Source organism: Emys orbicularis, chromosome 1 (genome assembly GCF_028017835.1).
Source record: "Emys orbicularis isolate rEmyOrb1 chromosome 1, rEmyOrb1.hap1, whole genome shotgun sequence".
In the NCBI taxonomy this organism is placed as follows: domain Eukaryota; kingdom Metazoa; phylum Chordata; order Testudines; family Emydidae; genus Emys; species Emys orbicularis.
Genome location: NC_088683.1, coordinates 254,325,237 through 254,869,283, shown reverse-complemented (window position 1 = coordinate 254,869,283; position 544,047 = coordinate 254,325,237). Strand labels below are relative to the sequence as shown.

The following is a 544,047-nucleotide window of genomic DNA, read 5'->3' as shown; positions in this document are numbered from 1 at the left end:
GCTGCTTGCGGGGAGCCGCCCAAGGTGAGCGCAACCCGGATCCAGCACCCCGAAAGCCCTCCCATGCCCCAACTCCCTGCCCCGAGCCCTCTCCCACACCCAAACACCCTCCCTCCATTGTTAACTCTTAGTTAACTGGAATTTTTGATTAACCAGCACCAACCCTGCCATCCCCCCCAACATGCCAGATAACAAAGCTTTTACTGTATATGTCACACTGGACTAGCTCACTGCGAGTGCCACGCTGTCAGAATTCCACCAAGCCAACAACAAATGTGAACTCCTGGATCACTATACCAGTCTTACCATGGAGTCATAGACAGTCCCCTTAGACTCTCCAGCCTATCTTGCCACCCAGACAAACTGGACTTAGTGATAATGGTTGCAATAACCAAAAATCACACCATATCAGTTTTCTCCCAGTCCCAAAGGACCAGTCCCTTACCCCCAGATCAATTGATACTCCAGATTTTACATCAAAGACAATTCTATAGAAAACTAACTATAAGTTTAACTGCTAAGAAAAAAGAATGAGAGTTATTGAGAGGTTAAAGCAGATAAAATATAACAACAAGTGAGTCCAAGTTTGTAAGTACAAAATAATAGCAGAGATGTAGTAATCTGCCAGTTTCCCAAAAGTCTCTTCAGGGCTACCCAGAATAACTGGGGATCTCCACCTTCTTGTTCAGTTATTCTACCCTGTTAGAATCCAAACAGTCCAGAGATAATGCATCTTTCTTTGAATCCATATTTATAGCTCCTCAGAAAAGACAAGCTGACAGTCTTTCTAACCACGTGGGTTTTCTCTTTGATGACAGATAGTGAGGAATGCACTCAATGTTCTTGATTAGCATTTCACAAGATTTCTTTGATGGGTAATTTAGTTGCAAGGGTATTTACCATGTAAATGTTTATAATAGCAAACAATAGGGTATGTCACTAGTTTTCATGAACTGAATGCCTGAATACATTCTCAAACTAGCACACACTTTAACCTAGGGTTATCTAATTACCGGGGTATATATAATGTAAACGTAATTACAGAGGTACATGCAATGTAAATATAATGCAATAGTAAACAACAGGATATAGATGGGCAAAAACAATACAATTAACATCTCCTTTGATCTCTATTAACACACAAGTGAACTGGCCTATGGCTCTGGCCTGAGCAGGTCTCAGTATATACTATTAGGTGTGTATTATGGCTCTAAAAGCCAAAGCAACTCTTGTGGGAGGTGCGGAAAGGTGCACCACCCAAGTAGCAATAACTGGTGACATTATATATGTGGAGGCCCCTCTGCCTCTGGAGGTGATGAAGAGAACATATTCAACAGGAGCCATTGTGAAAAACTTTTATCATGTGTATTATGGGCTTCCGCAGTGCAGGTCCGCAGATGCTTGCCAGTGCATGGGGGAATCATACCAAGACACATGCCTCCTGGAATAGTGAGCATAAATGAGCTGCAAGAGGTCATCTTTTGCACTAGGTCACTACTGTCTTTTGTGCCTTTTTTCCCCACTAGCACACCAGTACATGGACAAACCTGTGCAATTACATTACTGAGTGTTTCCCTCAGTTTGAGAAGATGATTTAAAACCATGCTAGGTAGATGCATGCCAAAGGATTTCAAGGACATAGAAAGTCCTCCAACCATGGGCGTTCCGTGACTGACCTTCCAGTAGATAGAATCATTTGGGACATTTCTACCAAGCGTAAAGGGTTCCGAAAAGTTTGAACGAATTTGTGTGTTTAAATTTCCCTGAGTAGAGGAACATCTTCATTGGTACTGTTTGTTGCACTAAATAATCAGGATCAGGCTTGGTAACCGGACATGGGCTCTGGGCTACTTGTTCCTGCATCAAGGTAGCAGTGTATTAACTATTTGCATTGGTTTTAGTTACTTTTTATCATGTGGGCAGGGAAGGTTTTGGTTGAAAGAAATACAAGAGCTTAGTTCCGCTAAAACTGGGCAAGTTATTTAGGTTTTAAGGAAATTTGCCATGACTGTTGGGACTGTTTGGTGTTTTGTACCTCTGTTCACCATTATTATAAAGCTGAAACATGAGTGTACAGTTGCTGTCTGTTGTATGTGTATCAGTGTCTGTATGTTGAAATAATATAGATTAAGTTACAGGATAACAGGCACCTGTTATTTCTTGAAGCGTAAAGAACAAAAACAAAAATATAACAGGCTATTTTAGAATTTTGATTAATAGTTTCAGCGATAATTTCTGAATGTGAATGTTTTCAGAAAAAAGTCACAGGTGCATACATGGACAGAATAAAGCAGAATTCAGAACTTATGCAGGGTCAAGTATATACTGGATACTGAGATACCACAATGAAAAATATAGAACAAATGCATAATGAGACACAACATATATGTTCAGTAGTAGTTATTAGACCCATGTATTAAAAATAGTTATGTAAAGCATAGGAATGTCATTTATTGACAAAAAAATTAAGACTGTTTACTCATCAGCTCATCTATGAATACAACAAGGAGTCTGGTGGCACCTTAAAGTGTTGTTTTTGTAGATACAGACTAACACGGCTACCCCCTGATACTTGTCATCTATGAATGAAATTCTTACATACATACCACCCAGTTACCATGTTCCGAGACAAACTCTGAGGAAAATGGAAGTTTAAAACATGAAAATCTTTTCTTCGCCAAGAGGGACCTAATACAGACCATAACTCTTACGTTACATCTAAACATAAACCATCCCCAGCAAGGAGCTGTTTGAAATACTATAAACTGTAATCTGGCTTTCTCTCAATCGTGATGGTTTTTCTAGTCATGATTGGTGGCCTGCTCAAATTTGGCTTTTTCCTCCTTAGTTAAGGAGATTATTCTTGTGTTGTGTATACAGAAGACTAAATAAATCCAGCTGGTGGTCTTGTCTGGAAAATTACTACTTGAAAAGAAATATTGTCCTTGTTTAGAAAGTCTCATTTCAGGGCATGCTGTAAATTGCAGCAAGAACTCAGTAGGCAGAATAATGTTGTTTTAGGCAATGTTGCTGCTTCATGTCATGTTTGGTTAATGGTGGATTAGCTGCCTTTATGAGGGAAGGGAAGATGAGAAAGGCTGTCTCAAATCAGGCAGTAAGAAATGATAATGTCATCAAAATGGTTATAAAAAAGTTTTAAAAAGTGATTTTATCTTAGGGTAATTGCTTTCTGCTCAACCGTACTCAACTGTGATGGATGCACTTATATTGTTTTGCCTTGTCTTGCCCTTTATTGCAGTTACTACATGTTGGAAAACAGACCCAGGAACATCTATGGCATGGTTTGCTACTCATGCTTGTTGGCACCTCCTAACACCAAGGAATGTAAGTGTTCCTTAGTTTCTATGTATTTCATTCAGTTTTGACTTGGATTCAGCTGGAAGTTTCATATGCAGCTCAGTGTTATGTTGATGCATATGCCAGTCAAAAATCAGAGTCATCCCTCAGGAAAGCTAGATCTGCTTCCAGCAAGATCACACTGAAAATTAAGCAAACAATTCAGGGAAATTAGAACTTTTGATTTTAGGTCCTATTATTCTGTCATGTGATGTTTTTCCCATCTCCCAAAATACTCATATGTGATCAATTACCCTTCTTTAACTGGCTGCTCTCTAGATGTTCAATGTCTTAAGGACTAGCTAGTTTCCAGGTTTCTCTGAGGCTGCTGTACTGGGAGATAAGCAACACTGGAATTCTAATTACTTGAAAGTTCCAATTAGCCACTTCTCTGCTATGCTGGGTCCCTGTCCCTCCATTAAGATAGGAAGAAGCAGGGAGACAGGGGTCTGCAAAAAAGACTGGGGTGAGAGAAAGAATGACATACAGCTGGCGAGGTGTTTCAGCAGGGAGAGCAAGGCTGGCAGCTGAAAAAAAGTGGATGAGGATGGGACTCTTGGAGTTCAAACTAGGAAGGAGAAAAGGTCTTATTTAATAAGAGCAGAAAGGGTGGGTTCAGGAGGAAGGAGGAAGGAAACTAGGGAAGGGATGGAAGCCAAGAGTACTTGTCTCCTGTTCCTAAGTTTATACATTCCTGGCAAGAACAACTACTTTTTAGGTTAAAGGTTACGGTTAAAACTGGAAAGAAAGATATCCCTAACCATCATCTCATTAGTTTGCTATAAAGCAGCGGTTGTCTTCTAAGCACACAGCCTCACACTATGGTCACTGTGAGACAACCAAAATATGGAACATCTTCCTCTAGATCCAGGTAAAAGAGCATCTTGCCTTTTCACGCTCTTTTTCAGTCACAAGGTGGGAGGGCTGACGGTAGAATTTGAAGTTGTTTAAGAAGCTGCTGAACTTTCATTTGTTAATTGCAAAAAGAGAGACTATACTCCAATGGCACTTGCTAATCATCATGTTGAACTGGGCCAGTGGTTGATTCATCCCTGCCCATGGGAAGAAGAGAGAGAGACAGTCGCCAACAACACCCCACTGTAGTTAAAGCTTCTGGGAGACTGATCTCCTCTTTCTGTGGGGGATGAAGAAGGAGGTGGTGAGATTAGAAATCCTCTGTGGATGGGAGTAAAGGGTGTGGAACTTCTCTCAACTAATCCAGGAAAGAGGAGATGTGGGGAGGAACAGAGGAGAGCCCCAGCCCAGCCAGCAGCCAAGGGGGTGGGTAGAGAGTTTTTTTCCCTACAAGCAGATAAGAATGAGGCCTGCTCGTACATCCTTCTATTTTTTAAAAGTCCATCAAATTCATAAGTATAGCGATATTTGATCTGTATGATATAAGGCCTGGGATCATCACACAGCTACCGAACTGTTCAGATGGCTATGTAGCAATTGGCTAACAGATGATCACTGATACACAGCAAACAAAACAAGCTGCAGGTTTACAATACTTTTTGGTCTTTGTTTCAAGAGGTGGGGTTACTGCAAGGAACTGTACACCTGTGACTACTAGTCCCAGCCATTTCCTCTTTCCACCACCGGTCACTGCAGCTGCACTCCCATCTTCTGCTTGCGTTTGTCCCATCTCTACATAAACCATGGAGAAGGGATCAGGTTGATCTAGTAGACATGACATCCTGAATTGTGATGGGTGTGAGCACATGCTTAAGAGTTTTGTAAATTGGAGCCTGAATCATGCCAAACATGTAAGATATGGAATGTCTGGCAAGGAGCCATGAGAGGGGCTTATGACTATTGCCTACTTCAAAAAGGCAACTTCTGTTTTTTATAGGGTATTTGGCAGGTACAATATAAGCGTGTCTAATTCTTTGAGAAAAGTACATTACACAACTTACTGACCACATTCGTTCTGAATTTGCCGAAGGCACCAATAAATGGGTAGAATACACATTATCTTTGGGAGTAGTTTAGGCAAGCACATTAATCTACTAAGCAATCAAATGGGCTGTAGGAGAAAATAGCAATCTAAATCAGAGTGCACATCATCACTTCAATCAATTCCAGTAAAACCAATAATTTGACTACCCATTGAAAAGTATTTAACAATTTCTGAAAAAAAATCAAATCCAGGTTGCTTGCAGCGGATCCCTCTTGGCATTAACACCAGGCTATTTGTTTTATTAGGTACAGAACTCTAGATACTGTTGTGATATTGGTGCTTTACAATAAATAATAATTTGCAATTAAAATGTAAAATCCCTTTCCTGTGGGATCTCTTGAAGAGCTCACAGTCACTGGGGCAAGCAGCATAAAATCCAATAACAGCAAATGATCAGAAAGAAAACATCTTTATCATAAATTACAGTGAAATCAAATCAACAGTGAAATCTCACCCCGTGTGCAAGGATACTATACAGTTATTGATGCATAATTGTATAATTTTTCCAATCATACAATTTCCTGCTCTGATTGGTTGTGGGTCCAAGTTGCATAACTACAGTACCTTACTATGAGTATGCACTCTCTTCATTCTGATTTACTACTATGATACTTCTGCTATGATTGGCTCCTGTATTCTGATGTTTCATGTTGTGTGCCAGCAACAGTAATGGTGCCTCCATTTCTCGCTCCCTTCTGATAACAAACTGGAGAACTGGTCTGAGTTCAACAGGGTGAAATTCAATAAAGACAAGTGCAAAGTACTTTACTTAGGAAAGAAAAAATTAAATGCACAACTACAAAATGGGGAATAACCAGGTAGGTGGTAGTACGGCTGAAAAGGATCAGGGGATTATAGGAGATCACAAATTGAATACGAGTCAACAATGTGATGCAGTTGGAAAAAAGGATAATATCAATCTGGGGTGTATTAACAGGAGAGCTGTATATGAGACACGGGACGTAACTGTCCCTCTCTACTCGGCACTGGGAAGGCCTCAGCTGGAGTACTGTGTTCAGTTGTGGGCACCGCACTTAAGGAAAGATGTGGACAAATTGGAGAGAGTCCAGAGGGGAGCAACAAAAATGATAAATTGTTTAGAAAACCTGAGCTCAGAGGAAAGGTTTAAAAAAAAAAAAAAAACTGGGCATGTTTAGTCTTGAGAAAAGGAGAGAGAGGAAAGACCTGATAACAGTCTTCAAATATTTAAGGGCTGCTATAAAGAGGACTGTGATCAATTGTTCTCCATGTCCACTGCAGGTAGGACAAGTAGTAATGGGCTTAATCTGCAGCAAGGGAGATTTATGTTAGATATTAGGAAAAACTTTCTAACTATAAGGGCAGTTAAGCTCTTGAATAGGCTGCCAAGGGAGGTTGTGGAATCACCATCACTGGAGGTTTTTAAGAATAGGTTGGACAAACAGCAGTCAGCGATGGTCTAGGTTTACTTGGTCCTGCCTCAGCACAGGGGGCTGGACTTAATGACTTCTCAAGGTCTCTTCCAGCCCTACATTTCTATGATTCTAGGACATAAAAAAAGGCTATGGTTTACATGAAGAAAGGAACAAGATAATGTAAAAACTCTACAGTAAATGGGTCAGTGAAATTGCCAGAATATTTTAAATTTTTACTTATTTCCCTTTGTCCTCTCAACTGTCTCCCATCTTTTCCTCTCAGAAAGGTTTGTGTTCTCAGAATAGCTGCCATATGTCAAACAGTAGGAAAATTCCAGCACTTCCCTCCAGATTCAGTGTTTAAACACACACACACACACACACACACACACACACACACAACATATATATTTACATTGATGGAAAAAAGACTTGCTGATCTTTAGAGAAAGAAAGGGCTGGGGAAAGTAGAAGAATGGAGTGAGCAAAAAAAAAAAAAAGGTGGGGGAGAAAAAGCCAAAACAATTGATTTTTTTAGAAATTTCACTTTCAGGAGCTTGGCAGCCCATTTTACCTAGGTTTTTTCCCCACATAAAATAATAAATCAGTAATGTAATAAAGAGGTTACATACCAGTGTTGTTCTTCCAGAGTGTCATCTCTGCCTTGTCACTCTTGTGGGATAAGCGACTCCTGGTGTTGAACTGTGGAATCTTTTTGCCAGCAGTGAATGTTAGAGCTGCTCATTTCTCCCTCCCCCACGCCTCATGGAGGATTCTGAGGATAACAAGAGGGGAAATGTGCCCAGCAGCCTTCAGTTCCTTCCCTAATGTCAGAATTCTTTTCCTGAGACTCCAAAGAAGCAGGGAAGATGAGTGGGGTGTGTGACTGTGTAGAGATGACACTCTCAGAGAAGAGCTACTTAAAAGTAACCTCTCTTCCTTCTTCAAGTGGCCTCTGCTTATTCGTATTTGAGAGAGATTAGCGAGCAGTACAACCCACTAGGAAGGTGGGCTGAGACATGGTAGGTGAACAAGGACTGCAAAACTTCCAAAATGAGCATTAGCTCTGGATGGCAGTCAAGAAAGTGCTGGAAGTGACCTCACTTCTGCTCTCCCCGATCAGACCTCAATGAGGGATAAACGTTTGATTCAAGTACATACAGATCTTCAAGTAAGAACATTACAAATCCTATGAAGACAGAAGGCCTACAATGGATGCTGCCTTCAGATTAGTTGCATGTCTTTTGTTATATCCAGGTGAATGAACACCTGGCAAAACATAAAAGGTGTAAAAGAGATTTGGTAAAATACAGAGAAATTATTGGCCTGTATTAGATAAAAACAGAGATACTATGGAAACGGAGATGAAGACACTGACTAAATCACAGTTCTTATATGGACTACAGTTTGTAGAATATTGGCCAATTGGCCAATATCTCATTAAGTCCATGGACTGTAGCTATGGCTATAAGCCGTGCTCTCTTCCCAGCTATATGTTACAGATAATAAATAGCCGACCAGAGGTCACAAGAACTTTGTGAAACAAGACTCTGACCCAAAGCAACTGAGATACACATATAAGAAAGAATATCCCAGGGGCAGCTAAATAAATACATCCACTTGCAGTACTCACACCATAATCAAGTGCATTGTGCCAAAAATGTGGATTTTTTTTATAGCAACCATGACAGCAGATCAGTCAAAAAATCATTCCTTCTAATCTTTCCCCCCTCCCCACTCACATGCTGAAAGAAGTGGTATTAATCAACCTATCTAGGTTTTTAACCTAACACACATTAGGGTGACCAGACATCCCGATAAAATCGGGACCGTCCCGATTTTGAGCTGTTTGTCCCGCGTCCCAACCGATCTGTGATCGGGACGCAATTTTTGTCCCGATAATTTGCGCCGCCGGGCTTTTTTTTTTTTTGCCCCCCTTGGTGTCCCGATATTTTCTTCATCTCATCTGGTCACCCTAACACACATAGACTAATGGTCTGACAAGTTAATTTTTTAAAAGAGCTACTAAAGTAATTTTTAATTACCAGAGTGAGACTAACATCTGGAAACATCCCTTTTGTTGTTGTTGCATTCTTAGAACTTCAAAACAACCAAACAGATGAGAATTGTTATGTTGTACAGAATAATTTATTAAATGGCCGAGGGCTTCGTATATCATGTTCCAATCAGAAGATCACTTTTATATCTATATTTTAAAGACCCTGAATTCTGGGCCTTTAGCTGAAATGCTTAAAACACTTAACACAGAAAAACTCCTTACAGTACTAGTAATACTATATACAAATAATTTTAATATTTTTTTCTTTTTAACTCTCCATTCTTTGTAATATCACCATTTTCTTTCCTTGCCAGTTCTGTCCTTTCGCATTTGATCATTCCCTCCCTCGTCCCCCCCGCCATTTCTTCCTTGTGTCCAGTGATGCTTACAAATGAATAGCCTTGTTAGCTGGAACTGACAAACTTATTTTCTTCACTTCTTTGACCTTAGAGCACCCAATTCCTCTTACCACACAGAATGGAGGAAATGCTAGGTTGTTGACTAGGTGGTACAGCTCAGCTCTGATTCCCTTGAGGTTTGGCGACATTAAGACAAGAGTTGAGGTTAGGTCAAGGTTAATTAGCCTCAACCCCATTTCTTATTCTAGACAAAACCTCAGAGGGAGGGATTTGAGGGCCAACAAAAAAGAATGCCTGGTCAATCACCTGGAGCCTGAGGATATATGGGAAAACTTTGTTCCAATTGTGTAGATCTTGTGTCATCCTTTGAGAGGGCCTGCCTCTCCATGCTGCCCATGGAACACCAGCTCCTAGTCTCATAGCTCATTCAGAAGCCATGATGCCATTGTTTTTTCAAGTGAGCGACAGTGGGAAATTCTAGGGGGTTGCCACAGCTTTGCCCGTTTCAGTAGAAGGGCTTCCAAGGTCTCATAGCAAGACTAGGAGATTAATGTCATTTTGGGTCCATTCTCCTCCACCTCACACTTTTGGAACCATTATACTAGAATTTCAGCTCTTTTTATCCCCTTCATTTTGCACAGCAAAAGAGATGTTAGACCCCATATACAGAGTTTAATTCACAGGACAGATACCTATAAATTATAGGTGCCACATAATAATTACAACAGTTATAAAATCCAAAATCAAAATACAACACATGCAAATGAAGTGCCAAACCAAGGCCACATAGCCTAGATTCACAGTGGTTCTCAAACTTTTGCACTGGTGACCCCTTTCACATAGCAAGCCTCTGAGTGCGACCCCCCCCCCATATATTAAAAATATATAAAAATGTGTTTAATACCATTATAAATGCTGGAGGAAGAGCGAGGTTTGGGGTGGCAGCTGACAGCTCGTGATCCCCTACGTAATAACCTCATGACCTCCTGAGGGGTCCTGACCCCCAGTTTGACCCCTGGTCTAGAATAATCACCACCTCTGCTCCCTCAAGAGAGCACTGTCACAGGGAGCACTCATCGCTCATAGCGCCTCTTGCCAGCCGTCCTGGGGATTAGCTCTGCCAGATGTTGTGCCCTCCTCAGGTGGTCTCTCTTCTGTCATCCTCTCACCCTACGAACTCCTCTTGCTCCAGGAACCGCAGCCTCCCCTTCCTGCCCCCTCGACATGGCTCCCACTTCCAGGGGGGCGTAACAAAACCTTTCCAGAATAAATCATCCCAGGCAGTCCACTGTCCTCAACCTAGCCTGTGCCATGTCCCCAGTGATTGGTAAGGGAACCCAGGCCCACCCTCTACTCCAGGTTCCAGCTCAGGGTCCCTCCAGTCAGTAGCCAAGGTCTGCACTCCTATTCCTTGATGCTTTCCCCCAAGCCTTCTCGTACCTTCCTGGATTCCCCCCGGTTTGGGTTTGCCAGCCTCCCAACTCCCTCCTCCCAAGGAGTAACTGTGGAATACCCTTTACAGTACCAACACACCTCCCTTCACCAAGGGAGTGACTGCAGACTACCTCCCTGCAGCCCCTTTCTGCTCTCAGCTCCTGGGCTTTATACAGGCCCCTCTTTTTCCTGCCCAGCTAAGCCTCATTTAATCAACCCATGCTCCCTGACTTCTCCTCCAGGTGCAGCCTGAGTTAATTGGCCCAGCTTGCCTCCTTCACTCCTCCTGGGCTTGTGTAGGAGGGACACCCCCATCACAGCCACCTAATCAAAAACACAAGAGAAAAGTTACATTGCTACTTGAAGGGGTAGCAGAGAGAACACAACAGCACAAAAAGTTTCCTTTTGTGTGTCTTAACACCAGTGGCTACTTACAAGTTTGGCAAGAGCTAATGTAAAAGTTTGGATGTATATTGCCAAATTATTACAGGTTTAAAAGGCTCAAATTTGGGAGCTAAATTATTTCACAATGGGCCTGATCTCATGACCACTGAAGACAACGGGAGCTCTTACACGGATTTTAATAAGCACTAGGTTGGGCCCACAGTATCTCTTTGACAGTATTTCTGCAAATGATACTATTATCACACACCTCACAAATGCCATTTTTGCTATTCAGCAATCTTCTCCAATTTAAGGTGAAATTCTATTGCCTGGGAGATTCTTCCTCTTAGTTAGTGATTTTTAGTTAATCTCAGTGTGTGGTTAGGCAACATTTCCAAATTTGACAGGCTAATATTAGGCACCTAAATAAATGGACTAATTTCAACAGATGCTGCAGCTCCCATTTGGGAACTGCACCTCTTACAGACCACGCATGTAGGTGCCTAAATATAAAGTCACACTTTGAAAATTCTGGCCTGTGTTTACCAGATAGCTAATCCTATACATAGGACTAGATTTACACTTGTAGTCTTGGTTCAAGGTGCCTTGCTCAGGGCCAGTTACAGATTTCACACCTTCGTTGCCTTTCACCAGACTAGATTTCCGTCCAACCCATATTCTGGGTTACCATTGTTTTTTCCATTTTATTTTACTTCTGCTCCCCTCACAGCCCCTACACTAGCAGTTCAGAAGGCAGTATGTTTCTAATGAGTATACATTGCCATTCATTCCACTAACAGATAGTTTTACAAAGACAATTTTAAATACACACTATTTACAGAGTTGCTGTGACACTGTCAGGTACTGTAAATGCATGTATTTTTACACTGTGTATTACGTATACTGTGAAGAAGCTGTGGCAACCTTGTTGGTGTTCGCCTAGAGCAGTATGCTTCAAGAACACCCAAGAAGTTACATACCAACTTGGTGTCCTGCCAGCTTTGCTCTATCTCAGTAGTAGAGCTCCCTTGCACTGGCCAGCAGGAGGAGCTGCTGTTCTCTCACCACCACTCCAAATAGCTACACTGAGGAGTAAAAGGGTCATCTGATCTTTGCTGCTGGCCTGGGTACCACCATGCCCAGCCCATATATTGCATGGATCCTCTTGACTGGCCAATAGAGGAGTGTTTCTCAAACTGGGATCGCTGCTTGTGTAGGGTAAGTCCCTCGGCCCGTGCCGCTTCCAGCAGCTCCCATTGGCCTGGAGCAGCGAACTGCGGCCAGTGGGAGCCACGATCAGGCCGGACCTGTGGACGGGGCAGGTAAACAAACCGGCCCAGCCTGCCAGGGGCTTTCCCTACACAAGCGGCGACCCCAGTTTGAGAAACACTGCTATAGAGGCACAGATCTTGGTTGGCATTACAAGGGGAAATCTTTGGAAGGGAGGGGAGACAAGATGATGATGAAAAGGGAAGAGAAGCTGAGTGGAACTTAGGAAAGGAAAGTGAAGTAGCGGGAGAAAATATTAGAGTAACAGATAGGAGGGAAGCAGGTAGGACTAGGGAGCCAGAGGATAACAAATAGGGAGACGGAAAACTGGAGGAAGAAATATATGGCATGAATGGATAGTGTGGAGATCTGAGGAAAAGCAATGAGGAGAGAGAGACACACAGAGAAAAGGAGAAAATTTGAAGGAGGTGGTCACTAGATACAGAAAAAGAAGGAATTAGATGGGGAGGGAATACGAGAGGCAGAACACAGAAAGGGGAGCGAAGGAAAAGGAAGTGGGAGACAGAAAAGAGAAGGAAAACAAACAGATAAACCCACATAACTTCAAAACTGGTCACTGGCATTGATGTTTTATTCATGTTCATCCGAGTTTGTGTTTTAGGGGTGATATTCAGAATGTGCCTTATTATACATTTTAAATATCGTCCAACTTTTTTCTTTTCAATCTGCACATCCATGAGGACTTCCAAAATCAGACTGTGTTCAGTTCAAATACATGTAATAACTTTTAAAATCCATGCAGGATATTCCTCCTTGTACGGTTCATTTCAGTATCCACTGCTTCACTAAACAAAGAAAAATAATAATAAATGTGCTTTTCCATTTGTACATCACATTATCAAAAGCCATAAATATTATCTGAGCAACATGTCCACAAACCTCCCCCCTGTGCCTGCCACCCAACGAGTGCAGTAGTGTTCTTTATTGTGAATTGGGCTTGCTAAGAACAAATAATTGTAATAGTCCTGCTGCACACAGAAGAACTTTTCTTTAAAAGGAAAGAAAGCAAAAAAGTTACTTTAAAACACAGCACCTAATCTGTGTTATGGACAAATGACTGGCTACATAGCGATTTAAAAGTGAAAGCTTCTTTTTGAGTTACAAAAGCAAATTCAAATGTGAAAACAAATGCAATTATTCTCAAAACAATCCAAATTATTTTTAATACATTTTTGAAAAATAAGGCTGAAGGCAGAGTCTGAGTCCAGAGAAAACTTTGATGGCCAAATTATAACCTCCCTAAATAACAAGGTTTATAATGGGAAAGCCGACAAACCCTTAACGATATAGCACTGCTAGCGGGTGTCTTTATTACATTCCAATGGTATTACATACAGGTGCCTAAGAATGTAAAATACTCTGCCATACAACTGGATTTCAGCCTTTTTTTCATGGCCAGCATACAGTGATTTCCGCATGTGGTGCAGCATGCACTTAGAATTGCTCAGCCTGAACTATGTCTAAATCTTTAGAGATAATGTAAGTGACATCATCTGCATTGGAACCAGAATTAGGAATATGGTCTGGGTACAAACTAGACTTTCATAGTCTTGATGTATTGTTGGATGGGAAAAGAGTGAAAACTAATAAAAGTTATTTTTTCCCTTTTATCCATCGAAAGCTGACATAAGCTGGCAGCATAATGAAGAAAAGACCTTCAAAACCTGGCAGTTTTCAGTTCACCTTTTAATGCAGGTGCATTATTTGGCATGGTCTTCAAAACCACATCCAAAGTAAAATCTTAGCTCATAATAAAATCTGCCAAATTATTAATTTTGATAGGCTTAAAATGTGTGTGATTACTAACACTTACATAAGTATATTTGAAAGACAACTCTGTTGTAGCATCAGGGTAGACATTTACGACAAAAAAAAAACCCCAATCAGTCCCATTCCTAGGTAACCATAAGAAAATTCTTGTTCAAGCATTCTGATCCTACATGTACTGAACTTTGAGCCTGAGAACAGACTCCGAGAGTGAACGGAGGACTCCGACATGCTGATGTAGGACAGGGTAGGATCTCTCTCTCAGTTTGAAGTAGGAAAGTAATAGTGTGAAATGGCTCTCTCTAATAGCATCTCTTGGTCTTTCAGTTGGGCAATCATGTTCTACACCCTGACTGCTCCTCCTGTTCATGGAGGAATGACAAACTGTTAACAATATAAGAGTGCCTGAAAGCCTGCTCAAGCAAAACCGAAACAGTTGAATAAACACATGCTTGAACTCAACTAAAAAAAGAGGGACGAGCTAGAGCTTGTTGGATTATCTAAAAGCAGACAAAGCAGCATATTATTTGCCTGTGTTAATTAAACTGCTGGGTAAGAATAGCTATTGTTGACTTGGTGCAGCCTGCAAGAATTGTATGGCATCACAATTGTTTTCAGCCCATTCCATAGGCTGAACATTGACTTAAGTCTCCCACTATCAAACTGTGATGAAGAAATAAATAGATAAAGATCACAGAGGGTAAAATTCAGTTCTGTGCAAAGAACTAGCACAACAGTAGAGAAATTAAGGGATTATTTATCCTTAATCTCCATTTCATATAGAAACTAACTTCATTTTTATATTTAGAATGGTCTAACAGCAAAGCGTGTTTTAATGGCTTATACCTAACTTCTCTTTGGACCAGGTCTGTCACAGAGAAGTGACCAGAGGTCAAAGTAGAAATGGGTGCTCATTCTGCAGCTTTAGAAATTAAGGGGAGCGGGGAACTAAAAAAGAAAAAGAAAAATGTAGGCTAAATAACAAATAAAAACTTACTTTTGGGGAGCTATTTCATACTATGAATATAGTTTTCCAAGAAACATGGTAAAAGATCCTCATCTGAGATATTTAAATGTAGACTCGATAAAGCACTACAACATAAAGGGACCAATCCTGCACTGGTAGACAGATAGATTAGATCACCTACTATGCAGTGTTGTTGTAGCTGTGTTGGTCCCAGGATATCAGACAGACATTGGACCAATGTCTGTTGGTGAGAGAGACAACCTTGAAGAAGAACTCTGTGTAAGCTCGAAAGCTTGTCTCTCTCACCAATAGACACTGGTTCAATAAAAGATATTACCTCCCCCGCCTTGTCTCTCTAGGTGACCTAGTGGGTCTTTTCCATCTGTAACTTCTATGAGTCAAACCCTAAAGTCCTTTTTCAGGCAAAACTCATATTTAAACAAATGGGAAACTGAGTCAATGAAAGTTTTGCCTAAGTAAGGACTGATAAGGACTGGACTATAGGACTTAGTTCTATTATTTATTCACCGTAATTCACAAGCATCCCTTGAACAGAACGGGGTTCTTAGGCATCAGTCTGGTTGCTAAGGCTTCTGCAAACTAAGGGCTGTCTTCCAATATACACATTTTAAAGATTAAACAGATGTAATTATTTTACCTACATAGCATTGAAAGTGCCTGAGTTAACATACCAGTATATTTAAAATTCTATAGAAATAAGTGCTGTTTCAATTTAAAAAATGAAAGTGTAATAAATAATATTTATTTCCTTCCATACCAACAAATGAGGTTTGGAAGGTGTTTTGCCATTGTTATAGGGGGGAAAAAATCTTTTAAAGTCATCTGCACTGTATTCTTTGTGCCAAGTTAAGAGTATGCGTTTATCATTCCAAACACACAGTAACATTTTATATTGGGTAATATTTTTTCATTTTCTAAAAAACATTTTTTTTATTTAAAGATCATGTATATGTCTTTACTTCATAGACCATGAGACATTTTTCATACCCTACCAGACAGCTTAATTTCCTGTTGACCTTAAGTGATGGGCCAAGACCCTGAAATTCCTTACCACATTTCCCAGAACAGCAGAATAGCATTAGTCATTTTTCAGTTGTGGTGTGAATTTGCCAGAGTAGGTCTTTGATGATTATACTATCCCCATGCTCCCGCAAACACAGACTAGCTGTACAGAACTTTTAGTTTTAGAAGAATTAACTCACTAATACTTGCCTTTTGCTCCACAAGGTAAATGTGAAGAATTAGTGATTTTTATCATTTTGTTTGACGCTGACGACATCGCACCTTAAAATAGTTCAAAAACTTTTCAGTGTTTGCATTTGCAGACTTCTTCAAAAGTTCTTGCAGGAGTGATGAAAATGGTCTTTTCTAACCCTAATTTCTAATTCCTGTTTTGGAATCTTATTACAGTGAGATACTCAGAGTATTCCTAGCTTCAGGCTTAGTTCCCACTGTTTCTGTCTTTGCCTAGAGTCAAAAGAAGCTCGCAGGATTGGTATTTTGCCCCAGTTTGTGACCTGATTTTCCATTCTGAAAACATAGCACATGTATTGCCTCACAGCTGAATTAAAAAAAAAAATTACTATTTTTTTTTTGTAATCAATCATAGAAACCTGGTAGGGAAAAGAACCTATTAAGTTATCCATCTCACTGTCATTGCTAATTGTTTTCTACAATAGATTTAAGGGCTCTGTCTTGTAACAATGGTGATTTACAGTTTTTTCCAGATGATGGATTCTAGCTGGCAGAATCATCTGAAGCATTTTGTCCTACCAGGCTGCAAAAAATATGCATACTCCCTATGCAGTTTCACCAAGGGGAAGGCATTCTGCAGTACTGTTTGCCATCTTCCCTAGAGTCTCCACTGGGACAATATAGCTTTAAATACTAATCAAGGCTCTATGGAAATCTCACTGATGGAGGCTGCCTAAGAGAGGCACTCATCTGATGAATCTCCTAGATGACCTTCCTACGTTGGGGCTTGCACTGGCCAGCTCCAGACTCCATAATGGAGAAGGGGTTGTGAGTGACTTGTGTCACTTTGACTCACTCCTGGAAGACATTCTGCTCCCAGTTCACACAAGGGGAACCTATTGAGCAAATCTGACCCTGTGTATATCATAGAACATTTTGTCTTTATACAGGTTAATAAACCAGTCAGTGGGGCTTTGAAAATTCCTCCAAGTCCTATGCAAAAATATATACTAAATACATTTTTCAAAATGCCAGAAATGTACTTGGGGATTGTTGACATTGCAGAAAATAAAAGTGGCTCTGTGAATTATTTTTTAATGAATGGGAAATTCAATGAAACTAAGTGAGTGCTCTGCTTACTACGACTAGGTCAAGACATGGCTGAAACTTCACAAGGTAAGCAGGGAAATTTATGGCAATTTTGTTACTATTGCAGGTGCTGGCATGACCTCTGGTGTTTCAGCCATTTTCCCAAGTACCTCTGGCACAAACACGCTCTCGCCTTTTCAGCATGCACACAAAGGTAAGAAAAGCTTCCCCAGGTTTATTCAGCAGCTATTTCTTCAGAATACAGTATCAGCTGGTATAACATACTGTTGAACTGAAAACACCTCCTGTAAAATTACTTTGCACTATTTCCCATATTTGAAGAATCACTAAAAATAATAATAATTTACAATGATTTCTTATTCCTGGATTAATCAATACTATTACTTCAGTGGAGATGGACTTAAAATGGACTTCAACTGAGTTGTACTGATTTATGCCAGCAATTAATTTAGCTCATTATTCTAGCAACAAGGAAATGTCATTATGCCCCAGCAGAGACGGGCCAGAAATGTGAAAATAATTTAATATAACTATATGGCCAGTCTCTTTTTGGACTAAACAAACAGTTCTACAATATGTATTTTTGACAAACCAAAAATAATGAAAATAAGAACACTGCATACATAGTGGGGGGAAAAACAACTAATAAAAAATTATCAAAGCTGACCATTGTGTGTCTGGTTTTGTGATGTTGGAAGCAATGTTTCCAGACATTTTATTATCTCATTTTTAATTCAGCTTCCCACACGCTTTGAAGTATTTATCATTTTCTATAATCCTACATGGCTTTTTAGATCCTAGCTTACTGCCTCTGATTTTCATCTCTGATCTTACCTACCTTATTTTAAATTCATCTTCTGTCAATGCTACGTGTGAAATCTGTGTTAGAAAAGCAAGTATAACAATTCTTTTGCAGATTGTGGCTTGAACTTCTCCCTTTTCTTACCTCTCTTTTGAGGGCATTAAAAACACCCTGAAGCAAAATGACATCAACATGATCAAACAGTCCTTCTGAAGCATGGAACCTATATGTTAAAATATTCAGATACTCTTTCTGAAGTAAGGACAGATGTAGTTACCCCTATGATGAATTTATTTCATGAATGAGCTCCAGACATTGAGAGAAAGCATATATTAAGTCAGCTTTTAAGTTATTTATTATCATTATTGACTCTGACTTTGGCTTTCAGTTCTTCTCTCTGATATTACACACACGATATTTTGGCTTGAGCGCAAGATCATTTGTCTTTGGATCCCATTCCCACTTCACTGCTGAGGGAGCATTTACTTTTCATGGCACTGATTATCTGAGGAATAATGAATCTCTTTGACGTTGGTTCTTTAAAAATTCTTTGCTGATGCCTAATCTTCATCCTGATTTTATTAACTTATTTCTATTCTGATATAAACGTTAATTTGACTTGTTTGAGAATTCCAATCAGGCTATCGAGTGTACCATACCACAGAGGATGATCTGGTGAACGCGAATTACGCATTATTCAGTTCTGCTAATTCAGTTCACTTTCAGTTTTGTTTCATTTTTCAGCATTCAGTAGCATTGATCATAGTATTCTTTTGATGTGCTTACTGTCTTGTTGGGCTGTCAGAAACTGCTTTGGCTTGAATCCTACTGAAGAAAGCAGTCAGCCACAGTTACCATGGGTCAATTTAGACCTCAGTCTGCTTCTCTGTGTCTTGCCTGAGGGATTAGTGGTAGGACCAATGCTCTTCTGAATGTATACGTTACTATTGGGTGTTATTTTTTAGGGACTATACTGTATATTTTCATTGTTGGGCAGACACTGTCCAGACCTACCTCATGCTTCCAGCCAGTTGTCAGGCTGCTAACATGATATCCAGTTACAGATGTCACATTATTTTATAAAATTATCCAACTAAAGCTGATTGCTAGCGGGTTTTAGGTGGTTGTTATGTTAAGCACTTAGCCTAACAGTTCATTTTGGCAATATTTACTGAGCCTATCTCTTTAGCATAAAGACACTAGGTGCTAGAATGACATATTTGTCAATGGCCTTATACTCAGATTTCATAACTAGAACAGCCTTGTACTTTCTTCCGGATATTGCTCTGATAAGAAACAATTAGAATCATTTATCAGTTATTCAATTTTTCAAAACTTACTACTGTAATTCCTTCTTCATGGGCGCTCCAAAGATATATTGTCTAGACAACAGCAGCTCCTATTCTGATGATTGACTTTTTCCTTGTTTTAAGATCCTTTTTTTGGCTTCCCATCACATTTTTAATAATTTAAAAGTTTTATAATTTATTTTTAAGCAGTGGTTTCATCCCAGAGAAGCATCTGTAAAAATGGCATCAGACAGGTTTTATAATCCATACAAACCAACACAAATCGAACTAAACATATTAGATTTTTCACCTGCACTTTTGATAAATCTTTCAACGGAAGAATTTTAAACATGTTCACACTGATGGAACATTACCAGCAGTACACCCACTTTGTATGTTAGTGTAGGTCTATGAAAAGAAATTACACATTTTGTTGTTTTACTGACTTGTTTCATTGTTCTATAAAGGAAAGCTAAATAACTGATTTTACAATTAAGAGAATGTCCAATTTTCACTCAGGGTTGAGAGCTAGCAGCTGTTCACAGTTACACACAATTAGCTGCAATACCACATTAGGATACAGAGGAACACCACTTTCTGTCTTAGAAAAAGCCAAATCCTATCTTCAGATGTGCACACACAAAGAGCCCACTGAAGCCAGTTGTGAGTGCAACCATGGGCAAAACTGGGCCTACAAGCCTGTTATATTTTTCAGCCAACATAAATTTCAGCGTACTATTTTCACCTGTTAGTAACGACAAACCTCATTCTCTCAGGAGCAGAATGACAGTGGGAGAAAAGAAAATTACCAAAGAAATTACATCCGCATATTTTATTTTCATAATTTTTCTTTTTACAATAAGCAAAGCATAAAGAAAATGTAATGAAATAGTTTGTGTATATAATTTAAAAAAACTGAAATATGAAAAGAGGTCAAATTTTGGTAGCTCACATTTCTTCTTATTGAAACATTGAAAATTTCACAAGGTATTTGGAAGAGCATAGTATATTTTCCTCTTCATACATAATTTCTTCTAATATTAGAGGACATAATAGCTTCCTTCATCTCTGCAGGACTATATGGTCTAGCATTTGTTGTCATTATTATTAACTAGCGTAGAACAAACTACACTGATTTATAAAATTCTGTATATTGGTTGGCTTTTGAAGCGTAAGAGCTAAGTTCTGCAGTGCTTCATCCGGCAAAGCTCCAGTTCAAATAAATTAATCAAGTTTTAAGTAAATAAAGAAATGAACTAGGGATTAAGTTTAGTGCGGACCTCAAACTGATAAACATTCTTTGTTTTCAATAATGGCTCCTTTACAATAAACTATTTCTTTGTGTCTCCAGCAGATCTTTCAGGACAAGGGCATCTGGCTACTGCTCTAATAATTGCCATGTCTACTATATTCATAATGGCTATTGCCATTGTCTTGATCATCATGTTTTACATTGTGAAAACAAAACCTTCTGGTCAAGGTAATTGTGTGGCATAAGAAATTCCAGTTGCAAAATGCTATCTCCAGACAACTGCTGAGAATGACTAGTAATAAGTTACATTCTTTATATTCTAGCCTGTTGCACCAGCCATTCAGTAAAAACAGTCGAAGCTCAAGCCAATATGCAAGAAGAGAAGACAGACGTACAAGGTTTGAGTTGTTTTATAGTTTCCATTTTCTCCATACCAGATAACACAGGTCTTAAACTCCCTTAATCCATCTTCCTGTGCAATCCCCCTTTTTAATTGTTTAAACTCCAATTCCATTTAGTAAAGGAATATGCCAAAAAAGTTTCTGTACCACCAAAATTGCACTTAATCCTGTGCTAGAAATTAAAAGTGTAGAAGAATTCAGGGAGATTTAAGTTTGTAGTAAGACTGCCAGCTGACGAAGCTAGTGAGGCAAAACACATTTGCAATCTCTCTGCCAATTAAATAATATCTTTATTTTTTGATCTGTAGAAAATGTTGTGATTTTCTCAGAGAAAGAGGAGTTTGAAAAACTGACAGCAACTCCAGCTAAGACTGTTAAAAGGTATGTGAAAAATAAACATTATTTTAGCTTGGTTAAGGTAGAAAAGGAACATAACCATTTCCAGATACTTGAGGCAAAGGAATTATTTAGCCTGGTACAAGGGAATACAACAAGAAAAAAGGAGATGCAATTAAGACAAGGGGAAAATAGGCTAAAAGCTTCCTGATGGTGAGATCTAATAGAATGAGGAACATTCTGCCAAGGGAAGCGCCAGAAGCCCCGTTGCTTGAGTTTTTTAAAGCTAGACCTGGGAGTTGAAAATGCACTAACAATCTTTCAGCAGCAGGGGAAAGACTAGATGACTTAAGTATTTTCAATCTCTAACTTCTACAATAGGATGGCAGATGCTAGTGGGGGGGAGGGCTGATCATTCCCTCATCCCATCTCCCTCCTCAGCCCTACGGGGCTCTGTCGTCTTTCCTGACAGCTTCATTTTGGTAGTGTGTGCCAGAAGTGTGGTTTTCAGGTACGTGCTCTTCATTAATCTTCTCCCTGCTGCCTATCAGCCAGCACAGGAGAACACATTTCCTGCTCCATACATCAAAAAAGCACTTTATCCCTAAGTTTATTGCTCAGCTTCTAGATGGCACAAAGTCACACAGGTCAGTAGCCTTTACATTATTGATGGGTTGATATTATCAATGGTCTCTTAAACCATAGTAACCTGGGTCAAATTTTTGTGCTCCCTAAGGGCTGCTACAGTATTATAATTAGCAGAGCGAGAATCACCATTAGAAATGTCATTTGGTCTGGAGGCTCTCAGAGCACACAAGGAATGACAGCAGGGACCACAACAGCATTCACACGTTATTAAGCTTCCCGGTATTAAAAACCTTACTACACAGATAATCAATGCCACAGTTACAGATATATAAATGAACATGTACCAATACCAAAAGGTGTCCAGCATAAATGCTCTCATACTCACATCTCCAAGGGTTCCACCAAGATAGGTGGCTCTCTGAGTAGATGGTCATCTGTGAAGGGTCTCTTGATGGATCTTCCTCCCTGTTCATGCTGATGAACCCCTTTTATGCTGAGTTACACTCACACCCATAACCCTTATACATATGACGAAAGTTCCAACCCCTTTGTCCTTATCAGGACTTCCAAACCCCATAAAATTTGGTGTCCCACTTTTCAAAGGCTACTCTCTTAGTTCCCCTTATTTACATTAGCATGTATATCAACAAGGCCCCATGGCAACCTGTAGTTGCTGCAGAATTGTCTGTGCTGTTACAATTGGGTGCCTTGCAGTCCTGACAGGTACGTTGCGGCATATTTCCCCAAACATCACTCATTGTCACATTCTTTATAGTAATCTTGTAACGTTACTGGTACAGGATTATTCCTGGGTCACCTGCTTATGTCAACCCTTCTTTTAGGCCTGAGGCCTAATCCGGCTAACCTAAAATCGTACCAGCCGCAGCCTGTAGGGCTTGCATTACAGCCTCATTTTGCTTACATACCTAATACACACTGTTCTCTCATAAATGTTTGTCAACCTTATACCCTTATAATACTATCCTTCTTATTCCTATACTATACCTAAATCTATTCATCATGCATTGATTACATCTCTATTGCTGTGGTTAATTCATAACACAATTAAATGATTATATGAAATAATTGGCTACAGCTCCATTCGCCTTTAGGATTCTCTGAGCTCTCCCTTGCTGCTGAGCCCCGCTAGATGACACAATGAGCTTTGTACCACACCACAAAGACTACGTCTACACTACAAAGCTAGGGAATGATTCCCAGCTTGCCAACACATAGTCGTGCTAGGTCAATGAGGAGAGAGTATAAATAGTAGTGTAGCCACAATAGCATGGGCAGCCTGAACTACCTGGGTACGTGCTGCCACTGCCCATGCTACCACGGCTACGCTACTAGTTATATTCATGCTAGCTGTCATCAAACTAGCACAAGAACATGAATGCAAGCTTGGAATCACACCCCTAGCTCAAAGTGTAGACAAAGATAAAGTCAGGAAGAGCTAGAATTTGGCCCTGAGTAAAGAAACATATTTTAAAAAAATCCTTTATAAGGTCTCCCTCTTGCTCTCACACAGGTATTCATGACTGTGTAACTTAAATAGAGACCGTTGCACATACATCTTCAATAGCAGGATCAAGCTTTAATTACATGATCCCTCAGGACAGACATTTTTTAAATAAAAAAATTATTCCATTGCCTCTAAGATAGAAGAAAAGACAGAATTGGACTCATACTATCAAAGGCTGCATTGCCGTAATCTTACCCTTAATTTTTCAGTGAAAATGATGCATCTTCTGAGAATGAACGACTTTTAAGCCGAAGCATGGACAGTGATGAAGAAGCTGCTGTTGATAAACAAGGGACCCCAGACCTGTGCTTGTTATCTTTAGTTCATCTCACCAGGGACAAATCTTCTACAAATAACAAATCAACTGGGGTAAGGCTTTTTTCAAAACTGAAAATGGAGAAGTATTTTGATAGTTTTTTAAAAAAAATACATGCACAAATCATCACCACAATAAAACAATGAATCACAATGCAGATCAAACTAATCTACAGGAAAGTTTTGCAAGGTAATAAGAAATTGTCTGACAATCTCATCTATAGAGTCAGCATATAGTATTCCTTCAATATGCCAAAAATGCTGTGTGCGCATATAAAATGCACTGTTAAGGGCTGAGAAATTAAGCACCCAAAAGTCAGGAAATTCAAAAGAAAGTTTCCTACAGCAGTATTAACTCTGCTCTTTTGAACACTGTACATTTTATGGTATACATTTTAACAAAGAAATCAATAATACAGCAAGGCATGCATTTAAACCGGCAAATCAAGAAAAATTTAGTCTTGGTTTTTCTGTTTAAATGCATTCCTTGCTGTATTATTGACTTTTTGTTAAAATGTATACCATAAAATGTAAAGTGTTCAAAAGAGCACCATTAATGTTGCTGTAGGAACATGACTATATGGACAATGGGCTAGCCTAGTGTTATAGTGGGAACCTTAACTTCTGAATTTCCTGACTTGTGTGCTTAAGAACAACATGCTCATTTCTACACCTTCATGTTTCATTAATATTAATTTTCATACTTAGTTTTCCTGTTTATTTTTCAAAGAGACAAGAGTCACATTGAAGGTGGCTCCAATATTCCAAAGAATCACACCTGCGCCATCTCACTGTTTGGTTTCTCTACTTGTGGCATACATTCTTTCCGGCTGGCTCCCTCACAGTGTATTTAAAGGCAGCTAAGGGCATATAAACACATGCGTAAGGTGCTTCAGCACATACCAAACTTTCTAACCCGTGTTAACATTAAAGCATACTTAAAAAGAAAATGCACATATTCATATGGATATGTTTTATACTTTCATAGCTTTAAAAATACTATACCAACCACAATGAAGTCAGTCAGGTCAAGATAGAAGTTTGTAGCATCAACCATTTTTGGTTATCCAAGACTGAAAAAGAAACTTTGAGAAGTATCTTTTCACAGTTGCGTAGTTTAACTGGCTGAGATGATTTAGCTCAAAACTTTCCAAAATAGCTCATCTTTCCACTAAGACCAGACATGGAAAGTTTCAGCCCCACGGGAGATGCTTTTAGCTTTGCTTTTAGAAAGTTATGAACAGCTGAAAATTATCATTAACCCTATGTATGAGTTTTTGTTATCTGCCCTTAGGTATTTCTAATGCACACATCATCATAGACTCTAGGCACCATTGTCTAGCTATACTTCACATTGGGTTGAAATCTGGTACACAGGTTCTCCGACCAAGTGGCAATGTCATAAGAAAAGGCTCTAAAGACTGTATAACACAGTAGATACAGCCTCAGAAGCTTTTCTTTGGCTTGTAATCTTGTCTAAAGCATAGATAGATCCTAGACCTCTCCCCTGGAATATGGTTATGATGACTTGAGACCTCTTAACAAGTATAAAACAAGGTCTTTGATGGAAATACAGATTGTGCTGAGACACTCAGCTTCCGTGCCTCGGATTTTAGGACCAAACTAGGTTCCATGCACTAAAGTACTTGGGGGGGTGCAGATGAAATAGTGTTTATAAGATAGACCATAGAGCTCAACGGGTGTTGAGTGAGGCTAAGGACAGCTAGAGAGAAAGGTAGAAAAATATAGAGAATTTCAAAGCTAGATTTGGCAGGCTCTTCGCCCTACCCTAGACTGCTCCTTCCTGTTTTAAAAAAATATTATGCAATGAGTTACCACACAGAGGATCCAAGATCAAAACACAAACGTGGCCATTTGCTTGTGGGCTAAGCACAGTGCAGAATCAGCAACCTCAGCCTTTGGAAAAGAAGACAGCCTCTGGCATCTCTCTCGCTGGACTTGGGAGGGAGGTGTTAGTTAGTCTCTCTCTGCCCCAGAGACAATCAGCACAGAAGGGAGGCTCCCGAATGGAGAGAGAAAATGTGGGATCCAAGATGCTTTAAGAGGAACTCTAAAAACCCCTTATGGAAAAAAAATGTGAGCTCCTGACATGTTTATAAAGTGGCTACTCCAAATGCACAACAGTTACTGCACTTAGAAAACCCCAAACTTGCAAGTTTTTATTATGAAATAAATAACACCAAGAAAATGTAAAATCCATTTAATAGCTGTATTCCCATCTCATTATGTTCAAAATACCTGCAGACCTAATGTGTCTACATGACAGGTCAAGTGAGCAGCAGTCAATTGGGGGTCCACAACCACAGGCCTAGAAATCCAACTGATTGATGTACCTGGGCTTTTATAGGCCAGTGAAAACAAACCAGACAAGATCGTCCCAGAAACCCAGAAGCTCAAGCAGGCTTTTTTCAGGGTGTTTTCTAAATACATTTGTGACAACTGGTGAGTTTGTGAAACAAGTGTTTGAGTCCCATGATAAAGAGAATTTTTCCAATAGCTTGCTCCTAGCTAGAGCTGGCTGGAAGGCAACAATTCTGTATTCTGACAACTTTCAAGGTTTTAAAATTGTTTTCATTTGGCATTGGAACAAAAACAAAACCTTTTCACTGTTTTTGCAAAATAGAACTGTATTAAAACATCTGGTTTCAGATTGAAAAGGTCAGGTCAATTCATGTGTCTCTCATCAGAAGTGATCAGAGAGCCCTGGACCTCAGAAACCCTTCTTGTCTAAATCAAGATGTTTCTGCTTCAGCTTTGACAAAAGAGCATATTTTGGCACAAAAAAAATAATAATAATACATTTAATTGAAAATGTTCCAATTGGCATAATCGACCCCTAATGCCAACCAGCAACAACTCCAGCAAGTACAACCCTCTTGCAGTGTGCTGGGAGAATTAATTCATCACAGCTGGTCCAATCCTGTGTACCTAACAATTTGGGGCACGCAGCTATAGTATTTAGTTTACTCTCTCCCTTGGGCAGGGTCTATAAAGGGAAATTAAATACTAAAACACTTAAAGCAGAAAGTTCATTAATCCAAATGAGATGACCCTGGGATACAGGAAAAGTGAGATCTCAGACAGTGGAAAGTGAAAGCCGAAAAATATTTTTACTCTTAACTCATTTACACTTATCCTACTCGTCCATGAATCTTCAGAAGAGATCCTTGGAGGCTTTCTGTGCTAATCCAGTGTGTTCAGAGTCTTGGAAGAGGAGCCTCTAGAGAGCACCTCAAGAGGTTGCATTGTGTATCTGGTGCCTCTGTTTGCCTAGTAATTATCTCCTCATGTGACTGAAGAAATAACAAGATGCTAGTCTTTAAAATATGTTTGGTTGCTGCTCCCTTTAGATTCAAAGTCGAAGGAAAAAGATACTTGATGTGTATGCCAACGTATGTGGTGTTGCCGAAGGTGAGTGTGAACAAAATATATACAAACTGACTGTATAGAATTAGATCCTAACTATTGGCTGTGGAATGTATTTCCTTTTGCCTTCATAACTGTCAAAAAATGGTCCACAAAGAGATAATCCAAATTTGGGGTAAATTATAAATTGTATAATTTGTATTAGTTATTTATTTTAAGTAAATTGGATGAACACAAACTGATTAAAATATGTTCTGATAAGTTTAAAATTAAGATTTGGGAAGGATCAGATTTGTATTTCAGCTCTCAACTCCCTCAAGCCCTATTCCGCTCTGCCACCACATCCTGAAAACAGTAATTTCCAAGTTGGGCAGTTTTTAAGGGTTTAATTCGATTTAGCACCTGATTACCTGTATTACCTAGGCACAGTGGACATGGATTCATTTGACTACATCAAAGAGTACATAATCTTATTTAATTCTCTCTTTTTCTGTGTGTTCTATGGCTCAGTGCGATCTCAGCTCCCACCAGACCACTGGTATTGAATTTGAAATGGAAAAAGCTCTATTAGCCTCCAAATCAATCAAAGAGGGGTAAATACAAAAGTCAGAATCATAGAAGTGTAGGACTGGAAGGGACCTCGACAGGTCATCTAGTCCAGTGCCCTGCACTCGTGGCAGGACTATGTAATAACTAAACCATTTCTGATAAGTGTTTGCCTAACCACCTTTCAGGAATGACGGAGATTCCACAATCTCCCAAGGCAGTTTGTTCCAGTGCTTAACCACCCTGACAGGTGGGACATTTTTCCTAATGTCCAACCTAAACCTCCCTTGCTGCCATTTAACCCCATTGCCTCTTGTCCTAGCCTCAGAGGTTAAGGAGAACAATTTTGCTCCCTCCTCCTTGTAACAACTTTTATGTACTTGAAAACTGTTATGTCCCTCCTCAGGCCTCTCTTCTCCAGACTAAACAAATCCAATTTTTTCAATCTTCCCTCATAGGTCATGTTTTCTAGATCTTTAATCATTTTTATTGCTCTTCTCTGGACTTTCTCCAATTTGTCCACATCTTTCCTGAAATGTGGCACCCAGAACTGGACACAATACTCCAGCTGAGGTCTTGTCAAGCACAGAGTAGAGTGGAAGAATTACTTCTCATGTCTTGCTTACAACACTCCTGCTAATACATCCCAGAATGATGTTCGCTTTTTTTTTTTTTTTTGTAGTGTTACACTGCTGTCTCATATTTAGCTTGTGATCCACTATAACCCCCAGATCCCTTTCTGCAGTACTCTTTCCTATGCAGACATTTCCCATTTTGTATATGTACAACTGATTGTTCCTTCCTAAATGGAGTACTTTGCATTTGTCCTTATTGAAGTTCATCCTATTTATTTCAGACCATTTCTCCAGTTTGTCCAGATCATTTTGAATTATAATCCTATCATGCAAAGCACTTCCAATTCCTTCCAGCATGATATCGTCCGCAAACTTTATAAGTGTATTCTCTATGTCATTATCTAAATAATTGATTAAGATATTGAACAGAACCGGACCCAGGACTGATCCCTGCGGGACCCCAATTGATATGCCCTTCCAGCTGTGAACCACTGATAACTACTCTCTGGGAATGGTTTTCCAACCAGTTCTGCACCACCTTCTAGTAGCTCCATCTAGGTTGCATTTCCCTAGTTTGTTTATGAGATGCTCATGCAAGACAGTATCAAAAACCTTACTACAGTGAAGATATATCACATCTACCACTTCCCCCCATCCACAAGGCTGGTTACCCTGTCTAAAAAAGCTATTAGATTGGTTTGACACAATTTGTTCTTGACAAATCCATGCTGTTACTTATCACCTTATTATCTTCTAGGTGTTCAGAAATTGATGCTTAATTATTTGTTGCTGATACTGTCTCCTGTACTACATCTAGTATTATGGAGAAACTGTCTAGCAAAGAGCATCCATTCAACCACATGATCAGTGCTAATATTGACTAAGCTCTCCTATGGAGGTACTTCAACAATAAAACTCTTGCAGGAATTTATATGCATGGAGGTAGTAGGCATCATGGTACCACCTGTGCTCATCTCATCCCTGCAAGACCACCTTCCAATTACGGAGACAGAGAGAGTCAGAGTCAGGGGACAGTCAAACACTGAGCCATCTGTGGGAGATGATTATTGTCTGCAAAGTACTCTCTGTGCCATTATATAACTGAATTTTGTACCATTAGAAAACTGGTGGCTGCTGGCCAGTTTGCAAAGCCAAAATGAAACTCTTGTACTAAACATGCTTAGCTACATCGATTGAAGTGCTCACTAGGGATACATCTACAATATATTCCCTGGGACAGCTACTTCAGGATTAGCTGAGAAAGGGATACAGTAGTAAGACAATACACAACTCAGTTAAGAATCCATAAAAGGAGAGATTAATAAGACTGGGATTTTTCAGCTTAGAAAAGAGATGACTAAGGGGGTATATGACACAGATCTATAAAATCATGACTGGTATGAAGAAAGTAAATAAGGAAGTGTTATTTACTCTTCATAACACAAGAACTAGGGGTCACCAAATGAAATTAATAGACAGCAGGTTTAAAACAAACAAAAGGAAGTATTTCTTCACACAACGCACAGTAAACCTGTGGAACTCTTTGCCAAAGGATGTTCTGAAGGCCAAGACTATAACAGAGTTCAAAGAAGAACTGGATAAGTTCACGGAGGATAGGTCCATCAATGGCTATTAGTCTGGATGGGCAGGGATGCAAAACCATGCTTTGAAGTGTCCCAAGCCTCTGTTTGCTGGGATCTGGGAATGAGCACCAGGGAATGGATCACTTGATGATTACCGGTGCTATTCATTCCCTCTGAAGCCCCTGGCATTGGCCACTGTCAGAAGACAGGATACTGGGCTAGATGGATGATTGGTCTGACCCAATGTGGCCGTTCTATGTTCTTATCTTATTTCCCACCCAAATTCACACATGCATTCTTCTCTTATCCTCTCTCCTGTTTCAGTTTTTTCTCTCTTTCAAGACTTTTCCAATTTGATACTGTCATTTGGGGCTATTAATTTAGGCCTATCCATATCAAAATACTCCTGTGAGAGTAACCCAAAGAGTTGAGTACCAGGCAAAGTGTGTTACTCTCATGATTTTTTGGGGTGTACTTATTATTTAATATTTTAAGATTATGCTAATAATATTATAGTACTGAACAAGGGAACATTTCTAGTAGTCATCAAGATCTGTATATAGAACTTCTGACTCTAAGAATTTTTACCTCATAGGTCTCAGTCCCACAGAGCTGCCATTTGATTGCCTGGAGAAGACCAGCAGGATGCTCAGCTCAACGTACAACTCAGAAAAAGCTATTGTGAAAACATGGCGCCACCTTGCTGAGAGCTTTGGACTAAAGAGGGATGAAATAGGTGGTATGACAGATGGCATGCAACTCTTCGACCGCATCAGCACAGCCGGCTACAGTATCCCAGAACTTCTAACCAAACTAGTGCAAATTGAGCGGTTAGATGCTGTTGAGTCTTTGTGCGCAGATATTTTGGAGTGGGCACAAGTGATGCCTTCACCTGAACCAGTGGTTACATCCTGATGTGAGCACCATTTCCAAAGGATGTGCAAGAACATTGATCCCAAGAACAATTGTTCAAAGACACGGGGCAGAGACTTAAAAGAATCGGTGGTTTTCTCATACACTACTCACATTCACTCCAAAGAGTAAAGCAAGGCAAGATTTGCAACTGAATTTATCACCAACAAAATAAACAAGGGCAAAAATTCTTCTGAGAAGCTCAACATGAAATATTTAATTAAACAGAATGGCTTTTGTTGAACAGTTACTGATAGTAAGTGGACACTAATATCCATTTTCCACAAAATTTACAAGTATAGGTACAGGTCAATCTGCTGATAGCCTGTCTGGCTTTGAAGAAAGCCCATTTAATTATTGTCTGAAGATAGTTCTATCACCTGGGGCTCTGTTCAATAATTTAAAATCTACAGTTAGATACAGTACCATGGAATACAGATAAAGCATACATATTGCTATCAACTCTAACACATGTAATTGTTACCAATTTCATTCCTTATACATACTATGGATTTGTTGAATCAAGAAGTGCTTAGATTAACTAATTATACTGTATGAAAAAAGTTACTAATGGAGTCTACATGATCCAAGTGCTTCAAATGACTGTATATACTGGTAAGAAAGATGGCAGTGATTGCTCTTAAGTTAAAAGGACAATATTTTTCTATTCTCTGTATTTATAAACAAACACTTGTCTATTGCATTACAAGACATTTTGCTTTTTCGGTATTAATGATGTCAGTGCTTCTTAAGTTATATTCCAAACAGAGGAATTCCAAACAAAAATGGTGCGTACGCTAGAACTGCAGAGGACAAAGAACAAAAAAGGTAGATTTAGTAAAACACTTGAAAAAGAAGAAAATGTAGCAAATCAAGTGGTGTTTGAAAAGCTGTGCTCTTGTAAAAATATGATATGAACATGAACACAGAGATCACAGGATTAAACAAACCATGGAAGCTTTATTTTGAGGTTGTCCACAGCAGCAACCTATCAACTTATTTGTTTAAAAAGTTAACAAATCTCTATTTTTCTTGAGATAGTGGGTTTTTAAACCTATAATTGCAGAGGCCAGATGCCAGTAGCTGTTAACAATCCAGTTGGTTAATCTACAGTTCAGTTCATTGCTCAATGGTGACAGATTTCAGTGAGAGTTATTACTAAATTAAAACAAATTCCATGACTTACAAAGCAATACTTTTTTAATTACAAATTGCATGACTGAGCTAATGTGTTATAAAAATATCAGTCATATCCTTGAAACTAACAACCAGTTTTCCACCAGTGAGCATACAGAATTTATCTATGACAGGGCTATAATTATGTGCTGAATGTTTAATATCACCATTTAGCAGTTAATTTGCTGATCTTTTCAGTACTTATTTCGTGTGGTCTGGGAGCTACATAATTTAATTATCCTTTGAGTTTCTCTTTGAAATCTTCTTTTCCTACTTGTTCTATGGAAATTATAAGAATACTTCCCTTAATTAGTTTGCAAATGCCAAATTTGATCATAATTCTGTCCTTAAAGGAAGTTTGCTGCTTCCTTAAAAAAAATACTTTTACATTTAAAAAACAGAGATAACAAAACCCCAATTGACTTCAGTGGAGACAGGATTTCAGGCAAGATCTGAATTTTGCAGTTTGAGCCCATCTCTAATAAAAAGGAAAGTTGCTATTTTTCTTATGCCAGTATATAACTGCAGTGTTGTCCTACAACTATAGGACTGGTCTGACATTTATTGTTTCATTTAATATTAACATATTGTGTACTTATGTAAAGACAAACAGTGATCATTTGTTTATTGACCCTTGAGGAACATTAGGCTCTTGAAATTAATGGTGCCAATGTGCACACACACTATTTAACATTACACCTCTACCCCGATATAACGCGACCCGATATAACACAAATTCGGATATAACGTGGTAAAGCAGTGCTCCGGGGAGGCAGGGCTGCACACTCCTGCGGATCAAAGCAAGTTCGATATAACGCGGTTTCACCTATAACGCGGTAAGATTTTTTGGCTCCCGAGGACAGCATTATATCGGGGTAGAGGTGTAATTTATTTGATATATAGAGAAAATTTTATTGTGTTACACAAAAGATGTACAGGAATAAAACAGAATACTTCTATATATCTTGCCTAAAGGCATCATTTCTAATAATTTTGTTTAATGCTGTACATATAACTTATTATATTGTATAATACGAATAAACATATATACTAATAAAATGAAGATATTGAACATAATATTAGTCATGTCTTCATTTAAATTGTTTATTGATCCAGAAATCTGTAATTAAATAAATCACTCAAGGGCTAGCAGGCACTTTATATTCCTGTGGAACAGACTGCCTACACAACATACACGAACGATTTGAAGTAGGAAAGGAAAGGCATTTGGGAGCCTAAATTCAGGCTTTTTTATATATATATATCTTGGTTTTGGTGTACACTTTGTGTACCAGACATAAGGAATGGTGTGAAAAAAGCATGAAGTCACACATGGGAGGAAACAAAGGAAGTAATACACTATTATCTAACTTGTGTGTCTGGAAAAATCAGGGATCCCAGACATTCCATTTAGCCAAGTTTTAAAAATAAATAGTTTTTTAATCCACATTTTAGACAGAATTTTGTTTCCACCGGATGACAAAAATCAAACCCAAATACTCGACCAACCCATTGATAATTAGCCAACGCCTTTCCAAAATAGAGAAGAAGGGAGCACCAGAGGCCATCCTGGAAAGCTGATATATTCTAATTTTTTCAATCAGAAGGCTCAACTATGATTGTTTTAGAAGTATTTCTATCATTGGATGAGTGACAGATTCTAGTGCATTCTCTGACTTATATTTTAGGGAGGCAAATTGCCCAAGGCAAGATATTGATATTGTCCCTGCCTGTGTTTTAAACGCACTCTGGATCAAGGCTCCCACATTTCCCTGTGAATGAACTCTAGCCAGATGCTATTTTATCTATGAAGCCAATATATACAGATTCATTAATATCACTGAGAACAAATGTCACAGAATTGAGATATAGGCAACAGAACTACAATAAATACCTGTACAGACAGTGAAAGAGCAGTAAAATTATTTCTTAAAAATTAAATGGTATCTAGAAAAAGATCATGTTTATGTATATCTATAGTTTTAAAAAAGTAATTCATTTAAAAACAATATTTAAAATATTTAAACAGTATTTACGGTATTTAAACAATGTAAATTAATGTTTTTTTTTATTTTAGATTCCTGTTTCATTTCTCTCTCCCTTTTTCTCTGTAGTCACAAACCCGTGTATTGAGGCTACCATGTCCTGGGGCTGAAGGTGGTGTTTGTGTGACATTTTTAAAAGCATCCAAGTGACTAAGCGCCTGTCCCATTTTCAAAAGAATGAGACTTAGGCTTCTAACTGCCCAACTCACTTTTCAGAGTGGGACTTAGGAGCCTAAGTTACTTAGACATTTCAAAATTTTGCCCTAAGTCTCTTTGAAAGTCAGTGAGATTTAGGCTTCTAAGTTACTTGGGAATTTTTGAAATTTTTACCTATTGGTTTATCCTCATTAATTACAATAGAATCTGCTTTCACACCGTATCCTTACACTCTCTCAGAACACACATTTTGGGAAAAATTCAGGACTGGGAGTGTGTTGGGGTCACTCTGAAAGCAGTAACCGAAGCAGCTGGAAGCCACGTGTGACTGGTGTGTAGCTGGCAGGTTGCAGCTATATACACAGACACTCAGGTCAAGACCTGTATTCTGTTTGGCTGTTTGTGAGCAGCCCAGGTGGAAGCTACAGCACCACAGCATTATGAGGCACCCATGGTTGCACGGCAGGTGATGACAACCCCTCACTAGTCTGGATTGCACCCCAGAATGTGGTGACCAGGGCACGAGACAAAGACAGTACCACCAACAATGAAAGTGCTGCTTCGGGCCCCAGACTCAACAGTGCCTGCCCCAGCACCACTGTCAACAGTGCCATCTTAACCAAAAAGCGAATGGAGGAATGCTTTGATACATTACTCAACGCTTTGTTCCCTTTCTTGGCAGATTTAGGGACCAGAGATCTGCCTCTCCCAGCAACATCCTTGGAAGCCTTCTGTTTCTTCCTGGGCACTGACAAGGGTGAGCAATGCTGGGACTCATGAGCATTGGAGGCCCACTTCTCACAGATGCCAAAGACCTTGGCACCCTCTTCAACCAACAAGGCTCTGAAGGTGATCTCCATCAAAAGAAACTTCAGGTTGGCCACTCAATCTTTTTTGGTCCTCAGTTTGAAGTCCTTGCAAATCTGGCATTGATCCCTAATGTGAGACTCACCCAAATACTTTAAACAGCTAGAGTGCAGGTCACTCATTGGCATCCGCTTCAACCATGAAAGACAGGGCTCAAAGCCCAATGACCAAGGCATTCCTGGGTACCAACAAACGGAACCCCAAAAATGGAGAACCAAGAAAAAACTGTCATTAAACAAACTTTTCACTAACACTAAGAAATATACAGCTATGTAACTATATACAAGAAATACACCCTGAGAAATCTTGCTAAAGCAAGACCAATAGATTCCAATAACTGTCATGGGCAGTAAGAAGGAACTGACAGGGATCGGGGGAAGCTCCATCTTTTATACCTGCACATGGCAGCAGAGGACACTTGAATTGTCCCAATGGGTACTGCTGAGTGAAAAATTTCCAACAATTGTGCTCGGGGCATGCACACAGCAAGAGTGGAATGCACATGTGCAATCACTCAAAGAACCAAAATATTTAATCAGCTTTCATTGGACTGAATGCACAGGGCCAGTTAGACAGGCAGATCTGCAGGTCTCAATGCGTGGATGAAACAATAGTGTAGGGAGGAGAGGTTTAGATTTATTAGGAACTGGGGAAACTTTAGGGAAAAGGGGAGCCTATACAGGAAGGACGGGCTCCACCTAAACCAAAATGGAACCAGGTTGCTGGCACTTAACATTAAAAAGGTCATAGAGCAGTTTTTAAACTAAGGGCTGGGGGAAAGCCAACAGGTGCGGAGGATCACATGGTTCGGACAGAGACATCTCTTAGGGGAGGACCTAATAATGGAGATTCTCTATGTCCTAGTAAGGAGGAGAGTATGGAAGATGATAAAATACAGGTAGGATTTGATGAGAAACAGTCAAATGAAACAGAGTCCCATTCAATTACATCATGTAATGAGAGACAGCTAAAAAGTGACAAGTTTTTAAAGTGCTTATACACCAATGCTAGAAGTCTAAATAATAAGATGGGTGAACTAGAGTGCCTCGTATTAAATGAGGATATTGATATAATAGGCAAGGGCATCACAGAAACTTGGTGGAATGAGGCTAATCAATGGGACACAGTAATACCAGGGTACAAAATATATTGGAAGGACAGAATAGGTCATGCTGGTGGGGGAGTGGCACTATATGTGAAAGAAAGCACAGAATCAAATGAAGCAAAAATCTTAAATGAACCAAACTGTACCATAGAATCTTTATGGATAGTAATTCCATGGTCGAATAATAAGAATATAGCAGTAGGGATATATTACCGACCACCTGACCAGGATGGCGATAGTGACTGTGAAATGCTCAGGGATATTAGAGAGGCCATTAAAATAAAAAACTCAATAATAATGGGGGATTTCAACTATCCCCATATTGACTGGGTACATGTCACCTCAGGATGGGATGCAGAGATAAAAGTTTCTTGACACCTCAAATGACTGCTTTTTGGAGCAGCTGGTCCTGGAACCCACAAAAGGAGAGGGAATTCTTGATTTAGTCCTAAGTGCAGCACAGGATCTGGTCCAAGAGGTGAATATAGCTGGACCGCTTGGTAATAGTTACCATAATATAATTAAATTTAACATCCCTGTGGTGGGGAAAACACCACAGCAACTCAACGCTGTAGCATTTAATTTCAGAAAGGGGAACTACACAAAAATGAGGAGATTAGTTAAACAGAAATTAAAAGGTACAGCACCAAAAGTAAAATCCCAACAAGCTGCATGGAAACTTTGTAAAGACACCATAATAGAGGCTCAACTTAAATGTATATCCCAAATTAAAAAACATAGTAAGAGAACCAAAAAAGAGCCACTGTGGCTAAACAACAAAGTAAGCAGTGAGAGGCAAAAAGGCATCCTTTAAAAAGTGGAAGTTAAATCCCAGTGAGGAAAATAGAAAGGAGCACAAACTCTGGTAAATTAAGTGTAAAAATATAATTAGGAAGGCCAAAAAAGAATTTGAAGAACAGCTAGCCAAAGACTAATAGCAAAAAACATTTTAAGTACATAAGAAGCAGGAAGCCTGCTAAACATCTAGTGGGGCACTGGACAATCAAGATGCTAAAGGAGCTCTCAAGGATGGTAAGGCCAATGCGGAGAAACTAAATGAATTTTTGCATCGGTCTTCACGGTTGAGGATGTGAGGGAGATTCCCAAACCTGAGCCATTTTTTTTTAGGTGACAAATCTGAGGAACTGTCCCAGATTGAGGTGTCACTACAGGAGGTTTTGGAACAAATTGATAATCTAAACAGTAATAAGTCACCAGGACCAGATGGTATTCACCCAAGATTTCTGAACGAACTCAAATGTGAAACTGCAGGACTACTAACTGTCATCTGTAACCTATCATTTAAATCAGCTTCTGTACCAAATGACTGGAGGATAGCTAATATGACGTCAATTTTTAAAAAGGGCTCCAGAGGTGACCCCGGCAATTACAGGCTGGTAAGCCTGACTTCAGTATTGGGCAAAGTGGTTGAAACTATAGTAAAGAACAAAATGGTCAGACACATAGAGGAACATAATTTGTTGGAGAAGAGTCAACATGGTTTTTGTAAAGGGAAATAATGCCTCACCACTCTACTAGAATTCTTTGAGGGGGTCCAGTGTGTACTTAGATTTTCAGAAAGCCTTTGACAAGGTCCCTCACCAAAGGCTCTTAAGCAAAGTAAGCTGCCATGGGATAAGAGGGAAGGTCCTCTTATGGATTGGTAACTGGTTAAAAGGGTAGAAATAAATGGCCAGTTTTCAGAATGGAGAGAGGTAAATAGTGGTGTCCCCCCAGGGTCTGTACTGGGCCCAGTCCTATTCAACATATTCATAAATGGTCTGGAAAAAGGGGTAAACAGTGAGGTGGCAAAATTTGCAGATAATACAAAACTACTCAAGATAGTTAATCCCAGGCAGACTGCAAAGAGCTACAAAAGGATCTCTCAAAACTGGGTGACTTGGCAACAAAATGTCAGATTAAATTCAATGTTGATAAATGCAAAGTAATGCACATTGGAGAACATAATCCCAACTATACATATAAAATGATGGGGTCTAAATTAGCTGTTACCACTCAAGAAAGAGATCTTGGAGTCATTGTGGATAGTTCTCTGAAAACATCCACTCAATGTGCAGTGGCAGTCAAAAAAGTGAACAGAATGTTAGGAATCATTAAGAAAGGGATAGATAATAAGACAGAAAATATCATATTGCCTCTATATAAATCCGTGGTACGCCCACATCTTGAATACTGGGTGCAGAGGTGGTCGCCTCATCTCAAAAAAGATATATAGGAATTAGAAAAGGGCAACAAAAATTATTAGGGGTATAGAATGGCTTCCGTATGAGGAGAGATTAATAAGACTGGGACTTTTCAGCTTGAAAAGAGGCGACTAAGGGTGGATATGACAGAAGTCTATAAAATCATGAGTGGTATTGAGAAAGTAAATAAGGAAGTGTTTTTTACTCCTTCTCATAATACAAGAACAAGAGGCCACCAAATGAAATTAATAGGCAGCTAGTTTAAAACAAACAAAAGGATGATTACTGGAATTGGAAAAGGTTCAGAAAAGGGCAACAAAAATTATTAGGGGTATGGAACGGCTGCCGTATGAGGAGAGATTAATAAAACTGGGACTTTTCAGCTTGGAAAAGAGATGACTAAGGGGGGATGTGATAGAGGTTTATAAAATCATGACTGGTGTGGAGAAAGTAAATAAGGAAGTGCTATTTACCCCTTCTCATAACACAAGAAGGGGTAAATAGCACCCCTAGGGGCCACCAAATGAAATTAATAGGCAGCTAGTTTAAAACAAACAAAAGGAAGTATTTTGTCACACAATGCACAGTCAACCTGTGGAACTCCTTGCCAGAGGATGTTGTGAAGGCCAAGACTATAACAGGATTCAAAAAAGAACTAGATAAATTCATGGAGAATAGGTCCATCAATAGCTATTAGCCAGGATGGGCAGGGATGGTGTCCTTAGCCTCTGTTTGCCAGAAGCTGTGAATGGGCGACAGAGGATGGATCACTTGATGATTACACTGGTCTACAATTTTTGAGAAGTCGTCTGCTTCAGAGATAAAATGTGCTATTTATTATGTATTTTGATGTGCTGAATTCAAATATGACAATTAAAACAACTGATTGGCTACTGTTTCTAAGATATTTAAGTTTTTACATTTTATATCTATGTATATTGTGTAGATAGTAGAGTTTTAATCATAAATTGTAAACCTAGGTCTTTTCATGTGTTTATGGTTGCTTTACATGATAATATTTCACCTGTCCTGTTTATGTAACACTTTAAAAATCAGCAAAAGGGTTATAGAAATAAAATGTATTATGAAACAAAAGGCAAAAAACTATTATGTACATAGTTTAGTCCCATTCAGTGTCTACTCGGCGCTTCTTGGCTTGTCTCTTGTATTCCTTAAATGGAGCATCTCTTGTCACTGTCCAGCAATAGTCTGCAAGCATTGATGGGCTCCATTTGCCCTGATAGCGTTTCTCCATTGTTGCAATGTCCTGGTGAAATCGCTCGCCGTGCTCGTCGCTCACTGCTCCGCAGTTCGGTGGGAAAAAATCTAGATGAGAGTGCAAAAAATGTATCTTTAGTGACATGTTGCAACCAAGGCTTTTGTATGCCTTGAGGAGGTTTTCCACCAACAACCTGTAGTTGTCTGCCTTGTTGTTTCCGAGAAAATTTATTGCCACTAACTGGAAGGCTTTCCATGCTGTCTTTTCCTTGCCACGCAGTGCATGGTCAACTGCATCATCTCGAAGAAGTTCACGAATCTGAGGACCAACAAAGACACCTTCCTTTATCTTAGCTTCACTTAACCTTGGAAATTTTCCACAGAGGTACTTGAAAGCTGCTTGTGTTTTGTCAATGGCCTTGACAAAGTTCTTCATCAGACCCAGCTTGATGTGTAAGGGTGGTAACAAAATCTTCCTTGATTCAACAAGTGGTGGATGCTGAACACTTTTCCTCCCAGGCTCCAATGACTGTCGGAGTGGCCAATCTTTCTTGATGTAGTGGGAATCTCTTGCACGACTATCCCATTCGCAGAGAAAACAGCAGTACTTTGTGTATCCAGTCTTTAGACCAAGCAAGAGAGCAACAACCTTCAAATCACCACAAAGCTGCCACTGATGTTGGTCATAGTTTATGCACCTCAAAAGTTGTTTCATGTTGTCATAGGTTTCCTTCATATGGACTGCATGACCAACTGGAATTGATGGCAAAACATTGCCATTATGCAGTAAAACAGCTTTAAGACTCGTCTTGGATGAATCAATGAACAGTCTCCACTCATTTGGATCGTGAACGATGTTGAGGGCTGCCATCACACCATCGATGTTGTTGCAGGCTACAAGATCACCTTCCATGAAGAAGAATGGGACAAGATCCTTTTGACGGTCACGGAACATGGAAACCCTAACATCACCTGCCAGGAGATTCCACTGCTGTAGTCTGGAGCCCAACAGCTCTGCCTTATTCTTGGGTAGTTCCAAATCCCTGACAAGGTCATTCAGTTCACCTTGTGTTATGAGGTGTGGTTCAGAGGAGGAGGATGGGAGAAAATGTGGGTCCTGTGACATTGATGGTTCAGGACCAGAAGTTTCATCCTCTTCCTCGTCTGACTCAAGTGAGAATGATTTTGGTGCATCAGGAACCGGCAGTCCTTCTCCATGGGGTACTGGGCGTATAGCTGATGGAATGTTTGGATAATACACAGTCCACTTTTTCTTCTTTGACACACCTTTCCCAACTGGAGGCACCATGCAGAAGTAACAATTGCTGGTATGATCTGTTGGCTCTCTCCAAATCATTGGCACTGCAAAAGGCATAGATTTCCTTTTCCTGTTCAACCACTGGCGAAGCTTTGTTGCACAAGTGTTGCAGCATATGTGTGGGGCCCACCTCTTGTCCTGATCTCCAATTTTGCAGCCAAAATAAAGGTGATAGGCTTTCTTAACCATAGTGGTTATACTGCGCTTTTGTGATGCAAAAGTCACTTCACCACAAACATAGCAGAAGTTATCTGCACTGTTCACACAAGTACGAGGCATCTCTGCTCACTTTGGCTAAACAGAAATGTGTCCCTTTGCAAAATCAAACACTGACAAATAAGAGAGCACAACACTGTATGATTTCTAGAGCTGATATAGGGTAATTTGTTCAGCAGAGTGATGTAAGCTTCGTTATGATTGCATCATCCATGACTTCTAGGAATAACATGATGCAATTCATATCATGTATGACGCAATACCAGCTTCAGATTGCATCATTCATTGTTTTGCCTAAAAAGCAAGTACTGTCCAAACCCAGTCATAGATTTATTCATAGATCCAGTCAAAGATGTATTTTAGACATTTCTGGTTTAAATTGAGATCCCTTCCCTTTATAACTCACTTATCCTCCGCCATTCCCAAGTCAAGGGTCGTATATACTGACCCAATAGCATATCTTGAAAACTAGAGCCAATCAACAATTTTAAGCATCATTTTCGTTCTCAGTGACCCAGAATTAGTAAAGTTTGACTACATTTATTTCAGAAGCATTTTGGCTGTAGAGCAGTGTTACCTGCTCTGTTCATTCCCTCTGGGGCACCTGGCATTAGCCACTGTCAGAAGACAGGATACTGGGCTAGATGGACCTTTGGTCTGACCCAGTATGGACCTTCTTATGTTCTTATGAATCAACCATAGCTTACTTTAAATAACTTACATATAATTCCTTGAATCCCATCTATAGTTCATTAAAGTAATGGGTTCTCTCCCATGCCCACCTGGTTATTATTTTGACCCACAGAAATTGGGGTCAGAACTTCTCATAAAAGCTAAATGCAAAATTCAGGAGCATCCATTCAGCAAAGGGAGCTATAAGTCTAACAATAAGTAGCTTTGTCCGAAGTTACCTCTCCTATGAGTCATGAGATAATCATAGTCGTGCACAGTATTTCCTCTCCATGTTTCCTCTGTGGAACACTATCAGTCTCATAAAAAGGAATATACTCCTATAATTGGGCACAAGACTGTGGATTGAAGACCTGTACCAAACCAAGTTGTTTTGGGCTGCACTGTTAGAGACACCATACTTCACATGAGAAGACACCTTTCCCATCAATGGCAGTTGTCCAGGTAGAAGTTAAAGATCATATGATACATTTCAGAAAGGGAAGAGACAACACTGATGTGCCAGCCTACTTCTCCTTTCTTAATAATAATTGTAGAAAGTTATAGAAATGTGTGAGCATTAAACTCTAGCTGAGAAAATAATGGCTCCCACAGTTACTGCACTATCATAGCCCAACTTCTGGCCACCAAGAAATAGGAGATCAAATTATTTGACATAAACCACTGAGCTTTCAGAAGCTACCAATCTGGGCCAGATTTGAATGGGTTATCTAGACCTAAAAGGCTCTGTATCAGATTATCAACCCCCACCCAAGCATTTCAGTTCTATGGAAGAAAAACCTCAGCCTATAATTAAAGGATGCAATGTCACAGCTGTGAATTATGAATTTTGCTCACAGCTCTCTTTTAATTTGATGTGATAAATTAAACTATACATAGTAGACACTGATGCTTATTGTGAATGAAAGCTCTTAAGGAAAAAATATTGCTATAGGCATATCTTTTAGCTTTCAGTTTAATTTATCTGCTTAAAAATCTTTTTCCTTTAATTTATTGTTAAATCCATTTATTTAAAACTTAAAAATAGAAAACTGACTCATATACAGTGAAGTTGGTAGGTAACTATGAATTACATGCCATTATGAAAGGGAGACATTTGATTGGCTGGCAACAGTTAAAACTATGTAGGTATACGATACAATTGTTCAGGCCAGGACTTGTTAGCCAATTTATTTCCCTGAATCCACTGTGTTTATGAAAAAGCAACAAACCCCATGCATCCCAAACAGCAGCAACATCTCTTTAAAATGTTCACTTACTTTGTTTATATTTTTATCAAAGTTTGTAGCTCAAACACAAAATATCTATTTGCCCACTTGTTAATGGGAAGTGGGAAGCTTTCCATGGTGAGCATGGTGTAGTTCTATGGAAACTCTGCAAAAAGTAACAAATTTTTTAAACAAAGTTTCTAGCCTTTGTTGTGAAGTAAACTTTCCAAGTTACCAAATGCAGTGCCTCTTCTGACATGGCCTCTGTAGTGGCTCACAGCTTCGCCAAACAGCAGCAGAGTGAAATTAATCCAACTGTGGTCAGTTTCACAGCTTCCAAATCTGGTGGGTGCCACAAAAGAGACAGGAAACTTACCAGCTTCGTGCTAGCGATGCTGATAGCTCACAACGCTATGAGGTGCAGCCAAGGCAGGCTAGTGGTGGAGCTATTCACAGAGGACAAACAAAAACAAATCGCAGGAGGAGGAGGGAGGCTAGAGCTGCAGCCACTTCTTTTCAACCCCTTCTTGCTGCAGACAGAGTGATGTGGGAGAAGGGTAGAATAGTAGAAACTCTCCCGCTTTCTCACAGCACTCAACATGCTGTGGAACGAACTGAGAGAGGAAGCTCCCTCTCCCCTCCAGCAGCTAGAAGTCGATGGAGATTTAAGCTTAAGGGTATCTTGAAGGAAGGACAAGGCAGGTACCCTAGTGCCTAGTGCCATCTATCTATTCCTGACCTGACACTAGTTTCCTCTCGGACATGGGATGTATCTTGACGTGTGCTGCCGTTACCCCATCTGTAACGTGGGCTCGATAATTAAAGTTGTTTGAAAATTTATCAGAATGATTTTCCAATTAAAAAAATGCCCTTTTTGCAAAAACCAAAATTTTTCACAAGATTTTTTTTTCCAGTTTTGTCCACCTGGAAGGCTTGTCTCAGTTTCACTGTCTGCCAGTCTCCCTCACAGCTCTGGGAGACAAAGGAGCACAGCGCCCAGGTGCTCAGCCTGCCCTGCAACTCCAGGAGCCCCAGGGGCAAAGAGCCCCAGTGCTCTGCCTCCCCACCTCTCGGAGCCTAAGAGCCAGCCAGCCAAGGCGCTTTACCTCCCTGCCTCCCTCTCAGCCTGGGAACTGTGTGTGCCGACTGCCATCAGGCCCATAAACCTCGGTCTTCCGGGGTCTGCAGCTCTAGGCCTCCCTGCTGTGGAACTAGGAGCTTGAAAGCCCTAGGATCCTTGGCTCTGTGGGAGGGAGCCTGGAAGCTGAGGCTCTCAGGGCTTCCACGCTCCCTGCCACAGAGCTGGAAAGTCCTGCAACAGATTTCCAGGATCCGATGCAGTCTGCATGGGGGGTGCTGTCGGCAGCTACCCAGTGAAACTGACAAGAATGTGAATTTGATTTAACAGCAATGGGTCCTAGGGAGCAGATTTTGTTTTGGAAACAATATATGTCAGTGTTTCCTAAACTAATTTTGGGGGATTTCCAGTTTGCATGACATTTAAAAAACTGGTTTCATTCCAATTCGGAAAAGCAACAATCCCCAAACCAAATTTTGAAACAGCAAAATTTCTTCTGAACCAGAAATCCCAAGTTTCAGCCAGCTTTACTGATACTTTCTTACCTGCCCCCCAAAGGCTGCTATGAAATTAGCTGATGTGTGTGAAGCACTTTAAAGATGAAAAAGTAGGTATTATGCTGGATCACATTTCCATAGAAACAGATATCAAAAATTGAAAATGGGAGTGAAAGACTTAAAAACAATCAAAATGGTTATTATTTTAACAGCATCTTACTGTTTTCAGTGACATAGCATCCATAACTAGATAAAAAGGAATAACACATAGCTATTGAAAACAAATCTAATTATACTTCAAATAATTCCCTTTTTGTCTTGAATTTGGCTGCAGTGTGTTTTCCTTCTTTTCTTAATATATTTTTAATTTGAAATTTCTATAAAGGAAAATAAGATCATTGTCTCAGCCCTTTCCCCTCCTCTTCTCCCTCCCCCCGCACAGCCAAATTCCCAAGGTTTTACCATTTTGTTTTGAGATATTTTGTTCTTATTAATTCTAATTTCTTCCATATGCTGGCTAATTCTATACATTGTTCATTGTTGACTCCTGTCAATTTACAGCATTCACTTACGGAAACTAGTAAATGCATGTAATGAAGTGTCCACCCCACACAAGACAGGAAGGGGTTAAGATGTCCAGGTGGGACAATTAACTCCACAGGCTGCAGGTGGAGGATGAGCCAGGGAGCAGACAATTGATTCCAAACAGGTTCCGCTGTGCAGGAATAGGTGGGGCCTATAAAACCAGGAAGCTGACAACAGATGAAGGTGACTGCCAGGAAGGAGGAGTATTTGTAGGCTGCAGTCACTCACTGGGAAGAGGGTTTGGAGCTGGTACACCCAGAGCATGGAGGGGAACCAGTTGTGGGAAGCAGTCCAGGGAAGGAGTAGGAAGGGCTGGGAGAGGAAAGCCCAGAAGTGCTGGACTGGAACCCAGAGTAAACGGCAGGCCCGGTTACCCCTACTAGCTACTGAAGGAGTGGCACCTGAGGCAGTGAATGGGAAGATGGGCTAGGACTGTTTCGGCTTTGATATACCCGGAAGGGAGGAACACTAAGTGACCTGGCCAGAGGGCTGAGTCAGGAAGAAGACATTGCAGTTCCTGGAGTGAAAGAGCAGCTGCAGATCAGAGAGATGGAGTGACAGCATGCAATCACAGGAATGGGCATTGCCCTGATAAACTAATCCCCAGAGTGGCCAGGAGGAGGTGCCAGACAAGTGGTGAGTGGTGTGCCCGGTCACAATGCAATATAAGAGTTTTATTGGAGAAGTGTATATTTATATACACTGATAGAATCTCACCTTTCTTGCTCATTTTTTATATTGTGCTCTTACCCATGTTCCCTGTTAAACAGAGAAGATGATGCCTCTGTTATTGTAAATCATCTTTAGTGGAACTTTGGTCCTCCCTGAATAAAATATTGAAATGTGTATATGTATTGTAGATGAACAGTTAAGAGTGTCTTACACTTTCCTCTATAAACCTCTGTTTCAGATAGTTAAAATACTGACAAATCTTACCCATTTGGGCATGCTACATTCTTACTATCTGTCTCAGATTTAAAGTTTTGGAAAGCTTGAGCAATAATAGTGTTTCAAGAATGAGGCTAGTGAAAAAGAGTATCAGCACTGTAAAAAAAATCCTATATATTTTTGAACTGCTCTAGTGCCTAAGGGTTTTCTACTAGAAACTTGAGGCTTGGCAGCAGGAAAGTACATAGGTCGGAGAAGTGTCTTTCAAAAACTTTTCGGCTTTGACAGAGTTACAAGATGTGGGGGGGAAATCACCATTTGTACATGCTCTGTAGAAGTTGCTAGGCGCTTGCTTTTAATTTTCTGAATGTTCCAACTCCACTGAGCATGCTCTTAGTCCCTAATGAGCCTCTATAGTGTTTTCAAACAAACAGCTCTAGGCTGGACATAAGCAAAACATATAATCCTGCTCCTTCTCTCCTCCATAAAGCTAGCATTTGGCATAGGGTGGGGGAAATCAGGCACAAAACACAAGCAAAGAGATCAGGATGATAAACACATGACTTGCTGCTTACATATTTGATTCCCCTCTCATCCTCTCTCCACCGTTAAATCTGCACACAGCAATCCTCTGCTTCAATTGCAGCATTCTTTTGCCTCTCCCTTCCAACAATGATGCCTTTCCTCAGGGAAAAATAAGTAGTACACTCCATTTTTTAAAAAAAGACCCATAATTTAAGAGCCTAAATGACTTTGGAACCTAAGTCTCATTTTCAAAAGTGATTTAGCACTTAAGCTCCTAAATCCCATTGATTTAGTGTTTCAACTCTACATATGCTCCCCCTGCTGGCTCACCTGGTTGCTGTACTGGACCCAAACCTTGGGTCTCATGTGCTCTTGGCTTGCTGGTGATGGACAGCGCTTAGGTTCTGTCTGTACCTCAAGGCACATACTTCAGGGGCAGATCCAGTTTCTGATACCCCTCTTGGCAGTGAAGATCTCACAGTCCAATTACCTGGGCCCTGAAACTAGTGCCGGCTTGCCCAAGCCTCCCTGGTAGCTGCTGCACACTCCCAGAGTTGCACCGAAGCCGGGGCCCTCTGGTTTAATTTCCCTTTTCAAGGGCTGTGACTGTGTAAGCAAGTAACATACAGACTCTGCAAATGAATTTCGAAACACACACCCCCTTTAGTCACAAAGAAAGCACAAGAGACATACCGATCTATAGAAAAATAAACCCCTGCACACAAGACCCAGACTCCGTTTCCTCATCCATCCTGACCCCATCCTCTGGGTCTTAATCAGCATCTTCCAGGGCATCTAGAATTCTTCTTCACCCACCCCGCCCCCCTTCCCAACCAGTCTCGTCTTCTGGTTCTGATCTCTCTCTGTTTGAACACGCACCTAGAAGCCCTCCCACTTATACGCAGTTTTTGATCATGAGTCCCAGCTTAAGACCTCATGCCCTAGCCTTGCTGCATTCATATGCATTACCCCCTTAGTCACAGAGAGGGTGGTAGAGCTGATGGGAGACATTAGCAAATTAACACGGTTCTTTCAGAGAGTTCCTATTGTCGTGCTAGGGCAAGTTTATTCAGTGGTTGATGGTCTTTAAGCTGTGTGATTAAGGGGCAGACGCCTAGCTGCCAACCCCATCCATTCAACACACAAGAGCTATGATGCTGTGTAGTGGTTTAGCGGTTGGTTCCTCCCTCTCTGGCTCAGTGGGAGGCTCCTCCGCCTCACTACGTCACGAGGCCACCGACAATCAGGGAATTAGCAGGGGAATAAATAGTCTGTGGCTCTAGCCCTTAGGTGGGGCAGAACAAATAGTTAGGGGACTAGCAGTCTAGGAACCCCTGGGACCTTAGGCAGAGCTGGACACCAACAGTTGAGGGAGCTCTGGCCTACAGTTAGGGCAGTTGTCAGCCTAGGCCTCAGGCAGGAGGGGGAGTACTACCATCCCAGGGGTTGGGTGGCAGGAGTTGGGGGACACAGGCCCACCCAACTCCACTGCGTCCCAGCCCAAGGCCACCCCGCCATTGAGTCAGCAGGGATTCTGACCGCAACATGCTAACCTAGTCTCTATTGGCATGCGCTGCAGCCAGACTGGAGTCGGCTGCCCCTGGGACACTTCCTACCCTCCCCTTGGGGTGTACCTGACTCTGTGGTGTCCTCTGACTCCTTGGGGTAGATATCTGGCAACAGCCCCAGCCACTCTTCCATGCACAGGTCCGTCGGCAACAGCAGCAACTCTGGCCAATCTTCGGCGTGGCCAGGGTTCTCCTCAGGCTCTAACTCCCGGAGCAGGCGGGAGGCATCTGTCTCCTCCAGCTGCTTGGCATCAACTGAGCTAGTATAAGTATAGTATAGTAAAGGTTCAGCCTTTATACTTCCTGTCCCGACCATTGACTTCTGGGGGGGCGGGGTGAGACCACTCTGGCTCTGCCCACCCTGGGTTAGCATTTGGCTCCTCCCCCTCTGGCTCAGTGGGAGGCCACTCTGCCTCATCACGTGAAGGAAGACAGTAAAAGACAACCACAAGGGTATAAACATACACACATTCATAAAATCAAACTGAAATTCATGTTCAGACAGATTTCCAAATTGTCACACTTAGTCTCCAAAGTGACTTTTGAAAATGAAATTTGGCTCCTAAATCAAGTAAGCACTTTTAAAAATTGTACATGAGATAAATAGATGATGTAGCTAATTTCTTGTAGATGTAGCAGAAGAAGTGGGTTTTCAGGGAGAATCTCATCAAGATGTCTAGTGTCTATTAACTAAAATAGGAGGGATTTCTTTCCATCTTGTAAATATAATCTAGTCAATATGAATGTCTATGCATTTTTTAACTTGCAGCCATTTCTTCCTCCTTAATAGATGTAATTTCTTGCATTGCTTGATTCATGCTTTCACTGCAATAGGGTATGCTCATGAATCCCTCTCTCATTTATATATATATATATATATATATATATACATACACACACACACACGATTTCAGACACATACTACAGGTTAAGAGTATCGCTTTGAAAAGTACCTTGTGCAGTGTGGTTCTTCAGGTGAGCACCCCACCCCAGAAAAGAAGGATCTGTTATGATGGTGGCACTGGGGGTGGGAGTGTTGAAGGGAATGCCCACTCATGTTCTCTGAGCTTGACCACCAAGCAAGGGAGGCAATCACTCTGGCAGGAACAGTCACTCTTGAATTGATGTGATCTTTGTCTGCTGAGTAGATCGACCAGAGCCAGACCTGTGGACATGGTAGATAAAGCCTGGCAAATGCCATATGGTCTAAAAGTGAGAGGCACATTCTGATCATAGTTCTTGGTCTGCAAGTAATCTGTACTATCAGGCTGCTTGTTAAATGAAATCTTTCTGTGGTGCAAATAGTCCAGTGTTGCTCTGATAAACGTCATCATCTGTTTGGGTGATAAAATGGATTCTTCTTTTGTTTATGCAGACACCCACGGCTGCTAGAAGATGGAACAGAGGCTCCATTGTTGACTTGACCTCTTGGCAGGTGAGACCTATCCATTCATCCAGATATGGATAACTCAAACACTGACATATCACTTGTGCTGCCACATCACTTGTGCTGCCACCACAGAGACAACTTTTGTAAAAACTCTGGGTGCTGTTTCTAGCCCAAAGGGAAGGACTGTGAACTGGAAATGTTCTTGGCCCATCATAAACTGCAGGAACCTTCTGTGGGAGGGATGATTGTCTACATGAAAGTATGCATCATCCTTCATGTCGAAAGCTGCGAACCACATCCACTCCTGTAGGGAGGGGATTACTGATACTAACGTAACCATGCTGAATTTTGACTTTCAAATAAAGATGCATAGTTGCCAAAGGTCAGAATGGGTCTCCACAATCTGCCTTTTTTGGGGACTAGGAAATAGGGGGAATAGAACCCGCTTCCTTGATACTGAGGTGAAACGCGCTCTATTGCCAGTCGTTGTAGGAGGGAGTCCGCTTCTTGATGAAGAATCCCCTCATGAGAGCTGTCCCTGAAAGGGGTTTGTGAGGGAAAAGGGAGAGAAACTCAATGGAATACCTTTGATGGATAATTTCCAAGACCCAACAGTCTGTCATGATCAAGTCCAATTGTCGGTGACAATTGTGAGATGCCCCTCCCCCCCCAACATAATGGGGGAAGCATGGGTGGCATCAATGGTGGTAGGTTGAGATGTCAAAAGTAGCCCTTTGCAGGAGGCTGGGAACAGGTAGAGGTCATGGTGATAGAGGGTGCAAAGAAGCAAGGCCTCTGAACCCTCTGACTTTCTGCGAAGGCTTGGCTGGATGCTGGTGGTAGAACACTTGAGGAGGGGGTGGCCTTGCCCTATAGGCTTGTCTTTGGTGTTTTCTACTTGGGGACAGAGTGTAAATCCCCAGGAGGCGTAGGGTCAATCTCGAGTAATTTAATGAGTGTAGGCATATCTGGTTTTCTCATTGAAGAGATTCAACTTTTCGAAGGGAAGGTCCTGTACAGTATTCTGGACCTCCCTGGGGAAACCAAGACTGTAATCAGGAATCCCTCCTCATGACCATGCCAGTGGCCAGGCCTCTGGCTGCCATTTCTGCTGCATCCACTTTCACCTGAAGGTATGTTCTTGCCACTAACTTGCCCTCCTCTATGAAGTACTGAAATTGGCCTCTGGCCACAGAGGAAGCTTGTCCTTACAATAGTTGTTCAAATCATATTTTGCTAACAAAGCCTGATAGTTAGCAATATGGAATTGCAGGCCTGTAGATGAAAAGACCTTTCTCCCCAATCTCTTTGAGCACTTGTCAGTTGGGGTGGTACTTTCATGTTGCAAACTATCCCTTTCTGTAGCTGCGGTACCACCAGTGTGTTGCGGGGCAGGTGGGAGAAAAAAAATTCAACTTCCTTGATGAGAATATAATAGCACCTCTTGACTCTTTTAGGTGTGGGGACGCAGGATGCTGGAGTGTGCCAGACCAAGCTAGCCTGCTCCAGGATGGCCTCATTAATTGGAAGCACCACCTTACTTGGGCTTACAGGTTGCAAAATATTTAAGAGCTAGTGGTGTGGGTCCTGGACCTCCTCCAGTGTTATCTGGAGGTTACTAGCAATCCTGTACAATAGCTCCTGATACTGCCTCTGATTGTCCAGTGGGGAGAGAAAAAAAGGAGTGACTGCTTTGTCCCAAGACAAGGATGAGATTTCCCATCGGTATCAGAGGATCTGATCATCATCCTCCTCCTCATACTCCAACGGATCTGGTTGGTGCCAAGAAGACGTGTTTAAATTTCTGGACAGGTCCTTGGCATCTGCCATAGGGATCCCCTGGGCCCCAATAAGGCCAAAAAAAAAGGTGCTATTGGGTACCAGCAGTCCCTGGAGAAGTCCTATTTGGTGGGGGTAGCATCCAGATCTCCTTGACTAACTGCTGTTTAGTGCTCAGCTCACTCTGAGGAGGTGGCAGAGAGGTCAGAACATGACTCATTCAAGTCTGAAAACTGCTCCCTTTCCAATGGTGGGACCATCAGTTCTGGGACACTTCTAACCGATGGTCAGAGATGAGACATTGAAGCAGTTTCATTCTCTGGTATAGTAACGTCCCTTAGGAGGGCCAGACCAGAGAGTATGGGAGACTGCGGATATGGGAGGAAGACATTCACCAGTATTGTATATGTCCCCGTATATCCTAATGTCCAAAGAGTTCTGACACATCTCAGGAGGTAGACAAGCAAGTTGATACAGATGACAAGTCTGGATCTGCACTCTTAGATGGAATCAGTAGATGATGGTCCTTGTGTTTTGGAGTTGGAGTCACTAACAGACCTGGCAGATCTTTCCTCTTGCACGCTTTACCCTCCAGCCTGGGGAGTTTCAGTGGTGCTGTTGTCCTTTAGGATCTGCACGCGAAAGTTCACCCAACTTCAATGGTCTCGAGGAGAGACTGCATCTCTTGTGAACAGTACTGGACTGGAATCTGTCCTTTCAACCATGGGCTTGGAGAGCTGCAAACTCAGCTACGAAGTTTGTGCTTGGAGAGGCACCACTCGTATGTTGGGGTTGATGTACAGGGTGGTCTCTCTGGCCCAAAACAGAGTGGGGCCTCAGCCTTCTACATAAGGTGTTTCCTTAGATGAAGCTCACAAGCTTCATGAGTTCTTAGTGGAAACGAGTGAAATACTGCACTTCGCAGAGATCTGCAACTCGTCCAAGCAGTAGAGGCAGCATTGGTGATTGTCACTCACAGAGAAGGAGTAAGGGCAGAAGACACAATTGTTGAACTCTGGGCATAGAATCATAGAATATCAGGGTTGGAAGGGACCTCAGGAGGTCATCTAGTCCAACCCCCTGCTCAAAGCAGGACCAATTCCCAACTAAATCATCCCAGCCAGGGCTTTGTCAAGCCGGGCCTTAAAAACCTCCAAGGAAGGAGACTCCACCACCTCCCTAGGTAACGCATTCCAGTGCTTCACCACCCTCCTAGTGAAATAGTATTTCCTAATATCCAACCTAGACCTCCCCCACTGCAACTTGAGACCATTGCTCCTTGTTCTGTCATCTGCCACCACTGAGAACAGCTGAGCTCCATCCTCTCTAGTCCCCAGTATGGGGAAAAAACAATCCATAGTAACTATACTACTATGAAATCTATGAAATATAAAAACTATTTACACATCTATTTACAAGAGTTCTATCAAGTTCTATCAAGAGTTCTATCAAGAGAAAAAAGCTGGAGAAATCGGTGAATACAGGGATTCTGACTCAGGCCATGCAGCAGTAAGAAGGAACTGAAGAGGCATTAGCCTACATTGACTCTTATGCCCTCGCTAGGGAGCACAAGATCTACTGTGCAAATGCAGGCCAATGGACACTGCTTGTTAGAATTTCCAGACGCAGGTTCATGGCGCGTATGCATAACCACATGTGGAATACACATAGGGAGCAGCACTTTATTTTAAAAATGTAGGACAACTAAATGGAAAAGGAGGGAAAGACATTAGAACACAACTTGTAGCCCATAGAGTTAGCTTAGTATTTTATTTTACTTATCAGTAACATAAGGAACCTACAGGTTTATTTCCTGGCTTCAGCAGGTTAGCATTAAGCTAATGGAGATTCATTAGAATAAGGAAGGATGAGGGGATTTACAAAAAAAGAACCTCATTATGACTCTGAACTACATCAAGTCCAGTTCATTATGGGCATTTAGACAATGTACAATTTCATTTTAGTTCTTGACCAAATGGGTGATGAGTAAGGTAGCATAAATTAGGCCCTCTGAAATTAGATTAACTTTTGCCTTACATCTGTTCTAACAATGTGTAAAGGAATCTAAATGGGTGTTTGTTTATATACAGAGGAGCCAACAGAATGAACAAGTTAAAGCAGTACCTAGCCTACTTTAATTTACACTTTTTTCTGGCTTCTCTCTGTGTACATTACACAAATTTAGATTCCCTAACACAGGGGTCGGCAACGTTGGCACGCGGCTCGCCAGGGTAAGCACCCTGGCGGGCCGGGCCAGTTTTATTTACCGGCTGACGCGGCAGGTTCGGCCGATCGCGGCCCCCACTGGCCGCGGTTCGCCGTCCCGGGCCAATGGGGGCGGCGAGAAGCCGCGGCCAGCACATCGCTCGCCCGCGCCGCTTCTCGCCGCCCCCATTGGCCCGGGACGGCGAACCGCGGCCAGTGGGGGCCGCGATCGGCCGAACCTCCCACGTCAGCAGGTAAATAAAACTGGCCCGGCCCGCCAGAGTGCTTACCCTGGCGAGCCGCGTGCCAACGTTGCCGACCCCTGCCCTAACACATTGTGAGAGGAGTAATTAGGTCGAAGTGAGAGTCGAAAATACCATACACATCACCTACAAATTTGGTCCATAGTATAGATCTAATTTTGCTAAGTCTCATGATTTTAGCTCAAGTTTGTGAATCTTGGTGCTTTTCTGAAAGCTGCAGAAGAAAAAAAAAATTTTTTGGAAGACGCTAATCCTCTTAGCTGCAAATAAAAGCTTGAACATGTGAAACTTAAGGACTCAAAAATTAAAAGGCAAACAAAAAGAACCCCATATTTATTATTTTTTAAATACAAAGGTTACTTACCTATAACTAGGGCTCTTCTGGATGGACTCTGCATATTCACCCTCCTAGAATGATCTGGCTGGTGCAGCTTAGATGGTGGAACCTTAACTAGCAGTGCCCCCCAGGTTTGAAAGGGAGTTGCATCACATGAGTAAATCCTAAAATGGTACAGAATCCTCACCTGGTGCATATCAATTAATCCCATTTTAAAAATCTTTTAACCATGTAATGAACTAACACAGATTTATTATCAGGAACATGGTATGCTGAAACTGCTGAGATGGACCCTAAAAGATAACAACAAGACCTGACATTTTAAGATGTAGCAAATACTCTAAATAAACAGACTAGATATTAAGTATCAGGGGGTAAAGGATCTCTATTACTGATTATCCATAATAAAAAGCCTTTCTATTCATATGCACAACATCTACATGTGGATCCTTTCCCTGCATTAATCAAGACATTTTGTACTTCTGAAGAAAAGACTGCCTAAGAGTCTCAAAGTCCTATTGTCCATGCCGTTAGATGAAGCAACTGAGGATCTGAGTGATATGCTTTCCCTTACTGTTGTGACAAGTCAAGTCTACATATCCCCTTGGACAGATGAATCTGGTACAGATACCACTGCTGCCTGGGTCAAGCTGGTATTATCAAAATCATTTTGGCTTTGTTCTGTTTTATCATGCTCTGAACGAAAGGGACGGGTGGAAATGCACATAGGAGATCCTGTTCTCAGTCCACCAGAAATGCATCCAAAATAGATTCCTTGTCTCCTCCTGCCCTTGCATAAAGCTTTCAACACTTCATGTTATATTTGAATGCAAAGAGGTCTATTTTTGGTCAATCCCACAATTTGAAGATTTCATTTGCCATAGGAGCCTTCAAGGACCACTTATGTATATGTGATTTTTTTTTTTTTTTTTTTGCATAAGTAATCCACGAGATTGTTGCTTTTCCCAGTTACATGAACGGTCACTGGGTAAATTTCTTGTTCTATACATCATCCCCAAAGATGGATTGCTTCCCTGCACAACTGAGGGGACTATGCACTCTTCTTATTTGTTCAGAGAGTATATTACTATTGTATTGTCAGTTGCTACCTGAACAACCTTGTGACTGATTTGAGAAAATAATGATTTAAAAGCCCATTGGATGGTTCACAATTCCAGTATAGTGATGTGCATCTTCCTTTCTGCTGAGGACCAATCACCTTAGTGTCACAATGTTGTTAAAATGAGTCCCCTACCCTAGAATGGAAGTGTAAAAAGTAACTAATATTGATGGTATCAGAGAACTGAAGGGAATCCCTTTCATGACACTCAAATCCTGTGCCCAAATTAGTGATACATTCTAGGAGACCATCAATTTTTGATGCATGCATGGTTTGTAACTGCTTGCCAAGCAACGTTGTAAGCTTGTCATTCAAAGACATGCACATGGGGTCACAAACATGGTTGACATTATGAGACTCATCAGTTTGAAGAAGAAATTTTCTGCTCCAAAGAATGTAGAAGCAGGGCTATATCTCATTTTATCTTTGCATTACTTTCTTCTGGGAAACAAGCTCTGCCAACCAGTGCCCAGTGCAGTCCCTGTGAAAAGAATCTTCTGAGCAGGCCTATAAGTGACTTCGCTCAATTTACTCACAATTTCAGATTGGCAAAAAGGAAACAAATCTGCATTATATCCAACTTCTCTCTCTTTGACAAGCCAATTGTCTAGGTAAAGATAGAGAAAAATCCCTTGCTTCCTGAGATATATAGCCACTATGGAATGGCACTTTGTAACGACCCTTGGGCAATGGAAAGGCCAAAGGGAAGACCTTGAACTAGCAGTGGTCTCTTCCTACTATAAAACATTGATATTCCTGATGGGATAGTCAGACTGAAATGTGAAAATAAACCTCCTTTAGAGCAAGAATCATACAAATGTAGGGCTGGAAGGGACCTCAAGAGATCATCTAGTCTAGTCCACTGTGCTTAAGCAGGCTCAAGTAAACTAGACCATCTCCGACAGGTGTTTGTATGACCGGATACCTCCTGTCAAATGCATTAAGCTTCCCAAGATCTAAAATGGGTTGAAGGCTCTCACCCATTTTTGGATATAGGAAGCATCTTGAATAAAAACCCTTTCCCCTGTACTATTGTGGTACCTCTTGTATACTCCAGCTCTGTTCACAACAGGGTCTCATGAGATAGGGGGGAGCACTGGGGAGGAGGAGGAGGCTTGGAAGGAGGAAGGGTTTAGAACTGGTTAGCTGAGCCACTGAGAATAATCTCTAGAATCCATCGGTCTGATGTTATAGACTGCCAATGTTGGTGGAATTGTGACAGGCAGTTCCCCAAATGGGGTAGGAAAGGTATTGGATAGGACTGGTTTAGTTCTTCTGTCCTCATGTCAAACTTGACGTTGAAACTGAATCCCAAAGGAAGATGTAGCTGATAGAATGAGGCTTAAACAGTTCCCTCCTCTGTTGCTGAGGACACTTCTGGGGTTGATAATTCCTCCTTTGATAAAAACTGGACAAAGATTAGCACGGAGGGTACCTAAACAAAGATACAGTAGAGCTCCTCATCAGCTGGAAGACCCCTAAGGATCTGGCCGTAGATTTAATAATCAAGAGTTAGCACAGATCCGTCTCGAGCTGGGAATCACTACCCTAGCTCAAAGTGTAGATATAGCCTTAGTCTTCTTGGAGCTAGCTGACTATGTGCTCAGGCAGCTAGCCTGAGCTTCCACCTAGCCTGAGCCATGGCCCAGCTATTCCCAGCTACACTGCCATTTTCAGAGCACTACCTCTAGCACAGCTAGCACAGCTGTCTAACCTTGCTGGGAAGCACACTCACAGCTGCACGTAGACATACCCTTAGTAGCATATGCCCTCTTCTTCTCCACCCACAGGCACATCCCCTTAACATTACTGTAACTACAATACACCATAGACCAGGCATGGCAACCTTAGTTCAGTCCTTCTCAATCCCCCCTTCTGCACACACCTCTTTATGAAACTATCACCTACTGCTATTATTAGTTATGGATGTTTAGTGCAGTACTTGTTTGTATTGGGAGGGAGTAGCAGCTTAGTAAATGGAGTGATGGAAGGCCGACAACCCTGCAGGAGCAGAATTAACAATGAGGTGTGTGTAGCAACTGTAACAGCTTCACAAATCAATTTTTTGTACATTAATTTCTTAGCATTTTTAATGCTTAAGCAGGGGTAGAAGATTATGTTGGGCAGGGTGGAACAGATCATGAGGAGCAGAAATGCGGCTGCCAACAGAGAAAATTGGCACGTAAAACCTCTGTTGTGAAATAAAATTTGACAAAAATATATCTGCTGCGGGAGAAGTTTTTATTCAAAGATTTAATCCATCAGCAATCATTGGCACAAACTTTCAGCTATGATGAATAATAGCTAAAAGCTATCTGAAATCTCCCCTCCCCCCCCTTTTTTTTAAATATGTTGCACTAGATACACTCAGGATTTCCCATCTACCATATTTGGTGTAGAATGATGTCTTAAAAAAACATTGTCAACAAAAGGTCAGACTGCAATGGAAATATTTCTGTCAGAGCCCTAATTCAAAGACTTTGTAGTAAGAAACCAAACAAAAACTGCACAGAAAACTCAAAGGGCATTAAAACTAATCTTGTATGAAGTTTCACATGGACTGGTCACAGAGTTAACCAAACACAGACTTATTATAAAGCAGGTTCTTAAATTATAATCACAGCTTCAATTATATAATTACAAGGAGTTGAGAAGAATATATCTTGTAGTTCCACAGAATCGCATAATCAAACACAAACATTAGAAATGAAAGACTTGTTGGGCCAAGTGACTCATTTTCTGTACATATGCATTTTTTTGAGTACCGATACCTATCCATATAAATGACAAAATTAATTGGCTGTTAGTGTTTGAAAAGTACGTATGGAAAAGTGCGTGCATAAGTAGGAGACTGGACTACGGCCCTTTTGGAAATTAATAAAATAGAAAATGGATTCATTTTATTAAAAGATTATGTCTTTTAACTGAAGTAATATTATTCCAAAAAATTTAAGGAATACTTTATATTTTCAGAAATATTACAATCAAAATCCATAAAAAATACAAAACCAGTATCATGAGTTAATAAAGCACAGCGATGTACAGCAAATACATATAAGTAAAGAGAAAACAGTGAACAGCGATTCCTGTAAATACTGGATATCGCAGACCAGAGAAAATTTCTCATTCAACATATACCTAATATACATCAAGTTCAATTGCATCACAATTTGACTTCAGTACATTAAAACAATCATTTTCCTGAAATACATTTGCAAAAAGACTAATGTTTCCATGTTATGTGCCACCTGTACAACAAAAAAACAATAATAAATGTTGGTAAAACACTGAAGAATTTTAATTTTTAATATTTTTAAGGTTAACTCATATTTCACAACTTTGTGAGGGAAGTAGGTACTAGTGGTGTGTCTAGCAAGCAGGTGCCAGTTGTGTTGAACAGGTCAGTTTTCTAGAACAGCACAGCACTAACCCCGTAGTATATTTCAGCTAAATTTAAAATTTAAAAACAAAGAAGGCCTCTTGAAGATTGTGCAATTTCCCACCTTCTCTTTCAATGAATACACTGATTACAAGGGAGGGTAACATGACAAATTCTAACCCATGCTGTAATAAATGAGCTATTGATGTTCTTGTTAGCTAGTTTGCACTATCTTTTGCTAGTTTTTATAAATAAATATAATCTTGTTTGTACAAATTATACAGAACATAAACCATAATAAAATACAGTTCGTTAGTGACTTGTGCTTAGACTGGAGATAAGAGAGTTGGTCTTTGTTAAGCCCAAATTAAAGAGAATTGAATTGAGGTTAATACAGAGAAAAGCATGATTTGGATGTGTTGTCCTCTGCAGCTCTTGGATCATTAGATGAATAGTAAACAATTCAAACATCTTCTTATTACTTCTGCAAAAGATTTTCATATAAAATTAGTCAGTGACAAAAATTCATTGGATTACTTTCAAGTATGGGAAGAGAATTTCAAAATCACTATTCTGGAGAGACTGACTTTTTTATGGAACCAAAATTTGTGTTGTATTTTATATTCCATGAATGTGATTCTTTACACTGTCAGTGATAATGGCAATCTCTCTAAACTGCTATGGTTTTGCTGCAGTGTGACAAAAAAAAGAAACATGGCCCCATGCAGAAGTATCCTTTCCCACAGATAAATGGCTTTTAAATGTAGCCCAAGGAAACCTTAAGGAAGAGATGAAGCAAGTTTTTATAGCTGTGAAAGAGGGATTGGGTAGTAGACCAAGTGGTGGGGGGAGTGCAGGGGGAGAGACACAGCCCTGGAAATACAGACAGAAAGAAATGATATTTAAAAATACTGTAGACAGATCCAACACTGGAAGATCCAACAGCTGATAGGGATGTGAGAGGTTTTATTTTCAGTCTACAAATTTTTAAGCAATTTTGTTTGAAAAAAATCACAATTTATTAAATTCTAACTTATCTCCAATGAAAAATTGTTTGTTTTTTTCTTTCAACTTAGAAACTTATCTTGTTTTCCCCACCTAGAGTTATAGGGTTTGTTTGTTATCCTCAAGAAGATCAAAACTAATCTATATATCCCTAATTTTCTGGGGGGAAAAAGTGTTCAGTACCTAATGTGAATAAAAGACTTTAATTTAGGTCTCCGTTGTTTTATAAGAGAAGTAATCAAATCAAGTAATGCACTGGCATAATTCAGTACAAGATGTGATATCATTAGGCAGGTGAGAATTTCTGTTGCAATAAATTTGTAAAGCAACAAGCACAGAGAAAGATCCTTAGAAAGGGTCAAATTTAAGAGTCTAAATTCCCTTTTCAAAAATGACTTCTGGGCACTTAGAAGCTTAACTGTCACAGCAAGTGGATAAGACTTAAGGCTTCTAAGTGCCTAAATCACTTCTGAATATAGGATCTAGATTCCTATGTCACATCGGCCCTTTTGTAAATTTCAACCCAGAAAAACTATGTTACAAAGTAACTCAGCAAAACTTTGGGTCAAGGAGAGAAAATGAAGTCAGAAAGCTTATGAGGAGGAATACAAAACAGCAATTTTTGATAACTAGGACTACAAAATGAAAAATATTTACTTGATTCTGGAGAGTTTTTGCAGTATAATGCTGAGTTTTTCCACTATCAGTAGATCGAGTTTAGGATTTCGAAGCAACACAGAACAAGTACGGAAAAAGGTCTCATTGCTGCAGGCTTCTAGGAAAGGCTGCAAAAAACCTGTAAAGTAATAATGTAATGTTCTCATCAATTAATTTGGTAGAAAAAATCCAATAATATAGTTAATAAAAGAAGAAGTAGTGCACTTTATACTTGCAATGTAACAAGACAAACTACATAACTTTTTGGCTTCTACTGCACTTTTGACATAAAACTCTAGCAGAATCAGAAACTACAGAACCTGAGCTACAATGCTGTGCTGACATTACCAATAACACTTGAATATAAAAACAAGGTAGTAAACACAGTAAAATCATTTTGCTTTCTCAACAATAAAAAATGGCAGGAGGGAGGGAGGGCTACTTTTAACTAAAGTGATAATTCTGCATCTTTGACACACCTATCTGAAACTCACATATCAGCAGTGCACATCATGTGATCAGCAGGCAGAAGCACTAAGCAGTGCCAAAGGTGGTTCACCAAGGAGTATTGCTTTAAGAAGCTGCAAAAGTACATGTCAGCAGATGATACTGAAATACTTATAGAAGCTAATGTGAAACTAAGAAATCTGTCATCAAAATGTTTGTTTAGTAGTACTCAGCTTCAAGACAGGTGCAATAAAAACTGAGCAAAAAAAAATAAGATTGATCCATATGAATATTAATATAACTCCCTTAATGCTGCTTACCTAAAGCTTTTGGTCAAGTCATGCTGCATTTCTATTCACTTTTGTTCTCTTCTCCACAATCTTATTGCTCATATATACACAATGAAATCTGTCCACATTTTATCACATTTTCGTACCTAACAAATTAGTTTATAATTACAAACCATCAAATTCTGTGTTTAAGAGTTCAAAAAACTAATATGGACACCAAGGGTGAACAATTCATTTTTTTGGCCTGACAGGGCAAAGAGAATACAAATACACCGCTACCTTGATATAACGCGACCCGATATAACACGAATTCGGATATAACGCGGTAAAGCAGCGCTCCGGGGCGGCGGGACTGCGCACTCCGGTGGATCAAAGCAAGTTCAATATAACGCGGTTTCACCTATAACGCGGTAAGCTTTTTTGGCTCCCGAGGACAGCGTTGTATCGAGGTAGAGGTGTACAAATACATGCATCATATTGCTAAGTCCCCCCCCTTTGAAATGGGCATGAATGTGCATTTGTTCCACCCAAAGGTAGATGATGTTTTTTAAAAATTAAAAACTCAGATTAGTTTTTATTTAAATCAATTTTTATTTAAATTAAATATTTTTCTTTTTTAAAATAAACCTATTTCAAATTACATTTGAAATTATGTCAATTTACATTAAGGCCTAAGCCTACTTTAGTCCATTAAAATAATTTAAATAAAAAAAAAATACAGCAGCATCAATAAGCCCTCCTCAAATTACAACGAGATAAAGGGTGCCTATTTTTAAATTGTATAACTGGGGTAAATAGCTAACTTTTTAGGTCAACTCAAGGTTTATAAATTATCAAAATGTTGTGTACTACATTAAGTAGCCTCCCCCCCCAAGTCTTTACAAGGGAGCAAATATTGGTATTTACATTTTTCCAAATGTAAGTACTACAGTTTCTGTTCTGCATTTTTAGGGCTTTGTCTATATGGTGGGGTAAGGTGCTCTACAGACGTATGGCTTCTACAGTGCACTAACACGTTGTGCATTAATTGGTCAATGTAGACCCGGCTGATGCACACTAAAGGTTCCCTAATGAGCTTTAACATAGTGCTGTTTCTAACACGTGCTGTTTCTAACAGCACTATGTTAAAGACCAGCAGGGTCTACATGGATCAAGTAATGTGCAACATGTTAGTGCGCTTTAGAAATCACCCCATCTCCCACCCACCCACCGTAGAATACATTACCCACCCCACCATGTAGACAAGCCCTTAAGCACCTAAATACTTTCAAATATCTGTCAATTCACTAACTCCAGGTAATACTTCCTTTGTTTAATAAATTTTAAATGCAAAATAGGCTCTGATAAACTTGTTTTCTTTCCTATGTTTCTTGCATATATAAGGTAACTTTATGCATCTAATAAAAAACAAATGTAAAATGTTGCTTTTGTACACTTTTAATTCCAATTTCCATCTAAATGCAACTTGGCACAAATCCTGGGTAAAAATAATATCAAATGTTTACCATTCACCATTTTCTAACATAAAAAAATGTTAAAATTGAGAATTCAAATAAATGTAGGTTAACCTATATAATTGTTTAAATACATATGTACATATACAGTATATTCTTCCAGTTAGCAAAAGGAAGTACCAAATTGAGCGTAAAGGCTATATTTGGTTGCAAATCAACATGTTCCAATGGTTATAACAGCCAATGAGAATGAACTTTTCTTTAGGACAATAACCAAAAAGTACAAATGCAAAACCAGACTAAAACCAATTATTTAAATCAAGGTTTCCTGCTTGCTGATTTAAACCATGATTAAAATAAGTGCGGCTCCGGTGTGGGCGGGCAGCCCAAGCAGGGTCCTTTACCCAGTGACCCTTGATCCGGCTTGCTCAGTGCCGGGTCCCTCTTCTTAGGCACCGGCGAAGGGGACCAGTGCCGGTAGGAGCCTGGTGCACTGCACAGAGGCCGAAGTGCTGGGCATTGCATCAGGCCGGGCTGGCTCCGAGGCTGGATAAAGAGCGGCCTCCATAAGGAGGGCCCTCAAGCAAATGTCGCATTCTTTCTGTGTCCTGGGACGAAAGAGCTTACAGATACGACACTTCTCTTTAACGTGGGATTCCCCAAGGCATTTCAAACAGCTACCATGCGGGTCACTAACAGGCATAGGCCTGTTGCAATCAAAGCAGGGCTTTAAACCCGGAGACCAGGGCATGCCTCGCTTGGGGCAAAGTCCACACAGTCACCCTAACTGACTAACTACAGGACTTAACAGCTACTTACTAACTAATCTATTACAAACAAAACTATTTACAGCTGGCACACAAGGTTCAGGAGTAGGAGAAAACCGCTGACCACCGAGAAGCAAGGGAAGGAGGCACTCCGACCAACCACCACGGGTGGTAAGAAGGAACTGAGAGGGTGTAGGGCCAGCGGTGCCTGATATACCGACGCATGAGCGTGGCACTCAAGGGGGCACCACGGCCGATCCTACGGATACCACCAAGGCAAGTCTCCAACAATTGTGCACGTGGGCGCACGCACACCTAGAATGGAATCGATGTGCACAAGCACTCAAAGAAGAAAGTGTATTTCTTTTGAAAGTTCCTTTGCATGTGTGTTGAGCAAAGTACTTTATAAATGAAACGTCAAGGTGCTGCTATCAATTTAGTGAAGATGGATGCATCTTTGTTTAAAAAAAACAAGGACATATATATTTTTATTAGTCATAATAGATAGCCTGGGAGTGAATACAAGGTTGTAATTTATTTCAGGAGCTTTACTGAACCCAGTATAAACTAATCCCAGAAAGCACAACTCACGCAACCTAACACCATTTCGAACAATGGCTGAAAAAAAATCTACTTGGCAGTGACAAGTGGGAGTCTTTCCCTTGTCGGCATGAAGGTCTAACTCATCAATTTCTGCAGAATTTAAGCTTTCGTTTATTTATAGTTTCTAGCCCATATGATTGTGAAGATACCCTTCCAAAAGTAACCTCTATGCAAAGCAATGCAATGTTGCCTTCCTGAGTACACAAACAGATGACTCCAGTGCCTTTTTCTGCTTCTTATAGCTTTATTTAACAGCACCAAGTGAAATTAACAAGATTTGCCAGTTTCATGCTGCTACTCTGTGGACAGTAGTGATACTAACAAGGACTGTCAGTTTCATGCTGTTGGATGGGAATGCTGAGGAATAGCAAAGGCAGACCATGGAGTTACTCATGATAGAAGGCTGACAAAACATAGGCTAATAGAGTGGAAGAGTAACAGAAACCCTCCTCGTTTACAGGACCCATGAAGAGGTAGATGAAAGGATTAATTCATGTAATTCTGCTTTGAAAGTATCATTTCACTGGATTCCTACCCTTGGGTTTCCCTACAGTGAAACAGGCTGACATCCTTTAGCTGTCAATGAATTTTGGCTCTTTAAGACTCCCCTTTAGGTCAGACATTTTTAATTCCCTTGATGAGCCTGACACAGAGAAGTTCCTAAATTGCAAAAGTAATGTGTACAAATATTTATGATAGGATCATCAGAAAAAATCAACAATTGAAAGGACAGTGAAAAGGTGAGTAGAAATCAAAGGTATCTTCAGAGAAGCAAAATTACAAGCGGGTAATTCTCTCTCTCTCTCAAGTTACCATTATTATGTTATGGTAGTGCTTAGGGTCCCCAGTCAAGAATCAGGGCCCTAGTGATTGAGACATTGCACAAAGTTCCCCTGCCTCAGAGAGCTCACAATCTAGGTTTGTGACAAGACATAACAGAAGAATAAAACAGGCAAATGTGGAGCAGAGGAATAGGGCTGGGTTTCTATTAAAGAGTAGATAAACTCTCAGATTCTCCAATCACACAGGAGGAAAAAATACTGTATGAGGCAGGTTCACATCCCAGGAGAATCATGGAGTCATCCAAAATTCCCATCCACAACAGGAGATGGGAGGGCTAGAGGGGAATTTTGAATAGGAGATGAACAGAGGTAAGAATGTATATTCCTCTATATGAAGATAATATGGTTTGTAATACAAGGCAAAATTTAAAAAAAAGGAAATTCAGGCTCTGGAACATACACTTGTAAAGTGTCTGAAGACTTTACTATACCGGACATCATAACAAGACAGCAGAAAGCCAGTTTCATAAAGATCTACAAAAACACCTCCTGGAGGAAAATATATAGTTCAGGAAAGGAATATCATTCCAGCACACAATTCAACACCCAACACAATCTGACAAAGGTAACCTGGGTTCCAACGTGAAAACAATTTTCATTTTCTAAGGTAATTGTGTCCAGAGAGGAACAGCTATAGACCATTTCTGTCAGGTATCGAGCAATGTCACTATCCATCTGATTCTGTCCTTAATGTGACTGTCCAGGTCGACCATATACCCAAGGTGTACCTCTAGTCTTTCTACAGGTACTTTACTTTTGAGACAATAGGGATCATTGTGGAAAAAAAATTGAAATCAAGATCTCAGGGCCATGTAATTTGAGGCAGACAGATCCTGAGTAGATCTACGCAGGAAATTCTTTTTCCATCCTGCTAAAGTGTTCACGATTTTAAAAAGTTTTCCTATTGAGCACTGAGACAAAACCAAAACAATGTGCATTTTCTGAAAAAACAGAGGAAGAGAACCCCAGAACAATCAGCAGCCTAGAGATTAGCGCTCTCATCTCAAGTGGGAGACCCAAGTCCCAGCTCTGAATCTCCCATATCCTAGGTGAGTACCCTGAGCACCAGAAGGTTGGCTATTCTGGGGTCTCAGTTTCTCCTGTTAGAAGTGTTCCACTTTGAATAAATAATTAAATACCCATTTGGCCAGAGAGAGAAATTGACTCTACAGCCTGTGGGTTATGGCACTCGCCTGGGATGTGGGAGAGCCAGGTTCAAGTCCCTAACCACCAGGCTATTAGCTATTCTGGGATGGGGGGGAAAGCGTGTCTCTTTGACCAGAAATTTCATCCTGGACCCGATAAACCCTTCCTGCTGAAAGTTCAGTTGAAACTGTTACAGTCCCATGAAAAATTTTGATTGTAACAAATTGGCACTTTTCAACAAAAATATTCTGTCAAAAAATTCATGACCAGCTCTATTCCTGAGGACTGCTCATGGATGTATATGCTACTCTTAAAATTAGTAATATGGGATTACAGAGACAAGGTGGGTGAAGTAATATCTTATATTGGACCAACTTCTGTTGGTGAGAGAGACAAGCTTTCAAGCTACAGAGGGAGCTCTGTGGGACCGACAATAGCTACAACACTGCATATAATATGGAACTGACATATAGAATTATACCGAAGGTCCTTAATCTAGCCAAGAAAAATATTTAGTTGAAACATTGCAGTTGTTATAGAGATATGGCAAAATATTAAATCTGGAAAGAAAGATCATCTATCCCAGAAATCCTAGTAACACTGTAAAGATCATGGCTAAGGTGAGTCTAACTTGTTAAATTCTTAAAGATGGGCCCCAAGATTACAGATGTAGCCTCATTCTCAGACAGATGTGTGCAATCGATGTACACTGCTAGCATATTTGCAAGGAGCTTAAAGTGAGCAAAGGAAAGGGAAGCTCACCTAGCATACTGAAAGAACTAATCTCCCAGAGGATTTCAGTTCAACTACTGTACTCTTGTCACATAAGCCACTTCTAGGAATTTTGACCTAGAAAGGTACTAACTTTTCTCTTGAGCAAAAATGCTTAACAGATTGTGTTAGTTACTAGGCAGCAATTGAAGCAAGACCAATTGAAATTCTTATAGTGTCCCAGGGACGCAAGAAATGAGTACACATTTTCAAGTTATGATAAGGAAAGCAGCCCTCCCAGTCTACGTTACACCAATGAAGAAGTGATGTGAATTATTTTATAATAATGGGAAGCTGAAGAATACCTTGTTTACCAAGGGAGTTACTCCTAAGAACAGGTAACAGGAAGGTGCGGCAGGAAAGCTAGTGAAAACACAGTAAGTATTATCAAATATAGATGAATAAGACCACTAGCATCCACAAACTAATTTATAAACAAAGTTTGTTTAAATAAATATGTCTTCAGACAAGAGAAAATAAAGTGAGTATAAAGACATTTGTGAGATGACATATGCCTTCAAGCTCAGATTGAATGCATTTTGTGCAGATGATGGTGGCAAGCTCTCCCCACTGACCTGAAGATAATCGGAGTCACCTCTAAATACATTATTATTAGTAGTAGTAGTATTGCTGTAGCACCAGAAAGCCCTAGTTACGGATCAGAGCCCTATTGTGCTAGGCGCCATACAGAAAGACATTCCTTGCCTCAAACTGCTTACAAACAAAAAGTAATTGATCCCCAATTTGAGACACCAAGGAAGCACACCTCTGCAGACACACACAGTACCCTACTTAACCGGCTCTGTACTCACAGGATATAAAGCCAGGGAAATCTTCTTACGACCTCCCTATGTTATTCCTTTTGAAATAAAATTTAATTTTAAAGAAAAAAAGAGTTAATATTTTGATAAAGTTTATAACACAGAATATAAGGCATAAGTTAAAAATACTATAGAAAAGATTGACTACTTTAATAAAATAGAACCACCATCAAAGTGGAAAGAATTGCTCGGTTTCACAGAATATAATTAGCTGGAAGTAGAGCAATCAAAAATAGTTTATAAAAAAAATTCTCTTAAAATACATAAACTAAGTTTACAAAATCTCTTAGTAACTTCTTCTGGAAGGATACTACTGTAAATTGTTAGAAAGCCCATGTTAATGTAATACATTTAAATGCACATTTATCTGAAAAATAATTGTGGAGGTGAACAAGTGCTTCTAAAAATATTTGAAAAAATTCTATTTTGGTGGTCTGTGGTTGTAGTAATTATATTTAATTTTTCTTGTAAATTTTTGGTGATTATGAAGTCTACATCTGTCATGTCAGGAATTTTGTACAAGTTATAATATTCTGTACAAGCCTGCACAGGCATCCTTAGAAATTTGTACCAACTTGCATTAGTAGTTCAGTTTCAAAAGTACACTGCAATAGACAATAAGCAATTAATTATTGTGATCAGTCACCAACAGTCATCAAATCTCACAGGCTGTTATTGTCTTTAAAAAAAACTCCCTTTTAAAAACTTAGGTATACGTCATTTTCGAAAATGAACACAGACAGAAAGCATATTTGTGAGAGTCTCATGCTGAATAATTAAACAGTAGGGGTTTTGCCTCCACTTCATGTGGAGATGTAACGTTTACTAGCATCAGTGGCTAATGTACATACACACCAACGGGAGGGAGAAGAGATGGCAGCAATGCAAGTGAGTGACAGAGTACTGACAACATGACTGACCATTTGGAGAAGTCCCTCACTATGATTATGGAACAGCAAAGAACTTAGGAGGAAATGAAATTGTTTCCCTGTTGCATACAGTCACCTGCAGTAATTTATTTATAAAAGAGAGGGGAACAACTTGCTAAGTTAAGTTCCTGTATCTTATTGATGAATGACAACAGTTGTTTGGAACCAGTATTTAAAATGTATCTGATGTAGTATTGCTTAATTATTATTTTTATTGTTGTAGTGCCCAAACTTTGCTAGGTGGTTTCCACACCTGAGAAAAGTAGTTCCTGCATGATAGAGCAAACAATCAAAAAAGCCAGAGACAGATGCCTATTTGATGAAAACAAAGAAGCAGGAGCTCGAAGCCTCCATCTCTGTGATCTTTGCCTCCTAAATACCACCCTGTACCGGAAACCTACTGACCGCTACACTTACCTACATGCCTCCAGCTTCCATCCAGGACACACCACACGATCCATTGTCTACAGCCAAGCTCTAAGATATAACCGCATTTGCTCCAATCCCTCAGATAGAGACAAGCACCTACAAGATCTCTATCAAGCATTCTTAAAACTACAATACCCACCTGCTGAAGTGAAAAAACAGATTGACAGAGCCAGACGAGTACCCAGAAGTCACCTCCTACAAGACAGGGCCAACAAAGAAAATAACAGAACACCACTAGCTGTCACCTTCAGCCCCCAACTAAAACCTCTCCAGCGCATCATCAGAGATCTACAACCTATCCTGAAAGATGATCCTTTACTCTCACAGATCTTGGGAGACAGACCTGTCCTCGCTTACAGACAACCCCCCAACCTAAAGCAAATACTCACCAGCAACCACACATCACTGAACAAAAACACTGACCCAGGAACCTATCCTTGTAACAAAGCCCGATGCCAACTCTGTCCACATATCTATTCAAGTGACACCATCATAGGGCCTAATCACATCAGCCATACCATCAGGGGCTCGTTCACCTGCACATCTACCAATGTGATATATGCCATCATGTGCCAGCAATGCCCCTCTGCCATGTACATTGGCCAAACCGGACAGTCTCTACGCAAAAGAATTAATGGACACAAATCTGACATCAGGAATCATAATACTCAAAAACCAGTGGGAGAACACTTTAACCTGTCTGGCCATTCTTTGACAGACCTGCGGGTGGCTATCTTAAAACAGAAAAACTTCAAAAACAGACTCCAACGAGAGACTGCTGAGCTGGAATTGATATGCAAACTAGACACAATCAACTCAGGGCTAAATAGGGATTGGGAATGGCTGAGCCATTACAAACATTGAATCTATCTCCCCTTGTAAGTATTCTCACACTTGCTTCTTATCAAACTGTCTGTACTGGGCTATCTTGATTATCACTTCAAAAGTTTTTTTCTCTTATTTAATTGGCCTCTCAGACTTGGTAAGACAACTCCCACCTGTTCATGCTCTCTGTATGTGTGTATATATATATATCTCCTCAATATATGTTTCACTCTATATGCATCCGAAGAAGTGGGTTGTAGCCCACGAAAGCTTATGCTCTAATAAATTTGTTAGTCTCTAAGGTGCCACAAGTACTCCTGTTATTTTTGCGGATACAGACTAACACGGCTGCTACTCTGAAACCTGTCATTAGACTGGTCTGGCTGTCAAAAAAAGAAATACTACCGCTTGGTTGTGGCTGAGCATGATATTTGGTCCTTCTTGTAGATGGTGCAAAGAGAGCCCTAAGAATTTCAAAACAGTTTTAGAATCCTGTCAGGTGTAAAGTGCTTTATCTGTCTTGTATGAAAATAAATCAGGTACCTCGAAAGTGGGGTCTTCATTTGTTTGTTGTACTGTACCTCCAGAGGCCTGCCGCCAAGAAGAACCGTTCATGGTGACAGCTGTCACCATGGATCTGGCTGCCAAATCTGCCACATCCAGTGATGTCTGCAGTGCTGAACAAGCAACCAATTGGTGGTCTATAACCAAGGCTCAGAACTGCTCTTTAGAGCTCCCCAGAAGTTTGTCTGTAAACTAAGAGATTGCCCACCAGTTGATACAGTTGTATCTGGACAGTAAGACCTGATAGTTAGCTATGAAGTTGTAATCCTAATGTGAAAAAATTCTTCTTCCCAAACAGATACAGTTTCTTTGCATGTTTTCCTTTGGAGGTGGCTTTAGACTGTCCCTGGAGACCCCTCTCATTCACAGTGCCCCTACCTGTGACCCTAGCATGGGACACATATAGAAATGTTCAACCCTCCCCCGGACAGAACTTGGTATTTCTGTTCAATGAGTTTGGCCACTGGTGGAATGGATGAGGGGGTCTGGCACGGAGTCTTAATAGGCTGCATGATACCCATGTCCATCAACAATGCTATCTTTCCTGTTGTAGCTAGGTGGAGAATATCAATAACCTTATGGCTGCTCTCTTCTACAAGCTTAACTTGTTTTTCAAGCGAAGCTGCCATCCATCTAAGGAGCTTTTGGTATACTTTGAAATCATCCAGTACCAGGGATGACGTCTCCAGTAGCAGGGCCTCATCCAGTGATGAGGACAAAGCATTAAGAGGGGGCACTGGAGAGACTTTCTAAGGCTGATCCTGCAGTACTGAGACAGCGTGCTGTTCCACCAACTGTTGGGGTAGACTTGGTGATGCCAATCTCCAAGGTCGGTCAGTACCACCACCACTACCTGTCTCTAGGTATCAGTGGGAGAGACTTCCCTCCTGGCTTTTGTGACTTTACAAGGGGGTGGAGAAGGTGACCTGGAAGCTAGAGGTGCCCCTCATGGCATCCAATATGACCACTGAGGGGGTCAGAATGGTACTGGACCCCAGGAATGCCAGGTCCAAGTCTCCCAGTTCTGTGCTCTGCCCCTGTCTGAGATCACTTGTGGAACTGAAAGCATGATCTAGAGGATGCCCCACTGTGTCTGTAACATGTAATCAGCAAGCCATCTTTAGACTCCAAGACAGACCTGGGGTAGTCTGAAGCCCACAGCAGTGTGGTACTGGGGGTTGTCTTTGGAGACTGGGATCTGGATCAGTGCTGGGTTCGAAGCATCAAAGGAAGCATGGATGACTTCCTGACTGCTGGTACCGTACAACAAATCAGCACTGGTGCCGAGGTCAAGTGTGGTATAGAGCTGGACAGTGGTGGAGCCACTGTGAAATGTACCATAGCTAAGACATGTAGTACCTGCGGCGGTGCCAAATGAGAGTCCTTACCCTGAACAAGAGGTGACAAACCGTGTTATTGAGAGATTCTAAAGGTCTCTGCTGCAGCATAAGCTTCTAGTGTTGTCAGTAAAGAGAGACACGGTTGCTCCACCAAGATCAGAGAAGACTGACCCAATGTCTCTGCTAGAGCAAGAGCTAGTCTCGATGGCCCCTGAAAGGACACCAGAGTCAACAGCTCAACGTCAAGAGACACAGCATGAGCTAGTATTTGAGAACAGTAAACTGAAGGGCGCACTTTACTGTCGGTACCGGAGGAGCTTTCTGAGGAGGAATGTCTCCTTTGAGACTCTGACGAATCTGATACTGACTTCTTATGCTTCTGAAGCTGAGAAAGCTCAGAAGCTCTGAGCCTCCCAAAAGGCAGCTCTGGCAACAATGAACTCCTGCATCCATCAATGCGTAAAGCAGGGGAAGTACTTCTGGAAGAAGTCTTTGACGAGGCCCCTTTTGGAGAATTAGGGCAGCCTCCATGAGAAAATACCAGGATCATTCGTCTATAAAGGGGAAGGAGAGTGGGTCGTGAAATGGACAAGTGCAACATCTCGAAGGTCAGTAACTGTTTTTTTCTTCTCTGAGCGATTGCACATGTCCATTCTACTTCAAGTGACTCGCAAGCAGTCTGGGGGTGGATTTTCTAATCTACTCGAAGAGTGACTGAAGGACTACTCATCCGAACTTGGCATTATCTCTGGAATGCTGAGGTATAGCATAAATTGTAAAAGTATGTACCGACAACCAAATTGCTGCTCTACAAATACCTGTTATAGGTACTTAAGGCAGAAGCTTAAGGAAGCTGCTTGAGATCTTGTAGTGTGCCCTACTACTCTACCCGGAGGGGTTACATTAACAATGTCATAGCACAGATACATTTAGGAGGAAATCCAGGATGAGATTCTCTGAGTCAAGACAAGAACGCTTTGCACCCTGTCTGCAATTGCCATGAATGGCTGGGAGGATGACCTAAACAATCTAGTTCTGTTCAAATAAAAAGTTACTGCTCTTCTAACATCCACGGTATGAAGTCTCCTTCCTTATGAGAATGGGGCTTAGGAAAAAGTTGATAAGTATATCACTTGATTGAGGTGGAATCCCAACACTACTTTAGTCAAAAAAATTTGATGCAGATGTAAGTACTTTGTCCTTATAAAAGATTGTATAGGGAGCATGAGCTACCAACGCTCATAATTCTGCCTCTCTTTCTTGCAGAGGTAATGGCTACCAAAAAATGCTACTTTCACGAGTCGATGGAGTCAAGAGCAGGTAGCCATCAGTTTAAAGAGTGGACCCATCAAACTTTGTTAGCAGTTTCCCCCCTTTTTTCTAGGGTGGTCAGACTGCTTAAGCATGAAATGCAGGTATCGTTGGTACGACTGAGGGCAGAATTGTTTCTTTTTACGGAATAGAGTGTAAAATCCCAGTGTTTTCAATGTAGCCTTCAAGTCTTTTGAGACTGTGAAACTTCTCATCAGTCTGCTGAGAGAATAGGATTGAACCTTCCCAGGGGAAATCCTGAATAGTCTGCTGGACCTCCCATGGAAGACTCAAGGCTTGACCCATGAACAACTACACATCATTACTGCAGCTCTGGTTGCTGAATCTACCTCATCGAATGCATCTTGAGGGGCGGGGGGACAGAGAGAGAGGTCCTACCCACGAGTTTGCCCTCTTCCAAGATGGCCCAGGATGCTTTCCTGGCATCCTCTGGTAACTTGTCAATTAACTTGAGAACACTGCCCTACAGAGAAAAATCATATCTGGCCAGCAAGGCTTGCTGATCAGATATATGAAACTGCAGGCTAGCAGTAGAATATATCTTACCAAAAAGGTTGAGTCTTTTTGCATCTTTATCCTTTGGGGTAGACGATGGCCGTCCCTGACATGCTCTTTCATTTACTGTCGAATCAACCAAAGAACCTGGCAAGGGATGAGTGTAGAAAGGTTCAGAGCCCTGAGAAGGGGCATGGTACCTGCACTTAGTTCTCGTGGCTGTCAGCAGCAGAGACAATGGCATTTGCCACAGTAATCTTGTGGGCTCTGGTATGACTTCATTTATAGGTAGAGTCACACTGGAAGGTCTAGCTGACCCCAGTATGTCTCCCAGTCTGTGAGAACTCTCTTGAACTACCTCAACCTGGATGTCAAGCTCATTAGGAGCTCTTGGTAGGCCTGGTAGTCATCCTGAAGAGAGGAGGAATTCCGAGACACCACTACCTCATCAATCAGGTGATGAGGAGGAGGTGTGCAAAGAAGGTTGAGCAGGAGCTTTCTATACCTCCCCAGATGGAAATTGTGGTATGTAATGTTCCTGCTTGCTACTGACATTGGTACCACAGGTAACCTTGAAATTCCACATGTGAACTATCCTGACGTCTGCTTGGGGATCTGGAGGGCAGAGGAACTGGGGAGAATCTGGTGGTGGGGAGGAACCCCAACTGTTTCAATACGGCCATTGGTAGGATACAGGACCCCTATCTCTATCAGCCCAAGGATGTGTGTCCCTGGACCACCACGGGAGCTCTTCTGGATACCAGGAGTGGAATCTTCACAATGAAGTTGAATGATGCCTTCTATCCTGGAAGCGAGAGCCAAAGGAACCTACATCAGGCACCAAAGAAGAGTCACGTAGCCAGGGAGGTGTGGTACCATGTGGTATCGTGGACAGGTGCCATGCCTCTGGAGACACTGATACCAGGGACAACATACTGAGTTTGCATCTGGATGGCACCAGGCAAGGCACCAAGGATTGGACCTTACTGATAGGTAAGCCAGATGAAGTCTGAAGATCAATCGGTACAGGATGTATCTTGCATATAGCATGGTAGGTCCTCAAGGAGAGTCACATTGGGGACCACTGTCAAATCTGTAGGGACTTCAAGCCCCAGACAGGACAGAATCATACAACTATAGGACTGGAAGGGACCTCATGAAGTCCTCAAATACAGCCGTCTGCTCTGAGGCAGGACCAGTAAACCTAGAACATCCCTGACAGGTGTTTTGTCTAACCTGTTCTTAAAAATCTCCAATGACGGGCACTCCACATCCTCCCTTTGAAGCCTATTCCGGAGCTTAACTATCCTTATCGTTAGAAAGTTTTTCCTCATATCTAACCTAAATCTCCCTTGCTGCAGATTAAGCCCCCCCGTTACTACTTGTCCTACATTCAGTGGAGTTCAATGGAGAACAATTGATCACTTTCCTCTTTATAACAGCCCTTAACATATATGAAGACTTATCAGTTCCCCCCAGTTTTCTTTTCTCAAGACTAAACATGACCAATTTTTTTAACCTTTCCTCCTTGGTCAGGTTTTCTAAACCTTTTACCACTTTTGTTGCTCTCCTCTGGACTCTCCAATTTGCTCATATCTTTTCTAAGGGCTGGTCTACACGGGGGGGGGGGGGGGGGGGGAATCGATCTAAGATACGCAACTTCAGCTACGTGAATAGCGTAGCTGAAGTCGAAGTATCTTAGATCAATTTAACTCAGGTCCTCACGGCGCGGGATCGATGGCCGCGGCTCCCCCGTTGACTCTGCTACCGCCTCTCGCTCTGGTGGAGTTCCGGAGTCGACGGGGAGCGCGTTTGGGGATCGATTTATCGCGTCTAAGACGAAACGTGATAGATCGATTACTACCTGCCGATCCGGCGGGTAGTGAAGACATACCCTAAAGGTTGGTGCCCACAATTGGGCACAGCACTCCAGCTGAGGCCTCTCCAGTGGTGAGTGAGTGAGACAGTTACCTCCTGTGTCTTACATTTGTGTTAATATATCCCAGATTGATATTATCCTTTTTTCCAACTGCACCACATTGTTGACTCTGATTCAATTTGTGATCCACTATAACTTCTAGATTCTTTTCCCAGAACAGGTGGAAACCAACACTCTAAATAAAAGTTAAGTAAAATAACAAATGAAATTTACTCCAAAATTCTAACTAACTAGAGACAAGTACACTAACTACATACAAAAAAAAATAGATTTTCTGAAAGGGAGAACACTTGCAGAGCAAAGCAACATGCTCTGACTACCAGTCACGAGCAGTAAGAAGCAACTGAGGGAGGCTGAGGATGGGTCATGCAACAGCACGAGACAGCAAAGGGTGCATGCACTGCCATGACAGATATCATTAAGGGAAATATCTCTGGCTCTGGTGCACTGGGCATATACATACCTGAAATGTGCAATCACTCAAAGAAGAACCTTAACTCTTCCCCCACAAACACTACCAGCTGTCAAAATCTTTAACCACTCTTCTGAATACAACTCCTTATCAAACTATCCTCTCCCAACACAACCAACAACTACTTCACCGAACATCTACAACTATTAGTGTTGGGGAAAATAATTTAGTAAAGGGTGTAGGCCTTACTGGAGCCCTAGTAGGCCTGGTTAAAAGTATGAACCAAGGCTGTGAGCCAAAGTAGGCCTTATCAGAACAGCAAGGCTAGGTATCAGCTAATCAAGTACATTCCTAAAGGGATGATACAGGAAGTCACAGATCCCTTGTGAGATAAGGAGGGAATGACAGGATAATGGAGGAGGATGTTTTGTTCAAACTATCAGATACAAGGTACAAGAATGGTAGCTAACAACATCTGGAGTGTAATAAGTAACTTGTTTGTACCAATGTGTAAAAGAAAAAGTCATAGGAGGGGCAGTTTTTGTATTGGCCTATCAAACAATATTATGTTGATTGAGCCGAAAACCTTGTCACAGACATACATATGTTAGTGAACCTGCTTGGTATGAGGGGCCCTAGTACCGTGCTTTGAAGACAATAAACCTGGCCAGTCCTTTGTCACTGAACGGAGCTTGTGGTCTTTCTTTATGAGTAATGTCAAGGTCTGCTGAATCAACATTAGCTGCAAGCTATACTGGTGCAGCAAACACCGGAGCTTCAGAAATAACACTGCAACACTAGCAGCACAGGGGTGTGAAGAAGGGAAGGATGGGAGGGTTGAAGAGAGAGGGGTAGAGTTAAAATCAGGTGAACACATGTGACATTCATCTCATTAGGCTATTTGATGCTGTTCAGCCTTCCACCAGTAATATTTTTAAGAGTATCTTTTTTAAGGCAGAGCAAACAGTCCCGTTTCCACCAGCACAAACAAAGATACAATGGGGAGTTTGGTTTGAAATTTAAGTTCTTGGAGAAACCAAAACAGTTAAGTATGTAAAAATGCCCAGCTGACTACCTTCAATATTTCTAACCCAGTGGCATTCCCCTCTTGGTCTAAAAACCCAGACATTTTTACAAATCAAAAAGGGTTTATGTACCAGGGATCCCCCGATACAGCATCTGACCCATCCTCTGCCTCAGTTTCCCCTTCCTGAACCCACCAATAACTGCTCATAAGCTCTCGTTTGTTGAGAAACACCCTTTCTTGGGGTCAGTTTTATTAAAATAATATCACAGTTCAATGTCAACTTAAATTAAAAACAGACTTTCTCCAACTATACATTTCCTTAGTCCCTTGTTCAATAGTTCTTTTCCAAAACCCAGGTCCTGCTGTTTGGTGCTTCCTAAAGCCTCTTTCACTTAAGGGTTCTGCCCTTGTCCCACACATGCCTGGCACAGAAGGCCTCTTTCTCCAGGTCCTCTCTAACCCTTGGTCTCCTGCAGAAGCCTTCCTGCAGGTTTCTCATCCTCTGAGTAACCTTTCATATAGGGAAGCAGTGCCTCTTATCTGAGCATCAGGGGATCATCTGATCGCTAACCTCAACACCAATCACTTGGGGATGCAGTTTAAAAGTGGCACAGGTAAGGCTGAGCCCCACCCCCCCTTAAAGGGCCAGGTCATCCAGTAACAGTAAACAAAAACAAAACGTCACCAAGCCATCTAGAAAAGTCACTTTTACTTATTAGAAATGGAAAAACTGAGCAGCATCAGCTACTCACTCAAATTATAAAGAGAGTTCATACAAGAGCCTGGCTATTTTCATGTCTCCACCTGATGGCAGAAGGACTTGCATCCAATGTCTGTTCTAGCATAGACTGACTTCAGAGAAACTAGAAATGTGCCCATCACCTACAGGAGCAATGGAAAAACCTTAAAATGAGTTGCAAAATGTAACAGGGATAAATCAGAAAACAGATCTGACAATATGCTGCATATATTTAAGAAATAAAAAAAAATCCCAAAAGAATTGACTTATACATAAAGAATGAGAAACAGCTAACTCATGCAGCTAGGGAACAGCTTCACAACTGCTGTATTTATATGACAAAAAGATAAGTACTACTTGCTACTACATATTACATCAGAAAGAAAGTACAGATTGTTTTTCACTTGGGATTTAAGTTTCATTGCATTTGTTTTTCATTTAATAATCCTATATTTTTATTGTTTAAAATTAAGCGAATTTACCAGATTCCATTGTCATCTGAAGTAAACCATCAATGGCATTGGAAAGCAGACCTCTACTGGATAGTCTTAAGTGACTTAATATAACAGGCAGAGATTGGTACTCCAAAAACAAGGCCTTCCCTTCATCTGTCTTCAAATCCACGCAAAGGGAATCAAATGCCTGAGCCAGATAATCAGCTGAAAGAGACATTAAAATGCAAACAATTTTATAATCACAGTTCTAATGTCTGATCTATAAAGTTTAGTATAAATAGTTACTTTGAGATTAATAATTATACAGCTATAAAAAATGTAACAAAATTAGAAGATTAAATGGATCAAGATATTAAGGTTTAAATTGTTAGACCTTTATTTTAATATTTCCTATATTTCTAATTGACGATTTACTGTGCTTTGGTTTAAAGTAGGGAACAGGGAAGTTGGGGGCAGCCCACATTTTTTAAAAGTATGACTTATAAAGGTTAGATTTAAGTATTTTGCTCAAGAGATGAAGTGAGCCCTCTCCTGCACTCAATAAAGCTTTATAATCCAGGTTAAAATGAACAGAAATGCTTATTTCTATACTGCATGAATGATGAATGCAGAAATTCAATTTTATTCTCAATATCATATTATTCCCAATATTAACAAGAAACAGATCTACAGAATCAGTGAAATCCCAATCCCTATTGCTATGAACATTATTTTTTTTCACATCACTGAATACTTCAAGGTGTAACACTGTTTGCTTTATGGCTTTGAAACATAGAAACATGCTGCACTGGTTTTGAATTCTGAGTTAGTCTATCTCCCCAGCTTTGTTTCCTCTCCTCCTACAAGTTTCTCAGCAAGTGCTACATAAATTCCAATAAATACAAATTTTAACTAGTTTCATGATCCAACTTCAATTTTTTTTTATACAAATTAAACCATGAAAGGGAAGGACAAGGCTAGGATAACTTTAAAGCCTGCTTATGTACAAATCTATTGTTTACTTTTCTTCAAATTTTACATGTATGATACATAAAATATTTAAGACATACTGCGCCAATTTCCTAAAAATACACATGAATGTTGAAGATAAAAATAGTCAGAAAGTGACACAATTGTGACTTTTGTTCTTGTATTGTATTCTAGTTCCAGCAGTAATTAAATGGACAACCTGAACTTCTCTCATACCTATTAGGGCCTTTATTCAGGACAGTACTTATGCACACGCAACTTTAATACACAAAGTAGTCCACTGACTTCAAAGGGATGACTCATGTGCTTGAAGTTAGTCACATGCTTTTGTATCTTACTAAATTACGGCTGTAGATACATTAGAGGGTTTTTTCCTCTGAAGTGTGGTATAATGAATAAACCTGCCTAGCCTGAGACTATGTGTTCCTCAACATTTGGGAGACATCTACTAATGTGCTCAGAGATGAAGGAGAAAAGAGTAAATGGGAATGCAGTAGTTGGATAAAGACAAAGATCGCAACTACTGCATTCCCATTTACTTTCACGAGGATTTGCTCGGAGGAGAAGTTTAATCTTTCAGTTTATATGCTGATTACCACTCTACAGTATATTAAAATATACAGGGACTTGAGACTCACAGTTAAATAATAAACTCATTTAAGTGCCTTAAATAACCACAGGTCCTATATTTCAGATCTCCCTATTTCAAATTCCTATTTAGGAATAAAAACACACTACTCAGTTACAGGATGAAATAATTAAATATAATGGAGCCATTCTGTAGTAAGAAAAGTTTAGTTACAGTGCCACCTCCTGGATTTACGACACTTTAGATGAAAAAAGTAATCTTACTGAAGCTCTTGCATTATGAATAGAAGAAAATCAGTGCTTTACTTTCAATGTGTGATCAAAATTCGTATGCAGTAATTTCACGAATGTGCTTTTTATTATTGCAGATCATACTTAACCATAGCATATAAACTAACAGTAAAAATCAATAATGAGAAGCTAAAAAGTTTTACCATTGTAAGTATTGGCTTTAGCTGTTTAGCTTGATTAATGAGTCTTAGTATGGCAACTATTCATGTTGGGGTTTGTTTGTTTTTTTAATATCAGGAGGGACCTCTTATCAATGTGATTCTCATTTTAAGAATATATTTCACATTAGTCTATTAGATAGAATAACATTCTTCTAATTATTAGAACCTGTATCTGTTTTAAAAACTTCAAAAACCAAACCTAAGACACACCTTTATCAGGAATTTTAGTCTTAAAACAAATATAATAGCACAAGCAGTGACAGGGTAAACTTCCACATGATGTCACACTAATGTGATTCCTACCTTGTCTGGAGAGATTGCATCTGTAAATACGAAAGCACAGTTCAATCTCCAGAGTTATTTAATCCTTAGCCTCCCTGATTAGGCTGCCAATGATAAAAGTGGTAGTAGTCTTGTGATGTGGACATCTGCCTACTGAGAACTGGCCTGAAATCACTAACACATTTCACGGAAGCCACTGAATAGCCACCCAATAGATCTCAGGGTAGATGGTGAACAAAAGTTGACATTGGGGATGGATTTATATTGGCAGCCGAAAGGTGAAAATCTCTATAGCGCATTACCAGTTCTCCAAAATACATAGTCCCCCTGTCCCTCTATTCTCTATAACAGATGTTTTAAAATTTGGAAACATTCTACAAAACAAAGAATGGGTTTTATTTGCACAATCCACATTTAAAATCAGGAGTCAAAGAATAGGTGGTAGTACTCTCTCAAGCTCTATCAACTAATCCTTTTCTCCAGATGCTCAGATAATGATGAACACCATCTCAACGCATAGATGAAACAGAACAAGGATAAATTTAAACAATTAGCAATTTAACAGTAAATTAAATTACCCCAATGGTGTAAACCTGCAAGGGATGTCAATAGCAGAAACATGGCATACCCTCCATCTAGGGATGAATGTCCCCATAGGGGACCTCAAATTCACTGAACTGGGTGTCTCAGATTCAAGTGCTCTGTCTCTCTCTTGCCCCAATACTGGATACGCTGGGCGGCTCAGGTCCCCTTGTGTGGAAGGGCAGGAGGAAGGAAGGTGTATTAATTTAGATGGAATATATGGGCCAAAAGTGTTAACATAACCCAGTGATTGTCCAACATTAAACGGTGTTAAACAAGGTTTGGGGTTTGGTGTACAGAGATCTCAGCTTGCTTAGTACCATGGCAAACACACCATTAAAAATCCTTTTAACATTTTATTAAAGATACAGAAAAAGAAGGAAAAACAATTAAAGCATTTTAAATGTAAAATATTAAATTAGGTTTTCATTATAACAACATCCCTTGTTCCCCTTAGCTGAAGAGAATTTTTAGGAGGAAAAATCCTCATTTGACAGTCTCTTAGATGGTATCAAAGATGGTAATAACTGTCTTTTTTGGGGAAAAGAAAGTAAGTTAGTTGAGATGAGCTGGAGTGAAGCCACATGCAAAAAGTGGGGAGAAAAGAACAGCAGAGATTGAAATTCAGCTTTGGTCTCCGATATTGACTCTCACTTTGAATCTCACTACTGCAAAAACACTGTCTTATTAGCCACTCCGAGACCAACTTAAACCAGCATTGGGGTGTTTAGGGCATTGCTTTTAGCTACCTCTTTCTGGTCAGAGGCTTACAGAGCTGTAGTAATGAATACAGTCTTGGCTGGCTAAACCAGACTCCTAGTAAAGAGAAGGAAAAAGCCGAGGGATAGGAAAGGTAAGAAATAAGGTAGGGAAGGAAAAGGATGCACGGGGAATGGGGAGGTCACAAAGTCTCACATCCCACGGTGTTTGGGATTCAGCTGGAGCCAGCAGAGGTGCCGATGTCATCTGGGTCCCTCTCTCTGGCCCAGTCTGGTCAGGATATCTCTCAGGATTAGGACAAAGAAGGTCTGTGGTCCCAGGAAATGGTGGGGGTGGCAGCCATGATGGTGAAGCTCCCTCTGATAGCCCATTTTTCTCCGAAAGTCTCTTTCTTTAAGGACCCTACAAACGAGTGGTGGGTGGAACAGGGTAAATTTGTAGGCCCAGTTATCACAACATGGGGTGTGTGTCCTGCCCAGGGGTAGATTATCCTTTCCTTGGCTGTTGCGAGGGCTAGGTTGATCCCGGACAGGATTCTCCCTTCCATGAGCAGCGGCTCCTTCTTCCTGGTCACAGAGGGCATTGTGGTGCTCCAGAGCAGCTACAGGAAGGTAGCAACCACTCTCAATACTTCCTCCTAATGATATATGCCTGGAAACTCCTCTGGCTTCCCACTTAGAGGAAAAGGACTCTGGCAATGGCGCCTCCTCCTGCTCTCTTTCAATAGTGGTGCTGCTCCCCCTGCTAACAGCTGCTTGAAAGTACAGTTACTTAACCTATAGTAATTGGTTCTTCAAGATGTGTGGTCCACAGAGATTCCACTCTTAGCACTCATGCAACCTATGCACGCGAGACTGGATTCCTGTTGGCTACGAGTGTTCATTGGAGCTGTGCCCTAAGCTGCCAGAGCTCTAGTAGAATGAGCTCTCTTGTGGCTAGAAAGATCTCTTCTAACTAACTCATAAGTTCTTGTGTAGTCAGAAACCCACCTGGATAGCCTCTGAGTGGATACAGGTTGGCTCCTGACCTTGTAAACAAAAGTCATGAATAGCCTAGGTGTGCTCCTGGATGATTTTGTTCTATCTAAATAAATTGAATTCTGATACCACCTTAGGCAGGAATTTAGGGGAAAATCTAAGAGTAACCCTGTACTTCTGAAACGCTATAGAGGGTGCCAGATACGAGAGCCATGAATCTCTTCTACCCTCCTAGCTGACAAAATGGCCACCAGGAAAGGAATTTTCATGGACAGGTGGCAAAGGGAACAAGATGTTATGGTCTCAAAAGGGGAACCTGTCGACGCTGCTTATACTATACTTGGGTTCCAAGAGGGAGGTGGGCTTCTGAATGGAGGGGGGGGGGGGGGAAATGAGACCCTTCAGGAAATGTATTACTGTTTGGTGGGAATAGGAGTTTAATTCACATATTGCTGCCAGATGGACTCTTATATTGATGGAAAACCCAGATTGCTTCAGGGCTAACAAAAAGTCCAGTATTGATTAAACTGGTACTATCAGGGAGAAATTGGGTGCTGAGATGCCAAAATAGAAAAGCTCTTCCATTTAGCTCTATAAGTCAGTCTGGTTGAAGGTTTCTTTATCCAGAGTAGAACGTTCTGAACCTCTGCAGATGTCATCCAGCCCACACCCAGGCCGTCAGGTGTAAAGATTTTGGACCAGATAGAGGAGCTGACCACTGTTCTGAGAGACTGTCAGGCAAATGGGTAAGATGGCTATGTTGGTAGGTTTAGAAGATCTGAATACCAGAACCGCCATGTCCATGCGGGGGCTACAATGCTCATTTGCTCTATATCTTGCTTCAGTTTCCTCGGGACGCTAGGAATCATGAGGATCAATGGAAACATGAACATCAAACACACTGTCCAAAGGATGAGGAAGATGTCTATTAGTGAGCTGAGCTTGTGCTCCTCTTGGAGCAGAATGTCTGATATTTGTTGTAGTTTGCTGTGAGCAGGTCTAAATTTGGGAACCCCCATTTGAAGAAAATGTTCTGTACGACTGTGTCTTTGAGAGACCACTTGTGGTTTTCAAAAGTCTCTTCTGAAATGATATCCCAGTATGTTCTGAAGACCAGGAGGATGTAGGACTATTGGTGTGACAATGTAGAATGCACCACTCCTATAGATGTATGGCCTTCTGACAGAGGTAGTGATGACCTTGCTTCCCCCCTTGCCTATTGATATAGTGCACTGCTGTGGTGTGGTCTGCCAGCACCTGAATTATTGTTCCCGAAGAGTAGACCAAAAGCCTTGCATGCCAGGTGGATGGCTCTGAGCTCTAAAATATGCGTGTGTGTGCGCGGACCATCATACCTGAATAGTCAAATGATCCAGATGAGATCCCTACCCAAGTAGGGGCATCTGTTATCACAATCTTTACAGGCAGGGGTATGGAAAAGGGAACTCTAACTCTGCTGCACAGATGAAGTGGTCTCTATATGAGTTTAACAAGGAGAGGACTTTTTGCAGGACTGCTATCATCATGGATTCATAGAAATGTAGAGCTGGAGAGGTCATCTAGTTTAACACCCTGTGCTGAGACATGACCAAGTACGCCTAGACCATCCTTGACAGGTGTTTGTCTAACCTGATCTTAAACACCTCCAATGGATGAAGATTCTACAAATTTTCTTGGTAACTTAGTCCAGTGCTTAACTATCCCTATAGTTAGAAAGCTTTTACTAGTATCCAACCTAAATCTCCCTTGCTGCAGATTAAGTCCATTATTTCTTGCCCTACTTTCAGTGGACATGGAGAGCAACGGATTACCGTCTTCTTTGTAACAGTCCTTAACATATCTGCAGACTTATCAGGTCCCCACTCAGTCTTATTTTCTCAAGACTAAACATGCCCATTTTGTATTTGTTCATTTGATTTTTCCTTCCTAAATGTAGTACTTTATATCTGGCTTTACTGTTGATTTAAGACCAATACTCCTATTTATCAAGGTAATTTTAATTTCTAATCCTATGCTCCAAAGTGCTTACCACTTCTTCCAGCATGGTGTTATCCACATATTTTATAAGCTCCACTTCATTATCCCAGTCATTAATGAAAATTCTGACTAGTGCCAGACGCAGGACAGATCCCTGCAGAACTTCACTGATATGTCCTCCCAATTTGATAGCAAACCATTGATAGCTACTCTGAATAGTTTTTCAATCGTTTGTGCACCAACCTTACAATAATTACAGCTAGACCACATTTCTCTAGTTTGCTTATAAGAATGTCATGTGGAACTGTGTCAAAAGCCTTACTAAAATCAGGTCCACTGCTTCCCTCATCCACTAGGCCAAATACATACACTGTCTGCTGGGTCGATACACTGATCTCCATCATCTTTGCATGGATCAAAGGTGAAGTCTGTCATGCTGTGTGACAAACTCACATGACAACGTATCCTAGAAGTCTGAGACACGTTCTTGGGTGGGGCTGAAGTTGACTGATGAGGTCCAATATTGCCTGAAACCTTCTCTGTGGAAAGCTCGAGCTGTTTTGGAGTCTGAACATTACTCCCAATAACTCTATTTTCTGCTTCAAAATCAGTGTGGATTTTGTCTCTGTTGACCTTGAGACCTAACGAGATGAAGAGTTTTAGGATTGTCTGTACTGGGTTGGTCGCCTGTTGTGGTGATCTTCCTCACATTAGCCAGACATCGAAGGTAACAATATACCTGGATTCCTTTTGTTTTTAGGTGAGTTTTCACTACCAACAGATACTTGGTGAAAATCCTTGGAGCTGTACAAAAGCCAAAGGGCTGGGACTCTGTACCAGTAGTGTGATGTTCCTACCAGATATCTCAGGTATTTCCAGTGGAGATGTGAAAATAGACATCTTGTGGGTCAAGAGCCATGAACCAGTCCATAGGATCTAATGAAGGGATTAAAGAACCTAGGGTTACCATTCTGAACTTAAAACAATGGATGAAAGTGTTGAGACATCAAACATCAAGGAGGGGTCTCCAGCACCCTTTCTTCTTTGGAATTAAGAAGGAGTGGGAGCAAAAGCCCTGGTGCCTGAACTCCAAGGACACAAGTAGGAACAATAGAAGTTGTAAAAGGGACTCCACCTCCTGCTTCAGTTGTCTCTCATGAGAAGGGTCTCTGAAAAGGGATGGGAAATGGGAGAGGGGATTGAAAGGAATTGAGGCAAATGTGCCGCCAGATCAGGCATGCTGCAGCAACTCACCTGCAATGACTCATCCCTCCAACAGAGCCTGCAGTGACTCAGCCCTCAGGCATGCTGCAGCAACCTATCCCTGAGCAGGGCTTGGGTCAGATGACCCCTAGGTACAGGTGTTTCACTGACCCCGCCAGAGCTGCAAGTTAGTAGTACTGTTGCACAGACCCAGCCTGGAAACCTCCTCCTGCCTCACAGTGTAGCAGACTCCCTAGGCTTCCAGCCTGCCTTTGATGCAGTTCCTGTTCCTGTCCCAGCCTGCCCAAGCCTTACTCTAGCTCTGTTACTGACCTGCTCCAGCCCTGCATCCACCTCCTGACCCCCAGACTCACAACTAGGCTTCAACCCTTAGCCTGCACCTGGACTCCAACTACAATACTAATTTGGCTTGTCTATGGACTCTGACCTCAGCTCTGACCCATGGCCTGTCCCTAGACCCCGGTTTCACCATTGCTCTTGGCCTGGCAGCCAACTTTGACCATCTCTCTTAACCACCAGCCTGACTGCCTGGAACTAGAGCCTGATAGGGACTGAAAGTGAATGGGATACCCGTTGGTCACAATCTCAAGAACCCACCAGATTGAGGTAATGCCAAAGATGTTGGGGGGAGAGAGAGACTAGAGCAGAAAAGATCCTGTAGAAATCCAAGCAGACTGACATTCGTGTCAAACCTGCTGCCCATTTGAAACACCTTACTATGGGCAGCCAAGGACAAAAGAAAGGGTCACCTCCGGTGAAGTCTCTGCCTCTTCTTCAGTGGCTCAGAAGACCTTGCTGGATGAACATAGTCTTGTGTCAAGTAGTGCTGCCTTAAACATGTTTGGTGTCATGGTTGCTTCCCTTTCTGAGTTGGGATACAAAATCCCAAGCAGCATAGGATAGTTCTGGAATCTTTTAAAGTATGGATGGCTTCATCAGTTCCCCTACTGAAGAAGTCAATTCCCTCAAAATGGGAGGTCCTAAATTGTCACCTTGCCTCCCTAGAAATACTGAATGACTGGGGAGCCATGGCAACCTTCTCATGGGTATTGTAGAGGCCTCTGTTCGCACCAGTCAGACATGTTCAACAGTCTGTAGTGCTGTCCAAGCTGTCAGTTGGCTCTCCGACATAAGAGATTTAAGCTCTGCTTGGTGCTCCTATCAACAAAACTAGATTTGTCCTATTTTAAGAAATCCTACCTTGAGAGCGCGCACAGTAATATGCTAGCCTCATTTGCACTTCTGAATGAGTAGATCTTCCAGCCAAAAAGATTCAATGTTTTTTTTCTTTTTCAGTGGGGACAGATTTCAGAGGACTTTGCTGCTTTGTCCTCTCCCGTATACAGCTTGCACAAGTAGAGAGACAGGTGCAGGATGTGAGGAAAAAAAAAATATTCCAATCCTTTTGCAGGGACTTGAAGTCTTCTGTCTCTTCTCAGAACCAGGCTAAGACAGAAGCAGGCAAATGACAGATGGAAATGACAAGCTCCTGCAGGGCATCAATTATTGCCATGGTTAACCTCCCTGGTGTTGCAAAGCATAATATGTTCAAGAACTTGTGTTGTTTCTCTAGCATAATCTTAAGGGGAATATCGTCATGCATTTTATTAAGTCTTGGAGAACCCTGAATACATCTAGAGAGGCCAGTGTAGGTGGGATCATGGCCTCACTGGGACAAGGAGGAAAATTCAGCCCGAACTTGATGCTCTTCCTCTAGAGAATGTTTTGGTTTTTTTACGTTCTCCTCCTCTGGTCTTTTCAGCAGCTGTGGTTGGAGCAACAGAGTTGCCAAAGGGAGACCTAGCCCTGGACACAGTGGAGGAGGCAGGTTTCCTGAAACAGTGTTGAACATCTGAAGGGGGTGGTCCAGTATGGTCAAGAAATGAATTAATATGGGTAGGATTAGTGCAGTGGAGGGCACATTGGGGGGATACCTAATTGGGTGACCCCTCTGAGATCCTGACCTCTTTCTAGCTCCTTTGAAATTCTTCCCTGGAATCTGTCTCAGATTCTCACTGAGCTATCCTGGGGGAAGATAAAAGGCAAGCGGATGATGATTCTCTGCTGTGCTCAACAGTAGAGGAGAAAAAAAGGGTTTGCCTCTTCTAGGAGAAAGGCAGTCCTATCAGGTATAACCTGTATATAGATTACGTTGGTATAGGAGATACCTCTCTGGCCAAGCATGGTGGCTGTACTTCAGGGAACTATGTACTGACCTTCCTAAGTATCTCCAGCAGAGTTGACTTGGATACTGGGCCCACTGAGAGGTTGCTTAGTACCATCTGTTGTTTTGGTGCTAAGGTAGCCGGGACCAATGTATCAGGTACTGTAGAGTTAGTCAATACTAAGAAATGGAAAACTGCTACTTCTGAGGATGTAGTTAGTGCAGAGGCACTAGATATCAAAGTGCTCTGTACCATATTCGGTACCATAGGCAGCTCTGCCCTTAGATTTAGATGGTATCATATGAGCTGCCTTAGAAATTGGTATTGGAATGGGCCTTCTTGCTCTTATGACCCTTTGCCAACTGAGCCCAGGGTAAGTCATAATGACTTTTCCGCCTCTTGCTAAGTGCCAGGAAAGTTGACCTAGGCTCATCTTTGCAGTGGTGCTCCTTACTGCACATGAAAGATGTCAACGCTAATGTACCAGCAGATGAAGGAGGCCTCTACAAGGAAGCCACCCAAAATCGAGTCGCAGCTCATGGAGGTCAGAGATGGACTGACACTGACATTGAGGATTCTCTGAAGATCTCCTTAAGTCTGAGGAGACCTGCATCGACTTCTCCAGCAGGAATAATTTCAGCCTCACCTCCATTGCTCTCTCTGTGCTTGGAGAAAGAGCAACACAAGGAACAATGTTCCAGAATGTGTCCTTCACCAAGACATATCGAGCATTGAGCGTGACCATCGTTGATGGGTATCACAGTGTCACATGAAAGACAGGTCTTAAACCTTAGTGACTTAACTTCTGCCATGATCCTCGTACTCCTGTATGTGGGTGTAGGGCTAGATTATCAGAAACTTACTGATTGACTATGCTAAATATAATACAGTCTTGTTTTTTAATAGACCAACAGACAAAAGAAAACAATTACTCTAACACTAATACTAAAACAATCTAAACTAGCTAAGCTAATTCTCACAGTGCGCAAGAGAAGCAGACATTGCCACGGGTTCCATCCTGCAACCATGGAGATAAGAAACTGGAAAGGGCCCACTCTGCCCTTTATGCCCTCAGATGGGGATTGTGATGCAAGGGTACTTAATGTGGAATATGTGGATGATCACTTGAAGAACTGATGCTTTCCTGCCCCAGCCTCAGGCAGTATGGTTCTGATTGGCTTTTGGCAGTGGAGAGAGGATGGGAGTAAAGCAAGATAGCAGGCAGCTAAGATAAGGGCTGCATGGTGTACGGGTGTGTACCAGCCCCAATTTCAGCACAGCTAAAAATGACCCAGCAATTTAGAACATATCTTCTGCCCCAATTCTATCTCACTATCATTTGTCCTTCAGTTAGGGAAGTCACCTACAAAATTACCACCATGCCTACTTAATAGATATGTCAGCAACAAGGACAATGCAGCTCACCATGCACTCAGAGGACATGCAAATGACTACCAGAGCATGTTTGATACTACTAGCCTGAACATGAAACGTGGTCTCCCTAAAAAGCAGTGCAAAAACAACTGCTTATTTATTTCAGCTATAAAAAATCCCCAGCTATCTGAATCAGCCATAACATCACCCAAAAAACAAAATTCAACTGTTGAACTTTGAATAAAACTTCATTTATTCCTGTATCATTTTTATCCTTTTGAATAGCTAAACATGTGAAATATACAATCACCAACATGTCTATTTTCCACTTCCCTTTTTGCTGTGGATCCACCTTGACAATGTCAATTTATATCATACTCTACATATGAACATCTTAATATAATTCAAACTATAACTTTAGAAAGCCTTCTGTTTGCTGCAGCATACTTTGTTTCTTAATAAAGTAAAACTTCAAGAACATATTCCTCACTTTACAATTACAAGGTACTTCAGACACAGATATAATACAATCCATTTGATGGACTTTGTGTATTTGGTTTTTGCCCAGACAAAGGCTATTTACTAAATGCAATAAAAACATTTAAGAACTTACCTTGTGTTACTGTTTTGAGTACAATTAAAGTTGATACAAATCTCAAAGGTAAAATGGAACTCTTAAAGAAAGCTGCTATCTTTGGTTTACTTTCAGCAGATTGCTCAGAAGAGCCATGTTGGTTTCCCTTAGTTACTATGCCTTTGAATATGTCTTCACCAAGCCTCCTCATAGTTGATGTCATAGTTGAATGCTGTTGTAAACATTGTATCCATTTTATAAGAGTAGTAAATGTAATCACACAACTTAAAGCAGTCTATTTTAAAATACTATATTTATAGAACTGTACGTTCTGAGGGATGTTATATAAACAAGTGGCAGTAAATTAAAAATATTACAATTAAACTTAGCCAGTATTAAAACAACATTGAGAGACAAATAAATCTAGTAAACCCAGACTGTAACAGAATCAGCCTTTAAATTATCCTGTTTTGCCTAGATACTATGGGATAGCAACCTAAAAGCAGTTACTGTTCTGTTAAATCTAGTAGAATACAATATTTGCAATGTACCCATAAAGACAATTTAAAGACACAATTTAAATTAAAAAAAAAAAATAAATTACTAAACTATCAACCTGCACTTACTCTCCCACATTGAGTGACAACATAAAATTAGTAGAGAAGGAAGCATTGAATACGAGATTAATTTCTTTATGAACATTGTAAATGACGTCAATTTCAAGATTCAGACATTCACATGTCAATTTTCTGTAACGAACCAGGCCATGTGAGATTGAAGTAAATTAGGTAATGAATGCAAAAAGAGTGATGTAGTTTAAGATCATTTATTGGTGAAAAGTAAAATTATAAATGAAAACAAATTTTAAGAAAAATATTGGCTGTGGGATGACATTCTATACCCAATGTTTCAGCACAATAACATTTAAAAGTGACAAGCGAATTCTCTTTTCATCCACAGCTATCAAATATATTCCCATATGGAAAATGTTCAAAATTAAAGCTAAGCTTAAAGGAGGGGATTTTCAAAGTTGCCTAAGGCAATTAGATGCTCAAGTCCCATTGAAACTCAATAGCAGTAGACACCTAATTCTTTTAAGAGCCTTTGAAAATCCCAACCAAAAGCGGGATGGATTTTGGAAACACTAAACCACTTAGTTATGGTATAGTGTTGCAATAAAATGCCTCCAAAGTTTAAGGAAATGATCACTCATGTATATAATGCTATGTTACTCTTTTGCTAGGGGACACTCTTAAAACCCTAGTAGCCTTTATAACAGTTCATATTCATTTTTTTTCTAGGACTGACCCACTATATGTTTCTGTATTAAAGAAAATCAATATATTAAGTAATTACAATTATGTAAAATTAAATAAGGAGAATTTATGCATAATACACTGACATATTATACAAGTGTTCACCAGCAAAGGAAAAAGTATTTTATTATTGGAGTTCATGTCACTGAATTGGAAAGGTAAAACTGGGGGGCAGAATATATTCTTCACACTGTTAATGTAATGGATCTTTAATGTGATCCAAATTAAAAAAAAAATACAGATGCTCATGTAAAAACAATCTGCTTTGTAACTTCAGCATCATTTATTAGAATCTAAGGCTCCAGTCCTGCAAAGATTTAGACACGTGCCTAGCTTTGCAATCAAAGGGACTACTCAGAGTATACAAGTTAGGCATGTGCATAAAATTTTGCAGGATTGGACCCTAAGGTATGACACCATTTATGCTGCTACAATACGGTTCTGTAAGAACTTCCATTACATACTGGATGAAAACATTTACTTCAGGATTAAACAATACAAGGTTTCACTTAGGTAGCATCTTTTGTTTAACATCCATAAAATGGGGATTTCCTTCTCTAGCTAAGAAGGATGTTGTGAAGATAAATTCAAGGTTTGTGAGGTTCTCAGATGATATTACAATGGGGGCTACATAAGCATGGATCAGATCTATAATATAAAACTAAATATAGAGTTGATAAAAACAATTGTGACATAAAGAAGTTTTAAATGACTATCTTAATTTTTTTCCCTTTGCCTCATATCTGCAGCAAATTATTTGAATTTGAATGTTGTGAAGGCTGATGGGTTTTTTAAAACTATACTCAGTACATCGAAAAGCATCTATTTATCTTATATAATAGTATATATATGAGCATCTTCTGAGAATGAGCATTCTGAACATGAAATATTAAAGAATTATTCTGTAAGTAGAATACATGTTTTACCTGTGTCCCACAGTCTAGCTGCCTTATAGCCCAGTAAGTAAATTTAATTACAGGCATATGTAGTTTAGGGTTCACAAATGGCATCCACTGGAGTTGTTCAGCAACGATAGGTAAAAGCTGGAAAAATGTACAGTGGTATAGTTTTATACAGCATCTGTCACTGAGTAAACAATTTAAATTCCTGGATGATAATGGATTGCACATGCAAATACTTATCTGGCAGATCCAGTGCATTGAATACGTTTAGGACACGCACAGCAAGTACATAAAAATTACATAATTATAGGTTAATAGCATGTAACTCAGATGATTATTATTTTTAAAAAGGCTGACTTCTAAAATGGGGCATAAATTCCTGTTTTTCTCAAAAAGTATGCGCCCAATCCATGTGAAATTTCACACAGGGTTAGGATTTATGCCCTATGAATTCTCTGTGTAGTTTGTTTGATTTCTCTTTGTAAAATGCACTGACACCTTAACTCTGCCTCCAAAGGAAAAAAATGGTTACTGATCTCTACGGTAAATGTTGTTTGTCAAGATGCGTTGTGCACATATACATTCCACTGTATGTGTGCATGTGCACCCAATGCACTTGAATCAAAGACTTTTGCCAGCAGTACTTGGACGTCTTTGTGCACGCAACTGAGTGTATAGAAGGCGGAGTCACCCTGATTCCCTCTCAGTTCCTTTGCAGCAGAAAAACAATGACACTTCCAAATTACAATAAAGGAAGGCCTGTATTTTTGGAGCTATAAGTGTCAAAACGCCCACTAAATATTACTGTCTGAATGAATTCTGAACTGTTAACTATGCACAATTATTTCTGTTTTGAGAATAGTATTCAAACTATATAAATAAATAATTCAAACTATATAAATTAAACTGGCACACACTGGCCACAAGGTTTAAAAAACCCAATCCAAACCCGTTTACCTTTGCACACTTTTCTTGTGTGTAATTTTTGTGGGAGTACGTTTGTGTTTGATTGTCTCTTCCTTCTTCCTCTATTTTCGTTTTGAGGAATTGATCTGAGATCCAATCCATAAGAACAGTTAAAAGCTCATAAACATGTGAATTAAGTGGTACCTGTAACAACCATAACATTAAATAAGATTATGAAACTTTTCCAAAACATATGGTATAGTATTAGAGCCACTCAAAGAAAACAGATTGGTATGTCAGAATATGAAAACAGTTTTAACATTATATGTACACCTCTAACTCGATATAACGCTGTCCTCGGGAGCCAAAAAATCTTACTGCGTTATAGGTGAAACCGTGTTATATCGAACTTGCTTTGATCCACCAGAGTGCGCAGCCCTGCCCCCCCGGAGCACTGCTTTACCACGTTATATCCGAATTTGTGTTATATCGGGTCGCGTTATATCGGGGTAGAGGTATATTTGGAGTAGGATGGCGGAATGCCTGAGAAAAATTAGGAGTTTAGACCATTATTTGTGGTGATTATTGGTTGGCAGAAAACACACAGGTACGAAATTTATATAAAGTCCTAGAAAAACATCTTCATGCAAAGAATGGGTCCGTTTTACAACTTTGGTCGTAAGAATGTGAGAACGTGAAAGACAACTGCATAGTTCACAGGTATTATCAACATGTGGTAATTTTTATGTGGGAAATGTTAGATGCACTAAACAATTCATGTCACTTTCTTGTATGTAGCCCACTGCTATTAAAATTTACCTCATTAACTACAACTGAATAATGTTCATTCCAATAATGAATAAGTTAAAAAAATTAAGAACAAGACTTCAGAAGAACAACCCCCCACCCCCCCATCTCCTAATTTGCCTTCTCCAATACATTAACTAAGAATCCCAAAGTGGACCAAATTTTTTTAGGCTTGTCAGGAAAAAAAAAAAGCAGATGCATTCAAGGAAGTTTCTAGGGTAAGCCCTCAGAGGGAAAAATCTAGTTCCCTTAAAGCAAAGAGAAAGTTGTGTATAATATTTCAAACCATATTCCAAGTAATTTTGTTAGATGTCATAATTACCAGAAGGGATATAATGGTAGAAAACTGACAGAAGGCACACTATTAAATAAGATAAAACTGCAATAAGAAATATTATTTACAAAAGCAAAAGAGAATGCTTCAAGACAGAAGGAAGGAAGGAAGGTGACCATATTGCAATCATGTATGAAACATGTCAGCATTTACTCTGTTTTTGCCTCACTAGAGGCTTTTTCTACTATAAGCACTAAGAGCATAATTACCTACTGCTTACAAGCTAATCTTCCTATATCTGACATCACTTACCAGTTTTTCTTTTCAGTTAACTATAGAAAGCTGTACATAGAGATATTATTTACATTGTGGAGTAATCAAAATGTGCTAAGAACTTTCCAAACAGTGGAAGAAACAGACATACAGTTTAAAAAGATGGACAGATTAAAAGAGGGGTGATGAGATGCAACATAAAAGCAAAGTGATCAGGATGACAATAAGTGCACTTCTTTTTAGTGACATATTTAAATGTAATTCTTTTTCCAGTTAAACACACTAAATTTTTCCCAATGCAATCCCACTGCTTACAATTCCACTGTTCTTATTCCCTGAACACTTTAAGCCCTTTCCTAGTATAACTGAGTAGTTCACTCATATCATAAATAAATGACATGAGTAAATGACTTCACTAGTTTCCTGAAGGCATAGGAAAAGTGGGTCTTCTAGAAAGATATTCCAATATCTAATATTCTTTAATTAAGACAGAAGTTTCCTTTCCTCCTTGCTTATGCCTTACCTTACAAATTTTTGATGTTGCTGCCATTTTTTCCTGCTTCACAGATTTAATTTCTTGCATTGCTTGAGAAACATCTTTAGATTTCTGTATTGTTAAAAATTCATGCTTCCTCTGCAACAGGATATATTAAATAAATTAGATTTGACTTGTTTCTTACAAGGGAAGAAGTAATAAGGAAAATAAGTCTCACTTGTAAATTCTCTAAACGTGCTTGTACTTTTCTTGCTTGAACTTCCATCTTCTTGTTCTGCTCACTTACATCACTTAACTAAAAGAATTGGAAAATATGTTTAAAATATTTGTGGATTCAAAACAGGTTTAAACTCATTCTTTACTTCATATAAAGGTTGTTCAAAAATCATTAGTTATAGGCAGCTAGATTTATTAAAGTGCAAGTTTATCTGCTCTTCGTATGAACAAAGCAATGATCATTCACCTCTTTATAAAGACAGTCAGCTAGTAAGAGCTCTGCTAACTGTTCAGTGTAATGTATAATAAGCTATGTCCTGTGAATTGACAATTCAACTTGCAAGCCAAACACTGGGCTCACATTACATACAGACACACCCAAATTCAGAAACCACACCTTCAAGAAGAGTGAGATTTTCTGAAGAAGACATATACAATTAATTTGAAATTATCTGTGTGCATAGCTCTATGCATTATATTAATGAGTGTACAGTGACAGTTATAGGTATCTTTACTGCTTCAAAGCACTATCCGCATAACTAATTTCTCTAGAGCAGTCTCTCTGGACAAGCGTCTATATGGTGGAATAAAGTCAGACTGCAGTGACTATGTAGAACTACAGAAGTGTACACTACACACAAACTTACACTGGTGCTCTGAAATGGAACTGTGAATTTCATTTTCAGATGCTTGACTGGTTGGTTCTTGCTCACATGCTCAGAGTCTAACTGATCACTATATGTGGAGTCTGGAAGGCATTTTCCCCTCACACCAGACCGGCAGGGAGCTTGGGGTTTTTTGCCTTCCTCTGCAGCATGGAGCACAAATCACTTGCTAGGATCCTCAGGGTCTCTCTCATTTAATCAATCCCCTGCTATGGCAGGGACTTCAGGCATGGTCTCACATTGATCCCTCCTGTTCTCTATCTAAGGGCTTGGCTACACTTGCGAGTTACAGCGCAATAAAGGAGCCCCGGGCACACTAGCTCACTACCCATCCAGACTGGCAAGGCACGTAGAGCGCTCTGACTCCGCGGGCTACAGCGCTGCTGGTACTCCACCTCGGCAACTGCTTATCTGCCCCAAGACAAAGCAATCATTAGTGTGGAATGCTGTGAGTGAGAGAGAGAGAGAGAGAGAGAGAGAGGTGGGGGCGGGGGGAAGGTAGGGGGTCTGCTGCTGTCTGAACTTACAAGACAGCATGCTGACATGATCTCAGCCCCCCCAAAAACCCACTCTCTCCCCCCACATACACACAACACACTCCCTGTCACACTCTACCCCACCCCCACCCCCCCATTTGAAAAGCACGTTGCAGTCACTTGCATGCTGGGATAGCTGCCCATAATGCACCGCTCCCAATGCCGCTGCAAATGCTGTAAATGTGGCCATGCCAGTGCGCTTGAAGCTGTCAGTGTGGACAGACTGCAGCGCTTTCCCTACTGCGCTCTACGAAGGCTGGTTTAACTCAGAGTGCTCTACATCTGCAAGTGTAGCCATGCCCTAAGACACACAACAGTTTAGTCTTCTGAGGGCAGTAATGCTTTTGTTAATTCTGTTTTTTGGGTTTAGCTAGCAGTAGCTAGGGGGTTTTAGTGGCCTGAGATATACAGGAGATAAGACTAGATGATCTGGTAGTCCCTTCTGGTCTTAAACTTTAAAAATTTGACTAACATTTGTCAACTGCCTTAACTTTCTCACCACACTGGCATAAAGTAGAAGGACATCACAAAAATGCTCCATAATCAATCATGAAAAGGTGAAAAGGTAAAATAGCATATGTACTCTCGCTTTCCCTCCCCAGAAGCTGAAATAATTCACTACAAAGCATTCATAGCAAAGCCAGCCCGAGGTAACCAATTGAATCTCCCACTTGGTAACTATCACTGCCTCTATCATTTTGTATTTCAGAATAAACTGAACCTAAATTCTGCAGCAAGGTCACTAGATTTTTCTTCAGCACACCGGTACAACAAATTGAAAATTGTGCATCATCTCCAATTAAACTTTACAAAAATGATTTAACTGAATCTGAAAATGAGCAATATAAATCAGTATGGTACCCCTTGGGTTATTTAATTTTATCCTGCCCCCACATTTTGAATATGCCACAGATTTTTGTACTGCAAACATATACAACTGCATTGCAGAAGCTGTCCTAAGGAAAAACAAAGGATTTGGCAGTTGGGAAGGAAACAGATTTTTAGCACCTGATGAGCATAAGAGGTAGTTTAAGATTATGGGGTAAACATGTTAGCTGGAAGATCCACAGTGAAATATAGTTTAGAGATAACAATTATAACAACATTTTAGGCTTGAAAATTAACAGCTCAGTGAGATGAACAGAACATTTGACACCATTCTGAATAGTTGTTTCCGGTTGTCTTTCTGGGTCTAAAGACAACACTGTTATTGTTTACACTTGGCTTATATTTTCAAAGTTATATTTACAATTATATATTGTATTTAAAAGCTTAAATTCAGTAGCACAATTCAGCAGCAACGAATAGATTCCACAACATTATGGAATACACGAAGATTTGCCCATGCTATTAACTAGATCAGGGCTGCATTCTGAATTTTAGAAGGCTATCTATCCCTGGCGTCTCAACTTCCTTGGCAGGATATTGAAATGTTTCTTTTCTTATGAGTGACCTGTTGCCTGCTATTTAGAAGAGTAATTCAAACTTTACCAGTATTTGAGATTATAAAAAAAGACACCAACCAGTTAAAAGAAAAACCAAGTTGTAGGAAAGGAACAAGAGTCATTTCTTGTTTAACAGGACTGCAAATACAATCAGTCAACTTGCCAAAAATAATTTAAATTGATTCTAATATTTACAATTTTTCTTGAATAGGTATGAAAATGGATCTTGCCTGTTTTTTTAAAGAGTCATTCATTTCCTTCAAGGTGTCAAATGATGATTTGAGCCTCTTGCTTTCTTTAGTCTTCTCTCTCAAGGTTTCTGACAGCTGTTTAACTTCTGCCTCGTGTTGCTATAGAAAAATATGATTAATGATATACCAACTAGAAACAACTTCTGCAATCAGTATATTAAAACACAGAGTCTAATTTTCAGAGGGTCAGGTGTGCAATTTTGCATGCCCAAGTGTGCCTGCACTTTTTGCCCATGATCTTTTGAAAATCAGGACTGTGACAAATGTGGGTAGGAGAGAGAAGGGAAAATTTGCCTTAATCTGAGAATTACCATCTTTTGTACTAGTCTTCAAATAGCATTCAAGTGTTTGGTAAAATTTCAGTGTCTACTAAATTTTTCTAGCCCTGCTTTCATGCTCCTATAAAGCCAAGCTGAAAAATGTGTCTTATACAGCATCTTAAAAGCTGAAATCTCTGAATGTGACCTATAGGCATAGAAAACAAACACGAGCGCCAAAAGCCTTTAGCGGGAATGTTCTGACACCTACCCTCAGAAGTTCAATCCTGGAGACGGTATAAAAAAAAAAAATTCCAACTGATCATAACAACAAAGAGCTAGTCTCAAAAAATATAACTCACCTTCTTAACTGAAAAGGAACCAGTTGCCTGCAAGACACTGTTAAGTAGAGTAGCCATGCTGGCAGAGAACCATAGAACTTCAAAGAAAATCATGAACTTCTCCAAGCTACTGTGTTTTACAGGTTGGCTAGACCATATAACATACTAAGAAAATTTACTAGGAGCTTTTAGTTTTGTGACATGCCTGCCAGAACTTCTCAGGAAACCAGACTTCAAAAGGGAAATGCTAAATCCTTAAAAATATTTCCTCCTTCTTGGCTCTACAGCACTTCAGAGGCAGTCAAAAGAGCTGTGGAAATGCTGAATTTTAGAGTTTTGTTGGTTTTTAAAAAAAAAAAGTATTTCAAAAGATAGATCAAGAGCTTATTAAACCGCTGCTGAAAGTATATCTGGGTTCAGGGGGACAGGAAAAAGTTTAAGAGTCCAGGAATCTTAGGAAAGTAATTTAAAAATAAGTTAAAACAACATAAATTATTTTTCCTTACTATTTTCTCTCATCCTTACACTGCAAAATTATTTTTATAGTAAAAAGATATATTGCATATAATAAACAAAAGAAGTCATACTAAAAATTACTGCAGGAAATGAATTTTAAATGGCATATTTTAAAATAAAATAGCATTAAAACACTCCAGACTGTTGTTTGATGATTCATTAATACATATCTCAAATGGCTGAAGATATATTACCTCACTACCTTCAGCTTTCTGTCTCACAATCAATGTTCTCATCTCTTTTCCTTAAATACAGAACAAATTACTACCTAAGGTTAAGTTTAAACTTTTTCAGAGCAGTTTTTCCTAATTCCATTCCATCCTGCTCTTACCCTATCCCATTCCTCATTAGAAGGCTTCATCCAAAGCCCATTGAAGCCATTGGAAAGACTCTAGTGGACTTCAATGAGCTTTGGATCAGGCTCTTAGTCTCTTTCTTCATTCACTTATTACTATAGCTGTTCAGGGGACAATTCTGTTTTGAAGAAACTTTCAAGGTTTCAAAATTTCAGAGCAGAGTTTTTCATCCCAGATCTCTCCGAAACAGGCAGAGCAGGAACTCGAACCTAGGTCTCCCATAACTCAGGTGACAGAGTGTGTGCGTCTCTTTCTTTCTCCCCTCACCCCAGACCCCCAACCTTCTGACAACGTTTTTGTCAAAATCAATATAGCGCAACAAAATATTTCGGCTTCGATGAAACAACATATTAACAAAATTTCATTTAGTTGAAAATGTTCCGACCAACTATTTCCTAATGTATCACAAAATTTTAGACAAGTTATCTCCAACCATTCTTTTTGATATACAGAACAAAGTCACACACATGTGGTTACATTTAATTATTCTTTTAGAAATGGATAATATTGTTCTCCAAATTATAAAAGCAAAAGGCAACCCCTGAACCAGACTGTTAAACTCATCTTTCTGAGAAAGCAACTACTAATAACCAAAATACATAGCAATATTACTTTACCCTTATATATCAACCTTTCATCTGAGGATCTCAAAGCTCTTTACAAAAATGAGAATTATCTCCATTGTGATGTCCAGGTGACGAAATTGAGGAACTGAAGAAATAAGTGAAATGGCTTGCCCGAGATAACGACGCTTGCCCAAGAAAATAATTCTAATACAAATTACTGTACCTCCTTTATAATTTGAAATTTTGCATGAACTTCCTCTTCCACACCTCTTATCTTAGTCAAAGCAGCTTCATGTTTGAAAAGCAATGCTTCTCTTTCAGCTAAAAAATGTTCTCGTTTCTGAAGTTGCAGAGCATACTCCTGCTGTGCTGAATTTTCTTGCTGTGTCAGAAAAAATGGAGAATTTTAAAAGTTATAAAAATGAAATTATTATAACTTATATTGAAATACAGTCATTTTATCAGGGATACTTTCAGTTTTATGGAAATGTATATAACAGATTGCATGTATGGTTCACTAAGTATAAGCACCACTTTGGTGTACTGGGACACAAATGCTGAAAGCAGACTACTTTCAGCACCTCAACATAGTGATCCAACTGACTCCCATCAGGGATGGGATTGTTTGGCCTCTGAAAATCAGGCCACTTCTACTTGGGTAACCAGGGTTTAGAACTGGGGTAGGCAACCTATTGCACGCGAGCTAATTTTCAGTGGCACTCACACTGCCTGGGTCCTGGCCACCGGTCCGGGGGGGTGGGGGGGAAAAAGGTGGCTCTACATTTTAATTTAATTTTAAATGACGCTTTTTAAACATTTTAAAAACCTTATTTACATACAACAATAGTTTAGTTATATATTAAAGACTTATAGAAAGAGGCCTTCTAAAAACGTTAAAATGTATTACTGGCACGCGAAACCTTAAATTAGAGTGAATAAATCAGTGTTTCTCAAACTGGGGTCGCCGCTTGTGTAGGGAAAGCCCCTGGCGGGCCGGGCCGGTTTGTTTACCTGCCCCGTCCGCAGGTCCGGCCGATCGCGGCTCCCACTGGCCGCGGTTCGCCGCTGCAGGCAATGGGGGCTGCTGGAAGCAGCGGCCATTAAGTCCCTCGGCCCGTGCCGCTTCCAGCAGCCCCCATTGCCTGCAGCGGCGAACCGCGGCCAGTGGGAGCCGCGATCGGCCGGACCTGCGGACGGGGCAGGTAAACAAACCGGCCTGGCCCGCCAGGGGCTTTCCCTACACAAGCGGCGACCCCAGTTTGAGAAACACTGGAATAAATGAAGACTCGGCACACCACTTCTGAAAGGTTGCCAACCCCTGGTTTAGAAGCTTGACTTTAGGCACCTAGATCTGAAATTTTTGGTTAATACTAGTTATTGTAATACATTGCCTTTTATCTGAAGATCTCAAGCCCCCTCCTCTATCCATAAGACAACACTGCCTCATTAGACAAGTTGTTAAAGCCTCTCGCAATACAACAGCTGACATTATGCTGTAGAATGATACGAAGAGCAGCTTTTTTTTAAAAAAAATACTCTAAATATTCTGAAGTCATTTCCAGTTCCTACCTGCAGTTTCTGATGTATGACATATAGCTCATCATAAATCTGGTTGATGTGAGATGGTATTAATCTTTGACCACTCAATACCTGAGTTTCAGGCTTGCTCACAATCTTCCTAACCAGACCACTACTGATATCATGGTCACTACATGTTACTGTGTTTGCAGCCAAATTGGATGGTAGGGTGACATCTAAGAAATGAAAAGAACACATTTTATAAAAATTATTCTTGCAGTTTAGATTAATAAATCAGATGACCAGTTATTGTTACATAAAAGTAGGAACACGTTAGGCTTTTGTGATTAAATAGCAGTATACCGGGTACTAAAGTGAAAAGTTAGTCTGAGTATCTCCTGAGATACTATGAGTATTTGTTCAAAACCTTTATCATCTATTTCCTGTGATATTAGTTTTCTGATCAGTGCAGTTTTATACATAAATTATATCCTAAGCCTACACGCAGAAGTCCAACAGACATCACTAGAAGATCTGTGCGCAGACTGAAAGCACAATATAGCTATTAAGCAGTAACTATTTCTCAGTGTTTTGACTGGTTCTTTTGGTGATGGTGGGAGAACATGAAGGAACATTATGAGAGATGTTTTTATGTGGAAGTCAAATAATGTCTTGGAACAGTGTTATTTAATCAGACCACCTATTCTTAACATTGAAAATGTTTCATTTTATAAACTGAAAATACTGTGTTAATAATGGCTGGCTTTTTCTTTTTCTCTATTTCTTGATCCATAACATACAATAATCAGAACGGCATTGCCGGAGTCTTAAAAAGGCCAATCTTTTAGAAAAGAATTTGTCTTGTTTATATATAATACAATTATGACTAGATCTACTAAAACATTACATTTCAAAACTAAAATATAGTTTACTCAATTAATTTTATTAATTGGATTATGAAAAAGATTCAGTTGAAACCTGAATAAAGGTTTTATTTTTCATACATATAAGTCAAAAGTTATGTGATAAATTGAAGGTGAATTTAATATTTTTCTGATTACCTGTTTCTGTATATGTGTACGTGACTGTATTTGGAATTGCATCAGTTGCAGAGACATTTACAATGACCTCTTCCTCTAGTTCTAGCTGACTTGAATCATAGAGCGAATCCAGCTCATCATCAAAGCTAAAAAATACAAATGGATGACATGAATCTGAAATTATTCAGTGCCATTCTAAAATGTTATGCATATAATGTAAAGAAGATTTGCATATTAATACAACTGTTTCTCATTCCAGCATATTTACATTTGACTGAATGCAAAGAGACAACACTAAGTAATTTGAAAAGCACTTTGAGACCCCTTCAGAATGAAAAGCACTTATAAAATAAGATATTAACTACAATCAAACAATGAAATTGATGACTTCGCAAAACCCGTGGAACAAGTAAACGATCTAATTTTCATAAATTATATGCATGCAACAACTAAACCACTTTTATAACAGATCAAAGCACAACTTTTTTTTCTTCCAAACAAGATATCCAGAGAAGAAAATAAAAGGTGTGATATATGTTCTCTTTCAGCTTGGTGCATTAAGATTATCTCTCTGGAGTCTTCTAAATAGATTTAAGACTATCTTGTCAACTCTGGCTGTCTCCCTTTCTCCTCACTTGTTTAGTCCCTTATATATCTTAATCCCTGCATCCCACTAGCTGAGCCCTACACATATAGTTATCTCAAGTAAGTGGATGAACTGCCCTACCCAAAATCAGTGTTCACATTTAAGGCTGTTGATTAATTGCAATTAACTCACGCGATTAACTCAAAAAATTTAATCGCGATTAAAAAATTTAATCGTGATGAATTGCACTGTTAAACAATAGAATACCAATTGAAATTTACTAAATATTTTTGGATGTTTTTCTACATTTTCAAATATATTGATTTATATTACAACACAGAATACAAAGTGTACAGTGCTCACTTTCTATTATTTTTATTACAAATATTTGCACTGTAAAAATGATAAACAAAAGAAATAGTATTTTTCAATTCACATCATACAAGTGCTGTAGTGCAATCGCTTTATCGTGGAAGTGTAACTTACAAATGTAGATTTTTTTTTGTTACATAACTGCACTCAGAAACAAAACAATGTAAAACTTTAGAGCCTTCAAGTCTGCTCAGTCCTACTTCTTGTTCAGCCAATCGCTAAAACAAACAAGTTTGTTTACATTTATGGGAAATACTGCTGACTACTTCTTATTTATAATGTCACCTGAAAGTGAGAACAGGCATTCGCATGGCACTTTTGTAGCCGGTGTTGCAAGGTATTCACGTGCCAGATATGCTAAACATTTGTATGCCCCTTCATGCTTCGGCCACCATTCCAGAGAACATGCTTCCATGCTGACGATGCTCATTAAAAAATAATGCGTTAATTACATTTGTGACTGAACTCCTTGGGGGAGAACTGTATGCCTTTGGCTCTTTTTTATCCACATTCTGCCATATATTTCATGTTATAGCAGTCTCAGATGATGACCCAGCACATGTTCATTTTAAGAACACTTTATCTGCAGATTTGACAAAACGCAAAGAAGGTACCAATGTGAGATTTTTAAAAATAGCTATAGCACTAGACCCAAGGTTTAAGAATCTGAAGTGCCATCCAAAAATCTGAGAGGGACAAGGTGTGAGCATACTTTCAGAAGTCTTAAACGAGCAACACTCAGATGCGGAAACTACAGAACCCAAACCACCAAAATAATAATAATAATAATCAACCTTCTGATGGTAGAATCTGACTTAGATGATGAAAATGAACATGCGTTGGTCTGCACTGCTTTGGATTGTTATTGAGCAGAACACATCATCAGCAAGGACGCATGTCCTCTGGAATGGTGGTTGAAGCATCAAGGGACATATGAATCTTTAGTGTATCTGGCACGTAAATATTGTGCCATGCCAATGCCTGTTCTCACTTTCAGGTGACTGGCTGAAGTAGGACTGAGTGGACTTGTAGGCTCTAAAGTTTTACATTGTTTTATTTTGAATGCAGTTATATTTTGTATACAATTCTACATTTGTAAGTTCAACTTTCATGATAAAGAGATTGCACTACAGTACTGTATTAGGTGAACTGAAAAATACGTTTTTTTTTAAATTGAAAAATTTTACAGTGCTAATATTTGTAATAAAAAATAAATATAAAGTAAGCACTGTATTTTGTATTCTTGTTGTAATTGAAATCAATATATTTGAAAATGTAGAAAACATCCAAAAATATTTTTTTAAATGTTATTCTATTATTGTTTAACACCACGATTAATTTTTTTAATCGCTTAACAGCCCTATTCACTTTATTACATTAGTTAGACAGAAGCTGATCCTTACTGACCACGAAAGTATGAGTATACAAAAACTGTGAAAGCTAAGCCTTGCACATGGCAACCTGCTACTGGATCCGTCTGAAAATCCTACATAATGTATTAAGGGTTAACTCATGATTTGTTTGGATTTTGGGTTTAAGGGGAGGATGGGAGGAAGAAAAAGGGGTCTAAGGACAGATGAGGGAATGAGGGTTCATCTCTTACCAATCCAAGTTTTTGAAACTCTTGAACAAGTCACTAAGAGGTTTGCTATAGTGCTTTCTTCCATTGTGGGTACTTTTTGATTGTGAAAAATTTATGGACAAAGGCATAATTGTATTATCTGATGAACTGTCCAAGTTACCTATAAAATAATTCAAATATTAAATATTTCATTTTGCAGTTGAAAAGCACACATTAAAAAAATCCAGAATTATTTAATTAATATAGTTTGTACTCTGTAAGGGTTATTGCTTAAGAGAACAAAACACAGAATCAGAATATATTAGAACAAGCTCTGACAAGTTAGGAATTAAATTTAGAGAAATACAAAATACTAGCTAAATTGTATTTTAATAATAATTTAAAACTGAAAAGTTTTATAGATGACTAAAAAAATTAAGTCCTAAAAAAGTCCTAACAAAATTAAACCTGAAGAAAAGTTCTATGTAAGCTCAAAAGTTTGTCTCTCTAATCAACAAAAGTTGTTCCAATAAAAGATATTACCTTATCCACCTTGCGTTTCTAAAACCATTAAGTCAATTTTAAAGAACATTCAAACTTATTACATTTTTGAGAATCTTTTTAAAAGCTTAGTTCTGTTACTAAAAACATTTTAGAAACCTCAACTTTGTTTTCAAGTCACATCTGTCTTCCTGAAGTTTTACCATTTGCATTCATATGCTAATTGCTGTGCAAATTTGAAGTTTGAACAACATAGCCTGTTACTTGCTTATCATGAGCATCAGCATGGCAACATGCATTTCTCTGGAACCCCACCTGCATAGTAACCATTAAGTTCATATCTGTACATTTAAAAAGTGAATGTATATAAATGTCTTAGATTATATAACCTAAAACTTTTTTAAAGATTTTAAGTTTCCTGTTTTAATTTTATTTTTTATAATTTGCGTCATGCAATGTTTAACTGTGTCCCCTCCAGTCAGCAATCCTAGGCACCTGCATGTACTGTACACGCAAGGCCAACCTTAGGGAAACTGGTGCCCTAGAGGAACTTGTATTTTGGAACCCTGGCCCCCATGGGTGTCCCCCCATTGTCCCTGTCCCCCATGGGTGCCCCCTTGTAACCCAGCCCCTAACCCCTGCAATCCCTCCTGCACCCACATGGGGAAGCTGCCACACGGAGCGTCCTTGACCACCGGGCACCCTGAGCGGCTGCCCGGGTGACCCACCCCTAAGGACAGCCCTGTGTACGTGGCTATAAAAGCAACATATTGCCACATAGGGAGCTACCCAATACCACCCACCTCAAAGAATTTCCCACAAACCGACCCCCTCTCAACAAGACACTTACTCCATCCCACACAATCCAACTGATGGCAGCCAGTTCTCATATATGGGCCAATGATAACCAAATGCTTCTCTCTGCCACATCCCAATAATAGCCAATCCTCACCTTCTCAAACATATATAATAAGATTGTCATACATATACTAGAACCTTACTTACCGTGAGTGGGGTGTGCATGTAGCTGATTTTCATTCTATGGATGAAAGTAAGGGTACGTCTCCACTAGCCATGTTACAGCACGTCCGCAGCAGCACTGTGACGTGGGCAGCGTAGACACGCGTTATCGCCAGGGGAGAAATCGCCCGGTGATAAAAAAAAAAAAAAAAAAAAAACCACCCCAAACAAGCGGTGTAGCTTTATCGCCAGGAGATAAAGCACTGTCTTACTGGCGCTTTTCAGCGCTAAAACTTTAGTCACTCAGGGGTGTGTTTTTTCACACCCCTGAAGGACAAAAGTTTTAGCGCTGAAAGTGGCAGTGTAGACACAGCCTAAGACTCTATTGCAGTAGTGCGCCATTATAGTCACCTTCCCCCTCCCCCAAAAGGTTATTGGTACTAGTTTTTGGTTTAATGCCCAGCTAGTGGAGCTTTCTTTTTAGACACTGTGGGAGCAATACTCTTTTTTACCCATATCTTCCTTACCAGCAGCCCTCCTTCTCACAGGGAAGATACATAAGCATTAGCAATTCCTCTCCTGCCAACCCACCCGCAACTGCAACGCAAGGAGATTTCCTAGAGTACTCCTGTAGAATCCATACGTATGTATACACTTCCAGGCTGGTGCCCGAGTTTCACAAACACAAACCAATGTCTGCCTACTTAAAATACACTTGGAGAGAATATAAAACTACTCCCCCAAAGCACAGGAATTCTTAAGATAAATTTAAAGAATAGTGAATTTGAATTGATGTTCCTTTTAACTAAGATATCCAAAACATCCTTTTCGTTGTATTACCTGTGTATGTTAGGGAGTTTCCTTTTTTACATTTGGTCTGTAATGAACCTGAAAGACAATCCTAAGAGAAAACAGAAAAAAAGTCCCTACTATTTTTAATTCCATTATAATGTATATTACAATGTATTTGTTTACAGTTTATAGTGCCTTTACTAAGGAATTGCTGTTAAAAGATGTTTGCTTTGAGCAGAGAATGATTTTTCCTAAACAAAAATGTAAGTGAAACCTCACACGAACATAAGCGAAGAAACAAAAAAACCCTATAAACTAATCAAGCTATTTCCCCATAAGCTACAAATGAAAGATTGCTAACATTATTTCTATTTTTGAAAACTTGAGACCCTCTCAAATACCTCAGTGATAAGGGCCATTCAAGTAAATAGGTGTAAGTAGATTAGGTAGCCATAGAAACAGCTCCATCCAGTCCTACATTTCAGCCTATCACTCCAACATTTCCTACCTTATGTCTTGCCATCAACCTATAATTATACACTTTTAAAAAATTACATTAAAGTATCATTAGGTTGCAAATTCAAGCACTTGAATGTTAAGAAATGCTAGATTTAAGGTGGCTCCTGCAACCCTCATTCTACCCTTCTGTGCATCCAGTCTGTGCTCTTGTGGAAAAAATAGTACATAATCGTGTAATAAAAGACTGTATCATAACTACAGATACGATTCTGCCACAGAGGTCACAGATTCCGTGACTTTCCGGGACTTCTTCTGGAGAAGGAGCTGCCAGCTGCGGGGCTGTAAGAGCAGAGGCCCCCATCCCACTGGAGCAGTGGCTTGGGCTGGGTCAGCCCCTCTGGGGCTGGAGCAGCAGCGGTGGGGCTGGAGCAGCTACAAGTCCAAGCAGTGCTCTGTCTACCCCTGTCCTGCCCCAGGGTATTTTTAGTAAAAGTCAGGAACAAGTCACGAGCTTCCATGAATTTTTGTTTATTGCCCACGACCTGTCCGTGACTTTTACTAAAAATACCCGTGACAGAATCTTAATCTTAATCATAACACATATGCACAAAGGGGCAGAACTGAGGTTTCACAGACAACTGTAAATCTAGCATTTCCCAACTTCAATAATGTTCTTTTAAGGTAATTTTTGCATGCAACTCTGTGTGTTATTTTTTAAGGAAAAAAAGTAAAAACGAATTATATCATGTAACTGTAACATTTCCCCCCCTTTCCAACAGGCATCATCAACAGAGGTTGAACTCTGAACCTTCAACATTGCAGCATGGATTGGTACTACTTGAGCTACAGAACTACCTCACCAGGCAGCAGAAGGTTGTTATCCCAGAGGGAGGATGGACTAGTACAATCAGGAGATTGTTAGTGGGGAGCCAAACTCTGGGAGTTGGAAGGGCTCCAGTCCCATGTAGTACCCCAGGGGCTGGGGAGGGAGACCGGGGAAGTGGATCCAGGTGGATTTATGGGATGGAGAAACCCAGCCTGATTACTGCCCCCCTCTGATGCTCCAAGGAGGCAGAATGGGCCACTGGGGCCATCCATTTGTCTTTAGTCTGGAGAGCCCTCCTCTCCACCTGGCTGCTCCCAGCTAGTACAGCTTGCTATTGTCGCTTTGGCATGATCTTGGACTTAGAATGTATGTGTGTTCAATTACTTGGGCAAACTGCCAATGTTTTTCCTGGGGCATGCAAGTGAGAGAAGGGATGTCAATTTTTAATAGTTCATATCTTGGCAAAAGATTAACTGAATTTCATGGGACAAAGAAAAGGTAAATGGGTAGCCTGAAGGTGTTCTCTCGGTCAAATATCAAAGGCTTTTGGCAAACAATAAAGGTGTGTGAGCTCCTCAAAGAAAAGGTCCCAAGAATGGAAAGCATTAAGCATTCTTAATATAGGGATCACTAACAGCTCTTCCCACCTCTATAATATGGCCCTAGCTCAACAGCAACCCTCTCCACTGCCCCTTTATTGTCAACTGTTGATAACATCACTATCCTTTCCATCAATTAGACTTTTAACTTCACAGACATCTTCAACCCTTCCTGCTCTCTTGCTCCCAGGTTCTCTCCAAATTGTCAGTTTCTTACATATCATTTCTAATATCTGACCTTTCTTTCTGTCCAGATAACTAGAACTCTCATCCAGGCCCTAATCTCTTCTCTTGATTACTGCAGTTTCCTCCTCTCTGGCCTTTCTGACAACCATATCTTTCCACCTTACCCTCAATCAATACAAACTGCAGCTGCTATAATCATCTATTACTGCCCATTACTCTAGCCCACATTGTTCATCTCTTTCAATCTCTCCATCCCACCTATTCCATAATTAGAGCCCTGTGTGGAGACAAAATTTATATTCACGGATGTGAATATCAGCTGATATAAATCGGTATCCGCGGAACTGCAGGGCTCTACTGGGAACCGTGGAGGCAAAAGCAGCAGCCTGGTGGGCCGCCGCTCCTAGGAGCCAGTGCCCCGCGCTGACAGCTCCTCCAGCGTGGCTGTACTGCCCCCAGCCCAGCCCACAGCACTAGCACAATTAGGGACAGCTACTGGAGAGCGGGACTGGGGGTGATACAGCCATGCTGGAGGAGCTGCCAGCACGGGCACTAGCTCCTGGGAGCAGCGGCCCACCAGGCTGCTGCTTTCATTGCTGAGGTTCCCGATAGAGCTCTGCAGCTCCGTGGATACCGATTTGCATCCGCGGATATAAGTGTACAGGGCTCTATCCAGAATATCAAGTTCTTGTTCTAATCTTCTAGGCCCTTCATCCTTATCCATGCTCTCTCATCCTTATCCATGTTCTTCCTACCACTTTCCATCCCCCACCCAGCCACCACATATGTTCTTTTGCTTTCTTCAACACTGTCCTTATGCATGAAATAACCTGCCTGAACTGATCCTCCTCCAAATCCCTCCCCAAAACCCACTTATGTTGCTGTGTCACAAGTCAACCAACTAGCGGTCACTTCCCATTTTATTGTTACACAGGTTTGAATATTTATTTAGTAAGTCCTTAGGTAATATGATGATAGGTGCTACAGAGTACCCTAAAATAGACTAATATAGAATACGCCTCATGTCCCACAGCCATTAGGGCTCACTCATTGCCCAAAGTGTTGAGCAGATTCTGGCGCTCCATACACTCCCTCACACGCTATTATTTTAACCGGCTGCCTGTGAAGAGGGAAAGAAAACACAAAGGGGTGTACATTTCCAATGCCACACCACTCAATCATGCCAAAGCCTGAAGGTGAGACACAACACGTGACAAAAACCTAAAAGGAGGGTAACACAAAACCTCCACAGGATTAATTCCCTTAATGTGAATGGCCCCCCATAACCCTCACGTCGCGATTCTTTCTTTCTGAAGTAACTAATGTTCAGCAGTAAGAGACGGAGGACGCTCCCTCCCGGTGCAACGCTGAGAACTTCGGGGCAACACCCCTCCCCACAGGGGGCACCAGGGAGCCTGCCCAATGCCACAGGCTGGGGGCGGGACCCCTCCTCATGCCTCACAGATAGGGTGACCAGATGTCCCGATTTTAGAGGGACAGTCCCGATTTTGGGTCTTTTTCTTATATAGGCTCCTATTACCCGCCACTCCCTGTCCTGATTTTTCACACTTGCTGTCTGGTCACCCTACCCACAGATGAGGCTGGTACATCGGGGGCTATTACAGAGACCCTCACCAAGGAGACCAGGAGCCTCCGCCTGGGAGGAGGGGACACGCTGCTGCCAGGGAGCCTGGATCTTCAGAGGGGCCCAAGGACCGACCCAGCAGCTCACGACCTGACCCCACGTTTTCCTACACGCGCCATCCCTCCGGGCGGCCCCCACCACTCCTGCTCCCCCGCTCCATCCACGCCCCCTCCTCCCCTGGCCGCCTCAGCGCCTCTCACCCCCGCGGGCCTCGGCTCCCCGCGCAGATAGCGCCGCTTCAGACGCTCCACGGAGCCGCTCAGAGCCGGGCTCGCCATGAGCCGCCCCGCTCGCGCCTCCACCACTGGCCACAAGCGCCCCGCACTAAGCCGCTGCGGCGCGGCAGTTGGCCGCCGCCGCCGCGGCACTGAGCATGCGCTGGCCGACGGAGCCAGCTCCGTGACGCCTGCTGACGCCGCTGCCCGTAGTGGAGGGGCGGGGGGCAGCGCGCCCCCTACTGGCCGCGGGCTCACAGGGCGCAGCTCGGCGGGCGGAACGCTCGGGGTGTGGGGGCAACCAGCTGGCGCCAGGGGGAAGAGCGGAGCCAAAATCAGGGCCGGGGGTTGGAGCCGGGGTTGAGGCGCTGCTAGACGGTGGCAGAGGCGGGGAACAGTTACCCTAGGCGGGGTCAGCTGCCTGCAGCGGCTGCACAAAGGGGGGGGGGGAGAGAAAAGGGGCTCTTCCCCCCCCCCTTGCAGGACGGGGCATCTCAGCACCCGCTTCCCAGGGCTCCGCTCTTATGCCTAAGGCTGCAGGCAGCGTTGCCCTGGCTGAAGCCAGGTCCTGAGCTGCTAGCGGAGACTTGGGTCAGTGAAATAGTTTATAAACACCCCCCCCCCAATAATAATTCAGTGTTTAAAAGAAGCCCGGGTCAGTTTGTATAAAGCCCCACAAATGTATCTTCTCTGCTGTTCGCATTAACTGGCCTGACTTTTCCTTGCTAGCCACTGTAAATGGAGCTTCCTGTCTGTACATTACTTACTTTTTAAAATGTTATTTTTGTTACTCTTGGCACTTCATCATTCACCTTCCTTAACACTGTGCAGGTGGATGGCACTGTGCTGTTTAACTGATGTATTAATAGCAATAATCATTTAAAATAGTAATAGCTGCTGGTAGCTTCAGCAATCACATCTCAGTGTTTCGAATATAGCACATCCTGTTTGTATTGCAACATTAGTTTTTAATTCTAAATTTTTCTTTTTTCATACACAAATTTATTCTTTGGGATCATATGATATCAAGACTGACTGACTTCCCCGATTGATGTCAAATCTTCATTTTCCTTTAATCTGACCAGCTGGGCTAATAGCCACAGATAGACCTATCCTCTATGAACTTATCTAGACCTAGGTATCTACAAAGTTTGGATCAGATCATCTGTGAGGAAGTAGAACACCATGCAAGAATGCTAGCATCTGCCATACGGCTCTGGGAGCGGAAGGAAGTACTGGAAGGCAAGGCACAGGAATGCTATCACACTGCTACTTTCTGCCCCAATCTCTTCGTTTCTTATCTGTGCCGATGCTGCCTGTGACTATGCGCAGCTGAAAAGCAGCAGCTTCTTTGTGAGCCGAGTGCGGCCTGCAGACTGCTGGCATACAGCAGAGTGAATAACTGCACTATTCCTTTCAGTTCTCTTCGTCAGAAGAGGATCTAGCCTACTCTAATACGTGGTAACTCCCTCAAGTTACAGATAAGGAGCATCTGTTTGTGAACCAAGTGGCTTGATGAAGAGCTCACATGATATTTTGCAAAACAGAGCAACTGTATACAAGGGGAACTTGGTGTACTTACATTCCCATCACGTTAACCATCCCACATCTCTCAGAATTTGGCCCCACCACAAATGATGAAAAGAGAGAAGATGTGATGAATATTCAAGCCACCCTCTGTAGAATAGGAAAATCAAGGTTTCCTTTAAAGAAATTAACCTGTCAGCCTCCCTGAAAAATGTAACAATCCACCTGATCCTCAAAAAGCCAACACTTGATGCAGAATACATTTTCTCCATCTCTAACCTTTCATTCCTAGGCTAAATAATTGCAAAATAGTGACAAAAAAACTGTAACATGGGACATATGCCAGCATCCTCGATGCCTTGCCAGTGAACTTCATTTTGGGACACAACATGAGACAAACCTTAGTGGGGCTAAGAGATCACCTCCCCATGGCAATATCAAAGGAGATCAGTACCTGGTGAAGAACTTAAAATCAACCTGGGCAAGATTAAAATGATACTTCAGGGAGGCAGAAATGCTTTGAAAAATAGCTACATCACTGCCCTCCCCTTCCATCACAGAGATTTCCTACTGTTCATCAAAGTAGCATGAAACCTCAAGGCTGTCGTCAACTCAATATTTAACCTACTAGATCCGGTTCTCCCATCACCAGCTTGCAAAGAAACTTCACCTCTTCCTCCCAGATGAGGATCCTGTCTGTCACATCTATCCATGGATTTGTAACCTCCAGCCAGGATTACTGTTACTCACCATATCTGGGTTTGCAGGTAGCAGCAATGTGGAGGCTCCAACTTGTGCAGAATGTGGCACCCTGCCTGCTCAACAGAAAGGTATGCCAAAAGCCTGTTACTTCTGTTCCAATCCCTCTGCTGATTTCCAGACTACTTCTGTGACCAGTTCAAAGCCAAGAACCATCTACTGTAATGACTTATGACCTGTCAAATCAGTGACACTGGGACAAGGCAGCTCACGAAACTTAGGACAAAGTAGGAGAGCCAGAGATAAATAATTCTGGTGAAAGGATGTCAGCTGTGCAACAAACATCATGATCAGATGAAACCAGAGTCTAATGACTTTTCAGGCTGTGCTGCCAAACTCTCATCATGGACAAGAGTTTCCCAACATAATGAAATTAAACTTTTGAATGTTCACAAAAAGCAAACACGGAAGGCGGCAAATACATTCAAATCAACATTTGCTTTTGAATTTGATAATTTGCATGCATTTTTTCCATTATTCACTTCACTCTAGTCATAATGTACTAGCACATTTATATTAGTGTAGCCTTACCACTACTGATGATTTTTTTTTAACAAAGTGAAGTCCTTTGGATAGGGCCTGCCTTTTCCCCCCTATACATGGGAACATAGTCATGCACATTTACTTACTTCACTAGGTAGTATTTACAGCGGTCTCTCCTCATTTCTATTGAGATGTTTTAGAAATCAACACAGGAAATGTTCCATAAATCAAGTGACTTAATTGACAAAGCAAAAGCCTACATGTGGGGCTAGTATAAAAGCAAACAAACAGAAACGCTGTAATGGACATTGCAGTGCTACAGCAGGTAGATATGTTGATTCATGTTCTTTGGAGACCAAAACATACAAATGAAATTTTTAAAAAGGAAGATAAGGTTCATTTAAAGTAATTTATGTATTTATCTCAGTCTACATTTTTAATTCTTCCAAAACTTTTTTAAAATGGAGAATTTTTTCATCAGTTATGTCTAATATTAAAATGACTTCAATTGGAAGTGTAAACAGTACATTCCCTGCCTTGAGTTTGGTACTTTGAGTAGGGAGAGTGCAGGTGCTGTATCCACTTTCTTAAAACTTCAAGGCCGCAGCCTGTTTGATAAGTGCATGTTCCATGCGCTAGTAAAGGGGAAAAGTAGAGAGGAGTTGGAGCAGGGTGCCAGGGGCCTCATTACACAAAATAGTAAAGATTTAGAGTTTTTCTAAATCAAGATGCTAAGCGCATAATAAACTTTTGAGCATGTCATGAATGCACAAATAGCACTGTTTTATATGTATTCTATGCCTTGATTCTACATCTACAAAGAATACAAATTAACCAATTCAGAATTTTTGTAAAAGATGGAATAAATGCAGTTTATTAGTCACAGTGCATCTGGCAAACTCTGCTCATACAGCAAATGAGAATTTCTCTTATTTTCCGAATGCTGATTTCCACCGCCCCTAAATTCTGTACAAAACCAAATTTATGAATCGCCTCCAGTGGAGTGAACCATCCATAATTATGGCATGGGCAGTAATTTCAGGAATGCTCCAGCATGAGAAGTGCAGTCCTTTGGTGGTAGTTTCATGGCATTAGGGGTAATAATTAGAGGTGGTCAAGAATTTTTCAACTAAACTTTGTGGGAAAAGGCCAATTCATCAAAACCAAAATTCTTCACAATAACCTAACACTTCCGATTAAACTTCAGTGATTAGAGGTTTCTCAGGTCCAGAATAGCATTCCTTGTCAAGATGAAAGAGACACCCCCCAGAACAGCCTAGGATTCAGATGTGAAAGACCCAACTTCAAGTCCCTACTCTGCCACTTGCCCACATCCTAGGTGACTGGCTTAACCACCAGCCTATTAGCTATTCTAGAATGGGTTTCTCAATTTCTCCTGATGGAGCGGTTCCACTTTAATTGGAGCAGGGACTGGAACGTAGGTCTCCCACTTTTCAAGTGAGTGCCCTGGCCACCGGACTATGCAGGGGTGGGTCTCGAGCTTTTTGCAAATGACATCAGAAGGTTCACAGTTCATCCTGATGCAGGAAAACTGTTCCCTGCCTCACTCTAGTTGCTACTTCAGTTTCATGCTCCAGCATTCCTAGTGCCTCAAACATGCAAATTGGGGTTGATAATTTTCAGCTATGAGTGTATGCAGTAGTTGCAAGTACTGAGGGTTAGTTTTGTTCGCACATGCTCACCTTCATTCTCATTTCTGTATCGTATGCTTCAGATTTTTATCTATGTCCAGAGTCCATATGTACATCATATTACGGAGGAATGTTGCAGGTTCTGTGGAATTTAAGTTTAAACAATCAATAGGGTGCCCCTGCCGTTCTTGCGCCTCTCCAAACTTACACTCCATGTTCTGATAGCTTTTCAGTGGTGAGAGACTAATGAAAAAAAGTTACATTGCCCTTTGAAGTCTCATCACATGATTGTTAGAGTAATAACTTGCTTAAACTTATATCAAGCCAATGCTGACCTTGAAAATATACATAAAATATCTTCTCATTGCCCTTGTATTACCAGGCTTAATGCTTCAAAGCTGGGCATAGTGGCCAGTTGTTCAGCTGATCAGCTTTGAGCCTGCGGATAAGGAATTCCTCAAAACAGACTGAAGTCTTCAAATAGAATGCTTGTAGTAGGTTACTGAATTGCTTGTTACCATGCCCCACTTGTCATGCGTGACTACAACCATGTAGGATGCAGAATCAGGCTAAAGCTTTCAGAAAACTAAACTGTAACTGGGGGGGGGGGGGGGAGAGGGAAATCGATCCAAGATACGCAACTTCGCGTAGCTGAAGTCGAAGTATCTTGGATCGAATTACCTGGGGTCCACACGGCACGGGATCGACGGCCGCGGCTCCCCCGTCGACTGCACTATCGCCGCTCGCTCTGGTGGAGGTCCGGAGTAGACAGTGAGCACGTTCGGGGATCGATATATCGCATCTTAACGAGATGCGATATATCGATCCCAGATAAATCGATTGCTACCCGTCGATACGGCAGGTAGTGAAGACGTACCCTGAGTTTGAGAAAGACTGTCTAAATAACTGAATAAATGCAAATTAGGACATTCTCCAGCCAAAATGAGTGCAAAAAGGTTTATGGATAGTTACCGTGCCATTGATACCTTTTTCAGTTCCAGTCTGCTCCACTCTAACTAAACCAAAGATAAGCAAAAAAGGAGAATACGAATCAAGGGTTGAAGGAACATAGCATTAGCTGAAGTATTTTCAATTCTTTACAGGGCTAGCCCCAGCCCCACTGGGATCAGAAGTATGCTAGCAACAACTGTGTTTAAAAGATGGTTGCTGGTAGTAGGGTTGCAGCATAGTTTCCATGACTAGTACAGATGGGATTTTTTTGTTTTTGCCTGTATACTCCTATTGACTAGCAGAGAGAGACATACGATAACAGACCTTCAGCGATTGTTTTGGTACTCTGCAAAGCTGAAGTGGCATATGTACAGCCAATTAGTAGACAGTATAGCTTTGTTTTTATTCCATAAATCAGAAAAAGCCACCACCTCCTGATCAGATTTTGTTAATTTTTGTAAAGTGAAATATAAGACAAGATGTTTAGTTTCAGCAGTTTCCTCATACGATTTTATAAACTAAATCTATTGATAAGTTATAAACCATGCTCATGACTCCTGCTGCTAATATAGTTATTTCATAAATGTGTATAGATTGAATGTTTGGCCAGACCACTTTATTTAAGCTCTCATGTTTTAAGTGACGATACCATGGCAGCAGGGCCGGTGGAAGGATGTTTCACACCCTAGGCGAAACTTCCACCTTGCGCCCCCCCCCCCCCGAGCCCCTGCCCTGAGGCACCCCCCCACAGCAGCTCCTGCCCTCAGGCGCCCCCCCCCCCCCGCGGCAGCTTAGGTGCCACAAGCCTGGGAGGCGGGAGAAGTGAAGCAGCCACCGCGTGCTCAGGAAGGAGGCGGGGCAGGGGTGAGCTGGGGCAGGGAGTTCCCCTGCGTGCCGCCCCCACCCCGCCTTACTGCAGGCGGCCCTCCCCGCGCTCCACTGCCCCAGCTCCCTCCACCTAAATGCCGGTGGCAACCGGGGCGGCCGAAGATCCGGCCGCCGCAGTTGCTGCCGAAGAAAATGGCGCCCCCCAAATCCTAGTGCCCTAGGCAACCGCCTAGGTCACCTAAATGGTTGCACTGGCCCTGCATGGCAGCCATACCCTTCTTAGTTTACTTTTAACCATCGCAAAGCAAGATTGAGATATCAAACATTTGTGCAACAGCACAACTTGATTCATACTGTAAAGGTGGTGATTTCGCCAAACTGACGTTTTAAGAACTAAAAAAGCTTTGCAAAAGTGACAAAATTTGCTTTTCAGGTATTTAAGATTATCTACTTAGTTCACAGCAAGTTTAATGATTAAACTATTAATTTTATTATACACAGAGAGAGCAATTGCATGTGGACAATACAAGCAATGAAAGGTTTCGGGAAAATAGCCTTGAGTCAGCTAGATGTCTACACAGCAATTAAAAGCCCGCAGCTGGCCTGTGCCAGCTGACTCAAGATCATGGGGTTGTTTATTGCAGTGTAGACATTTGGGCTTGGACTGCAGCCACAGCTATGAGACCTTCCCACCTTGCAGCTCCTAGAGCTTGGCTCCAGCATGAGTCTGAATGTCTACAGTACAATTAAACAGCCCCACAGCCTGTGCACCATGAGCCCAAGTCAGCAAACATGGTCCATCTGCCAGTTTTTAATGGAAGTTTCTTGGCTGCATTCTGATGCCAGATGGTTGGTTAAAGAAAATTGGCTAAGGCTGATAACCAAACCAGTTTTGTTGGTTGCAGGGTGCTTGTAATAATTCTCTTGGTGTGAGTAAGTATGTCCAGTAGTCAAGAGTGGGCAGAGTTTAACCAAACTGGGGCACTGTGTTCCAACTGAGCAGCAGAGGAGGAGCCCCGAACAACGCCCTGTTTGCACACGGGCTCTCAATGCGGACACTACCAGTTTGTTCAGAAGAGTGTTTCTGCTCTTTATCTTTTGAGCTACTTTAGTGAAATGGTATTTGTATGCAAGTGTGATATCTAGATCAGTAGTTCTCAACCTTTATGGGATCAGGACCCATTTGTAAATGTTTATGACCTCTCATGAACCAGTAACTAGTCTGGGGGTGGAGACTCTGGGATAGTTTTAGTCAGGTCTTGCCTGGCACTCACCCCGCAGTGGCAGTTCCTGTGCTGTGGGGCTGGCAGGGCTTAGCTGTCAGCCCTGGGCATTGCAACCTCCCAGGTTACAGCACTGCTTTAGTTTGGCCCCACCCCTGACTGGAACAAATTTGTGAGTGTGAAGTTGTGACCTGGCTCATGGGACTGCAGTGCCACCACTCAAATTTGGCTGACGTGGACTCCCGTCATCATGATGGCTGGGCCAAACCTGAGTGGTTCTGGGACCCTGGACCAGGGAGGCAAGCCCAGTCAGCCCTATGGGACAGAAGCAAGAGGAGCTGCCATGTGATCCTTTGAAAAATTCTGGCGACCTAATTTTCAGTCCATTCCCCATATTGAGAAACCCTGTTCTAGGGGGACTTTTAGATATCCTGGCTTTGAATTGTGTGCCGATCACTGAAAATACTACATGCAGTGTTGTAACTATGCTGGTCCCAGGATATTAGAGAGAAGATGGGTGAGGTAATACCTTTTCTTAGACCAACTTCTGTTGGTGCAAGACAAGTTTTCGAGCTTACACAGAGCTCTTCTTCAGCTTGAAAGCTTGTCTCTCTCACCAACAGAAGTTGGTCCAGTGAAAGATTGTTTTTCTCACCTTACCACTCAAAATACTGTTAAGCTTGCATTGGATCTGAACATAATATTGCTATTTATAAGACATGCTTTAAGTTTGCAGAATTCTATTTAATATAGTGAAAAATCTTCTCCTTGGTGTACATGTAGTTACTCAGTTCTGAATTTAGCAGACATTTACCACAGCTGAAAAAACAGGGTATCATAAAAAGCAACAAAAAACTAACAGCATTTGGACCAAAAAGGTCACTAACAGTAGATGCAAAAATACAATACGTTATTTTTCATTTAAGATCCAGAGTTTACCAGTTTTTTTTTCCCCACCCAATAAGCTTTACAAGTTCTTTAATTTATCCAATTGCCCTTACAAGTATTTTTGCAATCACTCTCCTATATACAAAGCACTGATACAAGCAGCGGCTCTCAAAGCATATTAATTTATACCACAGGAAGATCACAAGTTCTCAGTCGGATTTTTACAAGAACTTCTGTTAAGATAGTATACAGGCAATAGTTCAATAACTTCAGGGTTCAGGTACCCAAAGACTGTTTCACAAACAAACCACCCAGTAGAAAACACACGTTTTCTTCAACTTAGGAAAGATAACTTCCATCTAGGAGAGAAAGATGGTAACTTATATTTGCAGCTGAATGCTCTTAAGAAGGGTAAGGAGAATGAATTGCCACTTTGCTTTTTGTTTTTCTGTGCATCAGTGGGAAGAAGAGGAAATAGTTCTCACATAGAGCTACTTTAGTTTGGAAGCATGATAGCTAATTCTGTATTCAAAATACTGATACATCAGAGTAGCAAATCAAAATAACTGAAAATAGATTATGCATGTAATATTCCTTGTACAAACCAAAGTGAAGAAAAGACAATTGCTTTAACAAGACTAGGATTTAATTTTAAATTTTTCACATTTAAAACAAATGTCAGGATAACATATGCCAGTGTTTGAACTTTTATTTCACAACATGCAAAGTCAATTAACACATAAAAAAAGTACTTTTCTATAAGTTGTAATTTTACATTTATACATCAGAAATGTCAATTTTAAAAAAGCTGAACATAATTAGTCTACAACAGCCCAACTTTGATTTATGCTGTTAGTGCACATATCTGTAGAATCACTACTTAGACATTATATTTGCCCACAGTCTGTGATGACAATTCTATTCACCAACCCTTTGGGAGAACCAAAAGATTCCATTTTTTTCACAACATCCATGCCATCCTTCACAAACCCAAATACCACATGTTTAAAGTCCAGGTGTTCTGCTTTTTTAAGAGTGATAAAAAACTGAGAATTATTGGTGTCCCGGCCACGATTTGCCATCGACAGTAATCCAGGACCAGTGTGTTTCACTTCAAAGTTCTCATCCTCAAATGCATCTCCATAAATGGACCGTCCACCTGTTCCATCATGCCTAGTGATATCTCCTCCCTGAAAATATTAATCATTTATAGAATTAACTCTTTACTAGCCCATAAATATCTACCAAGCAGAAAACTTGCTGTATGTTTTCCTCTAAGAATAACTGAATTAGAAAAATATTAAGAGCTCAGATGTCTGGATATTGACAAAATAAGACAGAATGGTCTCTCATTCTTAGTTTTAGCCATAAATGTGATCATCATAACAAGCGAACAGAAAACTGAAAATATTAAGCGCTCATGGCAAGGATAAAGTTTTCATATGTGCTAATTTGTGGCCTAACTGTGAAAGGTACAGTGTCTCCTCTGAGAATTACTAGTGTCCTTTCTGTTTTCTAGTTGAATCTACTCAAATTTGAGGTCGGCACCTTACAAAATTGTGCAGGTAAGAAGTTCTTTGGGCTTGTCACAGGGACATCCAGGAAAATTAATCCCAATTAACTAGAGGTGTGAATCTGAAGTGAACCCCACTAAATCCCTGTGTGGACACGGCTTTTGAAATTCAAGTGGCCTTAGTTCAGTTTAAAGTGAATTAAACTAAGCCAAATTAAAGGCTACTTCAGTTCTGAATGAGGGTGTTCACACTAGGGTTTAATATGATTTAACTAATCCACTTCAAATTCACAACTTTAGTCAATTTGGATTAACCTTCCGGGATGTCTATGTAGACAAGCCATTCATATGTTGGCCATGTGTTCTTAACAAGCAAAGAAAAATGAAAATATTTACTGCTAAGGGCACCCTGCAGCTAATATGAGCCACTCTAATGCCCTTCAGAATCAGGCAACTAGTTTTTCTAGTCCACAGCTATACTAGCCTGGGCCAGTGTTTGGGTATTAACAAGCAAATGGGTCATTACTAGCACTACGGAGTATACCAGTTGAGATCACAACATACAGGAGTAAAACCAAAGTGAAACGAATTCAAATAAAAATCAGTGTAAAGAATGGAATTAACAAGTACATATTAAAGTCAAGTATGAAGTATATGGAGACTTCAAGCATGCTTATTAAACTGGGAAATGGGAGCGCCATACTCCAATGCAATAGGATCGGATGACAACCTGAATTCTTTGACTCTGAGTGTTATACAAAGATAGCCTCTTTACCCGCCAGTTTAGGTTCTCAGTCTGAGAACTGAAATAGCTGTACTAATTACCAACCACCACATTGGCTGGGCATCCAGATAAAAAACAGTACTCATTAGTATACTGTCACTGTTTGCCAAAGATTGAGTCTGCAGAAGTTGCTGCATCAAGTCTGCACAGATGAGAAAAGTGTGCAAATCAGTTTGAGAAAAGTGAAATTATCCATGGCAAGTGCATCTGGCCTAGAGAATCTTTATTACTGGCGATACACTGAGCCAGAAAGAACACAGCCTGACTTTTAGATGCAGGTTATATTTGAAGACCTAGTATTTAGAGAAAAAAAAATTACTTGTAAATGAGCAAATTTGATATGGAAATCATTGAGGTACAATAAGAGGAATCCTACAACTTTTTAAAATAAAACAACCACTTTTCAGACAAGAAGTACACTCAAACTAGGGAGTAAAAGCCAGTCCACTGAATCAAAATCTTTGGTAACCTCTTCACTCCATGTAACAAATGGTCTTTGCTGTAAGAAATGAAAATAGGTTTTATTCTAAGAAAAAAATCTTCAACTTGCACTTACCTGACACACAAAGTCAGGAACTATTCTGTGAAATATAGAGTTCTTGAATCCAAATCCTTTTTCCCCTGTGCACAGGGCCCTGAAATTTTCAGCAGTTCGAGGAACAATATTTGAAAATAGTTCCATGGTTATGTGTCCTAAAGGTTCATCGTCAGCAGAAACCTCAAAATACACTACAGGGTTGGTTTCCTTTGACAGTTCTGCTGCCAAGGATACATGTGCTCTCTGAAGTTCTGACAAATTTTGTTGGCATTCTTCAAATCTCCTCTTGAAGGAATCGGCCATTTCTTGGCTTTTAAATCGAACTGCAAGTTGTTCTACTTTTGCTTCGCCATCTGAAATTAAATTCCCAAACAGATTATCATAGCCTATTCAGCATCAGTTACAGTTTTATTTGTCATATACATGAAGAAAAAATTTTCAAGTAACCTACACAAAACACGGTATCTTTTCAAACTCACCAGCATAATCTGTGGCAGTCCATACTAACGCATTGTTTGATGTATTCAAGGGCTTTAAATTCATTGTTTTTGTGATTACATGATTTGCACACACTTTGAGAACTTGGTCCCTTCTCATTAAAATTCTGTAATATTTCTTCTGTGTATGGAAGAGAATTTTTATCTCTCCAACTCCACGCTCTTTCCACTGATTGACTTCTCTGTCCCATCGATAGAGTTTTGCCCTCTCTTTGAAGAGAATTTCTTCATCCTCTTCTCCAGATTTCACCTCCACCTAGAAAGCAGCAAAAACAGCATATTCATGCATTTCCTAGACAGTCACCAGGAATCTACTAATGCATTAGAGAGAATGGGTAATAGCTTTCTATTATCCTGATTTTACACCCTTCTCTCCCTTTAAAAACTTCCTCCAAAACACACTTTCTATTTGAAATTCTGCATGGGCAGGTCTGTAGCCAGAGGAGATATATTCCCGACTTTGTGGTGAGGTGAGTAAGTTTTTGAGATAGGGAGCTGAAAAGTGAGGTTTATTTCACAGTTTAGAAAGTTAACTTTTTATAAAGTCAACTCTCAAATACTGCTTCGCCTAGAAAATTAAAATTTGCTCTAAGAGTCCTTGACATGTTCTGGGGCATAGTTTCTGGCACAGAAGTTCTTTTCTACATGTTTGTAGACCTGAATGCTTTGGAAGTGGTCCCACCCAAATGTATAAGCTTTGCTGGGATACAAGTGTGCTGGAGGAGTTTGCATTATTTTTTATATAGCATTACATAGCGCTGTGTGTTATTTTTAGTAGTGTGCTATGCTTTCTGCAGACAAGAGAATGATCTCAAAGTACTTGCTTTCTATAACTAGACCACAAACAAGTAGAAGGTGCAGGATTAGACATGTGCATGAAGGATAGGTATTTGCTTTGTTTGGCTGTGCATATTTCAAGTTTCTGATCTCTTTACAAATGTTAAAAACTACAATTGTTAGAGTTCTCTTTTGGAACAAATGAAAGCTTGAGAAGATCAGGCATTACAAACAAGCGAGATGGTGAATGGAGGAAAGGTTGTTTGTGGGAGGACATGTTTAAAAAAAAGGAAGGGGGAATAGAAGGGGCAAGGGAGATTAAAAGGAGACACAAGGTGAAAGATGAGTGAGGCTGTGCAGGATTTTAGAGAAATGTTACCATGGATACTGTTACACCACGTCTATAATTAAAGCAAAATCAAGTTTGTCTTTAGAAAAGATTTTAAATACAACCCAAATAGACACCTCATTAACATTTCTAATATGGTTTAAACAAAAAAATTGGTGCTAGGATAATCTGAATAATAGTTTTCTCCACTATTCTACCCACCTTCCACTATAGGACTACTACGTCCTGCCAGCTCTTGAACATCTTTCTTTTGCCTACTGTGCTCTTCATCTTCAGATTAATTTAGCTCTGATTGTGCTATTAATTCCTTATTGCTCAGTGGTCTTGTCAAGTTTTCACCCAGATTTAGAGGAGAGAGAACAGAATACATGGTGTGATATAACAGTTCTGTTATTAGCAAGAGTTTTGGATGGCTGCATCACTAATAAGTGGTAAAGCCATAAGCGAGTTCTACAGGTCAAAGCAGCATTCTAACCAGTGTATTCCAATCATTTATTTTGAATACGCCACATATTTCACAGAATAATCTTTAACCATCTGAGCTCTTAAAAGAATTACTGGTAGTATTGTGCATTTTTGCACACAAACTCTAGGTCCCTTGTATAAGTCAAGCTGTACAGGCTTCAAAGTAGTCAAAGTAATTTCAGAAGCTTTAAAAATATATGCCTAAGGCAGCTTTTCCATACAATGTTGCAATTTGAACCATGTGTTTCATGCTAGTGGAAACCAGGGAGACTCCCTAAAAATGTTTAGCCCTGATAGTATCTAATACCGTGTAGCCTATTTTTTCCTCTGGTGGAGAATTGATTTTTGTCCATCCGGGGCCTAAGAAAAGCAAAAATTGTTATTTTTTAGAAGCAGCAGATGTTGGCATCCAAGTTGGTTGAATGAAATGCAAAGCCTGCTAAAGTGGGGATAATTTAGTTATAGAATACTTTCAGTTTTACTAATCAAATGTGGTGTTAGTTTCATGGACATGCTTGTTTTAACAGAGTCTCTAAAGGATGACCAAAAACATCTCACCTCTGGTAAGGATACTATAGGTTCGAAGTGGATATCATCACTATGTACAACTTCTTCATCACTACCATCTTCATCTTCATCTCCTTTACTGGCTGGCTGGACTCCAAATACAGCTGCTCCTGTATTTTCCCATTTGAAGTTTTTATCTAGTTATGAAAAGAGTTTAAAGTTTCAGATATCTTTCCAGACACTCCAATATACACACACTCATGTGTATTGTACACAAAGTTTCTTAATTTTCATAAACAATACCATTTCTAGAAAAAGACATTTAGTTTACATGTATTCTGTCACTTACAATTTAGTACCTTATGAACTAGGGTGACCAGATCGCAAGAGTGAAATATCAGGACACATTGGGGGGGGGGGGGGGGGGGCAGGAGAAAGGGGGGGAGGAAAGAGGAGGAGAGGACGACAACGACAGACACAGGTGCACAGAGCCATGACAGGGGGCCCTAGGAAGCTGCGAGAGGGGTTGTACGGCCCCTGCTGCAGCCCGCACCACAAACCACAGGGAAAGGACACCTATTGAATTCAATGAGAATTTTGCATGTGAATTGATGTACCTAGTTCTGAGATTATAAAGCCAGAAGGGATCTGGGGATCACCTGGTCTCACCGCCTGTATAGCACAGACATAGAACTTTCCCAAAATAATTCCTAGAGGATAGCTTTTAGAAAAAGCTTTTAGAAAAACACCATGACCCTTAGTACATTGTTAATTACTCTCACCATTGAAAAGGTATGCCTTATATCCAGTCTGAATTTGTCTAGCTGCAACTTCCAATCGTTGGCTCATGCTCTACCTTTCTCTGCTAGACTGAAGTGCCCATTAACAACTATTTGTTCCCCATGTAGATACTTACAGTCTATAACCAAGTCACTTCTTAACCTTCTTTTTGTTAAGCTAAATAGATTGAGGTCCTTGAGTCGATCACTATAAGGCATGTTTTATAATCCTTTAATCAGTCTTGTGACTCTTCTCTGAACACTCTCCAATTTATCAATATCCTTCTTAAATTGTGCACACCAGAACTGGACACAGTATTCCAGCAGTGGTTGCACCAGTGCCAAATACAGAGATAAAATAACCTCTCTACTCCTGCTTGAGATTCCACTATTTAGGCATCTGATCACCCTATTTCTGTATGCATTTCCCCAGGTTTTTTTGTAAAAATCAAAACTGAACTTCCCCAGAAATTCTGTCTTGTGGAATCATCGTGAAACTCGCATGGCTCCAACCCTGCCGATGAACCTTTAGATCCACTGCACAGACTTCTGCCACTTGAGCTAATGGAGTAAATGATGGCAGAGGCAGTAGGTTGTCATCCTATATGTGATAGATCAGTTCTATAGGGGGATGAGACACTGTTTGCCACTGGGTTTCACAGATATCTGCTGACAGAAGAGGAATTGTGAAACTCAGGAATCCTGGGTCTATTCCAGGCTCCTGAACGGAGTGGTCTCTAGTAGTCAAAGACCCTTCTTCCCCATCCCCTCCAGTCTATGTCTATCCTATTGCTGTCTAACCCGCCCCAGCTCATCTGATTTCAACTGCCCCCCACTTCCGCTCTGGATTCCTTGTCCCAGTTTCCTGGTCCTGTCTCACTCTCCTCTCTCCCTGCCCCCATCCCTCAGATGGGATGTTCGTTCCAGACTGGCAAAATTATAAGGCTTCCCAACATTTCAACACTTCCCATTCTAAATTTTCGGTTGCTTAACTGTAGGCTAGCTCTGCCTACAACAAAGCATATTCAGAACCTCTGATTAAAAGGATTATAAGTGTAGCAACCTCCATCATAGCTAGTCACCAAAGATTGAACCCGAGCCATCCAGACTTAAAAGCATGAGCTTCTACTACTTGAGTTCAAGATATAACTCCCTTAGCTGGTAGCTATACGGCTATCCTCTAAAAATCCACCAGAGGAGGGCACAAAACACATGTTGGACAGTGAATTACAAAAGTGCCAAATATTATTATTAGACCTGCAATACTTTTCACAATGAACATCAGCGGGGGATAAACTGGGAGTTTAAGAATATCTGGAAAACAATTTTAGAATAACATTCAGTGCTGTGGTTTAAAAGAAAAAAAACCTGTTAAAACTCATAACTTAGTAGCATTCAGTGTTTGAAAAAAACAACTTCTAGGAGCTATGGGATACAAGTTAAGAATGTTGAAACAGGAAGATGTTATGCTTAGTTACCACTTGGGCAAGGCGGCGTGCTATGTAATACTTGCAAGATTTCACTGTAATGTTTTACAATATATAGCAGCGCAATGCTGATTCCATTGATATTGTTGAGCAATTCATGCTGATTTTATTTCAGCCCACATCTTAATAGTTTTGAATACTGTAGATCACAATTTTCAGCTCAGCTGGTCTGAACATGCAGAGCTTTAAAATTGCTATGCTCTAAACTGTATATTAACTACAAATTTTATAAACCTGCATGTCAGAGAACTGTGTGCCACTACTACTAGACAGTGGCACAAGGCAATTCAGTGTGAATCACAGAAATGTAGGACTGGAAGGGACATCAACAGGTCATCTAGTCAAACCCCTGCACTGAGGCAGGACCGAGTAATAACAACTAGACCATCCTTGACAGGTATTTGTCTAACCTCTTAAAAAACTCCAATGACTGCTATTCCATAACCTCTCTAGGTAATTTGTCCAGTGCTTAACTACCTTTACAGTTACGAAGTTTTTCCTAATGTCTAACCTAAATCTCCCTTGCTACAATTTAAGCCCATTGCTTCTTTTTCCTGCATGTCCTGAGTGGGACAGGGGTGGGTCTAGGCAGTGGGATTGGGGGAAGGGAGGTCGAGGGAGTCGTTGGGTGTGTGGGGATGGACCGGGGGAAGCAGGGTGGAGGAACTGAGGGGGACAGGACTGGGACTGGGGGAGTCGGGGGGGGGGCTGAGGGGAGCATGAATGGGACAGGGTAGAGAGCTGTGTAGAGTGGGGCGGGGGAGACAATGGGGCTGAGTTGGGGAGGGTCGGGGGGTTGGGAAGAGGGACAGGGTCTGGAGGGGATGAGACAGAGGGGAGCAGGACTGGAATGGGGGGAAGTTGAGGGGGTGGGACAGTAGGGGGAGCGATAGGGGTGGGATGACGGGGGAGGCTGGAGATTTGGGGTAGGGCAAGGCTGAGGGCAGTGGGTTGGGGGAAGCAGGGGAACTGTGGGGAAGGCTGTTGGAACAGGGGCAGGGACTGAGGGCAGTGGGTTCGGGGTGGGAGGTACAGGGGGGGGACTGCGGGGGAGGCTGAGGGAACAAGGTCAGGGTGGGGGCTGAGGGCAGTGGGTCGGGTCTACACCGGCACCTCTCAGCATTGCTGTGCCGGGCGGCAGACCTGCACCAGCGCTATCCTGGCGATGGAAGAGTCCTCAGTGGAAATGCAGACGTCATGACACAGACCCTCCTCGTCACTTCAAACCTGGCACTGCTCTGGTCAGTCGCTAGGCTCTTGTCACTTTCAAACCCATGCAGGGTATCTGGCTCTTTTTCAGTTCTCAGGTTAAGAAAAGCCTCTGCATTTTGTGAGGGCTTCAGCATTCACATTCCTACTTGACAAACTGTCTGCCTGACACATTGCTCCCAGGGCATTCATCTTTATTCATTATCGGCAGGTCCATTAGATTAACGAGCAACACAGGGGGAAGCAACACAATGGTGTCATGGATTTTTAATTTTTCAAACCACTTTGGCCTCAACAGGGATAACAGCAAATCTGGACAGAGCAGATGGATGTCAGGATGGGTTAGGGTATTTATTTATTTATTTATTTTAAGTGAAAATGTTTGGGTCTGAGCAAAGGCTGCAAACTTCCCTTTGGAAACCTCTGCTGATCTTTTGCCCCAGGGGCTAACAACAGCCTGGAATCCGGGACAGATTTCCACATCCATGCAGGGTGAGATGGTTGTGGGGAGGAGAGGGGAGGGACTGTGGGGAAGGCTGTTGGAACGGGGGCAGGGACTGAGGGCAGTGGGTTCGGGGTGGGAGGTACGGGGGGGACACTGCGGGGGAGGCTGAGGGAACAGGGTCAGGGTGGGGGCGGAGGACAGTGGGTCTGAGGGGAGCCCTCCCCAGAGGGACCTGCCAGGGGGCCAGGTGAGCCCAGCAGTGCTTATCTGGAGCGGCTCCCAGGAAGCATCCAGCACGCAGGTCCCTCCCAGTCTCTCTGGCTCCTTCCTAGGGTAGGGTCAGGTCAAGGGGAGGGGGCAGGGGCGGGGGGCTCTCTGCCCGGCGCCCGCTGCCTGCTGCTGGAGTCTACAAGCCCCGCCCCGCTGCAGCACACAGCGGAGCGAGACCTCCTCGCTGCCTCTCTGTGTGCCCAGGGCAGGGGCAGGGCTGTGCTCTGCAGGCTCCTGCCGGCCGGGCGGCAGGCCCCGTGGGCTGGTGCCGCCGCGCCGGGAGCTTAGCTGCGCGCTGCCCCAGGGAGGAAAGGTGAGTAGCGCCGGCAGCGCCGGCTTGCCGCGGTCCCCCTCATATAGGGTGACCAGACGTCCCGACCAATGTAAGGTCGGGACGCGGGACAAGTCCCCTAAAATCGGGACTGTCCCGATAATATCGGGACATCTGGTCACCCTATTATGAACTAGTAGAGATTCAATGCACATAAATACTTGGCATAAAGTTACATCAAAAGTAATTCCAATGTGAGTTTATCATCAAGTTTGTATCTGACCTTTAGAACCAAAAGCAAAATCCCCAGAATTTGAAGCCAGATCTGCAAATGACAAGCCAGAAGTAGTGTCAAATCCAAATGCGACTGTTCTGCTTCCTATCACAATGAGAGAAAGGTGTAAGAGAAAAGAGCGTAGCAAGGATGACTTTCCCCACTGCATACTCATAACTTTGTAACTGTACATAACACCAAGATCCAGAAAGTGGCTAATATAGCTATAAATCCAGGGATTACAGCAAATTTATATCTCCTCCTCTTTTTCACATGAATGCCAATGTATAGGGACACTCCAAAGTGACTAGTGGCTCCTTAAACATTTATCCTAATAAAAGAATAATCTATGGGGGCCCAAAAGCACCAATATAACAATTTACGTGACAAATTACCACCCTTTCTTTGCAAAACTGCAGAGCCTTAATTACTACTAACTTTGCCACACCCCCTAATTTGTACACAATGGACAATTAGTCAATATTTAATAGCAGCATGCAGTAGTGTTGGCTCTCATAATAGTAGAATTACCTTTGATGCACATGTTCATTTTTCATTTATTCCTTTGATCAGTACAATGATTACAAGTAGCTAAGCAGAATTAGTACCATTCTAAATCAATCTTGGTTACATACACTTCTACAGAGAGATGTGACTTTAAGCCCCAAAAGTACATTACCTTGGTTTGTGGACTCTGTTAAATTTGGATCATTTTCTTTTTTAGTTGACAAATCAACAGGTTTGTCATCAGTTCCTGACAAAGTCTGTGATGTGGGGGGGGATTCTGTGGTTGAATCTGGCTCTTCACATTTAGTGGTTGATGGAAGAGATACTTCAGCCTCACTGGTTGATGGAAGAGATACTTCAGCCTCACTGGTTAATGGAACAGAAACTTCCGCCTCACTGGTACAGACTATATCAGTTGAACTGGTAACTTCATTTTCCAAAAACTCCTAAAAAAGAAAACGTGTTTCCAATAAATACTTTAAAAGAGCCAAGTATTCAGAACATTTAGAAAACACCTGCTTAAATTCTTTTGAAAGCTGCCAGAACAGCAGCATTAGATAATGGATTCTCCCCTCCCCTACCCCCGAACAGGAACACTGCAGAAAGGTGGGAGTGTTGGAAAACTATATAAAAGCTAGCACACTGATGTTCAAAGCTAAAGCACCTGTAGCTCCTACTGACTTCAATGGGGTTTGTGGGTAATCAACATCTTTGGGAAAAAATAAGGCCATAAATGCTCATGGGATTAGAAGGAAGAGGGGCAAGGAACAAGACTGCAACCCAACATCTCTGCTGCTTATAAAATGTTTTTTTTCCCCCCCAAGTCGAAAAGTTTTTGGGATCCAGGGCCCACCCTTTGACACCGTAACAAATATACCAAGTAACAATATTAACAACAATTAATAGCCAAGGTGTTTGAACAAGGTTACAGACTTCTAAAGATTTCAGAAGGAATTTTTTGTTAATGTAATGAACTTAACATCATTTAAATCACTTAACACTACTGATTAACTTGGCAAAGTGTCCTTATGTTCACATTCTTCTTAAAAAAATACTGTTAGATCATTTACTTTTTCTGAATCTTTGAAATTAGTTCTTGCACACTCAAAAGGTATGAAGTGCTTAGGATTTGACCCTATTGGGGACAGAGAATGGGGAAAAGAGTAGTCTGGACAGAAGATTGAACATGAGGCTAGGAGACACAAGGTCTAAGTTCTAGTTCCAGGTCTGCCAGAGACCTGCTTCATAGCCATGGACAAATCAAACAGTTCTTCCTGTGAAATCCTCAGTTCTATAAAATGTCAACCACACTAAGTTTACAGGGAGTTTGAGGATTAGTGATTTTGTGACTTTGAAAATATGAAGTGGTAGAGTGCTTAGAAATCCTCTCTCTCTCATATTTTATATATATATATATATATATATATATATATATATATATATATATATATATATATATATATATATATATATATATATTTTAAATACATCTTATTGTGCACAAATTAATTTTTTAATTCTGCAATTTAAGCTTTTTAAAAAATGGTCTCTACAAACAGCTTCAAAAATTGTCTGAGATTAGATTTGTTATTTGCTTTAAAAAAAAAATCTCAAGGGAAACCTGAGGATACTAACCCACTGGGACTGAAATCGAAAGGAAATGTTTCATAAATGGTCCCAAAATTTCAGATGGCTCTACCACAGATTTGATTGGCACCCTACTTAGCTTATTTCAGTACAGGGGAAACTATTTTGCTCTTACTTCTTAGCGTACACCAGACATTTGATTTTAAAAAGCTAAAATTACTTCAATAAATGTACAGGGTATTCATAATGCTATTTCAGTGTTAAGAGTTAGTGCCACCAAAATGAATTAGAAAAGTCATGCTTTGAGTTTTAGTTCCTACTTTGGCTTCTTGAACTTTTTTAAGTTCTGTCTGAAAGTCTTCCAGATTGTCATTGTCCTCATCAGTATCACTACCAACACCACAGAAAAACGTAGAAGGAAGCTTTAGAGTCTCTGCTTTAGCCTTTTCTTCAGGAGTTGGTTTCTTTTCCCAAACAATAACACACTCTCTCTCATTCGCTGGTTCAGTTTCTCCCATGATACCTAGAGAGACAGCACATCAGAAGTTACTGAAAAGTAGCAAACAGAGCAGAGTTCTGAAGCAAAGTGTCTAGGACACAGAGTATGAGTAATCGGTCAATTCCTACTTTAAGTATCACAAAAAGGAGGTTTGGATAAATAATTTTTTAACTTCTATGCTAACTTTTACAAATTGCACATTAGATTTTCTTGCTTTATTTAACTCTAGTAACTTGATCCAATTGAAAATAATACTCCACCGATTTTAGAGCCCTCCATTGGTAGTAGAAGCTTTTCATTTAATTGGAACATAAAAGATGGTAAATTTGCAATTACTTTGCCAGCAGCCAATTTGAGTAGTTTGGCTCGGGAAGAATCTTCACAAAAAGGCTTGTCTGATATACCTTCTCTTCCTAATGCCCAAACCCCTTCCACCTCCTACCTCAAGAAAAAAAAACTCATACACCTAGATGTTATAATGGGTTTTAAAAACAAGTTTCCAAATTATACTGCCAGAACCAAGTAATAGGCAGGGCAAAATAAATCCAAACAAGATGTGTGCCAATTGGATGCTGAAGTTTTCTACAAAAATGACATTTTTTGCCCTTACTTTTGGTACCACTAACTTTCAGATCATTAATTTACACACTCATTTGTGCCTACAGATCAAGTCTATTCATGAAAGATGCCACAACTTTGGAACTGAAGCTAATAACTTCAAGGCTATGATTTCTCTGTTCTGATTGAATCCCTCAAAGTTCGGTTGTAAAAATTTGGCGGAGAGATGGAAGCCTCGAGATGGGAAGGGACATGATGGTATGTCCTGTCAGCTTGTTTTGATATAGCTGAAATGGATGCTGGTGTGTGCCTCAGGTCCTTCGTGAGTTCCAGTTGTTCATTATTTAGTGATGGGGGGCCTGCAGGGTGTGGAAGGGTGTAAGATGTCCAGGAGTTTGTGGTTTCTCCTTTTACCGCTTTCTGTGGTATGTCCTGGATCTTCTTTGCCATGCACCTAATGATATCTTAGAACACTTTGAAGTCATCCACCAAGGTAGGCAAAGGGGAGTCACTGCCTCATCAAGGGAGAATGAGATCATCACACCAAGGACCAGTTCTTCAGCAGGCAGCTGATACTCTTCTTCACTTTCCTCCTCTTGCCTCTCCTGTAACTGAGTCTGCACTAGCTGGTTTTACTAAGATGCCCTACAGTCTCTCTTTGGGTAAGGGTATTTAGCCCCGGAGACAGTAGAGGATGTAGGCTTTCTAGAGTATAGCTGCACATCCCAGGGTGTCCAGTAGGGTCATGGTTGGAAGGGATATTAATATTGAGATGGGGGACACATGAGGGTCAGGGGGAAAGTTCCAGGAGGGGTATTCCGTATGAGTCCCAAGTATCTTCCCGCTACCTCTCATGGTGTTTTGTCTAGAATCCCTATCCAAGGAGAGGAAGGTGGAAGTGTGCATGATGAGTTGCTACTGCGTTTACATGATGACAAAAAGGAATACGCTTCCTCTAATGGAGGGCTCATTCTATCCAGAGTGCCCTGCCTTTGAAGGGGGAGAGGTGGGTACTGGGGATACCTCTTTAATCTGATGTAATGATAACTCTGGAGATGTGCTTGGATATCACCATCCTCAAGGAGAGGCGACTTGGTACCAGACCCACAGATCAGTCACTTGGTAGTACAGTGATTGCTTTGGGTATCAACTTAGCTGGTATTGAGGAAAATTGTTCAGAGGTGCCTCTTAGAAGTGGTAGGAACAAGTCTTCAGGAACTGAGGCATTGGGTACCGAGATACCCGGTGCTGAGAGAAATGCGGTCCACAGACTTGGTGGATAAAAACTGCTCTCCTGTTATGGAGGCACCTGAAGAGGGCGTGTCAGGTTTTTGGCCTGTAGGAAGTTGAGTTCAAAATGTCATAAGTTTGGTGGCTCTTGTGTATTAGCTTATTAGGCATCAGAGAAGGTAATTTGTGCCTTGTTCCTCACTGGAGCAGCACTCCTTTCTGCCCATTAGTGACGTCAATGCCAGAATGGTGGCAGTTGACTGGAGCCTCTTAGATGAGGCCAAAGAGCTAGGGGTGGAATCTCGGCTCACGGGAAATCGAGAGGGACAGACTTGATGGATAGTTCTCAACCTTGTAGGGCTCAGGACCCATCTGTAAACCTTGATGGCCTGTCATGACCCACAGGAGTCCATCGGGGAGGGGGAGGACATGCAGGATGCTCAGAGCGAAGATTCCAGATGCTCTAGCCAGATATGGACAGGTGTGGAACACCGTCTTCCCCCCCACCCCGCACCAGCAGCTGGGGGAGGGGAAGTGAGCGGAGACATCCTCCAAAAATACACAGCTATGCCATGAGACAGAAGGTAAAGTGTGGAGGGGATCAGGGGCCTGGAGACAAGGTGGGGAGATTAGGGAACCAGAGGGTGTAGTGAGGAAGGAGATCGGAATTCAGGGGGGAGGCAGGGGAAAGAATTGGGGGCACAGGAGCCTGGGGGAGGGGTAGCAAGCCAATAGATCCCAAAATATCACAACCCACCCCCATGTCCATTGGGGGGGGGGGCAGAGGGTAAAGGGGATTTGAAATTCTGCAGGCAAAATGAGGAGTCTGGGGGACAGAATGGCCTAGAGGTGCAGTGGGGAAACATCTGGGGACCAGGACTGATGGTATGATGGGGGAGTACCTGGCTGTGGGCTGGGGAATTGATGTCAGGGAGGGGGTTCCTTAGAGAACATGACACCAACTACATCCTCTTGGCTCCTGTCCTGCGGGGCAGGCTGGGCTCACCTCCCACTGAGGTCGCAATACTCAGTGATGGTTGCATCTCAGTGGCTCACCAGACCAAATTTGAGAGAGTTGTTGCTGCAACGTGATGCATGGGGTTACTGCGTGACACTCAAATGTTGCCCAGCTGGCCCCCCATTGTCATGGTGGAAGGGTAGCTGGGTCAAACTTGAGCAGCACTATGACTCAGTGCATCGTTGCAGCACCTAGAATGGGGAGCTGAGCCCAGCCAGCATTGTGGCCCTTTGACGCATTCTGGCAACCCAATTTTGGGTCGCGATCCACAGGTCGAGAAACTCTGGACTAGATATGGAGATATACCTATCTAATAGAACTGGAAGGGACCCTGAAAGGTCATCGAGTTCAGCCCCCTGCCTTCACTAGACGGACCAAGTACTGATTTTGCCCCAGATCCCTAAATGGTCTCAAGGATTGAACTCACAACCTTGGGTTTAGCAGGCCAATGCTCAAACCACTGAGCTATCCCTCCCCCGCCACTGCTCTAGTGCCCTCTATTAGAGTGTCCTCTCCAAGAAAGCTTGCATTGAGCTCTCAAGGAGGAAGAGCTTCAGATGGTCTTCTCTAGCTTTCTGAGTGCACCTGGAGAATGAGCGACCACTTAGGAATATGTCCTTCTAGTTTGAGAAGACATCAGGAGTCGTCATCCTCAACAGGTGTCACACCTTCACATGAAGAACGGGTCTTGAATTTCAAATTTAGCTTCTGCTATGGTGCTAGGCCCCTGTATAGGGGAGGAAGACGTGTCTATTGTAACAAACTTAAGTGCAAATTATTTTGGGGGGCTTTTCTGCCAGTGGGCAGATACTAACGAACCCCAAACCAACTAATTAGGTAACACTAGCACAGTGTGCAGAGAAGAAGGTTGCCACTGCAGGGTTTCCATCCCACTGCCACAGATGTTAAGGAATGGATGGTGAGTTGGACCTGCTTCAACCTTTATGTCCTCAGGTGGCGCTGGGGTAGGGCAAGACGACATCTACGGCACAGGTGCAGCCCAAATACACACCGCTGGCCACACACACGAAGAATGGAATCCATGTGGACAGTCACTGGAAGACTAGGGAGAATTTACTTAGCTTACCTTCCTTACTTTATAACCCTAAGGATGAAAATATTACTGCTGAGATTGCAAAGTTTAAAATTTATTCAGAGAAGTTATTGAGATTTACAGGAAGAAACTTCTGCTGGTTTCTGATAGATAGTACCGTTAAGACAACATGGAGAAAAAAATGCTCCACCAGCTTTATAGTGTGTAGTTCTAAAGCCTCAAGGGCTTCGTGTTCATTTTTATTACATTCCAGAGAACAGCTGTTTCTATTAGAAACAGGAAGCCTATGCAATTCTAAATAGAATAACTTCTTTAATGTTTCAATCATTATGGAATTTTGAGTATGTCAGTGTATTCCATCCTGCCATAAATTTAGTAAGTCCAATGTAGGTCCTGACAAGTTATTCCTGTGTACAAATTTGCCTAAATATACATATACATATCAATTACATACCATAGTTGGCATAAAAAGTTCAATACCAGGATAATTAAAGAAACTGCTATAACTTGTGCCCAATTTTAGGTTGCTCTTCTAGACTTTGTATCTTAAATTATTTTTGGAAGTGAAGTGCATGTTGTATCTATCTATCACCTTCCACAAAGGTGCAACACTGATGGAATACAAGGTATGGCAGCTTTTAAGATTTGATTACTCTAATATTTAGACATGAAAAAGCAGTGTTAAGAGGTTGTAAGTTAAGCAGCAGTTTAGAGTCAAATCAGAGGGTGTAGCTGAAAATTCTGTTACCTTGCACAGGATCTTTTGATGTTTTATGCTCTTTAGGATCATCAGGATATAGCTTTCCATTAAGTTTCTTAACAGCCATTTCATAGTCTTCATCTTAAAGATACAAAATTGAAGAGTCAGTGATTTCACACCACATAGCCTCTGGGAACCATCAATTCTAGTTACCCTATCCAGACTTGCAAGTCACTCAGGTTAGGGAATCATGAGCTGCGTATTCACGTTAGCTTCTAATTTTTAAGAAGGGAACAGCCAAACAGGAAAAATTTAATCTAAATATTTCTTGTTGTGCATGTATTTGTTGATATAGTTAAATGTTGAAACCCTCCTTCAATATAGACAGTTCTGATTTTGGGGCAAATTCAGTCTATGTTTCATGATGCCCAAAATAATTTCATATCAAGTAGTTTCACAGCAGGATTAAGAGATGAACAAGGAAAAATTTACACATACACAGCTGTTAATTAGCAAAATTGGATAAGGAATCAGAAAGGAAATGGATATTTAAATGTGTTGATTTATAAATATGCTACAAAGTCTTTATGAAGTATTTATTTCTCAGGGCAAACTTTTGTTAAGTTAGACAATCACAGTCCTCAACAGCAACCAGATTCATAAATGAATTGAAACATTTAGCATCTTAACATTCGGATTTTCAGAAAATTAGTTATTTTTAAAAAGCCATTTACTTTAAGAGGATGTTGGGGGACCCCTTCTGTTACTTTTCCATAACATTTTTTAAAGTTTTGGGATACAAAAGGCATGTGTTCATAATTTAATGTTTTCCCAGAACTGCCTCCCAAATAGGGAGGTCAGAAGAAGAGCAGAACACATTTAATTTGTGGTTCCATTAGTCTATCCAGCCAATTGAGATTCAGCAAGATAGGGGCCATTCTTGGTACTTCTGGCGTCAGACCCATGAGGTCCTGAGCATACTCCACTGAATCCCCTTTTATCGTTCCAAGAGTTAGATTAATTGTATGGCTGAGTTGAGCTACACTACAGTAATGTGACGATCTCATTACACAATCTCTGGCCACAAGAGATGGGAGCACTGTGTCTTCAGAACAGGGCAGTGTTTCTCAAACAGCGGTTCGCCGCTGCAGGCCAATGGGAGCTGCTGGAAGCAGCACGGGCCGAGGGACGTACTGGCCACCGCTTCCAGCGGCTCCCATTGGCCTGCAGCAGCGAACCGCGCCAGTGGGAGCCATGATCGGCTGGACCTGCGGACGGGGCAGGTAAACAAACCGGCCCGGCCCGCCAGGGGCTTTCCCTACACAAGCAGCGACCCCAGTGTGAGAAACACTGGAATAGGGATAATGCTTCCTCAGAGAACAAGAGACCTGCCCTGCCCCCACCCCCAAAAGGTAAATTTCTATTAGTCGGGCCCAAGTATACTACTGTTGCTCCACAGTTAACCCAGAGTGGATGAACAAATTTCCAGCCCCTTACCATCATCCTCTTCACTTAAGTAGCCAGGCTTATTCTTGTAGCAGAAGAATGTTGAAGGTAGTTTAAGAGAGTCAGCAAGAGCTCTTTGTCCAGGGGTAGGTGTTAGCTCATAAACAATGAGTACATCAGAGAGAAGTTCTACATCAGTTTCCTTTTTCCTCTCAACTGTTACAAAACCAAAAAGATTAACAGGATCAAAATGAAGATGCTTGAGAACAAATCTGAAAATAGCCTCTACAGCTAAAGTCATTCTGAAGACAAAGTTAGACAACACATGTAAGCTGCAAATATACATAGCCACAAGAAACTAAGCATTAAAATTATGACAGAACACTAAGAGAAAGGGATTTAGTATGAAGAAAGAAATGTGTCCTTCCAACATCAACACACACTAGTAAATACTTAGGTGTCACACCATGCTTTTCACTAGGCATAAAGCTAGGGTTGCCAACTTTCTAACAGCAGAAAACCAAACACCCTTGCCCCGTCCCCTGCCCATTCTCCAAGGTCCCACCCCCCGTCACTTCATCCCCCTCCCTCCCTCGCTCTCCCCCCACCCTCACTCACTAGCTCATTTTCACTGGGAAGGAAGATGGGGTGCAGGAGGGGGTGAGGGGTTAGGCTGGGGTGTAGGCTCTGGGGTGCGGCCAGGGATGAGGGGTTTGGGGTGCAGGAGGGGGCTCCGGGCCAGAGGTGTGGGAGGAGGTATAGGTTCTGGGCTGGGGGTATGGGCTCTGGGCCTGGATGAGGAGTTTGGAGTTCAGGATGGGGCCGAAGGGTTTGGAGTGCGTAAGGGCCTCCGGGCTGGGGTGCGGGAGGAAGCACAAGTTCCAGCTGGGGGTGCAGGCTCTGTGCTGGGGGGTTCAGAGTGCAGGAGGAGGCTCCAGACTGGGGCAGGTGTTGAGGTGTGGTAGGAGGTGCGGGCTCCAGGAGAGAGTTCAGGTGCGGGAGGGGGCTCAGGGCTGGGGCAGAGGGTTGGGGTACGGGCTCCGGGAGGGAGTTCGGGTGCGGAAGGGGGCTCAGGGCTGGGGCAGAGGGTTGGGGTACGGGCTCCGGGAGGGAGTTCGGGTGCGGAAGGGGGCTCAGGGCTGGGGCAGAGGGTTGGGGTGCGGGCTCCGGGAGGGAGTTCGGGTGCGGAAGGGGGCTCAGGGCTGGGGTGCAGGAGGGAGCTCAGGGCACTTACCTTGGGCGGCTCCCCAGAAGCTCCCTCTGACTCCTAGATGGAGGCGTGGCCAGGCCAATGGGAGCTGCGGGGACAGTGCACGGAGCCCCCATGGCCGCCCCTAGGCCTAGGAGCCGAACATGCCGGCAGCTTCCCAGGAGCCGCACAGAGCTGGGTAGGGAGCCTGCCTGCGCTGCCAACTGGACTTTTAACAGCAGTGCTGACCAGAGCCACCAAGGTCCCTTTTCGAGCGGGTGTTCCAGTCGAAAACCGGACACCTGGCAAGCCTATATAAAGCATGCTTCAGTCTTCACAGTCCTTACTTCTGTTTATTTTCATCACACAACTTAAGTTAGACCCAACTGCTGCATGCATTTTAATTTTTAAATTTAGAAAGTTATTTAAATAGTAAAGTGTAGGTACTTTTGGCATGCTGAGTACTATGAATTAGAGCAATGGAGCATAATTTTATTAAAATTCACTTTTAAAGATGCAATGTAGAGACTGAGAACTAAATTGAATGCCAAATTTTATCTACTATTCTCTTGCACTTTTGCAAGTGTAACTACCCAACTGATTTTTCTCTTGCGCCGGAAGCACATTAAAGTAACAATCCTGCAACCGGAATTGCACAGGTGGGCCCACAGGCACATTCAGAGCCCCACCAGATTCCGTTCACACAGATCCAATTATATGATTGAGACCTAAATTTACGGACAAAAACTTGAACTTGTCTACAAGGAAGTGTTGCCAGATGAATTAAAAGTCTCTCCAAATGGGATTTAATTCCTGAAAAATCTCAAGCAGGAGCTCAATATTTCACATATTAGACTTTCTATATTAAAAAACTGGGCTTCTTGTTAGCTACTCCATCGATAGATTTGATGGAGTAATAAGGCGGGCAATGCAACCAATACGTTCAAATTTCAAGTTAAAATTATTCTTACTCCCCTTCTCTGTTTGGAAGAACAGGATCATATTAAGCATACAAAACTTTAATTAGTACTGATTTTCAGCCCATTTTAATTAACTACTTTCTCCAGCTACGACTGCCACATCTACCTTCGCCCACTCCCATCTTTTCTGCACATCCCTTTGATTTTACTTCCACCCCCTCCCCAACATTTGTACTACCAAACCTGCCCATTCTGCTTTTACTAAGAAAGCACTGGTTAAGAGAATGTGGCAGCTGACTGTCAGCTACTCATTGTTGCAACTTTTATTGCTTTAGGAATCAGAAAATCTGCTACCACGCTACAACACAGACAAACTTGAATCAAGATTGTTGGCAGTGAACACTTTCCTTAAGAAAGGGTTTAAGCCCAGCTTGTGTGTACTTTTGCCTAGGTAAATAAAAATGGCTAAAACCCAGGCCTGAAGTAAGTAAGTGGGAGTTCTGATGTTGACTTGAGAGCCAGAATTTCATCTAACATCTTTAAAGAAGTTTAGAAGCTTCTTCCTGGTCCTTTAACTTTTAGAATTACTTTTTTCACCAATTCTTCTTTTCCTGCTTGTGCAGTTTAAGGTCTACTGTTCGTAAAAGAAATTGGGTCACATTGGGAAATACATCTAAGTCTATATAATGTGCCACACCCATGGCTTTTGGCCCCTTGATATGTATGTTGAAGCAACACCGAATTAGTAAGTAAAGCTCCACCAGTACATTGAAATAGAACAATGTCAAATTCATAGAAGTAAACAGATTGAGCCAGCCAAGCTTTATTGGACTTCCAAAAATCTATTTAAATCTTAAAACCAAAACCACACAACATCAAGCAGTCAGCAAAAATCTCATTAAAAACACTCCCTTGTTCTCAATCACAATTATATCCTTTCAGGCTTTTAGATGCTACAGAGATGATGACACCTCAATCCTGAACTGCAACAGTCACTGCTCATCACTGGAACTTGGGCATTCGAGGAATTATCCTGTTTGTCCAGATCTTACTCTACTTCCACTATACTATTAGCACTAGTTTAACACAGCTTCCGAAGAGCAGTGCAGATGAAATCTAAAGAGTAGCTGCTGCTAGACAGTTAAGTTTCCATGTGCTTTATGACAGGTTTCAGAGTAGCAGCCGTGTTAGTCTGTATCCGCAAAAATAACAGGAGTACTTGTGGCACCTTAGAGACTAACAAATTTATTAGAGCAAAGCTTATGCTCTAATAAATTTGTTAGTCTCTAAGGTGCCACAAGTACTCCTGTTATTTTCATGTGCTTTATGTGTTCTAAAAAAGGAGAACAGTTTGCATAGCACATCTTTTGAAGATTCCACTCCCTCCCCTCCAAAAAGAGTAATTAGTTCAAGAATTAAACATCAAGGCTGGGTTTAAAGCCATAGCTGTTGAGATCCAAGTACCAAAAACATCCTACTTTTTAGTTCATGCTCCAACTACTCAAATAGAGCTACACCAAGTTTCATACTTGACATGAAAGTTTCCTCTGAGCAAGCTCACCTCAGGATGTTTCAGCACAAGTGCTCATCAATCATATCTGGTTAAAACCATGGTTTGTTGTAGGGTTATACTGCGATTAACTCTCAAAAGAGAGAATAGAGAATTTGGTATGGATAGCCTTAGAGGTGTGTCCTCAGGAACAAAGCTGAGGTAGAGTGGTAAAGTTCATGCTGCTACTGGCCATGCTGCACCCATTCAATGGCTAGCTATAGGATTTTAGTTCCAATGTTGCCAATCCAGCATCTTTCATGAGCACCAAGCTTCCAGTAAACCATCATTAAATCCAACATGCAGAAAACATACATTACTTCCATGCAATAAAGCAAGTAATGAAATAAGTTCAAGGTACACAGTAGTGTACTAAACAGAAAAGTCTTTCAGATTAAGCAAGGTGGTGGCCAAAATCATCCAAGAATGAGTCTAATATTTGTTTGGCATCATTGCAACATCCTAGTATTCCAATCCCCACTTCACAAAATGCATGGTTCAGAAGACAAGTTACAAAACGGGTACACCTCTACCCCGATATAATGCTGTCCTCGGGAGCCAAAAAATCTTACCGTGTTATAGGTGAAACCGCGTTATATGGAACTTGCTTTGATCCGCCGGAGTGCGCAGTCCCCTGGAGCACTGCTTTACCGCGTTATAACACGAATTCGGATATATCGGGTCGCGTTATATCAGGGTAGAGGTGTATTGCAGACAACTGACCTAAAATCTAGCCAGATTTGGTTGTTTTAGAAGGGTCAATTTGTCCTTGTTTCATGTTTTGCTATTAACATTCCAAAATCTGATTTTCCCATTAATTATATGAATAGACATGGCTGAGCCATTTATAACATTTCCAACATAGCTATAAAACAAATGCGAGAAATTTTATACGCCAATGTTTAATTAACTACCACAAAACCAAAGTTAGATTCTGCAGACTGAGCAGATCCAAGGAAAATAATTATGATCCATCAATAGTGTTCATTCCATAACATTAGAAAAGAGGCATTACTCATCCAAAGCAGCTCTCCATTGCTGTCCTAGCATTTTGCTTTTCTTTTAACTTACTGATGTCAAGACTAGTTAGAACTAAGTATCTGCTGGTGTGGACTGCTAGTGTTTGATAGCTGTGAACTGATTTTTGTTCAATGATATTGAAGATTTTGTAGACCTGAAGATTAATTAAGTTTTCTTTATAAATACTTTGATATCATTAGGACACGTTACTGAAAGACTCAGAGGCTGGTTTCCAGATGGCTTATATTAACAAATATCCCTGCTTTGCTCTAAGGGTGATCATTTTGGCAGGGGGGTTAGAACTACTATGTTCTGTTAATAGTTAAATTTTTCTAGAGGGTTGCCTTTTTCCGAGGCTGGAAGGAAAGAGCTAGAGTTTCTAACTTGTTTCTAAAAAGAAATATCACCATCAGTAATCCTTGACTACATTTTTAATGGGTTGGATTTGAAAGGCAGATTTTAGACGTGTCCTCTATTAATCTCTCTTCCCCCCCCCCCCCCAATCACATCAGTACATCCGAAGGCTCAGCTGTAGTCAAATGTGGATTTTGATATTTTTTATTATCAATTTTTAAAAAAGAATAAAATTCACACCATATTTCCAAGGTCTGTAATGCAGAAGATTGAACTAGATCTTGTAGAGTGGTATAGTCTCTACCTGTGGAAGTTAAGAACAGTTTGAAACTTCCAAAAATATATGGGTTCTTTGTGTTTTCCATGTAACAATACACCTTAATGGAGCATCACAAAAGTAAATTTTGAGGTAGAAGCTTCATTTTAAGATCAGAGAATATTTTGTGCAACTTAATCCTGTGAATGTGAAATCAGAAAGTGTTTTCTATTTTAGTTTTTCCTCTTTTACAAACTAATCATATCAAGTTATGGGTACTCAACATTTTAAAATATCAACTGCACTATATATTCATCACTTTTTCCTCTGTAAAGGAAGAAGACTAAGATAAAGAACAAATTTAGCCTTAGCCGGGGGAAAGAATCAAGGATATTTACTTTATTTCACAAACAACAAATGAGACTAACTGAAGGTTTTAAATTTAGAATCTGATTAAATTTGGAAGTAGCAATATTGTTCTTTTAACAAATAAAGAGTTAGTATTGGTGGAAGCATGTAATATACCTTTTCAGATTATAATGATGGAAAACACTTTTTGGATGCTATAGGAACTAATATTGTTAGAACAATGAGCAGTATTTGTTTTATGGAGAGAACATTTGACCAAGTTATTCTTAATCTAGGTAGAACTGCATGTATTTAGGTTATACCATGTGTTTGTTGTAAGATCTGGTTATATATATTTCATACTGAGGACTGTTGCAGCACTCAAGTAATAGACATTCTGTGTATCTTTGTATTTTTTTTAAAAAAAAGTGGACAATGTATACAGATTATCATCAATAGTTATATTATTATTTTAAAGGAAAAAAATAAAAATAAAGGTTCCAAAAGTTCTCACCAACCTGGTTTATTCAGCAAGTAGTCAGCCACCCAACAAAAGTCTATTTTTAAAAGAAGTTAGGTGCAGAGCAACTCCTTATGCAGCCACACACTGGGTGAGTAGAGAGCACTGGCCCCCTAATCTGAGAATGTGACTTAATTATGAAAAGGGCGAGAAGTAAAAAATTAGGGGAGCAGTGAGTGAACTTTTGAACAATTCCAGTAGCAGACAGGTGGATTCAATTCAGACACTAGCTGGAAAAACTCAAGAGTTCAGGAGATCTGTCTCTGCCCTCCATTTCACAGATGCTTATTTTTAAGGATATACAGTTCTTACTGGTTAGACCAGAGGTGGGCAAACTACGGCCCGCGGGACCGTCCTGCCCGGCCCTTGAGCTCCTGGCTGGGGAGGCTTGCCCCCAGCCCCTCCCCTGCTGACCTCCCTCCCCCGCAGCCTCAGCGCGACGGGATGCCAGCGTGGGAGGGGGCTGCACTGCAGGGGCAGGGGAGAGCAGGAAGGGAGGCTCACCTGCAGGCTCAGGGAAGCCGGTGGGTGGATGGCGTGAGCAAGGCCGGAGGACTCAGGAGGAGCACCAGGCGGCTGTGCAGCCAGCCGGAGAGAAGTGGTGCTTTGAAGGGGAACCCGCCGCTTCTCTCTGGCTGCGCGGCTGCGCCTGCTCCTCCTGCGTCATCCACCCATGTTCGCAGGGCCGCATTCTGAAAGGGGTTGGGGGGGGGGGGGGTTGGATAGGCGGTGGGGATCCAGGGGGGCTGTCAGGGGGCAAGGGTGTGGATAGGGGTCACGGCCGTCAGGGAGCTTGGGGGGGGTTGGATGGGGGGGGGGTCCCAGGAGGGGGCGGTCAGGGGACAAGGAGCAGGGAGGGTTGGATGGGTCGGGGGTTCTGAGGGGGGCAGTCAGGGGGCCGGAAGTGGGACGGGGCGGATAGGGTTAGGGTTTGGGGAGGCACAGCCTTCCCTACCTGGCCCTCTATACAGTTTTGGAACCCCGATGTGGCCCTCAGGCCAAAAAGTTTGCCCACCCCTGGGTTAGACACTGGGAATGGAACTGAGCCAGTTTGAAACCCTCTTCATAAGGAATTCCAACATCCTGAGCATACTCAGTGAAGATTTTAGCAAGCAGATCTGGAGTCCCTATGGTAAATCTGAAGCACTACAAAAGCCAAAAGTCTACAAAGTTGAGCACGTCAAGACCACCAGTTGTGTGAATTAAAAAAAACCTAAACTAACAGAGGGCAGGGAGACATTCTTTTGCTATGAGAGGTACAAAGTCAAAGACACACTAATTCTAACTACTGCTCTTCAGCATGCATATTAAATTTGTTTAAATTTTCATACCATTATATAGCCAACTGCTTTGCCACAACTGGGCAATTGTCAGTACCAGCTAAAGAGTGATTTCATCACACATTCAGTGCAGTGTGTAAATACCTTTACTATCGGGTTGGAAGGAAGGTGTGCTGGTCCAAAAGGCCATTGGATTAGATTTAAAAAGACTAAAATTAAATCCTAGAAAATAAATTGTGGGTTTAAGTGTTTATTTGGACTTTTAGAGGGGCATAAACATATCTATGTTCTTAGGTGTATGTCTCCAATATCTAGAGAGATCACAATCAGCTAATAAATATTTGCATTGCCTGCTGTACCTGTTTATCAATCTATCCAATACATGTAAACAAGCACCAGCTACCAAGTTTTTCCTACCAGAATTCTTTACTACATAGATCAGCATACTTTTCACAATTCTGAAATCCACTTTTAGTCCAAAATTCTGCATTGTCCAATTTTGACTGCAATTTAGTCAAAGTATTTCTATTTAACAAAACTGATTTGACTGCCCCCCCATCCCTTTTTTAAATGCCAATACAATCATATGCTTCATATAGTATGTAGGGCCCTACCAAATTCATGGCCATGAAAACCGCGTCACGGACCGTGAAATCTGGTCTTTTGTGTGCTTTTACCCTATACTATACAGATTTCACAGGGGAGACCAGCGTTTCTCAAATTGGGGGTCCTGACCCAAAAGGGAGTTGCAGGGGGAATCACAAGGTTATTTTAGGGGGGTCACAGTATTGCCACCCTTACTTCTGTGCTGCCTTCAGAGCTGGGCAGCCAGTGAGTGGTGGCTGTTGGCCAGGTGCCCAGCTCTGAAGACAGCGCCCCGCCAGCAGCAGCACAGAAGTAAGGGTGGCAATACCATACCATGCTACCCTTACTTCTGCGCTGCTGCTGGCGGCGGATCTGCCTTCAGAGCTGGGTTCCTGACCAGCAGCCACTGCTCTCCAGTTGCCCACCTCTGAAGGCAGCACCACCACCAGGAGTAGCGCAGAAGTAAGAGTAGCAGTACTGCAAAGCCCTCCCCCCCGACAACCTTGCAACTACCCCACAACTCCTGTTTGGGTCAGGATCCCTAAAATTAGAACACTGAAATTTCAGATTTAAATAGCTGAAATCATGAAATTTATTATTTTTAAAATCTGATGACTGTGAAATTGACCAAAATGGACCGTGAATTTGATAAGGCCCTAATATGTTAAACATTACTAGCTATATAATACAATGAAATATTCAGTTTCTACTGTAAAGTTGTAGGTGGCTATTTGAAGGTGAAGCTCAAGAGTTTTCCCAGCAGAAGATACAAATAAATCACAAAGTTACATCATTCATTCTCTGTCTGCTAAGACAACAGACCAATATCAGGATTTGTGCAGCCTCTTCAAGCCAGACCTCTGAAGTGACTGGCTGTGGGCTGCACTTTGATCACGCAAGAAACTGGAGTCAAATTTCATATACCATACAATTGTCTTCAAGCAGGATATTTCCCTGACTTAAATATTTCACTCTGCTGCTGAAAAATGTAGGAATCAGATAAGAAAAAGCAGTAAGACAAAAATCTAGTTTACACCATTCTAGTAATACCACCTCATCAAAATACATCAGCAGCACTCAAGTTCTTATGTTATGGCAGATTTCAGCTAAACCACTGTGCCTCTTCATAAAGAAATGGAAGCCAAAGTTTTCAAACATGATTGTCTAAAGACAGGTCCCTGCATCTGTACTCAAGTACCAAAATAAAAGCCATAATTTCAGAAGTGTTGACAAGACTACCTACTTAGGTACAAGTCCAACTTATGGATTCCAGTTCCAAACTTTAGGCAACCACATTTGAAAATTTTGGCCCGAATGCATAGGTAATTACTAGCTTGTCTGATTTCCGAGATATGGGCAGAGTTATGCTGACATATCACAGTAGTTCAGACATCCCCTGCCCCCTCACCATGCACAAAGAGAACAATTGTAAGCGAAGGACAAAACCGTAAGATTTTAAGCTAAAGAGGTATTTGCAAGAAACATGAAGTTTGCATTCAACTACTGAAGAGAACAGTTTACTCTTATTACTGGAACACAATATACAGTATTTTCATTGAATTGCAACAAAAAGCCACTAACTGCTTTCCATGACAAATTTTTCAATAATCTTCTCAAAGTAAAATTTCTACTTAGTATAAATAGTTGCCAATTCAGGCAATGCTTACCTTTTTCTAGTGTTTTAAATGTGTAATTTGAGGATCCTGCTGCTGATGTAACCAAGTAATTTTCTCCCTTGCTGTCTGTAGGCTTCTGATTGGCAGTGTAGCTTTCCTGAGGCTCAGTTACTGTAAGCTCTAGTTCTCTCTGCATTATGTTTTGAGACACTGAACTATCCTCTTCACTTCTGCTTTTTGAAGGAGAGTTAAAGCTGAAACCGAATAGAGATCCTGTAGCTGAAGTATTTCCAAATGTGAATGGCTTTGACTTTTCACTACTGAAAATGCTCTTGACCGATTCTGAACCAAATACAAACTTTGGAGGAGAAACCACCGTTTTTGTTGGCGTTTCAGAAGTGCTTGACACCTCTGAAACTTCTACAGTCACATCAGAGGTATCGCCATCCTGGTTCAGATCAGTTCTCTCCCTGGTAGTTTCCTCCAGTACAGCTACAGCAATTCTGCCACATGGAGACTCTCTTGGTGTACTGGCACGTGAAGAAAGAGGTGTAATCAAGGTGTCTTTTTCTTGGGCATGCTTTGCTTCATCAAAAATTTGCTTAAATGACTCTGCAACATCTTGTAGTTTAAATCGCACAGCTAAGAGCTCTACCTTTCTTTCCCCATCTGCAAAGTCACATGCAGTCCATACCCAGGCTCTTTCAGTTCCTTTCATCTGTTGCATGTTCATGTCTGGTGTTATTCTATGATTGGCACAGAGTTTTAATACCTGGTCTCTTCTCATTACGATACGAACTTGTTTATTGTCATAATTCTGCAAGATCTTTATATCCCCAATGCCCCTTTCTTTCCACTGATTAGCATCTTTATCATATCTGTAGAGTTTAGCTCTATGACTGAAGACAACTTGCTCATTTTCTTCACCACTTGCCACTTCTACAAGGTCAGGTAAAGGTACCACAGGTTCAAAGTACTGTCCATCTCTTTCTTCTTCTTGAGTAAGATCAGACTCTTCATCTGTTCCCACAGACAACCTGCTCTGATTCTGTTTGGCAGGAGATTTTGATGGGCTCAAGGCAGATTTGAAACTAAAATTAAATCCTGTTGTAGACTCCCCAAATCTAAATAGGTTTTTTCTCACAGGGCTACTTGCCAGAGGTGAGGCATACACAGAGCTACTTACACTATCATCCAATGCTTCTTCACGTAAATCATAGTTATCCCACTCCAGAGTAGGCCCAGTGCTTTCAGCATGTGGCTTTATAATTAAATCAGAGGTACTACTGGCTGAAGCTGAGTTTTTATTCTCTTCTTCTGTCAATTTAGTTTTATCATCTGTCAAGAAGGTTTTGAGATCTTTCAACCCACTTTTCATTTCTTCTGCTTTCTGTATGAGTTGAGCTGTTCTACCAGTATCCACAAGTTTATGTGGGGTCTGCAGTGGTATATCCAACAGCAGCCTCTGACACTCTTCAAACTTCTGTTTGAATTCCTCAGCCTGCTCTGTCGTCTTGAATTTAGCTGCCAGCTGCTCCAATTTTGCATCTCCATCAGAAAAGTCACTGGCTAACCACATCCATGCTTTGTCTGAACCAGACAGAGATTTCAAGTTCATGGTAGTTGTTATCCAATGGTTTGCACATACTTTCAGTACCTGTTCACGTCGCATTAACATTCTTAGTTTCCCATTAACTTCATTTTTAAGAATTTTCAAGTTGCCAACACCACGTTCTTTCCACTGGCTTGTTTCTGGATCAAACCTAAATAGTTTTATTCTTTGTGAATAGAGCACTGTCTCATCCTCTTCCCCTGTCACTAGTTCCACTTTTTCAGGCATCTGGACTACAGGTTCAAAATGGATATCATCATTGTCCTCTGTCTTATATGCATCATCCTCCTTCTCAAGATCAACAGAAGTATTAGCCTTTTGAGCCACTTTAGAACTCTGTGAGGAAAATAACTTTTCGCCTGCACCTGAAAAACCCTTGAAGTTTGGATCTTTTTTACCAAACTGAAATTCTTCTCCAGAAGTAGTTTTTGCAAGGTCAGCAAAAGTGAAAGTGCTGCTATTCTGGCCAAAAACTAAATCACTGTTCTGTTTGTTAGAGACGTTAGGAGACTGGATACCAGTTACACCCTTTGTGGAATTCTCCTTTTTCTCTTTTTCATCACCACTGTTTAAGAAGCCATTGGTACTTTCTTTGGGTGGCTCATCCTTTTTTGTGATATTTTTACTAGGCTCCTGTATGCCAAATTTAAATCCACCTGCAGGAACAGGCATTGAAAAGCTAAATCCTTCTTTTGCAGATTTAACTCCAGTATCTGAAGGAATCTGAAAGGTGAAGGAAGAAGGTGCTTTTCCTTGTTCTGTATGGCCAAATTTAAAACCTTTTTCAGAAAAGTCACACTTAAAACCTGTCCCCAGTTGTCCTCCAGCCGGTTCAGATAATTTGCTTTTCAGGCCAAATGTAAGAGTTGATGGGGCGTCAACAACAGGCTTATTACATGGATTTGGTGCTTGACAAGCTGCACAGGTTACTGAAGAGCCTTCATTTCGTACCAAGCAAACATTGCAATCCCATTGCCCTTCCTTTCTAGTGAAAAGTCCCTCAAATCCACTTTTCTGGGGTTTACTTGCATCAGTGGCAGAACCAAATCTGGGAGCAGATGCTTGAATAGTAGATGTAGACATATTAGGCTGACTTGGTGAATTGGGATTCTGACAAGCAACACAATTTACAGCTCTTGCTTCATTTCTGACTAGGCACACACTGCAATCCCACTGACCTTCTTTTTTAGAGAACGCAGCTCCAAAATCGTTTTGTGTAGCCTTCAGGATGTCTCCTTGGCCAATTTTAAATGTAGCTTGCTGATCAAATACTGGCATGTTAGTTCTATTTGGATTCTGGCAGGCAACACATTTAGACGCAGTGGGCTCATTTCGTACTAAGCAAACATTGCAATCCCACTGCGCTTCCTTTCTAGTGAAGAGTCCCTCAAATCCACTTTTCTGGGGTTTACTTGCATCAGTGGTAGAACCAACTCCAGGAGTAGGAGATGCTTGAATAGTAGATGTAGACACATCAGGCTGACTTGGTGAATTGGGATTCTGACAAGCAACACAATTTACAGCTCTTGCTTCATTTCTGACTAGGCACACACTGCAATCCCACTGACCTTCTTTTTTAGAGAACGCAGCTCCAAAATCGTTTTGTGTAGCCTTCGGAACATCTCCTTGGCCAATTTTAAATGAAGTTTGCTGACCAAATACTGGCATGTTAGTTCTATTTGGATTCTGGCAGGCAACACATTTAGATGCAGTGGGCTCGTTTCTTACTAAGCATACATTGCAATCCCAGTGACCTCCTTTTTTCGCAAAAAATGATCCAAATTTCTCGTGTGTGTCATCAGTGTTGGGTTTGAAAGCTGCAAAAGTTTCAGGTAATGGTACAGCATGCATTTCCTTGTTTCTTGGATTCGGACTTTGGCATGCTGAGCAGTTCTTATCAGTAGCTTCATTTCGAACCAGACACACATTACAAGCCCACTGATCTTTCTTCAACATAAACTGCTCCCCAAATCCACTAGTAGTACATGTGGATGGGATTTCCCTACCAAAGGAAAAGGATATTGGTGTAGATGCAGCTGATGTAACTGTAAAACTGCTTTTGCCTTCAGGTCCCTTTACAGAACTGCTTGTATTTTGGATGGGAGCCTGGCAAGCACTACACTGGGAAGCAGTTAAACTGTTTTTCACTAAGCAGACATTACACTGCCACATCTCCTCTTTCTTAAACTGAAATCCAAAATTCAGGGTTCCAGGAGTAGTTTTGCAAGGCTCCTTGCTATCCTGATTTGCTATTTCTCTTGTAGTCCCAACACTCTGCATGGCTGATGTACCAACATTTGATCCTGAGGTTCTCAAAATATTCTGCACCTCTTCAAACTTATGCTTGAAAAGCATTGCTTCCTCTAGTGTTTTGAATCTAATGGCAAGCTGCTCAGGTTTTGGAAACTCATCTGCATAATCTAAAGCATGCCATACAAATGACTTGTCTGAACCTGCATTTAGTTGCAGTTTCATATCTGTATTTATATAGTGATTTGCACAGATTTTCAAAATCTGCTCCCGCCTCATAAGGAGCCGAATCTTCCCAGATATTTTATGCCTCAATATTTTCACATTCCCAATGCCCCTTTCTTTCCATTCTTTAGACTCTGTGTCAAAACGGAACAGCTTTGCTCTGTTGCAAAAGAATTCCTCTTCATCTTCCTCGCCTGTCTTTACTTCAACCTTGTCAGGGAGTGGCACTACAGGCTCAAAGTGTGGACCATCGTCATCATCATCGGCACCATGGATGCTTCCTCCATCAGTTTCATGACTTCTATTGGCCAGATCTGAACTTGGGGTTCCAAACACTGATTTTCCAGGATCTTGGAAATTGAACATGTCACCCTTGCCAAAACCTGAGGTTTTAGGTTGGTTTTGTCCCATGTTTTCTGTAAATGAAATGCCTGAAATATTTTTGTTACCAAAATTGAAAGCATTTCTCTGGCCAGTTGTATGATCTTGAACTGTTTTTTGCCCCATGTATCTATCATCTTGTAAAGGTTTATCTGATGTCAGAAGACCCAAGAGGCTTTCACTGCTATTAAAAGCTGCACTGGGGGGCTGGGCTACAATCTGAGGTGATGAAAATGTAAAGTCTCCATCATTAGATTTGAAATTAGAGTTAAATTTAAAAGTGGTTGGTTGAGTTAATTGCGCAGGCGTTGTGAAAGAGGATTTTGTTCCTTCTGCTGGTACAGGCTGCCCAAAGGTAGATTTCCCAAATTCTATCACCTTTGATTCTGCAGACTTTGGAATCAGAGGACCAATTGAAGGTTTTGTGAAATAGCCTGGCTCAGGCAATGGTGGATTTGTGCTTGCTTGTGGAACACTGTAATTGTAATACTCATCACCACCACGTGGAGACAGAATTCCAGTAGCAGGAGAATCAAAACGCAAAGGAGCGCCATACATTTCTTGGGAAAATATGCAGGCAGAGGTGTTCTGCAGTGGTGGTGTATGCATTGGCTGTTGATAAGCATATATATGTTGCTGAGGTGTAAGCCTGTTCATGCCATAGACAGGAGCCTAAAAACAGAAAGATTATTATTTTCTATTTGTACTATGATAGTGCCTGTACAAACATAAGACAATCCCTGCCCTGAAAAGTTTGTTGATGTTTTCGTTTTTATATCTTAAAGATGTATAGACCTTAATAGTAAGTGAAGCAGAACAGCTACAAAGATTTCCTTTTTATAGAAACACCTAGCTGCTTGAGAAGATACTGCTTGTTTCTTCGCTATTCCTTCCTACTACTCCCAAAACTTCTTCCCATCCTACAGAGAAACGGATCTTAGGTATTGTCAAAGATTTTCTCAATAGAAGATAACTTATAGTGAGCATGTATACTTCAAATATGAATGTAAGAGGTTGCTCTTGATGGTTCTCTCCCCTCCCGCACCATCAGAATCTGAGACGACTCACTCAGTATGTCATCCACATTTGGGCATTGAGCATAATCCACATAAGTGTGAATATCACACAAAGTTATCCCTAAAAGTCTTCATTGGAAGATTCAGTTTCACATATAGAAGCTGAAAATTGTTAAAGACTATAGTTCAAAGCAGTAAATTAACAGATCTCTCCTCACCTTTGTTGGCGTTACATTGGTTGCAGCTGTTCTGAGAAGATACTGAGAGTTATACGCAGGCGATTGACTGTAGTAAACTGATGGGCCAGTGGTAGCAACTAAAGGAGAACACAAAAGAGTGTAATTCTATTTTGCCATTACCCAAAAGAGAACCATCTTCAAAAGGTAATGCTTTTCAACAGAAAGGTATTTTTAAACTCATTTGCACTGTTTAAACCTTAAATGCCTAATTTATAGCCATTTAAAAAGCTGACCAAGGTCTTCTGAAAACAAGATACAGTAACTTATTAAACTCTCAACACCAGTTTACCTGTTAGTGGAGCTCCATGAAAGTTCTGTGTTCCCTGATAGCCATCTGACATTGTGTCTGTGCCATAGCCTTCAGCAGGCCACCGATGAGATGACAAGTTGGAGTTGGAATTATTGAGTTTCATTTCATGCATCTCATTCTATCAGGAGAGAGTATTTAGATAGTGTTACATTAAAATTAAAGACAGGTATTGTTGCATATTAAAGCAGATGTTTACTTTGAGGTAAGTACTATCTATGCAAAGCCTTAAAAATTCTCAGTTTTCCTTTGGTATTTAACAAACTCTGATTTTTATCCAGATACCCTTGGCACCCAAGCCTCAGTTTTGAAGGAAGAGATTACTATAGCTGGTTTTGTTTATCATATACAGCAATTTATACTGAAGAGGTCTCTTTGTATGAATTAATATAGTCTACTACTGAGCCAGTACACAAAACCAATTATGTAAGTTAAAAAAAAAAAAAAAAAAAAGAAGTACTAGCAAAAAATGAACTGAACACATCCGAAGTGCCATATTCAACATTATATAAATATCTAAATCCTCCAGTCACAGGAAAAACACACATTAGTAGACTAAAAAGAACAGTTCTGAAACAAGAACAGCTAGAGACAAATTTTTCGTCTAAAGTCGTCCTTAGAGGGGAGCCGAATGATGAACTTTTACTTGGATAGCTGCCCTTGATTTTTTAGCAAATATTGGTAGAGGATGCTCAGGTACACTGAAATATTTTTAGTTATATACTAGCTGAGTTAATTTTTTTGAAATCTTGAAGCGATGCAAAGACAGGGAGCCAATATATGCTCTCTAACAGAGAAAATTTACTAATGTTGCAGAATAACTTATTTGCCTTATAGTAACAATGTTGTCGTCCGTGTGGATCCCACGTTAGACAAACAATGACTAATACTGCCCAACCAAATCTGGCATCTGTTCTTGCAGCCAGGTCAAAGACAATGTTTAATGAAAGTACTCTATGTAGCTGTCTGGCAAGTTTCAGATTTGGGAATGTTCCAGAAGTGTGCAAAGGACTAGACCCTGTGCTTTAGTCGAGTGGAATGCATTTTAATATTTGGAGGAAGAGGTTTATTATATACACTACATAATCATTTGACATTCTCTGGGACCATTAGAAGCACTAGAGATGGCAATAAAAAGACAGCGAGACAATCTGAAAGATTGTGTCCTATTTTAACAAAGGCCCTTTAAAAGGGAGAAACAATTGCTTGCCTGGCAAGTGTAATTTTACAAGGCTAACATAGGAAATAGAGAATGAATAAGAATTTTCTATCAGGTCAGCAGCAGTGTGATTGTTAGGGAAATTATTAAAATATGGAGAAAGGTCAGTGATAATTTAATCACCATTAACTATATTTCAGACAACAAAAATTAATTTCTTGTTTTTACTTTTGGACTTTCATAACTTTACTGCTTATGTGCAAGATAAAATAAACTGGTAAAAGAACCAATCTGGCACAGAATAGGCTGAACAAATTAAACCCATTTTTAGATGTCAGTACTAGCTACCCCATTCAATGTTAAGTACATTTGAAACTAATACCTTACATAGTGCTTCTGTCCTGCCTCTATAACCATCCAACAAAAGCCATCTTTCTCTTATAATTTTTGGCTTGAGCGGTGCGAGAAGAAAAGTCTTATTTTAGAAATACAAGAGTCTTCTCTTAAGTCAACAGAATTCACATGCTCAGTGTATGGTCCCACAGAAGGATGCCTTTATCTGCTTATGCACTAATTTCATAGATTCTGAAATTAAATTTCTATACAGTGACACTTGCCCCCATACTCTTCAAATTATACAGAGATTTAACCACTTTAATTCCATTGATATAACTGGAAATCTCATCACACACTGGAAGTTTAACTTAAATTTTTAACAGCCTGAGCTTTGTAATCTAATGTTAACTTTAGTACCAAATCCAATGCTAGAAGTACTCTTCACTACATATTTGTTGATACAATAACTCAATTAGGATTTATTTACCTTAATGGCTTCTACTTGCTGACAGATCATCTGAAGTAAAGATTTCTGATCCTCTGCCCAACGAGGGGGAGTTTTGGGAGAGAACTGAAAGAACAATGATTGACTCTTATCACATTAATTAAAAACAATACATTTCAGAAGAATTTTGTGTGTTATTTGATATACCTTGTAGCTTTTACTTGGTGATAAAGAAAATTTTGTTGGCGATGGAGTGGAGTGTTTAAATTCTGAATCTACAGTTCGGGATAGGCCATTCTTGAAGACAGGACTTCCTTCTTCGCCATAATCCCCAAGTTCTTGAATTACTGTATCCAGCATCTCCTTAACAGTTTCTATTGACACTGGTAACTGGGAGAGAATTGCAGTGCAAAAAGAGGTTTAGGGATATACTCTCATTTTGAGTTCAAGTGCAACTGGAGTAATAAAGCACTATTAGCAAATCAGAATTTCATGTAAAAATACCACGTATCAAGATGACTATTCCTCTATCTGAACAAATAGATTCCAAATATTTTTACTAATGCAAAACCTGAACTTCCTAGCTTTTAATATGCTTATCTTTCTTGTCAGTTTCCCACAACTTTTGCCATTGTCAACTACTATTGTTTACATGACACATGACTTATTGTCTCTTCCAAAACTCAATGCCCACTCTGCATGCATGTCATTACTATATATAGGACAAAAATATTAAATGATATAATTCTGCATGAACTTCAGTAGAAAGACTCATCTAACCAGAAGTAGTATATAAATGTGGCTTTTCCTGATTCATCAGCCCCACTTGAGTATTTGTAAGCAATGACCGATTAGGATTAAGTCAAAGATATAGAGTTAAATGCAGTCAAATATTTAATCTCCACTCTAACCTTGGCCTAATGTTTGTCCAAAAATAAAAGTTCCTTTTATTTTAGTTCAATTTCAGAATCTTGACTACAGTATTGATTCACAATTTTTTTTAAATAAAGCTTTTTAAAAAGTGTGCATAACAAAATATTTCCAAAATAGAAAAGAACTGTTGCCACCTGCATTTTAGGAACAAACTACGCAGAGTCCGTTTGAATGCATAGTTCATTCTTAAATACTGAATTTGGTTTGTAAAGAAAAACACTTCACCGAAGAAAATGTTAATGCCCTATCAAATTTTGAAAGGATAATTTAAAACATGAGATTTCCTGCTGACGCAAAGGATTCCATCAGTAATGAACGATAAAGCAAACCAAATTACATACCTTCTCAATTACTGAAGTGTCTGTAAAACTTTCATCAATGATCTTTAATAGATAGTCTTTGCTCTTCTGCAAGTGACTTTTGCACTCTTCTTGTTCTTGTGGTGAGAGTGCATCAGTCTCAATTTCTTCAGCCTTTCTCTGGAAAATCTATCCAACAAAGTAGTGATTTTTACCGTACAGTATTAAGAACATAAAAATTAAAATAAAAGAGTTACACCTACTAGTGCAAGATTCCAATAAGAAACAACGTTTTTAATAGCTTCAAGTGCTAGCAAAGCATCCTCGGTTTTTCCATCAACTGCATCCAACATAGCAAATGCTATATATGCCTCCTCTTCGTATTCTGCAACCTGAGAAACCTACAAAGAGAAGTTTTGTCAAAAACTAAAAGTAAAGCTTACATCCTCTAGGCAACTGCTTGATACAAAGTACATTTAACCTCAGGCTCTTGGAAGTGCTTTAAAAAAAGCATTCCTACTGGAAGTTTATTTCCCCTTACTTAAAAAAAAAAAAAAAAAAAAAAAAGACGCCAATGTGTCCTTTTTGTATTTTTGAGAGCAATTTGATAGTCACAATAATATTTCTAAAACACATTTATTGCTGCACAGGGAATACAAAAAACAACAACAACAACAACAACAAAAACACGTTTGAGTCACATGAAATTAACCGGAAAAAAGTTAAGAATGGAAATCCAATTGAATTGTCCCCACTGTGTAACATTTTGAAAAGATGTTATCAACTTTAAAAATATCTAAACATTTAAGCTTTCTATAGGACTATTACCATTTAAGATTACTGAAACTGAAAGAAAAATTGTTTGGCTTGTTTACTTTGTGCAGCTGACAGCAATCTGAGTCTACTCAATTTCAGTTTCTATATGAATCTGGGGATAAAAAAGTTATAAGGGGAGCTGGCAGCACTACCAATAACTAAGGGGAATGTCAGGCAACCATAAGACCCTGTTTTCAGTTGCTTATAAATTTTGTCAAACTAATTGTTGAGGCTGAAATTTTACATGCTCGTGTCTGCCTCAGGCAGAATTTGTTGGAAAATTTCAACACAAATGTTCCAGCCATTTCCAAGAACAAGGTTAGGAAACATACATTGTTTTGCCCATGATAAAGAATTCCTTACAACTTTTTAATCCAACAGTTCTACGCCTCCATGCTTTTGAGCAGAAACTTGAAATTTGGCAGACAGTTGGCCTGTGTGTCAGAGATGTGCTTTTTTAAGATACCGGTGAAAAACAGCCCAAATTTGGCCAAATTATAAGCCATTAAGAACAGTAGTTTGCATGTGCTCAATGGAGACTTGCTGCAACTTTGCTGCCACATTTCTTGACAATTCCACCTGTTCTGAACAAGCGGAGGTTCAGTGCCACAGGAGCTAAGCAGAATTTACCTTGCAGTTTGCCTTTTTAAAAGCTAGGAAATTACATACACAACCCTACATTAAAAACATTAAGGTTGCAAATTCAGGCACTAAATTTAGGAAATGCCTTTGCAACCTTAGTTCAGCCCCGCCCCTTGAGCATATGTATTAGGACACAGTCTTTATTTTCATGACCACATAATATTTTTTCCACACAATCCCTGCCTTGTTCTGTGCTCAGGATGAACAGTGCACAATGAATGAGTAGCTATTCCATATTGTTTTTTCCTTATACCTTCTTTACTAGACACTACTCAAACTCTGCACTTAATATGGAATTATTTCTTCATGGGCTTTTCCATACCCACCATAGTATGAGAGTGCTTCACAAACACTAAAGAATTTATTTTCACAACATCCCAGTGATGAGGGGGCTTTATCCCTATTTTACAGATGGGGAAATAAGAGAAATCGAAGTCAAAAGTCCATTAACTTTAGGTGTCTAACCTGATATGCTTAGAGCATCTCTGGCATTTCTTAACATCTGAATTTTCAACTTTGGTATCTTAATAATGTTCCTTAAATGTAGTTTGTGTGTAATTTTTTACATAAATAGAAAATTCACTAATGACAAGGGGACTAAGGGATGAGTAGTACCTGAAACTATCTTTAACTTTGAAAGAGACTAGATTTCAAGCTGATGTCCCTTTAAAATGAAGCCTAAAGTTTAGGCTTAAAGAGCTTGACAGCACTCCCTTTCGGTCAGATTTCACATACCTTCATGTTTTCAAAGGTGGATATTTATGTTGCTCAACCACCACTTAATATTTCTCAATTTTTGACTTTCGCTATTATGTGGCTAACATGGCCCACAGCAAAGTAAACTTAAGCTTGGTGCAATATTGTTTCTTCAACTGATGGAACTCAGTCATTACAGCATTTCCGATTCTGCATGCCTCAGCTAAACTATTTATGAAGCATACAGAAATGAGAAGCATTGTGATACGGAAGAGGTACAGAATTAAAAAGCAACTAGAGTAGTAGCCAAGAGATCTGTACTCTATTTCCAGCTTGATTATTAGCTCCCTAAGTGACTAGACTGTGTGCTTCAGTCTCCTTATCTTTAAAATAGGGCAAATGCTGTTTATCTACCTGTAGTAAGGTGGTGTTACCTCCCTCAGAGAATGACAGGGAGGGACCACAACACGCCCCCTCGTGTGCCAAACCAGGAGAGCCAGTCCGCCCCAACAGGAGCAGAAGGGTGGGATAGGAAGGGGAAGTACAAAAGGTGGGCCTTGCAACTTAGTTGTGGTGGAGCCACCACAAGGGACAGATGCATCCCGCCTGCTGCTGGAGCCTGCAGGGGAGCTGCCTCCTGAGGACTGACTGGATCTCCCCAGGCTGCCAGCAGACCAAGACGCTGGGGAGCTGCTGGGGCTGACGCCTGCCGACTGGCCAGAGCTCCCCAAGACAACAGACACAAGTACACCCGAGGGGGAGAGTAGGAAGCAGCCCAGGGAAACCAGGCAACAGTCTGGTTGGGACCTGGCCTGATACAGAGTCACCGTGTTGCAGGTGGATCCCCGCTGACCCAGTGGCAGACCACTCCGCCACTGTTCAGGTCCTGGGCTGGCATGTGGTGAAGTTGGGCAGGCCTGCGTCCCCCTTGCCACTCCATCCCTGGGGGCAGTACTCTCCCTCCTTAGGCCAGGAGGCCTGTGCTCCTCACACAACCCTACCTGAGCCCCATAGACTCTCTTGGTGCTCACTCTTACCTAAGCCTCTAGACTTTATGGTGCTCAACCCCACTGGGACTCAGACTGCTTAGCTGCTCTGCCGATTGCAGACCAGAGCTTACCCACTGCTTTGCTGCCCAGCCCTGACTGGGCCTAGGGCTCAAAGGCTGCCGTACTGTTCTGTCCAGCTGGAGGATCAGAGCACTACGTGAAGCTAATTCCCCCCTTTGAACACCTTTACAGGTACACGACAGTGAGGAGGCGTGGCCTCCCTCAGAGACTGTCAGAGGGATGGCCACCCAGCCTACACTATCTTTGTAAAACACTGAATTCTATGGATGAAGAGCATTAAGTTATATTACTACACATGCTACACATTTTGAAAAAAATTCAAATAAAATGGCAAATATCTTGTTCTAACACCAAGGGAAAAGCAACTTTTGTTATCCCACACATCTGAGTGTGCCATTATACTGAGATCAAGTACAGAATAGTTGTCCGGCCAGTTTGCAAGACATATCCTTCTGCTCATTTTTCTGGATGTGTTGAAATGTCACCTAACTTAATTATGAATATGAAGTTCTATAAGTAGTAAGTCATGAAAAACAACAATTTTGTACAGACTAAATTGGATTTTGTATCTTTGTGTTAGTCCTCTATTCTCATCTGCTCTTTTTTTTTGTAAGGGGGGGGGGGTCTATGAAAATGTGCATTCACACAAAGCAGTTTAAATCTTAGTCAGTCAAAACCCTTCCTCCAAAAGTGTACTCTCAATACCAGCGGTTTCCATACATGATGTCATCACATTCTATATCATTTGTTACTTCAATCTCTAAATACTTACCCAGGGCCCTGAACAGTACTGCATAAGACCCTAAACAACTAAATCAAACAAAAAAGTCTTCAATTGAATATGCAAATACAAACATCTTCACTGTGTTAGTCCCTTCAACTTTACCAATTTTCCAGAAAAAGCTCAGCCAAAACCAGAGTAGTGTCTAAAAAAGTCTGAACAGTTTCATTTTCTACTCAACCATATCTCAAACTATCCTGGTAGTCAGAACAGAATTTTCTGTTTAATATCAGCATTGGCAACTAAATCACAGAAAAATAGGGTTGGAAGAGACCCTGAGAGGTCTTCTAGTCCATCCCCCTGCGCTGAGACAGGACCGAGTAAACAAACCATTCTTGACAGGTGTTTGTCTAACCTGTTCTTAAAAACCTCCAATGATGGGGATTCCACAATCTCCCTTGGAAGCCTATTGTAGAGTTTATCCTTATAATTAGAAAGTTTCCCTTAATATCTAAACTTAGTCTTCTTTGTTGTAGATTGAACTCATTACTACTTGTTCTACCTTCAATGGACATGGAGAACAATTGATCAGTCCTCTTTAACAGCCCTTAATATATGTGAAGACTTATCAGGTTCCCATCTTTTTCTTTAGACTACATATACCCAGCTTTTTTGTTTGTTTGTTTTAAACCTATCCTCACAGCTCAGATTTTCTAAATCTTTGTAATTTTCGCTGCTATCCTCTGGACTCTCTCCAGTTTGTCCATGACCTTTCCTAAAGCATGGTGCTCAGACCTGGACACAGTATTCCAGCTGAGGCCTCTCCAGTGCCACACAGAGCGGGACGATTACCTCCCATATCTTATAAACAACACTACTGTTAGTACATCCCAGAACAATATTAGCTTTTTATGTAACTGTATCACATTGCTGGCCCATATTCAATTTGTGACCCACTATAACCTCCAGCTTCTTTCCAGCGGTAATACTGCCTAGCCAGTAATTCCCAATTTTGTATTTGGGCATTTCATTTTTCCTTTTTAAGTGAAGTACTTTGCACTTATCTTTACTGAATTTCATCTTGTTGAATTCAGACCAATTCTCCAATCTGTTCAATACCTTTTGAATTCTGATCCTGTCCTCCAATGTGCTAGCAACCCCTCCCAGCTTGGTGTCATTTGCAAGTTTTATAAACATACTCTTCCACTCCATTAACCCAATCATTAATGAAAATAGTGACTAGTGCCAGAACCAGGACAGACCCCTGGGACCCCACTAGACATACCCTCTTAGTTTGTCAGTGAACCATTGATACTATTCTGAGTAGCCTTTCAACCAGTTGTGCACTCACCTTATACTAATTTCATCTAATCACATTTCCCTAGTTTGCTTATGAAAATGTCATATGGGATGGTGTCACAAGCCTTACTAAAAAAATCAAGGTGCATCATATCTACTGCTTCCCTGCTATCCACTAGACCAGTAACCCTATCAAAGAAGTTATGTTGGTTTGGGATGATTTGTTCTTGCCAAACCCATGTTGGGTATTCCTTATTGTCTTATCATCTAGGGGATTGCAAACTGATTGTTTAATAATTTGTTCCAGAATCTTTCCAGGTACTGAAGTTCGGCTGATTGGTCTATAATTCCCTGGGTCCTCTTTATTCTCCCTTTTAAAGATAGGTACTAGGTTTGCCCTTCTCCAGTTCTCTGGGACTTCACCCATCCTCCATGCGTTCTCAAAGATAATTACGACCTGTTCCAAGATTGCTTCAGCTCGTTCCTTAAGTACCCTAGGATGAATTTCATCAGGATCTGATGACTTTAATACACCTAACTTACCTACATATTTTTTAACCCGTTTTTTCCTATTCTGGAATATGTTCCTTCCCCCTTGTTAATATTAACTGTGTCAATTAACTGGTTATAATTAACTTTTTTAGTGAAGATTGAAGCAAAGAATGCTTTAAACATTTCAGCCCTCTTGATGTCATCCCTTATTAGCCCTGCATCACAGCTAAGTGGCAGAGCTACACTTTCCTTCATCTTTCTTTCGCTCCAAACTCATTTATAGAACCTCTTATTGCCTTATTTCTCTTGCTAAGTGTAACTCAATTGTGCCGGCCTGATTTTTCCCCCTACATGCTTATGCTATTCTTTTGAGCTCATCCTTCGATTTGTACATGTTTCCACTTTTTTGTAGGATTCGTTTTTGATGTTCAGGTCATTAAAAAGCTCCTGATGAGATAGTGTTGGCCTATTACTATTCTTCCTATCTTTCTTTCCCAGAAAAAAAGTCAGATGCCTTCTAGTTCCTTCCCCAATCTCCATTAGGAGAAATCCTTATATACTTCATGCACACATACAAAAAAAAGATCCAAAAGTATGCTTCATGTGCCCCAAACAGACTCATCCATCACAAAATATTTAACTAATCCTTGACACTCACGTAGACAATTTTGAATACAAATAAGCCTTTATCCCAGAATCAATGTTGACTGCACAGATGTTGGCCACATCTTAAACTGAATCAAAAGGGTTTTCCTCCCACACCTAGATTCTATTCAGGTTCTCATATCATGGCATCTCTATACCTGACTGTAAGAGAGTCAATGCCCTAAACTGTTTTAAGGCAATAGCTTAACCTCTAGCAAACTGACTTCACATCTCACTGAGTTTTACTAGCAGACAATTTGGCCCAAGTGTTGAATTGCTGACACTTGGGAGCTCACATGAAGTTACTTACATGCTCTAGAAAGGGGAGAATCAAGAATATTCCTTGCAAAGAGTTGGCTGAACTCTGTATGCCATAAATTCAAGCAACAATGTATCCAGGAGCCTTATGTCATCCAACACAATACAGTACAGAAATGGAAGACAAGAAAATAAGGAAAGAAAGAGGGAAAAAGCCTACTAACAGAGTTATATGGAACAAAATCTAGAGTAATAAGAAATTATAAACATGGCAAACAGTGAAGATTCAGTACTCATACTACAGTGATGGGCGGCAGCATAAATCCTTAAGGTACATCTATCTACTACTTTTTCCTAAGGTCTGAAGGTCTCTAATAAGAACAGTGATGTAATCATTTCTTTTTACAAAGCCTTTGGAAGACTAACTAGACTGCTGTAAGCTCTGGGCTTTTCAGTAAAAAAATGGATTAAACTAGAATCCAAACAAAAACAAAAAAAGTCACAGAAAGATAATAGATTATGCCTTATGCATAGGGCCCTACCAAATTCATGGTCCATTTTGGTCAATTTCATGGTCATAGGATTTTAAAAATCATAAATCTCATGATTTCAGTTATTTAAAACTTGAAATTTCACAGTGTTGTAATTGTAGGAGTCCTGACACAGAGGAGTTGGGGGGGAGGGGGGTCGCTAGGTTATTGTAGGGAGGGTTGCTACCCTTACTTCTGCGCTGCTGCTGGCGGAGGCGCCACCTTCATAGCTAGGCGCCCAACCAACAGCTGCCACTCTCTGGCCACCCAGCTCTGAAGGCAGTGCAGAAGTAAGGCTGGCAATACCGCAATCCCCCTAAAATAACCTTGTGACACCCTCCCCCCCCCTTCCTTTAACTCCCTTTTGGGTCAGGGCCCCCAATTTAAGAAATACTGGTCTCCTCGGTGAAATCTGTATAGTATAGGATAAAAGCACACGAGAGACCAGATTTCATGGTCCGTGACGCATTTTTCATGGCCGTGAATTTGGTAGGGCCCTACTCATGCAACATGTAGGATCAAATTATTTTACTTATCACAAGAGAGGACACAGTATAAAGGCATAAAAATTTGTAATTTTTCAAAAATAAAGAAAGGAAGGCACTACTCTAATAGCACAGTTTATGTACACAAGACAATGAGCAACAGCTTGACATTGGAAGATCAAGCTTAAACCAGGCGTTAGGAAAAATTTCTGGCAAGGTTATTAAAGATGCTAAGAAATTAAGGCAGTAACCAAGTCATGGAAATGTACAAAACCCTACCAGAAATCAGAACTCTGCACTTATCTGAAGTGCTAAAGTAAAGCTGGGTCAAGTTTTTCAATCAAAATTTTTTTTTAGCTGAAAAATGCAGATTCAAGTTGAGGGAAACATTTTGTGAATTCGTGTCTATTTCAACTAATTGTTTCAGTCAAAAAACAGTTTTGGAAGTGGGGGAGGTAATATCTTTTATTAGACCAAGTTCTGTTGGTGTGAGAGACAAGCTTTTGAGCTTACACAGGTCTTGAACTCTGGGTGAACTAGAAAGCTTGTCTCTCTCACCAACAGAACTTGGTCCAATAAAAGATATTACCTGACCCACCCTCTCTAATATCCTGGGACCAATCTGGCTACAGCTACACTGCATACATAGTTTTGGAAGTGTCAAGCTAGAGTAACAAAACCCCTTTTACTCAACAGCCCAGGGGTTAGGGCACTCACCCAGGATGTGGGAGACCCAGATCCCTGTTGGAGCTGTTCTACTTAGTATAAATCAATAGTCACTAAGCCAGAGAGAGACTGAGAATGACACTATGGCCTGATGGTTATGGCACTCGCCAAGGAGGGAGAATACCTGGGTTCCAATCCCCACTTTGGGGAGGTGATTCAAATCTGGGTCTCCCACATCCCAGGTGAGTACCTAACCATTAGGCTATTAGGTAAATGTGGCCACCAGTACTACTTCCTCTGGGATTTTGCTTTTATTTAAAAAGTTAACAGTGCCCAAAATCAAAACAAAACATTTTGGTTGACCCAAAATGAAGTCTCTTCCAACTTTAGTTCACAAAATATTGTGTTTTGGATTGACACAAAACAAGATTTCAGAACTGCCAGTGAATCAACTCTCTCCCTTCCTCAACAACAGTTATTTACACAGCTCTACAACAGAGTAGGTTTCAGGTTGCTTCCAGCCCCTCAATCTAATCCAGCTAGTTATGTTAGTACCTGAATATCTGCACTATGGAAGTGTTTGAACAAAGGATCAATAGGTTCAGGAACACTTTTCTTCTTTTTGATGATTTCCAGCATAGGCAAAACTTTTTTCCAATAATAAACACTTCGTCCAATGTATTCCCTTTGGTCATAGAAAGAATTTAGACTACTGCCCTGTGAAGGAAGCAGAATAGAAAAGTGTTTATTTTAAGGAATTTCAGCTATTATTAGATATTATTCAAACTGTTAACTTGCTTCAACTACAGACAGTCTTCAAAAGCTCTGGTATTGTCTTATGCACCTCTGACTCCTCAGGTGAGTCTCATCCAGTCTCTGTACAAGCCTACATAATGCATGCAACACATGTAGCTAGAAAAAAAGTGAGATTTTAAAAGAAGGGTACCAAATGACTATTGGAAAAAGGAATGCAAAAAGTTATTTCGTTTAGCATAACATGATCAAGTGAATATTTACTACATTCAGTTTATTTCTACTAATTGCTAAATTGTGCTAAGAATGATAAAATATTTTACAACACGTCAAACAGAAATATGTAAGTCATAAAGATTAAGTAAGTTACAGCGTTAATTATTTAAGTTCTAATAAAGGTAAAAATATTTTTGCCAACTTACTGTTTTATGAAGACGTTTTGCCCAGTGAACAATTAGGGCAGGTTGAAGTCCATGTTTCCCCAGTGCTCTGAGAGTGTTTATTTCATGCTGGACTAGAAGTCTTAATTTTGCTGCTGTTCCTGGTCTGAAAAGTAATGGACACATTGCCTAATTAGCCTGCTCTGTTTTATGGAAAACTTTTGCTTGTCAATCCATTACAATAATGCAGATAAATTATTAATATCATGCAGATTATTGGTTTTAATCCCTTTTTTGCCTCCCATTTGCCATATATCTGCAGAACTATCCTGATCAAGGTGTGCACCCCACACAGGCCCTGAAGAATTTAGATAGGCCTGTGAGGCCAATTAACATACTGGCAGTACCTCAGAGAAAGAGAAAGCCAGGTATAATTGATAATGAAGCCCTATAGGAGCGGGACTGGGTGGTAATTATAAAGCCAGTAAGTTTGCAGCAGAAAAGGGCTTCAGGGAAAGAGTCTGCAAGCACTGTCTGGGGAATAGAAGATGTAGGAAGCAGTCCAGGGAGGCAGGAAGGAGTCTGAGGGAGTAGACCTTGGTTGCCAGCTACAGGGTCTGTAGAGGATGGGTCTGGGTTCCCCCTACCAGCCACCGAGGAAGGTGAAGTGAAACCTCCTGAGGTAAGGGGTGTAAGAACAGAGCCCAGTGACAGACGGAAGATCTGCTATAACATCATCGGACTCTTACACAGGAAGGGGTGGACTAAAATGTAACCTGGTTGAAGGGCCACGTTGCGGGAAGAGAGACCACTGAAGCGACAATGGGCAGGGATCACCACACAGGGAGTCAGCTGCTATGCCACGCCCAGCCACAAGGAGATGCTCCTGCATTGAGTGAATCCCTTTACATACACCAATCCATTTCTAAAGGTATGTTGCCACTGCAACTACAGCTGTGATTGTACCACAGGAGGTATACTGTACTAGCTTTAATCATGGGTAACAACAATTGTGAAGAGGCATGGACTTGTATTTGGGCTGGCTGCCCAAGTGTACTTGTGTTGCTATCCTGAGCTGGAGTCCGTGACACCACATTTTCAGTACTATTGTTACCCTTACTGGTTAGTTTAAAGATAGCCTACCCATGGTACAACGACACCTTCACTTGCAGCATAGAAATACCATAGAAGTCTCTTTCAAAACTCTCAGAAATTTTTACTATCAAAATTCGAGTGTCTAAGATTGAAGGTGTTGAAATAATGAAGTACATGCTACAAGAGTCTACAGTCACCTGATTAGCAGTGCTAAGATTCTCATGCTGGAAGTGACTTAGATTTAGTAAAATGTTAAAAAAATAAATAAATAAGACCACCACTTACATTGTTTTTTTGTGAATAAGGTTATTAACAGCATCCCACCAGGATCTCTGCCTTTCACTACAGAGCTGTTTGCTCACTGGCAGAGGTAAAAATTGAGGCTGATGTGAACTGTAGTGAGTATTAAATGTCTCTTGTAATTGTAAGTGGCTAGTAAATATCACTCCAAGTAGAAATACCTGTTTTCATAAAATAAATACATGTTATACTGTGCAATTCTCCATAGCGTAGTAAATTTCAGTGCTTAAACTGTTTCCTTACTTCAAGGTCCAATATACAGATTGTTTCAGGAGCATTGGTCTCAAGTCTTGATGTTTCCTGGGGCAAGTGGAAAAGTTGTTTTAACCATTTGCGTATTTCAGGTAAGATTGACATGGAGTTCCACTGTAAACCAAGCCACGTAAGGTGCTGGAGGCAACCATTGTGCACTCGAATTGCGCCTAAACAGAAACAAATGATTGTTTACTTCTAAAGTCTGTATCAGCAGTATCCGCGCAAATGGTAAACTTATCAAAACTGCATTTTATTCCATTAAAAAATTCTTAAGTTATGAAATCTTTAAAAAATGATAATCCAGCCAAACATTTTGGTTTCCTGCCTTTGAATCCACTTCTCTTTCTATGACTAAGCCCCCAAGTCCATTCCTCAGAAGCAAATAGATCCCATGTGTCATCTCTGGAGGATAATTTTATTTTAAATATAAAAATGCCATCACCATCTTATGTATGCAGTATTGTTGTAGCCGTGTCGGTCCCAGGTTATTAGAGAGACAAGGTAAGTGAAGTAATATCTTTTATTGGACCAACTTCTGTTAGGCCTTGGCTACACTCGGGAATTCACAGCGCTGCCGCAGCAGCGATGTGAAGCGCGAGTGTAGTCGCGCCGCCAGCGCTGTGAGAGAGCTCTCGCAACGCTGTATGTACTCCACCTCTCCGAGTGAGCGTGCAGCGCTGCAGGCTCTGATCACACTGGCGCTTTACAGCGCTGCACTCGCTGCGGTCGGGGTGTGTGTGTGTGTGTGTGTGTGTGTGTGTGTGTGTGTGTGTTTTCACACCCCTGAGCGCAGCAAGTTGCAGCGCTGTACAGCGCCAGTGTAGCCAAGGCCTTAGTGAGACACAAGCTTTCGAGCTCACACAGAGTTCTTCTTCAGGTCTCGGAAATGTACTCAGAGCATCACAGCTAAATACAAGGTGGAAGAGATTGCTTAGCATAAGTAGTTAACATATTTCCAGGGACCATTCAAGGTAAAGTGGCCCATTAATATCCCTCCAGTCATAAGGTAGAAAGGAAGGAGGGGGAGGCAGCTGCGGACATTGCTAGTGGGTTACAGGATGGGTGAATGCTTTTCATAAAGCAATCACTCTATATTTGACCTATCAATCCCCATCTGCAAAGGAAACCTGCACAACACTTTCAAAAGACGAGACTGGGAGTGTAAATTCATAACTTTGTTAGACACTAAAAATCACAGACTGAACTGAGACTCACTTTATGGTTTACAACCCCCCCAAGCTGCTCCCCCTGCCCTGTGACTGGAGGGGTGTTAACAGGCCACTTCACCTTGAAAGGGGTTAACTACTTATGCCAAACAAACCATCTGTTCCACCTTGTATTTAGCTGTAACACTCTGGGTAAGTCTACACTGCAATTAAACTCAAGTGGCTGGCCAGTACCACCTCACTCGGGTTTGCGGGGCTCAGGCTGCAGGGCTGTTTCACTGCAGTATAGATTCCCAGGCATGGGCTGGAACCTGGGCTCTAGGATCCTGCAAGGTGGAAGGATCCCAGAGCTTGGGCTCCAGCCTAAGCCTGAAAGTCTGCACTGCAGTGAAACAGCCCCATAGCCTGAGCCCCACAAGCCCAAGTCATGTCACGGGAGTTTAACGGCAGCGTAGACATTCACTCAGAGTACATTTCCCAAAACTGAAGCAGAGCTCTAAGTAAGCTCGAAAGCTTGCCTCTCTCACCAACAGAAGTTGGTCCAATAAAAGATCTTACCCACCTTGTCTCTCTAATCAGCATCTTAAATGTTTTTGTCTCTGTTTGCATTTCTAAGCACTCAAACAATTACCTATGCTTTGAGGAAGGTAAGTTTGGCAGAAGGGGGCCATGAGCAGGTGACAGACAGCATGAAAACTCCAAACTTCACTGCAAATGAAGTCTTATTACCGCCATGATTTTGCTCTAAAAGTTCTGATATTGTAGAATTAGATGGAGTGTTTCAGACGTCACTTCAGGCATCATAAGTGTACATGCTGCATCAGCCTTAGAGGTTAACAACAGTCACTTGGCAGCATCCTAACATTTATTTCGTTTTAACCACCCCTCATTCCCAATCTCCACTTTTTTGCACTATATAAAATGAATGTAAAAAGAGTAAGTGTGCTTATTTTAGCTATCAGGTGAATAATGTATGTTTATACTGGGGCAAATAAGTTTATAATTTAAGACCAACAGTTGCATTATACATTTCATAAATAGACTAAATGTGAGCTAGTTGGAAGCTGTCAACGCAGTTTAATCAACTGGTTTTTTTTTTTTTTTTTTTTTTAATTAAGACAGTGCTTAAACACAGACAGGTATAAAGGATTTACCGAAATCACCAAATTTTCCGAAGCTGGACAGACTCCACAAGCAGAAGTGTTGGTTTGTAGCTAACAGTGCTATCTTAACTGTAAGTTTTTAATTTAGAAGCAAACAATTAAAAAGATATCTATTTAGGTGAGCTTTTTATTTTTTCAATTCCCTTTTTTGAAGCAAGATTTGTGTAAGTACATATTCTGGCAGAATAAAGCTGCTTGACCAACTCTCCAAAGTAACTACCATTTCAAACTGACCATCCAGCGAGGACAGGCCAGTAAGTCTGCACAACACACACTGTTAAGATGAAAGTAGGGATGCTAGAGAATGGTATTTAGAACTGCAAACTCACTTGCCTATGGAATACCTTTCCTCTAGATCTAGATGTCATTTCTGTAATACTGCATACACTGCCACCATCAGAAGTTCCTGAGTTAGCAGTCCTTTATTTTAACAAAGGGGTTGCTAATAGATTATCCTCTTCAAAGAGCTATGGCTCTTGAACTTACTTCCTCTCTTTTTTGTCTCACAGCCAGGTTTAATGATCTTCTACAGATACTCCAAGGCTAATATATTTCCCCTCTGACATTTCTGTGAGAAATGGGTTGCTTGCCTGAGGCATCTGTTTTAATATTTGATAAAGTCTATGTTATAGCCATGTTGTAGATTGTCAAAGTTGCTATTTGTATAAAGGCCATTTATACTTGGTTGCAGTCTGTATTATGTGCAGGATTTTTCTTCAAATCAGAAGAAACATCACATCAAGATATAGAAAGTAAGTGTAAAGTGTTCTTAAGCGATGCTTCTTACCAATATCATATCTGCCTAGCTCCACACGGTCTGGTCCCTGTATACAGACATTTCTGATATTATCAGTGCCAAGGAAAGTTCTCTCTCTGGGAGCTCCATTCTCAAAGAGTGCATCAAATAAAGTAGATTGCCCACTTTCGTTTGCGAAAGACTCCACAATCTCTTTGTAGAAGTCTTGCTTGCCATGGCTTAAGTTTAGCAGCATGTGACCTGTAAAGCAAAACATATTCAAGCAGAATTATTTTAAATTCGAGTAGTGCAGTGAATTAAGATTGTTTAGTAGCAAGCATGTCTCATCAGATCATTAATCCAACATGTCAAGGATTAAAGATTATGGGTGAAATCCATGCCCCAATGAAGTCCATGGAAAAACTCCAACAGACATCAACTGGGCCAGGATTTAACCCCCACACGTTTTCAAGTCTTTTTCATGCTACCCTTTGTGAGGCAGTCAGACCAAAGAATTCTTAAATTCAATCATCTAAACACAAAGATGTGGAAATCTTTGTAGGATTAGTATAGCAAATAGGAAAGCCATAATTCTTGGTATTCCGGGGGCCCTGGAATTACCTTCAATATGAATAGCTATGGCTTAAGTAGAATGGTCCCTTCCAGAGCAAGGAAATTTCTGAAAAGCACCTCATCCTAAAGTCGTTTAACCACAATGCATTCCTACAGCACAGTCCCTAGCCTAGAATTCACAATTTAGATTAATGACAAAGAAAAAGGTGGTTCAGAAACAATAGATGGTGTGATGGGGAAGGAAGACATGGTAATAAAAATAGGAGCAGGGCATAACAGGTAGTGTCTGTAGGGGCTACGGCAGAAAGGATTTTAAGGAGACCGAGGTAGCAACTTCAAAAGTTTTATAATCTATTCAAAAATGTGAAGAAGAGTTTCTGTAGTTTAAGAACGTTGAAACAGTTCAAAAATGAGTGCTAAGTTAAGAGGAAGATATGGGAACTTAAGTGTATCATGATCAGACTTGCTTTTTATACAAACCTACTTGAAGCTTTGAACATTTTTCATGAATTTAAACAGCAAAATGTTTAATTATGTATAAATTTCAAATTACTAAAAAACCCATCTCTTGTATACACCATTTGGGAAAGAACATATTACTAGTTTTGTTTTAAACAGTTGAAATTAATATTCTTGTTACCAGACTGGCTCTGTCGATCACAGGCTAACATTTCCAGCATATCTTGTCCAGCTTGATCTGCCTTTAGTAGTTTTGTCTTTGGTCTAGGGACCTGGTGGGAATTACACAAGAGTCAGGAACCAAGAAGTTACTGCTTCAAAAGTTAAACTCCCCTCTAGCTTTTTGTTAGTAAAATAAAAAATCCAAAATTTATAATTTATTGAACATGAAGAAAGTTTAATATCATCATGGCAAGTTACTATTTTTCAGTTACCAGACACCACCTTCCAGCCCCCCAAAAAGTTCTTCTTAATTAGCATTTAAGTATGTATTTTTGCTAGACATCTCTGGGAAGTGTAAATTAATAGCAAGATTAAGCTGGCATGAATACAGACTATTCCCAGATTACAGGTGCCAAGGTGGAAGGAGATATTTTGATTTAATAAGGTGAAGGATTGAGGCCCAAATTCTCTGCTGTGTCCACAACACACTGGGTGTGGGGCAAACACATAAAAGGATCTGTACCTCCTCAAGGCTGGGGCCAATTTTACACTGGCAGGTACATGGCTGTAGTCAGAGCAAAGGTGATACATCCAAGGTGATAAAAATGCTAACCCATTAGAGCCTTACTTCTGATAAGAGCAAGAGATAAAACATGCACTCACCTACTCCAGATTTTCTACAACAAACTGAAAGGTGGTAAAATATTGTTTAACAGCTGTAAGACATGTACATAGAAGTGCTGCTCATCTGAGAACTACAGTTCAAAATAAAATAAAAATGAGTTCTATATCAACTAATGCATAATAATACAAAAACTGAAAACAGCTTACTTGAAAAGCTATAAGGTAACACAAAGCTGCCAGTTCAGATACAGCTCTCCATTGCTTCTCACTGTGCTGGGCCATTTTCAACAAGAGAGTTCCAGCATACATGTAAAAGTGACCTCTCATTTCCAGGAATGTAATAGACAGCTCATCATTCCCATTCACATATGGTTTCACAGACTGAAGAGCGTGATCAAAACTATAGTACAAACAAAAAGTCATTAAAACTAGGGACAACTGTATACCAGTGGTTTCAGACTTGTCGTTATGTCAGTAAGATTATTGAACTAGTATGTTTGCATGATAATGAATCAAATGGCTCGATGCACCAGAATCTCAAGTTTCCAATGCTCTAAAGTTGTTTTTTTAAGTACATTCTACTCCCATGAGTGAATCTTATGCTTTGATATCTTGTCCCCCCACTCTCAAAACCACTTCTTTAGCAAGGACACAATCCCCCAACGCACCCCTTGAGTCATTTCTCCCACTGGCATTGCCTCAAAAATAAAAGGAATTCTTCAAGAGACATGGCTGCACCTCGTAAGCGGGTGTTGAGATGGGGAGAGAAGAGTGAATCATTTGGGGCAAGATTAGAATGAAACAAACAGTAAGTGGTGGTAAAAGGGACATGCAGAAGGTGATTGGAACCAAGTGAGCATATGATCCGAATTAACCAAAGCCAGGAAAAATCTGAGCATTAGACTTTTAAATGTAGGAGGTGGTTCTGCAGGAACTTGAGTAGCAGCTACAGTCTGGTACCTGAAGCACATGTTGCACAAGCTCCATTCCTGGAAGGTTTCCCAAATGCTAATTAGGGCAAAACATTCTTTAAGTCATCTGACAAGATCATAGTCCATTTTGGAAATGTTTCAGATGTATTCATTCAAGCCCCATGGGATAAGATGGCAGGGAAAAAAAAAACCCAACAAACCAAATGGGTCTACAGATAATACTGCCAAGAAATACTATTAGATGAGAGGCTATGTAGTAATAGAGAGTATCACAGCAGCAAAAAGCACAGGACACTATGTATTTCTCAGCTGGCCACCCATTCGACTGCTAACCAACCCAAACCTGTTTTGCTTCATAAAGTTAGAGGAGATAACGCAGTCCAAAAGATATGGCCTACCCCTTGTCAAGCAATATTTTCCAATCCTATAGTTTGTGTGTCCTAGCAGGCACTAAGTAATCAACTACATGCTTTTCTTAAAAGTAACTTCCTTTCAAATTTTTAACTACTGCACAGGTAATAAAGGAGCTAAGGAAAAAGATGACTGAGTATGGGCAAGCACAGTTCTCACCCAAGCAGAAATACCTGACTATTCACAAGTTCCTTAAGCCTAATGCTTTTCCCAAAAAAGTCTCCAGCTACAGTGTCCTTACCCATCTACTGAACAATTACAGATAAAGATCTACTTGGCTGCTCTTGGGAGTTAAATTTTTCAGATGCCTGAGCCAAAAGCATGAGACATTTCAGACCATAGGGAAAATTTGTTTGACAAGTCTAGTTAACACATCACAGGAGTTCGGAAGGAAAAAGTGTCATCTCAACAATGGTTGCAATTTTGCTACTGGGATACTGTATGAATTGAGAGGTTCAAATACAAATATTCACACACTGAAGTAAGTGCAATTTAGTTCTAAAGAACTTTTACACCAGACACTGAGACAACACTGTATGCAAGCTGATAAGTGCTTCCTTTCTTGTCTTTTTTGATGATGAAATGTCCTCCTATGCTTAGGGCCCTACCAAATGTTCACTTTGGTCAATTTCACAGCCACAGGGTCTTAAAATTGGTCAATTTCAGGATTTCAGATGTTTACATCTGAAATTTCATGGTGTTGTAACTGTGGGGGTCCCGATCCAAGCGGGGGGGGGGAGGGGTACAAGCTGTTGTCGGGGGGTTGCAGGATTGCCCTAGTCACTTCTGTGCTGCCTTCAGAGCCCAGCTCTGAAGGTAGCAGCTGCGGAGTTTCCTGCAGCTGGAGGAGGCTCCTGGAGGTGGAGGTAGGTCCAATCTTCCAGTGCTGCTGGGAGTGCCCCAACCAGGGGCTCCTAGCTGCTAGTCAGGGCCAGTGGTGGATTAACGCGTGGGACCATGGGGCCCGTGCCCAGGGGCCCTGGACATTTTGAAAAATGGGTACCCCAGCCCTGGCAGGAGCCATAGGGTGGAAGCCCCGAGCCCCTGCAGATGTTGCAGGGGCTGAATCCCCAAGCCCAGGCAGGAGCCAGGATCGGGGGTAGCAGCCCTGAGTCTGGGCAGGAGCCATTGGGGGCAGCGGGGGAGGAGAAGCCTGGAGCTCAGGCAGGAGTTGTGGGGGGCGAAAGCCCCAAGTCCCGGCTTGAGCTGCAGGAGTGGCAGCCCCCAGCCCAGGTCCCTAAGCCGGGCAGGAGCCGCTGTGGGGGGGAGCAGCCTCGAGCCCAGGGGGGCAGGCCCAGGCCAGGCCCTTGAGCCCAGGCAGGAGCTGCAAGGTGGAAGCCCCGAATCCCAGCTGGAGCCGCTGTGGGGGGGATGCAGCAGCCCCAAGTCCAGGTGCCCGGAGCTGGGGAGGGGGCAGAAGCCCTGGAGCTCGAGCATCCGGAGCCTGGGCAGAAGCCAGGGGTGGAGGGAAGGGAGCAGAAGCCCCAGAGCTGGAGCGTGGCCTGGGCAGGAGCTGGTGCTGCAGCGGATGGCAGTCCCGAGCCCCAGCTGGAGCCCATGCATCCCCCAGCCCTGGCAATACTTGGGGGTGGGGGGGGGAGGGAGAGAGAGCGCGAACAGCAGCCCAGAGCTGCGGCAGGAGCGGCAGCCCAGAGCCCAACTCTGGGGCTGCTGCAGCGTAGAAGTGAGGATGGTACACCCTCTTCTGCTCTGCCTGTGGAGGTGGGTCTGATCTCCCTCCGATAACAGCCATGCAGGGGAAGGACAAGTCCTGTCCCTCCCCAGCCTGCCTGATTTCGTGGAGATCAGATTTCATGGGGAAAGGCCTATTTCACGGCCGTGAAATTGGTAGGGCCCTACCTATGCTGCTTGAGCAATATGAAGACACACATTGGTTACTGTACAGTTATGAAGTGTTCTTTCTTACTAGATAAGAGACAAGCAAGGGACCATGTATAAGCAGGGCCGGCTCTAACTTTTTTGCTGCCCCAAGCAGCAAAAAAAAAGCGCCACCCCGCCGGAACCCCCGCCCCCCGAGCGCCGTGCTGAGCGCCGCCGGAGGCCGCCCCCCCCACGGAATGCCGCGCTGCGCCGCGCTGCCCCCTGCCACCCCAAGAGTGGCCGCCCCTTACCAAGTGCCGCCCCAAGCATGTGCTTGGTTGCCTGGTGCCTGGAGCCGGCCCTGTGTATAAGCTTATGGGAAAAATATTGCTCTGGGTCTTCAAGCCTAGACTAAAGTGAAGAGATACGCATCAGTTCCAGCCTAGCAGCCAGCAGACTGAAGGCAGATGCACAGCACCAGTCAGGATAACACAGGACAGAGGTACCAGCCTCAGTGACTACTACAGAGTTGTTTTTAAAGTTAGTCATTTCCCTCAACCACCTGTACACTGAAAGAAAAGTCTGTTTGATGCTCCATGGCACAGAATGACACCCCTTGACAAGAGATTACTCAGAAGTCTTTTACAGTAGGAATGTGATGAAGATAGTACCTTGCAAGTGATTCTCTGCTTTCTTGAACATCTCTAGTAGAAAGTGTCATTATCACAAGGTTGGAGTAGGCCAGCAGCAGATCTCTGTTGGTGTTTCTCCAAATACTTTTTTCAGACTCTGAGTCCTGTGCAGATTCCAGATATTCCTAGAAAAGATTTATTAGAAGACATAATTTAGTCACCTTTCTTGGGTGGTAATAGTACCACCCCTAGAGCATGCTAGTTACATTCACAGAATATTCCGGTTTGCAAGGTGGGATCTTAACATCCAGTTCTCCCCCAGATTCTCCAGCAACAAAGCCTCTCTACCAAAGATTGAAGTGCTACGCCAAATCTGTTCAAGAGACAAACCCAACCGTCTTATGTATAAACACTAAGATCAAATGTAATAAAGTATGGAGAGTAAACTGAAGTGTGTTGTACCTCCTTTTGTTTTGGTGGAGTTTAGTTTTTAAAAAAAAGAGAACTCTTCCATAGTCCCTGTGCTGTCCCGTAGTCCCCAACTACTTGGAGGATAGACACTAGTTCCACTAAAGAACCAGCCTAGTATAGAAAACACAAGAGATTTTCCCAAAACCACAGTATGGATTTAACAAACCTTAAGTGTCTGTACAACACACGAACACCATTGCAAGCTTGATCGCATAGTAATCTTCTTTTCTGCCTCTCGACAGTGAGCCACAGCATCCTTCAATCTTTTATTTGAACGGTAGAGCTCTACTAGCCTGATGTTTACATAGACATCATCTGGTCTTGCATAGAGTTCCGATTGTATCAGATCAAAAAGCTGATTCCATCCATCTTCACCTTTACAATCCAATAACTGTTCCTATTAAAAACAAAGGCAGTGTGTTTTTAGTATCTCATTTTCCATTTCAACTTTTTTTTTAATCACTGACCACATGACAGGACAGTTTCCTTTGTTATCCCTACTCTTAGCAACCTGATTATGCATAGACCAAATGGTTGAGAGTATGTCAGGTTTTATTTATATTGACATTTATATATGAAATGAGAGTTTGTATAATTTGCTAAGACTTAATATTAATTAAGATTTAATGTTTCCCCACTGCACCCATAGGCCCTTGTCCTCCAAACTCCCCACTTTGCCCCAGGACTCCAAATCCCCTCACCACTTTACCCTCTGCTCACCAAGGGGCATGTATGGGGGCTGTGGTATTTTGGGAACTATCAGCTTGCTGCCCTTCCCCTAGGCTCCTATGCCCCCATATCCTTCCCCCAACCCTCCCACTGCACCCCCCCACACTCCTGCCCCCCCCGCTTCCCCCCTGAACCCCCAACTCTTTCCTCACTCCACTCCCAGACCTCCTAATCTCCCCACCTCACCTCCAGGCCCCCTGATCCCCTCCACACTTTACCTTCCGCGCCCCCCTGCCCCCAGGCCATGTGAGAGGGCTGTGTGTTTCTGGAGGATGGCTCAACTCACTTGCCCTCCCCCAGGTGCCAGTGGGGTGTTCCCCATCTGTTCACATCTGGCTGGATTATCTGGAAACTTAGCTCCAAGAATCCTGCCCCCATCCCGTGATGGACCCCTGTGGGAAAGAGAAGCATTGGCCTGTCATGACCCACTGACCCATCAAGGTATACAAATGGGTTCCTGAGCCACAAAGATTAAGAACCACTGATTTAGACTAACCAAAAAAGCTAGAGGTGAGATGGAATGGACAGGCCAATCTGTCTTGGCCCTAGCTTAAAATAACTGCATGCAAGTTAGAACTTAGTGATTATAGCACACCTCAAAATTTCAGTTTACCTTCAGTCTGTAAACAGCAGGGCTTCCGGGGAAGAGTTTAGAAGCTCTCTCAACCCAGTATTTTGTTCTTCCATCTGTAACATCATTGTCACACAATAATTCCGCAATCTTCAGTACAAGATCTTTTTGTGTTGGGTTCAACTCCACTGAACGCTAATATTTCACCACCACCACAAAAAAACCAAACAGCTGTTATTTTTTGTAGTTAATATGAAATATTTCAGCATATAACTAGATAAACAGAACAAAAAAACTACTCAGATTACTCAGCAATACTCATCAGTACATACTTTTACAGTTTTAAGTGTTCAATGAAAGCAGCTTCAAAAATCTGTTATAGTACTACACTATGCAAGATGTTTTGGACATGTTTGTAATAAGCTTATTTTTCAAAAAGTTATTAGGTGAAGAAACGTATGCTGGTAGTTTTACACTTTTATATGCTTATGGAACAAGTCAGACCAACAAGTTTTGGTCCTGATTCTGCAATGCAGTTTACTAGCAATTGGAATTCACACCATAAAGTTATAGGGAACCCTGTTAGGGAATCCCAGGGCAAACTTGATGCCTTATTTTGAAAAGTATTCTACCAGCCTAAACTCCCTATTAATCAATTTTCAGTGTGGGAAGAAGTTAATGGTAGGGTTTCTTAAACATCAGCTCTAGGACAGATACAGTATACAGTTACTTCTGTTTGAATTTTCTTTACACTTATAGATATTGCATCAATAGTAAGATCGGGTGAAGAATTTCCTCTATTTCTTTCAATGTTTTTAATTTGTGCATTTGACAGTACTGACCATAGTCAATTTTGTTTTCCCAGGGATAGCAAGTTAGTTTCCTTCTTTGGTTTTGCTGGTCTTTAACACAGCACCAGGGAAGAGAATACACATTTTGAGAGAGAGAAAGAGAGGAAAATATAACAAGAATCACAAAAAGCTGTCTCACAAACTCAGTGCTGCAAGAAACTGAGCTAAAAGTCTTATTACAATTCATTAAAGGGCTAGATATTTATATGAATATCCAGTTACATTAGATAGGATAAAGTTCATAAGGACTAAATCCTCATGCTTTAGAACACAAGCCAGTCAATCACCCAAGGTTAGAAGTAAATATTCCCCCATAGGCATGTTACTTCTTAACTGTTCATTTGAGGGAGGGTGAGCAGAGAGTTATACCTGTCCCTGAAATAATAGCCATTGTCCAGAACCAGAGCAATCACTGGTATGATTCATGACAATTATTTTTATAATGCACATTAGGTGAACTAATTTCAGACCTAAGCCTGCTTTTCTACAGATATGCCAGAATGTTTTCCAATTCGTAGAAGATTTTTTTCCAGAGTTAACTTAGCATGTGCTGAGGTTCATGGGTTATAAAATTGAGGCTTTCTAGTAACTTAAGCTGGGAAAGAGAAATAAGAAGTGACAAGAAACCCTTCTGGGATTCATCCATAATTCAAGAATCACTTGATTTGATCACTTTTACTTCCTACCTTATAGCAACCCACAGCTTTTTCTATGTTATCTTCAGCTTCATAGAGCTGGCCCAGAAATTTGTGTGCCTTGGGATCTCTCTCTTGAACATTAAGATAAGTAGATATGTACCTGTAAGAAAGCAGTTACCATGTCAGTATGTAATGAATAATTCTGAAACAAAACCTGAAACAGACGGTCAAACAACGTAACATAGTTCACTGGTGCTCTGCACTACGAGGGTAAAGAGCAAGCAGAGTGTTTAGTTCCAGGTATCTGTTCTGGGGCCTCAAAAAATAAAAATAAAAAAATTAACCAACATTATTCTGATATGGGCCATCATTACCTGTTTGCCAGCAAATGTGTGTCTAAAATACGGGAGACTTGTGTCTGTGAATCACTTAGGGCAGGTCTTCACTACGGGGGGGGGGGGGGGGGGGGGTCAATTTAAGATACGCAAATTCAGCTACGCGAATAGCGTAGCTGAATTCGACGTATCAGAGCCGACTTACCCCGCTGTGAGGACGGCGGCAAAATCGACCTCCGCGGCTCCCCGTCGACGGCTCTTACTCCCACCTCCGCTGGTGGAGTAATAGCGTCGATTCGGGGATTGATTGTCGCGTCCCGACGAGACACGATAATTCGATCCCCGAGAGATCGATTTCTACCCGCCGATTCAGGCGGGTAGTGTAGACCTAGCCTTAGAAACAGTAACTTACGGAAACTAAAAGATAAAGTTCCGCTATGCTGTTTGAATGACAGCTGTCTGAATAAAGAACACTTTTCAGTCCCCCATTTCCAATTTTTCTTCAGGTTTCCCCATTAGTGATTCAATGGATCTGTATCAAGTACGTGCTATCAGCACTGTCTGGAAATAACAGTTTTGATCATTCAGTAGTAGGCATCAGAAATTGCTTTGTAACAATTCCAGTATCCATTTAATTTCTATAGCAGTAAAGCTCTTTGGAAAACAGAACAACACATACTTTACCTTTTAGCAAGTTCATACTCTTTCGCTTCATAATAGAGTTTAGCAAAAAAGAATCCTTTCATTGATTTCTGGAGGGGAAAAAACACTTATGATAAATATGCTTAAAATATATAATACATCTATATTTTTGACCCAAAATGGCTTAGACAAAGTTCCCAGTTAACCTATACTGTACTAAGTGACTAAACTTCAGACACATTAGTTATCAACCCTAGTCCAGTTTTTCATTATGGTCTGTAATATTCTCCCCCATAACATCTTTGTAGAGAAAGACCTAATACCATACAGATAGCATACAGTTGGGAAATTAAGGCTACCTAGTGAACCAGAGAAATTCACTACTTGGTTGTAATAGGAGCACCACAATATAATACCCTTGCTGCTAGAAAAGCTTGTTATGCATCCATCCACCAGTAGGGAGAGGATTATTTTTTTTAATTATACACTGCAACAGGTCTGTCATCAAACACTGATGTTTAAATATGGCATAGGAATCCCATAGTATTCCCAAACTACACTACTCTTGATTACTCCCTGATAGTTCTCCCCAAAGGGGAAATTTCTGCTTGTGCCACAAAGATATAGTTGTGAGCTAATATTAATACAGATGTTCTGCAAGGGAAGGGAGAAGCAACCAAAAGTACTTTCTCTCCATTCTACCACCCACTGTATCTCTAACAGTGGAAGATCATCCTTGTGCCTCAGTTGCTCCTATACAGTATTGCTGGAGCAGGAACATGAGTGAAACTGACTAGCTCCTGTGGAACAGAGAAACAGGCACTTCTTGAGAAAAGAAAGAAGAAAACAGAGATGAAGGGTAACAAAAAGGATGAGAGATGAGAAAAAGCAGTCAGGCTACATCTTTTTATTTAATGGCAGAGCATCAGCTTGTGACTCTCAAGATCCTTTCTCCCTGGACCAATAGAGGTGACATGCACCTGCAGATACTACAAAATCAGGCATTAAGGGGGATGAGGGAGCACCTTATCATTTCTGTAGCAACCCATTTTGGTTAAGTGGAGGATCAACACTGATGGGATAATGAAAAAAAATCCACCTCTAGACCTTCTAGTGAGAGCGAGTATCACTTCAAAAAAAGGGTTGTTGGTAAATGAATAAGATAAAAAGATAAAATGGAAGTCTCTGAAAAGTCTCAAAGAAAAAAGTAAAACCAGAAGAGGTGAAAGATGCAGAGAAGCAAGGAGGAAATAAATAAATGACACTGGTGAAATCATTCCAAAAAGAAGGGGGTAAAAAATGACAAAATAAATGAATTGCTAATTAACACTAAGTTTGATTTTTGTATTTTTTGCTACAAACTTAATTTTACTTGGAACTGTAGCAAAAAAACAAACAAACCAAACATACACCCTTTTCATCTGTAAGACCCTGCAGGAGAATGGTTCAGAACATACAGCCAGAAGCAGCAGATGGGGCCAAAGTCACAGCGAAAATCCACAATAGATACCAATCTCTGTTTAAAAGGATATTTAGTGCAAAAGCTTATCCCCTCTTAAGTTTGCCCTGGGATTTATTTTGTTTTTGTTTGACTGTAAGCTCCTTGGAGCACAGACCAAAAAAAATCTGTGTGCTCAAACAACAATGTGCCTATAGGGTATGGAAACAACTGATAATTGCTCTTTTTTTCCTCACCAATTAATTCAGCCAACATTAATTTCTACTCCTCTATCAAGGAAGACAGAAGTAGAAATAAATGTTTTAGATATAATGAAGTTTTGGACTTTTACATGCAAATTGGGTCCAGCCATCAGCTACTGGCAAGCCTCTAACATGGCACCAACTGGAAAGGGCCAAGTACTTCTCCTTCCAAAAGCATATCCATCAATGCTAACAAAACCAAGCTAAGATCCTATCATATTTCTACTGGAAGTCCAAGTAACTTATTTCTGAAATACTGGCATCAGCTCTGGAATCTTTACATTTTCGCAAATGTATTAATAGTTCACAAAAAGATTGCATTATGGATCACTTCCCATATTCACAATTGGGAAACATCCCTGTGTCAGCTACAGAAATTGCTTACGAGAGTGCGCGACACTAGAAAGATTCAATGTATTTTTAAATTTTCTTTAATGCAATTTAGGAACTGGAAACAAGGAGAGTCAAAAATCACGTGACCAGCCAGATCTCTGCAAGCCACCAGCAAATGCTCTGAGGAACACTGGTGGTCCACAGACCACAGCTCGAGAACCACTGCATTTGCAGCAAATAAAGACAACCCAAAAAATTATCTATAAAGCGTGTAGGGACAAGGTTTTATTGGACACTGAGTGCTTCTGTGAAAAGTGGATGAACTATGAAGGCAGAACATAAGAACGGCCATACTGGGTCAGATCAAAGGTCCATCCAGCCCAGTATCCTGTCTACCCGACAGTGGCTAATGCCTGGTACCCCAGAGGGAGTGAACCTAACAGGTAATGATCAAATTAAGAACGGTTAGAATTTCTTGGTTTGTTTGTATTATTAAGTTCTCAACCACAATTATTTTTTTTTTTTTTAAGAAAGAAAAAATACAACTTTAATCACATTTAAGATCTGGGGCAAATGTAAGATGACCCATTACATTCTAAGCACTACAGCAGGCCCTAGCTAGAACGTGCGCCTATATAGTGCGAATTCTTTTAGAACGCGGTCGCAGCCATGGCGCCCAAATGTAATTATTTACATTGGTAGTCATGATAACGCGGTCCTCACGTTAACAGGTACCGCGCATGGATCCCGAATCCTGCGTTCTAGTGGGGGTCCGGTGTATTTCCAATCCCTCAACTCTCTCACATCACACACTAGATATTAAGTTTCTCTCTTGGTGTTTCAGCACAAAGATTATTTATTTTTGAACAAAAGCATGCATTTTTTTTTTTTACCCTTTAATAAGAAACGTTTAGTTTTTAATCTTCTCCATAAATACTATGTTATTGGACAAATGTGTTTGATAAGTTTGAAAAGGTCTGGTGAGCCACATTTCTTTACAATTTCAAGGGATAGTTAATTTCAGTCCCTTCTTAATTTTACAATACAGAAGATCAGGACAAAGGAAGAATGAGAAGTATCTATTTTCCATTATTTACTTTGTGTACATACTGTACAATCAGCTACAACGTTACCCACGTAAAGTCAGCATTCCCTGTTTATGTGTGGGTCTTTCACACAGTGAACAGGAGCAAACATTTAAAAAAGTGTGATGTAACAACAAATAGGTGGTAGGTGTAACTTTTAAATTGAGTAGATTTGTTGACATTGTCTCGGTTGTAAAAGGCATCTGAATCCTATGACTTCCACGATCAACAAAATCTCTGCATGCGTATTTCAATGAGATAGTACCTATGTTTTGGGCACAAATCCTGCCTAAAAAGCTTATTATATATTAAACGTACAGATATGCCTATGAAGTAGTATATAACACTGTTAAATTTCCTGCCACTGCAACATAGAGCAATTACTGATCAGACTAAAACTACAGAACAAATGTTAACAGTTAGGTTTTAAGCATTAGACTGACCTCTAGCTCTTCATAATTAAATGCCTATGTTAAACTATATCAGTTTAGACCACTGGTGATCTGGAGAGCATCTTCTGGGGTCTGCAGAGAGATAACTGGTGACATAGAACTAGCTATAATTTTCATTTCCAAAGTGCATTACCAGATAAGAACGTAATGCATTCTTAGCTAATTCCATGTAAACAATTGTGGTAGTAGCAATGGGGATGTTACAAGCCCATGATCAAGCAGGGAGATAAGTCAGCCACTTTTTATTAAAATGTGATCCAAGTTTTGTGAAAAAAAAGTTTGAGCCCTTGAATTACTGCCCTACAAATTAATAACCCTGAAAGCTAAATTGCATGGGTTTTTTTCTTTGATAGCAATACCAGTGTTTATCAGACAAATCAAATCTGCAGCATTGCATTAGCGACTTAAATCCTTTGCTTAGCAGAAGCAGCAGGACGAGCTTCCCTGCACGATCCCATCGCTCTCCCTCAACTCAACCGCGAAGGGAAGGTCTAAGGGCTGAAGGAAAAGCGCTCACATCCAAGAGGATGGCTCAGACCCGTCTCCATTAGAGTCAGGGGGACCCGGCTGCTACGCTCGTCTCCCAGCCTTGGCTACAGCCCCGCCCCCACAGCCAGGGGCCCGGCGTTTGCAACCGGCCCACATAGGGAGGGAGGCAGGCGGGCCCCGCCCACACCGAATGAGACCAGGCCGAGGCAGCGGCGTTGAACGCCGGGCTCCTGTCAGACACGGCCCGTGACTCGCTGCCCCTCCAGCCTCCCTGGCGCGGGCGGGGCCTACTCCGTGGGGCCCCGCCGGTGCCGGATCGGGACAGCCACCCTGCCCCGGCCGCCCCTCGCAGGCACCAAGTCCCTTCACCCCAGCTCCATCGCCAAGGGGCACCAGTAGCAGAACGCGCCCAGCAGCGACCCAGGCACCCCCCCTCCCATGCGATGGACTCGCCCCGCTCCGCGGCCCTCGCTACTGGGGAACAAGCCACCACCCCAGCCCCAGAATCACCCGGGGACACCGGCGGGCCGCTCACCTCTTTGGGGGAGGGGGCCGCGGCCTGCACCGAGGCGATGTACCGCTCCACCTCGGCCTTGCTGCGCCTCATGGTTGTGGCGCGCGCTGGGCTCTGCGCGCCGCTCACTCACTGAGCGAAACCGAAACGCCGCCTCGAGCCCCCTGCTCGCCAGCTTCGCTCGCGCTGCGCCTACAGGCGTAAGATTGGGGCGGGGGACGGCTCGCGCGGCGCGCTACGTATGTGTGCGTCGTCACCGCTTGCGGAAGTGGAAATTGCGTATGTCAGCTTGCCCCCCCCCTTCCTGGCTTGTCTCTGGCCCTTCCCCTTCGCCTGTCCCGGCGGCGGCGCTCTCCCGGCGCCTTCTTTGTCTAGTCACAGTCACCGGGAGCCAATCGCAGCGAGCGTTGGGGGGGGGAGGAGTGGGTGCGCGTGCCCAGAACCCACCTGTGCAACTGCCAACCGCCATTGCTACTGGACATCTTCAGGGATAATGGGGTGGGGGAGGGGAAGGCCTGTCACCTCTGGCTGCAGGGCTGGCTTTAGGCCAATTCAACCAATTCCACTGAATCCAGCCCCGCGCCCAAGCCCCGGTACAGCGTACCGACGTGGCCCGGCTTCCCCAGGGGGCAATTTAAAGGGCCTGGGGCTCCCAGCTGCCTCTGCTGCACCCTGTGCCCTGCCCACAGCCAGCCCGTGTCCAGCCAGCCCTGCACCCCCTGCCCGCAGCCAGCCCCTGCTGCACCCCCTGCCCTACCTCCAGCCCTGCACCCCTTGTCCTGCCTGCACCAGCCCCGCCCCCCTGTCCTGCCTGCACCAGCCCTGCACCCCCTGCCCACAGCCAACCCTTGCCGCACCCTCTGCCCTGTCTCCAGCCAACCCCTGCGGCCCTGCCCGAGGCCAGCCAGCCCCCCCACCCCTGCCCGCGCCAGCTCTGCACCCCCTGCCCAGTCTCCAGCCAACCCCTGCCGCACCCCCCTGCCTGAAGCCAGCCAGTCCTGCACTCCTCTGTCTCCAGCCCTGCCAACCCCTGCCACACGCTCCTGCGGCCCTGTCTGAAGGCAGCCAGCCCGCCCCACACACCCCTGTCTCCAGCCAGCCCCGCACCCCTTGCCCTGCCTGCAGCCAGCCCCTACCTCTTGTCAGCCCCTGCCCTGCCTCCAGCCAGCCCCATGTCCACTGGTGCCCTGCAATTCCCAGGGCAGTAACCCTTCACACCTGCTTCAATGAGGGGGGCAGGGAGCAGCTGGGACCCACACATCTGCACACACCCCCAGGGAGTGGCGGGAACCCACACATGTGAAACAGAGCTCATTAATAACCAATCAACAGCATACATGATGCAATGTACATAATATATAATTTTATTTATATAGTTATGGAAAGTAAATAATACATGGAAGAAAGGAAAAGGGTTTTTTTGTTAGTCTTCCCTGCCGGGACCCTGCCAAAAATGTTCAAATTGGGCCCCGCACTTCCTAAAGCCGGCCCTGCCTGGCTGGCCTGGTAACAGTGTAAATGGGGGAGGGGGCTAGTACGAAGAGGAGGGTGATCAGTTGTCCATGGCCACTGGTGGCAGGACAAGAAGTAACGGGGGCTTAATCTGCAGCCAGGGGGAGGGGGGGAATTGGGTTAGATCTAAGATAAAACTTTTTTTAACTTTAAGGGAAGTTGAACTGTGCAACAGGCGTCCAAGGGCGGTCCTGGCGTCCCTGCCATTGGAGGTTTTTAAGACTAGGTTGCACAAGCACCTGTCAGGGGTGGCCTAGGGTAACTCAGTCCTGCCTCAGCGTTAAGGGGCTGGACTTGAGGACGTCTCAAGGTCCCCTAAAGCCCTGCATTTCCGTGATACAAAAGGGATGACGAGAGGCTGGGTAGGGCTCATGTGAACTCTGTGTCACAGAACCGTGTTTGTGCATGAGATCAGCATGCCCCCCAGTAGAGGTTTATGTCTGTGACATCATTTGTTTTCCACTATGGCCAGCTTCATCTTCAGTTAATATTCTTCTGAGATTAGAATTTATACAGAATAGGATTAATCCTCAGACCAAGCCTGTGATTGACTACCTGGAGCCATTATGATGTGTTTATCATGAGTCCAAGTTACTTCAACAACTGTATAACTCTGTTTCCTTCAGCTCTCTCTGTACAGCACCCTGACCAGCAAAATTATCCAGGAAGAAATAGGAGTCAATTTCCTTCTTCCTTAAAGCCATTGTTAATACATGATCAAGTAAGACAATGGTTCTCAATCAGGCGTACATGTCTCCCTGGGGTACACAGAGATTTTCCAGGGGGTACATCAACTCATCTAGATATTTGCCTAGTTTTACAACAGGCTACATAAAAAGCACTGGCAAAATCAGTACAAACTAAAATTTCATTCAGACAATGACTTATTTATACTGCTGTATATACTGTACACTGAAATATAAGTACAATATGTACATTCCATGGTAAAATGAGAAAGTAAGCAATTTTTTCAGTAATATTGTGCTGTGACACGTTTGTATTTTTATGTCTGATTTTGTAAGAAAGTACTTTTCAAGTGAGGTGAAACTTGTGGGTACACAAGACAAATCTGACTCCTGAAAGGGGGACAGTAGTTTGGAAAGGTTGAGACCCTGGGAGTATATGTCAGATCAAATAATAATCAGAATTTGGGGTGGGGGATACAACCTACCATCTATATGTAACTGGGAATATTGAAAGTATGCCTCCTTTAGGAACTTGTTTAGATGTTTCAGATGGAGCCCTGTTTGTTCCTGGTCCTGGAAATAGAATGAGGACCAACTGTTGATGTGGAATTGGTTGTAGTGCTCTGAAGTACTACCAAATTCCTGGCCATGAAAAACGCGTCACGCACCGTGAAAGCTGGTCTTTTATGTGATTTTACCCTCTACTATACAGATTTCATGGGGGAGACCAGCATTTCTCAAATTGGGGGTCCTGACCCAAAAGGGAGTTGCAAGATTATTTTAGGGGGGTCACAGTATTGCCACCCTTACTTCTGTATTGCCTTCAGAGCTGGGTGGTCGGAGAGCGGCGGCTGTTGGCCGGGCACCCAGCTCTAAAGGCAGCACCCCACCAGCAGCAGCGCAGAAGTAAGGATGGCATGGTATGGTATTGCTACCCTTACTTCAGTGCTGCTGCCTTCAGAACTGGGCAGCCAGAGAGTGGTGGCTGCTGACTGAGGGCCCAGCTCTGCAGGTAGCAACCTAGAAGTAAGGGTGACAATACCATACCATGCTACCCTTACTTCTGGCAGTGGTTCTGCCTTTAGAACTGGGCTCCCAGCCAGCAGCCGCTGCTCTCCAGGTGTCCAGTTCTGAAGGCAGCGCCACCAGCAGCAGCAGCACAGAAGTGGAGGTAGCAGTACCGCAACCCCCCTACAACAACTTTGTGACCCCCCCCCCACAAATCCTTTTTGGGTCAGGACCTCTACAATTACAACACTGTGAAATTTCAGATTTAAATAGGTGAAATCATGAAATTTATGATTTTTAAAATCCTATGACCATAGAATTGACCAAAATGGCCCGTGAAATTGGTAGGGATCTATAGATGATGGATGGTTTCATTCATGTCCACACATTTCTATGGCCTGCTTGAGATAAGAAGCAAAACTGTGGCTTTGATTCTTGCACCACTACAGAGTATGTCCAGTGTCCTCATTTTGACCAAAGCCATAAGAAGCCATTTGCTTCCAAACTGAAAAAGTGTGGCACAAATTTGGGGGGGGCAGGTCTAACTTGAGACAGGGCTTGTTGGGAGTCATGCAGATTGGTCTGAGACAACTGAGGACAACTGTTGACTTTGCCTCAGCACCTTGGATTTGTTCCAGCTATGACTTGCAAAGTGGTATTCTCTTTCATACTGCAGAGGCTGTTTCAACTTGCCAAATGACCTGCATTCCTTTCTGTAGCATCTGGCAGGAGCCAGGATTGTACATCTGGTTTTGTGATGATTCTGAATAGCTCCACTTTCCATAAAGTTTCCCAGTGTAGCGCTAAGACAGTTTAGGAACTGATTTGCCTGAGTTGTCTGATCTCAGTAACTAGAGCCTGTATATCTGCATTAAAGAGATAGGACCCCATATATGTTTCAGGGAGAAGCTGTTTGGCTATGGGATTTTTTAAAATGTAGACAACCTTGTGATACTGTTCACCCATGTTAGCAATTCTTGTGACTGCACATTGTGTGTCAAATAACATTTAATACTTTTATTTGTTTTTATTGATTGTCATTATTGCAGGGCTCATGCTGACAGATTTCATACACAGGGGAGGGAGATGAGGTGACACCTGCTTCAATGTGGCTGCCTGTAAAAGGCCTGTTTAGTGAAGAGGCCACTCTTTCAGGTAAAAAAGAAAATCCTGTTTGAAACACTGAGTCCCTCACAACCAGGGAAGATAGCCATGTTTATCTTTAGTCGTGTGACACCGCTGGGGCAGCAGATAAAACCAGAAGGAACTTCAAGGACAGCCAGTGACAGACAGGTCAGGTTCTGCCGCCAAGCTGCCCCCCATGCTAAAATACCTGTTGTAATTGATCTGTGGATCTTAGCATGATAAAGAGGAGTGACTAGGACTAAATGGCAGGTCAGGGTATGCTACCAATTATGTACATATATTATAACATTTACACAGTACCGCTGCCACACAATGATGTCCTCAGTGATGCCCAGGTCTTTTTCCTGAATTGTTACAGTTAACTTAGAACTCAATAAGTGTATGGATTTAACTTCTTTTTATTGAAAAGTAACGAGTACTTGTGGCACCTTAGAGTCTAACAAATTTATTAGAGCATAAGCTTTCGTGGGCTACAGCCGAAGAAGTGGGCTGTAGCCCACGAAAGCTTATGCTCTAATAAATTTGTTAGTCTCTAAGGTGCCACAAGTACTCCTGTTCTTTTTGCGGATACAGACTAACACGGCTGCTACTCTGAAACCTGTCATTACTTGTCAATGTTTATTACCTTGCATTTGTCATCAGTGAATTTCATATGGGATCATGCATCCTACGAAGTGGGTATTCACCCACGAAAGGTTATGCTCCAATACGTCTGTTAGTCTATAAGGTGCCACAGGACTCTTTGTCGCTTTTTGCAGATTCAGACTAACATGGTTACCCCTCTGATATGGGATCATGTTAGCCACTCACTAGCTAGAGTTGGGCCCTCTGAAGTTCCTTGGTCTTTTCTAGTTTTGATTATAATGAGTAAGATAGATAAATTTATTCTGCATAGTTTTTAAATATCAAATGTGACCCGTGTGAGAATGTGTGGTGACGGATTGTCTGTGTTGGATGGGGGTGGGCGACGTTCAGGGGTAAATTTCAAAACTAGCCTATTTTAAATTATTTTATTCTAGGAAAAGTTAGCAAGTATTTTATTCGAAACATTTCCTAGACAATTCAACTATCCACTGAGCGGTATTTGAAATTTAAAAGCTAAATTTAATTTATTAAAGTGGGAAATAGACAGACTGTAGTTCTGCTTTAAGGGAAAAATACAGTAAGGGAAATACAGCCTTAACTATGGAGTCACTTCTGACAGTTCAATAATACAACAGAAAACTGGGCTGTATTCCGTGTAGCACTAATAAGGCTACATATTAGAGAACATATACGGGGTCTCTCACCTTCACCACCAAACATCCCTTTAAGAAAAAGTCAGACATGTTATATTCTATAGCCTTTATTAATCACACTGGGAAGCTTAGCATTTAAACCAACTAAGGGATATTTTTTCTTCAAGATATGAAATGAGACTTTAGTTGGTAGAATATAATCCTATACAATCTGTTTAGGTTGCTATAGTAAAGGAAAAAAAGATTTATTAATTTTGTTAAACAAGTTTGTCATACAACTGCACTTTTATAAAGGAAGGGAAAAAACCCCTAGATTCTTTATGAATATAAATGAATAGCATAAGACTTAAAAGTATGTTATAGGGAATTCTAATCAGGTTGGACCCAGTCCTTCAAGGCTGACATGGAAGCTGAAGGTGCTCAGCACCTTCCAGGATAGACCATTTATATATACACTCACTGGTGTAAAAGTAACAGTCAGAGATGAAAGAGAATTATTTCATGTACTATTAAAAAATTAATTCAGCCTAGAAGCAACATGATGTATTTTTTAAAATTCAGGTGTTCTCAATATTTGGAAAACAAACAAACTTCATACGTCCTATAGAGTTGAAGTAGTTAAAGCATATTATCTCTTATAATACCTGGTATACATTTTCTGCATAAAAATATAAAATAAAAATAAAACTGTATATATATTTAATGCATCAATTTTTTTGAATACTATTGTGAAAGATACAGAAGAATAAGGCACAAAAAGTAAGTAAAATACAAAAACACTCATGAATGTTATTGGATTATTTTAAACGGAACATAGCAAAATTCAGGTAGCTCTGAATATGCATATTTCTTGCAACAGGAATATGTTTTCTATATTTCCATTACAACTTTTAAGTCTGATATACAAGATTAATTATGTAAGAATTATCTATTAAAGGCACTACACTTTTGCAGTGGTTGTACTTAGAAGTTTGACTTTCTTCAGAGACATTTAAAATAAGGCTTCATAATGACTACTTGGATCTGAATCTACAAATAAGTAGTTCCATAAAAAGTGATGCTACAGTCATTTAAAGACTTACAAACATGCTTAATTCTCTGCACGAGTATTACCATTAACTTCAACGGCACTATTTGTGTACAGAAAGCTAGGCTTGTCTGTTAAGTCCTTGCAGGATATGCACAAGCAGATCTTATGTCTGCACAGAATCCCACTGATATCAGTGGGCACAAGGCAGATCCAACTGCAGTACTAGAGCCATAAGAGTTTAACATGAATTTGTATCTGCAATTTACTATGCAAGTACAATCTACATATCAACAAATATGTATACATGTAAATATCAAATACAGAATTGAAGATATATTTTGTTTTTGCTAGTAATGAGGTTTATATAAAATGTAGAGGGTTTTTAGATGCATGTTTTGTGGGAGATAAGAGGAAAGTACTTTAGTATGAAGCTAGTCATGCATCAAGGAAACTCATTTTCTTTGCTTATGTATTGCTGATTGCAGCCTCAAAGAAAAATAAAATAAAAGTCAAGTAATATCTGTAATATTTTCTCTTTTTGCACAGGAAGATGAGATTAGAAGGAGGCTTTACTTCCTCCCTAAAGTTTCAGCTAGTTTCTTCAATCTTTTCTTCAGCTCCAAAGGAAACTTCTCATAGCATTTCTTGCAGACAGGCTTCATATCAAATTCAACAAATTTGTTCCTACAAATGATATAAAAGGAAAAATATCTTTAGTGAAAGAGATTTCAAAGAGTATTTGAAGCATGCCATATTGACATAGTACAGGCAGCAAAATAATGCTTTTTCAGTATTTTGCTCAATATATACATGGAGCTAAGATTATAAATGATATAGCAAGACAGCAAATGTAGATGTATACTTGAATCTATTTTTTTAGGATACATACAATTATATTTGTTATTCGCAATGCCCAGCTTTGTCACTGGGTGCCAACATTCAGGAAGGAAAACCCAAATTCAGGAGAGACTTTTTATTTTTATTTTTTTAACCCTGGCAGGTTAAGTACAGGTGAATTTGCTAAAGGTGACAGATTTGAGTTTTGAAAGATTGAGATGGCCAGTCATTGCACATATAGTCAATATTTATGTGAAAGAGACATGAAAGTAAATAGCGGAAGTGAAAGAAACAACTGTACAGGAAAACAGAAAAAAAAATAGAGAACTTTTGGATACTGAGGAAGATTGTTTTATGCAATACTGTATGTTGTGCAACCACTGAATTGTAAACCTAACAGTAAAGATACACACTATATTTTCAGAAGTCTGTGGACACCAGCATTATGGACGTACAGATATCTGATGTGGGTATAGGCAAGGACTTTTATTTAGAAGATGCTATGAATTTCCATACTGGATCAGAGCAGTGGCCATATATAATTATACTGTCTCTGACAGTTGCGAGTACTAGCTGCTTCAGAGGAAAATGGAAAAATCCCTACAGACGGCAGTTATGAGCCAGTTTGCCCACGAGACAGGAAGTGCCACTGTATCTACAAAACACAAACTGCTATCAAATGCACAATAATCAAACAAAAACCAGAAAAATAAAATGCTATTTAATTTCTTTCAATTGTAGTAATCTCGAGTTACTTAAAACAATACATACTAAATTTTCAGATGGAAATGTAATCTTCAAGTTGACTGTGTCTGATATTTTAACAAGTCTTTTCAATAACTAAACAGTAAAAAACTCTTCTGTTTATCAATCCATATTGGACATGATTTTCTGATCTCCAATGGGATTCCCTGAGCTGTTAATTTAAATGTCACTTTGCAGCAATATGATGGATTGTAACAGGAGACTCAGTCCAATGTGAATTATAAATTTTATTTTAAAAAAATCAAAAACCTTCTCACTATAAAGAACTTTTGGAGAACTCCAAAAAACAAAATATAAACTCTTTATAAACTGTAAGAAACAAGTCAATTACTATTCAAAGGGCATCTTGACAGAGTTTGCAAAAAACGGTTACCCACCTTTTCGTAACAGTTGTTCTTCGAGATGCGTTGCTCATGTCCATTCCATTGTAGGTGTGCACATGCACACGTGTGCAGCCGTCGGAAACTTTTGCTTTAGTGGTACCCGTAGGGCCGGCTGTGGCACCCTCTAGAGTGCCGCACTCATGGCATGGTATATCAGGTGCCTCCAGTTCCTTCTTGCCGACAACTCCAACAGAGGGGCAGGAGGGCGGGTAATGGAATGGACATGAGCAACACATCTTGAAGAACCACCGTTACAAAAAGGTGGAGGTAACCATTTTTTCTTTGTTGAGTGCTTGCTCATGTCGATTCCATTGTAGGTGACTTATAGGCAGAATCCCAGGAGGTGGGCTTGAAGTTCACAATCTTGCAGATTGTAGTACTGCTCTGCCAAAACGAGCATCAGCCTGAGCCTGCTGGATCAGCGCATAGTGCGAGGCAAATGTGTGGACGGACGACCAGGTTGCGGCATGGCAAATTTCCTGGATCGGCACCTGAGTGAGGAAGGCCGTCGCCGCCGCCTGCGCCCGAGTGGAGTGGAGTGGGCCATCACCAGCTCATAGCAGTAGCAGATACAAGCTGTGATCCAGGACAAGATCCTCTGGGTGGACACTGGAAAACCCTTCATCTGGTCTGCGACAGCAACAAACAGCTGCGGAGACTTACGGAATGGCTTCATTCTATGTAGAAGGCCAGAGCTCCCCTAATGTCCACGGTGTGCAGCCTGCGTTCCTCATCCCTCGCATGAGGCTTAGGGCAAAGGACTGGAAGATATATGTCCTGACTCGCGTGGAACTGAGAGACAACCTTGGGCAGAAAGGCCAGGAGCAGACGCAGCTGGACTTGTCCTTATAGAAGATCATATATGTAGAAGCTTGGACGTGAGCGCCCTGATCTCAGACACTCTTCGGGATGAAGTTATAGCGACCAAAAAGGAGACATTCCAGGATAACAGCAGAAGGGAGCAGGAAGCCAGGAGCTCAAAGGGGGGCCCTGTGAGCCTGGAGAGCACAAGGTTCGGGTCCCAAGGAGGGACCGGGTCTCGGACATGCGGGTAAAGGCACTCCAGACCTTTCAGAAACCGGGCTGTCATGGGATGGGCAAAGACCGACCTGCCTTGAAACGGAGGGTGGAAAGTCGAAATGGCCGCCAGGTGCACTTTGATCGAGGACAGCAACAGGTCCTGGAGCTTCAGGTGTAGTAAATAGTCCAGGACATCCTGCAGGTAGGCCTCCTCCAACCCAGATATGGCAATCCGTGGCTCAACACGTGAACTGATTCCATTTCAATACATAGGTAGCCCTGGTGGGGGGCTTCCTGCTACTCAGCAAGACCTGCTGGACACTGGCAGAACACTGCCGCTCCTCCCTGCAGAAACCACGCCGTCAGGTGCAGCAACGCCATGTTCGGGTGTAGCAGATTACCATGGTTGTGGGACAGTAGATCTGGCCGAAGTGGCAGCTGTAACAGGGTGGCTGCTGAAAGGCTCAGGAGCATGGCAAACCAGTGCTGAGAGGTCATGCCGGGGCTATGAGGATGACTGAAGCTTTGTCTTGCTTCACCTTGAGCAGGACCTTGTGGATCAGCGGCACCGGCAGGAAGGCGTACATGAGTGCTCCCGACCATGGGATCAGGAAGGCGTCTGACAGGGAGCCCTTGTCCCTGCCCGGCAGAGAACAGAACATGTGGCACTTCCTGTTCTGTCTGGACGTGAAAAGGTGCACCTGGGGCGTCCCCCACCGTCGGAAGATCAGGTTGACCACCTCCGGATTGAGCGGCCATTCATGGTGAGACGAGAAACTCCTGCTTAGGCGATCCGCCAGGATGTTCTTGGTAGCGGGCAGGTGGGCGGCCACCAAATGAATGTCCTGCTGCTCACAAAAGTCACAAAGGCTGAGCGCTTCCTGAAAGAGTGCTGAAGACCTGGCGCCACTTTGCCTGTTCATGTAGTACGTTGCGGCAGTATTGTCTGTCAGGACCTGCACCACCTTGCCTTCCAGGTGGGGCAGGAAAGCCTGGCATGCCAGGTGAACCGCTCTGAGTTCCCTGACATTGATATGAAGGGCTAGGTCGTGTTGCAGCCAACAGCCCCCCACCCCAGACCAGGTCTGACGCATCTGAGACCAAGGTGAGCAAGGGTGACGGGGTTACGAAAGGGACTCCCCGCAGCGCCAACTTGGGATCCTGCCACCAGTTGAGCTGTGAGAGGACATGACTCGGCACTGTGACCACTCGGTCCAGGGGATGCCTGCTGGGAATGTAGATTGAGGCCAGCTACATTTGTAGGGGCCTCAGATGAAGCCAGGCGTGGCTTACGATGTAGGTGCATGTGGCCCATCAGTTGCAGGCACGTGTGGGCCGTGGTGAGTGGTTGGCTCTGTATGTGGGCGATCAGGTTTGACATGGCTTGAAAACGTGCTTCTGGCAGGAATGCCCTGGCCCTCCTGGAGTCGAGAACCGCACAGATGAACTGTATGCGTTGAACCGGTGCTAATGTGGATTTTTCTGTGTTTATTAGGAGACCCAAGTCGCTGCAGGTGGAGCGCACAAGATCGAGGCTCCTCTGGACCTCCTCTGAAGACCTGCGCTTGTTGAGCCGGTTGTCGAGATATGGGACGATCTGAACCCCTCGACACCTCAGGTAAGCCACCACCAACGCCATGCATTTCGTGAAGACCCTGGGGGCTGAGGACAGGCCAAAGGGCAGCGCCATAAACTGGAAGTGGCGCCCTGCCACTATAAAGTGCAGGAAACGTCTGTGCCCCGGGAAGATAGAGACATGAAAGTAAGCATCTTTTAAGTCGAGAGCAGCGTACCAGACCCCCGGACCCAGAGAAGGGATGATGGAAGCCAGGGATACCATGTGGAACTTCAACAAAGACTTGTTGAGGCCCCGTAGGTCCAGGATGGATCTGAACCTCCCATTTGCCTTTCAGGAGGTTCTCAACCTCCTGAACGAGGGGAGAGAGGGAGAGGGAGAGAGAGAGAGAGAGAGAGAGAGAGAGAGAGAGAGAGAGAGTGAGTGTGTATATATATATGTGTATATATATATATATATATATATATAACATGGGGCGGCCAAAAATTGTGTATGTGTGTATATATATGTGTGTATATATATATATATATATATATATATATATATATAACATGGGGCGGCCAAAAATTGCAGGGTGTAGCCCCAAGCCACTATGTCCAGGACCCAACGGTCTGAGATAACCCGCGACCAGGCCAAGTGGTCAGAGAAAAGGGCAGGAAGGATCCGGGCAGTTGGCTAGTGCGTCGCTCCCAAGCGCACCCTCAAAATGAACTCTTCTGGCCCCCTGGTGTTTTGCCAGACCAGGCCGCGCAGGAGATTGGGATGATGAAGGGCAGCAGCAGTTGAACCCAGTGTCCCTTTTCCTTCTAGGTCCCTGCTGAGGCTGCCACTGCCTAGGAGGTGGGGAGGCCGGAATGGCTGCCTAGACGACTGAGGCGTGTGCATCCCCAGGAGCGGAGGGTCACCTTTGTGTCCTGTAAGTCATGCAGACGCGCATCCGTTTGATCAGAAAACAGGCTGACACCGTCAAATGGAAGGTCCTGGAGCTGCGCTGCATGATCACCGCTGAGGTGACCACTCGGGCAGCTGAATCGGCAGCATCCTAGGCCATCTGGAGAGAGGACCGAGCAGCCGCGGTCCCTTCCTTGACCAGGGTGGCGAATTCCTGGGCTGCTTCCTGGGACATGAACTTTAGGAGAGAGCCCCACAAGTTAAAATTGTAGCGGCCCAAGAGGGCATGGTGATTTGCCACCCGAAACTGGAGCCTAGCCATAGAAAAAAATCTTTCGGCCAAATAAGTCCAGTCTTTTCGCCTCTTTATTCTTAGGGGTAGAACTGGAGTCAGTGGCGGGTCCTTTCTGGGGGGAGGAACCCCCCCATGGCCGAACCCTTCAACGGGTCTGGAGTGGGCGTAAGGTGCGAACAGAGTCCCTTGCCCGGAGCCTCTTAGTCGGTCTTGGCTGGTGCCGTCTTCTTAGGCTTCTTTTTTGGCACTGGTGACGGGGATCGGTGCTGGGAGGACCCCGGTGTTGGAGGTGTGCTACACACCGAAGTTGAAGCGCTGGATGCCAGTTCGGGCCACACTGGCTCCGAAGCTGGACACAGGGCAGCCTGCATCTAGAGGGCCCTGAGGCAGATGTCGTGCTCCTTCTGACTCTGTGGATGAAAGTACTGGCACATATGATAGTGCTCCTTTATATGGGTTTCCCAGAGGCACTGTAAACAGCTCTTCTGTGGGTCACTAACAGGCATAGGCCTGTTACAGCATGAGCAGGGCTTGAAACCTGCATGCCCTCCGGGGGTGAAGTTCCCGCTTGGACACTATCTAACTAAACACTTAACGGGTACTTAACTACTAACTAACAACGCTTAAAACTATTTACAGAGAAGCACAAGGCTAAACAGATGAAGAAAAAACACTGACCACTTGCGAAGCAAGGGACAGAGGCACTCCGATTAACCACCATGGGCGGTAAGAAGGAACTGAGAAGGCGCAGGGCTGGCGGCACTCCAGAGGGCACCACAGCTGGCCCTACAGGTACCGCTAAGGCAAAAGTCTCCAATGGCTGCGCACATGGGCGCGCGCACACCTACCATGGAATGGACATTAGCAAGCACTCAAAGAAGAATATGTGGATTTGCATACACCCATCCCTGCTACTGAATTATGGTTATATGTCTAATTGAGTGCTGTTGTGATACAGTAATTTAAAAATGGAGCAAAATGTTAATGTTAGTGAAAAACTAACTAATTAATGTTAATGTTAGTAAAACAAGAAAATGTACTCTGCATACAATATTGTTTTCAGGGACTGACATTTTATATTAGCTTAAAAACTATTTTGTGGGATGTTAAAATGGAAGCACAAAGCATTTACTAAAAGTGGAATTTCAAAACTATCAGGTTTTCACAGCTAGCTTCTAAATCTGCATTCCCCAAGTTTTCTAAGCATAATCCTGCATTTGAGCATGCAGATAGGCAGGTGGACAGCTAACTATTAAGCCTGCATGCACACAAATGCCTACTGGCATATGTAATTAACTATATGCACAAAAGATATGAAATTTGGGAATCTGGAATGAAATCATAGCTATACGGTAGTCTAAAACAGTCTGTTCAGCAAGGTACGAATTTTTCTCTGAGAAGTCCAAAATTTATGAGTTTTGCTGTTTAAGAAACCTTGCAAGCTCAATTTCAGAGCACAATGGCCTAAACTTAACATATTAAAATGTAGCGTTCAAAATTTCAAATCATAGATATGTGGAAATTAATAGTTGTTCTGTCTTTGATTATCACAAACACATGCAGAAAACCAAAAGAAAAATACATGTCCTAAACACTGACCAAAGAAGAAAGGAGCAGAGATGGTGATAGGAGGAAAAGAAAAGTTTACAAACAGACTGGCTTTTTCTTTTTCAGCTTGTCTTTATCCTTTGCGTCTCGCTCCCGTTTGGCAAGTCGACGTTTAAATTCTTCTGGCATTTTCTCATAACAGTGTTTGCAGACAGGTTTTAGATCAATTTCAACAAACTTATCCCTTTAGATAAGACACAGAGGAAACAGTGGAAAGAACAGGAAAAGATTTAAGAATAAGTCATAGCTGAAAGAAGAATTGAACACAAAGCAAAAATAGATTTTAAAGTAGTAAATGGAGCAACAGGAACGAATACATATATCATTTACAAGAAGTTGTCTATAAAGGTTATATACCATTACAGTTAAACTATAACAATAACAGCTGTGCTTGAAAGGTGACTATTGATCTGTTCTGAAGAGATCACAACTGTTTTTCATCTTCTTAAACTATCTGATAAACTTACTTGAGTGTTAACTTAGTGTTGCAAGTGGAACAAGCGAAACAGTTCACACACCATGCCTTATTCAGAGCAGAGACAACTAGGGGGAGGGGGAAAAAGACAATATTAGCAGTTTAATAAACAAAGGCATTTGTTGAAAACTTCTGAAATTTACACATTCATAAGACATACAGGAAAAGGTGATTATTTTTAAACTTATTTCTCAATTAGGGATAAAATTAGGCACCATAATAATGAAAATGAAGTGAGGGTAAGGAGACACACATACACATATACTGTAGGTAAGTGCTGTGTAGGAGGCATAGATGCCTCTAAATTACTTCAGTGTTTAACATTTAGATGCTTAACATTTAGTTCTACTCTTTGTTTTGTGATAGCTCTGCTCTGGAAGAGCTCCATTTTGATCTTGAATCAAAGTTGCCTTTCTTTCCCCCTTTGTTTATGTCAATCTCTACTTCCTCTTCCTTTGTATCTCTTTCCATCCTGCTTTCTTTACATAGGGTTGCTGAGAATTAAGAAATGAAACCTCCTAAAGCATGCTTTATTAGGAAAAAACTAAACTAAACTTAGAGAAATGAAACATAGAGCCTTTGTTAGCAAGGAATGATTCATGGGAGGAGAAGTTCCTCTAACATTTGCAGATATGATAGAGATGAGTGAAATATTGTGAGGGAAGTCCTTCAAGTCCCGGGGCATTTGCCAGCAAACTGGTCAAGCACTGTTCTAACCAGTTTTGACAAAGGTGAATACCTAAAACTCAGTGATGTCAGATATGTAGGCCTGTTTATTGTAAGATATAAAAGAGGGAAGGGAATAGGTGGGACCACATGCTAGTGCCTGCTTGTTTAGCTGAAGCCAGCCAATATGGGTTTGAGCATCCCGGGCCTAATCCTGTTGTAAGTATCCGATCAATACTTATGATTGATAGCTGTTATACGGGTACATGCTTAAAGTAACCATATAAAAGCCAATTTGGTCTTTGGATTAATAAAGAAATCTTTGGCTGAATTCTGGTGTTGGTCCATTTGAACATTCAAATAAAGATCCTAACACTTTCCACCTCTTCCCTTGCCAAAAAATGGTCTATTTCCTCTTCTTAGTTCAGGTCAACAAGTGCAGCTCCACTATAAAAATGCACCCAAGGTTGCCTACTAGGATTGCCAACTGTTTAATCACACAAACCCCAACACCTTTGCCTCGCCCCTTTCTCGAGGCCCCTCCCCACTCACTCCATTCCCCCCTCCCTCTTTCGCTTGCTCTCCCCCACCTCACTCACTTTCACTGGACTGGGGCAAGGGGTTGGGGTATGGACTCTGGGCTGGGGCAGAGGGGTTTGGCTGAGCCTGGGGCTGGGGTGTAGGAGGGGGTGCGGGGTGCAGGCTCTGGGAGGGAGTTTGGGTGCAGGAGGGGGCTCAGGGCTGGGGTGCAGGAGGGGGTGAGGGGTGCAGGCTCTGGCCAGGTAGCACAGCGGGGCTAAGGCAGGCTCCCTGCCTGCCCTGGCCCCGTGCCGCTCCCAGAAGCAGCCGGCACGTCCCCTGCAGCTGCGGGGGAGGGAGGCAGAGAGCTCCAAGTGCTGCTCGTGCCAGCAAATGCCACCCCCACAGCTCCCATTGGCCGCAGTTCTCAGCCAATGGGAGCTGCAGAGTCAGCGCTTGGGGCGGGGACAGCGCACAGAGACCTCAGGGCCCTCCCCCCCTAGGGGGTCGCAGGAACATGATGGCCACTTTTAGGAGCGACGCAGGGCCAGGTCAGGCAGGGAGCCCGCCTTAGCCCCACTGCACCGCTGGACTTTTAGCGCCAAAATCTCCCAGTTTGGCTGCAGTAGCCTCTGGGAGATAGCGTCTGATTCCAGGAGACTCCCGGCGAAACCGGGAAGGTTGGCAACCCAACTGCCTACTATGAATGAAACTGACTATTGCCAGACAGCTGTAGTCATGTTCAATTATAGTAGCTGTCACCCTTGGTCAAGCACTTCTCTCTGCAACTTCTGGGTGCTAGTTGTCCAATAAGTGTCATTTTGGAGAAAGGTACTCTGCTGTTTGTCAGAACCATCCTAATCAGATAGATAATTTACGTATTGCTCCATAGATCAGGGGTTCTCGCAACAAATTTTTTGATGGCCTCAGAGTGCGGCCACCAACTCTTGCTGGTGGCCGCACTGACACTTTTCCCTAAAATTATTTATTTTTCCTAAAGTTAATAAAGTAATATGCACATATATACATCCAAATCATTGTAATTTATTTATGTAAGGTTTTGGGGTTTTTTTGCAGACTCAATAATAAAAATCATGCACAGTTATCTCTATTCTTTACTGGACCTAACGGAATAAAAACACAAATAATGTGCTTTGCACATTCTTGTCTTTTTTATTATTTCTTTTGCTTTTTTGGTAAAAGCGGCTGTCTGTATAACAATTCTGAAGTAAATTTAAAAATGCTTTGACATAATAGAAGTCCAACAATGAAAAACACATCTGGGTGGCTTGGGTCTGGGGAGGGGAGGCACGGCTGTGGCTGGCCCGGGGCTCCTCCGGGCAGGTGGGGGGGGGCTTGGGGCTTCAGCCAGCCCTGGGCTCCTCCGGGAAAGTGTGTGTGTGTGTGTGTGGGGGGGGGGTGTTTCGTTTTGGAGGATTTTAATGAAGGTGAGCAGAATATTTCCTTCAAGAAGACTCCTAAATTGTAGTTTTATAGGTAGAGTGTAGTCTTGAAACTATATGGAAAGCACATCATTTGAATCTAGAACTCATCCTTTAGTGTCATGATTATAATCCATGATGTCCTTTTAAAGTGTCTGGGCCTTATCCCACTTGATTACTGGTTTTGGTTTAGCTGGTGCTATTACTGGTACATGGTATTGGTTCAGATAGGTGTTGTAAGGTAGGTATAACTTTTGTGTTGCCTCATATTAAATTATCTGCTTTCTCTACCATCCTGTCCCACTTGGTTGTCAACAGCCACACTCCAGATTAATGGTCACCTGGATTGTCTTTATAGATGCTAATCCTTTGGCAGTGTTTGTGACAGCCTCACTTCTACAGACTTAAGGCCAGATTTTTTTTTAAAAAGATATGTAGGTTCCTAGAGATGCAGATAGCAACCTAGTGGGATTTCAAAGCTCCTAGCTGCCTAATTTGCATTAAAATCATGGAAATTAGGTGTCTATGAGCTTTTAAAAATCCCACTAGGCACCTGCCTCTTTAGGCACCTAAATACCTTTAAAATCAGGCCCTTAGGCCCTAATTCTGTAATGAGGTGCATGCATGTGGATTATTGCACTTGCATTGAGATCTATTAAAGTCAGTGGGGCTCCACACAGGTGAAGGAAGCTGCCTGTGTAAAACTCACTAAGGGATTGGGGCCTTGCCATTTTACACTCTTATTTCACTCACAGAAACTCTGAAGAATTTAGAAAAAGGCATTATGGGAATCAGCATTTCGAAAGGGATTCAACACCAGTCTTCCCTTTCCCTGGTGCCTCTTTTAGTAAGTGCTTCCTACTGAAGTGACATAAAAAAAATGCAATTTAAGAAATGCTTACCATCTCCTTCAATCACACGATTACAGTGGAAACAAACATCACCAAACAGCTGTGGATAGGGGGAAAATATGAATTTTAATTTTAAAAATTTATCGTGGATAGAATTTTAGAAACAAAATAATTGAAGCTCAGCATATGGACATAGCAACTTTTCTAACAAACTCAGTAAGATTAAAGGAATGCATACTGTCAAATTACTTAATTCTTTTTTTTAAAGTCACCTTTCCATTCCCATTACAAATAAGACCCTTCATTATTAAAGATGAAAAATAATGTTTAATTTTTTTTCTCTACTAATTATGTTTTGTTTCCTTTTTGCATTTCTTTCATCTTGGAAAATTAAGCTAGAAAGTTTCACTTTTGTATATCACTTGTTTCTAGTCAATTTGAACTTTCAGGTTCTAGAACAATGCCTTGCTGTTTCTGTTGCATAGTTTCAATTTTTATGTACACACCCATCCACCCTCCCATTCTACTTTTGGCCCAAATTTTACCTAACATCTGTAGTGCTTTGGCATTTATCATTTACAGCTATACTATCAATATTTCAAACATCAAACCTTCAAAACTGAATATTCAGGAATCTGTAATTAATACATGCCATAGAACTATGGAGCTTATTACCCACTTTTTATGTGCCAAAAGGTGTGTGCATGTGATACTTTGCAGTTTGCTCATGTTTAAAATAGTTGCAACAAGTTTATTTTAACAGTTAACAGAATACACACACAAAAATCTTTTGTTTATTTATTCATCCAGATGTTTCAACTATGCTCCTCACTGTGGTATCTGAGTGACTATAAAAAAGGGATCTGTAGGGAAAAGGAACATTGACTATAATCCATGTATGAAAATAAAAGTAGTCACTAGGTGGTGTTCTCTGACAAATGCATTTGGTGTTTGTAGTCTTAGATGGAGAAAAAGTGAGTCAAGCTGGGTTACACAGTCTATCTTCATGTAGAGTCATATTATCATGCGGTAGCAGCTGTAAGGAAAGCCACTCTATTAACTAAGGCCTAGTGTTAAACCCTAGACAGTGAGTGACAAATTTTCCTTAGATTCTTGGAAAAGTTGGGTGTCATTAGTAGCATTGAACAGGTGCACTGACCTTGCAGTTCACAGCCAATAGTCCTACAGTCATTAGTAATTATGGATTTGAAGGCCGAGTATATACTGAATGTTTTGTTAAGTCCTTAACAGTTTTGTATTGAAATACTTGAACCATTTGCAGAAAAATGTTAAAATGTTTAAGGAATTACAATACTTCAGACACTACTTTTCAAGCCATAGATGGTTGTCAGAAGGCAAAACTAGTCCCTTAGTGTTAATATTTTTCTCTCTGACAGATATAAGTGAGTTGATGAATCATGAATTTATTAATGGCTAAGATACAAAATTCAACCTTACCTGATTGTAATGGGTTTCACAATATGCCAAGCCCTTCCTCTCATAGTGACGATGACCAAGAAATGGCTTTTCACACTTTGCACAAACAAAATGCTGCAAAGAAAATGATATGAATTGTCTCTGGATTGGTTGAGTTAATGGCATTTCTTTGGAAACAGATACACAAACCTCAGGACTGAGCATTATTGAAGGATAGTCTGCTGGTAATGCCTTCTTTAAAATTAAAAACAACACTTTTATTATTTTTAGATTTAAAACATAAAAAAACAAAATATTGCTCATTTTAAAGTCTTATATTTTAAAGAAAATAGACTAAAGAAAAAAATAAACTGAAGAAAAGGTTTTGGATTCATTATTAGTTGATAAATTGCATTGATATCGTGGAAAATTCTTAAACTAACTTAAAGAAACTTTATTGCTACGCTTCTTGTTTGGCAGTCACAATAACCTGGTCAATGGTGATGTGTTTTTTATTTATTTATTTAAAGATATCTGAGGAGGAAGGATGATCTTGTGATTAAGGGAGCGAGACTAAGCAGGTTTGGGTTCCATTTATGACCCTGCCCCTTTGGGAGTCACTTAATTTCTTTTTGCCTCAATTCTCCCATCCATAAGATGGGCATAATAATACTTGCCTGCCTCACCGGAATGTGGAGTAAGGATACATTTATTGATTGAGATTTTCAAAGCAGTTTAAAGGATTTAGATACATATATTCCATTAAATTTAATGAAAGCTGTATGGCTAAATCTCCTGCACTTTGAAACGCTCAACAGTTGTTTGTGAAATGCTTTATGATTTTCAAATAGAAGGTGTCATAAATGGCAAAGTAGTATTATGGAACTCTGTAACAGAATCATAGAAATGTAGGACTGGAAGGGACCTCAATAGGTTATCTGGTCTAGTCCCTTGCACTAAGACAGATCTAATTATCTTTAGACCATCCCTAACAGGTGTTTGTCTAATCTGTTCTTAAAAACCTTCAATGATAGAGATTCCACAACCTCCCTAGGTAATTTGTTCCAGTGCTTAACTACTCTTACAGTTAGGAAGATTTTCCAAATGTCTAAACCAATGGTCTTCAACCTTTTTTCATTTGCAGACCCCTAAAAAATTTCAAATGAAGGTGCGGCCCCCTTTCGAAATACAACCTGTTGTCTGCAGACCCCTACCAAAGAAGTCTTAGACTGAAAACTGACTGAACAGAATTCAAATATAAATGTTGCATGTGCTCGGCACAGCATTTGACGCAGCGTGAGAAAGGGTTTGCTAAACTGTGGGTTTCTATGGTAATGACAATACTTCTGGGTTTTGACCTGTAGGTGGGGGTAGTCACATATTTTTGATTGATCAGAAAAATTGAATGCTTTTTCTGGGATCTAAAACTTTATTTTCATAGTCCTTTCACGGACCCTTTAGACCAGGGGGTTCACAAACTGGGGGTCATGATCCCTCAGAGGGTTGCAAGGTTATTATGTGGAGTCACGAGCTGTCAGCCTCCACCCCCATATCCCACTTCGCCTCCAGCATTTATAATAGTGTTAAATATAAAAAAGGTTTTCAATTTATAAGGGGAGGTCACACTCAGAGGGATCACCAAAACAAAAGGTTGAGAACCACTGCCTTACATGTAGTGGGTGGACACACAGGGTGAAAAATCACTGAGCTAACCTAAATCTCCCTTGCTGTAATTTAAGACCATTACTTCTTGTCCTGTCCTCAGTGGATAAGGAGAAAAAATTATCCCCCTTCCCCCCTCCCACACACTTTACAGCAACCTTTTATGTACTTGAAGACTTATCACGTTGCCTCTCAGTCGTCTCTTCTCTAGACTAAACCAACCCAATTTTTTCAATCTTTCCTCATAGGTCATAGTTTCTAGATCTTTAATCGTTTTTGTTGCTCTCCTCTGGACTTGCCCCAATCTATCCACATCTTTCCTGAAGTGTGGTTTCCTGAAGTTTCCAGAACTGGACCCAGTACTTCTACTGAGGCCTTATCAGTAGAGTGAAATAATTATTTCTCATGTCTTGCTTACAACATTCTTGCTAATACATCCCAGAATGCTGTTTGCTTTTTTGCAGCAGTATTACATTGTTGACTCATATTTAGTTTGTGATCTACTATAACCCCAGATCCTTTTCTGCAGTACTCCTTTGTAGGCAGTCATTTCCCATTTTGTAATTGTACAATTGATTATTCCTTCCTATGTGTAGCACTTTGCATTTGTCATTACTGAATTTCATCCTATTTATTTCAAACCAATTCTCCAGTTTGTAATGAATAGTATTTATGCAAAATATTACTACATTTCTGTATAATACTTTGCACTTCTATAGCGCTTTCCAAGGATCTCAAAGCAGCTTTTTGAACAGTGAACTTAACTTCATACACAGCCTGTAAAGTAGGCAATGTCATTATTATCCCCATTTTACAGATGGCGATGCAGACACAGAGAGATTAAATAATTTGCCCAAGACCACACAGGAAATTTGTGGCAGCTAAACCATACTTTCATGCCAGTGTCCTCGTGTATATAGACATTTTAAAAGTTTCTGTTGACTTAAGAGATATTTTGAGTTCTACAACTATTTCTCATCTGAAATATAGGGAATCTCTCTCAAAATGCAGAATTTTTCAAAATGGAATGAACTGTGTGTGTGATTACAACTGAAGACATGCTCTACAATTTACTTTACCAACCATTTCTATAGAATTTTCTAATCCTTTCTATTGAAACTGACTCATAAAATTCCAGACCTAGTATATTCATGCCAATATTTATAAAATACAATACACTCTTCGACATTTACCTCCACATGCCACTGTTTCCCCATAGCATTCACCACTCGTCCTTCAATTGGTCTCCTACATGCGCCACAAATGGGGACACCCATTTTATCATGGCATGGTAAACAATATAATTCTCCCTTCAACTCACGAGCATCAGCAGTAAGTTCCTTCCTGTTCAAAAATTAATGAATCAAACATGAACACACAGAATCTGAGAATACAGAGAATGATTTTAGTTAATGGGACGTTTTGAAGGCATGACTTTATTGTTATGAATTTATTTCAAAAGTTTTATTTACACTCCATTATGGGATTTGTATATTAGTGTTCAAAACAGCCTGGTTCAGTGGATTTTATCTTGACGATTGAATGTTTGCATTGTATAATGCATGAAGTTTTTTACTTTCTCTAAATATCTGATTTACAATAGTTTCATCATTTTCTTACATGCCATTGACAATGAACACAAAATCATTTGTAAGATCTAGGGCTTGTCTTCACTATGGGCTAAATCGGTGCTGCTACGATCGATACAGCGGCATTGATTTAGCGAGTCTGGTAAAGACGCGGATACATTGATGGGAGAGTGCATCCCGCCAACATAGCATGGTGTAGACACCGCTGTAAATCGATCTAAGCTACCTCGATTTCAGCTACATAACTTATGTAACTTAACTAGCGTAACTTAGATTGACTAACCTCGTTAGTGTAGACAAGGTCCTAGATACACTGGGCTAACTTCTGTTCTCAGTGACACTAGTATAATCCACTATAGTCATATGATTTCCTCTGGATTAACATCAGTATAACTGATACTGGAATTTAGTGCTCTAAGGCCAAGTCAATCATGCATGCCTTTATAGGGTTCAGGGATAAAGAAAAATATGCACCTATATGTGACAGTCATGTATATTCTTACTATCTCAGAATCTCTGTACGCTACTTTGTTTTAACCACTAAATTGGATGATCTGAATCCAATCTGAATAATTATGTTATTAAGAACAGTTAAATGACATTGTCAGAATTAAGCTTTAAAACGGACTACAGGTTGAACCTCTCTAGTCCGGCACCCTACGAACCTGACCGGTGCCAAACCAGAGAATTTGCTGAACCACGGGAGGTCCATATTGTAGCGAGCGGGTCTCTTTTTATTTTTACCTTGCCGAGGTGAATAATGAAACAACGCTTGCAATGCTGCATAGCCAAGACTTACCAGCTCTCTTCATAACAAAGTGTTAGTGTTGTTACACAATGTTACTGTATTGGCACAAGGAAATAAGTAAATAAAGCATAAAAAACATAAAATAAAATCATGCTGGGTCATGGATGTTGCCGGACCAGAGAGTGCCGGACTAGAGAGGTTCAACCTGTATAATCAATGGTGGTCTCATTTGGTTGCTCTTGCTTTAGGATTACAGATTCTTTTTAAACTGATCTTTGCTGTGGCACTAAATATCTAAAGTGAAAACTTCCCTACTACCAAATTACTGGATGGTCAGCTACAAACTAGTGCACCTGTGTTATCTCCCATAAAACGTCCAATCCAGCATCTCTGTGCAGGACATGGAAAATTGGGGGGAAATCTGTGTTTACCCACTGCTAATACCCATGCAAGCTTTAGTCCCTCCAGGGGATGGGAAATTGCCTTTTCCAGCTGCTGCAGAGGCCACTTTGAAAATCCACAGATTCTCTGCAGAGCTGTTTGAAGCAGAAATACTCTCTCCTCAGAATTGCCCCAAGAGCTATAGGGTTTCTGCTGTGTAGTGTTGACACAGCTGCCATCGCAGCCTGTAAAAATTGGGGAAGTGGCTCAGCCCTGAAGACAAGGACCAGCTGCCACAGCTGAAGACACATTGTTTCAAAGAAAAAGGAGGGAAGAATTTACAATTTCCTTTTAAAAACCAGAGGAGGCAGAGGAATAAGTTAAGCAGCAAATGATGGAAGCAAGTGGAGGAGGTGAAGGGGCTGCACTTTTTATTTTTTTTTAAACAAGTGAAGAAAAATAGAAAAGTCACTGGGATTTCTTAGTTTATCATTAAGATTACTGCTAAGTAGCAGTTCATTCAGCCTACGGTTTGGGGCATTTTGACTTTTTTATTCCTTCAGGCCACAGTGCTTATAATCTTAAATCCTAGTTAATATTATGTGCCACACAAACTTGAGTGTCTGTTAATCAGATCACTGATAAGTCTGATAACATTTCAAGTGAACCAGAACCTACCACTGTTCCAGTGGTTTATTACCCTCACTGTTACAAATGGTTCGATTATTTTAAAGGATTGCATGGGGTGAGGTTCTGTCCAGTCTCACATCTTCTATCACCATTTCAAACTCAATCTCTTTCCAAATGAAATTCTCATCTTTCATCTTAATTCCTCTTCACTATCCTCCAAGGAATGCAACCTTAGTGTCATCTTCAACTCCTGTCTCCTGTTCTCCCCTGCATCCAATCTCTCAGTAGGTCACTTCTGAAACCCTCATCTGTGCCCAGAGCTAGAATTGGGGATACACACAGTGATACTACAACCTCTCCCAAGATACCATCTTGTTCTACAGAACCTCAGCTTTCATTTAAGCTTGTCTGAGAGAGGACTGCACCCCAGATTTCTGTAATCTATGAGCCTCTATTGTTTGAGCTAAAGGATCAAGTCCATGAGCCCAGAGGTAATGGCGGACTCAAACCTCCATACATGGTCTAGCTATTAGAGGGGACAAAGAATCAGGCCTGGTCTACACTAACCCCCCAATTCGAACTAAGGTACGCAACTTCAGCTACGTGAATAACGTAGCTGAAGTTGACGTACCTTAGTTCGAACCTACCGCGGTCCAGACGCGGCAGGCAGGTTCCCCCGTCGACTCCGCGTACTCCTCGCGCCGAGCAGGATTACCGGAGTCGACGGAGAGCACTTCTGGGTTCGATTTATCGCGTCCAGACAAGACGCGATAAATCGAACCCAGAAGTTCGACTGCCTGCCGCCAAACCAGCGCGGTAAGTATAGACAAGCCCTCACACTCTGATAACATGGATTACATCAATACAGCTGACTTTAAATTTAAACAGACAAAACAAATGAAAATCAGCATTTTCTTAAAGTTTTTTTCTTCTATAAAATACAATTACCCGCAATTGGCACAGTTGAAATGATCAGGATGATAGGGATCATTCTTGAATATAAGCGGTTGTTCATCAATAATGGCATGGCACTTCTGGCAGATGTATTTCCCCAGACCCCTGGCTTTCTCCCGGTTGTGACAAGGACGGCAAAGATGCCTAAAAACAGAGAAAAAAGAAAAACAGTAACAGTAATAAATACTTTTTGGAATCTTACCACACAATAAAAACACAAACAAAATCTATTAGGATCTCAATTCAATCTGTTATTTGAATAAATCATATGAGCAGTACCCTTAAGGGAAACCCAAGCTCAAGAGAAGGGAAAAAATAGTCAATTTACTTCCATCCAGCCCAGGGGCTCATTCTTCTGTTCTCTTGCATTTAATGTACGTGTAAAAGTAAAAAAGTAATTAGAATTTTCTATAGATTTTTGTTGCCAAGTGTTTTACTCTGTGAATCTTAGATGTTTAGATGGGAAGCTAAATGCTCACTTAGGCCCTGATTCTGCAAATACTTATGCATGAACGTCACTTTTACCATATGAAGTCACATGCTTAAAGTTAAGCATGTATCTGTTTGCAAGATAGTGGCCATAGGGCTGTAGTACCTTTACTCACATTGAAAAATATTTTACTCTAGGAATAGTCCCACTGAAGTTAAGGGGACTACTCCAGGAGTAAGGTGCTGCTAATAAGTCAGAGTAAGCCCACAATGGCCTCGAAAGAGCTTGCAAATGAGAGGAACATTTTTACGTATGAACCAAACTACTACTTTTTCCAGGCTCCCTAATATAAAATCATCTCAGTCAGGTAAAATTCACACACAAAAAAGCATTAAAAACAGAAAATAAACAGCACTGACTGTAGCAATGCACTTTATTCTAGAGAGGTGCCATCAGAATTCCAAAGTGGTGCAAGGTAGGTGTGTGCACTTTTATCTAAATTTTTAGTACCTCAGCACCACTGGTTGTGATGCATGAGTTGCTGGAATCACACCAGAAAAAATCTGATCTTTCATGTGAAAGAATTAATGGGGTACATTTATCTACCTCTGGTAAACTACTTTCAAAATGTTCTCCCTCTATTATATTTCAAAGTACCACTGGCACTGAGCGATATAAGGTAACAGATATACCCAGAAGGTGACCCTGATGGAAAGTCTGAAGGTATAGTGGAACGTTCGTTAAATGCTTTTGTAAGTATTAAAAAAAATATTATTATTTAATGTTTACATTTCATTTTTGAGCTGTGTTCTCTGCAGATGAGAGACTTGCTTGAACCCTGCCCCATAAAGGTACCTTACATGTAAACAGAGATACTTCAGGTTTCAGAGTGGTAGCCGTGTTAGTCTGTAGCAGCAAAAACAACGAGGAGTCCTTGTGGCACCTTTGAGACTAACAAATTTATTTGGGCATAAGCTTTCATGGGCTAAAACCCACTTCATCAGATGCATGGAGTGAAAAATACAGTAAAAAGAATACATATTCTAGCACATGAAAAGATGGGAGTTGCCTTACGAAGTGGGGGGGTCAGTGCTAACGAGCCAATTCAATTAAGGTGGAAGTGGCCTATTCTCAATAGTTGACAAGAAGGGGTGAATACCAAGGGAGGGAAAATTACTTTTGTAGTGCTAATGAGGCCAATGCAATCAAGGTGGCCCATTTCCAACAGTTGACAAGAAGTTGTCACTTCCACCTTAACTGAATTGTATTTTTCACTCCGTGCATCTGATGAAGTGGGTTTTAGCCCACAAAAGCTTATGCCCAAATAAATTTATTAGTCTCTAAGGTGCCACAAGGACTCCTCATTTTTTTGAGAGATACTTCAGTTACTCCTTTAACTGTGTTTTATTAAAAAGGTTACATCATGTCAGCTAAAGATTTTTAGAAGCCTTAATAAACTGTAAACCCCATCATCACCACTTTGCTTATGATCAATACAGAAGGGGGTGAAGATCTACCTGCCAGCGTTCTTGACAAATCCAATATCTGCCAGTACTTGTTGGCAGAGGTCACAACAGAAGCATTCTGGATGCCAGCTATTATTCATAGCTTTAATAACACGACCGATAATGAACTCACCTGTAAGTAAATAAAATATCTGGATGTTAAAAAATAAAATAAAGTTGTTTTAAATACCAAAGTGATTTAAGTAACACCGTATCAGACAAAGTAAAATAAACCAAAAACTCCCAGCTTGCGGGTTCAGGTATATGGCTCCTGGGGCTCTGGTTCTCAACCTTATTCTTGGTTACAAATCCAAAGCAAATTCCCTTACTAACAAAGCACTTCCCCTTCTAGCTAACACTTTATTTACTCACCCTCCTTCATACACTTCATTTTCTGTATATCTGTGTTTTTCTTTTACCATCCCTCACCTTTTCCAGTCATCTGATCTCTTATGCCGTTTTGGTATTCATGCAGTTCTTTATTCTGCATGACTTTTTCCTAATTACTTTCTCCTTTCTGCTTTGAGTAAACCAGCAGATTAGCAGGATTTTTGTTTTTATTTATACTCTAGTAGTTCCCAAAAGGCTCTAGGCACTTTACAAATGCAGAGAAAGACTCAGTCCCAGCTCTGAAGAGCATACCATCTACTAAAGGATGGGGGAATGGGATACAACACAAATCAGGTGATGATAGATGCAATTTTTGCTGGCCAAGCAAAATGAGGCTTCACACTCAACTTGAGGTCATTTCTCTATTGATCTGTCTAACATGGTAACTTTTGAAGACCATGTCCAATTTTGCTGACACTCAGAAAAACTGGAAAAAAGAAAGTTACTTATATTTAGTAACTGGAGGTTCCTCAAGATGTGCGGTCCCTATCTGTAGTCCACTGTGGGGTATGCATGTGCTCCTTGTGCCCAGAGCTGGAAAATTTTGAAAGCAGTGTCTGTAGGTCTTCACGTGCACCCAGGCTCACCTTATGCCTCCAACCGAGGAGCTCAAGGGCAGGACCACCTCTCCAGTTCCTTCTCCACGGCGAATCAGAGAAGATCTAAAGCAGAGGGGAAGGACGGCAGGTAGTGGAATATAGATAGGGACCACAGATCTCAAAGAACCTTCAGTTACTATAAGGTAAGTAACTTTCTGTTCTTCTGAGCGCTGGTTCCTATGTGTATTCCACTGTGGGTGATTGACAAGAAGTACTCAAATAGGAGGGTGAGAGGTTGTAGATGGCAGAGCCGAACAAAGGACTGCTGTTCCAAAAGATGCATCAGCAGAGGAGTCCTGTACCACGGCATACTGTCTAATAAACGTGTGGACTGAGCGCCATATAGCTGCCTTACAATTATCAAGTAGAGGCACCTACTGAAAAGAAGCCATAGATGTTGCTTGCGTTCTTGCAGAATGAGCTCTTACCCCATGAGGAGGGGGAAGATTTGCTCTGATATCAGTTATCTAAGTACAGGCCAACATCCATTTTGAGATTCTTTGAGAGAATATAACCTGACCCTTGGCCCTGTCCATTATGGTGACAAATAGTCCAGGGGATTTCCTGATTGTCTTCATTCTCTGCGGGTTATGAAAGGCTAAGGCTTGCCAAACATTGAGGGAATGGAGCCTCCTTTCTTCTGAGGATGTGTGACGTTTTGGGAAGAATGCAGGTAAGCGAATAGGCTGGTTCAGGTGAAACTCAGACTGGGGGTGAATTTACGGTATAAACGTAATGGAAGCTTGTCCTTATGCAATATAGCGTAAGGAGGATCTGCCATCAATGCTGCAAACTCACCAACCCACCTGGCTGAGGTGATGGCTACCAGGAATGTGACCTTCATGGATAGGAGAGACACGAAGCAAGAAGCTAATATTTCAAAGGAGACTTAGTGAGCACTGAGAGAACAAGGTTCAAGTCCCATTGAGGAATAGGCTTTTTGATAGGCCAAAAGGTTCTGATTAGGCCTTTCCAGAATCTGCTAGTTGGAGAGTGTGCAAAGATTGAGTAGCCCGTGAAGGCAGATGGTTGCCAAGTGGACCCGTGAGGAACTGACAATCTTGCTGTCTGCAGGGAAAGAAAATAGTCCATAACGAGAGGAATATCTGTGGGTTCCAGAGAAATACATCTTTGATACGCCTAGATAGCGAAATGCTTCCACTTGGTTAGGTAATATTTTCTAGTGGAATCCTTCCTACTATTAGAAAGGAGATTCTGTACAGCTTCAGAACACGATTGCTCTAAAGACAATGCCCTTCCACAAACCAAGCTCTGGGAGGAAGCAGATGTGGGTTGGGATGCCTGATTTTGCCATTCATCTGAGTCAGAAGATTGGGAAACATAGGAATAATGATCAGTACCCAAAAACAACATGCGTAGGAGGTTCGGGAATCAAAAATTCTGGGCAGTTGGGGGCAATGAGAATAATAATTCATGGGAGGCATAGTTCAGATGGTCTGACCATGGAAGGAGTAGAGCATTGCCCTGTGAGTGGTGACCAAAGGCTCCTTTGGAGCAGTATATGTAGCACTTCCTCTTTGTTGGGGAGGTAAATAAGTCCCTGGTGGAGGTCCCCCCACAGAATGAAAATATTGTTCATTACAGAGTTGTGTAGCTCCCACTTGTGATCGACTTGCAAAGTGTTTGCTGAGACACACATTCGATTCCTTCAGAGTTAGACTGCTGACAGGGTAATCTGACTGCCGATGCACCAGTTCCACAGATTGACCACTTCTGCACACATAGGGGCAGATCTCATGCCTCCCTGATTGTTGATCTAAAAGACGCTTGTGATGTTGTCGGCATTATGAGGGCATGGTGAAACTGAATGAATGGGAGAAAGGTTTTGCAAGCCTGTCGAATTGCTCGTAGCTCTAGAACACTGACGTGAACTGAATGTGATTCTTGAGATGTCCAGGTGTCTTGTGCTGTACAGTTGTCCACGTAAGCTCCCCAACTCAGGGCCAGTGCAAGGAAGTTTCGCGCCCTAGGCGAAACTTCCACCCCGCCAGCCCTGCGGCAGCTCCCCGCCCCCCCCCCTCAGGCGCTCCCCCCCACGGCAGCTCCCCATCCCCGGGGAGACATGCGGCAGCTCCCCACCCCAGCTCACCTCTGCTCCGCCTCCTCCCCGAGCACACCGCCCCCGCTCTAATTCTCTTCCCCTCCCAGGCTTGCGGTGCCAAACAGGTGATTGGCGCCGCAAGCCTGGGAGGCGGGAGAAGTGGAGCAGCGACGGCGTGCTTGGGGAGGGGGCACAGCAGAGGTGAGCTGGGGTGGGGAGCCCTGCGGCAGCTCCCCCCCCCTGCCCTGAGGCACCCCCCCGTAGCAGCTTTCCCCCCCCCCCTCCCGGCCCGGCGGACCGTGTGGCAGCTCCCCACCCCAGCTCACCTCTGCTCCGCCTCCTCCCCGAGCACGCCGCCCCCGCTCTAATTCTCCTCCCCTCCCAGGCTTGCGATGCCAAATAGCTGATTGGCGCCACAAGCCTGGGAGGCGGGAGAAGTGGAGCGGCCCTGCACTGGGAGAGGGAGTCTGAGCCGCACGTGTCAGCGCGCCACCGGCAGCCCAGCCCAGGAACGCTGTAAAAAAAAAAATTGGGGGCACCGCTTTTTGGTGCCCCCAAATCTTGGCGCCCTAGGCAACCGCCTAGTTTGCCTTAATGGTAGCACCGGCCCTGCCCCAACTCAACAGGAATGCGTCAGTAATCATCATCCTTTCTGGTGTGAAGGCGAGGAAAGGAACACCAACACAAACCTGATGGGGATTTTTCCACCATGACAGGAACAATATCACTTTGGTGATAATAGTCACTATGGTGCTCACGTGCCGTAGGTTTGGTAAGTTCAAAGTCAGAAACCACGCTTGTGGGCAATAAGATGGAGTCTTGCAAAAGGCGAGACATGTGCATGAGGCCATATGACCTAGGAGAGAAAGACAGATCTTGACAGGCACCCTGGGTTGGTTATGAACTGATCCATGATAACATTCATAGCCTGAAACCTGTCTCTCGGAAAGTAAGCCCTTGCATGATTGAACTTAAGGATGCCCTGATGAAATCCAAAGTTTAGGGGTGAGAACGAATTTTTCGGCATTTATGCTAACCCCCAGAGAGGAGAGGAGTTGTAGCAACTGTCACAGTAGACGTCTGGGCCTCTTGGCGTGACCTGGTGACAAGGAGCCACTCATCGAGGTAGGGGAAGATGGTGAAATCACGGCATCTGCTATGACAGAGAACACCTTGGTAAAGACCCTGGGGAAGGTAGCAATGCTAAAAGGGAGTACTCTGTAATGAAAGTGAGTGGAGGTGACTATGAATCTGAGAAAGCACTGGCGAGTGGGGTGGCTGTCCATGTGAAAGTAGGCATCCTTCATGTCAAGAGCTGTAAACCACTTGTCTTTTTCCAGAGATTGAACTATAAATGCCAACATGACCATGCAAATAAAGCAGTTGAGATGGCAGTGACCGAGAATAGGTCTGCCTTTCTTTCTGGAAACTGGGAAATATGTCAAGTAAAAACTCCTTATTTGGTACTGAAGAGGAACCTGCTTTATTGCTCTTCGCTGTAAGAGAGATTCCACCTCTTGTTTGAGAATGTTCTCGTGAAAGTGGTCTCCGAGAGGGAGGAGAGAAAGGGGGTTTTGGAGGAGGGCACAAACTCTATTATATAGCCAGAATGGATAATGCTGAGCACCCATTTGTTCATTGTTATTGCACTCCAAGTGTTGAAAAGGAGTACTAGATGACCCCCCCGAAAGAGTGTGTTGGCAGTCAGGACATGTTGGACTCAGTGGTTTACAGCTCCCATCTAAAATAATGTTTCAACGGGGGCTGGGATTGGAATGAGGAATCTGCTGCAGAAAGATGAAGCAGGTCCTTTGAACTGTCTGCTCTTAGGGGTTGCTCATAAGGTCTCAGGTGGAAGAACTGTTGAGCCATCAATCTAAACTTGTATTATTGAAGGTGGAATTTTCTCTTCAGGGTATGTGCATATATTCCTAGGGAGCAGAGGATGCCCCTGGAGTCCTTTAAAGTGTGTAAGGACTCATCCATCTTCTGATTAAACAGATGAGTCTCACTGAAGGGAAGATCCTCTGTGGTGTACTGGACTTCCCTGGGATGCGCTAAAGTATGGAACCATGACTCCCTGTGCATCACAATGACAGTAGCCATTGCCCTGGAAGATGTATCAGGTCTATCTACTGCTGATTGGAGAGTGGTCATGGCAACCATTTAAGAGCCTGGAAATGAGCTATGTCCTGCTGTGGGAGACTGTCAAAGTCTGCAAATTTTGAATAGTTCAGGAAGACGTACTTAGCCAGTAGTGGTTGGTAGTTGGCTATCCTGAACTGGAGACTAGAAGAAGAAAAGATCTTCCTTCCCAATAAGTTGAAACACTTGTTGTCCTTTTAAGTCAGGGTCGATCTGGGGTGTTGCAGCCTACATTTCTCTGCAGTGGCTTGGACCACTACAGAATTGGGAGCAGGGTGAGAGAACAGAAATTTCGCACCTTTGGCTGAGACATAGTACCATTTCTCTGCCCTCTTAGAGGTAGGGGTGCAGGTAGCTTGGGTATGCCAGACTACTCTAGCTGACTCCAGGCTTTGTTAACCAAGAGCACTATTCTACTGGAGCTGGAGGACTGAAGGATGTCCAGGAGCTTGTGTTGAAGATCCTGAGCCTCCTCAAGAGGAATCTTCAGCTCCCGTGCAATTCTGCAAAGGAGTTCCTGGAACAGCTTATAGTCTTTGGGGAGCAGGGTGGGGCAGGATGGAGACATCAGAGTCAGCTCCTCATCTGGCAATAAAAACACCAATCTTATCAGATCCACCGGAACCACCGGATCCGGAGCATACTCTTCCGCAGCAGGATCTGAGGACAGCTCCTGTTGTCTCCTCAAAGGGGAGGAAAGGGGTGACTCCCTAGCAGACTGGTCCAACTACAAGATGGTACTGGTCCCATGGCCCAGAGTATGGCCAATAGGATGGATTGAACGGGGCTTGAGGTGGTCCCCATGGCATGGGGTACCAACAGTTCTGAGGCGGATGAGGAGGCAGGGGTTGGTCCCAAGCTGGGGAAAGTCTTCTGACTGGGAAGGTGTGTCTTGGAGGAAGAAGGCATAATGGTTCAGTGTGATTCAGAATCTCCCGATGAGAAGAAAGCCAATTCCAGTTCCAACGGTGGTACCAACAGTGCCACTGGAGGGAAATCACAGCCTGAAGATGGAATAGGAGACAGATTCCTACCAAAGCCAGCTCCCCTGGTGGAGTTATAACCTTTCTCAAAACAGGGGGAGCCGATGGAGTGAGAGACTCCGGGTCTGGGAGAGCGAAGCTGTCCTCAGAAGTGTAGATCTTGGTTCTTCCTGGAGAGAGAGGTGTCCTGTCCACCCAAAGCCCGAGAGCTGCAATAGAGAAAGTCTGTGCCAAAGCCACTGAAGGCAGAGATGGTATCATGAGTAACTGATGCTCTTGGCAACTCGTATTTGTCAGTGCTGGCAGATCCCGGGATTTGTGCTTGGGAGGTACTGGAGGGCCCAGTATGTCATGCCTCTGAGACTTAGGACATTCTAAGTTCTCTTGGGCTGAGCTAGTGGTCAGTTTAGGCAGGACTGAATTCAACTTTTTCAAAGTGGATTTGGAGGAAGACTCAGACTCATGCTTATGCTCTCTTCTTCCCTGACAAGATCCTGACAAGGGATTTGTGGGGGTAAACTTCTTTGCTCCTGAGTTGGACCGCATGGCAGGGGGTAGGCTCCTTGCTATATCAGTTCAATGTACAGGGAGGGGTACCTGGCCTGGGTCCAATTGCAGCTTTGTGGCCTTTTCTATTAGATGCTTTCTGCGTATGGCTGGGGAACAAACTGCAGATACTGCACCTTACTACTGCACCTTACTGTGATGGGGGCTTCCCTGAAGCAGTATAAGCACTGTTGGTGGTCATCACTGACTGAAAAGGATTACAGGCAGGAAGCAGAAATTTTGAAGCCCAAAGTCCTGGACATAGTCCAGTACCCAAATGGGGTATTGGCATGGGGGCATGCTCCCCAGGTCAGGGAAGACTAACTATAAAACGCTAAAACTAGATAAAAACTAGAATACAAAAAAGCTGTTTACAGATATCTAAATATATTTTCACAGATAAAGAAGCTAATGCTTCGGATACTGGAGGTTCCAATCTGGACCACGCGGCAGTGAGAAGGAACTGAAGAGGCAATTGGTCAGCTCCACCCTTTATTTCCTAAGTGGGAGGCACAAGGTGAGCCAGGATGCATGAGTGGACCAACAGATGCTGCTTTCACAATTCTCTGGCTCTGGATGCATGGAGTGCATGCAAACCCACAGTGGAATACAGACAGGGACCAGCACTCGAAGAAGAAGCTGAGTTGCACACAATGCCCATACAGTGCTCCAGGCAGAGAAGCATTGTGAGATTAGAGGTAACTCAGCCAGTCATTACTCGCTCTGTCCATTGCATTTTCTTACTTCAATCCGGGGCTTAAATTCAGCCGGAGCCATCCAGAGTGGAGCTCCAGTAAATATTTTAAAACCTGCAGAAGCCCCGGTGTGCCCTGTGGGGCAGAAGCCTCATGCCCCAGTGCCTCCCGTGGGGCTGAAGTTCAAGGCTCCAGGAAATACTGGGAGGGAATTTAAGCCCTGCTTCAATTCCATTGGTGAAATGAATCAGCAAATGGAACTGTTGGTCAGGACTGAGGTGCTTTGCTAGACTGCTGGGGGCGTGAAGGTTTAGGACCGGAAGAGTGGGGGCTCCTTCAGATCAGTAGCTATACTGGGTGAGTAGGAGTGAGTTTCAAGAGTTGCACTGTGGCTCCGTCCACACTGTGCCTAGCTCAGGCAAGATCATTTACCTTTGCCTAGTCACAAGTGTTTTAGTTCATCTAAACGGTATCCATTTGATATTGCAGGCAGAGAGATTTGTTAAGGGGAGAGATGACCAAGAAGGCAGCAGAATTAGGGCAGGGGAACGGCACACCAGGCACTTGTGGGGAGAATGGAGGAATGCATTGAGCCCCTCATCTGTGCAATGTGCTTGGCCTACAGAAACACTGAACTCCATCATCCGCCTAGTTAGTCATATGTTTGTGTTTTTGTTTGAGTTATACACACTAAACTCCTTCCCGCATCTTCCCTCCACCATTCAACCCACTCTGCCCACAGTAATCCCTAGCTTTAGATCTAGTGTCCATAAGCCCCTCTTTGCCAGCATTCAACCGCTTCCCTTCATACAAATAAGCAGGTCACACAAGATAAATAAGTGAAATAATTAGCTTCCTGTGGATGTCAAGGAAACAATGGGACTTCAGGAGAGATTTAAATGAGGGGAGGGGAGTGACTTTTCAGACCAGCTCAGGAAAGGCATTCCATGCACAGGACAGTGTTGAAGAAAGCTGAGAAATGATTATGGGAGGAGCAGGCAATAAGGGTGTGACGTGTCATTCTTTATGAAAATATGCTTATGATATGAATATGACATAACTGAGATATACTTTATGCAAGATGGCTCGTGAGATATAATTGGAAAGGTTATATTTACTGAATGTGATTATCCTATTTATATGCCTGTATCATTTCTGTATCTGAAATTAGGAATATTGACTGTGTATTTGTATTTCAACTATGCTACTTTGGGTGACGCCCACTGCCAACCCTTCAGGTACAACAATGGAAAAGCCAGACAGGACGGATGGCCCATCAACAAGAACAATGGACAGTAAAATAGCTTAGTCTTCCTGTGACCATGTGGGTCAGTGTGGCAAACCCAGGACAAACAGCTACAAAGGGGGTAGTAACCAGTCCCAGGGGGTTAAAAAGGCCTCTCCCAAGCCACTGAAGAGAGAGAACCATGGGGAAATAAGGTTCAGCTGGGCAAGGGGTTACTAGGGAACTAATTAGGTTCAGCTGGCTCCAACTGCTTGGGACCTTTTTAAACCCTCCCCGGCGTGGAAGGGGGGAGAGAGAGTGAGAGAACCAGGGAAGCTGCCAGTAAGCTAGGAGCAGCAAGGCTCTGAACCCTTCCTGCAAGGAAGGCTGCACTCTGTCCCCAGAAGGGAAGATAAACAAGCACAAGGGGCTGACTGAGAAAAGGACTAGCCAAACCCTGTGCTACCTGCAAGGATTTGCCTTGCCCAAGCCTATGTCTCCAAGGCTAAAAAGGACTGAGCCTGCTGAGGAGAAGGTACTTTGCCACAGTCAGCCTGTGAAGAATGGCTATAAGGGCCCCACAGAATCAGGCGCTCTTGTCACCTGATACTAAAACATTACCTGGGACTTCTTTGTCACTTTCCACTGTAAAGGAAGAGGGGGTCAAACTAGGAAACAAAGGACTCCCACCTTATGCAAATCCTATTTAAGGGTAGGGAGTGAGGTAATCTGGGTCCTCAGTTCTCCCCTGCTACCCCACCCAAGATGACTGCTGGGAACAACTAAGACTGAACTGGGGGAAAGAACCCAGGCTGGAAGGGCTTCTGGTCTGTGAAGAAGATTATTAGAACCACATTTAGGGTGACAACTTGCATGTAATCAGTTTCTTTCGTGTATTAAGCTTAGTTTGCGTGCTGTTTTATTTTCTTAGTAATCTGCCCTGTTCTGTCTGCTACCTCCTTAACTACTTAAAATACACCTGTTATAGTTAATAAATTTATTTCTGGTTTATAATATAACCCAGTTTATATGATTTCTAACTGGGGGCTGGGAGGGGGCGAGAAGTTGTGTACACCCTCCTCCACATTGAGAAAAGAGGCGAATTTCATATAATTTTGGGTTTGTACTCCAAGGGGGGTGGGCGGGCGGGGGGGGGGGGTGGGGGTGGACATCTGGGTGCTGTGGCAAGTCCCCTAAGCTGAGCCTTCCCAGAGCGGATCTCTGGCTCTCTGTGCAGCTGGGTGTGGCCCTGCCTGTGTGCTTGGCTGGAAAAGGCTGGGGAGCCTAGCCCAGCAAGGCCAGGTAAAGAGGACTCAGGCTGGCAGAATAGTCTGACTCAGTGGTGCCCCAACACACCAGGTGATATCCCAGGGGTCCAACCCGTCACAAAGGGTATTTTCATTGAAATGGAGATGAAACAAATGCACTGGGTGAGTCAGTGCTACATAAGGCCTTAGAAGTGGCTTGAAGCTTAAAAGGGTTGAATTTGATGCAGTAGAGAAGGGGGAGCCAGTGTTTTCATGAGATGGGCAAGGAAGATTATCTTACTTTGTACAGACTGGAGTAGGACAATGTAGGTCTTGAGGAGACAAATTATGAAGTGGTTACAGTAATTGAAACAGGAGCTGATGGGAGCTTGTCTGAGAGTTTTAGCTGCACGAGAACTTTTTTTCTTTTTTTGTTACATCATATCAAAAGCTCATGAAGGCCTTAAAGTGTTAACTGAATCAAATGCTAAATCACTAATCATTCTGAATTAATTCATCCATCTTTTAAGCCCTACTGCCTGCTTCTCTTTATTTGAATAAATCCTTTGGTTATTTCCAAAATGTTGTGAAGTCTATTTCACTCTGGATTATCATGTGCCCAATTGCATGAGGCTGCATACCTAGCATCACAGGGAATGTTCACAAGAATTACATTCTTTACAAGGTTATATGTTGAATTTACACTGGATGATCAGTATGAAATACTACCCCTGCTATAAAACTTACCACACTGATGACAGCAAGGGGCAAAAAGCATCTGAAAATCATGTTCACAATACTTCCTTCCTTCGAACTATAAATGGGAAACAAACTGGAAGTTAGAGGAATAAAAAGTGTACTTCACATTTCACAACAATAATATACATACCATCACAATACTGTATTATTCCCAGATGCAATTAAATTGTAAAAGATGACTCGGCTATAACAAAAATGAGACCTTACTGTAACAGGGTGCTGGCCAAAAGGCACTGACTCAGTCCCTGTTAGCTCTGAGCTTGCTAGCTCAGCTCCCAGTAAGGGGAAAAGATTGGAGCTGATAGGCTGTGGCTGATTAAAGCCCTAAAGGAGAGACACCTGTGAGCTTGATGGGGGAAGGCCTATAAAGCTAGCAGGAAGGAAGTAGGAGGGGAGGAACAGGAAAGTGAGGACCTATTGCTCCCAGCTAGCTGTAAGAGCAAGCTGTTCCCCAAGGGGCTACCTGCCTGATAGCGAACTGTATAAAGCTGTATATATGTGGTGGTGGGAAAATATAAGGAAATAAAAGATCACTGGTGTTTGAAAGAGTAGTCTCCCACTCTAAGGATCAGAGAATTTTTATCTTTATGAATCATTATACAGCAGGGTGAGTCACACTGAACTGTCTAGCAGGGTGGCAATTTTATGATGCAGATTGCTCTCCGCTATCAACATGAGATCCCAAGCTTAGTTCTCATGCTGAACTTCATTGGGGTCACTAGGAATGAAGAGCCAGTGTTCTACAGTGAGTCGTCCAATCTGTCTGATGTTAGCACAAATCAAATGTGCCAGACACTCTGTAATGACATACAGCATAATGCTATAAAACAGATTACATATAAGAGTTGGAAAGGATTTGGACATGAATATATGAGAGTATGAAATCTGAACGCTTCCTGTTTTGTGTTATTGAGTGATACAATGGAGCTCTATCTATACATGTTAACTCTGTTTGGGGATCAGTGCCACTGCACGCAAATCTATGTAGGCTGAACAGGTTTTCCTTCTCTTTTGATTGTGTCAAGCAGGCATATTGTTTGTTTTAATCTATTTTTAGCTCACTTCTGCGGTACCCTGTGGCTGATTCTACTGTTTACCTAGCAGCAAAAACCCTCAATCCCTGGTAACTAATCCCACAATACACAGTTTTAAGACATATACAGGAGTTCCAAGAATCAAAAGTTTCCAGGTAGAAAATCTTATCTCAAAATAATCACTAACTAGTTGCAAATCTCCAGGTCTTTAACAACTTACTAAAAAGATATACAGTAAAAAGTCTTCCTTCAAGGACCCTCTCCTTAAGACTGTTTCTGCTAAACACCACCCATACTGAGAGAGGCCTCCAGGTACTACTCTAATATAAATAATAATAAAGTTTGTAATGTTAATTGCAGCAGCATCCTCTGGCCCTGCCATAGGCTGCTAAATATTAAAAAAAAAAAAAAAAACCCCACACCTCAGAAGCAAAATTCTCCAATGCTTGTGCCTGATTTAGCAAAATCATGAATTGTTATCCAAGCAACACTCATAATCTTCTTAAAATGCAGGTCCTCCTCCTTGAGCACCTACAAGGGATTTTTCTCTACTTCTTCTGCAGGGGGACAGAACTTCCCTATGTCCTTTCCCCACAACTCCGCACCATCTGTACTAGCCCCATGTCCTACAGGAGCAGACATGAAAAGGAGCCATGTGACAAAATAGTTTTTCTGATTACAGTGTTACCACACTAAAGGGAAGAGTAATGACTGACGTGACAGGCATCACTAAGCATGTGTGTTCATGTTCACTTGAACTTACTGAATAAAGACTGGGAGTGGCTGGGTCATTAGAAAACCTAAACTTAATTTTCCCAATTCTAATTTCTCCCTACTCACATCTTCTTGTCAACTGTCTGTAATGGGCCTCTCTCTTACCACTTCAAAAGTTATTTTTCCTCCCTTGGTATCCTGCTGTTAATTGATTTATCTCATTAGACTGACCTCACACTTGGTAAAGCAACCCCCATCCTTTCATGTATTTATACCTGCTCCTGTATTTTTCACTTTATGCATCTGATGAAGTGGGTTTTAGCCCACGAAAGCTTATGCCCAAATAAATTTGTTAGTCTCTAAGGTGCCACAAGTACTCCTCGTTGTTTTTGCTGATACAGACTAACACGGCTACCACTCTCAATTCTGCAGATGGATATCAGTGTTTTAGGGTTATGTTTCATTGTCCTTTGGTTATATTGGCACCAAAACTCTTAGTATAGGTTGATTGTTATGATGTTATTAGTACATGGCTATGCATTGATACATGCTATAAAACTCCTTGCAGTGTGTATACAGAACATACTGTTGTCGGATTATGGTATAAAACTGGAGGTGCACTGGAACTGCAAAGTGTAGATCTGAATCCAAAGCAAAAAATGTCTGGATCTGGGGTTTCCATTTGGACTAATTTTTATTCAGATTAGTTAGATCAGGAAAACTGCTAAGCTGATGAGGCCAAACATAATGGAAAACAAGTGTATCAAGTACTCCTGGGGGAATTCTGTGCCAAAAAATTAAAAATTCTACAAATTGTATTTGTCAAAACAACACTATATAATCACACCAGTTTCAATTATTTTGGTAATTTATTTCAAAATACTTGTCAGCAAGTATGTCTGTAACAATATAGAGACACACAAAAATTCCCCCAGGAGTGGAGAGCTAAAGAAACCCCTATAACAACCCAGTTCTTGTTTCTCTGCCCCCTCCCCCCCCCCCCAGAGCTCAGCCCGGAAGTCAGAGACTCACACCCCTCTCCCCCAGAGCCCACCCATGCCCCCTCCCAAGCCAGACACTCACACCCCCTAGCCCCTCCGAGCCCAGCCACCAGGGCCGGCTTTAGGAAGTGCGGGGCCCAATTTGAACATTTCTGGTGGGGCCCCGGCAGGGATGACTAAAAAAAAAAAAAACACATATTAAAAAAAGCCTTTCATTTCTTAGCAACCGGTTCCCTATAAAAAGTTCTGATTTAAGGGATGTGCCACAGTATGTATTTTTTGTACCAATAGGGTTACCATACGTCCGTATTTTCCCGGGAGGAATTTTTAAATTTAAAATTATCCCGGACGGTGATTTAAGAACCAAAAAGCCTGACATATCCGGGAAAATACGGATGTATGTTAACCCTACCTAAAGTTCTTTTTTAAAAAGATGGGCCTGAACTAGAAATGAGCTCCGTTTCACATGTGTGGGTCCCCGCCACTCCCGGGGGGTGATGTGCACATGTGTAGGTCCCAGCTGCTCCCTGCCCCCCTCATTGAAGCAGGTGTGCAGGGTTCCTGCCCTGGGAACTGCAGGGCACCAGTGGACATGGGGCTGGCTGGAGGCAGGGCAGGAGCTGACTGGAGGTAGAGTCTGGCTGCAGGCAGGGCAAGGGGTGCGGGGCTGGCTGGAGACAGGGGGGTGTGGGGTGGGCTGGCTGGCTTCAGGCAGGGCCGCAGAGGGGTGCAACAGGGGTTGCAGGGCTGGAGACAGAGGAGTGCGGGACTGGCTGGCTTCAGGCAGGGGGGTGCGGCAGGGGTTGGCTGCAGGCAGGGCAGGGGGTGCAGGGCTGGTGCGAGCAGGGGTGTGTGTGGGGCTGGCTGGCTTCAGGCAGGGCCGCAGAGGGGTGCAACAGGGGTTGCAGGGCTGGAGACAGAGGAGTGCGGGACTGGCTGGCTTCAGGCAGGGGGGTGCGGCAGGGGTTGGCTGCGGGCAGGGCAGGGGGTGCGGGGCTGGTGCGAGCAGGGATGTGTGTGTGGGGCTGGCTGGCTTTGGGCAGGGCCGCAGGGGCTGGCTGTGGGCAGGGGGTGCAGGGCTGGCTGCAGGCAGCGGCAGGGCAGGGGGGGCAGGACTCGTGTGGGCAGGACAGGGGGTGCAGGGCTGGCGTGGGCAGGGGGTGCGGCAGGGGCTGGCTGCAGGCAGGAGGTGCGGGGCTGGCTGGAGACGGGGGCTGGCTGCGGGCAGGGCACGGGGTGTGGGGCTGGCTGGAGACAGGGCAGGTGGTGCGGGGCTGGCTGGAGACGGGCTGGCTGTGGGTAGGGGGTGCGAGGCTGGCTGCGGGCAGGGCAGGGGGTGCGGGGCTGGTGCGGGCAGGGGGTGAGGGTACAGGGGGTACAGCCCACCCTGTACGGTAAGTGCCCCCTCCTCCTCCCTCCCCCACTGGGGTAGCAGCAGCAGCCCGGGGCTCGGGGGCTATTTAAAGGGCCTGGGGCTCCCCTGCTTCCATCGCCCCGGCCCTGTAAATAGCTGCCAGAGCCCTGGGGACGCGGCGGGGCTCCAGTGGCAATTTAAAGGGCCTGGGGCTCCAGCACCTGCTGGGAGCCCCAGGCCCTTTTAATTGCCCCCTGGAGAAGCCGGGCCACCCCAGTATGGCGCACCGGCTCTTGCCGGTACGCCATACCGGGGCTTGGGCGCGGGGCCCTCTTAGGGGCGGGGCCCGATTCAGGGGAATTGGTGGAATTGGCCTAAAGCTGGCCCTGCCAGCCACCCCCACCCCCACCCCAGATGATGTATTCTTGGAATCTGGATTGGGTAAGAATCTTTGCTCCTGTACTTTGCAGGAGTTGCTGTAATCTTACAGAAAATGTGAATAAACCTGGGGAAAATGCTCTGGAAGGCCTTTTTTGTACAGGATTTTTTGCATTGGTAGCGCTAACCAATACTGCAACACCGGTGTAAATATCCAGTTGTAAGAGTGCTACATTGGTGTAGTACAGGGTGTGCACCAGTGTGTCTCATCCTGGATTCAAGCCAGGGTGAGCTGCACCCACACAAGCCCCCCACACATCAGTGAAATGCATCCACCTACACTGGAGGTTTGCCCAGGCATAGCTATATCAGTACACTCAGTGCCTAAGAATCTATCTCCTGAGCATATAAATGTATTGATAAGCATCCTGGTGACAAGTTGAGAAAACTGCAGTCTTTGAGGCCAAGAGAGGCAGAGGTGGGAGACTTCTCAACTGTTAGTAATTGGAGACATTCCACGAGAACTCTCATTCATAATCATAAAAATGTAGGTCTAGAAGGGACCTCAATAGACCATCTAGTCCAGTCCCCTGCACTGAGACAGGACTAAGTATCATCTGGACACCTGACAGGTGTTTGTCTAACCTGTTCTTAAAAACCTCCAATGATGAAGATTCCACAACCCCCCTTGGTAATTTGCTCCAGTACTTAACTACCCTGACAGTTAGGAAGTTTTTCCTAATATCAAACCTAAATTTCCCTTGCTGCAATTTAAGCCCATTAATACTTGTCCTGTCCTCAGCAGATAAGGAGAACAATTTATCACCCTCCTCTTTATAAGAACCTTTTACATACTTGAAGACTGTTATCCTGTTCCCTCTCAGTCTTCTCTTCTCCATTCTAAACCAACCCATTTATTTCAATCTTTCCTAGACCTTTAATCATTTTTTGTTGCTTTCTTCTGAACTTTCTCCAATTTGTCCATATCTTTTCTAAAGTGTGGAGTCCAGAACTGGACCTAGTACTCCAGGTGAGGCCTTATCAGTGCTGAGTAGAGTGGAAGAATTACTTCTTGTGTCATGCTTACAACATTCCTGCTAATACATCCCAGAATGATGTTCACTTTTTTTGCAACAGCATTGCACTGTTGATTCATATTTAGTTTATAATCCATTATAACCCCCAGAGCCATTTCTTATCTAGGCAGTCATTTCCCATTTTGTAGTTGTACAGTTGATTATTCCTTCTTAAGTGGAGTACTTTACATTTGTCCTTTTATTTCAGATCATTTCTCCAGTTTGTCCAGATCATTTTGAATTCTAATCCTCTCCTCCAAGCTCTGGAGGATAGGGGTAGCACTTGCAACCCCTCCCAGCTTGGTATCGTCCGCAAATTTTGTAAGTGTACTCTCTAGGCCATTATCCAAATCACTTATGAAGACACTGAATAGAACCAGATCCAGGACAGATCCCTAAGGAATCCCACTCGATATGCTCTTCCAGCTTGACTGTAAACCTTTGATAACTACTCTCTGATGATGGTTTTCCAACTAGTTGGGCACCCACCTCACAATAGGTTTGTCTAGGCTATATATCCCTAATTTTCTTATGAGAAGGTCATGTGAGACGGTATCAAAAGTCTTACTAAAGTTGAGATCTATCACCTCTACTGCCTCCCCCGATCCACAAGGCTTGTTACCCTGTCAAAGAAGCATATTAGGTTGGTTTGACATGATTCATTCTTGACAAATCCATGTTGGCTGTCACTTATCACCTTATCGTCTAGTTCCTTACAAACTGATTGATTGATTATTTGCTACATTATCTTTCCAGGTACCAAAGTTAAGCTGACTGGTCTGTAATTCCCTGGGATGTCCTTATTCTTCTTTTTATAGATAGGTACTATATTCGCCCTTCCCCAGTCCTCTGGGATTTTTCCCATCCTTCACAAATTCTCAAGGATAATCGCTAATGGCTCAGAGATCTCTTCATCCAGTTCTGTAAGTTTTCTGGGAAGTATTTCATTAGGCCCTGCTGACTTGAAGACATCTAAGTTGTCTAACGGCTTGTCTACACTTAAAATGCTGTAGTGTTCAGCACAGACACTACCTACGCCAATGGGAGGGATTGTTCTGTTAGCATAGGTAATCCGCCCCCCTGAGAGGCAGTAGCTAGGAAGGAAGAATTCTTCCATCAACCTAGCGCTGTCTATTCAGGGACTTAGGTCAGCTTAACTATGCTGCTCAGATGTGGATTTTTCACACCCCTGACTGACATAGTTACACTGACCTAATTTTCTAGTGTAGACCAGGATCGAGTAATTCTTAATTTGTTGTTTCCTTATTTTAGCCTCAGATCCTACCCTATTTACCCTGATGTTCACTAAGGCTATGTCTACACTACACAGCTTTTAGTGACATGGCTGTCTTGCCACAGTCATGCCGCTAAAAGTCGTGCAGTGTAGCTGCTGTTTGTCAGCTCTCCTGACGACAAAAATCTTCTACCCCCAACGAGCAGCGTTTGCATTCTCAGCAGGAGAGCGCTCCTGCTGACAACACGTTGTTCACGCTGGCGCTTGTTGCAGCAAAACTTTTGTCGGGGGGGGGGGAGGGAGTGGGGTTTAACACCTCTGAAAGACAAGTTTTGTCGTTCAATTGCCAGTATAGACATAGCCTACGTTAGACATCTGATCGCCCCTAACCTTATTGGTGAAAACTGGAGGGGAAAAAAGGCATTTAACACTTTGGCCATTGCTGTGTTTTCTTTTATTGTCTTTCCCTCCTCATTGAGTACTGGGCCTACTCAGTCCTTGGTCTTTCTCTTGATTATAATGTATTTGTAAAATGTTCCCCTTACCTTTTCTGTCCCTCACTAATTTAATCTCATTTTGTGCCTTGGGCTTTCTAATTTTGTCCCTACATGCTTGTGTTGTTTTTTTAAATTCATCCTTTGTAATTTCATCTGGCTTCCACTTTTTGAATGACTCTTTATTCCACTCTCCTGAACTCTGTTTCCCCATTTAGTTAAACATCAATGCAGAAAATGAGCAAAAACTAATGCAGAGCCCCCAGCAATATCACCATAGGTGAGAGACAAACCAGTTCAGAAAAATAAAATGTCCCATTTCTCAAACTGAATTTTTTTGAAAGATGGGGTAATTCAGATAAGAGATAGATGAGGGAGGAACAATCCATTCCTTCACCTTCTCCAATCACTTTCATTGCTTTGATGTGGCAGAACATCTTGGGAGAGGCAAGGCGTTTTACAGGGGACAGCTATGAATGGCTGGCTGTGCTTTTCCTGCCACAGAGCTGTGCAGCCCCTCTTCGGGGGGGAGGACAGTGAAGACAGGGTGGCTGGTGGGGCAGGAAGGAGAATAGGGGAAGTACAGGGACATTCCCAGTGTTTGGAATCTCTTTCCTGGGATTCCCCAGGTCCTAGAATCCGAACATTAAGGGGTGGGCAAGCAACCCCACTAGCACTCTGCAGGCAATGTAGAGGTGTGGGATGGGGGACAGGCAGCATCCTGCAGAGTGTGGATTTTCCTAGCAGGCAGAATGTTACAGCTCAAACACCGTTGAGCCAACTCAGAGACAGTAATAGGGACAGGGTCCAAAGGCCATCAAGAGAGATCCACTGTGGGGGGTGGAGGGGCAGCATGTGGTATGGTGAGCACCTCTGCACATAACAGCAACTGGGGAAACTGAGGCACAAACTGACAATACTTGTGGCCTATACACCAGCTGTAATTAATTAGTAACCAAAATGGGGAAAGTGAGGCATACGCTTAGGCTTGCTGAGGTCAAGATAGCAGCCAAAATCGGGGACCTCCTTTGGGGAAACTGAGGCATGGCTCAGCATGGTGGGGGACCCAGCAACAGGATGGGTGGAACCAAGTTTGGGCTTGTGTGGAAATGAGTAAGGAAAGGATGATGAACCTGCCCTGTACAATTTATTGACAGATACTCCCAGATATTTTAGGTGAATAAAGTTGCAGCCTAATTAAACTGGGTGCAAGCAAACAATGTGTGTTTTAATATGTCCAAATGTAAATGTATACTTCTCGGAACAAAGAATGTAGGCCATACTTATAGAATGGGGGACGCTAACCTGGGAAGCAATGACTCTGAAAAAGATTTGGGGGTCATAGTGGATAATGAGCTGAACACGAGCTCCCAGTGTGATGCTGTGGCCAAAACAGCTAACGTGATCCTGGGAGGCATAAACAAAGAAGTCTCAAGTAGGAGTAGAGAGGTTATTTTACTTCTTCATTTGGCACTGGTGTAATCACTGCTGGAATACTGTGTCCAGTTCTGGTGCCCAAAATTCAGGAAGGATGTTGATAAATTTGAGAGAGGTCAGAGAAGAGCTATGAGAATGATTAAAGAATTAGAAAAAACAGTTACCTACCTTTCGTAACTGTTGTTCTTCGAGATGTGTTGCTCAACTCCATTCCATCCCACAGGGCCGCGCTCATGCCGCAGTATATCAGGTGCTGCCAGCCCACACCCTCTCAGTTCCTTCTTGCTGACAACTCCGAGAGAGGGGCAGGAGGGTGGGTAATGGAATGGACATGAGCAACACATCTCGAAGAACAGTTACGAAAGGTAGGTAACCATTTTTTCTTCTTCGAGTGCTTGCTCATGTCGATTCCATTCTAGGTGACTCACAAGCAGTATCAATGGAGGTGGGCTCGGAGTTCACCGTCGTGTAGCTTGTAGTACAGCTCTGCAAAAGGGGGGAGGGATAGCTCAGTGGTTTGAGCATTGGCCTGCTAAACCCAGGGTTGTGAGTTCAATCCTTGAGGGGGCCACTTAGGGATCTAGGGCAAAAATCAGTACTTGGTCCTGCTAGTGAAGGCAGAGGGCTGGACTCGATGACCTTTCAGGGTCCCTTCCAGCTCCATATATTTTTTTTTTTTTATTAAAAGCCAGCGTCGTCTCATGCCTGCTGAGTCAGTGCGTAGTGCGACGTGAAAGTATGAACGGATGACCCGGAGGCAGCCCAACAGATCTCTTGGATTGGCACCTGCGCCAGGAAGGCTGCTGAAGACGCCTGCACGCTAGTGGAATGAGCCATCACAATTGCTGGCAGGTGCACTTTCGCCAGGTCGTAGCAGTAGTATATGCACGCTGTGATCCAAGATGAAATTCTCCGGGCAGCCCTTGATCCTGTCCGTGACAGCAACAAACAACTGTGTTGACTTACGGAACAGCCATGTTCTATCCACGTAGAAGGCCAGTGCCCGTCTGACGTCCATTGTATGCAACCTGTGCTCCTTATCTGATGCATGAGGCTTTGGACAGAGGACGGGCAAGTAAATGTCCTGGCCTGTGTGGAACCAGGAAACAACCTTGGGCAGAAAAGCTGGATGCGGATGTAGCTGGACCATGTCCTTGTAGAAAACCGTATAGGGCGGCTCCGACGTGAGTGCCCTGATCTCGGACACCCGCCATGCCACTGTCATAGCGACCAAGGAGGACACCTTCCAAGAAAGGAGCAGGAAGTTAGGGGTTCAAAAGGAGGGCCAATGAGCTTCAAGAGCACCAGATTCAGGTCCCATAGGGGAACCGGGTCTCGGACATGCAGGTAAAGGCACTCTAGACCTTTCAGGAATCGCACCGTCATGGGATGGCCGAAGACAGACCTGCCCTGAAGCAGAAGGTGGAATGCAGAAATGGCCGCCAGGTGCACCTTGACCAAAGATAGCGACAAGCCCTGGAGCTTTAGATGCAGCAAATAGTCCAGGATGTTCTGAAACGAGGCCACCTCAGGATGAACGCGTTTGTCGAAGGTCCAACATGCGAAGCGCTTCCACTTGGCCACATAAGTAGTCCTGGTGGAAAGCTTCCTGCTGCACAGCAGGACCTGTTGGACCGCGGTGGAGTACTCTCGCTTGTCTGTGCTTAACCACAGAGCAGCCACACTGTCAGGTGCAGTGACACCAGGTTCGGGTGCAGCAGATTGCCATGGTCCTGGGATAGCAGATCCGGACGGGGAAGTAACTGCAACGGGTCAGCCACCAAAAGACTCAGCAGCATGCCGAACCAATGCTGGCGAGGCCACACCAGGGCAATGAGAATGACCCAATTCTGTCTTGCTTCACCTTTACCAGGACTCTGTGGATAAGCAGCACCGGAGGAAAGGCGTACATCAGCGCTCCCGACCATGGGATCAGGAAGGCATCTGACAGGGAACCCTTGTCTCCGCCATATAGGGAGCACAACACGTGGCACTTCCTGTTCTGCCTGGACACAAACAGGTCCACCTGGGGAATCCTCCACCGTCGGAAGATCAGGTTGACTACCTCCGGATGGAGGGACCAATCATGGCGAGAGGAGAAGGTCCTGCTGAGGCAATCTGCCAGGATGTTCCTGGTTCCAAGTAAATGAGCGGCCACCAGGTGGATGGTGTTCTGCACACAACGGTCCCAGAGTCTGAACGTCTCTTGACACAGGGCCGAGGACCTGATGCCGCCCTGCCTGTTGACGTAATAACATTGCGGCCGTGTTGTTTGTGAGGACCTGCACCACCTTGCCTTTCAGGTGGGGCAAAAATGCCTGACAGGCCAGGCACACCGCTTTGAACTCCCTGACGTTGGTACAAAGAGCTAAGTCGTGCTGCATCCAGCGACCTTGGGTGCTGAGCTCGCCTACGTGGGCTTCCCAGCCCAGATCTGATGCATCCAAGACCAGGGTGAGCGACGGTGATGGGGACACAAAGGGAACTCCCCGCAGCACTGACTTTGGGTCTAGCCACCAGTTTAAGGACGAGAGGATACGGTCTGGGAACGTAGACCGTTGCTAGCCACGTCTGCAGGGGTCACAGATGAAGCCGAGAGTGCCTGACCATGTGTGTGCATGCTGCCATGTGGCCCAGCCACCGCAGGAATGTGTGTGTCCTGGTGATCGGATATCTCCTCATGTGGGCAATGAGATCCACCATGGCCTGAAAGCGTGCTTCTGGAAGGAAGGCCCTGGCCTGCGTGGAATCGAGAACTGCTATGATAAACTCTATGCACTGGACCGGCGTTAATGTGGACTTTTCTGTATTTATTAACGGACCCAGGTCATTGCAGGTGGAGCGTACCAGATTGAGCCTTTTCACACCTGTTCCAGAGACCTGCCCTTGATGAGCCAGTCGTCGAGGTATGGAAAGATCAGGACCCCCCGATGTCTGAGGTAAGCCTCTACTGGCACCACACATTTCGTGAACACCCTGGAGGCTAGAACAGGCCAAAGGGTGGTACCATGAACTGGAAGTGGCGCCCTGCCACTATGAAATGCAGGAACCGTCTATGTCCTGGGAATATGGAGACATGGAAGTAAGCTGTTTGGGTATGTAAGGGTTAAGTAAAGACCTGGATAACCGCTAGCATGGTATTAGGGAGGAAGGCGTGGGCAGGCACCATCTCTTCGCTTGATAAAGTGCTACCCCTCTCCCCTCCCTTCTCCTTGTTAAGGATTGATAAGCCTTGCAGCTGCATAAGGAAGGTGGGGATCTAAAGGATACCTTTTTGTGTAAAGCAGTGTTATCTCCCACTCCCTTCCTTTCCCAGATCTACAAAGGAGCTCGGGGTCATGGCCCCTTCCTCCCTTCCCTGTGAATTGCTGATCAAGGGAATTTGTGGCTGCAATTATAGCAAATAAATGTATCTTCAAAGTAAAAATTGTCTGTAGAATATGCTAATACTGTAAGCAGTAATCAGGGGCAGGGATAATTATATTCAGTATATAGCTATTAATATTCATTGTATGGGCGTTCATATTACTCAATAAGGGTTTTTGTAGTAAATGTGGGTATTTACATACTAACTTAGATGAAAGAGTGTGAGGTAATTAACTCAGTGCTTACTCGACCATTGGGTCAAGGGGAACAAGTATCGCAATAAAGAAGCCCATCTACTCAAATCCGCCTCTGGGTCAGCTTGTTCTCTTCTAACATAAGCGTCCTTCAAGTCAAGAGCGGCGTACCAGTTCCCCAGATCCAGGGAAGGGATAATGGGAGCCAGGGAGACCATGCGGAATTTCAACCTGAGAGACTTGTTGAGGCCATGCAGGTCCAGGATGGGTCTGAGGCCTCCCTTGGCCTTTGGGATTAGGAAGTATTGAGAGTAGAATCCTCTTCCTTCCATGTCCCGAGGAACCGCCTCCACCATCCCCAAATGCAGGAGCTTGTCGACCTCCTGAACCAGGAGTTGCTCGTGATGGACAGGGAAGCAGGGGGGCGGGAAGGAGGGATATCCACAAACTGCAGGGTGTAGCCCCGGGCTACTATGTCCAGGACCAGCTTTCTGGCAGACTGCGGGGCATGCATGCTCAACGAGCGAAGGGTAGCCTTAGTGTCCTTCTACCTGTGTAGCCTGGCGTCTGTTTGATCGGAGAAGAGTCCAACTCCATCCAAGGGGAGATCCTGAATTGAGGCCTGCATCTCCTGGGAGAGGCCCACCGTTTGGAGCCAAGAGCTGCGTCACATAACCACCGCCGACGCGATCAGCCTCGTTGCTGAATCCCATGCCATTTGCAGGGAGCATCTGGCTGCCGCAGTCCCTTCCTCTACCAGGGTGCCAAACTCCTGAGTCTGACCTTGAGGAAGGGAGTCCTGGAACTTCTGGAGGCTGTCCCAGAGGTTAAAATTGTATCAGCCCAGCAGGGCTTGATGGTTCGCCACCCGGAATTGTAAGCTGGCTGTTGAATAAATTTTTCTGCCAAACAAATCAAGTTTCTTGGCTTCTTTGTTCTTGGGGATAGAGGCGGAGAAGACCTGCTTGTCCTTTTCGCTGGGCACCAACACCACCAGTGAGCCTGGGGGAGGGTGGGTATACAAGTACTCAAAACCTTTGGCTGGCACAAAGTACTTTTTCTCGGCCCGTTTAGAGGTGGGTGGTCTGCCACAGAGTCTTAGCAATCTTGAGGACCCCACTGTGTACAGGTAGGGCGATCCAGGCATACGTGGAGGCCGAGAGGACATTGAAAAGGGTGTCCTCCTGCTCCGCCATCTCCTGCACTTCCAGCCCCAAGTTCTCGGCCACCCACCTGACAGGGGCTTGGTGTTCTTTAAAGTCGTCTGGGGGGCTGGCCCTGGAAGGTCCCGCAACCTCCTCGTCCAGGGAAGAGGAGGCAGCCCTGGCCGCCGGTGGAGACTCTGAGGGCTCGGCAGATACTGGAGAGGGAGGTTTGGGGGTGGGCACCAGATCCTCCACCCCGACCTCAGAGCAAGCTTCCGGTACCGGGCCCGGTGCTGTCGATCTCTGCTCCGACGTGGCCACTGAAGCACTCTGCAAAGGGGGCATCATCATCACCGGAATGCCCCATGCTCCCCAATATGGCCACTGTGTTGGCCACTGGCCTTGCTGCCACTGCAGTGCTGTGGAGTTGTGGTAGAGCAGTTTCCGGTGCCCAATCCCGTCGCAGAGACCGGGGCGATGGGCTGAACTGGGCCTCCGCACCAGAGGAACCACTTTCCGGCGACAAGGAAGGAGCCGTCGACGCCTGGGTCTGTTTGCTGGTCGTGGCTACCGGTGAGCGCTGACCAGGTGTAAGCGACCGATGGTTATAACAGGGAGAATGGTCCAGGTGCTAGGGAGATCAGCATCACGGGGAACGGTGCCGCGGAGACCGGTAACACGAGGGGGAGCGGTCCCATGGTGCCAGCGACTAAGACCGACATATAGACACAGATCGGCGAGAGGGCAAACAGCGTCAGTCATAATATGGGGAGCATCAACCCTGCACTGGGAAATAACGTCTTGGCGACTGGGGGGAGAGTCTGGGCGATTGGCAGCGCACCTGTGACCTGCCACGGGATTGCTTGTCTGGCGACCTACGGTGCTCCCCTGCCCCCGGCAGGGTCTTAACGGCTGGCTTGCCCTCTCGGGGAGCCTTAGCCTGGTCCTGCGGCACCAGAGACGTTATAGGAGCAGGTGGAGACCTATGCTCTCTCTCTGTGCCTGGGCTTGGGATGATGACAGTGCAGGCAGGGTTGTGGGTCCCATACTGCTCACCAGAGTCAGTGACAGACCTTTAAGAGGGCTAAGAGCCCCAGCCGCAGAGGCACGCTCATGCTGCTCCGGAGAAGGCTGGCAGACAGGCACGGTCCCTTTACCGGATGACCATTGGGCCTTCTTGCTTGGTGCTGGTGAGCGCTTCTTTGCCTCCTTCTTCGGCACCGGCGCTGAGAGGAGTCGGGCGCTGATGGCACACTGCGCACGGAGGCCGAAGTACTCGGTGCGGCCTGCGTAGAGGGCTCGGAAGCCGGGTGGCAAGCAGACTCCATCAGGAGGGCCCTGTGGCGAATGACCCTCTCCTTCTGGGTGCAAGGCCGAAGTTCTTACAGATCCGGCAACTCTCCTTGATGTGTGATTCCCCCAAGCACTTAAGGCGGCTGTCTTGGGGGCACAGGCGACTAGTAACTGCTGATAGTAAAGGGGCACAATTTAAAGGTTATGGTGGTACTGCATTGCCCCATACATGGTGCTTGCAGCATGGCCCAAATTTAGCCCTAACAGACCTTACAGGGACACTGTGAAACTGACTATACACAAATACAATATATATTCAGTACATAAAATAAACAAACTGAAAAAAAAAAATAGAGGAGACTCTTCCCCCCCCCCAATCTCTTTTGGTTTTCGTAATCTTACTTGTTGTAGTAAGAGGAGGCCCTGAGCCATAAACCCTTGTATCAGAGGCCCGGTATGAGGCCTAAGGCCTGAACTAAAGTAATGGTCAAGACTTTGCTAACATAAAGCAAAGTTAAGCTGTGAGCCAGAGGCAGGCCCTGCTCACAGAAGCTGGCAAGGAAAGGGCTGATGCTGCAAAAAGATACATACCTAAAAGGTACTGGACACTAGACATCAGAACATTCGGATACTTGCACATTCCACACAGATAACAAGGAACAGGCTGACCCATCCCAATGACAGGGCCAAAAGAGTAATATGATGGATAGAGTTGTTCTGTTCAAACCAATATGTACAAGGTGAAAGGTGGCACCTTACTACATAAAGGGGTTGTACCTTGCTACGTAGAGGGGTTGCACCTCAATACGTCAGGAGTGATATGTAATCTGTTTGTACCTGTGTATAAGAATGCATCTCTGAGTGGATATCTTTGTCCAGCCTAGGGGGCAGTGGAAAGCCCCGCCACTGACTGAGCTGAGTCCATTGTCAAGGGAGCACATATGTACTGGCTAGCTGCACCCTAGCAGCACCCTGGACTTCGTTTGCCACGGAAAGCTGGAGACTGTGTATCTCTAAAGGCAATAAACGTGGCCGACGTGCCTTCGTACCATACTAGAGTCTGTGGTCATTGGGGGTCCTTTTGGGACCTGCTGGGTCAGCTATCTGCGCAGAGCTGGGGCAGCACACAGAGGGAACACAGGCACGCAGCCGATTGATATCAACATTGAACAGAGCAGAGCACCACACCGGGAGCATCTGACAACACTTGTTAGCTTGTCACTATAGTAGGTACACAGTTTTCAGACAGAAATGTGATTTTCAAGTTGACATTGTGCCTTTAGCCGTGATCCTACATTTCTGCCCACCTGGAGAGGAATGCAGGACTCCTAGACCTGTAGGGAATTCCAGACTGACTGTCACAGGCCTGGTGTAAAGCAGAACTTGGATGGTGGCCATCTTAATAAAAAATGTAAGCACTTTTGCAACCCTGCTTTCAGGAAATATTACTCTACAGCCAACCTTAGCTCTTTCAAATACACTGGAAACTTGACAAATCATTATCGATCAAGCAGTTTGTGCTCCAGAAAGACCGCAAGAGAAAGTATGTTTCCAGAATCACTGCAAGTGGTCTGGTCCATACACAAGCCGGGGACAAAAAAGTAATTTATTCCTGTCTCTCCCTATTTGGGAAATTGTGTTCTCCCTGAGATATAGAAACACCTAAAAAGAGCATCTGGTGGAAAAATGTCTGCAGAGATACTCCCTGCTGTTAATAGGAGGAGGAATTTGTATGGTTTATTTTTAAGTTGGACCAATTACCACATATTTGTACCCCTATAACAGATGCTTTGACAAAAGCAAAATAAAGCTGACAGGCATTCATGGAACACCACCCTGGACTGGAAAATTATTCTTTAGAGCTCCTGAGATCAAACAAGACACTCGGAGGTTCTGCTGAGCTCAGGCCTGAAGGAACTCTCATGTTCAGTCTATCCTCCTGTTAATTGGAAGGGATAGCTAGATGCACAAGGGAACTCAAGTGCATGGAACTGTTCCGTGTAGCCTAAGGAAGCTCAATGGCTCTGTCATACACTGAACACAAGAGTGCATCAAACCATAGTTAAACATTATAGGGCCTCTATTTCTTCACACTGGTGGGGTGAGTCTATAATAATGAGGTTGAGGACCCATACCTTAAAAGGCTCAAAGTCAGCAACACGCTTGAACTATATAGAAAGATGTAGCCTGCTGTTAACCAGGAATATCCCATTAACTCCTAAGTTTTTGACTTGTAATAAAAGGAATATTTCATTTGCAGAAAAAGTAAAAATAAACTGAATAATGAGGCAGCTGGTAACACACAATTAAATGCAGCACTATAGTGCACTATTAGTAATCCACAAAATAAAGGCATATTTACCCACCTTTTCTGACCCTGCATCCAGCATTCAGTAATATAAACTGTGCAACTCAGGATTTATTGTGAAGACGGCAGTTTAACAAGATGAACAACAGATGCTGCTTAGTTTACTAAGATTTTTTTTTTTAATTTTGTTTTGCTTTATTTTTAATACATAATTTGGTTAGAGAATTCATATTGCATAGGGTTAATTTAATGGCTATTTTAATGGTTATATATAACTGAACACCCTCAATTTTAAATCTACATGAATCAAAAAATCTGTCATACTTGTTTCTAATAACAGGAACACCGAGATATAGGAATTGCCAAATTACAAGACTGGATCAGACTAGCGGTCAACCTAGTCCAGTATTCTGTCATCAACAGGAACCAGTACCAGATGCTTCAGAACAAGGTTCAAGAAACCCTGCAGTAGTTAGCTATGGTCTAAGGTGCCCCAGGGAAAGTTTACTCCTATTCCCCAATAGTAGAGGTTAGTTTATGCCCTACAGCATGTTAAGGGTTTATATCCCTTCCAAAATTCCTCAGGGTATTTCTTTTACCGTATAATTACTATTATAACTTGGATATTCTTACTATCCATAAATGTCTAATCGTTTTTGGACTCCTTCTCAGCTTCTGGCCTCAATGAGATTGCAGTGAGTTCCACACGCTAGTTTTGCATTGTGTGAAAATATAATTCCCTTTACAAGATTTGAATTTGCCTTTCTATTTAATTTAATATCCCCTTGTTCTCACAATATCAGACAGGGTCAACAGAAGTTCCCAATCTATCTTCTCTGTACCAGTCATTGTTTTCTACACATTTATCGGTCCCCTCTCATTCATCTCAGCTAGGATTTTCAAAGGAGCCTAGGAAAGTTAGACACTGAAATCCCATTGAAATTCAATGGGAGTTGGGCACCTAACTCCTGGGGCTCTTCTGAAAATCCTAGCACGTCTCTCTGGTAAACATGCCAGTCTTTTCAGTATCTTTACATATGACAGCTTATCCATGCCTCGGATCAATCTCAGCACCCATGCCTGAACTCCCTCTATTTCTGCTTTATCCTCCGATCCGATCGGCGCATAGTATTCCAGGTGAGGGCGTACCATTGGTTTATACATTGGCATTATTTTACTCTCCAGTTAGTCTCCATTCCATATGTATCCTAACATTTTGTTTGCTTTTTAACCCATGTGGCTGCACAGTGCGTGGAGGTCTTCCTTGAGCTAGCTGCAGTAATGTTCTGCTCTTTTTCTTGTTGATACAGAATACACTTAGGTATATGACTAGATGAAATTACTTCATGAATTATTAAAAAAAATCTTTGGTATAAAGCTTGGTTAAAATATGGGTGTTTAAATACAAATTAGATCAAAATGTGATCGTTAGTGTACCTACTTTATACAATTTAATTGAGTTGTGGTAAGGGCACTTAAGTGTAGTTATGAACTAGCAGGCAAAGCAGCTACTTCTCTCAGAAAGAAACCTTGGTGTGCCGCAGTGAAAGAGGAATACAGCAGAGTCTTCTTCATGGCTTCTCCTAAAGTTTTTACTCATAAGAACATAAGAACGGCCATACTGGGTCAGACCAAAGATCCATTAAGCCCAGTATCCTGTCCTCTGACAGTGGCCAATGGCAGGTGCCCCAAAGGGAATGAACAGACAGGTTATCATCAAGTGATCCATCTCCTGTCACCCAATCCCAGCTTCTGGCAAACAGAGGCTAGGACACCATTCCTGCCCATCCTGGCTAATAGCCATTGATGGACCTACCTTCCATGAATCCATCTAGCTCCCTTTTGAACCCCGTTATAGTATTGGCCTTCACACCACCCTCTGGCAAGGAGTTCCAGAGGTTTGACAGTGCGTTGCGTGAAAAAATATTTTCTTGTGTTTGTTTTAAACCTGCTACCTATTAATTTCATTTGGTGGCCTCTTGTTCTTGTATTATGAGAAGGAGTAAAAAACACTTCCTTATTTACTTTCTCAATACCACTCATGATTTTATAGACCTCTGTCATATCCACCCTTAGTCGCCTCTTTTCAAGCTGAAAAGTCCCAGTCTTATTAATCTCTCCTCATACGGAAGCCATTCTATACCCCTAATAATTTTTATTGCCCTTTTCTAATTCCTATAAATCTTTTTTGAGATGAGGCGACCACATCTGCACGCAGAGTTAAAGGTGTGGGCGTCACATGGATTTATACAGAGGCAATATGATATTTTCAGTCTTATTATCTATCCCTTTCTTGATGATTCCCAACATTCTGTTCGCTTTTTTGACTGCTGCTGCACATTGAGTGGATGATTTCAGAGAACTATCCAAAATGACTCCAAGATCTCTCTCTTGAGTGGTAACAGCTAATTTAGACCCCATTATTGTATATGTATAGTTAGAATTATATTTTCCAATGTGCATTACTTTGCATTTTTCAACATTAAAATTTCATCTGCCATTTTGTTGCCCAGTCACCCAGTTTTGTGAGATCCTTTTGTAGCTCTTCGCAGTCTGCCTGGGACGTAACTATCTTGAGTAGTTTTGTATCATCTGCAAATTTTGCAACCTCACTGTTTAACAAATTCATAAACTATCTGGAAAAAGGAGTAGATAGGACTGGGTCCAGTACAGATCCCTGGGGGACACCACTATTTACCTCTCTTCATTCTGAAAACTGACCATTTATTCCTATCCTTTGCTTCCTATCTTTTAACCAGTTACCAATCCATGAGAGAACCTTCCCTCTTATCCCATGACTGCTTATTTTGCTTAAGAGCCTTTGGTGAGGGACCTTGTCAAAGGCTTTCTGAAAATCTAAATACACTATATCCACTGGATCTCCTTTGTCTGCATGCTTGTTGACCCCCTCAAAAAATTCTAGTAGATTGGTGAGGCATGTTTTCCCTTTACAAACACCATGCTGACTATTTCCCAACCAATTATGTTTATCTATGTGTCTGACAGTTTTGTTCTTTACGATAGTTTCAACCAATTTGTCCAGTACTGAAGTGAGGCTTACTGGCCTGTAGTTGCCAGGGTCACCTCTGGAGCCCTTTTTAAAAATTGGCATCACATTAGCTATCCTCCATTTATTTGGTACAGAAGCTGATTTAAATGATAGGCTACAGATGACAGTTATTAGTCCTGCAATTTCACATTTGAGTTCCTTTAGAACTCTTGGGTGAATACCATCGGGTCCTGGAGACTTACTATTGTTCAGTTTAGCAATTTGTTCCAAAAACTCCTCTAATGACACCTCAATTTGGGACAGTTCCTCAGATCTGTCACCCAAAAAGAATGGCTCAGGTTTGGGAATCTCCCTCACATCCTCAACAGTGAAGACCGATGCAAAGAATTCATTTCGTTTCTCCGCAATGGCCTTATCATCTTTGAGTGCTCCTTTAGCATCTCGATCGTCCAGTGGTCCCACTGGTTGTTTAGCAGGCTTTCTGCTTCTGATGTATTTAAAAAAAAATTTGCTATTACTTTTGGAGTCTTTGGCTAGTTGTTCTTCAAATTCTTTTTTCTTCTTTCTAATTATATTTTTAGACTTCATTTGCCAGAGTTTATGTTCTTTTCTATTTTCCTCATTTTGGTTTAGGTGGAGCACATCCTGCCTGTATAGGCTCCCCCTCTCCCAAAAGCTTCCCCAGTTCCTAATAAATCTAAACCCCTCCTCCCTACACCATCGTCTCATCCACGCATTGAGACCCTGCAGTTCTGCCTGTCTAATCTACTCCTCCATTACGTGCAGAATTGGGTCCTCTGATTGAAACCATAATGTACAAACACTGCAAATAGTACTCACACAAGTAATCAATGTACCAACAATAGCTGCATTCCACATCACTACTCTACACCGCTACCTCGATATAACGCGACCCAATAGAACACGAATTCGAATATAATGCGTAAAGCAGTGCTCTGGGGGGGTGGGGCTCCGCACTCCGGTGGATCAAAGCAAGTTCAATATAACGCGGTTTCACCTATAACGTGGTAAGATTTTTTGGCTCCTGAGGACAGCGTTATATCGAGGTAGAGGTGTACTTGATTTAAATAAGACTACTTGTGCAAATAACGTTGCACCTTTGTGGAAATGTTTGAAGGATTGGGCCCTAATCTGCTAATTTGGGGAGTGCCACATTATCAGTCACAAAACTCTGGAACTGCTAACTTAATCAGCACTCATTCCTGAAGCATTTCCCATAGTCTGACTTGATTCTGCCTTGCAAAACTCCACACCTGCATGGTAAATAAATTCGGGGGGGGAAACAAGCAAGTAAAATATTGCTTTCATTAAAATATTGTAAATTTAGGTTAGTAGAATTTGTGTCTCCGCTGGTAAATTTTCATAACAATTTTGCAAGCATGACTCAAATGCAAAATGTATTCATAGTCAAGGAAGAATGAGTAACTTGCACCAAGTTATCTTGATATCACTGAGATGTCAGTTACTCAGTTCCATACCCTTGCATGACAATTGCTCCTAAATGTTCTACAAGTGTTGGTTGCAGATTTTTTTAAAATGCCCGAAGAGCAATAATTGTTGCCTCAAAAAAGGCAATAACCTCCAGACACACAGACCAAGACTTTATTTTCCCTTTAAATATGTGCCCCAGTTAGGCTCCGAAATACATGACCCAATTTTTCAAAAATGAAACTGATGGGTGCTTTGAAAAACTGGGCCACTTACTCCGGAACCTCAATAAGGATTTAGGGCTTTGATCCTGTTCCCATTGAGATCAACGGCAATGGTATCCTTGAGTTCAGCGATGCAAGACAATGCCATATGTGCCTGACTTAAGCACCCATTCTTTAAAGTCTCATCCCTAATATTTTAATAAATACTTTGTCCTTCTATAGCACATTCTTATAAAGTTTCACAGACAAGTTCATCATCATATGCCCTTCCTAGCTAAGAATTATCCCCATTTTACAGATAGGGAAACTAAGGCAGAGAGAAATTAAGTGACTTGCATAAAGGAAGTCTGTGGCAAAATTATAATATTTAGGTCTTATAAAGAGAAGTCAGTGTTTTAACCATAAGACCATCCTCACCCTCCTTTGAATTTCATATCAACACACAACAAACATTTGGAGGATGCACTGTTTAAAGTGCTCACCAGCTACTAGTAGGCTGGCCCAGATCATATGAGAAGTTTGGTTTTCTTTCATGAAATCTGAGTCTGATTCTGCACTCATGCAATATTTTGAACTCAGGCCGGGCCGTATTTAAAGTAAAATACCTGCTTCCTACCCTTATGGCTTTAAAGGAATCCCGTGCATTGCTAAAAGCACATCAGGGATTTCCGTCTAGCTTATTGTGTGGCCGGAGGAACCCAGGCCAAGAAACCTCTCTCCCACAGAAATCCCCCATGGGTTTTGCAGCCCCCAAACACGCCCCCCATGGCTAGCCCCTGGCCCTGCTGCTCCCTCCCCCAGATGCCCATCCAGGCCGGCCACATGGCTCCTTCCTTGCCCCTCCCCCGCACCAGACTCCCAGCCCTGGCCTATGCTGCCTCCCCATCCCCCCCATGATCATCCCCAGTGTCCCCAGCGGCCCCCTGTTCCTCCCCTGAGCCCTCCCATTTTGCCCCGTCACTGCAAGAAAGATGCTCTCCTGCTTCTCTGCTCACTGGGTAGGCAGCGGCAGGCACATCGACTTCAGCAAGCTTAGGCAGGCAGGCTACTCTGGTCCAGGCACGTACCAGAGCACAGCTGGTGGGCAGGACAGGACAGCTTCCCCCCTCTGGAATGTGCCCCCCCCGGGCGTCTGGAGAGGGGCATGTGACCATTCATGCCCCTCCCTAGCGTTGCCCTTGCATGGGGGTCACTCACAGGCATAGGCCTGCCACAAACCAAGCAGGGCTTAAACCCGGGAACTCGGGGCATGCCCCACTTGGGGGGGGGGGGGGAAGAGGAGGTCTCCACTGGGACCTTAACTATCACAACTATGCACTTAATAACTACTTAACACTAACCAACAAAGGCCCAAAGGCATGAAGTCCAATGGAAGAATCTGCTTGCTCTTGACAAGCAAGAGAGGCACTCTGACTGACCACCAGGGGCGTTGAGGAACTGAGAGGGCGTGGGCCGGCAGCACCTGATATACCACGGCATGAGCGCAGCACTCTAGGGCAGGGGTGGGCAAACGTTTTGGCCTAAGGGCCGCATCGTGTTTCGTAAATTGTATGGAGGGTCGGTTAGGGGAGGGGGTCGTGGCCCGGCCCCCACCTCCTACCTGCCCCCCGCCCGGGACTCCTGCCTCATCCAACCCCCGCCCCTTCTCTGATGGCCCCTCTGAGACCCCTGCCCCATCCACACACCCCCGCTCCCTGTCCCCTGACTGCCCCCGGAACCCCTGCCTGCTCCCTTCTGCCCCATCAAACCCCCCCTCCTTCCTGACTGCCCCTCGGGACCCCTGCCCCCATTCAACTCCCTGTCCCGTCCCCCCACCCCGCCCCCTATCCACACCCCCGCCCCCTGACCACCACCCCGAACTCCCCTGCCCTCTATCCAACTCCCCCCCTCCCCCCGGTCCCTGCCCCCTTACCGCAGTGCCTGGAGCACCGGTGGCTGGTGGCGCTACAGCCATGCTGCCCCCACCACAACGCAGCACAGAGACCAGATCAGGCCGGGCTCTGCAGCTGCGCTGCCCAAGGAGCTCACAGCCCTGCCGCCCAGAGCATTGCGCCGCCGGCGGAGCGAGCGAGCTGAGGCTGCGGGGGAGGGGGGACAGCAGGGGAGGGGCCAGGGGCTAGCCTCCTGGGCCAGGAGCTTGGGGGCCGGGCCGTGGGCCAGATGTGGCCCGTGGGCCGTAGTTTGCCCACCCCTGCTCTAGAGGGAGCTACAGGCAGCCCTACGGGTACTGCTAAGGCAAAAATCTCCAACGGCCGCGCATGTGGGCGCACACACACCTAGAATGGAATCGACATGAGCATGCCTTATACTGACAGACTCAAAGAGCTCAATCTACTTAGCTTAACAAAGAGAAACTTAAGGGGTTACTTGATTACAGTCTGTAAGTATCTACAAAGGGAACAAATATTCAATAATGGGCTCTTCAAACTAGCAGAGAAAGGTATAACACGATCTAATGGCAGGAAGTTGAAGCTAGATAAATTCAGATTGGAAATGAGGTATACATTTTTGATAGTGAGGGACATTAACCACTGGAACAATTTACCAAGGGTTATGGTGGGTTCTCCATCACTGACAAGTTTTAAATCAAGCTTGGATGTTTTTCTAAAAGTTCTGCTCTAGGAATTATTTTTGGGAAGTTCTATGGCCTGTGTTATACAGAAGGTCAGACTAGATGATCAGAATCGTCCCTTCTGGTCTTGGAATCCATGAATAAACCACATCCATTGGCTCCTGTCTTTCTTCCAGCTTGGCCGGACAATAGATGCTTTCACACCATAGACAAGAATGTTAAGGGAGACATTAAATAGATAATGGGGAAGGGGAGAGGCATTTGCTTCATTGTTGATGCAAAGACCCTAGATACATCCAAACAACACAGGGGCACTTGCTTATGCTCTTTGAGACTATTCACATATGGCTACAAAAACAACAAAGAGTCTGGTGGCACCTTAAAGACTAACAGATTTATTTGGGCATAAGCTTTCCTGGGTAAAAACCTCACTTCTTCATATGGCTGTGTGTGAGCACTAAAGGGATTTTAATCTTTTTGGGTTAGGTGCGAAAATAGGCTGAGCTGTGATTTAAGCCCTTCCTTCTACTGTGCCACTACAATGGTACCCAAGAACTGCTCCAACATCTGAGGATTTGGAGAATTCCTGCAGGACTGGGATCCTCAAGCCAGCCAAAGAATAGCAAATTCTCAGCAAGCTCACAGCAATCAGCCTGCCCCACTCTCCTCTCCTACCAGCAGTATGCTACACACTCTCCTTCCAGATGTCTTCTGGCACCCACTACAGCAGTGTTTCTCAAACTGGGGTCACCGCTTGTGTAGGGAAATCCCCTGGCGGGCCGGGCCGGTTTGTTTACCTGCCCCGTCCGTAGGTCCGGCCAATCGCGGCTCCCACTGGCCGCGGTTCGCTGCTCCAGGCCAATGGGAGCTGCTGGAAGCAGCGCGGGCCAAGGGACTTACTGGCCGCCGCTTCCAGCAGCCCCCATTGGCCTGCAGCGGCGAACCGCGGCCAGTGGGAGTCGCGATCAGCCGGACCTGCGGACAGGGAGGTAAACAAACCGGCCCGGCCCACCAGGGGCTTTCCCTACACAAGCGGCAACCCCAGTTTGAGAAACACTGCACTACAGCATGTCCCAGATATAGATCTCCTCCTGATCAGGTCCCAGTTAATAGCTTCTACCCAACTACCTCTTCAAACCTATCCTTCTTCCCTTCTCCCAGTAGCCTTGCCTCACCCTGTTATTTATTTCTCTGTGCTTGACTGTCTCTTCCCCACTATTCCTCTCCCACCCACTTCTCCACCTCTGCCCAGGCTTGCCCCTCCCTACCTCTGCTTTTGCAGCCCTGCAGTTCTCAGTACTCTTTTCCCCCCTCACAGCCAGGCAACCTCCTGCTTCCGGATGCTCTTCCCCTTCTTACCCAGCTGTTTGCACTGCTCTGAAACCAAGCTCCTGCTCCCAAACCAAGCTCCTGCTCCCACTACCCCACCTCTAGTTGTATCTCCTTCATTCCTGAATTAGAAATAGCACCAGTGAAAATAAAGACACAAGAGATGCATTTGGTGGAGAGAAAGTCCGAAGATTCTGACTGTACAGGAAAATAGGAAGGGCCTGGGGACTTGGCGAGAGTATTAACTGAAATAATAATACTGCTTCTTTTCACACTGCATCGTGTCTGAAGCACCTTAGAAGCCTAGACAATGTGAATAGGTTAGTAAGAGCTGGTTTACTCCATTCTGAGATTGTAATGTAACATAAATCTTTCCATGGACAATACTTGCCTATCTCACAGGCTTTAGTCTGTCCTATATAAATCACTCAATATTTTATAGACTGGTCAAAAGCTCTCTCTAAGGTCACTTTGTACTAGGTGAAAATAGCCCACCCACAGCCTGAATCCCCATGAAAGAGAAAAGAGGGGGGAGAAACTGGATTAAAATTAAAATACATATTTGACCTGAGAGAACACAAATTTTAGAAAAATATGCTAAAGGGCCCTTAAATTCAATGTTTAACAATTGATTTAGAATATCCTCAGATTGCTATGCCAAGGAACAGCACAACAAAAGTGATACAAGTTCTGACAGTATAATACAATGTAATGAGCAAAGCATTAACTCAGAATTGTTTTAGTTTTGTTAGTTTAAAATGCTATACCTTACTAGAGATGGTCCTGAAGTAGAATACCTGATCCAAATCCCATCATACTCTGGGTACGTTCAAATCTGAATCTGAACATCACATCATGGGCTCATCTCTAATAGAAACACTCTGGGTGAAATCCTGGCCACAGCAAAGTCAGTGGGGTCAGGATTTCACTCTCTACGTTACATTTCTTTTTAGTAGCTGTGTTTTCTGAGTGCTTCCAGTACAACATACATAATGTGTCTTTATAGGCAAAGCTCCTGCACTCCCACATTATGTAGATGTGTCATAGAAATGTCCCATAATGTGTCTTTACAGGCAAAACTAGAAATGTCTCTACTTCCTTCTGTCTCTGCTGGATATTTCTTTTCAAAGAATGCTCCTGCCATTCTGTGATAATATTTTATAAACAAATGCACTGTCAGTATTTATCATTTGTACGTTATAAACAATAAAAGCCAAGGAACTCAGGGGAGAAAAACATTTTAACCAACTTACCTCGTAAAAGAGCCCTTCAGGGAACTGCTGAAAGCACTGGGCACACACAAAACACTGTTCATGGTACAGTTCACCATTGCTGTTAACAATCTTCTCAGCAGGTGCAAAGCCTCCTTTGCAGCGCTCACATATGGCATTTGCAAGAGCATTTGCCATATTACTGTAACAAAAAACAAACCAAAAAGAGATTGTTGATCTTCTCTAAAATGAGGGGATAAAGAAAAAGGAAACACTCAGTTCCACTGATTTTATTTCATTTCTCTTTTGAAAAGCCAACTGTCCCAATCAAACTCCCACTGAAGTCATGGAAATCTTTCCACTGACTATAATGGGAGTTGCAGCAGTCCCTTAATGAGGAAAAAGTTGTGAGATGTTTCCATTTTTTTTTTTTTTTTTTTTTGGTCAAAGCAGCACCCTATTCTAAGAACTTTTGGTCAAAAATGTATGTTCAGGCTTGTATGAGGGGAAAAAACAGGTTATATTTTCATTCAATCAAGTACTACAAGAAAGAAAAGGAAATAAACAATTACAATGATTATGGAAGACAAGAGCCAATTTCATCAGTAATTAAAGATGTTTCCCCATCTGAGATCAAAGCAAGAATATTGTTCTGAAAGTGAATATCAATTCAAAACCAATTCAAAAGATCTGAGGCATCAATAAAAAGGACAAAATATATTTAACATAACTTCTATGGCAGAAATAATCAAGAGGTAAGGAATGGTAAATGGTAAAAAGTGTTCTTTAGATTTTTCAATTTTGCAAAATGACTTGAAGATACATGGAATTTGAATCAGAGATTAGGAAAACTTCCAAATAACAATGCTTGGGTGTGCTTCTTAAAGGCATGTAGTAATAACATTATAATGCAATATTTGCAAATATCAGAGGGACTAAACTCTATCTTTAAGGACAAATCCTCATCTGCAATAAATCAACACAGCTCCTTTGCAATCAAATGAGGAACTGCTCTAAAATTTCAAAGTCTATGCTTGATTTTTCACACTGCAAGAGGCTTTCTTGCTTAAATCTAAATTCACAAAACTTAAGTCTTTGAGACTAAGTTTTCTATTAAATACTTATCTGTAACATGGAGAATGCACAGGACAACTCTTAATTTTCACAACATCTGACAAATGTTAGCAGAACATGTTCTAGAGTGTATACAAGAACAATTTCAGGTATTTGAATTTGCTGGTAATCTGATTTGATCCAAACATTTAATCAGAAGTTTATAAACAATCTGTTTTATTCTTCAAAAATAAACAGATTTTATTGTTCAGAAAAAATCATGCTGTATCTATAGATATAAAAGGCTCAATCCCACACAAGGTGCTGAGTGCCTGTGACTCCCATTGATTTCAATAGGAGTTGGAGGATGCTCAGCACCTTGTGCAGGAACAATCTCATACAAAGTACTAGCAAGCATACATTTTATTAAATACACCGCTACCTCGATATAACGCGACCCGATATAACATGAATTCGGATATAACGCGGTAAAGCAGTGCTCCCGGGGGGGGCTGCACACTCCGGTGGATCAAAGCAAGTTCAATATAACCCGGTTTCACCTATAACACGGTAAGATTTTTTGGCTCCCGAGGACAGTGTTATATCGAGGTAGAGGTGTAGTTGAAAGCTGGTCTATTCCTTATCCTGTTGTACCACATAAAAAGGCTAACCCCTGATTAAAGAAACACTTGACTGGTTATTATTAATCTGCTGCTTTTTTCTATTCTACAGCATTTTACAGAAAAAGGTGTCTTCCAGAGATACCTTCATGAGCAAAATCCCTGACAAAGAGTATCAGACCAAGAACATTTTATTCCACAGGGGTTTCAGTCAAACACATACAAAAAGAAATGTTAAGCGCCAACAGTTGTGTTTAAGCTCTATAGCTAACTGCCTTTCTCCACAATCTATCTCCATCAAAACTATTGTGCTTTATGGAAGAGAATTGAATCGCTTCATTTGTCATACCCAATAACAGAATAAACTGGATGTGACGCCAATATTGATCACAATATAAATTGTGACCTTTCTTTAGAGCTCAACAGCTCTTGAATACTAAGAATGATAAACGAAGACTATAGCTTAGAATTCAACTTTCAGCATTAATTTAGGCAACCGCATAAAATAAAGAAACTTGGAAAATGACAGCTTCTATCAAAACAAAGCCTTATAACCCTCCTTTCTCCCAAAAATGCAAATATTTCTTCACTTTTCTTTGAGAAATATGTATTACTATAGCACTACTGATTAATATTAAATGTAGAATGGTTTTCTTTTGTTACCAATGGGATAGTTTACACATTTCCCCCATAATTTACAGAACCTAATATCAGAAGTCTCACAGAGCACATAGTCTATTCAACAAATCCAATCTAATACATGTAATTGAAATAAAACCTACTGAAATTAAAGTCTGTTTTTGTTTACAGCAACTGTTGCAAGTTTTAGAAGAAATCAAAACTAGAAATTTATCGTAGGAATAGTAAGCTTTATGTTAGAGAGTGATTCAAACACATTCTACATGAAATTTCATTGGAAAAAAACAACTGCAGATTTTAAAATTATTTTACCACAGTAACATCCCAACTTGAAAAAGTGAACTTACAATCTTGCATAAAAGTCACAAAATTCTTTGTATACTTTTATGTCACTGTGCCTACGTTGCAATTTTGACACTGCTTTCTCGCCTTCATTTCCATTGATATTATGCAGATCATGAATACCCCTGTGTGGAACTTCTTCATTCTCTGGAATCATATAGGAGTGAGCTCTGCTTTGGAATTCCATATTTTCCATAATTGGAAATTCAATTAATTTAATCCTTATTTTAAAAAAATCAACTGCTATTGTGCAAAGAAGCTGCAGACAATAAAGTTGGGAGACACAATGTGCAGGACTTCCCCTTGTTCCCAGCAAAGTGATTTACTTCCACAGTTTCACATCAGTTAGAAGGCTTGCCGAGCCCTCTGCTAGAGTTTCAAGTTAAAAGTTCACCAGCAGAGGAGTTAGAATGATATGCTGTGATTTGCTAAGATCCATTGGAACACATTCCATTACAAGGTTGTAATACAAACTTGGGCAGTACATACAGTCTTCACTATCTATTGCTGATAATAAGAATTCCATTCCGACACAGAAGAGCTATTTTATGATAAGCATATATGACAACATATTCACTGTCAAACTCATTAATAGTTACTATTTACTGGGGGAAATGATTCCAATAATACTGTATCATGAACACACCAAGAAAAGTATTCTGTATTATTAGATACAGATTGCTTTAAAGTTCTGTTAGCCTAGATTGTAAAATTAGTCTTTTACAATGTGTGCTCCTTATGTATCTTCTCGGTCAAATGTGCTGAGTTTATTGGTAAACATTTTTCTTTCTGCCAGCATTGCAAAGAAGATATAGCTACAAGTGGATCGGTTATTTTCTATTTTGTCTCACACATCATTAGCTGAACTGCCAAATAAGTTCTAGTTGCTGATGTAAGAAGCAGAAACAAATAATCTTGATTTTAAGTTACCAGGTTGTGTTTACAGCACTGCACTGACAGATAAATCCCATATAGATCTGAAAGCTGAATGAATTTAATATGGCTATTAGGGAAGGGGGGGGGGGGGAGCAGATTATAAGGATGTCAATTGTCCTATCATCACAATGATGATGACTTCTGATGCTGACTATATACCATTTGTTCATATGGGTTTTATTATACAGTAATTATTTTAATGCAACATTCAATTTGATACGAGTCCCCGCACTCCAACTGCAGATTTCTTAGTAGTAGAAGTTGTCCTATCCCAGGAGATTAAGTACCTTTACTCTTTCTGGAAGGAAAAAAAGTCTGGATTTGCAGGCAATAGTTATACTCCTTTGTCACATTTTAGTCAGCTACGATAGGCCCAGCCTCTGACAGCTTAGGACTTCAAACCAAAATGGATTTTTGAAAGTTCTTTCAAGTAACTGACACCTCATGTTCAACTCAGTCTTAGTAGCAAATGATTACAAAAATGAATAGTAAACCATATGTATTTTGCCTTTTCTGCAAGAGGGTTTCAGTATCCAGAGAATTTGCTTGTTAGAGGGAAGTCTGAGAAAGTGAGGAAGGAGAATAGGGGGAAGGAAGTGCAAACAAATATACAGTTTAGGAACAGCAAGCAACACAGGGGTCTTACAAAAACCCCTGACAAAAATCAAGGGAATTCCATTCAAATCTTTCATTTTTAATAAACACCAGTGTCTTTGAAAAGAAAAAGAAGAATCCATTCCAAAGGACCTGTTTGCATTACAATTTTTAAACAAATTTGAAAGTGTTTTCTGGCATGGTTGGCTCTAAACATGATTTGAATCCACACACAATATGATTAAAAAGTCTGTCACCCTTGGCAGAGGCCTAGGCTAGCACATTGTACCCAGTTCAGCAGGTTACGCTATTTTGCAGATTTGCACAGAAAACTCTCTTAGCACATGGTTAGGTAGCATGGGAGGTTCAGATGCACAAACATAGCTATGATATCAGAGAAGATGCTGTGTGGACACAAACTGAATCATGTCACTTGTACCCGGTTAAGCTGACTGTGCATCTAACCAATCACAAAAATCACACTTAAAAATGTAGTGTGGACAGGGCTATTGTCCCATCACCTTAAACTTTGTTTACTGATATTTGACAAGCAAACATTTTTTTCCTCCTTTTTTTCACTGTAATTTTGAAGTAGAATATGTAGCATGTGTATGAGAGGAGATAAAATTTGTAATTGTTTCTTTGGAGCTATTGTGATATAAAAGAATACTTAAAAAATATGTTTTAGAGTCATGGTACTCTGGTTCAACTAACAGTGCTGCTATCACAGTAATATTAATGTGTTCAGTATCCCTCCTACCCTGATACTGGTGCTCAGTGCTAGTATCGGAGGCTGCGTACATACTAGAATACCATGTACCTGCTGACAGCAATGCTGTGTCTGTCACAGTGAACGTTCTAGCATAGATAGGGCTGCGGCTGTAGCACTATGCCCTGGTCAGAGGATAGATTCAGAACATGGTGCTGGAAAAATTGGGAGCCCTGACTACGTAGCACTTGCACTGCTCCTGCGTAATCTCTATCATTGGAGATTTTTAACAGCAGGTTAGACAAACACCTGTCTGGGATGGTCTAGAGAATACTAGTCCTGCCATGAGTGCAGTGGACTGGACAAGATGACCTCTCAAGGTCCCTTCCAATCCTACGATTCTATGATTCTACTGCTGCACCAGTGATGAACAACAGGCACTGTAGGTATAGCAGTGGAGATGTAGCCACTGTGATGTTCCTTGTCCTCTTCCATATTAGCTCTATTGGAAATGCAGGATCAAAACGAATACAGTTCTATAGTAATATTACAACAGCAGTTTACATAGAGAGGTGATCTGGTTCTCACTTGGGGCTCTTTTCTTAGTTTAAGGTTTATATTTTAGATTGGCAGAGTTAAAAGAGCATAAATGCAACCTCCTTTAAAAAAATGTTCCCCTAAAACCTTAAAACAAAAACCTGTTTGAATTTGAAACCCGCTCTCTACATGTAATGTGCTGCGGCTCTCTACCCTAGTATCACTATTCTTTTATTAATCTTCTCCCATATACCTGTGAGCGCTCTTCTCAAGGTGGAATTGTCATGTGACTTCCCAATGACACCTTAGTTGACCCAAAAAAGGTCAATGTAAACTCAAAAATAGATACATATGTCCAATGTTTGTGCTGGTACTCAGCGAGTGCAGCACCTTCTGTTTAAATGATTTAAATGTTGCTCCAATTTAGAGAAATGTATTTAGGAGTTTTGATAGATGTATTAATTACTATTTTGTAAAAACACAAAATACTTTTTTGTATTCTAGATGCTTTTACAGTTCCTGTCCTCTTCATTCAATGACAGAGTGCTGTTTTGGCATTTAAAAACATTGGGCTGGTCCACACTAACCCCCCCACTTCGGACTAAGGTACGCAAATTCAGCTACGTTAACAACGTAGCTGAATTCGAAGTACCTTAGTCCGAAGTTACCGCGGTCCAGACGCGGCAGGAAGGCTCCCCCGTCGATGCTGCGTACTCCGCTCGCCGAGCTGGAGTACCAGCGTCGAAGGCGAGCACTTCCGGGATCGATCCGGGGCACTTCCGGGATCGATCCGGGATCGATTTATCGCGTCTTAACCAGACGCGATAAATCGAACTCAGAAAATCGATTGCTTACATCCGGACCCGGATGTAAGTGAAGACGTACCCATTGTGTTGATGGTTGTCAAAGCTCTAGCCCCATAGCTGCAGTCTAATCATGTCAATTCATCCAGCTGTTGCAGGATGAACTAAGGAGTTCAAGAGGAGCACTAAGTCAACATGCCAAAAATCCTAATGAAACAATAAAGTTACCATACATTTTTGATGGCCAATTTTTGAGTCTTAATATCTCAGTAAGTCATTATTTTGAAAGCAGCAAAAAAAGAAAAATGACAGGCTGTTGTGGATTAATCACTTGCTAGAACAGTTCAGTGGTTTGAGCATTGGCCTGCTAAACCCAGGGTGGTGAGTTCAATCCTTGAGGGGGCTATTTAGGGATATGGGGCAAAAATCTGTTGGATGATTTAATTGGGGATTGGTCCTGCTTTGAGCGGGGGGTTGGACTAGATGATCTCCAAGGTCCCTTCCAACCCTGATATTCTATGAACTAGTTTTTGTGTCTTAAATGGGCAAAACCTCTTGGGCCAGATTCTGTTCTTACATATACCAGTGTCACTCCATTTCAATGCAACTCCCCTGTACATCTATGCTCTCATTTCCCTGCTCCCCTTCCTGATGCCTAAGCTTTTCCCAATCTTTTTACCTTACTGTTTCCTTCATCCCTTTCCCCAGTCTTAGATTTGTGACTTCTAATTTGCTCCACCCAAGCCTCCTCTTCTTGCAAGTCCTTCTTCAAAAATACCACTTCCGGGGGGGGGGGGGGGAATTATCAACTCTTTACCCATTTTCTTCAGTTGTCCTGTGTATTCTTATTTGTCTTTTCTTGTTTAGATAGCTAGCAGTGCCAAGCATCCTCTAGGTTGCTCTCAGGGGGCTGCCATAAATTGAGGACCCCAGAGGCTCCTCTAATTTATGCTGTGGCACTTTTCAGCTCTTGCAGCAGTCTAGAATCCCAAGAGAGCAAAGGTGGCTTTCTCGCCTTTTGTGCTGTGCCAAGAGGCGCAGTACAGAATCTCAACCCGCCTCTTCTTATCTGTGGTGTAAAACACTGTGCAAACTTCTGATGCCACAGAAACGTTTTGTAATAATAATGAAAGGGCACCCTGAGTTGCATATCAAAAGTTTTCATGGCACATTAGCCATGTGGCTCCTGTTGTCCTCATTAGGAGTGGTACAGCTACAAAAAGTTGTGTTTACCTCAAGATCTGAGTCCACAAAGGCTGTTTTAATCTTGTTGGCTGGTTTGAGGGCCAGATTCCTTAAAGTGACATGACTACAAATGTTAAATAAATACAAGGAGCCTGATTCTGAACTTCTACTAGTTTACACTGCTATGAGTCAGAAGTGACACTGGTTACAATGGAGAGAGACTGATATAAGTAAGAATCTTACTTGGGAATCTGGCCCCAAAAGATTTTGACCATTTACAAGGATTTTTGTGCTTTTAAAACACAAACGCTAGGCAAGGGATTAATCCACAACAGATGAGGGACCTGCATTCGATATGGCACGAGACAGGACCCCAATCGTGGGATTCTAAGATGAACCTTCTGAAAAATCAGATTCATAATGAGGATAGAGATACAACCCCAACTGTAATGTCACAGAAGGTGGATGATACCATATAAGATGTTTTAATTAACAGAAGCTGTAATGTTTGTCTTTTGTCTAGTGAGTATTAAAACCAGGCTGAATATTTTGGGTATCTGTCTTAGATCAAAGGGGGGGACTTTTATAGAGAAAGTTCAGCAGGACTTGCTGCTCATAGAACATTTTACTTCATTCCACAAATAGATGTGCAGAACAGTCACAACTCCAAACTAGGTGCTTGGCAATAACAGCTGCCATTGGTGACTTAATTGCACTACAGTGAAATAATGTTGTCTGCCTCATCTGAAAGGCTGCTGTGTCACTGCTGACCTCCTGAAAGCAAAGCAGCTACATTCCCTGTAAAAGGTCAAGTTATTGCAGAGCAGGATAAAAACTCACAGCACAATCCTCCCCCTCCATAACCGCGACACACAAAAGGATGATTTAATTTTAAATAAATTAATCAGCAGCCTTTGTGCAAGGTTATACAACAGCAGCCTTTGTGCAATGGAACACACACAAATATACAGTCAGTAGTTAGAAGAAAGTCTTTCAGTTTCCTCTTGCTATTAAATATACATGGCTTTCCAGGACCCTGCATAAAATTCTACACTGACTTTTTTTTAAAGTGCTGAATTGGCTCCTCCTCATCATCATTAAACTTAAAATTTAATATGGTCTTAAGTGACCAAAATATTAGTTTTTGTAATTGTTGGGTAAGTGTTCCCTAAATCAAATGGTTCTTACAAATTAATTTGAAGAAAGGAGTAATTCTTCTTTTTCTAGTTTTTTAATTGTAAATTATGGATGGGATTTTCAAAAGTCCTCAACACTGGCCTAACTCTGCTCCCATTTAAGATGATGAGAAAATACCCACTGACTTCAACATGATCAGAATTAGGTCAAAGTTGAGTGTTTCTGAAAACTGTAGTGATGTTTTCACACAGAATTATCTATAGGGTAGATGACAGACAGCCTTTATAACATAATTCGGTATAAACTTATGCCAGTGTAAACAAATGTGCTTGGTATCGGCTACTACAGAGAATTCATTTTCCATTTCTTTACTGGAAAGCGAATATTACAGGAATTTGATAAGAGGCATCTTCCCACAAGGATCTTTATAGATCATAATAATCAGTGAAAGTAATCTTAAAGTAGAATTTGTGGGAGAGAAAAGAGATATTTCAACAATACTTTTTTAGAAGATGTTTCAGAAAGTGTTGTATTTTCTTTTGCTGATGAAAAAAGTTTTCCAGCGAATCCCTGCTTTGTGTGAAATATATAGAACATGGGTAATTTTTCTCTTTACACCCTTCTTTAAGTTACCTTCGATTACATTCCTTTTCCTCCCACCACTGCCCCCCATCCAGCTATTCCTGAATACCTTTAGGCCAGCACTCCAAAAATATACCACAACATAACAGAAGTACTTTAGCACCTTTGCAGTGAGACATTGCATGAAATAGCTTATCCATAAAATAGGCACCCTACACTTACTTGGCTGTGCTGCAAGAACTCATGCTATATTCAACTCTTGTATGTCAGTAAATTTTTAAGCAGTTATATATACACTAGTGCTTTTTATAGAAAAACATTAGAATCCATTTGTAATTTAATTTTACAGTGTGAACTATAAAAAGTGTCAGGTATTGGACACCTATTGCTAGACACATATGTATTATTGACTCAGAGAAGAAGCGAGGTCCTACAGTTGACTGGATAGCATTTTCTCTTTGTGTGTGCCTGTTTGTAACAACGTTTGAGCACCGCATCTGATCAAAACCAACATTTCAGGAAACGCTCAAGGCAATAATAGGCAGATCCCTATTGATTTTGGGTAAAAGTGGAAAACTGGAAGCAGGAAATGGGAAACATATAGGGTAAGTCTACAATTAAAAACCCGGGACTGGCCAGTGCCAGCTGATTTGGGCTCACAGGGCTCGGGCTAAGGGGCTGTTTAACTGAGGTGTAGATATTCTGGCTCAGGCTAGAGCCTGGGCTCTAAGAGCCTGCAAGGTGAGCCCCAGAGCTGAGGCTGCAGCCCAAGCCTGAGCATCTACACCACAATTAAACAGCCCCATAGCCTGAGTCAGCTGACACAGGCCAGCTGTGGGTGTCTAACTGCAGTGTAGACATAGCCCTAGAGCTCCCTGCATCTAATTAGCAGACTCAGCAGCTTCAACCAGGCCTGTAAAGGTATGTTTACACAGCAAATAAAAACCCACGGCTGGCGGCCCATGCCAGCCAACTCAGGCTCATGGGGCTCAGGCTGTGGGGCTGTTTCACAGCTGTGTAGACATCCAGGCTTGGGCTGGAGGTGCCCGAGCTCCCACCTCACTGGGTCCTAGAGCCTGGACTCCAGCCCAAGCCCCATGAACCCAAGTTAGCTGACATGGACCAGCCCTGGGTGTCTAGTTGCATGTAGACACACCCTAATTGTCTATAGATTAAAGAACTGGTTGATGTCAGCCATTAACACTTTCCAGCCCAATTCCTCCCATCTCAGTTCTGCCCATCCTCCCAAGAAGAGCTCTGTGTAGCTCAAAAGCTTGAATGCCTGTCCTCTCCCTCACCAACAGAAGTGGTCCAATAAAAGATATTACCTCACCCACCTTGTCTCTCAAATATCCTGGAATTGACATGGCTACAAGTACATTGCACACATCCTCCCAGAAGTTTAACATGTTGACATCATGAATGACTTATCTCCCAGACAGAAAAAAAAGCAGTAAGAATTGGAGGGCATGGGGGAAGACGGGCACACACAGAGCCCCTGGCATGGGGGGCAGAATGAGAGCCTCGAATGAAAAGAGTGGAGAAGTCGGGGGGCACGCAGGCCCTGACATGACGGAAGGGGTGGGAGGATTGCAGTGAGTCCCCAAAATAGAGGGCGATGGGAGTGTGCCACACAGGGAGCTTGTGCGGGGAATGGAGGGATGTAAGGAGCTCCTCATGTGTGCAATGAGCTCCATCTGCAGAAGCTACAAAGCATTTGACCCCACCAGTAAATAATATTTTGATCATCATTTCTCATAACTATAAACACAAATCTGCAATATTGATCTTTATATTTTCTATGAAACTTCATGTCCTAGCGAAATTTGGTAATGCTGGGTTACAGTACTTCCCTTTGAAAATAGCAGTTTCCTTTCCCAATACCAGGTATTTAATAAATATAATCTATCATTACATATTGTCACAGATGCTGTTCCAAACAATAAGCTTGTAAATTTAAAGGAGAAATTATATTAAATGTTAGTCCTGCATTAACCATCTTCTTACAGTAGCTACAACTGATGTTTTTATAAGCTGAATGCCATGACCTGAACAGTTCATCCAGCAGCTATAATTAATATCTTGACTAAACTGAACACCCGGCCTTCCATGAAAGCCTTCTTGTATGTCCATGTAGTTCCTTATATGGTTGGGATAACTGTCAACACCAGACGTTCTGGCTCTAAACTACATTCTTATTATAGCAACAACTCCATTGGAGACTCCACACTGAAGGACTGACCTTCAGCTACGGTGGTGGAGGAGAGTGTTTATTTCTTTACTGAGACAGTCAGTCTTATATAGATCTCTTCTTAAGTAAACAAAGATATTAGCATTGATAGGAGAATCTACTTTATTTCACCTTTCACCTTACTGTAAGCTTTTCTTTTCTAAAATATTCTATAACTTCTATTAGTGACTTTAGAAGTCTGTTAAGTTTTTAGCTGTTTGAACTAAACAAGCTGTGTTGGGGAGAGAAGGAAGATGAGCTTGATGAAGAAAGCAGATCTATTGACACAACACTGTTTTTTCCTCCCATAAAGATTAAGTCACATCCGTTAACCACTTTGGTTTTAAGCATTGCATTTGATTTCTCAAATGTTCATCACTGCATTATCAAGTTCCAACATCAGAAAGGAGAGAATGGAAAATAGCTAAACAACCCGTATTTAGCTTCCCCCTTAAATATTCTGGTTAACACATTCTAACAGCCAGCAACAGAGTAAGTATTAATTGTAATTGGACCATGAGACAAATGTCAATAATATACACCTCTACCCCGATATAACGCGACCCAATATAACACGAATTCAGATATAATGCGGTAAAGCAGGGCGCCGGGGGGGGCAGGGCTGCGCACTGCGGTGGATCAAAGCAAGTTTGATATAACGCGGTTTCACCTATAACGCGGTAAGATTTTTTGGCTCCCGAGGACAGCGTTATATCGAGGTAGAGGTGTACTAGCAAAAAAAGCTAGCACAAAATGTCTGCTTTCATAGATTTTAAGATCCAAACAGACCATTACGATCATCTAGTCTGATCTCTTCTATAACACAGGCCAAAACCCCTCACTTTATACTGTGTATTTAGGGCTTACTCCCTCAGAAACAAGTATGTGAATTTCAGTACCACCAACTGTAAAATAAGAGATGCCAAACACTTTCTAAACCCAGGGCTATGGGTTTGTGGTTGGTTTTTTTAGACATTTCTAAAGTGACAGGCACCAGGGTAAGTCCCCATTGTCTAATGTTAAATGAATGGAGTATGAATGAACAATTGAAATACATACTCGAGAACAATAGGGACAGATTGGGTGAGGAAAGATGAGGAAGGAAAGATGAAGAAAGTGGTTACAATTTGAGAGTTAGTTTAAATAAAGAATTCAGTTTAATCCTAATGACTGCTTTGCATACTTCAGTCAAAATTCATCACAACCAACATGGCAATTTACTTAGCTGTCCCAAGGCGACAATGTATTTGCTATTTAAAAAAGCAAACTTAGCCCAGCATAACGTGCACACACTTCCTTGTGAACTGAATGTATGCTGTTAGAGGTTAGTACAGAGCCCACTAAAACATTGATTTTGCTACTGGTTTAATAATCAAAGTCTCAAAAGGAGAAACGTACATAAACATTTCTCTTTGAAAATGCCTAAATAAAGTAAAGTCAACAGCAGGAAAATACAAACACTGTTTACTAAAACAAAAGCAAACAGACCAGCTCAGGTAATTTGATTCTTATCCACAGCATGGATGATAACAGTTTTCAATAGCTGCCTAGGCCAGGGAACATGGAGTAACCAGATTTACTAAACAAACTTTCTGCCAAGGACATTATCAATCATTACGAGTGTGACATGCACAGGTTTAATATACAGAAATACAAAATTACATTTCACACTTTCTTCACCTTCATTCATTCTTTTTTTGGTACAAAAGCCTTTTGAACCTTTTATAAAAGCATAGTTGGAAAAAACAGGGGGAGGGACAATTGTAGCAGGGTTGGATATAGATGGAAAAAGCATAACAGTTTAACAATCTGGAGATTTAAGGTATAGCAAGAAGCATGCAACAAAGCTCTAAGGAATGCACACTTAAAAAAAAAAAGTTAAAAGCAGTTTATTTTAGAAACAAATTGCCAATACAAACATTTTTGTTACAGTGTGCAAAACTCTTCAGTTTTGGTTCAGAGGTTTATGATAATTTTTATTTTATGTATTCATTTTATTTTACCACTTCTGTCTGTATGAGTTCACAGCTGTGATTTTTGCTGTGTGTGTCAGGTTCCTCCCAAAACAAAAACCTCAGCCAAAATTACCAAGCTTTGCCTAGCTGATACCTAAAAGCAGAAAAGGAACAGGCTTGCAGAAAGAACTGCAAACCTTTTGCCAAATGTGGGCAGTTTCCCCTCATTAATAAACCCCAAAACATTATGAAAAGCTCATGGAGCTTTTCTAATGAAATTATTGGTTCACGCGAGTACTTTAAAGAAAAATCGAACTGCTACTAAGTTGACAGCTCTGAATATAAAAAGAAGGAATTTGAATTCCTAAGTCCCACAACTCATGAATTCTTATGGAAGAGACCAAGCGAAATGAAGGGGCCTCATAAAACCACGTGCATTAAGACATCAGATGGCATGCATGACCATTCAGAGTGTTATTTAGGTTTGGGACGTACACTAAAATAATCACAATCTGGCATCCCCCACTCAGTTCGTGGTACTCAAGAGAACACTGTGTGGGCTAGATTCACATTTTAACACACAACTTATTATATACAGGGACAGAAAAATCATGAACCCAGACCTCCTCTACTATCTAAAAGACTGGGGTTCACAGTTCTTTCCTGCCGTCTGTGAATCAGTGGGTTTTAACCAAGACTAAGTTTTATCTCTGCTACAGAGTATTTCTGTGTGGAAATTAATCATTTTATGGCAAATATTGTATTCAAAATCTAGTTTAAAATACTCACATATACATTAAAAATTAAAAGGTATTACATTAAATGTTATTTATAGAATGCTTTTGATGCAGGTGTTATTTAATTGTTAGACACACTAAGTCCGCATATCAAAAACAGGTTTTAAAATACGATCTATTTATGAAATGTAACCGACTAGCATTGAAAGAAAGAATTCTCACTCCTCTATCTATTTGTTGATATCTACTATAACCATTGTATTTACCACCATTTTATAAAACCAACAGACACAAAATTTTATGCTTGGATCATTACAGTAATTTAAGAGGAATGATTGCTCAATTTTCACCTACACAAGTACTGTTTATCACCACTTAGTCATTTGGACTCAAAGGATATTGTCTGATGGTGATTCAATGAAAAGAAATTGTTTAGGAATGATTATGCCACATAAAAAAGCAGGAGGGTGAGAACAAGAGAGAGGGTGTTCTCATCAAGAATCAGGGGGTAGCCGTGTTAGTCTGTATCTACAAAAACAACAAGGAGTCTGGTGGCACCTTAAAGACTAACAGATACAAAAACAACAAGGAGTCTGGTGGCACCTTAAAGACTAACAGATCTGCTAGTCTTTAAGGTGCCACCAGACTCCTTGTTGTTCTCATCAAGAGTTACTTTTCATTGCTTAGGGTTAAAGTAAGTGTGAATATACACTGTGTGCCTCTAATCCTTTGGAAGTGTCAAACTCTCTGGAATTTGCCATAAGAGGTGTCAATATTTCCTCTAATGGTGAGCATACATTGATGAACCCTCTCTTCACTTAAAACCTCAAACAGTCCAAGGATCAAAAATGTTTCTGATTCAGGGCAAAAGTTTTCTGGTCCAAAATACAGATTGCTCTGGTAGTATTTCTAGTCATAGCCGTGTACAAAATGTTGGACTTTAAACTTATTTCAATATTTTTATTATTGAATATTTACTGTGTAAAACCTCAATATCTGTACTTCTGCTTTGGTACTGATTACTGTTGCCACTGCTGTTGAGCCTCTACTGATATTTGCACCTTAAAGAAGCTGACTGGAGACCCTGCGGAGCTGAAGAAACTATGTATAAATATTAACTTTATTTTAAGTTTTGTGAGACAATTGTGAAATGTTACACATTAATATTCAACAGCCAAAGTTTAGGAATTCTGCAAATTAACCTTGCTTCCTCTGCCTTCCCTCGGCTCTCAGTATCCTGCAGAGTTCAGAAGCTCTGCAGGGTCCCTATTGCCTCATCTCACTCCTCCAAGTCAGCTCCTCACTGTTTCTCCTATGAGCACTAATAGGTCTGTAGGGAGGCAACGTCCATAGGCATCTTATGAGAGCTATCTAGGGGTCTGTCTGATGAGAGCTTTTTAGATTTTACATTGGGGATGCTTGGGACGCTGCATAACTTTTAAATGCTAAGGGACACTACGAAATGGATTGCCCAGGACACGGCTGAACTGCTTCAGGCTTTACAAACTAGGGCTCCAATTCAGCAAAGCATTTAAACACATGCTTAACTTTAAGCATATGCTTACATCCCAAATCCCTTAAGTATGTGCTTAACTGGAGTCTAAAGCAATTTGTCTGCAAAACGGCTTAGTACTTCAGTGCAGAAAATTAAGAGTTTGCGTTCACCAGGCGAATACAAAACTGATCCAGTAGTTTTCAACTGTCAATGTCTCTCAATACGGAGAAAGCTTTATAAGATATCTTCTGTGACAAGAGAATAGAGTGACAAACTACTCGAATAACTGATGAAAACTAAATGAAGAAAGCTAGTACCTCATAATTTTGCTAAGCAGCAGCATAGTGAAATTAACAAGACTCCTGTCAGTTTGCTTATGATATTCAGAACTTTGCAGAGAGCAGTGAGACTACCAGGAATCATGTCACTTTCACACTGATGCTGATTCCTTGGAAAGCTAGAAGCAGAAACAGAAAACATGGGAGTTACTCACCTAGGGCTTGATTCAGTGCACAGTGGCCAAACTCCCACTGACTCCAATTGTGCAGGATTGGGTCTTTGACCAAAAAAACAAGTGCTGTGGAGAGGTAGTGAATGAGAGAGAGAGAAACTCTCTGGATTGCACTTACAGAACTCTGCACCAACAAAGAATTTTAAAACATTTAACTACCACCAATCTGTAACTCCTAGAGCTGGGGAAACTGAGGCACTGAGTGCTTAAGTGATTCATCCAACATCATACAGACTGTGGCAGATACCGAAACTGAAGGCAAATTTTCCAATTCACAGGATTCTACTGCAGACTGAGAATGACAAATTTTAGAATTTAATTGTCAAACCCTGCGGTAGGTGGAAAAAAATGCTTCTGGGCTGATTCACTGAAAATTGCACAGCAGAATTATAAACCTCTGGAAGACAATGATGGAAATAGACTATACCAGCATCAATGGGTACAGCTTCAAAAGTTAAAGATCTGTTTCCTGTTATGGACCCTCAAAGCCGGCAGTGGATGATCTCTCTCAAAAGTTATGTTAACACAGGAAATTACTCTATTTTCCTACTCTACTTCACATATCTTTAAGGGATTTTTTTTTTTTTTTTTAGGGAAAGTCAATGGTATTTTCTTACTTTGTAAACCTTTAGGAATTTAAACCTACATACATATTCTGAATATATTGTTCAATGGTGTAATGCAGCATTACAATGTCCTAATTATTAATTATTTGTATTTTAATACTTCAGATTAAGTCACATTACACTTCATTTCAAATTAAAAGTTAAAAAAAAAAAAAACACCAAAAATTCAGCAGCAAATATCCATTTAAAGCTCTTTGGCATCGGCAATATTGATGCTTCTGCAGCAGTCTGTGAAGACTGTGCCAGAAAAATATGATTTCCAGAAGATGAGGATTAAAACAGGTATCTGGTTTTGCAGAATATATGGAATTATACATACATCTGAGTTCAAGACAGAAGTTATTATCGTACTGGGGTTCTCATACTTTGTGTTCCCGTGGTGCTACTCAGTTTTAACACTGATCCATAAAGTAAATTAAATCCAAACTGGACTCAAGCTCCCACTGTGATCACTAAAGCATTCTATAACAGTCCCTCTCTCAGGAAAATCCCAGCAGTTAAGACTAGAAAGAACCTTTGCTGCACCCACTCACCCAACACACCAGCTACATGCAGAAACTCAGGGAAGAATATATGCTTAGTAGATACATTCTATCAAGATGTTCATCACTCTATATGCTTAGTAGATACATTCTATCAAGATGATGTTCATCACTCCACCTAACAGCCAATAATTGGGCTGTAAGAGAGAGAGAGTGTGTGTGTGTGTCTCTCTCTCTCTCTCTCCCAGGGATATTAAATCAATTCCCTTACCAAGGACAATGAGTGGGGTAACTGTGCTATTCCCTATACAAACACATATGATTACCCTGTGCTTGCTCCCCCAAAAAATAATAATCTAGGAAGACAAGTAACAAAAGAAGGGTAAGGGAGAGGGACACTATAAGGGAGAGAGGCAACAAAGTGCTGGAAAAAGGAGAACTGGTAGAGGACATTTACCTGGGCTTCATCTAAGGCTTCTTCAGAATGCCCCATAAGAGGCCACTAAGGGTACATCTCCACTGCAAAAAAACCCAAACAAACAAAAAACCACCCCTCCAACCCCCCACCCCCACTGCCGTGAGTCTCAGAACCTGCGTGAACTGATTCAAGCTCATGCTATGGGGAAAAAAATATCAGTATACATGTTCTCACTCAGGTGGAAGCCTGGGCTCTCCGAACGACCCCAACTTGCCAGGTTTTAGAGCCCAGGCTCCAGCTCAAGTGGGAACATCTATACTGCTAGCTTTAGTCTCATAGCACAAGCCCTGCAAACCCCAGTCAGTTGACCTGGCTCTGAGACTCGCTGCTGTGGTGGGTTTTTTGGGTGTGTGGCCGAGCCCTAAGAAAACTAAGTAGTCATACACAAATTTTGGTGCTGGATTAGAAAACAAAGAACAGGGATGAATGGCCAGTTTCTAATATGGCAAAAGGTTTACAGTGAATTGACCCAAGTACTGGTACTATTTAATATTTAATTAAATAACTATGGAAAAGAGGGGTTAGCCACAACTATGAAAAATTAATGAAGTGGAGAACTTCAGGGGGATGTTACAAAGCTATACAATAGGGCAACATGATGATGGCATATTAAATTTAGTATACACAAGTAATGCACACTGCAAGGAACATTTTATCCTATTGATAGAGTCTAAAGTAAATGTAACCACTAAGGACAGATCCTAAGGTGTAACTGTGGAGAACTCAATGAAAAAAGAGAATGTTCTGCAGTGTTCCATTTAATATTCATGAAAATTAAGGGCTTCCTCCTCCTGAGTCCTCATTCTTCTTCATCTCGTAGTTAAGTCATAATCCTATATTTATAACATTGCAATCTTTTGCCATAGAAATGATTGCAAAATCACAAATAAGGCAGCATGGCAACTACAGGATGAAATAAGAAAATGGGTTAGGAAGGAGCAAAATCCAGTTTAAGCAGAAATAACTTCAACAATTAGCAAATCTGATAAGAACAATTATGAAAAGAGCAAAAGGACTGAATTTATGTTATAATTTTCATCTATTTAAAACATTTTTTTAAACATAATCAAGTCCCCTCTTAGACATTAACCTTCAAGGCACTTTACAACTCTGGCCCTTCCCTAGTGATCCACTTTTGATATAGGTTGCCTACTGTTTACCTGCTTGCCCTTTTGTCCCATGAACATCTTTGGACTTTCTTCCATTTCACCTCTTATGCTTGGAACGCCTTCCATTAAATTAACCGAAAGGCTACTTACTGACCTCTCCTTCAAAATATTTCTCAGGAGCCACTTCTGCTCACATGTTGCTGATCTTCATAAATTGTAAGCTACTGAAGGCAGGAATCACGTGCACCTTTATGAAGTGGGTTCTAGCCCACAAAAGCTTATGCCCAAATAAATTTGTTAGTCTCTAAGGTGCCACAAGGACTCCTTGTTGTTTTTGCTGATACAGACTAACACAGCTACCACTCTGAAACCTGTCTTTATGCTTGTGTAGCATCCCACACAATCCAAATCAGGGCTGCTAGGAGCTACCAAGATATCCACGTTAAACAAGAATAATGACAATATTACAGCTATAAAGTATGGATCTCGTTTATTTGCTTTCAACAGATCTATTTGCAGGTTCTGTTTATGAAAGCAGATTCTGATCCCATAAGGACTTTGACACATTATTTAAAAGTAGTAAAAAGAGACAAAAAGTAGATAAAATGCATTGAATATATTAAAAACAATATATACAAAGGAAAGGAAATGTTGAGTGGAGAATGAACCTCTGAACATACCCCATTCGACTGAGCTTAATTACTAAGTGATTTTTCAGTCATATGTTATTAACTGAGGGCTGGTCTACACTAAGTTACATCGGCACAGCGACATCTCTGAGGGGTGTGAAAAAGCCATACCCATGAGAAATGTAGCTATACCAACCTAACCTCCAGTGTGGACAGCACTAGGCTGATGAAATAATTCTTCTGTTGACCTAGCTATCGCCTCTTGAGGAAGTGGATTACCTATGCCAGTGGGAAAACCCCTCCTGTTGGCATAGGTAGTGTCTACACTGAAGTGCAACTGTGGTGCAACTACAGCGTGGCAACTGTGTCACTGTAGTGTTTCAAGTGTAGACAAGCGTTTAGTGTAACTGTTTGTTTTTGTGTACATAAAGCACTACAGTAAAGAACATTCAACTGGTTATGAGGAAAACAAGGACATTTGCCATTAAGAATGACGTGATATAAGACACGCTCTCCAACATTAATGCACAATGGAGTGCTTAAAGGAGCAGATAAAGAGGTATCCCGAATGAGTATAGGTTTTTAAAGAAAAATGCATCTTTTCATTCCACTTAACTTCTTTGCTGCTATTGGTTTGTTAAAACATTAACATTCTGTTAATGACTTTGGATTGGAAAAAATATGTGTTATATATTATACAGATACATAAATGCCCTCAAAAATCTACATAGGCAGAGATTTTAGAATAGAATCTAAGTATACATAGCAGGTTCATTATATGATTTAAGTAAATCTGATTATTAATTGTCATGATAATTAAAAATCTCAGTAAATTATTCTAATATTTAGTAAAAAAATTTAAGATGAAATTAAGTTCTTAATCTTAACACAAAGGGGCATCTTAAAAATGTAAACTTCCATTCTTCTGAAATCAAGTAACATAAATAACAAAACCGCAATTTAAGAAGTAAACTTCTATGAAAAGTTTCAGCACAAAGTGAATTCTGATGGCCTGAAAAAGCAGAGTTTATAAGAAAAAAAGGATGGCATTATAACCCCCATATGAAACCGAAGCACAAAATTGTATGAAGCATTCCAATTATGGAGTTGAAACACTCAAATCAAAACACAGTTTAAAAATAAAAGCAAAGTAAAAGTAATTAGGGGATAGGAAGTACTTCCTCTCCATTGATGCTTTTACACAAGAATCCATTACTGAATAACATGAAATGTGAACAGACTGTTTCCCTATCTAGGAGATAAAAAGTTAGCATTTTCACTGGACTGAATCTGCATTTACTGAGGCTACAAACTATTATTCTTTCAGGTTCTAAATGTAGGCCACTGAAAATCTCATGTAAGATTTTAAAAGGAACTTCATATCGGGAAAATAACCTTAGTCGTTAAATGGCTTTCAGATTTTTGGTCACCCTTCCTTCATAAGGTCATGTCAAGTGGTTCTACTGCATTCTTTTGTCTAAAGCCATTTCACAAAGAATCCCTAGGAAAAGAAGCATGATCCAACAAGCTGCACTAGACCATCTTAAACAAAGAAAAGCCCTACAGAATGACACCAGGAAGATCCCAGAGAAACCAGGCAACTTTCCTTGGTTTCAATTAGAGTGCTTTGGTGATTAACATTGTATTTTAATCTACACTGCAATAACATGTACGGGGAAGTTATTTACTAGTAAATTACCAGCTGTCAAAAGTATACTAGAAAGTTATAGACAGATTGCATTTGCCAAATTTAGGAAACGATTCATGCCATTGCCAAAAACTACACTATGACTGGTGCAAACACAGGACATCTGCTTCTTATTAGTCCCTCCTAGATTTATTCTGGTATTTTGGGGCTACTTTTAAACTACACGTTTTACAATGACATTATTAGAACCTCGGTTTGTATTTAGTTTGCTGTAATCATTTAAACAAACGCCTGTTAACTAAAAAGGTACCCTGAGCCTTTGTTAACCATTAATTTGCACTCACCTTAGCTTCTCTTCATGTAACCCATGAAGTCCCAAACTATCAGGGCGATCCCGTCTCCTCCTGTACAGACCAGAATATGATAACTCTTTCAGCTGCAATGCAGTCATATTTCTCTACCCACAGGGTTTTTTTAAGTTTCTGTTGAGTAGTGTGGCTGCCAAGATGCCTGGAGAGAATATGCTCAGCAGCGGGTCTGCACACCTGCACTCGTCAGAGTTACAAATCTCTCAGCACAGGCAGTTGCTGTACTGCTTCCTGTTTCTCAAAGGTACACACCCTTCAGAAGGGCACTACATTTCCTTTATCACACCTAAGGGATGCCTGTGGCAAGCCTACCAGGTTCCATGAAGGTTTGTTGGAAATTAAAGCTTAAGTGCCCAGTCATCATGAACAAATTTACAATTTATTATGCAAACTAGTCAACTGTCCTTATGCCTCTTGGAATTAGCTAAAAATCTCATGAGCAATTATCTCTTCCATACCATTATTTATAACAAAAGGAGACCCATTAGCACTATAAAATCCAAAGTTACTCAAGCATGTAAGCAAACCAAAATATTGGAGGTTAATCCAATAAACTGAGCGGCAAGAGGACCTACAAGAACTTCCACATCCAGCATTCAAACATTCTCTTATAAACCCAGGTGACTAATGCTACCAATACAAAAACACTTTTCCTCCAAAACTCTAAAAATGAAAACAATATTCATCAATAATTTTCTGCTCTTAACTATCAAAAGGACTGCCACTCTGGCATTTGTCTATTTTTCAATGGTGCAAGGTCCTGTGGAGACTATAAAACATGAATGATAAAGTTAAAAGTTTCCTGTAACACAGGAAGGTGACCAAGCTGCATGTCTCGTTTGAACTGGTAATGAAAACTATACACTTGAATTTTAAAATAGGTTTAAACAGAACTGAATGTTTTTCAAAAAATAATTTTAAGCTTGGCACATGTATACAGACTCTTATCCAGGTTTATTTCTAGGGAGAAATTATATATGAACCTAATTCAGTTTTTATTTTGTTAAATGTAAGTTTGATAAAATGAAATGAGGAAGCTAAAAAACCCAAACCTCATTTGATTACTTGCAAGAAACTTGTAAGACACTCTTTGACCTAGACAGGAAACACATGTCTATGTGGTATGAATTATACATTCAACTATCAGAGTGTTTGAATTGTAGTGGAACACACATAAAGGTTAAGTTCAAATTCTTACAATAATGAAATGTGCAAAGAATGCAAATTTTGGTTTTAAATATGTAGTATTGGATCTGTAGCTTCATACTAGTGAATTCTGTCAAGTTTATTAGATTATAAACAAGCATGGGAGCTTTATACAAGAATATTCTAAGAACAATTCAGTATAGAATGCCATATGGAGGATTTTAAAGAAAGGCATTATATGATAGACCTAAAAAAACTTAACATTTTCTTAGCAACCACACCACATAAACTTTAGTATATCCTGTAAGACTGAAAAAATCACGTATAAAACAAAATTATACATATTTGATTTTAAAGGACTGTACTGATTTAAAGATAGAAAAAGGCTGTACATCTCCACTCACCTAGAAATCACACCTGGAAAAATAAGAAAAGGAAAACAGTTTATGGTATTTGCCTAAACATGCTGCATTCCAGTTTCAAGTGCAATATTCAAGTAAACCCCCAATGCACAGCAGGATAAACTTAAACAGAATTAAGCAACACCTCCCTAAAGTCAGACATTAGTAGTTTCTAATGACTAGTTAATGCTCTTACAAATACCTGTTAAGTATGGTGATGACTGATACCCATAAAAGGGTAGTTTTTATAAACCATCACCAACGTCTTATAGCCCTTTAATTATTAAAGGACATCATCAGTACATGTCCAAACAAACAACTACAATGTACAAAGTGAACCGACGGATAGATATTATGTTATATAAAAACCTGTTTTGAATTAATAGCAATAAACTGAGCTATGGTAGTGACTGGAGAAGTAAGTAACAGAGGTTTTTTCAAAATACAGTAGTATCTGTTCAATTTAACCTTGCATTTTTCTTTTAAATGAGTGGCTCAAAATCTCATGGAGAAAATGCCATGCCCCTTTTTGATACATATAGTTTCTATTTAATTATGAAGAAAGACTGCTCCAAAACGCATAATGTCAACTCATGATTGTTTGCATAACAACTGCCAAGCAGTGTGAGCTTGCCAGGCAACAACTCAAGCCACAATGTTACGTGCCCACATCTGCCCCAAAGTGAAGTGGTTCCAAGATCAAATCGGTCACAGGACAGCACGCATAACAATTTAACAGATCCACACATGAACTTTGGAGAGATCATTCTTTTAATAAAGATTCTCTCATCACTGTAGGTAATCCACTGTTGGAATTATTAATATTTTAAATTATTAAGAACATAAGAACGGCCACACTGGGTCAGAGCAAAGGTCCATCTAGCCCAGTATCCTGTCTTCCAACAGTGGCCAATGCCAGGTGCCCCAGAGGGAATGAACAGAACAGGTATTCATCAAGTGATCCATCCCCTATTGCCCATTCCCCAGCTTCTGGCAAACAGAGGCTAGGGATGTCATCCCTGCCCATCCTGGCTAATAGCCAATTAATATTAATATGGGAAATCACCAAACACCATACATTCCTTTATTAAATCCAAAAACCAAATGGAATTTATACAATTGCTCTAAACATGCCTAAAAAGCCTAATAAGCAATTTACTACATCCAAACAGTAACAAAACATTTAAAAGCATTTGATCAAGATACTTACAAACAGGCTAAACCCAGACATGCTTAGACCCAGGTAGGTATTAGCAATGAACCCTTTAAGAGTTTACTTTTTATACCCTTTAACAAACAAGTGATGTCACTGCCATTTATTGACTTCAGCTAAAAAACAATTGGAGACAGTTCACACTTATTTCCAGTCTTAATCCAGAAAAGATTTACAACGTCCTTTCTCCCCAAGGCCTTTCCTCCTCTCCTTGCTGTCCAACTGTTTTCCTGTTGCACCTGAGTTCACACAGGCTTTAACACTGGTGTGTGGGTTGGGGAAGGGCTATGTTGCCTCATTTTAAGACAGATTTTTGTGTGTGATTTCAAACCATCTGCAGTCAGCCCTTTCAGTCAGAGGCCTTCTTTTTAGAAACTTCCCCTTATTTCATTATTCTTTTCACCGGACATCCTCTCTACTTCATTTCTTTTGGCATATAACATTATTTCCAAGGCCTTCCTTCTACTTGCTAGTCAGGGCCTTTCTTCACAACACACATATATTTCCTTAACCAAACAAACTCATTTAGTTCTTTAATTTTATACTAATCCTACATGCACCTCCCCAGAAGGCAGTAGAAAGGTCGATGGAAGAATTCTTCCATCTACCTAGCACTGTCTACACCTGGGATTTAGGTCGTCTTAACTATGCTGCTCAGGGATATGGATTTTTCACACCCCTGACCGACTTAGTTAAACCAACCTAATTTTCTAGTGTAGACCAGGCCCAGGATACTTCTTGTTTGGTACGGTTCTTGAAATCACTTCCACCCCATCAGATTGTTTACTGGCTTCTTTTAGCACTTGAACTTGGGGAGGATCTAAGCCAGGGGTCGGCAACCTTCAGCGCGCAGCCCATCAGAGTAATCCACTGGCAGGCCGCGAGACGTTTTGTTTACATTGACCGTCCGCAGGCACAGCCCCCCGCAGCTCCCCTGATCTAAGTTGATCTGATTTCAATGGGAAAAGACATTTCATTAATAGAGTATATTTGGGGATGTGCCAGAAACTTTCTAAACAGAAAACTGAAACAAATTTCTTCCTTTTCTCCTAACACCTGGTTTAAGATCATATAAAAGTTGAGTGGTTCAATTTGAAATCTGCTCATCATACCACTGGATCTGTGCTATGTACAACTCAAAAACTGAAACACTGCAGATAACATGTGGAACAGTACCTTGCAGGAGGCACTACAGGAAATGCAGACACTCCTCTCCTGAGTTGCGCAGATGTTTCTAGACATTCCTCTAGTTCTGTAGGAGACTCAATATGCTCACTTGGTACTACCCAGCCTCATTTTAATGTCTAGTCTCCATAGCTATTGTTTGTTTTACTCTTTTCTAAATAGGTTACCATTCTCTTTGCACTGGATTGGGCTACTTAGATTTTTCACATTCCATGAGAATTTTTCAGGATCAGATAACAGCCACTGTTGCTTGTCTTGTTACCATTGTCTTCTCGGCTCTCTATGAGCTGAGGGGTGAAAACTTTAACCTACCTTTAATCCCTTAGAATTTAGACTCCTCCTTCAGCATTCAATGCATTTCTCCCTAACCACAAAAAATAATAAGCACTGGTACTACAGCTGGACTGACCATCATAACAGTCTTAATATTGTCAACATATATCAGATCAAAATATTCAACTGAGCCTTTACTAACAGAAAATCGAACCCTAATGATTCAGAAAAGAGAACCTATGTAATCCTTTATTTTGTCCCAAATCAAAATCCATTACAACTATACTACAAGATATAAAGACCATATTAGACAACTTATGAGCTAAAAGTTCAGCACACAATTAAGTATTTACAGGATCGGTGTCCTGTCTCAACTAATGCTGTGAAGGTGACTGTAACAGTTCTATATATTTTGCAAGACATAGGTTGTTTCTAAAACAGGGGATAAGAAACACTTTCAGTATGCTTAAAGGAGCTTGAGTTGCAGTAAGAGAAGCTAAAAGAGCTGAAATTTAACTCAGGTTGAGAGTTTGGAATACTAAAAACCCTAAATATTCGTAGATTTAAAGTTTTCCATGAGTTCTAATTTATGGTGAATAAGTATGTCATCATTGATAAGAGCTACAGCTAAAGCTTTGGTGCTATCATTCTGCACAGAGAAAACTCTTAATCTTATCAGTCGCACTATTTTTCCTTCTACTCATATAGCACATTTAAATAAAATTATAAATTTAGAGCAAACAGTCTATTCTGTTTGAAAATTATTTTTTACCATCCCCAATGAGACATTAAGAGTGGAATGTGTTGAAGAATCAGAATCACATTACTGCCTTTATCATTCAACTGCTTCTAAAGGAGATAAAGCTAAAGGTGATCATGGAGGGAACAAAGGAAAATAACATAACCTCAGCTTGCTTGCAGTCTGATCAGTGAATGGAGAGAAATGCATACAAACTTTACCCTCTCTTCCCTTTCAGACCCTTCTTTAAAGGGGGGAGGGGGGAGTACGCAGAGAGATAGAAGGCTTTCCTTAAAGCCAAGAAAATTACAAGATTAGAGCCAATTAATCTCTCTCAAAAAAGAGAAGCACTTATCTAGAAAATGGTAATCATGGCACAAGGTTCTGAAAGAATAACAAGAGAAATCTCTACAACTGAAAAATCAAGAAGAGGGAAAGATACAACTCCCCTCCCAAATTATATATATATAGTTCAAACTCTGCTGCCCTTCACCCGGGTAAACAAGCATCTGCCCCTTCCTCTTTAAAGGCCAAGGAATTTTTGACATTCCAGTTCCTGTTTGCTCGGTGTGGATACCTCACATCGCATCTTCCCAGCTGACCATGATGGCTCCACGTGGCAAACGCTCTCCTGCTTGGACCACTGCAGTGCTGTTGGATCTGCTGAGTATATGGGGAGAGGAGACTGTCCAGGCTCAGCTTCGCTCCAGCCATAGGAACTTCGATACCCACGGGCAGATTTCTCTTGCTTTGTGTGATAAGGGCTATGAATGAGACATGGTGCAGGTGCAGGTGCAGAGTGAAGATAAAGGAGCTGAGGCAGGCATACCAGAAGGCCATGGAGGCAAACCATCGCTCCAGCACTGCACCCAAAAGCTGCTGCTTCTATAAGGAGCTGGACGCCATCCTTGACGGTGACCCCACCTCCACGGCCAAGAGCCCCACGGATACCTCAGCAGGGCTGGAGGCAGCAGACAGCGGACTTAACCCCAAGGACAAAGTCATGGACAGGGAGGTGCCCTGGTGCACAATGCATCCTTATGGCTTAACCCCTTCCTGTCTGCGCTGTAGCTGGGGGACAGGAGACAGCTCGGTTATGTTGGTGGCCAGCAGCAGCCTGGAGATATTAGCTGTGTTTCGGCACTGTGCGGGCAGGAAGGGACAAGCTGTTTCCAGCCACAGGAGAGTGGGCAGGCGGGGAGGAAGGAAAGAGATGAGCTCTGCAAAGACACGGGCCAAGTCATCCATCTCCACCCACTCCTCTGCGGCTGGAAGCAGCTCCCATCCCTTCCAAAAGGCTGCTGCTGGCCACATTCTGGTGTGAACCCTGGCATAAATTGGGGGGGTGGGGGGATGTGACCCTGCGTGCCCCCCCGTGTGTTGCCTTGGGAAGATGTGGCACCAGGTACCAGGAGAGGCGGGTCCATCCCAGGGGCCCAGCCAGGCATGGAAGGTGGAGAGCGCCGGGTGGGAGGGTTGGTCGGTCAGTCCCTCCCACCCCTGTGTGAGAGATGTGTACCGGAGTGTGTGTGTGTGTCACCTCTCCCTGTGTGTGTGTGGAGGGGGGTGGGGGGCCGTCACCCCTCCCCGTGTGAACCCTAAAGCCTTAAAGATAAGAAGGTAAATAAAAAGAATCCAATTACACAGTATTTCTTTTTACAGGGACTCAATCAACTTGATGTTAATTTGAACATTTGTACTGCATAGTTCTGATTGACTGCCGCTTGAATACAAGTAATTTTACCAGATGTCCCGTATTCAGCATAGGGAAATATAGTCACCCTACATATTAGTATACTTAACATGGGCTTTACAGCATCTCCCCCTACTGGCTAAGTATCACCTTGGTTCTCCTTCACCATTTCTTATTACACACCCGAGTTGAATAAAGTTCAACTCATATTTTTACAATTCAGAAGATGCTGATATTCACCCTCTTCCCCCATGCAAAGACAGAGTCTGTGAGAATATCATTTGCTTTCAGGGTGTAGATGGGGACAAAAGACAGAGAGGCAGGGAAGGGTAAACCAGTGGTTAAACATGCAGGGTGGGGCCTGACTAAAGGGTAACAATGGTAGTCAGTCAATGAAAAATGTCTAGTAGATGGACAAAATCTGTGTGATAAGTGGAAAAGTGCCACGTGCCATGGAATTAGTCAGTTTTATCTTGCCATTTATAATGAGATTTCTTATGAGGGTAATTTGCCCAGAAAACCAAGACTAGAAAGTCTTTGTAGGTGACAGTTATGCAGAGTGGCCGCTCTTACCCTGACCAGGATTTTAATTATAAGTATTGTAGCATTTGCTGTAAATATTCTGTCAAAACTCCATCCTCACATCCCTGAGCAGAGCAAGTACTAGCAATATTGGAAAGGGCTCATCAAGCAAGTATTTTTTGAATTTGAATAATACAATATTTCCCATGGGGAGTTTTAGGATGTGCCTATTCTCTCCTAGTGATCATTGATTTTAATGTTGTTTTTACTATTATATTCCATTGTTCCTGGTTTGTTTGTGTAAGGAGGTCCGCCCTCCCCCTTTTTTTTTGTTATATCTTTCTTTTTGAGCAGCCAATTCAAGACCCGGTCACTATATTTTTGCATTTTTTGGTTGCACTTGTCTTGGTAACCTTTGAATATTTTAGCACACATTTTTTATTCCAGATAAAAAGACCCTTGCACTTGGAAGGTACCATACCATCTTTCACTTTTTTGGCTCCTCGGAAACACATGTTTTAACCTAGTTCATATTAGGGTCTCTTTCAGTTGCTCAATTTTTACACTGTTGACCCTTCTGATTTTATTTCACTAATCCCCCGGCCTCTTGGGGTACTGTTACTATGGTAAAAAGAAGAAGAAAAAGAAGAGACCTGAAGAAGAGCTCTGTGTAAGCTCAAAAGCTTGTCTCTTTCCCCAGTAGAAGTTGGTCCAATAAAACATATTATTTCAGCCACCTGGTATCTAGAAAAAGAAAAACCTTTTAGGCCTTCTTTAATCCGTAAATCAAAGAAAAAGAAAAAAGGGAAATAAGCCTAATTACATTTTTCCTTTCCAGATCACCTTTAAAAAGTATGAAATTTATAGTTTAAGGCTTCTTGAATTTGGAAAAGCCAGTGTACTGTCTATTGAAGATTATGCACAGCGTACGTGCTTATGTAGTTTGCATGTGCACACAGCACATTCTTTTTATTTTGCTACGTGTTAATTTTCAGTCACTCAACATTTCGTCATTTGTTTTTAAAATTCAAACTTAACAAAAGCGATAATACTAATTGAAAACAATATACATGACAAACTGGAAGTTTTAGAAATGAGCTATCACATGTTCTTTTTCTGCAATAACTAGATAATTAACAAACAAAAAATCCCAGATTTTTACGCAACTATGTAAAAGAAGTCACCTTAGGAGTAAGAACAAACAAAAATGTTATCAAAATTCTTCCTGAGGTGACATATTTCAAGCACCTGAAAAATAGATTACTAAAAACAATGGAACAGAATGGCCATCTCAATGGTAAAAAACCACCCTTTTCTAAAGATTCATCTGCACTAGGAAAATGACCCATTTTGAACAATGACTGTTAGCAACTGGCTTTCAAATCATGTTGAAATGCTTCTACAAAGGGGAGACAAAATCCTTGTCAGCCCCACAGAAATTATGATTCCAGGTCTCAGTTATGCTTTCTGGAATGGTTCTAAAAACGCCCCTCTTCCCCCTATGCCCAACCTACACTAGCAGTTACACCATTCTTATACCAGTTAAGAAGGAATCATTGTCAGTAACAGGTCATTTTCCTTGGTGTATGTGAATCCTTAGTTCCACAAGACAGAACAAAGACAAAATATTTCTCCTAAAAACACTTACACAAAATAGCAGCAACAAGAACACAGGGACCATCACATCAATTTTAAGATGACTGAAAATGGAATAAATGACTAAATTCAAAGCTATATGATCTGTGCCATTAGGTTTTAACCACAGTAAAAGCCAGCAAGCTGACATTAATTTTTCAATTCCAAAATCCCCATAGCAATGTTTATGTTAGTTCCCATATATGGTTGCTGTTTATAAGAAACACTTAAACTGACTATAAGACAGTATATCTGTATAAGGTATCAAGCTTGTAGCCTTGAAGATAATTTAACGCATATGGATACAGACGCCAAAGCCAGCCCCTGAAGGATCAAAGCCTGAAGAAGCTAGTACTTACAGTGTGTAGACTTGCCAACAGAAGAATTGCCCAAGTAATCTTTCCCATATATAGCTTTACCCTGAACATTCAGCATTTGCGTATTTCTCTCGTGGTTATTACTGGTGGTAATGATAAAAAACAATGTGACTTAGCAAACCACTTCCTACTTTTGGCCATTAAAGCATCTCACACAGCAAACCAATAGAAGGAGTTCACTAAACTCCACACTCCAGCTCCTGCCATGGCAAACCGCAACCCTAAGGCCATCACGGCAGAGCAGAAAGAAAAAACTTGCCCCCTCAGAAAAGGGGACTAAATTCAAGTGCCCTCCCAATATTTTAAAACAATGTAAGCAAAAAGGCCTGCTCTTGGAAGGGGAATTACACAATAGAGGGAGGGAATGAAGAGCAGAAAAATAGATGGTAAGTGTTGTGTGTGTCAGCCAAACACTATACACTTAAATATATACATTTATTTTAACATAATTACATGACATGAAAGACTAACCGCTTTAGTCACCATAAGTAGTAAACAACAATAAGCAGGCACCCAACCTTTGGCAGCTAACAGGCCTGGTGAATACAGAGCTTCCCCTCCTTATCCATGTGCCAGAGCTAGGAAGCCCCTTTACACTGTTCTCCTGGTTGTTGACAAAGGAAGCAGCAGATCCTTTACCTTACCTTAATGGAGGGAGTCAGCTTCACTTTTCTGCCCCATCTCCTAGAAAACTGCCCCTTTTGCTGGCAAAACTGCCCCTTTTGCTGGCAAAACTGCCCCTCTTGCTGGCAGCCTCATCAGAGACAAAGAATACAGTGGGTACAGAGACTGAACTACGTTCTAATTCCTGGGCAGGAAGGAAGGGCATTGGCAGGACATCGTGGGGGATCTGGCATGAAAAAGGGTTGTGCTGCACCTGTTCTATGGACAAACAGGGCACTCAATTTGCCTTTTTGAAAGATGTCTGAAAATGCGGCATGTGACTTTAAAGTGATTGAGCGGTTCTCTATTAACAAGCGAAAGAACTAATACTCTCTCTCAGGATTCAGAACATTTGCTTGCCTTTAGCATGCAATCAAAGTAGCATTGCTCTCATTAGCAGCATTGGAGCAGTGTACTCTTAGGCCTGGTCTACACTAGGCTTTTATGTCGAATTTAGCGCCGTTACATCGAATTAACCCTGCACCCGTCCACACCATGAAGCTATTTAGTTCGACATAGAGCTCTCTTAAATTCGACTTCTGTACTCCTCCAAAACGAGAGGAGTAGCGCTAAATTTGAAATGGCCATATCGAATTAGGCTAGGTGTGGATGGAAATCGACGGTAATAGCTCCGGGAGCTATCCCACAGTGCACCACTCTGTTGACGCTCTGGACAGCAGTCCGAGCTCGGATGCTCTGACCAGCCACACAGGAAAAGCCCCGGGAAAATTTGAATTCCTTTTCCTCTCTGGGCAGTTTGAATCTCAGTTCCTGTTTGGACATCGTGGCGAGCTCAGCAGCACTGGCAACGATGCAGAGCTCTCCAGCAGAGATGGCCGTGCAATCTAATAGAAGGAGGGCCGCAGCATGGACTGATAGGGAAGTCTTGGATCTTATCGCTGTGTGGGGTGATGAGTCCGTGCTTTCAGAGCTGCGCTCCAAAAGACGGAATGCAAAGATCTACGAGAAGATCTCTAAAGCCATGGCAGAGAGAGGATACAGCCGGGATGCAACGCAGTGCCGCGTGAAAATCAAGGAGCTGAGACAAGGCTACCAAAAAACCAAAGAGGCAAACGGACGCTCCGGATCCCATCCCCACACATCCCGTTTCTACGAGGCACTGCATTCCATCCTAGGTGCGGCCGCCACCACTACCCCACCACTGACCGTGGACTCTGAGGATGGGATATTGTCCGCGGCAGGTTCCTCGTCGGACATGTTAGCGGACGGGGAAGATGAAGAAGGAGATGAGGAGGACGAGGCAGTCGACAGCGCTGGCACCGCTGATTTCCCCGACAGCCAGGAGCTCTTCATCACCCTTACCGAGATCCCCTACCAACCGTCCCCATCCCTTACCCCGGAGACAGAATCAGGGGAAGGATCAAGCAGTAAGTGCTTTAAATATCTAAACATTTATTTTTACAAGAACTGAAATATTTATAATATTAACAATGGCTTTTTCCTAAAGTGCTTAAACATGTAAACAATTATCTGCAAAAAAACTGGAATATTTACAATAGTAACAAAGGGTTTTTCATGATTTGTCTGCCTTAGGCTCTTCACAATTTAATCCCAAGTATTTAAAATTTTTTTTACAATGTCCGGTAAGTCATGATTATGCTGCCCAAGACGCTCCACTCTTTAGTCCCAGTGCACCTACGCGAAAATCCGGTCAATATGGCCGGGGATAGAGGCGAAATCCTCATAGGAGAACTCCTCGTAGGTCTCATGAAGGTACATTTCCAGCCTGTTCATCAGGTTCCTGGGTAGGGCGATCTTATTGGGCCCTCCGTGGTAGGACACGTTTCCGCGCCACGACACCATCAGGTACTCTGGTATCATTGCCCTGCAGAGCATGGCGGCAAACGGCCCTGGTTTCTGAAGGCTTTCTCGAAGCATCCTTTCCCTCTGGGACTCCGAGATCCTCAGCAGGGTGATGTCGCTCATGACGCCCTGCTTTGAATTAGGGAGGGGAATGTTAGTATTGGGACTGCTTTACAGCCACGCGGTGGAGGGAGAGGGGCAGCATACAGGGATCTTTCCCTGGGACAGCCGCGAGGGGGTGGGACAGGGGTATAGTTCATGCTGTCCTGATTGCTGGCAGCAGAGACTGGCATTGCTTTCAATGTGAAAGGAGGCCAGTGCTACTAGTACAGTGTTAAGCAGCCAGAAGTCTACGGCTTACCATGATTGCACGCTACAGAAGTTCAGGTGTCCTGCCACGCTTCTCAGATAACTGCAAGACCACTGCAAGACCCCAGGCACTGAAGGCGAGGGCGGAAAATTCGACCTTGTCCTGAGTGCGCATGTGAGAGGTGCAGTGCATGGTCTTGTTCACAGAGAAAGACTAGGTTCTTTGTACACAACTTCATTTATCTGTCTCAGGAATTCACTCCATTTTTCCCATTCACACAGACACATCTGCGACTGTCTCCCAACCCAGCCTGTCAGCTAGCGCGGATTAGGAGGAGGAAGAAGAAGACGCGGGAGGACATGTTCTCAGAACTAATGAGCTGCTCCCGAGCCCAGGCAGCCCAGCAGACACAGTGGAGGGAGAACTTGTCACAAATGCACCGAGCAGTCATGGAACGGGAGGAGAGGTGGCGTCAGGAGGACCAGCAGGCTACTGAAAAGCTGCTTGGACTACTGAGGGAGCAAACGGACACGCTCCGGCGCCTTGTGGATGTTCTGCAAGACCGGAGGCAGGAGGACAGAGCCCCGCTGCAGTCTATCTCTAACCGCCCTCCCCCGCCACCAAGTCCCACACCCCCCTCACCCAAAGTACAAAGAAGGAGGGGCGGCAAGGGCCGTTAAAACTTTCAGTCAACCCCTGCAGACTGCTCTAGCACTAGAAGGCTCTCATTCCCCACAATTTTAAAAGTCCTTTCCTACACACCTCACAGAAGCCCCCGTGCAAGTTTCAACCCCCACGTTTCATGTGTGGTTCATAATAAAATATTCGTTTCTGTTAATTACTGTTTCCATGATTTTCTTTTGGAGGACAGTCTGTCTGAAGGAGGGGAAGGGGCTTGGTAATTGGACAGGACAGTCACCTTTACCAGGGTACAGAGGCGGGGTCAGGTCCAGCATCAGGACACATACCCAGTGCAGTGACTAGTGACCCTGGTCAATCTGGGAGGTGGTTTTCATGTTCTGGGGGGGGGGGGGGGGTTGCTCTGTGACTTTGTGGCGGGGGAGGGCAGTTACAGATCTAATGCATCACAGAGCCGCGCAGCAGGGGAGCTGTAACCCTCCTCCCCCTGCCAGACAGTCACATAGCCGACACATACACGCTGTCCCGCCCAGGAGGGCTGGCAGGCTCTGTTGAAACAACCAGTCCACCACTGCGGAACCTGTCATTCCTGGAGTTTAGAAGCATCATTTGCATCACAACACTAAACCCACACTCCGCCACAGTCTGCATCCCAGGTTTAAAACATTCCCGCGAAAACAGTAATAAAGACAACGGTGTTCATTAACAAAACAGAACAGATTTTATTTTTTGGGAAGGGGGTGAAGGGGGTATGTAACTGGAGAGGATAGTCAACGGTAACTGGGTAAAGAAACGGTGGCAAGTTCAGCTTCTGTGTCCACAAACTTAAAATTCACTGGTGACCCTGCTCAGTCTGGAAACTGTCTTTCAAAGCCTCCCGGATGCACAGTGCGTCCCGCTGGGCTCTTCTAATCTCCCGGCTGTCTGGCTGGGAGTAATCAGCAGCCAGGCGATTTGCCTCAACCTCCCACCCCGCCATAAAGGTCTCCCCCTTGCTCTCACAGAGATTGTGGAGCACACAGCAAGCTGCTATAACAATGGGGCTATTGGTTTCGCTGAGATCACAGCGAGTCAGTAAGCTTCTCCATCTCCCCTTGAGACGGCCAAAAGCACACTCCACCACCATTCTGCACTTGCTCAGCCGGTAGTTGAACAGTTCTTTTTCTGTGTCCAGGGCGCCAGTATAGGGCTTCATGAGCCAGGGCATTAGCGGGTATGCTGGGTCCCCGAGGATCACTGTAGGCATCTCCACATCCCCAAGAGTTATTTTGTGGTCCGGGAAGTAAATACCTTCCTGCAGCCGTCTAAACAGACCAGAGTTCCTGAACACGCGAGCGTCATGAACCTTGCCCGGCCATCCAACGTTGATGTTAGTAAAACGTCCCTTATGGTCCACCAGTGCTTGCAGCACCATTGAAAAGTAGCCCTTTCGGTTGATGTACTGGCTGGCCTGGTGGTCCGGTCCCAGGATAGGGATGTGAGTCCCATCTATAGCCCCACCGCAGTTTGGGAATCCCATCGCGGCGAAGCCATCTATGATGGCCTGCGCGTTTCCCAGGGTCACTACCTTTGACAGCAGTACCTTCACGATTGCCTTGGCTACTTGCATCACAACAACCCCCACGGTAGATTTGCCCACGCCAAACTGGTTCGAGACTGACCGGTAGCTGTCCGGCGTTGCAAGCTTCCAGAGGGCTATGGCCACTCGCTTCTGGACAGTCAGGGCTGCTCGCATCCGGGTGTCCTTGCGCTTCAGGGCAGGGGACAGCAACTCACAAAGTTCGAGGAAAGTCCCCTTCCGCATGCGAAAGTTTCGCAGCCACTGGGATTCATCCCAGACCTGAAGCACTATGCGGTCCCACCAGTCCGTGCTTGTTTCACGGGCCCAGAATCGCCGTTCCACAGTATCCACAAGACCCATTGCCACCGTGATGTCCTCGGCACTGGGTGTCGTTGTTTCAGACAGGCGTGTGCTACTCTCGGAGTTCAGGTCCTCACCCCGCTGCCGTAGCCTCCTCGCCTCATTTCTCTCTATCTGCCTCTGGGAAAGGTCGATGATGAGCTGCGATGCGTTGACAACGGCCACAACTGCAGCGATGGTCGCAGCGGGATCCATGCTCGCAGTGCTGTGGCGTCCGCGCTGTCACTGAACAGAAAAGTGCGCGAACTGATTTCCCGCCGGCGCTTTCAGGGAGGGAGGGAGGGCGGTAGTGACGGACGGATGAGGACAGTTACCCAGAAGCACCCTCGACAATTTTTTTTACCCAGAAGGCAATGGCGGCTCGACCCAGAATTCCAATGGGCAGCGGGGACTGCGGGAACTGTGGGGTAGCTGCCCACAGTGCACCGCTTCCAATGTCGACGCTTGCCCCGTTAGTGTGGACTCACAAAGTCTCACAAAGTCGAATTACTGTCCTTAGTATGGACACACACGTTCGACTTTGTAATATCGATTCCACATATTCGATTTAACTAAAATCGAACTACTCTCGTAGTGTAGACATACCCTTAGACTAAGTCTACTCTGCACACCTCTTGTGGCAGCGTGTAGGGTACGTGTAGCTACATGCTGCACTGCAAAGCAAGCTGCATCCACACTGCAATGTGGAGCTACTCAGGTCAGTGAAAGGCTCTGGCATGGGGGAGAAGCAGTGGGGAAAAGTTTGGAACTTGCCAGAACTTTTCCCCACTTCCAGATCCTTTCCCCGCAGTAGGGAAAGACTCCAGTAGCAGGGAGGCAGAATACACTACATGCTAAAAACAGCAATGTAAATGGGGAGGCATGGCATGGGCAGGCAGAGAGCTCTGTAGAGTACATAACCACAGGGTTTAGGGGTGTCTTTAACTCTACTCATGTGACCCTAAGGGGCTCAGGGGTGCAGGCTCTGGGCGGCACTTACCTCAAGCAGCTCCCGGAAGCGGCGGTATGTCCTCCCTCCAGCTCCTACGCGGAGGCACGGCCAGGTGGTTCTGCGCGCTGCCCTGTCCACAGGCACCGCCCCCGCAGTTCCCATTGGCCACGGTTCCCAGCCAATGGGAGCTGCAGGGGCGGCACTTGGGGTGGGGGCCGTGTGTGGAGCCCCTGGCTGCCCTTACGTGTCGGAGCCAGAGGGTGGACTTCCCAGGAACCATGTGGCGCGGAGGCTAGCAGGGAGCCTGTCTTAGCCCCGCTGCACAGCGCCGCCAACCGGACAGTCAACGGCCCAATCAGCAGTGCTGACCGGAGCCACAAGGATCCCTTTTCGACCAGATGTTCCGGTTGAAAGCCGGTCTGTCTGTCTTAAAGCACTGTAAGCCCAATCAATGGAAGCTCCATTAGCATACTGGGTCAACAAAGAAGGAACACATGGGAGAATGAACCACAGGAGTGTCCCTGTCTCTAGGGAGAGACAATGAACTTTGGGGCATATTAGGCAAGGCAAGAAGATACTAGGGACGTAAATAGCGCTTGAAAACAGTAAACATTTCAACAATTAAAATTGTACTGGTTAAATGTTTAACCATTAGGCTCTGCTGCTGCCCCGCTCCCCCGGGGTCCCGGCTGCCGCCGCATGATCAGGGCTCTGCTGCTACCCCATGCAGAGCCCTGGGCATGGGGCCAGCAGCCGGGATCCTGGGGGCAGGGCCAGCAGCGAGCGGAGTCCCCCGCGTTGGGGGCCGGCAACCAGAACCCCAGGGGCGGGGGGCCTGCAGCAGATTTTAAACGTTAACCTGAATACCTTACCGATAAGACTGATGCTTATCGGTTAACCGGTAAACATTTTACATCCCTAGAAGAAACCCCTTTATCCTGTACCTGTGGAAGTAAAAGGGCTGTGCGATTACATTCATGAAAACAGGATCCCAACCTGGTTGGAAGCACTATAAAGGACATTTGGGTGAGAGAGACTTCCTTAGACTGGTTAGTCTGTTAAGTTTAATCTCTAGAAAGCCAGTTATGATTTTGTTTTATATGTAACCTTTCTGTTTCCATTATCCTTTCTCACTAGCTCTTAAATCTTAATCTTTGATAATAAACTTATGATTGTTTTCATTATAAATATAACTCAGTGCTGTGGTGTTCTACAAGAACAAATCCTGGATTGAACCATTCAAGTTGGTGTGTACGCTGTTCCTTTGGGGACAGCAAAGCTGGTATAACTGTGAGCATTCAGTGGAGAAGGGGCTGGACACTACAGGGAAACGCTTCAAAGGGGTTTGGGGTGCACCTATTGTTAAACTGCAAGGCAAAGTAAGGGCTGGCATAGCCCAGAGGAGAATGCTTGAGTGGCTAACAGGCTGGTGGTGTCAGGGCGCTGACAACCAATTAAGCACAAGCAATTCTCACTCTAGCTGGAGACAGAGGGATAACAAGGTGACTCTCAGTCTTGAGCACCCCAATAACTGTCACAACTTGCCTAAGCAGTGCCTCCCCGTTTACACTGCTATTCATACCTGTGCTGGGGGGCTAGCTATGTATGTACTCCACACACTACCAAAAGGAGTGTGCAGGTACACCCTTAGGCTACATCAGGGGTCAGCAATCTCTGGCACGCGGCTCGCCAGGGTAAGCACCCTGGCAGGCCGAGCTGGTTTGTTTACCTGCGGCGTACGCAGGTTCAGCCGATCGCGGCTCCCACTGGCTGTGGTTCACCGTTCCAGGCCAATGGGGGCGGCGGGAAGCGGCGCGGGCCGAGGGATGTGCTGGCCGCGGCTTCCCACCGCCCCCATTGGCCTGGAGCAGCGAACCGCGGCCAGTGGGAGTCGCGATCGGCTGAACCTGTGGATGCGGCAGGTATACAAACTGGCCTGGCCCGCCAGGGGGCTTACTCTGGCGGGCCAGAGGTTGCCGACCCCTGGGCTACATCTACACTTACAGCAGCGTGTAGAGTACAGACGCTGCAAGCCCAGCTAGCACAGGTATAAACAGCAGTGTAGACCATGAGGCACTTCTTAGGCAAATAAAGACATGTCAGGACCTTAGGGTATGTATCCTACCTCATGGCTCTTTATACACCAAAGCAGTGCCTATTTTTAGCAGTGTAGTGTCCCGCTGTCTTCCTGCTGCTGGAGCCTGTTACTGCCACATGTATATGACCCTACCAAATTCACAGTGCATTTTGGTCAATTTCAGTGTCATAGAATTTTTAAAAACATAAATTTAATGGTTTCAGATATTTAAATCTGAAATTTCACGGTGTTGTAACTGTAGGGGTCCTGATGCAAAGGGGGTAGTGGCAGGGAGGGGAGGTTGCAAGGTTATTGTAGGGGGGGTTGCGGTATTGCCACCCTTACTTCTGCACTGCTGCTGGTGGTAGCGCTGCCTTCAGAGCTGGGCCCTCAGCAAGCAGCTGCCACTCTCTGACTACCTGCTGTGAAGGTAGTGCAGAAGTAAGGGTGGCAATACCACGATCCCCCTATGTGATGGGGCGTCTGCCCCTCACTGGTATGTAAGGGGTTAAAACCACTCTGGTGACGTGCGGGAGGCAGCCAATAAGGAAAAGGATTGTAGTGCCAGCCAATTAGGGGAAGGTTCATTGGAAGAGCCAATCAGGGCCAGGCTGGCCCATATAAGAAGGGGCTGCTGAGCAAAGCAAGAGGACAGAGGAGTCACTCCCTGGCGTTCAAAGGAGGAGGACTAGTGGCTTAGAGGGCTGAAGCCCCATGGACAGAGCAGTGCTGGGCAGGGTCAGCAGAATATGAGAACGCTCCAAGCTGACGGCTGCCAAAGTGAGGCCCTGATACAAGGCAGAGGAGGTGCTGGGGCTGCGGGGAAGTGACCCAGAGAAGGAGACAGTGGAGTTGGAGGAGGGGTAGTATGTGGCTGCCAGCTATAGGGTTCCTGGGTGGGGGCCCAGAGTAGTGGGCGGGCCTGGACTGCCCCCACTGGTCACTGAGGGAAGTGGCCAGTACATGGGCTGCAGTCTGCCACTCAGACGAGTGGCTATAACCTGGACAGCAGATTGCCATTGAGGCAAGTGGTTGGACTGAGGACTGTCGGTCCCCCCGGAAGGGGGGAAAAGAACCAAGTGGGGCACAGCTGGAGGGCTGTGTCCAGAAGAGGATGACACGATCCGGGGAGCGACGCAGGTCCTGGACGCGGAGACAGGAGACACCACCTGAGGAGGGCGCACTAGCAACCCCAAGCTAATTCCCAAGACGGCCAGCAGGAGGCACCGCGGGGGAGAGTCACACTCCGTCACACCCTACAATAACCTTGCAACCCCCTTTTGGGTCAGGGCCCCCAGTTTGAGAAACGCTGGTCTCCCCCGTGAAATCTCTATAGTATAGGGTAAAAGTACACAAAAGACCAGATTTCACAACAGAGACAAGATTTCACGGTCCGTGATGTGTTTTTCACAGCTGTAATATGGTAGGGCCCTGCACATGTAGCTGTACACTGCAGTGTGGATGCAGTCTGCTTTTCACTGCGGTGTGTAGCTACAGGTACCCTATGCACAGCCACAAATGTAGACAAGGCCTTATTTTTGGGAATGGCTACAATTAGCAGATTAGGGTGAAAGCCATGGAGTTGTGGAGGTGAAAGGCTCTTAGGGATACTGGGCCAAATTCTGCCCTGACTTCCACAAGGTTGCACAAGGTGTAAATCAGAGCAGAATCTGGTTCCCAGCTCAGATTTTAATGGTAAGAGTATGGCTAAAATCCATGCAACTCTGCAAATGTCCCCAACAATACATCTTACTGGAAGCCTTTAAAAACAAGATTTTTATCTGTGGCTTTGCCAAAGAAATGAGGAAGCAGATACCGTTTTCACATTGCACAGCATCTGTGCATAAGTAGCTTGCCTCTTTTTAAATAGAGATTTATTCTTTTTCCTTGCAGAAGTATCTGTGCCCCTTGAAATATTTTTAAAAGACATATTCTCTTAGGCTATGTCTACACTACAGACCTTACAGCAGCACAGTTTTACCGCTTCAGCTACGCTGCTGTAAATTCTCCCATGTAGCCGCTCTGTGCTGTCGCCAGCATAATTAAACCACCCTCAACAAGCAGCAGTAGCTATGTCGGCAGGAGAGCATCTCTTTGCCAACATAGCGCTGTCCACTTTTGTTGGTGAAACTTATGCCAGTCAGGGGGGTGTTTCTTTTTCACACCCCTGACCAACAAAAGTTTTGCCGACAAAAGTGCTAGTGTAGACAAATCCTTAGTTGTGAATATTCAACTCCCATTAATGTTCATTAGCTACTCCAAAGCAATGAGGTAGTAAAAAACTCTGTAGAGTTTTTAAAAGAATCAGGAAGCTTTTTTTTTTAATCTGATAGTGCTTTGAAAATACTGAGTAACACACCAGCTTGCAATCCTACATTAGATTTTCCGAATTATTTTAAAGCCTTTTATAAGTACCCATTATAACATAACTAGTTTGATCAATTAAAAAAGAAGTTTAAAGGTAAGATTTTTTTTCCTGGAACACTTTTAATGACAACTTTGAATTTTCAAGATACCTTCTGAGTAATCTATTTATGGAAAAATGACTAACAATCTGCCTCTCCATTTTATTAGAGGTGAAACAGCTTTCCTAAAAGGAAGTTTTCTTTCTGCTAGGGAAAGAACATCTACAAAGTTAATGAACACGGTATTTATAGGGCCAAATTTAGATCAGCCAAAACAGTCAGACTTTAACGGGACACTGCCAAAGAGTGACATTCAGTTCTATGCAGAGGACCATCCAGGGCCTATGGCAACACTTCAGTCCCATTCAGCCCTGTTTTGAGGCACAGGCCTTGGGCTGGCCCCCTGCACAGAGTTGAATTTCACCCTGAAATATCACAAAAGGCACTGCTAGGCTGACATTTAACAAACAAACCTATTAAGCAATAACAGAAATGTTGTATTTATAGGATCTATGATACTCCCTCTGTGAGTAAGGGATTCAGTCAAGCCTATTACACAACTCTGTGTACCTCAAGGGCTTCCTTACAAAAGATTTTCAGTACAAAATGCATGCCCCACTCTTCATATTTATATCTTGATTACTTTAATCACACATTCCACTGCTTAATGTTAACAAACTCTTACTTTAGGTACTTGACATATTTTGCTCTCTCCTCCCCAGTCTCGCCATATCACGTACAGAACTGTTTCCTCAGTATCTCTGTTTCTGTCTTCATGCCACTTTAATTCACATATCAGTGTCATTTTATTATGGACAAGTTAACCATATAATTATCTTTACAAGCTGTTGCTTCCGGTACTGCACAATACTTCCTCATATGAACTTTTTATCTCTTGCCTGCAACTATACTTTAATTCTATCTAAGCTTGTGAAATAGTCAAATGAAGTTTACCCAGATGACAAAATATGTTATAGCTTTACTTCTCAGAAGGATCATGACTACATCCAAGAAAGAAGTGTTTTTTCTGATCATGGAGAAAGCAAATTCCTATAATCAAGATACAGGTTAAAAGACAAGAGGCATTTAGAATTTTGATGTGTTTAAATTTCACATATTGGCAGCACTCCAGTGGTTTCAACATATATAGGAAGTCAAATACAGTTTGTTGATTCATGGGGACAGTAAAAGTTTTGTCATTTCAAGGAAAACACAAATAAATTGCCATTAAAAAGGAACAAAGACACCAAACATTAGCCTTTAAATTAGCCCCATCTGAATAAACTTAGACCCACTTAGTTATATAGAATTTGACACTGGCAAACCAATGTAACTGCATTTGGTAGTTTTGTCTGCATCAACACCTTCTCCAGAGATTTGTGCCAAAACTAAAACAATTGAGAAATGCAATGAAGAGGAAGAGCAATGACATCAGGGCCTTTTGGTCAGTATATATTAATTGATTAAATCCCTTCAGCCTGAGGCTTTGTGCGTTGCTATCCCTTCCTTACAGAGCCCTCTCCATTTCTCTTTCCCTCATCCCACTCCCAACATCAGGACTGGGGATGTGCTAGGCTTTCCACAAGAAAATAGAAGCATCTTCCCAAGAAGGTGTCAGATCCTAGGTCTTCCATTGAGTGACTGTGCTCACTGTCAGATACAGGAAGAAATTCTGAATGTGATTTTTCTTTTTCTACCTCCAACCTGTTACTCTTTATCTTACAGTCTGACTACCTGAATAACAACATCCATTTGCATAAGTAGTGCAGACTAGGGTTGGGATTTTCAAAGATATGTAAGGGAGACAGGTGCCAAATTCCCATTGAAAATACCAGCCCAGGTATAGTTCATATATTGTATATTATCGTTTAATCGTCTTAGCAGCTCTCCTTTCGACTCACTCCTGTTTATTAATATCATTTGGATCTTCAGAATAGAAGAACAATTTCCTAGCTGAAGCATTACCAAGACTGGGTAAAGAACTAGCATTTATTACAAAGAGAAACCTTGGTAAAAGCACTTTAAATTGGCATGGCTCTTTTCTTAACTCATCAGTGACCATTTATATACTGTCTCTGCCAGTCTGCCTACCCCTGCTAGTTCTCAGTATGAACTCGGAGAAGTGGGCTAGTCATTCTGTGTAAGAGACCCAATCTCCTAGAATGTTTCCTAGAGCCAGAACTCTTAGCCTCGCTACTTCCTCCACCACCACTTATTCCCAAGCCAACATTTACTTTGTGAGCTAGCCAATCCTTTAGGTGATGAATACCTTAGGATTGGTCAAAGTCCTAAGAAGGAAAGCAGAGACAACTGTTTAGTAGTGTTGCTAGCACAGAATGGCTGCCATGTTCCACCCCAGAAAATGCATTTCTATTACAGGTGAAGTGATATTTTGTAACTACACTTTGCTATGGAAGATGTTAAGATTATCTATCCACCATCACTCTGATTAATACTCAAGGAGACTTGGGCTCCTAAGTGCAGTCACTTTTGAAAACCAGACTTAGACACTTGCGGAATTTTATCCATCATAATTTCAGGATCTTTTGATCCCAGTCATCTGCAGGAATTTAGCATTGTGTTTCTCAGCAAATACAGGTTATTTAAAATCCACAACGAGTAACAAATCATGAGACTCTGACAGTGGGATTTCTTCATTTTGTTGCCAGGGTCTGCAGTAGATCCCAACCATAATTTGCCTGCCTTGATTTGTGTCTTTTAAAAAAATTAAACAAACTCTAACTTTCATCCTTTCCTTCAGCATCTGTACACATCAGCTTGTGTAAATCACAGAACATGAGATGTAAGGCATTTAAGGGCACCTTAAACCCTCCGTTCGTAGTGACCAGAGCTCTGGGTCAGTCTAGTTTTAAAATCTAAAGTGATTGAACTTCCACCATTTTCCAGGGAAGACTGCAGCACAGCTTAACTGGCATCTTATTGTCTATGTTTTCTTCCCAGTTTTCAAATGAAATTCTTCTTTTCCCAATTATATTTCTACTAGCCCCAGTTATATCCCCTGGTGCTACCCTAAATAAGTATTCCTCCTTCTTTGCACCAGCACTCTCAAAATACTTGCAGTTGGCTGAGATATCCACCACTACTGCTGAGGCAAGTTATACACACAGTTTTAAAAATTACTCCTGTCAAGTTAATCCTGTCAACCCAATTACAACAATTTTCAATCCTCTGCTCTGAACTCTCTCCAACAGGTTACCTTATCTCTGGCCTGTAGGTACTCAAAACTCAATTATCTAACAGTGATCTCACAAAAGAGAGAGAGAGAGACTATAACCTCCCTAATCCATGCCAAGAATAGGGTGACCAGACAGCAAGTGTGAAAAATCGGGACAGGGGGTGGGGGGCAATAGGAGCCTATATAAGAAAAAGACCCTAAAATCGGGACTGTCCCTTTAAAATTGGGACATCTGGTCACCCTAGCCAAGAATGATGCAGACAGAGAAAAACTGGAAGTATACAAGCACTTGAATTCTCTCTGCTTGCTGCTAAGTACTTCCTTTTTCTTTACAAAAATTTCTCTTCACACCCAACTTCCTTATGAAAGAAGCTGTACCTCACTGCAAATTGTATCTCCTCCTTGGCCTGGTCTACCCTACGAGTTTATCTTGAATTTAGCAGCGTTAAACCGAATTAACCCTGCATCCGTACACACAACGAAGCCCTTTATTTCGATATAAAGGGGTCTTAATATCTATATCTGTACTCCTCCCCGACAAGGGGAGTAGCGCTGAAATCGATATTGCCATTTCAAATTAGGTTTAGTGTGGCCGCAATTCGACGGCATTGGCCTCCGGGACCTACCCCACAGTGCACCATTGTGACCGCTCTAGACAGCAATCTGAACTCGGATGCACTGGCCAGGTAGACAGGAAAACCCCCGCGAACTTTTGAATTTCATTTCCTGTTTGCCCAGCGTGGAGAGCTGATCAGCACAGGTGACCATGCAGAACTCATCAGCGCAGGTAACCATAACCATGCAGTCTGAGAATCGAAAAAGAGCACCAGCATGGACTGTACGGGAGGTACTGGATCTGATCGCTATATGGGGAGAGGATTCAGTGCTAGCAGAACTACGTTCCAAAAGATGAAATGCCAAAACATTTGAAAAAATCTCCAAGGGCATGATGGAGAGAGGCCACAATAGGGACTCACTACAGTGCCGCGTGAAAGTTAAGGAGCTCAGACAAGCCTACCAGAAAACCAAAGAAGCAAACGGAAGGTCCAGGGCAGGGCCGCAGACATGCCGCTTCTACGCTGAGCTGCATGCAATTCTAGGGGGGGCCGCCACCACTGCCCCACCCCTGACCGTGGATTCCGAGGCGGGGGTAACCTCAGCCATGCCTGAGGATTCTGTGGACGGGGAAGATGAGGAGGAGGACGACGACGACGAGCTTGCGGAGAGCACACAGCACTCTGTTCTCCCCAACAGCCAGGATCTTTTTCTCAGCCTGACTGAGGCACCCTCCCAACCCCCAGACCATGAAGCCATGGAAGGGACATCTGGTGAGTGTACCTTTGTAAATATAAAACATGGTTTAAAAGCAAGCGTTTTTTAATGATTAATTTGCTCTGAGGACTTGGGATGCATTCGCGGCCAGTACAACTACTGGAAAAGTCTGTTAACGTGTCTGGGGATGGAGCGGAAATCCTCCAAGGACATCTCCATGAAGCTCTCCTGGAGGTACTCCAAAAGCCTTTGCAGAAGGTTTCTGGGCAGAGCAGCCTTATTCCGTCCTCCATGGTAGGACACTTGACCACGCCATGCTAGTAGAAAGTAATCTGGTATCATTGCATGACAAAGCCTGGCAGCGTATGGTCCCGGTGTTTGCTGGCATTCAAGCAACATCCGTTCTTTATCTCGCTGTGTTATCCTCAGGAGAGTGATATAGTTCATGGTAACCTGGTTGAAATACGGAAATTTAATTAAGGGGCAGAGGTGGCCGTTCCTACTGGGCTGTTTGCCTGTGGCTGAAAAGAAATCCTTCCCTGCAGTTAGCCAAGCCGGGGGGAGGGGGGAGGAGGGAATCATTGGCGCTGGGCTTTTCGCGTCTGGCTAGCAGGGATCTTCCCTGATACCAGTCACGCAGTGGGGGGAGAGGTAAAGCGATCATCCCAGAGAATTGGGGGGGGGGGGTTTAGTTTGGTTTCTGCTGCTGCACGTTAACAGGAAAACTGCAGCACTCAACGGGCTTTGCTTGGTATGTGGGAAAGGAGGGCACTGGATATATGAAGGCTGCAGAAGCCTAAAAACAATGGCTTACCATGGCCGCATGCAAGCCGAATTCTGTTGCCCGGACCTGCGTCTGTGATCTCTAACACCAAAGCCACAGACACTCAATATTAAGATGCAAAATGCGACCTTGTACTGAAATCACATGTGCTACGTAACGTGAATAGTGTTGTTCACCGTGAAAGAGTATAACCATTGTTCTATAAAATGTATCTTTTTAAATACTTCTCTCCCTTTTTTCCCTCCCTCCCGCAGCTGCAAATTTTTCAAGCCTCCCTCCTCCGTCCCAAAGGCTATCTCAGATAGGGCGGTGAAAAAAAAGGACGCGAGACGAAATGTTCTCGGAAATCATGGAATCAACCCACAATGAAAGAGCTCATCTGAATGAGTGGAAGGTCACCCTATCCCAGTACAGGAAAGCTGACAGTGAACGTGAGGCCATGAGGGATGAACGTGAGGAGAGGAGAGACGCTCGAGATGAGAGGTGGTGGGATGCAACGCTGGAGCTGTTGCGTGATCAAACTGACATGCTCCGGCGTCTGGTGGAGCTTCAGGAACGGCAGCAGGATCACAGAGTGCCACTACAGCCCCTGTATAACCACCCTCCCCCCTCACCATGTTCCATAGCCTCCTCACCCAGACGTGTAAGAACGCAGGGGGGAAGGCTCCGTGCACCCTCCCACTCCACCCCAGTGGACAGCCCAACCAAAAGGCTGTAATTACTTTGAACTTTTTTAGTGGCCTTTTCCTTCCCTCCTATCCTCCTCCCAAACCCCACCCGGGCTACCTTGTCACTTCTCTCCCTCTTTTTATAATCAATTAATAAAGAATAAATTATTTTTAAACAATAGTGACTTTATTTCCTTAGAAAGCAAGCTGTGATCGAAGGGGGAGGGTGGGTTGCTTACAGGGAATGAGTCAATCAAGGAGGCGGGTTTTCATCAAGGAGAAACAAGCAGAACTTTCACACTGTAGCCTGGCCAGTCATGAAACTGGTTTTCAAAGCTTCTCTGATGCGCAGCGCTTCCTGGTGTGCTCTTCTAATCGCCCTGGTGTCTGGCTGCGCATAATCAGCGGCCAGGCGATTTGCCTCAGCCTCCCACCCCGCCATAAAGGTCTCCCCCTTACTCTCACAGAGATTGTGGAGCACACAGCAAGCAGCAATAACAATGGATATATTGGTTTGGCTGAGGTCTGAGCGAGTCAGTAATGTGCGCCAGCGTCCCTTTAAACGTCCAAATGCACATTCTACCACCATTCTACACTTGCTCAGCCTGAAGTTGAACAGCTCCTGACTACTGTCCAGGCTGCCTGTGTATGGCTTCATGAGCCATGGCAATAAGGGGTAGGCTGGGTCCCCAAGGATCACGATAGGCATTTCAACATCCCCAACTGTTATTTTCTGGTCTGGGAAGTAAATCCCTTGCTGCAGCCGTTTAAACAGAGTAGTGTTCCTGAAGACGCGAGCGTCATGAACCCTTCCCGGCCATCTCACGTTGATGTTGATGAAACGTCCCTTGTGATCCACCAGTGCTTGTAGCACCATTGAAAAGTACCCCTTGCGGTTTACGTACTGGGTGCCCTGGTGCTCCGGTGCCAAGATAGGGATATGGGTTCTGTCTATCGCCCCACCACAGTTAGGGAATCCCATTGCAGCAAAGCCATCCACTATGACCTGCACATTTCCCAGAGTCACTACCTTTGGTTGCAGCAGCTCAGTGATTGCTTTGGCTACTTGCATCACAGCAACCCCCACAGTAGATTTGCCCACTCCAAATTGATTCCCGACTGACCGGTAGCTGTCTGGCATTTCAAGCTTACACAGGGCTATCGCCACTCGCTTGTGAACTGTGAGGGCTGCTCTCATCTTGGTATTCTGGCGCATCAGGGCAGGGGAAAGCAAGTCACAAAGTTCCATGAAAGTGCCCTTACGCATGCAAATGTTTCGCAACCACTGGGAATCATCCCACACCTGCAACACTATGCGGTCCCACCAGTCTGTGCTTGTTTCCCGGGCCCAAAATCAGCGTTCCACGGCTAAAACCTGCCCCATTAACAGCATGATCTCCAAAGCGCCGGGGCCGTGGTTTGAGATAATTCTTTGTCCATGTCCTCATCGCTCTCGTCGCTGCGCTGCCGTAGCCGCCTCCTCCTCGCCTGGTTTTCCAGGTCCTGGTTCAGCATAAACTGCACGATAATGCGCGAGGTGTTGACAATGTTCATGACTGCTGTCTTGAGCTGAGTGGGCTCCATGCTTGCTGTGGTATGGCGTCTGCACAGTTCACCCAGGAAAAAAGGCGCGAAACGGTTGTCTGCCGTTGCTTTCACGGAGGGAGGAGGAGGGAGGGGGAGGATGTACCCAGAACCACCAGTGACAATGTTTTTTGCCCCATCAGGCACTGGGATCTCAACCCAGAATTCCAATGGGCGGGGGAGACTGCGGGAACTATGGGATAGCTATGGGATAGCTACTGTGACAGACCCAGACCAGTGGCGTACAGGAGTCTGGTAGAGGGCAAATACACTGGTCACTGGATGAGTAGTTTTCTGTTCCCTGAGTGACCAGAGCAGGGGCTGCACTAGAGTAATCAGGAACCTGCTAGAACCAGTTAAGGCAGGCAGGCTAATTAGGACACCTGGAGCCAATTAAGAAGAAGCTGCTAGAATCAATTAAGGCAGGCTAATCAGGGCACCTGGGTTTTAAAAGGAGCTCACTTCAGTTTGTGGTGCGAGTGTGAGGAGCTGGGAGCAAGAGGAGCAAGGAGCTGAGAGTGAGAGGGTGTACTGCTGGAGGACTGAGGAGCACAAGTGTTATCAGACACCAGGAGGAAGGTCCTGTGGTGAGAATAAGGAAGGTGTTTGGAGGAGGCCATGGGCAAGTAGCCCAGGGAGCTGTAGCTGTCATGCAGCTGTTACAGGAGGCACTATAGACAGCTGCAGTCCACAGGGCCCTGGGCTGGAACCCGGAGTAGAGGGCGGGCCCGGGTTCCCCCCAAACCTCCCAATTGACCTGGACTGTGGGTTCTTCCAGAGGGGAAGGTCTCTGGGCTGTTCCCCAACCCACATGGTGAATCTCTGAGGCAAGAAAATCCGCCAATAAGCGCAGGACCCACCAAGATAGAGGAGGAACTTTGTCACACTACCCACAGTGCAACGCTCCGGAAATCGACGCTAGCCTTGGTACATGGACGCACACCGCCGAATTAATGTGCTTAGTGTGGCCGCGTGCACTCGACTTTATACAATCTGTTTCCAAAAACCGTTTTCTGCAAAATCGGAATAATCCCGTAGTGTAGACATACCCCTTCACCTGCTATTGCAAAGCCCTCCTCACAAGCCTGGCCTAGCAACATTTTGTGTTTCAGCATGCTAGCAGGAATCTTTTTGTCCAGCAGATGGAGCCAGAGATCTATCAGATTTGAAAATAAAAATGCCCTCTCACCTCCAATAGTACATGAAAACGGAAGTGAAAATATTTTCCATTTGCAAATTGTAACGTGGGCTGGATCTTCAAAACAAGTGTCTGCATTCCCTGAGATGATGTCGTTAATAGAAAATACCAATTTAAATAACTATTTGTTCTACTCAGTTTTTAGCTACTATCTCTTCACACATATAAACGAGCTTGCCCCTAATTATTCCCAAGTTCCATTATCACACATACACACCTCCCCGGCCCCTTTGAAAATCCATTTCCATCCTTGTTCTTTAGCTATCAGTCATATTCAAGATTTTGTACAAATTCCTCTCTTCAATCCCACTGCAACACTGTTCTTTCCTTTTACAAAACCAACTCATGTTCACTGCTTGCTTGGCAAGCAGCGGAGAATTCTACCGAAAGATGTAGCTCCTTTTCTTTCTCTACCAACACAGGAAAATTAAGCTCAAAGTTTGCCTAGGGAGGTGACCTTTCAGTCTTTAATTTAACTCTGCATGGCTGTTAACCCATCCTGGAACATCTGTTCAAGCCAACTGCCACCCAGTGTCAAACCTCCCATTCCTGAGTAAGCTCACAGAGAAATTAGCCAAAGGCAAACTTCAAGCTCACCTGATATAAACTAATATCCTAGACTGAGCACAATTTGGATTCAGATCAGGACATGGAACACATAGAATCATTTTAGTGGCACAGATGGACAATCTCCTCATATCAATTGTGGAAGCAGAAAAAGAACTGTCAGAAAAGAACTGCAATGCATGACAGTTTGTTAGCAAGAGTCAGGCTAACTGTAGCCCTGATAACGCGAGATTTGTAGAAGCGAGGATTGTGTGAGGCGGGTGAGAAAGTACTGTGTGAGAAGTTATTGTGACCTTGTATAGATAAGGTGTAGAAGACCTTGTGTAGATAAGGTATAGGAAATATTGTATGTTGGCAAGAGTCAAAACAATTAAGAAATAAGATATCAAGATGGCTTATGTATAACAAAATGCAGCTGTCCCTCATTATTTTCTGTAATGAAAGGTATAAATGCTTGTTGTAATTAGGTATCAGAGAGAGAGACCTGCTTGGCTCTCTCCCTCTGCACAATTGTGAGAGTTAATAAAGCTTCTGACTTGCTGTACCCAAACAAAAGAGTGAGAACTCAGTTTTTCTCCGACACAATGGATAGAGGACAGGCATCCAATTCTCATCCTCCTGGACTAGGATTAGGGAGGTTATAGTCTCTTTTATGTGATATTGCAACATTTAACACAGTTGACCATGAGAGAGGCCCTTGCTGGAGGGATGTATCCAATGAGTAATGTTGAGAAACAGCACCTCCACGACTAAATAAATTTTAATTGACTCAATCCACGTCGCTAGGTGTATGTGTATATATAGGGCTGGGGTTTGTTTGTTTTTTAAGAGGTGTCACAACCCCTTATTAGCCATTTACCTAGTTCTTTATCAGTTAAACTGCTTACCTTTTGATCCATTCTGTTTGTTACTGTCACACCAGTGGCATTGCCAGGACTACGTCAGTAAGGAAAAACGCAAACATGGTGAATATTTCTCTCAACAACAGTACTACTATATTTACTATATTTTCAGCCTGGCAAGTCTTCATCCTTTTAAGGCTTCAGGAACTTCATCTTCCAGATTAGTTAACTCAAGCTTGGGGATAGGCTGGAAAATTCTTTAATTAGCAAGAGCCAATGATGGTTAACTTGAAAAATACAACTACCCACTTATTTCTGTACTCAAGGTTTTTTGAAAGGGGGGCGGGGGAGAGACAGATGGGGAAAGTGAAGCACAAAGCTTAAGGCCCAGATTTGTAAACGTATTTAGGTGTTGCTGAGCTCAGTGTTGCAATGGCTGGCTGATTTAGGAGCAGTACTATGCTATAGTCTCTACTGTGCGCACTCCACATTTGTGGCATGAACGTTACCCAGGATAACTTACAATTCACCATGAATTCATGTAATAGAAGAAGTCATTCTTTTACACACGTTCTTTTACACACCAGAAGTGGTGGGAATTAGACTCACATGCTGCATTAGACAATTATGCTGATCTCAAAAGAAGGAAGACACAATTTCTAAATCCTCCACTTGCTGGAGGCATGAGAAACTGTCTATCTTGAAAGTCAAATTTCAGTTGTTCGTATGTTTTATAGTGTTTCCACCTTGGGTAAACTGCGACAGCAAAATAAAAACTGATTTAAGCTCATAAGTGCATACTAAATGCCTCCACTAACCAGAATGTGGTACACAAATAAAGGTATAATAATGTCACAGAATAAGAAAATGTAAATGTGCTTCCATGAAAACTTTTCTTCAATTAGTAAGTTCCACAAGTCTGTTACAATGGGTACTTCAGTCTGCTAGCATCTTGGAGGCAGAACCAGTACCCGCCAGTTCCTGGCTGCAGGGGAATGCCCTACTCCCTGAAGTTCCTTCCAATTAAGACAACTTCCCTATACAAAAATAATTCAATTCTACTTTCCTACATTACTGATTGGTTTATACTCTGAGGAAAATGCACTGTAATTTCTCCCAATGCAGAGCATGGGACACCCCATAATGAAAAAAAACCCCAAATCTTTGGATGTCAATTTCCATCTCTATTCTGAATGATCTGCTTTTACCCAGGGTGGGCCAGGTCTTATTCCTCAAAGAAAGGATATTGTCAGGTAAGCATGGATACATTTTACTATTCCTCATTGTGCTGAGGTCCACAAATCCATTACAATGGGATTTTCACAGCAGTGTGCCTCCTGGGCTGGAAAAAGGATCATCCTTTAAATATGGACATTCAAAACAGGATATATTTTATATACTTCATCTTCCCCAGGCAGTAAGGCATACAGAAAGCTTCTGCCAAAAACAAAAAAACAAAAAGACACTGGCGAAACACTGTATGACCAATAAGCAGAACAAGCAGAATTCCTAGACCATGGTGCCTTCTAGCAGATCTCAGTACAGAAGAAATCATTTCTCTGTCCTGATAGTATCAGTGCTCCTAACGTCTGGACTTTGATGCTTAACTGAAGGAGGAATGCCACGACAACAGTGAGGACTATTTGTCAAAGAACAATCCTGGGTGGTCTCATAAGAGAAAACTCCCAACTTCAAAAACTCTTCGGACTGGAGATGGTAGCTATCGGAAGATCTACTTTAAATCGATAAGAAGCACACCACCACCTCCTGCAAGGGTTCACTCTAGGCTAGTTCTCTAAGGAGGTTCCCAGGTCTTGCTCTATGACCCTGTGGGGCTGGAAAAAGGGTTGCTTCCCTCAGGAAAGTTAAATCCCAACATGAAATATTAAGTGTGCTTAAAATTATGCATGTGCTTAAGTGTTTTGCTGAATGGGAATGGACCACCGAACTGGTGCATAAGAATGTACACAAAAAGGAATTAACCCCTCTTCCCTCCTCTCCCCATATCTGCCATAAAATGTGAGCAGACTGCTTCAAGAGTTCTGTGATCAAATCCCAGACAAAAAGCAATATTTACTGGAAAATATGTTTCATTGAAAGGCTTGTTTTCAACTACAGTTACAAGACAGAATGAATTCTATGTATATGGTAGTAGCACTGAAGGAGGAAAAAACAAGTTGTTACACATCAAGCTGGGATAGATGAGCTCAGTAAAAGAGTTTAATTGTTTGGAAGAAAAAAATGCAGTGAGTCATACTTAAGTGTCTTGTTAAAGATTTATCAAGAATTCCTACTACAGGATCCAGAAGCACTTTAAAGGGTTTGGAAAGAGAAGTATGTAAGCTACTTGTGTAAGTTACCTACAAAAATAAGTATTTTTTGAGTTTGGGGCCTCATTCAAACTATACGGTATTAAATTTCTGAGTTTATATAGTTCTTGCAATTCAGTATGAAAAATGCCTTGAAGTTTTTGCATTCTAAGCAATATACATCAGCTTTTACCCATCAAACATTTATAGGCTGGTAGAACTGTTAGTCTAAGGCCTGGTCTACACTAGGAGGTTATGTCGAATTTAGCAGCGTTAACTCGAATTAACCCTGCACCCGTCCACACAACGAAGCTATCCCACAGTGCACCACTCTGTTGACGCTCTGGACAGCAGTCCGAGCTCGGATGCTCTGACCAGCCACACAGGAAAAGCCCCAGGAAAATTTGAATTCCTTTTCCTGTCTGGCCAGTTTGAATCTCATTTCCTGTTTGGTTTCAGAGTAGCAGCCGTGTTAGTCTGTATCCGCAAAAATAACAGGAGTACTTGTGGCACCTTAGAGACTAACAAATTTATTAGAGCATAAGCTTTCGTGGGCTACAACCCACTTCTTCGGATGCATATAGAGTGAACCATATATTGAGGAGATCTATATACACACACATACAGAGAGCATGAACAGGTGGGAGTTGTCTTACCAACTCTGAGAGGCCAATTAAGTAAGAGAAAAAAAACTTTTGAAGTGATAATCAAGATGGCTCAGTACAGACAGTTTGATAAGAAGCAAGTGTGAAAATACTTACAAGGGGAGATAGATTCAATGTTTGTAATGGCTCAGCCATTCCCAATCCCTATTTAGCCCTGAGTTGATTGTGTCTAGTTTGCATATCAATTCCAGCTCAGCAGTCTCTCCTTGGAGTCTGTTTTTGAAGTTTTTCTGTTTTAAGATAGCCACCCGCAGGTCTGTCAAAGAATGGCCAGACAGGTTAAAGTGTTCTCCCACTGGTTTTTGAGTATTATGATTCCTGATGTCAGATTTGTGTCCATTAATTCTTTTGCGTAGAGACTGTCCGGTTTGGCCAATGTACATGGCAGAGGGGCATTGCTGGCACATGATGGCATATATCACATTGGTAGATGTGCAGGTGAACGAGCCACCGATGGTATGGCTGATGTGATTAGGCCCTATGATGGTGTCACTTGTGACACATATCTATTCAAGTGACATCATAGGGCCTAATCACATCAGCCATACCATCGGTGGCTCGTTCACCTGCACATCTACCAATGTGATATATGCCATCATGTGCCAGCAATGCCCCTCTGCCATGTACATTGGCCAAACCGGACAGTCTCTACGCAAAAGAATTAATGGACACAAATCTGACATCAGGAATCATAATACTCAAAAACCAGTGGGAGAACACTTTAACCTGTCTGGCCATTCTTTGACAGACCTGCGGGGTGGCTATCTTAAAACAGAAAAACTTCAAAAACAGACTCCAAGGAGAGACTGCTGAGCTGGAATTGATATGCAAACTAGACACAATCAACTCAGGGCTAAATAGGGATTGGGAATGGCTGAGCCATTACAAACATTGAATCTATCTCCCCTTGTAAGTATTTTCACACTTGCTTCTTATCAAACTGTCTGTACTGAGCCATCTTGATTATCACTTCAAAAGTTTTTTTTCTCTTACTTAATTGGCCTCTCAGAGTTGGTAAGACAACTCCCACCTGTTCATGCTCTCTGTATGTGTGTGTATATATATCTCCTCAATATATGGTTCACTCTATATGCATCCGAAGAAGTGGGTTGTACCCCACGAAAGCTTATGCTCTAATAAATTTGTTAGTCTCTAAGGTGCCACAAGTACTCCTGTTATTTCCTGTTTGGACATCGTGGCGAGCTCAGCAGCACTGGCAACGATGCAGAGCTCTCCAGCAGAGGTGACCATGCAATCGCACAATAGAAAGAGGGCCCCAGCATGGACTGATCGGATCTGATCTTGGATCTGATCGCTGTGTGGGGCGATGAGTCCGTGCTTTCGGAGCTGCGATTGAAAAAACGGAATGCGAAGATCTAGGGGAAGATCTCCAAAGCCATGACGGAGAGAGGATACAGCCGGGAAAATTAAGGAGCTGAGACAAGGCTACCAGAAGACCAAAGAGTCAAACAGACGCTCCGGATCCCAGCCCCACACATCACGTTTCTACGAGGCACTGCATTCCATTCTAGGTGCGGCCGCCACCACTACCCCACCACTGTCCGTGGACTCTGACGATGGGGTATTGTCGACGGCCGCTTCCTCGGAGATGTTCGCGGACGGGGAAGATGAGGAAGGAGATGAGGAGGACGAGGCAGTCGACAGCGCTTTCAACGCTGATTTCCCCGACAGCCAGGATCTCTTCATCACCCTCACGGAGATCCCCTACCAACCCTCCCAAGGCGGTAACCCGGACCGTGAATCAGGGGAAACATCAGTAGGTAAGTGTTTTAAACATTTATTTTGAACAGAATAGGAATGGTATCTTAACAATGGGTTTTTCATGATTAGTTTGCCCTAGGCGCTTTAGTTTCTAGTCCTTGCCAGTGCAGCTACTGGAAAAGTTTGTCAACATGTCCGGTTTTTCATGATTAGTTTGACCTAGGCGCTTTAGTTTTTAGTCCTTTCCAGTGCAGCTACTGGAAAATTCTGTCAATATGTCCGGGGATAGAGAAGAAATCCTCCTGGGACATCTCCACGAAGGTCTCCTGGAGGTAATGTGAAAGCCTTTGCATCAGGTTCCTGGGGAGAGCGGCCTTATTGTATCCTCCATGATAGGAAACTTTTCCGCGCCAGGCTAGCAGCAAATACTCCGGGATCATTGCCTCGCAAGCATGGCGGCATACGGCCCTGCTGCTTGCTGGCATTCACGCAGCATGCGGTCTTTCTCCGTCTCCGAAATCCTCATCAGAGTGATATCACTCATGGTGACCTGCTTTGAATTAGGGGAATGTTAGTATTGGGACTGATTGCCTGTTCCTTTACATAACTGTAACCGTCCGTTTACAGCCACGCGGTGGAGGCGTGACAGGGGCAGCATGCAGGGATCTTTCCCTGGGACAGCCGCGAGGGGGGTGGGACAGGGGCAGAGTTCATGCTGGCCGGATTGCTGGCAGCAGGAACTGGCCAACGCTAGGAGCATTGCTTGGAACGTGAAAGGAGGGCACTGCTATAAATTAAGCTTTAAGCAGCCAAAAGTCTATGGCTTACCATGTCCGCCTGCTAGCCGAATTCCGCTGTCCGGCCCCGCTTGTGTGATCTGTACAGCAAGACCCCAGGCACTCAATGGGAAGGCCGAAAATTCGACCTTGTACTGAGTGTGCATGTGATAGGTGCTGTGCATGGTCTTGTTCACAGAGAAAGACTATATTCATTGTTCGCAAAACTGTATCTTTCTGAGGAATTCACTCCCTTTTTCCCATCCCACAGCTGCGAGTGTCTCCCGAGCTACCCCGGCATCCCCCTCCCAGAGGCTGGCGCAGATCAGGCGACGAAAGAGAAGGACACGGGACGAGATGTTCTCAGAACTTATGGGCTGCTCCCGAGCCGAGGCGGCACAGCAGACCCAGTGGAGGGAGAACATATCGCAATACCAGCGATCACACAGTGAACGGGAGGACAGGTGGCGGCAGGAAGACCAGCAGGCGACTCAAACGCTGCTTGGACTAATGAGGGAGCAAACGGACACGCTCCGGCGCCTTGTAGATGTTCTGCAGGACCGGAGGCAGGAGGACAGAGCCCCGCTGCATTCTCTCTCTATCCTCCCTCCCCCGCCACAAAGTCCCACCCCCCCCTCACCCAAAGTCCCAAGGAGGGGCGGCAGGGGCCGTGAAAACAGTCACTCCACCCCTGCAGACTGCTCAAGTAACAGAAGGATCTCATTCCCAAAGATTTGATAAGTCCTTTCCTTCACTCCAAAAGCACCTCACCCAAGCCCCCGTCCCAGTTTCATCCCCTGTGTAGTTGTTAATAAAAAATACGTTTCTGTTAATTACTGTTTCCGTCATGTTCTTTTAGAGGAGAGTGTGTTTGAAGGGGGGGAAGGGGGTTGGTAATTGGAGAGGACAGTCACCTTTACCAGGGTACAGACACGGGGGCAGGTTCAGCAGAAGGTCACACACACATTGCAGTCACTAGGCACCCTGGTCAGTCTGGGAGGTGGTTTTCATGTTCGGGGGGGGGGGGGGGGGCTATGTGAGTTTGTGGCGGGGGAGGGCGGTTACAGATCTTATGCAGCGGTCCTTAGCCTGGATGACAGAGCCACGCAGCAGGGGATCTGTAACCGCCCTCCCCCGCCACAAAGTCACATAGCCCCCACACACAGAGTCCCGAAAAGGAGGGGTGGCAGGCTCCGTTGAAACAACCAGTCCACCACTGCGGACCGCTCTAGGAGCAGGAGCCTGTCATTCCTCGAGTTTAGAAGCGTCCTTTCCATCACTACACCCGCTCCCCACCACAGTCTGCGTCCCAGTTTCAACACTTTACCACGAAATCCTTAATAAAGAAAACGGTGTTAATGAACAAAGTTTCATTTATTTTATTTTTAGAGGTGTGTTGGAAGGAGGGGAAGGGGGTTGGTAACTGGAGAGGATAGTCAACATTAACTGGGTAAAGAAATGGGGGCAGGTTCAGCTTCTGTTTAAACAAACTTAATAGTCACAGGTTACCCTGCTCACTCTGGAACCTAGCTTTCAAAGCTTCCCGGATGCACAGCGCGTCCCGCTGGGCTCTTCTAATCGCCCGGCTGTCTGGCTGGGCGTAATCAGCAGCCAGGCGATTTGCCTCAACCTCCCACCCCGCCATAAACGTCTCCCCCTTGCTCTCACAGAGATTGTGGAGCACACAGCAAGCTGCAATAACAATGGGGATATTGGTTTCGCTGAGATCAGAGCGAGTCAGTAAGCTTCTCCATCTCCCCTTCAGACGTCCAAAAGCACACTCCACCACCATTCTGCACTTGCTCAGCCGGTAGTTGAAGAGTTCTATGGGCATCTCCACATCCCCAACAGTTATTTTGTGGTCCGGGAAGTAAATAGCTTCCTGCAGCCGTCTAAACAGACCAGAGTTCCTGAAAACGCGAGCGTCATGAACCTTGCCCGGCCATCCGACGTTGATGTTGATAAAACGTCCCCTACGGTCCACCAGTGCTTGCAGCACCATTGAAAAGTAGCCCTTTCGGTTAATGTACTGGCTGGCCTGGTGGGCCGGTCCCAGGATAGGGATGTGAGTTCCATCTATAGCCCCACCGCAGTTTGGGAATCCCATCGCAGCGAAGCAATCTATGATCACCTGCACGTTTCCCAGGGTCACTACCTTTGAGAGCAGTAGCTCAACGATTGCGTTGGCTACTTGCATCACAGCAACCCCCACGGTAGATTTGCCCACTCCAAAGTGATTCGTGACTGACCGGTAGCTGTCTGGCGTTGCAAGCTTCCAGAGGGCTATGGCCACTCGCTTCTAGACAGTCAGGGCTGCTCGCATCCGGGTGTCCTTGCGCTTCAGGGCAGGGGACAGCAACTCACAAAGTTCCAGGAAAGTTCCCTTACGCATCCGAAAGTTTTGCAGACACTGTGATTCATCCCAGACCTGCAGCACTATGCGGTCCCACCAGTCCGTGCTTGTTTCCCGGGCCCAGAATCGCCGTTCCACAGCATCAACATGACCCATTGCCACCATGATGTCCACGGCGCGGGGTCCCGTGCTTTGTGAGAGGTCTGTGCCCCTCTCAGACTTAATGTCCTCACCGCGCTGCCGTAGCCTCCTCGCCCGATTTCTCAGCATCTGCCTCTGAAAAAGGTGGATGATAAGGTGCGAGGTGTTGACAACGGCCATAACTGCAGCGATGATCGCAGCAGGCTCCATGCTCGCAGTGCTGTGGCGTCCGCGCTGTCAATGACCAGAAAAGTGCGCGAACTGATTGCCCACCGGCGCTTTCACGGAGGGAGGGCGGGAGTGACGGTTGAATGACGACCGTTACCCAAAACCACCCTCGACACATTTTTTGCCCCAGCAGGCATTGGGGGCTCGACCCAGAATTCCAGTGGGCAGCGGGGACTGCGGGAACTGTGGGATAGCTGCCCACAGTGCACCGCTTCCAATGTTGACGCTTGCCCCGTTAGTGTGGACTCACAAAGTCGAATTACTGTCCTTAGTGTGGATACACACGTTCGACTTTGTAATATCGGTTCCACAAATTCGCTTTAAGTAAAATCGAACTACTCTCGTAGTGTAGACATACCCTAAACTTCGTCTCTCCCATGGCTCTCTGCTGTTGCCTTCTGAGAAGTGAGCTTGTGACATCAAAGATAAATTCCCCTCCCTTTTAATTCCATCTCTACTCCCTCTTCTCCTAAAGTGAAGTGCTGAGATTGACACCAGAATTTCTCCTCCCCCAAAGTACTGAACACCTACTATTCCAATCTTCCAAACATTCCCCAGCATGGAGCTGGTGAGACTCTTTCTAACAATTTGGAAAAGCATGAAACTACACTCTGGACAGGACAAAATAGTCTCTGAATAATACTCTCTCCCCGACCCTCTCCACACACACAAATGGGAAAACCCTTTCTGACCCGCAAATGTTTTTAGGAATACAATATAAATGAGGGGTTGTGAGCTCAACATCTCAAATGGCAAAAGCAGAGAGATGGCAAGTCAGCTAGTCAGCAGAGGAGACTGGAAAAATACTGTTTTTTATTAATATTAATTATCGCTACAGTCTTCCCTGTCACCTTACATGCACAGCTCTGTGATATACTGCCTACCAGAAAACCCTACTGAAGTGTAGTGCCAGTCTACAAGAGGGCAGGTAAGTGTGTGTTGGTTTTTATAATGTGTGGGGTAGTGTTTTGTTTTGTTTAAAAGATTTTATGTTATGCCATAGAGGGTTTAAAAATAAAATCACTTTCCAAAGCCCTCTCACATACTAGGAAAAAACCCCACTTGCCTGATGTTCTTTCCACCCTGATAATAGCTATACTAGCACAGCATGGTGCATGCTGGAAGGACGCTGCAGAGCAGAGCAACCAGGACTTTGGAAATGAAACCTTTTTTGTGGCTTATCTTCCCCAGTCACTCATCTGCTGAGAGCATGAACACCCATTCTATTGGAGGATGCCAATATGCAACTTTACGTTCACTTTTATTGTCTTTAAAGATTTGTTGATCACCTTGAACAACTGACTCGGCTCTGAAGTAACCATGGTTGATTGCCTCCTTATGTCTTTTGGCTGGCTGTAATTTTTTTAAATTAAAAGTATTGAATAGGGAACAAAAATGTACTGATCTAAAAAATGTACTATTTACGAAGCAGTTCCCATATCAAGTATCTTATCACTGATGATTTGTTACTCACTGAACAACAAATAAGGATGAATTAATTTGGTGCCAATATGAACGCCATACTTTACGCCAGGGGTTCTCAACTTTGTTTCTTTCTGAGGCCCCCCCAACACGCTATAAAAACTCCACGGCCCACCTGTGCCACAACAACTTTTTTCTGCATATAAAAGCCAGGGCCAACAGTAGGGGGTAGCAAGCAGGGCAACTGCCTGACGGCCCTACACCACAGGGGCCCCGAAAAGCCAAGTTGCTCAGGCTTTGGCTTCAGTCCCGGATGGTGGGGCTCAGGATCACAGGCATCAGCTCCATGCACTGGGGCTTCAGCTTCCTGCCCTGGGTGAGTCTAATGCCAGTGCTGCTTGGTAGCCCCACCCTGAAACCTGCTCTCAGCCCCTCAGAGGGCCCCAGATCCGTGGTTTAGAACTGCTGTTTTATGCAATTCCACTATATTTTTAAATATATTGTAGCCCTAGACCAAATTGCAATAAGAACTCATTTCTGATTCCACTAATATTGGGCAGAGAGACAGAAAAAAAAGCAAAATAAATTCTCCAGCTGGTTAACCCTCTTTACATTTATCTATCATTTTTAGCACATTAGAAATTAGGGACTCAACAATTTAAGTTTATTTTTCAATTTGTTTAAACAACAGATACTAGTTTTTGGTATCTGTCAGTTACTGAATAAAGATACAAACTCAAGACCTCACTACCACTATGTCATTACTGAACTATTTCATCATAATTTGAGAAAGTGAAGAGATTTTATTCCATTAGAAAAGTAGAAATTCTAGAGTAATGAAAGCAGCACCACAGGTATGTGTGGAGTTCATAAAATGTTTAAGTGGGCAGCAATGAAACTGACCAGTGTCTTCTCAGTTTTATTGTGGATGCTGCTTGGGAAGACTGTTTCTCCTGGGGGAATTCTGTGCCAATACGCATGTGCAGAATTCATGTCCCCTGCAGATTTTCCCCCTGCAGAATAATACATTCTGCTGGGGAGGGACTGCAATTACACCTTTTGCCCATCAGAGGCTGCTGTGGCGCAAGGAGAGAGGGCAGCTGGCTCAGGACCGGAGCAACCAGCTGCGGAGAGGGAGGGGGAAAGGCTGCCTTCTTCACAGCACCCTGCCCACCGGGTGTGGAGGTGAGGAGGCACAGGATATGGTGGGACAGAAAGAGTGGAGCCCACCGGGCTGCTGGGGAGTCACACAGACTGAGATTCAGAAGGGCTAATGGGGGGGACAGACTGGGGCAGGGGCACAGGAGCTAGTAGGGTAACAGAGAGGAGGGGTGGCTGAGTGGGGGTGCAGGGATACATGGGGACAGGGGAAGGGAGTAGCTGAGTGGGGTGCTTGGAGACATAGGGATGGGGGGAAAGGGGGTGCAGGGGCACATGGGGACAGGGGCAGATGTGCCTGACTGAATGGGAGAGTATAGGGGTCAGTCAGGGTCTGCATGGGGGAGGCTTCCCAACTCCCTAACAATCCCTCCCTCCCACCCAAAAGAACCCTGTTCCATACTTCTCATTTAAACTACAATACAGAAACTTATTTCCCGCACTCCTCAGAAGCAGTGCAAAGGCTTGGGGGAGTTAGGGGTAAAGAAGAAGCTGAGAGAGAGGGAAGTAATTGCTGGGCAGGAGTCTGGAGGGTTGTTGGGTGTGTCAGCAATTACTTCCTTCTCCCTCAGCTCCTCTGTTACCCCTGACTCCCCCAAGCCTTTGCACTGTTTCTGAGGGGAGTGAGAAATACATTTGTATTGTAATTTAAATGAATTATTACTCAAAGTTCTGTATTAATATGCCTAGTAAGGAATCTATTTGTCAAAAAACATTTCCTGAATCTTTTTTGTTGTCTGTATTGTTGCAGACACACTTGCTGACAGTTATTTTGAAATAAATCACCAAAATAATTGAAAGTGATATGATTTTGTAGTGTTATTTTGACAAATAAAATTTGCAGAATTTTGCAGAATTTTATAATGTGCATAGAATTTTTATTTTTTTGGCACAGAATGCCCCCAGGAGTAATTCTTCACATAATCTTCACATTCTTATTAGAAATCAACCAACAATTAAACTGGGCTGCTCAGCAATGTTCCCTCTAATTTTTTACCTCCATGTGCGGAATGAATTTTATGTGCACCAATATGGAGTTGATGTGTGGCGGGGCTCAGGGGTTCGGAGTGTGGGAGGGAGCTCAGGACTGGGGCACAGGGCTGGGGTGTGGGGGGGAGGTGAGGGCTCTGGCTGGGGGTGCGGGCTCTGGCTGGGGGTGCGGGCTCTGGGGTGGGGCTGGGAATGAGGGTTTTGGGGTGCATGCTGCCCTGGGGCTGCAGGAGGGAGAGAGGACTCCCCCCATCCCTCTCTCGCCGCAGCAGCCCAGGGCACGGGAGAGGCGCCTCTCCCCGGCCGCGGCAGCTCCGAGGCTGGGGCCGGGGGAGAGGCACCTCTCCCCGCCTGCGTGGCCCTTGATAGCCTGCTGAGTGGCCGTGCAGCTTAGAGGGAACTTAGCTGCTCAGTATTGTCAACTCGGGGCTAATGTTACTAATCTAAAGGAACTATCACCATAGTATCCGAGAGCCTCAACCACCTGTAAGGTAGGGAAGTACTATTATCCCCATTTTACAGATGGAGAACAGAGGTATGGAGAGGTTAAATGATGTGCCCAAGATCACACAGGAAGTCTGTCAAAGTAGAGAATTGAACCCACATCTCCCAAATTTAGGCTAGTGCCCTAACCACTGGACCATCCTTCCACAGAAACATGTTTTCTGGATTAAAAGTAAAACAGCAAGACTGTCAGGTTTAAAAGCAGCTTTGTTGAAGAGGAAAAGAAGGATTTAAAAAATCAAAACCTCCATGTGACCTCAAAGCCCTCAGAAAAGCACTGATTATTTGTACAGACTAACTTCACCTTAACTTAGGGTACGTCTACACTTACCTCCGGGTCCGACGGCAGGCAATCGATGTTCTGGGATTGATCCCGGAAGTGCTCGCCGTCGACGCCGGTACTCCAGCTCGGCGAGAGGAGTACGCGGCATCGACGGGGGAGCCTGCCTGCAGCGTCTGGACCCGCGGTAAGTTCGGACTAACGTACTTCGAATTCAGCTACGTTATTAACGTAGCTGAATTTGCGTACCTTAGTCCGAAGTGGGGGGGTAGTGTGGACCAGGCCTTTGACTTTATTTTTCTGACCGTCCATCATACATCCTATGTTTTTATGGCACAAAGATTCTCACCTTGGCTGCAATACAAGGACAGTGTGATACTTAGCAGTCATATCATGCTTCTTATAAAGATCTGTACTAACATTAGCTAATTAAGATATCAAAGACACTGCAATGACCTGCCAGGCTTTCTTACAACAGCACAGTGCTCGGCTTTCTTTCAAGCCACTAGACTGGGGTAGGCAACCTATGGCATGCGTGCCAAAGGCGGCACGTGAGCTGATTTTCAGTGGAACTTTCACTGCCCGGGTCCTGGCCACCAGTCCGGGGGGCTCTGCAATTTTAATTTAATTTTAAATGAAGCTTCTTAAACATTTTAAAAACCTTATTTACTTTACATACGGCAAAAGTTTAGTTATATATTATAGACTTATAGAAAGAGACCTTCTAAAAACGTTAAAATGTATTACTGGCACGCGAAACCTTAAATTAGAGTGAATAAATGAAGAGTTGGCACACCACTTCTGAAAGGTTTCCGACCCCTGCACTAGACCCTGCCTAAACAAGTCTGTGGAGTCCAGGGGAGGAGATTTACTTCTAGAGCAGGGGTCGGCAACCTCTGGCACGCGACTCGCCAGGGTAAGCCCCCTGGCGGGCTGGGACAGTTTGTTTACCTGCCGCGTCAGCAGGTCCGGCCGATTGCGGCTCCCACTGGCCGCGGTTCGCCATCCCAGGCCAATGGGGGCGGGCGTGCCAGAGGTTGCCAACCTCTGCTCTAGAGTGTGTACGATTTTTTTTTTAAGCAAGAGAACACAAATGTTTTTCAAAGAGAAAAAAGAAGAGGTACAGGAAGAATCAAGAATAGTTTCTGACCCCAAGGAAAAGAAATGCAAAATTTTGATTGTGTAAATGTATGTTTGGTATATGAGTCAATTACCCTCCAAGGCTTGCATTTGTTGTTCTCCTTCTCCTACCCCACCCTTTCTTGCCTTTCAAAATCAAGTCTGATGGCTTTTTTTATGGAAGTTAGACCAGTCTTAGTCAATCCACTCCCTTGGGCTACACTATTTCATCCATAAGCACATCCTTTCCCTCTCAAGTTTCTATAAATGAAACCTAGCACCAGAAACTACAGATTTTACTTTATGAAAGATAACAGGTGACAAACTCACTGTTGATGCTGGAAAAGAATCAATTTCCTTTAAAGTCAATATCAACTGTGTGTGTGTGTGTGTGTGTGTGTGTGTGTGTGTGTGTGTGTGTGTGTGTGTGTGTGAGAGAGAGAGAGAGAGAGAGAGAGAGAGAGAGAGAATGCATTTTAACTAATTACAAGGAAGAGACAGGCTACAAAACATTCACGTCTTTTAGTCAGATTAATTTTGTTAGCCAATTCCTTCTCTTGCGGAAGCAATATCCAGTTGAATTACCTGTGGTGTTTTTTTCATTAGATGCTATCTGCAAGCAGGGGCAAAGCTCTATTTGAAAGAGCTGAGATTAGCAGAATCACAATTAGGCAGAGAGTGGAAAGTGAAAATTCATTTTCATATTTACTGTCACTTGGACAACAAATGACAGTATGATAGAAACAGGATGTTCTTTGGCATTTAGAGGGAGACTAGACAGTCTGCTTTCACCCATGAGGCTAGCTTTATGTTAATTAAAGATAATTATAGAAAAAAATTATGAAGCAGATCAGAATTTAAAATTGAAGCAGAGTCATGGGAACCCACATTATTACACACTCCAATTCTCTCTATTTTTTTATATTCTCCTGTGTAATTCTCCAATAGGGAAAGATCATGTCTATGCTGCTCCTCCACAAGATGCTTTTCTAGGGGCCCAGTGAAGCTTAGAGTGAAACAGAGGAGACTCATGTCAGGTTTTACTTGGCTGCTGCTCCTGATAATGATTCTATGAATCTATGAATAATGCCACTTGACTAGTGTTATTTGCAGGATTCACAACATAGATGTGACATGTGGAAAAGGACAAACAAAAGGCAGGGAGAAGAGATAGAGGGCTCATCTAAACAAGAACCTTCCACTGGTTTAACTTAAGGTGTTATTTTAAATCAATTTAGTTAAACCAGTGCAAACCCCTGTTTTGGTTTAAACCAGGCTTATTTCTGTTATTGAAGTCAATTAGGAATAGACTTAACCTAAATCAAAATTAGCCACTCTGACTGAAACAAGAATGTCCACAGAGGGGCTCACACCAGTTTCATTAAATTGGTTTAAAAGATGTTTTAAGTTAAACCAGTGAAATGTTTGCACATAGACAAGGCCAGAGAGCATGAATGGGGTAGAGAGGGAGGACAAACAATTGGGAGGGAGCAGAGAGAGAGTACAGAATGGAAGTGTGGGATGAGACACTCACAGAAGGGGCACGGCCATTCCAATGATCTAGTGGCTTTGTATTTTAGCTCAGGATTTGTGCCAACCAGTGCTAGAAGTGCAGTAGGTGTGAGGTGGCCCACACAACCTCTGGGAAGGGTGTGTGTTGTGTAGCTCTCTGGCAACAAGGTTGGCAACAGCCATAGCCAAGCTTCTCAACCAGGAATCTGTAGCCTTTGACTAAGAGTGGGTGAAGGAAAATGACTTCAAAAAGTAAGGAAAAGACAGTGTTGAGAAAAGACACAGAGTATGGCAAAGTTGGATTTATCTGTTGGGAAAGTTGCACTGGTTTAATTTAAGCTTTGATTTTAAACCAATTTAGTTAAAAATCTTTCAGTGTAAAAGAAGCCTTTTCAGTTTATCTGCACCCAGTTCCTAATCAACTTAAATTAAACTGAAATAAACCTGGTTTAAACGGAATTAAGAGTGGCCACACAGTCTTTTGCATTGGTTTAACATCACACCTTACATTAAACTGATGCAACTTTCTTGTGTAGACAAGTCCTCAGAAAGGCCAAGAGTGGGAGGGAAAGAAGAGACCAAAAAAAAAAAAAAAAAAAAAGTGAAACCAAGCATAGTTTTGGAATTAAAAGTAAAAAATCTGAGAAATACTACACCCTATTTACATATGGATAGTATTTTACATGTCCAATTTACCACAGCAGGTAAGCATGTGTTTACTTTGATGCTATTCAAAGTGGTGTATAAATATTAACTAATTAATCCTAACCACCATGAGGCTGTTAAGCAAGCTTTATACACATTTTATTGATGGGAAAACTAAGACAAATATAGAAGAGTCATATCAGACCACTGAATTTTCTGATTTCCAATTCTATGGTTATATTCCATAACATACAGCCCTCCATTAACTAGTGGTTATTAGTATTATTATTATTCTTTTTCACCATAAAAGGAAGACACATAGTAACCATTACACACAGAAGGAAATGTGGCCGAACCTGGACTAACTTCAACTCTTAGAATTCATCCCTTCTGGAATACTGCACCTATTGTCACCACAGAGCTTGCCAAAAAATAGGTACATCTTCAAAATAATTCACAGTGTATTAATATGAACATAGGAAGTATCAGAAAATCCCAAAATCACATACTTGCCACATGACATAAAAACATAAGAAGTTCTGAATTAAGCATTCAACAAAAACAAGAAAGTTACTTCCAAAACTTACTCTGTCATGTCCAAGTATTGCAAATCTCCAAGAATGGAGCAGTATTTCGGATACAGCACACAATGGAATTAATTTAGAAGAGTCTAAGTCCCAGATCTACATTTCTTTATTTTACTGTCATCTTCTGATCATGACAGTATCAACAGCATATATTTAATCTAGTGTGGGTGCTCACATGTTTCCTTTTGCTAACATTTAACAAGGGCATAGGATCTTTTTTTTTTTTTTTAAGTGTCACTCTGTTTGTCCAGCAGAAACTTTTTCAAACAGTAGCTGTAATATAATTTTAAAAAATACTGAAAAAGGCACCAGCCCAAAGTAAAGACTCAGTGCAGGCAAAATGTTTTTTTAAATAAAGTTGGACATTTTTCCATAACGTTATGACAAAGCCAAAACCTTTTGCATATGTAACCACATATGGGAAAGTAGTTTAACTTCTCTCATCTCAATTTTAGACAAAAAATGCAGAGGAAATTAACAAAAAACAGAACAGATCAAGAGAGAGAGTTTTGACATGGAAGTAAATGTCTTTACAGGAGTTCCCATGAGGAGTGCTCAATGGTGGGCTCACAAAAGCCCCTTGTACTCAGAAGCACTAATTATGTTACAGCTACTGATGCAAGTACCACACTGGTTAGCATTAGAATGGTCAGAGGGTAGCCCACTGAAGTCAGTGAGTGGAGTTTTAGATGCATAAGGAAGGCAGAACTGGGCTCCTAAACCTCAGGTTTAATCCAGATCTGTTTATTCCTGGAATCAATACACGGGATAAGCTTTTTAAACACAGATTTAATTATCCAATACCCCTTTACACTGATTGGAAAAAAGTAACTCATAAACCAGAGGTTCTCACTTGCTGTACCTCCATTTCAAACATGACTTTAAGAACTCAAAATTACATCCCACTCTAACATGCTGTAAACAGATCAACAAAAAGTTTCTTTAACATCTGGGATCTCCATATCCTGATCTTCAACACACAGGCCTAACAAGAAATCAGCAAAATGCTTGAAACCTTTGGCTTTTACCACCAGGTGTCACTAACAATGAATGAGCAATTAGACACTGGGACTGAAAGAGAAACGCACAAAGAAAAATTGAGGGGGAAAAAGCAAAATCTCCTGCTTCAACATGGTCAAATCACCTTCCCCTCTCAGCTATGCAATTTGTACCATCTCAGCTCTTGTGATGTAATATTATTAGTTTACCAGTCAAATTAGATCCTTCCAACCTAGACAGGATCTGAATTTCTAATGCAAAAAATCCACAAAAAACTGCTTCAGAAACAATCATTAAAAATCATAAAGAAGGCACAAGGGTTTCCAGCTGAACTATTTTTAATTGTGAAGAGCCACACTAATATACCTATCTGAACCCCTCTGACAGTTTCATCACCATTATGCATTATGTTTGCTTAGATTAAGCACAATAGCAATTATTTTTTAAAAATCTTGATTAATGTATATATGGACTGCAGCCTTGGCTTTAAACAAAGCCTAATAGTGTGTACCTACCCCAAGGAGACATTATACAACATAACTGACTTAGAAGAAAATTGTATGCATATAGTTTCATTGCAACATCAGTTATTTCTGAATGAAGGTGGCTAAAGAGGTCTTTACAATCAGGTCACGATTATTATATTGTTTAGATTGCTGTAGCACTCACCATGTGCTAGGCACTTTCCCAAACACAGAGAAAGACCAGTCCATGCTCCAAACAACCTGCAACCAAGTAGACACACACACACACACACACACACACACACACACACACACACACACAAGATTGGAGTAACGGCTACAACCTACTAACAGACTTTTACCAAGACAAGGGCTATTGCTTTAAAACTTGATTTGACCACTGTCTCACCATTGAGGACCATGCCAGCAAACAACTCAGAAAACTAACTGAAACATGAAGGAAGGACCTGGAGCCTATTCCTGACTCTGTCATAGACTTGCTGTTTAACCGTGGGCAAGTCACTTAAGGCTACATTCACAAAGGGACTTAGGCAGTGCGACACTGAGTGTCTTGGTACCAAATTTTTGGTGCCTAGAAAATCACAGGAACAAGACTAAGAGTATGTCTTCACTACCCGCTGGATCAGCGGGCAGCGATCGATCCAGCAGGGATCGATTTATCGCGTCTAGTCTAGACGTGATAAATCAACCCCCGAGCGCTCTCCCGTCGACTCCTGTACTCCAGATCGGCGAGAGGCACAGGCAGAGTCGACGGGGGAGCGGCAGCAGTCGACTCACTGCGGTGAAGACACCACAGTAAGTCGATCTAAGTACGTCGACTTCAGCTACATTATTCACGTAGCTGAAGTTGCGTAACTTAGATAGATCCCCCCCCAGTGTAGACCAGGGCTGAGATCCACAAATCCAAATGAAGCACTAAGTTAGAAGATAGGGTGCCTCAGAATGGGATTCACAAAAACCAGCATAGTATTCCAGGAGTCACTTAAGAAAGTTAACTGGAGATGCTGATGAAAGGGGTGTATTAAGCCCTGTTCCTTTCACAGAGATAGGTACAAAAGCCCAGGCTACAGGGAGGTGGCTAGATCTCTGCTAGCGATCCACAGCCAGGAACCCCTCTTACAGAGTCAGGCAGCTTAGGCGCCTGAGGTGTTTCTTGTGAGAATGACTTAGGCAGGCGCCTGCCTCCACACAAAATGGAGGGCAGAGAAGGAAGGAGTGGGGGTGATACCCCCCTTATAAGTTTTCATCTGGGATGTGGGAGACCCAGGTTCAATTCCCCCACCCAACCCGCTGCCTGAGAGGGAAAAAGGAACTGAAGAAGGGTCTTCCAACTCTTAGAAGAGTGCTCTAACCTCTGAGCTCTGGGGTATTCTGGTATGGTGCTCCCTCAGTCTCTCCAGCTGATTCTGTTCCACTGTGTATACATACTTATGGAGAGAGAAAGTGAGACCAACTGTTGCCCAGTGGTTCAGGAACCCACCTGGGAGATGGGAGATCAGGGTCCAGTCCCCCTGCTCCAACTCATAGGCACCAACTCCGTGGGTGCTCCAGGGTTGCTTAGCACCGGCAGCCAGCTCCCCGGCTCCCAGCACCTTCCGCCTGCTGGCGCCCCGCTGATCAACTCCTCCCTCTCCCTCCCAGCACCTCTCATCCGTCATAATCAGTTGTTCCGCAGTGTGCAGGAAGCGCTGGGGAGGGGAAGGGGGAGAAGAGGAGCAGAGGGGGAGCACTCAAGGGAGGCAGGGTGGGTATGGGGGTTTGAGGGAAGGGGTCAGGTGGGGGCAGGGCCTGAGGCAGAGCGTGGGGTTGAGCACCCCCGGGGCCCAGAGGAAGCTGGCACCTGTGCTCCAACTACTCTTTCATTACTATTTTGGAAAGATATTAACTCAACCCTTAGTACCAGGGTAGACTTTCAAAATGATGTACAAAGGAGAAAAAACCTGGGGCTTGTGAACTTCTTTATGATTTATAATGATTGTATCTGAAGCAGTTTTTTGTGGCTTTTTGTATTAGCAATTCAGATCCTGTCTAGATTGAAAGGCTCTAATTTGACTGGCAAACTAGTAATATAACATCATCACAGGAGCTGAGACAGTAAAAGTTGCACTGCTGAGATAGGAAGGTATTTTTTCTCTCAACTGTTAAAACTTTCAGGGCTAGTCTGCACACAGTGTTGCAACAAAAGTGTTTACATCTGCACAGCTTGTTCCTGTAAGTTTAAAAGTGCAGGCTAAACACACATAAAAATAACATCTTCAGTAGTATATGTACAACTGTGTGTGTAAATCAGGCCTTAGCTTTGTCAAGGATTAATTAACATTTTGGATAAAGGAAACTTTGATATTAAACATTTAAGACATTCACCTCTTCAACTAAGCTGTCAAGAGTTCACAGCAAACATCCCCAAGGCATTCCAGGGGAGAGCAAATTCCTCACCTTGCTAAAGTAAAACAAACAAAAAAACAAGCAGGGGAAAACAGTCATAAATCCAAATTCACCATTCAGGCCTGTATACATCAGCATGAAGAATCAAAAACAAAGATCTTTGTAAGCATTTTTTTAAATGACTTTGCCATGCTTCCGCATGCCACTCCACCCCACCTGGTCTCTGCCACATGGGTATCAGTAAATTCACGGGGAGAGGTTTATTATTCATTAAAATTCTGCCCTTAACTGTCTGCCCTGGTTATCTGAATCACTATGAACACTGGGATATAAGTGTTTCAATTTTAATTTTGGGGGCAATTTTATCTAACAAGTTCTCTTGCAGGAAATGTAGTCCTAACTTACTAGAAAGAACTTGAGCAGTGTTGGTCTATATTTCCATTAAGTTCCCAAACTCACATTCCAGAATACATTCACTGCAGATTTACCCAAGGTGTTGTGTGCCCCTACCCTCCTTCAATCCACACAAAACAGCCTCTAACTCAGGCTTGAGGGTTCATTAAGTCCAGGGTAGGAGGCACAGCCAAAGGTATAGGCTTGAGCTCAGATGTCACTTCAGTGTGGACTGGCAACCTACATACTTTGCAGTCAGGATGCAGGCTAATCAAGCCCAGGTGCTTTTACTCCTCCTATGCTATTCCACAATTCTTCCTGACCTATATTTCCTGTCTATCTCCTCCTTTAAATCATCTACACTGACCCAGCATTTTAACCCCGCACTTGGTTGTTCCATTTCTACTGTGATTCCATTGCATTTGAACAGAGACACAACCCAAGAAATCCTCCTATAATGCTGCCAGTTGGTCAAAAACTAATGCCAGCCTTCTGGTAAAGCTGTGGTGCGAGCTATCAATTGGGGGAGCATGCCCCAAATGACAATTGTATGGGTGGTGGACAGAAAGAAACGCGGAGGCAGAAAAGTCAGCCTAGTTCACCACAAATCACTTGGTGGTTTGTCATTATGGAATTCAGCCTGCATTCTCACTAGAAGCCCTTGGTGCCAAGTGCTGTTCGCTTTCTTCTTCAGTGCTGTCTGCATTAATAATGAATACTTCCACTTGGAAGTTATTTACATAAAGTACTATTCTTGTGTCACTACTGCCAGACAGCAGCTCCATGCTAGGCGAGAGAGAAAGAAGGGAGAGAACATCCTGCAAATGACTTCATAGAGCAGCCCAGTTTAATGCACCACTAAGAACCATGGGATAGCCTGCCAGAAACCCATCCGAGCATATATGAGCTAGTACAACAGCATTGCAGCCACATGGGTCTGACACGGATAGGGCTGTGCAGTGGGGATGCTCCACCTTGGCGAGACAAGTCCAGGCTAACTGCAGTGAAGATTTACTGTCAAAGGTGTGACTCAGAAAGGGGGTCCACAGAATGAACTCAACTAAGGAGCAACCAGTGGCATGCTGGTCAGCTTACTGGAAATGATCCCGTTAGGTTGTTTAAAACCAATGAGTGAACAAAAGCTGCTTGGTTTCAAATACTATTTTATGCTTTTTTCCTCATATATATTTCTATTTTAAGTTAACAGTGTGGCCTGTATACTAGAGCCTGTATTTTCAAAAGGAAAAATAGCAAATGTTTTTGTTTAGAAAAGTCATTTATTAGAGATGTGCCTGTTAAAACATACATATGTTTGTTAGCAAAGATAGCGCAAAAATGGCTGGACAGACTTGAGCCATTAGAGAATGTCTGCTTTTAGGGAATAGAATAAACCATGTAATACTCTGTGATAAGCTTCCCCTCATTTTGTAAGAAAAAGCTTTATCTTTAGATATAAAAAGTTGATTGAGGGCAGAAAATATACAGCAGATCATGAAATTTCAATCTTAATTCATGCATACGTGGTACTCTTTTTGCTACAAAGCACAGAATATCAGCTTATATTTTGAACTTCCTAGATTTGATTAGTGTGCGTCACAAATTTATTGTTATTTAAACATGGGTGGAAGGACTTTTGCATTTCAATTTGAAGAAGATACCATGAAAGTGCCTAGCAGAGGGAGTTTTGAGTTCAGAAAACACAGCTATAGTTTCTAGATAGCACTTCACTAGAAGCAGTTTTCAACACTTATTTCAGCCCAGAATTATAGTGCCACAAAGCTTCTATTACAGTGATGGGAAGATCCATCCTGCCAACTGGCAGCCATAATTTTCAACCATTAAAATAATTATGCTAGCAACAGCAATTTACTTTAAAGCCAGCAGCCACATATAATCTCTGCATGTTTCAAAAATTGTAACATTGCTTTAGAAAGATCAGTTTCCTTATTATAGAACAAAAAATTAAGTAAAGATTGTGACACAGAGGCTTTTTGGCAAATGGTCCCCTATTTTTTGCAAGTGACTTCTCAGATTTGACCAACTCACTACACCAAACATGTCTTGCAGGTTATTTACCCATAAAGAGTAGCATGTAAGGAATCTACAGAAAGGTCATAATTTGTCAAGATTCCTAATCATTGCAAGAGGTATGTATGGGTTATATTTAAGGAATAATGTAATTAAATTGAAAATATGCTTGGTAAGTATGGAGTAAAAGTCAGTCAACAGGGGATATCGTCTCAGCTGCGCTGCTGTAGTGCTTAGTGAAGATGCGATCTATTCCGATAGGAGAACTGCTCCCTGTGACGTTGCAGTCTATATGATTTTATAAAAATATGATAATGAGTGAATATAATGTAACTGGAATGTGCTTCATGCAAAAGGTCTCTTGTAAGGTACACCTCTACCTCAATATAACGCTGTCCTCGGGAGCCAAAAAATCTTACTGCGTTATAAGTGAAACCGCGTTATATTGAACTTGCTTTGATCCACCGGAGTGCGCAGCCCCGCCCCCCCGGAGCACTGCTTTACCGCGTTATATCTGAATTTGTGTAATATAGGGTGGCGTTATATCGAGGTAGAGGTGTATCATTACAAAGCTTATAATCTACTGAGTGTGTTCATCCTATTTCTATAAATGTATCACTCTTGTATCTAAAACTAGAAATATAATTCTGAGGGCCTATTGTAATTATGCAAAGTGTGGGCAATTAATGGTGGTTTGGAATCTTGATGGCTCCCATCAACCAGGACAACTGACTATGGATGGCTCTGTTTGCAGGCAAGCCTTCCTGTGAGTCAGGCCAGGAGGAATGAAGGCTTGGGGTCTTACAGTGACATGTGATCATGTCACCTGAACTGGAATCCATCTTTAACCTGGTGTTTTTCCAGTGAGGAGAGGTGGGAACCCAGAGGAACAAAGAATTCCCACCTTATGCAAAAGATATATAAGTGGGTGGAACAGAACAAAGGGGCAGCCATCATGAGGAATCCCCTAGCTACCACCTGAGCTGGAACAAGAGCTGTACCAGGGGAAAGGATTGTGCCCAGACTAGGAAGGTGTCCAGTCTGAGAAAAGAAACATCTCTAAGGGTGAGATTTTACCTGTATTCAGTTGTATTACTGTATTAGGTTTAGATTTGCATGTTTTGTTTTATTTTATTTTACTTGGTAATTCACTTTGTTCTGTCTGTTACTACTTGGAACCACTTAAATCCTACTTTCTGTATTTAATAAAATCACTTTTTACTTATTAATTAACCCAGAGTATGTATTAATACTGGGGGGAGGCAAACAGCTGTGCATACCTCTCTATCAGTGTTATAGAGGGCGAACAATTCATGAGTTTATCCTGTATAAGCTTTATACAGGGTAAAACGGATTTATTTGAGTTTAGACCCCATTGGGAGTTGGGCATCTGAGTGTTAAAGACAAGAACACTTCTGTAAGCTGCTTTCAGTTAAGCCTGCAGCTGTTTGGGGCAAGAAATTCAGACCTTGGGTCTGTGTTGGAGCAGACGGGTGTATCTGGCTCTGCAAGACCGGGTGCTGGGGTCCCGAGCTGGCAGGGAAAGCAGGGGCAGAAGTAGTCTTGGCACATCAGGTGGCAGCTCCCAGGGGGTTTTCTGTGATTTAACCCATCAAACTCCCATCGGCGTAAATACTCCACCTCCTCCAGAGGTGGCAACTGTATCAACGGGAGAAGTCGTCCCATCGACAAAGTGCTGTTTACATTAGGAGTTCAGTCAGTATAACTGCACCGCTCAGGGATGTGGAATTTCCACACCTCTGAGCAACATAGTTATATCAACATAACAAGTCTGTAGTGTGACCAAGCCTTAGTGATGGCCCATTCAAGCAAGAGGGAGTTTTCAGCACACTCTGGTTAACCGGTGATGTAATGCAAGACTCAGTGGTCTAGCCGTGCTCCATCCCTAGACTTTAAATTAGAAACTATCAGATACAACTGCAAACAACTGAAACCACGTGGAGGTAAAAAAGGAACATTACAACAGACTGTCACCCTGCCTATGAATAAAGACAAAGGACTGTTTCAGTATATCACAGGCTGGGGAAAGACACAGTTTCTTTTTAATGAGAAGACATCTTGAGGAGCGAGTGTTCTCGTGAAAATTGGATCCTGGTTCCTGTGAAGCCAGCCAGCTCTGCAATAGACTGACCTTTGAAGGGAGTAAGGGGAGAAACATACTTTATTAGAAAGGAAAGGTAACTATTGATAAGTGTAGACCCAGGGTCGCATTTTATGATTTTGTTTTATGTAGTAACCATTCGTTTCCATCACTCTCTTTTCTTTCTAATAGAATCTCTCCCCTTTCTTAATTAAACCTTCTTTTGTTTTATTATCAGTGCTGTGTGTTATACCCAAGCGGTGGTTTAAGGTAAAACTGGTAAACTGGGGAACACTGCTCCTTTGGGGGCAGAGGATCTGGGATTTCTTTGAGTAGTGAGTATCACGGGTTGGATATCATAGGGGAATGTTTCAAAGGGACTTGGGGACTGGGGTACATCTATTGTTAACTTGCTAGGCAAAGACATGGCTGATGTAGCTCAGAGGAGAGTGGTTGAGTGGCTGAAAGGCTACACAGAACTTGAGACATCCCAAAATGTAGCTGTTTTATAACACCACAGTTTAGGACTTTTACTTAAAATATTCAAGTGATAGGATTCTTGAGTTAGCATCCTGTTTCCATGTTATGCAGAAGCATTCATTTTTAACAGGATGAACTATAAAATATTTTTGTAACAAGTAAATCATCAATATAGCAAGTAACTGTTCCCCACAATGTTTATTGGAAAATCTTTTTAATTAAAACTATGGCCCTGATCCTGCAAACATTTACATATGCAAGTAGTCCTGCTGGTACAATTTAGGTGAATAAAAGTGATTGGTGATGTAGTGAGAGGTCTGGATTCTGCAAGTTTTATAGCTAGACTTTCTCCCAACTCTGAAATTTAAGTAAATAACTACTGCAAGCTGACAAACTTACTATGGAAAAGTAAATGGCTTTATTTCTCAGCCCTATAGTGTTTAGATGAAAAAATCCTTGTCCCACACAGACCTGAAGCCATTTCCCCTCTTAATACCATTACACCAAATGGATTCTGTGTCAGCTGTATCAGACTGCTAGACAGCTGATACCTGAACTTAATAAAAAGTTTAATAAATAAAATACCAACCACTCAGGAAGTAGGTAGTTTATTGGAGTAGAGTAGTCTTGCAAATACTCAAGAGTGTTCCTGTTTTGTGTTTCAGGAGAGAAGACCTGAAGAAGCAAAAGAGTGCAGCAAGGATAACACTGCTACTTACATTAGGTAGTCTGAGAGCAAGTGCTGCTAACTCCTGGACACCGGAGACTTGAGAGAAGACCAACTCACTATGCGCCTGACCAAGGGAAGATTGCCCTGCTACTGGGACTGTGGAACACACTATAAAGCTGCCTTCCAAGGACCCCTTCCCAAGTTCTGTGTTGGGGTCGCAGCACATAGTGCTACATAGATTTCAGACAGCACTTTAGCCTATAGGGCAGGCCAATGGATCTGCCATAACTTAGGCCCCCAGAGCTGTCTAAGTTATTCTGGGGACCTCCCCAGCTCCCAGAACAGCCCAAGATAAGGAGCAAAAATGGCTTAGAACCTCCTTAGGCCCCTCCTCCTCTGGCTGCAAGTTTGGGTTGCATTTCTTGGAGAGAACACAGCATCTCATCCATAATCTTTTTCCTTCCAGTCTTCCTCGTCTTCTTCAATTCTTGGGACTGATACTTCAATATATACTTTGAAAAATTACAATTAAGAATATTCAGCAAATCTGCTATAAAAACTAAACCAGAATGCAGCTACTAAGTAATGATACAATGTATACCAGTACCAAAATCCATTTAATAAAAATGCTCAAATCTACATAATTTGATAGAATACAACAAAGTCATGGCATCACAATGCTGCAACAGAGCCAATGTTGCATACTTTAAAAATAAATGTCTCAGCTTTGCTTCAGCATTTACAGTGGCTAGCAATAAGAAACCACTATCATGCAATAATGTTCTATTCCCTTGAAAGTATCCCTTAAATACATGTACAGCAAACCCGGTTTAAAATAAAAGCTGTTTATAAAGTTTCCTTGTGAAAATAGGGTACTGCTGTTCCTGGATCCTCTCTCATTTTAAGAGTCCACCAGCGTTATAAAAATTATCCCACAAGTACCACAAAACATCAAAGATTGTCTGATTTATACAGTTTACCAATCGTCTGTATGGTAATGATAAAAAAAATTTCTTCAATGCACTTTTGTAACTGAGATTCAATTACACCAGAGTCGTAAGGAACTGAAATTATTTCCTTTTATATTGGATTAACTACAGAGTCTTTTTAAAATGCAAACATCAAATCCTTCACCAGCATTAAGTAACAGGGGTGCAATTAATAACTTTAATACATAACAACTTTCTTCTTCAAGATGTTTTATAAACTAAGGCCCTAGTCCAGTGATCAGATCTATGCAGGCCGACCCCCAAATCAGTGCAAAGAGTTTCGTGACTACAATGGGGCTCTGCCTGAATAAAATGTTTGTCTGTAGAGCTCGGAAGGCAAGATTGGGGCTTAGGGTACATCGCCACTGTGTTTTAAAACCCATGGCAGCAAGTCTCGGAGCCCAGGTCTACAGGCTCAGGCTCTTCCTAGGGTGCTAAACACAGCAGTGTAGATGCTGCGGCTTGGGCTGGAGTTCAGGTTCTGAAGCTCAGGGAGGTGGGTGTGCTTCAGAGCCTGAGCTCCAACCCGAGCTGCAATGCCTACATAGCTATATTTAGTGCCATAGTGCAAACCCAAGTCTGTAGTGTAGACGATTTAATGTAGATGTACCCTAAGAGGCCTGGTCCAGCAGATACTATTCAGTGTAGTGCTCATCACTGAGGGCTTGGCTACACTTGCACTTTATAGCGCAATAAAGCCTCCCAGAGCGCTCTACCTTACTCCCCGTCCACACTGGCAAGGCACGGAGAGCGCTCTGACTCCCTGGCTAGAGCGGTCTTGGTACTCCACCTCCCCGAGAGGATTAACAGCTGTTGCGTATTGGGTGAGACGCTGCAGCTCCAGTGTAAACAAGGAGTGACGTCATTATGCACTGATTCACCTCCGGAAACGCCCCATAATCCTCTTAACTGAAGTGGTCTCTCTTGTCTTTGTTGTGAACTCGGGACGGGGAAATGCCCTTTCAAAACTCCGGTTCTGAGAGCGGCTGCTTATCTGGTCTGAGAAAAAAAAACAAACAGCTACTGTTTGCTTTGAGTGAGTGAGAGAGAGGTGGGGGAGGGAGAGGGGTCTGAACTTACAAGACAGCGTGCTGACACACTCTCAGCACCCCAAAAACCCACTCTCTCTCCCCCCATACTCCCTGTCACACTCCACCCCACCCCCCGCTTTTGAAAAGCACGTTGCAGCCTCTTGAATGCTGGGATAGCTGCCCATAATGCACCGCTCCCAATGCAGCTGTAAGTGCTACAAATGTGGCCACGCCAGTGCGCTTTCAGCTCTCAGTGTGGACAGACTGCAGCGCTTTCCCTACTGCGCTCTACGAAGGCTGGTTTAACTTAAAGCGCTCTACAGCTGCAAGTGTAGCCATACCCTGAGAGTAGTGTAAGTGACTTCAACCAGATTATTCACAGCAGTACTCACTGACTATTCTTCACAACTGTCAGCTATGATACAGAAGTTCCTAAACTCCCAGATCATGTGCTCGAGCCGCTTACTTAGGCCTTGGCTACACTTGCAGCTGTACAGCACTGTGAGGTAAACCTGTCTTCGTACAGCTGAGTAGGGAAAAGCGCTGCAGTCTGTCCACACTCACAGCTGCTAGCGCAGTGGTGTGGCCACACTTGCCACATTTGCAGCTGTGTTGGGAGCGGTGCATTATGGGCAGCTATCCCAGCATTCATGTAGCTGCAACGTGCTTTTCAAAACAGGGGGGTGGAGTGGATTGTGACAGGGAGTGTGGGGGGGGAGAGAGAGTGCTTTTTGGAGCATGTCAGCTCTCTATTTTGCAAGTTCCGAACTCCCGGCCCCCTGCTCATTCATTTACTCACTCAAAGCCAGCTGCAAACTGTTTGCTTTTCTCTGTGGTACGAGCTTTGAAACCGGCACTTCCGAGAGGATTGGCCACTTGACAAGGTGATTAGTACAGTGCTGCAAGCATTTACACTCACACCCGTGAGTCGTAGCCACTCCGCTGCAGCTGTTATTCTTCTCGGAGCTGTGGAGTACCTGCAGCGGTATACCCAGGGAGATACAGCGCTGTAAGTGCCCTGCCAGTGTGGACGGGGAGTGAGTTACAGCGCTGTAACTTGCAAGTGTAGCCAAGACCTTAGGCTATGGCTACACTGGCGCTTTACAGCGCTGCAACTTTCTCACTCAGGGGTGTGAAAAAACACCCCCCTGAGTGCAGCAAGTTACAGCTCTGTAAAGCGCCAGTGTAAACAGTGTAAACAGTGCCCTTCGTGGAGGTGGAGTACCTGCAGCGCTGGGAGAGCTCTCTCCCAGCGCTGGCGCACGACCACACTCGCACTTCAAAGCGCTGCTGTGGGAGCGCTCCCGCGGCAGCGCTTTGGAGTTCCAAGTGTAGCCATGGCCTTAGGCACAAATACCCTATTAGTAACCCATCTATAAAATGAGGATAGAAGTACTTCCCTATCTCACAGATTATAAACTACGAGGTGCTCACATAATGCAGCAGCGAGGACCATATAAATACCCAGACAGCAGTACACCTACCAAAAGCAGTCCAGATCTCTCCCTCAGAAGCCTTCTCCTCCTCAGCAGCAATGGCTATAGTTATATAGCCAAAGGGTTCAAAGAACCCTTTGAAGAATTTCCCCGTTTTATTCATCAGCCATTTCCAATGATTACTTCCCCCTCTCATCAGTAGTGGTTTCCTCATTTGCTGATCCCACACCGTTTTCAATGGATCTATACCGAATAACCACTGTATGAATATGGGCAGGAATTTTTCTGCTTAAAAATAAGAAGAGTTTAGCTCAACGGAGGAACACAAAGAATTTTTTTTTTCTTTTAAGTCTCACGATCCCAACATGACCCTAGTACAAAGACAGAGGACTGTCTCTGCACAGTTTGAAGTGTTGCTATATCCTTGACACTCACTTTGAAAAAAAAAACAAAAAAAAAAACACCAGCCCACCAACTGAGGGTCAGGCTTATTAGCTGACAAACAAAAGTGCAATTATTTTAATGTTTTTTGTTTCTTTTCTTTTTAAGGTGAGGAAGGAGTCACCAGAAACTTTCCCTTCCCCCCTTTTAAAATTATTCCTCTCCTGGACAAACACAGACTTTGACCTTGACTACTGTTTAATTCAGGGGTAGGCAACCTTTCAGAAGTGGTGTGCCGAGTCTTCATTTATTCACTCTAATTTAAGGTTTTGAGTGCCGGTAATACATTTTAACGTTTTTAGAAGGTCTCTTTCTATAAGTCTATATTATATAACTAAACTATTGTATGTAAACTAAACAAGGTTTTCAAAATGTTTAAGAAGCGTCATTTAAAATTAAATTAAAATGCTGATCTTAAGCCACTAGCTTGCTCAGCTCGCTGCCAGCCTGGGGTTCTGTTCACCTAGGCCGGCAGCGGGCTGAGCAGGGCCTATGGCCGGGACTCCAGACCTGAGGTGGGGGGGGTGTTTCAGGGGTCAGGGCAGAGGGCTGGAGTGTGTGGGGCGGGGTTCAGGGATCAGGGCAGAGGGCTGGGGGTGTGGTAGGGGTGCAGGGCAGAAGGCTGTGGGGGGGGTTCAAGGGTCAGGGCAGAGGGCTGGGGGTGTGGGGGTGTGCGGGGCAGAAGGCTGGGGGTGTGGGAGGTTCAAGGGTCAGGTCAGAGGGCTGGGGGCTGTGGGGGGTGCAGGGCAGAAGGCCGGGTGTGTGTTGGGGTGGGGGGGGTGCAGGGCAGAAGGCTGGGAGTGTGGGGGCATTCAGGGCAGAGGGATGGGGCTGTGGGGGTGCAGGGCAGAAGGCTGGGTGTGTGTTGGGGTGGGGGGGTGCAGGGCAGAGGGCTGGGAGTGTGGGGGCGTTCAGGGCAGAGGGATGGGGCTGTGGGGGTGCAGGGCAAAAGGCTGGGTGTGTGTTGGGGTGGGGGGGTGCAGGGCAGAAGGCTGAGTGTGTGTGGGGGTTCAAGGGTCAGGTTAGAGGGCTGGGGGGTGCAGGGCAGAAGGCTGGGTGTGTGTTGGGGTGGGGGGGTGCAGGGCAGAAGGCTGGGAGTGTGGGGGCATTCAGGGCAGAGGGATGGGGCTGTGGGGGTGCAGGGCAGAAGGCTGGGTATGTGTTGGGGTGGGGGGGTGCAGGGCAGAGGGCTGAGTGTGTGTGGGGGTTCAAGGGTCAGGTTAGAGGGCTGGGGGGGTGCAGGGCAGAAGGCTGGGTGTGTGTTGGGGGGGGTTTCAGGGCAGAGGGCTGGGGTGCTCGGCTTGTGGGGGTGCTCCCAGCCCCCTGCCCTGAGCGGCTCATGGCAGGGGGCTGGAAGGGATATGCCCTGTTCCACCCCCTTCCCCCAGGCTCCGTCCCTACCTCTCGCTGCGTCCTCTATGGAGCTGTGTGCACGCTGCCGCTCTTCCCCCTCCCACTCGCTAGGGCCATCAGCTGATTGGGCAGGGAAGGAGAGGAGGCGGGGCAGGAATGCACCACGCAGTGTGAAGAAGCGGGGCCGCAGAAGAGGAGGTTACTCACCCTGTGCAGTAACTGACGTTCTTCGGGATGAGTGTCCCTGTGGGTGCTCCACTCCAGGTGTTGGTGCGTCCCTGCGCCTTTGCTCGGAGATTTTTTGCAGCAGTACTCATAGCGGCCACGCATGCTCAGAGGCTGCCCCCCGCTGTGAGTCTAGGATAATAGTACACATGCGTGGCAGGTCTCCTCAGTTCCTTCTCTACAACGGAGGCTACCCCAACTCCGAAGTAGAGGGGAGGAGGGTGGGTAGTGGAGCACCCACAGGGACACTCATCTCGAAGAACGTCAGTTACTGCACAGGGTGAGTAACCTCCTCTTCTTCTTCGAGAGATGTCCCTGTGGGTGCTCCACTCCAGGTGACTTAAAAGCCGTGTATCTTAAGGAGGTAGGGACTTCGGATCTGATAGGAACGCCGTGGATAGTACAGCCCTGCCCAAACGTATGTCAGATAGAGGGCCTTGAGTAAGGGCATAGTGTTTAACAAATGTGTGCTCAGAGGACCAGGTGGCTGCTTTACAGATATCAGCCAGGGGAACTTTGCGTAAGAATGCTACAGAGGCAGCCAGAGATCTAGTGGAGTGTGCTCTGATGCCGTCTGGAGGTGTAACTTTCTTCATCTGATAGCACAACCGGATGCACTGAGAAATCCAGTTCGAAAGTCTCTGGGTAGAAATAGGTGTACCTTTGGAGCGCTCCGCAATGGAGACAAAAAGTCTGGAAGAATTTCTAAAAGGTTTGGTTCTATCCAAATAGAAGGACAAGGCCCTGCGTACATCTAGTGTATGCATTGAGGCTTCGAACGAGTTCGTGTGTGGTTTCAGAAAAAAGGTCGGTAGGTGTATTGGCTCATTAATGTGGAATGACGAGTGCACCTTTGGAAGAAATTTGGGGTGTAATCTGAGGGTAACCTTGTCTTTAAAAAAATAGCGTATATGGTGGGTCTGCCATAAGAGCTGCTATTTCTCCTGCCCGTCTGGCAGAGGTAATTGCCACTAGAAATGCTGTTTTCATCGAGAGGTGTAAAAGGGAGCATGTGGCTAGGGGTTCAAATGGTTGTTGAGTTAGGCAAGACAGTACTAGATGAAGGTCCCACGGGGTGGTAGGTGGTTTAATGTCTGGGTATAGGGTTTGGAGTCCCTTGAGGAAACGCTTGGTGATAGGATGAGCAAAGACAGACGTGTCATCAATTCTGTCGTGAAAAGTTGTAATAGCAGCTAAATGGACCCTGATGGAGCTGAAAGAAAGGCCGGATTGCTTAAGGCCCAATAGATAGTCAAGTATGAGCGAAAGAGATACTGACGTGGGACAAAGTTGTTTAGCGGAACACCAATGTGTGAATCGTTTCCACTTTCGTAGATAGGTGATGCGAGTAGATTGTGTTCTGCTATGTAGGAGCACCCTTTGAACTTGTTCAGAGCAATCTAGTTCGCTTTGGGAAAACCATGTAGGAACCAGACTTTGAGGTGAAGCATGGACAGGTTGGGGTGGAGAAAGCGGCCGTGTTGTTGTGATAGGAGGTTCGGAATGAGAGGCAAGGAGATTGGTGGTTGAATCGACATTCTGGTGAGGAACGGAAACCACGGTTGTCTGGGCCACGACGGGGCAATTAGGATCACCTAATTGTTCGTATTTTTATCAGGACCCTGTTGAGAACCGGTATCGGGGGAAACGCATAGAGTAGGTTTCGGTGCCATGGGATCATGAATGCGTCTCCCAGGGAATGTTTGCCCAGTCCTGCTCTGGAGCAAAAATTGGGACATTTCTTGTTTTTTGTAGTTGCAAAAAGGTCTATGGTTGGGTAACCCCAAGTGCTGAATACGTAGTGAATGGTTTTCTCGTCTATCTCCCACTCGTGGTCCCATGGGAGGCATCTGCTTAGTTCGTCCGCTGTGGTGTTCATTACTCCGGGAAGATAGGCAGCCGATACCCGGATGTTGTTCGCAATGCACCAATTCCAGAGCTTCATAGCCTCTGTGCACAGCGAATGGGATCGAGCTCCTCCCTGCCTGTTTACATAAAACATGCATGCAATGTTGTCTGTCATGCGTACGTGATGATTCTTGATTAGTGGCAGGAAGTGACGGCACGCACTGCGAATAGCTCGAAGTTCTAGGACCTTTAATTGCAGGGAGGTCTCGATTGACGACCATAACCCCTGTACTGTGTGGTGAGACATGTGTGCACCCCAGCCTGTCAGAGATGCATCGGTGGTCAGGATGAGTGATGGAGCCTGCTGAAGAAAAGGGACTCCAGAGCAGAGGTTGGAGTGAACTGTCCACCAGTGTAGAGAATCTTTGACTCGGACAGGTAGGGAGAGAGTCTTGTTTAGAGAGTGCACATTCGGTCTGTAAACCGTGGCCAACCACGCTTGGAAGCACCTCATGTAGAGGCGTGCATTCTGGACGACAAAAGTGCACGAGGCCATGTGACCTAGTATTTGTAGACAGTCTCGGGCAGTCACCTGGGGACTGTTGCGAATTTTTGTGGCCAGTTGGCTTATGGAGTTGAAGCGGTCGGGTGGGAGAGATGCCAACCCCGTCCGGGAGTCGAGGTCTGCTCCTATGAACTCCAGGTGCTGGGTGGGGCGTAATGTGGATTTGTTTTTGTTTATTTGTAGGCCGAGAGATAGGAAACAATCGACGGTGAGCCGCGTGAACCGGAGAGCTTCGTCGAATGTTGAGGCTTTGAGGAGGCAATCGTCGAGGTAAGGGAATATTATGACCCCTTGTTTCCTGAGGTAGGCAGTGACTACGGCTAGGAGCTTGGAAAAGACACGGGGGGCTGTGGACAGTCCGAAGGGGAGAACCCTGTATTGAAAATGTGTCGAGCTGAGGGTAAATCGAAGGAAGCGTCTGTGGGCCGGATGTATAGTGACATGGAAATAGGCGTCTTGTAGGTCGAGGGCAGAAAACCAATCGCCCTGCTCCAGCGCTGGGATTATGGTGGTGAGGGTAACCATCTTGAACCTTTGCTTTTTGACAAATTTGTTGAGCCGCCTGAGGTCGAGGATTGGTCGCCATCCCCCATTTTTCTTTTCTGTTAAGAAGTAATGGGAGTAAAAACCCTTTCCTTTGTGTCGTTCTGGCACGATTTCTACTGCTCCCAGATGAAGGAGATGTTGCACTTCTTGGAGGAGTAGCTGCTCGTGAGAGGGGTCCCTGAAGAGGGACGGGGAGGGTGGGTGGGTTGGAGGCAAGGAGAGGAAGGGGATGGCGTATCCAATTGTAACTACCTCTATGACCCACTTGTCGGAGGTAATGTTCTTCAATTGGTGGGAGAATGGTCGTAGGCGGTGTCCAAAGATAGGTGTGTTGGCTGAAGTGGGAACGCTGTTTTCTAAACCCTCGACCAAGGCTTCAAATCTGCCTATTAGTTGGAGGGGGTTGAGGTGCCCCTGCAGAATTGGGACGACAACGCTGGAATCTTGGTCTTTGACGTTGTTGTTGTTGTTGTTGCTCCTGTGGTCTATGGGAATGTTGTGTAAATGCGGGATAGCGTGGACGTTGGTACGGTTGGTATCTATATTGCCATCTTCTGGTCATAGGTGTCTGGAGACCTAAAGACCGGAGGGTTGCCCTTGAGTCCTTCATTGAATGAAGCACGTCGTTCGTGGTAGAAGCAAAAAGTTTGTCACCGTCAAAGGGAAGATCTTCAATGGTGCTCTGAACTTCTCGAGGAAAGAAAGAGGAGGAGAGCCATGAACCCCGTCGCATGACTACTGCTGTGGCGGTCGATCTTGATGCAGTGTTGGCTACATCGAGGGCCGCTTGAAGAGCGGTGCGTGATATGCTTTGTCCCTCGGAAACCGGAGCTGTGAATTGTTGTTTTTTCTGTTCTGGAATGTCGTCAATAAAATCCATGAATTTATTATAGTTTTTGTGGTCATATTTTGCAAGGACTGCAGTATAATTAGCTATACAAAATTGTAGGGTCGAGGATGCGTATACTTTACGACCAAAGAGGTCCAAGCGTTTGCTGTCCTTGTTGGCTGGGGTGGAACGGGAATACTGTTGTTTGGCCCTTTGGTTCGCGGCGTCTACTACCAATGAGTTTGGTGCCGGGTGGGTAAAAAGGAATTCAGAACCCTTTGGAGGGATAAAGTACTTCCTGTCCGCTTGTTTACAGGTAGGTAGGCTTGTAGCTGGAGTCTGCCAGATGGACTTAGCGGGTTCTAAAAGGGCTATGTTGATTGGTAATGCCACCCTAGAGGAAGAAGAGGGCTGTAGGATGTCCGTTAGCTCATGCTGTTGTTCAGTGACTACCTCCAAGTTAATTCTCAAGTCACTGGCAACTCTTTTAAAGAGGTCTTGGAATTTTGCGTAGTCATCCGACGGTGTTGGAGGAAGGGGAAGTAAGGCTTCTTCAGGCGTTAGCTGGAATAGGAGCAGGGCTAGGTTTATCCTGGAAGTGTGACTGTGCTGCCAGGTGTCTCGTGTCACTGGCAGATTCGTCAGGTGGTGGTGCGAGACCGGTGTTGCGCCTGGTCGAATTGCCATAGCGCATGTATTCTCGAGGGTACGATGCCCATGGTGTCCAATATTGCCATGGTGGTGGGTAGGGCATAGGTGGTGCCATCCAGGGGTTCACCCCCCAGGAGGCAGGATCCTGAGAGTAGGATGAGGTAGTTTTCTTATAACCTCTATTGACTGGGGTCTGGGAGTGGGAGTCTTGATATGGAGAAAAAACTCCCTGTGGATCAGTTTCCTCCTCACTGGAGGAAGGCTGCTCAGATCCTGACTCAGGCATTGGAGAAGAACAGGCATTCATCAGGGGAGACTGCAGGATAGGTGATACCAATAGATCTGCTGTCTGAGTAAATTGAAATGGTGAGGCTCCTGTGTGAGGTGAAAGCTGTGCAGGGGGAGGTTGCCGTGCGGGAACATTCCTCTGAGCAGGGGTTTTGCCTGTGATCTCCCTGTCAGTCTGCTCTGCGGTTGTCGGTGCCGCGGTCGGTGCCGGGCGGGCAACATCAGCCTGCAGGGGATCAGGCATGTTGTAAAATGTTGGCACCGCGTCCGTCGCGGTGCCGAATGGTGCCATAATAGAGGCAGGCAACTGAAAGCCTGATGCCTCGGCACCGGAGCCTCGCGCCGCCGCCGCAGCCGGCTTTCACGCGGTTCCTGAGGAGCCCGGCTCATCAAAGTTGCTGAGGCGAGGAAACACAGGCAGGGAGACCGTTGATCTGCCTGAAGAAACCTTGTGCCTCATAACCTTCTTTGGTGAAGAAGGCTGTCCCTTCTTTGTAGATTTTTTCAGTTTTTTTGAGGCGGGGGGGGCTGTGGCGGGTAGCGGAGCCGGATTCAGCGCCTGGGTCTGAAACTGACCCGATAGACTTTTGCAGGAGGAGCAGTTTAAGTCTAAGCTCCCTGTCCTTCCGTGCCCTGGAACTGAGTTTACAGCAGTGGGCACATTTTTGGGGAATGTGGGCTTCCCCCAAACATTTTATACACTTTGAGTGGCCATCTGATAGCGGGATAGCCTCCTTACATGTAGAACAGCGCCTGAAGCCTGTGGAGCCCGGCATGGCCGAAGCGGCTGCGGCTGACAGAAAAAAAGTTTTTTGGTTTTTTTTGTAACAGATAAACGAGGTAATTAACTACACTAACAAAGAACTGACAACAAACTAGTTACTAGAAGGGTAATTGTAGCAAGAGTGAGGTATTTCCTAACGAGTCTGCTGAGCTCCATCTCAGGCCGGGGACGGTAGAGAAGGAACTGAGGAGACCGGCCACGCATGCGTACTATCAACCTAAACTCACAGCGGGGGGCAGCCTCTGAGCATGCGTGGCCGCTATGAGTACTGCTGCAAAAAATCTCCGAGCAAAGGCGCAGGAGTGGAGCAACACCTGGAGTGGAGCACCCACAGGGACATCTCTCGAAGAAGAAACAAGCTTCTGCCTCCTGCCCCCGCAGGGGAGAGAGGTGGGCGGGGGGGGCTGAGGGCCGGGACCGCGGCAGGGAGCTGCGTGCCACTCAGAATCGGCTCGCGTGCCGTAGGTTGCCGAGCCCAGGTTTAATTGAAGGCAACTGCCTATAAACAGCTTGGATACACTACAGTTTCAGCAAAATTTGAATTACCAGAAGTCTATTTTTAAAAGATTTTTTAAAATGCATGATATGAATTATACTGTGGAAAAGCACTTCCACCGCCTCACTGGGCTCAGCATTTCCCCCTCTAGCGGGGGGGGGGGGGGGTGGTCCTGGAATAAAGTAGTTCCATTCCAGAGAGTTTTTATTCCTCATTCAGGTTTTATTTTTCAGTATTTTACAAGGTGGGTGTGATAAATGAAGGGGTGGAGGAGCTTACTTTTATGGACACCCAGCCAGCCAATTAGCTACAAAATCCGTGTTAGTAGCTGTTCTCTACTTGCTTTACCTGTAAAGGGTTAAAAAAGCCCATAGGTAAAAGGAAGGGAGTCGGCACCTGACTAAAAGAGCCAATGGGAGGGTTAGAACTTTTTAAAATTGTGAAAAAAATTCTCATTGTCTGTCTGTTGTTCTCCGGACAGAGGGGACAGAGCAGAAACAGGGCTAGAGCTATGCTGTAAAAAAGCTGTGGGCCAGGTATGAAAAAATCACCAGATCATACCTAGAAACTACTCATTTGAAACCCCCAGATATGTAAGTAGATCAGGAAATGTCTAGCAAGACGCGATTAGGTTTATCTCTTTATGGGTTGTGGACTCCTTTGTGCTAACACCAGGTGCTTTTGTTTTTTTCTTGTAACCTTTAAGCTGGACCTCAAGAGAGCTATCTTGATTCTTAATTTTGTAATTGTTTTTTTTTAATCTAGCAAAAAGCCTAAATTCCAGATGTATTTCCTTTCTTTTTGTTTTTAATAAAATTTACCTTTTTTAAGAACAGTATTGGATTTTTGTGTCCTAAGAGATTTGTGCACATGTTGTTTAATTAGCTGGTGGCAACAGCTGATTTCCTTTGTTTTCTTTCTCAGCTCTTCCCCAGAGAGGGGGTGAAAGGGCTTGAGGGTACCCCACAGGAAGGAATTCCCAAGTGTGCCTTCCTGGGTCCCAAAAAGGGTTTTTTTGCACTTGGGTGGTAGCAGCATCTACCCATCCAAGGTCAGAGAGAAGTTGTAACCTTGGGAGTTTAATACCAGCCTGGAGTGGCCAGTATTAATTTTTAGAATCAAAGTGCCAGAGTGGGGACTCAGCCTTGACAGTGGGCCTCTGGGCAGGCCCAAGCAGTATTGAACCAAGATCATAATACAAAAAGGGAATATTTTTCCCTGCCCCCCCCCCGCCCCCCGGGGTGCTGCCTTGTTATGTGGGCTCTAGGTTGCCAGTCCTTCCCCAAACAGGAAGTTAGCTTGTTGCTTCCCCTAAGGAGAGCAGCTTTTCACCCTGCTATAGCTTAGCTCTCCCTCCCTCCATCTCACCAGAAGAGAGGTTTTTAAAGGTCACAAGCAGCCCTTAATTGGACTCAGGTGTCCCCAGTTAATCTTTTTTCAGCTAATGGGAGAAAAGAACCTTTACCATTCTAGGGCTGACATACCTGCCTTCCCCCATTCTCTTACATCTGTCCAGTCTGACTTTGTCACAATACTTATACATTAGCAGTTCATCAGCTTGTTTTCCTACAGTTTTTGAAATGTAATACAGGTCTGTCTCATCTTACGCAGAGGTTCCGTTCCACGGTTAGCGCGTAAAGCAAAAACCGCGTATAGCCAAAATTCCATTGAGTTCAATGACGGGCGAAATCGCCCGCACTACAGGTATAGTATTAAAATTGTTATTTTTCTTTTTTGTTTGTTTTTGCCGACCGCGTAAAGTTGAAATCGCGCATGTTAAATGCGCGTAAGATGCGACAGACCTGTACACATCTCCCCATAGCCACAGAAACATAGGGACATTTGCAAATATCTTACAATATGTGAACACTCAGAAGTCAAACATCCAATTACAAAGCAAACAACCCTTTGAAACAAACCTCTCCAGATGTTTCATCATATATAAATATCTGACTAAAATAAGGCAAGCCAAAAGTGGGCTAACAAAAAGGAAAAAATGTGAATGCAGTAGCAAAGATTTTTGAATGGCAGCTTTGACATTATCCCATTCAATCCACTTTTAACATAATTATAATACTGGCTGTATCTTGTAATAGACAATAAACTCAATATACTTGTAAATATACAATAATTTTTTAAAAGTCTGAGTTCAATCACGTTTCAGGAATGTTTTCACAGCTGAAAATGTGTCTCTCTCTACATACTCTCTGAAATATTTAAAAGTAGCACAGGAACTCATCATAAATATACTCACTTGACAGATTACTCCAGCTCCCATGAGGTCTATTGCAAACCCCCGTTACAATATCCTTTGCTACAATACTGTCTGCGTTTCTGAAGTTCAGCATTTCACAAGAGCAAGAGAGACAGCACAAATGTATTTTCCTAGAATGTAGTAACCCACCACCCAGTTTTTCCATATGTGGTTTAACTTGCACCGGGATCTTACCATCCATAATGCCCCATACACAATGCCACAAAAATAAACAATATGCTAATATGAACAGCTTTTGATTCCTCAATGTAATGTAAAAATGTGAAGCCACTGAATGAAGATACATAAACTAACATATATTTAAACATACATTGATCTGTTTCTGTTTTCTGTGCCCCTTCTAATTATAAGCCATTTATGATGATGACAAATGAGTCTCTCCTTCCCTTGGATCCTGCAACGAAGTCATAAGGCTGAATTTGTTAAAATTATTTCTATGGCAAGAGTGATTAAATCCATACAGGAGTAACTTCACTGCAAGACCAGGCAGAAGGAAAAGCTGGAATGGGATGGAGAAAGATCGAATTCAAACATATCTTTAAAAAAGCAAGCACAATATACAAACAAATCTCTAGGCTTACAAAAATGCTTTGTGTGTAGGTGTTCTTATTGCAAATTCACCACAGCACAAAAGCATACTTGTGTGTACAATTCTGCTCTTCTAGTAACCTGCATCTTTTCAGATGTCATAAGGAAGACCTCTCTCCCACCAGAAACGACACGCTTATTCCACATATTTCCTCTACAAAAAAAAATTAAGAAACGTATAGCTTTAATCTGTCAGGTTTCATACCTTGCATACACGCAGCTATTTATAAAATGTTCTCCTGCAACAGGATATTTACCACAATTATAGGATTTTGTAAGCAGTGGTTGCTTTGCTCAATCAGTACTGAACTTGCAAAAAGGCAAGTCTTTCCTTACAGTATGCATAATAATCAGTCTATCTCACTCAGCTCACGGGTGCCCAAAGGTTGTCCATTAGCTTATCACAGCAATCCCCACACCCAAGATGCCTTGAAAAGCATCAGGACCATTGCTATGGAACTGCTGTCATAGGTGTGGGAACTAGGGGTGCAGGGGGTGCTGCAGCACCCCCACGTTTTACACGGGGCCGGCAGCCAGGACCCCGGGTGCGGGGCCAGCAGCTGGGACCTGCGTAAAACGTGGGGGTGCTGCAGCACCCCCCGCACCCATAGTTCCCATACCTATGTTGTGAACTCGTTAACAGTTAAATGTTTAACCAATACAATTTTAATAGTTTAAACGGTTACTTTTTTAAAACGCTATTTACATCTCTATTTTGCACTACTGTTTTTCTGTCTGCCGGTGTCCCACTGCTTGATTATCTGCTAATTTGCATTGCCCACCAATCTGCACCATTGCCCCACACCATTACCCAGAGTTTCTTTCCTGCTGCTTGCAGCATTTGCTTCCCGAATCTGTCCTCAAGCTTCCACTGAGGCTATTTCCCCTTCCATATATTCCTCACCACACTTTTCCTCGGGTGAACTATAGCACCCTCTGTCCTCTTATCATACTGGCACTGGAGCCTTGTTCTCTCTCATTCTCACAAACCTTCTGTGACAGACTTGACAATATTCTGCAATATCCCTGACAAACTTTATGGAATTAAGAGACACTTTACTGAATTAACAAAAACAATGAGGAGTCCTTGTGACACCTTAGAGACTAACAAATTTATTTGGGCATAAGCTTTCCTTGGCCAAAACCCACTTTATCAGATGCATGGAGTGAAAAATACAGTAAGCAGTATAAATATTACAGCACATGAAAAGATGGGAGTTGCCTTACCAAGTTGGGGTCAATGCTAACGAGGCCAATTCAATTAAGGTGGAAGTGGCCTATTCTCAACAGTTGACAAGAAGGGGTGAATATCAAGAGAGGGAAAATTATTTTTGTAGTGCTAACGAGGCCAATGCAATCAAGGTGGACCTCAGCCATTTCCAACAGTTGACAAGAAGGTGTGAGTATCAGCAAGTTAAACTTCCTGACTTAGGTTTTGGATGCTTGTTCTAAGCTGAAGCTGTGAGGAACTTGAAACCACAAAGAAAGCCTTTGGGTGGGATTTTGAAGGACTACTCCTGCCAGAGCCTGCATTAGGGATAGGGTGATGACTACTAAGCTTATTAGCATGTGAGTAGGTTCTTTTACTATTTTTAGTATGTTTTCTCTGTAATGCTTTTATCTTAAGAATAAACCAGGTTTGCATAGGAAGTGCAGTATGGTACCTTGTGACTGTGGGAAATTATTATTAGTCTGTGAAAAGAAAGTAAGCAGGCCTGCTCAGGCAGAGTTTCTTGCTAGGATCTCACAGTATAGTCAGGAGACTATGCAGCCTGGAAAGACCCCAGTCAGAAGGGAGTGAGACGTGGGTATCCACTCAAGGGAGTGTCTGTTACAGCTTTCCACCTATTCCATTTTGTTTCTTACAGCTGTCCCCTTACTCCATTTTGTTTTTGTTCTCCTCCTGTGGCCGCCCCTCCCTGGCTGTTAAGTTGTTTACCAGGGCCACTGCCCTTCTCAAAGGGAGGGCCCCTTAAGTTGTTTACCAAGAGCCACTGCCCTTCTCAAAGGGATGACCACTTGTGCTACGTGCTAAGTGGGACTACTCCCCTGTTCAAAGGGTTGGTCCTGTTATCACCTTGTTAAACCTGGGCTCGGTGTAGGGTAGGCAATGTCCAGAGCTGCAAGACCTAATGTGTTTTTAAGATCCTGGGCATGAGTCATAGGCCTCATGTGCTTTTGAGTCCTGAGGTGGGAACTCACGCCTATGGTCCAGGACTCTGCCCAGGCATGTCTCTATGCTCACCTGCAGTTTTTCCCTGTATCTCCTCCCCTGTGACAGAAGGAGCCTATCAGGATTACTGGTGGGGAAACTGCCTGAGTTTGCCTTTAAGAACAGGCATTTTTGAAACAAAGATCAGAAAGGTTCCTGCATTGCTACCTGGTCTGATCAGCCAGGGGTTCTGGGGGGTCCTTTCTCCGCTCTCGTTTTATTTTTGAGCGTACCCCCGTTTTTAACCCCCCCCCACAAAGAACGAATTGCTGCCTGAGAGACCTCCTGATTATCAAGACCATACCGAGCCCTCCTTGCTTCTTCTGATGTTGTTGCTGCTTCTGCCTTTGCTGCTGCCTTGGGGACTGGTAAGAATCCCTCTGTGAAACTTTCTATACTTTTATTACTTTAGCTGCTGGCTCTGTTTCCCCAGCACACAGACTAAAGCTAAACCTTGGTCTGTGTCTTAAAACCTCTCTTAAACTCCTTGGTCTGTATCTGTAATCTGTTTCTTGCTTTGCAGCGCCTTTGCTGCTAGAAATAAGCCTGTGCCTTCCTGGACTGAATCCTGGGCTGCCAGCTTGCAGCCACCACTAGTTAAATCCCTCTCCCCCCTTGGAGCTGTATCCTGGGCACACACCACTCTGCCCTCTGGAACTACCCCTAGTATAAGGTGCACCCATTAGGTTAGATTTTGTCCTTTAGTCTAGATAAGTTGTAATTTCATTTTGCATAGCTGTAGTTAAATTAGGTTTAGAAAATTGCTTGCATTGTACCCTGTAAGTTAGGCTTAAAGAACTGTTGCATTGTGTTTTGTTACTTGCTAATTTGTGTAGTTTGGGTTAAGTTAAATCATAGATAAGATTTTGCTGTGTTTTGTATAATTGTCTCTCTGCTGTTCAAACTTGCAGCCTGTCTGCTCTCTGTGTCTCCCTGAGTTTAAATCTCCCTCCACCACGTGCTCCTCTTCCCCCATCCCCCAACCTCACTTCTCTACCACTTTCTTTCTCTCTCTCTCTCTCTCTTTCTAGCATAAAACCCCATTGGTTACCCCTTTTCTCTCTAACACACCTCACATTTTACACTTACACCACTGTGACACATTTTTTACCTAAAGTTGTTGGTTATTTAACACATTTTACCCATACTGTTAGTTGGTTATATGCTGCTGTGACACACTCTTTACATAGAAATTGTTAGCTACCTGTTACATTTATACTTCAGTGTTAATTGGTTACCAACTGTATTGTACCCCACTATTGAAACCCCCTATCCCATTTACTAAAAGAAACCCCGCCCCAATTGTCTACTTTAACAAACCCCATACCCCTCACTATTGAATTTTCCCTGTTTTTGCATTTTCTTAATAAAGAAATTAATTGGCACCCCACCTGTGTGGTAATTGCTCCCCAAGATCCCATATACCTGCTGGCAGGGACAGGGAGGTGACAGCCCAGGAAGCTGAAGCCTAGAGTGGGTGCCCTGGCTGGACCACAGAGGAGGAATACAGGTGCAGTTGTCCTGAACTGTGACACCTTCATCTCCACCATTTCCTCTACAACAAATTTCTCCCTGCCTCTGGCAAAAAGTATTCCAACTCAGGTCTTCACTTCTGCACACTTTGTTCCGGTCTTCACCCCCAGCTCACGGGCTCCACCCAATACTACTAACTGTCACAGTTACAGGGTGAATTGTACCCTGATCCCTCCTGGTTTCTCAAGTGCACCCGCCTCGGGTCTCAGACCTCAAGCTGTCACCTGCCTCCTGGTAGAATCAGATGATTCTCCCACTCTCAGACAAGGCCTTGGACTGCAGTCCCCTGTGTATCAACCATGACTACCTCAGCAGGACTGAGTTATCTTCAGTGCTTGCAGTTCTGTTCTCTCTAGGGGCAAGGACAGCAGTATCCAGTAGCCACACAGCCTTCTTAAAGCAAAGTATAATTAATTTAGAACAGGATTTCAGAGAAAACAGACCTTATAAAGACAGCAGTCCATACATATGCCATCCTCCACAGAGCCCCTCTCCCTCTGTCAGCCAGTCCTCCTGACAGCCCAGGACAACTGACCTCCCCTCCTCTCTTGAGAAGGGTTTTTAACTGTTTAGTGTTCTTTTGATCTCTTCCTTCCCAGCACTGACTGAACAGCTGTGTCCCTATGACCTGGGGCCTGGAAGTATGCCATTGTCTTGTAACTCCCCCGCAATGTTTGCTGAGAATAACTACACCTCTACCCTGATATAACACAACCCGACAGAACACGAATTCTGATATAACGCGGTAAAGCAATGCTCCGGGGGGGAGGGGGGGGGGAGAGACTGCACACTCCAGTGGATCAAAGCAAGTTCGATATAACATGGTTTCACCTATAACACGGTAAGATTTTTTGGCTCCCGAGGACAGCGTTATATCGAGGTAGAGGTGTATTGTGTTTTTCTTTCCTTTGTGCTACCCCTCCCCAACATCTTATTAAGCTAGAGCAATCACATGCATATAGGGGAGTCTTATAGCCCAACATACAGTGACTTCTCCTTCCTGGCCAGGTCACATGTAGTGTTCATAAAATTATTACATCTCCTCAAAGTTCTCAGATTATTACACAGCAACTCCCCATCCATTGCACCAACTATGAACACCATCCTCAGTGCCCCAGGGCATTCCCCCACTGCTCTAGGAAGCAGCCTCTGGAACTCCTGGAATTGAGGAGGAGGCTCGCGGGGGGGGAAGGGGAACAGCCCACCCATCATTCAGGCTTGTGTGCACAGTACTTAAAAACTTACAGTTCTAACATGAAAAAAAGCTAAAATGACCCTAAATCCAACATTTAAATAAAACACAAGCTGCCCATTGTACCAGATCTACTTAGGACCCACCTCCCTACCTAGTTTTTTTTAAATCGACAGTCAATGTTTATTTAAGAGATATCAGTCAACGATGAAAAGTAGGAATTCCATGGACAAATTTCAGCCACCCAAATTCCAAGATTTCCTATTAAAAATTAATAAAGAGAAACCAAACATTTGACACCGAAAATGCAAAGACCATAAAATCTAACCCTGTGTAACATTTTACCAGAAACAAAAAGGAGTTTACGCCACGATTTAAGCCCATTTTAGAACGATGGAGCTGTTATCAGGCACTTCTATCATGCTCAAACACACACCATTTAAACATGTGTTCATGACACACCAAATGTCTGTTCTGAGACTACAGAAAGGATGGTCACTCTGGGCTAGTCTACACTGGCAATGCTAAAGTGCTGCCGTGGCTGCGCTTTAACATGCCTTGTGTGGTCGCGGCACAGCGCTCTAAAAAAACCCATCTCCACGAGGGGCGCGGCTCCCAGCGCTGGTGCACTGTCTACACTGGCGCTTTACAGCACTGAGACTTGCTGAACTCAGGGGGGTGTTTTTTCACACCCCTGACAGAGAAAGTTGCAGCGCTGTAAATTGCCAGTGTAGACAAGCCCTTTGTTTCAAAACATTTTGTCACTGCACAGGCTATCATTTGTCTGGTATCATTTATCTCCCAATGTTCTCCAGCTGATGAAAAAAATGAATTAACTGTGGTGTGTAACAGGCTCCAGAGTTAACTAAGACCAGCTGGACAATCTCTTCATGGAGAGTCTTGTACAGCCAATTAAAAATTGCACAGTATTTTCAAGATGTTTCAAACCTTTGGCTAGCAGTGGAGCTGAATTGGAGGATTAATTATCTGATTATACGCAGGAAACACATTAATGGCAATGCGCGTTATGCACAGGCATTGAGGGCAGAATACATCCATGAAGAAACTCCAAATGAGAAACGGTATTGCCAACTCTTGTGGTTTTGCCATGATAAGTGTTACAATATTTGGTGTTTTTCCTGCCCAGCTGCTGGAATAAATTATTGCATGAGAATCTCAGCTTTCAGTTAAAAAGGGAGTTACTAGCCTACGTGGCTGTGAAAAAGACATGAAAACTTGACGCAAATACACTGTAAAGACTCCAAAACAAGGAGGCAAATAAAAAGAATCCGAAGTGTATTTAAAAAAATAATCCTGTTATTTTTAAACCAAACTCATAATTGCTTTCGTGTCAGCAATACTGGAAAGCAACTCCCTATGTCTCCCAGGTTTTCAGTGTTCTTGCCAGACAGCAAAAATATCCGATTTTAAAATGGCAGAAACTTCTAAAACAAAGTAAAGTTAGTAGTTTACTTTCCTGCACTCTTAAGTCTAGGAACATGAGAAATGCTACACCAGATCAGATCAATGGTAAATCGAATAATCCAGTGCCTGGTCACTGAAAGAGCTTCAGAGAAAAGAACAAGAAACTCCATAAACAGACAATGATAATAATCTCTCCATAGTAAAAGTTGCTACTTAATCTCAGGCTTGTTTTATGCCTTGAATTTTAAAAGTTATATGCCATATATATATATAGTGTCAGTTGTCTGATTCTTCAATCTCTAGATTTTGTATGTAATAACAGATAGTAGATAATGTTTTCACCACTCAGCTCATAGAGAGCTGCTCTTAACAAAACATAACAGATCAGAGCCTTCTTTTGATTTGGCCTTTCATCAGAACTTGTCGTGGTGGACAGGCCCTAAAGATGAACCACTTCCTTCACTAAGAAAAGCCCTGTTTTTAACTTTGACAATATTAACAGTATTTAACATATCCTGGTATGGACAAAGAATAATGCAGGCTGCATTACAGTGGGTGGGGAGTCTTAAAATGATAATTTGGAACAGAACAAAAATGCAGAGGAATCAGAATTTCCAGAATGACACACACAGCGTGAAACCACAACAGAAAACACTAAAAAGCTTGCCTTAAGTGCTTTGCCATAAATATTTTACTACAACTTGAAAAAAAAAAAAAAAGAATTTGTTAACCATTCAAGCTATGCAGAGTATATTGTGTGTCTTTAAATGATTATCTGCAGTAAGCATTTGGAGACAGTTCTGAGAAAAAAGAATCTGTGGGTTACAGTATGATTTCATTCCAGTACTATATACAGCTTCTGATTTACGGAGGCCCTAAACACTGCATGCACAATAGTCACTAATGCTATAAGAGCCCAGAAGTCTGCAGCTTTATCATCCACTCTAATATACAGAATAAAAGTTAAAAAGGCAGTGAGTCTAGGCTGATTTTTCAAACTTATTAAAATGCTCTGGATATAGATCCATTTTCTTTGCTCAATATTTTACTTGTATGTTTGCCTGTAAATATCACTATGAGAAAAACTTTTTTGAACTGGGCACTATAAGCACAAGGTAAATTGACTGAAAAATCATATTTTCAGTAAGCAGTTGTGAAATGCTAGCTTGCAATTTACTGCAGTAGTCCCAGCAGAAACTCCTACTCTGACAATAACAGTACACCAGGATGACTATTTTTAATTTTACATAAGCATAAGAACACCTTTGTCAAAAATCTGTACAAAATCAGTTACCTAGTTCTTTCTACGGACACACGACTTAGCTCTCCATCTGAAGTGCAGGCATAAAATTCAAGGTTCTTTTGATCCAGATTATATATAATACAAGTACATTTAAAAAACAAAAAAACCACTACTGTACTTTGAAGTCACTGTGCCGCTTCCCTGTTTGTTCTTCTCACTGCCCCCATCAAATCAGATCAAACACTTTCATAAAGGAAATTCTGATAACCCTCCACAGTTAGACAGAAACTTTTCCTTACTGACCAGGTCACTTACAATATTCACACCATTACAACATATCATTTTCATAGATTGGTATGTGGCAGCTCCACAACCCTCACACAGTTACTGATGCCAGAAAGACATCCTCTCAAAATGCTACTGTAGCAGATAATGGTTTCTTCTTTTCAATATTCTACTTTTAAGGGGAGAAAGCCACAAACAAGGGGGACAATTCAGGTGATCAGTCACTTCTGGGTTACTGGTTCATAGTCAAAACATGTTAGTAGTGACTATGGGTATGCCTTCACTAGCAACGTTAAAGCGCTGACACGTGGCTATGTGGTCACGGCACCAGCACTGGAAGAGAGCTCTCCCAGCACTGTAAAAAAAACCACCTCCACAAGGGGAATAGCTCCCACTGCTGGTACACTGTCTACATTGCCACTTTACAGCGCTGAAACTTGCAGCGCTCAGGGGAGGGCAGGGGTTTCCACACCTCTGAGCGAGACAGTTGCAGCGCTGTAAAGTGGCAGTGTAGACAAGGCCTAAGTGCCAGATTCAGACTCTCTCCTTCAGTCACAGGAGGGATTCACTCCAAGGAAGGGCAGGCCTGGCAATTTCTACCAGTGAAGAACTGCTAGAGTTGCAGTCAGTGCCCCACAGGAGCCCTGCTAGGAGAAGCTGCCATGGGGATGTACTAAATCAGCACATCCCCTGGCCACACCACCTTTTTGCCCAACACCATCCACTTCTTGTGCTGCACCAGCTACCCATATATCCCAGAGGGACACACTTTGTTTGTTTTGCACTGCAGAAACTTCCTCCCAGATGACTTATGAGATGCCAAGAATTGCAGACTTTTACAGGAGCGTTTTATCTAGTTCATTTCAGCAAGTTTCTGCAAGTGCGGACTCCAAGCTGAGTTTGCCTCAAAATTCATTACTGCTCTCTGGGTGTTTGGCAACCTAGTTGATTGTCTCAGTTCATCTCCCGATTAACGTGTCAGAGCAGTATTTAGTGGCTGTCTCAGCAGAAAAGATGCCAAGGACTTAATTGTTCTATGACCTGAAGAGGCAGTCCCTCCACATCAGAGCTAAGGCACATTAGCAGGACACAGCAGTGTGCATTGCTGCTGCCTGCGCTTGTATCTATTTTGTGGATAAAGAGAGAACCTCCGTTTCAAGTACTGTCAGTCTGGCATCTTTCAGAAACAATCACTGGCTAGAATGCTCTTGTACCCCATTAAATTAAAATTTTATTTTTGTCTGTTATAAATAAAAGTTAACACTAGTGAAGTCAAACAACTGAGCCAAATTACGTCTTTGTTTTCTTAGAGACAAGGTTTGGTAATCAATAGCTGAGGACCAAGTAGTGGGATTGGGAGAAGGGAAGAAAAAAAAAAAAAAAGACAGGATAGCCTTTAGTTGGTTTACAGTTTGCAAGTTAGCTGTTTTAAACATTTCCAGCATCCATTAAATTGCCGGCATTCTAGGTCTCCAACGAACTGGGGACTACATACTGTTTTCGTTATTTTTGTCTGCCACAGAAAGATTGTGACATATTAGCATAAGACTTATAAAATTCTTTAATTTGGAACATATGTTTCCAAGAAACATTTACAGCGGGTGAAGCTTTAAAATGCTGTGTAATTAGTGAAACAGTTCATTATTCTTTATTAGTTTTTCATACTCCTCCGCATTAACTCTTACCCAATGCATGACTCTACACTAATTGCAAAATCTACACAGAAAATCATAGTCCCATAACATGAACCTCCACCTGGGGTTGTTTAATTATTGTCCTGTCTCATTAAAATTATAAGCTCCTTGGGGCAGAGATAAATGTCTTCTGTTACATACAGCATTGACACATTCCCATGCTCAACAAATTATGATCATTTTCTTTGACATTTACTGTTTGTCAAACAGTCATGCTCCTGTTTCTTGTGTGAATTAAGTCATAAAGTAGGGTTGAGCACTTGACCGGTCCAAAAATCATTGGTCAACTGACTGGTCAAATAGTATCAAATAAAATGTCAAAAATGGTCAAATATTTTAAAGCACTAATTTATTAGAACAATTACAACAGTAACAAAAAAAAGTAAGAATCTGTGGGCTCCGAAAGGCTTAGATAGCTATTTGTACCTAATTATAAAGAACAAGTTACATAACTGAGTTATTTTAACTCAGAAAAATGCAAAACACGATGAAATGAAGAAAGAAAGAAAGAAAGAAAGAAAGAAAGAAAGAAAGAAAGAAAGAAAGAAAGACCATAATGCAATTTAAAAAGTTGGCCACCGCCTAACAAAGAGCATTCTTGCTGGAATATGTGACAATGTCTGACTGTGGTCAAATAATAGGCGGTCAATTGACGAGTTTGCCAAGCCTAGTCATAACATTAAATCCCTTATAGCAGAAGCAAGGAACATCTATGCTGTTACACTAGTTATTTTAGGTCCTCACTACAATTCTAGATACCACAGTACAAAGAAGCTGCATGGTGAAAGACAAAAGTCTATTTAAAAATTAAATGCTCAAGCAAAGGGAGAAGGAATTAAAATGACAAAGCACACTTTTTTTTTTTTTTTTGGTAGAATGGTCTCTAAGTTCACCTCAATGTGGACACCCTGCTCACCATACAAAGGTATTTAAATAGATGTAAAATGTGACATTTTAACTGCAGGGCTCAAATGATAAACAGTTCTTCTATGTTCTCCTTTCACACATTTACTAGTTTTATTTTAGTAAGAATTAACTGTGCTCTCTCAATTTCTGCTCTGAGCATCATTACATGTGTCTGTTGTCACAGGCAGTGTAAGTCACAATTGTGAAGATGTACACAAAGGATAGAAACACTTTTGAATCACTCAAATGTTTACATAAAATGTTATTCTGCTTACATCAATTGTTTAGACTGGGTTAGCATTTAAATACATGAAAGAACTTGAGGAAAAGATACAATGCTTTAAAAAATAATCACCAAAACCCCTGTACTAAGAGCTTTAATTGTAAATAAAATGAAACATACAGCCTTATTATCCCTTCCTCCAGATGAGCAGAGTGGACAAGAACCTGGTGCATCTGGGTCAGGGAGTGCAAAAGCACCAAATGCTACCTTCTTGGCTTCATTCTGTCCTTTCAAGCCAGCTGGAGGTGTCATGCTGGATTTGGTCATTAGTGAGTTGGAGGAGGCTTGGGGAAAAGTGCATTTACTCACCTTTCCCCTCCCTCCCAACCACCCAATATTTCCATGCAGTCTAAATTTCCCCACCACCACTAATCTAAACTAGCCTGATGGTGGTTTCCAGGAGCAGCTGCTCTAGGAGAGTCCCTGGCAAGATGAACTTTGCAGAAGTCAAGCTGTTCAGGAGTGTGAGGCTGGGAGCTAGTACTGATACACAGGACCTTTGGATCTCAAGGGCCAAACCCTCTGCTTCTTCCACAAGGAATGGCTTGTTTCACTGCAGTGTTAACTCAAGGTACAATTTGAGTGTTACCCCCAACAAAGCTCCGGTCTACACACAAAAATTTATAGCTTGAGTTCAGTTGTCCTTTAAACTTGAGATAACCAGCCTGTCAGGAGCATTGGTGCTGCCAACGCTTGAGCTAGTAATGCAGTGGGGGTGCAGCTACAGACTAGAAACTTGAGTTAGCATAACTCATCAGCCACTAATCCAGTCCCTCTGTGCAGCTTCAGCGCTGCTTTGCAGGGTAGCTGCTCTCATTTGAGGTAGGCTAACTCAAACAGAGTAAGGCTATGTGCACCCTATGGACTTCTGCTGGCACAGCTATGTCTGTCAGGGGGGTGTAGATCCCTGACCAACATAGCTGGGCTGGCCCAAGTCCCTAGTGCAGATGCAGTGCTTTTGCCACTAGTGGGGGGTGGCTTTAGTTTAGTATATGGGTACAAAACACAGCTTTACTGATATTGCTGCATCTAGCATGCTTTGCCAGTATTTCTATGCTGCTGAAGCATTCCTGGGGCAGACACAGGAGTTTCAATGGAGACAAGTCCTTGGTGTATGATTCGGGGGTGGGAAGAAGAGAACGGGGGATACTACACCCACTACCCCAACACAAAAATTCCTAGAAAACTCTACAGGTACAAGCTGGAAGGAAATTCCTGCTAGCCCCTGGTGAGCGCCGGGTCACTGTGAAAGCATGAATGAGAATTGCAGGTGCTGTTACCTCAGAACGGGAGCCTGGGCGGGACTACTGACAAAAAACTAACCCACGCCTGGGTGTGGCTGTAAGAGCCCGCAGGCTTTGCAAGCCGCAGATCACACCCTGCAGCAGGAGGAACACCCCGAGCGGGTCACACGCTGCATCTGGGAATCTGAGTCACACCCCACCCCTGCCTAAAATCTTCTAACCCGGGCCCAGCTGAACAGGGGTGCAGAAGCAGCCCCCAGTGTTCAACAGCCGGCGCTTTGTCACTCCCACTTTACTAACAAGCCCCCAGAAGCAGCCACCTGGTGGTGACCCCACTGGTCTGCCTAATAATTAAGGTCTCTGCAGTCCACCCAGAACCAGCTACTTCCTTCCCTGCCCCGTTCCGCCGGGGTGCGTGGCCCCTGCCCGCACGACCCAGCTGGGGGAGCGCTGCTCTCCTCCCAACGACCCCCATAAACGCGCACACGCCCCAGCCTGGCCGCTGCCGGCTGCGGAGCGGTGAAGCGCATCCCCAGGACTTAGGGTGCCACTGCAGCACCTCCCGGGAATCCGGGGTCTCTGCCCCCTGCCGCACCCAGGGAGGTTGCGGGGAAGTTTTAGGGCGGGCTCCCACTCAGCGCCCTGACCGCACACGCAAGCCCCGGGAGGACAGGGGAGGCCGGGGACCGAGCGCCGCCCTGCAAGGAGGGGGAGCTGCAGAGCCCCCGGCGCAGCCCAGCCCGGCCCGGGAGGGATGAATGAGGCCGGGTGGGCTGGCGCTGCTGACGGGCTCTTACCTGTTGGTCATTCCCGCCGCGACCCCCAACATCCCGGCAGCCGGGAGCTGCCTCCCGCCAGACAACTTCCCGCCCTGCTCCGGGCAAGTTCCGCGCCGCAGCGAGGAGTCGCCGCAGGAGGAGCAGGAAGGCGGAGCGGGGCTCGGACAGGCAGCAATGGCGCTTCCCGGCCGGCTGCCTGCAGCGCTGCTGCTCCGCCGCTAGGGAGGGGAGCGCAGCCGGCGCCCGCCCCCTCCCACTTTCCCCGCCCGGCCAAGCTGAGCCGCTGCCGGGGCGCCCTCCCGCCTTAGGCATCGGGGTGGGTGTTGCAACCAGGCCACGGGCGGCTGCTGCTGCTGCTGTCCCCTGGGTACATTATTACACGCGGCTCGCCTTGCTCCAGCCGGACACCGCCTCCCTGGCCCCGCGAGCCCCTGACACCTCCCCCGGCCGAGGGGCGCGCACTGTGGGGCTGGCCCCAGGGCTTTAGGCGCGCTAGCTACTTGCGCTGGGGTAGCGGCTGGCGGCAGCTCGCAGCGGCCCATTGGGCTAGGTGCTGTGGGAAGGCGAGAGAGAGATGGGCCCTCTCCCGCGGCGCTGAACCAGCCCTTACTTTGGCTGGCCTCGGGGGCTGGGGCAAAGCAGCATTTGCCACCCTCCTTCCTGTCCCCCCTCCCTGCCACGCTCAGCCCGCCCGCCCGCAGGAGCCTTTTGAAGACAGGCTTGAACTGACACGCGGCTGAGGCTGAGCTGGCAGCGCCGAACTCAAGCGGAGTTTTACCACTGCTGTAAATGGCAGTAGGAGCAGCCACCTTAGCCTGTTGTAGGGCTGGTCTTTGCTTAAACTTCTCCAAACTTTTAAATGGTCCGTGCAAGGGACGGAACAGAAAAGAGAATGAGAGTGGAAGAAGATGGGAGAAAGCCATCATGTTCCCTACTTTGGCATATGACATAGTTTCCACTGAAATCATCTCCTGAGGGCTGTTTTTAAAAGCCACACTAGTCTGCTATTCAGTTAATACATGTTCTCACTGAATTTAAGAGCATAGTCGAGTAAAGGTTCAATGGTTGCAGTTTATTTTCCTGACTCATGAGTGTTTTTCCAAGAGACAGTGATGGCCTGCAGCTTTCACAGGATGTTAAGGACAGAGGCTGCCTGTGCCCCAAACCCAGTCAAAAATGATTAGACCCTTTCCCCTCTTTTAGAAGGACCACAGGTTTTTTTTCTACTCAAAGAAACAAATTCCCTGTAAAGTTTTCAAGACCCACATCTGGCATGCCAATCTGAATTCTTTCAAAGGAAATGTAGTCAATGCACAATCATGTAATTAGATTATCCACATATTTTATGTGTGTATAGAGAAACACAACCAGAGGAAATGGTTTCATTAAGAAAGCCAAGAGGAGTTAAATGAAGTAGACATTAGACCAGCTGTTCTCAACTCACGGACCAACTAGTACACAGTTGCGGGCCAACTGTGTGCTAAAGGCTGTCGGATTGCATGGGGTCCGGGATCCCGGCTGCCTGGTAGCCTGGCGGGATCAGAGTCACTAGCCAGCCCCGTGTGGTGGGGGTCCGGGACTGCCTTCAGAGTCCAGGTTCCCAGCTGCCTGGACACCCAGCATGGCAGGGTTGGGGTTGCTAGCTGGCCGCCCGGAGTCCGGGGCTGCCACCTGGCCCCACAGAGTCTGGGATCCCTGCTGCCTAGCCCCCCGCCCAGGGCTCTGCTCCCGGCCCCACTCTGTGGAGGGGTATGTGAGGGGGAGGTGCTGGGCATAGGGGTCTGTGGGGAGGCTTGGGGGGGAGGGAGAGGAGGTGCTGCACGCAGCCCAGGTAACACATTGGGGGCTGCATATGCAGCCCACAATGATAAATAGGTTGAGAACCACTATGTTAGACAATGCCCAGGAGTGAACAGGACTATTTTCTCAGAACTGTACATTGAAATCAAAACAACATTTCATTCTAATTCTTCTTCCAGTATATGTTCTATACTGAATTTATGCAGCTTTGAAACTCAGTAACTTCACTGGCAGATCTACTCTCTCTCTTTCCCCCAAGTAAGAGTGACTCAACACTTGGTTATTCCTTAGGTGCTTATCTCAACACTTTCTACTCTACCAGTGCCGAATTTTATTTTAACAGCTTTATTTTCAAATCCAGCTGTGCTATTTACCAGTCCTCTTGTAGGGGAAGGTAATGCCAGTGCCAAACTAAGATTACTTTATTTACAGATGAGATTCCTCTGTCATCAAAATAGCCAACAATATGAGCAAAACAAAGAAGAAAAAACACTAGAACATCAAGATGTAGAAAAAATATGGGCAGAGTATAAGGCTTTATTATTGACACAGTCAGTATCCTGGTCAACAATTCAACAGAAAAACAAAGCCTTTCTAATATTTCTTTAAAGCAGCATGGCTTTTTAAAGAGAAGGTTGGGCTTTTCTTGCAATACATGTTGGAAAGTATTCAGAATGAATAAAGAACAATCTGTGGCTATAGTTTTTCCAATAGGCTTAATTCTTCAAAAGAGGGAAAGACGGTAACCATGAGATCAGAGGTAAAATTCTGTCATTAATTAAAATCTGGTTCAGTGATAGGAAGCAAAAGTAGGAATGCATAGCCAATAATCAATACAGACAAAGGCCAGATCAAACTACTGCACAGGCTGCATAGGTAGTCACCATGTCTAGTTGGCAGCCGGTATCAAGCGGACTGCCCCAAATGTTGGTCCTGGAGCCGGTTTTTTTCAATATCTAGATGACCTCCTGAGGTCCCTTCCAACCCTGATATTCTATAATTATATGATTCTATGAAAAGCCAGCACTCTATTGATTGTATGGCTGAGTTTGGAAAACTGGTCATTTTCCAGTTTGCCAGGGAACAAATACCTGAGAACAATTACTGACAGAGTTGGATAGCAGCATATCCCATAAATCTGTGTTAAGAATGGTGTTCTATATATTTATACATACAAAAGCCACAATATTAAAAATAATATCAAGGTTGCAAAGTCAAGCATACAAAAATTGGTAAATGGAAGAATTAAGGTAGCCTGTGCAACTTCAGTTCAGCCCCCTTGTGTGTTTGCATTAATTACATGATCCCATACTCCTCCCCCTCCCCTCCCGATCTTCAAAACCTTTTACACTTTATCTGGAAATCACCTGATATCTGTGATTACTGGTGTGCATTGGTTATCGTGTGCTTCCTAAAGGAAACAACATTTAATAAGATGGCAGATGTGTTCTGCACTACATGCAGTTTTTGCATGACTTTAGTACAGCCCCATATAAAGCATAATGCACTAATAATCTAATGTTAAAGTGATGAAGGCACTGGAATCATGGAGATGACTGTGTCCAACAGGTGTACAAATTTAGCTCAAATTTAAAAAAGCACTTTTTGCAAACGCTGCTATATGAAAATCGGGAAGTTAATGGTTTCCAATACCTGCCCCTCCCTAGGGTGGTGGTTACCATCTCAGTCAGGGTGCTGATTTAATCTCTGTTGTCTTTTTTCTGCTCGTTGGTAGTACGCAATATCATAGACTCAGCCAATATTCCACTACAATATGTGTATTCTAATGAAGCTGTGAAATTCACTGTCACTAAACTATTTTCCTCAAAAATATCCTGAAAGATGCAAAAAATGATTAAATATTTAACCCATTTGGGTGCTATATACATTTAGACTTTGACTATTTCCTTCTAATGCAGTATCCACTCATTTCAACCACTATTTACATAACATACTTATATGGCCCCCATTAGTATTTGAGGTCTCACAATCTTTAACGTACCCATCTTCACAACACCACTGTGACGCAGGGAAGAGCTACTAGCCCCATTTTACAAGTGAGGAAACAGACTAATTGACTTGCTCAAGATCTGTGACAAAGCATGAAACAACACAGGGCTCCCAAGTCCTAGGTTAGCACACTAACCGCTTGACAAATCCTTCCTCCTTTCACTTTTGGCACCTCCATGCTAGACGATGACAAATAAGCTTTAGTTAGGCTTGTGCTTTTGGCCTAACTAAAGATCTTTCTTTCAAAATCTCCCACTATTGTTGAAGTGCCAGTGCAACACGGCTAGGGTTAGTAATGGTGGCAATCATAGTGTAGGCCGGTCACTTGCTCTGAGCAGGCCTAGATGACCAAAAGTGCTGGCACCAGTGATGAAACTATTATTGCAGGGCTGGCGGGAGAGTTTCAGCAACAATTGGCTGTAGATACAGCTATAAAACCAAGCTGGTGAAAAATACAATTATCTGCCTTCTGACTGCTTCCTTGCTATGTCTTTCTACCCAAAGTTCAAGTTCTTCACGGGACAGAAACTTGTAATATGTCCTGTCTTCCCACATAAAAAAAATCCTACCCTTAGGGACTTGCCCTCTCTCCTTTTCAAGGGTCAAACCCTACTTCTGTGCCCCACCTTTCCACACCAAAAGCACACCAGGGCATTTCTTCCTGACCAGTACTGGGGTACTTCCTGCCCTGCAGCTTTTGTCAGTCCTCCAAAATCTACCAGAGGATTGCCAGCATCTACCTTTGCTGCACTGCTCGCAGGTGTTGCATGTCTTCCACTCTTTCCCCTTTTGTTAGGAGGGGTACACCAGCCTGGGAAGGTGGATGTTCCTCAGTCAAAGAAGGCATCTATACTTCTGTCCCCTAATCCCTCCTTGATTAGAGAGGTGGGGGAGTCTCATGATCCCACTTCTTGTACCACATTGTCATATGCATGTCTGCCCCTTTGCACACCCTGCTGGCCGCACATGGCACTGCAGGTGCTCTCTACCTCAGTTTTCTCCTCCATAGGGGGTCCCCTCAGCCTTCCCCATACAGGTAGGAGTTGGTGCCATACCGTAGCCTTCTAGCCAAGTCAATAACTAAAACTTAACCCATTCTGGGATAACAAGAGTCCTTTTCTGCAACTGCAGAAAATCAAAAGCACTTCCACCCCACTTTGGGCTCCTCTTTGGCCTTCCTTCCAGCTTCCCTTTATGTCCCTCTAATTTGGGATAGAGGCCTGACCATCCAGGCTGCTCCCCTGGAGTGCTTCCAGACCCTACTTCAGGGCCTTCCACAGGTACCCAACTTGCTGCTCCCTGCGATTCCTTCCCCAAACTGAGCTTCTCTGCCTTTTTGTGGGGTCCTGGTACTTAACTGGCTGTCACCTGACTCTAATTAGTCCTGTCCCTTAGACTTGCAGGCAGCTAATTATGGCACAAGTGGGGGAACTGAACACTGCTGGCTAACCCCATGGTGCCTGGCCCTTAAGGAGCAGGCCACCCTGTTACAAAAGCCCTGAATAAGTTGGGATCCAGTTATCTGACAATCACATATCCCTTTATACTCTCCACTGTCTTAACTGGCACAGTGAAGCTCTTGCTGTCAGTTCCTAGGCTAAGTCCCTGGGGGTGCACAGATGGGCTTTCTTAGCTGAGGGTTCCAGCCATTGGAAGTTGCTGCCCTTGAGAGATTGCCAGTGTCTACAACCTTCAGGGCACATTGTTAGACTGTAGTATTTAACTTTTGCTACTTCTCAGACCTTTATGGAACTGCAGATGCTATTTGTATTCATGCTTTGTTATTGATTTTGAGTGCCTGTTAGCACAGGAGTTACCTGCTGAGTTGCAGATTATATTGCATGGATTATATTAAGATAAAAAGGGTTTATTTTATACTCTAAGCCGTAAACTTAAATACGCAGTAGGAGGAAGTACTAGTACTGCAGCATTAGGTACATTTTATTTTTGGATGTCTTAAATAGCATTTTAAAGCTTTCAGCATGGGAAATTTTTGGATACAGGATATCCAACTAAAAATTCCTAGTAAAACTTCTAATGAATCAGCAGTTAACACATGGGTTGGGCTGTCCATTGTATTATTTCCACTCAGTATCGATAATCTTTCATAATTCATGTGTAGAAACACATGGATCTATTCAGTCCAACCACTGTTTCTGCTGTACTTAGTTTTTACAAAACCATTTGTAGAGAACAAAGGTTTATCTTCCTCTACAGCTTAAAAATCGGGCATAATTACATTAAGTATATTGACAGACTTATGTTACTGATCAGTTTGACTTCCTCTTTGGTTCAATGCCAAGTTTCCATCTGATCCTGAGACATGCCTAATGTATTGGATTTCAGTTTTCTTGGAAAACAAAAAGGGATAGTGCAGCAAGATCATAAGGGATACAGTTCAGTACATTCAGTCTCCAATTCTGAAAAACTGGTATATTAAAACAAAAATCCAGCATTTACCAACAGAATAGCAGTTCTGTGACTAGATCAGTAATTGGATGTGTATTTATATTGTTTCCAGCTGTGATAGCAAAAATCTGAAACAACAGTGAAACAAGTACTTCTAACATTGGCTTAGTAACTTTTAGTCAAAGATGTTAGATTAACTAACATCTTTTTGTTATCTGAGCATGTACTCCACATTTACATACAATACAGTCAACTTCCTGAATTCTAATGTGAAAACTTATTGCGCCAGTGATATTATTTTGAAAATATAGGGCATGTATTTTAAGTGCCTATTCATTAAGACATACAAAAATATTTAAAAAGGGTACATAAAATTTAGTACATACTTACGAATCTTTTTAAAACTACTCCCATTTCTCCCAGTAGAGCACTCATGTACTCCACACAACATAAAATAACCACCTCCTTCAACCATCCCAAATTCCTAACCCTCCCAACAGAATAGATGAGCTTCGCAGAGTGCTGTAAGGTCACCAATCCAGGATCTGCTGAACCAAACTGGGAAGGGAGTTCCAATGTAGGATCCACCTCAGAAAGTTGCTAGCTTGAGTAGAACTAGTCAGAAATTTTTCAACTGAATGTTTTTCCATTGGAAAATGCTGATTTATCAAAGGAAACATTTTGTGCAAACTTCTTGTTTTTGTCAAATCTTCCAATAGAAACCAGACCTTGTTTCCTGCCAGTTTGCCCACTGCAGACCCAGCCCTCTCAGGGCTTCTAGGTTACCTCTCATAGAGCCAGGAGCTAGGCAACCCTGGCTCAAGCTTGGGCAGCTGGGCTCCTGGTTTCTTGGTAGCCTGCCACGTGGGCAACTGGAACACCAGGCAGTCCTGGGAAGCTTGTCAATTTCATTCTGAAAAAAGTCAAATAGAAAGTTTTGGGAAATCCTGAAATTGCCTGGTTTTGGTCTGATGCTGATCCCTCTCCCCCCCCCCCCCCCCAATTTCAAAATTTCCCATGGAACAGAAATTCTAAGCTTGTGCCCCTACTTATTACAACAGTAGCAGTATCATAATGACAAAGAAGCAGTCTGTCAGGTATGCCCACTCCATTCCAAAACATTTAGGGTTAAGGTAAAAAAAGATCTTACACTCCACCCAGAAGCTGTTACCATTTAAATATACTAGTCTTTGGGAACCTTAATTGCAAGTTTTTCATATCAGTACATTTTCACCCGAGACATTTTCCTAATAAATTTAAATACTTCTTATATGACTTGAAATAAGTAGAGGACAGTTTAACTAATGGCTGGATTTTAAGATTATCTCCAATACTGAAGAGTTGGAAAGCTGTAATATCAGAAGATATTATGTATCTTTTTTCTTGGTCTGAATTAAAAACAAGAATTGAAATTTACCTACCAGAATAGAGACCTTCACTGGAGAAGCACTTGGCCAAGGCTCAGGGGGCATCATAACAGTATGGATGGTGGGGCCAAACACTGTTTGCAATGAGGTAGATAGGACAGTGTTTAACAGTTTTAATTAAGTACCTTACCTTTACTTGGTTTCTAGCCTATTAGAGACAGAGCATAAATCAATGAAAATATTCGTCAGCTGTGGATATAAGGTCTAACAGGTTCTAAAAAAACAAACAGATCACTGCTATCATGGGAGGCTTTCAAAGTAACTAGACTACTCTATCTGGGATATTAGATGCTGAAAATCAAAGATACTTTTAGGTAATGTAAATTGCTGGGGCTTGGACAATGCAAAGGCTAAAGGAGAATGGCAATGAAACTGCATTTTTTTTTATTTGGGGGGGGTGAAAGAGAGGACTTTATTTTCTATGAATTTTGTTTTCTAGTATCTAGTCCATTCCAAAGTGCAAGGTGGATGTAAACAGCAGCATATCAGAAACCTCCACTTAGAATGGTTGCATTTTTACACTCACTCTTGTACACAGGTGTGAATGAGTATGCAAGGTACAAGGCAATGGAGAATCATATTTATTCTAGTCCATTATGCTACTAAAGTTAGCTATGATTTTGCATCTTTTCATTTAGGGAAAAATCTGTGTTACCATAATGGAAGCATCTTTATGTTTAATCTTAAAACACACAAACCTTAAACTTGGTCTACACTTGAAAGTTGTATTGGAATAGTTACCTCAGTCAGGGTGTGAAAAACCACACCCCTGACCAACATTGCTATGCTGACATAGCCCTCAGTGTAGGCACAGCTATGTTGACTGAAGAATGCTTATTTCGGGGATTTGGTATTCCTACACAGATGGAAAAACCCCTTTCTGTCCGTGTAGACTGGAGCTACCCTATGGGGTTATGCCAGCATAGCCATGCTCGTATAGTCTCTGGCGTGCAGACATACCTTCAGTCTTTCCTAGATTTTCAAGAGCTTGGGCGTGGGCTTCCAGAAGAAATGAGAATTGATTTAGAAGCAAAACCTGACACTCAGATTCAGAATATTCTTGCCAAAATTACGAGGACGTGGTCTGAAATGTCAAGCTGGTGGTTCCTACTGGCACATTTGCTTTCTTCTCTCCTGCATTTTCACAACAAGCTTCCCAAAAACTTGATTCACAACAAAGAAGATAATCAAGGCCAAAGCAGATTTAATTAGCAAAAGAACAACAGAGATGGATCCTTCAGTTTTATTCCCTCATCCTTCCTCTCTTACCAGGATGAGTTCACAGTGACTGTATATATTTATCTAAGGAAAACAGACTGGGGGAATTGGACAAGAGGCACATATGTTTGAGTTCAAATGATTCTTGGACATAAGAAATTGGATGCTATTTGTATGAAGAGTCCAATCTTGTGAAAGTGTTAGTTTCAGGTTAGAGTGGCTGGTGTGAAATTAAACCAGAGAATCTCTGAAGCAGCTCCCCCACCCCAACACCACACATTCAGCATTTTTTAATCAGTCTCAGCTACTAGACGTCAGCCATTTTCTGTCTAGTAGCATATGCCAGACAAATAATGAAAGCAGGAATCTTTTTTAAAGTTCATTTATATTTTTCCTAATCAAATGTACTAAGACAGTTATTTTACATTACATTTCTAAAATTATGTTTCTCCCCACACACATTTTCACATTCATTTTCAACATGGTGATGCTATCCCCAAGTCAGGATTGTGCCAGTATTTCTATAGTAAACCCATAACTCACGTTATGCAACTTTTTACTATCATAAACCCTTTTACTTTTGTACTGCAGGACAAATCCATAACAGGAAGTACCTGAATAACATTTACTCAATTTATCAAAGAAAATAGGCATTCAGAACAAAGGCACACACTCAGGTGAATATGCATTTTATCAAAATGTACAACAGAACATTAGGAGACCATCAATTAAAGTCACATTTCCAACAAACATTTTTATCTACTTTTGTTACAAGTAACCCCTACGATTACTACAACAGAAAGAGAAGTTCTCTTCCATTTGTTCACTTTGCACCTCTGACAACATGTACACCCAGTTTCACTGTTTTGCAGATGCTGCCCGCCTTTCCCAGGCTCTGCAAAAAGGTGTTTAATGGTCATAGCAGCAGCAGAGCTAGTATAAAAAGGTTGGGAGGTAGATGTGCGGAGAGAAAGGAAAAGGGAGAGAAAGGATGGACCTGAGCATGTTCAGTGGTGTTGCCTTCAGGACCACTCAAAATTTCCTTGTGAATAAGCAAAGGAGCAGTTATACTTTAAGTGTGTGTTTGTTTCATTTCTTTACAAAAAAATCAGGATATGTTTTAAAGCATGCTCCTCAGAAAGAGGTTTTAATAGTGAATTTAAAAAAAGTATTCAATGTGACTGGCTCTCTTGACAGCTGTGCCTCTGCAGGTGAAAAGAGAAGCACAAGCCAAGTGGTGGCACCTGCAGGAACAACACCTTTGTAAGGCAATAAAAGGGAGTGGGCTGCAGACTTGTGCAAGTGTAGGTAGCAGCTGCTGAACTACAGTCCAACAGATATGCAGGGGGGTGGGGCCATGGCCCTAACCAAACACTCTCCCTCTGCAGTTTCTAGCACTAGCTTCAGAACGGGCAGGCTCTTTTGAAGTCCCCAGCATCTGTAATCAAACTGTGGTCAAGGGTGGAAAGTGGGGTTATGTCATCTTACTCCTCACACCCTCTTCCTCCTAATGCTAGGGAGCCCCTAATTTGGCCCTAAGTATGTAAACTCGGTGGGGCAGGGGTCATGTCTTCTTACAAGTCTGTAAACAACTCAGGATAATATGGTACTGCAAAATAGTAAACAGAACAAAGAATCAAAGTGAGGCCAACATATACTCTTTAAAAATGAGCAGCACAGTGCAAAGGTGAGCAAAGTGCCAGCTTTAATTTTCTATTTAAATTGCCTTTTGGAATTTGAGTCACAATTAGGGTGCTTTATTAGCAGACTAAAATGGAAGTTAATGAAATATATATTTACCATTCAAAATAATTCTGCTTCCAGTTCACATGTCCTGTCTATCCTGTTTACTGTAACTATGTATTTAAAAACCCAGGCACTTACTTACAGCTGAAGTTTCATCCACAGCCTGGAAAGGTATTTGTTCTGTTTTGAAAGCACTGACAATTGTATCACACACATTATACAAATATGTTTAGTTGTAATAATTAAAATATTCTTGACAACACTCTTTCAAGGCCTCAGTAATGTTCCTTTGTAGCAGAAGCATATGCAAGAAGTGTATATTACATTCAGGAGCACAATATTTGAGTTTCACTAAAATAGTGGATATACAAGTCAAAAGTCTGAAAACAAATCAAAAAGCCATTGCTATTTAATACAGTCAATGTTAAAGTATGCAAGAAGCATAAAATGTTATTCACAGTTTGCAAAGTTAAATAAAAATCTTAGGATTTGAAAGACACATTTTAAAAGAGAAAAATTCACTTGTCACAGCCTTTCTATAACAAAGACAGTTGAGTAGATATTGTGCAGAAAAGACTGAAGGAGAAAAGAATCATGACAGCAGCAAATGTTCAGTTGAACTAGTTTTGAAATCAACATAAGAAACAGTGTAGACATTTTCCTGCTGTGATTTAAAAATGTAAGACCATATGAGTGAAATATTATGAACTGAAATCTTTTACCACCAACTTTGTCCTGGCATTGTTTTAATTAGACTAATCACAGCTGACTGTGAAAAAGAAAAATTAGGATTAACATCTAGTGATTTAGAACAAATCAATGATGCAGAAGGGGTGCTTATAGTCCAAAAATGACTGTAAGAACACCACAGTGGCATCTTCAATTGTTCAAAAGATGTCTTTCTAATTGTGAGGCCTGCAATCCTAGATAGGAAAGTCAAACTGGATGCTTTCTGACTCATTTATGACCCAGGACAATTCTGCAAGTAGAATTTAAGAAGTGCATTGGTAATTGGTTTGTGCCAAAAAGGATTTACTCTATAGTAACTATGTTGGCTTTGCAGTGCTAACGGCAAATAGCAATAAAAAAAAAAAAAATGTTTCCCCCCCTCAATATAGTAAGTCACAGGAAGTAGAGATGACTAAGAAGTCATTTACATATAGTCACTTTCATATCAATAACTACTCATTATAGACATTCTGTTCTCATAGCAAGATAATCTCTACTGCTGTTCTTGCGGCCAAATTAACCACAGTCCTGATTAATACTATGTTATTCAGGGAGTGGACACCAGAATCTTAGGACTGCTTTTCCCTAACCCTGGTCTTGCTGATTAGTTTTGTAAAGTGTGGTATGGCAGCAGTATCTGTAGTGGAGAAAGATGTGCTGGTGGGTCTAAGTGTGCATCTTCCCTCTCCTCTGTGTTCAGAAGTGTAGTTTTAGGACTGAATAAGAGTATATTGGAGAAGAGGAGACAAATGCCTGAAAAAGTCTTGGATGGTAGGTGAGAAGAATGCGTATGTATATATAATAAATTTACACACAAAGAATGGAGTAATTAAGAGAACAGAACTGGAATATGTAGAGGAAAAAGACAGCATGGGTTAGGAGGAAAAAAGTAAAACAAAACATAGAAGCTGGGGGGGAAATGAGCGCACTGTTTACAATAGAATTATACTTATTCTTACAGATGGAAGTGCTGTTTCCAGAAAAGCCATGAAGTAGCATAATCTAAAATGAAGCACAAACCACTTGACCAAAAGGCAGAGACAGAGGGAGGAGTGAAAAGAGAAAGAAGTGAGTAATTTCTTTACATTAGAATGCCTGCAAACTGCATCTGCTATAAAAGTTGTCCAAGAAAACACACTTCCTTCTTTCCTGGCAGTTTTATTTAGGATGTGTAAACGTCAGCAAATTCAGACCCTTCCTTCAGGATCTTGTTCCTACCGTCATTCTTTATAACAAAATCCCTTTATTTCAGTCTAGCATGATGGTGCAAGTGCCTGCTTACAGCTTCTTGCCTAGTCTTTGTTACTCATCCCTTAAGTTGCCTATGCAGATTCCAACCTCAGACAAAGATACCTTAGTTTAAGCCCTCTCTCCTAGAATTTCAGCCCACATGTGCCAGATTCTTGAAAATGTCTGTCCTGGGCCTTCCCTGAACGCTCTCTAGCCTCTGATCCAATGTCAGGCCTTGAATATCCATCCAACGTATTAATATCCTAAACACAGGACAAGTTTTAGGGGTCACTAATCTCTTTGGCCCTAGACTTTATATTCTGAATCTGTTTTTGATGCAAACTTTACTGAGAATTTAGCCAAAGTCAAAACAGAAAATGCCATGTGTCTCCAAGTTCTCTTAAGAGCCATGCAATATTTTATAAAGATCATCATGCAGTGGAAACAGTTTTATTTGACTTTGATATTATGATATATGGACAATAGATTTATAATAATACAAATTATTTGTTTTCTTCAAATACATTGAGTGAAAATAGCGTCCTGAAAATGTATTTTTGAAGTACTTTACTAAGAATTTTTACCTATTGTTCTAGTTATTAAATTATGTGACATTTTAAATAAAAATAAAATATGTGACCAGTTTGCCAAATTATGTTCTGAAGTAATCAGTAACTTTTCACTCCTTTCATTTTACTCCTGAATACCAACTTGCTTAATCTAAAAATGTTTACAAGAAACAATGAAATAGTTTGGTGCAGTCAGAACCTGGAGACGGAAAGTAATAGAGCACATTCTTTAGAAACCCTCTATTCCCATTTTTAGGCTAAGATGCATTGCTTAAGGTAATTTGCAAAATCAGAAAAATAAAACTGTCAATGCTACACATGTAAGGTTCATTCTTCTATAGTAAAATTTCTCTATTAGTGCAATTGTGGAATGTAAATGTCTAAAAGATTTCCATTGTCTCATCGAAGTCCTGACCAACTGTGAAGGTACGAAGCCCAACCAGAGGGCCGTGATGCACTTTCTTCCTCACCTGAAGGGAGGAAAAAATATGCTTATAATCTTCACCAGCACTGAACAACAACTATGCACAAGTGAACTGAATGATGCAGTCTTATTCAGGAAAGACACAAAAAATTTACTGCTATCAGTTTTCCTACATTCAAATCCCATCCTTATGTTCGCCAGTTATCTTTTTTGAAGAGATCTCTTTTAAAATACACTCTGGAAAACTGCTACCACATTGACAGATTTTGTCATCATGAAACACCACTGTCCAGCGTACACTTTGTTTAGAGTAGTGGTCTCCAACCTTTTTACACACAAGATCACTTTTTGAATTTAAGTGCAACCCAGGATCTACCCTGCCCCTTCCCTGAGGCCCCACTCTGCTCACTCCACCCCCCCCTCCCTCAGTCACTCGCTCTCCCCGACCCTCACTCACTTTCAGCGGGCTCTGGGCTGGGGCCGAGGGCTTTGGAATGTGGGAGGGGGCTCCGGGCTGAGCCTGGGGCAGGGGGTACAAGAGTGGGTGAGGGATGCAAGCTCTGGCAGGGAATTTGGGTGCAGGCGGGGGCTCCGGGCTGGGGCAGTGTGTTGGGGTGCAGGAGGGGGTACGGGCTCTGGGAGGGAGTTTGGGTGCAGGAGGAGGTACAGGGTGCTAGATCTGGGAGGAGGCTCAGGGCTAGGGGCTGGGTTGCAGGTTCCCGCCAGGCTGCACTTACCTCAGGCTGCTCCCGGTCAGCAGCGCAGCAAGGCTAAGGCAGGCTCCCTGCCTGTCCCAGCCCCACCCCGCTCCTGGAAGCGGCCAGCACGCCCCTGCGGCCCCTGGGGGAGAAGACGGTGGGGTCATGTGGCTCTGCGCACTGCCAATCTCTGCAGGCACTGCCCCCGCAGCTCCCATTGGCCGCAGTTCCCCATTCCCGGCCAATGGGTGCTGCGGCGGCGGTGCTTGCAGGCAGGAGCAGTGCACGAAGACCCCTGCCCCGCCCCAGAGGTCATGGGGGCATGCTGGCTGCTTCTGGGAGTGGTGTGGGGCCGGTGCAGGCAGGGAGCCTGCCTAGCCCCGCTACACCGCTGGACTTTTAGCAGCCGGAGATCGCGATCGACTGGCCGAGGCTCCAAGATGGACCAGTCGATCGCGATCTACGGGTTGGTGACCACTGGGTTAGAGTATTTCAGGAAGCATGTCTGCATTTGGCAAAGAGATAAAAGGCCTGTTTCATCTCCTTTATTGACTTCACCTTGAAGATCCCATGTTAATGGTAAGCTCTATTCCCTAGGGACTGCCAGAACAGCAGTACTCAATGCTAGGAACCTTTTTTGCCTTGCCATTCCAATTATAAATCCTCCCACTTAGTGCATTAGTGTCTCTACACATTTCACTGTCATGCTCACTTCTCCTTACTTTATGTTCAGGAGTAACTGACTTATTCCTTATTTAAAAAATGATCTGGAAAGTGCACAAACTGCAGCTGACAATCGAAAATGTTTAACTAATTACAATTTCCCTAAATAGGAAAAATGACAATAAATACCCAATAAAAATGTTTTGAATGGGATAATACAAAAAGCCTATTGCAAATTGCAGAGTGAATTATGTTTGACAAGTACTCTTAACACTTACCATAAGAGGGAGCAGTCTACTTACACAATTCTTGCAGAGGCCTGAATTTTCCTAGATCTTTGTACTTATGGGATATTTGTTGGAGAGTATTTTCAAAAGGAGACATTAGCCACTAAAAAGTTAGTTTTATAATATGGCCTTAATTAAAATTAGACTATAACTTCTAGTTTCTTGGGAGAGCATCTGCCACGGGAGCTACTTCACAGTACCTTTTTTCCCCATATCACTTTGAATGAGATCTTCAGAAAAGTAACTATGTCTGCTATGAGGTTTAACAAGAAAGGAAGTTATATCTAACTGTTTCTTAAAGGTTGTATTTTTACGTCAGATAATTTTATTTTTAACTTTTGGCTAACAGTCTTGTTTTATTAGTTATGAATATCTTAACTCCCTCCTAAATGACCAGAATAGTTCTATTCCCTGTCTGTTTACACCATGTTCTTGATCTTTATTGTTCTGGAAGATCTGCACAGAAGGAAGTCACACCAGGTTTCATTTTTCTTTTCTACTTTCATATTCTGTTTCTGCAGCTTTTTGATAATACAGAAGTACCTCTCATACCGTGGGCAATTGCAACAAGTTTTCCCTTCTCTTCAGGGCTGAGCTGCAACATGGTATCCATTACTGGAAGAAGCCTCTCTCTTTCACTGCCTGACTTCAGAAATATAAATTGCAGCAGAACATTTTTCAAGTATTCCAGATTAGCAACAGACTTCTCTCGCTCTTGGTTCCTTTCCAGTCGTCTTACTTCACTCTTAAGAAGCTGCAGGCAGAAAGAAACCATTAAATATTACATTTTCTTATTGAGCTTTATAAAATGAACGACTGAGTACAAACTAATCTGGGAACACAGCACATGTATATTAGACATGCAATAAGGTATTGAAAGTATTCAGTAGTTTACATAAATTGTGTTCTGGGCAAAGATTCCATGAGGCCTGAATGTACAGCTGGCCTCCAGATAACATTATTGGTTCAGAATTCATTTAACCTATTTATAATCTTAAACACCTTTTTGGATAAATTTTGCAATATTAGTTAAAAGTAATTTAGTTGTATAAAGAAAGTATGGGGGAACAAGGTACAGACTGTGCAATTCTGGTGATCAGGAGTAAAATTCAAAGGGTTGAGTAGATATGGTACTTGGGTTATGTTTTGGCAAACTATTCACTCATCTAATTAGGAAATATTTATATAGCAAAACAAGCAGTATGCACCCAAATTTTGATATTAATAGACTGTGCACCTCACAAGAATGCTGTTTTGAAGACTGGCTTCAAAAAGCGGTTACCTTCAGTTGTAGAAAATGCAAATTGGCTTTGTTAACTAAAGAGGTAAAACACAGTCTTTGAAAACACCACCTTTGAATCCACCAACACTGATCAAATTGAGTAGCTCCTAAAATAAAATTAGATAAGTAACAGTCATCCGATGCGATATCAGCTCCGTATTCGAGCATCCAAGGAATCTTAAGCTCAACCTACATTTACATCCATTGAGTAAAGGGGGGAGGAGGGGGGAAGGAAAATTAGTTACATGGGAAGAATAATTTAACCTAAACTGTTGTGCTTTTTCTGAGAAGAAATGTCATCTTTTTTTTGCATGTGAGAACTGACTTTTATCTTACCAAGTACACCTCTAGCCCGATATAACGCTGTCCTCAGGAGCCAAAAAAATCTTACCGCGTTATAGGTGAAACCGCGTTATAGCAAACTTGCTTTGATCCACAGGAATGCGCAGCCCTGCCCCCCCCCGAGCACTGCTTTACTGTGTTATATCCGAATTCGTGTTATATCGGGTCGCGTTATATTGGGGTAGAGGTGTACTGGGTGTATTTTGTCAATGTTATGTACATACAGTATGTGGAATTTGAAAAAATTATAGGTAGTTAAATTTTGCATCTCACCAAATTTCAAACATTCCAGTTTGAATAATAAGTTCTGTGAAACAACTAATTTGGTATTAAGGTATAAAAGGATTTGCTTTGGAACACATACATACATACAGTAAACAAAACAAACAAACAACCCCCCCAAAGAGCCATATCTAAAATGTCAGTGAGTGCATGACTACTAACCTTAATTTGTTCCATTAATATTGCATTGGTTGCTTCCGATTCATGAAGCAATCCATTCAAATGATCAGCACTTTTTGTTGTTGTGTTTAGCTTCTGGACCAGCTCTTCTTTGGTGAGTTCTGTTCGCCATTGAGGTGGCTCTGCAATTTTATATTTCAAAAAAAGATTACTTTGGAGTTTACTTTACATAGTACTTAACATTTGGACTGATGGTTTATCAGGGTCATTTTTCAGAATTACACTGGTGTCATGGTGGCAACATTAAATCACAGAAATGAAAAAAACTCTGAGAAGTCAGATTTTACATCACCACCCATTTCTATTCTTGCTGCCAAATTTTTGGTTTGTGATTTTTTTTTGTATATACACGAAATTAAAAAAAAGTACTAAAAACAGTTTGTAGCAACCAAACTATTTTTGTAGAATCTGACTTCAGTGTTTCTTTAAAAGTTTGGGGGAGGGACTCCTGGGTTGTTTTTCCTTTCAGAGGAATTAAATAGTTCCTCAAAATTGTTTTTGGACTTGCTTGTCATCTCTGTACAATTAGCTGGTTGTCCTGCATTTCCCTGCTCTACTTTTTTGCGACTTCAAAAGCAAATCCATGCACTTTGGCACAAGTTCCTGCTGATTTTATGTTCTTCAGTAGCCCAATCCAGCTCACATTAAAGCCAGTGGAAGTTTTGTGTCTGATTTTAATAGGAGTTGGATGAAAACTTAATAGCTTTCTATGCAGTATTCTGAGCTGTTCTCTTCACACTCACAGTTCCTACAGTTTACCTACTCATGCAACCATCTGTTCTCTTTCCCATGTAAGTTCCTAAATTATATATATTTTTTACAAATTTTAAGTAGTCTTGGAATCCATGAATAAAAACTGTAACAAACATAACCCTTAATCCCTATTCGAGGACAAAGCTTATACAAAAATAATAATGTCAATGTACATGCAGTGCTAACAATGCATAGGGGTCTAATGTCTGCAATATGAAGGAATCAAAGTTCAGATTTCTAACCCCTAAGAGATGCTAAATTACTCTCATAAGCCTCAGCCAACTCCTCAAGTAGCAATGTTTGTGGTAGCAGCAGTGTCCAATGCTCTATTCCAAGGGGTGGGATTCTTAAGGCGCAGCTTAGGCTGAACATTACAGCACCTAACTTTTAGATGACCTGCTGCCAAGTGGAATTCACAACCCCGAGTTAGGAGCCCAGGCTTTTTATACAATGCCTGAGGAGAGTCAGGTACCTAAAAAGGGGGATTTACAGAAACCAACATGTTGAGCGGAGAGCCTATCTAGCCATCTAAGCTAGCCAGTAGGAAATGCTCAGGAGAGGGGTGTGGCCTAAGTCCTGCCCCTCAAAGGGAGTTAGGTGCGTATCTCCATTCAGATGTCACAGCCACAAACCATCTCCTGGGGATAGGTGCCTAATCCAAGTCACTCATTTTTGTGTGTGTACACGTACGTACACACGCGCATGCACACAGACACTTTTAGCCCATAGCCCAGTGGTTAAACACTCCCCCAGGATGCAGGAGAACTGGATTTGAATCCCCACTCTGCCTGATGTAAAGCAAGGACTTGAACCCAGCTCTCCCACATCCCACTGAGCTAAGGGGTATTCCTGGGTGAGACTCTCAATCTCTTCTGTTGAAGCTGTTCCACTTGTACAAAATATATTTAAAAATAATCATTACACCAGAGAGAGAGAGAGCAGAGAGAGTGTGTTAGGGCACTCCCCTGGGATGTGGGAGACCCATATTCAAGTCCCTGCTCCACATCAGGCTGAGGGGGACTTGAACCTGGGCCTCCCACATCCTACGTGAGTGCTCTAACCATGAGGCAACTGGGTAAAAGGTCATCACCACCACATTCTCCTCCGTTTTATGCATGGCCCAGTCCAGGGGATGTGATCTATGCTGGCCTGTGAGCACATCTACTGTATGGGGCCTTGCAAATGAGATCTTTGGCAGAAATTTAGGCATGTAGGGGACCTTACCAGTGGAAATTTAGGTGCCTATAGGGTTAGGCGGCAGCTGAACAGGGGTTTTGAGGATCTAGATTTTGGACTTAGGCATCTGAAGTCGCTGTCAGGTGCTTAAGTCTCCCTTGAAAATCCCACCCAAGGTTGCTGCAACACCAGGGAGGAAAAGTTATGGTAGTAAAGTGGGAGAAAGAATGATAAGTATCTCAATGCTCTAAGGGACAACTTTCTATGGTGCCCAAAAAAGTACCAAGTAATATTGATTCTATAACTCAAATTAGTTACGTACTTAAACATCTATTTAAAAAAGGTTTTACTTGCCAAATTTTGCTTCAGGAGAATTAAGAAGTTGTTCCAATGATGGCATATAGGTACTGGCAGAAGACACAGACTCTGTGTCAGTTGTTTCCATTCCTTCTCCCTCTTCCCTAGCTACAGTGTGCACATCAAGAAGAGGAAGGTCAGTGTTTCTCCGTTCTCGCAAATTCTTCACTGGCAGGTTTGAAACAGCTGGACCTGAAAAAGAATTTCTTTCGGATGGCATACATTAATAAATAACACAGCTGTATGCTGGGAATGATCTCCCAGAAGCCACTCAACCGGATATGAAGGAGAATGTGAGAACTAAAGACGCTGAATACAACTTTTAGCATCTTAAATTAAGGAGATGTACACAAGCAGTAAAGTGAAATAAAGCATCATGTGAGAAGTTCAGTCATCCTTAAAGAATGAATAAAGCATATTTCACAATATAAAACACAGCCTTTCACTTTGAAGACACCACTATAACTAGAGCCGAGATTACCAGTGATTTAAAGCGTCTTTTAAATGGCCTATGTGAAACAAGTCATTGGTGTAACCATCTTAAATTTGGGTGGTGGGGGGCAGTGAGAAGTAAGACCAGAGATGAGGCTGCATTAATCCTACAGCCACAGTGAAAGGGAAAGAAGGAGTGAAAAGCTGGACAGTTACCCCCTAAGAGATTGCACCTATGAACCAAATGGGTTGTCTCAGTCCAGTTTCTGGTCCGTGCCCACTCACCCACACAAATCCCAGCAGAAAACATTCTGGATCATCATATCTTTTTTCAGTACATATGCTAAAAATATGAAAGGATGGTACTGGTTTTACCTTTAGAAAGATACGGACTAAGGATTAGTTTTTTACTCTTTTGGAAGGGTAAGTATTTCACAGCACACCTGTTCATTTAACTATAATTAGTATATGGTTCAGTAACAGTGGTGAGGGATTTTTTTAAAATAATATTGTAGATTGTTTCAATTTAGAAACTAAACCTCAAGGGATTTTAGTGCTTTTGAAAGTTGCATGTTGACGGATGTGGAGAAAGAGACAGAGACACATCCACAGAAGAAATAAAGTACAAGCAGAAGCAGCATAAACACAAGCCCCTTCTTTCCCTGCGCGCCCCTCCCCCATCTACAATGTGCCTAGATCCTGAACTGGGGAGACCCCTTCTAAAAGTGACTTTAGCTCAGCTTCCAGAATCAGTCTTCAACTTATTTTTTGAGACTGCCAACAAGGGTGCCAATTTGGATGGTAATCTTTATAATACAGACTGACCCATTAGGAAATGAGCTGAGACCACCAATTCACTCTATACATGTCACTGTGTAGCCAAATAGCATTTGGGGACTACCAGCTTAAGTTAGGTTTCAACCCATGACCATGAGTTCAAAGGCTCTATTTCCTATTATCAATACCCTGAACCATTCAATACCCTGGCTTCTCAGTAAATTTTTAAATAATAAAAAACAAGACAACACTCATCTCTATCAGACACATATACCACTGGTCTATATATGGCTAAAAAGGGGTTTTATAACTGCTTGGTACAACATTTAAGAATGTATTACAAATACAGTTTACTACACACTATCACATTCTATTGCTCTTTTGCTAACCCAAGATCTAAGCTACACAGCTGTCTGTTGTGATGAGAAGTTGTAGATTCTTCTATATGTGCCGAATCAGTAGCTTTACTCCTTATCTTGGAAGCAGATGTCCAATGGGCTCTCCAAAACCTGACACAAATGGACAGGCAGAGCAATAATGACTCTTAATTTCTAGAATGACTCTTCCTCCCTCTGTCAGTAAGTAGACAGAATCCCAGATGTCACAGAGGAAATAAAGTGATGTAATTGACATAAGTACTGTATCAATAGTTGAGACCAATATCAGTGCTTACCATTTTATATGTAAAACACAGTTGATAAATGGGTACACCATATGTTTTTGGAGACGTTTGTATGATTATCGACTACAGAGAAGTGATGAATCAGTCTGCCACTTAGCTAAACATGAATAATCAACAAAAAGGGAGTTTTTGGGCTGCATGACTGTACAAACTTACCTCTTGTGCTAGGTTCACTCTTAAGTTGGAAGAATTGGGCTTCTACCTTGGATAGCTGCTGTTGCAAGGTCTCTACAGTCTTCCTATGCTCTTCTTGCAAATGCCTCACTTGATCTCTAAGACTGTTCCGAAGAGCTTCGTTCTGGGTCGTCAGCTGACTCACAGTCTGAGCATGCTCTGACTTCAACACCATGTTCTCAGACTGTATAGTACAGACTCTGAAAGGTGAATGTTTACCTTGTAGATGATTCCCAATTGTGTTATTTTTTCCTACTAATTATGCCAACCTAAGGAAAAAATTTGTGCCTCATGCTTCACTGCTAAGTAAGAGACCCAGGTTCAAGTATCAGGTCTGGTCTTTGTTTCTATGGCCAACAGGAGCTGAAAGTATCTTTTGTTACTCTCCACCCATACCAAATGTCAACAATTCCAAAGACTATTCCATCCCACTTTCTGTGACAAGAAAGAAGTTTGACAGTACTACACAGGGAAGCAGGAAGAGATGAGGGGAATGATGGAGTTTGTTGAAGTGCCCTGAAGCAGAAACATTTAAGACACCCATAATACTGTCTGAAAAATTAAAAAAGTCACAGATGCTCACTGTGACTAAAATAGTGAAATGGGGATTGTGGGAAGGAGATATTTAAAAATTTTACCTTTCCACAAGGGCACTAATTGGACTTTAACTGGCAATGATGGGATTCCCACCATTCTGTCTGTACTGCAATTTAGAGATTTGAACTCTTTTCCTAGTCAGAAGTGGACATTTGCATCAGATTACTTCACTAGATTAAATTTTTCAACACAATGGGAGTTCTGTACATGGTACTTAGAAGTAGCAAGCAGCACTCAATCAGCTGCAAAAATGTAATCTTTGAAAGTAGACAGTTAAACAGAAAAAAGGTTTAGGGAAATTTGAGTAGGAAGATGTTGACAGCAAGAAATTAACAGGCCTTATGGAAATCCCGCTAACTTTCTGCACACAATTATACCCTTTCCATGAATGTAGAGAGTTCAAACAAACAAAGGCTTGGCACCAACTGCACACACAATAATACAACATATTTTGTCATCAGAGAACCATACTTTTCTCGGAGTTCTGCCTCTTTCGTCACTGTCTCCTGCAGCATTTTATTGTGCCGTTCCAGCAGGGTGTCATGTTCAGACTGCAATGCTTGAAGTTCAGTTACATTGATTTGTAAATTATGCTGGGCATCTTGTAACTTTACTTTTAGTTGGTCTATCACCATTTCCATGTGTTCTCTAAGGAAAAAAACAATACATATTTTAAAGAGAGTTATCCCATTTCAGAACCGCCAAATGTATCATTAATATGTTGGGTAATCTATTCTATTAGATCTGAATTACCTTTTCATTACACTAAATGATTTGAATGATTCAGTGTTATGACGGAAATCTTTCTAGAATCTAACCCTAGCTGAAATGACAACAAAATAGCTGATTTCGGGATTGTCCCAGGAACACATGGCTTGCTTGTGTCCCATTGTTCCTGGAACAGCTTGAAGCATTGCCTGATTAAAGGGGGGTGAGGGAAGAGGAGTGAAAGAGTGTTGTTAATAATCCTTTCAGCATTAGACAAGTTATGGGGGACAAAGCTAGAGAAGCTGTGGGTGGGAAGGAAAATAGATAATGGGTGGGGTGCAGGTTTAGGTAAGAAATGTCTCTTGGGCGTTTTTTGTATTTGTTTGTTTTGTGCCAGCCTGGCAGGGGTGAACACAAGGTACAGGAAAGAAACAGGAGAAGGTTGTGAAAAATTGGGTTGGGGGGGAGGGGGGAAGGTGGCAACCCACAAAAATGAACACCAGAAAAACCAGTCAGTGTGCTATATTCAGATAAACTGATTCAGGCAAGAGAAACTAGAGGAAAAAGGCCAACTCACCTGTCCCAATTTTGAGAAAAATACAACTTTAAGAACCTGCAAGCTTATTCAAGCTCTTAGTCCTTACTGATGTGAATAATTCTATTGACTTCTAAAATGAACTATTTGTATGGTTAAGAGTTGTAAAAATAACCCTTTAATTCGGGGAGTAATCCTTCCTTTGAAATTTTATCCTGTATTATTCAACTGTTGATCAAACTGTCCGACTTACACATTTCTGAAATTAACCCTTCCCCAACAGCCTATGTCCAGTAGTAACAGAACACTGCTTCCCATCAGAATTCCTCTGCTGGCAAAAGGGGAAGATAAGTAAATGGGACTCCCTTGCAACGATCTTGTTTCAAAGAAACTCATGCTCTGACTAGCTAGAATCTGATGAAGAATTCCTCTGAATTCTCAGTATCTTTTTTTTTTTTTTTTTAAATAGGCAACAGCTCAGATGCTATTTAATAGTTTCTATCACGGATCCCCCCCTAACGAATCATAGGACTCCCTCTGCTGGATCTGCAGCACTATTTCCAGACCTGTGCCAAAGATCAGTTAACCATGGCTAAGACTAAGGCTTTGTCTTCACTACCCGCCGATCCGGCGGGTAGCAATCGGTCTATCGGGGATCGACTTACCGCGTCTAGTGAAGATGCGGTAAAATCGATCCCTGATCGCTCTGCCGTCGACTCCGGAAATCCACCTCGGCAGGAGGCGGCAGCGGAGTCGGCGGCAGCGGTCGACTTTCCCGCGTCCTCACCGCCAGGTAAGCCGACCTAAAATACGCAACTTCAGCTACGGTATTCACGTAGCTGAAGTTGCGTATCTTAGGTCGGACCCCCGCTGCAGTGTAGACCTAGCCTGAGATTCTGTCATGCATATTTTTAGTAAAAGTCACGGACAGGTCATGGGCAATAAAGAAAAAAAATCACAGAATCCTGTGACCTATCTGTGACTTTTACTAAAAATATGCATGACAAAATGGGGAGCTGCAGGCTCCCCACATCAACCAAGGGGCCTGGCTCAGAGGTGCAAGGTCCCCCCACCACCTGTGGTGGCTCCGAACCCCAGGGCGCCCGCGGCAGCTCCGAGTCCCAGGGTGCCCGTGGAACTCAGAAGCTGCGGGGCACCCCTGCTGCCCGTGGTGGCTGGGACTTCCTGGGAGCCCTGCTGCCTGCAGTGGTGGGGAGTTTGGGGTCTCCTCACTGCCTCGGTGCTTCGGGCACCCCTGCCTCCATCCCGGCTGGGAGCTCAGGCCCCCGCAGTTCCCAGCCACCAGGGGTGTCGGGGGCCCCTACAGCTCCCAGGCGCTGGGGTCTCAAGTCACAGAGGTCTCTGGAAGTCATGGATTCTGTGACTTCCATGACAAAATTGTAGCCCTAACCATGGCTTATGCACAATGACTGTCATTTTAGGACACTGACCACTTTTTGACTATGACCATCAGGAATGGTCACCCTGAAACAGATAACTGCTAGCGTAGATCCCACGTGGAATTAAGTCTAAGACTTTTTGAAACTGCATTGAATTTGTCTGGCCTATACTTGCATTTAAAAGTTTTCAGTACTAGTTCAGTTAACCTTTTCACCAGGTTTATGCCAGGAAAAGTTTACAAAAAAAAGGGTAACAATGGGTAAAACTGTTGTGTATGCAAGTTTTCTGGGACTGGAACTGTTTAGTTTTTTTTTTTTTTTTTTTTTTTTTTAAACCACCATGTCAGTTAACCTTGCTGAAAGCAAGTCTAATTGACATGCTGGTAAGAACTGGACTGGCCCCTGGAGCATTGCCTACACTCGCCTTTCGCTGATGCTAACAATGGTTCAGTTGAGCTGGTGTGAACAGCAGCTTTTTTGTAAGGAAGGTTGTAGCTGAAAACCATTTTCAACAGTACATTTTCATGCCACAAATCAGGCTTACACTGAAACTGTTGACCAAAAGGCAGACGTTCGTTTCAGCTTCATTCTGAACCTCAAGGGTCCATCCCCCATCCAAGCGGGGACAAGAGAAAACAGATAATCCATGCAGGAAAAAAAAGTGTTTCAAGTTTTGGTGAGGGAGAAGATGGAGAAAGGGAGTGTAAACATACATTCATTCAGGAATAAAGGTTACCTGTTTTCTTTTAAATCCAGAAAATAAAGCCTTACTCTAAGATATCTGTGTTACATAGCTATATAGAAACAAAACGTAAATGTATCAAACTCAAAGTGTTTTGCCAACAGCCATTATGTTCAAACTAGGAGTCCCAGCACTAGTTACTGAAAAAGGGGTATGGTCAACTTGGAAATCAAGTGATTTATATATGGAGCTATACGTATCTCATAGAACTGGAAGGGACCCCGAAAGGTCATCGAGTCCAGCCCCCTGCCTTCACTAGCAGGATCAAGTACCGATTTTTGCCCCAGATCCCTAAGTGGCCCCCTCAAGGATTTAACTTCCAACCCTGGGTTTTGCAGGCCAATGCTCAAACCACTGAGCTGTCCCTTCCCCCATTTCTAATAATGAGTTAAAATTAGATTCAGGTTTTAAATCTGTGCTTGAGTTTTCCTGCCAGTTTTTTGGGTTTGATAGTCACAACACTATTCCCTCACCCACCAGTATTTTTTTTTCATGTGGAAGACCCCACAGAAACAGGAGAAACTGGCTGACTATATATTATTTATTTGTATTACTGTAGTACCTAGTAGCCCTCGGGGAAATAGTGAAAATTTTTTGTATTTCAGAGTAATATCAAATGCAGAACGTAATCTTAGTGAAAAATAGGGATTTTAAAAATCTTTTAGCTATAGTAACAGATATGTGAAAAAATTTTAGACTGAAATGTGATTTATAAGTTGATGGCATCCTTTTAAAGTGTTCTGTCTGGGTATTTCAGTAATCCTCAGTTATAAAATATGAATGCCAAAAATTAGATGTGAACCAAGAATCATCACATAGATGAACATTTCTGTCACATTACTGCAGTTTGTTAGCCAAAAAGACTACTGAAGTGGATTTCTCATCCCCCTGCCCCTTTATTTAAATAGGTATACAATAGCAAAAAAAGTCTTGCTTATTGTTGGCTTCATTAGGCTTTGACTACCGAGCACTTATAGACATAATTTTTACCTTTCTTGCTTGGCTCCCTCAGTTTCAGTCTGAGAAGATGATTTATTCTTTTGTTGTTTTAAAACATTATGAACACGGACTTTGTAGCTTTCAAATTCAGAGGTAACAGCAACTTGTTCTGCCTATAATGTGAAAAAAGAAAACCCTGAATTATATATGCCACTTATTTATATAAAACCAAATAGTTTCAGTTTTACTTTGTGATCCACGTGCATATTACATTGTGTAAAGATCAAGAAATATGAACAGTTGCATTTCCTTTTTTGTTGTGTTGAATGGATGATTAAAATGGTTAATATATCACCTAAGAGAGCCAGTTCATTTAAAATGCAATATTGCATGATTGGTAGGTAAACTTTTTTTGGTATAGGGAGAACATTAGTGTTAATCACATCTGTCTTTCGGACAGTTTACAAATACACAATTTTATATAATATATTGTAACATACAAATAGTACTATAAAACATTACAAAGTCCTTAAAAATAAAAACTACTGCCAACAAAATATTACAAACAGCAACTCCAAAAACAAGATGGCGATAGAAACAACAGAGAATCATTTCTTCTGTCAACACACAGGCTTTGTCATAGTCAGTCACTGTTACAGTCATAATCAGACATCTATTTGTACTAAGACTGGATTTCTGAGTCATTCTGGTATTTTTGTTCAAGAAAACAAGATGGAAAAATTCCATACTTTGTTTTTAAAAAAGTATATACTGTTTATTTTCTGTTTTTTTACTATGCTTATACTAAAATCACTTAACATGTACATTAAAGTTATGTTGATGTAAATTTCCTGCCATTAAAAAAAAAAAAGAGAGAGTCAGGTAGCTTCATCTTTGACCACGACTCTTACAGCCAGAAGAGTGTGTATTAATCACACTGACTTGACAAGCACTGCTCATCCAGTATTCAATGTTTTGTGCTCCCCTTCTCTAAAAATACCATCTGTGCATGATTTTCTCTCCTGAATCTCAGCAAGTGGCTGGTGGAATTCCCATAGCTCGTGAATTTTTTTTTTTTTTTTTTTTAAACATTGAGGGCAACACATGTCATGCCCTCTACTGGATGTAATACACCACCCCCTGCTAAATATAAATACGTCTCTCTGAATGTTCCAGTTGTTTCTTAACTGTGGTTGGTGAAGGGGCTTCCATGGGGAGACTGTACTTCAACAGCCATTGCTACAGCTCTTCTGGCTCCAGTGATGTTCGTCAATATAATTTTTTTTTAAACAAGTCCTTCACTTTTCCTTTCATTCAGGCACTTGAGTTAAAGTAATCCACCCCCAAAATATTTGATAAGCAGCCTTTGTTGTATTCGATGCATCTTCACTTGCTCTGCTGTTTTTGCACCTAATTTCTTAGTTGTGACTTGGCAACTATCTTGATGCTCACCTTTTCATTGGTCACGTGCTCCTCTGAGGTGTCAGTGCTCTTTCTTTTGCAGATGTAGTATCCAAGAAAGAGGGCTAGCCACACAACAGCTTCATACCATGTCAGTGTGGCAGAACTACATCCAGGATGGATGCTTTGCATGGCCCATGAAGGAATTAGCCATGATGTGTGGAAATGCCCAATGAGTCTACAAAGGTTGCCCTGGATAGCGAAGAAATTTGGTGAGTTGAGTGCCCCCAAACTTTCCTTGAGGCAAACGAGACACACTCCTATAGGTCTGGCTCCAAGAAACTCTCCCCCTTACAGCTTGGCTTCTGACAGATTAGAGGTTTGTAGGTATGGTGTGTTCAAGCAGCTGATTCAGAAGCCATCTACTAATTAGGATCTAGGGCTTCCCGTGGGAAAGGTTTGTAAGTGTAGTACAATAAGGCCCATATGGACTCCTTTACTTGCGCTACAAAAACTGCTTGACTACTTTCTTCGCCTGTCTCAGTCTATTGTATAGATTAACTCCTTCCAGAAATATCTTTTTTGGCTTATCATGAACCAGTCTCAGGTAGAAGTGTGTCTCTGCAATCCTTTGTCATTTCATGCTGGGCTCAACACTTCTGAAACCTCCAATTAAAAAAAAAAAAAAAAACCCTCTGCAGGGAAATGCAAATGTGGTCCTGATGAAAGCTCCTTTAAAACAACAATTCCTATGAACTTACGTTTCTTACACTGACAGTCATTTTCCTGGTGCTAGTGAATGGACGCACCTTATACCAGATTCATTTTTACAAGGATAAGGTGGTAACGTAGACTCACTTGAGATTCCCATCCGAAGTTATGTTAGTGTTCCACCATCAGTGTCAGAAATCCTTGGGAGTCTATTTGGAGCAGACTAACTCCACCCAATTTTATTTGATTAAGAAACCAAATTTGCTGAGCAATGGTCACAAAGAGAACTATGTCCCAAAGGCATTTCACATTGCTATTATCTGGAAGCCATGTCAAGGCCTATTTGATTAGATGGATGTATCCACCACAGAGAATTGCACAGCCGCTATTTGGTCCTCTCTCCAGACATTTACAAAGTATTACTCCTTGTATTCAGTTTCCAGAAGACGCTCTGTGCTCCAGAACTTTTCCAAGATGGGGGATTCCAGACGTTTGCCTCCCGTAAGAAGAATTTTATGTTAAGATGTCCTTTATTTTCAGCATGGAATTCTCTCAAATTGTGATCTCTTCCCACAGACTTGAATGTTGTTACACCTCTTACTGTTTATGCTAAATATTAACAAAAACCTCTACCTCTTCACACAGTTGGCACTAGCTTTGCTATTGCTGGTCATTGCGCCTCTACTCATGTTCATTTGGGATGTGAGAATCCTGCAAAAATAATATCTTCAAAAGAGAAAATTACTTATTTTTGAACTCTGCTTTTCAGACGATGTTGTCTTTAGGACACTCCCTTACCCGACTCCCTCACAGAGTTTGGAGTCTCTGGTTTGTGAGGTTATTTTCTTTTTTCCTCCAAGGCACACATATGTTGATCATCTTGAGGCGGCTTCTTTTTCTGGGAGCTGTCGTATATTAATTTAAATGGAATAAATGGGCCAAAGGTGTTAACATAACCCAGTCACTGCCTATCATTAAACAGAGTTAAACGAGGTTTGGGGTTTGGTATAGATAGACCTCAGTCTACTTAGGTCTATGGTAAACACATGAAAAATCTTTTTAACAATTTATTAAAGTTACAGAAAAGGAAACATAGTTAAAGCATTTGAAATGTATTTTAACAGCATTTTTTGTTCCTTTTTCCTTTAGCTGGAGAGAAGTTTAAATGAAAAATCCCCTAGTTTGACCATTTCTCAGATGGTAATAACTGTCCTCTTGGGAAAAAGAGACGACGTTAGCTGAGATGGGCTGGAGCTGTTGTTGCTGCTGTTAAAGTCTGATCCTATTTTATCTCTAGTGGTATTTGGGATTCAGATGGCTAGTAGGAGTGGCGATCTCATCTGGATCCCTCTTCTCTGGCCTAGTCTGGTCAGGACATTACTCAGGATTTGTATGATGGAAGGCTGCCAGGAGATGGTGGCGGGGGCAGCTATGATAGTGAAGCTTGCTTCAGTAGCCTCTGTCTGTCTTCTCCTATTTTCCCCCTAAGTTTTTTTCTTTAAAGGACCCACAAAAGGAACGATGGGTGGAATACCCCATCCCCTCATTATTTTGCCCATCAATTAGGCCTAATATTTGAAAACAATTTTGGTTCATTAAATTTCTGGTTCTACATTTTTTATTTTTACCTAGCATGATTTCAATTTAGTCCTTGAATTATATCAATGTGGCCTTTTTTTGTTTGCACTAATTGAGTCTCTCTCTGTCCAGGTCTCTTGCAGCTGTTTATAACATTAGTTATTGAAAGCAACTTGACGTACTTCCCATCTTAAAGAGCTCTGTGTAGCTCAAAAGCTTGCCTCTTCCACCAACAAACGTTGGTCCAATAACAGATATTACCTCACCCAGCTGGTCTCTTTACTTTCCATCCACATTTGTTATTGTATCATCTTACAAACTTTTACATACTTTTTACAATTGAGCTCACTATTACAGTACATTTGTCAGCCCAATTATCACAACAGAGCCTCAGCTCTGGTGCAGTCAAAGAAACTGACTATAGTGTTTGGATGGCAGCATTTATATTCCACGGAGGACGGTGCAAAACAAGTAGTAAAAGGCCTAACTTGTGCTCTATGCTGCTATTGCTGAAAAGGTCAAAAACCATTACAAGTTAGGAGAATTCCTTCCAGTCATCTGCCAAGGAGCTAAGATCCAGGAGTAAGAATCCTGCAAGACGATAGCTTTAGAGAAACAAAAGTGCAAGTTCAGTAACTTTGTCTTTTAACAGTCTAAAGAGCTATTACTTATTTTATGAAAAAGTACCTTTGCTGTGTTGCATTCTTCTTGTAGGGTTGCAATTTTCTGCTGGTAAGCATTCAGAGTGCGCTGGTGTTGCTCCAAAGAGGTCCGCAGATGTTCTTGAATCTTGTGTTTTTCTGATGTTAGTTCAGCCAGCTGAATCTGAAAATGAGCACGCACTTCAACAAAACTAGAATGTAGTCTTTAGAATTGACTCTTCTTTTCATTAGGTGAACAGAGAATGAAACAAAGCATCTAGATATTCTGGTGATGGGAAACCTAGAAATGACTAGATACAATAAAATTAAAATCTGGTTTTAAAAAATATTAATGTGAAGAAGGCATATGTTGGAATGTATCTGAGCAGTACCACACGCATCATTTATCATTTGAATCTTACTTAAAATAATGGGAAGAAATGTGCAGACAAATTTTTCGAGAGAATTATTTCATTTTTTCTCAATCGCTTTTTTTTTTTATTTTAAAGCACAATCTCTATCTTCTGTAAATCAACAAATGTGTCATTTGGCAGCAAGGCAGATGCCTATTACTAGCTATCAAAATTCATACTAATGAAAATTAACCTTATATTAAGGCTTTTTGCTGGCAATGTGTTTTAAATAAAACACTTTTTTTAAAAAGCCAAGTTTAATTAATTAGGGCCAAAGGTAGATTAAAAAAAATATATCCTTGTCATAGGACTTGGATTCCCTAATTCTCTTTTGAGAGATTAAAAATAAAAGGGAGAAAGCAGCAAGCCAACTGAATATCTGAACTGACGTGCATCAATTCTGAAACATAACAGCAGCAGCACTTATACTTTACAGGGCTTTATACTTGAAACATCAGAAAAAAGATGCAGAAGGACAGTCAGATATAGTTTTTACATTTATGGAAAAAGTATATATAGAAATTGTACTATTTACTCCAATTTCACCACTCATGCCATCACACAAACCCCAAACAATGATTTCAGCAATGTTAAAGCAGATTAAATTCTCAAATGAATGGACTGTGAGTCAGATATGCCTCATATGAAAGTAACAGATCAGCACATCTGACAGTATGACAGATGAACTGATCTGTAGATATAAGAGCATATGAGGTTTAAGCACAGGGCTAGAAGACAGGTGATCCTGAGTTCTAATCCTGCCTCTGTCACGGATTTGCTGTGTAGCTTTGGCCAAGTCACTTCATCTCCCTGCCTCAGTCTCCCTGCTGTGAAACGGGGATAATAATACACACAACTACCTACCTTGCAGGGCTATTGTAAGGACTAACTAGGGTCTGTGAAGTGCTTTGTAAATTTAAAATGCTGGAGCATGTGTAGGTATATGAGGTTGTGTGTGACTGCGTAAGTGATGAAGTTGGGGGTACATATTGCTTTTCAACATCTGTCGGAGATGAAAGTGAAAATCTTAAGAGCGGGTCACTGATAATGTTGTAAGCAATATGAAGGTGGCAAGGACGGTAGAAGACTTCTTACTTACATGCTTTTAAGGTTCTGACTGGATGGAAAGTGTCCTGGAGCAACCTTAAGTGTCACTAAATGTAATTTTTGTTTATTTAAAAAAAACAACCTAGGAAATTATTATTTCTACACCTTTGGTTACACACAAGTCAGGGAGGAAAGAGAGGAGTTGGATGGGCCTGGGCATCAGAGAGAGAAACTGCACTGCTGGACCCTCTCCTGGCAGTGTCCACACTCTGAAGGAAGTGAAAGGCTACGATGTAGCTCAGGAGAATCATCAGATTTTCCTCTTGGTATCGGAATCACCACGGATCATACCTGTGCCTTAGCACAAGCACAAAATAATTACAAGAAATTGAAAGACTTAGGGTACTATATTAAATGAAACACTTGAGGACAATTGAGAGAACTGATTAAAAACAAAATTAGTGATACAGCTTTTGTAACAACCTGCTTACATTCTGTAGCACTCAGCGTATATTACCCCATAGCATTCTCTCTAGTTTCTTATGTCAGAAAGTTTGTGCTAACAACAAAGAATGAAGTTCCTTGCCTTATAGACTTCCACTTGCTGCTGGCTTGCCTCTAGCTCTCCTTTTAATGATGCTTGAAGTATTAGATGGTCATTTTCCTGCAGGATAAAGATATCTTGGTTAATTTAAAACACTAAATAATTTTTTTTATTTCAAAATCCAAACCTGAAACTAAATTATAAGCATTTGGTATAAAAAAGCATGTGCAGTAAAATAAGCACTTACAGCTTGCCTTGAATCTGCCAGTTCTTTTTTGGTTTTCACTAGCAGTTGTTTTATTTGGGAGTTCCTTTCCTCATACTGTAGCACAGAAGATTGAAGGGATTCTAATGCAGAGATAATTTTTGATGAGCAAAGGAAAAACATTGTATAGGGTGCTTTCATAAAAGTGTTGTAAATGTAACTGAAAACGAATGTTGCAAACAAGCAGTTCACCAAGAGTTCAACTTCAAATTTCCAGGTATCATACTGGTTTTCTAACACAAAGTATCTTCAAGCAAATTGGGGTTATGCTTAAAAGGATGGCAAAAAATGCAATATTTAACACACCATTATTTGATAATGTTTTTAAGTAGAGTGTTATAACTCTATTAGGGGTTTTCAGTCACTCAGCTCTGTAAAAAGATTCTGAAGTGTCACTCGCTCACTAGCTCTCCAGCTCTGGGATTAACGGACATGTAAGAAACGCAATTTGTCCAGTAAGATATCTGACTATTAGTTTACTGCTTAGTAAACAAGTGACAGATGAACTACAATAATTCATTTAACATATAAGAAAGGGATTTTTACAAGTCTTCTTTCAACTTCTTTCTTGGCAGCCCTTCTTGTCTCCTGAGCTGAGAATGTTAAGATATACATACATGATGTTCCCAAGCTGTTTGCCTCCCCACCACATTGGATACAAGAAGTCCCATTGCAGACAATGAGAAATTAAAAAAATTAATATTTTACTCACTTATTTCTTCTTGTAGTGTTTCTTGTTTTTGTTTTTGAATTCTGATCTCTTGCTCAAGATCTTCAATTTTGCAGTTTTTATCTGTAATCTTCTGATTAAGTTCTTTCACTAAACGCTCATAATCAGCCATTTCCATATCCATTAGTGTGCTCTTCTGGGCATCCTGTAGATTACATATTTTGTAGTCCCAGTTTAAAATTGCTTGGTCTGATCTGAAGGATTTTTGTTTTGATTACTCTGTACTGCAAAACTGTTCCTCACAACTCCGATTTTTGTTAAAGTCTATAGCCACATACGCAACAGAGGAAAACTTACTCATCAGCATTCTAAATCTCATTTGCTTGTATCAGAATCAAAACAAGGAAACAAGTTACAATATTAAAATGTTGTCTAGCATGTCCTGATAAGCATTCTAAAGGAATTTGGCTCTGGAAAAGCAAAGATAGTCTTGTAATTAAGGCACTGGAGGGGGACTCAGGAGATCTGGATTCAATTTCCACTTCCATTCAGTCTTTTGTGTGACCTGGGCTAGTAACAGTTTCTCTATGCCTCAGTTCCCCATCTATAAAATGGGATAAGACTTCCTGTCTCCCACCCTTTGTCATACTTGGATTTTAAGTTCTGGGGGCAGGGATGTTCTATCATGTGTTATGTACAGCACATAACACAGTGGGGCTACAACCTTATTTGGGTCCTCCAAGCACTACTGTAACAGAAACAATTACCCTACCCGCCGGGCCAGCTCTAGTTCCTGCATAGTTTTCTGAAGATGTTTCTTTTCCTTCTGAAGCTGAAACTGAAGGTCTTCAAGTTCTCTTACAGCACTGCTGTGGTCCTGAAAATTAGTTTAAATGCTTTTCAGTTACATAATTTGAGTTCAAGAATGTTTGTTCATGATGTGTATGTCACAAAATTTATGTAGGTAAGAATGACAGGTTTTTGAAAAAAGCTTCCTACCCTCCAAATTAAATCCCAGATGGATTATAAAATTAACAGCAATTTTATGACTGTATGTTAAACTAAAGCCCCATTCTATTCTCACTACTGACTATGACAAAACTATCAATGGGGGCAAGACTGAAAGGGTCAGCCAGGCAACAGAATACGATGCTGTATCTGATCTATAAAGGCAACAAAACCAAACTAATTAAAATATTTTAAAAATTCCACTCTGACCATTTACCACACTTTCAGGAAGTCTTCCCTTCAATTAATTCAGAGAATAGCCTGTGCTTTATTTTTTTATGGACCCACAACATTGCTTTTACCTTTATCTTTTGCTCTTTTAGAAATTTTTCAGCTTCCAGTTCTTTGTCGACTTTTGCTTTGGCTCTTTGCGTTTCTAATATCTGGGCTTCTAGCAGTTTAACATTAGACTGTAGAGTTTCAAGACGAGCCATAAGGTCTTCATTGGCAGAGTTTAGTAGCTCTTGCTAGAATATTAGTAACAATTTGAAAGTGGCAGTTAATATTCTTGAAATTCTTACAGGCAGAGATGCTGACTGTGGTTTTGTTGTTGTTGTTGTTGTTTAGAAAATACACAAGGATTTCCACCCAACACCCTTTGTAAACTATTCCTGCAGATGCTTGAACATGACAGGACAAAACCCTGTCCATACCAACAGTTTAAAACCAGAATAGCAAATAGCCTGGTTTAAAAATGGGTGGCACAATTTGGACACTCCTACAACACAATTTTGAAACTATATTACAACCCTGTTGCAGTTTTTTTAAGGGGTTGAGGGAGAACAGTGGGTAAGCTTGGAAAACTATTCACTAGCTCTTCAGGAACAGCATGCCAACCTCTGCTCAAATACAGCTGCCATAGTTCTGAGCAGATGTTAATGACACCAACCCCTACACCAAAGAAGTTACTTCAATACCACCAAATGTTGCCAATTTATCTGTTTTAAATAAGATAAAGCTAAGGCTCAGGTAAGAAATCTGTCCCTATCTGGACTAGAGTTGCAGATATTTACAAGGTTTGTTTTGAACCATCAGCATTTTCACCATATGATCTCACTGTCCTTCCCCTTGTTATGTGAATCCAGAATTAAGGATGAATACATGAAAAAAAAAATTAAACAGCAAAATTATTGGCCATATTTTGTTCATGAAATATTTCATATAATCAATTTGAAAAAATTCACCTGCTGGATAACCAGTAGAATGTATTCAAGAGTGAGATTGGGGGCAAAAAGAGATTTTAAAGTCTCATGAGAGTATTTCAGCCAATCAATAATTGAATTTAGGCCATCTTAGAACCCACTCATTTTTCAGATGTTTTGGGTGTTGACTGGACACATTTTGCCTTCTCAGTCCTTACTAATGGCTGCTGTATTTTGTGTCAAGTAGACAGAAGGGATAGTATCAATAAAGGGTAGATAAAGCTCTGTACTACCCATTAGATATAAAGGACTTAAAATCTGCATGACCACTGTCAGTGTTGTGCAGCTGCTCTTTTCTGAGAGCCAGCTCAAGCTCATGTACTACAGTTGTTGACAAATGGGCTTAATTTCAAATTTCTTCAAATTTGGGCCCTGATCCTATAACTCCAAACAGGCCCCTACGTTCTTGCAGTTCAGAGAGAAATTTAGATATTTTTATAATGTCCCTATTTTCATTTAATTTTTTTTTCCAGATCCAAATATTCCAAACACTGGGATTCCTACCTTGTCAGAACACAAATATTAGTTTATTTTGATTGTATCTATTCAAAAATACAGAAGGAATTATGAAAATATTTACAGGGATAATTTACGTAAGTATGTGTCTATCAAACTGACATGGGACTTAAGATCAATTACTTCATATTTGTAATAAAAATTATTTGCTCAGTCACAAAATAAGCTACCTGCTGAGTTGAAGTCTGTAGCTGTCTTGTAAGGCCATCCATCTGATGTTCAAGATTAGTTGCTCGGTCCTTTTCCAAATCCAGCTGTTCTGCTTGCTTGTCATATTCCAGCAAAAGATTCTTGAAACACGCACAAAGCACTTTAATTTTTGTTAAATACATGGAAGCTGTGGTGTGCTTATAGCAAATAAATGGGTGTTTGCACATTCTTATTATTGTTCAGTACTTGATGTTTCTTATTGTGACATCAGAAGTACCATAGGTGAATTAAAGTTGCAGTTCCTTTCTAGGTTCTAGTGAAAACAGCTCTTTCAAATTTTCCTCTCTAGATTTAAGTCATTCATTGAAGAGCTCTAAGTCACCACAGATGTTTAAAAAAAGGGTATATTAGTAAAGAAATGACTGATTTTTTTGAAATGGGGGCTGTTGGAACCTTATTTATATTTCTTGATTTGGCAATTTAACTGCATTAACAAGGGTTATTTCCCATTATATTTTTCTTTGTCCAAACTTAACATTAGCATTCAAATGGTCCTAATTAAACTTTGAAATTCACACTTCAATGGAAGTAATGGGGTGAGAAGGGAATCCCCAAGTTTGCTGCTGGTATTGATTGGTGGGATACAGTTTTTACACAACTCTGGTTTCACAAGGCAGCAGCATTTTCTATTGATTTATATTCTGATAGCTGTGGTCTTTCGACCAGAAAAAGAATTTATTTAAAACTGAAAGAACTGAAGAATGTCAGAAGTTTGCAGAAAAACTTAAATATTGCATCCATGGTTTTCTCTTGTCTCTGATAGTAAAGGTAATTTTGGGGAGCACTTTGTTGTGCATGTTTTAAGGAGACAGTTTTCTTCTTCACGAAAGCATTCTCAATATCACTGGTGTCCCTGTTTGACCATCTGGTCACTCCAGCCAGATAGAATGGATCAAAGGCAGTAAGCATGTTAACAAAAATCTACTTCTGAACATGCTACCTTACAACCTCACAACTCCACTAAGGCGTAGGCCCATATTTAAAAGTATGGTTAGATTTATTTATGTATTTTTAAACCAAATATACATGCAAAAGTGAATTGCTTATAACACAGAAAAGTTAAGCAAACTTTAAGGGCAGGTACTGAGCATGGAATATTTCCATATACAAGGATGAATGTTTCTGAAAGTTCCGAGTCCATAAAAACAGGGATTATTATGGAAACTCTTGCCATTTTAATTATAAACATAATTGTCATTGTTCTAGTGCCCCACCACACACACACTTCATGTGAATAACAAATTTAATAAAATAAGTATAATATATGCTACTAAATGCCAAGTATAAATGCAGGGATCACTTCATCCACCACTGAAACCTCTGAGGTGAGATATGGCAATTGTTGAACAACACACAGCAACATTGTACAATAGTTTAGGACAGGAAACAAAGAACCCTGTAGCTACAGAGGGAAATTAGGTAGGCTGACTGTAATTATGCAGTAGTGAGTCATGGACACATCAAACTGGAATCAGGCTAGGAAATGCCATCTCTAAATAATATTTTCTGATAAATAAAGCATTTTTGAAGATATAGTTAGTACCTCTTACCTTATAGCTTTCTGCTCCTTGGATGATGTCCCTCATAGAAGTAGACAACTGATCTTTCTCTGATCGTACCAACTCTAATTCTTCTCTCAAAGACTGCACCTTATTTCAAAGCAATACGTAACAGTGTGATTACAACAGAACCTTACAGTGCCAGAAAGCTCTTCAATATGCAGTCTAAATAAGTTACCTCTTTTCTACTGGAATCTAGTTCTTTCCTTGCTTTCACAGCAATGACTTTAACTTTATTTAACTTCTCTTCTCTCTCTGCAGATTGCTTTTCCAGACATACTAACACAAAAAACAAACGAATTCATCTATGCAACGGAATAAGTAAAATACAAAACTAGTATCTATGTGATTTTGAAAACATTAGCAAAACATAAGAACATAAGAACATAAGAAAGGCCGTACTGGGTCAGACCAAAGGTCCATCTAGCCCAGTATCTGTCTACCGACAGTGGCCAATACCAGGTGCCCCAGAGGGAGTGAACCTAACAGGCAATGATCAAGTGATCTCTCTCCTGCCATCCATCTCCATCCTCTGACGAACAGAGGCTAGGGACACCATTCTTACCCATCCTGGCTAATAGCCATTTATGGACTTAGCCACCATGAATTTATCCAGTCCCCTTTTAAACATTGTTATAGTCCTAGCCTTCACAACCTCCTCAGGTAAGGAGTTCCACAAGTTGACTGTGCGCTGCGTGAAGAAGAACTTCCTTTTATTTGTTTTAAACCTGCTGCCTATTAATTTCTTTTGGTGACCCCTAGTTCTTGTATTATGGGAATAAGTAAATAACTTTTCCTTATCCACTTTCTCAACATCACTCATGATTTTATATACCTCTATCATGTCCCCCCTTAGTCTTCTCTTTTCCAAACTGAAGAGTCCTAGCCTCTTTAATCTTTCCTCATATGGGACCCTCTCTAAACCCTTAATCATTTTAGTTGCTCTTTTCTGAACCTTTTCTAGTGCTAGAATATCTTTTTTGAGGTGAGGAGACCACATCTGTACACAGTATTCGAGATGTGGGCGAACCATGGATTTATATAAGGGCAATAATATATTCTCAGTCTTATTCTCTATCCCCTTTTTAATGATTCCTAAAACAAAAAAGTATATGCATCCATTACTACCGAAAAACAGGAAGACATTTAAAACACTTCATTCACTTAAGCTCTTGGAGGCCTGGTTTGAAAGCTAAGATTCCCAGCAACACAAATAGCTATAATGGTGAACACTTCCACTGGTCCAGAGACTTCCATTAGCAAACTTTGGTTTGTTAGGATTTTAAAACTCAAAAAACATGTTTCCAGCTACTCCTGTGACAAATACAGTTGTTTCAGTTTGCAGTTACTTCCTCCCTAACATAACATTTTAAAGTAACTGCATTGGTCATTACATGTTGTAGGAATGCAAGGGTGAGGTGTTTGTCTGAGAGGCGGGAGATTTTATTTCCTCCCTCTTCTCATGAGGCAGCTCTGAGGAGTTGTCCCAGCCATACAACAATTTTCCCTTTAAAAAAAAAAAAAAAAAAATCCCCAAAACACCTTGCTATTATTTTTCTATACACGGAAGTGGGCAAGATTATCTCTGTAACAAGTCATTACCACTATTCCTTATTTGACTGCATGGGTTTTATAGGGAGCAAAACTGGGAGAGCAATCAAACTCAGGGCTATGGTGCAGAACAACATCTTCTAGGTCACAAAGCCAGCCACTAACATTTACTAGTTTTTAATGCTTTGGGCTAGCCTCATATGTGAAAATGACTAGCTTTCTAATATAATTATGCTGGCCACTAATCTGCACTGTCATCTTGTTTGTTTTTTAAATGAAAAAGACACTGAACTATAAAGAACAGCTGACAAGTACATTTCTGAGAAAACACGTTAGACTCTAAAATAGTCCATGAGGAGACTATTGTTTTATTACATTACCAATCCTCTTGGTGAAATTCAATGGTTTTGCTTCCAGCTAGTGCTAATTTTCTTTTGAAAGCCAACCGGAATGGTCAGAGGGCTTAGCTTTCTCTCTCAAAGTAAGCTATATTGTTCAGTGGCATCTTAACAGTTACCAATTTAAAATATTAAAGTTTATTAGATCTTCCCCTCCATCTGACACAGTTATTAATTGGGGTCAATTGTACAGAGCCAGTGATACACAGATGTCTACCTTAAAATAAAAGTATTAACTGTTAGGGTAACAGACCACAGGCATATTTTGAACCCTTATTGGACATCAGGAAGTCATTTGTTTATTTTAAGTATTTCTCATAAACTAGGGTTAAAAAATGAAAGATGAAGTATGTTAAATAATGGATTAAAAGTCACAACTAATTAAATGTAAAGAAATAAGAAAAGCACCAATTTTTTCTTGTAGTTCTGCTATTGAAGATTGTTGGTCATTTTTTACAGACGACTTCTCCATGAAATCCTGTGATATAAAACAAAGATAATGAAATATTACAAACATTTTTGGTATTTGCTAATTCCTTGCATGTCACAATCAGAAGCTGATTAATATATATTAAACTTAAGCCCAGAATCTGGGCTATTTCTATATGAACGAGACATAAATATTATGATTTATGTACAATTTTATGTTTTCTTGATAATTTACAAAGATACTTAAAATGTAAGGGCAGGGAAATCATCCTCATAGGAACTGCTTTCCATCCTACCCTGTCAAGAACAAGAAAGGACAGACCATGTAGTTCTGGCCAGCTATTTCTCAGTCATTATCGGGCACTAACAATGCTCTGATGTAAGGAAGTTCCAGCAAACTTACCACAAACAGGGCAGGGCAGATAACTGATCTAACACCAACTTTAAGTTGTGCTTATTTAAGTTGTAGATTTATAACATTTAAGAGACATTATTAAGTCATCTAGGCCATCCTTCTGTAAATGAAGGATCATTTGTGAGGTACTGGTGGGAAAGGGAGAAGATTATATTTTGCTCAAGTAAGCTTTTAATGCTAAAGTAACTTTTAGTGTTGCCTTTTTGGTGAGGCACTCTCCATTAGAAATACTTATTGAAAAAAACAGATCAGCTGATTGCGGGCAGGGGGCCATGAAATAATGTGAAAATACTTTTGAACCTTCATTAAGTCCTAGAGGTTTAGTCTGTATACTGAAATAACAAAAAGCATAACCTTTAGAGAGGTCAGTTCGGCTTTCACATTTCTAAGTTCAGCCTCTCTTTGCTCTAGACTGAGTTTTAGGTTTTCTTGCTCTTCTGTAGAAGATTCCTTCTGTTGCTCTTGTATTTGGCTTTCATAACATGCAAGTTTTTGAGAGATCTCTTCAATACAAGCTAGAAGATCTTGTTTTTCATTCCTTGCTTTCTCATTGGCACTCTTCATCTCTTGGATGTCTAGCTGCAAGGCTGCTTTTTCTGACAAAGCTCCTTCTAATTTTTCTGCTAAGAGACACTTTTCTTTTTCAAAGTTTTCCAGCAAAGATCTGAGCTCTGCACACTGAACTACATTTTCTTCCTGAAGTCTCTCAACCTTCTGCTGTAAATTAAGAACTTTTTCATCATTCTGCAAAGTAAGGCTCTGTTTTTCTTCTTTCATTTTTGCCAAGGATTCATTTGCAATCTGCAGTAAATAAATAGCATCATGTTCCTCATCATCATCTGAAAGTCTGGACCCTATTTGCTCAAGCAAACTGTACAGCTGAGTTTTGACAAGTAATGCACGTGCTTGTTTGTTTTCAAGCAGCATAGTTAAATGGTCTTTTTCTTCAACAGCAATTTGTAATTTCTTTTCTAAACTTTCAGCTTGTTCTTTAAACACTAGCCAATCCTCCTTTTCAGAGGCAACCTTTTCCAGATTACTACTTATTTTGTCTTTTTCCTTATTGATTTTCTCATTTTCCTTATGAAGAGTATATGCTTGAGATAACAGACTCTTTCTATCAAGCGAGAGAGCTTCCATTTGTTCCTCTAATTGCACTAACTTTTGGTTATTCTCATCCTTCTCTTTTAAAGCTTCTTTTAGTGTCTCTGTTAAATCCTCTACATTTTTTTTCAGTTCACTGTTGCACTGGTTAACACATTCTGCTTGTTGCTGAAGTTCCAGGACCTTTTCTTGTTCTTTTTTACACATTTCTTGGAGATTTTCTACTTTTTCACCTGAACATTTCAGTTCACTTAAAATACCATCTTTTTGAGAGGCAAGACTGGTCACCTTTTCCTCCAGTTCTTTTATTGTGATCTCTTTTTGATCAAGAGAGATCACCATTGCCTCATTCGCCTCCTGAAAGCTGACTATTTTATGCTTAAGTTCTTCCGCCTCAGCTTGTTTAGATGATAATTTTTCTGCTTCTTCCTGAAGACGACCCACTGTTTCAAGAAGAACATCCTTTTCATTGAAAGCAGCTCTGAGTTTCTGCTGTAGCTCACTGACATCAGAAGCTTGCTGCTGCTTCATTGATTCAAACTCCTGACTGATCTTTCCAGCTGATTCCCCCAATTCAGTTTGTAGAGTTTCCAGGGTTTCCCTCAAACTCTCATAATTGAACACTGCTTCTTCCTTCTCCTGTATGAGCCTTTGATACTGTTCCTTAAGATCCTGTATTTCAAAAACCAATACCATATTTTCTTTTTCTGAATTTGACAATAAAGTCTGATGTAGTTCCGAAATCTCTCTCTCTTGTTGTTCTCTCAGACTTTGAACTTCTAGGTTACGCTCTTTTTCAGTGATTTCATATTGGTGTCTTGTTGCTTGGAGCTCTGATTTTAGTTTTTCAATTACACAACAATGATCTTCTTTAGCAAGTTGCAGTTCATTAATTTTAAACTCCAAGTCTTCCCGCTCATGAAAATACTCATCCTTTGTGTGCTGGATTTCCTCCTCCAGTTTTAACTTAACATTATTCATATAGGTTAGTTCATCTTTTAATATACTGTGTTGAGATTCCAGTTCTTTTAAAATATGTTCTAAGTGTTTGACCTTTTCTTCCATTTTTGTGTCCACATAAGTGTCTCTTTGTACATCTGCAACATCTGTCTCATTTTCTTTATTTTTATTTACAGCTTCTCTTAGTTGTTCCAATTCATGTTCATATTTCTCATTACTAGCATATAATTCACCCTTCATGCTTTCTTCTTTTACCAAGTGCTGCTCTGTTAAGTCCAGCTTTTGCTGATTTATCTGGTTTCTCTCCTCTTCATATTCTTTAGAAGTGGCTTCAAGCTGACACATCAATTCTGAAACCTCTTGTTGGTGTGCACCCTTTAGTTGTATAAGCTCTTCATGCAGATTATTGATTTCACTACAGTAATGTTGAGAATTATTTTTGATAACTTCTTGCAGATTTTCAATGTCTTTGTTTTTATCCTCACTGATAGCTTCCAACTGTTTATTCAGACATAAAATCTGTTCCTCATATGCATGCTTAATTTGCTGGACCTCTTCTTGTAGTCTTTTAGTTTCCTCTTGTTGATTACTATGAAGTTCAAGCTGTTCTGCAAGCCCCATTTGTTTCTTCACTTCTTCCTGCAGTTCTTTCTGCAGTTTGGCTAAGTCTTCATTGTATTTGGACTGTGCTCTTACTACTTCATTCTTAAGGCCTTCAGTATCTTTCAAGTGGTCAATGCTTGATTGTCCCAACTGCTTCTGCAGTTCTTCTGTCTTAGTTACAGCAACCTAAAACAAACATATATGTCAATAATTACGTAGAAAGAAACAGACAAACTAAAACCAAAAATAGATGAAAACCCAGTATATGACTTCCCCAACTGAAAAATCAGTGACAAAGTAATTCATCTGCATAATAAATGCCATTTGAACTCATGCTAATGTGGAAGTTAGATATTAGTAACTAAACTGGTTAAATTTTACAACCTAATAATTTATCAAGTAATTCAGATACCTGCAAACTTGGATATTGTGATCTCTGAATTGCAAAGGTCTCTGTCTCATGGATGACCAAGGAAATCGGGAAAGAGTTTGGAATAAACGAGTCCTTGATATTGATTAGTGTACCAGAGATGGAAGTCATATTAAGTTCTGTGGCCTAAGAAGAAATACCTTAAAATCCTAAATTATTTGGAACAAGGAAATGACATTTGAGGACTTAATTTAGAATGGGAGAAAAAAATGTACAAGCAAATTAGGTGAGATAAAGGGCACACTAGGAACAGCAAACTCACTGCAGGATGCGTGGTCAAAAGACAGAATGTAACAGTGTTGGCAAGTTCAGAGGAGAAGCTGAAAGGAACGTTTTAAGGTTATGATAGTTATTGGATTCTTTCTGCACTTTGGTACGGTCTGACTATTATGCTGGTGGACCAGATGCCAGCTCATGCCAAGGTCACATAGATTCATAGACTTTAAGGTCAGGAGGGACCATCATGGTTATCTAGTCTGACCTCCCGCACATTGCGGGCCACAGAACCTCACCCACCAACTCCTGTAACAGACCCCTAACCCCTGGCTGAGTTACTGAAGTCCTCATATCATGGTTTAAAGACTTCAAGTTACAGAGAACCCACCATTTACACTAGTTTAAACCCGCAAGTGACCCACGCTCCATGATCAGAGGAAGACGACCCCCCCCCCCCCCCCCCAGGATCTCTGCTAATCTGACCCAGGGGGAAATTCTTTCCAGAGCCCAAATATGGTGGTCAGTTGGACTCTGAGCATTTCAGCAAGTTCCACCAACCAGACACCTGGGAAAGAATTCTCTGTAGTAACTCAGAGAACCTCCCCACCTAGTGCCCCATCACTGGCCGTTGGATACATTTTCTGCTAGCAGTCAGAGATTGGCTACATGCCACTGTAAGCAGTCACATCAGACCATCCCCTCCATAAACTTATCAAGCTCAGTCTTGAAGCCAGTTAGGTTTTTTTGCCCACACTACTCCCTTTGGAAAGCTGTTCTAGAACTTCGCTCATCTGTTGATTAGAAACGTTCGCCTAATTTCAAGCCTAAACTTGTTGATGGTCCCCAGGCCTTGACTGAATACTGAGAACTACCTAGCTGGAATCAGTCTGGTTCACCTGTATGTTAGTATTGTTACAATAGGTATTGGGAATTCCAACGTGTTTAGTGTGGAAACTTTATTGAATGCTTGTGAGTTGCTGAAAGCATTACTCTCACTTATAACATCTGTATCCCATATGGTAAGGTAATATTTGAGGATTTGCACTGTAAGCCTTTTTAGCTGTGTAAATCACTAGACAGGAGAAAGACCTTAACTAGAATGAAATGCTGGTCTCCAACAGAAGGTATTATGTCCCTCCCAACAAGGAAGGAGCATCAACACCAGACAGATTGGAGTGGAATATTAAAGAGGACAAAAGATTTTGTTGTTTACTCTCTCCCACTCCCCATGAAGATGAGTTTTGGAAATGAATTCCTCCCATCTGAGTTTGCAGCTCAAAGCAGAAGGGGGGAAGGGAATTAAAAACCCCTACCAAGGAGGAACTGTATCTCATTGCTGCTTGGATTTTGGAGGCAGGGTTTCTAGACATAAGCAAGGAATCCCCAGCTGCTTAGCCTGGGTTAGCTCTAAAGGTCATTGAAGCTTCTATAATAAGGAAGCTCTATATTACCTTTTGAAACTTAAGATTGTAACTCATTTGTGTATGTATGTTTAACTGTTTTAACCTTGTGAATAACTCTTTTTTCCCTTTTCCTATTCATAAATCTGTATGTAGTTTGTTATAGGATTGGCTACAAGTGTGGTCTTTGGTGTGAGATCTAAGGAGCAATTGACCTGGGGTAAGTGACTAGTCCTTTGAGACTGGAAGTAACCTGACTGCTGTTGTGATTCGTGGTATAAAGGACCATCTATCACAAGGGTAGGCTTGCCTAGGTGATGAGATAGATTGGAGTGCCCAAGGAGTCTGTCTGTGACTCCATATTTAAGCTGTTATAGTGCCCGAGGAGTTTACATTTGAAAATTGATTGGTGAAATCTAACTACAAAACCCACAGCCAATTTGGGGTTGTGCCCTGGTTCTTAATAGTCTGCCCTGAGGTTGGTACTCACCAATGCTCCCTCTAATATTTTACATCCATGTGTGGAATGAATTTTGTTATGTACACCAATATGGAGGTGATAATTGGTGGGGGTTGGGCCAAGGGGATTAGGGTGCAGGGTGTGTGTGTGAGGGCTCTGGCTGGGAGTGTGGGCTCTGGGGTGGGGGTCGGAGATTAGGGGTTTGGGGTGCAGGAGGGGGCTCAGGGCTGGGGCAGAGGGTTAGGTTGTGGGGAGTGAGGGCTCTGGGGAGGGGCTGGGGATGATGGGTTCGGGGGGAGGTGTTGAGGTCTCCGGCTGGGGATGTGGGCTCTGTGATGGGGCCAGGGCTGAGGGGTTTGGAGTGCAGGCTGCCCCGGGGCTGAAATGGGGAGAGAGGACTCCCCACCAGCCCTCTCTTGCCACAGCAGCCTAGGGCTGGGGGAGATGCACCTCTCTCCTCCCCAGTCCAGGCCCTTGTGGCGGCATGCCTGCATTGCCCTTGATAGCCTGGTGTGCAGCCATGCAGCTTAGAGGCAACTTAGGTACCCACGCTCCTGAGTCAGGGCAGGACAACTTGACACTGACCATTTAGTCTGTGCATAACCCATTTGTTTTAAGACTTGCAAACAGGTATTGTAATAATTTGGGGAAAGTATTTACATGGGTGATTATAATTAAAAATATACAAACTGTGAGTATTATTAACTAACAATGAACAAAAGAGAATGAGGGAAAAAGGGATTAAAAAGTGAACCATACAATCATAATTATTAAACTAGAAAACAAAAATACTATGGACTAGAAATGTTTATAGCAGAAACATGTTATTGCTCATTTCATTACCTCTGCTTCTTGTTTCCTTTTAGCATTTTCTTTTTTGAGGGCTATGCACTGCTGCTGGATCTCTGCTTTTTCCAGAAGAACAGCATCCAGCCTTTCTGAGAGCGCCTAATTTGGAGAGAGAGTGAGAAGACTGTTGGAAAAAAATATGAAAATGCAGAGTCTCAGCAACCTTTGTGAGGCAATGCTACAGAGCTCAGATATCGGCCATGAGATTTTCTGCACATTGTGCAACAGAAAACCAAGCCCATTACAGTAATTACTCTGTCTTCTCTCTATGGAATGAAGGTATAGTGACAGCTATACTGCTAACAAAACACCTCTCACAGTTAATCTACTGAGCAGAATGAACTTGCTACATTGGAAAACTGGTTTCCTATTTTATTATTTATACCTCCAGAAAAAAAGCTGTGTGTAAATAATTGTTTTAACCATTAAACTAATATTTAAACAATCTGAATCTTGTTTCAGTAGTTTACAGGTTCTTACACTAACTTTTCATCTGAGTAGCTACACAAGTTACTACACTTTCAGCAAGATAGATGCTTTCACTACTAAACTCAAAGTGCCAGTTCAAATCTAAAAATAGTTGAAAAGTGTATTTATTGTGTATTATTCACAAAATAAAAAGCACTTTAACTGTTGGACTGAGTAAAACTGCTGCCCCATTTCTTTATAGTGGCAGTGCAAATGTTCATCAGGAGCTGGACTACTCTCCTATAGAAGAAGAAACTTAAGAAAAGAAGATTAACATTTTACTAGTAATTTTTCATAAAACGGACACAAAAATTAATATTTCCATATATGATGCAAGACTCACAAGACACTTGGTGGAGGATGATAAAGAAAGTGTCTTAAGTGCATGAGAAGGACTGGTCCCAGATAGTCTGAGTAAAATAGTTTGCTATTCAGTAAACACCACCAGTGGAAAGATTTCCAGGGGTCATTTATTATGTATAGTACTTCAAAAACAATTATATAGTCCCACCTGAATAATATCATCAGCTCCTCCAGCAGGTGGTTTTGATTTGAGTTCCATCTCTTTTTCCAATTCTAAAACAAAAAAATTATTTATATAAAAAAAAATTCACCATAAGGTTGTTTCACATTTCAAAGAGCAGCTTCTAACTCAGAAGAGAATCTGTAACTTTATGAGATTATAAATATAATGAATGTATTACAATAGTATAGTAATGACATCAAATTTTAAAAATTTCAAAACACCAACTCAGTGTAAGTTAAGAATTTCCTGGCATATTAGTATTCAAAAGTCACAGTCATCAAAATGTACATTAGGCTGAAACTTGGTATATAAAAATGTAGTATTTGCCTTAAATAGATGGGTTAAAAGTTGTGAAGCACTACATCAGTGAAAGGAAAAAGCAAAACATTTAGTTCTATCTCCACCTGTGACCCTCTGAGGCCCCTGCTGGAGGCCTTGTGGCCCTGCCACACCCCACCCAAGAAAAGGGCAGTGGAAAAAGTCATCCAAGCTGTCAAATTGGCTGCTCCCTGCAGCCCCTATCAGGGCCCAGCAGACTAGTATAAGAAGAGCTGCAGGGCCAGCATGAGATCAACTCCTTGCTGGAACTGGAGGAGTGTGGCTAGCTGAGGGAGTGACAGGACCTCGGCCAGAGCAGAGCTGGCAGAAATGAGGGTGGGGGAAGAGCAAGGAGCTCTGGGCTAGTTGTTGGGACTCCATCAGGACAAGGCCCTGAGATAAGGGTGAAGAAGGTGCAGGGCTGTGGGGAAGTGGCCCATGGAATCAGAGCAGTGGCATAGCTTAGATAAAGGGACATGGCAGATTGCTCCTATCTACAGAGTCCCTGGGCTGGGACCTGGAGTAGTGGGTGGGTCTGGGTCCCCACCCCCATTAGGCACTGAGGGAAGTGGCCTGGACTTTGAGGTGCCCCAGAAGGGGAACTGAACTCTTTAGTGGCCCAGCAGGAGAGCTGGGGCCTGAAACACCCAGAGAGGGCAAAGACATTGCCTCCTGGGGGAAGCCCCGAGTACAGCTCAATACCAGGGCTGAGATCACTGATAGGTTCTTAATTAGTCCCGTAGTCTAAGCCCAAAAAGGCCTTCAGCATGAGTTCTCAAACTGGGGGTCGTGACCCCTCAGGAGGTTGTGAGGTTGGGGGGAGGGGGGGTTGCGAGCTGTCAGCCTCCACCCCAAACCCTGCTTCACCTCCAGCATTTATAATAGTGTTAAATATTAAAAAAAGCTGTTTTTAATTTATAAGGGGGGGGAGGGTCACACTCAGAGGCTTGCTGTATGAAAGTGGTCACCAATACAAAAGTTTGAGAACCACTGGGCTACAGGGAGAGAAAGTGCAGGCCTGCACACACTCAACCAGGGGGCACTTGCGAGAGGTGAGTGAACCCCTCTACACTACCATCCTCACGCTTTTTTCTAAACCAGATAAGCTTTCCCATAATTAACCCAAAATGGTGTCTGCAATCTTTTACTATTTCTTTTCAAAAGAAGCAACACTGAGTAATTACACAATAGCTAACTTACTTAAAAATATTATTGTACCCCCAAGACAGGGTTGCATGATAATGATTTGTGTTTAATATTTAAAATCAATTATTTGGCTTGGAGTTTCCACCCTCCCTCCGCCAACATCAAAACTTGCTACTGTATGCCATGACACGAAAAAGCAATCACTCTATCAAGTATGGGGAGCAGACACTCAATGAAAGGCCCACTTCAAGATACAGTTCAGTTATTCTCTTAAGCAAGTTGTTTTCTCCCATCACACTCCTCCTTGCTTGGTTAGTAAAATTTACTATAAGATCAATGCAATGCCTCTTCTTCCCTCCACTCTGGGATTTCTACCTCTGTCCTCTCACAGAAATAGGGAAAATGGAACAAAACGGGTTGCTGGAAAATCTAAGTTTTTCCCCTGGGAATCAAATCCAGAGGTCAAACACTGTAACAGAGAACACTACCATTAAGTCAATACAGCAGTCCCTTCCCTCTACACCCACTTTTTTTTTTTTTTAGAGTACATCTCTACCCCGATATAACGCGACCCGATATAACACGAATTCGGATATAACACGGTAAAGCAGTGCTCGGGGGGGGGGGGCCTGCACACTCCGGTGGATCAAAGCAAGTTCGATATAACGCGGTTTCACCTATAACGCGGTAAGATTTTTTGGCTCCCGAGGACGGTGTTATATCAAGGTAGAGGTGTAATACAAAAATCTTGGAACAGCCAAATAAATCCCTTTTCTGTATGGTACCTGTGCATCTTGACTTCACTTTCTGCATAAGCATCATTTGCTTCTTCGCAAATTTGATGAGATCTTCTTTGGACAGTGTATCCAGCTGTAGAATGTGATAGGGAAAGCATGTTTTGTAATCTATGCCTGATGACTATAACACTGAAAACAAGGAATATTAAATGTCTGACTTTCAAGATATTAAAATTTAGGGAATGAAACACGTCTTATCATATGTCTGTAAGCACAATTTAAATGTATAATGCAATATAAGTGACCCACTAATTCTACATTAACTCTTACAAGTTTACTCCACAGGGCTTAAGTAGGCAATATCAATGTGAAAGTAAGACTCAGTTGTGAAGGGTTAGCATTCAGAGATGGATTAAAAATCTTCAAACAAGTAAAAAAAGATAAGGCCTGCCAAATTGAAAAAGCTAAGGAGGCATTTGAGAATAATGTAAATTGCTGAATGTTTTTAACATGGCATGCTGTCTTAACATTGTTGTACAAGTGAGAAGTAAATTTAAATGAAGAAATCTATACACTAAAGAAATGAAAAGTCCATTGTTTGAACTGGATGCTGCCAAGTGTTTTCTAAAGGGTTAGTACATTTGCTTCCAGTAAGAACTGCCAATAGCATTAACAAGATTTTTCTTCAGCATTCTCCAAAGTTTAACAGGGCTCTCTAGGTTTAACAACCACAATTTAATTTTGGCAAATAGAGTAGTCAATGTTTACCTTTTAAAATTAATCTCTCTTGACTATTCCCCCAGTAGCAGCTAGTGTAGCAGGTTGTAAATCTGTCCAAATCAGTTATATTTGTAAAGAAAGTTTACCTTCGATTTACCGCTTCCTGGTGTGGCATAGGAAGCCACCATATCTTGTCCAGCATCTTGTACCTGAAAAACAAAACAGAGCACAGCATATCAGAACTGAACTCTTCATTAGACTACTAATGGAACTGGTTAAGAGCCTGTGGTACCCTCACAGTAATTAACAGCTCTAGTAGAACTTGGAACTCAAGAAAATTAAGATTTAAAAAGAAGAAGAAGAATGGAAGAAATGAGTTCAGACATCCATCACAGATAGCTGGATCAGGATAGATGCATCACAGCATGATGTCGTGAGCCAATATATTCTTAGAAATCTGTCTTTTAGATATGGAATTTCTATCCAAAGAGCTGGTATACATAGGCTGGGCAAAATCTACTTATTTTGTTTACAACTGGTCCGGAAAGTATGGCTTGATAACTTAGCAAAAGACCTGCCTTAAAGATGTGGACAAATGAAAATGCTAGTGGAGGAGCAGCATTTAAATGAACAGTGATTTTATGGTAGGATCTCCCAAACTACATTCAAAGAGGTTTACATCATCATCTTGGTCTGGGTTTGGAAGGTGATTTAATGTTCATGTATATTTGGGAAGATAGAATAATAGTAATGCAGGGCTGGAAGGAATCTTAAAAAGTTATCAAGTTCAGCTCCTGGCGCTAAGTAGACATAGACCACCCCTGACAGGTATTTGTGCAACCTGTTCTTTAAAACATCCCTTGGAAGCCTATTCCAGAACTTAACTAACCTTATCGTTGGAAAATTTTTGCCCAATATCTAACTTAAATCTCCCTTGCTGCAGATTAAGCCCATTACTTCTTGTCCTATTATCAGTAGAGACAGATCAATTAGTCACTGTCCTCTTTATAACAGCCCTTAACACATTTGAAGACTTGTTATCATCGGTCTTCTTTTCCCAGTTTTTCAGCCTCTCCTCATAGGTCAGATTTTCTAAACCTTTAATAATTTTTGTTGCTCTCCTCTGGACTCTCTCCAATTTGTCTATCTTTTCTAAAGTGTTTTGACCAGAACTGGACACGGTGCTCCAGCTGAGACCTCCGCCATTGCTGAGTAGAGCAGGACAATTACTTCCCATGTCTTGCATGAAACACTTCTGTTAATGTACACCAGAATAATATTAACCTTTTTTTGCAACTGCATCACATTGTTTACTCATGTTCAATTTGTGGTCCACTATAATGCCCTGATCCTTTTCAACAGTACCATCTAGCCAGTTATTCCCCCATTTTGTAGCTGTGCATTTGATTTTTCCATCCTAAGTGACTTTGCAGTTGTCTTCATTGAATTTCCTCTTGTTCATTTCACACCAATTCTCCAATTTAAGGTCATTTTGAATTCTACACCTGTCCTCCAAAGTTCTTGCAATCCCTCCCAGCTTGGTATTATTAACAAATTTTATAAGCATACTCACCACTCCATTACCCAAGTCATTAATGAAAATATTTAACTGAACCAGCCCCAGGACTGACCCCCACTAGATGTACCCTCCCAGTTTGACAGCAAACATTGAAAACTACTTTTCAAGAACAGTCTTTCACTTTATAGTAATTTAATCTAAATCACATTTCTCTAAGTGGAGGACCTACACTTTCCTTCATCTTTCTCTTGCTCCTAATGTATTTAAAGAACCTCTTCTTAGTGCCTTTTATGTCCCTTGCTAGGCGTAACTCATTTTATGCCTTAGCCTTTCTGTACATGCTTGTGCTCTTCTGTACTCTTCCTTAGCAGTTTGTCTGTTTCCACTTTTTGTAGGATTCCTTTTTGATTTTCGGGTCATTGGAGAGCTCTGAACATGAAGAGACACTGCTAGTATAAGCTCAACGTTCAAGCAAGGGCATATGAAAAAGGGATTGGGACTCCACACACAGACCTTACAGCAACTCTGAACAGACAGGATGAGAGACAGAGTAAGCTGTGTAGCAACACAAGACTTTTCTGCCATGCTGTAGGTAGTATTTCCATAATATACAAATTGTATGCCTGATTCACCATTCTTTTCACACTATCAGACCAGATGAATTTACTTTCATGTTTATTTTACATGAGTAAAATTTTGATAGTCTATTTTACTAATTTGCAATTAAATCAGCTTCTAGTTAGGTAGGTACAATGCAAACAGATTACACAGAAGTACCAATCCTAAACTACAGTTTTGTAGAAAATATACCAATTCTAGAAATCTTTAAACCAATCATACCAAACTATGCCATGTTCTGAGATGTGATCACATAACTTAACAGTTATGTATCAGGAAAGTCCAGGGATCACACTGGATTTTTCAGTTTATTCCACATGGCAAATACAAATGACTTGAAACTTCCTTTGGAAGTATCTTTGTTTCTCTTTGTAACTGCAAAAAAGTTACATGAAATATAAGTGCTTGTGTGTGATAGAAATTACTTGACACTTGCCATTATATTTATGTAGTCACTGGTTATTTCATTTGACCTGCAGAACTGAAGAAGTCTATTCATTTAGCATACTTCTAAAATATTGTCAAGGTCCCGCAGAGCTCTTGAGTGCTCTTATTAGACTTTATAAAACTTCTAAGTCGGTATTGATCTAGTCACCCCCAACTGTGGTCAGGATGGAATTTTACCTCCCACGGTGACACTGACTAACCCAGCAGGTGCATCACAGTGTTTTCACTTTCCTCTGAAGCAGGAGATTGGCTCTACTCCCACAAGGAAGATACCAGACTAGAAAAGTGCATGAGGTCTGGTTTACTGGGGCAATCATCATCGCCCTGCTGTTACCATAAAACAGTCACAAGCAGTGTGAAGTGGGAGGATGTAGACAGTTCTCCTCCTGCCAACACAGAAACACCTCTGACGGGCAGTTTTCCAGCGGACACTCGGTGACCCCTCTCTGCTCGTGGTGGCTTCCCAAGAAGAGTTGCCACAGGGGCCGGGCTCCAGGCAGAAATGAGGCTGAACTCTCGTTTTATAAACAGACTCAATGTAAAGCCGGGGGTGACATTACGGCTTCCCTGTAGCCCCTCACAGCTGCCAGGGGCGGCGGTCGCACACTGTGGGGTCCCCCCGGGAAGGAGGCCGGGGGGGGGAGCAGTTGCACATGGGGGGAGGGGTCACCCGCGCTCTCCTCCGCCCCGCCTGGAGAGCGGGGGGGGGGGGCGAGCGAGGGGGGCCACGCGCCCAAGGTCACACCCAGCGAGATGCTGCCGCGGCCCCAGTCCCGCCGCGTGCGGGGTGTGGGCGCCCGCCAGTGACGGATTAATTCGCCCCCCCCCGGCCCCGCTCAGGGAGAGCAGCGGCCGCCGGCCCCTCCCCAGCGCATCAGCCCGGCGGCGCCTCCCCCGGTACCTCCATGGCGGGGCCGCTCCCGGCGCAGCGGTCGGGGGGGTTTCAGCGCCGCTGCATCCTGCTCCCCGCTTCCGCCTTCGTCACCCCCGCGCGCCTTCTACGTCAGCACCCACGTCAGGCCAGAGGTCGTAGTTTTGGGCCCTCCCGGCTGTTTCTATGGTAACCAGTGACCATGGGGGTGGGTAGCCCGGGCCCGCCCATCTCCTGAACCCAGGCTCCACCCCCACCTCTACGGGGCTGCAGCCGCGACGTGCCCCGCCCTGCCCACAAGCCCTGGGGCAGCGGCGGCTCCAGGCGGCCACGTCCGTCCCGTGACTCCGCATCGTCCATCGAGCCCCCGCGCACCGCAGCTCGCTGGGCGAACCCCAGGCGGGTTAGCGGTCCCGTGCCACGCCGCTTCCCCCTTGGGCAAGGGGGGGGATAGTCGCACACAGGGGCTCCACCTGCAGGACCCTAGCGCCTGGGCTGAAGCCTGAGCATCTACACAGCAATTAAACAGCCCCTAGCTCCCTGAGCCAGAGCCAGTCGGCGGGGCCAGCCAGGGGTTAAGCGCAGTGTAGACAGACCCCTATGTGTATAACTCAAGCTTTGTGGCTTCCAGTGATTTTCTGGGTTCAGTTGTGGATCCAGGCAGTGGTTTATAGTGGTAGGATCCGTGAAACTGGGTTAGTCACTCTGAAAGGCAGGGTGGGGCAGCAGATAAGTTTTATGGTTTGTCATATTAGTGACCAGGTTCTGGGCCTGGAGTGACCTTGCATGAGTTCTGTACTAATTGATTTAAATAATGGGGGAGGGAGTGTTTAGCAGTGATTCCCTGTTTTCTAAGTTGGGGGTCATGATTGTAGTTAATAATAAGAGTGCTGAATTGCATGAGAATTTAAACAGCCTGTAGCAAGAAGTGAGACTTGAACTCCTGGACTCCTTTTTCCAAGGACAAGGAACTTTCTCCCGAGATTTATGGCCAAATGATAATTGTGGGGGTTTGCTTTGGCGTTTTCACTAGGACTAAAAATTTATAAAATGGTTTAGAAGAAAACATTGTAAGTGTAGAACTGATATTCTAGAAATCAGCACATGATGAACAATAATGTTGCCCAGGGTCAGATCTCACAGTGTTTTAGATTTCTTGCAAATGGAGTAACAGGAAAAGTGAGACAATCCAGTGAAAAAGTTACCACAAGGGGTGATAGTTGAACTCTTATTCTTTCTGTATCAATTCATCTTTCATCATCATTACAAAAAATTCAAAATATTCTGTTTTGTTATTGCCATTTTACCAATTTTTTTTTTTTTTTTTTTTTACAAAATAAAGGTTTAAAACTGCACTCTGTAACATAACCTTAACCAGTGCACCATAATATACTACCCTCAACCCAAAGTGGATCTCCTAATTACGTCAAAGATGGTACAAAGATGATAGACTCTGCCCTCTAGCACGGGCATAGTTTGGGGGGCCAGGAAGGGCATTGCCCCCCCCAAACTGCAAGCCTTGGACAGGTCTGGAATTTGCCCTCCACTCACAGCCTCATTGGCTTGACTGGAGCAGCCCCCCGACATATAGAAGTCAAATTATGCCTATGCTTTTATGTAATAACCAAATATTTAATGCCAGATTTTCTGATACGTTAAGGCCGTTTTGTGCTGCTCTGGCAGTGAAAGCAGCCATAAAAGAGGTTTGAACAATTGCTTCAGAATTTCCTTATTTTAGGGAAACATAATGGTGACATAGAGCCACTGAAATAACTCCTGAGCTATATATTCACTGCATAAGAAACATGGCAGAGGAAAAAAGTGTATGGCCCAGTCTCCTTTACACCTCAGTGATCCCCAGCTACCAGACTGGCTCAGTGGGGACAAGGGCAGCTGGAATAAAACACAGAACCATGGAGGTTTGGGGCAACATAAGTATAGAATTATAGAATATCATGGTTGGAAGGGACCTCAGGAGGTCATTTAGTCCTAACTGGCTAAATAATAACTTTCAATCCAAGCATGAGGCAGATCACACACTGTGAAATCAGTGGCATGAATCTGATGTTTGCTCTCATATTGAATGCTAGTTAAGGAAATAGGAAAAAGAGAACCTCTGACAGCCTCTTTGCTCCATTTATGGTTCTCAGAGCTCCATTCAAGTAGCAGAGAAGTCCCAGCCATCATCTTCCTGAAGTCTTTTTCAAATGTCTTGTTCAATGTAAGAGTTCTATACACAACATACCTGACACAAAACCACAAGAGTAAGGAAATGTACAATTTAGGCATCTAACAGAACATACACTCCTCTACTCAGAGAGGGACACTGAAGCGCTCGCACAGCCACCAGACAAAGCACAGCACCCTTAACTCAGCCCAGTGGGGATGACAGAGTTCCAGCTCCTTCTTTGGCAAATGCTCTACCATGACAAACAGACCAGACTTTCTCAGTATTGCCCATTCTGCACAGCTCTGGAAAAATTACACTTATATTTGGGGAAGGGAATTCTGGAATACTTGTCCCTTTCCTGTCTTTTTGCCCACACCTGCTGTGCGATAGGTAGAGATAAGTAAATCATACGGCCTGGCTTTGAAGTTTCACATTCAATCCCACGTGTTACAAATCTCTGTCGGCAGAGGAATTCTCTTTGTGCCATACAATTCAGGCCATCTCAGCCTCTCTGGAGTCAAGTCTTTCAGTTTTTCCATGGCATTTGGGTACCTCAAGGTGGACAGTAGACTCAGGAATATCAAGCAATATTTAAAAGAAATGTAAGAATCTTATTTAGTAGCTTAAACAGATTATTCCTACAGCAGCACCTCAGAAATTGAAGCCATGTCACCGTGACCTAGGGGTCTGAGTCCTCAGATTGAATAACCTAAGCACAGTAGTGCATGGTCAGCACTTGTATGGGAGGTCTCTCAGGAAAACCAGGGTAAGGTAGCTAGTACCCGGTGTTTGACTCAATATAGAATCTAGAGGAAAGGTATTAGGGTGATCTCGTGGTGCTGAAGTTGTTGACTTCAGGATGAGATGCAAAACTGAGGCTTTAGCCACCTGTCAAAGACACTTGAAATGTTAATTTAAAGCATATGGAAAACAGTGTAGAACTTAGAAACTTTAGAAACACTATGTTGGCCCTGTCATTAAAGCAAGCCATAAAGTATGCTGTTTCTATTTCCCATGCAAAGCTGAGCTTAAAGTATGGCTCTGCTCTGGAGAGTGACTCTGTAATCATGAAGATCAGTGTTTATTGTAGCTCAGTTATGCCAATCAAGCGTGTTCTTCTCACAAGAGGTTTTTTCCCTGACCTACAGCCCCACATACATTACTTGTGCTTGTAAGGGTTGGTCCACACTAACCCCCCAGTTCGAACTAAGATACGCAACTTCAGCTACGCGAATAACGTAGCTGAAGTTGAAGTATCTTAGTTCGAACTACAAGGTACTTACCGCGGGTCCACACGCGGCAGGCAGGCTCCCCCGTCGACTCCGCGTACTCCTCTCGCGGAGCAGGAGTACCGGTGTCGACGGCGAGCACTTCCGGGATCGATTTATCGCGTCTAGACAAGACGCGATAAATCGATCCCAGAAGATCGATTGCTTACCGCCGAACCCGGAGGTAAGTATAGACGTACCCTAAGAAAAAAAGCTAGTTTCTTTCTATCACATGCATTCTCACCAGTAAAAGATTCTGAAGGTTAAATGAGTCTTTCATTAACACCTACACAGCTCATTGTCACCCATGGGTTCATACAAGTGTAACTGATTGGAATTTAGTAAATGTTATTATTCATACACAAGAAGGGACAGAATCCACAGTTTAAACTCATATAGATGTGTTGGCTCCTCAGTAGTAAAGGGAGTAAATAAGCAGTAAAAACCCCAAACCCTTATTTTGTCGCTAAGGTCAGCAAACCTGACTTGGAATATACACAGGAAAGGGATCTGTTGAATAAGATGTTAGCATTTTTACATAGTCCCTTTTCAGAGTAGAACTACACTTTACCATTTCTTTGAGGTGTGCAGTCATATGATTTTTATAAACATCTCAGGTGCTGGAAGCACTTGGCTCTCATGTGCCTCTCAGTAGCACTGGTGTGTCTGTTGGTCTTTCTCCAGGCATGGGCACACCAACCTGTGTTACTCCTTTACCTACTGTTCATGACAACTGAATGCTAGTGTAGTGCATATTTGATCAATTCATAGATTTTAATGCCAGAGGGGGCCATTAGATCATCTAGTCTCGCCTGTGTAACACAAGCCATAAAATGTCACCCTGTTATCCCTGTATTGAGTCCAATATCTTGTGTCTGACTAAAGCACGGCTACTTGCTGATTGCTCTCAGCCAACAGTACATATAAGTAATATATCAGGAGCATTAGACATTACTCTTTTTGGTTGTGTAAGCTGGTAAAGTGATTCAGGAGAATGACAGACAGTCACAGCCAGCAAGGGCTTTTCCTCGAGGGATAATACCTATAACAAGAAAGCAAAATAAAAAAAGGTACCAATTAACATATTCAGAAAAGGAAACAAAACTCCTCAGGCTGCTGCTCAGTCCAGTCCTCTGACCCTGGGGCATAGCCTGACCTCCACTGCAGGCAGTCTTGTCTCCTGAGACATACTGTACCATATATAGGCAAGACCCTCCATAGACACCTAGAGCCATTCAATATGTGCATTTACACATGTGCTGTAGCTATATCCCTTCATTTGTCTTTAAATATGTATTTCTCCACATGTGACATAGGGATGTGATGTTGCCTTTTGCATGTATCTCTCTGTACTCTGCATTTGCTGTGGACATTTGTTCTGACTGAGCAGCAGGGAACTCTTTATGAAATAAATCTAAGTATAAACTAGTCCCAAGATGGGAAGATTCTTTCCTTTGGTCTTTTTAGAGTCAGATTGTCTCTGGTTGTTGAATGGATATACACAAAGGGGAAAGGTTCCAGGAATCATCTCACTCATCCCCATGTGCCTTATGCTAGGAATCATCACAGTCTGTCGGTGACCAGGCCTAGAGCAGGAATCAGGCTTAGCAATCAGAGCAGGAATCAGAAGCCAGATGCTAGAACCAAGGATCACAGCTGGAGTCAGAGGCCAGAGCCAAGGGCCAGAGCCAAAGTCAGAGTTTAGAAATCAGAGCCAAGGTCAGAACAGGGTTACCTGAAGTGAGGCAAGGGAGAGGCAAGACTGGAAATAAACAATCACAGGCACTATCACAGCCACATGCAAATACTTGAGTACAAAGCAGTGCTGCTGCTGGGCTTAAGAGCTGGTTTGCAGAGCCTTCCAACCATTCAGGCAGTGTAGCCAATCAGGGAGCCTAATAGAGTCTAGCTGCACTCATTAGATTGCCTGGAGACCGGCTCTGCTGCATTCTCTGATTCTGGCACAGTCCCTCAGTTTGGGGCAACACAAGGACAACTCTTTGTCCCCCTGCCGGTGTATCAAGGAACAGAGCAGGCTCATAGTGGGATTCAAAGAATACTTTCAAGATAACACTGAACAGCACACTGATACACAGATACCCTCCCACCAACAGCACAAGAAGAAGAACTCCACATGGACTCCTCCTGAGGGTCTAAATGACAGTCTGGACCTATATATAGAATGCTTCCGCCGATGTGCACAGGCAGAAATTGTGGAAAAACAACATCGCTTGCCTCATAACCTAAGTTGTGCAGAACGCAATGCCATCCACAGCCTCAGAAACCACCCTGACATTATCATCAAAGAGGCTGATAAAGGAGGTGCTGTTGTCATCATGAACAGGTCTGACTACCAAAAGGAGGCTGCCAGACAACTCTCCAATACCAAATTCTACAGGCCACTTCCCTCAGATCCCACTGAGGAATACACTAAGGGCACGTCTTCACTACCCGCTGGATCGGCGGGTAGCAATCGATCTATTGGGGATCGACTTATCGCGTCTAGTGAAGACGCGATAAAATCGATCCCCGATGGCTCTGCCGTTGACTCTGGAAATCCACCGTGGCAAGAGGCGGAAGCGGCGTCGACGGCGGCGGTCGACTCGCCGCCGTCCTCACAGCCAGGTAAGTCAACCTAAAATACGCAACTTCAGCTACGCTATTCACGTAGCTGAAGTTGCGTATCTTAGGTCCCCCCCCCCCCCCCCCGTAGTGTAGACCTAGCCTAAGAAACTGCACCATATACTCAGGACACTCCATACACTAACACAGGAACAAATCAACATACCCTTAGAGCCCCGACCGGGGTTATTCTATCTACTACCCAAGATCCACAAACCCGGAAATCCTGGACGCCCCACCATCTCGGGCATTGGCACTCGCACTGAAGGACTGTCTGGATATGTGGACTCCCTACTCAGACCCTACGCCACCAGCACTCCCAGCTATCTCCGTGACACCACTGATTTCCTGAGAAAACTACAGTGCATTGGTGACCTTCCAGAAAACACCATCCTAGCTACCATGGATGTAGAGGCTCTCTACACAAACATCCCACACACAGATGGAATACAAGCTGTCAGGAACAGTATACCTGATGATTCCACAGCGCAACTGGTTGCTGAACTTTGTGACTTTATCCTCACACACAACTATTTCAAATTTGATGACAATATATACCTCCAGACCAGTGGCACCGCTATGGGCACCCACATGGCCCCACAATATGCCAACATTTTTATGGCTGACCTGGAACAATGCTTCCTCAGCTCTCGTCCACTCATGCCCCTTCTCTACCTACGCTACATTGATGACATCTTCATCATCTGGACCCATGGGAAAGAGACTCTGGAAAAATTTCACCACGATTTCAACAGCTTCCACCCTACCATCAACCTCAGCCTGGACCAATCTACACGGGAGGTCCACTTCCTAGACACCACGGTGCAAATAAGTGTCGGTCACGTTAAAACCACCCTATACCGAAAACCCAACGACCGCTATGCCTACCTTCATGCCTCCAGCTTCCATCCTGGACACACCACACGATCCATTGTCTACAGCCAAGTACTGAGATACAACCGTATCTGCTCCAACCCCTCAGACAGAGACCAACACCTACAAAATCTTCACCAAGCATTCTCAAAACTACGATACTCGCATGAGGAAATAAGGAAACAGATTAACAGAGCCAGGCGTGTATCCAGAAGCCTCCTACTTCAAGACCAGCCCAAGAAAGAAACCAACAGAACTCCACTGGCCATCACATACAGTCCCCAGCTAAAACCTCTCCAACGTATCATCAGTGATCTACAACCCATCCTGGAAACCAATCCCTCACTTTCACAGGCCTTGGGTGGCAGGCTAGTCCTCGCCCACAGACAACCTGCCAACCTGAAGTATATTCTCACCAGTAACTACACACCGCACCATAGTAACTCTAACTCAGGAACCAATCCATGCAACAAACCTCGATGCTAACTCTGCCCACATATCTACACCAGCGACACCATCACAGGACCTAACCAGATCAGCCACACCATCACCGGTTCATTCACTTGCACGTCCACCATTGTAATATATGCCATCATATGCCAGCAATGCCCCTCTGCTATGTACATCGGCCAAACTGGACAGTCCCTACGTAAAAGGATGGACACAAATCAGATATTAGGAATGGCAATATACAAAAACCTGTAGGAGAATACTTCAACCTCCCTGGACACACAATAGCAGATTTAAAGGTAGCCATCTTGCAGCAAAAAAACTTCAGGACCAGACTTCAAAGAGAAACTGCTGAGCTTCAGTTCATCTGCAAATTTGACACCATCAGCTCAGGATTAAACAAAGACTGTGAATGGCTAGCCAACTACAAAAGCAGTTTCTCCGCCCTTGGTGTTCACACCTCAACTGCTGGAAGAGGGCCTCATCCTCCCTGATTGAACTAACCTCGTTATCTCTAGCCTGACTCACTCTTGCTTGCATATTTATACCTGCCTCTGGAAATTTCCACTACATGCATCCGAAGAAGTGGGTATTCACCCATGAAAGCTCATGCTCCAATACGTCTGTTAGTCCAGGGGTCGGCAACGTTCGGCACGCGACTCGCCAGGGTAAGCACCCTGGCGGGCCGGGCCAGTTTTATTTACCTGCTGACGCGGCAGGTTCGGCCGATCGCGGCCCCCACTGGCCACGGTTCGCCGTCCCAGGCCAATGGGGGCGGCGAGAAGCGGCGCGGGCTGCCAGGGTGCTTATCCTGGCAAGCCGCGTGCCGAACGTTGCCGACCCCTGTGTTAGTCTATAAGGTGCCACAGGACTCTTTGCTGCTTTTACAGATCCAGACTAACACGGCTACCCCTTTGATAGTGGGATGGGCAGGCGGCACTATCCTAAAGAATATTTTCCAGTGCACTGGTGACCTTAGGTACAATCCCTGACTGAGGTCCCAGTGCGGTGGTGTGGCCCCGTATTCTACCCTACTCAGAGATGTGCCTCACAGGCATTATGTAGCCTTTAGTGTTGAAAGATTTTCCTCAATTATTGTTATATATGTGCCCGTGTGGGTCACTTGTGTCCATGGAGAGTCCTGGCCCTGTCCTTTGACAGTGCTTACAGCTCTGTGAAGGGAAAGCCAAGGGGAAGACAACTGCAAGTGGGTGTGGCCTGCTTATTGCCCAGGGCAATTGTCATGGAGCAAGACTTATTGCATTTTTCAGTCTCTCTTGGGTTCCTGGAGACACCCAACAGGCCATGAGATGGGGATACATTTTTTAAATGTAAATAATTGATAGCCTCTGGTAATACTCAACACAGTGTAGAAGAAGAAAACAATAGATAGACTGTAGTTTAGCAGTGACTCTGCTTGCTAGATCTTTGGCAACCTCTACTGGCCCAAAAAGAGAAGCTGCACCAACAAGCATTTCTTGTACTTTTTCTGTTAACTGTTAGCCAAGACAAAGGGTCTTTGCAGTGGTGCAGCTGCTCAGCTGTAGTGCTTCAGCAAAGACATTACCTACGCTGATGGGAGATGGGCTTCTCCCGTCGGCATAGGTAATCCACCTCCCTGATGACTTGTCTACACGCACAGCGCTGCAGCTACGCCGCTGTAGCCCTTAGTGAAGATGCTACCTATGCTGAAGGGAGAGCTTCTCCCATCAGCATAGGTACTCCACTTCCCCAAGAAGTGGTAGTTATGTCGACAGGAGAAGCCCTCACCCCTGGGCGACATAGTTATACCGACATAAGTTCGTAGTGTAGACCATGTCCGAATGGCATTAGGTAGGTCGATGGGATAATTCTCCTGTCGACCTAGAGCTGTTTACACTGGGGGTTAGGAAAGTTTAAATGTATTGTTCAGGGGTGTGGATTATTCACACACCTGAGTGATGTAGTCATACAGACCTAATTTCCTAGTATAGACCAGGCCTTAGCTAATATCTTTCTCCAAGTATCCCAGTATGTCTTATCTTCCCTCTCTGTCGTTTGACATTTAAGCTCTGTGTGGCAAGGGCTATTTTTGAGGTGAAGTGTCAAGCATAATGTTAGCACTTAAATGACAAAATGGGATTGACAACAGCAACAACTTGTTTAGGTTTTTACTTAGAATTAAGTCAGCTATAAATTGTGTTGCTTCATTTTCTACAAACCCCCAAACCCTCCCCCCCAAAGAAAGAAAAAATGGCTACTATTGGTAATAGTACTATACCGGCAACTAGCTTTAAGTGGACAATACTGGTGTACTCCTATTGCTACTAATTTCCTTATTAGATGGTTCATTTGATGGTTACCAATGAAAGGGTGAAGAAAAGGAGGAGGGGTAAGGAGACAACAGAGAGGAATGGCAAAAGCCCAGAGTTAGCAACATGACACATCTGAAGAACCCTTCAGATGGGGCAAAGTGCACAGACAAAGTGAGAGGAACAGGACAACTACCCATGGGGCACAGTGACAGAGAGGTATGAGAGCCGTGAGAGGGAAACATCAGTCCAGATACTCAGGCAGAGAGAAAGAGAGTAGTATTTTTATTCTGACTGGAGTGTAGATTTCTTTGCTTACTTGCTGACTTTCTTTACATGTTGATTGTACTAAAGAAAACTAGCAAAAATATTAGGTGCGTTCAAGAGTTCTTTTTATTTTCCTTCCTCCATTTCCTAATTTAAGAAAGCCACATAAAAGAATACAGTGACAATACTATGGAAATAATATAGTTTATTTGAATGCTGGCACAAAGAGAATCATAGAATATCCGGGTTGGAAGGGACCTCAGGAGGTCATCTAGTCCAACCCCCTGCTCAAAGCAGGATCAATTCCCAACTAAATCATCCCAGCCAGGGCTTTGTCAAGCCTGACCTTAAAAACCTCTAAGGAAGGAGATTCCACCACCTCCCTAGGTAACCCATTCCAGTGCTTCACCACCCTCCTAGTGAAAAAGTTTTTCCTAATATCCAACCTAAACCTCTCCCACTGCAACTTGAGACCATTGCTCCTTGTTCTGTCATCTGCTACCACTGAGAACAGTCTAGATCCATCCTCTTTGGAATCCCCTTTCAAGTAGTTGAAAGCAGCTATCAAATCCCCCCCATTCTTCTCTTCTGCAGACTAAACAATCCCAGTTCCCTCAGCCTCTCCTCATAAGTCATGTGCTCCAGCCCCCTAACCATTTTTGTTGCCCTCCGCTGGACTCTTTCCAATTTTTCCACATCCTTCTTGTAATGTGGGGCCCAACACAGTGATGAGGCCTCACCAATGTCGAATAGAGGGGAATGATCACGTCCCTCGATCTGCTGGCAATGCCTCTACTCATACAGCCCAAAATGCCGTTAGCCTTCTTGGCAACAAGGGCACACTGTTGACTCATATCCAACTTCTCATCCATTGTAACCCCTAGGTCCTTTTCTGCAAAACTGCTGCCTAGCCACTTGGTCCTTACTCTGTAGCAGTGCATAGGATTCTTCCATCCTATGTGCAGGACTCTGCCCTTGTCCTTGTTGAACCTCATCAGATTTCTTTTGGCCCAATCCTCTACAGGTCCCTCTGTATCCTATCCCTACCCTCCAGCGTATCTACCACTCCTCCCAGTTTAGTGTCATCTGCAAACTTGCTGAGGGTGCAGTCCAGGCCATCCTCCAGATCATTAATGAAGATATTGAACAAAACCGGCCCCAGGACCGACCCTTGCGGCACTACGCTTGATACCTTCAGTTTATCACCTGGCTAGTGTGAGCCTTTTCTGGTGCTGCAATGTCCACACAGCTACTTTTAGTGTGCTAGAGTGAGTCTGTCGAGGTGGGCTGCAGGCCTCGCTCCCAGCTGCAGAGTCGACATACATTAAGTTCTGAAGATTCTTTTTGTCATCTCTCAAAATAGCTTGCCCTAGAAACTTCATATTTATATAATTCTAATGTTCTTTATCAGATCTACTCCATAGGACTCTATAAGGCAGAAGTTGAAGTGCTTGTTCTGGCGTTATTTGCCTCTGAAATAGAAACATCAGAGTGTTCTCAGGGCCTGGTAGAAGTTAGGAGATTCCTCACAAATGACAAGCCTTTGAAAAGGATGTGAATGACTTTGTGAAACCTGTACACCTTGTGTCCAGGTGCTCTCTCTTGTTCACTCACGCAATTCATTTTGCACCCACAAATGTATATTTTGCACCCCCTACCCCATAGACGTACCAGAGGCAGTGTAGTCTTATGAAGTGAGGTGAGATTTGGGAACAAAGTTGCTCTTGAGTTCTACTCCCATCTGTTCCCTACAATATGGTCTCCATATTACTTTGCAATTACATAATACTTCATTCAAGGCTCTCAAAGTGCCTTTACAACACAAATCATGCTTCACAACCACTTTGAGGGGTACATTTATTTCATTAGCCCCATTTTGTAAATAGGAAAATTGAGGCTCAGAAAGGTTATGTTTAATGACAAATTTTTCAAACATGGGTGCCTAAAGTTCAGTACATCAGGCCCAGATCCTCAAAAGGTATTCAGGCCCCTTAGCTTCTATTAAAAAATTAGTGGAAGTTATGAGCCTAAATACCTTTGAAGATCCAGGTCTAACTCTGTAGTTGGCACCTAGCTAAGCAGTCTGATTTTCAAAAGTGCTGAGACATCCTAATATCTGACTGACTTCAAAGTATGGATTTAGGTGCCTAGCTTTAGTGGCCAACTGGTTTGTTTGAGGCCTGGAGAGCAGGTCAGTCCTAGAGGTGGAACGAGTATAGTTTTCTGATTCATAGTCCCATAAACTAATTTGTTAGGCCAAACTGCTGCCAATGCAAGTCATTTAGGGCTAGATCTTATATAGCATGCAGTATGTGTAGGAGGATAGGGGGAATAAGTAACTTCAAATTCTTGCATGACACCATTTCACCATCTGCACAGTGTAGCTAATAGTACTTACTTACTGCACTAGTGGAATGTGAGGCTGGATTACAGTTTGCCCAGCACATTGAAAACGTACAAACAATAACAGCATGTTGCACTTCAATAGTGCCTTCTATCTCAGGGTTTTTACTTGCTGTTGGGAATGGTTTTAAAAATATTGGATATTACCATCTAAAGTTTTACAAATGCAAAAAAAGCAAATGAACAAGACCCCACAGCCCTGCTCTTCAGAAGAATTATGAACACCACGAATAAAAGTTAGGGATGAGGGGATAAATTTCATCAGGGAAATCACCCCAGCCACCTCTTCAATTTGGGGGTGGGATTTTGAGGGACTCCTGTAAATTCTCTATAGTACATTGCTGCTTGACTCTAGTTTAACTAAGATGTTTGTCTCAAAATTAGGTTTACAGAGAAAGAGGATGCTCAGCCCTGTAAAATCAGTGGTGTGGGAAGCTTGGAGCATTGTAATTTTAGATTTCACTGGTATTTTGTGAGGCTTTTATAGGGAAAGTGCTAGTAGATTATAGAGAATAATCCGTATGGCCCCTTCTCAGAGCTCCATTCGGAAGGTCAGAGAGGTTCTAGACATCTTCTTCCTATAATCTTCATCAAATTTCTCATTCTGTGCCATTGTGAAATGGTTCTTCCAGTCTCCAACAGTCCCTACAATATAGGAAAGCCAAAGAGATATTCAATCACCATTAGGAAGAATTCTTCCACTTCATCCCAAGTCCTGAAATCCATTATCACTAACTCAAGATATTAACAGTTCAAATGAAGCGCTAATTCAAAACATAACAGGAAGGAAGATGAGGGAATACTAAAAATATAAAACAGCAGCACTAACAGGTTGACTCACCCCTTAAGGGCTGGGGCTGGCTCAGATTGTACTATAGAATGAGCCATAGCTGGGAGAGATCAGGGTGACTGTCCTATAAAATGCAAAAGGAGGCTGCAATCAATTAGGAAGGTTAGGAAAATGAGAGACACTGTAGGGAGCATGAAGGGCTTCTGCAGGGAAGACCTCGAGACTAAAGGGAGCTGGAAGCTTCTGTGGAGAAACCCAAACAGCATTTGGGCCTAGAAGTTTGTGGGCCTGTAGGCCAGGGAGCTAAGCTCCAGCTAGGAAGAGCTGGGAGAATAGACTAGGATGGAATTGCTCTGACTGAGATAAGACACCAGAGCAGTATGGACTGTTGTGTGGTGATGGACTTTATTTTGGAACCCTGAGGATTGTTAAGAACTGTTTGTTATTAAACCAGCCCCAGGTGTGTGTGTGTGTGTGTGTGTGTGTGTGTGTGTGTTCTTATCCACGTATGCAGTTCTTAAGGGTCCTGCCAGAGGGGGATTAAGAGGGCAGGGTACCTGCAAAGCATTCCCTTGCCACAAGAGGGCACTCTGTAAATGGCCACACTGCTACAAGCACCTTTTCTCATGAATGGTGAGATTGAGTGGTCCATTACTGCAGGAGGCTGAAAAGTGTAGTTTGCCATGGGGTTGTCCTTCATTATCTCAAATGTTGTGTGGTGGATGATTTTATCTAGAACCACATTCTCCAAGTCCTTCTCCAGGAACTGTAACACCTTTTGGATTTCACGCTTTGGACCCCGTGGAAGGAGTGAAATTGGATAAGAAACCGACCCAGGAAGAGGAAATAAATCAGATAGGGAAAATTTGTGAGGAAGTTTTAAATGTGGGAATCATATCTATCACTGGGATGCGAATCAGCTGGAGACCCAGCTGGTATTAACAGAACATTGCTGTGGGGAGCTCATACCTGCTGGAACCCTGAATGGCAATAACAGCACTATGAACCCTGACTCACCCCTCACCTCCTTTAGGTCTTCATAGAAGAGGTAGAGAATACAGTGGTTCTCTTTTGCATCCTTTTACATGATCATACCAGCAATCCCAAAGCACTGAAAGCAAGAGAATAAGTAGTAGTCAGCAAGTAGCAATGTCTGATCTATCGAGATTATAGCCCCAATAAGTGGAATATCTGAGCACTTAATCTTTAATGTATTGATCCTCACAATGCCCCAGAAAAATAGGGGTATTTTATAGATGGGGAGCTGGAGTGGGGTGGTCCTTTACATTGCAAAAAAAACCTAACAAAAAAACCCCACCACTAAAAACCAGCAGCATCTAATCTCAGAGTCTGGATCTACAGACTCAGGGTGTGAGGCTCACATTACAGTGCTAAAAATAGCCATGTAGATGTTCCTGCTTGGACTCGGAAACCCAGTGTGTGTGTGTAGACAAACACTGAGGCACAGAGAGACTGAGCACGTCTCTGCACAGCAAGTTAGGGTGTCACTCTACAGCACATCAGCTTGCCATATGGTAATGTCCCTTGTGGGCACTGCTAGTAGCAAGCTAGGCTGTAATCTGGGACTGTTGGAGTGCTGTAGCAATGGCACGTTTACATGGGTTGTTACTGCGTGACAAGCTGGTGTGGTGTAGATTCCCACTTTGGCTTGCTGTGCAGAGACTTGGCCAAGGTTACACAGTGAGTCTGCATAGGAAACAACATTTTCCAGAGCGCCAGACTATCATTCCTCTCCAGCTGACTGCTGAGCAATATGCCTTTAACCTCAAAAGGTTTAGAAAAATAAAAATAAAAAAATTAAGCTTTAAAACAAGGAATTTGTGGGTATTAGGGACCATGGAGGAGAAGGGGAGTGGGGGAAGAAAGAGAGAGAGGAGTTCCCTGGAGTGAGAGGATGGAGAAAGGAAGTGTTTCTTGAGTACTGGTAAAAACACCAGGATGGAATGGAGTTCCTGCTGAAGTGTTTGGATGGGGGCTTAATATAAATAGCATTAAAAAAAAAGGAATAGGATGTTGCACAATTGGTTCCATTCACCTTGTCCAGCCATGAATTTCTCCAAAAACTCCTCCCAGGTTCCTGGCGCAGGCATTTTTATTCATTCTGTGAAAATGGTAGTAGGACACCAGGTTGTCTTTGGCATTTCTTGCCACATATATTATCTGGATTGGGTGTGGAAGCAAGAGAGAGAAAGGAAGAAGTGAAATAATGTATATTTAACATTATAGATTTAGACATGTACAGAGGGTGCAGAGTGTCCTGCTGTGTTCTCTCTCAAAAGATGATCACTAAAGCCATAAAAGTTTTCTGCTTGGGAGCTGCCATTTCCTGAAACTAATTTGTGATTGAAGTTCCTTCACTTTCCTACAGAAACTATATATTACAGGGAAGATGGGCCTCTAGATTTCAGAAGGAGTCTGGAAACCGGCCTCACTCCTATTTAGTTTCAGTTCATTGCCAAATAAATAAAGTGGACTTGAGCCCCACCTTCCCCTCATTACCTTACACTCTTGCTCCCAAAAGGATGGAGGCACCAGTTGTACAGGGAGATGAGTTTTCCGTGTTCGTGGGGAGGGCATTGCTTCAGCTAGTTCCAGGCCTGCAAAATATTTTGTAGGCATTCTCCAGTGTCCTTGTATCCAAACTCCTCTATGTCTTTGTCACCATCATGTGTGGGATTTTGACTCAGACTTTCCAGGGAAATGCCAGTTTGTATCAGTTTATACATATGCAACTCTACCTCATTGCAACCCTCCACAGAAAACATTGCATAACAACGTGTATCAACCATTAGTGTCCTTGAGACTTTGCCTGCATTCTTGAGGAGGAATGGTGAATGTTGATTCATATATAGATTTGCTTTTTTGGGATACTGTCTGAATCCCTCTAGGGCGGGGTGGCCAACCTGAGCCTGAGAAGGAGCCGGAATTTACCAATGGACATTGCCAAAGAGCCACAGTAATACATCAGCAGCCCCCCTATCAGCTCCACCCCCCGCTCCCAGCACCTCCTGCCTACAGGCAGCCCTGCCAATCAGCGCCAGCGCCTCCCCCTCCCTCCCTGCACCTCCCAATCAGCTGTTTCGCAGCATGCAGGAGGATTGTTGGAGGGAGGGCACGACAGGCTCAGGGTAGGGGGTAGGAAGGGGTGGAGTGGGGGGCAGGGCCTGTAGCAGAGCCAGGGGTTGAGCAGTGAGCACCCCCCCCCCAGCACATTGGAAAGTTGGCGCCTGTAGCTCCAGCCCTGGAGGCGGTGCCTATAAAAAGAGCTGCATATTAACTTCTGAAGAGCCGCATGTGGCTCTGGAGCCACAGGTTAAATAAAATAAATAAATGGAGATATCCTATCTCCTAGAACTGGAAGGGCCCTTGAAAGGTCATCGAGTCCAGCCCCCTGCCTTCACTAGCAGGACCAATTACTGATTTTGCCCCAGATCCCTAAGTGGCCCCCTCCTCAAGGATTGAATTCCCAACCCTGGGTTTAGCAGGCCAATGCTCAAACCACTGAGCTATCCCTCCCCCTGCTCTAGGGCAATGCTGAATATTGACTCATCTACTTGGATGGACCTTTTCCCATTACAGCACTCAAAGAATTTTCATTTTACTTGTAGAAGATTTTTCTAGGTCAAGAGAGCCATAGATAGGGTGACCAGATTGTCAACATGAAAAAACTAGGACATCTGTCATGGAATAGGAGGCAGTAAGGGTTTTTTATTTAAATGAGGATTCAGGATGTGTGAATGAGACAGACAAGATGGAACCAAAAAACAAACAATTTCCCCCCCGCCCCAAACTTCCCTCATCTAAGCAACCATGTTCTCCTGTCTCCCTGCTCTGTCCCCTTTAAGAGTAAAATGAGTACACATTGGAACAAATAATATGGTGGAAGAAAACAGTATTTACCTTTACTATTTTCTTCCAGTCCCAACTTAATGACAGTATTTTCAATCCTATACCTCCACAGTTGCATCTTTAACAAAAATTCTTCCATTTGTCCTGTCATTATACTCTCCTCGGGTTTCTGGTTTTAGATTAGTTTCTATACTTCTGTCATTGTCTCCCCCCACTGCCACTTCCTCTTGCTTGGTCCTTCCTCTTCTCTCCCCCAGAAACAGGTGCCTCTTTTGTCCCTCTATGCCCTGATACAGTCAGGTGTGGGGGAGGTGAGGAGAAGTACAGTTGCTAATCCACTCAGAGAATTTCTTTGACTATATGCTAGGGAGGGTTGGCTTGAGGGCTCACTCACTGGCAGACCTCATTGAAGAGCTCCTGCTCATAGACCTGAATAAGCCTAATGACCTGTGTAGAGCTCTCTCCAGATAGCATGACAAATGGAACAGAGATTTTCTTGGAAAAAACTGTCATCTACAATGGATACTCTTTTAGTGGATAACATTTTCCATTATTTAGAAAAAAAAATTGATTCCATGATTTTGGACAAAAAATCAAGTCCTGTTTGTGTTACAGAGGTTCTCAAACTGGGGGCTGAGACCCCTCTGGGGGTTGTGAGGTTATTACATAGGAGGTCGCGAGCTGTCAGCCTCCACCCCAAACCCCGCTTTGCATCCAGCATTTATAATGGTATTAAGTGTTTAATTTATAAGGGGCAGGGGTTGCACTCAGAGGCTTGCTATGTGAAAGGGGTCACCAGTACAAAAGTTTGAGAACCACTGTGTTACATTTACCATTTGTATCAGAGCTGAAAGGTCCAGGCAGAACCCACTCAATGAAAGGGTGTCGCAGATAAGTGGTGGCACGTTTGCACTTCTCAGTGTCTCCATCGTGTTGGATCATATATCCACAATCTCCTGTATCCATGTTGTACCTGAAAAATATTAGAATTTTACATATTTCCCCAATGCGGTACAGAGACACTTTTCTAAGAGAGAAAAGTAAGCTTGTTAAAAAATACTGGCTGGATGGTGACCACAATCAAGGAAGACTGGGGAAGTCACAAGGCCATTGCTACAAGATGACGATAAGCATGGGGGTTAGAAAGTGAATCAGGGAGAAAATGCAATGGTAGGAAGGGAAGTTGAAACTTAGTACCTCCTGAGGAAAAGCCTCTAGGCTTGCATTTAGGATTGTGTTCTTGTGTGTGGTAGAAATTAATGAATAAAAGCATTGAGTTCAATTGGCTATGAATTGTGGGATTGTTTATTTGTAGAGCTGAGTTAATGTCACAATTTCCATCTCGAGGGAAATTCCGATATTGACAGTTTTTTTCATCCTGAACTAGGACAAAAAGTGAAAAATCGAAGGTTTCAATAAATGAAAAATTCTGAAAATTTTTTTTGAAAATAACAAAAATGTTCAACATTTCTGAATTGAAACATTGTTTTGAGTTGGTTTGACCTTAAACTGAATCTGGCTGAGTTGCTGGGGAGCCTCCTAAGAGTTGTAGTTTGGGTGATTCATATACCAATTCTCCCCCATGGGCTGGGCTCTGTGACTTGACTACAAATCCCATGATGCACTGTGATGGTTCATCCAGGGGAGACTACATCCCCTGTAATGCATCATAATCTGGCCAAGGAGTCCAGCCTATAGGAGAGAATGGGGGCATGGGAAAGTGAACTACAAGTCCCCTAATGCACTACAGCAGATCAGACAGATGCAGTTTAGTGTTTCACTGATCCAAAACTAAACATTTCAATTCCGTGCAACAAACTGAAATGTTTTGATTTAGGATGATGTCACACAATATTTTGTTTCAATTTTCCTTAAGGAAAATAAAATTTTTTTCAGAATAGTAATTTTCCCATAGAAAATCTCATCAGCCATATTTTCTGTTAAAAACATTTTTACCACCTAATTATTTCAGTATTTGGATGACCACCAGGCATTCAAGAATGTTCTTTAATCCTAAAGTTTTACATATTTTTGTTCATCCAAAATTAGTACCTGAAGTTTGTTGTTCATTATTCCCTTATTTGAAAGGTGTAAATAATCTACCATATGACGTAAGTGGCCAACCACAGGACACAAAAAATAAATACTAGCTAGTGAAGACAGACTGAACAACCTGTAAGCTGAAAATTCATCCAAACCTCTTGGCAAATACTAATAATTAAGGCTATGTTTACACTTAAAACATTAGTGTAGCCCTACATGTGTGCCACTGTAGCACTTCAGTGTAAACACTACAGTGACACAAAGGGTTCTTCCATCGCTGTAGTTAATCCACCTCTCCAAGAGGCAGTAGCTAGGTCAAGGGAAGAACTCTTTGTCGACCTAGTGCTGTCAACACCAGGGGTTAGGATGGCAGAGCTAAATCTCTGAAGGGTATGGTTTTTAAACACCCCTGAGAGACATAGCTATTCCAATGTAAGTTTTCAGCATAGACCAGCCCTAACTAATAAACTTGTGGAATTCAGGAATGGTTCATACCTGAGTCACTAACAAAACAAAAAACCTCCCCCCCAAAAAACTCACAAGCCCTAAATTCATAATAGTTCAACCAATTCCCTTTGCTTCATTGTAAACTGAACAAAACCCTAGTTAATATCAAATTAATACAAATAGTGTGTCACTGATTATACATTTACACAAACTGAACTAAAGATTTAATAATATGATATTAGACTAACTATTTGCATTTTGTAAGTGATTGGTTATTTTTTTCTGACAAGGAAGCTAGAAGTCACTGGTGCTCTGATGAGAGGCCTATGCTAGTGATTACATAAATCTCAAATCACAAGTCTTGATAAAAGTATTGCAAAGCATGAGTTTCAGTGCAAGCAGATAGTTCTGTCTCAACCCATTTCCACTCTCTTCCCACACACCTGCTTTTGCATAGTTTGCGATGAGCAGATCAGGTCTGGCTCTGAAGTTCCAAATTTGATCCCACCTGTCACACACTCTTTTTGGAAGGAGAACTCCACCCACTTCATCTGTTTCAGAGCGTGTCATGGAGCTCTCTAGGCTCAGATCTTTCATCTTACCCAGGGCCATTGTGTACTGCATGGAGAAGAAACAGATTGCCAATAAACAGGTCTGCTCTAAAGAAGTATATGCATTTACTATTCTAATCTCAGCCAGGGACTCAGTGCACTTAGTATGGTAAAAGCGTCCACAATTCGCTGACTCAGTTGCTTAAAGTTAGACATATCTAAATCCACATTTAGGCACTGCAAACTGTACCCTAATTTTCACGATAAGCATGGGGGTTAGAAATGGGAGCACCTTGCAGCTCCCACTGACTTCAATGACAGCATCTTTGAAAATCATGCCATTTACTTAGGTACCCATATTTGAACATTTTAGCCTTTGCATACATTACTTAATGTAAATTAGTGACATGCACAGGCAAATTACAAACTACATAACTTGGAGCATGATCCTCAGAGGGGTCAAGCATCCACAGTTTCCACTGAAGTCAACTGAAGACACCTCACAGAACCAGGTCCTTCTTTACTAAAGAAAAGAAATGGAAAAAGCTTAGTAATGTCAGTGCTCCTACTCGTGCTACTGAAAACTAAGCCACATTGATCCTTTGTAATTCTTCCAGTTCTGGACTTTTATCTTCTGGAATACTGTTGCATTTTACAGCTCTCTGTATCACCTCAGTCACCTTTTTCAGTGCTTTTTTGAGCAATGGTAACATATCTGGAAAATTCTGAGATAACTGAAGTTAAAACTGGCTCATTGTGCCTGCTTGTCACAGTCCTCCCATAGTACAGCATGATTAGAAATAGCATGCCTGCTACAATCCAATACTCACAAAACAGACCGAAGAGGGGTTTTCTGGAAGGTGCAGGGCTTGGAACCACAAAACTGAGAGAAACTTGAAGCTGGAGAGTTACACACACTTGGATGCTTCCTGTCCCTGATGTTGCAGTTCCAGCATAAAGAGCATATGCTCTCTGGGGGCTGTTCTATTTCTAATCCTATCCACACCTTCTTTAATATAGGTGCTGTCAACAAAGAAATAGTGTAGGAAATTGGGCAGAGCTTAAAAAAAAAAGTCTCCTGCAGATGCAGGAATAAGAGAAGGAGGCGGCATAGTAACAGGTAATGGCTAGAGAGTTTCTCTGCCTTGCAATGTATGCTCCTTTTTAATATCTGGAGGGATATTTATTTTAATCATATTGTAAAAAAAAATAAAAATGTTTACTTACCTATGACATTATTAACACCTGAGATTATTAAAAGAAAAATAGCTCCAGAGAGGGTGATTTGTTTGTACCACAGTTTAAACAGTCTCAGAATAAGAAAATTTCCCCCAATATTTAACTAATCTGTACATATAGTAGCTTAAAGGGAAAATAAGTCTTTTTATCTGTGTTACCATTAGCATCGGAGCGAATATTGAGTGAATTAAAAAAACCCAAAACCAAAAAAAACCTTGTTTTGTTTTCACCACTTACTGTAAACTGCTTGTTTCCTTTTTTCATTTTATTCAATTTGGACAAGAACCAATTCCATGGTCACTAATTTTTGTTTAAAGTCTGTTTCTAGTCAATTTCACTTTCTGATTGTCAGTCATTAGCATGATGTGCAATATTTTAATCCAAAGGTATATTTAAGAGTTTAAACAATGAATTGTTTTCAGTAACATCATGAGAACATTTCCATTAGATTTTGTCAAATGTTCACTCAACAGGCTGAATTGGGGACTTAAAAGATTACTTCCAATTATTTTAAGTCCATTATTGCCCCACACAGCTGAGCTGCTGATTTTTCCACCAAGGAGTTAGAGGAAACTTTCAAAGCCACCACTGATCTTATGGAGTAATGATAGCAGAGGTTCCTCCTACCATAGCTCCTGAAACCTGCTTCACATGAGTTTTCACCATATGGAGAAGAAATGCCTCATCTAACTTAGGTGGCTTTTCTCCACCATATTAGAGAATGCATGATACTGCTGGACAGTGGCCAATTCTACCACTTCCTCGACTTGAAGATGGGCCAGGTAAATGGGTAAATAAGTGCAAGAAAGATGTCAATACCCTCCTGATTGCCATTTTTGGCTTCGGGAAGGAATTTCCCCCCAGGTCAGATTGGAAGAGACCCTGGAGTTTTTCCACTTTGCTCTGCAGCGTGGGTCACTTGCTGGTTTGAAGTAGAATAAATGGTGGATTCTCTGTAACGTGAAGTCTTTAAATCAAAATCTGAGGACTTCAGTAACTCAGCCAGAGGTTATGAGCCTACTACAGGAGTTGGGTCGGGTGAGGTTCTGTGGCCTGCAACATGCAGGTGGTGAGACTAGGTGATCATGATGGTCCCTTCTGGTCTTAAAGTCTCTGAGCTCCTCCTTCCTACACATACAGCAGGGTCCACAGGCTTTTCATCCCTCCTGCCTGATAAGTCTTGATCAAGGACACCAATATTGTTTAGATAATTGAAGCTGTAATCCAGAGTACAGAGGCAAACAGTCTTAAAGTTAGGATACAAAAACTCTGCCCAAGTTGACACTGATGCCCTTATAAAAAAGGCATCTAAGATGGTTACCCACTAGGCTGGAGGAAAGGAACAGGTACATGAAGGAAGAGAGACCAGTGGCTGACTCTTCTGAAATAGCTGTTTTTCATTTCTTAATGGTACAAATGTCCAGGGTAAGATATAATACCTTAAACAGAAGTTATGGGTGGGATGCAGAAATTACTGGTTCTTTGTTATGCAAGAGGTCAGACTACATGCTCTTAACAGTCCCTTCTGGTCTTAAAAAAAACAAAGTGAATGGAGAATTTTTACTGTGGCCTGACAAAGTGCTAGGGGTTCATTTTTGTTTGTGTTTCATCCCACAGTTCAAATAAATTGTCGAGTTGTCAGTTTTCACAAGTCATATGATATTAGGCATTTAAGTTACTCATGATTTCAAGAGAAAGATGGGTCTGTCTCATGTTTTTTGCCATTAGTAAAATGGCTATCATCTCCCATTGTTTTCAATATGATGGCAGCTACAGGCTGCCCTCTGCCAAAATGCATGCCATTTCCTTGATCCTTTGCAGGTGGAAGTAAAGCTTCCCTCAACCTATCCTTAGCTAAGATAACTGGCCTATTGATCACATGTGGCATACAGGAGACAGTGTGCAGATGGGGGAATGAGACAGGTCAAGGAGTGAGACTGGTGGAGGCAGAGAGAAGGGGACAAGCGAATAAAAAGGGCTTAGGAGGGAGAATGAGTGGGGAAGGGAAAATGTGGGAGAAACATGGAATGGGGACAGGAGTACCTCACAATCAGGATTCAGTCCAAGGCACAGCACAGAGATGGCTATTGTGTTACTAGAGGACAATCTTCTTGTGGCCATGGACAGAGGTAAGATCACCACAACTGTAGTATTGGACCTTTCTGCAGCCTTTGACATGGTGGACCACAAGGTACTACTAACCTGCCTACATGAGGTATCTCCAGTAGATGGTCCAGCACTACAGTGGTTCTAATTGTTCCACTCTAGCAGAATATAGAGTGGTGATGAGTAACTGGTTCTTCCCTCTGAAGGCCCTAGCCTGCAGGGTCTCACAGGGATTCACGCTATCCCCTTTTCTCTTCAAAAATCTACATTGAGACTACTAGGAGAGACAGTGAGATAGGATAGGATTAGCTGCCAGCAGTGTGCCCATGACACTCCCCTTTATATCTCATTCTCAATTGATGCAACCATTGCTGCATCTATCCAAAATGTCACAATGACTACAGGAAATTAGTTCTTGTAATAAGAGCAGCTGGCTCAAGCGGAACCTACAAAAGACTACAATGATGCTGTCTGGAAAGAGGAAATGCTTTGAAGAAAAAGCCAAGACATTGTCTCTACTTTCCATTGAAGGCATACAGTCCCCATTCATTAGAGTGGTGTGAAGTCTTGGGGTCCTGTTTGGCTCTTTAATAAGTCTGGATGACCAGTTAGCACCAGTTTCTAAAAATGCCTATCACTTCCAGCTGGCTTGGAAACTTCATCGCTTCCCCTGGATGAGGGCCTGGCCATGGTGACTAATGCCAGGATCACTTCCAGGCTCGATTACTGTAATTTACTGTATCTGAAGCTGAATATGAAGACAATGCACATGATTCAGCTGGTGCAGAATGTGTCTGCCTATCTTTTCTATTGCTCAGGCTGCCGTGAGCACATCAGGCCTTTGATAAAGTCCCTCCATGCTTCTATAATGGGATGGCACCCACCTATTGCAAGCACCCCCTTCTTCAGGTGTGTGTGTCTGCACCTCTTTCAGTCTGTGGTGACCCATTCTGGCAGTTTCTAGTGACTCAGCCCTCCATCCAAGTCACATGCAGTCTGTATGGAACACAACTCCAACACTTTGCCCACTCTGGTCTGTTCTGGCCCCAGGTCTCCAGTGGGGCCTCTCAACAGTTCAGATCCCCCTTCTGGAGGTTTCTGACTGTCCAGTTGTAGGCCACTTCCCCAGTGGCTTATGAGGGGGGGACCCAGGCCCACCCACTACTCTGGGTCTCAGCCCATGTGCCACTCTGTTCCTTTACCCAAACTACTTTCAGTTACCCAGCCATTTCCCCACCTTCCAGCCTTCACCAATGTTTCACCCTTACCCCAGGGCTCTTCTATGTTCAGGCCCAGCAGCCAGCCTGGAGCTCTTTCTCGCTCCCCCAGTCCCTGCCAGCACTGAGCTGTCTGTGGTGCTGCTGCTATCCTTCAGTCTGCTACAAGCACGAGCTTCACTCCTCAGGCTCCAAGCAGCAACTGCGTGACTTTAGCGCTGCAGCTCCTTTTATATGGCTCCCCTGGGCCCTGATTGGCTGCTCCCTGCAGCCTCTCTGATTGGCTGCTTCCCTGAAGCCATTCTAGGCCGCTTGGAGGACTTCTCCACTGCTCTTTTCCTGGGATGGGTGTGCCAGGATCCTGAGGCCTCCAACAGGGGGCCTCTGGGCTTAGTCCACCCAGTCATAGGCTCCCATTCAGCTTACAATACCAGTTTAAGGCTTTGGTCCTTATTTTCAAAGCAATGGATGGTTCAAGCCACAGCTACATTAAAGATTGAATTTGGCTCTACGAACCACTGTGACACCTGTGCTCCTCTGAGGCAGCACAGATCACAAAGAGCCAGACAAAGTACATGAGAGCTGGGGACAAAGCATTCTGTCAAGAGATCTGTCTGTAAAACAAATTTCTAGAGGAGATCAGGTGAATCCAGAGTCTGCCTGTCTTTAGGAAATGCTGCAAAACCTTCCTCTTCCTCTTTCTAGCGCACAACACTGACAGTGCCTTCTAGCCAATAAATCTCAAGTCTAAGAAATCAAAGACAAAAAAGCCTGCCCCAAGCAGAGTTCTTCCCCCAAAAAGGAAGAAGTCCCAAGAATCCACAAAATCCACTAAGGACTTCATTATTGCTACTGATTTTATGTGAAAGACACTCATACTATGGCTATGAGCAGCAGTATAAAACCACTAGACAGACAGATAAGAAACTGGGAAATCAGAGAGTGAAATGGGGGTAGGACAGGACAAGAGAATGAGATGAGGCAAAAGACTGAGGGGACAAGGAAGAGAAGGTGTGGGCAAGAGATTGTGACTGGATGGGCTGGGATGATCTGGAGGGAGCAAGATAGTGATAGAAAAAAGGAATGGAGAGGCAGAGAATTGTAACTTCCCCATCTCAGAAGATGGTAGAGGGCTAGAGGGGATCCCTCTTCAAGCTGCTATGAGGGGAGGGCTGTGTGATAGTGCTGTTTCAGATTGAAAAGGTCACACAGAGTTTCAGGGTAAAAAATAAAGTTAAAAAAACTCAGGAGCCAGAAAAAACTCCCAAACAGTTAAAAATATCACTTGATATTTAAGCCAATGTTTATTTTTGGGGCTCTGACTCCTAGAATTGGCAATCTTGGAACAGATTGTTCACAAGCAAACAAGCAAAGAACACAAGAAACTCAAGCAGCAATAGCTTTCTTTTAGTTTCCCTTGTTCCAATTTACAGTGTAAGGTAATCTATGTACAACAATTATGTGACATTACCACAGACCCTGTATATTCTATTAATAGGGGATCTGATGTTCTCTTGTTTATGGCAGCCATATTGGATTTTGTTTGTCCTTCACACGCCTGCACCTGGTGGTTTGTTTCCTGGCCTCCACCCCTTCTAGTTACACAACCTGTATGATAATGCCATTAATCCCTGGGATAAATTAACTAAAAAGTGAGTGAACAAAGAAAAGTTATGAAGTTGTTTAGTGTTTGTTTCTCTTTTTTCACTATTGTGAATCTGAGTAGCCTGTGAACAGAGCAGTGCACCAGGTGTCCTGGAGAGAGGTTAGAAAACCCTACCCACAGCTTTAATCCTGCTTTCAGTTTGTGCACTGAATGAGAGATTTCTTCCCATTACTTTTAATTAAATATATTGATTATCAGTTTTTTAACTTGACAGAATGCAGTAAGGAATATATTGAATGTATTGACATATTTCTGTCTACTAGATTTAGCTTTTTATTCATTTAAATCAATACTGGTAGCAATGTTCTAACTAACAATTCTATTAATATATTTTGGACAGATTTCCATTTTATTAAGTTACAGGAAACATTGATATTTTACCATTAGACCTCATTACTCTCTTCTTACAAAAAGAGGATTGCAGGGATCACGTGGAGAGAGAAAGAGTATGCAGTGTAAAGGAATGCAGCTAGGTTGCTATGAATACAGCAGAAACCCTTTTGGAATTTGGAATTACAGCGCTTCCTTTTTGACAAGCATGTCATAGAAATGTGGATCAAAGTATAGTTTGATTGTGTTAATAAATATGAACAATACTAAATTACCACATTTTTAATGAATAGGAAATAGTTTGCTTTTGTTTTGTTTTAATTTTGTGTTAGATTTAAACTCTCTACAAATAAAGTCATAATAATTGAGAGTCTTGGTAGGGATGTGAAGTAGAGATTAGAAAAAGTGTATTTCTGTTATTTATATAGGACCAAATGATGGGGATTGTAAATTATTCTCAAGACAATAGCAAGCACTAAAGTTTAGTATTAAGTCAGATTTTCATGAAATTGTGCCTACATCTAGATGTCAGCATGAGCAAAGGAACAACATTTGTCTTAAAATCTGTAGTCAATATGTTGAAGTCTTAAAATCACCTCTCAACAGTTTATATTTGTATTACATTAATGCAAACCGTAGTCTCCCTCTGGTGGCCAAAACACCATCTTTAAGTTCCCATGTATGTTAGCAAATGTATGTTTAACATACTCAACATTAGAATTCAAAGGTTTTTTAATTCAAATCCTGTGGGGTTTATAATATAAATTCTCTCTCTCTCAGGCATATGGATAACTACATTTAAATGCCTGTCTTTGGGAAATATACAAACTCTGTTGGAGAAAGAAAACATAATTTGTAGGCTTAGGCTAAATTTCCAAACTGCGGTTTCTAAAGACAGGCTCCTAAATCCATTTTTAGCCACCTAAATAAAAGTGATGTGACTGTCACTGAGGTACTGAGTAAGCCCAGCTCCACTGAGGTCAATGGAAGTTTAGATGCAACGGGGCAGAAGTAGAGTCAACCCTCCCCCATTATTTAAAATGAAAATGTTTACAAAAATATTTTATATTTTTTATTAAAATTGTTTCCACACAAATTTTCTAGCCAGCTGTAAGGGCTGCTATCACACACTCCTCTTCTAAAGCACCTGTACAGGGAAGGCATGATTTGCCCTAATTAAAACCACTGAATACTTGAAATTCACATTCCATTCTTAAACTCCACTGGGCCGAGGTATTACAGTGTATATATTACCAAAGAACACTCACTCTGTTATCTGCTTAAGGGGGACATTAATTCTGACCTTCATATTAGTGCGGTGAGGCATAATTAATTAATGTTTGGGAGGTGCCTAGAAACTGATGGTAAGTACCATGGAAATGTCTATAAATAAGCAAAATAAATAATACTCAGTAAAATGGCAAGTGTTATGGATGGAGTGATAGGTCTTAGACCTCTTCCATTCAACAATGCATTTAAGCACATGCTTGAATCCAGTCCTATTCAGTAAATCACTTAAGCACGTACTTTACTTTAAGTCTCATTGACTTCAGCTGCAGAGATGTCCTCATCTTACGCCTTCTCTCTCCTGTACGTTTTCCTATTGGAGGAGGAGATGGAGCTAGCCATTTGTAATAAATCTGTCCAAGCACAGCATGTGTTGGAGACACAGCTACATTAATATATGAGGTTGTTACAGTCAGCATGAATAATCAGGTGATAAAGTTTAATTGGACTCCTACAAGCTTTTCCAAATACCTTTTGTCAAGAAAATATGCCCATGAAATGCTGCGGTGTCACTCCTTCAATAGCAGGACATGGTTTTAGCATTATTTCCAGAAATTACTCAGTACAATTGAAAGGTCAGGTGTACAGTAGGCAGGGTAACACATTTCCATTAGTAAATGAGATTTGGTTTAGACCCACAGAGCACAAAACAAACTTTGTAATAAACATTTACAAAATTTATAAAGTGAAATTATGGAATTTACTTAAAATAGCTAAACTTGCCATTAGTGGTTCCCTGGGCTAAAAGGTACATGGTGGGACGTAACAGGGAAAAAATGTCACCAGTATACATAATTATAGAAGTTATTTACTTTGTATAGCTGAGGATATTAAAAATGGAAGAGTCCAGTAGTTAGACATTCAGAGGCTATCTGCAACTAAAAATCAACAGACTATTGAATATACAGGTAGGATCACAGAGAGGTTCATCAATATAAGAGGGAATCCACATCCTTCAGTGGACAATAGGATTGAGCCTTAAGTCCGTGGCAAAAATTCAATTGACATTAATGAGAACAGGATCAGGCCCTAACTGGATATCTTGGAGGGATGGTATAACTAGAATTGCAGATTTATACTGAAAAGGAGAGACAGTACTTATGAAGTCACAATGAAGGGGTTTTCTGTTACAAACTACCCTCTGAAATGCTCAGTAGCGAGCCTTTTAACCACTGGTCCATATCTAAAGGATAATGTGGACATGGTCCCCCTCACTCATGTACTTTTCTATACACAGCTTCATAAAAATAGTGGAACAGCTTTTTTTTGAGAAGGCTCTAGAAACAATATGATAATGGAAGGTTAGCTACAGCCATAAATTTAATGAATGGCTTGTAAGAAACAATTTTAAATAGCAACATGAACTCGGCTTTACAAGAAGGGATGGTTTACTGTGAACTTGCTTTTCATGATCTGCATTTCAAGCAGTGTCACTTGCTTAACACCAGGCACCATGTGCTGATACAGGAAATGTTGTTGGCCTTTAGTGTTTCAAAATATTGTTCACGCTGAAGGTGGGCAAGTAATAACAGGGAATGAAGATAAATTGATCCTGGACTCTGACATGTACTAACTATGGCCCCAGTCCTCCAAAGGGCCACAAAGTCCTTCAAAGCCCCCTGCAGACCCTTACACCTGGATACAGTGCCAGTAATCTCTTTGGCACTCTGTACAAGGTCTGTGCAGATGGATGTCTTGCAGCTGGCATCTCCTCCTGCTTCTCATTAGCTGAGGTCTCACTGCCACCATTCTTTTTTTTTCACATGGGCCCGGATTCTACACTGCATCCACGCTGTGCTTGGAGGTAGTGGAGAGTAGCTGCCGCAGGGAGACAGCTGTTTCTTGGCCACCCAGCCAAGCAGAAGACATACTCTAACTTTCCTCACTGGTGTAAGGTCCTTTAGGGACCTCTGACTGGGTGTGGGTTCACTCTCACCTTCTTCCCCGCAGAAACTGCATGGACTCCAGAGGTTGTGCCTTCACTGAACCCTTTTATTTTAAGTTCCCTCCACCATATCCACAACAATCCCCTTGCAACAATCTATTTACAGCACCACCATGCCTTTTAGCTCTCTCCCCAAGACCTGAGGGGAACAGAGATCTCCCTCTCCTCAGGCCGCTGTGTAACAAAGCTCAACATGCCCTAGTCCTCTTTCCCCCTTAGCACTTCCTTCCTGCCTCTTTATCAGCTTTGGGCTGATGGGCTCTGTGACGGTCCACGCCACTAAGGTTGCGAGCGGCTTGGACTATCCGCCACCATCCGTCAAATAGCCCTTCCGTCCAGGGCAGTATGGCCTAGCGGCCAGAGTCTATGACATCCCCTTTTCCTCAAGGGGACGCGGCCTGACGGCAGAAGTCTGTAACACAGCCCTCGGCTACAGGGCAGTAGGGCCTAGCGGCCAGCGGCCAGGAAGCAACCCTCGGGCGGAGGGTAGCGTGGCCTAGCGGCCAGCAAGCAACCCTCGGGCGGAGGGTAGCGTGGCCTAGCAGCCAGCGGCCAGGAATTGGGGTGCGACAGCCCCACTAGGGGGGCCCCGACCCGGGGCCCTAACAGTAGCGTAGTGCTTTTCCACCAACTCAGCGGGGGGTTCCGACCGAAACACGCTGAGTTTCTCCGGGGGGGGGAAGGTACCACTCTGTCACCCTCCCGGGGTCCCTTCCTACCAGGCTGTAGTTGGGGGCTGAGGCTTGGGCCAGGCTGTGGTTGGGGCTGGGAGTTAAAGCTGGGGACTTGGCTGGGGACGGGGCTGGGGCTGGAGCTGGGGGCAGAGAGGGGCTGGGTGGAGCTCCCTTCCCAGCTCCAGGAGGGGCTGGCCTGGGCTCCACCATGCCCTCCCCCAAAAAATGTTTCTCCCCCACAGTTTGAGGACCACTGCTCTAGAGTGTAAGAGCCACATTGAGCTGTACTGGTGGAACAACACAGCCTGAAAGCAGAGGTCACTGGTGTATCACCTCAGTGTAAGGGATCTTCTGGTGACATGGAACTGCTTTAACAGCTCCTGTACTACCCCTTCCTGCCGCTGGCATAGCAGCTGTGGTTGAGAAAAAGGGGCTTCCCTGTGCCTTGGTGATTCCCTGGAGCCATTGGCAATCAGAGCAAAATTTGATCACCCCCTAAGGTATGCTAACTTATCCTGAGAACAGAGCAAGATCAGGGGAGTGGAAAGGTGCCTTAAACCCATTTTGACACCTCCTTCTTGAGTTGCACTGCTCACTCCTCAGCAGCAGCTGAAGACTGGAGTTGGAGAGTTTAATCCTTGACTTTTCTGGTACTCTAGACTAGAGAGATCAAATTCTGTCCTGTGCCATCTTAGCCACTAAAGAAACATCTTGACCTTTCATCTGGAACAGTGAAGTGAAGTTTTGTTAAAGTGACACATCTGTTGTTCAAGCTGGGACACCACTCTGTGAAGGCTCCAGTCCTCGGTAAAAAAGACATTTGCTTAGCCAACCAAAGAATAAAATCTCGTTTTCTTTTTGCAACATCTGTTTGGAGCTGTGAAATCCCTGATGATGTCAAGAATCAAAGAGCAACTTCAGAAATTTCCAGCCAAGATAGAATGTGTGATCATAGGTCAAATTCTACTCATCCCTCTGAAATCACATTTTGATTCTGATCCTGCTGGGAAAATAGACGTGAGAAACCTTATGTGAATATTATTATTTTTTAAATAAATACCCAGGTGCTATACATTGGCAGAGATTCAGGAATGTATGTTCTTTGTGGGGGAGGAGTTTGGTGAACAATACGTTTGTCACAATCCATGTTAGGTAACAGAAGGACCTATTTGAGCACTAAGGAAACACTTCCTAATGAGGTTAATAAAGGTTGATCTTTTGGCAGCGACTCTTTATGTATGTCATAAAAACCTTGCTCCGTTAAATACATTGCTATGAGGGAAAGCAGGGCTGTAAAGATTTTAGGAGGTTTTCTTGCAAGTATAAAAATTCATTTATCACCACCACCTTTTTCAGGAATTTTCATTAAAGCTATGGAGTTCAATTCCCACCCTGGGGAACATGAGTGGTATTTCCTCAGACCTGGCTATTCTGCCAGGGGAGGGCAGTTTTAACTTACAGCCATGGTTCCATAGTACATCCCCCAAGCACCCTAGCTACACCTGCTTCCATCTGGCCCTGACCATTTCCTGGGCTGCACTGATCAACCTGGGGCCTTGGCAGCATCGTGGGCACCTTGCATCATTACAAGGGCCCCACTCAGGCAGTCTTTCCACCGCTAGTGGAAATTTGTGTGTGTGTGTGAATAGAGCCTATAATCTGTGTGTCCATCAAAAATATATTCTAAACCAGACCCATATATCCATTTGTAGTCTGACATCTCAAGGGTAGGATGCGGTAATTGGTACATGTCTGCCCACATCTGTAGGAAAATCAGGGTCCTGCTTCTGACGTATGGAAAAATAAAGATTTTTAAAAAGTTAAAGAAAATATTCCCCTTTTCTCAGCCAGCTCTAGTCAGACTATGGTGGGCCTGATTCTCATCTCCCCCAGGTGAGAATTCAGGAATAATGCCATTCAAGGCAGTAAAACTATATCAGTATAAAACTAGTGTAGGGCCCAGAAAGTCTGTTGATGTTGTCTCAATTTTCAATGCATATTAGTTTGTTTCCTTCAGGCAGTAAAATAAAAGCAGTTAGTAGTTTCTATTTTTATTTTCCAGAGAACTAGCATCATTTTTAAATGGCACAATCTTTGTTTCAGTATTACCTGGCAGACTCAAGATTGTGCTATTGGCTGTGAGAAGTTGTAAACGTTAAGACCTTAGAGATCCCAGGAAGTTGATCTAACGCATTGGGTTTAATGTTTCTGTTATCTTTTCCCCTAAGATACAACAGGAGAAACTAATGCCAAGGTGTGAAAGAAAATATGTATGTGGCAGGTCGAACAGCCTCTAGAGTGCTTAAATCACCCAACACATAGCTGTAGGTCCCTTGTCCCTGTAGGACTCTGGTACTGTTGGAAGATAAGAGAGAGCTATTCTGAACAGTCATTTTGGATGGGTCAAGCCTGACAGATCTCTCTCACATTAGAGTACTACTACTATATTAATGCTTAAATGGTCATTGTTCTCTATACAAGATAGAAGCCATTCTGCAGCAGTTCCAGTATTGTGATTAAATACTGTAAAAGATTTGGGACCTGATCCTACAAATACTTATCCATGTGAGGAGGTCCATTGATGTAGTCAGAGACTACTCATATACATGAAGTGACTCCTACAATTTAGTGCTTGCAAGATCAGGAACTTAAAGTGTTTGCCAAAGAAATGTGTCCAGATGAATAAATTTATCCAACCCCCAAATTCATGTATAATGAAACCTGGATATGAGCCATATTCAAAACTCAAACCCAGATTCCTTAGCCTTAGGTGAAATTTTCAAGAGTGTCTAAGGATGTTAGGCACTTAACGCTTTTACATACATTTGAAAATCTTGCCTTCAATTGCTATTGTTCTGATATGTTTAACGCTGTCCCCACCAGAATAGAGATCCTTTTGTCTAAAGATGGTGCCAGAGGTATATGAAGTTCTGGTTCTCCGTGTATTTTGTGTCATATTGTCTGCTGTTATAGCTCCACTCTGGCTCCTTTGATCCTGATATACAATATTGTACATGTCATTTGAAAGACAAGAGGATAGGCTCTTGCTGTCAACTTTTCTCAACAGAAGAAGTAGATTGCAAGGCTGAGAACGGATGCAATGTTGGGAAAAACCCCACAGGATTTTTTTTTTTTCTAAAAAAGCACCCATCAAAACAAGGTACTGCAGTCTAAACTGGATGGGTGATAAAAGTTTGCCAGCTTAGAATTTTCCAATCATTCAAACTTACTTTTTAGGAAAAAAAATCATTCTTTGCTATGCTAAACTTTCTGAAAATAGTCTCTTGGTAAGTTATTAGTAACCATTACCTCCTGGGGAGACGTGCTTTACTTTCCCTGGTGCCTTTAGCCTTGCAGGATAAGATCTCTAATTCTCCAACCACACTGGACAGGTAGTGTTATATCTTTGTACTTTCATTAGTTCTCTAGTGTCAGATCCAACTTCTGTTGAAGATGATGGAAAGTCTTCTATTGAATTCAGTGGGAGTTGCATTGGGTCCTTAGACTGCAAATTGACCAAAGTTTTCAAAATTGTGAAGACTTCAGCAATATTCTACCAGTCCATCTTTTTATACTTGGTCATGTAAAATGCTATGAAAACAAAGGGGATACTTAATTAAAGGCTGGAAAATAAATTAAAAGGAAATATTATTTTATACAGACACTTTATTCATTGTCAAGAGAGATAATCAAGACAAATACTGTAGCTGAATTTAGAAGGCCTAGATAATTATGAACATTAATAAACATATTTTATTATGCATGCTAATATAATTTTCCCATAGCACAGTATAGGCCAGAAGTAGAGCTGTCAGAAATAATTTTTGTTGAAACAGATTTTCATTGGAAAAAGCTATTTTGTAAAAACTGAATTTTTTGCAAAACCATATTGATTTCAAAGAAAATTCCCACAGAAACACACTTTGAAGCAAAAATAATTTCATTTATAAAAAGAGATTTATTTTTGAAATTTCAAAATTTGATTCAGAATTTTTTTTTTTTTTTTTTTTTTAGTTTTTCATTTCATGACATGCCATGGTCATATCGAGAAATGTAAAAATAACAAAAATATATAAACAAAAAAATTTGAAATGCAAATTTTCTGAAATCAACACTTCAGAATTTCCATTTTGTGGGACCTGTCTAAAATAATTGTTTTTGTTCCAATTCCAAACAAAAACAAAAATTTGAAATGCCAGAATTTCCCATAAAATGGAAATTCTGAATTTCTACCTGCTGAAGCCAGACCTCAGATACAGTTTTAACCTATTGAGTATTGTAAGACGTCAAAAACTTTTCCAGTTAATGCATCTTGTATGTCACTGTCATAAAAACATGAGCAACCCTTCTATACCAACTGGGTGGACAACTTCAGCTACTGACCATTATAAACAGAGCACTTCATTTTTCTCTTATAACAAGAAGACAGCTGTTTCTTTTGTAGAATATGAAAGAGAGGTGACTATATAAGACAGATGTTGTTTTATTTAAGAATATGAAATAGTAGCATTTTTAAATGTCAAAGAAACACCCTGGATAACTTTGTCTACATTCATCAAAAATACTTTTGTATGCATTGAATATGGGATCTGTCAAAAGCTTTGAAAGTCTGACAGATCTTTTTGAGCAGAGCATTTTTTTTTTTTTGACAGAACAGTTTGGTTTCTCAGTCCCGCATCCCTGCTTCACTGAGCAAGGGGTCCTGTTATGTGTGGCTTAGTTCATTTTGAAGTCTCCAGTGGTCATAACCTATAAAACTGAGTGACAAAGAGCCATCAATCAACACAAGATGAGGCTTGGCTCAAGATTTGAATGCTTGAGTCTCTCCGTGGGTATGACATCCACAATGCAATTTATGGAATATCAATCATTTTTATACTGTTGACAATGGATGTCTGAGATCAAGTTCACAAAGAATTTTTGTTGATGTCCAGCAGGTCCTAAATGTTTAACTAATGAATGCCCTATTTGACTGCATAGTTTCTTCAAGCATGGCATTTCATATAAGAAGATAACCCTAAACATTTTGGGGTTATACTTTCATGTTATATGTTATTTAATCAATAAGTCATGCCCATTAATGGGGTTTGGTTCCAGAAATTCAGCCTTTTAGAACAGAGGCTCTCAACCTTTCCCGACTACTGTACCCCTTTCAGGAGTCTGGTTTGTCTTGTATAGCCCCAAGTTTTACCTCATTTAAAGACTACTTGCTTACAAAATCAGACATAAAAATACAAAAGCGTCACAGCACATTATTAGTGATAAATTACTTACATTCTCATTTTTATGATATAATTATAAAATAAATCAATTGGAATATAAATATTGTACTCACATTTCAGTATGTAGTATATAGAGCAGTATAAACAAGTCATTGTCTGTATGAAATTTTAGTTTGTACTGACTTCACCAGTGCATTTTATGTAGCCCGTTGTAAAACTAGGCAAATATCTAGATGAGTTAATGTTCCCCCTGGAAGACTTCTGTGTATTCCCAGGGGTACGTGTACCCCTGTTTGAGAACCACTGTTTTATAAGATTATTTTTTTCCCCAGAGTAGCTCATTTTCTGTTTAAAACAAATGTTTGTATTCTTTCTTTTTTAATGCTAATTAACAGTTAACGGGTAAACACTGTCATGGACACCATTCCTAAAATCCAACAAATTAAAACGGTGATATAATCTGCTGGAAATGAATCAATGGGTATTTCAAGGTTCTCTCATTGGGAAGCTAAAAAGAAAAGAAAATAACCACTGTTAATGAAAGACCTATAAGATTTTGCTCAGTTGCTATAGTCTCAGCAGAGGGCATACAAGTGAACTAATAGAAAACTGCACCCATTCCACTCTGTCCCACAACAGGAAAATGAAAAGGGTAAGAACAAATTCTCAGTCCTAAGTCTAGTTCTGGAGTTTGCCACCTTGCTGCCACATATTATTCAAGCAGATTGGAAAGTGATTACAGTCCCTTCCATCGGGCTCTCAGGTTAGTATAATGACAAATTATATAAATTTTCAACAAGATGTCTGCCTCCAGCACTGTGCTTAGAAATACCAACTGCAACTTAAAAAAAGTAATTTCACATTTTATTTAGGGTAAAATTTCCCTTTGAAATTTCATAGTGCTGGGAAGAAGAAAATGGGTGCCGTTTTCTTCTAACAAATCTAGTTTCACAATCAAATCCGGGCTGGTTGGCTTTCTGGAAGATGTGCTTTAGCCTAACACAAGTTATTGGGCTCAATACAGGGGTAAATGGGTAAATGGCACCACTGATGCTTCTAAACAAAACAAAACAAAACAAAAAACAAAAAAACCAAACCAAAAAAAAAAAAAAAAAAAAGAAAGAAAAGAAAACAAAACATGGCCATGCTAATAAATGAAAAGGGACCAAAATTTTTTGAGGAACCTTGTTTTCACAATTTTGGCCATTATTCAGTAAAGCAGTTAAGCATATGCTTACACTTAAGCATGTGTTAAAGTCTTACTTATTTTAAGTCAGATTGATTTCAAAGAGTCATCAGCATGTGATTGAAGTTAAACATTTGCTTAAATGCTTTGCTGTATTGGGGCCAAAATTGTGAAAATAAAGCCCCCTTTTTCCAAAGGAAAAATCCATTTTCTTCCTTTCACCAGTATCCTCCTGTCTCTGAGTTTTCACTTAGGCAGATTCATCCATGCAACTTTTGTTGCAAGCAGCTTTCCTGGAATGGCCATTAAAGAAACTTTTACAAGCACAAAGACAGAGTTCTGTCTAACAGTAGCTGCTTTTTTAGCTCACCTGTTAGCACTTGGGTAACTTTTTGGAACTGAAGGTTCCCTTAATTTGGAGCAGTATTTTTTGGTCTACACACAGGTAGAAAGTGCAGCTAAATCTGGGCTGTTGTTGTAGTGAAGGAGGCTGTTGTCTGTAGCACCCTTGCTTCATTTGTTGCAAAGGTTAGAAGGCATGTGGTGAATAGGTAGATGACTAGAGGAAGGGAAAAAATGGCCTCTTGGTTAAGGCAGTTTATAGATTTTAAGACCAAAAGAGGCTATTAGGTCATCAAGTCTGACCTCCTCTTTAACACAGACCAAAAAATTTCACCCATTTACCCCTGTATTGAGCCCAATAACTTGTGTTAGGTTAAAATACATCTTCCAGAAAGCCAACCAGCCCAGATTTGAAGACATCAAGAGATGGAGTATCCACCACTTCCCTTGCTAGTTTGTTCCAACTGTTAGGTCACTCTGTTAAAATTTGTGCCTTATTTTTAAATACGAATTTGCCTGGTTTTAACTCCCAGCCACTGGTTCTTGTTATACCTCTTTCCACAATATTAAAGACCACTTAGGACGGAAGAATCCCATGCATTGCTATAGTCTGCGGACCGACTGGCTAAGCGGCAGTTCTGCAGAAAAGGACCTGGGGATTACAGTGGACGAGAAGCTGGACATGAGTCAACAGTGTGCCCTTGTTGCCAAGAAGGCTAGCGGCATATTGGGCTGCATTAGTAGGAGCATTGCCAGCAGATTGAGGGAAGTGATTTTCCCCCTCTATTCGGCACTGGTGAGTGACCAGTTTTGGGCCCCCCACTACAGAAAGGATGTGGACAAATTGGAATTGAGCTTATTTAGTCTGCAGAAGAGAAGAATGAGGGGGGATTTGATAGCTGCTTTCAACTACCTGAAGGGGGAGTTCCAAAGAGGATGGAGCTAGGCTGTTCTCAGTGGTGGCAGATGATAGAACAAGGAGCAATGGTCTCAAGTTGCAGTGGGGGAGGTCTAGGTTGGATATTAGGAAAAACTATTTCACTAGGAGGGAGGTGAAGCACTGGAATGGGTTACCTAGGGAGGTGGTGGAATCCCTCGGCCCGCGCCGCTTCCAGCAGCCCCCATTGGCCTGGAGCAGCGAACTGCGGCCAGTGGGAGCTGCGATCGGCCGGACCTGTGGACGGGGCAGGTAAACAAACTGGCCTGGCCCGCCAGGGGCTTTCCCTACAGAAGCGGCGACCCCAGTTTGAGAAACACTGAACTATGCCATTGGGAGAACTCTTCCCGCTGCTGTAGTGAGTGTCTATACTGAAGTGCTACAGTGGCATAGGCGCCGACTCTGTGGGTACTCCGGGGAAAAATTAGTGGGTGCTCCGCACCCACCGGCAACCAAGTTTTCCTGCCCCCACCCCCTCCTCGCCTCCTTCTCTCTCCCCCAGTGCGCCGTGTCCCTGCTCCTCCCCCTCCCTCCCAGCGCTTCCAGCCCACCCGCCGCCTAACAGCTGTTTGGCGGTGCTTAGGACTTTCTGGGAGGGAGGGGGAGGAGCGGGGACATGGCGCACTCAGGGGAGGAGGTGGAGAAGAGGCAGGGCAGGGGCGGGCACTTGGGGGAAAGGGTTGGAATGGGGGCAGGAAGGGGGTGGGGCTGGGGTGGGAAGAGGCGGGGTGGGGTGGGGACTTTGGGGAAGGGGTGGAATGGGGGTGGGGCAAGGGCAGTGCAGGGGCAGGAAGAGGTGGGGCAGGGCCGGGGGCAGGGGTGCGGGGGTGTGTGTCAAGCACCCACCAGGCAGAGGGGAAGTCGGCGCCTAGGAACAGTGGGCTGTAGCATTTCAAGTGTAGACAATCCCTGAGGCCTTGTCTACATTTCAGGTTTTGCTGCTTTAAGTAGTTAAAGTGGCCAAACCTCCCAAACGTAGACCGGGTTATACTAGTCTAAGTGCTTTTTCACGGATATAACTATGTCTACACTACTGCTTTTACCAGCATAGCTGTGTAGGGAAAAACAATCACACCCCTAACCAGCAAAACTATGCTGGTAAAATTTAAGTATAGATCAGTCTTTAAGACAAACTGTTCACCATCAACCACTAATCGTGTGTACCTCATTTTTGGGGCACAGGGGACCAGATTTGAAGACATGCTAAGCATTCACTACTGCAGCTGAAGTTGCCTGGAGTTGTTCTTTGAACAAATAAAGATACTAAACATTAAGAAAGAAAAAAAATCAGGCCCAACTGTCTCAAATTGTACACCCAGAATTAGTGGATACATTTGACAATTCTGGCTTTAATCTTTCTGTGCCTCAGTTTTCCAGCTGTAAAATAGGGATAATGCTAGCTATTCAGACATGGGTGTTGTGAAGATAAATCCATTAAGGTTTACAAAGCTCCCAGTTTCTATGCTGAGAGCACCACAGGCATACTCAGAAGGATATTAGTAATTTTGTATGCTGTGCAGGATTTGGATGGTGTGTATTAAATAGGACTGGGTGCACCCACTGAACAAAGAAATATTGAAGAACTATTCATTCATTCTGTGGAAAAGATCCTATGTGCTCATGTAATTGAAGACTGTTTAATAATACATATGCACAAATGGGCTGAATTAAGGTTACACAGGCAACCTCAATTCTAGCATTTCATAACTTTGGAGGGCTTGACTTTGCGACCGTAACATTATTTTAACTTTGTTTTATTGGCTGTAATATCTACTCATATTGTGTAACAGAGAGAAGATTTTTATTATTTTATTTAAAAAGGGTCAGGAATGGATCCCTTGTTGAGGTTACAAGGATTAATTCTGTAACATTTGTAAAGCACTTTAAACGTATAAAGTGCTTTAACGGTGCTGAATATTACTTAGCCATATAGCCGAAAATTCATAATTTTCATTTTCTAAAATTCACAATTCAGGCAATGAAATGATTTTACTATATAAAGTTCCCCTGTATAAGGGCCATAAACTTGGTTTGGATATAAAGCTCAAAGACTTATATGGGAGCTACACATACAAATCTGAAGCTAGAATATGTTCCTGAGCTTCTTGGATAAATAAGAAACAGATATATTTTAGCCAAATTTTTAAGAAGTTTTCTCTTATGTTTTCCTGCACACCAAGGCATCAGAGAAATATGAGTATTTGCATCTATGTCACTGAAACGACTCAGTTCCTTAAAATTAAGTATATGCTTAAGTGCTTTGTTGGATTGGGGTCTAAGTAGGTGCATTGGGAAGTATTAATTAAAATGCTGCAGTTCCCTTCTCTCAACGCTGTCCCCCGCACCACCCCAAAAAAACTAAACACTGTGTTGAACAATTTGACCGTAAGCAAACAAATATACATTTCACATAGCATTTGGATGAAATGTAAAGATATTAATAAACACTCTGGTCTCCATCAATCACTTCTTCAGGTCTGAAATTGTATCCCAGTGTCCAACTATGCAGTTAAGCTAAGAGCAAACAAGAATCAAACACACTGAACAGACTACTATTGAAATTGTAACTCCTCTATTATGTTATGCGGGCTTTGCAATGTCAGAACCAGTAGATGGCACTATTTTGAATAATTGCTCTATGGCTTTGGGGGAACTCCATTGGAGAACTTCTTTGGCAGGTTGGTGTAAATTCTGTTGCATTCTTTTACTTTACGTAAACACTTGGAGCCAGATGCCTAGCTGGTGTAAATCAGCCTCACTCAGCGGATGCTAATGGAATTGACCTTTAATGTCGCAGAAAAATCCAAATATTACATGCCTTCAACCTTTCTGACCCTCACAATAGAAAGTGATTGCATTCTCCTTTATTAAATATGAATGAGCCTTGGAGTTTTCACCATGTTTTGTTAAAGTAATCAAGAATTTGTTGCTACCAAGGAAAAATAATTGGTACCCTGTTGTGTGATTGTACATGTAATTTTCCATCTGCTGCTTTTATTCCGTTGCTCCACTTCATAGCAGCCCTTCTCTCTCCCCCCCCCCCCCCAGCATGATTGTCAGAAGATTGAGGGAACTGTTCATTTAAAATGTCACAGAAAAATCTGCTGCTAGTGATAAGAAGTATCCTTTCCTGGTATCTTGTGAGGTACTTGGGAGAGAGACAGCATAACAATGTGTCCCTGTGAGGCACAGACTACTGGAGCTCTGCTAATAGAGGCATTTACCCCATACGTGCGTTTGTGTGTGTTCGCTGATTTTCTTCCACGGTACACTATAGAAACTGGAGCCATCTCCATGAATGATCCTAACTCACGCTGGGCATGACTGTTAGAGCAGAGCACCTGCAATTTCCACTGATTTCAATGGGAGTTCTGGGCGCTCAGTACCCCTCAAGATTTAGTCCATACTGTCTAATCTATGGGGTGGGGCAAATATGCATGTTTATTGGGTAGCAACAAAATGGTGTCATGTAGTCTTCCCCCTTTTTAATGAACAAGGATGCAGGATTCTTTTGATCATTTGTTACAACAGGTGCTGGAGCACCGTTGACTCCCCAAATTTAAGGAAGGTGACAGTAGTATTCTGGGCCTGCTAGGGTATCCTCAGGAGTCAGGTCAGCAAGGGAAAGGAACAAGAAAATAAAGACTTGGCATATAGATGGGGGAGAGAGAATGGGGGACTGGGAAATACAATAGATGACAAAAGAGTAGCATGTTCTAATGGTTAATTACCATTGCTGTTTCAAAAGAAAATTGCACCTTATTTCTAGCCTGAATGTGTCTAGCTTCAGCTTCTAGTTATTGATATTCACATGATATATTTAACGTGATTGTGTCACAGTACATTTATTAGTAATGACATCGCTGAAGGCAATACAGAATTCTACTATATTACTCCTGTGATAATTTGTGGCAACAACAGAGCACACACTGAATGCTGTGTGAGAAGTAAAGTTGGGAGTGTGCATGTAGCCATTCAGAGCAGTATAGGAGCAGGAAAACAAACAGCTTGTGCATGTGGACAGGAAATAGAACCAGTAACAGGCAGGTGAGATGCAAACACTGGAAAATCATTATATTATTATTATTATTAATCATGCTTACTATAGTAGTGCCTAAGGGTCATCCGAGAATGGGGCCCTGTTGTGCTTGGCACAGTGCAAACACAGAATAATAGATGGTCCCTGCCCCAAAGAACTTGCAACCTCAATAGACCCAGACAGACACATGGTGAGGAAATGGGTATAACACACAAGTGCAGTAAACAATGGGATGCCATCATGTTAGTTCCATCCATGATTTTTTTTTGTGGTGGGTTTACTTAGAAGGGGGATCAGCTAAATGTGGTTTTACATATGGTGTCTGGCACAAGCTTGTGGCCTAAATTTGGGGTGGCAAATCTACTTCCATGGGCTTTAGTAGAGAAAGTTTAGCAAATGGAGTTCCCAGGTTCCTTCTTTCCCAATTGCTAGCACACATTCTAACTACTTAGTGCCCTAATTCAGCACTCGTCTCAGTCAAAACTCCCACTTACACTACTTACAATGGGCGTTTTACCTGAATACGGAGTGCTGAATGGGAACCTCATAGAATTACCACACCTTCTGGCTCTCTACATTGTGTGTTGTTAAAATCAAATAGCAAGGAACCAGAAAATACTGCTATGTCTTTCTGTGATAAGTAGTTTAAGGTCAACTTTTTTTTTTATGTGTAATGCATTGCTTAAAATACAAACACCCTTTGTTTGTGCTGTTAATGTCTGCACCACTGAATGCTTTCAAGGGTCCTGGCTACTGTAAAGGATGGCTTAGAAATCTAGTGTAAAGAGGCAGCCAATGCCACTGGGGAATAGAGTACTCTACAAATGACTTGTGGCTTCCATTTACCAGGTTCACAATGTAATGCGCTTTCTACAATGTATATAATTCAAGGTTGAACTTTATGAAACTTAAAGGGATAAAACATTTTTTCAATTCCTTTTAGTTATTGTTAGAAATTTAGCACTATAACTTAATTACATGTGAGTTTCTTTAATTTGCACAGTTCGAGAATATTTTGCTTAAAAAACAAAAAACAGAGGCATTTCTTGACATCTTGGTTCTCATTCTTCTTCCCACACATGAAAATTATAACATTATAAAGTATGTGGGCATGTTATTTCTTCCATTCCTTACATGAAGAGGGTGGTATATGTAAAACTACCCCTACACTGCATCTCCAGAGTCCAAGAGCTGCCGAGCACTCCCCTCTCGTCTTTGTTTTCCCTATTCCTTGTCCTTTGGAGAACTGACCTCAATGACAGGTGAAACCATAAAGATTTGTCTAGACTAGATTCTATGGTCCTGTTTAATTGATTGTCAGTTGACTTGAGTTAACTAACATGATTATAATGCTAGTCTAGACACACTACAAACCTTTGTTGCTGAATCCTAGAGTAAACCACAAATGTCTGTGTCCTGAAACAATTATTTGTGGAGTGCCTAGATTGCCATTTACAACTGTTTGTTACTGAACTGACTAGGAGAATCCTCCATTTTCAGGCCTGCAGGGCTTGAGCTGAGGTGGAGGTCAGTCAAAATAATGTTCAGGGAAGGTATCCGTCCACCTGTTGCACATAAAGAGTGCTGAACAGGACCTAGTTAAGGTCAAGGACTAACCTCCTTTGGAGTCAGTAGTGCCATTAGAGGGGCAGGTTGTTGTTTCAGAAGAAGTTGATAGTTCTAAAAGTGCTAATTGCCTGACAAATCATATTATATATTAAGGGGCAGAGGTAAACCTTTGAGAAGCTAAGCCAAACACAAGAGCTGTGACATTAGCCTATCATGGGTTTTCTGGGCCACCTGAAGCTAATCAGAGGCCCCAGAGAAGTAATAGGACAGGAATCCTATCATCCATCAATAGAAGCCTACGTACTTTCATTGAACAAGGTCTCCAATCTGAATTTATTGCAAAGGCATTGCTTGCAGACTCTTTTTTGAAGAAGTGGAACTCATTAAGATCCTTGTTAGGCTCTCATAGTAAATTTTCTATTTGTGGCATCAGGATCCATCCCACAAGGCATCCGTCCTGTTATAGTACAATAATATGTTGGTTATCTCCTTTGTATTTTTCCCCATGCATATTCAGTGGGGTCCAAGATTTGGGTGTGTGTTTGGGGTTTTTTGGGGTGTGTGTGAGAATGGACTCATTCCCTCGTTTGGCTGAGGCTCACATACCATCTTTAACTGGAGTTGTTTTAGGTCATCAGTTACAATATTTATCTGTATTTTTTCCTTAATTCAGTTTCACATGCACATAATACATGTAAGAACATAAGAATGGCATGCTGGGTCAGACCAATGCTCCATCTAGCCCAGTATCCTGTCTTCCAACTGTGGCTAGTGCAAAATGCTTCAGAGGGAGTGAACAGAACAGGGCAATTTATTGAGTGATCCATCCCCTGTGCTCCGTTTAGCCATGGTGGCACTTTTTTTTAATCCTCTTTCTTTTTTTTTATTTGGGCTATACATATAGTTTGAGCCTCGATTATGATGTTTTAAAAAAAATTCCATGCAGCTTGCAGGCATTTCACTCTTGTGACTGTTCCTTTTAATTTCTGTTTTCTCATTTTTGTGTAGTCCTCTGTTTTGAACTTAAATGCTACTGTATAGTGGTTTCTTTGGTATTCACCCACCCCACAAGGATGTTTAAATTTAATTATATTATGGTGGCTATTACTGAATGGTTCAGCTATATTCACCTCTTGGACTAGATCCTGTGCTCCACTGAGGACTAAATCAAGAATTGTCTCTCCCCTTGTGGGATCCATGACTAACTGCTCCAAGAGGCAGTCATTAATGGTGTCTAGAAATTGTGTCTCTGCATCCTGTCCTGAGGTGAAATGCTTCCATACGGGTATAGTTGAAATCCCCCATTATTATTGGGGATTATTATTATTTCTGTTTTTGTAGCCTCTGTAATTGACTTGAGTATTTCACAGTCACCATCACCATCCTGGTCAGATAGTTGATAGTATATTCCTACTGCTATACTCTTATTATTGAAGCATGGAATTGCTATCCATTGAGATTCTATGGTACTGTTGATTCATTTAAGACTTTTATTAGATTTGACTCTATGCTTTCTTTCACATATAATGCTCCCCCTCCCCCCAACATGACCTACTCTGTCATTCCTCTTTATTTTGTACCGTGGTATTATTATGTCTCACTGATTATCATCATTCCCCCAAGTTTCTGTGATGTCTATTATATCAATACCATTTAATATCATGCACTCAGTCTTGCCCCTCTTAGTATTTAGACTGCTAGCATTTGTATACAAGCACTTATAAAATTTGTCAGTATTTAGTTGTCTGCCCTTCATGTGATGCCATTGAATGGGACTCTTTTGTTCGACTGTTTCTCTTCAGTTCCTACCTGTACTTTATCAACTTCTATCCTCTCCTCTTACTAGGATATAGAGTATCCCTTTAATAAATCCACCCCTCAGGGATGTGTCTGTCCAAACTGTGCACTCCTCCACATCTGTCGGCTTTCCCCCAGCTCTTGGTTTAAAAACGCCTCTACGAACTTTTTAATTTTACATGCCAGCAATCTGTTTCTGTTTCTATTTAGGTGGAGCCCATCCTTCCTGTATAGGCTTCTCCTTTCCCAAAAGGTTTCCTGGTTCCTAATAAACCTAAATCCCTCCTCTCAACACCATTGTCTCATCCACACCTTGAGACTCTGCAGTTCTGCCTGACTAAATGGCCCTGCGCATGGAGCTGGAAGCATTTCAGAGAATGCTGCCATGGAGGTCCTGGACTTTAATCTCTTACCTAGCAGCCTAAATTTGGCATCCAGGACCTCTTACCTACCTTTCCCTGTGTCATTGGGACGTACATGTACCATGACCACCAGTTCCTCCTCAGCACTACACCTATGGCTGTCTAGCTGTCTCAATGCATGCATGCAGTACATTCAGAAGGACTGATCCTTTTACCAGCAGTCATGAAGAGCAACAAAACAATTCAATGCATTTCAAGCAGATGTTGAAGGAAGCCGAAGCCTAGAATGACAAGAGCGTTGCCCCTCAGAAATGAGATGCACAGGACAGAGAGCTGGGTAGATGCCTGAGCAAAGTTTCCACAAATGTCCACTCTAATATAATAATAAAATCACTTCACCCATGTTCATGTCCTGTTTGTGTTTGTTCTGTAAATGTCTAGTAAATGAGTTCACTGGCAGCCAATGTTTTCAAGTAAATATTAGGGAATATTCACAGAATGCTAATTTTGAGCAGATAAATGTATTTGAATCTAACCCCCAACTGTAAGAATTACATTCTGTCAGGGAAAAATTCCTCAGTCCAGGGATTGCCAGGGAGCCCAACCAACAGGGCAATGAGACTGACTGAGCTGAAATTAGTTACTGAAGAACTAGAATCAAGACTAATCAAGCAAACACTGAATTTCAGATTTTGGATGTTGAATGTTTACCAGCAGTTTGTTGAGAGCATGCAGTAGGTTAAGGGTTAATCACTCAAATTATTTGGTGAATAATTTTGAATAACCCAAGAAAGCTCAACTCCCACTGAAGTCAGAGAGTCTTTCCCACTGACTTTAATGCAATTCTGAGGATCAGACCCTCAGAATCATACATTGTTTGTTTGTTGAGTTGCCTCCCAGCAAACAAAAAAACAACAAAACAAGGTTAAATGAGTCATATAAGTTATTTCTTCAGCTCTTGAAACAGGCACAGCTGTTTGTTTTCATAGACAAGTATAATAGTTGCATATTGCACATTTCATATGGAGATGATTTAGTTAAAATGAGGAATTTCAGCAATAAGGACAGAAAAGAGTTGTTTTTTTATTTACGCAGGGAAAGTATTTGGAGGTTAGTATTTTATTCTCCTTTATAGAAATCCACCCATTTAACTGAGTGAGCTACTCCAAAATATGCTGGTGGTAGAAGAAGTTTCCCTTTTCACAGTAAATCAATGCACTTTTGCACTCTGCTGAATAGTGCCTTCTGAAATGGAATATGTATACAGCTAACAGCAGATCACCTCCAGAAAGAAATATTCAATTTTTCTGTTTAAAAGAAACAGAGTTTACAAAATTTGGAATCAACCATTTCATCACAAACATGCAGAGGAGCAAAGGCAGATAACCTAAAGCCCACCCAGAGGTACATTTTAAAAGCAATTACCAGGGGTTTTGAAAGCTATGCTCACTCAGCTTTGTGCCAGAGTCACAGAGGGACTTAGGTGCTGAAGTAGCGGATTTAGACTCCACTGGCATTCACAAAACCCTGCCCAGGTGGTGCCTAACCCTGCAAGGGCCTACACTTTTGCAGTGAAAGTTTTACAGGTGCCTAAGTTTCTGCCGTTGGACATGCACATTGCCTAGCTTAGCTGCTGCAGGGCCTGATCCTAGAAAAAGTCAGCAATAAGCTACCATCTGTCAGGGAACAACTGTGGGAGCATAGCAAGTAGGGAGTTGTGGTTACCTGAGCCACATTTCCTTCCCTGAGATGCTTCTCCTTGCAACTAAATATCTGCTCTTCAGTGTTCAATATGCTAAGGAGAAGTTGTGATTAGAAAAGTGCACATATTGCAAGGTTTTGATTTTGTGTCATATCATATTGTGTTTAATAAAATAATTGAACTGACAATGCCAGAACCTAGAGTTTTAATACATTTGGCACAGAAACCTTCAGCACAGATCATACCAGACAGAAAACCAAGTATCTGCAGCTTCCTGGATATATAAAAATACAAACTGAGTTTACTGGCAACCTAAAGGCTATTGACTGTAAAAACAAACAAACAAACAAAAATATATACACAAAGAGTCTGTATGCTTACAGAAATGAAAGCTGTTCTGCTAGCAGCAAATATCTCCAACGGCTGGAGATGAGACACTAGATGTCAAAGGCGCCGAGTTACTATAGAGAATTCTTTCACAGGTGTCTGGCTTGTGAGTCTTGCCCATATGCTCAGGGTCTAACTGATCACCGTATTTGGCGTTGTGAAATAATTTTCCCCTGGGTCAGATTGGCAAAGAGACCAAATGGGCGTTTTTTGCCTTCCTCTGCAGCATGGGGAACAGGTCACTTGCAGATGTAAACTAGTGTAAATGGTGGATTCTCTGTAACTTGAAGTCTTTAAACCATGATTTGAGGACTTCAGTAACTCAGCCAGAGGTTAGGGGTCTGTTACAGGAGTGGGTGGGTGAGGTTCTGTGGCCTGCAGGACATCAGACTAGATGATCATGATGGTCCTTCTGACTTTAAAATCTATGAGTAAACCAGAATCCTCTATGGCAAGGGGCACTAGACATCAGCCTAATTTGGCTGTCATTCACTGCAGCTTTACATCAGAGTCAGTGCATTAACTTTAAGGAGTTACTGTATGCCAGGCCAAAGTCTCTCCCAGAGCCACAGGTTGTGGAGGAGATAACTGACACAAGAGATCTTTATGCTGCTTTAGACAGCAGGGAAGAATTAAAAAAAAAGAAGCCCGAGATGATAAATAAAACATGGCTCAACATGATTCAGTTCAGCAAGGAAAGAGGTAGAATAATTAAAATCCTCTACACATGAGAGTTTTATACACCAGTAGGAACTCTCAATCACATTTGTATATAAGCTGAAATCTATGGTGTTGTGGTGAAAAATAAGGCGCCTAGCAAGTAACTGATTAAAATATAAAATAAATTGTTCTTGTTGGAGGAACAAAGCAAAAAGCAGCCAAGCACCCACATTAGGTAGGCTTGGTATCTGTGGGAGATATTCACTAGGAAAACTGCAAATGTTTTTAGATTGGCTATTGTATTTTTTTCTTCCCCCAAAGATTATCAGGGAACAAAGATTGTGACGAGGAATATCATGGCATTGCTCTTTATTGATCACATAGCATGTCTTTGTGCAGTGTTTGTAGAGATTAAAAGTATGTTAAAATGAATGGTCTCCGTAAAGATTTAACATAGCTACAGTAGCAGCATTAGAAGAAAAGATAGAAGGGTATGTTTCAGTCATATATTCAGCAGGTTTCATGTAACTCCCAATATGTCAACAAGAGCTATGTTTAATCTGTTATGCACCCTCTGCTTGCAGTGTGATTGCCTTCCTTAGAACGTTTAGGTAGCTATCAGCAGCAAGTACTATTTCTTCTAGGTATGCAGGGTCCACACAGCAATGTCTTTTCACCTCTGTTTTTAATGTGACAGCCGACATTAACTGAAGTACTGGCATAAAAAATGCTGTTTTTCAGGACAATGGGATGTTAGTTGTTAACTTATCCAACAGCTGCCAGAATTGGTCTGCAATTTATTTAAAAAAAAAAATCAACTGTAGCACTATATTGGCACAGTAACCAAGCTAAGTGGAGCTGTCAGCACAAAATGACCAAATTTGGATGCACATTCAAGCAAGCCAGAAGTTATGGTGTTTGGACTGGGGCTTTGTGGGGGAGGGGGAGGGGGAAGGAATAGGAGCCCCTTTCTATGTAAAAAAACGTGTTCATTCTCTTTTTAAATGTGAAATTTCAAATTTTCTGAACATTACTTGTAACTTGACTATTAGAAACATTCAGTATGTATGTTAAATAGTTGAGTGTCATGGGGTCCCACCCCAGAGCAAGCCTCACACGCACAGAAGCGACTCAGCAACTGACCCCCCTTGTGGCTGGGTATGGACATACTGGTTCTTCCTCTTGGTTATCTCCTGCTGTCGGTCACCTCCATCTGGATCTTCTCTGGCCTCGCCATTCAGCCAGGTCACTTAAGAGTTCAGTCCCCTCCTGGGGTATTTAAGACCAGCTGTAATTACACGGGCCCCAAGCTGGCTTCTCCCAGGTGGCCTTGTCAAAGTCCCTTCACCTGGCTCCACCTTGGGCTAGCAGCGAGGTCCTTCCAAATCAAACAATACTTAATAGAATCACATTCTTCTGTCATAGAGTAGCTTCTCCCTGGGCTCCTCAAAATTAAACACCACCAAAGCATCTCTCTTGCCTCTCATCCCTCTTGGGCTCCTCTTCAGCTCCTTGTTCCTCTTGTGGAGGAAAATCTTTCATCCTACGTGTCTCCCTGGAGTATGGCCCTTTGTTCCAGGGGTCCGCCAGTGGAGTTAGCTCAATTCCTGTGGCTTGGATTGCCAGCCCCAGCCAGCTCAATTGCTCTCCTCCATAGCCAGCCGCTGAGCTGCTGGGCTTCCTTCCTTTTAAGTCCTATACCCAGCACAGGCCTGGCAGAGCATAGCTTATTAAACAGGATTGGCTAGCCCTAGGCCTCTTACTCTTAAAGGGCAAGTCACCCTGTTGCACTGAGGTAATTTGTAAACATTGCTGGTGGTCACTGTGTATTGGTGTGTATATTTATTAATTTAATTAATCTAGACTAATAACTCTATGATACAAGAGCATCTATCCAATGCTCTGGGCAGTCTTTTAAAATACACTAATAATTAGACACATCAGTGACTCCCCCACCTCAAATAAAATGTCAACAATATAGATATAGCAAAATTAAATGAATGCCACCAAAGTGATCCACAGGAGAGGGTCTGGAACAGTGGTGGGCAACCTGCGGCCTGTCAGGGTAATCTGCTGGCGGGCCGTGCGACAGTGTTTACATTGACCATCCACAGCTCCCAGTGGCCGCGGTTCACCGTTCCTAGCCAATGGGAGCTGTGGGAAGTGGTGGCCAGCACGTCCCTGAGGCCCGCCCCACTTCCTGCAGCTCTCATTGGCCAGGAACAGCGAACCGTGGCCATTGGGAGCCGCGAGCGGCCATGCCTGCGGACGGTCAATGTAAACACTGTCTCGCGGCCCACCAACGGATTATCCTGACGGGCTGTGTGTGGCCCGCAGGCGGCAGGATGCCCACCACTGGTCTGGACTATGGCTAAGACCTAGGTGGGAGGGTAGTGGCCTGCTCCTTTCCCCTCCCTTACTGCTTGATGAGGGAGAATAACTAGATACTTGGAAGAGAGCTGGGGAATGCTCAGTTGACTGACTGAGCAGCTGGTACTGATTAGGAACTCCAGCTGAGGTGAAAGCAGGCTGTGACCACTCCCTAACCAAGGCTTGGGAGATAGGAAGTGGCCCATAGAAATCTGGTCAGGTGCACCAGGAAGAGGTGACCAAGACACCTCATGCCTCTCCTCCTTGGGCCCTGGGCTGGGACCAAGTGGTGAGGGAAGGCCCAGGACCCTGTACCTTCCCCTCCCTCCTGCCCCCATCAGTCCAGGAGAACTCCAGGCACTGGGGAATTGGTGGGCCATGGCCTGCACTCTGGGCCTACTGGCCTCCACTCTGGGCCTACTGGCCTGAGTGAAACCCACTACAGGGTGGAAGGACTGTTGAGCCACAGCCTGCCCACCAGGCCTGCTGGCCTCTGAGTGAAACCTGCTACAAACTGATGGAGAACATGGCCCAACTTAAGGGATACTGAAAGAAAAAAGAGAGAAGGAAAAAAAAAGGGAGGTAAGGATTTGAAGATGGACATGGACAAACTACTAAAGTGGATTGTGGAGCACCAGGAACAGCAACAGCAGTAGCAGGCCCAACTGCTTCAGCAGCTAGCCGTTCAGTAGCAGCAGCATCTCAGTAGAGAGTTAACTATACAGCTGGATCAGCCACAACAGCTGGCAGAACAGATGGCCACACTGGCGCCAGCGGGGACCAGTCTGTGTCTCACACCAAGTATCCTGCTGAAACTAACAAAAATGGAGCTGGAGGACAACCCAGAGGCATTCCTGCTAACCTTCAAGAGGGTTGCCACAGAGGCCAACTGGCCTGTGGAAAGCTGGCCCACTCCTCTAGCCCCATGCCTCATGGGAACAGCCCAGGCTGTATATTAAGCCTCAGCGTGGCAGCTGCACAAGATTACCCTCAACTTAAGGTAGCCATCTTGGATGCCTTTGATAGTTTGATCGAAATTCATGGCCGTCATTTCCAATGGGAAAGTTTCCCATCTGGGACATGACCACAGGTGGTGACCCAGCATCCAAGAGAACATTGGTGGCAGTGGCTCCATCCCGATGAGAAAACAGGAGCTTAAGTAGCTGAAAGAGTCATCTTGGAACAGTTTATCCAAGTCCTCCTGGCGGAAGGATGGGAGTGGGTGGTGTGGCACCTTCCCAAAATCCTCTTGGAGGCCATAACATTATTCAAGAACTATCTACTCAACACTGGGCCCATAGTGGAGACCCCTGGGGTAGCCCACCCCAATCGCTTCTGATGCAGTCCACAGAAGGGATAGCAAGAAAGAGGGGCATGAACGGGGTATGGCAACTTGACCCTGGCAGGGCTTGGGCTGAAGATTGAGGGTGGCATGTAGGGGCACATCCCCACCAATACCCAGGCCTAGGAAGTATGGCTGGCCCTAGGAGAAGTCACTCCATGAAGCCAGCAGTGGGCGTAGGAGACCAAGCAGGGACCCCAGCTCTGGCAACAGGGGCTTGCTTCATGTGTGGGCAACCAGGCCACTTCCACCGAGACTACTCATACATGGATTGTAACTATCGCCAAGTCTGAGTGACTGACTCCAGGGCATGCAAGAAAAAGCCAAAGAAATTACTGGTTCCCATACAAGTCAAAGGTGTGAAGGTGCAAGGTTTGATAGATTTGCGTGGCAGTCAAACTCTGGTGTGGCCTAGTCTGGTGGGACCTGGAATAGACCACACAGGCACTATATATTTGCAGTGCATCCAAGGGGATGTGCACCCTTACCCCACAAAGTTTGTAGCCCTGGTATCCCACCACTAGGACCAGTTGCTCCTGCCCCTCCTGTTTGCTCTCTGTGAGGTCCCACAAGTGTAAATGGAGTTTTCCCTCTTTGAGTTATTGTGTTGGAGAATCGAGTGAAATACTGGACCGCCTTCATGAGACATGGGAGGAGCAAAGTTCCATGGCAATTAATACGATACAGTATGTACTAATTTCTCCCTCAGTTATAAAGGTCTTGGCTGAATTTACAAAGGAGAACATAGTGAAGGTGCAGCAGGGGCAAACACAAGCCTACAACAAGGAGGCCTGCATTGGGGATTTCCAACCAGGGGACCAGGTATTACTTCTACTACCCACTTCAGAATCCAAATGGTTAGCCAGGTGGCAAAGTCCCTTTGAAATAGTCAGATGGATCAGTCCGATAAATTACAAGATTTGCCAGCCCAAGAGGAGGAAGGACACTAAAATGTATCAGGTCAACTTGCTAAAGGCATGGAAGGATCGAGAAGGGCTTTTAATAACACTGTTTCCCTCAGAACCTGAGGCCTCCATGTCCTCCAGCTTCAATCACGTGCTATTGGAAGAGGGCCTATAGGCAGAACAAGAATGACAGTCCAAAAGCTTTCCCAGTCCTTCTCTATGGTCTTTTCAGTGGTGCCAGGTCAGACTCACTTAGTGTTTCATCACACAGAAATTGAGGAAGAGAATTTTTGACTATTGCCAAAACACACATGGGAAACAATGCAAAGAGAGATATGGGCATGTTGGACCTCGAGGTAGCTGAGGAGTTGCACAGTAAATGGCGGAACCCCATCATGCTTGTGCCTAAACAGGATGGGTTGCCAGATTTTGCATCTACTTCCAAAAAGTCAGTGTGGTGTCAGATTTTGATACACACTTGATGCTGACATTTAATGTATTGTTGGAGAGGTGGGGGGGGGCCACCAGTTATATCACCACACTTGATCTCACTAGGGCATACTGGCAGATCCTCTTAATCCTGGAGTCCTGAGAGAAGATGGGCTTCTTCATGCCATTCAGACTATACCAATTCAGGATTATGTCCTTTGGCCTGCCTGGCTCAGTAGCCACCTTTCAGAGGCCAATATATCCATGTACATTGAGGATATTGTCATCTATAGCAAGACTTGGAATGATCACATGAAACATGTTGCTGTAATCCAGCAGACTCTCAAAAGCATGGGCTTACAGCCAACCCATCCAAGTGCCACTTAGTTCCAAGAGGCGATGTACCTGGGGTACACAATAGGAAGGAGGTGCCTATGCCTGCTGGTGGGAAACTTGCAAGCCTTGGCAGAGTGCCCCATGCCCATCACAAAAAGGCAGGTATGACATTTCCTAGGGTTAGTGGCAGTGGTACTGGAACTAGGGGTTCTGGGGGTGCTGCCACACCCCCTGGCTTTAAGTAGTAACAACAAATACCCTGGTTTCCATCATCAGTACACCCACTATAAAAACTGTTCTAGCACCCCCAGTTAATGGGGTATTATAGATGGTTTGTTCCGAACTTCACTACAATTGACAGATTTGGTGAAAGATACAGTCCCCAAGAAGGTCTGGTGGTCTCAAGACTGTGCTAAAACTTTCAGAGAATTGAAGGATTAACTGGCTCGAGACCTCCTTCTTGTTCCACCCTGATTTTTTCAAAGTTTTTTGTCTTACAGATTGATGCCTCTAACATCAGCCTGCGGGCTGTGCTATTGCAGGAGGTGGAAGGTAAAGAACACCCAGTCATTTACTTCAGATGAAATTCGTTCCCCCCAAGAAGGCTTGTGCTTGATAATTGAGAAGATGTCAACCTCCATCATCTACCAGTTAAATTCTCAAAGAAACACCTTTGTGCTTTCATCCCATGCTGCCCTTCACTCTTGGCAGGAGCTTCCCATAAATATCTGCAAAGCCACCTCATTATCCTCCGTCAAACTCTCCTTTTCCATGATGCGTACAAAAAAATTGAAAACGGACACGGGGTGTGCTGAGACCACTGCCTGTCGTGCTGACCAATAACATCTCATTTTTTCCTTGTACATCCCTGTCTGTCCTTAGCCATCTGTTGTCTCGTATGTTATATTTTGATTGTGAGCGCTCTGGAGCAGGGACTGTTTTTGTTCTGTGTTTGTTCTGTGCCTGGCATGGGGGGAGGGTGCTTGTCCATGACAAGGGCTCCTAGATACAATGGTAATACAAATAATTATTAATAATAATCTCTCTGCTGGTGTACACAGCTTGTAGAAGCTCCTCAGCTGGCTGGGGGAGAATTCCACAGACACAGGCTCTTCACAGGGCTGCAATAAGGCTTCAGAGCATGGGCTGTACTGGGTTAGGGCAAGGTGAGGAAAAGAGGTTGTTGGGGGAGGGCCCGGGGGTGTCTTCATAATGCTGAGCACTATGGCAATGTTGAGCTGCATAGCAGCCTATAGGCAATCCTCAGAAGGATTGGAGCAGCCACTGGCTGATTTATTTTACTCTGGGAGCCACACTGGTCGCTGCACTAGCACAGAGCTGGGAGCATGCAAGGATGGTTTAAAGTCACCTTTGCCCCCCTCTCCTCCTGGTGGCTCAGTACAGATTACAGACAGCCAATATAAACTGGGGATAGAAAGGGTCTGCATTCAGTGCTGCTTGTTTTCATTTCACTGTGATGAGACTTATGGGAGAGAGTTCCTGCCAGGAGCTGAGAAAAATAATTGTTAATCCACAAATATATATCAAAATACTGGCCTTTTTTGGTATTGCTATGTGTTTGTTTATTGGTATGACTTTAATAGAGTGACACCCTTTTACACCTGCTGAGGATCTGGCCACAGAGCCTATCTGGAGATTGGCTCAGCTGTGGAAGCTAGGGAGGAAGGAAAAAGAAATAGATCGTAAATCAGTGTAACAAGGTGGCTGAAGAAGGGGGAGTCAGGAGTACAGTCACTCACTTCAGCAGTATGTGTGAGTGCTCTCCTGGAGGGCTGTCACAGTCAGAGACAAACAGAAAACTGCCTACCACGCTGTGATTTTTATTTAACGGATTTTATTCTGGCAAACAGCAGAGAGAACCTGCCTGTGCAAAGAGAGAGTTGACTCTAAGAAAGAAAAGCAGAGTGAAAATAGAAAAACACTAAACCAGTGAGAACAAAATTATAAAAATCCAACCTCCCAGAGATGCCACTAATTCATGGCTGTTGCCTCTTGTGGGAAGCTATTTTCTGTACAGTTTAATCTTTTTTTCTCTGCGGATGTCCCACAATGTGACTGCCCCATCCCCATAAATAAAAGCTGTAATAATGAGTCACACTTTCATTGCAATCATCACATCAATGATAGAACATTAACCGTCTGACTATTCCCAGACGAAAATTATGTTAACACGGAGCTAAGGTTGAAAGTACATATGAGTATTTTAGAGTAAAAAACAATACAGGGATGTTGCAATTATTCTAAAACAAGCACTGTAAACCCAGGAAAATCAGAGTTAAGGTTAAATTTAAAAGAAATCTAAATGTTTTAAAGTATGGAAAATGCCAGTTAGGGCACCCAAACCTTAACTCTGCCCTGCAATGACACAATACAATAACCATTAATGTCTTTAGACATTGTAATTTTTTTCCTTCCTGGTGTCATGTAAGCTTCAAAAGAAGAATTTAGTGATTCAGACAGCTAATACATGTAAATCCCACATGTTAGAAAGCCAGGAGCTCTGCATACATCATCTCAAACCATCAGCGAATGCACATCTGGAACTTCAAGTAATGCTACTGATACTGGTTCTGAGCTCCTCCTTTTGAGTACTTGACTTTGCAACATTAACATTCTTTTCAAATTTTTTAAAATATAAATAGAAAGCGTGTTGCCTGTCTCCATGAAGAAGAGTATGATTAAGTATTCTTTGCAGTTTTTCTTTATCATGGTGGTATTTCTGTATGAATAGCTAATATGGAAGATTCTTAGCCTCTTTCTTGTCTCATCGACTTTATGGGAGTAGTATCAGCTCCTCTGACTTTTAATACTTGGAATCATAGCAATCTAGTAGTATTGTTTTCAAAATTCTCCATGAACAAAAGACATATTCTGTTTGGATTAATTAGAACTTCAGTAACATTCTAAAGTGTGTTCTGTAATGATGTATCAGAATAAGGCTTGGTCTACACTAGAAAATTAGGTCAGCATAACTACATCGCTCAGGGGTGTGAAAAATCCAAACCCAAGCAGTGTAGTTAAATTGACCTAAGTCCCTATGTAGACAGTGCTAGGTGGATGGAAGAATTCTCCTGTCCACCTAGCTGTCAACTCTTGGGGAAGTATGCTGATGGTTCGGATTCTCCCATCGGCATAGGTAGTGTCTACACTGAAGTGCTACAGCAGCGCAGCTGTGCCATGGTAGCATTTTAAGTGTAGACAAGCCCTAAGACATTTCAGTTAGAAATTTAATGTAACCAGTTAGGGCTTCATTTACAAATTTGGAGGAATCAGATGTCTCATCAAAACTAAAGTGAACTAATAGATTTTTTAAAAATGTTCCTCCTCTAATTAGTGTTTTGACATTTGAGTCTTAAATTGCCATTTCTCAGCTGATAGAAAAATACATGAGTGAAAACTTTTACCCCATGGATATATTAAAAATGATTTATGCCATTTTTGCCTGCGAGTCACATAGCAAAGAGCCTACTACTGCTATTTATTTTATTTATGCAGTTTTACCTCTGAGAGGAGAAGAATAACATATATTAGTCAGGATTCCTTATTTAAGTTCTTGACGGATGACATAGCATTTGAAAAAAACTAGGCAGAAAGAGACAATTATTTCATTATTGTAACTTCAACAATTTCATGTTTTGATTTTTTCACCTGTAGATATTCTATTATAACACTATTGGACAAACATTATCAACTCTGGGTGCTTAAACTTAGGCACCTAAAAATTTGGCCTGATTATTAGAGGTACAGAGCATTGACAGATTTCTTTGTCTTTGATGAGAGCTGTGGGTGAGTAGCATCTCTGAAAAATTAAATCAGGCTATTTGGATAACTTTAGGCGCTCAGGATGAGAATTTTTGGCCTTAGTTTTCAAGTATGCATTAAGTTGCTAGATCGCAGGCCCTGGTTCTCATGGAAGACTTTAATCACCCTGATATCTGCTGGGAGAGCAATACAGCGGTGCACAGACAATCCAGGAAGTTTTTGGAAAGTGTAGGGGACAATTTCCTGGTGCAAGTGCTGGAGGAACCAACTAGGGGCAGAGCTTTTCTTGACCTGCTGCTCACAAACAGGGAAGAATTAGTAGGGGAAGCAAAAGTGGATGGGAACCTGGGAGGCAGTGACCATGAGATGGTCGAGTTCAGGATCCTGACACAAGGAAGAAAGGAGAGCAGCAGAATACGGACCCTGGACTTCAGAAAAGCAAACTTTGACTCCCTCAGGGAACAGAAGGGCAGGATCCCCTGGGAGAATAACATGAAGGGCAAAGGGGTCCAGGAGAGCTGGCTGTATTTTAAAGAATCCTTATTGCGGTTGCAGGAACAAACCATCCCGATGTGTAGAAAGAATAGTAAATATGGCAGGCGACCAGCTTGGCTAAACAGTGAAATCCTTGCTGATCTAAAACGCAAAAAAGAAGCTTTCAAGAAGTGGAAGATTGGACAAATGACCAGGGAGGAGTATAAAAATATTGCTCAGGCATGCAGGAGTGAAATCAGGAAGGCCAAATCACACTTGGAGTTGCAGCTAGCAAGAGATGTTAAGAGTAACAAGAAGGGTTTCTTCAGGTATGTTAGCAACAAGAAGAAAGTCAAGGAAAGTGTGGGCCCCTTACTGAATGAGGGAGGCAACCTAGTGACCGAGGATGTGGAAAAAGCTAATGTACTCAATGATTTTTTTGCCTCTGTCTTCACGAACAAGGTCAGCTCCCAGATTGCTGCACTGGGCAGCACAGTATGGGGAGAAGGTGACCAGCCCTCTGTGGAGAAAGAAGTGGTTCAGGACTATTTAGAAAAACTGGATGTGCACAAGTCCATGGGGCCGGATGCGCTGCATCCGAGGGTGCTAAAGGAGTTGGCGGATGAGATTGCAGAGCCATTAGCCATTATTTTTGAAAACTCATGGCGATCGGGGGAGGTCCCGGATGACTGGAAAAAGGCTAATGTAGTGCCCATCTTTAAAAAAGGGAAGAAGGAGGATCCGGGGAACTACAGGCCAGTCAGCCTCACCTCAGTCCCTGGAAAAATCATGGAGCAGGTCCTCAAGGAATCAATTATGAAACACTTAGAGGAGAGGAAAGTGATCAGGAACAGTCAGCATGGATTCACCGAGGGGAAGTCGTGCCTGACTAACCTAATTGCCTTCTATGATGAGATAACTGGCTCTGTGGATGAGGGGAAAGCAGTGGATGTGTTATTCCTTGACTTTAAAAAGCAAAGCTTTTGATACGGTCTCCCACAGTATTCTTGCTGCCAAGTTAAAGAAGTATGGGCTGGATGAATGGACTGTAAGGTGGATAGAATGCTGGCTAGATCGTCGGGCTCAACGGGTAGTGATCAATGGCTCCATGTCTAGTTGGCAGCCGGTTTCAAGCGGAGTGCCCCAAGGGTCGGTCCTGGGGCCGGTTTTGTTTAATATCTTTATTAATGATCTGGAGGATGGTGTGGACTGCACTCTCAGCAAGTTTGCAGATGACACTAAACTGGGAGGCGTGGTAGATACACTAGAGGGTAGGGATCGGATACAGAGGGACCTAGACAAATTAGAGGATTGGGCCCCAAAAAAACCTGATGAGGTTCAACAAGGACAAGTGCAGAGTCCTGCACTTAGGACGGAAGAATCCCATGCACTGCTACAGACTAGGGACCGAATGGCTAGGTAGCAGTTCTGCAGAAAAGGACCTAGGGGTCACAGTGGACGAGAAGCTGGATATGAGTCAACAGTGTGCTCTTGTTGCCAAGAAGGCTAACGGCATTTTGGGCTGTATAAGTAGGGGCATTGCCAGCAGATCGAGGAACGTGATCGTTCCCCTTTATTCGACATTGGTGAGGCCTCATCTGGAGTACTGTGTCCAGTTTTGGGCCCCACACTACAAAAAGGATGTGGAAAAATTGGAAAGAGTCCAGCGGAGGGCAACAAAAATGATTAGGGGTCTGGAGCACATGACTTATGAGGAGAGGCTGAGGGAACTGGGATTGTTTAGTCTCCAGAAGAGAAGAATGAGGGGGGATTTGATAGCTGCTTTCAACTACCTGAGGGGGGGTTCCAAAGAGGATGGAGCTCGGCTGTTCTCAGTGGTGGCAGATGACAGAACAAGGAGCAATGGTCTCAAGTTGCAGTGGGGGAGGTCTAGGTTGGATATTAGGAAACACTATTTCACTAGGAGGGTGGTGAAGCACTGGAATGCGTTACCGAGGGAGGTGGTGGAGTCTCCTTCCTTGGAGGTTTTTAAGGCCCGGCTTGACAAAGCCCTGGCTGGGATGATTTAGTTGGGAATTGGTCCTGCTTTGAGCAGGGGGTTGGACTAGATGACCTCCTGAGGTCCCTTCCAACCCTGATATTCTATGATTCTAATTTGATGCTGAAAGAGGTAATATAAGAGCTAATATAACTTCTCTCTTAGAGAAGTATCCGGGTAGCATATAAGCAATGTGGTACCTGCAAACATGCGGGTAGTTTGCTTTTCATTCACTATATCTATATCACCTATATGAATAATGTTCAGCAGAGTCTGAGCAAATGTATCTATAAGTTTAGAATGACTTTTTGCAAGTATGTTACAGAGCCGATAGCAGACTATATTCTGCATGTTCACGAAGGCACTGAACATGGTGCTGATCCTACAAATATGCACACACACATTTAAATTTACATATGTTAAGTTACTGGGGATATTCAGACACATAAATTTAAAAACGCTTACATGAATTTTTAGGACCAAGGCTTATGTTTGAAAAGCAAGTTGCAAAGGTTTTACAAACAAATTGCAAAACTCCCTAAGTAAGGAAATGGATTGCACATGGATGGATAGCTATGGCTGGACCTCCAAGCTATTGCTTTCTGTATATTCTTATCCACATGAAATTTGGTGTAATACTGCTATAGAGGGAAAATACTACTTCTTCTCTGCAGGAAGACGCCCTAGGCTATTCACTTCCTTACTCCTTCCCCAGAGCAGGTAGGCAGGGAATATGTGAACCTATGGCTCCATCGCCGACTCTCTAAGCCAACACAAGAAGTGGAATAGTAATTTCCTGTTATAGGCTAGCAATAAATTACTGCCCCTTGGGATTAGGGTGATCAGATGTCCCGATTTTATTGGGACAGTCCCGATTTTTGGTTTTTTTTTTCTTATATAGGCTCCTATTACCTCCCCAACCCCTGTCCCGATTTTTCACATTTGCTGTCTGGTCATCCTACATGGGATCAAGATGGAAGAATGGGAGACATTGTGACTCCAAGACGAGTCACAATGCCTTCAGAGGCTACTACTAGTCTGGTATGGCTTGTGCACCATCCCTAGTTTACAGCTGTGCCTAAATCAAAATCTAGCCCAGTTTAGATAATGAAACTAAACGGGTCACTTTCATGCGGTTTCTAGTCCCTACCATTGTATAGTTCTTGTGCACCTGCACAATGCAGATCTGTTTAGGGTTTCATTTCTGGTGTGGAACATTTATTTAAATTTAAAACAATAGCCCTGTTTTCATTTATATAAAAACAAATAATCACAACATTTTTATTTACACTAGGCTTTATAAACCCACCCCTCTGTTTAGTTTTACAACAGTAACATTGTGGGCATCAATTAATTTACATGTTCCTAGGACATTTTGTTCCCTTAGATGTGAGTAAAATTCCTGGGATGAAATCCTGGCCCCACGGAAGTCAATGGGAGTTTTGTCATTGACTTTAATGAAGCTACGATTTCACCCTCTAGTTTACGATAACAAAATTTCACCATATGCTATGACTATGAATAACAAGACTCTTGTGGGAACTGATAATTCAGTGGTAGAAAAAGAATGCATTCTGTTGTTCTATTTTACTCCCAGAGACCTATATTTTTCTGAATTGACTATTATTCAATCATTGTAAAAATGCAAAGTTGTTTCACCATCCATGACTGTGTTATGCTAATTATTTGGTTGCGGTTCTTCTGAGTTTACTGTGCAAAAGCTCAGATATAGATTTAGAAAGTACTGGAATAACCTGTGGTGAATAATTCATTGATCCAGAACCAGAGAAACATCCTTTTTTTGCTAATTACAATTTCTGAATATTCCGTTCTTTTTGGATGACACTTCCAGATTCCTGAAACTTTCCCATCAAATCACTGTCCACAGGAATATGTCCCTAGCTTTAATTTTAAATTACTTTACAATACCAAGTTTGAAGTACAATAATTAGAATCTGTCAAATTTACTTAGGTCTGTGCAAATTGTCAAATTCACTGTCTCTCAGAATTCTGAGGAATATTTTTACTACTTCTGGGCAGGGCCGGCTCTACCATTTTTGCCGCCCTAAGCAAAAAAACCCCAACAAAAACAAAAACAAAAACAAAAAGCCGTTCGGACTGCCGCCCCTACAGCCAAAGCAAAAAAAAAAAAAGCCGCCTGGACTGTGCCGCCCCAAGAATGGACGGAATGCCGCCCGTTAGCATGTGCCGCCCCAGGCACGTGCTTCCTCCTCTGGTGCCTGGAGCCGGCCTTGCTTCTGGGAGAACTTTAGAAAGTCTAGTGGTCCAGTTAGCACAAGCCTTGAAAAATTCAAATGCTTATCCCATCTTACCTAACTTCTTTGAACAGTACTCTTCCCCCATCCCTACTTCTAGTGTTACCAGTCCCAAGCATTCAAAGATCATGAGTTTAGACTGAAAAAAAAAATGGCAGCAGAGAATGAAGAACTCAATTCTGCCGGCTGATAAATTTGGAAGTTCTTCTGGCCAGGGGTTGTGCCTTCTGTTTGCAGAGAGGCTAGCACAACTGATCCTGATTGGGGCCGCTAAGCTCTGCTGTACTAATACAAACATTCAATAATAATGGTAACTTCTAGACTGTAGGTCAGCAAATACAAGAAAGGAGCCCATTGGGTTACTCTTACTGCTCCCCAAAGAACTGGCAATGAGAATGGGCCACCAGAGAAGGGGGAAGGAGACCTCTCCTTAACTCCTTCTACTCAGGGTCAGGAGACACCAATCTCTAGGAAAAGGGGATGATCCCTACCAAAAGGGGTGCTGGAACAATTTGTACAGTGGGGGTGCAGAGAGCCATTGAACCAAAATGTAAACCCTGTACATAATGGAATCCACTTCAAGCCAAGGGGTGCGGCAGCACCTCCAGCACCCCTAGTTTAAGCACCTATGCCTACTAACATGCTTTTTAAAAAGAACCCAGACAACTGTTCTTTATCTTCACCTGCTGTGGTTGAACAAGGGAGTTATCTAGTCTTGCAACCTCTTTGACTGGCTGTGAGAGGCAGAAAATAGAGAGCTGTGGCATGCTGGACTGGGAACTTCATTTTCATCAACTCTTCACAACTTTCAGGAACGCAGAGGGGTGTTTTACCCTCATGCGGGAGGCCAGTCTTTCTCCTGAGGAAGTCATGAGACCTGTATCCACAGCCTGCAGCAACGTGCCTGGCTCAGCCGCTCCTGGATACAATGTATTGCATAAGCCCTTAAGTGCTGTGGATGAAAACATCAAAGAGAGGGAAAAATAACTGTAACCAGTAGATTGCTCATTAGGTCTCTTGCTTCCTGCAGAACCTAGTGTAACTGTGTTACACTGCCCCTCGTGCTTATAAGCAGTACAAAAACAGAATGGAGAATTTTACCTACACGTTATTAACTCGATATTCCTTCTCTTCCGGCCAAAATGATGCCAACTTGCAAAGTAAATAGTGCTTTGTGTTTTATTTTTTGCACTGACAGCATAGCTACATGAAAAATATTATGACTTGCCTCTGACACATGCGACTGAAAGAATTATTCTGAAGTGCTCCTGAGCCTGTCTTTGTCACAGTCTTCTATTTCAGTCCTTGTCATGCACTCTGCCTATCATTCATTATAGTTGATGGGTCTAGGGCAGAAAGGCGTCTCTCTTCTTGTTCCCTAGCGGATTTCATCTTGGCTGGCTCACCTTCAATCACACTAATAGCTCTCTTGGCACAAATTCAGAAAGGCCCTGATAAGACATTTCACACATTCAGTTCTATTTTTTAATTTCTAGTTTTAAAACTGAACACACTGGAACAGGACAAAATGAAGGTTTCCAGAAAACAATTTTGTTGTAATGAAAGCATTTAATTAAACAATTTTTTTTTTAGTCTATAAACCCTTCCAGTGTCCTTGCTAACTTTTCTCCTATGTACTGGCATAGGAATTTGATTGTTCATTGATTAAGCAATGAAAACTTAGCTCCTGAATTTATTATATCTTGGTTCATGGCAAGTTTTACACTGAGCCGAGGATATGTTAGAACAAAGATATGTTGGATCACAATTACAATCTCTAATTCTTAAATTAATGTCTAACTTCCCCTTAGCTGCTTTGCTTTTTCTCCCATGGCAGGGTTCAGCTGCAGATCTGACATCCTGACGTACCCCACAACTTAGGCAGAAGAAAAGTGAGCACTGTACATGTTGTATTCTGTGTTGTAATTGAAATCAATATATATGAAAATGTAGAAAATATCCAAAAATATTTAAATAAATTGATTACAAATATTTGCACTGTAAGTGCTATAGCAGCGCAGCTGTGCCGTGGTAGCATTTTAAGTGTAGACAAGCCCTAAGACATTTCAGTTAGAAATTGAATTTCTTTTGTTTTTTTACAGTGCAAATATTTGAATGTAACCAGTTATTACAAAATATTTGTATTTTTCAATTCCCCCGTTACAAGTACTGTAGTGCAATCTCTTTATCATGAAAGTTGAACTTACAAATGTAGAATTATGTACAAAAAATAAATTGTATTCTATTATTGTTTAACAGTGAGATTAATTGCGATTAATTTTTTTAATTGCTTGACAGCCCTAAATAAAAGAAAAGACAAATAAATGCAATGGGTTTTACAATGGGTTTTACAATCAAGCTTTTCAAAAATAGATTTAGACTAAAAAAAATTGATTCCAGCATTTAAAAGTAAAAACAAACTAAAATCATGTCCTTTTAAAAATATGCTCATTCTTATAGAATAAGGATTGCACTAAAAACCTCCCAGCCATTGTATTTTCTGCATTCGTCACTGGAACATTGTGTAATCAGCCCTGTTTTGGACTATAACAGAGTTTCATTCAGTTTACCTGAGTTCCTTGATTCATTTACTTTTAGTGTATAGCTAAGGATGTGAGTCATCTGCCAGTTTAGCAGTTAAAAGATAATAAAATAGGTATGAGACTTTGTTATTCCTGCTTTTAGTGAGTTACAGTAAGGTGAATGTCATTCCCAGACATGTATTTTGCATTCTAGCCTGATGTCTGACACTTATCTGGATACACTCATAAAATCTCTAGGAGAGAGAACAAGCAACTTTAAATCTTAAATTATTCATTTTCTTAATTAAAACCTATCACTGCCTACAGTTTAGGATACATCATACCTTCCTCCCCCTCCTCAAACTGCATGTCATATGTTGTCAAGTCCCATTCAAATAGAAGTGGGCTGGGAAAGACAGGGAGCAGCGGAATGTGCAGTAAACTGTGACACTGAAAAGGTTAAAAAATTAAACAGTCACTCTGTGAACCTCCGGTATGATGGGTTCTGGGTCCCAAGCAGGAAGAACGCACTCTTTGAACTCACTGCCAAGGTCCCTGCTCCTGCCCAGCTGCTCCTCTCAATGTGTGACTCTCCTCCTGAGCTTGTTCCAGGCCATTGGGCTGCACCTGAGCTCCATTCCTGCAAAGACTGTGCACATCCTTCCCACGGGGCTGTGCTCGCAATCCCCCTGAAAAACTGCTCAAATAAGCCCTCGCCCACCTCTGAGGCCACCACACTCAGTGCCTCCATTAGGGTGGGGCTGGGTCCCTCCTGTGCATGCAGAAGGGCATCCCTACTCCTATGCACCAGCTCCTGCTGCCTTGCCCCGAGGGAGGGGAGGGGAGGGACTGTGCATCCAGCCTGGCTCCTTCCGAGAAGTTCCTGAGGCAGCTGGCCATACCTTTGGCTGAAATCTCATGAGCGCTTCTCCTCCCTGGAAGTAAGGGGGGTGCACCTGGACACAAGCTAGGGTGTCCAGATATCAAGAGTGAAATATCGGGACACCTTTTTGGGGGGGCTTAGTTCCGTATATAAGACAAAGCCCCTAATATCGGGAAGGTCCTGAAAATATCAAGACAGCTGGTCACCCTAACACAAGCCGCAGTGTGCTCTCATATGCAGGGGAGGGGTGAGGGCCAAAGTAGCAGACTTGGCTCTGTCAGGGCCACCTGGGACACAACCCCTCCCCCTCAGCTGCAGTTGCAGCACCATGTGGCCCCAGTCCTCCTCCCCGTTGAGTAGTGGGAGAGGTGGGGGCTGTGGCAACAAACCCGGCTTCAGCAGGGCCATTCTCACTTGCCGTTGCAGCACCATGTTCCTCCCCCAGGCTCCTCCCCACCCCCCATGAGCAGGGAGGAGTCAGCATGGAATCCCTCCCTTAGGGGACTCCTGCTCCGATAACCGGCAGCACCCCCGTGCTGGGGGGTGGGGCAGAGATACAATCCCTGCAGTGGGTCAGAGTACCCCCCACATCAGGGCAGACCCTCTGCCCCAGGGGAAAGGGGCCCCAAAATCCTTACCAGCCTCCCTCTGCATCCTGAGGACTGCCACTGCTGTAAGAGGCTCCACATGGCCCCTGCGCTGGGCTAAATCCTGGGAGCTGGGGAATGTTGGCCAATGAGCACCTCTCTCCCCCAGCTGGCCAATGGGTGCCAGTGACTCCCATGGGGAGTAGTGACCTACTGTCCTTGGCAAGGGTCCCCCTTTCACTGCCAGACCCATCAATTTCCCCCACCCCTTGATGCGGGTGGTGGCATTTTTACACACAGTGTCACCTGGTGGCATAGTACAGTTAACATTCCATTACAGGGGAATTTGACCCAGTCTCCTGCTCCCCAGGTGGGTGCCCTAATCACCGGGCTACAAAATCATTGTCATTCCCGCTCTCTCTGGCCCAATCACTCTTTATACACAGTGGAAGAGTTTCAACAGGAGAGACTGAGAAAGCCGCACATCAGATTATCCCATAGGTCAGTGTTGAGAGCACTCTGGTGGGAAAATCTAGTGCCAATCCTTTTCTTGAAGCCAGAGTCTGAGTTTCCATTTTACATATGCTATCTAACTGTTTTGAAAAATGTCATATCTTTGAAATAATGAGGTTACAACATGCCACTGAAATTGAGGCCAAACTCCCCCTTGATGTCAATCTAGCCCATGATTTGGCCTGCACTTTAAATCTGAATGTTACTATTTTTTCCACAATAACAAACTGTAGTCTTGCAAAAACTGGAGTGAAGGATGGAGGGAAAGCACTGGAGCGGGACTTGGCAGAGCTGAGCGCCCTTCCTGGCTCTGCCACAGACTTCCTTTGTTAGCTTGGGCAAGTCAATCTCTGTGTGTCTCACTGCCCTTGTGTGAAACAGGGATACTACTACTTCCCTACCTCCTAGGGGTTCCGGGAGGATGAATGTTGTGTGGGTACATGGCTATTATGGCGAGGGAGCCTGTATAAATACTTCAATAGGTATAACAAATATACACAGTTTCCAGAGCACAATTTAAAATTCAATCTTGATTGAAGAAGATACATTTAGGAAAACATTAATATCAAAAGATGATTTCGCAGATGGCTGCAATTGTTTCTTTAATGCCAATCACTGTTCATTCTTTATTATCTTTTCTTACAGCTATTTCATTCTGAATGGGGTTTACATTCTGTATGCTGAGGCCTTTTGAATGTCTGATTGAAGTGCTACCTTTTCGTGCTTCACATTTTTTCCTGGATATACAAGATTAGGATTCGTTTGGGATCAAAATAGGGTATTTTTATGCTAGACTTGATGAAATCATTGTCGGCAACTGTCAAAACAAAAATGACTTTAAGACAGATCATCTTGTTATAGGAGACTTGCTTCAGTAATCTGGAACTTACAACCAATTTAGTTATGTCAAGGCACTAAGTCCCATTTACAGTGAAGACATGATGTAATAAATATAAATTAAATTTGTCTTAGCTGATTTAATGATCACACCATTCTAATTAATTTTGGAAACAAATGGTTTAGAGAACACGTTAACTATGATAGGTACATTTTTTTTTGCAGATTTATCACTGATGAAAATATTAATTGGAAAATAATGACACAACTAAGGACCAAAGGAGTGAGATAATGGTGCTGGTAATCTAAGGGTTGAAAGGCAGATTCAGTCACAAGAGAAAATGAGTATGATGGGCTCATACTAGTTCTCAATGGACAAGTGATGACTGACACCTTAGGCAGGTTTAGCTCAGGACTTGTCTAATGCACGGGTGTTGTAGGTCACAGGGGGCCCATTGACTTCAATGGGCTTTGGTTCAGACCTATGCAGAGCTAGCTAGGGAGGAAGCTTGTAGATTGCTTGTTCACAGGATGCTTGATTCCAGCCAAATATCCGTAACAAGCACTAAACAATGAGAATCCAGTGGCCCATCCCAACGCTCCCCTTCATGCTGGTGGATTTGGAGCTGGTGCAGAGTTCCCTACAAAGTTTGCAGGGGATTAAGCAGGTCATGTGGGTGGTTGCTCTGCCTGTACCTTCCCAAGCATGGCTACTGGTTAGATTTCACCCACATGTAACATGTATATATGGGATTCCCTTGCCTAATTTTTTTGTGGGGGTATGTAGAATGAAATATACCTTTAGGCTCACTAGATTCACAAGGGCCCAAAATACAGATTTAATGATGCAGAAGTATACAGACTCTTTACCCTAATTATCTGGACTGCAGTATACATACTAACGTCACAAGGGCTCTCTCATCAACCTTTTCCTCTCTGAAACAGTGCCATTTTTACTGTACTGCCCAAATGCACAAGTTCTCCAAAACATCTCCATAAATGCAAGGTTGCTGTTCTGAGTATCTGTGTTCTTAATAGGACACATCTGAATTTCTTGCTTATGCTTATATGAGTAAAGCTCCCTCTCCTTTGAGTCCAGCCAGTACAGAAAACAGTCTGGTCTTTGATTAATGCAGCAAAACTTGTGTTCCATCTGTATGAATAATGAAAAGTGTTGTCTGAGTCTGTATTCACCCAGACCTATCAGTCATGATCAGGAAAATTTCTATATCCTGTCATAGGCACTCATCAGGAAGAATTTCATCCAGAGTTGCTCAGGCAGAGGTCACATGCTGCTGCTGTCTCTACACCATGACTTTCAATATGTTCCCTCTCCCCAAATGCATTAATGGTAGACTGACCATTCTGACTTACATAACCTTATATTATCTTTACAGTCACTGCAAAGCATTAAAAGGGTGGCCATAAACGGTGCTGCTGCAAGACAAAAAGTGTACTTTCAAGCAAGGACATAGCTGTCCGCTACTCTGACTCTAAAGACAGGCCAGGGCTTGAAATATGCTATTCTGGGCCTTTTCCATTAAGTCGTCCTCCACTTAGTACCATAATGTAATTAACATTGTGGGTCTCATGGCTCTTTTTAAAGGAATTAGACACCATGACTCACTTGGGCATTATCTGAACAAACTCTGCCATTGCAGCATGACTCAATCACTAAGATTGCTGTCTGGCAACAGTCCGAGAGATCAAGAACTAAGAGCTAGCTCTTAATCTGATTTAGGGTCGTCTTTAATATTTTTCAAACACCACAGAATCCTATTCTGAAAAAAAGTTATGAGTTATTTTAGGTACACACTGAACCCTGAGCTGTCTTTCAGCATTACCGATCCTTTTAAAGCAATTGCATTTAATTTTGAAACCTACCGCAAAAGGCCAGAGGAAGAAATAGAGCATTCAAAGCAGGGCAAAGTGCACGCAACCAATGGGACACAGAGTTTGAGAGAGGATTGTGAATTATGTGCAACCCCGATTGATTTCTCCCTTCTTCCTCTCTCTACCTTCTCCCAGGGGATGGTAATGTTCAATCTAGACCAGTGATACTCAGACCTCAGTGGTTCAGGAGCCAAATTAGCAATCAATATTACCCAAAATAGCCACAGTAGTGTGAATTCATTGTTTCATTTCGTATAGTACTCGGTATTCATATTTAAACAGTATGAGAGGGGAAATATTTAGTATATTAGTCTCGCAGCAAAATGACTGACCAAATATTATTATTTTATCAGCTACAATTGGTTACTAACATAGTAAAAACATCCTGATTGGTTAATAATTAAATCACACCGTGTTTAATATCATGTGCTGCAAAGAGCCGCAGGAGGCACATTAAAGAACCACTTGCAGCTCACGAGCCTCAGTCTGAGCATCACTGATAGACTCTGGCTGGAGGGCAAGTGATGAAGATGTCTTGCAAGGTGCAGAAAATTGGGAAGGTAGGGGGTGCTCACACATGATTTTCGCTGTTTTGATAAATTGTCAGGCAAAATGGTGGACACTGGAGTTTGGAATGGTAAGTTTCATAGTGGCATGCCTGTTTCATAGATTCAAAAGCCAGAAGGGACTATCTAGTCTGGCTTACTGTGTAACACATGCCACACAACTTCCCCAAAATAATTCCTAGACCATATCTTTTAGCAAAACATCCAATCTTCATTTAAAAATTGTCCATGGTTGAGAACAGCAGGAACACTAAAGGATTTTCCATAGGGCTGACTCCCACTGAAAGGAAAAAGTCTCTGTTCCTATAGGCTGTGTACCAAAACAATAACTTACATTCACCATTTGGCCTATGGAGCTGTCAGTTTAGAAACACTCATCCTTCATCGTGACCCCTTTGGTGCCAGCCCATCTCAGTGACAGCTAAAGCCTACAAGACTGGTAGAGATGAGGCAAGAAGGGGGAAGGCAAAGACTCCTCTCAAAACACCCAGAAATCTCTTTTAAAAGCAAGGGACAACAAAGGTGGTGCGCACCTTCATCTCCCTCTCTGCTTCACTGGCATTTTTGGGTGTTCTGCACTTCTGAAAAATCAGGCATCTTGGATTTAGATGCCTAAGTCTGGATTTAGGAGCCTAACTTTAGGACCTGGGTTTGAAAATTCTGGCTAAGAGTTGTGTGTGTTTTTCCTTTTTTGAATTATTGCTCTGATTGAATCTATTTCTGCACTGACTACCAGAGAAAAAGCGGATATTTTCCCCTGGAAAAAGGGGCAGGGAATCATTAATAATTGAATTAGCACAGTGACTCATTATCTAAAGGGTTACTATCAGGTCTAAAATGTCTCATTGAGATAATTGCAAAGCAAACTCATCCCTTTATATATCTGTTCCAGCCTGACAGAGACGACCCCACCTTCCTCTAAGATAAAGCCCAAAACAGAACCAATTCTTAAGATCAAAGTAATGACATTTCTATTTGTTTGAAATTCACATTGTGGGACAAAAGGAAATGAAAAAGAGCTGGATTGATTTCTTGCTTTTAAAAATATATGATAATAACCATAGGAGTCTTTAGTGAACAAATTAGTTTTCAAAATTTCAATCTCAAAATTGTATCAAGGGAGATATTATACACATGTGGTGATGCTTTGTTGAGAAGCTACTTTTTGAGGCTTTGGATGAACAGTATCTGAATGACAGGTTTCAGAGTAGCAGCCGTGTTAGTCTGTATCCTCAAAAATAACAGGAGTACTTGTGGCACCTTAGAGACTAACAAATTTATTAGAGCATAAGCTTTCGTGGGCTACAACCCACTTCTTCGGATGCATATAGGTTTCACTCTATATGCATCCGAAGAAGTGGGTTGTAGCCCACGAAAGCTTATGCTCTAATAAATTTGTTAGTCTCTAAGGTGCCACAAGTACTCCTGTTATTTTTGAGTATCTGAATGTGATCCCAACCTCGTCCTGTCCTGATTCACTGGCATACGCCTCACTGAAGTCATACTTAAAGACATACTTAACTGCTACAATGAAAATGGAGGGAGGGATTCAAGTAGAGCCAGATTTAGGGGCAGACGACTCAGGCAATCGCCTGGGATGCCGGGCTCGCAGATTTAGCATGCAAATTTATCATCTTATCTGACAGGGGCAAATCATGCATGCAAATCATGCATCAAAGTAATGAAATGGGCTACAAATGTAGTAAAAAATAAGGTATTCAAAAGTTTAACAAATGGAGGGGGGCCCCCCCCAAAGATGCTCCTTGCCTGGGGTGCCATTTGGTCTAGGGCCAGCCTTGGATTCAAGCACTAGCCTCTAGCTCAACAAGTACTTTGACATGTGCTTAACTCGCAGCATGTGAGTATTCTCGTTGATTTAGGGGACAATACTCACATGCTTAAATGTCAGGCGAACTACTTCGCTGAATCAGTGCCAAAATGATATGTGAGGCTAATAGTCCTATATGGAATGGGGAGAAAGTGGGGAGAAAACAAAAAATAATCATTATAAAACTTTGCTTTTATATAGGGCCTGAGCCAAAGCCCGCTAAAGTCAATATGTGAAATCCTGGCCTCAATGGGAGTTTTGCTATTAACTTCAGTAGGGCCAGGATTTCATCCATCAGGCCCATAGTGTCAAAAGTGTTTTATAAAAATGGGTGATTATTATCATTGTTTTATAACTAGTGAAACCAAGGCAGAGAGGTTAAAGGCATACATAACTGAATCTCAGTGGCTCAGTCTCACACTATCCCTTTTCCCTAAAAAGTTAATCAAATATGAGAAGTGTTGGGTATAGAGAAGATTACACATGTAAGGCAAGACATATATACAGAATATTTAGAAACGTGGTTTCCTTCCATTGAGTTTACAGAAAGAACAAGTTACAACAAGTAGCCCCTCTGACTTCTTTTTTCCCTTTAAGAATATGTAAAATACATGGATAATCATAGAAACTATCAAGTCATCATGTGATTTCATTTCTTTCAATGAATTGGTTATTTGAGTGTATTGCAAGATTGCATAGAACAAAGTTTAGGTGATTAGAAATATATTTGTATCTTTGCAACTTCTTTGTGAATGAGCTATATTTATTTTTGCATTTGATTCCCATTTTGGCTGTACTGTTAAATGTAGTAGTTGGAAAGCCTTGAATAATAAAGAGAATACAAAGTAGTTTACGGGAATATTGAATTTTTAAGGGTAAGTATTTTCTGATGGGATACATATTTCTGGAGTTAATATAATGAGGGGTAGGTAGGGACAGGCTATAATGCAGTTGTGCAGGTGACTTAGACTCCTCCACATCCCTGTGTGGCTCTGTTTGGGCTGCTTGCATCGGGGCTCAGTTGTGGGGGGTGGGAGGTCCAGGAGAGGCTATGTTGCTAATACTGTCCCTTAGCAAGCGAGAGGGTGGGGTGGAGGTAAGGAGTGGATGGAGCAATGGTTTCATTCCACCCATATGCTTGTCTGCAGCAATGGCCAGGCAAGAGGGGTGAAGCAAGCTGCACTCTGAAAACCAATGAAATATCTTACTTTCCTCCCAGAACAGGATAGCATGAGCAGAGCGGCCACTCTGAGGGCTGGTCTACACCTAAAACTTAGCTCGACCTAGCTACGTCATTCAGGGCTGTGAAAAATTTCACACCTTGTGTTATACAGTGAGGTTGACATAACCCACTGTAGATGCTGCTAGGAAGAACTCATCCATGGACCTAGCTACCACCTCTCAGAGAGATGGATTACTTACACAGGTGGAACTTCAATGTAGGAAGCAGCTATACCACAGCAGCACAGCGCTGTAGCGCATACATGTGCTTTGACACAGTTTCTTCCCTGGGCTGCTCCTGCTACAGCACAGCTACACACCACTCCCCTGTCAGGGCTGATCCTAGTGGATCAGTCTAGCCTAACATTAGCTCTTTGTTGTCTGGAAAGCAATACAAAGCCAAGGAAAATATGATGTATTTTAAAGTAATTAAAAAAACCTTGACATAATCACCAAGCATTAGAAAACATCCATATTAGTTATCAGGGTCAATTCATTAAAAAAAAAAAAATAAACACCCCCCACAACCCTTCTTTCAAGAAGCAGAAACTCCCACATGTATTCTCTAGCTTTGCGCCTTCTGAAACATTACAGATCCATAATTTCCGTTCTGTGTTTCTCTTCACTGCTGAAGAAATTATTCCGGTGCCTCTGCAACAGCAAATGAAAGAAGAATTGAGCTTTTCTTATCTGAACAATGGACGTTCAATCCACCAGAGATACCATTCCTGCTTTATTGAATTACTTAGTGACATTGACAAAAAGCTCTAAATGTGAATCTTGATCTGAAGGAGGCCTGATCCCAATTTGTACAATAGTTTCTACTATATGGCTAATCTCTTTTCTCTTTGCTAAAGAGTAAAGAAAACAGAAAAGCTGCTTCTCTGTGCAAACTAGAATGTGCACAACAAAAACCAAAATCAATAAAAGCAGCAGAAAATCCACTGCTTTCATCTAGCTATTTATCCCAGTTAGTGAAGGCATTTTTATAACTAGGTTAGCTAGCTTCCAGAACAAGCATTATTTTGTACCTGATTCTTTCTGTGAGGAAGGGTTTTTTCATTGTAGAAACCACAGTCTCGTTTTATTTTTGTTCTTACCTTACTAAAACAAAGATTTAACAAATTTACAAAGGAATAACTTGATGTGGCTTATTTTAGTTTCTCCAAAAAGAGCAAACATGCTTCTATTGAAACAGGTATTTTATAGATCTTGGTGAGACAGGAAATATGTCTGTGTCTATGGGTATGTCCATATACATTTTACAGCAGGACATTCACACATGGGAGTTTGTGCATAGGAGAGGTTTTGCAGTATAACCTAAGGTGTGAATTTAAACCAAAGGTAGTTATATGGGTGTAACACACCCTTCTTCTCCCCTCATGTGGACACTCCTATTCCAGTATGACTGTCCTTTTTTGGTGTAGCTCACATTGTGTGGAAAGGAGTTTAAGCTATACTGAAAAATGCCGTTATTGTACTGGAATAAGAGTGTCTACGCAGAGAGCTATACAGGTGTAACCATATCTGATATTTCTGGTACCATGTAACTGGTAGCATTTTCCCATGTAAACAAGCCCTGAGAAACAATTTGATGACCACTACTGAAATGAGACAACCTTCTGAGTTATGTATTTACTGGGAGACAAATCCTGAGGTAGAATCCGGAAAAAAACTAGTCTCGATGCCTGTCTAAATATCAGTCTCTGGATGAAGAACTTCTCGCTGAAACTGAAACTAACCAAGACTGAAATTATGCTGGTATAAAGAGGGAAGAACTACAGAGAATTTGCCTCCTCTATAACACTCCCTACTATTAAGCCTTGGGGTCCAGGGGTGGGCAACTACGGGCCGGGGGGCTGCATCTGGCCCTTCAGACATTTTAATCCGGCCCTCGAGCTTCCGCCAGGGAGTGGGGTCCTGGGCTTGCCCCGCTTCGGCGCTCCAGCTGGGGAGCAGTGTCGAGGGTTTGCCCCGCTCCACACAGCTCCCACAAGCAGCAGCATGTCCCCCCTCCAGCTCCTACGCGTAGGGGCAGCCAGGGGGCTCCGCACGCTGCCCCTGCAGCTCCCATTGGCCAGGAACTTTTAGTAAACACAATTTTGTCATCTTGTGCCATTGCTAATTTAATTTAAAAGTCAGCATGTATTTTCGTTTTTCTTTTTAACCTTGAGATAGTGGTTCAGCATCACAAGTTGGCTAAGAAAGATACAGTATGTGCTTGTATCATATACGCAGATATGGATTTTTACTTGACTTTTCGTGATACAAATTACATTAGTGAATAGGCCTCATCATTTATTTTATCACATTTGTCATCCTGAGCTCGCATGAGCAATTTAAAGGATTAAGTTAGAGGGATAGAGAAACTGAGAAATCCATTTAGTGCTCTCAAAAATTTAGCTTTTTATATACGAGGATAAATTTGTGCCAAGTGCACAAAGAAGTCTTCCGATTCCCTCTTTAGTTATTCACTGCATGTTCATTAGTGTGGCCTGTGACATAGTTTTGGAGCAATATTTTTCAGATTCTCTCTTCTCCATTAATCTCTCCATATAGGGTCAAATTGCACTTTGCTTACTCAGTCCTCACTAAAACAAAACTTCGGTTGACATCAATCTAAATATAGATTTGACCGACGGTGTGCAAGGTGAGAAAGCGCAGAAGGGAAGGTTAGGTGGGTGAGAGATGCTGTATACAAGAAAGCATTTCCTCCATGTCCACAAATGATGGTATTGTTTGCTATATATTGCAGTTTCAGAAAGAAAAATCCCTGTCATTGTAAAACCGAACATGGAATTTGCAAGGAGGCTATATTATGCTACTACAGTTTGAACCATAGGTAACTTACTTTTGTTGTTTTTCCATTGTGAGCATGATCAATGGATTAATAACCAGGTCACTTAATACAAACTTACCCACTAGACATGTGAGGTTTTTTGGTGCTGAAATGCAATTTGTAATGTATAAGACAACATCTGATGAAGTCAGTAGAAACAAGATATCATCAAATTACAAGGCAACAAACCTCATGTAAAAGGACTTTATGTTACTATTACATGCATAAAACAAAGCAATAATCACAGTCTTGTAAGCATTTCTTGTCAGGAAGATACTGCTGTCCAACTGAATCCCACCAGCTATACAGTTTTATTTTCTGATTGATTAATACAGTAACTGGGGACAGTTACCCTATTTTGCTGTTTGAAAGGTCCTGGCTGTGAATTTAGTTAAGAGCTAAGATTTTCTCCATCTCATTTATCATGTGCTCTGGATTATTGTGTTAGATCATATCACTTAGAGTAGTCACAATACAAGCAGACGGCCCAAAGTTCTCGTACTTTGTAGCGAGAAGGCGTGGCCTCCCTCAGACGCGGATGCAGAGGGAACACCGCAAACCTCCTGGTGGGTGGAACCAGGAGGGCCACACCCGGGACACCGGAAGCAGAGGGGTGGGATAGGAAGGGGAAATATAAAAGGCCGGCCCAGCAGCTCAGTTGGGAGGAAGCCGCTGCTGCTGGAGTGGAGCACCAAGGAGAACCGCTGTTGCCCCAGGGACCAGCATGAGCTTCCAGGGAGCCCTGATGCTCTCGATGTGGAGGAAATGCTACCGCTACCCTTGGCAGTGTGCCTGGGGGGTTGAGGACAACCCCTGGATCCAGGTACGCCCGATGGGGAGAAAAGGAAGCAACCCAGGGGAACTAGGCAATAGTCTGGTGGAGAATGAGCCTGAAATCAGGTCAGCTTGTTGCGGGCGTATCTCTGCTGACCCAGTGGCGGACTGCTCCACCACCGTTAGGGCCCTGGATTCCCCCTGCGTTCCCCCTGCCACCCACTCCTGGGGTGGCAGTATTTCCCCTCCGTAGGCTAGGAGGCCTGTGATCCTCGGCTCACCCCAAACCTGAGCCCGATAGAATGTGGGTGGTGCTCACCCCAAACCCGAACCCCATATACTGCATGTGGCGCTCACCCCAAACCCGAGCTCCACAGACTGGACTGGGGCTTCAGCTCTGCCTGATTGCAGGCCAGAGCCCTGACTGCTTGTTGCTTCAACCTGCTTAAAGGCGGGGTGTATAGACTGCTGCAGCTCTGCCTGGGTGCAGATCAGACCCTTGCCTGTTGGCTACCCCACCCTGCTTAACAGCTAGGTGGACAGACCGCTACCGCTCTCCCTGGTTACAGGCCAGAGCCCAGACTGTGTGTGGCCTGCCCTGCTTGAAGGACGGGCCCCTTGAGAACCACTAATTTCCCCCTTTTCCCTGCTTGGAGAAGGCTTTAGCAGACCCAAATTGTGAGGAGGCGTGGCCTCCCTCTGACACGGACACAGAGGGACGGCCCCGCCAGCTTACAACTTTTATTGTGCTGGATTCACCGCTCGGCCTGTGTAACTCCCCTCGAGTAAAAATGGAGTGATACTGTAGTGAATCAGTCTCTATTCTCATTCTTTTTCTACTCACAGTCTTTCTCCCACAGTCCCCTAGCAATAGCAGCTCACCTCCCCATCTGCACAGTAGCCAAAGAATTTACATGTACTCGTAAAAAGCGTCCTTAGTGTCATTTCATTATGATGCACAACTGTGCTGTGAAGGTTATGTGCTTACGTCAGAGTTGCTGCTTTACCTGATGATCCCTTTGATTTGAGTGATACAAATTACATTAGAGAATGATACTCAATTTACTTTGACTTTTTAAATCATCATCTGGACATAGGGATTTCTATATGTATTAAAGACCATGCCCTTCCTAAGATTTCACCTCTCAGTTATTTTCTCACTGTCAGAGAATAAGCTTCAAGAAGATCCCATTCATCTTTTACTTAAAGCTGACAGAGTGCTGCACGCTGCTGTACTTGTTTGGATTTACAGGGCCACATCGTGCCATTGATTTTTACGTAGAACTCCCCATTGACTTCAGTGGGTTGCTCTGAGTAATAGTTGATGGCATCCATAGGGCCCTTACTAATGGACAGGAGCTGGCTCATTCTTTTTCAGATTCAGCATTACCCAGTTAGACTCATTCAGGATTTTACTGTCTGTGATATCAAACAGTTTGGTTATTTGGTTTGGTATCCTTATTTGGTTAACACTTGAAGGGAAGAATCTGAGAAACCTGACATCACAATGTGCATTAGATTGTATAGCACTGGTTTCATTGATAACAGACTAATGAACTGGCATGTTATTTAATTATCCTTTTCCTGCGCCAGTTCAAGCACTGGCCACTGGAAATCAGCACCAGTACAGCACCCCGGTGACAAAAACCCACAATAGCCTATGGACAGCCTCACTCTGAGAGAAGATCATAAACAGATATGCCCTAAATCTGAGCAAGTAGGCTGACAATTCAGGCAGGATGAGATTCACCCATTGTATGGGGAGCCACTGCAAGGTCCTTTGTATTATTTAAGCCTTGCATTGAAGCCCTGCAGGGAAAATGAGTCGGGAGTGTTGTCTCCATGCTGGCCCCACCCATATAAGTAAAAAAAAGACTTTAATGAAAACTGGCCAGCGGTGGGCCGAGACCAACCATTGAAGCCATATTTATGAGGATCTGGTCTCCCAACAACATTGGACCATCACTCCAGCTGTTAAGACCAAGACCCCAGGTTGGAGGTGGTGGATTCCACCTCCTTCCTTCCTCCCTCACATACACAAAGCCCATGTTTTGGGAATAGATTTCACCCTAACGAACTGAAGACAAGAGTGGTCACACATCAGAAGAAACAAGAACTACAAGACCAAAAAACCTCCCTCTCTCTCACACACAAAACCCCTTCTCATTTACAAAATATAGCTCTATATATTAAATGGTCAAAAGAGTAAGTAAATGCAACAAGGATGGTGCGGAAAATTTGCATTAATACCATCTGTCCTCGAGACAGAGGACTTTAATTTCCAGTGCTGTCAGCTGTGCACCGCCAAAAGCACTACATTCTGAAGTCAGAGTAACTCCTAATTTGTTCTTGGTAGTTTAAACTTGCACTATGTTTTCCAGTTTCCTGACAGCTTGTTGCAAGAGGTGCCTGATAATTTTACAGGTCAGTTCATTTACAAGATGGCAATTAGTGTGGCAAGCTGCCACTTAGACTGACAGATCAGAACAAAACACAAGGGGAAAGGGGTGCAATGTCATTATGTGGACAACAAAGAGAACAAAAGGATAATCTTTTAAATACACACTGGCTATAGAAAATTAAGTTAATGATGTCATGTCTATCATAAGGCCTAATGAAGGAACAATCAATAGAGAAAAATGCATCATTCCATCCACTTGTTTTTGAAAGGTAGAACATACTTTTATCCCAAAGAGGTCATTTTCCCCCGGAGCCACACTCACAAGGTAAGTCCCAACATTGTTAATGGAAGTCATAAGACATTTAGACTAACATGTTTGACTTGAACATCTATGTAAAAGCAATGGCAAAAAAAAAAAACCAAAAAAAAACCAAAAAAAAAAAAAAAAAAACCTGCAAAAAAACCCCAAACCTCAGATGGAGAAAAAATGCCCATAGTACCAAATTATTTTGTGTCTCATGCTTTTGGGAAATATACTTCAATTTGTATTTCAGTACTACTTCTGACTGGTGTGGTGTGAACGCACACACTCTACTATTTCTGAAAATTCTACAGAGTTACCGACTGCTCCAATGGACGCATTCATATCACTGGGTATCTAAACGAATACTAATGCTTTTGGGGAGACTGGAATATAAACTGAAATTGCAAATAAAGACCATTCTGACCTAAATTATATTACATTAAAAATACTGGGCCAATCAATCTCAGTTGCCCCAAGGTAAGTGGGAGTAGAATTTGGGCCACTAACACTGCGTTGGGGTTCTGGGGCCTTAATTTCTGTTCCTATGATTTGTGAGGTCACCAGAATTCCTTGGTGAAATTTTGTCTTGGCAGAGATTAGATATTATGTATAATATATCTATAGCTATATCTATTGAAGAATCAGCCATGTAATAAACCATCTTGGGCCTAATTCTCTTCTCAATTACTTTGAATAAATCAGGAATAACTCCATTGGATGTACATCAGTTTCAAACTGGTGTGAGTCCAAATCAAGCCTCTTATTTTTACAACTGAGCTGAGAAAGTTTAACGAGCAACAGTACAGCAACAAATGAGTTATCCCATCTCTTCTTATGAGTCAGTGTCATGACAGGTCATCACTCATGTCTGTTGGGCACTTCGTTTCTCCCACACTTCTTCTGGAATGAAACTGATTTAGATGCCTGCCACAGAATGTTAAGAGTGTATAGAAAGTTTCTTAATACAGAGATAATGAATCCTGTTAAATTTTAATAATTTACAAGATATGTTATTCATGAAACTTTATAGGGCCTTACTCTGCAAGCCTAACAGACACAGATTAACTTCACTGAAGTCAATGGGATTAAGTGCTACTCAGGATTAGTAAAGGTTGCTGGATTGGACTAATGTTACATATGGCTCTATAATAAAAATACAAGGAAATATTTCCAAAATATTACTTCTGTTATGTATTACGTGGTACATGTGTCTGAATATACATACAAACATCATATAGGCTAATAAAAACCTTAATATCACATCATTGTGTATTATAATAGTGGTAGGACTATTTTTATCAGCATGAGTTTGGGATGGGTGGAATGGTTGAGGAATGGTGAAACCATGAACAATTTCACAGGTTGTCCCCAGAGAGTTTGATTAAAACCTTAAAAACAAATCATACCATTATGTATTCTGTATGTTAAAGAAATACTTTAAAACTATGACATTTCTGTGGGAGAAAAACTGACTATGCTGCAGAAATCCATCTGCAAGAGTTTCCTCTGTCCCCAGATGGAGAATGTGCACCTCTAAAATTAAACTTGCCTGAGACCCAACACAAACAAGATTCTAGAACAGTGACCAGCTTTTCTGCACATTGCATAAATGGCTTTTAGCAGCATGTCTTACAGTGGATTCAATGCACTATGGAAAGTTTAATGTATCAGTTAATCCTTCAGCATGCTTTATTCCCTTCAATACAAACCTGATTTTATCCCTCCCCTTTTGGAAGTTTTCATTCACTATTCACTTTAATTTAAAAAAAAAAAAAAAAAAAAAAAAGCTTTCCTATAATGTTCCATACTTTTCTCATTCCAAATGTGAATATTTGTGCATAATTTGGGGAAAAATTGGTTTGGATGTTTTCAAGTTAGAAGAGTAAGAATAAAATACATATCATGTGGCATTCTAATGGCTTGACTGAGTTCAGTGGTAATGCTATTCTAGCTGTACAGTGGAACGTATATCCTTTCTGGCAGATAGATAGTCCCGGCTGCATGGACCATTTACTGCCCTCTTTCTCGTGTCCTCGTTTTAGTGAATTGTGATGTATGGTTGTGCAGTTCCAGGAAAGAAGAGCAGCTTGTTTGGTTTATACATTTTGTGTCTGTTTTCATCCAGTGAAAAAGGACAGAGTATCTACACAACTGTGCCAGTGTTGTTGTCATGTTTATAATGGGCATTCCTGGATAAGATTGCTACATCCATGACAAAACAGTCCTTTCAATGGAGGGCATCTGAACTGCTCAAATGTGTTTCCTAGTCCTTAAATGCGGACTGAATAAAATGAAAGAGACAGATAAACCGACCTTAAAAGTTATCCATATGTTCCCTACCTCAGCTGCCTGAAGGTATCAGCAACATGCAAGTTAACGCATCCGCACCAGTGAGGTGAAAATTCAGCAGCAATATACCTAGAGAAGTAGAGCAAGGCATGGTAGACCTAATCCTGCACTCATTGGAGCCAATGAGTTCAAAGGAGGCCAGATTGAGCACTGTCTTTGGCAATAGCATTTTACTGGGAACTGATGGCAAAAAATCAGTAGTCCAATTTCTCTCCTCCTTTCTCTAATGCTGTAGTCATCACATAACAAATTATATCAAACGGGGACAGCTAGAAGATTTCACCTCTTTCTGTTGAATTCAGACCTGGCCACACTGATGATCTCTGGGCTTGATTATTGCTGGTCTTATCCAGGAGTGAAGCCACATGCCTTGAAAAAGCCCCCGTTGGTATAAAACAAAGCAGTGCATCTGCTTAGCAACACATCCTACTGCTGCTTCACACTCTGCACAGGCTCCCCATTAAATATATAGGCCAATTCAAGATCTCAGTCCCAATATTCGTAGCTCTCCATTGATTGGCCTCAGCTACCTCAGAGATCAGCTTGCCTGCTGCAACCATACTAAGGCTAAGATTTTGTCATGGATATTTTTAGTAAGTCAGGGACAGGGCATGGTCTTCCATTATATTTTTCTTTACTGCCCATAACCTGTCCCTGACTTTTACTAAAAATATCCATGATAAAATGGAAAGGGATTGGGCAGCTGCAGGGTGGCTGGGAGCTCTGGGGCCCCCACCACCAGTGGGGGCTCAGAGCTTCAGAGTCCCACTGCCCCCTCCCTAGCGGTAGGGAGCTGCTGGGATCCCCCTGGCCCCTGTGGCGTCTGGGGATCCGAGGGTCCCCTTGATCCCCTGTGGCAGAGGGGAGCTGCAGGTCCCCCTCCCCCCTTCCCAGCAGCAGGGAGCTGTGGGAATCTCCCTGCCACTGTCATGGTGGGGAGCTGTGGGGGCCACCTGCCCCCCATAGTGGCTGGGGGCTGTAGGGGTCCTCCTGCCCCACCACAGCTGGTGGGGAGCTGTGAGGATCCCTTTGCCACTGTGGCTGGTGAGGAGCTGTGGGGGTTGCCCTGTCCCCTGCAGCAGCTGGGAGCTGCGGGGTACCACCCTTGCCTGCGGTGGCTGGGAGCTGCGGGGTACCCCCACTGCCCATGGTGGTTGGGAGCTTGGGGGCCCTCTGCCTCAGGCGGTGGGGGTACCTCATAGCTCCCTGCTGCTGTGGAAGTCACAGATTCCGGATTTCCACAACCTCCATGACAAAATCATAGCGTTAACCATGACCTTTCATGACAGCTACATGCTCCTGGAACAATGAAATTGTTAACCAATAGGGGGAGCCTCATAAGTGCCAGAGATAGAAATTTCTTAGGTGCTGGAATTACCTTTTGTGAGAGTAACCCCGCCACAGCCTAAGGACAACCACAGGGCTCAGTGTTCAGCTCTACAAAACATCTCTTTGACTGGAGTTTCCCACAGTAAAGCCTTCATAACTTACAAAATAAGTTCTCCTACAGGTTGGAAGGAAAGGGAGAGATGCACTGTTATATCTAGGTCCCTACCAAATTCATGGCCGTGAAAAACACATCACAGACTGTGAAATCTGGTCTTCCCTGTAAATCTGGCTATTGTAGGGGGGCAGAGGGATAGCCACTCTTACTTCTACACTGCCTTCAGAGCTGGGCAGCCAGAGAGTGGTGGCTTTTGGCCAGGCACCTAGTCCAGAAAGCAGAGCCACCAGCAGCAGTGCAGAAGTAAGGGTAGCAATACCATATCATGCCACCCTTACTTCTGCGCTGCTGCTGGTGTCGGCACTGCCTTCCTGGCCAGCAGCTGCCACTCTCTGACCACTCAGCTCTGAAGGCAGTGCAGAAGTAAGAGTGGCAATACCACGACCCCCACTACAATAGCCTTGCGACCCCACTCCCCGTGACCCTCTTTTGGGTCAACCGCCACAGTTATAATACCTGAAATTTAAGATTTAAATGTCTGAAACTGTGAAATTAAAGATTTTTAAAATGCTATGACCATGAAATTTACCAAAATGAGCCAGGAATTTGGTAGGGCCCTAGTTATATCTATTTTAATTATTCTGTAAGTGCTCAGATGCCTAAATACCTCAGTGCCTTACCTAGATGGCAGATCCTTCCTGACAGGCTTACACGTGCAATACCTCTGCTTGAGCTGATCTCTCAATGAGGAATATAGTTGGAAGTTACTCTATAACAGACCTAAGATCACTTATGTGTTTCAGTCATTGGACTCTGTATCAAAAGCCAGTTTTCATTACTGAAAATGGGGAGGGATTTTAGATTCTGGGGCACCCCCTGCAAATTCCTGAGCAGGCTCTTTGAAATGAGCAAGGAATTAACTGGCACTAATAGTATCTTTCCCAAGTTTGACTGAGTCTAGTGCATATTGGAACAGGTCTTCTGGAACTTAGTCAATGATGTGTGACTGTGCAGACATGATAAAAAAGCTCCAGGTTATGTAGATCTTGAGTCTCAGTGTCTAGATTCAAGGAACTCTCCAGTTACCCAGGACATAGCAATTACACTTTTATCCAGAAACTTATCCGTACAAGGTAACTTGATTTTAATACTGTGCATTGCAGTGGTCTCCTTTGGCAATGAGTCGTTATTTGTGATGGAAATACTGACCTACATTGTGACTCATAAGAGCATATGGAAAACTGCACAAAATCTCAGTGGGATCATAAATACTCCATGTCACCAGGGCTCAATATTTTTAGCAGCAAAAAGGTTTTGTATATCGTCATACACTTGGAAAATGCTGGAAGAGCTTCTTTTCATGTGAGTGTTGACATTTGTTAGCCAGGTTCCTCTTTAAACATGTGGAGCATCTGGATGGAGACAACCTTCTGAGCAAAGCTGTAGCTGACACAGAGCATCCTTATGCATGTAATCCAAAGCTTTTAAAAACCTCATTCATCTCTCTGGGGTTTCCCTCTTGTAGTTAATGCAGTTTTGTGGCTGAGTTGACTCCAGTACTCTCAGTGGAGCTGTGTGTGCACTTTATTCTGCAAATTGAAACCTTGGAGGAATGGATAACTCTTCCTAAGTCTCTCACACGCTGGATGAGAAGAAAAATAAATTCCACAGAAGAGTGTTAACACCACCAAAGCTTGTTGTAACAAATAAAGCCTTTTAGAGATCATACCATTATTCAAGAACACAATATCAACTTTCAAAAATAAATTACATAGCAGTGAATGAAGAATCAACATTACTTGGTTCCAAATGTAAAGGAAGTATATTCATCTACATGAAGATTGGCTAGACATTAATTAAAGCAAGTGCTTTTTTGTTTTGTTTTCAGATGCCAAGATTTAGTGTACAACTGCACAGCTGTCCATCGATATCAGTCACGTAAATCAATGCACCATCAGTAATATACTAAATTCCATTACTGAACTATATTGATTTTGAATTTCATTATTATTGTATTCTTGAAGCAGAAGATGCTAGCTTTCAAGAAGAGTTAATACTAGCCTATGGACTATTCCTAGACAGAAAATAAGACACTAGCATTAGGGTTATCACGGATATCAGAACACCCTTCCAAGAACATCATAGTTATCAAAAAGCAATGGAGTGACTTGTGATTTTTACTGATGTAACTGAGCTCAGAATATGGTCTACAATGTTTACTTGTTCTGTATCTGGCTTTACCCGGCTGAACTTCAGGGGGAGGAAAACAAATCGACTCTCCAACACTCAAAATAAATGCAACAATGTTTAAAAAAAGTGTATTAAACTTGTTAGCTAGTAAAGTGTCTTGGTGACCTTCTATAGTCTTGTTTAATGGTGATTATTAGATCTAAATTGTTAGGGCCAAAGAGCCTGTGAGTAAACCGGTGCAACTCCAATGAATCACGCCCATTTACATCTGGACTGAAGTGAACTCCTTCATTTAGGTACCTAAATGGGAGTGGTGCCCTTTGGAAAAAACTGGCCCTTTGTGGGTTTGAGCACTTCTGAAATCTGGCCTTACTGTGCACATTAATATTCTAATTCAATCTTATTACTCTTTTGGGAAGTGCCAAAGAATTGTAGTCTTTAGTGCATACAAGACTTCTGTGCATAAGATCTTATTAAATTACCTCTGCTTCTCTCTTTCTTCTTGTGTTCTGCACTGATTCCATCAAGAATACAACTGCGATTGAAGACGACAGGATTGGAGGTTGCCCTTCAGTGAATACTTCTGTTTCAGCACCAGCAATTATATCTGCCCTTCTGTTTTCCTATTGCCCCAAGCTACTAGTTTAAAAAAAAGTGTAATGTGCAGTACATGGCATCGAAAGCTGTTAAATAAGGAACAGCTCCTGCCCTTAACAGGTAACAGAAAGACTAAAATCACCTAGGGTTTGGCAAGCATGCATCATCCTTACAAGACAGTACAAAAGGTAGTACAGAAAATTGTAGGGATTTGGCTCCATGCATTAGCAATAACTATTGGCCCCAGTCATGCCAACACTTAGGACTGTACATGTGACTAGTCCTTTGACTTCTGTGGGAGTATTCAGAAGTAAAACATCATGCATGTGCTCACGTGTTTGCATGATTGATGCCTTAATCACTAACTCTAGTTACAACCACCAAACTAAGTAAAAAGCCAGGGAGAAACACTGAATCACAAAAAATCCTGGAAAGCATATGGCCCATTCTTTCAGAGTCTCCATAGCTAAGGTTGAGACTTGCCTTCCATTATAAACATTTGGCCCTCCCTTTAATTTCTCAAAACTGTAATATCTTATTTCAATTTTGCATATGTGTTCTGTGGTCAGCAGCCAATTTTCTGCTCATATATGAGGTGATACAGACAAGTGGTTTTCAAGATATGGGAACCAGGCAAAAATAGAGGTTAATCATGATTGTAAATTTTAGTACTATTTTTTCATGTCTCAGCTACAGAACGGTTGTCCTAGAAACTTCAAATGAAACGTGACCGATCTTGGTGCGTTTCTAATATCCAGGATCAATTATGGTATTGGAAAGGCCTAATGATTGTCGCGGCCAAATTAGGAACCTCAGCATGGCCGATTGGCCTCTAATGTTGAAAGGTGCTGAAGGTGGAGACCTAAACTTTAATTTAAAATAATTTCTCTAGGTCTCTTCCATGGGGAGACTAGTTTCAAAATGCAAGCAAATTGATACTGTGAAGTACTTTTTATTGATGTATTTATTTTTTAAAAAGCTGTAGACTTTTGGAAGCCTCTAAGGAAAGCTCCTCGGTCCAAAAATACAACCACATACCGGTGACTAACTTTACTAGTGCTCAGTAAAGCATCTGCAGAACTGTTTGCAGAACTACGCTGTAGATATATAAGGAACAAGGCACGGATGATGGTTGAATTATGTCATTCTCTGGATTGGATTCAGGTTATTTGGGTACCTTAATTATACAATTTTATGCTTTTGGATGTTTAGGTTTCTTCAAATTAAATCTTAATGAACCAGAATTTTTGATAGCTTCAAAGTTTTGAAAACTTTGACGCTCTCTTGTATTTTTTTAAAACTCTGTAGTTTCAGAAATGTATTCTCAACTTTTACTCTAACTCATGATTTTCTTTGGTCTGGGAATGTATTTCAGGTTAATTTATTTCCCCATTTTCACCATCTCCATAATCCATTTACACTGATGTAAGTAGATATTAATGTCCAAGTTGGACAACGATTATCATATTTTAAATCCCAAATCACATAGTCTGAATGACATATAGTATGTCATTTACCTATGTTGTCGCCATTGACGTAATGAGATGTTGTGAAAGTATGACTAGTGTTAGTATATATGCATTTTTCATGAAGTAAAATGTCACATGAACAGTTGAGAACTTTTAGGTACAAATGAGAATTGTATAAGATACTTGGGAATTCAAATCTGAAACAATCTAGAAGATACTTACAGTTTATATAGCAAACCATTACTTTCATAAATGGAAAAAGATGTAGAGTGCTGGGGGAAGTATGTAATTTTTTGATCAGTCCTTGAATAGTCATGGTAAAATTAATATTTGCCTACGATATATTTCTGACTTTAGAATCTTTCTATAATCATCACACACACACACACACACACAGAGAATACTGTTAGAATTAATATGGAATAAGACAAGACAGAGCAAGTTTAGCTAATTTATACAGATCTATCAAAGCAGTTTGGACTAGCTGTTCCAGATATTATATGGTCCTATCAAGCCAGCCAGCTCAAAGCAATAGTGGACTGGGTACACTGAATCCAGCAAAACAAATGGTCACACTTGAAGAAATTAAGAATCACTCTGTCATTTGCTAGGAGCGCCTACTGAGTACTGGTAGCTACTAACGGGGGTGGGGGTGGGGGAAGGAAATAACTGCCCAAAATTAGAGTAATGGCATAAAAAAAGTAGTGAGTGGGGGAGGGGGGGAAGAAGAGAGAGAGAAGAGATTAGAGTTATGGAAAAGTTAATGCAGTTATTAAGTACCTGAAAAATAGATATGGCACAGATAGGTATATGGATATTTAGGTCCCATTTATTCAATACCTAGAGCACACTCACTCACTCACAAAACATCTCACATTTGAATGTTTTAAAAATATAGACATGGCTAGGTTCGTAAACACAAATGAAAATGGAATTCTCTTTTACTTTAGAAAATCCACAGAAGCAACATAAGGAGCGTCATCGTAGAACATGGCAATACCCTGCCAGACAGAAAAGTGAGATGACTATGTCATTGCATGTTTCTCTAAATAAAAAGTGTATGGTAATGATTTTAAACTTGTTAAAACTTCCTAAATGAACACTTCTTAAATAAATACATCCCACTCACTATTCTGACCAAGTTAAAAAAAAATGTGAAATTACTTCTCTTTTCCCTTCTCCAGAAATCACACAGAATCGGCATTGTGCTGAACTTCTGTTGTGCTTGCTTCCTCTTGGAAAGATTTGCTTGTTTGTTTAGGGTCTGAAAATGATACCAAGTTGTTTTTTCCCCAGAAACCTTAAATGTAGAAGTCTTATTTAACACCTTAATTATATCAGGTTGTGCTCAGTTAGCTTTATAAGCCTCAGGAGGATCATGAGAATCCCCTCCATACAATTCTGCATTTTTCTTATTGTTAATTTAATGCTTATGAAGAGCCCATAAATTTGTATTGATTTTTTTCCCTTACAGGTTTCAGCCCCATTAGTATATAGCACAGATGGGAGTCTTCAACTCATTACAGGGAGCTACTTTAATACTGACCCCATCAATCTGTTCTGTTTTCATTTCAGAGACAGAAGAGTTGCTACAGAGAGTTTATCTATATGCATCTGCTGTTGTGCATGTACCTAGATGACAAGTTCTGAAGTTAGTGAGGCAGAACAAAGGGAAATGGAAACATTATAATATGGATGAATAGGGGACATTTTGGCACGCTACCAAGCAGCCAGTATAGCTAGATTGAATTTATAACCCTGTTGCAGTTACTTAAGAAAACACACCACCATACATACACAGATCAATATTCTTGAGAGTTCGACCTGTTTATGTTTTAAAAAAAAATTAACTAGGCTGATGCATTGACCACCTCTTCTAAATTTAATCACACTGGGACAATTAGAGTAATTTCATGTTTTCTACTTTAGCACTCCTCTGAAACGACCGCATCTGGATAACTTTAATTACTGATTTGACTCAGTAAAACAGAAAAGAAAAATGGCTACTTACATGATTAACAACTTCTGTTCTTCATCGGAAGTTTTTTTCTTTTTTAAAAAGGTTTTTCCCCTAATAAAATAATCCTTTAGACAACATAAAACTCAAGCTGAGGAAGCCTAAGTGGGATAAAGACCACTATTACAACTTCATATTAAAATGTTTGCAACTCCAAAACTAATACCTTATCGATCGTTTTAAAACAAATATTTTGCTTAGAAAATGTTTGCATCTATTTCTCCTTACACCTCCTCTATTTTATTGCATGAAAACAATCTTTGCTTAATAAGAATGTCTGATCCTGCTGTTGAGGTGCAAGTAAAACATAAAAGAGTAGGAATTTCAAACAATGTGGTGTTCATTCATTAAAGAGAACCATTTTCTGTAACTCCAATTTCATGATTCAGTAGCTCTGTTGATAGTAATTAGCAACAATGTGTAAAGATATCAGGATTTACACAGGGTAAATTTGGCATCAGAAAAGGAGAGACATTTCTTGGAGACATGGATAGCGGGATGGTGATTGCATAAACCGATAGAACTATTGTATTTTGTGGCAAATTTGAGGTCATAGGTTCTGAACCTGCAAACAGTCAAAAGCACATTCTTAACTTTATTCAGATGACTAGCCCCATTAGTGCCAATGGGACTACTCATAAGTAAAATTAAACTTGTGCTTAACTGTTTGAGGATCATGTCCAGAAATTCTTATGCTTTATGCCATTATGTAAAAGCACTTTTAAAGTATAATTTAAAAATCATATGTATAACAGCCAGTGTCAATAATCCCCCCCCCCCCAACAATTTAGAAAGTCATTCAGCTGAGCAGCAATAATTATTTCAGCCTGGACAATAACTTTTTATATATTTTCTTCGCTTGTTCTTTATTGCTAATGAAGACAGGATCTTTACTTCTTAAGAGTTCATCTCCTCCAGCCTATTGTTCTCTAATGTGACATCACAATCATTTCTGTAGCAACCAATTGTCACCTCACAGTTGGAGCATTATTTTTCAAAGAAAAGCAATTAATTCACTTCAAGTAACTAATTATCGCCTCTCACTCTACCCCTCCAAACATTCATTCTTTTTTACTTTCACCCACCCAAAAAATTCCCTATTATATGCAAGTTGCTTCACTAGGAATGATCTTTCAAAGAAGAAAAACAAACCCACATCAAAATACAGAGGATTATGACTTGAGGTGGGGGGGGGGGGGGAAAAACCCAGCAGGACCAGAAAAATTCTTATTAAGCAAAGATCCTGTTTTCATGTAATAAAGGAGTAAAGAGAAATAGAGAAAAATAATATTGAGATAGATGCAAACATTTTCTAAGCAGAATGTTTATTTAAAAATATTATAAGGCATTAGCTTCAGGTTTGCAAGCTTTTTGATATGAAGTTGTAATAGAGCACAAGTGGGCATCCTAAATGCCTTAGCTCTAGCTTATGATTTTATTAGTGGCACATTTGTTTTAGTTACTGGTTTTCATTAGATATGACAAGTAGAGGAAAACCATTTAAGCATTAATATTTAAGCAGTCAGGTTTTTTTTTTTTTTTTTTTTTTTTTTTTTTTTTAAATGGCCCATTTCAAATTCTACATTGATGTCCTTGTGGAAAGAAAACAAAGAAAACAGTGACTGCACATGGCCTGGTCATTCTAGTCCAGGTTCTTTTTGTAGCGACGACTGAATAGAATGAGATATTGGCAAAATGTATTGATTACAACATTAAGGATTTCTGGTCTTATGTTTGCAAAGAGAGAATGCAACTAACAGTGACATAAGAAAATTACAGATTAAAAACAGTCAATCCAGACATTTTGTCACACACACTTAAAAAAAAAAAAAGGTAAGGCAAAATTACAATAAAATGTTAACATGCTACATCAAACATTTATTGTACAGGATCAGGTTAATATTCAAAGAACCTGGCTAAAGTTTTGCTTGCCAGCTGGGAAGCACTCCTCCTCGGAGTGTGCTGGAAAGGATGACCACATTTCTAAATGCCTCTCCTCTTTTTGGCAAGTGTTGGGCCCTATTTTAACTGAACTAGTTCAGGACATATTGCAAGGGAATGAGATTTCAGATTTGTGGTTACGCACTTTTTAAAAAAACCAATAGAAACAACTGAACAAACCCCTACAACGTGGGCCCTAATCCTGCAGACAGCTGTACTAGTACAGACCATGTACCTATGCAGAGTCCAACTGGAATCAGTGGGCATAGAGTCCATGTTTGTGGCCAAGCCCAGATATGGGATACTACAATAGGTCAAAAGAATCAAAGGAAATAAAACTAGCTTGTCTCTTCACTGCTAAATATTTTCTTTTAAATCAACATAGTCCCCAGTTTGTGGTGGACCCTGGCAAATGAGCTAAGGTCTGTTAATAATAACCAGATATGGGTCAGAGACAAAGCCCCAACTTCCAAATACCCCTAAGCTTTGGGGTGATCAAAATTAGAGTCTCATATGTCATTTGTATGTGGAGCCAATCACTGTTAACTTCGTATCTAAGGTACTTATATAGCCCCTCATCACCAGAGTGTCTGAGCCAAGACCCATGCCCCTCAGATTCTTTAACGTCTTTATTCTCACAATACCCCTGTAAGGTAGGGAAGTGCTATTAGCCCCATTTTACAGATGGGGGAATGGAGGCACAATGGTACTTAGGTGCCTAAGTCCCAGTTTTAGGCTCCATTGTGATGCACAAAACCCCACTCTGCTGCCACCGCTGAATTCTGTAGGCACCTAAACACATTCAGTGCCTATGTTTTCAGGGTAGAAGCTCCCTATGACCTATATTTCTGCCTCTGAGCATGCACACTGCTGCTTAACTCTGGGAGTCTAGTCTTCTATGTAAGTCCCAGAGCGAGCCACAAACTGGGGAAGACAGGAGGAGATGGTGGTGCTGCCATTGCCAGCCACTTTATATCTTCTAGTCCAGCAGTTAAAGACTCACCTGGGATGTGGGAGACTCAGGTTCAATTCCCCCGTCTGCCTGAGGGGGAGAAAGGATTTGAATAGGGGTCTCTGACTTCTCAGGACCGTGCTCTCACCACTGAGTCATGGGATAGCCTGATGGGGTGGGAGTGCTTCCTCAATCTCTCCTGTTGAAGCTGTTCCACTTTGGATAAATATTTAGTCACTGGGCTAGAGAGACCCTCTATAGCCTGGTGGTTATGGCATCCACGCGGGAGCCCCAGGGTCCAGTCTCATATGCTCTAGTTATACACAGTGGAGAGATGGAGGAGGACAGTCCCACTACAAAATATCCCATAGCTCAGTGATAAGAAGTGGGAGATCCAAGCCTCAAATCCCTTTTCCCTATCAGCTAGAGAGGGGGAGTTGATCCCAAGTCTCCCATATCCAGAGTACACTCCTCACTGGGCTAACAGTTATAAGGGACAGGACACCCTCTTCTCCTCTATTTTAGGTGGGCATAGATGTGCTCAGAGCACACCTATTGCCTCAGGCTCCAAAGGGAAGGTAGGCAAAGGATTGCCTATCTGGTGAATCCCACTGAGGCTTAGGCAGAAGATAGGTGCTGAGGGGTGTCAGGACTGAGGCAGCTGCGTGCACGTTCAGCCACTGAAATTTAGATGCCTTAGGGACATTACTAGTAGAAACATAGGCACCAGCTGGCAGTGGTTTTGTCAATGCCATTTGGTGCCCATATCCAACATTTAGGCACCTAAAGTGGCAGGTAGGCATCAGAGTCCCTTTGTGAACCTAGGCCTAAGTGATTTGCCCAAGGACATTCAGAGAGTCTGTGGCAGAACAAGGAAATTGAACTAGGCTCTCCTAAAGCTTAAGCTAGTATTTTCTCCACTAGGCCATCCTCCATACAATCATTCACCCCGGTCTCTGGAATATCAAAGAGAACTTACCAGAAAACAATAAAAGTCACCAGGAGAGTTTCATTTCTATTTTAGTCACAGTAGCTGTGATCACATTGGACCATAGAATCATCGAAGATTAGGATTGGAAGAGACCTCAGGAGGTCATCTAATCCAACCCCCTGCTCAAAGCAGGACCAACCCCAACTAAATCATCCCAGCCAGGGCTTTGTCAAACCAGGCTTAAAAACCTCTAAGGATGGAGATTCCACCACCTTCCTAAGTACCCATTCCAGTGCTTGACCACCCTCCTAGTGAAACAGTTTTTCCTAATATCCAACCTAAACCTCCCCCACTGCAACTTGAGACCATTGTTCCTTGTTCTGTCATGTGCCACCACTGAGAACAGCCGAGCTCCAACCTCTTTGGAACCCCCCCTTCAGGTAGTTGAAGGCTGCTATCAAATCCCCCCTCACTCTTCTCTTCTGCAGACTAAACAAGCCCAGTTCCCTCAGCCTCTCCTCGTAAGTCATGTGCCCCAGCCCCCTGATAATTTTTGTTGCGCTCTGTTGGACTCTCTCCAATCTGTCCACATCCTTTCTGTAGTGGGGTGCCCAAAACTGGACGCAATACTCCAGATGTGGCCTCACCAGGGTTGAATAGAGGGGAATAAACACTTCCCTCTATCTGCTGGCAATGCTCCTACTAATGCAGCCCAATATGCCGTTAGCCTTCTTGGCAACAGGGGCATACTGCTGACTCATATCCAGCTTCTCATCCACTGTAATCCTCAGGTCCTTTTCTGCAGAACTGCTGCTTAGCCCGTCAGTCCCCAGCCTGTAGTGAGGCATGGGATTCTTCTGTCCTAGTACAGGACTTTGCATTTGTCCTTGTTGAACCTCATAAGATTTCTTTTGGCCCAATCCTCCAATTTGTCTAGGTCACTTCGAACCTTAATCTACCCTCCAACGTATCAACCTTTCCGCCCAGCTTAGTGTCATCCGCGAACTTGCTGAGGGTGCAATTCATCCCATCATCCAGATCATTAATAAAGATTTTGAACAAAACCGGCCCCAGGACCGACCCCTTGGGCACTCCACTTGATATCGGCTGCCAAATAGACATCAAGCCATTGATCACTACCCGTTGAGCCCGACAATCTAGCCAGCTTTCTATCCACCTTATGGTCCATTCAGCCAATCCATACTTCTTTAACTTGCTGGCAAGAATACTGTAGGAGACAGTATCAAAAGCTTTGCTAAAGTCCAGATATATCACATCCACTGCTTTCCCCATATCCACAGAGCCAGTTATCTCATCATAGAAGGCAATCAGGTTGGTCAGGCATGACTTGCCCTTGGTGAATCCAAGTTGACTGCTCCTGATCACCTTCCTCTCCTCCAAGTGCTTCAAAATGGTTTCCTTGAGGACCTGCTCCATGATTTTTCCAGGGACTGAGGTGAGGCTGAACGGTCTGTAGTTCCCTGGGTTCTCCTTCTTCCCTTTTTTAAAGATGGGCACTATATTTGCCTTTTTCCAATTGTCCGGGACCTCCCCCAAATATAACCATTCCTCGGACAAAAATTACTTCAAAGAAATGGGATTTTCACCTATGGAAGGATTGCAGGATTTGACCCATTAGGAGAAATCTTGGCCCCACTGAAGTCAATGGCAAAACTCTCATAGACTGCAATGGGGCCAAGATTCCACTCTCAGTCTTTTCTATGCTTAAGATTCTAAATTAGAGTTATCATTCCTTTGAGTGAATATAGACTAGTATGTGTCTACACAGTGCCTGTTTGTTGAGTGTTGTTCACCTGTCATTCTTATTAATACACCTCTACCCTGATATAATGCTGTCCTCGGGAGCCAAAAAATCTTACCGCGTTATAGGTGAAACCACGTTATATCGAACTTGCTTTGATCCACCGGAGTGCACAGCCCCCCCCCTTGAGCGCTGCTTTACCGTGTTATATCCGAATTCATGTTATATCGGGTCGCGTTATATCGGGGTAGAGGTGTATTATATTAGTCCCTAATAGGATCAGGACCCCAACAGGAGCCTTTGTGTTGGGCACTGAACAAACCAAGCCATGGTCCATGCCTTGAACAGTTTATAATCTAAGGAGAAGACAAATTACAGTCCTATAAGAATAGGAATGTAAAGTGGGGGAATGGAGATGAGGGTAATCTAAGCTTATCTTGGGGCAACTTGAAGGTTCCTAATTTAAAAACACTTTTTCCATTATTTTAAAATGTGCCTTCAGATGACAATTCCAAATCCTCCCTTAATGTGGTGTCCAAGTCCTGGCATCAAGGGATCTGGTGTGCGCATACATGTGCATCAGGCTACTTGCTATCCTGTATTAGCTTACATTAGTGATCGTGCTTGGATACCCCCCTCCCCCCACATTTGTGTAGTACCTGCTTGAAGTCTATATAGTCCAGTGATACCATGCTAATTATAATGTCTTCATTAAGAATTCTCTCTTAAGGCTGTTAGCTGATTGTACCTCTGTAGATTATGTTGATTGAAACTCTAGGCCAAGATTTTACAGTTTAGGAGCCAAGAATCCCATTTGACTTGCTTGCGTCAGCTACATGCAAATTGCATCTAAGAGAAGACCTTGTGCTTGCGTTGCCCAGACAGCGTATGTTTAATGAGGCTCAAAAGCTACTAAGTTCTCTTGCAGAACTAAAATAGAAAGGAAAATAAAATATGGCACAATTAGATTGGCAGTGTTTCAAACAGCCTCTGAAATTGCTTATAAATACAAAAGTGACCCAATGAGGCAGAAAAGTCAGAGACTACTCACAGGGGACTCGGGGAGACTTTAGGGGAGTAGATGGCTCAGGATATTGGAAATGGGAAACAGAGTCCTCTACCTCCGGGTTTCTGTATTAAAACTAGTCCATGTTGGTAAAAAGTGAAACACGGCTGTCTGGTCCCGATGGGAAACCAGCTGTGATCACAATTTAATTCCCAGTCTACAAGTCCACATAACAAGAGCTACCACTTACTCCAAGTCTGAAGCAGTATAACTTGTAAATGAAACTCAAATTTAATATGAACTCCCACAATACCTTCCCCAGAGCGCTCTCACTCCATACAGGAGCCCTCCCCCAATAGGCTCAGATTCCCACATTAACTTGTATTGTTTTGTGAGGTGAGGCCCACTGTATTTCTTTTTAATGCTTTTGGGATCTCCAGGGGAGAGTTGGTTGACTTTCTTCTCTCTCCCAGAGATTCTTTTTCCCCCAGGGATCATTCCTTCAGGGACTGGCTTGTTTCCCTCCTAATCTATTCTCAGGCTCTACCTGCTCCCATTTCTTCTGACACAATTTTCCTTCTGAGCCTAAGCCCTTCAAAATTTTCATGAAATAAAGGGTGTTTGGGCACAACACCTACTAATTAGGAGATGCCCGAGAGAGGACTGTGTGTGGATGTTATCCAGCAAGTCAGACACCCTAATAAATAGAATAGAGGACCTCAAGACTGGAGCACCTCGAAGAATGAGGAGAGCATGGATATAGGAAGAGCAGAAGTTTGCCAGGCCTATCTTCTAAGGCAGTGGTTCCCAAACTTTAACTGCCCGCGAACCCCTTTCACTAAATTGTGAAATCTCATGAACCCCCTCCTAAAAATGAATATTTTCAGGCGTTAAAGTTTAAATTTCCTCAGTGTGATGGATGCCCCAATTGCCTGGCCCTGCTCTTCCTGGGGCTCGGGCTGCCGGATCCCCCGCTGACGGGGGCAGGGCTCGGGCTGCCAGCCCCAACTGCCCGGCCCGGCTCTCCCTGGGGTTGGGGCTGCCAGCCCAGCCTGGAGCGCTGGGGTTCGGGCTGCCAGCTCCCCCGCTGATGGGGGCGGGGCTCGGGCTGCCAGCACTAACTGCCTGGCCCCGCTCTCCCTGGGGTTCGGGCTGCCAGCCCCGCGCAGAGCGCTGGGGTTCGGGCTGCCGGCTCCCCCGCTGACCGCTGGGACTCACGCTGTCAGCCCCAACTGCCTGGACCCGCTCTCCCTGGGGTTTGGGTTGCCAGCCGCACGCGGAGCGCTGGGGTTCGGGCTGCCGGCTCCCCCGCTGACGGGGGTGGGGCTCGGGCTGCCAGCCCCAACTGCCCATCCCCGCTCTCCCTGGGGCTTGGGCTGCCAGCCCCGCGCGGAGCTCTGGGGTTCAGGCTGCCTGCTCCCCCGTTGACCGCCGGGACTCGGGTTGCTAGCCCCAACTGCCCGGCCCCGCTCCAGCCCCCTGAAGAGCGCTGGGGTTTGGGCTGCCGGCTCCACCGCTGATGGGGGCAGGGCTCGGGCTGCCAGCCCCAACTGCCCGGCCCCGCTCTCCCTGGGGTTCGGGCTGCCAGCCCCGCGCGGAGCACTGTGGTTCGGGCTGCCAGCTCCCCTGCTGATGGGGGCAGGGCTCGGGCTGCCAGCCCAAACTGCCCGGCCCTGCTTTCCCTGGGGCTCGGGGTGTCTGCCCTGCAACCGGGTCCCACCTGCTGTCTCCAGTGCCCGGGGTCCTCTGTCTGCCATTAGTGAAATTTTTCTGGCGAACCCCCTGTAACGTTCTGCGAACCCCCAGGGGTTCGCAAACCCCAGTTTGGGAACCACTGTTCTAAGAGTATGCTTATACAGCAAAAGCAGTGCACAGGCTAGCAAACCAGAGCTAGCTTGAATGCAGCTAGTATGGGTAACAATAGCAATGAAGACAGCACCAGTAGAACAAGCCTGGCACTCTGGGCCTGTACTCAGCTTGCTAGCCTGCTGTGAAGCCCATGCTATGCTTTCTTCACTGCTACTGCTAGCTACATGTGCTAGCTGGATTCATGCTAGCTTGGGTTGGCTATGCACAGCTTTTGCTGTGTAGACATACCCAAAACAATTCCAAATGAAGAGGGGGGGGGGGTCCAAGTGGGAAGAGATGCAGGGCCTGTGACAAGATGACCAGGGGCAAAAAAAGACTGTCTGGATTGCTCCTATTTCTCACTGTACGGGATATAGAAAGTATTTTGGTATTTGACACTTCTATTTTCTGGGTATCCAGAAAGTGGAGGTGCCATAGCCTTTTGGAGAAGGCTTAAGGAAGATTTAATACAGGTTTGTGGTTTGGGAGGATGCTTGAAGGATGATTGAGATAAAACTATCCCCTGGGCTCTAAAAGTGATCCTTTCAGATAAGGGTTGCACCTGGCTGTGTGCAATGTGGGGAAATGTTTATTGCTGGTGTCTGGGCTGTCCTTGCTCTATGGATAAATACTTCAATTGCGCAGGCTGGCAGTCCAGCACCTTTCACAAGCAATTGCTAATTTTTATTTGTTGATTGATTTTAAAATCTAGCTTTTAGATATAGGCTAGAACCAAGTTCCCTTAAGGCTAAGATGAAGATGTCCTTATACATGATGCATCTAAAACCCTAATTATTTTTGAATCCCTCTGCTGTAACTTTTACACAACTTGCCTTATTGCATTTGCTGACTTTGGTAGTTCTATTTATTGAACTAAGCCTCTGTGCAATACCACCACCACCACGTCAAAGGAAACAAAACAAAACAACCTCCCAAATGGCTTTTAGGATGAGCTTACATTAAAATAAAACTACAGCCTTTCTATTGCTGCATTAGTCATTAGCTCAGGAAACATGACTGCATCAATCCTTTTCTTTCCTTTAAGAGATTAAAAGTCTTTGAGAGTCTCTTAAATCTTTGTTGTAGAATACAATGCTTGGCAAGTATGACTAACTTTTCTTATAACTAATACTTAAAATAACTGGCTGTCCGTTCCAAATTCTACAGTGTTCTTTAATACAGAGACCAGAATTTAGAGACAGTAAATCCATTACTCAGTAGTACCTGCACCTACCCCCTAGACACTCTGGCCCAGATCCTCAAAGGTACATAGGTCCCTAACACCCACTGACTTCTTGCATGAATAGCAGCAGCGAAACTGACAATGTCAGTTTCACATTTCGTTTCAGAAACTCCAGGTTTCAGTGTTTCCAAAAAGAATGTTTCCAGTTTGCAGAGAAATTTCAGCAAATTTGCTTTTGCTTCAATGAAGAACAAATCCATAACAACAAAAACCCAACCGATAAATTTCTCATGAACTGAAAAACACCAGTGTCAGTTCACTCTAGTTTTAGCCCACGTTATCTGGTAGAGTTAAAACCTAGGTCCCCCTCTGCCCTGAGGGTTTATTTTGTACACCTTTAATTTTCCTAGTGATTCATGGCTTAAGTCTTCCAGGTGAGAGCTGAGAATATCTCTATGAGAGGTGAGGAAAGAGATCAATGGCTCTGAGGGTGAGTAAACAAAAATAAAATACAATGTGTATATTGAGGTACAAGTACTACTAACAAATGTATTACTTGTTGACCGTCATGATCCAGAGACCTCAGCAGGCAAATTTGGGGTGAAAGTTTTTCAATTTTCTAAGCATTCTGGAAAAACTAAATTGATGGAATATATTTGAACAACATCTGTCAATTAAACCCACTCTTATGTCCATAACCAATTACAATTCTTAATTGATAAGTGGCAGAAATCACAAGCCATGCTATCAATTTGCATTAGAGGGGACACTAATGACAGAGGAGTGTCATTCGAGCAGCTAAGAAACTACAGCCATCATAAAACATTTGCAGGTAATTAAAATGAACCACTTCTCAGAGGTAATAATTGATCTGTGCTGCTTGTTAGCTACCAGAAATTCAGATGGAATGCTTGCTCAGACACCAGATAAAGTTATTAGAGTTTTGGCTTAAATAAAGTTAGATGTATCTGGAATACAGAGGACTGACAAAATAAAAATACTTATCAGAGAAATTCTTATTGAAAATGTTTTCTGAAATTAAACAGCAAAACTTCAAATATTCTCAGGTAAAGACTGTGAGCCACATTCTTAGCGAGTTTAAATCAGCATAGCAATGTTGTCATCCATGAGCTATGCTGATTTATACCAGGTGAGAATCAGGCCTGGTATTTTAAGGGTTAACTCCCTGAGAAACCAATTTAAAGGCTATTTTCCCCACACAGCTGACATTTTCACTGGGCTGTTGAATACTGTTGTTTCACCACCAGCTAATCAGAATCTCGCTTAAGTGTTTACAGAGTGCCAGTCATTGTAGTATCTAGCCAGGAGAGTGGCTGGAATTTTCTATGTTGGCTGTAAACCAGCATATTAATAAAGGTCAAGCCACCGAGGATCCGTTACCACCACCACAATAGAGCAGCTGTAGCCAGGAACTCCCGGGGCATACACACCTGTTTTAAAAAAGGTACTTTAGCTGAAGCACTCTGAGAAATACAAAGTGAAGATTATGCCTAACTTGGCCTCTGCACCCCTCTTCCATGTTTCCTGGTCTTCTCCTCGCTCTCTGTGCACCACCCCTCACCCATAACTGTCCCAGTCCCCACATCTTTCCTCCATACCCCTCTTCTATGGCTCCTTTTCTATATCCTTCTTACACCCCACAGATAACCTGTTCTCCTTTCAGTGCCCCTTCTCTTTGCTCCCTCATCCCTGCCCTCCTCTCCATTCCTCCTTCCATGCCCTGGCAATCTTCTGCATCCCTTCTTGTGCTCACTCCTCCTGCCTCCCCCAGAACTCCACCATCCCTGCACCCTCCTATTGCTCTCGAGTCATGTCACAGGTTCTGCTTTACCCACTGCTTGCCAGCACCTCCTCGGGGCTCATCTGGGGAATTAGCTTGCAACTGTCCATGCCCTGTCTGCCAGTCACTCAGCTCATGGTCCCAGTCACTCACTCTGCGGCTACTCTTCCGCGAGTCCAGAGCTGCTATGCCTCTCCTTCATGGCTTAGCCCTCTGGCCAAGTTACCATCATCCGCCCCTTCTGGGATATTATCAAGGTCACCTTCCTTGGAGCCACAGGCAGTGTCCATCTTCAATACGCTGACAGTACCACTCCCACAGTGGCTGGTAGGGAAACCCAGGCCTGCCCTCTACACCAGGTACCAATCCAAGGACCCTCAAACGATCAGTTCTGGTCTCTCTCTCTCTCAGACCTTACTGTTCCTTCCCAGGACTAATTCCTACCCTTCCTTTCTCAGGCTCCTACTCTCCTCCTTGTATCAGTGTGACTGTAGGTTCATCTTGCTACAACCTAGCGTGACCATATTTCCCTATGCTGAATACAAGACACCTGGTAAAACTACTCATATTCAAGCAAGTTCAATGGCAATCAATTAGAACTATGTAGTACAAACATTCAAATTAACATCAAGTTGACTGAGCCCCTGTTAATAAAGAAATACTGCATAGATGGATTTTTTTTTTACCTTCTTATCTTTAACGCTTTAGGGTTCACACAGGGAGAGGTGACACCCCCCTACATGGGGAGAGACTCACAGGGGGGTGACTGACCGACCTGACCCTCCCTGCCCGATGCTCTCCACCCTCCATGCTGGCTTGGCCCCTGGGATGAACCCACCTCTCCTGGTACCGCAGCTTCCTAAGGCAACACATGTGTGTGGGGGGATTCAGGGTCACATGACCCCCGCCCCCAGATTTCTGTTAGGGTTCACACCAGAATGTGGCCAGCAGCAGCCTTTCGGCACTGTGTGGGAGGGAAGGGACGGGAGCTGCTTCCAGCCACAGAGGAAGGGATGACCTGGCCCGTGTCTTTGCAGAGCTCATCTCTTCCCCCTCTCCCCACCCCCATGGCTGGAAGCAGCTTGTCCCTTCCTTTGAGTATGCCTAACTGTGTAACTCCTTTCTTTGATATCCTGCTGCTTTTCTGTTTGTGTTTATTGACTTAACTGAATAAGCTATTTAGAGCATGCATTCCAGAAAGGCATGCAGTTTCATGTTAAATAAAAGAGAAATATTAAAAGAAGTTGACATTATAATTAAATTAACATTTATCCAGGATTTGGGATTTTTGCTCATCATACTAGTAAATGAGGCTCTGACCCTATCCTTATGGATCCTGCCTGAGATTGTTAATAATGCATTTGATGGAGCTACTACGACCATACAAAGAGCAGAGTTCCATTGTAGGAATGTCTCTTGAACAGTATAATTGACACATATGGATCATTTAAATTGATTTACTATTTGGTAACATGCTGTGGACACACAGATATATGAAAACAGAGGAGGAAGCTTAGGTATAAACTACGTTACTGGGATTTCTCCAGAGAAAATTGGTTTATCTTTCACTTGCCTATAAATTCAATTTGCTTCTTTGACTTCCTGTATTGATACAAATGGAGTAAATCAGAGGATGGCTTAAATAGACATGTCTAGGTAAGCATTTTTCATTCCCTTTTCTCAATTAAATGAGCTGCAATTGCATTACAGACGACTCTGCTCCTAAAGCTCATAAATATTCCTAATGCATTCTGTCTAGCTAAACCTAGAGTGACGCAGTCAGCTGCCCTCCTGAACCTTTCTTTCCATTTCTTGACATGTGCTTGGAGAGCTACATTTTTACTTGGAGTTATTGCTAGTTGAGATGTAGAACTATTCAGAGTTCTTTGTATGCCTTCATTCCCCCCCCCCCTCATATGGATACAGATTGTCCGATTGTCAGATACCCATTAGACATCAGATTGTAGCTGGAAGCAGAATTTTATAGCAGAGGCTAGTTTTTAAAAGCCATTCAGGAGAAGCTTCAAAACTAACTTTCAAAACATTTTATAGGCCCTTTTTTTTGTCCTAGAGAAGAATACAGTTGGAGAAAAAAAGTGCAAATGCATTTTTTGGTGGTTTTGAAAAAAATATCTATTGAATAGCTATTTTTCAGACACCCAACACACTCATCAAAAATTAATGATGACTGAACAGGAAAGACCAAAAATTAGTACCAATAATTTCTAAGAGCTGCTTTATTAAGACCTTTTGGGGTTATTCAAAACACATGAACTCATTGTTCACTGGATTTATAAGCAAAGCAAAACCTTGACTCGGTTGCACTGTTTTTCCAATGCAGTGGTTGAGAGTTTGTAGAATTTGTTGCGTCTTTCTTTAAAAAGGAAAAAAGGAAATAAAAATCACAGATCCTGGACTGGTGATTTGCTCCATGATACGGATAGAACAGAAATGACGATAAACATATTGAAATAAGGAGGGGCTGTACTGGGATATAAAAAGTGGCAGAGGCATGTCGGTGAACAGAGCTAGAAGGGGAAACTCAGGAAACTGTAGGAAGTGAGAGAGGCTCTTGCAGGAAAAGAAAACCCCTGATGGCAGGGGGATTTGGGGGCCCAAGTCCAGTGAGCAGGAGGCTCCTGGGGGAAACCGTGACTGGGTTTGGTCCTAGAGGCCAGTGCCAGAAGGCTGACCTCTGGCTAGGAAGAGCAGGGAGGATGGGCTGTGAGAACAGAGTGGGACAGAAGAAGAGCTCTAGTTGCGAGAGAAGACATCAGAGCTAAGTGTGGACTTGTGTGTGGTGATTTTTGGGACCCTGAGGACCATTAAAATCTATTTCTGTTATCAAACCAGACCTGGGCAGGGGTGGTGGTGCCTGTGTACACTTCGTAAGGGGCTGTAAAGAGGGGGAGAAACAGAGGCAGACCTCCACCCATGAGGGGGTGCTCAAGAGGCAGCCAACACTGTTGCAGGACATTAATCCCTGCTCAGGGCCTGAATATGCTACCGTAATCCTAATAATATTCATCCTTGTCCCAAAACCAGATTCTATGCACAGGCCCAGTTAGTATACCAGGAATTATTGGAAGCTAAGCAGATATGTTAAAACGGCAACAGTATATTCACTGCCAGTTTAGAATGAACCTTGGTCTCTGCTCATGCCATAGCTATCAAATCCAAGAGGTCAGGTTTTAATTGCCAGGTAAATCACTTGATTGTACCAGATAATCTCATAGAATAGGGTGAATTAAATAGAAATATTCATGTTCCCTGGTAGAGATTGCCTACTGGTAACAAACAAGTCCCTGGCTTTTACTGTGCATGTTTTCAAAATGGGACTAATTAAATCATGACTGGACCTTGCTGTAAAAGAATTCAGACCCAGATCTCCATAATCTAGAAAAACTGCATTTCTTAGCTGAATGAAGATATAAAGCCCCACTATTATGGGGGACTTACAAGCGTGTGATAGTTGCCAGGAAGAAGCATACATCAGAGAGGAGAGGGAAATACCTTCCAGATAAAATATACAGGGAAGCAAATCCAACCTCTGGTGGAGTAAGACCAAGGAAAATCTAGATCAGTAATAAATCCATACCCCCATCATAATAAAAAGGCATTGTGTAGTTGGAATGGTGTTAGCTTTTGGATGACATGTGAATCTGGGGGCTAGATCACTCAAGGTCATTTCAAGACCTCTGGATAATATCCCTACTCTTTAAAACACAAAAAAAACAAAAAAAACCCCCTAACTTCCATGTTCTGCGCAGGTTTCAGCTCTGGTAATCGCACTCTGCATGCCTAAGTTTCTCTTGCTGTTTCAATTAAGTCTGTTCTGCCCCATCCCCCACAAAAGTATCATATAGCATTGCTTGTACAAAGCGTCTGCCACCTTCTATTCCAGATTTGGTAGCATTTCTGTGGTGGGCCATATGATTCTTCCACATATAGCTTGCGCATCATTTTGGGATCCATCAAGATGAAAGATGTTGTGTAAGTTTGAGATGGACCTGAACCCCAAATCCAAAGATATTCAAATTCTGAAGAGGGCATGTCAAAACCTGGACACAAGCCCAGATCACAATTCCGGGCATAGGTCCTTTTCTAATATGAATGCAAGCTGTTAGAGGCCAAGTTCTGGCCAGCCTTTGTACGGACACACAAGGGAGGAGTTAGAAGGGAGCAAAGAATTTCATCCACCTACTGCTGGAGCACCTGTGCAGGAACTATCTAGAACCCAAATAGGACAGTGCTAGGTACTTGTTCCCTTTCACCCCCCACACCAGCCCTCCCACGTGTCTCTGCGGTGCTAGATGTCTAAGTAGGCAGAGTGTGGGGGTGGGACTATGCATCCCCTCTGCAGCCGGCTGAGTAGCCGGGCACACAGGGAAGATACATTCTATGTAAGCATTGTGTGTGCTGCCTACTAGCATGCAATCTGGCCATTTCAACTGACGACACTGTTGCATGGGAGATAGTATTAGATTTTTGCACTAATACTATAATTTATATGAAGCCATATTTTAAGTTTTTAATGAAATAATTAAATAATAAAGTTGCAGATACTTATTTAAATTAAGTGCAGCTCAAGCATGGGAGGTGAGTGAGAAATTAAACATGGTATTTATAAAATGCCAATCGGTTATTATTTAGTCTTAAGGCTAAATCTTAGACCCGTAAAAATCCTTTGACTTCAGTGATGTTTCACTGGTGAAAACAAGCAAGATATAATCCTTACTCGGCAAATACTATGGTTTAGTGTAAATAATGCATAAGTAGCTTACCTTCACCTGAGTATGAATCTCCTCTTTCTTAAGCCTCTTATGAAATTCTTTAGAAGATGAAATAGACATTTACATTTTGATATAAAAATAGAATACCTATAATCTCAGGAAATAGTTCATATAGCATTTTCTTACACAACATATTACAATAGTACTTCAGTGTTATCAATGTCAGCAGAAGACTTGTGCTGTGAAAAATATGGATACTTTGGACAGGTTTTTGGAGACTAGTTCACATAACTGCTGGTATTGAAATGTAAAAGTAAGAAATTCAAAGCTTCTCTTGAAAGGGTAGTACCTGATTCATTTTCCTACTTTAAAGAATAATATTCTTGTTTTACTTTTCAGACAGTAGTCCTGTAACATGATCAGCTGCCTCTTGAGCACCGCCTCGTGGTGAAAGGTCACTTTGCAACACCTTCCCCCTGTTCAACATTCTCCCTTAAAAACTCTACACAGTCTCTCAAATCAATCACAGCCTTGCTTGGGGCCTGTTTTTTTAATTATTATTATTAACCGAGAGTTCTAAAGAACAAACACAAAAAGCTTCCACTCAGCATTAAGCGGGGCATAACCTCTTCTCCCAAAGGCACTGTCCCTGTTTGAAAGGGCAGTTGGGGCACATGCAAAATTAGGCCTGGCCTGGTCTTGTCTGGTCTGCCTTCCTTGCTTTCTCCCAAAAGAAAAACAAAGCTTTCAGCCAGCTCTTCTTGCCCAACTCCCTTCCTCAGGGACCAGTGCAAAAGACCATTTAACTCCACAGCTTTACTCTGCAGTCCCCCTTCCAACTCTACCCTCACTGGCCCCCTCTCACCTTTTATAGCCCAGGTGCAGCTCTGCCTCCGCAATGGACTCAGCTGGGAGTACCTGCTCTGGCACAGGGGAGTTGGACCCATTTTAATCACAGGGACCAGCTTCCTTGAGAAGGTCCCATTGTGCTGGGTGAGGAGACATGAAGCAAATAAGACAAACAGTCCTTGCCCCTAAGTTTACAAACTTATGCTGCAGACTGGCTGAGTAAAGAATATTGCAATTCTTGGTGCTGGCAAATTACAGCTGCAAAAAGCCCAAGCTGGACCATCATATACAGAAAAGCCTGGCAGGGAAAAATATGGGATCTTCTTCTTCTTTTGCAAGGAGGAGCTAAAAATGGGGAAAGGGACATTGACTGTGACATAGTGGAACTTGGTAGAGTCTTGGCTCTAAATTCTTGAGCCATCTGAGGCTTTAACCTGACATAAGTTTGGAAGAGGCCAATATTTCTGCTGCGGTGCCAGGGCAGTAAAAGCATATCTCAGCACCAAAGAGCTAGTCTGTAGCATCAGGGCCTTTAAAAACAGCATTTTTAACCTCTGATCATCCTGGTTCAGTGATGCTGAAAAGCTACAGTATAACTTGTGTGCTGGATCCTTGCTTCAAGTGATTCCTGCTGAGTTTAGAGTCACAGCTGCCACATGCAGGCTAGTTGAAGAATACCAGAAAGGAAAGGAAATACTGATATCAGAGAAAGCAAAATAAAGCCTGGAGACAGACTGTGATTCGGCTGCCCATAATGAAGGCACCCTTGGAAACGTAATGTGTGCTGCTACTGGGAAAAGATCTTAGCTGACTCTGAGCCTCCAGTAACTTCAAACACTGCTGAGAAGAGCGGGCACACTACAACTTACTGCGCTTACTCTGTGCCAGGAGACCCCACTGAGTGGTGGTAGTTAATCCTGTTAGATAGCCAGGTCTTTGTGATGGGGCAGTGTCATTTCTTGGAGTCTCACCCAGCAGGATTCTAGGAGAGACACTGTTTTTAATCTGTGCTGAAAAAATGTCTGACAAGTGATGTCATTTACTCTCTGAAAATGCAGAGAGCCGACTCTTCAGGAGATGCAGTCTACCTGACACCATTTGCAAATGCAATGCTCCTGGCAAGTACTTGTATCTGCTAGCACAGAGGTCTGTTGACCAGTGGTTTTCTGCAGAGTGCTTGCTGGAGTCAGTGAAGACATGGTGGGACTCTTGATGCCATCTCTTTGTTTGCAGTTGCTAAATCATATGTTAAAAAAAATCTAAAAATACATAATGCACTTCTCTAATGTTTGTGTATGCATTTGCTTTAGGGACCACAGATGTTCTGCAGTGGTGCAGGGAGAAATGGTGGCCTGCAGGATTGCCTGGGAATGGGCTGTCCAATCGAGAAAAGGAATGGAGGAGGGCTCTGAGCTAATCTCACTTTTGAGATGTGGTCTGTGAAAGAATTTGAGGATGGTCTAGATCAGGGATCGGCAACCTTTGGCACGCGGCTCGCTGGTTTGTTTACCTGCCGCGTCCGCAGGTTTGGCTGATCGTGGCTCCCACTGGCTGCGGTTCACCGCTCCAGGCCAATGGGGGCTGCGGAAAGGAAGGCCAGCACATCCCTCGGCCCGCGCCGCTTCCCACAGCCCCCATTGGCCTGGTACGGCGAACCGCAGCCAGTGGGAGCTGCAATCGGCCGAACCCGCAGATGCTGCAGGTAAACAAACCGACCCAGCCCACCAGGGGGCTTACCCTGGTGGGCCGTGTGCCAAAGGTTGCCAATCCCTGGTCTAGATAATATTTAGTCCTGCCATGAGTGAAGGGGACTGGACTAGATGACCTCTCAAGGTACCTTCCAGTCCTACACTTCTATGACCTCCTGTCCTAAAAGTATTTAGTTCCTTACAGATGAAATGTGCTGACTGAACTGGTTCAAAAAACCACTACCTTCTCCTCATTTAAATCTCTCCTGAAGACCCACTCTTTTTGTGATGCCAACAAGAAACTAAGCTATCTATGTATGTGTTTCATTCATATACCTAAAGAGAGGGAACTGCTCATTTATATGGAGGGAGGGAGCTGAATGTTGGGAAGTAGGGGCATAAAGATGCTGGGACTAAAGTTGGGGAAATGAGAGGGTTAAAACTATAGAGTAAGGATGGGAGGGGCTTAAGGGGGAGGAGACAGTGTTTAATTTAAAAAGAAAAGAGAAATTTGCAACGAACAACCATGTAACTAAGAAGTTGTGTCTTTGTCATCACCCTGAGCATTTGACTCTGTTATAACTCTTTTCTCTTGTAAGTTTAGGGTGGGAAATCTTTTGGGCAAGACCTGTGGCTCGTGTTAAGAAAACACATTATGGGTGCAACCAAATAATCAACAATTACTTTTACTGTAATACATACTTATTCATAGAAAGATTACAGCCATTCTTTATTATTGTGCATCTCTGTAAAATAAAAATGTAGATTGAACAATATTTATCAAGCACGTCCCAAAACTTACTTTATTTTAGTGTTAACTCATTGCTTTCTAGTACTGACGAATCTATTGTTTAGATAACTGTTTTATTATATATTTTTGTATTAATGTTTTGCATTTAAAAACTCAGTATATTAAAGAAATGTATGAACTACAGAAGGTCTCATGGATAAGTAATGACGTAAAATGGTATTTTCTATGTCACATTTTTAAATAACGAGGAGTCCGGTGGCTACCTCCTGATACTTGACATTTTTAAATAAAACATTTAAGTGTCTGATTATTCGCATCCCTAGTTAATATCAGCACTGATGTTAGCACAATTTGCAAACACTGGGCCTGATTCTGAATGAGCGAGAGAGACAAACTTTTAGCACCAAAGGGAATTGCGGCTGCTCAGCACCTCCCAGAGTCAGAACTGCTGCATTTGCCCTGAAGATTTTTCCAGTCTCCTATTTCTGTACAAGAAAAACAATAATAAAAAAACCAAAACAAAACACTTACAGTGATGAGACAAACTGCTTAAGAGCAGAGCATGAGTTATGCTGCTGTGACAAGTAGCATAAAACTGCATGAAGTCTCTTCAGAAACTCTTCCCCCACAGGGCACAGGAAAAGCTTACTTTGACCATTTTCAACTAGTAAACAACCATCTTTATAAATCTGATGTGGCTTCTGTAATCTTCTCATGACATCAAGAAGTGACACTGACAATTCCCTCTTTGGAGGTTTCATATTCTTGTCAGTTTCCAACAGACAGTAAATACTCCTAACTGGACTGTCTGGCTTAAAGCAAAACTCATGGTAATTCTGAGAGACAGTGAGAACTCAGGGCATTTTTAAACCCTTTGTGTAAATCATCACACTATTTATTACACTGTGGAGCTTTATAAAATATTCTTAGTAATGAGAATGTATCTATCACATACTGACACTTGTTTTATTCTTTACAGTGTAGACTAGTACACAACAGTTGACTGGATTTTCTAACTGAGCAAAAATACCCAAAACCAGGTGGTTTAGGGCTGGGAAGTGCTACATATCAAATACTGGTTGTTGGCACCTGGTTGTATGACCTCTTTGGTTGTAGCCAAGGGCTTTCATTCACTTTTGCTCTCTTCCTATCCTCTGGCTGCTGTACAGTGGGTTGGTCCCCAGTGTAAGCCAGGGTTGAGCTAATTTCCACCTATTTTGTGTGAGCCCCCTTCCTCTACCCACACTTCTTATGATGGCAGCTGGGATAGGGATTGGCTGAGGAGCTTCTATGTCCACTCTGCCACCTAAGGATCTGCCTACACTGGGGTGATCCTTTTACAGCCAACTACATCATCTTTAAGGCTGCTTTGTGCTGGTGGAACAATATAAAGTGGCCCTAATACAGTTAAGGATTGGTATCATGGTATTTACATGATATGTTTGTGTTGTCTCTATAATGTCGTCGTATGGTACAAGTTTCCAAAGTATTGGCAGAGTAGGACTGCGTAGGAGTTCAGATTTGTCTGCCAGTAATTTGTGTCAGCCAGAGTGCCCCAAACTGTATTAATATACATGGATGAGAACCCAAGCTTCTATAAATGATACCCCAATGCCTATACTCTGGATTCTCAAATCGCCTGCTCATAGTGATGGTGCTTAGTGCTCTCACTCACAAAACAGCGGCTATCAAAGGGGCACAGCTCGGTGCCCCAGTGACTTGTAATAGATTAACCAAGAGAGCAACAAATCACAGAAGTGTAGGGCTAGAAAGGACCTCAAGAGGTCATGTGGTCCAGCTCCCCAGGATGAGGCAGGACCAAGTAAACCAAGACCCTCCCCTCCCTGACAAGTGTTTGTCCAACCTGTTCTTAAAAGCCTCCAGTGATGTGGATTCTACAACCTCCCTTGGAAACCTATTCCAGTGCTTAACTATCCTTATAGTTGGAAAGTTTTTCTCAAGATCTAACCTAAATCTCCGTTGCTGCAGATTAAGCCTGTTACTTCTTGTCCTACCTTGAGAGGAGAACAATTGATCACAGTCCTCTTTGTAACAGCCATTAATGTATGTGAAGATTGTTATCAGGTCTCCCTTCAGACTTTTTTCTCAAGACTAAATATGCCCAGTTTTTTTAACCTTTCCTCATAGGTCAAATTTTCTAAACCCTTTTTTCCCATTTTTGTTGCTCTCCTCTGGACTCTGTCCAGTTTGTCCACATCTTTCTTGAAGTGTGGCACCCAAAACTGGACACACTACTCCAGCTGAGGCCTCACCAGTGCTGAGTGGAGTAGGACAATTAAACTCCCATGTCTTTCATCCAATATTCCTGTTAATACACCCCAGGATGATATTAACTTTTACTGCAACTGCACCACATTGTTGGGTCATAGTCAATTTGTAAACCACTAAAAGCCGCAGATTCTTTTCAGCAGTATTACTGCCTAGCTTGTTGTTCCCCATTTTGTACATGTGCATTTTTTCTTCCTAAGTGTAGTACTCAGGTACCCATTATCTTCTAGGAGAATCAGAACTTGTCTCCGGCCCGACCAATACCTAGTCCAGGGGTCGGCAACGTTCGGCACGCGGCTCGCCAGGGTAAGCACCCTGGCGGGCCGGGCCAGTTTTATTTACCTGCTGACGCGGCAGGTTCGGCCGATCGCGGCCCCCACTGGCCGCGGTTCGCCGTCCCGGGCCAATGGGGGCAGCGGGAAGCGGCATGGGCGAGCGATGTGCTGGCCGCGGCTTCTCACCGCCCCCATTGGCCCGCGACGGCGAACCGGGGCCAGTGGGGGCCGCGATCGGCCGAACCTGCCGCGTCAGCAGGTAAATAAAACTGGCCCGGCCCGCCAGGGTGCTTACCCTGGCGAGCCGCGTGCCGAACGTTGCCGACCCCTGACCTAGTCTATACATGGTTCAAATACCCACAACCCTTTATTCTGGGGGGAAAGAAGGCATCATTCTCTCCTTATCACTTCCCCTTCTAAATGATTACAAATCACCTGTCTGGGAAAGTCAACAAGTGGCTTCTCTTCTCCTTTGATACTAATAGAATGGCTGACAGAAGACACTTGGACAGCAAGAAACTGTAGAGCCCCAAAGTGTTATCTCCACATTACATCTGATCTCCATCAGCCCAGCCAGTGAAAGACCCAAGAATTTGTCTTTCAGACTATAGAGACTTTCATTCAGTCAGTGTCATTTTGTTTGTTTATATAATCGATGTATGGCATTTTTAATGCCTTTGTCACCATATCTTACCCTCTTACGCTCTCTGGCTGCCTAGCTCTGAAGGCAGAGCAGCCAACAGCCGCAATGCCACCCTTACTTCTGCACTGCTGCTAGCTGGGGCGTTCATGTTGTTTGCGGCGCAGGAGGACTATTTTTTTAATCCTGTTCCTGTCCTGCAATCCCCATTCCCATTCCCACCTGCTCCTGCATTCTTTGTTAAATTTTTTATCCTGCTCCTGCTATTATATCAGTGAGATCCCAGTTCCACTGCAGGATAGAGTCCTTGCAAAACAAACAAACAAACAAACAAACAAACAAACCCAGTGTCAAATTACAAGTAATAGAGGAGAGGCGTGACAAATTCCATGAATGATAAGGGAGGCGCGACTGGAAAAGTTTATGCACCAGTGGTGTAAAATATTGTCATCCTGAGGGCCTGTTTATAAAGCCGAATGTCAAACAACAGCTGACCTCTATTTCATTTAATATGCTTACGCATGAATTAATTACGTTAGTCATACAATATTTAAGCATGGCTGCAAACATTTTAAAAAAAGCATTAACAAGAACCAAACAGTATGGCCACGAAATTAAACAGCTTTTAACCAAGGACAACAAGACATTCATTTTAGGCGTACATGACATTCAGCAGTTGTTTTGATTAACATCCCCCTCTCCGTTGTCTTATTTGCAAAATGTGTTCATACCAGATGCAGATGATTACTCCACCAATAATATCTCTGCATATTTGACTGCAAAAGGCCTTAATAAAAGAAAAAGTACTCTATGAATTTGATTCATTTAGGAACCATACAAGTTCTCAGAGGTTCTGTAGAATTTATTAATTAGAAGTGTTGAATGCTTGACTATTATTATAGCTTCTGTGTTCAAGAATCAGCCAAGCCATAAAAATCTAGAAATGTATTGGCAACGTTGCATAAATTGAATCCATCTAAGCAAACTGTAACTTGCATACCCTATTTCCACAATTTTTACTCATGTTTTTACTGTAGTATTTATTCAAGATGGCAAGTTACTGTAGATAGCCATGTATCACCCATTTCTAGCTTGCTATGAAATAAAAGACTATGGGTCCAATCTTGCTTCATTGAAAGAACAGAGTTTTGACATTGGCTTCAGCAGAATCAGGCCCTACAGTATGTCTCAAAGAAAAACCACTCCATTGTATTTCTATCATAAAATAAGCAAACTTTTCCTTGAACATAAGAATGGCCATACTGGTTCAGACCAAAGGTCCATCCAGCCCAGTATTCTGTCTGCCGACAGTGGCCAACGCCAGGTGCCCCAGAGGGAGTGAACCTAACAGGTAATGATCAAATGATCTCTCTCCTGCCATCCATCTCCACCCTCTGACAAACAGAGGCCAGGGACACCATTCCTTACCCATCCTGGCTAATAGCCATTAATGGACTTAACCTCCATTAATTTATCTAGTTCTCTTTTAAACCCCGTTATAGTCCTAGCCTTCAAAACAGTTCCACAGGTTGACTGTGCGCTGTGTGAAGAAGAACTTCCTTTTATTTGTTTTAAACCTGCTGCCCATTAATTTCATTTGGTGGCCCCTAGTTCTTATATTATGGGAACAAGTAAATAACTTTTCCTTATTCATTTTCTCCACACAACTCATGATTTTATATACCTCTATCATATCCCCCCTTAGTCTCCTATTTTCCAAGTTGAAAAGTCCTAGCCTCTTTAATCTCTCCTCATATGGGACCTGTTCCAAACCCCTAATCATTTTAGTTGCCTTTCTCTGAACCTTTTCTAATGCCAGTATATCTTTTTTGAGATGAGGAGACCACATCTGTATGCATTATTCAAGATGTGGGCGTACCATGGATTTATATAAGGGCAGGTTACAAACCATAGTTAATAGTTCCGCAATTTCCCATTTGAGTTCTTTCAGAACTCTTGGGTGAATGCCATCTGGTCCCAGTGATAAACATAACAGTAACAAGTCAATTAATTCCAAAACCTCCTCTAGTGACACTTCAATCTGTTACAATTCCTCAGATTTGTCACCTACAAAGGATGGCTCAGGTTTGAGAATCTCCCTAACATCCTCAGCTGTGAAGACTGAAGCAAAAAGATTCATTTAGTTTCTCCACAATGACTTTATCGTCTTTAAGAGCTCCTTTTGTATCTCGATCGTCCAAGGGCCCCACTGGTTGTTTAGCAGGCTTCCTGCTTCTGATGTACTTAAAAAACATTTTGTTATTACCTTTTGAGTTTTTGGCTAGTTGTTCTTCAAACTCTTTTTTGGCATTTCTTATTACATTTTTACACTTAATTTGGCAGTGTTTATGCTCCTTTCTATTTACGTCACTAGGATTTGACTGCCACTTTTTAAAAGATGCCTTTTTATCTCTCACTGCTTCTTTTACATAGTTGTTAAGCCACGGTGGCTCTTTTTTAGTTCTTTTACTGTTTTTTTTAATTTGGGGTATACATTTAAGTTGGGTCTTTGAAAAAAGTGTCCATGCAGCTCGCAGGGATTTCACTCTAGTGACTGTACCTTTTAATTTCTGTTTAACTAACCTCCTCATTTTTGCATAGTTCCCCTTTCTGAAATTAAATGCCACGGCGTTGGGCTGCTGAGGTGTTCTTCCCACCACAGGAATGTTAAATGTTATTATATTATGGTCACTGTTTCCAAGTGGTCCTGTTATCGTTACCTCCTGGACCAGATCCTGCACTCCACTCAGGACTAAATTGAGATTGCCTCTCCCCTTGTGGGTTCCTGTACCAGCTGCTCCAAGAAGCAGTCATTTAAAGTATTGAGAAATTTTGTGTCTGCATTTTTTCCTGAGGTGACAGGTACCCAGTCAATATGGGGATAATTGAAATCCCCCACTATTATTGAGTTCTTTATTTTGATAGCCTCTCTAATCTCCCTTAGCATTTCATCATCACTATCACTGTCCTGGTCAGGTGGTTGATAATAGATCCCTACTGTTATATTCTTATTAGAGCATGGAATTACTATCCATAGAGATTCTGTGGAACATGTGGATTCATTTAAGATTTTTACTTCATTTGATTCTACATTTTCTCTCTCATACAATGCCACTCCCCCCTCCCCCTGCATGACCTGTTCTGTCCTTCTGATATATTTTGTACCCTGGAATGATTGTGTCCCATTGATTGTCCTCACTCCACCAGGTTTCTGTGATGCCAATTATATCAATATCCTCCTTTAACACGAGGCACTCTAGTTCGCCCATCTTATTATTTAGACTTCTAGCATTTGTGTACAAGCACTTAAAAAACTTGTCACTGTTTATTTGTCTGCCCTTTTCTGATGTGTCCGATTCTTTTTTATGTGAATGTTTCTCATCTGATCTGGCCCATACTTTATCCTCTTCCATCCGCTGCTCCTGACTAAAACCTAGAGAATCTCTATCAATAGACTCTCCTCTAAGAGAAGTCTCTGTCCGATCCATGTGCTCCTCTGCAGCAATCGGCTTTCCCCCATCTCTTAACATTAAAAAGGTCGCAGAGCAATTTTTAAACTAAGTGCCAGCAGTCTGGATCCACTTTGGTTTAGGTGGAGCCCATCCTTCCTGTATAGTCTCCCCCTATCCCAAAAATTTCCCCAGTTCCTAATAAATCTAAACCCCTCCTCCCTACACCATCATCTCATCCATGCATTGAGACTCTGAAGCTCTGCCTGCCTACCTGGCCCTGTGCGTGGAACTGGAAGCATTTCTGAGAATGCCACCATAGAGGTCCTGGATTTCAGTCTCTTTCCTAGCAGCCTAAATTTGGCCTCCAGGACGTCTCTCCTACCCTTCCCTATGTCATTGGTACCTACATGTACCACGACCACTGGCTCCTCCCCAGGACTACACATAAGTCTGTCTAGATGCCTCAAGAGATCTGCAACCTTCGCAAGTCACCATACGGTTCTCCCAGTCATCACAAACCTAGTTATCTATGTTTCTAATGATCAATTCTCCCATTACTAACACCTGCCTTTTCCTAATTACTGGAGTTCCCTCCCCCAGAGAGGTAACCTCAGTGCGAGAGGATACCCCAACATCATCTGGAAGGAGGGTCCCAACTATGGGAAGGTTTCCCTCTGCTCTTGTTGACTGCTCTCCTTCCCTGAGCCTTTCATCCTCCTTAACAGCACAGTGGCTGTCTGACCAGAGGTGGGACAAATCTACAGTGTCCCGGAGAGCCTCATCAGCATACCTCCCTTAGCTCCTCCAGTTCCACAACCCTGGCCTCTAAAGCCCATACATGGTCTCTGAGGGCCAGGAGCTCCTTGCACCGAGTGCACACATATGCCACCCGCCTACAGGGCAGGTAATCATACCTGCTACACTGAGCGCAATCAACAGGATAGCCCCACTCTGCTGCTGGGTTTCTGCCTGCATTCTCTCCTACAGTTACCTAGATTAATGATATGTTTTATTTTTAAATCAAGAAGTTTTGATTATAGTTTAAAGGTTTTAAAGACTGGCAAGTGTCCCTCACCCCCTTCCCACTCCCCTTCCAAACTCCCTCTCGAAACTCCTTGTTAGCAGCCCCTGGTTGCTGACTCACTGCTTTATAAAGCCCTGGCCTTCCTGATAGCCCCGCCCCCTGCCTAAGGCTCAGCCAACGAACAGAGGCTTCTAGATTTCAAATCTTGTTTAAAAGCTCACAGCTTCCAACTGCCAGCCCCAGCACATGGTCAAACAAAACAAACAAACAAACAAACAAGCTCAGCACACAGCAAGTAACCCCCAAACACAAACACACACTACAGACAGCCACTTACCCCAAGGGTCCCGTATTTGCTCCTCCTTCACCTGGAGAACTCCCTGTTCGCAAAGCTTCCTGATCCTTGGTTTGACATATTCATCAAAAGTAGGGATATTGGATTTGTAAGAACCTCTAGGTTCCATATGTTTTTTCTTTCTGCTGAAAATGAAAAAAGAAGAAGGATTACACAGAGTGCAATCATGTGTATGAGCAGAGACCTGTGATAGCAGTGGTCTCTGACAGCTCAGTAACAAATGATGGCTTGCTGTTAACTCTTCAGTGGTGACTTAATGGCTAATCCATACAGGGGAAATGAATAGCTGCTTTGGGTCAGGATCTACCTTTCCCTTCTGTACTGTTTACTTGTGTCAAAATCACCACCTGTGCACGCATCTGAAGAGTGATTGTTGACACCACACTCGGCTTGCCATCTTTTGCTCTGACAATTCCATTTGAAACTGCTCCATCTGTAGGACTTCCTGAAGTCCTTTCCCTCTACCCTGATACTTGGATTGTCAGAGGAAAATAAACCCCATTCCCATCTGCTTTCTACTGCTCCTTTTCTAGAATGTTCAGCTTTCAGGACCTGCAGCAGCTAGCTATTGTCTACTAGCCTCTGACTTATCTAAACAAATCCACCTGTTTTGTGTGAATAATCATTAAAAAGGTGGGAGGATACAAATACTGTTTCTTTATACTTCTAAAAAGGAGCCCTGCAAAAGGATTAGGGTTAAGACACAAGCTCTCCAGTGAACCAGAGAAAAAGGCAGGAACAATGTTAGGGACAATAGAGTTTTCCTTATTTGGTGTTAGGAGAAAGCATCTCTGTCTGTGAATCTTTACCATCATCACATGACAGAAGGTCTGTTTTACAATTCAGTCAAACAGCGATATAACTGATTATTTGCCCTTTGCAAAAAGAAATACATAAATGACTATGACTAACAGACTGTATTATAAAACAAGATTAAATATACAGTAGTATTAGTAAGAGCAGCTTTTTCTTCTTCCTCTAATGCTTATGACAAACTCTCTGAAAGTTAATTGAAAATAGTTTATGACTAATACTCTAAATTAATGGCAGTAATTTAAGATGGGTGACATCAACATCCATCGAAAAGTAATTATCCTTGTAAACAAAACTAGTCACAATGGGATCTAGCTATATTTTAAAAAAAAGTTTTCTCATAGCATATCTTTTATATTTAGGCTTTCCCTTAATAGCCACATATCCAAAAGCTTATATATTAACAAGTGCTACTGTGAAGAAGGCAGGGCTTCTATATTCTGTCTGGTGTAATGCAACTTTCCCTTCTAAGGTCAATTGAGTTCATTTCAGAAAGCCAGACCAGCTATTAGCCATTTAGAAGATTAGACTCTATATCAATCATTTGTTTGGGAAGGCATGAAACCAGCCATCAGTTGCTGGAAATGCAATGGGTTAAATTTTAATAGCATTCATCTTTTTTTTCCCTAGGAAACTGTAGTTTGTCATGCTTACAAGCTAAGGAAGCGTCTACATTCTCAGTGAATTTAGTGGAGTCATTTCTCATGTCAGTATTCTAAGATGTGCAGCTGTCAATAAATTTCATGGGCTGTCAGGGTGGAGGATAAACAGCTGCTTCTTCAGAAGTGTAAGAAATATGTACTGTTCAAGATAATGTAAGGTTCTGCCGTATTTTCAAATATGCCAGTTATCTTGAGGGAACTATTAGTGCGAAGGAAGAAGAAAAACAAAAGGAGGGATCACAAAGAAAGTGTTTAGGCGCTGCATTTAAGTTATGGCTTATTGAAATTTAGGATTTCTTGCTCATTCAACCTTCACTGTGATGCCTTTGTTAAAACATCAGCCTTAGAACTACTTTAAGGAGACATACCACGGAAAATATATTTCTCTTCTTCTATTGTCCCTCCCTCCGTACAACAAAGATGAATGATTATCTCCACCTTCATTTTCAAACATTTTAAACACCACAAAATATTACATGGGAGTGGCAAAGAGATTCTAATGATGAAGAACTCATATTTAGGGTGCAAAATTGTGGAGAATCTCCAGAAAACTTTCTGTAGCTACTGGCCTCAAGCATAGATAGTAGGCTCAAAGGAAATTATGCAGAATGCAAAAATTCACTTCAGTCATGTTACTTAAAGGAAGTGAGACAAAACCCCAAACAAACCTTGCACTACTACTCACCAGCTCCAACCTTGCAACTTGTGCTTTCTCAGATTCAGACTGTAAACTCTTTGGGGGCAGGGACTACTTCCTTACTTGTTTCTGTGAAAGGCATAGAAGACTTTTTTTGATGATCAAAAATAATAAATCATTTCTCTCAATATAAAATTGATAGTAGCAATTACCATGGCTACATGTGCACTGGTGGGTGCATTCACGTGACAACTTAATCTTACTAGTCATTTGCACATAATTACTGTGAAAGGATGTACAACCACAGTAGTTGCAAGTGGGAACTGAATATAATGAAGGCCCACAGTGTGGAGTTTGTGATTCTTCAGGTTTGGAGAAGTCTTGCTCTGTGGCAAGGTCACTGTTTGGAAATTTCACTAAACTGTGAAATAAAGTAGCAGCCTTCTGTACTATGATTATAGGGTCCATTGGCAGCTGTGGGCCCCTCATGGTTTCATATAGCAGTGGTTTGGCAAACTGGTTTGGTTTTGGTGCAGGTGAGTTTACATGCCCTAAGACTCACTTTCAGTTTTGGCTTTAATTTTTTGGATTCACTTAGGGTGTGTCTACACTGCAGTGGGGAGGGTGCTTCCCAGCATGGGAAGATGGACACGCATTACCTAGTGTACTAGATATAACAGTGTAGTTGGGAGGAGGCACAGACAGTGGCTCAGGCCCAAGTGTGTACCCAGGGGGTTCTGTCATGTTTGTACTTAGGTGGCTAGCTCCAGCAGCGGCCCATGCTACCCCCTGGCTACACTGCTATTTTTAGCATGCTAGCTCGAGCAGAGCTAGCAAGTGTTTGTCTATCTGCACTGAGAAGCCTGAAGCTCAGCTGAAACTGTTGTGTGTTTGCCTGGTTTGAAGCTGAAACGGTAGGTGTGACCCAAGAACCTATTAATGCCCCTGGCAAAGGGCTGGCACAGCCCAGAGGAGATAGTTTGTATTGCTAACAGACTGGTGGTGTCAGGCATCTGACACCCAGTTAAGCACAAGCAATTTTCCCCTCTCACTAGAGATAGGGGGTGGGAGGTAAAAAAGGTGACTCACAATCCTGGGCACCCCAAGAACCATCACAGTGGCATAGTCCTGGCAGGGTTTACACACAGTCTGTTGGTTAGCTAACCACCTTCCAAGCACTGGTAGCCGAGATTCTGAGAGTGTCACGAGGGAGAAAGTTGAGAACGGACACACAAAAAAAAAAAACCCTTGCAATTTGTTATTTTCTGTTTATTTTGGGTAAGGGAAATAGAACAATGGAAAGCAGAATATGGCTAGATGCTAATTTTGCTATGCTCACCAAGAAGAAGTTAGAAGAGCTGTGTGCACAGCGAGGTCCGCCAGCTGCTGATCAGAAGAAATCAGAGTTGGTGGCCAGGCTGCACTCATATGCCATGAGGCAGGATGGGGTACCTGCTCCAAACTGGGACTCACCAGGGATCCCTTTTTCTCCTCCAGGGCATGTTAGAGACCAAACATACAGTTCCCCAGGTGATCCAGCAAAGATAGCAATGGTGAGAGGCCCAGAGCTGTGGAGGCTGGAGTGGAAAAGGCTGCCCACGGAGGAGAGATGGTTAGAGCTGGAGGCCAGGAGTCAGAGTGACAGGGCAGAACTGAAGCAACAGACGCTTGCTGACCAGAACAAACACAGGCAGCTCAAACAGAAGAAGAGGGTCCCATGGGACCCAGGAGGAAGGACATAAGGATGTGTCAGATCAGGGACTAGCAGCAAACAGGTGTGGGTCTAATGGCCACTAAAGGTTGTTCTGGGATTCGGACTGTGGGAAGTTATTTTTCCTGATGTGTTATTTTGTGTAATAATGTAACAGGGTTAAACCCCCAAGGGCTCAAGTACAAGCCAGCTGTGGCCAGACTCAGTGGTCAAGAGGGCAAACTCGCGGTTTACTCTTGCTGGGGAAACCGAGTCAGTGCTAAGTGTGTCTGTGGTACGGCTAAAAGGCGCTGTGACCCAGAGCTGGGAGTGGGGAGACACTGGTAACACTAGGACATGCTGTGGGCCAGAACACCACTGGGAGCAGGGAAAGTAGGCAAGGCCATACGGTGACACGTGTCAGAGCCACCCAAAACGAGATGCTGGGTGGCAAAAGTGCTGACAAATTCATGCTACCCTGCAAAGGATGGGAAAAGCCCAGAGGGGGGTGAAGCAACTGCTGAGGGAGGTGTAGATGTTAAGGAGGGGCAGAGCCATCCCTTGGGTAGGGCGAATCGGGGCAACCACTCTGGGCCCCGCACTTTGGGGGGCCTCACGGGCCGGTGTGATTAGCTGGGGCGGTCGGTCCCGGAAGAGATGAATCCGTCACTTCTGCTCCGGGCCTGAGGAGGGGGAAAGGTGCCCCTTAATCTATGGGTTTTGTGTGGTCATTTGAGATGTAATTAAACCTGAGGGGGGTGGAGGAAGGACACATGCCTCACCTTTTCCCAAGGGGGGAATGAACATGGCAACGAAAATCTGATGTTGTCATCAAGCTGGATTTCGGTTTGATCACTGGAGTTGTTTACTGACTGACTGCATGTACAAAGTTCAAATTAATGAGTAGTACAGCTAGTGTCCTGTCCAGGCAAGAGGGTCCTGAGATGATGGCTATGGAGCAGCCAATGGCTGACCCTACTGCCTCAATGTAAGAGGCGGTGTGTGACTCAAGAACCTCTTAATGCCAGCTGGCAAAGGGTTGGCTTAGCCCAGAGGAGATTGTTTGGGTGGCTAATAGACTAGTAGTGGCAGGGAGCTGACACCCTTTTAAGCCCCAGCAATTCTCCCTCTTGCTGGAGGCAGGGGTAACAAAGTGACTTGCAATCCTGGGCACACTGAGAACCGTCACAATAGGAGTTCATGTCAAAATCAGAAGGCCCTCCCCTGCACTTGTGGGAAGGAAGGGATATGACACAAAAAGTCACCTATGATAGATTTGTCCTAGAGCAGGGGTGGGCAAACTACAGCCCGCGGGCTGAATCCGGCCCACCAGCCATTTTGAACTGGCCCTTGAACTCCCGCTGGGGAGCGGGGTCTGGGGCTTGCCCCGTTCCGGCGCTCCAGCTGGGGCGCAGGGTAGGGGAATGCTCCATGCGGCTCCCGGAAGCAGCAGCATGGCCCCCCTCTGGCGCTTGCCTGCGGAAAGGGTTTGTAAACTTCAGTGAACCTGGGCTGCATTTCAAGGTTCTAACACTCAAAGCTAGATGAGTTAAGTCAGTCTAGTTAAGTGAACTTGCAGAGGGCGGGAGTGCACCGGCAGCTAGAGCTGAACAAAAACCTTTTCATCCAAAACTTTTTTCAGTGACACTGAAACATTTTTGAATTCGTGTGGGTGCTGCTGAATTGTTTGCGTCAGGGAAAACAAAACAAACAAATTCTGAAAAAGTCAGAATGCTTCATTTCAACATTTCTGATTTTTGCTTCAAAACAATTTTTTTATTTAGAAATTTGAAGCAAATTTATTTAAAAATTTAAACATTAAATGCTTGAAACAGAAATTATTTGGATTGAACAAAGCCCTTTTTTTGACCCAAAATGATATTTTTCATACCTTTTCAATTTGCTGAAAATTTTAATAAGATTGTTTTCAGTTTGACCCGGAATGAAATTTAAATGTTTTGGAATAGTCAGAGAATAGAAAAATCCTTTCGTCACACAGCTTTGTAGTGGCAGCTTTACCTGATTCATATTTCTTATTTTAAGTGTTGAAACGTTTTATTTCACTGAGATCAGGTACAGTGGGGTTTGGTTCCTAGCAATAAACACAAAAATTAAGAAGTTTCTCACATACTGTACTCAGCCACAAAATCTTGTAGAGGTTTCTTTAAGAAAATTTAATTATTAGAGGATAACATTGCAGGTACAAAGCACTTGTTTACATTGTCAGCCACCTACTTCCAAGAGTGAAATCTTAAATGAAGTGGATCTAAATCATGGAGAGCAGCAGTTACTTGATGAACAATCATTTTTGCAGAAAGCAAGAGTACAAAAATCACAGCATTTGATTTTACTGTAGTTGTGGTCATTATCATCATGGGCGTTGATTCAGTTGGAATGAAAACACAAAACAGAAATATTTATAGACCATGAAAAGAGTTTTCCCCAGAAAAATGTACTGGAGGGGGAAAAGGGAGGGGGGGGGGTAAGGAAGAGAGACATTTGGACAGTTTCATGTTATGATCCGTAATCATCTGTTCAGGGGAAGTGCACAGTGTGTATGAACCAGCCAGGGGCAGGTATGGAAACAGCATTGGTTTCTAACACAAGAAAAGAGGAACAGAGATCAGGCTGAAAGTCAGGCATGTGCACTTTTGAGTATCTAATTTATATGCACAGATACCAGGTATATGCTTGCAAATTGGGTATTGTGCACAGGTGGCCAATCAGGTAACTGGCCATATACATATAGAAATACTTGATTTACATGCTTATATTAGGGATATGCATACACAAATGAGATATGTATAAACGTATGTGAAAAAACAATCAACTGAAACTGAGAATCTGGTCCAATGTGTATTAGATAAAGATATAGACAAGAATTATCACAAACTAAGGGTCCCATTTGGTGGGACGCTAGGAATCAGCTACATCTTGTTACTCGGGCTAATGTGAAACTGCTGTTAAAATAGTTCTGTGAATTATTAACTTTAAATATCTATTACATTACTTTCAAAATATGCTCCTGCCAGCCCCCCTAAAAATCATTAAGAAATTAAGGGCTGGCCTTGTGATTAAGGCATTGGGGCTAAGACTGAAGGGAACTAGGTTCAAACTTCAGGTGTCAAAGACTTCCTGTGTGACCTCAGGCAAGTTGCTAGTTTCCTCACTCTGAGCCTCCATTCTCCATCGGTATCAGGGGGTAGCCGTGTTAGTCTGTATCTACAAAAACTACAAGGAGTCTGGTGGCACCTTAAAGACTAACAGATTTATTTGGGCATAAGCTTTCGTGGGTAAAAACCTCACTTCTTCAGATGCATACAGTGAAAGTTACAGATGCAGGCATTATATACTGACACATGGAGAGCAGGGAGTTACTTCGCAAGTGGAGAACCAGTGTTGACAGGGCCAATTCAATCAGGGTGGATGTAGTCCACTCCCAGTAATAGATGAGGAGGTGTCAATTCCAGGAGAGGAAAAGCTGCTTCTGTAATGAGCCAGCCACTCCCAGTCCCTATTCAAGCCCAGATTAATGGTGTTAAATTTGCAAATGAATTTTAGTTCTGCTGTTTCTCTTTGAAGTCTGTTTCTGAAGTTTTTTTGTTCAATGATAGTGACTTTTAAATCTGTAACAGAATGACCAGGGAGATTGAAGTGTTCACTTACTGGCTTTTGTATGTTACCATTCCTGATGTCCGATTTGTGTCCATTTATTCTTTTGCGGAGGGACTGTCTGGTTTGGCCAATGTACATGGCAGAGGGGCATTGCTGGCACATGATGGCATATATAACATTAGTAGATGTGCAGGTGAATGAACCCTTGATGGTGTGGCTGATGTGGTTGGGTCCTCTGATGGTGTCGCCAGAGTAGATATGGGGACAGAGTAGGCAACGAGGTTTGCTACAGGGATTGGTTCCTGGGTTGGTGTTTCTGTGGTGTGGTGTGTAGTTGCTGGTGAGTATTTGCTTCAGGTTGGGGGGTTGTCTGTAAGCGAGGACTGGCCTGCCTCCCAAGGTCTGTGAGAGTGAGGGATCATTTTCCAGGATAGGTTGTAGATCGTGGATAATGCGCTGGAGAGGTTTTAGCTGGGGGCTGTATGTGATGGCCAGTGGTGTTCTGTTATTGTCCTTGTTGGGCCTGTCCTGTAGTAGGTGATTTCTGGGTACCCATCTTGCTCTGTCAATCTGTTTCCTCACTTCCCCAGGTGGGTATTGTAGTTTTATAATTATATGTAACATGTAACATGGAGATAACAGTATTTCCTTTGTTTGTCTTTTCTATTTAGATTGCATTGCAAGCTCCTCAGCAGAGGGACTGTTTCTCACCCTGTGTTTGGGCAGTGTGGACAGCCTTGTGTAACAAGGACAAGTGCAGAGTCCTGTACTTAGGAAGGAAGAATCCCATGCACTGCTACAGGCTGGGGACCGACTGGCTATGCGGCAGTTCTGCAGAAAAGGACCTGGGGATTACAGTGGATGAGAAGCTGGACATGAGTCAACAGTGTGCCCTTGTCGCCAAGAAGGCTAACAGCATATTGGGCTGCATTAGTAGGAGCATTGCCAGCCAGGGCCGGCTCTAGGTTTTTTGCTGCCCCAAGCAAAAAAAAAATGTTTGGCTGCCCCCCACCCCAGCCCTGGTCTACCCCCCGCAGCCCTCTGCCGCCCCAGCCCTGGGCTCTCCCCCGCCAACTTCACCCTCCTTCCGTCCCAGCCCTATGATACCAGACACCTCTGTGTTCTTGGGGAACCAGGGTGCAGTATCCAGCCTGACTCATGAAAGACACCCCCCCCAGCCTCTGCTTAAAACCAAAACCCATCAGAGGAAAAAACTTGCAGAGAGCAGTGAAGGGCGTTGGGAGACACACCTAGACCCCTCCTGACAAGGGTGACAAGATTAAGACATCTCCATTAGCATACAGAATGGAGAGCAGAGAACCACACTGAATTCTGGGACCAGAAAAAGCAGGGAAGCACTGCATCATGGGAATCTCTGCTCCAGATGTTAATGAACCTCTCTCTGCACACACCCAGCTCAGCAATTATCAGACCAATTCTGATATCCTTAATTGATATCCAAATACTGAAGCAGCCTAGTTGCATTGTGAGCTCCCTGGAAGAAAACACCACCCATAGCCAAGAGTGATCAGCTCCTAGTCTAGTCTAAAGAAAACCCTTGAGTCATCAGCTTACCTATAAACAAATCTATTGTTCTCTCTTGAACAATTGTATTTTCTCTACAAAAATCCCTACTCACCCTCTAGTCAGGGTTCTGATGCTTAGATCCAAACTATGCATCAGTTCCACTGGAACTCCATCTTCTCCTGACTGATCGTGCTGGGGGCTCTGCCTGTCTCCAGCACTCAGGACCCTCAGCTACCACCATCATCTGGGAACCCCGACCAGTTCAAGCTTCATGGAGTGGGTGAGATACCCCCTCTTTCTCTCTCTCTGTTTTCCTTTCTACCTTGGTTGCTTCTCTCTCTCGCTGAACTTTACTCTTTTGTGTTTTTAGCTTCCCCCATTCACTCTACAGCAACGCTTCTTTTACCTAAGCTAAAGATCCCTGCAGCGCCCAAAATACTGTGGGGTTTGCTCATCAAGTAGGTTACTGCCAGTACAATTGTGATGTGAGAGTGGGGAAAGGGACGTGCTGAATCTGGGACCCATAAGGGTAACAGCTTGAAAGTGCTGCTTGACCCAGTCCATGGAGTCCAGGGGCATATACGGAGAGGCAGCTTGAAAGTGCTGCTTCATCCAACCCAGTGAGTCCAGAGACACATAAGGGGTCAGCTTGACAGTGCTGATTGATCTGGTCCACTCAGACTTGCTCTGTTAATATGTGTGTGTGTGTGTGTGTGTGTGTGTTCATCTGGTTCTGGGGCTGGAGTAACCCAGCCCTAGGGAACCTAGGTCCTGCAGGATAGCTCCATTAGGAGGGGACTTGCAGAAGGGAGAAGTAGAGCTCCATATGAAAACACAAGTGACACAAGCAGTACATTGTATCAGAGGGGTAGCCGTGTTAGTCTGAATCTGTAAAAAGCAACAGAGGGTCCTGTGGCACCTTCAAAGCAGTACATTGATAGGATTACAGAATCCTCTTCCCCAGAAAAGTAACCCAAATAAATGAGCATACCCCAAAGTAATCGGCAAATCTGGTAACACCTGGTCACTGGTAACTCGCTCCCAGGGCGGGTCATTCAGCAGGAATTTTAGATGTGCACAGAACACAGACAGGATTGGTTCCCATATGGTTACAGAACTACAGTAAAGTGGAACAGTTTTCAGCTTGTGTGATTGGAGGATATCTGGATGCATATTATAAGACTGTCCTCCATAAATGAGGAAAAGTTGAGGTGCCTTTATTATTCTTTTGTTCCACTCTTTCTTTCTATGGGGAATTTGCCAAAGCAATATCACTGTCTTCCTTTTAAACAAATAAAACTAAAAAAAAAAAAAAAAAAAAAAAAAAAGGGCAATGGCTGTTGAAAATAGCCATTCCAGTCGTAATAACCACTGGGAAGCATTTCTTGCTCAATTTTATCCTACTTTTTCTACAGCAAGTTACAGTGGATCAGTATATTTGATTTGGGAGAAATGAAGTAACAGCTGCCCAAACTGAGCTTGAGCATTCCTGAATTTTGAGGTGTTCAAATCTGGAAGGCAGGTTCTAGACTCCCTTTCTGAATATTAGCTATATCTGAAAAGGAAAAGTCAATTTCTGCTTCCATGGCTCAGAAGTGGAAATCCTCCTACGTGCCTGGTACTGTATCTAAAGCTGCCCAGGTCCAGAGCCTCCCCTCCCTTACTTTTCATTTTAAGTTCTAGTGGGATCCACGTACCTCCCTTGCTAGGCTTCAGATAGAGAGGGGCACTGTCCATTTAGTCCACCCAATTCTTTCCTTGGAGGCTGCAAGGTGAGGTCACACCAGTATCCCTAATCCAGGCTGGGGATGTCTTCTGAAGGGGATATCTGGGGCAAAGCCTTCTACTCCTTGGGTATACTTGTTCCCTGTTCTAGCATTGAGCTCTCCATTCACAGCAAGCTGCAGCATGGCTCAGCTACCTCACTTCCTCCCCATCCCTTTCCTGTTGACAGCAGCCAAGGGAATGCTGGGAAATGTAGTTCTTTCCCTGCTCCAGGGCTGGCTCTATAGGCAGGGAGCTAACCAAGGAACTACAGCTCCCAGGGCCCCTGTTGGTTCTCAGCTCCAATGCTGGCTCCCTGCCAGCTGCCGCCCCTGCAAATGGGCTGCCCCAAGCACCTGCTTGCTTTGCTGGTGCCTAGAGCCGCCCCTGTTGCCAGCAGATTGAGGGAAGTGATTATTCTTCTCTATTTGGCACTGGTGAGGCCACATCTGGAGTATTGTGTCCAGTTTTGGGCCCCCCACTACAGAAAGGATGTGGACAAATTGGAGAGAGTCCAGCGGAGGGCAACGAAAATGATCAGGGGGCTGGGGCACATGACTTATGAGGAGAGGCTGAGGGAACTGGGCTTATTTAGTCTGCAGAAGAGAAGAGTGAGGGGGGATTTGATAGCAGACTTCAACTACCTGAAGGGGGGTTCCAAAGAGGATGGAGCTAGGCTGTTCTCAGTGGTGGCAGATGACAGAACAAGGAGCAATGGTCTCAAGTTGCAGTGGGGGAGGTCTAGGTTGCATATTAGGAAACACTATTTCACTAGGAGGGTGGTGAAGCACTGGAATGGGTTACCTAGGGAGGTGGTGGAATCTCCATCCTTAGAGATTTTTAAGGCCTGGCTTGACAAAGCCCTGTCTGGGATGATTTAGTTGGGGTTGGTCCTGTTTTGAGCAGGGGGTTGGACTAGATGACTTCCTGAGGTCTCTTCCAACCCTAATCTTCTATGATTCTATAATTCTAACTGGGCCTCAATCTGGGTTGGGCTCTTTTTATCACAACCCTAATACAAACAGTGTTAACAATAGGATATGTGAGAGTCAGTATCATGTCATTTAATGTTGTCTGTCACTTATTCCAGTAGCAAAAAAGGTTCATAAAACCCAGTGCAGTTTGCTCCAGGTACACTGCACCTTCACACCCAAAACATTAAAAGCAAGGAAATGATAAGATCAGGGAGAGGCCTTCCCTGTACCTCACCAGCCAGGCATCATACTAAACATTGTCAAAGAGACACCTGGGCTTGTCACAGAAATAGGTCTTCCACTTCTAAGAGATACAGACTGCAGTCTCCACATTCACTTAACTCATCCTGTAACTTGAACCTACACTAGTAGCCACACAGTGTGTGTATATTACAGCTCTAAAAGGGCAACATATCTCACAGGAGTGAATCCAGAATTTAACCACTGAATTAGACCAGTTAGAAGTGTAGGGCTGATGTTCAAGACCATTAACGCTAATGAAAATGCACATTTTTCATTAGAGTCTAATAGCCTGCCACCAAATAGGGCAACTGCTGTGCAATGTTTATACAAAAAAATTGCTAATCACAATCTTTATTGTGCACTTGGCTACAGCCAGCTTTTAAGCATTTGCAGCTATGAATTGTTACTGTTAGTGAAAAAGAAAATATTATTCATGGAAGACACTATATGGCATTACGTCCTGATTCCATTTCTTCAGTGTTTATGAAGGAGATTTATTATCATTTTGCACTTCCCTGATGACTTTTATTCTCCCTTTTCTGGGAAGGTTCTTATTCTATTTATAAAATTGTTGAGGAATTAAGTAGCTAGGATTATAAAAATCTATTTCTGAAAAGTACAATCACATACGATCCTGCAAAACCTTACTAACAGAAGTTGCCCTTATTCACGCAAGAAATCCTATTGACTGATGTTAATTTGACTACTCACATGAGGAAAGATTTGCAGAATGGGAAACATTATTTATATTTAACATTAACTGGTAAGGAAGTGAATACTGAGAGGCCAATCCTGCAAAAGATCTTACTCATTCAGGCAGTTCCATTGAAATCAATGGAGCTACTCATCTGTGTGGGAGCTGCAGGAGTAGAGTCTAATTTTCCATTTCAGAATGTTTCATACTTTCTAAGGGGATGTCTACACAGCAACCAGACACCCCTGTCTGGCCCATGCCAACTGACTTGGGCTCAGGCTGTGGGACTGTTTCATTGCTGTGTATACATCTGGGTTTGGGCTGGAGCCCAGGCCCTGGGACCCAGATCCCAGGCTCTGGGACCTTGTGAGGGTCTCAGAGCCCTAGCTTCAGCCCAAGCCCAGAAGTCTACACGGCAATGAAACAGCCCTGTAGCCTGAGCCCGGCGAGCTTGAGTCGGCTGGCACAGGCAAGCTGCAGGTTTTTCTTTGCTGTGTAGAGATACCCTAAATTTCCACCAGTAGGAAAAGCAGAGCTACTGGCCTGATTCTAAGCAGCTGTAAATCAGTGTAGCTAAACCAATTTATTCCAACTGAGCCTACTATATATAATACGACGTAGGTCTGTATTTCACTGTGAATGGGATTATGTGGTAATCTCTTTCTGTTTGACTGTTTCCCTCAGTTCTGCACACTTCAGTACAAGACACACACTAACAATAATTCAAGAGAAAAGCCCTTTCTGATTAGGGAGCCGGAGGGATAGCTCTCATGAGGAAAGAATGAAAGAAGAAAATATGTCTAGCATGGCAAATTAAAGGAGGTGGGGGAAACACGTCAACTGTCTACAAATATATGAACTGTATCAGCAACAGGGATGAAGAGGGATTGGTTAAGGTGCTAACAGGAGATGTAACTAGAAATAATGGAATTGAATATAAAAAAGAAAATTAAATGGAATGTCAGGACCATACACAACCCATCCACTTGCCTTGCAATGCAGGGCTGTGCCTTTAAAGCACAATTCAATCCTAAAGCAGAGATAAGGAATAGCAGAAAGAAAGAAAAAGTAATGCTTATTAGCTCTGAGCAATTCAAGGCAGCTATTCAGGTTAGTATTATTATTTGCATTATCTTAGCATCCAGGAGCTCCAGTCACAGACCAGGACCCCTATGTGCTGCACAAACAGAACAAAAACCAGTCCCTGCCCCCAAAGTGTATACAATCTATGGCCTGGTCTGCACTACAGAGTTAAGCTGAAATAAGTTGCCTTGTGTCAACCGATCTGTGCATGTGTCTACACTCAAATTTGTCTCTGGTCGATGTAAGCACCTTGCTATAGTAAAACCACCTCCCCAATTGGCGTGGAGCCAAGGTCCACCTACTGACGTTGAGGCAGTGCGAGAATAAACATGGCATGACCTGTGTTGACCCTAACAGTGCTCCAGCAGCTGTCCTGCAATGCTCCATTTCCTGCAACAGTGACTGCTCTGGTCACAATTGTAAACTCCATTGCCCCAGGGTCATGGAGACCAGCTGAAGCCGTTCTCCCTCCATGCTCTTTAAACTCCTTACATGGTTTTGAAATGCCTTTTCCTGGATGCCCACCTTGGTGAGCGCACCTACACACAACAAGGGTGAGTTGGTAACTGCACAACCGACCAGGCTGGCCCCATGCACTAGATGCACTCCTGCCTGGTGTAAACAGGAAGCATTGGACATCCTGGGCCTATGGGGAGAAGAGGCTGTACGAGCACAGTGACCACCACTACCACCACCATTTCTTGCAAGAAACATGTTAGGCCCCTGCCCCTGATAGAGGGGTTTACGACTGAGAATCCCTGCCAGAGATAGGTCTATGCTTCAGGGAGGCACCTAAATGCCTAACTCTGAGAGAGGGGCAAGGCTTAGGACACACCCATCTCCTCAGCATCTCCCCTTAGCTATCTTAGGCAGCTCCCTGCTCAACATGCTGGCTTAGGCATCTCTCACTCTCTCCATGCATTGTACAGGGATGGTAGGCAGCTAAGTCAGGCTTTGTGAATCCCAGTGATTTTCTAGGTGCCCAAAAGGTAGGTGATGCAACACCTGAATCTCTTTGTGAATTTAGCCCTCGTTACAAGGATGGCTGCACAGTTATTAGTTCTAATGTTTGGGGACTGAATGGCTCAGGAGATTTACTCGTTCAAATCCAGCCCAGGTCAGTAGTAATGACCAGAACTTGCTACCAGTTGATGGCTCTTTCAGTTTATTCCGCTATAAAAAGACATGTGATGACCAGAGCTTTTTGTTCAAGGAAAATGCTTACCTGGTGCCATTTCTAATAAAGTTATAAACATCATAAAATTGCAGAATAAAGGAAACAAATTTGATTTTTCCTGCTGGAGCTTTTTGATGCCGAGGCGAATCTGCTCGGGTATTGAATTATTGATGAAGTTTGCTTTTTATAAACCTTACTGTATTGCCTGTGATATGGTAAATATGACTCCACCCCAGCTTTTCATCCTCACTGCTGGCCATATTTTATCCTCAGTGATGCATAGCTGGCAGCTACTGACTTCTATGGGATCCTTACCCCTGCATCCCTGGGTAAGGGTCAGGTCTGTTTTATAGTTGTACTGACTAGCTGAACGTGAAAGCCCAAATCTAACTAATCTGTTATTGTCAGCAAAAAGGTGCTAAATGTGGGTTCTCTTTCTACCCCTTTTTAAAAGGGCAGGTTATTTTAGGACTCACTCCTATTCCGGTCAGTTCCATGAGAGTTTACTATTGGTTTCAAAGGGAGCAGACCCTTAAATGATATCTAGCTTTTATAAAATGCGTAATGGCTAATTTAACAGTTAGCCATGTATAATAATTATACCACAAGCAAAACCAAATGAAATCCAAAACCTTTATGATTAATGTTATTAATTGAAGAAAAAGCAATGAAAGGTGGGAGCAGGGATAGAGAACTAATACTAGACAAACAATACCCAAGGCAAAGCAGCAAATATGTCCAATAAAAATCCAGGCTTGGATGTGTCCACACAGTCTGTCCCTAGCAATTTTCCAAGCAAACTGGCTAACGCATAGATGATTGCTACTCTGCCTTCCCCAATTTCTAGCACTTCCAGCAATAAAGGTTACCAATAAAGCAGGCACTGTTCCCCAGACTCTTTCAACCTGACCCCAGCATTAGAAAACAGCAAAGCTTTTGCCAGTAGCCCTTGCAATCTTCCCTTCCTACCCTCTCCCAGGTCCAATAAGCAAACCCTAGTTGTCACGTAACTCACTATTCAAATCACACCGCTACTGTTTTGACGTGGGAGAGGTGAAACAAAACCAAAACACCCCAATAACCAAACAAAAAGTCCCCCAGACCAAAAATATCAGGGGCTCCTGTATTTACTTTAGATCAATTACACAAAAAAGAGTTAAAGTGACGTACGACAACCTTATTATACAAGCTTGCCAGCAAATAAACAACCTCCACTCTCCTCAGCAGTGCAGAATAGTTCCACTACTGGAGTAAGTTGGTTTCTCATAGATTCATTTTATCTCAATTTACCTCTCTTTGATACTCCTGTATTATCCAAAGCCGAAAGCACATTGGACCATCACCTAATTCTCCTTCCTCAGACAATACTGCTCCTGAAACCAAGGCCATAGGTCCTTACTAGTTGCTTGATCTGCAGCCCTGACTTAAGAGAGTAGTCTCAATAATGTCAGTGTCCCATTAGCTTCTTTACTCAAAGCCAGATTCTGACCATCCCATATCAGGTGTGTGCTAAAGGTGATGCCCCTGCTCAGGAGCTGGTCAGAATCCCATTGAGCAGCAGAAGCCTTACTCCCCGTTGGTATCACTGTTGTTTTCATCTGTCTAAATACTGATCAGGAGGGAAGAATGTGGGGCTATAGTTATGCCCCTGCCTTTCCAATAACCAGTTCTGTTGGCTGGTAGAGGAGTGCCATACTCTCTCTAGGGGGATTATGGATGACTCAGCCAGAATTCTTCCTGGAGACCCCATTCACAATGTCATTTCTGGACATCTTCTCCAGCACATCTGAGGGCAACTAGAGCAGAATCTCTCTATCATAGCTTAGTCCTTCCTCAGGTAAAAGTCACATATAGTCAGATCGGGCCAGGGAAGCTGAGGCACGTAGTGCATACGCTAAGAAGAAGATGATCTGTGCTTTTGATTGGGGTCTATCTTAATTCTATATGTTCTAACATAAATCACGAGTAGTGGGGTGACTGGATGAGGTAGACTCAGAGTAGATGGGAGGGACACACAGGCCTAGATTTTCAAAGATGCACTCCTATTTGTAGTTGCGCTTCAGGAATCATGGTTGTACAAAGTGCAGCCTCAAGTATTTAGGCTACAATAGATTAGATAAGAAGAATGCATGTGGATAGGGCAGATGACTGAGTCCAACTGGAGTGAGGTTGGGGAACACAGCTGGGTCAAGCCTGAGGCCAAGATATTAAGAGAACTGGCTGGTCAAGCCCATGGATAGTTGAGTCCTTTCCTTATTATCTTGTTTTACAGATCTGGAAGAGCCAAGAATAAATTCAAAATTAAACTATTAGTTAAGCCTAG

The 544,047-nt window shown here is 42.6% G+C and overlaps 6 protein-coding genes across 9 annotated transcripts in view; 1 reads left to right on the top strand and 5 right to left on the bottom strand.

Annotated features, from left to right (window-relative positions):
• Positions 1 to 30,810, top strand: part of EDAR (ectodysplasin A receptor) — a 39,567-nt gene extending 8,757 nt beyond the window's left edge. Inside the window, exons 4-11 of the mRNA XM_065423691.1 lie at positions 3,260 to 3,345; positions 17,403 to 17,489; positions 20,742 to 20,867; positions 20,963 to 21,037; positions 21,349 to 21,421; positions 23,699 to 23,858; positions 27,176 to 27,236; positions 30,491 to 30,810. Of these exons, the coding sequence (XP_065279763.1) occupies positions 3,260 to 3,345; positions 17,403 to 17,489; positions 20,742 to 20,867; positions 20,963 to 21,037; positions 21,349 to 21,421; positions 23,699 to 23,858; positions 27,176 to 27,236; positions 30,491 to 30,810 (988 nt within the window). The remainder of the gene's footprint in view (positions 1 to 3,259; positions 3,346 to 17,402; positions 17,490 to 20,741; positions 20,868 to 20,962; positions 21,038 to 21,348; positions 21,422 to 23,698; positions 23,859 to 27,175; positions 27,237 to 30,490) is intronic.
• A 27,057-nt stretch (positions 30,811 to 57,867) lies between these two features.
• CCDC138 (coiled-coil domain containing 138) lies at positions 57,868 to 111,243 on the bottom strand. Its single transcript, XM_065415251.1, has 15 exons — positions 111,166 to 111,243; positions 107,299 to 107,359; positions 105,040 to 105,178; positions 102,500 to 102,624; positions 101,490 to 101,674; positions 100,144 to 100,302; positions 97,864 to 97,983; positions 94,989 to 95,066; positions 94,799 to 94,909; positions 92,973 to 93,125; positions 92,040 to 92,156; positions 89,837 to 90,029; positions 77,941 to 78,117; positions 60,287 to 60,425; positions 57,868 to 59,108 (listed from the first exon to the last, which is right to left on the bottom strand). The coding sequence occupies exons 1-15, from the start codon at positions 111,241 to 111,243 to the stop codon at positions 58,937 to 58,939; spliced, it is 2,007 nt and encodes a 668-aa protein (XP_065271323.1). The 3' UTR covers positions 57,868 to 58,936.
• An 8,943-nt stretch (positions 111,244 to 120,186) lies between these two features.
• On the bottom strand, positions 120,187 to 185,883 carry RGPD4 (RANBP2 like and GRIP domain containing 4). The gene is made up of 29 exons (XM_065405691.1): positions 185,709 to 185,883; positions 181,156 to 181,223; positions 180,185 to 180,296; positions 178,690 to 178,842; positions 177,514 to 177,744; positions 176,916 to 177,061; positions 173,288 to 173,480; positions 172,476 to 172,566; positions 171,314 to 171,523; positions 168,186 to 168,364; positions 167,928 to 168,103; positions 166,590 to 166,713; positions 165,970 to 166,131; positions 157,358 to 157,495; positions 157,137 to 157,283; positions 156,070 to 156,252; positions 155,905 to 155,988; positions 153,905 to 154,043; positions 153,595 to 153,692; positions 147,944 to 150,227; positions 138,307 to 138,471; positions 136,858 to 136,950; positions 132,071 to 132,273; positions 130,336 to 130,609; positions 129,666 to 129,761; positions 124,973 to 125,118; positions 122,806 to 123,079; positions 122,345 to 122,679; positions 120,187 to 120,681 (listed from the first exon to the last, which is right to left on the bottom strand). The coding sequence occupies exons 1-29, from the start codon at positions 185,778 to 185,780 to the stop codon at positions 120,379 to 120,381; spliced, it is 6,879 nt and encodes a 2,292-aa protein (XP_065261763.1). The 5' UTR covers positions 185,781 to 185,883; the 3' UTR covers positions 120,187 to 120,378.
• A 5,494-nt stretch (positions 185,884 to 191,377) lies between these two features.
• On the bottom strand, positions 191,378 to 355,179 carry LIMS1 (LIM zinc finger domain containing 1). 4 transcript variants are annotated; one of them, XM_065423809.1, is made up of 10 exons: positions 355,006 to 355,179; positions 250,467 to 250,626; positions 223,590 to 223,656; positions 212,963 to 213,083; positions 211,010 to 211,159; positions 207,907 to 208,057; positions 205,094 to 205,186; positions 203,687 to 203,735; positions 200,150 to 200,225; positions 191,378 to 192,991 (listed from the first exon to the last, which is right to left on the bottom strand). In XM_065423809.1, exons 1-10 carry the CDS (start codon positions 355,035 to 355,037, stop codon positions 192,877 to 192,879), a joined length of 1,014 nt encoding a protein of 337 aa, XP_065279881.1. In that variant the 5' UTR covers positions 355,038 to 355,179; the 3' UTR covers positions 191,378 to 192,876. The 4 variants fall into 4 exon arrangements, with proteins under 4 accessions (XP_065279881.1, XP_065279882.1, XP_065279880.1 ...); XM_065423810.1 differs by lacking the exon at positions 355,006 to 355,179 and adding an exon at positions 280,996 to 281,037; XM_065423808.1 differs by lacking the exon at positions 355,006 to 355,179 and adding an exon at positions 271,806 to 271,912.
• Positions 355,180 to 368,524: 13,345 nt separating this feature from the next.
• GCC2 (GRIP and coiled-coil domain containing 2) lies at positions 368,525 to 409,630 on the bottom strand. Its single transcript, XM_065405922.1, has 23 exons — positions 409,536 to 409,630; positions 406,197 to 406,259; positions 405,379 to 405,463; positions 403,115 to 403,179; positions 402,130 to 402,234; positions 396,468 to 398,966; positions 395,678 to 395,747; positions 393,499 to 393,599; positions 393,312 to 393,410; positions 391,722 to 391,841; positions 390,136 to 390,300; positions 389,598 to 389,702; positions 388,868 to 389,030; positions 388,138 to 388,238; positions 387,933 to 388,010; positions 385,933 to 386,070; positions 381,607 to 381,728; positions 377,703 to 377,879; positions 376,617 to 376,834; positions 374,567 to 374,761; positions 372,266 to 372,405; positions 370,750 to 370,951; positions 368,525 to 368,595 (listed from the first exon to the last, which is right to left on the bottom strand). The coding sequence occupies exons 1-23, from the start codon at positions 409,539 to 409,541 to the stop codon at positions 368,525 to 368,527; spliced, it is 5,088 nt and encodes a 1,695-aa protein (XP_065261994.1). The 5' UTR covers positions 409,542 to 409,630.
• A 12,751-nt stretch (positions 409,631 to 422,381) lies between these two features.
• Positions 422,382 to 429,611, bottom strand: LOC135877454 (sulfotransferase 1C1-like). The gene is given in 10 exon segments (XM_065402893.1): positions 422,382 to 422,494; positions 423,258 to 423,442; positions 423,668 to 423,715; positions 423,717 to 423,750; positions 424,696 to 424,751; positions 424,753 to 424,820; positions 425,160 to 425,257; positions 427,343 to 427,451; positions 427,454 to 427,482; positions 429,443 to 429,611. Coding segments are annotated over 10 exon segments (909 nt in total).
• Positions 429,612 to 544,047: the final 114,436 nt, after the last annotated feature.

Coding starts and splice junctions, on each gene's coding strand:
- RGPD4 (XM_065405691.1), bottom strand. CDS start 185,780: ATGAGGCGCAGCAAGGCCGAGGTGGAGCGGTACATCGCCTCGGTGCAG. Junction 181,224..185,708: donor CGGCCCCCTCCCCCAAAGAG/GTGAGCGGCCCG, acceptor TTTCCCCTCCAG/AAATCAATGAAAGGATTCTT. Junction 166,132..166,589: donor CAAAACGTCTTCATAAAACA/GTAAGTTGGCAA, acceptor CTTCCTTCACAG/GGCAGTAGTCTAAATTCTTT.
- CCDC138 (XM_065415251.1), bottom strand. CDS start 111,243: ATGGCGAGCCCGGCTCTGAGCGGCTCCGTGGAGCGTCTGAAGCGGCGC. Junction 102,625..105,039: donor AGTTTCAAAAACTTGGATTG/GTAAGAGATGAA, acceptor TGTATTTTTTAG/CTTTGATGATGAGCTGGATT. Junction 59,109..60,286: donor CAAAAACTCTCCAGAATCAA/GTAAATATTTTT, acceptor AATCTTTTGCAG/AAGTAATAAGAAGATGTTTG.
- LIMS1 (XM_065423808.1), bottom strand. CDS start 271,912: ATGACTGCATTGCAGCTGAAAGAGTTATCATATTCTGGTCTGTACAGG. Junction 223,657..250,466: donor CTGAAGGGCTCTTTTACGAG/GTAAGTTGGTTA, acceptor TCCCATTTATAG/TTCGAAGGAAGGAAGTATTG. Junction 211,160..212,962: donor TTTGTCAAGAACGCTGGCAG/GTAGATCTTCAC, acceptor CTCTGTTTTTAG/GCATCTTTGCCGTCCTTGTC.
- GCC2 (XM_065405922.1), bottom strand. Junction 402,235..403,114: donor GAGCTGATGATATTATTCAG/GTGGGACTATAT, acceptor TCTCCAAATTAG/GCGCTCTCAGAAAGGCTGGA. Junction 370,952..372,265: donor TATTAATGGAACAAATTAAG/GTTAGTAGTCAT, acceptor TTCTGCCTGCAG/CTTCTTAAGAGTGAAGTAAG.